The sequence below is a fragment of the Ornithorhynchus anatinus genome, chromosome X3 (assembly GCF_004115215.2).
Source record: "Ornithorhynchus anatinus isolate Pmale09 chromosome X3, mOrnAna1.pri.v4, whole genome shotgun sequence".
Classification (NCBI taxonomy): domain Eukaryota; kingdom Metazoa; phylum Chordata; class Mammalia; order Monotremata; family Ornithorhynchidae; genus Ornithorhynchus; species Ornithorhynchus anatinus.
The window spans coordinates 7,771,713-8,348,428 of record NC_041751.1 but is presented as its reverse complement, the minus strand read 5'-3'; the positions used below and the strand labels follow the sequence as shown (position 1 = coordinate 8,348,428).

General features: G+C 42.1%; 3 protein-coding genes, 1 long non-coding RNA gene and 1 other non-coding gene across 9 annotated transcripts; 2 read left to right on the top strand and 3 right to left on the bottom strand.

Annotated features, from left to right (window-relative positions):
- Positions 1–74,227: 74,227 nt before the first annotated feature.
- On the bottom strand, positions 74,228–84,106 carry LOC114807626. The gene is made up of 5 exons (XR_003755673.2): positions 83,655–84,106; positions 82,292–82,351; positions 80,236–80,315; positions 76,718–76,785; positions 74,228–74,464 (listed from the first exon to the last, which is right to left on the bottom strand). It is a non-coding gene; the product is annotated as an uncharacterized LOC114807626 (long non-coding RNA).
- A 472-nt stretch (positions 84,107–84,578) lies between these two features.
- Positions 84,579–117,826, bottom strand: MTRR (5-methyltetrahydrofolate-homocysteine methyltransferase reductase). 4 transcript variants are annotated; one of them, XM_039910647.1, is made up of 17 exons: positions 117,810–117,826; positions 116,537–116,606; positions 111,004–111,065; positions 108,096–108,246; positions 106,478–106,631; positions 106,099–106,216; positions 104,958–105,330; positions 103,214–103,336; positions 100,786–100,939; positions 100,197–100,285; positions 96,622–96,802; positions 95,309–95,351; positions 94,136–94,310; positions 91,125–91,243; positions 87,269–87,361; positions 86,977–87,159; positions 84,579–85,740 (listed from the first exon to the last, which is right to left on the bottom strand). In XM_039910647.1, exons 3-17 carry the CDS (start codon positions 111,006–111,008, stop codon positions 85,596–85,598), a joined length of 2,106 nt encoding a protein of 701 aa, XP_039766581.1. In that variant the 5' UTR covers positions 111,009–111,065; positions 116,537–116,606; positions 117,810–117,826; the 3' UTR covers positions 84,579–85,595. The 4 variants fall into 4 exon arrangements, with proteins under 4 accessions (XP_039766581.1, XP_007657907.2, XP_007657906.2 ...); XM_007659717.3 differs by lacking the exon at positions 117,810–117,826 and adding an exon at positions 117,060–117,151; XM_007659716.3 differs by lacking the exons at positions 116,537–116,606; positions 117,810–117,826 and adding an exon at positions 113,398–113,447.
- A 3,095-nt stretch (positions 117,827–120,921) lies between these two features.
- CX3H5orf49 (chromosome X3 C5orf49 homolog) lies at positions 120,922–129,491 on the top strand. The gene is made up of 3 exons (XM_003429360.5): positions 120,922–121,153; positions 126,729–126,845; positions 128,922–129,491. Exons 1-3 carry the CDS (start codon positions 120,971–120,973, stop codon positions 129,099–129,101), a joined length of 480 nt encoding a protein of 159 aa, XP_003429408.1. The 5' UTR covers positions 120,922–120,970; the 3' UTR covers positions 129,102–129,491.
- A 7,801-nt stretch (positions 129,492–137,292) lies between these two features.
- ADCY2 (adenylate cyclase 2) lies at positions 137,293–379,480 on the bottom strand. 2 transcript variants are annotated; one of them, XM_029054073.1, is made up of 25 exons: positions 379,220–379,480; positions 362,350–362,547; positions 294,592–294,753; positions 250,083–250,232; positions 219,781–219,929; positions 217,978–218,089; positions 214,773–214,900; positions 209,877–210,035; positions 207,832–207,964; positions 207,001–207,177; positions 206,202–206,245; positions 202,700–202,780; positions 198,439–198,508; positions 195,302–195,399; positions 188,937–189,021; positions 179,245–179,382; positions 168,200–168,316; positions 163,972–164,141; positions 159,293–159,377; positions 154,712–154,870; positions 148,317–148,463; positions 146,136–146,243; positions 143,546–143,660; positions 140,824–140,948; positions 137,293–138,173 (listed from the first exon to the last, which is right to left on the bottom strand). In XM_029054073.1, the coding sequence occupies exons 1-25, from the start codon at positions 379,478–379,480 to the stop codon at positions 138,021–138,023; spliced, it is 3,324 nt and encodes a 1,107-aa protein (XP_028909906.1). In that variant the 3' UTR covers positions 137,293–138,020. The 2 variants fall into 2 exon arrangements, with proteins under 2 accessions (XP_028909906.1, XP_028909907.1); XM_029054074.2 differs by lacking the exon at positions 379,220–379,480 and adding an exon at positions 377,361–377,401.
- A 124,372-nt stretch (positions 379,481–503,852) lies between these two features.
- LOC114807699 lies at positions 503,853–503,990 on the top strand. Its single transcript, XR_003755774.1, has one exon. It is a non-coding gene; the product is annotated as a small nucleolar RNA SNORA7 (small nucleolar RNA).
- Positions 503,991–576,716: the final 72,726 nt, after the last annotated feature.

The window sequence follows — 576,716 nt, the reverse complement described above, 5'->3', positions numbered from 1 at the left end:
AAGGGAGGGAGTTCCAAGGCAGATGCAGGATGTGGACAAGGGGTCAGTGGTGAGAAAGACAAGATCAAGGTACAATGAGTAGGTTGGCATTAGAGGAGGAAAGTGTACAGGCTGGATTCTAGTAGAAAATGGGGAGGGAAGATAGTAGGGGACAACGTGATTGAGTGATTTAAAGTTTCTATCTGACGTGGAGGTGGATGAGCAACTACTGGAAGTTCCGGGAGAGCAGGGAAACATGGACTGAACGATTAACTGTGGTATCTTTTAAAGCACTCATTTGCCAAGCCTTATCCCAAGTGCGGGGTAGCTACAAGATAATCGGGTCTCACATGGAGCTCACAAAGTAGGAAGGAGAAAAGGCATTGCATCCCCATTTTCAGATGGCGGAACTGAGGCTCAGAGAAGGCAAGTGACTTAGCCAAGATGACACAGCAGGAAAGAAGCAGAGCCGGTATCAGAAGTGCCAGGCAAGTGCTCTTTCCCCTAGGCCGCATGGCTTCCCAAATACCTGATTAAATGCCTGTTCTCCCTCTCGTTAAACTGTGATCTCCAAGTAGGACAGGGCTTGGGGCTTGGATGCAGAGTAAGCATGTAGTACCTCATTACCGATACGCTGTTTTTATTATTACCAATACTATTACATAATATAAATATATTTATAATATATAAATACCATAATTATATCTTTTTAATAATCATGTAGAATATATAATTAACATAATTAGATATTGTTAATAATCATAATTGGCTGGCCACATTTTCCACAGCCCTGACCTCTTCAGTAATTTCATTCCCTCCCAACTAGTCCCAATCCCTTCCCACGCTTCCTCAGCTGATTAAGAAAAGATAAGTGAAGCATCTGCCCTCAGAAAATACAGTCAGGGTTTCCTAACGGCCCCAGCCTCCCCAGACAACAAAACCAAGAGAAAATAGGGAGTGGTGCATATTCAATTTATTTTTGTCTCAAAACCTGGTTTTCATCAGCTCAACTTTCTGATTCTCATTAGACATTGGGCATGTGGGCCAATGCTTAATTTTATGTCTATTCTGATTTTAAAAAAAAAGGTCCCTGTGTCCCATGTGAGTTGAAGGTTGTCCATCTGCTTCTCCTACATGCAATAAAAAGTACCAGATCCAAGAAAGATTCTGTACCATTCTGACTTAGAGGCCCAGCCACGACTTGAACTCAGGTTGTCTGACTGTACCCGGTATTCTTCCCAACAGACTACACAAATGCATTCTAGTTGCAGAAATAAAATACACAAGGAAAACAGTCTGTAAGGTTCACTTGGTTTACTTAGCACTAGGCTTGCCTCCATTCACATGGCCTATAATTCAGTCACCATCCACTCCAAACTTATGAAGGCATGCCACATAATTGCTTGCATAAAAATAAAATATGGGAACATTAAAAATGATTTAAAATCGAAAACATTCCAGTTAATTGGAATATTTCCTTGACTGAATATTAAAGGATGCCCTAGCAGTATGACTTGGACACTTGGGCCAAGTCTGCCTGAGGCAAAGTGCTTTATAAAGGTAATTATGTTGGAGAAAAATAAAAAATCGGCCAACTCTGCATGGGGTGAGCGTAGCAGGAAGCAACAGCTGGACCGATGCCTTTGGAGCTGTGTGTTCGCTCAATCTTTTAACTTGGCAGAGCGAGCCTGAAGTCCGTTCTTCCCCTTGATGTCCAGGCTTTTCTACCACCTAATCTCATTCCCCCATGCAACTGCTATTTGGATGGTGTCAGAGCAGTTTACACAACCTAGCAAGTGGTGGCAAGACAAGATGGAGGGCAGGGTCCACAACGCCTCCAGGGAATTGTGGCCACTCTGGAGGATTCCCAGGGTGAACCAAGGGGCGGTAAATGAGCGAGGGGTTCAAATCTCCTAGCTTTTTGAGGTGTCTCTGGGACAGGTCAAGTTTGGACAGGGTCTGCTAGAGGGTAAAGGTGAAGTACAGTGTTTGGTACATAGTAAGTGCTTAACAAATGTCACAATTGTTATTAGTGAAAAACACCTCCAGGTAGGCTGATCAGGTTAGCCAAGATAGTGCCAATTCTGCATGTTTGGATATTTAACTTAAAGTTCCCGGGGCAGAGATAAACAGGGAGATAGTGTTTGCTTAAAACATGTTTAAAAAGAAGTGAACATATCAAATGGCTCTTTTTAAAAATATCTACGGGCAATCTACTTTACAGTAAATTGAAAAAAGCCAAAAATACTTTTCAAAATGTATCTGTGGGCAACCCAGCGCCCAGGGCTACTATAGTAGATTTAAGAGAATTAGCGATTGAGCTTGCTATTGCTAAATGCATAGGACAGCTATGTTTTCCTAGTTATTCTGCTGCCAACATTCAATTCATACACCAAAATAGTTCTCAGATTTTTTGAGAATAGAACTATAAAAATCTAATGTTATCCAATTTGATTTATTGCTTTAACATTGTTTATCTGAGACACCCCATCTGCCTGGTGTTTTACAGCATTTTCCTACTGCTGAAAATGTACTCCCACTTGGGCCTTTATCCCAAACCTTTCTTGTAAAGTCTTGAGGTGCTAATATTGGGTTTAATCATAAAGCTAAACTCTGAGGTTTTCCAGCTGCAGATATCCAGAGAGTCAAAGGAATGGCATCTCAATATTTGGAGAGTTTCATGCAACGGTTTCATCATTTTAAAAGCAGGTATTAAGAATACTTTGATAACAGCCACCCATAAGATTACTCTAGTTGAATAAACATAATTCCCCCCCCCCCCCCCCCCCCCGTGAAAATTGGGTCCAGGTGTCTTTGGAACACACCTACAAAATCAACAAAAGTTATAATCTAACTACAAGACAATGGTAAAGAAAAAAATCTTGTAGCAACATACAGCGGGACTAGTTCATTCTGGTCTCCTCTGCTTCAGGGATCATTTTACCTAATAATTCATTCTCCGATGATCAGAAAATGCAATAGCTGTAATAGTATTCCTCGCTGAAGTAATACTAGTATTTATAAAGCGCTTATTCCATGCAGAGCCCTTTACTGAGTGCTGGGAAAGAGTGAACAGGTGGGGATTAAGGCATATACCCTTATCCTTCAAGGAGCTCATAGTCTATGCATATAGGTGAGGGGAAAGGTAGACAGCCATATTGGGAGAAAAGAAACGGTTAAACATTTAAAAAGAATAAGAAATAAGGACAAATATCCATTACACCATTTTAAAAAAAACCCTTTAAACAATCTATAAAAACATGAAGAGCCTAATAGATGGGGAAGAATGAATATGACTTTGTAAGTGTTCAACTAAGACAAGGGTTTGAATGCCAGTGGAATGCAGGCAAGGAAATGGTTATTCTGTCAACAAGGTGAAAGACTGGAGAGTACTATAAACCCATGTTAAAAATGTCCAGAAAGCAAAATCATCTCAATTATCAAGGTTTCCAGAAATTATCAATCAAGCCAAGGTATTACTTGAGCATTTCTAATCAATTATTATTTGCCAGACACTGTACTAAGCTCTGGGATAGATACACGCTAATCCCTACAGGTCTTCCAAGTCATTTCATTGGAATGTAAGGCCCTGATCCTACGGTACCCGATATTGCTACCCAACAATCACTAATGATCATAACCATCAGTGATGTCTTTTTGAAATATGAAGTACCCACACATTATATCCAATATTTACTTTGTTTACTAACATTAATTAGGGAAAGTTGTATTCAGATAATGGAATAAACAGGGCAAAATATAAGAGCCCGGGGCACAGGCAGAAAAGCGAACGTAATAGGTAGGGCCAACATCACAGAGCCCAAAACTAAATCGGCAAATGAAGCGAGGAAAAGAGGCTGAGTCAAAGTAATCGGCTCCAGGAGAACAAAAATCAAAGAAAGGTAAATAAACGCCTTATAGGCCTCAGGTTGAAGCTTTAACAGAGAGGTTGAACTGCAAATGTAAGCAATCATATTTATTGAGCACTTCTGTGTGCAGAGCACTGTACTAAGCCCCTAAGAGAGTAGAGTATATCAGAGTTGGTAGACGTGTTCCCTGCCCACAACAAGTTGCAGCGTGGCTCAGTGGAAAGAGCACGGGTTTCGGAGTCAGAGGTCATGGGTTCGAATCCCGGCTTGGCCACTTGTCAGCTGTGTGATTTTGGGCAAGTCACTTAACTTCTCCATGCCTCAGTTACCTCATCTGTAAAATGGGGATTAAGACTGTGAGCCCCACGTGGGACAACCTGATTCCCCTGTGTCTACCCCAGCACTTAGAACAGTGCTTGGCACATACTAAGCGCTTAGCAAATACCAACATTATTAAGTTCAGAGTCTAGAAGGGGAGACTGACATTAACAGAAAGCACGAATAGGTACATAAGTCCTGTGGAGCTGAGGGAGGGGCGACGCGGGGTCAAATCTAAGTGCAACGATGAAGCAGAAGGAAGTGGGAGAAGAGGAAATGAGGGCTTAGTCAGGTAAGACCCCTTGGAGATGTGCCTTCAGTAGGCTTTGAAGGTGGGGAGAGTGATTTTTCTGTCAGATTGGAAGAGGGAGGGCATTCCTAGCCAGAGGCAAGATGTAGGCAAGGGGTCGGCGGTGAGACAGACGAGAGCGAGGTAGAGGGAATGGGTTGGCATCAGAAGAGCGAAGTGTTGGGGCTGGGTTGTAAAAGGAGAGTGGTGAGTGAGGTAGGAGGGGGCAAGCTACTTGAATGCATTAAAGCCGACAGTCAGGAGTTTCCGTTTGATGTGGCGGTGGATGGGCAGCCACTGGAATCCAATCTTGCAATCTTTTCAGGACAGCAGCATCATCACCGATAGTACTTAGTGAGTGCTTACTGTATGTCGATCACTGTACTGAGCACTAAGAGGACAATACAACAGATTTGGTAGACTTGTCCCCTGCCCACTTATTCTAGCTAGAAACCCATTTAACAAGGAATTAAAGAACACTGATGTTTGAAGTGCTCGGATTATTTTCAAATTTCAGATGGAGAATATCACGTCTTTAATATCCCTGACAAAAAATTGGTATCATAGCTATTAAACATCATGACACTTCCAAATACAGAAGATGATCATTGCAGGGGAAGCAGCGAGGCCTAATAGATGAAGCACCACCTTGGGAGTCAGAAGGACCTGAGTTCTATTCCCGACTCTGTCACTTCTCTGCTGTGTTCCTTAGGCAAGTCAGAACTTCTCTGTGCCTCCATCACCTCATCTGCAAAGTGGGGTTAGAGAATGTGAGCCCCAGGAGCAAGGTGGACTGTGTCCAACTTGATGAGCTTGCATCCACCTCCATGTTTAGTTCAGTGCCTGCCTGGCACACAGTAAATGATTTAGTATCATTAAAAAATGATGGCAACAACCTCTGTTCTCCTAGGAACAGAGAGCCTTCTGCAACACTGATCTCTTCCTCTGCAAGTCTCTTTCTTGGGTTGAAAGAACCTAGACCCATCTTTTTTCCCCCCTCAGATGCTGGGCAACTCCTATGCTCTGGAATCTCCTCTTTCAGGAAGACCCCAAACTTTGAAGAGTTTCCATACATTGGACAGTTAAAAGAAAAGTCACTTCCAAAATCTCAAGAGGTTTGATTGACCTTATTGTTAAAAGGAAGACTAATGAAAGCTTTGGGATGAAGGCCTTGTCTGGCATGAGAAATGCCCCCTGGAGCCCCAATGTCCTGGGATGTGAGGATTCTCTAACTACACCCCCAGCCAGCTCGTGTGCACTCTCTCCCTGCAACCTACTCATTTCTGTCTGGGCAGACTTGGCCACTGCTGGCATTTTTGTTATTTTTTTTTTTTAGTTCTCCATATGCTCGAATGAGCTGCCCCCACCCAAGAGAAGCAACTTTCCTCATGATCAAATATAAAACAAGGACATAATTTCCAAAATTAAAGCTTGTCTGCTCTGAACTGTGCCAGAATAAACATCGTCGTCAGTTTAGAGAAAATCCTACGGCGTGTCCTGGATTGGGCTTTCTCTGACCTCAGTGACCCAGTTTGCAGTGAAGGCGATGACATATAATGGGTCTGAAAGAATTGAAATGATATGATCGTAAAGGCAAAAACATTTAGTGACATTTAATTGTGAGGCATAAAGTTGCTCTGGACCATTTTAGGATTACGAGCGGTTTTTGGAACCAGCTGTGAGAATCTCTCGATGATGTCCCTCGCTATTATTCAATCGTTCCATTGTGAGGCTATTACCCAGATAGGAGGGATCAACCATTTTATTAAAAACCATATTTTTCTCCGGCAACATATGGTCACTCTATTTGCCAAGGCAATATATACTCATAAAGAGAGATCTCGAAGGATATGGATCAGAACTGCGGAGCCCCAAACAGGTCTGTTTTTGTGGGAAACCTCAAATAATAATAATAATAATGTTGGTATTTGTTAAGTGCTTACTATGTGCAGAGCACTGTTCTAAGCGCTGGGGTAGAGACAGGATAATGGGGTTGTCCCACGTGAGGCTCACAGTCTTAATCCCTATTTTGCAGATGAGGGAACTGAGGCACCGAGAAGTGAAGTGACTTGCCCAAAGTCACACAGCTGACAGGCGACGGAGCCGGGATTAGAACATATGAACTTTGATTCCTAAGTCCAGGCTCTTTCCACTGAGCCACGCTCGGAGCAGTTAAGTTATTGCATCTTCCAGCGTGCAAAGTGGCGGGGGGGGGGGGGCAGAGAGGAGGAGGAGAAGAGGATGAGAGGGCAAGCCTTCTCCCTGGGTGTACAGCACTTCCCTCCCATCCTTTTGCACTGGATCACTAGGCACTTCTTCCACCTCCCACTCCCCTATTGATGCTTTCACCATTACCCATTTGCTGCCATTGATGCAACAGTCGCAAGCTGTTTTCTTTGAATTTCTGACCTGACTGCTCTGCCTGCAATTTCTCTGACTGGAAACCTCCTGGGAATGGTCCCCTAAAGGCCCATTTAGAACGGGAGCAATTGGTAAAGAAGGAGTGAAGAGGAAAAGAGGAGAAGGGAGAGACGAGGAGCTCTCACCGACTCCTTCACCACGGTCACTTTTGAGTATGCAGATGGAGCCCAGGTCCATGCTTGACCAACCTAACACGGGATGGTCGATGACCAAGGCAATGACTCGCATGTGAAACACAGCTTCCGAGTCAAATTGTCATTTTAGAAAGTTGGACTTAACTGGCTCTCTTCTGTCCCCCTGCAATAAGCATAGTGGAGTGAAGCCTATATCAATCCCTACTTTCAAACTGTTTTAAATAAGGGTATTTCTTGTTATTGCCACGGAAGAACATCACAGTGCAATTGAAGCCTATTGGAAGCTGCTCATTTCAGATGAGAGAAAAATTCCATGGTACCGGTTGTATTAAGACACTTTCCCTTCTTATATTCGGATCTTTATTTCCTTTGCGATCTGATGCCTTTACATCTGTAGTTCATGGTCTTTAGCATGTATAAGAAGTCAGTAATTCCACAATAGAAAAGTAGCTGGAATTGAACGACCTCGACTTTTAGCCCAGAGTCAAATCTTCATCCCCATTTAATCCCCGAGGAAAATGCTGTAAAGATATTCACTTCCCAAACAGGAGATGAAAACTAGACTCACTGAGTTTGTGTCAATAAATCCCAATTACATCCTTAATAAATCAGGCTGAGAAACTTGGTATATTACAAGAACCCATACCCACATAAAGAGATTGAAGTTTTTACAGAAGTTGTACCTACCGATAGATGACGACAGCTAAGAACTATGGAAGAATATAGTTTTTACAGGAAGTTGGGGGAAAATGGGGCAATCAAAAAGACATCAGTGCTCCATTCAATATCTTCCGGAATAGGAAATCTTGTTTTCCCCAAGAATTCCAAAAGTGGTTTCTTTTGAAGCATCTTGAAGCATCTTTTTCAAACCTACTGCAAAAAATCCTTCCAGAAGAGACAGAGTATTAGGTTTTTCCAAAAGGTATCTCTCCAAATAGTTTGTCAGAGTAGTCATAGCAGCAGCATTTACTGAGCAACTGCTGTACTTACTAGACTCTTGGGAAGTTCAGAATACAGAAGTGACATTCTCTGCTCACAAGGCGCTTACACACTAGTTGGGAAGAGAAACAGATCAGATAAACTAAACAGTTTTGTAGGTATTAACTAATTCATCTTTACTACACCTGGGAGGATGGTAATGGACCCACTTCACAGATGAAGAAATTGAGGTGAAATGATCTGGCTAAAATTCTGTGGTATACCAGAGGCAAGATTACTAACAGTTCAATTCTCTTAAAATCCCTTTTAAAGATTTTTTTTTAGATTGACAGTACAATTCGCTAATTTCATTAGGAGAGAAATTAGCCAGAGTATGGGCCTATTTGATATCATCTATATTTGAGTACCTAGGTACAGAGCACTAAACTAAGCACTTGAGAGCATGAAACTAGACGCTGAAAGCCGCATCTCTTGAAGGAAGACAGACAGTAACAGAATATATATTCAGTGGGAACAAATATTAAAATAGATATCACTGGTTAAAAAGCACAGACCTGGGAGACAGAGGATCTTGGTTCTAATCCTGGCATGCCTGCTGTGCAACTTAAGTCACGAAAGGCTTCCATTTCCTTTTGTTATATAAGGATTCAGTACTTATTCTCCCTTTCCCTTTGAGAGAGAGCCCCTTGAGGACAGGGACTTTGTGTTACCTGACTATTCATTCAATCGTATTTACTGATTGGAAGCAGTAATCAAGAGAGGCGCAGCCGAGACATTAGCTTGGGAGAAGTAGGAAGACAGACCCGGGAGGTAGCAGGCACTTAGAACAGTCTTCTACGCACAGTAATGCTCAATAAATATGATTGATTGATATGATTCGGAAAGGTCAAAAACAGAGGGTTGCTGGAGAGCTCTGAATCCAGGGATTACAGTTTGTTGGATAACGAGGGAAGCGGATAGTTATCGGATGCATTTGAGAAGGGGTGTGAAGCCGACTGGCAGGGTATAAAATTATCTGGGCAGCAGAGCGCAGGTTAAACTGAAGAGGGGAAAGGCTGGAGGCTGGAAGACCAGGAAGAAAACTGATAAAGCTGCTCAGCTGGAAGTGAGGAGGACTTGGACCAAAGTAGTGTACATAGGATGGGTAGGAAGGGAAGGGGTGGGTGAAGTGCAGTGGAAATAAAACTGGCAATTTAGGGACCAACTGCGAAGTGATAGAGAAGTGTCACAGAAAATAGGTTGGTATATAAGTATCCAGCTGTTTCTAGCAAAATGTCCTGAAGAGATCAAATATCATGTTAAGAGTGGGTCTCACCTCTATGGACGGCCAAGTGGGCACGGTGGGAGAAGCAGAAAGGCTGATGTTCAGATGAAGGAACGATAACAGGTCAGTCAGCTCAACAGACCCCATAGGGATACATCAGAAAGGAGGCTCTGGAGCCCATCTTTGGAGCATTCGAAGAGTAGTTTGGCTAAAGCTACTTTTCTAATTTGTCGGACAAAAACCTAGATAGTTTATATCTCTTGCATTCCCGAGATGGTCTAGCTGATCTCTACTGGATCTGAAGAACATTAAATTGGTCTGGCAAGATTTGCCCATCTCAGCCACATTAGCTGCTTGCTAATATCTTCTAGCCTTTAAGTGGCTGGAAATTGACTGTCGATGATTCTTTCTAGGGCCTTCCCACTGCTCAGACGACCTCAGTTTAAGTACCAGGGGTGCGAGCGCACACACTCGTACGGCTGTACATTTTGGAAGCTGGGCACAATTTTGACTTATTTGAAGCCCTCAAGGGCTTCTTCTATCCCACAAAGACTAGCAATGTGGTTTGTTTCCAATTGATTGAAAAGAGTTTTAGGATTTTAAATGATGGAATGAGGGAATAATTTTAAATATTGCAACCAGCACCTTTTAGTGAATTAACCCCAATGGCATACTAAACAACTGTCATACATTACAGGAATATAGCAAGCGGAGGGATCTATTACCCAGAGTTCAGAGGTTCATAAGAGCAATAGAATGCAGAGAGTCTGAGAGAATAGACAGTGACAGAGAGCTTTAGGGACAAAAACCTGGGAACCTGAATGTACAGAGAGCAAAGACAGAGCCCAGAGGAAATCACCAATAAAGGCCCTTGGGAAGCAGGAGATGGAGAGAGGGAGGAGAGCAGAAGGGGAGAGTGCTGAAATGGCAGGAGTGGGACAATAAGATGGGGAGACGAGAAATTAATCAGAAAAGACCTCCTGGAGAAGATATTTCACAATATACAGAAACTGTAATGAAACTCTTACATCCCCCACAACTTCTTTTCTGGTTTCAACTAGTTTGATCTTAGAAGCAAGAAAAGTTCAATAATGACCAGAGTAGTTCCCTACTGTAACAAACTGGAAGGCACACAGCAGTTAGGACGGCAGTTGAGAATACTGAAAAGGAAATTAACCGATTCTACCTCTTTCTCAAGGAAAACCACTGTAACCTTTCTTTTTAAACTAATGAAAAGCGGGTTTGGTAACTGGTCTATTTTGTTACCATTAACCTTAGTAGGACTGCAAAATGTTAGGTTGAGCTGGGAGAGACAGGACAATATTGTTGTAAAATTGCTTCCTCATGAGGGCCTCGTAACTGGCCGGAGTCCACCCAGTCTCCAGCTGTTATCCACAGATACTGGCAACCCTTCAGATCACACCTGACCCTGCCCGGATGACATAGATTGCAGAGGCAGGTCCAAATCCCCAATGCGAGACTAAAATTGGAAGTGGGGCAGGGAGAGGGGAAGGGTAGTTAAATCTGAATTGCTGTCGCTGAAGCTGTGTTAACGTATGAGTTTCTATTATCCTCTCCCGATCCTTTAGTTTCAGTGCTCTACACCTACAGAGTGCTCAATAAATACCACTGATGGTATTTGGAAAGGAGGGTCAGGATGATTCCTGCTTGTGTGGACGCAGAGTGGTCTAGGACTTGCATTAGCTCCTTCTCATCCAACAGCTCCTCCTGAGCGCTTTTGTTTCTAGGATTGTTTGATGGTCCCCTAGCCACCTTGTTTAACTGAACAAGAGTAGCTCCGGTGACTAGAGTCAGGAATTGTAGAATACCAAGCTTTTGTGGCCTAGTGGATAGAGCACTGGCCTGGGAGTCAGAAGGACCTTGGTTCTAATCCCACTTGTCTGCTGTTTGCCCATGGGAAAGTAAGTCACTCCTCTGAGTCTCAGATACCTCATCTGTAAAATGGGATTAAGACTGAAAATGGGGATTAAATGTGGGACAGGGACTGTGTCCAACCCGATTTGAATGATTCTGTGAAGTGTTAGGTGCTCAGCTCTGTAAATGCTATTATTGGTTCAGTCATCTGCGTAGAAATATGGTCAATATTTTCAAAGGAAAATTTCTCTGAGAGAACAGAGTGAAATTGTAGAGATTAAAGAAATCTGGCTTTTAGCTTTCACGCCAAGAGATGATTACAGTGTGAAACAAAATGATTACAAAATGTATCTTGGAGTCTTTTGTAAAAAAAAAAACAAACGTATTCTCAAATTTTGTTTTATTTAGGTAGAAACTTGGCTCTTATTGAGTTGCTCCATTTAATGTTTTGTCCAGATTTAATTGGGTATGTGATGCTGTTTCTTGCCCATTCTCTTTCTAAGTAGACTAGTGATGCTATCTTGTCTCCGCTGGTCTAAACTTCTGGGTACATATATTGATTGTAGGGAGAACACTGTAGTTCAGTCATCATTGTCAACAATATTTAAGTGCCCTCTTTGAGTGGAGTATTGTGCTAACTGCTTGGCAGAGCACAATAGAAAAAAAAGACAGTTCCTGCTGTCAAGGGCCTTCAATCTAATGGGGAAGACATGCAAGCATAAAAAATCACATATAAATAGTTGGCAACAACAAACAAGGGAAGAAACAGATTCAACCGGTAAGAGAGAGAGAACGGAGAGAGGTATCTATCAACTTATTGAGCACTTTTTGCAGAGCACTACACTGACTGCTTGCGAGAGTAAAATAGAGCTAACTAGACATAACTCTAGCCTTCAAGGAGTATACAATCTATCAGGGGAGAAAGATATTAAAATATAGTAAGCAACAGAGATTAAAGATAAGTACATAAGTGCTGCCAGGGATACAGTGAGGCCAGGGGAAGAATGGAGAAGCACATTTGGAGGGAAGATGACACCAAAGTGCTTAGGTGTGGCTGAAGTGCTGAAATGGCAGTAGTGGGACAATAAGATGGGGAGATGAGAAATTAATCAGAAAAGACTTCCTGGAGAAGATATGGTTTCACAATATATAGAAACCATAATGGAAGATTAAAATACTACTGATGATCCTTATTTTATGCCCATAAAGACATGTTCAAAGAGGAGTGAGGGAGACTCTCAAATTAATCGACTCTTCTCCATTTCTGTATCCAAATCTTCCCAAGGCCGCTTATGTTCCCCCAGCACAATGCAGTGTTAAGGCTGGCCCAGAGAGTGGAATGTCACATTCCGGGAAGCGGGGAGAGAATGGAGGGAACTAAGTACAGACTATAAAGATTTCCCATTTTGACAATGGGACTTGAGATGTTTGGAAGATCCAGAATTATAACAAGTTATACATTTGAATCCAAATCAAAATATAAATACACTAAAGATCTTTCTGGACCCTTCTTTCACTCAGGAAGCAAATTCCCGGCTATGCCTACCAAAGCCCTCTTCATATTGGAAAAACACCACTGATATTAATCAGTCATTTCCCAAGAGCCCCACATAACATCCCTTAATAGACATTTGAAGATTTTTAAAGGCATAACATTGGAATTAGGGTGGTTGATATAGTGGAAGAGTCGCCAAGAAAAACCTGTGAGAATTATTTTCATCTAGAGTCTGTAAAAACATATCGTATAAATGCACTAAGAGAAAAAGTGCTTACAGAGATACATTTGATCTAAGTGAAGAAATATTAAAGGTGGCTAAGAATACAATTTGAAGACCAGACTATATTAAAAATAGGCAGTTTCATCCCAAATGTGAAAATAAATATGAAGGGCTTGAAAGAGGGAATTAACTTTCACAGATTTTAGAGAACAGTTTAGAAACATCGGTAGCCTCAGACACCTCTCTACCTAGATGAGGCCTTAGTAGCTCTCTTTGGCTTCCAGCCATTTTAACAACTTGGCTAACAGAGTTTCTTTTCTTCATAGATGGAAGTGATGCAGCTAATAATATTGGCATCTCCTTTGTGCTGAGAATGTAAGAAACGAGAATATAGAAAGGAGGTCCAGAAACTTCAATCACTAAGAAACTGAGATGAAACCAAAGACGTATATAAAGTGATGAATGGAAAACCCTGATGGACTTGACATAGCTGATTTGGGTGCACAGCAGCTCAGTGCCATTGCTATTCAAAGTCATTATGTAAACTTATTTATATTTATTATTTCTTTATTTATGTTAATGTCGGTCTCTCCCTCTAGACTGTGAGCTCGTGGGGAAGGAATGTGTGTGTTTTTTGTTGTACTGTACTCGTCCGAGTACTTAGTACAGTGCTTTGCACACAGGAAGCACTCAATAAATACGACTGAATGAAAGAATGAACCAGGCTGGGTGTAGGGCAGGTGACAGTATTATGGAAAATAGAGTTTTCATCTTCTGAAACCCTTAGAACTCTAAAGGAAATAGGTTGTGTCTGACAGGTTTGAGGTAGCTTTATCAGGCTTCCACTCCAAGTGGTCTTGGGTCTTTTGGGGACTTCAGATGGCTTTTGAAATTGGACTCATACACCTTACAGGTACTTCATTTTTCACTGGATTTCCCTTCTTTCGGGAGAATGAGGAAATAGACCCTCTCCTCATCAATAGTATTTATTCAGTGCCTATTGCATGTGTAGCCCAAACCGAGTGGCACGATAGTACCCTGTTGCTTACAATCTACATCAGAACTCAGGCCTCAAGGAGTGAAACTGGCTGAGGACAATCCTACACACAAAGCACCAGTGGCAGCTGGACTGGTCTCACGGTCCCCGGCCGCTCCAGTTCCAGGCCGCTTCCACTACGTCACACTCCTCAAGTACTCTCGAAGGCAAAAATTCCTATTTATTGCCAAGCCTAACTGGAAAAAGTCATTCCTTCAAGTGCCGTGTCCTGCCTTCTGATTCAGCCCTCTCGCGACCCATATTTTCAGTAGCGCATACCTGAGCGCCCTGATGTTCCACTCATGACAAAACTTGCATCGGTTCAGTTTCAAGGTCAGCACTCCCCTCACCCATCTCTGAACAAAATCGCCGTGATCTTCACTTGGGGGATATTCAAAACAGAGAGGGTAGGGCTTCGAGGGTCGTGACGGGGAATACTCTCGGCCCTGACATCGCCAATTACGGTGAACGGCTGTAAGGCCGGCTCTGCTTGATATACCCGGACCCGGCTGTGCTAGCGAGGGCACTGGGACAATTAAGGCAACCTTCACAGTAATCAGAAAGATAAAGGTTCAGGCTCTCCTCCAGCTATCACATCAAATACTTCTTTAATGGTCAGAGAACAGCAGTAAAAATTTTACACTGTTTTCCCCAATGTCCCCAATGATAAGTCAAGCTCTGACACCTCGAGCATTACTGTAAGACAAAATGTTTGTCTTTCCAGTTTGGGGCCGCAGAACAATCTGTTTCAAAGGCTTTTGTAAAATTTGAAAATTTACCCCAGGAAATGAGAAACACAGAGTGAGTTCCTATTTAACAGGCAAGCAAAATGCAAAGCCAAACACAGGCAGCCCATCATGTTCCAACAGAAATCCCAGCGTGGACTATGTCGCTCGATGTCGGCAAATCTACCACGGGGCTATCGGAAACGAGAGAAACGGCCCAACGGAATGATGGTGAGAAAAACCTCCAACTCCCACACAGCAGGCCAGATGAGTCTTCTTGACCCACTCAAGTCTCAGCCCTCCGCTTCCCCTCCTTTCCCCTACAGGTTAGTTCTCTTTCTGGATAAGTTCCATCCCTTTCATAGGTGGAGCCAGAATCAGTGAGGTTCAGAATAATGGGAGCACCGGGAGCTCAAATTCCCAAAGGAAGATCCAGTAACTCCGGGAAACTTTCCTCATAAAATTCTCCCCCTGGGGGAAACTGTGGTTTCATACGATCTTTGTGCTAATGTAGGAAGTGGGGAGCTCAACAGCTCTTAGAGGACTTTGTCCGAGGATTCCAATAACCGTAAACACGCCCCATGTAGTCGTGCTGCTTTCCAGCTGAATGTCATTCAGTGAACTCTTTCCCAGATTCTTCCCAGAGAAAATTGACTTCGTGACCTCTGCACTCCCATTCCATCATCCCCTCACTCAACCCCATATTAAATCCTGAAATCTGGAAGGCAACGATAAATAAAGTTAAACACGAGAACTTGGTGGAGATGAACAAGACAACGAGGATTGATTATCCCAGAACACACCCACCATGGGAGTTTCCCATCTTGGCTGATTTCATGTTGATTAGGTCAGGCATGCACCTGGATACTATTTTGTATGATGCTCCTTAGTGTCGTCTTACTGCTTACTTTGATCTAGTCTGTCTACACTTCCTTATAGAAAGGAGTTCATTATTGCCTTAGCAACTTGTTATAGTAGACACAGCGCTCAAGTAAGACCTGGCTACGTCAATCTCTCTGTAGTGGTCACAAGTTCAAAATAGTTATTAATAAAGGCAACTCCATTTATGTAATTGACATCACTCTTAATTTTTTTTAGAAAGAATAATCCCCAAGCAACTCAAGGGATCAGACTGACTTTAAAGTGACTATGGCTAAACTAAGGATCCAGAGATCTATAACCTCCACAAGAATACAGAATTTTAATTATAGAGATGTAACTATCTCTGCCAAGAAATTGAAATACGGATTTTCATTAGATGACGTCGACAACGGGGGACAGTAAAATCTGATTTAAAAAAAGAAAACATTTTAAAACGTGAAAGCAGTCACTCAAATATACACACCCAAAATTACCAGAAGAATCAGTGAAAATAGTGTTTATTTCAGATCAATGAATTCACCCAAGTCCTTCAGGGCAATGGCTATTTCTTTTCTAAAAGGTGACAGTGAGTGGGTTTCACAGAGTTATTTTCCCCATCTGACAAGCAATCTTATCTAGATGGGAGAGGACTGGGGCATAGTTTTGCATGTTTAATCTAAGTATTCTGCTCTCCATCAAAATTTTCCACATAAGCTTTACTAGCTGATTTTATCATTTGTGAATAAAAACCTAAAAGGTTGTGCTATATAGTGTGTCAGAAGATGATCCAATCTTCATTGTGTTAAGAAACAGGGCTGTGCTAATGGAAAGAAGGAAAACGATTTGAGAAAATATTTTAAGAGGAGCTAAAAAATTACTAATTTTGCTGGTGTTTGGCTTTCTTTCCCTGAGTTCTTGCTCCTAGGCTCGTGCTCTTTCCATTAGGCCATACTCTTCTAGTTTAGTGTAAAGAGCATGGACCTGATAGTCAGAGGACCTGGGTTCTAATTCCTGCTCCTCTACTCACCTAAGTCACTTAACTTCTCTGTTCCTCAGTTCCCTCATCTTCAAAATGGAGATTCACTACCTGTTCTCCCTCCTACTTAATAATGCTTAATAAGTAAGCACTTCTTAAGCGCTTACTATGTGTCAAGCACTGGTCTAAATGCTGGGGTAAATACAAGGTAATCAGGTTGTACCATGTGGGGCTCACGGTCAATCCCGATTTTATGGATGAGGCAACTGAGGCACAGAGAATTTAAGTTACTTGCCCAAAGTCACACAGCTGACAAGCAGCGGAGCAGGAATTCGAACCCACGACCTCGGACTCCCAAGGCCGTGGTCTTTTCGCTAAACCATGCTGTTTCTCAAAATGTGAGCTCCATGTGGGACCTGATGATCTTGTTATATCACCCCAGGGCTCAGTAGTGCTTGAAACACAGTAAGTGTTTAACTAATAGCACAGTTATTCTAACCTATTAAAGGACACAATACCTGAAGAAAATGATGCTTGAAAGAACTTTTGAAAGTACTCATGTTGACACATAGACACAGTCTAAATTGTCCCATAGGGAATGGTAGAACACACAATAAAAATATACTTCATTAGGAAAACTCCAAGCCTGTGACCAGATTGAGCTATCATGGAAGGGTTTCATGCAAATATCTGCCTAGAGCATAGGGGATTGACTAAAATCAAGGAGTATACATCATATGTGGAGAAAGAAATGCAACAGAACTACTTTTAAATCTAGATTTTTTTTAACATCTCTGGGGAAATGTTGCAAACCTGAAAATATGCTGCATACAGAATAGTATCACATGTAATGCACAAATTACCCACACAATTTTTATGAAAGACTCATGGTTATGGCAGTCTTTTGTTTGAAATTTAAATGCTGTGGTACGGCATTTCTAGCGAACACAGACCCTGTAGTCTCATCACCAAACTGGCACGCTCTGCCCCGGATGCTCTAGTGGCTGGGGGGAGACTGGATGGCGTTAGGCCCCAAGCTTCTCCCGGGGCCCGACAAACTCCAGGTCAACCCAGGAATCCCATCAGCCTTACCCTGAGGTGGGATAGAGCTGGAGTGCAGACAGAAACTTCCTATGATTCCTGAAAGGTTCTCACGGCCCCCCAAATCATAGTGAAACTACCCACATTCCCCAAAGGCTCTGCCAGATCTTGATCTGGAAGATTCTCCAGCCTGACCCGAGGATGGAAGGGCTAGTAAGGAGATGAGCTCTCCTGACCCTAACCCTTCCTCTCGTTCCTTCTCATTATTAATCATTTTCACAGACTTACTCTCTTTGCTCCACAAAACTCCCCTCTGGCCAACTGTCTCAGCAGCCAGTTCCCGCAGGATGTAGATTGACTTGGTATTTCTGAAGCATGAGTTTCTGGTCACTCAGTATATTAACACAGCAGCACTGTACCTGGCTATCTCAATAATAATAATATTTGTTTTCAGCACTATGTGCCAAGCACTTTACTTGCTCCGGTATAAAAGAGAGGAAGAACAAGTATTTTAACCCTGTTTCTCTCTGAAAAAACAGTAGCCTAGTCAAGTTGACTGACTTGCCCAAGGTTACGCAGCAGGCAAGCGGTGGAACTGAGAGTAGAATCCAGTTTTGCTGATTCCCAGGACTGGGCTCTTTTCCATTAGGTCATGTTGCTTTTCAACTAAGTGATCTACATTTCTGCCAATGGCATCAGAATTGAACTTTGTCAGTGTTCATTCATTCAGTAGTATTTATTGAGCACTTAGTATGTGCAGAGCACCATACTAAGTGCTTGGAATGTACAATTCGGCAACAGAGACAATCCCTGCGCACTGATGGGCTCACAGTCTAATCGGGGAAGACAGATGGACAAAAACAAGACAACTTAATCGCAATGAATAGATGAGGAGGGAGTATTCATTCAGTTGTATTTATTGAGCACTTACTGTGTGCAGAACACTGTACTAAGTGCTCGGGATAGTACGATACAACAGTATAACAGACATTCCCTGCTCACAACGAGCTACAGTCTGGAGGAGATCTTACATTCTACAGGGGATTTAATCTGCATTTTACCGATGCTGAAACTGAGGTGCAGACAAAGTGAAGTGACTTGCCCAAGATCACAGAGCAAGATTTGAACCCATGTCCTCCGACTCCCAGGCCTGTGTGCTTCCCAGTAGGCCACACTGCTTAGTGTTAATAATGTATCTCTTGAGAACTCCAAAGAGTTGTTCTTGATCATTCAAGTTCAGGTGGATGGACTTTGTGTCTTTTTCAGAATGATAGATATTTCCCTGTCCCAAGTTAAAAATATCCCTTTTATGTTTTAAATAGTCTGATTTGTGCATGGGATTGTTAACTCTCTGAATCGGCTGCCAAGATAGACTGTTGAACAAGCTATAACGTTCGTTTGGAGGTCTGTTGTTGCCAGCCTTAATTTATGGGCACAGTTTCGCGGATTCTATGCTTTCAATAATTTCTTCAGGAAAGTGCTGTAAACAATCTCGTAAACGAGTGGTCTAATGAAAATTATCTGTAAAGACTTGGTGCACTCATGTGCACTGGAGAGGGGAATGTTCTCACCTTTGGAAAAATCATTAATCATATTTGTATCCAAGCATATCAGGATAATATCAGGGTTCAGTCCCAGCAGGGTCCCGTTCCAAAAGGAATGCCCTCCCCATACACGGCATTAAACAATTGACCTTGCCATTTAGGGGCTGAAATAATCCACTATCAGTCAACGCCCTAGGGACATGCTGCCGCTGATGAAGTAATACACTGACCCTGAGTACTAAAGAAATCTCAATCACAACCACAAAGACCCTGAAATTCTTCTCCTTTAGACACAGCGTCAGACTGATCTTTGTTTTTATTTTATGTATTTCATCTACCTGCCCTTGTGGTATGTGTTTTTTAGTGGGTTTGGGGTTTTTTTTTCATTACTCCCGATGTGTCAGTCTTCAGTTCCCTCTTCCCAACTTACATTCTTAACCTGTGAGCCCCCTTGAAGGTCAATGGCCGTGTCTAATTTCCACCTGAGTATTCTCTCTCATATAGTAAGCAATTACTATTACTACTGCTAAAAAGCTCTTAAATTGTTTTTCCCTCACCACAACAGGAATTTAACTGGGTACAAAAAGGAAGCACCATAGAAGGTCAAATTTTTAAAACTGAATCCCATTAAAGCAACAACAGAGCAGATAATTTCCTTTGGTGATTTGACTCTAAGCAAAATGTAGGGGCCCCTTAGTTAGCACTGGGTTTGCACTGCTAGAAAAGTAAGTTTAAAGTGAATTTGGGTAAAGCGAACTCAGTTCAACAAGTAAGAGGGACAAATCTGAAGCCAAACCACTTCAGGACATAAAAATATTTTTTGTTTGACCCTTTAAAAAATGGATTCCCTTTATACTCACCAATACACTTCCCTCTGTTCTTAATACAGGTGGATAGAAGAGGAACAGGACTGCAAATGTCAAAAACAGGTAGACGGTGTAGATAGAAGATGCATGTGTCAGGCAGCTTGGAAATCACATTGAGTTTGAGGAGAAAAGATGATGGTGAAGGAAAGACATTTAGTTTTTTTGGGATAGTTGTAAGCTAAAAGGGAATTTGGGAAGATCGGAAACAAAAATCACAGAATACTGGATCCCACCACCAGCCAAACAGATACTTACATTTAAAATACAGTATCTCCATCCAGCTGGGGCTTAGTCCTCAAAACATGCATCTGAGAACAAGTCCCATCTGGGTAAATTTTGAATGAAATGTGTGTGAAAAAACTGTTTTGTGGGTGGGATGAGCCATTCTGGTAAAATCCAAAAATAATTTGCCAGGTTCTTAGTCTTAAGAGTGCACATTCAAGGAGTCATCAACTGGATCTTTTGGGTCTCTGAACCTCTGAGGTCAGTAGTAAAAATAATCGGAGTGGGATAGACACAAAATGGATTTCCTTCTGCACAAACTGGTATATCAAAGTACTGCAAATGGTGTGAACTTTGAGATATAAAAATGGGCAATGGTCCTGAACTGATGAGTAAGAATTTCAATTGCTGTACTGTACTCTCAAGCACTTAGTACAGCAATCTGCACACAGTAAGCGCTCAATAAATACCACTGATTGATTAATGGGCATTAATGTCCTTCTCTCCATGTAGACTGTAAGCTCCTTGTGGGCAGATCCAACTCTGTAGTATTGTACTGTCCCAAGTGATCAGTTCAGGGATTCAATAAATAATAATAATGTTGGTATTTAAGCGCTTACTACAGGCAGAGCACTGTTCTAAGTGCTGGGGTAGATACAGGGGAATGAGGTTGTCCCAAGTGAGGCTCATAGTCTTCATCCCCATTTTACAAATGAGGGAACTGAGGCACAGAGAAGTGAAATGACTTGCCCACAGTCACACAGCTGACAAGGGGCAGAGTCGGGATTCAAACCCATGTCCTCTAACTCCCAAGCCCGGGCTCTTTCCACTGAGCCATGCTGCTTTTCTACCACTGATTGAGTTCTTTACACACATATTAACATACCCACCCACACAGATACAACTCAGTTATCCAAATAAATACACATAATTTAGGTAGGACACAAAGGAAAAATTTAAAGAAAGCTCCTACCCACAGCAGCAGCCTGTTCTGCTCTAACGGGATCCACAAGTTGGAGCAGGTAGATCTGGTGTGGGTAGAAAGTGTTGTATGTGGGTTGTCAGTCAAAGCACGACGCTGCAAAGCTTCCAAATCTTGGTCTCAGCCTTTCGACACTGGGTAGCACTTTATAATTCCACAAATTTTCAGTATTTAATACTGTAAATTAATAATGAGTGGCAAGGGGGTAGACTATTCTGTTAAAGGTGGACATGGTAATGTTAGAATTTGCATTTAAAACTGTCAATTAAAAGGACTAATGTTGAATAGAAGGGCATAAGAAGAACACACCCAAATCCAAGATCTCTTCTTTTACCTTGAAATTGTCATCTTGATTTGTTAGAAATGTTGCTTAGTGTTGTTTGTGATGGACTATTTCTATTACCTATCGATCGTGAGCCCTCTGTGGGTCAGCTACCGTGTCCGATCTTTAATATCTGTATCTACTCCGGCATTTAGCGCAAGGTTCGGCACAGAATGAGTTAGGGTTTTAAACACTTACTATATTCAAACCATCTAGTTCGAGTCCATTAATTCCCACTGAATCAGTGGATACTGCAGCATAATTTTCTCGCAACATGGACCTCTTCAAAAACACAACCACTATTTTACAGGAAAGCTCCCTATATATCCAAAGAAATGTATGCTGGAATAAGTGTCTAAGTGTGGTTTAACATTAAATATCCAAACGTTACATGAATAATTTGATAATTAATGCATATCTGTCTGGCCTTGAATTTATAATCCAATAATGCAAGGGACAATGTCTTTTCACTCCCAGTGTATGATCCTACTCGTCATGACAGTGCTCTGCTCAGTCACACAGGCTGCTGCTGATATAAAAAAAAAACCGTAGTATTTTTGATATCAGAATGAGGTTTTTGTCATGGCCTTTCATATCGTCATTGATTGAATACCATTCAACCATGCTCCAGTATCAGTGCTTCTGTGAAAGGATATCCTTATCTTAACGACCTATTGACACCTGCCCTTCTCAGTGGAAACTAACAGCAAGTGGTGAAATGTCTCTACTGAAACTAGGCAGAGCTGGGTCACCCCAGAAACTGGCCTGCACAGCTACCAGTCATCAGCGGAGAATTGGAGAAACTGCTCACCCAAGTGGTTTTTTAAATGCTTCCCCATAGAGGTGGGAGAACTATCCCTTTACTGATCCCTGGGGCCATCTAGTCTGTTCTGGGGCTATTTCCTTTCCTCTCTCTTAAAAGCCAAATTTGATGCAGAAAGGACATTTTTTCATTCCAGAGCAACCTGCCTCAGGCAAATTCATTTTCGTTAGACCTAGTTGTCCTGCATTTTGAAACTTTTCAGAATATCACATTCAGCATGAGTAAAAGTGAAACAATATTTATGACCGGCAATTTTAAGCTATTTGCACAACAGCTACGTATAAATCAAGAGAGGTAGATGTTAGCCTATATGAGAACTAAATTCACTGAATCCAAAGATGTGTTACATTAGTTTGACTATATGAGCCATAACAAAAGGGAAGCTCTAGAACTTGAAAGGAAATAAATGTTTGACTTCCTCCGCACGCTCCACGACCCATTTATTAAGGTTATATACCACTGCCAGCAAGGATCAAACTGCCAAGAGCCATTCTGAGGTAGCAATAGCCAGAGGCTTGCAATTAGAAGAGTGTGGGGAAAAGGCTGACAAACACAATGATAGAGGGGAGAGCCGACTCTTCGGCTGATGAAATGATGCATATATCTGCCTGTTTCCCTTAATATTTCAATAAGCAGTGGGAAGATGAAGACTGCCTCTATTCAACAATGCTGATCAGACTTTTCTGCATCGAGAAGTTATCTTTCCAATCTCGGCTCTTCCTTGTGAATGACACATTCAGCTGTTCATTTGCCATTAAAGCTAAACTGGCCCACTGAAACAGTGTACGTCGTGCTCTTGTGACATTTCATGACATTTACGTTTTCACTGTAGTTTACCTCCGTTTCATTTTCATTCTCTTTTCTTAGTCTAGGTGAAATCAGGTGGCCACAGAGAAAAAACTGACCATTTATTTTAAAAAAATCTACCCCCAAAGAAATCTATACTACCACCGAGGCAGAGATCAATCCTAGAGGGATGGCTAAACAGCCTGCCAGCCTCTAGATTGGACTACAGTTCCCGAAAGGCACTGTCTGCTCACGGTCTTGAAGAGTCACTAGGGAACAATCAATCTCTAACCTCATTTGGAAGCACAAGTCCAAGAGTCCTTGTAGTCGGAAGGTTTTTCATAACGTCTACCACAGATCCGTTCGATCGGCATTTAAATCGACTCCATCTCGCTTGGTCTCGGTGTAAACAGAGAACAACGAGGAATAATGAAAATAGCACAGAGCTGGGAGTCAGGAAAATTCAGCTCTGTCACTGGCCTGTTGTGTGACCTTGGGCATATCGTTTAACCGCTCTGGAAAATGGGAACAGCATACCATATCTCCCTTCTTCATAGAATGAGCCATGTATGGGACAGGGATCGTATCCAGAAGGAGGATCCTATACCTATCCTAGTGCTTAAGACCATGCTTGGGACAGAGTATGCGCTCACTAATAACCATAATAAAATATTAAACTTCTTATCACAAAATACCCCTTGTTCTATTCTTTAGACGTAGTGAACTTTATTGCCTACTCCAGCCTATTCTGAGCACAGAAAAGCTGCTAACTTTCCCTTCCTCACATTCTAAATTACAATACCTAGATCATTCCCTCTACCTTTGCCAGCGGAGTGGCCTCTTTCTGTCAGTGACACGTGAGAGGATAGCTTGCGATCCAACTGAACATTCTAACCTGAAACAATTCCCCTTGGCTCACCATACATCCCGAGTTGGCGATAACAGTCTTGATTTTCTAGAGTCTGTCGCTGGTAATTTTAGAAAAATAGACATGTGCCCTAGATTGAATAAAGGGATTGCCTAGCAATTAACCTTGCACCAAAGCCCAGCTTCCCTGACTCCCTTTAAATGGCCAGACTTCAGTATCCAGACTGGAGCATCCCTCACTACAGGCTTGGTTTAGGACCCAGAATGTGGGACAACTTTAATCCCACTCTACCTCAACAACATTCACTCTTGGTTGCAGAGGAGAAATTGCAACAAAAACAACTACTCATTTTTATGGTTTCCTATCATTTCCTATCAAAACCATACCTACAGTTACAAATTCTTTTTTCCACATAACTTTTCTTCAGTTTATAATAACAGTAATAATGATTGTGATATTTGTTTAGTACTTACTATGTGCCAGGCTCTGTAATAATAATAATGTTGGTACTTGTTAAAGCGCTTACTATGTGCAGAGCACTATTCTAAGCGCTGGAGTAGATACAGGGTAATCAGGTCGTCCCACATGAGGCTCACAGTTAATCCCCATTTTACAGATGAGGTAACTGAGGCACAGAGAAGTTAAGTGACTCGGCCGCAGTCACACAGCTGACAAGTGTCAGAGCCAGGATTCGAACTCACGACCTGTGACTCCCAAGCCCATGCTCTTTCCACTGAACCACACTGCTTCTCTATACTGTACTAAGCAATGGGGTGGGCACAAGCAAACTGGGTTAGACAGAGTCTGTGTTCCTCATGGGGTTCAGGGTCTTAATCTCCATTTTTCAGATGAGGTAGCTGAGGCACAGAGAAATGAAGTGACTAGCCCAAGGTCACACAGCAGACAGGCGGCAGAGCCAGAATTAGAACTCATTACCTTCTGACTCTCAGACTTGTGCTCGATCCATTATGCTATGCTGCTTCCATACTTATGCAATAAGAGAGTAATATAAAATAAAAAACCTTTAACCTCCAGTCTTTTCTTAAGCATACTTTCGTGGTCCCTGACTAGCTGTGTGTGTGATATCTTGCATCTCCACCCTTTTTTTCTAATAATCTAACTAAAACACATACATTTATGCAGACTATAGCCTCTTTAGTAGACTGTAAGCTCATTGTGGGCAGGGAATGTGCCTGTTGATTGCTGCACTGTACTCTCCCCAGCACTTAATACAGTGTTCTGCATACAGTAAGTGCTCAATAAAATACGATCGAATGAGTTGCTCTTTTACCTGCCTCTGCTCCTGAATCTCCTATGGCTTTGTTCTCCCTCCCATTCCTCTCGTGTAGCAGGTCTTCAGTCAGCAGAGCTGCTTTCAGTAATAATTTTATTCTATCGTTTTTTGTTTTGTTTTTTAATCCAGAAGCTTGGTGGGCTCTTGAGTTTAGAGCATTTCAGGAGACAAATTATTTTAGAGAGGACAAATGTGATTGGGAACACCTGTAGTATGGTTTCTTTAGAAGTCCAAACTGTTTTCCTATGAAGCTTGGGTCGCAGACTATCCCTTTGAAAAACAACCTAGCACTTCGGCAGTGACGAGGGGAGAATTTTGACTGAATTACTGAAACGATTGTCTCTGTCCTCTTAGCTGGTCAAACAAAAACAAAGAACCTGAAGTCTCCCCAGCATGGTAAGCCTTCTCCTATGGGAGTGCTGCACAGTTCCTTTGAACCCTGACTCACAATGCAAAGAAAAGAAACCTATTCCCAGAAGGCTGTATTGATTGAAGGAGCTTCACATCGCTCGCGTTCAGTCGAAAGCCAACGGTGCCCAAGAAAAATTCACATGCTCAAAATGCGACTTAAGAGAAACTAGAGAAGTCAAAGTTAGTTAAGGAAAGTGATGTGGATTTTTCTCCCCGTTTTTATTACTTTTATTCACTGTAATCCTGTTAAGTAATTACTTTAAAGAAGTGCACAATGATTTCCTCTGGTCGCCTTGCTTCTTCTATAAATATTGAACTGCTTCATTTTTGGTGCCCCTGAGAGAAATTCTGCTTTGAGGTAAAGCAATCAAAAGTATTCCACACCACAGTTATCAAAAGTTAATCCATTTGAACGTGACATTTTAAATAACCAAATGATAATTCATGATTAATTGCTTAGGGTCTCTTCAAGACAAGGGTTTGGCTTTTTAAAAAATTACATTATCACTCGTCACTTACACATTCTACCCTTGGTTGAAGGATCTCCTTCTAAAAACCTTACATTTTGGATGCAAGGCTATAATTCTTTGTTGATTCTCGCATTCCCTTAGCTTCTTCTGCAATCACCTCCCCTCTTCTGACACTAGAGCTGCTTGTCTGGGTTATAAAGACCATTCGCTTTAACTGCTCCAGTCTCTGGGGTTATTTATGGGAGATGGCACGGAAAACCTTTTCGTCCTTTTATTCATTTACAAAATAAGCCATGTAACACCCTCATAGTATTTTAAGTACAGTGTGCCCTATATTTGCCTCAAGTTACTCCTTTGTCATTTGTTATGAGCCTCTGTTAAAATTAAAAACTCAATGGAGCTTTTCATATATTTTACTCTAGAGGTTTATGTCTTTGTATTTCCTAATTGGTATTTTTGCACAGTACTAGATTCTGTGACCCTGGCAAAGTCAGAAACGGTTCATGTCAAGGACACAGATTCCATTTGTCCTGTCGAGTCAGAGTGAAAAGGCTGTTCAAACCTCAGAATCCATCTACAAATAAGAAGGATAAATTCACCTTATCTTTGAACACTCCATTCATCAAAGGAGCGCTTTCTGACTTCCCTTAGCACTAAAGCCCCCAACGTAGCCAACAGCCCACCAATTCCTTAACAGGAAGCCCATTCCTTTAACATGGCACTTTCCTTTAAAGTGGCTGCCAATTAACAAAGCGGCCTTCCTCTTGCTTCCACTTCCATTGTCACTTACTGTTGTCTTAAACATCTTAACATCGTCTCAATTGTTGGGGGAACATTTATAGTGACTGTTGTGAAACTTATTCCTGGAAGAACCTATGCTTTACATTGGGAAGCACAATATAAAATCAATTTTTTTTTTTAATGGGGCGATCAATTTCTCTGAAAAGATCTGGATAATGTACATTCTGCTTTCAAATTTTTGGTAAGATTATGTCCCTTTCAGATCAGTACATGGGGAAAGAACACAGGAGGGAAATGATTTTCCCATTTGTCTTACAGCTCTAAATAAACCAATCTTGGATATCAACTAATCAACCAAAGGTATTTATTCAGGTTTACTGTGTGTTGAACACTGGACTAAGCACGTAGCTAATAGAGGCTTTAGAATTAAGGGCATGAAATTCTGCTTCGGTGCACTTTGATGTAAAATAACTTTACATGTGGCCAAGAGAAGGCAAAATGTAAGAATTAAAAAGAACATGGTATTGCCAGGGGAAAATATTCTATCACTGTTTACATTCTATTGGTTCCAAGTAAAACTGAAATGTTCCATACATTCGTCTTGCTGCCTTCAGCTGTTGATTCTAGCTGGGTTGTGATAAACACTGCTCAGAATCATGGAGTTTCCATTGTTTATAATGCTATTACTATTTTTTGTCTTTCTCTCTGAGGTGAGCTATAGCATGGGACTGTTAGAGTTGATCTCCTAGCTGACTGTCATCAATAGCCTAAAGAGCAGATCATGCCCATGCTAGTTGGACTGGATTTCTGCTTTAAAACGATTTTTGAAGCGGAGGTAAGATGAAACTTGATAAGTTGACTAGCAGTAAACATTTTCTGATATTTGCCAAAGGAAATCAGGTTTTCTGGCACGAGTTTCAGAATGCATTTCCACATTTAGAAGTGCATCTATTTACTGATTTCTGCGAGGGCCAGGATCAACGGATTTTTTTTCTTATATCAATATTTTTCCTTAACCCTGGGTAGATATGGCCAAGAGGAGCTCAATTCCTTTCTGACTTTCACTGAACAGCCCTCAAAAGGTATGTCTGGCTTTGCATACTGAGTTCTGAAACTCATTTAACTGTAAAATTCAAAACTGTATATAAAACTCTGTAACATCATGCAGTACTTAGTATTGGACTTTGCATCCTAAAGGGACTCAAATATGTGTTTGTGGTTTCAAAATGATTATGGCCAGTGTTTGACCTGAGTCTTCTGGCAAGTAAGTTTATGATTCTAGATGGGCCTTCACACTATCAGACTATTTTCTCACCTCATAAGTAAAAGCATTACCATTCCACTGTCCCACTGTCTTTGAACACTTATAACCTATTTAATAGTTCTAAGACTTAGCCTAAAAGCACAAAAAAATTCATTACCTAATACAGGGACATATACATGGGCTTAACATAAAAATTACTTGTCTTATGCCATCAAGTCATCTCCGACCCATAACGACGCCATGGTCACATCCCTCCCAGAATGCCCCACCTCCATCTACAATCATTCTTTACTAGCATCAAGTTACACAATAATTTTCACATTTGAGGATTTTATTATTAAATAACATGTAGCTCAGCTCTATGGGGGCAGGGAGAAATATGTATGTACATTTTCCACATTGAGCCAAAAATGACTCTCCCAAGCAAGATATAGATCTCGAGGACAAAGAGGAAAGAAAAAAAGTCTGTCTACCTGACAGGAGACACCCTTAAACTCTGAGACCATACCTGGATGGATAATCTGGTTAAAATCATTCAGGAGCTTCATATGAAGATCCAAATTATTAATTACTAATAATGATTTGCTTTAACAAAATGAAAAGCCTGGCGTATTGTTTTTCAGAAGTATGAGAATTCAGAAGTGTAAGTGGAGACAGAGAGAATGAATCCTTGCAACAGCAAATCATGTAAAGCAGAAGACTGAAAAATTCCCCCAAGGGATTTTTTTGTGAAGCCATCATTACTTTCTCCTGAAATTTCTCTCCAGAAAACAACAGCTCAGGTTTCCTGTAGGAAAGTAATGTAGTGTCCCCTTTTAGTGGGAGAGTAAATACAATCCTTGCTAGTAGCAGGTCTGAGTGACACTGATGAATGAGAAGGGGATATTCACATCCCCAACCTGTAAATTCGCTTTCAGGTTTTGACCTTCCCTAGTGCAGCTCAGAGCCAGCACAGTTGTCCCAGTGGGGCTCTTTCCTTCTCCATCACCTCAGCTTGGTGTTACGACTAATTAGCCACAAAATCAGGAAAAGGGCAAATGGAAGAAGGGGCTCAGGAAAGTGAAAGAATGAGGTGAGTGAGGCCAGCTGGGCCGGCTTGCCCAGGGCCTTTAAATCTGGGGATGAGATTTCAGTGAAGATTTTGGAAAAAAGTTTCCAAAGGCATTTCTTAAAGTGAAGCCTAAACAAATCAGCCTCTGGAGATCAATGCCAATGATAATGGAAGGTGTTGGCAAAGAGACAGGTAAACACCAATCCGTTGGGGCGTGAGATGTTTGTATTTCAGCTCATTCATTCGATAGCTTTTTTTTTTTTTTTAAAAAAAAAGGAAGAAAAGGTTGAGTCTAGAATTACAGTTGTCGGCTTGACATCAATGCCTAGGAAAGATACTGGAAATAATGGTCAATTTGCAACCACTTAGAATAGGAACAAGACACTAGCTACTAGAAACATTGGCTACGTGAGGAGCCAGACACCAGACAAATGTAGTTTCTTTCTATGCCTGAATGGGAAACAAAGGAGAAGAAAGTACCTCTGATGGCAATAGATATTACCTATAATGGAGGAAGACTAAGATCCCCATGAATCTGTGTCCTGAATGTGACGGTTTCCTGGATGTGGGTGCGTATGTTCAACTTGATTAATCCGCATTTATCCCAGAGCTTACGACAGTGCTTGATAAATACCATAGTAGCAATAATAATGTTAATAGCATGCACATGGGTGTAAAATACAACGGTGCATTTTACATGCATGCATGTTGAAGTGTCAGTGTGTGTCAAGAGTTTAGTACTGTGCTCAAGTGCTTAGTACAGTGCTCTGCACACAGTAAGTGCTCAATAAATAGGACAATTTTTGTTTTTTTGTTGGCATTTAAGCGCTTACTATTTGCAGAGCACTGTTCTAAGCACTGGGTTTGATACAGGGTAATCAGTTTGTCCCACGTGGGGCTCACAGTCTTCATCCCCATTTTACAGATGAGGTCACTGAGGCACCGAGAAGTTAAGTGACTTGCCCACAGTCACACAGCTGCCGAGTGGCAGAGCCTGGATTCGAACCCATGACCTCTGACTCCCAAGCCCGGGCTCTTTCCACTGAGCCACCCTGGGTACCCTCTAGTATCTATCTTGCTGAAGCCACCAAAATGACTTGAACAAGCAACCTCCTTTGCATCTGCTAAACTGTGCAGAAAGCCTATTTCTCTTTATGTAAGTCTTTAAGAAGTGGGAGTTTAGGGCTAAAGTGGAAGAGTAAAGGAGAAGGAACAATAGGAAATAAATCGGTTAAAGTAGCAAGAAAAAAATTTAAAAACTACCATCTAAGTAACCCAGGTTAGAGATAAATCGACTAACACTGCAATATACAGGGTGGGACAAGAAAATGAATTTACTTCCTTAGTTGTTTCATTGACAGTCTACAACCAAATAGCTACATCTGTTAAATAAAAACTTAATAAAAGGATTTTTCTAAATTTTCTTTTCCTGCACAGGAGCAGCAACGTATGTAATTTATAAAACTTAAATGTATGTGGTCTCAGTGTTTAAAACTAAACAAGCTGATAAGATCCTTTTTCTACTTAGCTTCACATATGGTTGGTTTGATCAATTTTTTCCTTCGCGTTCACACAGTCGAAAACTTTGTGGCCTAATGGCTAAAAAGAACTGAAAGTCAATAAACCAGGAGATCAGTTTTCAGCACTGCATTAACTTCCTTGGTGATTTTGGGTAAGTCATTTACTATCTTTATGACAGTAAAATAGCATAATTTTGTAGCATTTTCATGAGGTGTTTTTTTTGGAAAAAAAAAAGCAAACTTTGTAAAGTGATTGGGCCTCATGTTGGGCAACAGTCAGAAAATGAATATGATTCTGAGCTTGATTAATCAATAGTATTCAAGGAGCACTATGCGTATATGTGACCGGTCGCATCCTGGCCAAGCTAACAAACTTAGTTCACTTGCACCAGAGGTCCTGGCAGTAAGAGTTAAGAAGCAATAACACGTCCCACGCCTCCAGGTATGGCATACCACTGTGCTAAGCGCTTTGGAGAGTGTAGCACAACAGAAATAGCAGACACATTCCCTGCCCATAACAAGCTTACAGTCTAGAGGAGATAATCGGGTCAGACGCAGTCCCCGTCCCACCCAGGAGCGGAAACCCATTTTCCAGATGAGGTAACTGAGGTACGGAGACGTTAAGTGACTTGCCCAAGGTCACACAGCAGGTGAGGGGCAGAGCAGGTATCAGAACCCAGATCCTTCTGACTCCCAGGCCTGTACTCTCTCCATTAGACCAAACTGCTTCTCTTCTGTGCAGGGAACTGTATTAAGTACTTGGGAGAGCACGATGAAAGTACAAGACACATATATTCTTATAGCCTTGATGAGAGGCATTAAATTCTATGCTAAATATCAATAGAGATGTTTGCCTGCACTTCTGCTCATCTGCAAGTGAGTCTTCTAGCCCCGTGGAGGTCATCCTGTGTCAGGAAGAAGATCTTTGCTCTGCTCTCCAAGTCTCAGGCTGCCCTCCGGGGCCAAAGACCAAGTTTTCCTGGCCAGAAACCACAGCTTCAGAATACAAGAGGCGTGCTGGGAATTCCTGAAGCAACCCTGCAGCTTCGGGGTGTGGGAACGTAGTTGAGATTAGCCTGGAGCCCTCCCCTTGCAGTTCAATCCTCTTCAAATTGCATTCCCGAGATCTCGCCAACCAATAGCCCCGCTCTCTCCCTTCAGCACTTGGGTTGGGAATTTGGCCAAAATAGTCAGACTCCCATATTGTCAACTCAAATCCAATTGCCCTGGTTTAGTCCACGTAATTTCATTCTAAATATAAACTCTGAGGGCCGTGAGAATAAAATATAATCGAACGGAAGATCGAGTTCTTATTAGTAATTATGTTGTGTTAGAAAAGCAACTAAATGTAATACGGTGACCTAAAAATACCACCAAAGGATTAATTAATCCTAAAAGAACGGTATCATCTGCAGAACGAGAGGGATATAATTAAAAGAAAAGTCCTGGAATGCCGCAATAGGGGCATTTTAATTCATTTACGTGTCACTTGGACACATTTAAAGAATATGCCTCTTTTGCCAAAGTTTCTTTTTCTCTTATGCTGCAGCTTTTTCCTAACAGTTGTTAGACAAATTATACTTCAGTGAGACCCAGGGACAAGTCCAGTTACCACCTCCGTCGGTAGCCAGCATCAGGAGGCTATCACTTTAGATTCTTCTGTCTGGGTCAACACTGGGATCCAATAATATTTCATGGAAATTGCTACATAGGCCATGCTGGGGTCCATGAGAATCAGTTGGTAAAGAGAATGACAGTAGGTAGGAAGGGAAGGAAAAAAATTCACTCAGAAAAGCAGGCGATATTTGCATCAATTAATCATACTTACTGAGTGCTTACTGTGTGCAGAGCACTGTACTAAACACTTGGGAGAGTACAATATAACAGTTGATAGGCACAGTCCCTGCCCACAAAGAGCTTACAGTCTAGAGGGGGAGACGTAAATTGATATAAATAAATGATAAATACAATAAATAGATCACAACATGATTCATTGGAAGAAGAGAAGAGATCGTTGGAGCAGGACCCAATTAGCTATGAGTTTGCCTTTTTATACTGGGGTGACTTGCCTAGAATCTCCTTTAGTGACTCCTGAACTTCTTAACCTCTGTGCTGGCTCCACCGTGACACTCCACTGCTGGATTCAAAGTCATTAGTATTTGCAGCACCATCATGGGAAGAGATTTAAGACACAGGTTCCCCCCCAAGAATGTTCTCCCACTCCCTCAGACTGTTCCCCATCTCTAGACCCATAGTGGGCAGGAAATATGTCCATTTATTGTATTGTACTCTCCCAAGTGCTTAGTACAGTGCTCTGCATGCAGCAAGCGCTCAATAAATACAACTGAATGAAGACAAAAAGGAATGTTGCAGTGGAATAATTAAACCTGGTTTCCTTACAACACAACGCTCCATTGTATTGTTCTCTCCCAGGTGCTTATGGTGTAGTGGATAGAGTGTGGACCTGGGAGTCAGAAGTTCATGGGTTCTAATCACAGCTCCACCACTTATCTGCTGTGTGACCTTGGGCAAGTCACTTCATTTCTCTGGGCCTCAATTACCTCCTCTGTAAAATGGGGATTAAGACCATGAGCCCCAAGTGGGACAACCTAACTTGTATCTACTCCAGCACTTGGTGCTTGGCACAAAGTACTTAATTACCGAAATTATTATTATTCATTCATTCAATAGTATTTATTGAGCGCTTACTATGTGCAGAGCACTGTACTAAGCGCTTGGAATGAACAAGTCGGCAACAGATAGAGACAGTCCCTGCCGTTTGACGGGCTTACATTATTACAGCGCTCTGCACACAGCCAGCACTCAAATACTTTTCACTGATCGGATTTCCCAGGACTGTGTCCTCAACTGTCTCTTTCCTTTAGGCCATGTTGAATTTAGGAACTAGAACATAATGTATCAGAGCTTCAGAAGGCACCTCGCAATAGGACCATATTTCTCTCCTGTAGATCAGTATCCAGTGTCGACAGCATTTTCGCAGCACTTAGTAAGATCCGTAAGCCTTTCTTGGAGGCTCCGTCAACTCTGGAAGCTCAAGAGCCCTTGCTAGATTTTCCTCCTTTCACTGGCCCTGGGCTCTCCTCTCCCTGCTTCCACCTCAGCAATCGGCTAATCTCTTTAAAAGCCGGTGAACAAGACGGTGCTTCGCTACCCACCTTTTGCTTCGCTACCCACCTTTGGAGGTGACGACGGGACAGAAGCAATCTTTAATAGAGAAATTGGACATGAAAGTCAGGGTATCATAGGAGGCCACCATGCAACAAGAGACAGAGAAGTGCTGTCCCAGATGACCCTGGCTCGTCAAAGTAATTAAATTTAGGCTTTTATCAAAGTGGAGCTCTCTTATCTGGATGAGAAGTCAGATAAATTTGCTCCTGAGGTTAAAGGAAAAGTGGATCCATAACCAAACTGAGGAGCAAACCTGCCATTCACTTTCCTTTCCAGAGAGGAATTTGACAGCTGTGGAAATCAGAGTGAGGTACATGAATAAAAGTAATAGTATTGATTAAATTCTTACTCTGTGCCAAACCCTGAATTAAGCACTGAGAGATAATATGTAAGTGGAATTAGACAATGTTATGAGCAATCTGAATGGAACAAGTTGGGACCATCCCGAGAATAGTTATTTTCTAATACTGTTTTCTGAAGAATTCACTATTAATAATAAGAATTGATATTAAATTATGACAAATAATGGTATTTCTTGAATGCTTATTTATGTGCAGAGCTCTGTACTAAGTGCCGGGGACCGTACAGTATAAGCAGGTCTGGCTAGTGATCCGCACCGTCTAGAAGCGCAGCTATTGGTAGCCCTTCAAACTGGATCCTGGATGGTTCCAAACTAAGTCATCTAAGCATTTTTTTTTTAACACAATCCCTAAAAGTCAGGACAATAGCTCACTGAGAGGAATGGCCATAGGTCTAGGTGGTACTATTCCAATAAAGTGCCCGATGCTGGTGATGGTAGATTGGAAATCTGCCATTTTTAGCTCAGACTGAAAAGGAATCTCTCAGAGGAAGTGACAGAACAAGGCTCCAGCACAAACTGAAAGGTTCATACTGTGGAATGATGGCTGGACCTTCCTGCCATTTATAGTTGGGTTTATGCCATATGAAAAAAATGCCTTCTAAGGGCTACAGTTATCGTTTGCTTCCACAGAATGAAGTGTGGAAATATGATTCAGGGCTCTAGGTCTTCAATAATTATGTTTCTCCTAAAAACCTAATGATTCCAAATGGTAAAAATGTGAAATAATGCAATTTAAATAAACAGAAAGAAATATAGCATCTCTAGTTAAACTTGTCCCCTAAAAATCACTTTTTTTCTAAATAAGCATTTTACACTCTGAAGTGTAACATTTTGTGCATAATGTCATCAAAGCAAATATGTATTTATCAAATTTCTTCAATATAGTGAATGCAAACAACACTACTGTGAAAATGTGGTAGTTGTGGAGGAATATTTGAACCTTGAGAGGAATTCTTACACCGAGTTTTTAATGCTGCAAAATTGCTTCTATGGTTTATGAAATAAAATAACCTGTCATTTCGTTCATTTCTTTTTAAATGACATTAATGATAGAAACCTCAAACAGGAGAGCGATTGAAGATGAAAGCACTAAAAAGGAACATTTTTTCATTAGATTCTGCATGTGATCATATTTGCGGACAACTAGAAATCCTTATTCAGGATAATCCCCTGATTTTAAATGAACAATTCACTGTGGTTATTATTCAGAAAACATGCACAATTTGAATCAGTTGTTTCTTGGAGACAAAGTCAAGATGAAAGATTACTTTGTAAATTTGTCTTCATTTTAGAGACTTATGTAGTCCTTCAACTCAGCACTTTTTGATTTAGATTTCAAGCCTTACCCACAGTTTTCTCACTCTAATTAACTTGGGCTTCTCCTCAGGTATTCCCCACTGGATCCTCATCTGTTTCCTTTCTTCTTCCCATCTCCCTTCTCCCACTTCTCATTCCTGCAGCCACCTCTCAACAGATGGACATCCCGACTTTTAAAAATGCATCTAGTTATTTTTCAACGGGACTAAGCCAAGTTACTCCCTTTAACGCAGGGGAGAAAGATCTAGAATAACTAAAAACTGAACAAATGGATTGTCTTAAGGGATGCTGAGCAAGCCTACTGGCTGACCCAAGGGGTTTAAAGCAACACGGATATCATCGCTTGTTTAGTATCGTACCCTAGCATTCAGTTTGATGGGTGGGCATCTAGATCAAGATGCTGGGAAGGACTGACTTACCACAATGATCAGAGGGCCTCCTACTCTCCTGTGCAAAACCCAGCCACCTTGGGCATTTTCCCCCAAATCACTAGGTTGATATGCACTGATCAAGCAGCTTGAAGTAATTGTCCTTAATCAAGCTTCAGCGGGAGGGCTGCTCGCTGGCCATGGTTTACATCTTGCTATAAACGGTTCTTCCCTACGCCAAATCCCCTTTGCTCTGCATTTTATCATAAGAAACTTCCTCCCTCCAGCCGCCTCTCCAAGAGGATGTGTCCAGTAACGTCTGAGTTTACAGACACGGGAAGGAGGAAAGCACTTGAACGGTTTTGTTCTGTTTCCAAAATTTCTTCCAAGAGCTGCACTTTCCCCAGGTTCAGAAAGTTGGCTCATCCTCAGAAGCTTTGAGGCAGATCCGTGTTCAAAGCTGCCAGCAGATCTGCTTAGATCAAACCGTGTGTGATCACATATCCGCATCAAAGGGGAAGGTGGAAAACTCACTTTGTATAACCCCGGAGCCTGGATTCACAGGTCATATCATGAAAAATCTCAGGGGAGGAACGAGACTCCATTCCTAATGCAGCTAGACCTCTATCATAAACCATCTATTTCTGGGGATTTCCCCCCCCCCCCCCCCCCAATCTTGGTTGGGAAGAACTCTCAGCCGATAGGCTGGGTGATACTTTTCGGTGTTTGATGATATGGTGAGGTCGCTCCAAACCAACCTTCCCCCAGAGCTGCCGGTAATCAAATGTGTGGCCTTTTTGGCTTCTTTCCTCAGTTCATCTCCATTGGGTCGCCTGGCTCTCAGGCCTTATAATGTTGTCATTGGGATCTGACTCAAAAACATCTGGAAGACGAAAAAGTTTGGGGGTCTGTTCTTTCTTATGCTCTTGATTCTGTCAAAGTCGGGTTATTAATAACTTTCCTCCTTTCTCTAGATCTGTGGGGATCTATTCAAAGTGGAGCCAAATCAGTCGTCTAAGAGGATTGGAATCTGTGGCTCCAACAACAGGTAGAGGCAGATTAAAGCCCACGGGTTTTTTACTGGGTCCTCTCACATTCTGCAGAGATTACCACCTTATGAGAAGCAGCGTGGCTTAGTGGAAAGACCTCGGTCTTGGGAGTCAGAGGTCATGGGTTCTAATCCCACCTCCGCCACGTGTCAGCTGTGTGACCTTGGGCAAGTCACTTCACTTCTCTGGGCCTCAGTTCCCTCATCTCTAAAATGGGGCTGAAGACTGTGAGCCCCACATGGGACAAGCTGTTTACCTTGTATCTACCCCAGAGCTTAGAACGGTGCTTGGCACATAATAAGTGCTTAACAATTACCATCATCATCATTATTATTATTATTTTAACCCTGAGCCCAAGGTGAGGGCACATGACGTGTCTCAACATAGTGCAATCCATGATTCTTGCTGGACTTTCCTCTGAACCACCACATCGTAGGCCTTTCACTGCCTTCCCAGAAAGGAAGAAAATCTAGGGGAATCATTTATTTCCTAAGGTCACCTAGTTTTTTTTAAAAAAAAGTTTGTGAACTGTCACCTACTGAACCACACTGCATCTTCATTTATAGATGAGCTCCTCAAGCATAGGGATCATATCTACAAGCTGTTCTGTACTCTCCAGCTCCCTAAAACAGAGCCCTGCACAGAATAAATGCTCAATAAATACTACTAATTACCACAGAGTAATTTTCATACCAATTATGTATCTTCACTGACACACAAGCACTTGGATTCCAAGCAAATTCATAGACTTGGGCTTCTCATCTTGTTCATTCACATTTATTGAGTTCTTACTGGGTGCAGAGTACTGTACTAAGCACATGGGAGAGTATGATATAACAACAGAAACATTCCTGCCCACAGCAAGCTCACAGTCTAGAGGGGAAGATAGACATTAATATAAATAACAGATCTATATATACAGATATTTACATATATTCTGTGGGGCTGGGAGGGAGGATGAATGAAGGAGCAAGTAAGAACGGCGCAGAAAGGAGTGGGAGCAGAGGAGAGGAGGCTTAGTCAGGGAAGACTTCTTGGAGGAGAAGCCTTGTGGTCCTGCTCTGTTGTGTCATGTAAATGCAGACTTGATCCCCATTCTTTTAACTCTTTACAGATCCACAGATTCAAAATTCCACCCCTTCCCACTCCAAGTGAGATTCCTGCTGAATCTCTTTTCCTTTTTGTGGTATTTGTTAAGGACCTACTATGTGTTACACTGTTCTAAGTGCTGGTGAAGGTACACACAAATTGGATTAGACAGTCATTCATTCATTGCTCTGCCACTCAGGGAGTCATAGAACAACCTGCCAATAGCCTCCGCCAAAGACATCCTCCCATCCTTTCCCTCCCCAATTTTCACCTTTGTTGGATCAGTGTCTTTTGTCCTAGACAGCCAATTCATAGCTTCTCCCGGTCAGAGCATATTTAAGAGTGCATTAGGACTCACTGCACATCCACCCTCAAGGATTACAAATACCCATCTTAATGCTTAGAAGAATTCTTCTTTTGTCAGAAAAACAATAAAAGTATTGACTAAAGGGGCCATTGTGATGCTCCGTACAGTTTTGTATAGCTCTTTTGGGATGGTTTTGTCATTTTGCCTGAGAACGCTCCCGTCCCTCATTCCAGATCCATGGTTTCCTTTAGTCCAGATGGTTTTAGATTATGTCCTCAAATCGAGGGGAGATAGACGCTCGGAGACTCTCGGAGCATCTCTATTTTGGGGTTATTTGATTTTTATAGGTTGCCAGAAAACTGCTAGATCACCATGTTTTGGGCCGCATTACTCTTGTTCCCTTACCATTAGAGAAAAAGCTGGAGGAGAGCAGGGGGAGAAATCAATAACTTATTTTTTCTTTACTTTTTGTCTAAAAGCTTATCTCCTTTATTGCTTTTTTCATAAGAAAATTGTTTAGCTTATCTAAGATCTTCCTCGTCTTTTCCATTAGCATTCAGTCCTCTCCTTACGTGATCAACCTATTATTGTATTCTCTGTGAAATGCTTTTTCTGAGTAACTGCTTTATTCAATTTTCTTCCATTTGTAGAGTGACTTTATTTGGCTCTCCAGACTTCTCCTCTCAAGGCCAGTGGGGTCTTTATCTGGGACCCAGACCGTACACTGGGGCACGTTCAAAGCCAAGGACAGAAATGAAGATGAATCAACTTATTTTTCTGGGTGTTTTAGAAAGGTGCTCACGGCAGGTGCTCAGCAAGCGATATAACCACCTGACATTTGACAGAGCGCATTCTGTCTGAACAATCCTCAGACTAACCCTCAGCTCACAATGGCGGGGACTAAAACCATCATTTGGTGATGATCCTAGAGGAAGGCCACAAGGATGGAGAAGCCATTCAGCAGCAGTAAGGTCGGGGTAACTCCAGCTCCCCACCACTGACACTGGGGCATTTCTTCAAGGAAGGCGTTACCACCCTTAAGCAAACCTCAGATAGACAAGCCTTCACAACTGCTTGCGGGTGCTATCTTTTAAAATAAATCTTTTTCACCGGCTCAGAGAGATGATGCTAGTGAAGTCAAGGGGAAGAACACCCTTCACTTGAATACATCCTCTTCCACCTCCCACTTCAAGTGCTTAGTACAGTGAATTGAACTCCCCGGTACTCAAATACCATGAAAACTATTACTATTCTCTCTTTTTGTTTGTTTTTGAGGGGGAGGTTAGGGGAGGAAATGGGATGGTGGAAAAGTGTTCAGAGTGCTAAAGATACTCCTCCTAAAGGCTGGATCTTTTAAAGGAGGCTCCACTTTTAAGGGGACATTTCCCCCAATAGCAGATATGGGCACAAATTGAGCCTTGGGAGAATACATACAAAGTCTAGGTGTATAATCTGGAGAGATTTTGCTATCCAAGTGCAATGATTCTTGCAGCGAAGAATGTTTCAAATTCGATTTGAACGAGTTCAGGCAACGGCTGTCAAAAATATCGGCTAATCTCCCACCAAAAATCGCTCTTTGGCCTTCACATCTTTCAAATGCTGCAAACCCCCATCAGGGGCTAGCAAGGGCCAGAGACCACAGCAGTGGAAGGGAAGAAATCCCTTTCCTGGCTCTGATGCCTCAGTGATGGGCTCCTGGCAAATTTATCCTTTAAAACCTGGAGCTGTAGTCCCAGATTTTGTGTAACGTTCAGTTGCTTTTTTCTATGCTTTCTCCCCCTCCTTATTACAGTTCCACAGAGTACCCTGGGGAAAAGGATATCTGCAGCTGAAATTACCACCCCGTGGGTTTTTAGCTTAAGAAGAAACCCCACATCACCAACTGGGGCTTTCCTAATAATTGCGGTTTCTTCTTCTTTTGGAGTCTTTTTGTGCTCTAAGGCAATCATAAGCTAATGTTCATTTAAACATTTTAATGGATTCCAGATAGTGTGGTTTTCCAATAATACGATTGCTTTGTGTTTTAAAATTGATGGCTTTTTAAACCTCTCTGTTCTCTCAGTGGTGAACCCGTTCGTCTCAGTTTAATCATGAAGGTGAAGAAAAAAAATCCATGAATACTTTTGTGTCTTCTACTCTCCAGTTGGTTTGCAGGATCTGAACGAATTTCAAGTTGCCAACCAACATAAGATGCCAAATGGTGGAAGTGAGTAGCTGGAGTTGGACTCAGTTCAAAAGTAATTTCAGATATCAACAACCTCCTTTGCAAATAATTATCAGAAATTACAATTTTTTTGTTTTTGCAAAACATGCTTTAAATTAGGAAGAGGCACTTAAATAGCATTATGAACTGCATATATGTAAGATGCAAAGAGTGATGAATTTAAGGTTTCATTTCACAGTCTATGACTTTGGGAACCATGAGACCCCCGCCTATACAGCTAAGAGATTAAGTGTTTTTATAATGGGATAAAACAATATTAGTCAGATCTTTACTAGAGTCCTATGCCCCAGTTTGGTTATCACAGTTTAAAATGATTCATTCATTAATTTAATCGGATTTTTTTGAGCACTTTATTGTGTGTAGAGCACTGTACTAAGGGCTTGGGAGAATACGATAAAATAAACAGACAGTCCCTGCCCACTATGAGTAATGTGGAGACATCCCAAAGAGGGATGTCAAAAATGAGGTGGACACAGGATTCTTTGAGAAAAGGTTAAAGAAAGTGGGCCCATTTTACTTGGAGGGCAGAAACTAAGGGTGTCTTAACTAGCCTGTTTTTAAATTATATGAAGGGATTTTATGAGTGACTCTCCATGGGATTGGATAATTACTTAAAATTAAAGCAGAAGTCTCCATTCCTTGTTTCCTCAATCACCTTCCAGAAGGTTGGGTGACCTCTTTTCAATTCCTCGGACGTTGTTTCTTCATCTTTTCCCTTCTTTCTCCTTTTTCTCATCCTCCTTCCTCCACCTCTGCCAACAGATATGCTAGACAGTCAATCAAAACTTATACGGTGAGTATTTTAAAGGCAGAATGAAATGAGTCTTTCTAAATATTTTATGAGTGCCCAGAGCTCGACCGAGTATTGTTTTCATTATTCTGCTGCTTGACAAACTTATTAAGTAGTGGAAAGTATTGATGTTACAGTTCCCCCAAGCAGAAATATCCCCAGAATATTCATACCAGAGCCAAATAAATACGTGAATCTGATAGAGTGCCTGAAAGGAGGGTGGAGAATGAGGTTACGCTAGGGAAGTGGGGCTTGTACATAATAAAGGAATGGAGTGAAACTAATTAAAGACCCAGACTTTCCACCCCAGTCAGGACACCAGGAGCAAAGAAACCCCACGTCCCCCAGAAGTTCCCTGTTTTAGGTCCGTAAGTGGAAGGACACATCAAGAAGAGTAATAGCTTACCCTATTTACTGCCTTCCTGTCACCTGGATAGAGTGAGGGAGATACCCACTACTGATGTACAAGTAACTGACAATTAGAAGAGAATTCAGTAATAGAAGAGCTGCTTACAGATAAGTGACTCAGAAAAAGAATACAATTGAAAGACTTGTTTCTGTATTATCCAGGACTCATGGAGCAAGGTAATCACACTTTCCTGGAGGTTGATGAAAAAAAGACATGGCTTAATAATAATAATGATGGTATTTGTTAAGCGCTTACCTATGTGTCGAGCAGTTTTAAGTGCTAGGGTAGATACAGGGTAATCAGGTTGTCCCACGTGGGGCTCACAGTCTTCATCCCCATTTTACAGATGAGGGAACTGAGGCCCAGAGAAGTGAAGTGACTTGCCCAAAGTCACGTAGCTGACAAGTGGCAGAGATGGGATTCGAACCCATGACCTCTGACTCCCAAGGCCGGGCTCTTTCCACTGAGCCACACTGCTTATCAACAGCTTAGCCTGTTTTCTGTTCTCCTATTGCTTGCCCCAGCTCTACAATATTAAAATGCCTATAAAACAGGATATAAATTAATTTTCAGAAGATTGCTTTGGTTTGAAGTGTAGAAATTTGAACTGAAAATATGATTTTTTTTTGCAATCACTGATATACAGGGAAGTGGTATTTAAGTTCTTATTAAAATTATATTTCAAATAAACTAACCCAAGTATTATCTTGGTGTGGCCTCAAATCCCAAAATTACACTTTTAGAAAACACAGTGAAGTTATATGCGTAGATACACATGATAATTCACATCTCCAACTAGAATCTGTGCTATTCTAAAGTTACTTCAAATATAATTATTAATATATATTGCAAACCCCTCCATCGGATGCCTATACAGGCCAATGCTTCCAGAGCCGCTCAGAATAGATAATACGCAGTCTTCTCAACATCAGAACATACTGATTTTACCACCTCAGATAAGTAGCTCTTGAATTGGTATTTTTAGTGAAGGAACTATTCCCCCCACTTTTGAGAGTCTATCCAGTCCTCCCTTCCCCACCCTATATAGATGATTCCATGGAAAAATGTCCATCGGCCCCTCAGGTGAACAGGCCGGCTTCTAGGAGAGCAGAGCCCTTCTCCGGATGCTGAAGGTCTTTCTCAGAGAAGGACTGAGGATGTTCCAAACAAATCAGATCCCCTCAGAGAATGGCAGCTCAGTAGCGGGGCATAAATCAACCTCTTCAATTGGGTGGAGGACCATCAGCGAGGGGTCCCCAGGCCGGCCAGTAACCTAATCAAACACTTTAGGCAGTTCGCACCCAACTGCTTTCCAGACTCTCCTCTTTTTTTTGGGGGGGGGGACTGGAGTGGGGGCGGTGGAGGTATTTGTTAAGTCACTTAACTTCCCTGGGCCTCAGTTCCCTCATCTGTAAAATGGGGATGAAGACTGTGAGCCCCACGTGGGACAACCTGATTATCCTGCATCTACACCAGCGCTTAGAACAGTGCTCGGCACACAGTAAGCGCTTAAATACCAACATTATTATTATTTGTTCAGCACTTTTGTGGCAGACTCTAATACTAAGCGCTGGGATACTTGCAATTAATCAGGTTGGACACGGTTCCTGTCCCACATAGGGCTCACAGACCTAATCCCCATTTTCCAGACAAAGTAACTAAAGTCCAGAGTAGTTGAGCGACTTACCCAAGGTCACAGCAGACAAGTGGCAGAGCCAGGATTAGAACCTAGGTCCTTCTGAACCCAGGTCCTTGCTCTATCCACTAGGCCATGCTGCCCTTCCTCCAGCCCTGATTGTAAACATTCACAGCCCCAAACCTCCAAGCAACTCCTTCCTCCACCAGATACATGGGATTCAAGCTAATGCCGTAAGGTTTAGAACATTCAGAACGTATTTGTCTCCCCCCTTTAGAATGTAAACTTATTTTAGGCGGGGAAAAATGTTTACCAACTCCAACTGCGCCCTCCCAAACCCTCAGTACAGTGCTCTACACACAGTAAGTGCTCAATAAGTGGTTAACTGAAAACTGGGAAGACTGTGCCTGTTTCTGTCCAAGAAGGGTGAGGCTCCCAAAACACAGCCCTCTCAAAGTCATGTTTCACCAACATATTTACTTTGGTACCTTTGATTACTGAATTCTAACTTGTTTGGGATAATATATCGTTCTATGCGTTCTTCCTCCCTCTGCCATTTAGAATGGGATCCCCTTATGGGCAATGGAGGAGGGGCTAATTGATAATTTTTCAAAGTGATTACCCTAATGCTCTGCCCACTCTAAGGGCTCAATAAATGTTATTTTTACTACTAAGTAGGCTAGACAGCAATTTGAGAAATCTGCAGTAAAGAGAGGTGGAAACCATTTTGAAAATCCTGATGTGCCTTGAATTAAACATGTCTTTTTGCCAACAGTGGTTTCCACTGCTACTTGGATTTTAAGTCACGGTTCTTCCTTTTTCTTGCGTTTGCAATGATACTTTTCAAAAGGCTAAATCTCGTCATTCAATATATCATGTGTAAGATTTAATTTTGCCAATGTAACACTAGCAAAGTAGAATATTGTATTCCACTGATTTTTTCATTTAATTTGAGATTAAAAGAAAAATATAAAAAGGGATATAAGTACCAAATCCACTGAATACTTCCTCCTTTAATAAAGAATCCTCCTGAGAAGCTAAAGGAGATTTTCTTGTTAATTCTATGAACTTTAAACTGGCAGTCAGAGTCTTTGGGGGAAGTTAGTTGTCGAAGCTGAAATATCAGCTCTTTATAGTTTTGATTCGCTTGCTGTGTAAACTTTAAACTTGCCTTACTGATCCTAAATATCTTAATACACATCAAATCATTTTTCTCATTGGATTTACATTATTTGGCTGTCAAACTGCCCATTCTTGGATAAATGACTAATTTATTCAAGAAATGAAATCCAAATTTCTCTTGAAAAAGATTATTTGATCAAACTCCCAACATAGCTGAAAAGTCCTATTCAATTCCCAGGTGTTAATAATCACCTTTCAGTCATTCGGGAGACAAAAAATCAGTGAATGGACTTTCATCTTGGAAAGAATCAGAGGCATCTGAGCTCTCCCTTCCCCTCCCCTCAGCACTGTGCTCATTCGTATATATTTTTATTACCCTATTAATGAGGTGTACATCCCCTTGATTCTATTTGTCGTGATTAAGTTGTCTTTTTTAAATCTGTCTGTATCCCTCCGATTAGACTGTAAGCCCATCAGTGGGCAGGGATTGTCTCTATTTGTTGCCCAGTTGTACATTTCAAGCGCTTAGTACAGTGCTCTGCACAGAGTAAGTGCTCAATAAATACTATTGAATGAATTGTACGCAGAGTATTGTAGTAAGTGCTTGAGAAAGTATGACAGAACTGGCAGACACATTCCCTGCCCACAAGCTTACAGACTCGAGGGACTTCAGAGCCCTCTGAAGCATTCCCTAAATACAACTTGTATATTTGTTCTGTGCAGGTATTGAAGATTTACAACTCGTGTCCAGATGATTGAAAAATCCAGATATTCGGAGGCTGGGAGAGGACTATTCTTTCAGCGACCTTATCCTTCTTTATCCTGTGGCTCTCGTCTTTACTTATAGATAAGGTGTAACCTTAAACTAGATCCAATCCCCAACTTCCAGTTCTGCTCAATCATTATCAACCTATGGAACACCCACATCCAGCAGTTCCGGTCTAGGTGTTGAGGAATCAGTGGTGTTGAGGAATCAGTGAATGGCGTTTATTGAATGCTTACCACGTGAAGAAGACTGTATTGAGCGCTTGGGACAGTACAGTACAATAGAGTTGGTAGACACGTTGCCAGGCCACAAGCAGATGAGATCTCTGGCTCTGAGGAATTCACAGATGAAGAGCCATACACATAGAACAGTGCTCAGCGCTTAGAACAGTGCTCGACACACAGTAAGCGCTTAAATACCAACATTATTATTACAGAAAAAGGAGAAAAAGTGAACTGCCTAAAACAAGATATACAAAGAACAGCAACATTTGAGGCCTGAATGGCAGATGCCAAGGATAATCTTTCCTCATTTTTCCTTCACTTCGATTTTCTTAGGGTCTGGTGAAATCTCAGGTCAGATACAGGTATCACCAAAATTCTGAACAGATACTGGATAATAACGATGGTACTTATTAAGTCCTTATTCTGGGCCAAGCTCTGTTCGAAGCAATGGGTTAATTACAAGAGAATTAGACATTTATTGGACATTTATCTGCATCTCAATTTTCTCATCTCTAAAATGGGGTCATTGTCCATTTCCTTTATCCTTCCTCTTTCTGCCCCTGCTCTTCCTTACTGGGATCAGAGAATTAGGGCATTCCCTGAAGCTCCTGAGAGGAACGGTAGGTGCTGGGGAAATCTGTGGGAGGACGACGGGATGGAGAAAGAAAATTAACCACAGTGAGGCAGGGAGAGCATTGAGGGAAACGGGACCAGGAGGATAGGAAGAGGGTGAGGTAGAGGATATCAGAAGTCAGAAATCCCCGGATCTCAAGTAGTTCTGAGGTATCGAGTGGGCTCTAATGGTTGGGGAACAGTGTGGTTGCTAGCAGAGTCAAAGACCGTGGCCCAGGATGATTCCCCAGCAACACTGTAAAACGTTTCAACCTTTTGAAGCCACTCGCTGTAAAGAAGATGGAAGGACAGCAGAAGCAGCAGCAGAAACACTTAGATGAAAGCCTGAACCACATTTTATGACCTACAGCAATTCTTACTGGTCCTGGATCAACTTTATTCATTATACGCAAACCTATAAACAGTCCAAATGAAAACGAAAACCATCCTTATCCTCAATGGATTGCAAGCAAGCTAATGGCATAACTGTGCAGATAAAATATTTTCAAGCCCATACATTTCAAAAGTATGGGCTGCAATTGAATTCCTTAATTGTTTTGAAAAAAAAGACTCATTCTATCCTTTCAAATGCTTTTTCAATAAAACGATAAAAGAAGCAAAAATGTGGATTCCTTTATCTCCCAAATAAGCAAGTGGTGCTTCATAGGTCACTATTAACATTTATCCTAGAATTCATATGCATCCCAATCTTCAAGGGCTAAACTCAAAATGTGTTGGCTCATAATAATAGCAATAATAGTTATTATTATTATTATGGTATTTGTTAAGTACTTACTAGGTACCAGGCACTATAGTAAGCGCTGGTGTGGATACAAGCAAATAGAGTTGGACACAGTCACAGTCTCAATCTCTATTTTGCCGTTGAGGTAACCGAGGCACAGAGCCTGAAGTGACTTGCCTAAGGTGTCACACAGTGGCAGAGCCAGAATTAGAATCCATGACCTGGTCTATCCACTCCGCCATGCTGATCCTCATGAAACCCAAGTACCACCTACACATTTCCTCATTGCCACCAAGTGCCCATATCTCAAGTAATAAGTCTCAAGCAAGGTTCTGGATAAGTCACTCTTTGGCAAGATGACCATTGATGAATCCTGGAAATCCCTTTGCCCAAGTCCATAAGGTAATGCTACAATAGGTTACACAACATGAAGTAATGAAATGTGGTGACATCATAAAGACACGCCTGGAAAGATTTTGTAAAATCTATAGAGTTACCAAGCAGGTAGGCAGATGGGGTCCTGTCCCCCTTCACTGTCTCAGAGCCACTGCATTCCCATCCCACATCCCTGGAAACTTGAGTACTGCTTCCAATCCGCACCTCAGAAGCGAGAGCTAAGGCAGAGGGAGGCTGGGCATTTCAAGTAGAAACGGCAGCACAAAGACGTCAAGACCGGGCCGGGGACAAGCCAGCTGAAATGCAGTTGAATGATCCCCCTGCTCTCTGAGAGCATGGCCTAGTGGCAAGAACACAGGGCTGAGAATCCAAAGACATACGTTTTAGTCCCAGCTCTTCCACTTGCTCGTTGTCTCTCCTTGGACAAGCCACTTAAATTCTTCTCTGCCTCAATTTCCTGTTCTGTAAAATGGGGATAAATTAACTGTTCCCCCTCTTAACGGTGTGGGACAGAACTTCTATCCAATATGATTATCAAATACCCCAGAGGTAAGCATAGTAATTGGCAGAGACATATATGTGGTGTTCGTATAAATACCCACACACAACAAACATCTATTAATCATAGAAGTCAATAAGAGAGACTGATGAGATAAGAGGAATGGAAGACCACCTCCTGCCCCCCACCCCTACTCTGGGACAGACCATGTGGGGAATTCCAAGAGAAACTCACAACTGGCACAAGAAGGCTGCACGTGAAAAGGAGAAACGACGTTATTTTGAAGCTGAGCAATGGGCCAGGGGTAGAAAAGAAGTAACCTGGCACGGGTGCAGCTGAACTGGAGACAACTGAGTAGGGAAAATAGGATAATGAGGAGGGTAAGGAAGGGGAGAAGACTGAAGAATGGGCAAAGGGAAGCGGGGAGAACTGCCCAGCTGAGGGTCGAGTAGGAGAACCGATGCAACGTCTGTGGCTAAAGAGGGAGCCCGTTAAATGGTTAGAGTCTTCGCTTGCAGAACAGTGGCTAAGAAGGGATGCCACCTCTCTCAGAGAAGAAAGGGCATTCATGTCAGCAAAACTCCACTCCGTCTCTGGCCACGTTGCCACTTTCGGGAGAGCAGACACAGTTGGCCTTGCATTTGGGACGAGCTTGCCGAAAAAGTATCATTTGACTTTATAAGAATTCGAGAATAACGGTAAGGAATCATTCCACTAGTTACGGCTCTCTCGCTCTGGTCCTCGTAGTTCAACTGGATCAGGCCTTTCAAGGATGACTGGTTTCCAAGCTGGGAAGGGACACATTTTCTCCCTCATCTTATAGACACGAAGGACGAGACCAGAGAGCCAAAAAGGCTAAGTGTCTTCTAGGGGCAAACAAGGAGTCGGGGCCAGTGCCCTCCCTTTCTGAAGCAGTTCTCTGACTAAGATCAAGGGCCCGCTCCATCACTTTTTGGGATTCCAAGAATGTGGCTCATTTAAGGGTTGCTAGGAAGCTGTAACCTTAGCCCTGCATATGTGTAGTTTGTCACAGGGAGGCATGTCTGAGACATGTTCAATCCTCAGAAGGTTCCTCCTTCATGCATAATTGGATTTACATCCAGTGTCCATTCCGCTTACATAAAGGCAAACGATCTTCCAAGACCGTCTCATTTTTTTAAAGCCGAGAAGGCTGGAGGATTCAGCTACATACCTCTTCATATGGCTGACTTGACACTTGCAGTTTAACAGCACCTTCTGGGAATCACTATCTTGATTGGATTAGACTGCATTTTCCAAAAGGTGGATATCTTTCTTAGGAGTCACTGGAGAGGGTAAGATTTCCTAGGTAAGTAGTAATTCTTTGGGAGGTCATTCTATGATGTATAAAGCCTCCCCTGCAAAGGCTTCAACATGAGATAAATGAATTGTATCTCTGACACTACCAGCCTGGGCTGATTTCAGAATGGGGTCTGAGGGGTCAAAGATTTCCCAACCACTGGGGACATTATCAATTAGCTCTCCAGTTTCCCACATCCATCCTGTCCAACTTTTATGAGAGAGAAAGCAGAAATTTCAGGATTCTGATGGAGAATAAGACTGATTAGCAGATTTTCTCAGCTGCCTTCCCACTTGTTTCCAAGGCAATGGGAGGGGCAATTGAGCAAACACTATTGATTCTGCAATGAAAAACCCTGAGGGGCACAGCTAAGGTCAACGTGGGAAAAAAAAAATGTTTTCATCCACCTAGACAAAGCCTTTATTCTCAATTCCTAAAGATTCTCTTCTCCTTTCCTCTCCTAAGTTGAACTCTTCAAAATATTGATGTTTTACTTATCTATATTTTAGCAGTTATTGAAGGCTAATCTGTGGTTGTTCAACAAAGCTCAAAAATGAATCATGCAAGTAACAGTGTTTGGCACATAGCAAGCACTTAGATCCCGCAGCAATAATAACGATAGTGCTTATTAAATTATCCTATGCACAGTTGCTTTGGGAAAATAAAACAGTTTGTTTTTTTTTGATGGTACTTGTTGAGCACTTAGTCTGTGCCAAGCACCAACTTGGTGCAGGATAAACAGGTTGGACACAGTCCCTTCTCCCATGATTTCATCTCCCTTTTACAGATGATGTAACCGAGGCACAGGGAAATTAAGTGACTTGGGCAAGGTCACACAGCAGACAAGTTGCAAAGTTGGCATTAGAGCACAGGTTCTCTGACTCCCGGACCCGTGCACTTACCATTAAGCTACACTGTTTCCCAAGCTTTGAAGTCTTTAACCAAAAAACACTGATGCAAAAATCTCAATTTTTCCCTCTCCAGAGGACATACAGATAAGTGACAATTGTCTGACTTTTTAAAAAGTTTTAATCCAACCGATAATTCCCTATATAATTGTTTCCATTTATTTCCTATTATTTTTCCTTAAAGAACATGTTGCCACCCCAAAACCTGATTCACTCAACCCCATTTCTTGAACCAAAAAAGCCACGATGCTAAGCAAAATTGAAAAAAAATCATCTAAGCACATTTTAATATTGATGCTTATCTTTGAAGGTGAGGTGTCGTTCAAGGTTTTAACTCCCTCTTTACAAGTTACAAAGAAAACCCTGTGATATTCCCCACTCTCAGAGGCTGAGATTTCTTGACAAGAATGTGTTTTCAAGAAAGCTGTCAGTAAAATTCAACAGTTATTTGTTACTCATGTTTTGGCAGAATCACATTCGTTCTTCTAAAAAAACTTACAATGCATTAGAAATATAGCAGAAATAATCCAATCCCATAACCAGTCCTAATTCTCTCTCTCCTCTTTTCAACTACAGACTCTTATATTCCAGTCAATCTATGTAGACATCTTGTGTACTCTTATCCATAATACAAGCAGCTGCAATTCTCTTTTCTTTCTTTCCAAAGAAATGCCCACAGCAGGGGTTGGACTTGTTTATTTCCCCTCCCTGGGTACAGATCTCTGCATTTACTGATAATAATGGCTTCTTGGGGTGCAGTCAGCAGTCACCAGCTTTAGTCAGCTCTAGTCATTTTGCAGTTCAGGCCCATCTTTCCTTGTTTGCTGCTTCAGTGACTTCAGGACCAGAAAGTCTGATCACAACTTAGATTCGAAACTCCTTTCAGCTCCTGAAATTTAGATCCTAACTCGCTTCCTCGGCACGACTTGCCAGTGTCCATCAAAAGGCCACCGCTGGCCCACGGAGCTAAATAAATGATACCTAATCCCGCCTGGCCAGTCTGGTTCTGGATCCGGCCTGGAACGAGTGACCCAGGGATCCACTTTAATAATAACGTTGGTATTTGTTAAGCGCTTATTCTGTGCAGAGCACTGTTCTAAGCGCTGGGGTAGATACAGGGTAATCAGGTAATCCCACGTGAGGCTCACAGTTAATCCCCATTTTACAGATGAGGTAACTGAGGCACAGAGAAGTGAAGTGACTTGCTCACAGTCACACAGCTGACAAGTGGCAGAGCCGAGAGTCGAACTCAGGACCTCTGACTCCGAAGCCCAGGCTCTTTCCACTGAGCCACGCTAGTTCTCCATTCATGTTGGGGAACCTGCTTTGGCAGGGGTTTCCCATCCAAAGGGAACTAGGGTGATTGGCTTCTCAATCTCCTCTCCTTGGGGTGGTGGCACAGGCCTTTGGCCGAATTAGACCCGAGCCTTCCGATCAGAACCGTCCTGCCCGTCCCGAGGTCCACTAGCCCAGAGAGGGTTGAGGTGGGCCGGCAGGGTCCGGATCCACCTGAGCCTCCAGAGGAGGGGAAGAGGTGAAATCCTTCAGGTTATTACGGCTCCTCACTCCCCTCCTAACCTGTTGTCCTATGACTTTTGAATTTGCCGTTCATTTTTTTTCCCAAGTGAGTTTGTGTTGCAGATACAAATTTATTTTGGGGGCCATTTCTTCTAACACATTGTCAAATCGTTGCCTGAAATACAGTCTCTTTACTCAGTTCTTTTTTAGTCATGCTCTCTCTAACATCAGAAATATCAAAAGAGGCAATTAACTTTGATTGACCTAACCCATTTTTAATTAATCCATGGCTGTTATGTTTTTCTAAAATCCTCCCCCAATGAATCTTTCCTGTGAACCGTAGGCTGACGACAGCCTTAAAGATTGCTCAGACCTTCCCACAAAACAGCATGTACTCAGGTATTACTTCCACCCCTACCTTGCTTTCACGTCCCATGCTTTCTCAATCAGGTAAACGATCAACATTTATACTTATGATTTCACTGTTTATTTTGAATTCATTTGCCCTTGGACCATTTTCACACCATTTCTCCTTAAACTGCCACATCATAGAAATTTATTTGACTTGACTGTTTACGTGACTGTTTTTGTTCAACCTGATAAAAGTACGAGACTAATTCCTTGCCAAAAATCACACGAACATCATACCCCTGCAGCACAGCCAAGAATGCAAACTGTTTTTTTTTTTAAAAAAAGTCGTAGTGAAGAAAAACCTCCCCCCAATAACCATCTGCATCTCTAGGCAGCCAATCAACTGGCAGAATTCTGATTTCTCGTGCCTCCATCTATCAGAGCAAAGCAAAAGTATCTTATTCCACAGAGTCTTGCCTTCAGCTGAAAGGGCATCACTCCTCAGAGGCTCCGGTAGCTTCCCCCAATTCTCTGGGTAGATCTTCTACACATGGGATATTTTTCAGATCAACCCACTGCACATCTCAAAAACAAAGGCAGAGGACCCTGATCAAACACACCAGAGGGTAGCCTGTCATGCCTTTCTAGTTGGCACATCAGTCCCTGGCACAGCCTGGGATCCCCGATGACTCCTTGTGGGCAGAGAACGTGTCTACCAACTCTATGACATCTCCCAAGAGCTTAGAAAAGCGTTCTGCACACAGTAAGCGCTCAGTAAAAACGATTGATTCGGGCTCTGGAGTGTTCTTTTGGTCAGAACCACGCCCCCCTTTCGGCAACACTCAGCTGAACGCTCTGCCACGGGGGCCCAAGCTTTCCAAAGATAATAATAATAATGTTGGTATTTGTTAAGCGCTTACTATGTGCAGAGCACTATTCTAAGCGCTGGGGTAGATACGGGGTAATCAGGTCATCCCACGTGAGGCTCACCGTTAATCCCTATTTTACAGATGAGGTCACTGAGGCACTGAGAAGTTAAGTGACTTGCCCACAGTCACACAGCTGACAAGTGGCAGAGGCGGGATTTGAACCCATGACCTCTGACTCCAAAGCCCGGGCTCTTTCCACTGAGCCATGCTGCTTCTCTGATGCAACAGCAGCGTGGCAAATAATAATAATAGCGGCATTTAAGTGCTCACTATGTGCAAAGCACTGTTCTAAGCACTAGAGAGGATACAAGGTAATCAGGTTGTCCCACGTGGGGCTCATCATCTTAATGCCCATTTTTACAGATGAGATAACTGAGGCACAGAGAAAGTTAAGTGATTTGTCAGCGTGGCTCAGTGGAAAGAGCCCAGGCTTGGAAGTCAGACGTCACGGGTTCTAATCCCAGCTCTGCCGCTTGGCAGCTGTGTGACTTTGGGCAAGTCACTTGACTTCTCTGGGCCTCAGTTACCTCATCTATAAAATGGGGATGAAGACTGTGAGCCCTACGTGGGATAACCTGATCACCTTGTATCCCCCCAGCGCTTAGAACAGTGTTTTGCACATAGTAACAAATACCAACATTATTATTATTGCCCAAAGTCACACAGCTGACAAGCGGCAGAGCTGGGATTTGAACCCATGATCTGACTCCCCAGCCCGGGCTCTTTCCACTGAGCCACATTGCTTCTCTGTAGATACAAGCTAATGGGGCAAATCCCAAATGGCCAGTGATGGAGCACTGGGGCTCTCTGTGGCATTCAGGACACAATCTCCAATACCTTCATCCTTCAGATTGAAGCGACCCTGGCAAAAATGAGATATTAGACACTAGGGTAAGTGTCTTGGAGAATCTCCTGCACATTACCCAAGAAAATAAACTCTCCCTGGTCCTTTGCTTTTTGGTGAACAGTACTCAGATACCAACGGTTTAACGGGGAAAAGATGTGCGCATTGCCAAAAGGATACGCTTTGAGGAATTTTTGCAATTACGGTGACGGTTTGCATAGATGCACCCGGCACCCCTGTGCCTAGCAGCATTGTAAAACATCTGGTAAAACGGCTCAGCAACCATTTCTAGTTGTTAATAACTGTTTGAAAACAACTTTGTTTAGATTTTTGAAATCTGACATACCAATTATTAGGCAAAACTTTCACACTCTCACCGCATGTAATAGCTGCTGGAGACTGAGAGGGAGAACTGGCTGGTGATTTGAAAAATAATTGGAAAAACACTGCCCTACAACACCAAAAAATTGCACTTTTCTTTCAATTATAAATGTAGGTGAGCTGATGAGCTAACTCATGTTAGGTGCTTTCTTTCTCTCCTCTTCCCCTCAAAGCAGCTCGCTTCTTTTGCTGCATAAACTCTCATTTGCATTTATTTCACTTTTTACGACCACTTATTTGAAGTTATTATAACAGCTGCATTCGTAGAAACTCTCCCTTCTAGAAAATAAAACCTCAGTGTGCTGAATAAAGACAACGATGAGAGATTTGAGAGTGCGTTACAATAGGAATACAGAGTGAGATTTAGCCAAATAAATGTTTATTCAGAGATTCTTCACAGGACAGAGGAAGAAGAATTTAAATGAAGTGTCCTCTGCTTTTGATAAAAAAAAAATCAAAAACCCATTAAATTTTCAAACTGGTTATTTCAACCTGAATAAATAAGATATGGAAAAGTCATTTTCTAGGCTCTGGGGAGATACACATAAAAGTAGGAGGAAGCCAGGTACCTAAAACAGAAAATCCTCCTTACGATTAGCATCCCAGTTCAATCTCCAAGAGGAATCCCAATGCCAGCTACGTTGAGATCAGGGCAAGTGCCCACTGCAAAGGTCCCTTGCTTGGATCCTGCTTTCAAGGCATCTTCTCCTACTAGAATGGAACTTCCATTTCCAAAGCAGTTTGTTGGTCATTCATTCATTCTATCATGTTTATCGAGCACTTACTGTGTGCAGAGCGCTGTACTAAGCGCTTGGAAAGTACAATTCGGCAACAGATAGAGACCATCCCTCCCCGATAATGGGCTCAAAGTCTTGCACACGAATACGGTCGGGCTCGGAGTTTAGGAAGATGTGAAACTGGGCACAGACAAACCCAATACAACAGGACACACCACCCATTATTCAAAAGCCATTAGCTTTTTTGATAATAATATTAAGGGTATTTGTTAAGTGCTTACTATGAGCTGGGCATTGTACTAAGTGTTGGGATGGACACAAAGTGAGTTGGACACAGTCCCTGTCCCATGTGAGGCTCACAGTCTCAATCTCCATAGGTAACTGAAGCCCAGAGAAGTGAAGTGACTTGCCCAAGGTCACACAGCAGACAAGTGACAGAGCCGGAATTAGAACCCATGACCTTCTGACTCCCAGGCCCGTGCTCTGACCACTACACCATGCTGCTTCCAATCCCCAAAAGAGATCAATGAAAATTGAGTAATAAGAGCTCTAAAACTTAACTCACAGGGCAGATTACACTCTCCTTGATGTGCAAATATATAGGCGGGGGAACCCACCACAAAGGTTACTGAGACAATGAAACAATTGTTCTAGAACCTTTGTGCTCTCCGGATTACCTGTGCTATATTGATTTTATCCTCAGTGTGCTCGATGATTCATTGAATTGATGTTATTTGATTTTCAGTCTTTTTTTTATATTTTACTACTTTGAGCCATAAATTGAAAATTCAAAAATTAAACAACTTTGTTTACTGAACTAAGTATGCATTTGTGTACTTTCACTTTATAAATCTGCACATCCCTAAGGATAGAAATAAATCTCTTCCGGATGGCTTCTATTTTTTGTAAGGTTTCTTCTTCAAACACATGCGATTGTAAGGGATATTAAAGATACTTTCCGACTCTAGTAAATTAAATTCAAGTTATAATCCCAGTTCTACCACTTGCCTGCCATGTAATCAAGGGCAAATCACAACTTCCCTGTGCCTCTTTTTCTTCATCTGCATAATAGGGATTAAATATGTATTCTCCCTCCCCATTAGACTGTAATGTCCCTATGGCACAGGGTCGGTAACTGATCTGACTGTATGGTATCTATCCCAGCGTTCAGCACAGTGCTTGGCCCATCATGCACGCTTAAATACCACGATCATTATTATTATCACTTATATTTAAGCACCCAGGCACTGTAATCAGCAGTGGGGTAGATACAAGCTAATCATATTAAATACAGTCCATGTCTCTCATGCGGGTTTCCCAGCTTTAACCCCTATTTTACAGATAAGGCAACTGAGGCACGGAGAAGTTAAGTGACTTGCCCAAAGTCACACAGCAGGCCAAGGGGTGGAAGCAGGATTAGAACCCAGGTCCTTCTGATTTCCAGTCTGTGCTCTATCCACTAGGTCACACTCTTTCCTCATTAACCTGGTTCTTATTAACAGAGTTGAAAGCTTTTGCTATATGATAGTGAAGAACAGCAGGTTCAGTGTTGACTCCCCACCTTCTCCAACAGCCCTCCAGGTAATGCCTGAACATGGCCAGATCGGAGCCTGAACTAAATAACCAGAACTGCTCTTGTAGGCGGTTAGGTTCTTTCTTTCCACTTGCGGCAGCTACTTAAACTGATTCGAGCATTGCTCTTTAAAATGAAACGATTAAATAGCAACAATAAATTATTCAAAACTGGTATGCAAAAGAAAAAAAAAGCAATAAATTGTTTCAAGAAAGGTTAAGAAGCATTTGCATGCCTTTAAAAATAAAAAGGCATTCAACACTTGGGATATCAAGATTCTCCTGAGACTTCTGTAATGCCAAGTACATACCGAGATGAGGCCGTTCTGGATCATAAATCTTTAACTGTCAAATCACTGAAGTGATCTCTGATGAGGGGCTGTTTGTTACTGAGATAATACAGAGTAATTAAACAGTCACCATGTACCTAGCTACACTCTCAGAGACATGGGCCTACAAAAGACATAGAGATAGAGTTTTTAAAGGATTCCAACAGTGCTAAATGCCGGCAAACCAGAATAATAAATTGATGATCAGAAACCCAGTGCTCCTGGAACATGTATTAGAAGAAAGAAAAACAACAAGTGGCTCATCTGAGTGAAGAATCTATTCCTAAATCCTACTTAAACTACTTTCGGGTAATAATGCCTCCAGGCACCCTGCTTCAAAAAAGGGAGGAGAGAACTGCAAACGGGATTAAAACGTTTAGACCCCACCTAGCTAAACCAGGACACGTGCCCAGCTGGGAGGGAGTCTCTTAAAATAGGTTTCAGGTGCTTCCTAGCAGCTGAAAAAAAGTCTGAAGCTTTGGTGTAAGAAAAAATGAACACCTATGAAAAAACATACCCTATCGAGGCATCAAATATCTATGGAAATTCAACACAGAAGGCACAAATATAAACTAAAATCAGTGTGGACCAAGCAGGGTATAACCTACTCGGCCTCAAAGTGAAGACTTTAAATATTTGACTAAACTGCTGGCAGCTAGATTAAATAGCCAATCGAAAAATCCATGCCAACAACAATCACTTCAAAAGCGAAAACAATATTAAGAACACTAAAAATGAGTTTCGTTTCTATTCACAACTCAGAAGTATTTAAGAGCAATTGTTCTCCCACTTTTAAATCCTAAGCATCTTTAACATTCCAATATGAAACGGAAGCAAATTTTGAAAGAGAAATCATAATAAAGTTTATTAATGCAGTTATGCCCTTGATTAGTTCTCAAGGAACCCTTGCTTTTACGTTAATTGATGTAATCAGGACAAAAAGCGTTTCGCTTCCCTTCTAACAATTACATTTCAGAAGTTTAAGTTACCGTGGCTTTAGAGGACAGAAAGAAATGATCATAACAATGCTTTGGTTCAGACAGGTTATCCAAACTGCAGTTAGTTAGGATAACTTTGCAAATCATTGGTTTGAATTGCTATGAAACACCTTTTGCATGTATTTTGGGAAGGAGAGGAGTCCACAGCCCGGGAAATGTAAGTGCAAGAAGCAAAATTGTTTACAGACACTTAGATCCGATTAAAAAAAAAAAGGCAGGAAAGCGAGATGTCCTTATGACTACATAATTTGAACGCACAAAGACTCTTGGAGAGGAAGCAATTTCCCTACCTTCACATGGAGTCTTGCGGTGCTCTGATGCTGCTGCAGGATTCCTGGTGCTACAGGTAGCTCTTAGGACACTTGGCACCTGGGGGACAGTTAGGTCTGTGAACTGGGTCTAGAAAGAAGTGGAATATCCCTCAGTCCCTTGCCCCCGAGTCCCCGACGTAGCTGAATTCCTCTTCCGTACTGAAGCTTGGGCTCTATGCGCCTCGGTGGTGGTGGTAGAGTGGCAAGGTCAACGGTGAAGGGGCACGGGGTAATGGGAAGGCTAAGAAGTACACCTGTAACCATTTTGTGGAAGCCTCCGCCTGCCTCACCTTTAATTCCACCCAGCTGAGCACAGCTGAGGCTGGGTTTTCATATTGCACGGGGAGAGGTGCCAGAAAAATACACTAAATAGAGTTTTTTAAAGGTTTAGGTGCCAAGGTCAAAAAGAGTAGGGGATCTGCTAATCTCAAAGCTTGATACATTTTCAGCTACCGCTGCGTACCTCAACAAAAATAAGAAGCCTTCTTCTATCAAGATAAACTGATCTGATACTACCCCCGAGGAATAAGGGAGCATATTATCCTCGAGAATCAAATAAACTGTAATCTTCACACACAAATAAATCTCCCCAGGAACTGCTGCTTGGGATCCGGGAACTGCAACGAGGAACAGTAACTTTGAATCTTAGGTGCAGTCCCTTACAAGCGAAGAGTCATTTACCGTTATTTAACACTGATCATAATCACCGGGGTGGAGCACTGTCCATTTTTGCCCCCTTCAATCTAGGCTTCAAAAGCAAAATGAGTTGGAGACCCAAAAGAGTCATCTAGGTAACTCACGCAAAATCCAGAAGCAGTGTAGCCTAGTGGAAAAATCACGGGCTTGGGAGTTGGGAGACGTAGGTTCGGATCCCAGCGCTGCCACTCGTCTGCTGTGTGACCTTATGCAAGTCACTAACCTCTCTGAACCTCAGTTCGTCGTCTGTAAAATGGGGATTAAGACCCATGAGCTCCAGGTGGGACATGGACGTCGTCCTACCTGTTTTCCCTGTGTCTATGCCAGTGCTTCGTACAGACCCTAAACCATAGTAAGTGCTTAAAAAAATCTTTCAAAAAAAAATTCTCAACTACACTTGGCTAGTACTTGCCTTCCAGCTTCCTCTAATGTCTCTACCACACCCTACTCCAATAAAAACGCTTAGAGACGAAGCCACGGAGAGTGAGAAGATTTCTCCTTAGAACAACAGTGGCCTCATTAGGCCAAACACCTTATTAACCTGGCTGCCTAAGATAGTAAGCTGCCGGAGTTCTTTGTAAAAAGGGCCAAATGATTAACAAATTAAATAACCGCAATTACTAGCATCTGCAACTAATAAGTCACAAGGGACACATGAGCACATTTACAAGACATATCTTATGTGGAGGTGAAGAATTCTAACCCACAAAATATATCAAAGGACAAATTTAATCCCCTGAGTGCATAAAAGGAACGAAGATCAAATTAGAACAAATTAATGATCTCCATATGGAAGCATATTCAAATACTGTAATCGAAATGCTTCTGAGACCGCAGTTGAATTATTTAGAATCCTCCCACTACCGTTGCCTACCGGACCTGCCCAAATCCTATCAAATGTTAAGATATTCAAGAAGAATTAAAACATTCAGGAGTTAAATTTAGCGCCCCGCGGCCAGAGCGATTAAAGAGGTGACTCATTGAATTTTACAGTTTGGCAGGGGGTTACGACTCCAGCTGCTTGGCTCGGGCAACCATGCTGAAGGCAACCTTAAGATTTTTGCATAGATATAGTTGGTAAATAGTGGAAATGTACCGGGGCTGTATCAGCCACACACATTAGCACCGGAGGCATTTGAAATCCAGATCTGGAATTCATTTGGGAAATTTCAAAATATAATAATAATGTTGGCGTTTGTTGAGCACTTACTATGTGCCAAGCACTGTTCTAAGCGCTGGGGGAGATACAGGGTCATCAGGTTGTCCCACGTGAGGCTCGCTGTTAATCCCCATTTTCCAGGTGAAGGAACTGAGGCACAGAGAAGTGAAGTGAATTGCCCACAGTCACACAGCTGACAGCGCTAGGATTCGAACCCACGACCTCTGACTCCCAAGCCCGGGCTCCTTCCACTGTGCCACGCTGCTTCTCAATGATTTTAAGATGCCACCCTGGTGAAACACTCTGACCTTGGTCATGAAAGAAACAAAGAACCAGTGCTTCTCTTTTGGAGGACTTAAGCAGTGTGGCTCAGTGGAAGGAGCCCGGGCTTGGGAGTCAGAGATCACGGTTTCTAATCCCGGCTCCGCCACTAGTCAGCTGTGTGACTTTGGGTAAGTCACTTGACTTCTCTGTGCCTCAGTGACCTCATCTAGAAAATGGGGATTAACTGTGATCCTCACATGGGACAACCTGATTACCCTGTATCTCCCCCAGCGCTTAGAACAGTGCTCTGCACAGAGTAAGTGCTTAACAAATACCAACATCATTATTATTATTATTTGCCACAGACAGTAGACTTAAAAGGACCGTGGTAGGACTAAGTACCCCGTACGGTATTACCGAGCGGGTGCACCTGAAGGGGCCTGCAGGTGTCCGTGGGGTTATTACCCCCATCTCTCCTCCCTTCCTCCCAGCACCCCTTTTCTTTGTTCCTCTCCAACCCCTTCTTTCTCACCCCCTCACGTCTCTGGATCTCTCTGCCTCCTGTCTTCATTTTTTTCCTCCCACTCATCATTTTCTCTCTACCTCTACCTCTTTCTCTTTGATTTTACTTTTCTCTCATTTCCTTTGTCACGATCTCTCTTTCTCTTTGCCACGGCATAGCTCTGACTTTTGCTTTTCTCCTTCTCCAGCTCCATTAATCCCTCAATCACATTTACCGAGCAATTACTCTGTGCAGAGCACTGTACTAAGCGTTTGGGAGAGTGTAAGGTATCAGAGTTGGGAAGCAGATTCCCTGACAGGAGAGCCCCGTCTCCCGGAGGCCGAGTAGCCACTCCCCAATCCCACTTTGAGCTCCCCCAAAATCCGAATATCTTCTCACAATGTCACACTCCTGCACGCGCCCCACCCTCGGTCTGCATTCAAGCAGATTTGCCAGGAGGTGAAGATGGGGTGGGCCATATGATGATTTCCCAATAATATTTCTAAACCGGTCCAGCCCTGATATTCTGCAATGGGCAGCCACCTCTCTGGGTTGTCAGCCCAGAGGCAGCTATGTCGTGAAATCTACTTCTGCTCCCCTTCATGTGAAGCGGCATGGCTTAGTGGATAGAGTACGGGCCTAGGAGCCAGAAGATCTTGGGTTCTAATCCCAGCTCTGCCACAGGTCTGCTGTGTGACCTCGGACAAGTCACTTAACTTCTCTGAGCCTCAGTTACCTCATCTGGAAAATGGAGTGTGAGCCCTATGTGGAACAAGGAGCATGTCCAACCTAACTCGGCGAGGACCACAATTATGATTACGATTATTCACGGACCCCCCTGATCCCAGGGTTTTTAAAAGGGGAAACCGGAATCTCAGCTCCCGTGAGATCTGATGTTTTTTAAACCCTGGGAAACATCTGGGGATTGTAATGGTGTCTCCATTTCTTACTAAATCAGGCTTGGAGTAATGAATCCTCTAGTAGAGTAAAATCGGAATCGGTGGACAACTGCTCCTGGTTCTACAAACATGTCCTTTCTTGATGGTCCTCATGTAGCCTGCGGGGACATTTCAGCTTCTGAAAAGGAGGTGGAAAACAGAAATAATTACAAAAGTTCATGTAAAGCAAAGATATTGGATTTCACTGGGACAGTGGCTCAGAAAGCACGGAACAAAATAAGTTCTTTAATTATTTCAAAGGTCAAATTGAACTTCGGACATATCAGTAATAAAAAATATTTTATTGATTTGGTTAAAGCAGTAACAATACTTTCTTCTTAGATCTTGAAACTCTTTATACCCATCAATGCCTTAATCTTCACACTCCCTCACGTGTGGAAGCCCATTTTCCCTTCTCCCAGCAGAGGGAACTGAGACTTATATAAATCTAACAAGTAACAATAATTTGGGAAAAGAGGACTTCTGCTTAGCTTGCTAGCTTATCCTCTTTTTTAAAGTTTTCATTTTCAACAATGACATGTCAAGATAAAAGGGCTTTATTATTCTATTTATTTTATTAATGATGTGTATATATCTATCGATTTTGATGCTATTGATGCCTGTCTTGTTGTCTGTCTCCTCCTTCTAGATGGAGAGCCCATTGTTGGGTAGGGATTGTCTCTATCTGTTGCCAAACTATATTTTCCAAGCGCTTAGTACAGCGCTCTGCTCCCGGTAAGCGCTCGATAAATACGAATGAACGAATAAAAGGGCATTTCGCTGTGCATTTGCACGGATGGAAATAAGAGGCTGAGCAATGCCCGTCTTCGGGGCAGGTGAAGTGGGCGGTGGGCTGGAGCCCTGAAGGGAAGGGGACACCAAGAGGGCCCCAGATATCTTTGCAAGGTGCCACGAAGCCAATCTGACTGGCCGGACAGAGAGGTACGGATCGTAAACCACTGTTTCAATTGGAGGATCTACCCAGCAAAGGTTTCCAGGAAGTCTTTCAACTATGGTGGGAGTCACAGATAAGAAAGCCATAAAACTAGCATGTACATCTTGGGAGCACCCCCATCTTCTGTCTTTGGGCGCTCCCTGACCTCAGTACTGCTCCCCTCATAATTTTAGGGTCTTAGATTTGACTTGGAATCCAACCGAACACTTTGGAGATGAGAATCCCTCAAAGGACTGGGGCATACGAGTTCCCTCTTCTGCCTGCTCCCCCGCCTTCGGATATCCATGTAGGTAAATGATAATAATAAATGGTACTCGTTAAGCGCTTACTATGTCACTATGACAAGTGACGGAGCCAGGATTAAATAATTAAATTGTGGTATTTGCAAAGCACTGTTCTAAGCGCTGGGGGATACACGGTGATCAGTTTGTCCCATGTGGGGCTCCCAGTTTTAATCCCCATTTAACAGCTGAGGTAACTGAGGCACAGAGAAGTTAAGTGACTTGCCCAAGGTCACACAGCTGACTAGCGGCGGAAAGAACCCGTGACCTCTGACTCCCCAGCCCGTGCTCTTTCCACTGAGCCACGCTGCTTCTTAATGTAACACCATGGGAAGCAAGATGAGGGAGAGAGAGAAGAGGAAAGCCCAAACTTGAGCTTCCCCACTAAACTGTAAACTCCTTCAGGGCAGGAATCACATCTACCAAATCTATTGTACTATTCTTTCTCAAACACTCTAAAGGATGCTCTGCACGTAGTAAGTGTTCATTTAAATACTATCGATAAATCGGTGGCATTTTTTGAGCCCTTACCATGTGCAGAGCACAGTAATAAGCGCTTGGGAGAGTACAATATAACAGAGTTGGTAGACATGTTCCCTGTTCACAAGGAGCTTCCAGTCTAAAGGGGATCAATTGAGCTGTATACATTAGCACCTTTTGATCAATTGAGCTGCCGAGTCCCCAGGCTTATCTGTTATTATTATTAATTATAATAATAATAATTGTGCTATTTGTTAGGCATTTACTATGTGCCGGGCACTGTTCTAAGCTCTGGGGTAGATACAGAGTAGTTAGGCTGGGCAGAGTCCCTGTCCCCCATTACCTTGGGAGTGAGCGGCCTCATTGGTGATTTGACCTCTGGGACATCTTCCAAGCAGCGGGCCTAACTGCAGATGGTACTGTTGTCTTAATTGCAAAATTTGTATACCAGGACCCTGATCAATCAGTGATTCATTGAGGGCCTACTGTGTGCAAAGCACCCTACTGACTGCTTGATCAGCACCATCCCCAGCTAATGAATTACAATAGCTCAGCTTATCAGTATCAGGAAATAGCCCAGCAAAAACAAACTTGGCAAATAGATGCAAAATTTTCAACCTATCAATCAGTCGAGCTTCAGGGGTCACAGTGGATAAAGACGGAATCTTTCAACAGCTTATTAGATTGCACTTATTTACTCTGCTGCCCGGGTCATATCGAGTGGTTCCAAATTGTCCAAGTAACATCGGCAATAAAGGGCAAAGAAATCCCTATTTATCACTTCTGAGAAAAAGCAATAAAATGCAAGTAAATAAATTTGAAGCCGATTGCCAAATTACCCAACCCCAGAAAACTTCCTCTTTCTATTCAATAATACAAATGGGTATTGCACATCGCATAAGCTAGATGCAGAATCCCAGGTTTCCACAGGATTTTGGGGCCATTTGAACCCTTAAGGAAACTATCTCCGGGGGTTTGTGTGACAGTACTAAGATCTAGAACAGATAATAAACATCTTCTGAAATACATATCGAAACATACAACCGATAGTAATGGTTCAAATGGAAAATCGACATCCTCCTCTTTTAAGTTTTTAATTAGCGGCGCAAACCTTTTTTCTTTGATGACTTTCATTTTTCACATTTTTTCCTTTCTCCGATGACACTAATATCGCTACATCAAACTGATTCTGGGTCCATACACCAGAAGGATTAAAGGTACCCGAGCCAGGTAGGAAGGGGCAGCCCAGTAGCACAAGTTTGGGTGGCGTTCGTTGACAAAACCGGGGAACAAGAATGGGAACAAGACCCAGCAATCGTATCTCCGTACTCTTTCAACCGCTTAATACGGTGCTCCGCACACAGTAATTGCTCCAAAAATTGCACTGGGCGATTAATTGATTGATGAACGATCACCGGACACACCGTTACGATCCTCTGTGATGTTCGTCCCTCCAAATCCCCTCCACTTCAGGTCGGAGAGGCTACTGCTCGTTGACACCAAAGTCACAACTAAAAATGTCACGAGAGACCCAGCTAACTAATAAGAGCAGAGCATCGAGACATTTATGGGATGTTGTGGGCAAAATGCATATCTATTGGCAATATTCAATCACTCAATCGACAGTGTTTACTGAGTGCTTACTATACTTACTCTACTAAGCGCTCGGGAGTGTAGAATTCCACAGAATTAGCAGAGTCTGTTTGGTCCTATAATGAGCATACTGGAGGAGCATCTTGAAAAGCGGAGACATTTTCTTCCCACAAAATTGTGATTGAGATTGTTTTGCAGAAAATAATCTTCAGTGTTTAAGCATTTGAAGGAGGCGTGGGAAGGGAGAAAATGGAGAAGGAAAAGGTGTTAGAATACATTACCGGAGTCCTAAAAATAATTTGACAAATCCATAGTTGACAAGACTTCAAGAAGGTTTTATGAAAGCTACTAACTTACTACTCTGTCTCCTCAGAAAAGGTGCTAAAGAATACAGCTCCAAATGTACTTTCCCTGAGGATGCTGACCTGACCCGATGCATTGGTACAGTATATTAACTTGACTATATTCTTTATTGAAAATGTTTCCAACTTCCTTATAAAACTGTATTGTGCTTCCGGAAGCATGGCGTGGCTCAGTGGAAAGAGCACGGGTTAAGGAGTCAGGGGTCATGGGTTCTAATCCCCGCTCCGCCATTCGTCTGCTGTGTGACCTCGGGCAAGTCACTTCACTTCTCGGTGCCTCAGTGACCTCATCTGTAAAATGGGGATGAAGACTGTGAGCCTCACGTGGGACAACCTGATTACCCTCTAGCGATCCCAGTGCTTAGAACAGTGCTCGGCACTAAGTGCTTAACAAATACCAACATTATTATTATACCCAGTTGTGATCTGGTGATGAGAACAAAGGGCGACATATTGTGCACTACCAGGCGCCAGTTTAAAAAAGCTCAGAAGTCAATCCTAAATGCCGACAGAGCTCTCCTCCTCCAAGAGGCCTTCCCAGACTGAGCTTCCCCTTTTCCCTCTGCTCCCTCTCTGCCCCCCTTCACCTCCCCTCTGCTAAGCCCCCTTTCCCCGCTTTCCCTCTGCTCCTCCCCCTCTCCTTTCCCCTCCCCTCAGCACTGTGCTCATTTGGATACATTATTTATTCCTATTTATTTTGTTAATGAGGTGTCCATCCCCTTGATTCTATTTACCGTGATTAAGTTGTCTGGTTTTTGTCCGTCTGTCTCCCCCGATTAGACTGTAAGCCCATCGATGGGCAGGGATTGTCTCTATCTGTGGCCGAATTGTACATTCCAAGCGCTTAGTACAGAGCTCTGCACATAGTAAGCGCTCAATAAATACTATTGAATGAATGAATGAATGAATGACAGGAACCGGGGAAAAGTAAAAGTTTTCTTGTTGAGAAAGATCTTTTTGCTATTATTTGAACATGAAAAAGGAAACAAATCCTGCTGTCTTCAATGGCTGCCTTTAAATTCCTTTCGCTGCGCTCACCCCAATCCAGTTCAGTGGTCTGCTAAACATCCCAAATTTTATTCATCATCTTCCCATTGCCTTTCGTCCAATATCCTAAAGTACCACAGGCCCCTTTTCTGTGCCCCTAGAACAGAGGACGACGGTGTGGGTCCGGAGGTGGGCAGAGCTCACCGGATTTTTCTTTCCTTATGTGGCACACAGTCACTCAAGCCAGGAAGAAGCTGAGAATGAGACCACCCTGGGCTTTCTCCCCTGAGGGCTCACATTTCCCACCTACATACTCCACAAGCATACAAATATAATCTCTGCAGCCAAGCATTGTTCTCTGGATATTCCAGACTTGTTTTGAAGAGAAGTAGGGTGGCCTAGTGGAAAGAGCACAGCAATAGGAATCAGGAGACCTGGGTTCCAATCCCAACTCCGTCACTTGCCTGCTGTATGACCTTGGACAAGTCACTTCATTTCACTGTGCCTGAGTTTCCTCATCTGTAAAATAGGGATTCAATATCAGTCCATTCTTAGATTGTGAGCCCCATGGGGGACGGGGACATTATCCATTAATTATCTTGCATCTACCCCAGGCTTTTGTACAGTGCTTGGCACACAGTAAGCACTTAACGAATATCACAAAATAATTATCATAATAGTAGATATTATTATTAAAGTTGCATAAATTCAGGTCGACTGGTTTAAATTGGGGTAAATTTGTTGCACACGAACAAAGCATCACTGGATTCCAGTTTTGTGATACTTTTGCCAATATAACCCCCGTACTTGCACTGGACTAGAACTGTGTGATTACTTTCAAAAAATATTACAAAGGAGTATTACGTAGTTAAGCTTTAAAAACTCTATGCGATCACAGCAACAACAAGAGAAAATTCTCTAGGCAAAAAGAAGTACTGGGGCAAATGGCACGAAATACGATCGATTAGGAGGCGTGTCATCATAGAGGAATTTGTTATTATTAGCTAATTCTGAAGAAAGGCTTACAGCTTTCGTGGACTATTCTGGCATCTTTAAAACTGCCTCCAAATCTCAAAGTGTTCCGAACTGCCTAGAGTGGTTGAAATGGTGTAATAATTTTTTTTAAAAAAAAAAGACTCTCCCAGGTGGCCAAATCCCCTAATGTCTGGAAATGTCTTAGGATCTAAAGCCATAAAAGCATTTCTGTGATCTGTAACCTAGGAAATGCTAGGGTATGCCCTGAGTAACTTGTACCTTAGGCCCTCCCTTGTTGATGACAAGTTTATTGAGGGCTTATTTTGTGCAGAATGCTGTACTAAGCGCTTGGAGAGTAGAGAAGCAGCGTGGCTCAGTGGAAAGAGCCAGGGCTTGGGAATCAGAGGTCATGGCTTTTAATCCCGACTCCGCCACTTGTCAGCTGTGTGACTGTGGGCAAGTCACTTCACTTCTCTGGGCCTCAGTGACCTCATCTGTAAAATGGGGATTAACTGTGAGCCTCACTTGGGACAACCTGATGACCCTGTATCTTCCCCAGCGCTTAGAACAGTGCTCTTCACATAGTAAGCACTTAACAAACACCAATATCATTATTATTACAAGCACAGTCCCTGCTCCCAAGGAACTTTCAATCTTACAATTGTCCTGATCTAAATACCAGAAGCTGGAAAACAACAGACTTGTGCAGTGCAGTTCAGGAGGATGAAAATCTTCAGGGAAAATCCTCTCTTCCTCCCCTGCCTCCCCCCAAAGCCCTCTCTAAGGAGACCTCGCCGGAAGGCGCAGCCTGCACGGTGTGGGCCAGAGATTGCCCATTTCCAGCGGGCACCCTACCTACCAGCCCTCTTCCTTAAAGGAAAGAGAACCCAGTTTTCTGCTCTCAGCTCACTGTGTTGTGCTCAAACTGCAGAACGAATTTGCAGTATGGAATCCCGGATCTTTTCCTTTGGTTATTTCAGCCCTACGTGCACCATAATTAGAAAATATTTAACAAAAATAGAGTCTTCCTGCATTTAAACAGTTCATTATCAGGAAAAAAAAGCTTCCATGGTGTAGGTATTTATCAATCCATTAACTCTAGAACGTTTTCATTACCTGAATTTATTGCCTGTAATTTGGCTCATCAGAAACCAAGATCTCCTGATTGGATTTTGCACTATTCCTAGCATAAATTTACTCAGGGTCGCAATTATTTGTGAGTTGCAAGATGAAATGATGAAAAAAAAATTAGAAATACTAATCTTAATAAAGTTTTGGAGCCACAGGTTGCTATTTTCACAAATTTTAAAACCACTAAATCCTTCACAGTGATTTTTTTAGACACCTTAATAACAGTTGCCTAATGACAGAAAGTTAAATCGCGTTTTAAAAACCAGTTAAACAAGGCATCAAAATTTATTTTTTAATTTTTTTTAGTAAAATGTTATTCTGTGGCTACACTATGAATTGGCTTTACCTTCAATTGGAGATCAATCATCTCTAAGGTCAATATATGAGATTTCGGCTACAGGGGTTTTAAGAGTTCTTTTAAGCCTCAGAAGAAATAAATCATAAATCACGAAATCCATCTGTCAGTTTATTTGAAATGAAGTTAATTCCACCAGCCAAAAATGATAAATAGAAGTGCTTGAGGTTACATTTGTTAGTCTTTAAACTTTGCAATCGCTTTTCAGCTCCTGCAAAATGGTTCCAAAATTAAATCAAAGGATACTTTTAACTTTGAATTTCTTTCATTGATGCTGGATTTTTTTTAATCGAATGGATTTATTTTTCTGTTTGTTCTGCAAACTAAACAGGCAAGCATGCCAGGTTATAATTGAGTACTGAGCATTTCTCGTAATTATGTCCTAATAGCTGAAGATCAAATCACCCCCCATCACACCGAAAACAAGTCTAGGAGTAACTAAATTAAACCTTTTTTTCCCCAGCTCCCTTTCCCACCTGCATCTTTTCTATATACTTGGATCTGTGACCTTTGGGCATTTGACATCCGCCCCACCCTCGATCCTGCAGCACTTCGGTGCATATCTGTAAATTATATTTCAGAGATTGTTTATTTATAGTGTCTATCTCCTCCTCTAGACTCTAAGCTCGTTGTGGGCAGGGACCATGTCTGCCAACTCTGTTGTACGCTCCCACGCGTTTACTACAGTGCTCTGCGCATAGGAAGTGCTTAATAAATACCGCTGATGATGATGATGAATGTTTAGCTGAAAGGTTTACGGGCAAGATCAGACAACAGAGGCTTAGTATACTTAGTATAGAGGTGGCAAACATGCACACCCAGGAGAGAAAGCACCGAGTGGCCTTATTGGCAATTTTTTCCCGGCGTCACTGACTAGACGTTTGCCACATAATCAGGAAAGATTTTGCAGCCTCAGCCGACCCAGGACCACATCATCCACCATCTAGACCCAAAAGCCCTCATTTGCAGGAGCATAGAATGGGCCAAGGTTATTTTAGGATAATGAAAAAAAGGTAATAAGAAGACCGCGTCGACCACTTCCTTCTCCCAGAAACATTATCCAACCTTGGTTTCACTGACACTGTCCTCTCTTTGTTCTCCTCCTATCTCTCTGGCTGCTCATTCTCAGTCTCTTTTTGAGGTATATGTACTTTTTAGGTATATATGTAAATATGATAGGTAACCACAGAAAGAATGATCTTTCACATCCCGTTCGGTAGAATGGCACTGTGCTCCAACCAAATCGAGATCCAGTAAGTATATTTGTTGTCATTATTTAATGTTAAATTAAAATCGATCCTAATCACTCAGATCAGTCAAAAACTTCAAAGAAAGGGCAATGGAAGGGCTTAAATCAAGGTAAAATCTGCAGCACTTCTCAAAGGGAGCGAGTGCCGTAAGCTACAGTGGCACCGATATTCAACATTGCTATCGACAAGTGTGAAGAAGCAGCATGGTCTAGTGGAAAGAGCACAGATCTGGGGGTTGGGGGGATTTGGGTTCCAATCCCAGCTCTGCCACCTGTCTGCTGTGTGACCTTGGGCAAGTCACTTAACTTCCCTGTGCCTCAGTTACCTCACCTGTAAAATGGGTTTTAAGACTGTGAGCCCTTTGTGGGACAGGGACTGTGTCCAACCTGATTATCCTGTATCCACCCCAGCGTTTCATATAGCTTTTGACACATAGTAAGTGTTTAATAAATATCATAAAAAAGTGGAGTCAGTACTAGAATCCAGGTCCTTCTGACTCCCAGGCCTATGCGCTATCCACTAAGCCACACTGCTTGTTCATTTATAGGACAAATATATACTAACTGGGGTGAAATTGGACTGTGAAAATCAGAAAACATCAGGAGAAATGAAAAAATTATCTAGCTATTTGAGGAGGACACAATTTGGGAGTTTTTCCAAAAAAACAAAACCCCACCTACCTAGCATTTCAATCAAGGTTTGCATCGATATTGTAACGGGCTTTGCAAATTTAAGACGCACTGTTGGAGTTATCAAAATAGCAAATTTCAAACTACTACCGTACTAAAAATTTTATTTGCATTATTCCGGCAACGGGAAACGAAAGGGTTCTATTATTTTTATTGCCACCTCAATGTATCTATAGTATTCAAAAACAAAAATAACAGCCTTTTGTTTTTGCAAATTTGGGGCCAATATCCGAGGATACATATGGCATCATTTACAGATGCACTGACTGTTGACAGTGAAATGAAACGTAGTGTTTCATTTACTTATTCTATTCTATTTTTCATGTAGCCGAAAAACCAAAAATGAATTGGCATATGGGTATCGAATTGTGAAGTTTCCTTCCCTAATGAGAAGCCAGCTTTTTCTTAATACGCTAACCTGGCTGGGATCCCAAGCAAAATTGGTATAAACTCAAAGAAATCTTCGGTCGCTGCTCAAAAAAGTTAGGTCCATGAGGTTAGGCTGAATACAAAGCTTTCACGGGTCAGGAAATGAACCTGCCGGGCAAATGCAGTAAGAAGAAGAAGTTCACAGCCATTAAACAAACAATAACTTCATTGAACAGGCTTTGGAGAAGAACTGGAGATACCACCATGATCTCCAACAATAAAGGGATAGTTTCTACCCTTCCTAACGTACTGGTTTAGAGTGAGTCTTTCAAAAACTACCATAATTCACCTGGTAGACCATACAATTTTATTCTGAAGCCTTGTGGCATCCACCTCTCTCTCTCTCTCTCTCGCTCTCTCTCTCAGCAGCATGGCTCAGTGGAAAGAGCCCGGGCTTGGGAGTCGGAGGGCATGGGTTCGAATCCCGACTCTGCCATTTGGCAGCTGTGTGACTGTGGGCAAGTCACTTCACTGTGCCTGTTACCTCATCTGTAAAATGGGGATTAACTGTGAGCCTCACGTGGGACAACCTGATGACCCTGTATCTCCCCCAGCGCTTAGAAAAGTGCTCTGCACATAGTAAGCGCTTAACAAATACCAACATTATTATATATATGTATATATATATGCGGAAGCAGTATGGAACAGTGGATACAGCACGGGCCTAGGAGTCAGAAGTTTATGAGTTCTGATCCCAGCTCTGCCACATGTCTGCTGGGTGGCCTTGGGCCAGTCACTTCACTTCTCTGGGCTTCAGTTACCTCATCTGTAAAATGGGGATTAAGACTGTGAGCCCCACATGGGACAGAGACTGCATCCAACCCGATTTGCTTGGATCCACCCCAGTGCTCACTACAGTGACCGGCTCATAGTAGGTGCTTAACAAATAGCATAATAATAATTATTATAATATGTATAACTACTATCCTTAGATTATATATGTGTCTATGCTCAGGGAGGTTGGGGATAAACATATCCAGGCTGTGGAAAATTCAACGGGGGTAAATCTTCTGAAAGCTATGGGATTTTAAGAGAGTCTTCAAGATGGGGAGAGCAGTGGTCTGGCAGATTTGAAGGAGGAGGGACTTCCAGGGCGTGGAACAGAACGCACAAGGATATAAGCAGCGTGGCTCAGTGGAAAGAGCCAGGGCTTCGGAGTCAGAGGTCATGGGTTCGACTCCCAGCTCTGCCACCTGTCAGCTGTGTGACTGTGGGCGAGTCACTTAACTTCTCTGTGCCTCAGTTACCTCACCTGTAAAATGGGGATTAACTGTGAGCCTCACGTGGGACAACCTGATGACCCTGTATCTCCCCCAGCGCTTAGAACAGTGCTCTGCACATAGTAAGCGCTTAACAAATACCAACATTATTATTATTATTATCCTTAGATTATATACGTGTCTATGCTCAGGGAGGTTGTGGAGAAACATATCCGGGCTGTGAAAAATTAACGAGGGTAAGTCTTCTGAAAGCTATGGGATTTTAAGAGAGCCTTCAAGACGGGGAGAGCTGCGGTGTGGCAGATTTGAAGGAGGAGGGACTTCCAGGACGTGGGACAGAACGAACAAGGATACAAGGGCAGGAGTATCCTGCCAAGAGTGTGATATGATTATAAACTGGCTTGGGAGGGACAGATAATGCGAGCTGAGAAATAGTGGGGGAAGATGGAGAAATCCAGTGAAGAACCTCAAGCAAAAGGTGAGGAGTTCCTTCTTGACGAAGCGGGAATCTGTGGTCACTGGGAGTTTCGGGCAGAGGATGCGTGCCAAACAACATTTTAAGATGATGACCTAGGAAGCAGGGTGGAACACAGACTGAAGAGGGGAGAGCTCGGAAGCAGGAAGACCACGTGAAAGCTGATATTGTAGCCTAATTGTGAGATAATAAGAACTTCAGTCAGGGCGGTGGAAAGGAAGGGGTGGAGTTATGAATCGCCACGCAGGATGAGCTGCAGGATTTAGCAATTGAAAAATGAGAAAGTCAAAAGCCAGCAAGGAGTCAGGGGTGACGCCCGACTTGTTTTCTGAGAGCGAGTGGTCAATATTTGGCACTAAGCTTGGAATTGTTCCCCTATCCTAAACTGAGTTAAGTGTTTACAATTTGCAATCACAGGGGCCCTTGAAGTACACGCAACCCCTCCATTCAACAACCCTCCCCTTCGTGACCGTTAGACCTCAGAAAGTCAATACAATAATTATTATAACAAAGACATCCAGTTCTGAAGAGACTCAAGTCTCTTAACATTAGAATTTGTTGACGAGTGTTCTACGAACTTAGGCTGGAGCGGCATAAGTTTGGGAAATGGACTTTTCTTTTTAAAGAACCACTTCCAGCACAGCTCAGGGAGAGAGCCAAATTTATTTTTTTTTTACGGCATTTGCTAGGTGCTTAGTGTGTGCCAGGCGCCGTACTAAGTGCTTGGGTATGAACAAGCTAATCAGGTTGGAAACAATCCCTGTCCCATGTGGGGCTCACAGCCTTAATCCCCACTTTACAGATGAGGTAACTGAGGTCCAGAGACGTGAAGTGACTTGACCAAGGACACACAGCAGACAAGTGGCGGAGCTGGAATTAGAACTCAGTTCTCTGACTGCCAGGCCCACGCTCTAACGACTAGGCCATTCTGCTTGTAGGGACGGTACTTGAAAGTGCACACTGAGGTGTGAGGAAGTTCCCAAAGCTGGTGCTGTAGGCCTAAACTACAAATCCCAGGATTATCTAGGACTTTAGCCCCCGTCTAGTCTCACATTCACGTTACTGGAGAGAGAGCGAGAGACCGAGAGAGGAGAGCAAGCGGGCTAACGTGGAAACTCACCCCATAATCCAAGTGGGACAAATCTACCTTGGCCCAAAATGATAAAAAGACTCTCAACTTTCCTTTAGGTGGGAGGCACGGTTAAAATGGGTACATTTCCAGGGGTGGGTTCCATTAACGACACTGAAATTTTAAAAGCCAAATACTTGTCAGCTGTGTGATTATGGGCAAGTCACTTAACTTCTCTGTGCCTCAGTTACCTCATCTGTAAAATGGGGATTAACTGTGAGCCTCACGTGGGACAACCTGATGACCCTGTATCTCCCCCAGCGCTTAGAACAGTGCTCTGCACATAGTAAGCGCTTATCAAATACCAACATTATTATTATTGTCTAATTGCTCTCTCCTTGTAAATTCCTAGTATTAAATGTTCCAGCTGACCACAAAGCGCAGAGCAGTTCACGTATGTAGAATTTAAATATACCCACGGTCAAGAAATAATAAAAGGTCTAGTTTTAATTGAGTTTTTAACCGCTCACGTTAAGGACTAACGTAAGCATTGTTCCAGCGATGCCGTCGAGATCCGAGCTGAGCTCACCCCGGAGTAGAGAGGTTTACTTTCGGCAGTCTCCACTGGACATTTCTTGTATAACAGTAATCATCTATTTAAATAATTAAACCTGACTTCATATTTAAAGGCAGCAAGAGGTTCTTTGAAATGCTTTCCAAAAATGAAAATAACAAGTCCACCGAGTTCTCTGTAAAGAAACGTGGAAAAAAAATGAAGACAGCTGTAAGAGAGAACAAAGGAAACTACCTACAGACTCTGTTGAAAGAATTACTGTTCCTGTTTTCCACACATCCTGAATTGATTTTTTTGTCTCAGGATTTACACAAATGCAAGGTTTTCCTCCTTGTGCTTTGTAAAACGATACACGCCTTGCGAGACAAAGGTTCGGAGCTGCGGCAATCCTAACGCACTCATCTTACCGGCAAGAAATGTAGTCATTTCCACTTCAGGATTGGGTATATTTTTGACCTCAAAGGGTGAAGTCAGAGTCATATTGTTTGGTTTCCACGAGGAACAGATGTTGAAAATGAGTCTACTTAATTAAGTACATGTGTTTGCATAAGTAGTTGGGCGAAAACATTTCTTTTTTGAAAAGCTTTTCCTAATTGTGAGACAAAGCAAAGGTGTCAGTAACTAATACTCTCAAGTGTTAACTGGAGCACTCACAGTCTGCTATCAAAGCAGCGTTTCCCTAGGGTTCCCCGGGTGTTTGTCTGCTTCTCTAGTGATTGTCTGGGGGAGCCAGGTCCTATTTTTCTCTCCAACCCCCTTCTCACCTCAGCCTTTGTTTGATCCACCCTTCAACAATTGCCTCAACCTGGTCTGGATCCGGGCCTTCCGTTCCCCCATTTTGATCGGGGACTTGTTCTCTGCGCTAGAAGTCACGGGAACTGAGATTTAGTGGGAAGGCAAATTGTATAGGTGAGTGCTGAAATCCTGTCAGAGGATAGGACAGCTAAGTTCCTTCAAGTTTGCACCAAGATCCTGCTTGACTGGGTTTTATTGCTCCGGGCTCCAGCAGTACCCCAATATCACTTTATATGGATTTGTAATTTATTCATCTTTCACCTGGAGGTTTTTGTTGTTGGTTTGTTTGGGGTTTTTTTTGTCTTTACATCAGAAGAGAACTGGCCGCTGGCCATTCCCTGAGAAGCTTGAGAGAGATGGCCACCAGCCGACTCATGCCTGGAGTGCGTGGCCTTTTTCTCCACTTGTTAGTCAACTGGCTGCAGTTCTGCTTTCGGGGGGGCTCCTACCTGAGTATATTCTGAACCAACTGCCTGAACTGAGTTTTTACGATGTGTCAGTGTCCTTGGTGATGTGGTGTGGGAATCCAATCGTTCTTACAGTGACTTCTCCCATGTGGCTTCATTTCAGACGCCCCCCCCTTTTTTTTCCCATTCTCTCAAGCGTAAAATTCCTTATGGGGCCCAGGAAAACTTCCCCCTTTTGATTGACCTGGTTTCTCTGAAAACCTGCCTGGCCCCTTAGAAGCAAAAAAAAAGGGTCACACGAAATACACGGTGAGTTTAAATACGTATTTCATAGTAAAAAAGAGCATCAAACAAAATAAGGAATATTATTTACTCAAAATCAAAACCCTAATCTCAAAGCCTATGATTAAATCCCAAAGTTCAGTTATTGACTTCAAGTGGTATTCCCTTTCTCCTTCAGTTTGGCTACCTATACCTGCTCCTATTTCAAAATCATATTAACTGAATACGATGAATAATCCAAAGACGGTGATGAAAGTTACTGAGCTCAATTCTTCTCTGTTTAAAGAGCACATAGTTTAAACACAAGCCCATGAGGTTGTGTGGGTCCAAAATGAACAAACTAGAATAAAGTGGGATTTTACTTTTTCACATGTGTATCCCAGTCGGTCACACTTTGGGCCCAGCTCGGCCCAGCTCTCCCCCGTGCCTGTGCCGAGCCCTGGCTGGCGTTCCAGCCTCAAATCCGAGAATCTGAAGGAATGGGGGGGGCCCACAGCCCAGACACACACACCGGAAAACAGCATGACCCAGTGGAAAGCGCTTAGTACAGTGCTCTGCAAACAGCAAGTGCTCAATAAATACGATTGAATGAACGAAGAGCACGGGCCTGGCAGTCACAAGACCTGGGTTCTGATCCTGACTCACACGAGTGGTCTGTTGTGTGACCTTGGGCAAGTGCTTAGCACATAGGAAGCGCTTAACAAATACCATAGTTATTATTACCTTCTCTGTGCCTCAGTTTCCCTCATCTGGAAAATGGGGATTCAACAACCCTTTTATTCCCTCCCAGACTGCGAGCCCCAAGTGGGACAGGGACTGTGATTATCGTGTCCCTACTCCAGCACTTTATAGCGTTCCAAACATCCTAAGTGTTTAACCCATAGCCTCATAATGACTATTATTGCGATTAAAGCCCAGCACCCTACGAACACGGAACCACTCACGTGCCAACGCCAGGTGCCAGCCCGGCAGTCCGCTGTCTCAGCACTATGACTTCCTGGTCCTGAGAGATCTGAAATGGAGAAGGGGAAAGGGGTGGTTTGCCGGTGACGAGCCCAAGCTACTTCTTGATGAGTTCTGGGTGGTCACCGGCTACCCTCAACACTTACATATACTCGGCGATACATTTAATTATTTATTGCTCTGTCCAGTAATCTTTTTCGGATCAGAACATACAGCTCAAAAACACCTTATCACCTCACTGAGAGAATCCCTAGATGGGAGACCGTGGTAGCCAAGTTAGAAAGCAGACTGTAAGCTCCCTGCGACAGGGAGCTGTGTCTATCGACTGTTGAACTGTACTTTCCCAAACACTTAGTACGACGGCCTGCAAACAGTAGACACTCAAATAACATTGATTTTCCGAATAGTTCTATTTCAAATTGTCTTAGTTAGAAAGTCTCATGCCCGCAACATCCTTTAGAAAGCTAAAGAAGTCTTTTCCTCTTTTCCCTAACTTCCCTCTATGGTCTAGGACTCGGCTCTTAACTCTTGCCAGACATACTGCTTTCCCCTCCCACCCAACTGTATAAAGATCGCTCTTTGAAGTCATTAAGAGACCTGAGAGCAGAGGAGAAGCCCGGGCCTGTAGACAAGAACAAGTGGACCACAGATTCTCCTTTAAATCTTTCACATTGGGGGAACACCTGCTTTTTCACGTCTCTGCTCTTAATCCAACTTCGTTCGTATTTTAAAACCTTGGCTTGCTTTATCGTTTCGGTCTTACACATCTAATCGATTACGCCCACAATACCAGTTTTAAGAATCTGTCCGACCGTAGGACGCAGAGAATGTTTCCGTTAAAGAATACATTTTCAGAATTTACACAGCTCCAAGTACACTTTTACGCGATGGGTCTCAACTGGCGATGAAACACTATTCCGGGAAGGCTCATCGAAAACAAATATGGCCAAGCCCAACACGAAAACACCCTCTGAACGAAATACATTATATACGGGTTACACTGTCTTCTCTGCTGTACAGGTGCTCGGCCTATTCTGTATTCCAAAGAAGCTTCCGTACTTAGAAGATATTAGTGATCATCTGGCAAATAACCCATTTGATGAGTAAACAAAAACTATCACCTACGAAGAACGCTCGCTCATTCTTAGAGCCAAACGGAATTTTAAGTAGCAAAAACTAACTTTAATATAAATCAAGGGTGTACACAGAGCGTTTTTAGCTCCCTGTTTATGAATCTAAAGTTAGAACTACAAATCAAAGATAAATAGCTGTAATCAATTTGAAGTGGAAAAAAAGACCAAGAAAGGAAAGAGGAGGTCGATATTGACCTGCGGCCTTGCTCTCCGCATATCTAATTAAAGAACCGGGTCCTTTTGCCAGCATTCCCCATTGATCAAGGCAGCGGACACATTTCCCTGGGGCTATTTTTAACATTGTGCTGCCTCACTGGGCCTAAGCTTGCTGAGCTCTGGCTGGGAAGAGAGGGGTGGTGCAAAAAGCAACTGAGCTCCCCGCTTTTTTCACCTTTTCTTCAGGTTTAAGGCTTTTCTAAAGCTCTGCTGCCTGCAGTGGGGAGAGAGGAAAGCAATGGCTTGAATAAGCATCACAGATATCGTTGACCCCCTAGCTCCTCCTCCCCACCAAAAAAAAAGTGGGATGGGGCTTTTAGAGTAGAGGATAAGCAAAGAGAGGGAGAAGAGGTTCAGATCTTTACCGTTTGTCTCACTGACAGTGGGGGAGGGTTCATTCAATAGTATTTATTGAGCCCTTACTATGTGCAGAGCACTGTACTAAGCACTTGGAATGGACAAATCGGTAACAGATAGAGACGGTCCCTGCCCTTTGACGGGCTTACGGTCTAATCGGGGGAGACGGACCGACAAAAACAGTAGCGATAAATAGAATCAAGAGGGTTCTATAGCTACTGACCAAGAGTAAGTTTTTGAACGCTCCATGGGTTCCATTCCACGTTCTCCCCATCCTCCCTTACAAAGGTTACTAGGAAATCGTCTTTCTAAGGTTACCGCCCAAAATGGCGGGATCAGTTCTCAAATTAGTATTTTTTACCAGATAATCGCCAATTAACTTTCAAAATATACCAGAGGAAACACTCCATATGGCCGGCAGTGAGCACAAAGGATTTTTTATCGCAGGAAGTCACGGGGAGAAATGATGAATTTGGATGAATCTGCGGCTGAGCAGTCCATAGGGGATCACCAGAGGAGAGTTAGGAATGTTAAACAGAGCCTCCTTAAACATCAAGGACAACTCTTGTGGGCAGGGAACGGGTTATATTGTGCTCTACCGGGTGTTTAGTACAGTGCCCCGCACACAGTAAGTGCTCCATTAATACGATCGATCGAGCGTAGGTTCTTCCAACCTTCCCGTTGCCAGTGCCAGGAAGCTGGAGACAGGACACTGAGCTGGATTCATTCATTCATTCAGTGGTATTTATTGAGCGCTTACTATGTGCAGAACATCATACTAAGTGCTTGGAATGTACAATTCGGTAACAGATAGAGACCATCCCAGCCCACTTGCAAGCTTACAGTCTAATCGGGGGAGACAGACAGACAAAAATAAGACAACTCAGTCACGATAAATAGAATCAAGGGGATGGACACCTGGTGTGATCCAGAAAATGGCACTGCTTGCTAACCAAAGGTGAGGGGTACAGGTGCCCAAGAAGGAGCAAACGTACGTGCATACTTAGACACCAATTCATATTTCTGGAAATGTAATTTTAAGATAAAATGTTAAATCCAGGGAGGGAAGCAAAGAGGCCAGCATAATGGGAAGCAGTGTGGCTCAATGGAAAGAGCCTGGGCTTCGGAGTCAGAGGTCATGGGTTCGACTCCCGGCTCTGCCACTTGTCAGCTGTGTGACTATGGGCAAGTCACTTAACTTCTCTGTGCCTCAGTTACCTCATCTGGAAAATGGGGATTAACTGTGAGCCTCACGTGGGACAACCTGATTACCCTGTATCTACCCCAGTGCTTAGAACTGCACTCTGCACATAGTAAGCGCTTAACAAATACCATCAGTATTATTCTTATTAATAATGAACACTGCAAGGTAGTCCACTGCATGGCCTCATCTTCTAACTGTACCATTTTGCCAGGAGCAGGATAAATTAAAAAAAAGAGAATGACCTCACAAACATACAAAAAGAAGGGGTTTGGTACGGACAGTAACACATCAGAGACAGGAAAAATCGGATACCTCTGAAAATGGGATTGGTAGAAACAAAAGAGAGTGGGAAGCAGGAAATGGCAAGGCCTTCGGAAATATAAGAAATATTTCTTCACACAGAAGGTAATCAGTATGGAAAACAGAATGCCACAGGCAGCGACAGACATTTCATCCGGGAATATATTAAGAAGGCATCTGGAGCACATACACACTACCATACTCAGTGGACTCATGGAGATTCAGACTTTGAAGTGATGCGAGGCTCCCCCCACCGCGCGCACACACACACACACACACACACACACACCTGATGGATGGTCCAGTGATATACTTGAAAGACAATGCTGGCAAATCCAAGGGAGCAGACAAGGACAGCGGAACTTTTATCTAAACAAGAGTAAATATGTCATGTGTGCGTGAAAAACCAGAAATAGACAATACATCTAAGACCAACTCTGATGGATTTTTCTGCCCCACAGATGTCTTCCTCCCGATCAAAAGGTGATGTCAAGGTCACTGGGCCACCCTGAACAAATCGGGCTTCAAATCTTCGGAAACACGGGCCTCGTTTGTGCAAGCAACCAGACAGCAGAGAAAGAGTCGTCTGGCAAATCATTCCGTAGGCAGGGTTCCGAGTATCGGATCGGCCCATCAGTGAGAAACGGGGGAGTTTTGCACAGTTTCTCTGAGAGGGCTGAAGACCTGGAGTTCACGGTAGAGACTGCCTCTTTATTGACTTGGGAATACTCAACGGGACACTGTTATCAAAGCCTCTCTCCCCTTCTTCCTGTCACAAATCAATCCAAGCACTTCACTAAGCATTCGGGAGAGGATAATGGTAGACGAGATCCCCGTTCTCAAGAAAATTACACATTACTTGGATTCTGGGGTCAACTTTGAGACAATCAGGCCTTAGTAATAGCATTTGGTAACCGCCCACTGGGTGCATTAAACGCTTAGAAGACACCAAATAAGCAGTGACGCGCAAGCAAATTACACTTTCCGCCTTGAGCCAAACTCCTTTTTTCTTCTCTGGATGAATACATTAAGGTATGTTACTTTTCAAAAAAAAAAAACGATATTTTTTTCAGTGCTGTCAAACACTGCTCTAAGCATTGGGGTAGATACGAGTGAATTAGGTTGGACGCAGTCTCTAGTCCCGCATGGGGCTCACAGTCTAAGTAGGAAGGAGAACAGGAGAACTGAGGCATGGAAAAGTTAAGTGACTTGTCCAAGGTCACAAGGCAAAGCACTCGGCACCAGGATTAGAACCCAGGTCCTCTGAATCCCAGGCTGGGGATCTTTCCACTAGGTCACGCTGCTTCTCTAGACATCCTTTAGACACTAATACTTCATGTCATTCCCCACTCAGTAAGGTAGAGACTTAGCTTAAAGAGGCACTTTGGTGAGAGAAAAACAAAGCGGCATGAAAAATACACAGGGGAAACATGTTTATGTCTTAAAACTTGTCTTCTCCACTCGAACAGCTTTTGATTTTAAAGAAATGGGAAGGAAAAGAGAGTGAATGAGTCTCAGCTGCCAGATGGTATTGGAGCATAATAGCTTAGATTGCTATTTTAAGACAATGAAAAAGAAATATGGAAGGGTGGGAATACGAATTTCTAGTTTACTCCCATGAGAACTCCTTCGTTAAGAATGGTGGAGCGTTAAATATGGCCACGGTGGCTCTTAGTTGTGTCACGTAGCTTCAGGGGTAAAACCATATTTGAGTAGTGAGACTAGATAATAATGATGGTTTTTGTTAAATGTTTACCTTGTGCCAAGCACCGTTCTAAGTGCTGGGGCAGATACAAAATAACCAGGTTGTCCCACGTGGGGCTCAGTCTTAGTCCCCAATTTTACAGACGAGGTAACTGAGGCACTGAGAAGTGGCTTGTCCGAGGTCACACAGCAGACAAGTGGCGGAGCCGGGATTAGAACCCACGTCCTCTGACTCCCGAGTCTGTGCTCTTTCCACTAAGCCACGCTGCTTCTCACACACAGAAGATAACACACATATAATACTCTTTAGGTAATGTAATAGATTGGGAAAAAAAGATCTTCCCTTCTGCAAAAGATCAGCAAAAACTTGTTCAAACTAAGTCAACTCTTCAGACCGTCATTATGAAAATATAGTGGATGTCAAAACTTTTTGGAGGTCTCACAGTCTTAAAATGTCAGCCAAGTGTATTTAAAAAGAAAAATGTTAGCATTAAATAAAATGTTGATGAAAGCCTTGAAGAATTGATTTAGCACCAGGACAAGTTAGACTGCTTTTATTAACAGTTGAATTAATGCCTCTATCCAAGGTGGAAAATATTTATCATGATGGCTATTTCATAAATATATAAATTGAACATTACCGTAGAAATATGAAATCCCTTCTCAGGGTCCCTCATTTGTAAGTGTTCATTTTTGTCTCTCTACAATGCAAAATAAGTAGTTTTGATTAGCTCCCTGAGGGCAGGTAGCATGTCTTCTAACTACAATACTCTCCCAAGCATTTAGTTCGTGCTCGACCTAGAGCGGACACCCCCAATGCCTACTATTGCTCGCCTGACTGATTAAAACTGTGGAAATCAAGTAGAACCCAAATTACCATATCACAAAATAATTTCCATTAATAATAATGATAATTGTGTTATTTTTAAGCATTTACTATGTGCCGGGCACTGTATTAAGCGCTGGGGTGGATCCAAGCAAATCAGGTTGGACATAGTCCCTGTCCCAAATGGGGCTCACAGTCTTAATCCCCATTTTACAGATGAGGAGACTGAGGCATGGGGAAGTGAAGTGACTTGACTCAGGCCACATGGCAAAAAAATGGCAGAGCCAGGATTAGAAGCCATGACCCTCGGATTTCCAGGTTCGCGTTCTAACCGCTATCTCATGCTGCTTCGGCAGATGAAAAAATAGGTCGGTAGTATTGTACACCCAAACAATGGGCAGAGAGTTTTACAAGATCATCCACTAAACCATAAAGAAATTGCATGGAAAGGTACACCTCTGAGCACCCTGAATAAATCACTCTTCTCTTCCTTCAGCCAATACAAAACACACAACGTAAAGCTAATATGCGAGTAAACCCATGGTCACCTGCATGAACCCATCATTCAGATTAGACATGATGAAGCAAAAGTCAGTCCAGGCAAAAGACAATAAAAAAATTAATCAAAAATCACAAGACAGAAACAACAATCCCTAGAGTGCAGATTACAACTAAAAATTATAGTTCAAATTGAGCAGAATAGACTCCTTTTCAGTATCTGGTGTAAGTGGCAACTGATTAAAGTAAGTTGAAATTTTGGGAGAAAACCTATGAACCTGCGGAAAGTTGAGCTGAATAACAAAAAGGTATAGTGCAAGCAAACAAGGAAAATAACTACATTTTGGACCTTCCCTCTCTTCCCTGGAAAATCTTGCATTATTGGCAGAATTGTCCAGAGGAGAGAGTGATTTGCCAGAATGTAATTATTGCTTCTCTCAATAAATTCACTCCATTCATTTTTGGGAAAAAAAAAGATGGATCAGAAGATGGAACAGTCTTTTCTTTGGGTCTTTTTTTTCCTTAAAGTAACTGCAATAGATTGAGGTTTCATACGAAATCCTTTATTAAGCACTGATGAAGCTGCAACAACTGCAAATGTGTTCACTTTAAGATAAAGCAAAATATTTCAAATACCAACGCCAGAGGTTGATCACATAAAACTCAACTAGTCAACCCACCTAATTCAGCGGGGGACTTCCTCGATCTGTAGAGAAAACAGTTAGAGTTCAGGAACACAGAAGTACACTAAAATTCACTCAAAATTCATGAATGAGGGACTTTCAGATGTCACTGAAGAGGCAGGAAAGGGCAACTAAAGGCTGACAATAAGCCCAAAGACTGGATAGCCCTAGAAATAATCAAAGACTTTTCACTGGCAACCTAAACCAAACCTTGTTCTCCAGGCAATAAACCAGTCAGCGATAAAGGGATAAGAAAATAAGTGTTTGAAAAAACTTGAATTACAATGCCTAGTATATTCTTTGGGACTCCGGTGGAGTGTGGCAAAACTAAACCACCACCCTTCATCCCAAGCTACCAATTTACGGAGAGCCCACCTTCTACTGAGCAGCGGCGTGGGTCAGTTGAAAGAGCCCGAGCTTGTGAGTCAGAGGTCATGGGTTCGAATCCCTGCTCTGCCACTTGTCAGTTGTGTGACCGTGGGCAAGTCACTCCACTTCTCTGTGCTTCAGTTCCTTCATCTGGAACTGGGAATTAACTGTCACCCTTATGTGGGACAACCTGATTACCCTGTATCTACCCCAGCGCTTAGAACAGTGCTCTGCATATAGTAAGTGCTTAACAAATACCAACATTATTATTATTATTACAGAGCGGTTTGACCTGGACCTATCACAGAGGTGACATGTGGCTTCCTGAGTCGTTTCATCGCCGTCGCCTATAAGCTGCAGCAGATGGGCAAAACGGCATCGTGATCGACGAGGTCTGCGATGGCAGTCGGTTCCCCAGCCTTGGTGGGCATGTGAAGAAAGGGGAGGAGAGCGATCAAGCAGCTGCTGGATGGTGAACTGAAAAAGAACATTCAGAAGCAGGTAGGGCCAAATAAATCTTTTAACGAGATAGTGAAGTAGTCACAGACACAGTAGTCGTAATGAATTTTATTGACGGGAATTGTGAACACCGGATATCGTGTGAGACACGGCCCCTGACCGAAATCGCCCACGCCTGCGTTAGACCTGCAGCTGTAAATTATTTCCAAACAACTTGCCATAAGAGAAATGGAATCTGAGGCTTGGGTCTGTCCGTTACATTTCTTCAGGGCATGACAGCCACTGGCAGTTTGGCCTGGACCTTTTAAGAATTAGAGTTTTGTCTCTTCTACATCCTTATTTTCTCTAACTCCCTTTCCAGAAAGAAACTAGAACGAGAAAAGCTACCATTAAAAGACTAAAGGCAAAAATTTGGCACATTAACGTGGTAACTCAGTAAATGAATTGCTACCTCTAAAGTTCTTTCTTATCTGAAGCAGTTTTCTCCTTAAAACGGAAGAACAGGAGCTTGTCAAATCCTTAGCCCAACAGCATTTCAAGCGGATTTTCATATATGTAATCTGCATTAAAATAGATAGAAAAATAACTATTTCAAAATACTTTATTCTGGCAATAAGTTAATCGTTTGTAAACACCTGGATGAAACGTGGCGATATATTCTTTCGATGTGCGTTTCAGCCATCAGTTTGAAAACGAGCGGGCCGGCGATCCCGGGCGAGGGGGTCGGAGGGTGGACGGCACACACGGCAGCGTTCTGTTCGGATCCGGCTCCACGGTCATTTCCGTCTGGGATCCTCCGTTCGGAGGCAAGAGAGATCGGACCACTGAGATGCCCACGCTAACCCTACACCGGATTTACGGGTCACTTGTTGCAGCAAACCCCCTAATTCATATTTCATTACTTAAGTTGTTTTAAAAGCGATGTTCAAGAATGCCATTGATGAGAACGCCCAGAGGCATGTGCTATGTCTGTTCTAGAAAGTTCCCCCAAGCAAATAAAGTAATGTGAACTAAGGACTAATCTCAAGCAGTACGACGGTCTTCTTGAAGTACCCGGGGCTGAACCGGCGTGACGGTCTTCCTTTATTTCCTGAATGCGGAATCCAGGCTTCAAGACCAGATATCTTGTAGATAGCGTTTTTCTTCCCTTAAAGTGGCCAATATTTTCAATGCTTCTAATTTTTCAACTTCCGCTTCACTGGTTAAGATCTCTATTAGAACATCATTTACATCTCTGGCCATGTTCTTGGCGTCACTAAAAGAAAAAAAAATTACAGACATTTCCTATTTAGCAATAGATTTTGAAAATCATCGGCCATGCCTACCGCCTGTGATACGAAGAAGCGCAGTTCACGCCATAATGATATGACGGTGTCATTCAAAGGCCACTGCTGATTTCTCATGGGAGTCTGGCGATAGAAGACCTAAAGACCGACAGAGCCGCTAGTGAGCCGAGTCCCTACGTGGCTATGCATTGGATCTGGGGGATGGGAGAGGTGTGACCTGAATACAGATCGGCTCCAGCACAGTTCCCTTCATTACAGTTCCGAGTTGGGTGTGGATGGGCGGGTTGCGAGTACGGGCTAGGCAGGAGTGCAAAACGCAGTTCTCGTGCAGGTCTCAACCCAACTCAGCTCTTCAGCAGGCTGTATATTCCTCACTAGTTTGTCAGTTCCCCGAAGGCGGGGATCAATCCTCCATTCTATACTCTCCCAAGCGCTTAGAACAGTGCTCTGCACAGAGTAAGCACTCGCTAAGTATCACTGATTGCTTGACTCATGGTTGCCAAGCTGGACCTCGCTGCTACTGTCCCGTGGTGAGGAGCGGGAGTAAAGGACGACCCTTTTCTCTACCCAGGGAAATGTGTCTTCCCTGGCAGGAGAGGGAGAAATAAAGCTGAATATGTCTGGGAAGTGAGATTTCCGATTTCCGCCCATCACCGATCAGCGGTACTTACCGAGGGCTACTTACTGTGTGCACAGCACTTGGTAGGGTACAGAGCAATGGAGCTGGTAGACGCGCTCCCTGCCCACAATCAGTTTACGGTCTAGAGGGTCTAAATCTAATCTCATACACTACTATGGGGGTAGGAGGGTATTGCTTTTTATTCCTGGCAGGTGAATGGCATGATTTATTTGTGTAAGAAAGAAAAAGAGCATTTTCCCCCTCCTCCCCTCCCCCCTCGATTGGTTTAACTGGGAGGCTACTCTTACTGACGCGGAGCAGATCCTCCGTGGACTTTAAATCTGGATGGTCTGTGTTGGGTTTTCTATTTTAACAGCGTGCAAAAGCTCAATATCTTTCCCAACCGAAGACATGATCTTGTTTTTCTAAATGTAATCTCAGCACTTAGGTTCCTATTCAAACTGTAGAAAGGAATTTTTCATCATTACACAGGCTAACCGGCTGTTGGATGCTTTTCAAAGTTTCCCATTTCTTAAATAAGGTGACTGACTCCTCTATTTGGGATTCTAGTGTTAAAAGCACTCACCCACACACGTAGAAATAACCCTTTTCTCTGAGCAGGATTCTTGCCACCTCCCGAGCACAAAGACGAAGGTTGTCTTGCACGTATTTTGGCGAGGCAATTTCCGGCCCATCGGGAACCTCTCTTGAAAAGGAGACTTTCAAATGAGTCAAAGTGCCATTCTGAAGGAAACGTCCAAGCTCATCTCTGAAATGCAACGTGCGCTGAGTAACTATGGTGTTCCGAGAGCTCCCGCCTACCTTACAATGACCTGGTGTTAAGGAGAATCATTCAATCATTGCAAATCCTTACCTACCTGAACAGATAATCTCTATCCCGATGTCTGCAGCCAAAAAACAGCCACATTTCTCCAAAGCTCCCATTTGGATACTGTTCTTGGAGCTTCTGTCTATTGGGGGGCGTGGGGGAGGGAGGAAGAAAAGGAAGAAGCCTTTCTGGTTAATACATAAATTCAGTCTTCCAGGCTGCAAGGTAAAATAATCAACAAGGTTTGCCAAATAACTTCGTTCCCTCTCAATTTTCTTCTTTGCTTTCCACGTTTTCAATTTTATAGTGATAAATCTTCCGTGTTTAAAGTTCATTCGTTCAATTAACATTTACTGAGTGCCTACAGGGTGTCCGCCACTGTACTAGGCACTATAAATTCTCCGAAGAACTCAGCGTGCTGTACACAGAAATGGCTCAGCATAAATAATGATAAGAATAAGCACATAATCTCTCAAGAGTCGAGGCTGGTTTTCAAAACGTAATACCGGACCTTAAAATCAACAGCATGATAAATTGAATGAAACCCAAAGTTTGATTTCATGGTGTAATACATCTTTCAAGTCAATGTTTGCCGTGTCTTGGGAAACTCCCCTTCTGACAATGTAAAGGGAATTTTCAGCCTCTTCAATGTCTAACTGCAAAAAATTCAAATAGCACATAAAGTACTATTTACCCTAGTTATTTCCATTTTCAGGGAATTATCCCAAGAAACCCACTCTGACTTAATCCCTACCCTGACCATGTAGACGTGAGAAATTAGGGAATTCTTGAGGGCATCTACATAGAAGACAAATAAACTCTATTTTATTCTTTTGCAAGAAAATTTGGAGGAAAAACACCACTAGTTTTCTATTAAGAAGAAATCTCAGTCAGCCTGGGTTATCTGGTTTTTCTGGGAAGCGATTCTTCAGAAAGTAGTTTGCATCTCAGCGGAAATATATTCCCGACATAAGATGACGCTAAAAGGCTTGGCTCTGCTATCGGAATCCTTCACGGAATCCTTGAAAGACCCGGATTCTGCAATAAATTCATAATTCTGTTGGCATGTTGTGACCCCGCAAGATACCTGTCTCCTCAGCCTACCCAGCATTTGGCCAAAAGGAATAAGGAAGCTGAAGGGAAGGAGATTAGGGGGTCAGAGGGGAGCACAGCCTCCTGGAACAGGCTTCCTCTTCCATTCCCTGGAAGCGGTGCATGACCCGGCGGGCGGGGAGTCTCCACTGTTTCCACATAGGAAGAAGCTGAGGTAACACAAGTTGTTTTCCTAACAATCCTTAAGGAAAACCGATTTTCCAAGAACTACTATGTTGGAGAAGGAAACCAGCTGATTCTGGGGGTGGAGCTGCCCCCCCACCCCCCCACCACCACAAGAAACTAATAAAATTACATAAGTGATTTTACCAAATCACAGGACACACACTGGTACAAAGTGTACTACTCTTCAAGCACTACTTGAGTCCTTGGAAAATAGGTTGCTGTTCGATGACAAAGCTTTCATTTCATTTGGGACCAATTTCAACTATTTAAGCACTTCACCATAGTCCACAAAAATGCTAAAAGCGAGTTTCTGGACCAGAATGGATCGACTTAAATCAAGGTTCCATCAGCTTCCGGATGCAAGTGCCAATGTGATCTCTGATACTTCTACCTAGCTGCGATCTTGCTCCAGAAAAGGGAAAGTCCAGATTTGAGAATTAACATTTTCTGCTTAAACAATTTTTGATCGTAAAAAACACGTGCTTTAGTCTGAGGGTATTTAAAGGCTAGAGGTAACGTGGTAAAGTTGATCCATACGGAGCTTTACGATTTGTCGAGCCGTGGCTTCGCAAGTCTGCCTCCATGCAGATCAGACCCCCCTTCCTTACCTCATCAAGGTGCATAGGCTGCACCTGTCTACCATGCCAGAAATTAAGACTAGAAAGCCTACGAAGTCTTGGGCAGGTTCCAAGCTGTATCCAAGCCATTTCTTAGGGCGATATGCCACAAGAAGTTTTGTTTTTTTGTTCTTCTGGTTTCTGTTGCGGGCTTACTATTTGCTAGGCACTGTCCTAAACACAAGATGATCAGGTTGGACAGAGTCCATGTCCCGCGTGGGGAGCTGTCCTAATTCCCCTTTAACAGATGAGGTAACTGAAGCACTGAATTTGAGCGACTTGCCCAAGGTCAAACAGCAAACGAGGAGCGGAGCTAGAATCAGAACCCAGGTCTTTTGACTTTCAGGCCCGTGCCCTTTCCACTAGGCCACGCTGCTTCTCCGAGCTACTTTTTTTCATCTTCCGGTGACTTGTCCTTTTAGTTTGCTGCAGCCTATCAGGGCTGGCTGATTCTTGAGACACAATGTTCTAGAATAAACTCTGGCATCACACCTTGCCATTCATCTACTTCTCAGGTAATATACACATATATATGTATATGTAATATATATATATATATATAATATATATTACCTGAGAAGTAGATGAATATATGTGTGTGTGTGTGTGTATATATATATGCTGCCAGAGTCAGAGAAGGCAATCTGATTCTCGTTCTGTATCAGCCTAGCCAGCCTGGCAAAAAATCATATGCAGGGTTCCATTGTGCATTAGCTCCCAAGCAGCAACTGAGAATTGCCATGTGAGACTGGGGACAGGCAGTGGCCTTGGAAAAGGCCTGGACTTCCACCATCTCTCCTTCCCAAGCATTTTGACCCTCCCCCCGGTCTGCTTCCTCTTAGGAGCAGGGCACTCCCTGTAGGAAAGGGAAAGGAGGACAGCGAAGGGGTATACGGAGGCAGCATGCCCTAAAGGAGAGAGGACTAAAACCCGACTCTGCCACGTCTCTGCTGGGTGACCTCGGGCAAGTCACCTAACTTCTTCGAACTTCAGTTTCCTCACCTGTAAAATGGGGGTTAAATCCCTCCTACTTAGACTACGAGGTCCACTGTGGGACAGGGACTGTGTTGGGCCTGATTAATCGCTATCTACCCCGGTGCTTACAACAGTGCTTGGTGCATACGTAGTAAGGGTTTAAAAGTGCTATTATTACTATTTTTATTTTGTGAACATGGGCATCCCCTGACTGCCGGTGGCTATAACTGGCGGCTAGCACTTTGGACAGCCACTCCTGGAAGTCAGGACAATGACATTAAGCTCTTGAACGTCGTCACAATCGACGAAAGCCAGGCCTTTCAAACATTTCCCTCCAAAAGTCAAGGAGGAAAGCACTCGATGCTGCAACCATTCAATTATATGTTTCTTACGAAAATACTTCAAGGCTCTTTCCCACTACTGACACTTCATCGCCTATTCCTCGAAACTTCACTGGAGAAATTAGAAACGAATGCAAGGAGTCAATATGCAGATTCAGCGGTCGACACCAAATCTACTGACTTCGGAGTTTAAAAACCTTTCAGATTAAAACCTTTCAGAAGTTGTGACCTGTCTGAGGTCATCACCCAGCAGGCAAGTGGTGAAGTCAAAATTAATACTGTTGGTATTTGTTTGTTAAGCGCTTACTGTGTGCAGAGCACTGTTCTAAGCGCTGGGGTAGATACAGGGTAATCACGTTGTCTCACATGAGGCTCACAGTCTTAATCCCCATTTTACAGATGAGGGAACCGAGGCACAGAGAAGTGACTTGCCCAAAGTCACACAGCTGTAAAGTGGCAGAGCTGGGATTCGAACCCATGACCTCTGGCTCCCGAGCCCGGGCTCTTTCCACTGAGCCATGCTGCTTCTCCAATTAGAACCAGGTCCTCTGACTCTTAAGCCATGTTCTTGCCCTTAGGCCATCCTGCTTCTCACCTATTACATTTTCACCCAACTCTGGTGGGGGGAATGACCATTTTCCCAATACTCCCAAGTGTGGTTCTTTGTTAAAGTAATCAATAAAGCAACACCTACCTATGTTGGAGAAAACCAATAAACGGTGCCACTCCAGTTCCTGGACCCACCATGATAACAGGGACTGAAGTATCACTGGGTAGGTGGAAAGAATTTGTTGTTCGTGAAAAAATGGTGATCTGAAATTAAAAAGACACTGTTACGTTCTTCCAAAATAAGTTAAAATGCACCACGAGGATGAGATGAAGATCAATAATGATAAGGCATTTCTGAATGAAGACCCTGACTATTCCATTTTTTTTCCCTGAAAAAAAGACCAACTTTTTTTTGGTAAAACCAACCATATTAAACCTTCCCTAATCTTGGAAAACATCTGTTATTTTGGGAGAAAATCCGTAGCCTTATTTTCTAAGTCTTAAACTTTCTTTTTCCCAAATACACTTTTGAGTTGTAATAATTATAGTCTTTATCAAGCACTATGTGTCAACCACAGGGGTATACGTGAGCTGATCGGTCCCACGGGCGGGGGGGGGTCACAGTCTAAAATGGAGTTAGAACTGGTATTTTATTGCCACTATATAGGTGAGGAGACTGAGGCACAGAGGAGTTGTGGCTTACCTAAGGCCACCCAGCCGGCAAGTAACCGAGCCCGAGCTAGAACTCAGAGGTTTTACCTCCCGGGCTTGCGTTCTGTCCATAGAGCTCCACTGTCTCTCTCTAGAACGATCTCTGTAGGTTCGCCTGCTAGGAGATCTATCATCTCATATAGAAGAAACTCACCCAGTAAAAGAGAAACAGTTCTGCAACAATGCCCGCTTTCTTCAAATTTATCTCTCTTTTTTAATATCAATGTCGGTCTCCCTCTCTAGTCTATAAGTTCGTCGTAGGCAGGTATCATATCTACCAACTCTGTTGTACTGTATTCTCCCAAACCGTAGTGCAACGCTCTGTACGCATAAGCACATGGCGAACGCCATCGATTGACTGACTGATGACGCACGTGGACAAGAAAGCAAGTCGTCACAAGGGAATATTCTTTCGGCAACTCCAGCCCATCTGGATTCATTGCTGCGGTGTTACAATACACCGCTTCGCACAGGCAGGTGGCCTCGACCGTGAAGGCATCTTCAAACAAAGTTCTCGCAGTGTGCGGAAACGATTCTTGATTGTTTAACCTAAAAGTCAGAGGAGGCTAAAGGCTAACTGCAGTTTGAATACACTGAGCCTGCTACAGAAACTTGGACATCAACTCAGACATCTGATTGAAAAGCACGATTAGTATTCTGCCAAACTCCCTCCACCTTTTCCCCTACGCTCCCCACCCAAATGTTCTCTGTTCACCTCTTTGACAGCTGTGGAGGTCTCCTCAGTCCCTAGAGCGCAGGGTTGGGGAGGGGGCGGGGAATGCAGGAAAACCGGCAAGCTGGGTGATGAGAATTAACACCCAGGAGGATATTATCCAAGTGTCATCACAATTCCGATCTTCATAACCACACAGGTTGTAAGAAAAAGGACACTCGGCCGTTCCAAAACACCTGTTTTTGATCCACCTTCTTCAACGGGCTCCTATCCGGAGGAAATCTGGGGTGTCTACCAACTCTACTGCATTGTATTCTACCACGGCAATACTGGTCTGCACACGGTAAGCACCCAATATGATTGATTTTGAATGAAACTACTGTATGCATATATGCGGTGATCCAGGTATGGACACTATAAGAGAGTTTTCCTTAATGAGGGGTTTCATCAAGAAGTAGGCCTCTGAGGTGATCTAACAAGTCAGATTGCGTTATCACCTGGATTCCGGCATTCAGAATTTTCCCAGGAAGACCCAGCCTTCGGTACAGTCAACTGAGAGGACGGAAAGGAGTGGCAACAGAAAAACGAACTACAGTTTGAAAAACCACAGAGGGAAGGAAAACGATAAACCCCAAACCCCAACCCCAAATCAGCCCTTGACCACACTCCAAACATGGGGAACTCGAGAAGTGTCGTAGCCTGGAATCAACCTGACGTCCTCCACTTGCACGATGATGTTAGAAATCAAGGAATCTGTCTTATTCTCTATTGCTCGAATAAACATAGCTTTATTTTATTAGTTAGTAATTTGAACTGAGATTTGCTTTAGAAATTTAGCAGCGCTGATCGTGTACGATATCAAATGAGTTTCATTTTACAATCTGCCACTAATTCAATAAAGCAAATAAGGAAAACTCAGGTTTGAACTAATTGGCCGAGTCCCAATATTTCATATGCTCTGCAGCCAGGGCTGTATTGCCATTTTTCTCTAAGGGGGGGGAACAAACAAACAAAAAAACACTCTTGGTTTCCCTTTGGTAAACAAAACAAAATACAACTTATAGAAACTTACCAAAACCCTTCCCACCGGCCACGTCATCGAATAATGACAAGCCTAGTTTTAAAATACCCCATCTATTAAAAAAATTAACATATACCAGAAAAAACCTAAACTCTTCTAGCCAATGTTACCCCTTTAGCCAACAGTGCTGTTACCCAAAGCCTGACATTGTACTTATTATGAACCTGAGAGAAAATAGACTGTAAAACTACTCTTCCCTCTTCAGGCAGTAATTGGAAAAGTGTAAAGATGCAACAGAAAGGCTCTTCCCAGCTGCTGTTTTCTTCCCTCAGGCTGTGCCAATTCACAACAGAAGACCCTAAGGACTGCAAACCTTCTCAGTTCAGGAATCTTAAATAAACAAAAACAGTTGGGAAACACGACTATAAATCGCCAATGATTTACAAGGAGAAAGAATTCTCATAGACCTCTTTCCTCATCTTAAGGGTCAACAGAGAGTGGCGCCTTCCCCGCAGGAGTGGGGAGAAGACGCAGAGACCCTTTAAGAGCGGGAGTGGCGCCTTTAACACGCCAGTTACCTCTGAAATAAAATCAAGGGAAAGGAAGTCACAGAGATGACAGACAGATACGCATTTCAAAATGAACTCACTAACACAACCAGCAGGAGGATAAGGACAGTTCCGAGAGACAAGAGCACCTTCTCCGGGGCCAGTAAGCCGTCGGTTTAAGGACGCCCAAACGAGGAGTGTACCTTTGGAGCCACGCTTTGCTCATCCCCTTCCCGCCGGGCACTTCCGTAGGGCTGCAGGACGGGGGCGATGAGTTTGGCCAGCCACCCCGTACACACTCCTTTTCGGGCTGGGCAGAGTGGAAACTCCACGATGTTAAACGCAAAGTGCAACTTTCCCGGATGAAACAAACTGGAACTGCAAGGACATAGACGGGTGGAGGGATCAAACACCTGCCCTGGAATTCATTCATTCACTGTTCTAAGTGCTTGGAAAGTACATTCCGGCAACAGATAGAGACCATCCCTAACCAACAATGGGCTCACAGTCTAGAAGGGGGAGACAGACAGCGAAACAAAACAAGCAGACAGGCATCAATACCATCAAAATAGATAAATAGAATTATAGCTATATACACATCATTAATAAAATAGAGTAATAAATATGTACAAATATCCCCAAGTGCCGTGGGGAGGGGAAGGGGGTAGAGCAGAGGGAGGGAATCGGGGCGATGGGGAGAGGAGGAGCAGAGGAAAAAGGGGGGGCTCAGTCTGGGAAGGCCTCCTGGAGGAAGTGAGCTGGCTTTGCCGGGGTGGTCGCAAATAAGATTCAGTCTCAGCTGCTCAGTACCAAGGAAAACCTGCAAAGCTACAGTGATTCCCCACCAAGAAATTCTTCCTAATAAGATGCAGGATGATTCTAGTTACCTGCTCGAGCTTCAAGATTAGATAGGACTCATGCTGTCGGTCTCTTTTTTAAATAAAAGTTCAGGCATAAATGCTCATTCACTGTGTAAAATGACCATTCTTGCCTCCAGACCCAGCTCGAAAGAGTTTTCCAACTGGCAGGAGATTTCGAAGACTTCCCAAAGCAGAAACAAAGTGCCCACGTTACTATTCTTGCAAAAGGACTTTTCTTCAACAGACAAGTCTCTCTTTCCCTTCACAGATGGAGAGCAAGCTGAAGGAACGGTCCCACTGTCTTAAACCAATTTCCCCTGCCCAAGCAACAGAGGGCTAGAGGGATTCTGGACAACGGGTGATAGAAAGCAAAGTGGAAGGCCCATTTTTAGTGAAATGCGTTCTACTGCTCTACCTCTCTATCCTTCAAAGTGCAACACGGAGTAATTCGAGGTGGATAAAAGCTCTGCGAGTTCCTCTGAAGAATTATCACAGAACGGAAATAAATGCCAATACCTTGCACACGAGTACGGTCGGGCTTGGAGCTTAGGAAGATGTTCTGGAAAATAAACCCAACGAGCAGTTAATGCCATTTAAAAGGATGTTAATCTTCTTCACGATACAGGAGAAAAAAGATCTAGGTCTATCATTCAACGGTATCTCTGAAGCGTCCACTGCACGATGAGCGGTTGGGAGAGCACGCTTCAACTCTTTTATCTGCTTCTGTGAACTTAGGATACCCTAAATAACAAATATTTCCTTATCTCATCCATTGAAAAATTGCATTTTGAATACGACCTGCAAACTGGCAAAAGCTACTTCATTTAAAATGCAACTACTCCACTATCTCCTTTCCAAGAAAGGAAGCGAAAAGGACATATGGGCAAACTCCGTGCGAGGAGGGATCGAGTCTAGAGACTCTGTTACACTGTGCCCTCCCACGCTGGTGATACAGTGCTCTGCACAAGGCAAGCACTCGATAAAGAGGATTAATTCTCGATACACACAATTGTGAGCCGTCACGTCATTTTTATTTGAGATAATTGAGCCTGGGCCTCTTTAAGAGAGGAATAATAGTTATCTTGATAAAAAATAAAGGAATGTGGGAACAGAATAATAATAATAATAGTAATGTTGGTATTTGTTAAGCGCTTACTATGTGCAGAGCACTGTTCTAAATGCTGGGGTAGAAACAGGGTCATCAGGTTGTCCCAAGTGGGGCTCACAGTCTTAATCCCCATTTTCCAGACGAGGTAACTGAGGCCCAGAGAAGTGAAGTGACTCGCCCACAGTCACACAGCTGACAGGTGGCGGAGCCGGGATTCGAACCCATGACCCCTGACTCCCAAGCCCGGGCTCTTTCCACGGAGCCACGTTGAACAGAAGAAAATGATGCGGGCAGTTCCTACTCATTTAGCTGTTTTTTTTAAAGTATTTTGAATGGGACCTGGCATTTGAGTCAGTAAGCTCATCTCTTCCTGATTAAAACTTCAATCTGATATCCCGCCTCTGCCGCTTGTCAGCTGTGTGACTGTGGGCGAGTCACTTAACTTCTCTGGGCCTCAGTTACCTCATCTGTAAAATGGGGATTAAGACTGTGAGCCCCACGTGGGACAACCTGATTCCCCTGTGTCTACCCCAGCGCTTAGAACAGTGCTCTGCACATAGTAAGCGCTTAACAAATACCAACATTATTATTATTGCTTTTCCCATTTTGGCTACGGAAACCAAGGAGGGGCCTTGACTGAACGACGATCTTTCTTTCTTTAAAGGACCATCTGATTCGCTCTCCAAAAAATCAGCCGATTACATCCGAGGCAACTCCTTACCTACGAGCAGGCCGAGGGGCGGTCTGCAAGTCGGAAAAGCCCGGAGTAAGTCCAACAAGCAGACGCAAGAGTCTCTTATGAAACGGTTATAATCGGCCGCTCCTTGTTTGCTACAGAGTTCTTGCAACCTCCGCTTTTCTGCGGCATCACCGGTATGTTCTACAAGGGCTCGCAAAAATGCCTGGAGGGAAATGAACAGATTTTAATTAAGATATCCTCTGTGGGTTGGGATGACATGCTATTTTCTTCATTACCTACAAGAGGATATGCCCATTTCTGGAAACAAGCTGGGTATCCATCAGGAAAGTGCAATTTTCTACCTGTCACAGTCTCGGCCTTTGGGGGAAAATTCGGCTTTTATTTTCCGGGGTTTTGACCGTCTTCGCCAGAGCCTGAAGAAACCTGCCACGTTCCAAAATGTCGGACAAAAACTGCCGGGGACGTATTTCAGGGTAACCGTGAGCTGCTCTGTTGGCATGTGGATAAAGTCTGAATACAACCTTCAGTCACAAAACTGGAGGATGCAAAATATCTTTAAAGGGCATCGATGCTACCGTTCTTTTTGCTCTTTTTAATTTAAGTTTTGAAGCCAAATTCAACTAGCAGAAGTCTCGTGTAACTGGGAGAAACACTGCCATTCTGAGTCAACTGCTGAAGTGTGGAATGGTGACGAAGTCCAAAACTACCGGGAACACCTACCGAGACTTACTTTTACTCTAGGCCCGAACCTTGCTTTCCCAGTTCCTGGAAAGCCAATATTTGGAAGTAGGACATGGTGCCCAGACCAAGTGGAAGGCAGATCCAATGGACATGTTTCTTGTCCTTCACCGCCCAGGGTACAATTCCCACCCGAAAGCTATTCAAAACTATCTTACTGTAATAATGATAATGACAATAACGTTGGTATTTGTTAAGCGCTTTCTATGTGCAGAGCACTGTTCTAAGAGCTGGAGTAGATACAGGGTAATCAGGTTGTCCCTCGTGAGGCTCACAGTCTTCATCCCCATTTTACAGATGATGTAACTGAGGCACAGTGAAGTTAAGTGACTTGCCCACAGTCACCCAGCTGACAAGTGGCAGAGCTGGGATTCAAACCCATGACCTCTGACTCTTAAGCCCAGGCTCTTTCTACTGAGCCATGCTACGACTAATAAAACAATAATAATAATAATGTGTGGGATCTGCTAAGTGCTTAAAATACCAAGGACTATGCTAAGTTTTGGGTACATACAATATAATCAGATCAGATAAAGACTCTGTCCCGCATGTGGCTCACAGTTTAAGGGAAGGGAGAACGGGTATTTAATCCCCATTTTACAGATGAGGGGAATGACGAGACACCGAGAAGTTAAGCGACTCGTCCAAGGTCACAGAGCAGGCAAGTGGAGGAGTCGGGATTAGAATCCAGGTTTCCTGACTCTCTCTGTGCTCTTTCCACTACGAGAGGGCCGGGCCAGGAGCTGAGGACGTCATGGGGGTCTGATGGCCGGAGAATCGAATTCTCTGAAAGAGAATGCTAGAGGCTAGAAAACCCTGAACCCAAGCTGGAGGGGACAGAGTGGTCCACGGGTAGTGATTCATCATAACCGTTTTAAATGCTTCTAGTAAAATGAGTAATATCTACTATGGATGTGCCAGTTCCACAGACTCTTGTCTACGTACACTAAAAATGAGCTCTTCTTAAGGAAAAAATATAGTCTCATTAAATGTCTGAAAGAGTCCAATTCCCAAAGGAACAGGAATATGCATGCTAGACAGAGAAGAGAGTTGAACTACAATTGTAAATATAATCGGAGGCTTTCTTTACTGAGAGTACTCCACGCTTACTGAAATTATATCTGAAGCGAAGTCTCCAGAGGACGTGGCAATTTTATCTAAGGCATTACACAAGACACGCGTATACAAGTTATAAAAGAATGGGTTGTGAAAACTGTCTTGGTGATAGCCCTTAACCGCAGGATTACTAATTCTGATTATTGTGAAGAATTTGATAAGTTTGTTAAATGGTTACATCTCAAAGGTTTCTTATAGTTAATAAGAATATTTCTACTAAAACCTTGGGTAACACTGACATCTAGTGGATTTCGCCTTTTCAAAAAAGTATCCGAGCTCCGATAACGTGGTTTGCCCAGATTTATCTTTTTCTTCAAAAGAACTACGACTATTCAGTACACACTTTTAAGCTGAAATGCCAACGCACAAAAGTCTTAACTGTGGTCGTTTAAGGGGAACATGGGATACATGGGGAAGGGATGGGGAGAAGGGGACGGTAGTGGGGAGCTTTTAGGAATTCTCGGTGCGTAGAAGCAGCATGAAACTGTGTCGTCGTTTAACATTAAACATCACCCTAATCTAGGGGACCCACCGGCTGACAAGGATTGGGAAGGGGAAGGGAGAAATGAAGACTCAGGGTGCCTGCGGGAACTGCAAAAGAGAGCTTGGAGCTGCAGAAGCAAAACGTCTGAGAGTGTTACGGGCGGGCGAGCCCTGCCGTATCAGTTTCTTTCTCATCTTCCTGCCAAAACGGGCAGAGAGCCGCGCATGGGGAAACCGGTATCCTGTCCTGGGTTCCCGTGGCCGACCCCTCCCCCACCTGCTCCTGCTCCGTCTTCCAAACTATCGCAGGACGGATGCTGATATCTTATAAATTCCTGACCCAAAAGCAGGAGTTTCTGATAACCAACACCCTTCAATTAATCCATCGATCATATTTATTGAGCACTTACTGTGGGCAGAGCACGGAACTAAGAGCTTGGGAGAGCACTACATAATATTGTCGTTTGAAGCGTTCCCTGCCCACATAAGCTTAGTGACAGAGTGGATTTCAACACTGTTCTGGCTGGTGCCCAGGAATTATACCCTCTCTAAATTTATTTCACTAAGAAGACTCAGTTTTCCCTCTCAGAGAAACAGCATATATTCAAATGAAACAATCCAATTGCTTTCCATTTTAAAAAGTAACACAGTGGAATTAAGATTAACAAATACTGGGTTCCGGCACAGCCTAGTGGATAGAGCACGGGCCTAAGATTCAGAAGGACCCGGGTTCCAAGCCTACCCCTACAACTTGTCTGCTCTGTGACTTTGGGCGAATCACTTAACTGCTCCGTGCCTCAGCTACCTCATCTGGAAAATGGGGATTAAGGCTATGAGATCCAGATGGGACAGGGACTGTGTCCAAACTGATTATCTTGCACCCACTCCAGTGAGTAACACGGTACCTAGCACAGAGCAGGCGCTTAGCAAATACCTGAAACAAACAAATAGTGGGTACGTGGCTTTTGTCATCTGGCTTTTGGCTCCCAGTGGCTCCCAGGGGAAGGGGTCATTCTCCCTCACGGGAAGCCTGTGGAGGGTGTCCACCTGTTTTTGGCAGCCTTTCTTCCCTCCACAGGGAGAGCAACAGGGCTTGGAGACTATTACAGCAGACATCTTTACAGAATGGAAAAGCTTTTTAATGCTCTTGAAGGGCGAAGAACAGGGCTTTAAACATTTCCTCTACACAGCACCCAACAAAATGGAGCAGAAACTTGGCTAATTAAATACCATTTTATGAAAACAGGAAAAACACACACCTTTTTAGGAACGGCTCTGATTTCCAGGCACCAGGTAAGGATGAACTGGAGGGAACACCTTTCAGGTATATATTGAGGTACAGATGCTCCTGTTTGGGGGTGAAGACAAGAGAGTCCGATGAGTACAAGGCAGCTTGATACAAGAATGACTTTTCGATAATCTCCCCCGATTCACAATTTTTATAAAATGGCGGTATTTCCCCCGTAGAGAGAGAAATGTTACTAGGAAGAACGGTCTCCATTCTGACCCAGAAATGGGGAAAGGCAAACAGAATACAACCGATCGATTTTCGAAAGCCAAAATCGGTCCCTCCGTCTGTAATGGAGTTCAAAGTTTTAAAAATTCAAATGCTGTTGGAATCTGCGCACAAGTCACTGTCCAATTATAAATGTCATCTATATGTGGGAAATCCGTTAACTGGCCACTGCTACTGGACAGTCAGGTTAAATGGTACAAGCTCTCAGAAATCGTATCATTTCCTACATTCCTTATAATGGCTTGTAGTTTTCGGTTCCTTTCTCTCCAAGCCACCACACCAGTTTTTGGCCTAACCGAGTCATTCCTAATCGGCAAAACACAGAGCTGTACCTTTCTTTTTAGTGCCGTCTTTAATCTCCAGGAAAACACAGGATTCTCTCTTCTCCAAAAGGTGTAGGCTCCGAAGTAGGTCTTGAACCTCATCATCTCTATTAGGGCAAATTACATTAAAGGAATCCCCAGGTTGGTAAGAAAATGATGTTTTCTAAGTAAAAACAAGGCCAAGAAAGAGTGGTTTAGGAAGAAGGCTACGTACGACTCATCCTCGTATCTCTGGCCGCTCCTTCTCAGTCTCTTTATGCCACGTCCTGCCTCGGCCTGACACTCACCCTCCCCTTTACTCTACCCACCTTCGGAGTCCTATTGAACTCTCATCTCTTCCAAGAGGACTTTCCTGACTAACCCCTGTCCCTTCTGCGTCGCTCTGGTCTTGGAGCTGTACCTTTAAGCATTTGATATTCACCCCGCCCTCACCCTCATTAATGTATTTTAACGTCCGTCTCCCCGTCTGGACCGTAAGCTCCTTGTCGGCAGGGAACGCACCTGCCAGCTCTACCGTATTGCACTCTCCGAAGGGTTCGGTGATTCTCTGCACACTAGAAGCGCTTAGTAAATACCGATTATTGAATGGACCACCTTCATTACTGATCTGATAATAATAATGTTGGTATTTGTTAAGCGCTTACTATGTGCCGAGCACTGTTCTAAGCGCTGGGATAGACAGAGGGGAATCAGCTTGTCCCACGTGGGGCTCACAGTCTTAATCCCCATTTTACAGATGAGGGAACTGAGGCACAGAGAAGTTAAGTGACTTGCCCACAGTCACACAGCTGACAAGTGGCAGAGCTGGGATTCGAACTCATGAGCCCTGACTCCAAAGCCCATGCTCTTTCCACTGAGCCACGCTGCTTCTCTAACTAGGTCGAGCGGCGTTATTGAGCTCCGTGCGGGTTTGGGGGCTCCCCGGAGAAATCGTCCCAGGGATTCGGGCAAGAATAGGTCCGGGACCATCACCGAGCCAAGCTGGACGTCTCTGGATATGCATACGCCCCAGGGAAACCAACCCCCTTCCTACCCTCCCCGGAGGATCTTTCCAATGTGGGAAAATGCTAGTTCCAGCCAGACCCCCAACTCTTCAAGAGGGGCAGGTGCAGCACGTCCAGGGACTCCGGACTTTGGGGCATTTCTGGGCTCTTCAAAGCCAACCTGGTGGCCTGGGATAAGGGCTGGACAGGCCGTACTTTCAGGAGACAGGGAGGAAGGGTCAGTGAAAGGAGTCGTAAGGTGATGACGTAATGACCCTTCCATCACTTAGACCGTCAGAAACCAGAGCCTAAGAATTTCCTATTTTCTAACTGGATGGTTGCAACAGTCTTTCCCCATTCTGCTAAAAGACTCTACCAAATGACAGGCTGCTGGCAAGCCCAAACACAAAATAAAGAACTTTTTATTTTCAGATTTCCAGAAATGTGAATGTTTTTCTTTTAAAGTGATTAAAATACATAAGTGAGTGTACGTGATGATCGAGAAAAAGTGATTTTGTAAATTACCAGCAATAAAAACACATCTAGTTTTTTTTGCATTGGTATCAATTTTTTTCCTTTCATCTTGCGTGCAAATAACTGTCTAAAATCTAATATCACATGTCAGGTAATCAACCACAACTGTCTGATGTTCCTGAAAATCGAACTAAACGTGGCAAAGTCTCCATTTCCAAAAATAAAAAGAATCTGAGGCGTCATGCGGTTCCGCCACATCAAATGGCAATCGATCAATCAATGTTTTTTACTAAGTGCTTACTGTGTGCACCACACTGTACTGAGTGCTCGGGAGTGGACAGTGCAGCAGAGTTGGTAGACATATCTCCTGCCGATAAGGAGCTTACAGTCTCAAGGGGGAAAGAGACATTAAAGGGTACCGATCTAAATCCATAAGTGACGCAGAAGGGAGAGGAAAAAGGAGCAAGGAGGCCTTAGTCAGAAAAGGCTACTTGGAGGAGATACGCCCTCTCTGACCTAACAAAGAATGGTGAGTGCTGATCTACGCTGGGAATTCGCTTCTACAGATTTCTGAGTCGTGCATCCTCTGGGACAACTTCAAGTGAGTCGGCGTCATGAAGACATAAAGTCGTCATGGTGCCGATCCAACTGAGCACCCTCTTCCAATTAGACAGATCGACTGGAGTCTGACCAACGGTATCATTTGAGTCGATACAATCAGACTTATTCGTCTAATATTTACTTTTTGATGATTTGCTGCAATCCCCTCTACCCTTATGGAATCCCTTCTTTGTATACAAAGAAACGAGTTCCGACAGAGATGGTCCAGCCAGTATTCTCCCTTCTCTCTCTCTCTCTCACCCTCTCCCCATAAATACAATGGAACAGTCCCCCACAAATATCACCTATTTTGAGGTAGGTGGCTGCCAATAATTTAGTTCCCAATTCCACTATTCAGAAAACCATCGTGGCCAACTTACAGAAATGTCCAGCTCCAGAAACAAAGTTGTTTTCACAGCATCCTCTCTAGTGAGTGGAATTGCCTTTGAAACCGGAACCTGAAAAATCATATCCACTGAAGGCTCACAGGGTACATGGGCCTCCTAGGAAAAGAGAAATTTCAGTTGATGAACCAGGACTCACATTCTGACCAATGACTAACTGTGGCACTTGTGAAGCACTTACTATGTGCCAAGCACTGTGTAAATGCTTAAATACAACACAGCCAGGTCAGACAGGGACCCTGCCCCATACGGGCCTCGGTCTAAACGGGAGAATTTTATCCCCATTTAAACAGATGAAAAAACTGAGGCGCAGAGAAGTTACCTGACTTGCCCGGAATTAAACAGCGGGAAAGTGGAAGATCCGGATTAGAAGCCGGGTCCTCTGACTCCCAAGCCTGTGCTCTTTCCACTAGGTCACACTGCTTTCTTCCAGTATTTCAGAAGGTTAATGCATGAGTTTACACACTCTTTGAGGCAGAAATGGAATAAACTAAAACACAGTGATGATCTGTGAGTTTAAAATAACTCCGCTCCATATAATTCCTTAAAGTTGGATCGACACACTTGAAACTATTGCCGAATTTAGGCAGATAATTTACAGAGTGAATTCAAAAATATCTTGAATCGTTATCTAGTCAGAGCAACATCAACCTTCATGAAAACCTCTACGGGGTAGATAAGTGCATGTTATTGTAGTTGAAAAACTGAGGCTGCAAAGCCAAGTAACTTTTCAGAAGTAACCTATTTAATTTGCTTGGTCTGATTTTTCAATTGTACAACCGGGAAGACGTAAGATCTGGATTCTGGACCGGTCTAATCGCTATTAATCACAAAATCGGCTACAAATGTAACCAGCCGCCACGATAGGTAAAAATGCAAAGACTGCAAAATGGGAATTCAAGAGAAAGATCTAAGGTGAGTCCTGTGGAACTGAAATCTTGGGGTCTGAACAGGCCCGGCCAAGTTCCTGGAGTGGAGTCTTATCCCTCCCTGTCCACGGCCCTGACTGGGCCCCAACCGGTCGACTCGTAAGAGGGCAGGAGCGGGACTCCTAGGGGCTTGTAGACCCAGAGAGCACGGGCTGGCCTGAAGCTGGGCCGGCCGGGCCCGATGCCCAGGAGTCGTACCGGCATTAACAGCAGAACAACGCTTTTCTTCCCCATGAAAAGTGGCAGACACAGCCACTACCGTCTGCCTTCACAGGAGAAACAATGGCTCTGAAACAAACCAGGAATCGAGATGGCAGCAAAAACTCCACTACAACGTTTCTACTTGGGGACAAACATATCTACACACACACACATATTTGGCAGGAGTGAGATTTCCGAATTGGAGTCTCAGTTTTGCCTTAACTACCTGTATTTGGGGAATTACTTAATTAGCCAGTTTCCCTATTAGTAAAAGAGGAATAAAATTATTTTCTAATCCTCTGCTCCCCAGATGTGAGAAATGCTTGGAGGGTGTCACTACGTAAACCGGAGGTCATATTGCTATTTATCAGATATTATCAGATTATTCTTTTCCGCACGATGACCCAAGCAGGATGTTTATTCATCTCCACAAATGTGAAAACCTTTTTACTATAGAATTCGTTCACGGGAATTTTTGTTTTACGGTCTTACTCTCAAAACAATTCAAGATTACAGAGGTGGGTAAAGGTGTTTAAAGTCCCAGCCCACCGACTAACAAAGCTTTCACTGTCTTTTGCATCGCTACTTACCTCACCAATAGGATCCTGAAACTGTACATTTAAATACTCGGGTGGGAGAGCAGGAATGTTAAGAGCAGCCCGCGAAAGGGGCGGGACGGATCGAATCAGTGAAGATTCCAAATTTTCGATGAGTGTTCCCGAATGAACGTTAACTGTGTCTTGTGTTGAAGTTGGGGAACGTTTTACCCCCGAATCATCCAGTCTCAAAAGCTCAATCTGTGGATCGACGCATAGCGCGTCCCGTTTCCCTTGATCTGTTCTTGAGGACACATCACCAGACGCTGTCCTGACGACTCCGCTCATGTCTTCTTTCCGTAACGTAAACTGCTCTTGCAGGGCAGTCCAAAGCCCGTCAATCCACGGTTCTACTACAAGTTCCAACCTGAAAGAATTAGAGAACAGAGAAAGAGAAACATGGTACCTAAAAATCTCGATGAATAATACGAGTTCTTGCGTTACAAATGCGGTGGCTTTAGAGAACGGACTTTAAAAACCGGTTTCTGCGTAGCAAGGCAAATAGTGAAGAATATGGCAGCGCTTAATCCATCAATCAATCGGTAGTATTTATTGAGGGCTTACTGTATGCAGAGCACTAGAATAAGTGATTGGGAGAGCAATATGAACGAGTTGGTAGATACGTTCTCTGCCCACAAAGAGTTTACCGGAAAGATTCATGAAAATACACTGGCTCCAAAATATACGTGCCAGGTTGTAAGAAAACCCAAATCTCTAGCCTATTGGATAGAGGACGGATCGGGGAGTCACAGGATCTGGGTTCTAATCCCAAATCTGACACTTGACTGCTATGTGACTTTGACCAAGAACCTTGACTTATCTGTGCCTCGGTTTCCCCACTGGTAAAATGAGGATAAAATACTTGTTCTTCTGCCACCTTAGACTGTGAGTTCCATGTGGGACGGGGCATGTTCAAATGGATTATCTTGTACCTACTCCAGCACACTGTACGGAGCCTAGCAAAAAGTAGGTGCTTAAATACGATTGAAAAAAAAACCACGCTCGTACCAAACCCCCCCAATTATCTTATATCTGCCCCAGTGCTTAGTACAGTGCTTGCCACAACACTAAGCATTTACCAAATAACACAATTGCTATTATTATTACACTTGAACCGAAAGCTTCCAGTTCTCACCCAACACAATCGTCTGCGTGTCCAGTGTTATAAAAATGCCTGGCACCAAGTTCTTGAAGTCGTTTATCAATCACTTTGCCACCATTACAAAAGTAGGTGTATTCGGAATCTCCCAAACCTGAAAAGTCACAGTGAGCCGTTAATGGATATGACACTGGAAGATTTTTTAAAGATCCACGTCAAAGGGGAGAGCTCCAGGAAAAGGGGACGGTGTTTGGCCAGCAGCCCTAAGTCCAAATGAATTGAGATTTCACGTGATTTTAATGTTCTCTATTTCCTAACCCCAGAGGCCAGCCTCCATGTTATGGCAGAGAAGTGATCAGTCCCCAGTTATAAATCGGTCACAGTGTATAACTATAGGAATCCAAAGTTTCATTACCCAGCAATCCATACCGCAGATGAGCAAAATAGTCAGCTGTCAGGGTCTTGTCCTGGATTCTCTTCACGAACTTTACTGCTGTGTCAGGAGGGTCTCCGTTGCCCGTGGTAGACACGACAATGACGACCGGATCGGTTTCCGTTTTTAGGTTATACTGCCAACACGAAAATGCAACCCGTTCACGACAGATATCGACTTGACATTTACGGTGGCCGAGACGGAGCTCTGCGCGAACTTGATTTTTTTCAGGCTCATCGCATTTGAAGGCCTCAGACTTTGTCCAAATTGGACTCCGGCTTGCCTGAAACCTGAATTTGTGTAAACTTAACCGTGCAGCAAGACCAACTTCTTGAAATGACAGTTCCTTCGAAAGCTGTCACGTACCCCTAGCCGCTGTACCACCTGACTCTTTGGTGCTGCTCTAAAACCTTCTCTTTCGGCTGCTGCATTTCCCCCAGGAGGTGCTAGGGCACAGTTCATTTGGAAAACAAGCCAATTCAGCTACTAGAATAGGTGAGAATGATCGATTCTGGAGAGTTTCGGGGGACGGCCAAACCAGACCTAAACTCAGTAGCCCGACACGCCCTTGGGGTGAATATTAAATGTTGCACTTTTATATCCCGGCTCTGACATGTCTGCTGTGTGACCTTGGGCAAGGTAACTTATCTGTTCCTCACCTGCAAAATGGGGATTGAGTTAGGAGCCCCATGTGGAACAGGGACTATGTCCAACCTGATTACCTTTATCCAACGCTTAGAACAGTGCTTGGCACACAGAAGGCACCTAAGAGATTCCATAGGTATTATTATTAGTTCTCCCAGTAGCACAACAGACAGTAAACAAAGTTGGGCACAACGCAGCACCCTAGAGAGTTGCTGCCGATATTGCAGAATATCTTGGGATGATATTCTACGCCTTGCGTTTGCTACATTTTAAATTTCCCTGCTCTGGGACCTATGACCATCTGTATACTCGGGACATATAATAAACGCTCTTTGGCCAAGCTTCTCTGCCAACGAAATCACTTTCCGACGCTGCACCTTATTGTTCAACTTCATTAAAAAACATGGTACTTTGACACGAAAAGCTTATGGCCTACTCAAGCATGCATTTCTGTGTATGTAGGAGAAGCAGTGTGGCTCAGTGGAAAGAGCCCGGGCTTGGGAGTCAGAGGTCATGGGTTCAAATTCCGGCTCTGCCACATGTCAGCTGTGTGACTGTGGGCAAGTCACTTCACTTCTCTGTGCCTCAGTTACCTCATCTGGAAAATGAGGATTAAGACCCGAGCCTCACGTGGGACAACCTGATGACCCTGTACCTACCCCAGCGCTTAGAACAGTGCTCTGCACATAGTAAGCGATTAACAAATACCAACATTGTTATTATTATTTCAGAAGGTGATGGAAAACTTACAAGCGAGTTGACTAAAAACGTCTGAAGAAGAAATGCCAATCACTCACTCAAGAAAATGTCAAAATTTCAGGGCACTCAATATAGGGACTCGAGGAAGGTCTGCTGCTTATTTCCCAGGCCAAGAGCTACACAACTGAGGAGAAAGCACTACGAATGCCAATAAACGTCTAACGCTATAAAACGGCCAACAGGTCATCTCTCTCACCTTGTCGGACTCGCTCAAACAATGAAGGTCTGCAGAAAAGCCACGTGTCTCCGCTTGCTCACTTATTTCCTCTGCTATCGCTTTGGCCTGCCCTTGCTGGGTCGCATACAGCAGCAGAAATCTTGTCATTTCACAGCATGGACCAGCTAGGCTGCAGAAAGGAGAGAAGGAGTGAGTTGGACTCACTCTAAAAGTAAGACTTGTGACCCGGCGGGAGAAACCTGACAGTGAAACAGTCGGATAGGGGAGCGGCATTAACGGAAGGAAGAAAATGAACATAACTGTCTTCCTCCAAATAACGACTGCTGGTGACAGCCGGGTAGGAAAGGGCCAGACGTGTGTATGAGTCGAGGAGAAGGCAGGGTGGAGGCCGAGGGCAAGGCGGGGGAGCAAGGAAGGCCTATATTCTCCCCCTTCACCCTACCTCTCTACACAAACCCATCCCAACCTCTGCTTTCCCATAGCATCCAGTGGAAATCAGGGAGGTGGGGAGTGGTTAAGCCCGGAGGAGCCATTTCCTTCCCACTCACAGCAGCAGCAATAAGTAGTAAGTTATTTAAGCACGTTCTGCGTACACAGCGGTGTACCAAGTGATGGGAGAGAACACACAGGTGGGAATCCGACCGTCTCTGTCCCTCGGGGGGGCTCGGGCCTGGTGAATACATAGGGGTGTTGGCCAACCCACGGACGAAAGCCGACACTTCTTTTCGTAACTTCAGCTGGAGGCCGCCCTTTCCAATCAGCTCTCGGTTCTAAAGCTGTTTCTATTTGTAGACCTAAATTTGCTATCCAGCCACAAGTATATCGTGGCTCAGTGGAAAGAGCCCGGGCTTCGGAGTCAGAGGTCATGGGTTCGACTCCCGGCTCTGCCACTTGTCAGCTGTGTGACTGTGGCCGAGTCACTTCGCTTCTCTGTGCCTCAGTTACCTCATCTGTAAAATGGGGATTAACTGGGAGCCTCTCGTGGGACAACCTGATTACCCTGTATCTACCCCAGCGCTTAGAACAGTGCTCTGCACAGAGTAAGCGCTTAACAAATACCAACATTATTATTAAGTATATGGGCTAAGTGAACTTGTTGAAAGAACGTGGACCCGAGAGTCAGAGGACCTGGGTCCTAAACCCAGCCCCGCCGCTAATTGGCTGGGTGACCTTGGGCAAGTCACCCAGCTTCTTTGTGCCTCGGTTCCCTCATCTGTAAAAATGGGGATAAAGCCGGTGAGCCCCGGTGGGACAGGGACTGTGTCCAATTTGACCGGCTTGTATCTACCCCAGCGCTCAGTACAGTGCCTGACACAGAGTAGGTGTTTCACAAATATCATAGACAAAGAGAGATGGGGACAACTGAAAAGCTGAGGAGCAAGAGGACTTCCTCCCGTTGCTGTGTATTCCTCGTGGCAAGAACCCGGGCTTGGGAGTCAGAGGTCATGGATTTGAATCCCGGCTCTGCCGCCTGCCAGCTGTGTGACTTTGAGAGTCACTTAACTTCTCTGTGCCTAAGTTACCTCATTTGTAAAATGGGGATGAAAGCAGCGTGGCTCATTGGAAAGAGCACAGGCTTTGGAGTCAGGGCTCATGAGTTCGAATCCCAGCTCTGCCACTTGTCAGCTGTGTGACTGTGGGCAAGTCACTTAACTTCTCTGTGCCTCAGTTCCCTCATCTGTAAAATGGGGATTAAGACTGTGAGCCCCACGTAGGACAACCTGATTCCCCTGTGTCTACCCCAGCGCTTAGAACAGTGCTCGGCACATAGTAAGCGCTTAACAAATACCAACATTATTATTATTATTATTAAGTGGGACAACCTGATTACCTTCTATCTACCCCAGCGCTTAGAACAGTGCTTGGCCCATAGTAAGCGCTTAACAAATGCCCACATTATTACTGGCTTTTAAGGGGATAATCTATGGTAATTACTGAGTGCGGAGCACTGTACTAACCACTTAGGAGAGTACGATACAAGAGTAGGTAAAGATGTTCCCCGCCCACAGGGGGCTTTCAGACTAGAAAGCGAAGCTGACATTAAAATAAATTACAGATGGATAAGTGCATATGTGCTGTGGCGTTGGGGGAGGCCCGAATATTAACTTAGGTCAGCCTATGATTTGGAATCACCCCTTCTCCAAACCCTTGGCATTTCTGGGTCCCGGGAACGCGCGACGTTCTCCCTTTTGTCTGTTTTGCACAGGAGAATGAGGGGGTATTACAGCATAGACACTGAGGTGTCAGAGAAGACCTCCACATATGCCATCATCAATAGTATCTGAGTGCTTATTATGTGCAGAGCACTCTCCTAAGCACTTGGGAGTTCAATACAACAGAGTCGGTAGACAAGCTCGCCGCCCACAACGACCTTACAGTCTAGGAGACAAAGGTATTAATAATTTATAATATATAACGTACAGATATGTACATAAACGCTGAGGGGTTAATATGAAATGCCGATCCAGACACACGCAGATTTGTTCTTATGGGTTTAGAGAGTCTCAGAGTAACGAATCAGATATATATCTCAACCGAGAACGTTAGGCCGGACCCACTCTGATCCTATCTAAGGCTCTGTCTGCTACTTAATAATAACTTTGGTGTCTGTCGAGCACTTATTACGTACTAAGCACCTACGATGGCCAGGATTGGGAGAGAAGTTAAGTGACTTGCCCAAAGTTACAAAGCAGTCAAGTGGTGGAGCTGGGATTAGAATCCAGATATCCTGACTCCCAATTAGTTCCAGGTTCTTTCCAAGGGTCCAAGTTGTTCGCACCTACAGCTTTCATATATAAATGCATTGCTCAAATTTCTGGAACTTATTGCTATGTTCTCCTTCCTCAACTACTCCATGTTTCCCTGAAGAAAACTCCTTCCAGAGAGCCCAGATGAAAAACACAGTAGGAAGTTTGGGGGAGCTTACTGCATGTGAATATCTTGTGATTTTTGCTCTCCGAAGATTCTCCCACTCTCTGCAGGCAGGATCTGAGAGAAAGAAGTGAAATTCATGGTATTTATTCAGTAAGCACTTACCGCGTGCAGAGCACGGTACTAAGTGATTGGGAGAGTTGGTAGACACCAGTTTTGCCCACAGAATCTTAAAAAAAATTCAAACTTTGCCAGAAATTTTGTTTCCAGTCCCCAAACTACCTGGTCTGGGAGCAGCGTCTCTGAACACAAGAGCGAATCGATGATTTTGAAGTGCGTAAGAGTCCAGAACAACAGTCAGAAAACCTGGGTTCTAGTGTCCCTGTTCTACTCATTAGGCCACACTGCTTCTTCACCTGCACTTGGCACAGCGGTTGGCAGAAAGTAAACGCTTAAGGAACACAACCATAAGCAGCGTGGCTCAGTGGAAAGAGCCCGGGCTTGGGAGTCAGAGATCATGGGTTTGAATCCAGGCTCTGCCACTTGTCGGCTGTGTGACTGTGGGTGAGTCACTTCACTTCTCTGTGCCTCAGTGACCTCATCTGGAAAATGGGGATTACCCACCGATTACCCTGTATCTACCCCAGCACTTAGAACAGTGCTCTGCACATAGTAAGCGCTTAAAAAATACCAACATTATTACGGGAGTCCTGGTCGCACCCCAGAGAAGCACGGGCCTGGGAGTTAGAAGGTCATGGTTTCTGATGCTTACCTGCTGTGTGACCTTGGGCAAGTCACTTCCCTTCTCTGTGCCCGTGACCTCATCTGTAAAATGGGGACCGAAACTGTGAGCCCACGTGGGACAGGGACTGGGTCCAACCCGAATTGCTTGGATCCACCCTAGCGCTTAGTACAGTGCCTGCCGCCTAGTAAGCGCTTAACAAACACCATCATTATTATTATGCAGACAAGGTGAGGCCCAGAGAAGTGAAGTGACCGACCCAAAGTCACACAGCTGCTAAGTGGTGGCGCTGGGATTAGAACCCATTAGATTTAATTCTATTTATTGCTATTGTTTTTGTCCGTCTCCCCCGATTAAACTGTGAGCCCATCAATGGGCAGGGGTTGTATTTATCTGTTGCCGACTTGTGCATTCCAAGCGCTCAGCACAGTGCTCTGCACATAGTGAGCGCTCAATAAATACTACTAAATGAAGCCATGCCCTGCCTCCCCAGCTGGGGCTTGTCCCCCAAGCCATGCTGCTTCTCTTGGAGGCGATGACCAAAGGCCCTTATTATGTGTCCTTCTTCTTCTTGGTGTGGTTATGTTAGGTTACGTTAGAGAAGCAGCGTGGCTCAGTGGAAAGAGCCTGGGCTTGGGAGTCAGAGGTCATGGGTTCGAATCCCCGCTCCGCCCCTTCGCTGTGTGACTGTGGGCAAGTCACTTCTCTGGGCCTCAGTGACCTCATCTGTCAAATGGGGATTAACAATGGGGATTGGGAAGCAGCGTGGCTCGGTGGAAAGAGCCCGGGCTTTGGAGTCAGGGCTCATGAGTTCGAATCCCAGCTCTGCCACTTGTCGGCTGTGTGACTGTGGGCAAGTCACTTCACTTCTCGGTGCCTCAGTTCCCTCATCTGTAAAATGGGGATGAAGACTGTGAGCCCCACGTGGGACAACCTGATTCCCCTATGTCTACCCCAGCGCTTAGAACAGTGCTCGGCACATAGTAAGCGCTTAACAAATACCAACATGATTACTATTATTATTAACTGTGAGCCTCGTGTGGGGCAACCCGATGACCCTGTATCTCTCCCAGCGCTTAGAACAGTGCTCTGCACATAGGAAGCGCTTAACAAATACCAACATTATTACTATTATTATTAACTGTGAGCCTCGTGTGGGACAACCCGATGACCCTGTATCTCTCCCAGCGCTTAGAACAGTGCTCTGCACATAGGAAGCGCTTAACAAATACCAACATTATTACTATTATTATTAACTGTGAGCCTCGTGTGGGGCAACCCGATGACCCTGTATCTCTCCCAGCGCTTAGAACAGTGCTCTGCACATAGGAAGCGCTTAACAAATACCAACATGATTACTATTATTATTAACTGTGAGCCTCGTGTGGGACAACCCGATGACCCTGTATCTCTCCCAGCGCTTAGAACAGTGCTCTGCACATAGGAAGCGCTTAACAAATGCCAACATTATGATTGTTTCCCGGCACCCCTTGCGGGCCCTCTTGCCCCCCATCTTGCCCCACCTCCCTTCCAGGACCGGCTCTGGCCCCCCTTGGCAGAATAAAATGCCGATAATTCCGCCCCCCCCCCCACCCCACCGGGCAAAACCCTCACCCCCCGGGGAAGGGAGTCGACCCCCCGTGGTCGGCACACGGTGTGGACGCCTCCCGGGGGCGGCTCCCCAACTCCCCAAGGCCCAGGCCTTACCACCAGGCCGGGCCGGCGGCGGAGGGACGCACCACCGAGACGCCCAGTCCGCCGGGGGCCTAGAGGGGAAGCGGAAGCGCGCTGGGGGAACGGCCTCGGCGGACCCATGGGAAGCTTCCTTTCTGGTCCCCCCGCGCCCGCAGGCTTCAAAGAAGGGTTCCGGGGGCGGGGAGGGAGACGCTTTGGTTCCGCCCCCTCTTCCCTGGCTTTCCTGCAGCAGCTGGGGGAGGAAGGGAATTATAATAATAATAATGTTGGTATTTGTTAAGCGCTTACTATGTGCAGAGCACTGTTCTAAGCGCCGGGGTAGACATAGGGGAATCAGGTTGTCCCACATGGGGCTCACAGTCTTCATCCCCATTTTACAGATGAGGTCACTGAGGCCCAGAGAAGTGAAGTGACTTGCCCCCAGTCACACAGCTGACAAGTGGCAGAGTAATAATGTTGGTATTTGTTAAGCGCCTATTATGTGCTGTGCACTGCTCTAAGCGCTGGGGGAGATGCAGGGTAATGAGATTTGTCCCATGTGGGGCGCCCATTTTTTAATCCCCATTTTTACAGCTGAGGTCACTGAGGCCCAGAGAAGCGAAGTGACTTGCCCAAGCTCACACAGCAGACAAGTGGCAGGGTCAGGATTAGAACCCACGACTTCTGACTCCCAAGCTCGGGCTCTTTCTACTGAGACACTGGGTTGCGAGGGCCGAAGGAAGAGGGATTTCAGGGGAGATGATCATTACGATGCTATTCATTAAACCCTTGCTATGTGCCAAGCACTGGCCTAAGCCCTGGGGTAGGTGCAAGGTCACCAGGTGGTCCCACGTGGGGCTCCCAGCCTTCAGCCCCATTTTACAGATGAGGGAACTGAGGCCCAGAGAAGTGAAGTGACTTGCCCATATTCAAAGTTCTAATGCTACAGGAATCTAAATGTCTTTAAAATAATGGGGATCAGGTGTTCCTCACACCTAGATCGAAAACTGTTTTTCTTGTAAGCTGGTGAACCACAGCGTAACTTCTAGTTTCCTACTTTTCTACAGTTCTAGAACTCTACAGTTCTTTACCTACGTGTAGTAAAGTATATGATTCCAGGCACTTTAGAATAATAAAGACATCTCTTGGTTTCTCTTTATGTTCCAGAATATCTCTTTGTATTGATGGTCCAAAGAGATTTTGTTTCAATAGCCAAAATTTAATAGGAAAAGAAGCTATTAAACAGAGACATCTTCAATTATTGGGTATCAAGTCGTGCAGGTTAGAACGCATCCGTTTTTACCGCAAAAACTTCTCTCTCGGGCGTTTCTCCACCTGGGGATGGGAAGCGTTCTGAAGGGTCAGAGGCCAGAGCTGCTGTTCAACACTCTGCTGTTCCCACGCCACCACGTCCACCCTTCCCTTGGGAGAACTGAGGACGTTACCACTGCCTGAGAATGATGATATGTGGGTTATTTTTAGGGGGCTAAAGGATCCATACTGATTGAAAAAGCTAAAAGTTTCAAAAGGCAGGATCTGTGCCCCTTCAGATCAGTCAAACATCATGCTGTAAAGGATGTTTCAATCCCATATAATTAATACAGTTAGCGAGTACTGTAATAAAGCACTGGAGTAGATAAAAGATAATCAACTTGGAAACAGTCCGTGCCCTACATGGGACTCACAGTCTGAGACGGAGGGTTACAGATGAGGTAACTGAGGCACTTGGTAAATATTACTGGGAATCCTTCCTCGGTGGAACAAGATGAAGACCCATATTCAGCCCCCAATGCAGCTAGTAAGCCTCCCTCCTTCTGAATGGTCGGAGGCAGATTTATTTCTTCGAATCATCCAGAACTAAGCCTCTGGGCAGGCCTCAGTGCCACAGCCCCCCAGTAGTAAGCAAAACGGACCATAGCGCAAGCTATTTGACTTCATTAGGTTAAAAGCCTGCTACTGGGCATCTAGACGATCTTGTCCCTTATTATTATCAAGTGCCATCGAGTCGTTTCCGACTCATAGCAACTCTGTGAGTATATTTTCTCCGGAACATCCTGTCTTCTGCCCTAATCTGTAACCTTGCTAACGGTTCTTCCGTTATCTTTGTTACGGTTTCTATCCAACTAGCTGCTGGTCTGCCTCTTCCACGTTTTCCCTGGACTTTTCCTCGCATTAGTGACTTCTCCAGTGAATTAGTCCTCCTGATTGTTTGTCCAAAATATGCTAATCTAAGTCGCGTCACTTTGGCTTAATTTGCTCCAAAATCCATTTGTTTGTTTTTCGGGCAGTCCGTGGTATTCTCAAAAGCCTTCTCCAACACCTCATTTCAAAAGAACTGATGCTCTTTCTGTCCCGTTTTTTCACTGTCCAGCTTTCAGATCCATACACTGTCACTGGGAGCACCATACCCTTGCCAGATCACATTCCACTCACCTTAGAGAGGCATTCTTACCACTTTTTTGCATACATTTACAGATTCCATATTATGAAGTTGAGATTTTACAAACAAGACGTGAGCTAATGCAATATCTATGAAAAAAGCTCTTCCCTCACACTTATGGACTCCTTGAGTGACAAGAATGAAATATCGCAGAAGAATCTGGGAGCTTAGTTCAAGAGCCAGTGCAAAAGAAGAACAAAACTCAAAGGATGTGTAATTTGTTTTGAAGTGAGCAATTTCTTTAGAGGCATTTCTGCTCATGGGCACTGCAGGATTTACCTACAAGATCGATGCTTTCCTTTCCTGATGGTGTCTAAATCAGTTTAAAATAATTTCCTTGCAGCCCTGAAGCTGTGAATCCTGATTCACTTTTACATTTTTATTAAAATTACTTTGATAGTTCTTGGTAACTAAAGAGGGAAGTGAATATATATCTCCTGTATCAGGTATTTTTCTTAACTTCAAATTGGTTTTTTTGTGCCTTGTTTCATCTGTGAGATGGAAATCTAAAACGACTTTAAGCTGTCAGCTTCCACTCTTCCTTTCCCCATCTCTTCTGATCTAGGGGAGCAATAAGTGTGTGTGTGTGTGAGAGAGGGCCATTTTAATCTTCAAAGACTCAATTTCCTGACCGACTCTTAGAAATCCCAAAGCAACAACCCTTCTTCCATGTCTATTCACGCCTTGTTGCCCAGATAAGAAAACTATCTGTAGTTGGTGAGTGTCCAGTACCTGCTTTCCTGGTGCTCTGAAAGGTTTCTCTTCCACCCAAGATGATCGTCACTAAGGCCGATGTACGCTACTAAAAAAAAAATCATACAGTGAATGGCAAAGCAATCACAGCTAAAGGCTAAAGCAGCCACACTGTGCCGAAGGATCTCAAATTTAGTTCAGTGTAAGCATGATTGTTTTGACAAAACCCTTTAAAAAAAGACTTGTTAGAATATCTGGTATAGCTGAAAGCTGATGTTCATTTGGAAAATTCCAAGCCTGTCTAGAAGCAGCTTCATTTACAGTGAAATGCCTGGAAGGCTTGCACCTTTATGTAATCAAACTCCCGGTACAGTATTCTGCTAAATAAGTACACGAGATATCTTTGTTTTGAGGTAAGGCTGCAAGCTTTGTATCAGCTGACGCAGGCAGGATTTATTTATTGAGATAAATAATGCCTACTACTAATAATAGCATGGCTACGGCCTGGGATTGGTCAGAACACTGCTCCCCTTATTAGAGACTGCCTAGCAGATCACCTCACCAATTGTCGGGAAGCCCCTCCGTGATCGGAGACTCTTCCGTTCGAAGGGGCTACTCCCCTGAGAGTTAAGGACCGTCGGCGATCGGTCCAGCCAGCTGTGACCGTTGGACCAGCATTGTGACATCGTGATCTTTGGAGAGTCTAGTGACCCTGACAGCTCAAACACAATCACCAGCATTCCCACCTTGAGTAATTTTTTTGGCATGAAGTTTTGATTTGTCCCCTGCAGACTCTGGGCATTTTTAAAATGAAAAGAATCCACTTAAAAATCTATTTACAGTTGGCTAGTAAAACCTACTCAAAGAAAACATCCATGGCAGTAGGCAGTGTATCCTCTGGGTAGGTTTTGCTGATGTGTGTAATTCTTATCCTCAAGAACATTGTTTTATCTGAATTTTAATGGTACCGTCCTACTATATTTAATAGAGTGGCAAGAAGAGATCAAGAACAATGAAAACGTTTGACAGGAAGATACCCAAATAGCTGCTGTAAAGATGAGCTGAAATATTTGAACTCCAGTCAACTATAGCGTGCTATAGTAGAATAAGTGATAGTCCTTGAACATGTTAATCTACCTTATGGGCCCTCTAAAAGAAAGCAGAAGTGAAATCATTACCCTGAAGAGTAATGATTCTCTTAATTTGGTGCCCGTTCATTAGCGGTAACAGCGTTTTAAAAATGTATTTCCAACAATGGGAATATAATTCAGCAGTATAGTCAATCTAGTAGTGAATGCTTCTGTTCCATTACCTTGGGTCTTAAGTATGCAAACTTCCAAGTTCTTGATTACTACTGATTTAGGATCCTGCTTTTCTGAGGGCAAGAAAAAAAATGGAAACAAAGCATGCTTAGATAATATTAATAATTATGGTATTTGTTAAGCGTGTGTGACAAACACTGTTCTAAGCTTCGGAGTAGATACAAAGTACTCAGGTTGGACACAGTCCCTGTCCCATAGGGGGCTCGCAGTCTTAATCCCCATTTTACAGATGAGGTAACCGAGGCACGGAGAAGTTATATGATTCACCCAAGGTCACAGAACAGACTAGTGGCAGAATGGGGATTAGAACCCACATCCTCTGCCTCCCAAGTACAAGCTCTTGCCATTAGGCCTTACTGCTCCTCTAATGAACAACTAAGTCTGAAGAGTATTCAAAGGACCTACCTGCACTGAAAACTGGCCCCATTTCTCAAAGTGGGAAGAAAGGTTCATTCACTCATTCAATCATATTTATTGAGCACTTACTGTGCGCAGAGCACTATACTAAGCGTTTGGAAAGTACAATTCGGCGAACAGAAACAATCCCTACCAAATAACGGGCTCGCAGTCTAGAAGCGGAGAGACAGACAACAAAACGAAACAAGTAGACAGGAATCAATAGTATTAAAATACATAGAATTATAGATATATGCACATCTTCAATAAATAGAATAATAAATATGTACATATCACTGGCATCTGGCTGCAATTCCTACAAAATCATTGCAGACAAATGGTTTCGGCCAAAGGTTGAGTTTTTCCTCTCTGACCAGGAGATGGTACTATTGTCAAAGCTTGGGAACTACAATAAAAATGGAATCAGATGAGCCAATACATTTTTATTATTTTTAATCAAGTATGCTAAACCTAGGTTACTCTTATGATTCTACACGGTTCTAGTTAGTTTCCCCACAGGGTGTATCTGACTCGGTCTATTGATTTTGCATGTGTTTTACCATTTCATTTTGGTTAAGAGGAAAATGTTAAACTGGCGGGTTACTTCAATTAATGGTACCTCACCAAATGAGAATCTAAAAATTATCATTCATTGCACGTTCTCACATGATTTAGTAATTAGTATTTTACAGTGACAGGAGTCCCTTTCCCCTTACAGGGATCATAAGCATGAACACATTTACTTAGTTCACCATAAACAGGCGATTTCAAAGAACGGGGCAGGAGAAGATTCACAGCCATCACACGGAACGATCAGAGAGGGTGAGAATCAGAGTAACAGGGCTGACTGGGATATTAAGAATTACCTAGGCCTTCCCCTGTCTCCAAGGTGAGCAACATTTTAATTTCTCTCAGGATAAGGAAACAACCTCTTCGGCGGTACACCCTAGAGATGACCAATGGGGTCTTCATGAGGTGGACATATTTTTGAATGCGGGGCAGATCCATCCCTGAAACCAAACCAGTGATTGTGCGGTGAGCGTGCGTAAATAGGGAACCCCTTCGAGAGACGGATCTCACCTGTCTCACCACCCGAAACCATCCGAGAAACCTGACAGAAACACACCAGCCTGATCGATAGCATTTAGAGTTTTACAGCCCCAAAGTCTTCCGTCTTTGCCCCATATCCGTCTTTGCCCCAGGGTTCAATCTAAGTGGAACGAGCGCCACATAGCCCCAGCACAAGCAGGAAATAACCCAGTGCAATCAGGCCCCAAATCTAAGTCTGTCCTGTCTGAAATCAACAATTTCAGTCTCATCTCAAAATATGATCGAATGCCCTCTCTGCCAACCTTCTTTTGGTTTGCAAAACCTCTGAGTTTGGGATTTCTTTGAAATGGGTAGGGATTCATCCCACACCCTAACAGGGACTGCATCCCCTCTGTTCACCAAGAAAAGTATTTCTCCAACTCTCCAATTCAAAGCACAGGAAATGAGGCCATTTCCTTTGAGTATCTCAGAAAGTGACTATGAGAAAATACATTTTCTCAAGTAGATATTAATAATCATTGCATCTGCGACAGACATACTGTTAGGGAGAGCAGGCTATCTTCTTCAAAATGCAATTTTCTTTTCAAGTAGTAGTCTTAACTGCTATCATCACAGATTCTTCCCTTCGCCTATTCGGGAAGTCAGAAATGCAATTTCAAGGTTTCTTTCGGTGATCATTTTCTCCTCCTGATTCATCTCTGGGCTATCAGTTTGAAGCAGATCCTCGGAACAAATGGAAAGACATTTTCGCAATATGATGTAGTAATCATAGTAACATTTTAGACCAGTTTCCTCTCTTAATTATGAAAAGTTTGCCTCCCAAAACAAAAACATTGCCGAGGTAACACGGTTATCGGGGCAAAAGCACGGGCTTGGGAGTCAAAGGATGTGGGTTCTAATCCCGCTCCGCCACTTGTCTTCTGTGTGATCTTGGGCAAGTCATTTCACTTCTCTGTGCCTCAGTTACCTCATCTGCAAAGTGGGGATTAAGACTGTGCAACCTGATTACCTTGTATCTGCCCCAGTGCTTAGAAAAGTGCTCGGCACATAGAAAGCGCTTAACAAATGCCATCACTATCATTATTATTATTATTATTATTATTATTATTATTATGAGAGCTAACGGCGGCCGCGTTTGGGGAAGGAAACTGTTATGATGTTTCAAGCAAGCGGCCTCGAAGAGCTCCCTTTCCCTCTGCTCCTCCCCCTCTCCCTTCCCCTCCCCTCAGCACTGTGCTCATTTGTCTATATTTTTATTACCCTCTTCATTTTGTTAATGAGGTGTCCATCCCCTTGATTCTATTTATCGTGATTATTTTGTCTTGTTTTTGTCCCTCTGTCTTCCCCGATTAGACTGTGAGCCCATCATCGGGCAGGGAAGGTCTCTATCTGTGGCCGAATTGTCCATTCCAAGCGCTTAGTACAGTGCTCTGTGCATAGTAAGCGCTCAATAAATACTATTGAATGAATGAATGAATGAAGCTAAATGGAGAGGAAGTTTTGGGTGGGGGTAGACCGAGGCCCTGGCCTTAAGCCCAGTGAACCCTTGCCTTAACCCATCCTGTATCCTAGCAACCTCGACCTCTTCCAAAGTCTCCTCCTCCAAGGGACTCCCTGGCCGTGGGCAGCGGTTTCCTAGCAACCGGAGAACGCGTCCTCTTCCTCCCTTCTCCCCTTTCTCCTCCGGGCCTGGCCCAGAGCAGGCATGGAGATGGAGGGGAAAGGGAGGAAGGAGGAGGAGGAGGAGGATGAAGACGAGGAGATAATCATGGAATCACTGCGAGGGAGGCCTCGGCCGCCTCCCGTCTCGGCCCTCTCCTCCTTCAGCTACGTCCCCCTTCGACGCCAGGCCCCGAAAGAGCACAGCTACTTCTATCAGGAGGCCAAGGTAGGGCTGGGCTTTCCCCTCTTCATTCCTTCATTCGATCGAGCCGACTAAGTGCTGATTTTGTGCAGAGCACTGTACCGAGAGCTTGGGAAAGTACCACGCGATGGGAAACGGTGACAATCCCTGCCCACCACGAGTTCACGGTCTTGTATCCCTCCAGACTACAAGTTCGTGGGGCCCCACCTATTGTACCCTCCCAAACATTTAGTATAGTGCTCTGCGCACTGTAAGCTCTCAGTAGAAGCTCTCGAGAAGCAGAGTGGCTTAGTGGAGAGAGCAGGGGCCTGGGAGGCAGGAGGTCCCGAGTTCTTATTCCGGCTCTGCCACGTGTCTGCCGTGTGACGTTGGTTCAGTCACTTTTCAGGGCCTTAGTTACCTCATCAAGGAAAATGGGGAGAGTATGAGTCCAAGTGGTACAGGGACTGTATCCAACCAGATTCACTTGTACCTGCCCCAGCGCTTAGAGAGTGCTTGGCACATAGCGAGAGTTGAACAAGTACCATAGTAATTATTACAAATAGATAAAACTGATTATTTTAAGACGGGGCTGCGGACCCTAGACTGTAAAGTCACCCCTCTAGACTGTAAGCTCGTGGTGGGCAGGGAATGTGTCTGTTTATTGTTATATTGTACTCTTCCAAGTGCTTAGAACTCTGCTCTGCACACTGTAAGCCCTCAATGAATATGACCGAATGGTTCCCCCGTGACATCAGAAGCTGGAACCAGGTAGACTTGGAGCTCCGGGGTCTTTCGAGGACTGCCCCTGGTCCTCCCTATCGCTCTCCCTATCTCGACTGTGGAAGACGAGACTTCTCCCCTGCCAAACAGGAGCAGGGAGACGTCAGGACCATTAGAACACAAGGGAGACGGCGGCACCTTGGAGATAGGGAGATATCAGGACCTATGACCTTTATTTTTATCTGTAACTATTTCTGTTTCCTCCCCAACTAGATCCTGGAGTCCTAGGTGGGGCAAAGGGCGTCTGACTTATTTCCCATCCTTCCCAGTGGTTTGCACAGACTAAACACTCCATATCCTAACTGATTCAAATATAGTGGAAGAGTAATGATGGCCATTCAAAATGAGAAATAGGCAAGAGATTCTCTCTCAAAAACACTCACGTAATAGGATGTAGTTTCACCACTGGCATTTTCTTTAAACTAAAGCACAGCTCTCTTCCACGGGACATAATGATGCCTAAGTGACAGGACCTTTTGCCAGGTAACCTACCTGACCCTCCTATGAACAAAAACTGATTCACAATTACCAAGCGGGGCATATCGTTGCATGGAAGAAGGCGTAAATTTGACATCAGTATCTATTCTGACCTGATAATAATAAAAATGGCATTTATTAAGTGCTTACTGTGCACCAAGCATTGTGTTAAATGTGGGTAGATATTAAAACAGAAATCATACCAAAATCCCTGCCCTCCATGGTGCTTGAAATTTAGTAGGAAGGGAGACGGGTGTTTTATCCCCATTTTACAATCCCTGATCTCAAGGACCTTACAGTCTAGTTCTAGAATTTTGTAGCTTGGAATTTCTTTTTGCCATCGCCTTATCCTTGAGAGAGTTGGCTTTCACTCCCTCTTTTAATTCATACCTAATTCCCTCAAACCCATGGTATGGTATCAACAGTTCCCTACCTTCCACTGTTTTACTAGGAAATTTTAACTCTGTTTCCAAAGTGTGGAATTAGAGGTTGAAAAAATGCAGTGTGTCCCATCTCCGGTCCATATATTCCAATCTGCTCCCTGAATCATTTTTCTAAAAACAAAAAAATCAATCCGCATCTCCCCTATTCAAAAAAACTCCTCTTCCACCTCTGCAGCAAACAGAAACTCTTCACCACCAACTTTAATACTCTCAGTCAGCTCTCCCCTTCTACTTTGCTTCCTTAATCTCCAGCCCACAAACTGCATTCCTCTAGTGCCAACTCATTCGTTGCCCCTCGGTCTCACCCGTCTTGACACCGATCCCTTGCCCACATCCTCCATCTGGCCTGGAACTCCTTCCGTGTTCATATCTGACTGACCACCATCTTTAAAAACCCCATAAAAATCATATCACCTCTAAGAGGTTTGCCCTGACCAACACTTTATTTCCCCATTCTGTTTGTCCTCCCTTCTGGGTCTTTTATGTTCTTAAGTGCTTTGCGTACTTACCTCACTCACAGCCCCACAGCGGTCAGGTACATATCCGTACACTGCCATTTCCCCTTTTTATAATTTGTCTTAATACCTCTCTCCCCTTCTAGACTATAAGTTCCTTGTGAGCAGGGATCATGTGCAATGTTCTGTCCACAGTAAATACCACTGATGCTTAGTTGGTCATTTTTTCAGTTCCCTTGTTAGGAGTGGACAGCAACTAAAAAAAAACCACTGTGTTCTAAACAGTCCTTCGTGTGGCCAGTGAACTCAGTCAATCAATCGAGCCACTTCTGAGTCTTAAGCACTGAGCTAAGCATTTGTAGAGAACACAACAGTTGCGCACACATTTCCTTCCCTCATGGAGCAGGCAGTGGAGAAGAAAGACAGAAAGTATTTCCAAGTAGCAAAGGCAGAAGTAAGAATAAGTTTACAGCAGGAAGTAGAACATCAGGCTGTGATGCCTTAGGTGTGAATTAATCCTTATTGGATCCTAAGCAGAGAATGAAGTGGCACAAGAGTTAATAGTATAGCTCGATGCTCAACAACATTGGGCCTCTGTTCTCATTTCTGCACTAGGAGTTATGATCAGATAATTTGGGGGTAACTGATATTAAAAAAACCCCATCTTTCCAGTGAGTAAGAAATGACTCTCGACAGACAGGTCAGGTACTGAAAGCTTGTTGAGTTAGAGTAATGTGAAGGAAATTGTTTTCTTCAGATATAGAATCTTCTGAAACAAATGAGACTCGAGGCCATCTAGGGCTGCCAGAATTCCTCCATCAAAGGCAGCTCCTTTATTTCTGCTCCTCTCTCCCCGCAATTTACGCCATCGCTACATCTATTAGAAGACACTAAAGAGAATTATAAAACAGGCTGCACATGACTTGCCAACTTATCTTTGCAGATCAGAGGGATTTCACAGTCCCGTATAATAATCTATGTAATGCGGTGAACTGGTGCTCTCGGGATGTTTCAGGAGAGGAACATTTTCAGTGAAGAGGAACTAAAGAGCATATTTAAGTATACTTCTTTCGCCGAGCGCCTGCGAGATAGCTAATTGTCTGTAAAGAATGCTGTGGTAGGGGATTGTGTATAATGTAAGAATATTTAAATCCCTGCATCATCAAACGTCATTCAGTGAACTGGCAATGCGTGAGGATGACATGGAAGGGAAATGTTGTGATCAGAGAAATGAGCAGCTACATGTACTGGGACTAAACTGAAAACACCCTCTCCATGGCAAATGGGATATATTGATTAATCTCACGTGTGTCCCTGGTGTTTTAAAAGAGCACAGCCCATCTAAAGGAGAAAAAATACTGCAAGCTTAGGATGACTATCCGATTATTAAACTGCCTCTTTCTTTCTTAAAAAACTCTCTGGTATGCCACTTTGCTTTCAACTCCACAGAAGGAGGATTTGCACTTGTAGATGGCTGAAAGCAATCAGGATTCATTTCTTTTTTCTGCTTGAGGAATCAGACTGAGGAACCATCCCTTAGAATGTTGATTACCTATTATGATGTGGTTTATACTGTGGAAATAGTATTAATGTAATTTGACTGCCCAGTTAGCACAGTACCCTGAACTAGTCACTTGGTAAGTACAGAATAAAGAAGTGACTGAATCCCTGCCCGCAAGCAGTTTAAACTTCAGTAAGCATCAAACATGCTCCGGAAAGCAGTGGGCTGATTGTAAGATCCCCTCCATCCCTTGCCAGCCACCATTCGGCGCAGTGGAAAGAGCACAGGCTTTGGAGTCAGGGCTCTTGAGTTCGAATCCCAGCTCTGCCACTTGTCAGCTGTGTGACTGTGGGCAAGTCACTTCACTTCTCTGTGCCTCAGTTCCCTCATCTGTAAAATGGGGATTAAGACTGTGAGCCCCACGTGGGACAACCTGATTCCCTTGTGTCTACCCCAGCGCTTAGAACAGTGCTCGGCACATAGTAAGCGCTTAACAAATACCAACATCTTCTCCAAAACAAGATTCTCCACGTTCTCGAGCCACTTTGCACCAGGCAGTCCATCAGGGACCTTGCAGGGCTCCACCTAGATGACCAGGCCAGGGGCTGAAGGTGGTGCCCTACTCTTTAGGAGATAAATTCTCACTTTCACATCACTCCCCACCTTTCCTGGGCCTTAGTTCAATCAAATGAAAAATAAACACAACACTCTTCTGTGGTTTCCTGACTAAGCCCTCATTTCCTCTTCTCCCACTCCCTCTGTATCACCTTCACACTTGGATTTCCTCCCTTTCTTTAACCCCCTCCCTCAGCCCCACAACACTTAGGTACACGTCCCAGATTAATGTATTTTAATGTCTCTCTCGTGCTCTAGACTGTAAGATGTTTTGGGCAGGGAACGTGCCTACCAACTCTGTTGTATCGGACTCTCCCAAGCGCTTAGTACAGTACTCTGCACATAGTGAGCGCTCAGGAAATGCAATTGATCGATTGGTAGCTCCCTAAAGCTTAGTACGGTTCTCTGCAAACAGTAAGCATTTGCTAAATACCAGTGATTGATTAATTAGCTAGAGATGGTGGGTTACTGCCTAACCTTGGGTGACATGATCTTCAGAATTCAGAGCAGCATGGAAATTATTTCTAATATAGTACATAGAAAAGAGCACTAGAGAATGAGAAAGTTTAGGGAAGTTTAGAAGACATCACGCAGGGGTTTCTTTAGAGCCAAACCAACTCGGTGTATATTATTCAGCTCTTTATTTGAAGACTTTGTATGGAACTTGAAATACGTAATCATGTTTGAACTCACATGAAATTTTTCTGCTGCACCTCCTGCCTTTCTTTACACCACCAGTGCCCCACCAAGGTTCATCGTTTACAAAGAGGACAGTCAGTCTTTTTGAGATGTGAAGCCTAAAAGTCTGCAGTGGTTCTTTGTTACACTGGGACCACTGCAGACACAACTTGACCATTTCTGAGGAAGCCCGAGGAAAGTCTTATCCCCACACCAACCCGGGAGGCGATTTCATGACAAATGATCTGGAACAGAACTAAGTAGGTGTGACAGGGCTGTCTGACGAGGTGGAAATAAAGGATCAGCTAAGACATTGGTTCTGTTTTAAGAACCGATGTACCACAGTTAAATGGATTTAGACTGGAATTAAGAGAAAACAGATGTCTTCCTTACTCTCTACTTATGCCTGAGCAGCTCGACATTTTTAATATCTCCCCCAACTTGTAGCAACTTCGGCTGAGCTGTGGCTTGCCAGATCAGGGAACATTTCTAGAAGAACCTAACAGATAGTGACCAGATGTGCCATTCCTGATAGCAAAAGTAAATGCAATGTGACACTGATAAGATCCAATTCCTGGCTTGCAATTTTGACCACATGCCCTCTGGCTGTAAAACTTTTTGTGAAATTTTCATCTAAACAAACCAGGTGTTTTCCTTTTTATTCCAAGACAGACACCGTCTCCATATACGACTGCATTTTTAAAAGACCACCAGGTTACAATGAAAAACTGCACCGAGATGACAGAGAACATGCAAAAAGTCAAGGACTTCACGTTAACAAAGAGGTAACACTAAGCAAGAATACTTAACAGTATTTTTTGAAGTCCTACTGTGTAGTCTCTATCTATTGCCGAATTGTACATTCCCAGCACTTAGTATAGTGCTCTGAGCATAGTAAGCGCTCAATAAATACTATTGAATGAATACTAAGCACTTGGGAGAGCACTCGATATTTACCACCCGCTCCTTCAGCATTTATGTACTTAGGCCTGATGCTCTCTGGATTACAAAAATCATATGACCCAGAGTTAGGCGACAACCCACCATCTCTAGTTAATCAATCAATCACTGATATTTAGCAAATGCTTACTGTTTGCGGAGAGCTGTACTAAGCTTTTGGGAGCTATCAGTCAATCAATCACATTTCCTAATAATAATAATGTTGGTATTTGTTAAGCGCTTACTATGTGCCGAGCACTGTTCTAAGCGCTGGGGTAGACATAGGGGAATCAGGTTGTCCCACATGGGGCTCACAGTCTTAATCCCCATTTTACAGATGAGGGAACTGAGGCACAGAGAAGTGAAGTGACTTGCCCACAGTCACACAGCCGACAAGTGGCAGAGCTGGGATTCGAACTCATGAGCCCTGACTCCAAAGCCCATGCTCTTTCCACTGAGCCACGTGTTTCCTGAGAGCTTACTGTGTGCAGAGTACTGTACTAAGCGCTTGGGAGAGTCCAGTTCAACAGAGTCAGTAGCCACGTCCCCTGCCCAAAACATCTTACAGTCTAGAGAGAGACACTGAGACTGTAGACTTTAGACTGTAAGGTCTTTGTGAGCAGGAAATGTGTCTACCAACTCCATTATTGTACTTTCCCAAGCGTTTAGTACAGTGCTCTGCACACAGTAAAGCACTCAATAAATACCACCGATTGACTAACACTGAGGGGCAGGAGAATAATGAACAATTTTACAAGCAGAGAATTCCAGCAGCTTGGCGTAGTGAATAGATCACAGCAATGGGAGTCAGAAGGTCATGGGTTCTAATCCCTGCTAGCCACCTGTCTGCTGTGTGACCTGGGTCAAGTCACTTTGTTTCTCTGGGCCTCCGTTACCTCATCCATCTGTAAAATGGGGATTAAGAGAGTGAGCACCACGTGGGACAACCTGATTACTTTGCATCTCCCCCAGTGCTTAGAACAGAGTTTGGCACATAGTAAGTGCTTAACAAGTACCATCATTATAATAGAGAAGCAGCGTGGCTCAGTGGAAAGAGCATGGGCTTTGGAGTCAGGGCTCATGAGTTCGAATCCCAGCTCTGCCACTTGTCGGCTGTGTGACTGTGGGCAAGTCACTTCACTTCTCTGTGCCTCAGTTCCCTCATCTGTAAAATGGGGATTAAGACTGTGAGCCCCACGTGGGACAACCTAATTCCCCTATGTCTACCCCAGCGCTTAGAACAGTGCTCGGCACATAGTAAGCGCTTAACAAATACCAACATTATTATTATTATTATTATAATAGTGTAGAAGCGGCATGGCTCAGTGGAAAGAGCCCGGGCTTGGGAGTCAGAGGTCATGGGTTCGAATTCCAGCTCTGCCACTTGTCAGCTGTGTGACTGTGGACAAATCACTTCACTTCTCTGTGCCTCAGTTACTTCATCTGTAAAATGGGGATGAAGACTGTGAGCTTCACATGGGACAACCTGATGACCCTGTATCTCCCCCAGCACTTAGAACAGTGCTCTGCACATAGTAAGCACTTAACAAATACACACATTATCAGATTGTCCCATATGGGGCTCACAACCTTAATCCCCATTTTACAGATGAGGTAACCGAGGGACAAAGAAGTTAAGTGGCTCACCCGAGGTCACGCAGCAGACGAGTGGCGGAGCTGGGATTAGAATCTACATCCTCTGACTCCCAAGCCAGGGCTCTTTCACTAAGCCACACTGTTTTCAATAATCATTATTATTGAAAGCTGCCTATTTTATAGTAGATTTGTCCGGAGAACACTCCTCTAGACTATAAGCTCATCGAAAGTAGTACAGTGCTCTGCACACAGTAAGCACTCAATAAATACGACTGAATGCGTGAATGACTGCTGTGCCCTGTGGCTACTGTGTGTCATTTCAATAGGAATGGGCAAGACCCGTGGGTGTTTTGGCATCTTCAGAGTATGGACGGCACATAAAACATCCCGTGGAAGAGCTCAGCAGAGATCACGTGAGGATCAACCGTGTGAAGGCTGAGTTCTACCGGAAAAATGAAATCACCTGCATGAAGGAGACCAGCTTTGGACACATTGCTCCATTCTGACATTTTTGCCATCAGCGAGGTGGGCACTGGGGTCACAGTACAACTGGGTTTCTGTCGTTTGGGGATAGGGAGAGGTAGAAGAATAAAAGGGGTTTAATTAAACCTTTATTTCCTGTTCGATCCAACTAGGGCAGTTTAGCCTAAAATCAGCTTAGAGAAGTTTTAGTGAGAGCACAGCTGAAACTTTTCCACTGGAAGCTCTTGAAAGAAGTGTAACAGTCGGCCATTCCACTCCATTATTTCCTACATTTAAAATCTGGCCTGTCATTTATAATTGCTAAGAATTATTTTCCAGGTATAATGGTGACTTGATATTTTAGTATTTGTGGTTAATATGATCCATTTCTGTTTATCCATGAATATATCAATAAAGTCTATTTTCCATTATGACTTTTTTTGACTCCATTCCAGATCTTATTTTTAAGACATTTGGCTGGGAGGTGGGGGTGGGGGGAGGGGGGAATTTGGTATTCACAATTTTTAAGCGTGCTTCAATAATCTTTATGATGTTCTTAAAATGACATGAATTTTATTGTATGAAAGTGAAAATGTCCTACCAGGCAGTTAAAACTAATCCCTTATGTTGATTATAATTCCAACTGTTAAAGGAAAGTTTCTATATGGTTTCCAAATCCCCATATTATAGATGAGGTAACTGAGGCCCAGATTATTTAAGTAACTTGCCCAAGGTCAAAGAGCAGGCAAGCCGGAAGCCTGGGAATAGAACCTCTGGATCCCCAAACCCAAGCTCTTCCCACTAGGCTATGCTCTCCACACATTAAGTGTTCAATAAATAGCTCTGATGGATTGAGATGTTTCTCTCGTGGATCCCCAATGTAGTTGATGCCTAGACCGTGGCTTTCCCCTCCAATGCTCACCTTGGGATAAATCCCATTTAGATTTGAGATCTACGGGGTGACCCAGCATAGCCCTCTTTTGGCTGCAATCCTGATACTGACTGAGCAGGTCAACTAAATTTATTCCCTCTCTGTAATGCAAGGAGAAACCTTTTGCCTTGGTCCCAAATCACATTGCAAATTGGTATTAGAAGTCTTTCCTAGGTCAGTATTCTCAGCAGTAATACACCAATCTCCTGAAACATCTAAAAAGTTGAGCAAATGCAGAAATTTCTGGTCATTTAACAGTAGAACCACTCAAACGAACCAGAATCCCCCCCCCCCCTTCTTTTTACTCTGTGGGCATATTAAACATAATCTTATCAGGCACTGTCCCACTCACAGTCTAAAGGGTATTATCTGTTCTGAGAACAGGTATTTAATCCCCACATTATAGAGGGGAAAAGTGAGCCCCGGAAAAGTGAAGTGCCTTGCCCAAGGCCAAACACTTCACAAATGGCAAAGTCAAGGGAAAAAGCTCGGTCTCTCAAAGTCAAGAGACCTAGCAGTCCTGTTATATATCCGCTAGGCCATGCTCTCCTCTAAGCAGGCCTTCTAAATCATGACTATTCAATCGTCACACTACCAAACAATGCAGTCTGATCCCTTTCCAATCTAAGGATTTCTCACCAGGGATGCTTGAATCATGGCTTTTCTCCTCGTCTCATCCCAAATTAGAAGAAGGGAGAAAACTTGATCTGAAACAGCCAAACTCTGTTATTAAATCTTCCGAGGTTGAAGAAATGGCCGATTTTCTCCAGAATAGCTATTCTCTTCATTTTCAAAGCCAAACACAGAAAAAAATGTGTAAATAAAAATGGTCGAAATGGAAAAGCTTGTTCCAAAACAACCAGGAAACCATCCACACAAAAGTTGAATAATTTATGCTGGCACCTCTGAGCGTTGTTTTCTCTCTAGAACAGCTTAAAGATGGTGAGTAAAACCCGATCCTAGATAACAAAATGACCTTACGATACTTCACCTGCAATCTCCACGGGGCCGAAAATAACCGGACCTTAAAATTCCCTCATCTTTTTCCTGTTCAAAAGTTATTTCTCTCCTAAAGGGAGTTCAAGAGCAGCATTCTCACAACTAGAGCAGATTCCACCTGAGTGCCATGAGAAATCTGTCTGTTAAAGCCTGAAATTCAATGACTTGCCACAGCTCCCACACCCAAACTCACAAAATTCATTCTTCTCTTCTTTAAATGGTATTTGTTAAGCTTTTACTAAGTGCCAAGCACTGTTCTAAGCACTGGGGTAGATACAGGCTAATCAGGTTGGACACAGTTTCTGTCCCACATGGGACTCACAGTCTTAATCCCCATTTTACAGGTGAAGTGACTAAGGCTCGGCGAAGTTGAGTGACTTGCCCAAGGTCACACAGCAGACGAGTGGCAGAGCTTGGATTACGATCCAGTCCCTTGGTCTTTCCAAGTTCACATCACCCTTTCGAACTTGTCTAAAAAGAAATGGGAGTGTAATCAGTAGGCACAAAGATAGCAGTACGTTGGGACCCAAAGTAAAAGGATTGGTTAGTTTGGGATGGCTGTGACCTAGTTTTAAATGATGTGCAGATATTTGTGCCTTTTCAAAGTTGACAAAAATAATTCCATGAACTGGGATGCATTTTATTCTTAAAAAAAGTCCCTTAAACATAAAATAATTTTCAATGGATATTCTTTGGGAAAGAGTTCAGTATCGGTCCTGTTATGAAAGGACCCTCAAGATTTAAGACTTTCCCCTTATTTTAATTAGGTTCCTAAAGGATCCTCAACTTATTCCTTTGCAACTGAGCCCACAGTGAGTAGACTGACCCATTTTTTTTAAAATCTACAAATACAGTTTCTATTCATTTAGCAAACCACAGTGTTCTGTCCACCATGAAACAGGACAGTGATCTGTCCTTCCTGAAACCACCTTTCCCTTAGCTCCTCAGCACATTGCTGCTCTCCCTATCTTCAATACCTTCTCATAATTAATAATAATTACAGTACTTATGATGTGCCAAACACTGTTCTAAACTCTGGGGTGATACAAGTTAATCGGGTTGGACACAGGCCCTGTCCCACATGGGCTCACACTCTTATCTTCACTTCTCTGTGCCTCAGTTACCTCATCTGTAAAATGGGGATTAAGACTGTGAGCCTCACGTGGGAAAATCTGATTATCCTTTAAATCTACTCCAGCGCTTAGAACAGTGTTCTGCACGTAGTAAGTGCTTAACAAATACCAACATTATTATTATTAAAGTGCTTTGCACTCAGTGGGTATTTAATAGTGGCTTCTGGATTAAAGAATTTTCATGATGCTTTCATTCATCCCATGGCAAAATTTTCTCTGGTATTGTAGTCAAATTTTCAAGGACATAATTAATGAAATCATTCTTCTTTCCTTTTTAGAAAATGGTTGCTACTTGGCTCCTTCATTCTCTTTTCTTTCTTCCCACATGCCTCATAAGTTTCCAAAAATGGAGTAGCTAATTGGAGTGTTTATTTAGCAAGTCTTGGGTAATTCAAATCATCCAGGCTTGATGATTTCCAGGTGTTGTGCTATTATCTCATACCTGGATAATTCTCATTTGCATGGTTGGAGGCTTCATTTTATGAATCACAAAGCTTTCCTTTATGAGCTTTCCAAATCTGTTTTGGAGGGAAAAACCAAATTTTACTGCTCTTTTACATCCATACTGGGAGAGATCAGGGTAATTCAGTTGTTAGGAACCACCTCCTTCCTACCCCCCTACTCCACCCCTCACACCACCCCCGGGCCTTTTTTTTTTTTTTTTTTTGGTACATGATTTGAGAAGCTAAAAGAGAATCACAGAATCTTTGAATTACAGGACAATAAGGCTGGAAAGAAAGTAAGGAGATTCTGGTAAAGCAGGATCCTGCAGTCAGGTGAATGATTTTATAATGTAAATGAACACTCCACAAATGAGAACGCACTGGTCTGGTCTTCTGCTGTCAAGTTGTCTCCGACCCATAGCGACTCCAAGGACACATCTCTCCCAGAACGCCCCACCTCCATCTGCAATCATTTTGGTAGTGTATCCGTAGAGTTTTTTTGGTATAATTGTGGAAGCGGCTTACCACTGCCTTCTTCCACTCAGTAAACTTGAGCCTCCACCCTCGACTCTCTCCCGTGCCACTGCTGCCCAGCACAGATGAGTTTTGAGTTGTTGCAGATTGCCTTCCACTTGCTAGCCACTGCCCGAGCTAAGAATGGAATGGATATGACCCAGCTTGACTCTCCCGCTTGTAGTCGAAACTGGTAGGGTACTGCAAATTCTCCAGGGGCCATCCTGAGAGGGGTGGGGATCCACTAGAGATCGCATATGCTGAAAAAAGATGCCTCTCCCATTACCTGGATGGGATTTAGGATTAGGAAAGTGGGATGGAATTAAGAAAGAATTACAAAAAAAAAATTTAGCCACCTGGCCTCTCCCCTGTCTTTCCCTGCTCTCCTCTTCCCTGGCCTTCGATGTTAGAATATTTCACTCTTCCAGGAGATGACTTCATTCTGTTTTCCATGCAGATTGCTCAGTGAAACCAAGCTGGATTGATTTGCTTCTTGATGATTAACCTAGGACCAAGGGATGTCCATTTTCATATCAATATCATTCCCAAAATTACTTTCAAATATCTTGGTTTTTTTGGTGCTTGAAAACCTGCAAACAAAAATTCATTAGAGATAGTTCCTATCCTCAAGGAGTTCACAATGTAGAGGGAAGATAGATATGAAAACAGCAGCCCCCCATGTAAAGTTTCAAATCTCAACAATTAAATTGATCTTTCAATCAATCATATTTATTGAGTGCTTACTGGGTGCAGAGAACTGAACTAAGCGTTTGGGAGAGTACATTGTAATAGAGTTGGTAGATATGCTCCCTGTCCACAATGAGCTTACAATTTAGAGGGGGAGACAGACATCAAAATAAATATTCATTCATTCATTCATTCATTCATTCAATAGTATTTATTGAGTGCTTACTATGTGCAGAGCACTGTACTAAGCTCTTGGGATGAACAAGTCGGCAACAGATAGAGACAGTCCCTGCCGTTTGACGGGCTTACAGTCTAATCGGGGGAGACGGACAGACAAGAACAATGGCAATAAATAGAGTCAAGGGGAAGAACATCTCGTAAAACAATGGCAACTAAATAGAATCAAAGCGATGTACAATTCATTAACAAAATAAATAGGGTAACGAAAATATATACAGTTGAGCGGACGAGTACAGTGCCGTGGGGATGGGAAGGGAGAGGTGGAGGAGCAGAGGGAAAAGGGGAAAAAGAGGGTTTAGCTGCGGAGAGGTAAGGGGGGATGGCAGAGGGAGTAGAGGGAGAAGAGGAGCTCAGTCTGGGAACGCCTCTTGGAGGAGGTGAGTTTTAAGTAGGGTTTTGAAGAGGGAAAGAGAATCAGTTTGGCGGAGGTGAGGAGGGAGGGCGTTCCGGGACCGCGGGAGGATGTGACCCGGGGGTCGACGGCGGGATAGGCGAGACCGAGGGACGGCGAGGAGGTGGGCGGCAGAGGAGCGGAGCGTGCGGGGTGGGCGGTAGAAAGAGAGAAGGGAGGAGAGGTAGGAAGGGGCAAGGTGATGGAGAGCCTCGAAGCCTAGAGTGAGGAGTTTTTGTTTGGAGCGGAGGTCGATAGGCAAACACTGGAGTTGTTTAAGAAGGGGAGTGACATGCCCAGATCGTTTCTGCAGGAAGATGAGCCGGGCAGCGGAGTGAAGAATAGACCGGAGCGGGGCGAGAGAGGAGGAAGGGAGGTCAGAGAGAAGGCTGACACAGTAGTCTAGCCGGGATATAACGAGAGCCCGTAATAGTAAGGTAGCCGTCTGGGTGGAGAGGAAAGGGCGGATCTTGGCGATATTGTAGAGGTGAAACCGGCAGGTCTCGGTAACGGATAGGATGTGTGGGGTGAACGAGAGAGACGAGTGAAGGATGACACCGAGATTGCGGGCCTGAGAGATGGGAAGGATGGTCGTGCCATCCACGGTGATAGAGAAGTCTGGGAGAGGACCGGGTTTGGGAGGGAAGATGAGGAGCTCAGTCTTGCTCATGTTGAGTTTTAGGTGGCGGGCCGACATCCAGGTGGAGACGTCCCGGAGGCAGGAGATGCGAGCCTGAAGGGAGGGGGAGAGGACAGGGGCGGAGATGTAGATCTGCGTGTCATCTGCGTAGAGATGGTAGTCAAAGCCGTGAGAGCGAATGAGTTCACCGAGGGAGTGAGTGTAAATGGAGAACAGAAGAGGGCCAAGAAATAAATACATTAGGGTTATAAATTAAACCAACCTAAGGCACAGATACTGCCTGATGATGTTATTCAGCGGCACGGTGAAACTCCCTCCCTCCACTTCCCCAACCACCCTCCTGATCTACACCTACCCTGCACCCACCTTCCTCTCCTGTGGAGGAAGGAGTTAGCCACCGATGTGGTAGATAGGGATCCTCAGGGATAAAAATCGAGGCTACAGTGACTTAACCCCCTAGTAGCTTGGTCCAGTATTAGGTGACAAGGCTGTGTCAAGTCAATTTTCACCTCTTCTGTACACTTGAGATGCCTCAACTCCCTTTGCAACCGATTCTGGTATTTCATCTCCCAGAGAGTTTCGGCACTCTTTTTCAAGTCCGATAGAAGTGCTTCCAATTCAGTTCAAACCATTACTCCTTTTAAGTCTTTAATGGAGTTAGCATCCTCCCCCTAAGTGTCCTTCATACATCCAAAGGTATTCTCCTTTTAGTTCCTTCTTTTCTAGGCTAAACGCCCTCCATGCCTTTCTCATCTCTTCAGATGACTATTTCCAACCTTTTCATCAATCCTGCCTTTCTTCTTTGGTCCCTCTGCAGTTTCTCCCCCTCCTTTTCACAGTGCGATGACTGAAACTGGACATAATACTTGAAGAACAAACAACCAGGACAGAAGAACATAGGAAATTTCCCAACTCTTGCTCAGAATTCTGGCTAATCCATCAATCAATCAATAGTATTTAGAGAGAGCACCGCTCTAAGCATTATTAATCAACTAAGCTAATTTCTGCCCCAGTAAAATGGTTTTGACCAGTTAAATGGGCACTGTTAGGTAGTGATGGAAGTATAATATTTAGCAATTTCTAACTTCACTACAATAAATCAAAATGCTCATCAGTCCAGGCTGCTCCCCACAAAAAACCTAAACTCTATTCAGCTGTTTGGCTGTTCAGCTCTTGTTGCAGCAGACAAAAAATGCTTTAGGAGAAAGGTAGTTTCGAGTGCCTCTTGGCCTGGAGGCCGTTTAATACCTCCTGCCTTAGCCTCCAAGCGCACTTCGGAACGTACCAGAAATCGAAAGGGCTGAGGCCGTCCATTGTTTCCGCGAGAGACTCTGTCATCGTCAACGGCAACGTGGTATGTGTTTAGATCACATTTGGAATGATGGGACTGGATTCAATCAATACTATTTACTGAGGCCAAAGCACTGTACTAAGTGGTTGGGAGAGTCTACTGACCTCTGCCAGATCACTTCTCTTCACTCAGTGTTTTGGGCAGGACGTGGTGGCAGGAGTAGAGAAAGTCAAGCGGTGTCAAGCGCAAGATGAACGTTACAATTTGAAGCTTCCTAAATGTACGATCCTTCAAGAACGTAGCCCCAGTATTGTGAGAGAACTGGCTGTACCACCATCCCTGCCCTCAAGGAGCTTAAATTTATGAAGAGAATCCTGTAAATAATATTCACTCTATTTCTACAGGCTCTCCGACAAAAGGCAATGCAGATTACAGTGGAAGTATACCAGCCAGAAAGTTCAGAAGGGGCTCTATCAGCTCTAAGAATGCGAAACAAGTTGAGAGAGGTAAAATCCGGGCTACCTCCTCCTGAACTGGAAGCCTGTCACCCCACTCGGCATCAAGTTCCCAGTTGCTCGATATGTCACATACCATCTTTAAAATCCACATGTTCCTCTCTTTGCAGGTGATCCCTAGCTCCCAGGGAAGAGGAGACCTGGCTCACACACTCCAAGCCAGGTTTATGATTCCCTTTGGGGGGTCTCGAGGGCTCTTCTCTCTCTCCCCTGAGGGCCTCTGGCACCTGACAGGAGTTGGTTGGCACTTATTTGTGAGGTGCCCAGTTTCAGCATCATATTATCCCAGATACTTCTTTCTCTTAGAGAACGGCATACCTCCCCCCAATCCCCTTTCTTCTTACGAGAAATAGCTCGACACCAACCTGGTAAAACGAGAGAGAGGAGCTCATGAGAATTAAGTGAAAGAGAAAACCACCCGGGAAAGAAATGAAGACTCGGAAGTCATCGCACAAAGTACATATAAACTTTTAATGAATTAATTAACCTTACAAAAGACAATGGCATCAAAACATTTGACACGTTTTGTACAAAACTGGTCCTGTGTTGTGAGGACTATTTCGGAGAGTAAATGGTAATGTGTCACGGGCTATGAGACACGATCGGTGGCCCGCCACGTGGCCCCGGCATCGGAATGCCACGGAGGGCTGGCAAACCGCCACTGGCTAGGAGACGTAACGTCGAACATATCCAAACTGCGCATGAAGGGACAGAGTAAACTTATTTACAAATACTGTGTATTTCAATATCAGGCTAGCAGATGCCATTGGGGAGCTACCGTATTTTCCAGAAAATAACATGCACCAGAAAATATTATACACCCCCTGGGTTTTATTGCCTTAAGAATGGTTTTGTTTACCTCTAACAGCGTTGTCAGTCCTTTCACTCTTCTCTTGCGTCGCTTATTCGTTCTCTCTTTTCCAGTCTTTCCTCCACTTGGAGTAAACACAGTGCAAGTGGCAATAGATTCTTCCCACCCCATGGCAGACGGCCCACAAACAGCCCAACATTTCAGAAAAGTGCGGTGTTGCTTGTGGCTGGGCCATGGGGACTATTCTGCCAAAGTTTCACACGGCGGGAAATAACACGCACATTCACGGCGGGGGGCAGAAACCTAGTCAGAAAGTGCGTGATACTTTCCTGAAAAATACGGTATCGTTGCCCAACTTAAAAATATTCTTCAGGATGTCACGTTCCCCTGGGAAAGGGACCTGGTCATTTCGGTATGTACAAAATACGTCTTCAGTTCCCCCTTGCCTTTCACATTGATTATTCCTCTACAGGTACACACGTATCCTAGGGTCTGTAAGACAATATTTGTCTCTTCTGTGACCTGAAATCGAAGAGAGAGCAGAGACTTTTTAGGCAAAGAGGTAAACGCACGGAGCAGGTACCCACGTAGGGCAAACGTGAGCGGGCTGAAAAAGAGATAAAAGAAAATGAATAAGTCCTACCTGTTTCTTAATGGTGTCATAGTATTAGCCTCATTTTCAAGCTAGTGAAAAGAGGGTTTGAAAAATGGCACTTTCTTGGTCACGATTTGGTAAGGTGGGACTGGAAAGACTGGCTTGCACACCTGGAAAGATGGCAGCCGGGGGCCTGGGATTGCTTCTTCTTGAGTCCCGCCTGACCGGGCCTAGGAGTCTACAGGGTGGAAAGCTGCTATTCAGGGGAACTGCCTGGCTGGCCTTTCTGGGTGGTCCCGAGGACCCCGGGAGTGGCAAGAGAGACAGGGCTGGGGTCAAGGTGGAAAAAGCCAAAAGGCAGCTGATCCATCAGGTGGAAAGGCTGACATTAGGAATTCTGGAACAGGGAAAGGGTGTGGGTGGCTCCGATACATTGTTCAACCAGTCAACGCTATTTACTGAACGCTTACTGTGTGTAGAAATCGCACTAAGAGCTTTGAAGAACAAAGTAGAGTTGGTAGACCCAATCCCTGCCTCCAAGGAGTTTGCAGTCTTGTGGGGGAGATAGACATTAAAATAAATTAGACATAAATCTTCACAGAACAAGACATAAATTAGACATTAGTCTTCACTGACATTAGTCTGGAGCCCAACGACAGATCGGTCTTGTGCAGACTGAGGAGAAAAATTGTTTTTTTTGTATGATAATTCTTCTCCACGGATATACTTGTCCCAGCTTTACTGCTTCGTACCATAGATTAGTTTGGGTCTCTTAGTGTTCTGAGAACTTTACAGTAGAAGAGTAATCAGTGGTAAGAGTGTAAAGTATATGGGCAAGTCACTTCACTTCTCCCTGCCTCATCTGTAAACTGGGAATTCAATGCCCGACTGACTTGTATCTACCCCAGAGTTTAGTAAAGTGCTTTGCGCAGAGTAAGCACTTCACAACTATAATTAGAATAATAATTATTATAAAGAATAAAATAAACTATAAAATGACTGTGCTGCGTATGACCTCAGAGCAGTTTTTAGGCTCTCATGGGGAATCGATCAACCAATCAATTGTACGTACTGAGCATTTTCTGAGTTGGAAAAGAACATCTCCTCCCAGAGGCCTTCCTCAACTAAACCCTCATTTCCTCTTCTCCCATTGTCTTCTGTGTCACCCTCGCACTGGGATTTGCGCTTTGTTCCTTGTGGGCAGGGAATCTACCAAACCCATTGTATTGTACGCTCCCAAGTGCTTAGTACAGTGCTCTTCGCACAGTAAGTGCTCAATAAATATGGTTGCTTGACTGACACTTTCTCTGAGCACAAGGCTTTAGGCAAAGAGGCCCGCCTAGTGGTTTCAACACTTGAGAGGAAACTAGAGCTTTAACTCATTAGCCGAGACTACTTTCCTACTGTTTCCCCTAAGGCAGAGCTTTGACCAGGTTAATAATCCGCTTCTGAGTTCATGGTTTTTGACTTCACGACCTGCCGTACCCTAGATAATTTTTATTAATAATCATGAGTTACCCCATTAACGCCACTTAAAGGGCCTAAACAAACCTGGATTTATAGGGAGGGACGAATCTCTTTGATTTATACTCTTCTAAATCGCCTAGTATCGAACTGTGCTGAGATGTGAGAATTAAATTAAAGTTAGGCAGTGACTGAAATTCAAAGATGGAAAGTATCGTGGAAGGGTAAAGTGGGGTTAGCTAAACCTCGGTTTATTCCCGATGACCTAGGACTCTCCGTCTCCTCCCCTTTAATTATTTCCTGCACGTGAGTGGAAATGAGAAGTAGTCAACCAGGAAAGAGCTGGACTAAGGATAAGCAGAAGGAGATGAGAATTACTCCCTGCGTAAACCTTCCAGCTGCCATGTTAAGTGCTGCATCTTACTCTGGAAACCAATTTTAGCTCTTCCTGTCTAATTTCAGCCCGAGTTTTCAGTGCTTGACGGCGGTTCAGTGTCCATGGGGGTTTCGTGCAGTCTTCTGGAGACTCCATGGATCTAAACTCATTTCAGAATTAGTGGGATTTCAAGTCTCCAGTATTGAGGGGAGCCCCTAAATTGGCCCCTTCTTAAACTGCATGCTAGGGTTATCCGGTACTCCTTTATCCTTTACGTTCCATACTGTTTCTAAACGGGGAACTGCCCCTCTGCCGCTTAAAGGAATTCACCGGAGTGTTGATTTTGGAAGTGAGGGAGAAGGTGCTGGGAACTGAATTAAACACACCTGAATGAATAGTAAATACATTTTCACTTAGGACCGAATTATACTCAGAACCCAGGGAGGGTAGAGGATAATGAAATGATTTCTTTGATCCCTTTCCCCTTATAAATCTACTGGAATTTCCACTGATAAGCAATTCATATTGTGAGGGAGGCTCACTGATTTGAAGGATTGCAAAATGCACTTCAAATTGATCAATACTGTACATTTCTAAAAACACCCCTTCCCTCCTCTCTGTCTGAGCATTTAACCATTATTTACCTCTTCTGTAGATTCCCACTTTGATCTGAACTGCCTGGGCTCAAAGTTTGTAATATACAAAATAGAAAGAGATCAAAGCTCAAATCAAATTACCTGTATCTTGTCCAAGACGCCAGTGCTGTCCATCCTACTGGCGACATTAACCGTGTTGCCCCAGATATCGTACTGAGGTTTCTGAGCTCCAATCACACCTGCTATAACAGGCCCATGGTTAATACCTAAAAAAAACAGATGATCAGAGTACAGACAAACAGATTGTAGCTATTTATTCCGACTGCTCCAAAATGATGCCGGGTTTTAGAGATGCTTTTAATGTGGCTTTACCAGCAGCTGGTGACCCTTACTAGGCAAATTCTGATAATTTTAATCATGGGGAAATGAGTTGCATTTTATTGAAAACCTGCTCGAGAGGAACCAGTAGGCAGGCAGAGTGGAGAGGCATGAGTGCTCCAGGGAGTGGAAGGAAGGGAGGGAAAAAAAGAAAAAGAAGAATGGGCAGATTTGGGGGAGGGATGAAAACGCAAAAGGAAAGGGTTCTCAAGCAGAGAGGAGCCCTTCTAGGCTGCAGGAAGGAAAGCAGATGATAAAGAGGACTCTGGTGAAGAAAACCATGCCAAATAAAAACACAACGTGGTGATAAATATAAACGACAAAAGTCAGAAAGTGAGTGAAAAGATGGGAAAAAAAATCAGCAGGGAATCCAAGTTCCAGAAAGACTGGGGATTAGAAGAAAGAGGAAGGCTGATTTTAGGTAAAATGCTTACACTTTGAAAAAATGTGCCTGGGTGCTTGGGCAGACTTGACTGACGCCCCATTCCCTGAAACTCTGGGGAAGATCCAGTAGGTTTGGGTCCATCTGGGCCACTTCTGGCCAGAAGATCTCCTTAGGTGCTTAGAGCTCAGAGTACGAGGAGGAGCTTCTTAAAGCCAGTAATCAAACATATTTACTGAGCATTTACTGTGTGCAGAGCCCTCTACTTAGCCTTTGGGGAAGCAGCATGGCCTAGTGGCAAGAGCACAGGCTTGGGAGTCAGAGGTCGTGGGTTCTAATCCCAGCCCTGCCTCTTGTCTGCTGTGTGACCTTGAGCAAGTCACTTAACTTCTCTGTGCCTCAGTGACCTCATCTGTAAAATGGGGATTAAAACTGTGAGCCCCACGTGGGATAACCTGATTAACCTGTGTCTACCCCAGCGCTTAGAACAGTGCTCTGCACATAGTAAGCGCTTAACAAATACCAACATTATTATTATTAGGTTGTTCCACATGAGGCTCACAGTCTGAATCTCCATTTTGCAGATGAGGTAACCGAGGTCCACAGAAGTGAAGTGACTTGCCCACAGTCACCCAGCTGACAAGTGGCAGAGCCGGGATTGGAACCTATGACCTCTGACTCCCAAGCCCGAAGACCACCTGATGGGACCACCTGATGACCCTGTATCTCCCCAAGCGCTTAGAACAGTGCTCGTCACAGAGTAAGCGCTTTAAAAATGCCAACATTATTATCATTATCATTGTCATTATTATAATTATTGTTATTATTCCTTAACTTTCTGTGGAATATTTCTCTAAATGAGCAGAGGTGGGAGCTGAGCCTTCCAATTGCCAAGGGCTCCCGCTAGAGGGCACTACATACTAGGCGCTAGAGCGGCGGCCGCGTTGGTCTGGGGAAGAAAGGGGCTGGAAAAACCCCTTTGATAAGGGAATTAAATGTTATTTCATTAAGCATCTACCATTGCTGCTGCATGTGCGGTTGGATTTCTGGGTTGCTAATATTATTCCCTATTCTTTGACTCCCTCTGAAGTTACGAGGAAGTTCATTCGAAGTTTGAAATGTATGGGCCTGAGCTTGCTCGTAAACTCTACCGCTTTATTATTATTAGTAGTGGTAGTAATGATAATGATGTTGGTATTCTTTAAGCTCTTTCTATGTGCAGAGAACTGTTCTAAGCGCTGGGGGAGATCCAGGGTCATCAGGTTGTCCCACGTGAGGCTCACAGTCTTCGTCCCCCTTTTCCAGATGAGGTCACTGAGGCCCAGTGAAGTGACTCGCCCACAGTCACCCATCTGACAGGCGGCGGAGCCGGGATTCGAACGCGTGACCTCGGACTCCCAAGCCCGCGCTCTTGCCGCTGAGCCACGCCGCTTTGTTGTCATCATTATTATTGTATTTATCCAATTACGAACGCATATTTGTGAATCGGTTATTTTGACCGCTCTGGTGGGAAATGTTATGTTTGTCTCCCTCTGTAGAGATGTGTCACTTTATTCTGTACTTTATTCTGCGTGGGAAGCAGTGTGGCTCAGTGGGAAGAGCGTGGGCTTCGGAGTCAGAGATCATGGGTTCGAATCCCGGCTCTGCCACCTGTCAGCTGGGTGACTGGAGGCAAGTCACTTCACTTCTCTGGGCCTCAGTGACCTCATCTGTAAAATGGGGATTAACTGTGAGCCTCACGTGGGACAACCTGATGACCCTGTATCTCCCCCAGTGTTTAGAACAGTGCTCTGCACATAGTAAGCGCTTAACAAATACCAACATCATTATTATTACTATTATTTTCCAAACACCCGGTACAGTGCACCATACGAGCTGCAGCTGTTTCTTCTACTACTCCTGTCTGCTAAAGCACTGCGCGGAGCACTTGGGGGGGGATGTGGATAATCATATCAGACACATTCCTGTCCTAGTTGGGACTCAAAATAGAATCGTTCTTCAGGCTTTTGCTAATTCACCTCATATCGTTTTGGAAACTACCGCGATGTGGGAGAAAAGATTCCGAGACTGGTAATCGCTTCCAAAACTCCAACCAAAACATACCCACTCGTAACTTGAAGTCATTGAAGGAGTGCTTGTTGATTACATCCAACTTTGCCACGAGGGCGAAGGCAAACTCCACCATTGTGCCTATGTGCATGTACTGGCGATCCGGCTCCTGAATGGGGCAAGAGATACACAAGGGTAGGCGGACACGGCATCGGTCGCAAAACACTTCCATTAGACCCGCAGAACTATAAACTCTGCAGCTGCTTCGAAGTTATAATGCCACGGGGTGATAACGATAACTGTGCTGTTCGTTAAGCACGTACTATGTGCCAAGCACTCCGCGAAGCCCTGGGGAAGATCCATGATAATCAGGTGGGACCCAATCCCTCTCCCACTTGGGGCTCCATATCACCCTGAGACGGGTTCAGAGTTCAGGTTAAGTTGACGAGGGGTCGTGTGGGCTGACAGAAGACTTTGCTTGGTCATTGATTTTCAGGTCTGATTTTGAGAGGATCAAAACCAACTAATCAAAGAGCCCGGGGCTTGGGAGTCAGAGGTCATGGGTTCGAATCCCGGCTCTGCCACGTGGCAGCTGTGTGACTGTGGGCAAGTCACTTCATTTCTCTGGGCCTCAGTGACCTCATCTGTAAAATGGGGATTAAGACTGGGAGCCTCATGTGGGACAACCCGATTACCCTGTATCTACCCCAGTGCTTAGAACAGTGCTCTGCACATAGTAAGCGCTTAACAAATACCAACATTATTATTATTTACTGTGTGCACAGCACTCTACCAAATTTCATAGATTAGGTAGGGATTTGGGCTTAATGGCTTACAATGTTAACCAGTCAGTCCACGATCAATCAATCTTATTTATTGAGTGCTTACTGTGTGCAGCACTCAATAAATATGATTGATTGTCCGTAGAGGTAGAGCACCGTACTAACTCATTCATTCATTCATTCATTCTTATCATATTTATTGAGTGCTTACTGTGTGCAGATCACTGTACTAAGCGCTTGGAGAATACAAATTCAGCAACAAAGAGAGACAATCCCTGCCCATACGGGGCTTACAGTCTAGAAGCGGGGAACCCCTTAGGAGAGTACAGTAGAGTTGGTAGATGTGAGCCTTGCCGACAGGAGTTTACCACAAAACAGCATCGTGAAAACTTTCTGCATTAGCATTAATTCTTCTTTTAGAGTAGAAGCAAGTGAGACTCAGTCAACTCCATGTAATCACGGATACTGGAGGTGGAAATCGTATAAATTGTGTGATCTAATTCAGGATTATATTTTCAAATTAATGTGTGTAGTTAAAAATATGTATTTAAAAGGATTAGATGCACATTGCTTTTTTCTTCTATGGTTAAAATGATTTAAATGGATTAATTTATACCATCAGGAGAAATAAAATTTCCATTCAAGTCAAATATGAGGTTGCTTTCCCCATATTTCCACCAGTTCAGGTTTTTAAACCTTCCACCTTTTTGCCTTCACTAATGTATTACTAGATTTCCACACAACAATAAATAGGAAAAATCATTACAAATAACCTCTGGAGCCTGGTAAACTAAATTCCTTGAGAAAATCGTTTCTAACCGGTAAGGGAGTGGAATTTTACAGAACAATTTAATCCTTGGGTGGAAAAATATCCCTTTCAAACTGCATTTTTTCCCTAATGATCTAAAGTAGTATGTCAGTGAAACTAAGAGGAAGGGTTTTGTTTAGAACCAAAAATGTGGCATTTTCTGGCAAGCTCTTCGAAATTGCATTTTGGATAGGTGCGATTTACAGAATATAAAAATGAGAGCATCTGCTTATAATGTAATCCGTATCCTATTATACACTAACTGCAGCATTTTCGGTACAGAGATGCTGTGAAATATTGGTTTGCAAAGTTTTCTGTAGTAATGTAAAACTAATTACAGCAGTGAACTTCCTGAAATCGAGACCTGCAATGCTGAACTCTAATTAGAAACAGTCCGGGGGGAATTCTATTCCAAATCTAGTATGCAGGTGCGATATATAAATTCATGTCCCCTTCGAATCTCTGTTCAACGATGATAAAAACAAAACATTCCGCAGATAATGATCTGTAGCTGTGGAGACGGGGAAGGAAGAAGAACTGAAGTATGGGGAGGAAAAAGATAATTCCCAATTTGTTCCAAATCCTAACTTTAAATATGACTGTCAATTATTCACTCATTCAGTCGTATTTATTGAGTGCTTACTGTGTGCAGAGCACTGTTCTACATGCTTGGGAAGTACAATTCAGCAACAAATAGAGACAGTTCCTGCCCACGGTGGAATTATATTACACTCCCCCCCATCCCCGCAAACACACACACAAGTTAAAAAAAAAAGAAAGCCAACAACAACCTTTTGAAGAGCTGCAAGCAAGATCAAACACTTTTGCAAAAATGCTAATGAGTAGAGAATTGACCAAGACTGGGAGTGAATTGAAATCTGAATTATCCACAGATCGGTCAAGATTTCTTGACCCTCAAGAGCAAGAAGACCCCAGGACTACGGCTCTGCTGATAGACAGGTCGGCCCTGAAACGTGTTAAATCTTCATGCAAGACGTTTCTAAGGCCACGATAACAGTTTTTAACTAGCACATTGTTTGTATCTTCACCGTACCTGAGTGTGTTCTTGACTGGGTGTGGCACTCAGCCCCGTAGCCGCCATATACGTGCTCCCAATAGTCTTGATCTTTTCAACTCCACTAAATTTCGGTTTAGACAACAACTGTGAAATTATAGCATTCATTGAATGACTCGGCTTCAGGTAAACATCAGATTAGCTAAGCACTTCAATGGCATTCTCAAGTTCTTTAACTTAATTTTAGGAAAAAATAGTTGAAAATGGTTTTGTACTTTTCCTATACTCTCTCAAGGACACGCTGTACAGGGCTTCGCACGTAATAGATATTCAATAAAGTCCGATCGATTGTGTACTATAACTTCATAAGGAAGAGAATTCATAAAAATTACCAAGATTTGGATAGTCGGTACATTGGAAAAAGATATGAAGCCCATAAAAAATGTCTTCCAATAACTTCCACTTCCATGTCTCTTGATTGAAGAGGCCCATGTGAAGTGCCTTTCATGAAAGTCTGATCTTAAGCGTAGAAAGAAGTAAAAGAATTCAATTACCTGTTAATGGTATTTCAATGACCCACTTCCATCTGGTTGGAAGTAGGAATCTCTAGGCAATTTAAAGAGGGATAAACAAGCCTCTATTAGTAGAGACAAATCTGTGTTTCATCTGTCTCTGATAAATATCAAATCTCCTCTGTTAGGTTTAGATTTTATTATGGGTAACTCAGCAGAAGTGAAAAAAATGATACTTGCAGAATGAAGGCAGACTACAATCTCATTTTTGGTGAAAGACTTTGGTGAGAGATGAACCTGGTGATATATTTAGTGTCCGCACTTAAAGCAGTGCTTGGCACAGAGTAAGAGTTTAACAAATGCCATCATTATTATTATTTGCTCACTCACTGAAATAATGGTCCATTCACTGATACTGTCTAAAGAGGGTCTTTTGAGGATATTAATTGAAGAATTTCAACATTGATGAACTTCAGCTACAAGGCTTTAAAATTTGAATCCCTCCAAACCCACTCCATCATTGAGGAAGCAGTTTTGCCACCAAGAGATTTGAAATAACTACTGCTAGGTTCTCCACTCAAATAGATCACCCATACTTAACCAAAGGGAAGCAGTGTGGTCCTAGTGGATAAAGCAAAGGCCTGGGAGTTGGAAGGCCCTGGGCTGTAATCCTGGCTCCTCCACTTGTCTGCTGTGTGACTTTGGACAAGTCAATTCACTTCTCTGTGCCTCAATTTCCTCAACTGTAAAATAGGGCTTAAAACTGTGAACCCCATCTGGGACATGGACTGTCCAGTGCTCAGTAGAGTGCCTGGTACATAGTAAGTGCTTGACAAATACCATAAAAAAAGCTCAAAAGGATTTGTCATAATGATCCTATGAGACCCATTTCGGACTTTATCATAATCATGATTATCCAAAATTATTCGTAGTTGATGGTTTTGGTGACAAAGAGCAGCCCACTAAACTCATCAGAAAGAACTGAGGCTGTGTAGTCTGGAAAGCTATGCCAATCAATTGATCAAATGTATTTACTGAGCAACTACTGTGTGCAAAGAGCACTTCATTAAGTCCTTGGGAGAGTACAATAAAAGTTGTCATGATCCCTGCCCAAAAGAATATCTGAAGAAACATGTCTCTGCTAGATGCTATGAACGAGTCAAAATCTAACATTAAAAAAAAAATAAATTAAAAGTTTTCAACATTCTACTCACTGATTACCATCAAACAATCTTCTTAAAACAAAAAAAAAACATTTTCGAGTGATTCAGGACATTGTTAATTCAGGAGAGATCACAACTATTGATATTTATCATTCCCAATTCTAAAACCCACTCACTTATAAAGAAGTTGTCGGCTATCCTTTCTGCAAAAAGAGATCTTCTAAGTCAGAAAATACGCTTTTATATTACAGATTTATGTAGGTGTTTTACTTTTAGATCCATTAAATCATTTTTGGCAAGCAGAGTCCTTTATAAATGAATAATGTGGGATAAGTCTTAAAGCTCTGGGAACAGTGCCAAGGATCAGGAAGTATGCAAAATATGCTTAGGAAAGCATTACTCTTTATTTCAAATATCTGTCTTTTTAATACAATGGAGACCCCTTAAGAGGTATGCCCCATTCATGCAGAGATGTCAAGGAGTATATGATTAGAACCCTCGGGGCTCGCAAACGTTCGCTTGAGTCCATTGCTCTTAATACGTACGTCATCAAAGTCAGCGATGATCTCATTCAGGAGCCTAAGACACTCCAAACCTTCTTTGTTTACATCTGATTCGGTATAGAACTCTTTGAAATCCGGAATGGAGGCAAACATGACGCAGACGCAGTCATATGATTGGTGATACAAGTCCTGCCAAAGAAGAGGACAGAAGTGAATTAGAAAACCTAACCCTGTAAGCCGAAGAACTTCGTAAGATGTCTATCAGGTCACTGTGGACTCGAGGAATAGGGAAGAAGAGGATTTCTTCATGAAAAATGGGAAACGCTGCTTGCCTGATCAAGGCCATCTGGTTTTTTTTCAGGTGGGAATATTCATTTTCATCCTTCTTTTCGGCCTAGATGGTTTTAGGAATTATACTTATTACCGTTTCCCTGGCTAAAAGATTATGTGAACATCAAATTACTTCTTCACATTCAATTCCATCAAAATTTAACCTAGATTTTTTAACATTATGAAATTAGTTAAGTGAATGACCAATATCGACGCCAATACCACTGACTAGAAAAACACCACCAACCGAATCAAACAATGCTCAAAACACACCTGTGACTCATCCTCATGTTTTGCGGGTGGAGGTGTGGGGAGATGGGAAATACCCAGCATGGCTCATCTCCTCTCTTTACTCAGGAAAATAGATGACTAGTGACCTCTACGTGGAGACATAAGTTGGTTTCATTCAAGCTATCTTGACAAGTGTAACTGAATGGACTCTATTTTCCCAGCATGACTGTCATTCCCTGGTGGTTGTTGAGTGTTTACTAAAACACGGTAACTCCTTGAAAACGATGAAGATTCTGAAAAAGCGGCAGTGGGCACAGCAGGGATAGTAAGGGAGGTAGGGGAGTAAATTAATGAGGCAACTCAGGAGAAGGCAGAGCAGCTTTCTATGTCCCTAATACAAATGATGATGATGGTATTTGTTAAGTGCTTACTATGTGCCAGGCACCGTACTAAGTGCTGGGGTAGACACAAGATAATCAGGTCGGACACAACCCCTGTCCCACATGAGGCTCATAGTCTTAATCCCTTTTTACAGATGAGGGAATTGAGGCACAGAGAAGTAAAGTGACTTGCCCAAGGTCACACAGCAGACAAGTGGCAGAGACAGGATTAGAACCCAGGTCCTTCTGACTCCACTAGACCGTGCCGCTTCTCCTCCCAGCAGGGTAGAAAGGACACTTGCCATGCATACAGGAATTTTGCTTGCCCCAGTGAAAGCTCCATTGACCAAGCTTCACAGGATACAATCAGGCTCAGAATCAGCACCCCGAATCTACAATATAGGTTTGGAGGTCAAAATGGGTCCTCTCAAACTCCGATTACCATCGATCAATCAGGCAACGCTATTTACTTGAAAATAAAATTATCATTTAAAAAACAGTTATGTAATATAAATCGTTACATTGACTGCTCTTATGAACAAATCGGCCTTCATTTCATATGTTTTTTTTCCAAAAGGAAATTAATCTCTTTACTGAATCTATACAGAAAGCAAAGACGTTAATATTGCACAAGCTAAGCTTCCTCTTAATATATAATGTAATGGAATGCACTACATGTAAAAATTCCCAGAGAGGACTGATGAAAACTAAAGGGAATTGGAAACAACTTCTGATTCAATAAGCACCCACAAACAATATTACCAAGATGAGTAGAAAATAACCCTTCCATTTTCCTCTTGAATATACGATTTATTTATATTTGGTATAGGAAGGTTGTTGAGCTACCAACAGGTAACCATTTCAACTTACTTCACACTGATTCTCTTGCTACTTATGCACGGTGCGTTTCATTCAATACATCAAAAACCATAGGATGCTTAAGCATTCTGATTAACTGAATTTGTCGAAGGGTGGCCTAACGATATCAAGCCACTTCCATTCTTTATTTCTGCCAGTGTCAAATTTAATGGAGATCATTTCTCCCAACAAAATCACAGCGTGACATCGGTGCCGAAATACTGCCTCCGTGCTTTAGGAGTTCATTCGAAGCAGATTAGCCAGGGTGGGCTACGGTACCATTTAAAATGGGTTTGCACTAACTTTTCAGTTGAAAAATGTATTCCCTTAACTCACTGCCCAGCAACCGCAGACCAGAATTGATCCCAGCGGGGGTGGAGATAGGCAGGTATATCAACGGCTGGTTTGCTCCCTTCCTGAGACCAGGGACACCAACCTGGCAGTAACCTTCTGATGGGAATAATAATGATAACAATAATAATAATAAAGAATGCCATTATTATTATTTTGGTATTTGTCGAGCACTTATTTTGTGCCAAGGTAGTCAGCCACATGGGGCTTACAGTCTTAATTTTACTCCATTTTAAAGATGAGGTAACTGAGGCCTAGGGAAATTAAGTGGCTTGCCCAAGGTCACACAGCAGACAGGAGAGTTTTAAGAAAGAAAAACCCTCTTATGATTAAGGACGAGACCCTAATATAAGAAGGAGAGAGGAAGGGAGATGGCAGAAAGGAAAGAAAGTCACTGGTCCACGCTTGGCATAGTAATCACCGAGACACCTCTGCCAAATGCATCCTCCCTGTTGCTTCAGTTGCTGTACCTACCTTTCATTATCGCTTTTTTACTCTCTTCTCAAAGTGTAAGACCTCTCCCAAAGCTCACTTCACCTAAACTCAATGTGTTTTTTTCCAACTATGCCTTTGGGTTTCCTCCACTGGCGCACCAGCCCAACACAGATGTCGATTTGAAGATTCAGAAGATCAGAGTGTTGGAAATATGTTAGGAAGCCAGAGGCTTTTCTCCTTGACATCACTTGCAAATCCATTTGGAAATCATGCAAACCCCATAGATCCGGTTTCCTCTCCCATGCTAACACCAGATCCTCTGTCAAGGCCATGGTTAAAAAAACACAAGATGACTCATCTACCCTCTATTTTGGGAGTTCATTACAGAAGGTCCAATATGGGAACAACTCTCAGTGAAATTAAGCAGGAACGATTACAGTAATGACTGCTATGGCTTCCATACTGTGTTGTTTTCTCCTCTCCAACGAGCAATCGTGGGATCTGGACACTATGGGAATTAGAGAAAAATTTTCTTTATTCATCGGTGAATAGACGAAGATAAATGAAATTTTAGGACCTAGAGCTGTTTCTCTGACAGACAAAAGGGAAATCAGAAGTGTTAGTGAAGCAGCGTAGCCTGGTGGATAAAGCACGGGACTGGGAGTCAGAAGGTCCTGGTTTCTAATCCGGATCTGCCATTTGTCTGCTGTGTGATCTTGGGCAAGTTACTTCATTTCTCTGGACCCCAGTTACCTCATCTATAAAGTGGAGATTAAGAACGTGAGCCCCGTTTGGGACACAAACGGTGTCCAACCTGATTTACTTGTATCCATTCTGGTGCTTAGTAAGTGTTTGGGACATAGTAAGTGCTTAACAGATATCACAGCTATTATTATTATTTCCTTACAATAATGTCCCCTTGTAAACTGCTTTCCTCTTTGGAGCCTGGTCTCAATTTAATATAAAAACTATCAAAGTGTGGAAAGTTACAGCACTGAATGCCTTATTGCAGAACTCAAAAGAAAGAACCCTAAAACCTAGAGAATGCAGAACTAGTTTCCCATGCCGAAGAAATGTCTCTTTGATTCAGTGTCTTGTAACCACGAGTGCTGGCTGCACCATACTCCTGAATTCTAACAGACTTTTCCTTTACATAAAGCTGGGTTTTATCTAGAATTGGCTTCCCCTGGATGGCCCCTGGGGAACTGGGACTTGCGGAGCCGGTCAGAGCTTCCAGGTGTCATTGTTAAGGCTGCCCCGATCTGTGTGGGCTTAATTACATTGTATTTGGTTGTTCAGAAGATCCAAGAGTTATTAAAATAAAAGTCTTTAGGATAGTGCTCCTTGGGAAGCTGCAGCCGACACCCTAGGAAAGAATCCGATTGGCTGAAGAGGAGAATCATCCAAGAGAGGATCCCTAAAATTGGCAACACGAATTCATTTGCTGTCATTGCCGTTCAAAATAACAAAAAGACCAAAAAACCCAAACACGTCTGGGTCTGGGTCCCAGCTGGAGTGTGTGCAGAGAGGAAGATCCATTAAGCTCAAAAATTGCTTCTCTTCCTCCTACGAGGTGCCCCTCAGAGGCACCTGGTTCTGCTCAGTCGTCAGCTTAATTTCATTTCCCTCAGCAAGAAAAAAATCACAGAAAGGCAGCCCAGAAGCTCCCAGATGTGTTTTTGAACAGAAACTAGAACACAGTCGCCGATCGGGCTCGGGGGGTGGAGTGATGGCGGGGACTGCTGATGAAGTGGAAGAATCCTCTGCTAAGTCAGGGCGGGCGGGGAACCCCTCAGCGTCTTTTCTCTGAAAAGATACGGAGAAGAGGGCCGGTCCATTGTTTGGGAAAGACATCGATCATTCGAGATGTCGCCCTTGGGAGAAGACTCGTCAAAGTCGATACGGCAGTCAGTGGCCGCAATTAGATCCTTTAGCCTTGGGTAGTAGGATTGATGCACAGCTAAGGGATACTAAAGGTATTTCGATTTCTCTAGGTTTCACTTTATCCCTTTTATTGCGCAGTCTCTTGTAATTTGAGGTGAGCAGTCATCATCATCAATCCTCATCCTCAAACAATTTTTTTGATGTGATTTTGATACAGATGGTGCTCTACCAGACACTACAACAGAGCAAGCTTAACAGGTGTGGACCTTGGAATCGACTGCTTGTTTCAAGCACCCCTCTGGGTGGCCTTGCCGCTATGAGTCTCAGACCATTTATTGTAAAATACAGGCAAACCTTTCCCCTCTAGCTTTGACCTCGCAATGCGCCCTAACAAACTGACAACTGCCCAGATAGTTGGTGGATGTCTCCAAGACCAAAAAACTCAGGGTGCTACCTTGCATCCTAACTTATGTGGGATCTTAAATGGCTCTTTTGTTCCAGTCCAGAAGTGACATTCCCAGGGTGTGATCGATCAATCAGTGGTATCCATTCATTCATTCAATCATATTTATTGAGCGCTTACTGCGTGCAGAGCTTCTACTGAGCGCTTACACTGTACAGAGCACCATACTAAGTGCTTAGATGAGTACAGTGCAACAGAGTTGGCAGACACATCCCCTTTCCACAACAAACCAACTCCCTCTCCTCAGAAAATTTGTGATAAAACAGTTTGGGAACTCTAGGCAGATGCCTACACTTAGAAGGATATTTTCTACTCTCTAGATTAATTTCCTTTGGGTAAGATAGCTTTACTGATATTTTATCTGTGTGCAAGGGTGCGGGTAATAAAACCAGTGCACCAAGACTATGCTTAAATCATCTCAGGCAAACACTTTTTTTTTTCTTAATGGTCACCAGTAACGGTGGCCGCTTAACCCATCTCAGCAAGTCTTTCATTGTCTGTACGGTTCTCAATCCTAGGATAATTTACTCAGGGTCATTCATTTTTCTGCAAAGGTTACATTTGGTCTAGGTCAGAGTTGGGTTAGAATGTGCTCCATCAATTAACTGGTGGCACGTCCTGTCTCAATCTTGGCCGGGGGGGGAAGGCAGGAAGCCCCGTGTTCCCAAATACCGCATCCAGAGCAAGCTTGGAGCCTTCGATCAATCAACTGTATTCATTGAGCACTTACTGTGTGCAGAGCACTGTACTAAGCGCTTGGAAGAATATGATATCACACAGCCTTCTAGGACCTCTTTTGCAGAAGGACTGAATAAAAAGAAATGGGCTCAGTAATGAAAGTAATAATGATAACTGTGGCATTTGTCCAGTGCTGACGATAAAAGCAATATGGTCGGATCAGACACAATCCCTGCAAGTTGGAGAACAGAGCGCTTGGATAGAGAAGTGGAGAAACATTTTGACTGTAAAGGTGTCAGGAAAGCTATACCAAGGGAGCCAGAGGGATCGCCATCCTTTGAGATCTCTGAGGAATGAACAGTCGTGTTGTACGTATTCATCCGCCTGGAGGAAAGATTGCGGAACAGTGAGACCCCTTTTCTCCCCCGGTGTCTTGGCCTTCGCATTCCTCTCAAAATGTCCTGCTCTAACCTAATAATAATAATAATAATAATTATGGTACTTGTTAAGAGCTTAGTATGTGTCCAGCACCGTTCTAAGCACTGAATAGAAGTTAATCAGGTTGGATACAGCCCCTGTCCCTCACAGGGCTCATTCTCCATTTTCGAGATGAGGTAACTGAGGCCCGAGAAGTGAAATGACTTCCACAAGGTCATACAGCAGACTTGTGGTGGAGTTGAGATTAGAACCCAGGTCCTTCTGACTCCCACTAAGCTGTGCCGCTTCTCTAACTAGATAAGGAGCTTTTTTGAGTGTCCCCCTCTGTCCGTCTGCCCTCCCAGCATCTTCGCCCTGGCCAACGTTGGCACGCAAGCCCGTTGTCTGACCTCATTCTTCAAGTTCCTGGCCAAGAAGTGTTCAGCCACATGGGCAGGAAGTACGTTTTCCAGCAGCACTCGATTCAGGTTCTCCATGGTTTCAATTTCCTCCCGTTCTTTTTTGAATTTGTTCTTCCACAGGAAGTCTAACCTACAGTAATATTCATTCTGTTACAAGAGGACACAGAGGTAAAGAAACAATAGGCATCTTGTCCTGTTTGAGAGTACAGGTTTTAAAGAGACAAAACACAGCAAACTGCACCCTCCCTACAAGGCTCTTTGTCTCCAGAAACCCATTTCAGGGTGACATCCCGATAAAAAGACTATCGAGCAACTACACAGAGGGTGAGGACGGGGAACCCCCAGACAAAGAGACCCAAAAGTAGCAAATTAATCGGACGCTCTAAAGCAAATATGGCATCACGATTCGGGTCATTTATTTGCAAATCACTTTCCCAATGGTGAGTATCTTTGGTTTCCATTTAATATTACCAAATCCGTTTTTCTCTCCAAGAATAATCCTCTATTCCAATCAGTGTGCCCTGAAAGTAATGTACACATTTTGAGTGGAACTGAGGCACACTGAAAAATAAAAAGGAATGAGATTTATATTCGATAAGCACATGGCAATGGGCATTCAATTAAATTTTACAATGTGTGAGTGGAAAGGGACATTTTATTAGACTTTGTAATGTAAATACGAAAGCTTGCTGGAGAAAATGGGTTTTTCTGGAGGTAAGTAGAAACAGACTTGAGGTAAATCAAAAGAGCTTTCTAGAATGCACTCGGATTAACAGCGCCAGTGGAAATGTACTTTTTATTGCAAACAACATTTTTCTGGCTCCTGATTTACCGTTTATGATCATAAATAATTTATAGTGATACAAAACCTTCGGAGCCTTTTAACATCAGGAGAGTAGCCTAATAGAGACGGTGCACCACAGAACATACAGAAACTGGTCTGTCCAATAAATGCAAATACGAGCCAAACAGCGATCCCTTACTGTATTGTATGATATAGTTTGAAATAAAGCAAGAGTCCCTAACCCACAAGAAATGCTTAAAGAATCATGTACATTTTTAACTTTAGAAGGAAGGCTGATATTTTGAAATCAGACTTGATTTAGCCTGCTTATTGTGGATTCACACATTTCTCAACCTCGTTCAACTTGATATAGTGTTGCCCACATTTACATGATGGATTTTTTTCCAAAACAGATGGAGCAGTTCTCCTGCCTTTAGAATTCAAATTCTGAGAACCTCCAAATCCCTCCCATTAGCCACCCCACTGATGACCTTTCTGCAGAAAATTTAGAATCAACTGATGCTTTTTTTAAAATGGTATTTGTTAAATACCTACTATATATCAAGCTCTTTTCTAAGCAGGGGGGTAGATACAAGCTAATGAGACCAGAAACAGACCCTGTCCCACATGGGGCTCACAGTTAAGTAGGTGGGGGAGAACGGGTTTTGAATCCTCATTTTTATAGATGAGATAACTGAGGCACAGATAAGTTAAGTGACTTGCCCAAGGTCACACAGCAGGCAAGCGGTGGAGCCGGGTTTAGAACCAAGCACTTCTGGTCCTCTGGCTCCCAGGCCTGTGATTTATCCACTAGGCCACGCTGCCCCCGCCCGCTTCTGCTTTTAACAGAAAGACTTGGACCTAAAGACTCCGAATGAGCTTGTAAAGCAATCAGAATGAAACTGCTACATCGTACAGAGTAGAACCAATCCAAAAATCCATCATATTTATTGAGCACTTACAATGTGCAGAACACTGTACTAAGTGCTTCGGTTCAACTGTCATAGGGCTAGTTACTTAGCTTCTCTGTGCCTCAGTTTCCTGAAGTGCAAAATGGGGATACGGGGACTGTATCCAACCTGATTAACTCGTATCTATCCCAGAATTTAGAACAGTGCTTGACACAAAGAAAGTCCTTACATACCATTAAAAAAAAGGATGCTTCAGTGTCAAAGTGAAAACGTCCAGTTTATCTTTATTTGTGAACGCAAGCTCTGCGACATAACTCATGGCTATGATTTAACACTATAGAGATTATAACTGATGAATCACCTTCAGCGAGATTGCCACTTTTTAAAATGCTCACAGGCCCTTAGATCTTGGAAAAATTCATAAACCCTGCTTTAGTTTTACTTTTTCAAGGCTTTTTGCCACTGCTTTTTTTAATTTAGTCAGGTTAAGCACTTATTCAGCTCTTACTTAAGCACTCCTGGTAGATACAAGATAATCAGATAATCAGATAAGTGGGAAAGCAGCATTGTCTATTGGAAAGAAGACCAGGTTTTATCCTGGTCACAACACTTGCCCTCTGTGGGTCCTTTCTAGAAAAAAAACTTTGTTCTGTTTGAGGGGCACAGCTTTGTTTCTTCCTATGGCCTCTGACATTATGGAAATCCATATTTTTTCAGTGTTTAATCCACATTTTTTTCAGTATTTTGAAGTTATGGAGACTTTCTGCATTGGTTAGTATATTTAAGACCACCCACTTCAGTTCCAAATTTAGGATGAGGCCCAGAGTACCCAAAGCGATTGTGATTCCTAAACTGGGTCTGTGAGAAGAGACTCCGGGAAAGTTCTTGAAAGGCGGAGGATAGAGAGGGCTCTCCTCTCCGGTTGTTCAGACGAAAGAATCAAGTAAGTCATTTCAGGGGTTTTAGGAGTGAGATACTGACTAAATATAGACCTAGCATATAGGAGGATAAGGGAAATCAAAGCCATCATTTTAAATATCTGACTGGTACTTAAAAAATGGACTCCTATTTGACCCTCCTCTGCTCTGTTGAAAGATGATAGATGTGTCACGTGATATTAACGCCACAAGTCAAATGTGTCTGCAAGGCAAGGCCGGGTTCACACTACTTTAATAACTCACTTCTGGGGTCCTGAAATGCACTCGTTTGACTTGGTTGTCTATACAACAAAAGTTAAGTGTGAAAGTATGGAGAAGGCCTGAATTATTCTACTAAATTGTGTCATACTGCTTTGAGTCTGGGAAGCAGATTCAAATTATTGCATTTCAAGTAAACAACAGCATAGACCAAGAGCAGTTAAACCATCCTCCCTTAATTAAGGTGTCATACTATCAGGTTGCCTTTCTCTATGAAAATCAGACAGTCATTAAAGGAAATAAGCCCCCAAGGTAACTCCCTGGTCCAGATTTGAGGAGGGTCAAAGAGACGCTAATCCTGACATCAGTTCGATGGTGCTCCTCAACTGGCCATTATCTCAACTGTGCCTGAGACCCCGAGAATCGTGACCGCCTCATATGCTTCTGGTTCAGGATACCCCCAAGAACTTGGCTTCTTCTCCTAATTACATAGAAACCATCTATGAACATTCCTGTCATAGAACGGATTCTCTGTTTAAAAGGCAGCACCATTAATTTTGCAAAGTGCACGCTTGACTTTCCAATTAAGGAGCCCTTTTCTCTCTGTGCAGCAAACTTTCCATTTATCGAGAAAGCAAACAAGTTTTTCTACACCTGTTTCAAGACGACTCATAATAAGAAAGGCCAGCAGTAAGGCAAAGCAGACTTTGTTCTATATAAAATAAGTATAATCATTTTGGTATTTCAAAAAGCTTAGGTGTCTTTTTATGGCATTTTTTGAGCCTTCACTGTTTGCAGACCATTGTAGTAAATGGTTGGGAAACTACAGTTCAACAGAGTTGGTAGACATGATCCCTTCCCACAGAGACCTTACAGTCTACGGTCTACAAAGTAGTCTACGGTCCACGGAGGCGTCTACAGTCTACAGAGGAGCCTACAGTGGCATCTAAAAAGTTTACAGAGCTGTTTATAGTCTACAGAGGAGCTTACAGTCCAAAGAGTTAAAAGCAAACTAGAAAAGTGTGAATGTCAATTTAGAGTCATGAATTTTAAATCTGCTTGCCAATACTCTTTCAAACACTACACAGGTTTATAATAGATTTGTTTTTTAAAAGGAATTTACAAAGCTAGAAGTGGCAGTTCTTCAAGACTCAACTTTATTTAAATTAATTGATTTAGTGCTTGCTTAATTACTCCTTTTCCATTTTTTGACTGGAGCCTTAGATATATTCAAATGTTTGATATATGGGTAAACATCATGGCACAATATGAAAAAAAGAATTGAGTTGGGTTTTTTTTTACCTTTTTTAGGGAATTTGTTAAACACTTACTAGGTTTCAAGAACTGATTTTTTTTTATGGTATCTGTTAAACGTTTACTATGCACCAAGCACCGTACTAAGCTTGGAGTAGTTCAAGATGATCATGTCGGACACAGTCCCTATTCCAAAGTGGGCTCACAGCCTAAGAGCACAGGTATCGAATCCCCATTTTGCAGTTGAGGAAACTGAGGCACAGAGAAGTTAAGTGTTTTGCCCAAGGTCACACAACAGGCACATGGTACTTCCGGGGTCTGGAACCCAGATCCTCTCACTCCCAGGTCGATGCTCTTTCCACTAGGCAACACTGCTTCTTCTCCTTAGGTCTGTCCCTTTTAAGGCATGATTGCTTGACAATAAAAACACAAACATATTCATGCACATGTACCACACTCATTAGTACACTGAAGCAGTTCTTACCTGTCTACCCAGAACCAGCAATGTGATGAAAAATATGAATAGAGACACAGAACCCATTGTCTTTAGGTCTTTCCAAATGCCTGGTCTATAAAGCAAAACATACATATAAGAATATTATAATTCATCTATAACATAACAGACATAATTCCTTTTGGTTCATTTTTAAATAAGTTTCTAATTAAGCCATATTTCCAGGCAAAAATTAAGGTAACTCATTTAACACTGTATGTTTCTTGGTACAGATGGACAGACATGGGGCTCCTCTTGTGCCTTCTTCAGGATACACTAATCATTTTACTTAACAACCTACCTATTGCTGAAGTAACCTTCATGGACTCAAAGTGCACTCTTTTCAACAAAGATGAAACTACGAATGACTGAAATAACTACATAAGACTTCTCGGAATCATCACCAAAAGAAAAAGTTCTGATTTCTCTCTTCAGATCTTTACGCTGCCAGTGTCACCTCAATTGCTTTTCTAGCAGTAACATCTGAGGAAGTATTGAACCAAGGACTTTGATTTCCCCTTTCCCTGTTATGATACTCTTTTTCTCATTTCTTCTTCCTACGCTGCCTTGTTCCAGTGTTGGGAGGAGTGATCTAGATCCAAGAAGCTCAGTGAATATTGCTGAATGATCGACAGATTTGAGATGTATTATTGAACGGCTATTCTTCACTTCTTAATGTTCTGTGACAATATCTTGAGATACCGTCTCACTTTGGAATAGTTTACCCATTGACTAAATACTTCTTTGCCCATTTTGCATGTGCCCATGCAGTCTGTCACTCAGAGCATTTTCATTCTAGCTAACATATTTTCAGGAGGTGGAGTTGGAACAGTAAAGGGATACAAAGCTATCCCAGAGCTAATACGGCGGTGTTATATTTCCTCAGCATTACTTTATACCATCAGTGATATTTTAAGCTTCTTCATTCACAGTAGAGCATGGCCTAGTGGATAGAGCTCAGGCCTGGGAGTCCCAAGGGACCTGGGTTCTAATCCCAATTCTGCCACTTGTCTGCTGGGTTAACTTGGGCAAGTCACTTAACTTCTCTGTGCTTCAATTACCTCATCTGTAAAATAGGGATAAAACCTGTGAACACCATATGGGACATGGACCGGGCTCAGTTTGATTAGTGGTATGTACCCCAGCACTTAGTACAGTGTCTGGAACATAATAAGCGCTTAACAAATACTATATAAAAAAGACAATATTTTCTTGCAAAATTACAGCCAGGGCAGTCGTCCATGAAGAGTATCAGAGATAGCCGGTAACAAACTGCAAACTACTTTTAAAAAAAATGTTAAGGGTTGATTCTGTTATGCCATTTGTGAATTGACTTCTCACCCCTACAGATGAGTTATGAGGTAGGGGAAAAATTGCTTCGTTAGCAGAACTAGAAGCGCATGTAACCCGGGCATCTATTTGGCAAGATGCCAGAGAATAATGCCGATCTGCCAGTCTCACATCTCTCAGGTACTTGGGTCTCTGAGGGATGTGGAAACTACATAACCACAGACCCTCTCTAATTTACAGTTTACACACTTCCCTTAGTGGAAGACTGAGACTTAGTGGAAGAACAAAGAGGGTGACCTCACTGTCCCAAGACTTCTAAATATGAAAAGGTAGAGAAATATGAGTGAGTAGTGGTAAACCTGCTTATCTAAACTGCAAGCCCTTGGTTTACAGCTTCTTTCATTGTGAGCTCCTGAGGGTTAGGGACTGTGGCTCTGTATTCTCTCCCAGCACTTAGCACAGTGCTCTGAATACAGTAAGCACTTAATAGAGACTATTACACTACTTAAGGCAGCTGCTCGGGAGAACTGCTCTGGATGGTCTGGTTTGCAGAAGAAATGAAGCACTCAGCAATAAATCTCTTGGATGCTCTTCTTTTTTATAATCGTGCAATAGCTTTCTGGTTAATTCTTCATTATGATTAAAAACAAACATCATCTGAACAGAGTAGAAATCCAAAACCTGACGGAAAACTCACAGTATCACATTCACCTGTGCACTCGAGTGCTCACTCCCTAAACAAGAAAATACTTCTCCTTCCCCTCCCCACGCAACGCTTATGTACAAATCATTATACTTGGTTGCATCTCCATACATGTAATCTATTTCAGAGTCTGTCTCCCCAATTCTATTTTAAGCTCTTGAGGACAGGGATCACGTCTACTAATTCTTTTGCGCTCTATCAAGCGAGTAGTACACGACACTGCACAGAGTAAGTGCTCAATAAATACTACCGATTGGTTGTGGCTGCCTGTTTCAAGACATCTAAATTTTGATTCATTTCTACTTTTTAGGCATCATTTAAAAAAAAAAAACCATGAGTACTCGTTCAAGCAGGTAGGGAACACTTGAGTCAGGTGCTAGAGGATCTCTCAGTGTCATGAAGAATGCCCATGGCTCTCCCAAAACGCTTTGGCTACCTTGGAGCATTTCTCTCACAGGACATTCCCATTCAGCAAATTATCTGTTTGCTTCTGATGTGAAACGTGTTTTACATGTTTATACCCACGAAAGGGAAATTTAGTACCCATTAATTGATCCAATTAAAAATACATCCTAGTGCATTGAAACATTTAGGATTTCCATGCTGTATTTGTCTGAAGCAAAGTCATTTAGAATTTACAAGAGATTTTTAGAGCCTCCCTCCTGCTCAACTCTAGAAATCAAAGAAAAGTCCAATTAATTAGAAAAGCATCACAATTTCTTCCATTCCCCATTTCATTCCATGTGAATCTGAATTTTACAGAATAGAAGTGGATGGCACTGAAGGTGAGAGAATGTGGACTTTTTATTAGTCCTGGAAATTTATATTGGTGAAGACTAAGTTTAGACTTGTTTACCGACTGCAGTAAATAACTAGTCACAACGGATCTAAACCCTAAACAACATGGAACTAGCCAATCTCAGAAGTTGGAGGATGTTCGTCTGATTTGTTAGTGCCAGTGTTTCTATGGGATTAGCAATTTTTACTCGGACCTAATAGGGTCACGTTCACTCTTTGCTTAAAATTTGACGAGACTAAGCGTTGACAAGTAACATGATTCTAACTTTTCTGAGTGATGTAACAAATCATGGCGAGTAGCAAACTGGAAGCTGGAGTGATGTAGCCAATGAACTATTTATTAGTAATTATGAAAATATTCATGCAAACACTCCTGGCTATTCATCAAGGCTTTTCTCAGTCCCAGTCCCTCCCATAGAGTGTCAGAAGAGAGAGGAAAGGGAAATGAACTTCTGTGAGGTTTGGGTGTAGAAAAAAGCTTCTATAGTTTTATAAATTACATAAAAGAGACATAAAAGACATTGAAAAACTGCGTGACTCCCTTTGTCATGAGATTACTCTAAAGCGAAGACAAAAGCAAAACAAATGCATGTGAAGGATCAAGAGGGGCAAACAGCACCTGCAATTAGTCAATTCAGTACGTTGATTTGTACAATCAAAAGCAAAAAAAAAAGGAGGAAAATTCCACATTTCAGAAGGAAGGCTAACCTTTCACATTTTATACCTCCATCTTAAAATATGGTTTACTCTAAACTTGACTCATCATACCTCTTTTAACTTACAAGACTATTTCAGCAGTTTGAGTTTGGACATAATTCCACTATCCATGAGTTTGCCTAAAATATCCATGGCCATATTACAGCTTTTGAATGTTTGGATTTTACTCTGGATCTGATCATCAGCACATAGTGCAAAAATCTAAGCAAAGATACAAGTATTCTGACTTTTCTTCTACTAAAACATCACTGAAGTCATTGATTGCTATTCTGTGTAGCCATTACTAGGATTCCAAGTATTAATGTATTAATCAAGCTCTTCAGGCATAAACAAATATCTTGTTTCTGAGAGTGGGAAGTAAAAAGAAGTAGTTAGGGCTGCAATTTTCACTCATGAGATGATAGCTCCATCTCTTATATTAATTCCTCTACTAAAACTTTCACATATCTGGCACATTATCAACTTTTGTAACTAACTGGTCCCTTAATTTTACAAAATCCTTCTGCTGTAAAATGATAGATGGCTTTCAAAGAAAAAAAGAAAAGGTTTACCCTTGCCGCTCTGTCCAACTTATAGTGATTGATCAGTTGTTACTCTAACAAAGATTAGGAAAATGTCCACTGAGGCCAAAATAAATTGTCCTAGATTTTACCATAGCAGTGGGACTATCATAACAATAGAGAAAAAGCCAATAACAACAGAGGGGAGAAATTGCTACCTTTATTGCATAACCACTCTGGGCAACAGTCAAGGTTCACATTTCAGAGGATTCCTTTCTGACAAGTTTTATAATGAGCATAAAAATATAAATGGAAAGTGTTTCTCCATCAATAGGCCTCCCGAATAATCACACCGTGGCTCCTTCTAATGAGCCTCTTATAAGCACTGAGGCTCTCATATCGAGTCTCTTATGAGCACGTATATGAAATACACAGAGCCAGTCGAATTATAAATGGGTAACTCTCTTCCAATATCTTCCTTCAGTACTTCTGTATTCCAACAACATTACAACTGATCACTCCATCTCATTTTGACTTCTTTAATGATATAGTCAAATTGTATAATGATAACATGCATACTATGACTTTGAGATTATTCAGCACTCTCTGGATTTTAAGGCAATGAAAAGACAGCAAAAACAGAGGGCAGAATAGCAACCTACCTTTCGTACAGAACCTTGCTGTACTCATCCAGTATGGAAGCATGAGTGTGTAGGAGGATAATATTGTAAGCCACCAATGCAATCAGCATTATCACCATTTTCAATTCATAGTTTATCCGCAGGAAAACAGAACAGGATATCAGTCCCAGGATGCAGCTATATATGAAGTACTAACACAAGGGAAACAAACAATACAAACCTTTAGTTTCTAATAGAATGAATAGGCAAGTTGGGAAAATAAAATGGTGGAAAAGCACATCCAGCTTTACAGTACCTTACATAGCTGGTTTAGCTGCAAATCAGAAAAGAATACTTGACTTAAAATGTAAATGAATGTAATGTTAATGTGGAACGTATTGCAGTATGCATGAGAAAGGAGGAAAGGCACGGTTTAGTATCTGCGTTGGTTCCACCCAATCTTCTACTCTTCAGCTACTCTTCCGCACCCTCTGCAAATGCTGTAACTCAGTGGGAAGAGCTCGGGCTTGGGAGTCAGAGGTCGTGGATTCTAATATCCCAGCGCCGCCACTTATCAGTTGTGTGCCTTTGGGCAAGACACTTCACTTCTCTGTGCCTCAGTTACCTCATCTGGAAAATGAGGAGTAAGACTGTGAGCCCACACTTGGGACAACCTGATTACCTTGTATCCACTCCCAAGTTTAGAACAGTTCTTGGCATATAGTAAGCGTTTAACAAATACCAAAATTATTATTAGTATTATTATAAAGAAGATACTTGGCAATGAACCCAAGGTCCTGAACTGTCTTACCTGGACTCCCATATTGATTAAATATGAACTGCAATATGCTGCATTGCTCTACACTTTTACAGTTTCTGTTGTTTGGAATTTAAAACTTCCAACACAGTTGACAGTGTCTTCCCTATGAAATCGTTCTGTGATGTCTTTCCATCTAATTTTTTAAAAAACCAACACTTTGGGTTTTAAAATGTAAACAGGATTTTTCTAAGGCCCACGAAGGCCTCAGGACAGGTGCCCCAGTGGCTGGCTCAATGTGGGGGCTGTGGTTCCAAACCAGCGAATGTAGGTTCCGAGCAGAAGAAGGCCTATAGAGGTGTGAAAAGTCCACTCTGGTCTCTGGGAAGCTCCAAGAGTCTAGTCTAGAAAAGAGTAGTCTTGGTTCGGAGATTCTAGGGAGGCTGGGTTGGTCTGGAGACTACTGGAAGTTTTGATTCCACTCTCCAGTGGGTTTGGGGATGGCCAGTTCAATTTTGTTTCACCCAGATGACAGCCACCATGGCAGGGAATCATCTCACCTTTACCTTGTTCTGCTCCCTCTCCTAGCAACTCACCAAACACTCCAGCCTTTAAAAAGAGAGGCCCTCGTAGCAGAGGTTGCAAAACTCTGGGCCTTTCCACTTAGCTGCTAGCTCAGAGTGAAGGAGCCCACTCTCAGCTGGCTGACAGGGATGGCCTTCATTATTTATACAGCAGCTAACCAGTGAGCAATTTGTTAAGTGGTGCAGATTAATATGGGGCCGCCTGTTATTTGATTAGTCATTAGAGGAGCCAGCAAAGGCCTTAATTTGCTGGAACGATATTTGTGGTTGAAAAACTGAGCTCAGTTATATTAATAATAATAGAGCCTTAATTTGCCCCCAACAAGAGGGCCAAAAGTTGTGAGACATCTATAAAGAGATGGGGGTGTGACTCAAGCAGGGATAGGAGAAGGTGAATCTCTCCTGGCATAGCACTTAGATATGATATGGCCTCTCAGAAATGATAAGAAAACCGATGCTGCAGTTGGCTTAATAAGTCACTGGACACCAAAGCACTAAAATCGAATCCTCTAAAACAAACAAAAAAGAATCAACGACTCATCACTTGAGGGGCCAGAGCAAAAATATATCAAAATATGAATTTCCACCAAAAATCTCCATCCTTTTCAAAGGGATTGTCTTTTTTGAGTTGGGCTGATTTTGATATCTGGAGTCTTTAAACTGAATTTTTATATGACAGGACTTCATTGACAAAGGTGTGTACAATTTGGTCATCACCTTTGTTGCCATTGCTTGCTTCTTGTAAAATTTGCTCCTAGCGTGTTCCCAGGGAGACTTGCAAAGGGAAATTGTGATGAGAGCAGGGCACAGGCAGTGGCTGCCCAGAGAGGGATTCTTGGCCAGCCTCTGCTTCTGGGAGAGAACTGGGGCGGGTGGAGAAGCAATATGATATCCTGCGGAGCCCTGAATGGGAGAAAGAGGATGCACTAATGATGGGTCCCAATTTCGATTCAGAGTTCAAATCATATGGGCCATGCTAACAGCTTGTGTTTGAAGTTTAAACCCATGTCTTATTTGCTAAGTCTTACATACAAGACAGCAGCATGATTAGTTTCAGAGAAACACAAATGTCCCCCCACACATTCACAAAGCTGCTTCCTAATGTTCTTCCACGTCATTTCAAGAGGAAGCCAAGCTCTATTCATTGCTGCTCTGGGACTCCTATAAATATGGGGAATATTGCCTCGGTTAATGATACAATTACACCGGTGGAGGAGAAATTCACACGGCACATGAGCATTAGGGGATTTTCTGATCTACAGTAAATGTAACTGTCTTTTTGAAAAGTCATTCTGGGAATGATCTCTCCCAAACATTTCTGCCTTGCTGGCCTACATGATACTGAATTAACCTAGGCCTCTAGGTACTCATTCAGAAACATCGCTCTGCTGAGTGCTTTTCACAGAACAATCAGGCAAATTAAAGTTAAGCTTTGATTTCCCCTCCCTGCCCCTCCTCCCCCACAGTGTTTAATAACTTGTTTCTACTTAAAATAAGGTCATGTTCAGAATTATCTAAATTAAATTCAAAGTGATTGCAGAATTGCCTTAAGTAGGACCAATCACGCTCTGCTGAATTTAATCGGAAAGAACTAGCTGGACTTACTTTGAAGTTTTCTTTTCCAGCCAAGTTGCCTTACTTTGGAAAGTGGATATCAAATTAGGGGGAATAAAAGCACTCAGGGAAAAAAAAAACCATCATTACATAAAAGGCTAGAAAATAGGCCTCCCCAAGGGGGGAAGTTGTCTTTAAGAAACCTCATAGTTACTTCGGGCAAGCAAGGGATGGAAGAGGCTGTTGGGAAATGTCAAAGGATGTTTTTCCTGCCTCTTCCTCCGCTTCCAGTGTTCCTCTCAGCTGCTGTAACCGCTGCAGTCTATTTTAAGACATGGGCCATGGGGTAGTTTAGATGTTAAGATGGGTTGATAAGGGAGAGGAAAGATTCCCTAATTTTCTCCTGCTCTGTCCAGAGCTCTCTACCTCTGTTATGCATTAAATTCTGCCAGAAGAAGGGGATTTTTTTTTCTTGGGCATGGAGACAAGCTATTTCTCAGGGCAGGATCGGGGCAAAACATGGTTGGAGGGTGGGTCCTCAGGATCGAGAGCTACAGTACCTACTCCTTGAGGACAGGGATCATGTCTTCTTACTCTGCTCTACTCCCCCAAGCACTCGGCACAAAGCTGTCAATATTGTTCTATTGGTTGATGGATTTCTAGCCATCGAACAAGTCAGTGTTTCCTGTAGGGACAGCAGTGCTAGGTTTGGATTCATCTGTGATGTCCCTACTCAGGATCAATCGGACTTTCCCCTTCTATTTCTCTTATCTATCCTAAGGGTCTGGGAGGAATGGCAAAACCAAAGGACTTGGATCACTTTAAAGTTGGAAAAATCTTTTTCAATATGCCCTGAGGTTCAGACACACAATTACAAGTTCTGCCATTACATTCACAAGTCAGTCTCACACACACACACACACACACACACACACACACACACACACACACACACACTGAGTCTTTAGGACACCTCCAAATCATCTGATTCGGATCAGAACAGCCCTCACACCTCTTCACCTCTGTTCACTGATTGCCAAAGAGTGTTCTGAGAAGCTCAGAGATGGATCTTCCAAGATCTTGGAAGAAAAGTAATGTAGTCCATCATATTGACCCTTTGTTTTATTTCTAGAATTGAGAAGATCAAGGCACCAGCAGACTACAGCAGAGTGATGCAGCCCTCCGTTGGGCTGGCGTGAGAGGAAGAGGCCTTCATCCGATCTCTGAATTTAGATCTACAGTGAAACCACTCACTGCATTCGGAACTAAAATAACATTGGAACTGGAGCTGCGTCCTTCCTGACCGGGCGGTCCTACCTAACTTATGAATATAGGGGAACACTGTAGATAACAAGAGCAAACCAAGTGTACTTACAGGTAGGAAAAAATAGCTTTGTATATACAGAGTTGCTTCATCGTTTATGTCAGGAAAGCTTGAGTTCGACGTATTCAAACTGGGTGAGATAGTTAGCATTGCCTCATCCAAGAAAAACTGTGGGAAAATAATTGTGCAGCATATTAGTATCTACAGCTAAGTTAGATCAAAAAAAAAGAGTTTAGCGGGATGAAGGCTTGCTTTGTAATTACTTCCTCTGGATCTCTTGGTTCAAATGTTAACTTTCATGATGCCTGCTGAAAGTTTTCTGAGTAAGAAATGAATAACTGTTGAATAAACTCCCCAGTCATCAGTTAGAACACAGTGGGGGCAAAGTCAAATAGCCCATCTGTTATTCTCCGGGAGCATCTGTCAATGCTTTTTTCAGAATTAAATTAGGAATGGGGAGGAATGCTTCTAACTGCTTGGAAATGGGTTTTCTATTCTGGGACACAGATATCACCACATCAGTACTCCCCTGTTCACGTGGAGTGACAACACAGTTTACCAACTGGACGAAGACTAGAAAGCTGGGGAAATATTGCATAATCCCTTTAACTTGCTTAGGTCACACTACTTGCAATGAGTCTACGACTTTAAACATTCATGATAAAAACGGGCAGCATACCCATAGTCAGCCACAAAACACCAATTGCTTAGCATTTATCCTTCAAATTGCTGCTACTGAAAAACAAATGTACTTTAGAAGTCTCAAGGCTTATTCATTTTAATAGTGAATGCTCTCCTCCTTCTCTCTTGTAATTCACTCTATAATCCTTCTTGTGTGTCTGCATCCAAGACTAGATTAAACTTGAATTTTTCTTGTTTTTCTGAGCTTGGAAGTAACTTATTTTCAGAGCTTTGCTCCAAAAGGATTAATTAATTCTGGGCTTTTTTGTTTCTTCTTCTTTTTCAAATGGCTTATTACCAGCACGATATTCATTCTTTTCCTGTCCGGCTGCTGTAGTAGATAGATTGGGTGCAGTGTTGGAATGAAAGCCACCCAGACATTCATTGTGATGTTCCTGCTTGGAAGGGGAAGGTTGGGCACCACGACACGGCCAGCAAAAGCAGAAAAGAATATGGTTGCCTGCACTGCCGTCAATGCTCTGCACATAAGCGCTCCATCAATACTATTGAATGAATTCAGCTTTTCGGAAGGGGCCGGCCCCTCGGAAGACCTTCGGTGAATAGGTCGAGATTCAAGAAAGCTTCAGGTGCCTGGCATTTGGGGTAGCTGCTGGACAGACCCACCTCAGCATGCTTGTTTGCCGCTCCCCCTTTAGACCGTAAGCTCACTGTGGGCAGAGAATGTGTCTGTTAGATTGCTGTGTTGTACTCCCCCAAGTGCTTAGTACAATGCTCTGAACACGGTAAACTCTCGATAAATAAGATCGACTGACTTGCTCTGTTGAGTGCTTGCCCTTTCACCAAAGAGGCACCAAGGAATTGCACGGCTGTGCAAATTCTTATTTTCTACTGGGAGAAGTTAGGTTGAAAATGTATCTAAACTCTTCTTTCTAGCTCTCAATCTGGATCTCCATTTTTCTTCCAATACCTTTGGGTCCTTTGATCTCACCATTTTATGGTGATTGATACCTTATGACTACCCAGGGATTCAGCACTAAGATAACTGCAAGGTCAAATACCACATAGAGGAACTTGTCTCCTGTTTTACTTTCCTCTCTTATACAACTTGTAGAACCCTAATATCATCCATTCCCAACTATTCTCATTTCTGTCCCCCCATCTCATATCATCACGAAGGAAGTCATATACCTATAGGGCAGGGCTATAGCAGCCACACCGAGCGACCAGTTGGTAACATGTATAGTGGCATCTTTTTATCTTGTTTCCGGGGTCACTTCCCCTGTTCAAGTAGGCTCCTTTCTTACCACCAAGATGGTTTTAAAAATGGACAGGGAGTATATTAATCCTGAAGGCCAGTATTTCAGACATCAAGTTTCATAACTTCACTAGCAGTTTAAGAAATTTTGCAAGCAGTAAATGGATTCACTTTGATGAGTCACTATTTTTAGTAAATCCACGTGATGGGATCACGATGGTTAAGATAGCTTCCATGAAGGCCAAAGAAATAACTATGATTCCAAACCCTGATCTAGGCATATGGGGAATTAAATGGATTGACTAGTCTCCTAACTCCAAGATACAGATACAGATACAAGGATTCTGTGGGAAAATAAAACCCACAAAAAAAATCCCAAAAATATTATTTTGGCCAAGAGTTTCAGCCTTCTTTCCCACTAGTCCTTTTACTATTTTCTAACCCACTCAGATAAAAGACAGTGCTAATGTATAGTGAAAAGGCCACAAAGTGTTCAGCGGGGAGGAGAATCCAGAACGGGGAAATGGGCTCTGTATATATCAGGATTTGGCTCTATGTGACAGACAGATGGGAAGCAGGGTGACAAATAGATGGTCCCTGTGGATAGGGGTCAGGGACCCATGAGGAGGGGAAGACTGCTAATTTGGCATTCCTTAATGGAACTGGGGCCAGTACTTGGGATTTAAGCCCAACCTGAAGCTTGGGATGAATGGTGGTGGGCTGAGGGAATCACTCTCTGCAAACTCCAGACCTGTTAGTTTGAGTATTCTTTTAATGAGAACTTAGTAAGTGTCAGTTGCTTGGGAGAAACAGGACAATCAGATCTGTAATATTTACTCACTGATATTTAACATTAATGACAAGTTTTCTTGGTGCCTCCAGTTTCCTCATCTGTAAAATGGGTATTAAATATCTGTTCTTCCCTCTTAGACTGTGAGCACTATATGGGACAGGGGCTGGGTCTAAACTTATTATCTTGAACCTGCCCCAGTACTTAGTATATTGCTTGGCCCTTAGTAGGCACCTAAAAAATACTGCGGTTATTATTTAAAATTGAGGCTCGGAGGAGTTCAGTGACTCACCCAAGGACACACAGCAGGCCAGGGACACAGCTGGGATTAGAACCAGGGTCTCCTGACTTCAGTGCTGGAAGTAAACCAGGATTGGCTGCAATCAGCTGGAATCAAGCTCTGTTATAAGAAAAAATCCTGGAACAGGCGATCCTGGGTAGTGGTGGGGGCCTGTTTCACCTACTCCCCAGGGCAGCTGGCAGAGTAATAGACCTGTGATATTGAATGTCATTTGGTGCGCTGTGATTCCTGGGCAAATTGGTTGCCGAGTAATTTATGGGTCAATAATCTGCATGAGTCAATCAGTCAGTCCATTGTATTTACTGAGTGCTTACTCTGTGCAGAACACTGTACTAGATGCTTGGGAGAGTACGATATAATAATATAACTGACACATCTCCTGCGCAAAACGAGTTTAGAGTCTGCAACTCAGTATTATGGCTACCACCTTCCTCCACTTCTGACCCCTCTGACCCCCACTCTTGAAGCCGGCTTGATCGATGTAAAATGGGGATGAAAACTGTGAGTCTCACGTGGGACAAGCTGATCACCATGTATCCCCCAGCACTTAGAACAGTGCTTTGCACATAGTAAGTGCTTAACAAATACCAACATTATTATTATTAATGGAAGAGCCCCATGTCCTGCCAAAACTAAAGCACAGAGAAGCTGTTTATGGATTAATGGATGAGAGGTACGTCATTAGAAAGAGGAGTCTTTAGGTTCTCTTCCAGTTACTAGTAACACAGAGAACCAGTGACAGATTTTGTGACCCTTAGATGTATCAGGTGGAAACACAGCTTCCTATTTCAGGGGCAAACCCAGTGGAGGAAAAAAAAGAAAGAAGGTCAGATCTATTCAGAGTCCTGAAGGGAGAAATCGATATGCAGACACTTTGGGGAGACTGAGAAGCCAAGAAGCATATTAGAAATAGCATCAGATCTGCAGGTGGCAAGTACATCACTGTGGGGAAAGGACATTCTTTACATGGTCACCGTAGCGATGGACTGTCGGTCTTGCTTAGTCATTTTTAGCCACACCTGCTTCCGGGGTTTGCATTTCACTGCCAATAGAAGTATCTTTGAATGAGAAGAGGGAACGCACACACCCAAACACAGTCTCTCTCTTTCTCCATTTCGCCATGTTCATTCGACCTCGGAAATGTCTGCCTCTAGTGTCCAACCTGATGGTTTTTATACATCTCCTTGAGGATTGGCTATTTTATCATCATTCTCTTGAAACATAAATGAGCAGGTTTAAGATACGCTAACATTCCAAAAGCGCTATGCATCCAGCTCCTTCATATCCTACAGGCCTAGGCAACAGATATGAGGCCATTACGGTACAAACACTTGGGAATAGTGCACTTAGACTCATAGCAAAGTGCTTTCATCCTCTATATTATTTTATGAAATTCAATAAAATGGTAATTAATTAAAAAAGCAGACTATCATTTTATTGATTTTTCTGCTAGAATATTGGTCAAACTATAATATTGCTGTTAGGCAATTACTGTAGGAGCTATTCAGCAAAATTTAAAATAAAGGATGGATGAACAGAGAAGCTTCTAGGCCGAAATTATGAACTTGATATTGCTGGGGAATTGTCGTTTAGTTAGAATTATAATCCAGCTATATAAGAAAGATTCATGGTCTGAAAAAGGAGGGAAAATGTACTTACTTTAGGGGATTTATAGCTATAGAGAGTCTAGATATTGAAAGCACTGAAATAAATGACTTACAATGGACAAGAGTAGCATAAAGGCCAAAATTCTTTATATTTTCTTAAATTTCCTGAAGGACCACCAATTAATAATATGTGTAGCTGGCATGAGCTCAAAAAATATATTTCTTCTGTCAAGTAGTAAATCTGTACAATACATGGGTTGACACAGGCAAAAAATACATGCGTTACAACTGTGGTCCTCTAGACCGTAAGCTCCCTGTGGGCAGGGAATATGTCTGTTCATTTTTGTATTGTACTCTTTCAAACGCTTAATACAGTACTCTGCACACAGTCTGCACTCAATAAATAGGATTGAATGAACTATTATCAGTCCCATTTTCATCAGGGATACATTATCCAGTGCGTAGATCGTATCATCAATCTCAGTGACATTTACTGAGTGCTCACTGTGTGCAGAGCACTGTACTAACAGCTTGGGAGAGTACAATTCAACAGAGTTGGCAGTCACGTTCCCTGCTCACAATGGTCTTTCAGTCTAGAGGGGGAGACCAACACTATTATAAAAAAATACTATAAAATATTGAGTTTATAGATATGGACATGAGTGCAGTGGGTCTGCGGATGGGGCAGAGTGCTCAAAGGTCACAGATCCAAATACGTCGACAATGCAGAAGGGAGAGGGAACCAGGTAAAAGAGGGAAGGCCTCCTGGAGGAGATGTGGCCTTAACAAGAGTGGGGAGAGTGGTGGTCTGGCGTACTTGGAACGGGAGGGAATTCCAGGCCATAGGGAAGATGTAGAAAAGAGGTCGGCAGCTAGACAGATGAGATTGAGGCACAGTGAGTAAACTGACCTAGAGGAGCAAAAAAATAGTCATTGGTAACGCTAGCTCTATTTACTGGGGAACCTCACCTACCCATTTCAAAATGAATAAGTTCTAGCTAGAACAAGGCAGGATTACTTGTTCCAATTCCAAGAGAAATGGATAAAAGCTATTTTGATTTGGACTCACCATTGGCAAACTAGAAAAAGACCCAGCTAAATCTTGTTAAATTTTCATCTTGTAAAATTCACAGGGGAACAGCTTCATTCTTAACTGCATAATGTAGCTAAATCCTACCTGCTTCGCCCCCAGATTTCATATTTAATACTTGGCCGGGATTTTTACGAGATCTCTGCAGACTGTCAATAAAGTCTCATTTAATGATTCAATCAAAGCAGTAATGTATTCAGATTATTTCTCTTCCTTGAACTTCTCCCGGTTCTCATCTCCCCTGATGACCTCATTCTGTAAAGCATTCGTTCTTATTTACGATTAAATATTCCAATAATTTTACTTTGCCACCTAAGATGCCACCATCTCAAGTTTTTCTTTTAGAGAGAGTTGGAAACAGAGAGTAATCTAAATCCTCATCAATGTTTTTGAATTACACATTTCTGAAGCCAAAAGATGACATTTATTTTTATGCTTAATATAATGGAACAGATGAAATACTTAAATCTTGACTAAATGCTGATAAAGCTAACTTTGTGATGCCAATGAATATTTAATACACTTAGTAAAGTGCACTTGGACAGTCTGCAGAAGTATGTCCTAAAAGCTTTAAGATACTTAAAATCTCTTGTAGATTGAAACCTGACAGAGTGTTTAAAAAGACCAGAACAACATATCCTAAATTTGATGTAAGAAGAGGGTCCACTTAGATGAAAAGGATTTAAAAATATAAATGAAGAAAAAATTGTGCATGCACTAATACCCAGGAAATCAAAGGATTACATTGGGTTGTTCATTTTAAGGTTAAGAAGATGACATCTTTATAAAATTCATTCAATAGTATTTATTGACTGCTTACTATGTGCAGAGCACTGTACTAAGCGCTTGGAATGTACAAATAAAATGCCAAGTAGAACATTCATACATCACTGGAATTTAACATGTATCAAAATGCTCTGGAAACCCCATGTGAGAAAGAAACTATCTCTGACCTCATTGACTTGTATCTACCCCAGTGCTTAGAACAGTGCTTGACACAAATACCATTTAAAAAAAAAATCACCTCATGGAGGTGAATGCAATTAAAGCCTCATGACATTTTTCTTTAAAAATATATAAAGGAATGCAAACACCATGCATCTCATAAGATCCTGAAAGAAGTTTGGCTACCTTTTGCAATCCCCTTCCTTCCCTGAATAACTGAAATACAACTGAAATACAGATAGAGAAGCAGCGTGGCTCAGTGGAAAGAGCACGGGCTTTGGAGTCAGAGGTCATGAGTTCGAATCCCGCTCTGTCACTGGCCAGCTGTGTGACTGTGGGCAAGTCACTTAACTTCTCTGTGCCTCAGTTACCCCATCTGTAAAATGGGGATTGAGACTGTGAGCCCCACGTGGGACAACCTGATTCCCCTGTGTCTACCCCAGCACTTATAACAGTGCTCTGCACATAGTAAGCGCTTAACAAATACCAACATTATTATTATTATAGTGCTGTTCTAAATCCTATTGTGAGGAACTGCTGGATCATTATCAATCAATCAACCATATTTATTGCGCTCTTACTGTATGCAGAGCACTGTATTTACCTCTTGGTAGAGTATGATATAACAGAGTCGGTAGAGATGTTCCAAGCCCACAAGCTAACAGTGTAGTGCTATGTGCCATGTGAGTGTTAAAACGTAAAATGCCAGAGACCTGGTGCCCGAAGGGGTAACTGGGTTCATGGAGTGGGGGACGGTGGTGTTTTGCCCTAGATAGTGACATTCTCTTACTGCCATTCGCTTAGTACAATGGATCAGTAGCAGATCAATCAATTAGTTGATCAATTAATCACTTAAGGGCTTAGTACAGTGCTCTGCATACAGTAAGTGCTCAATAAATACAACTGAATGAATGAAAAGGAGGCGTCCTGTCCCGGAAACAATCAGGTGGTGGAGATACAGCAGCTGCTGAGTAATGAACCACACCCATCTTTGATATTCCAAGTTGTGTCAAAGGCGTTCTGTGCCTAGGATGGATTGGGATCTATTGATTTCTAATGCCCAGTGTTGGCTGTCACGTTTTTGGCATCTGCAGGGTTTGATTTTCTTGGAAGACGAGTGTGTCAGAACCATCTATCTGGAACAGTAGAGTCGGTCGCACACTTCTCGGTGCCTATTAGCACCACAGTTGAACGGTGCCAGTGAAAAATGTCAGGGTCCAAAGAGCCGTGATCTTTCTTCAGGCTTTCATGAACAGAACAAATTTAATTTAGCTCAGCCTCTGCCCCAGAGCACCTGCGGTATTGGAAGGAAACTGGAGGAAGAGCCACTTATTTCTTTCTCTCAGGATGATCCATCGTACTTTCGGTTGTGTCTCTGATCAGGCTTCTCCGGCCCTCATTTAATAAACATCCAATATCAGTGTGAGGAAAAAAACAAAAACACTCTCATATCTCTTGATAACTAACTTGTATTTATTTTCCTTTCAAATGCTCCTTTGTATTGCAAAACATTGTAACCCTAAATGATAAACCCGTGAAACATTTGTAGCCTGCGATTAAACCACCTGTCAATCATTCTTCTTCTAGGTCGACTGCATTTGGTTCACAAGATTAGAGCTTCAGGTCCTCAAATGGAGTCTAAATTTTCCTTCTTAGCTTGTTAACCATCACTGCTTCTATTATGGTTTAAAGAGGGCAGTTTTAAAGGAAATGATTCCCTTAAAAGGACTATATGCTATTTATCTACTCCAGCGATTAAAGAGAGTTCACTCTCCCACTAGGCAGAAACACAACCTCATTTAAATTAATGAAAATGTTGTAATCTCTTATTAGAGGTACTTCTGGAAGTCAGAATTCTAGGACCTCATTTTAATACTGGACTTATATTCTCTATACTACACAAATATCATGAACTATCCTGAGATTAATGAGCAAGATTCCACACTCTAGCCCAGTGACAGTGACCGGTAATTTATCTTCATATTAAAAATATCAAAAAAACTACCAATCTGAATGAAAATGGATCATCTTTGCTATGCTTTCTGAAATAAGAATGACAAATTTAAATGAACCCCAGAGGTAGAGTCTCTCCTTGCCTAAGTAACTGCTTTGAAGTAAGTTAGAACATAAATAGGGTTATAAGACGGTAGCCTAGGACCTGAGCATTAGGCCTCTGTTGAAGGAGCTATCTAAGTTCTAGAAAGCTCTGAAGCCCAGGAAAGAGAAAGTTCACTTGGCCTCATAGGTCCCTTCTCTAAGAGCACTCATCTCGCTCAACCCTTGCAACTTAAAACTTCTCAGAGTATTTGGGAATTTTATTAGACAGTTCGTGATACAGATGAGGCATTTAAATACCTTGACTGAGTGTGCAAAGATAATTAAGAGCAGAGCAAGAACAGAGCTAAGGATGAATTATTAGGCCGAGAGCCCCAGAAGATACAGGTAATCCTGTCTGACTTATGTTGCACGTACCCCAGAATTTAGCAGAGAGCTTTGCACAAAGTAAGGGCTTAGGAAATAAAGTTAACTAAGTAATTCCCGCCTCCAAGCAACTGCTTCTGCCAGTTAGAAAGACAGGGTGACTCCCCAGTGCTCTATGAGAGTTTAAATTAGGTTTCAACAGTAAAATGTAAAGTCCAAATCAGATTGGTTGACCCTACTTATTTTACGGAGAGTATGAATCTCTCTGGCACCACTGAGATGGGGAGAAAACTACCGTTGGAATAAACAGGGCAGCTTGCCTGGGGTCTGTCTGACCCACAGGGGAGTCCACTGGGAAGCGAGGTGAGTATATAGCTCCTTCCACACTGCTTCAGTTCTCTTCAGCTTTGGTCAGACAAGTCCATGGGGCCAGGAGTGACAGAGAAGGGCGGCAGTTGTGGGAAGAGGGTGTAGAGTGGTGTTGGCTAACAACAGTAGCAACTTACTTTCCTCTAGCACAAGCTGGGGGGCTCGCTTGCAAGTAAGAGGCCTCTAATAATAATAATAACAATGATAATAAAGATAGTAAGCACTTCATGTATGCCACTATTATCATTACTATGTGCCACCCATTGTAGAAAATGCTGGGCAGATCCAAGATAAACCACGAGGTACTCTCAGTTTAAGTGGGAGGGAAAATGGGTATTTAATCCCCCTTTTGCAGATAAGGAAACTGAGGCACAGAGCAGTCAAGCGACTTGTTCAAGACCACACAGCAGGCAAGTGGCAGAGCTGGAATTAGAACCCAGGTCCTCTGACTGCTAGGCGCGTGCTCTTAACATTAGGCCTCCCTGCTTCTCAATAATGTCCAATCATGTGCACAGTCTCGTGACTCACTGCTAAATTGTCTATTGATTCTTTTTTGGGTGATGCTCCACATATTTGTCTTTTTGGACCCTCATTTTGTTTATTTTCACCTGCTTTTCGGGTTTATCAAGACAATACTGAATTTGAATCCCTTTCTCAATGACATTTAGGATGCATCACCACTTCCTATCCTCAGAGGAATTAATTAGGGAACTCTTTTCCCTCTCCCAGATTAACTGAGGAATTTAAAACTAAATGAAGTTCTGCATTAGCTCCAGTATTGTGATGCTGGTTAAGTCCCTGGATCGTGTCTGAGGTTTTAAATTGAAATTGAATGTAGTCATTGTCTGAAATTGGGCTTCCCCATAAAAAAGATTCAAGGCTTTGGTGGAATAGCCTTCAAGACCCAATTAGGAGGATTTAAGCATCTATCACGAATCCGGAATGCTGTGTATTTCAGAATGTGTGGCCATGAGCCACTGTGCATAGTTTGCTTTGAATTTAAGATCCACAGTCATGAATACAGAAAGCCATAAAATTGCTTCAGCTAATATTCAAGACCCTCTGAGTTTTCAAACATCCCTCTAGACACTCTCTTCGCTGCTTCTAGGAAATGTATCTTTTCTCTGGAATTGCAGTTGGCAGAGGATGGCCTACCATCCTGCTCTCCTTGGGACTGAAATCCATTAGGGACAAGTAAAAGAACTTCTTTCTCCTTATGCCTATCCACATGTTAAACTATTGATTTGCCTCTTACTAAAATCCCATCTGTATTTTTTTAATAGTTCTGATTTTAGATATCACTTTTTAAAGTTATCACTTTAATTGCATTGCTGGATTGCCTTTAATACCAGGGGGAGGCTTTGGGGTCATTCTTGGTTTATTCTGCCCGCCTAACACTTGTCGTCAGGGCCAGCAGCTTCATTTCAACTTTCTGGCTCTAGTCATTGGGCCTGAAAGAGCAATGGGGAGAGACATTCAGTCTCCCTCTCTCCTCAGAGGGAACAGTTCTCATTCTCCTGACACTGGGTCCTAGAAGCTCAGTCTTGCAGCTCACAGACCTGCTTTTGATATCACCAAGATATCACAAGTCCCAGTTAAGAAAAAAAGTATCTAAGGCACAGACGGGAAACTGTTTAGCAGGCAAGAGTCCTGAGACATGAAAAGAGGTGACTTACCATGTTTAAAATGGCCATCATCAGTATTATGGTGGTGGTTGTCACAGTCAGAGTTATCCTTGGCCAGGGCCGGTTTGAGATGATTCCAGAAGATTTCAAAATCCATAACAGTGAACCAGGAGCCTTTTTGCTGCATTGCTGGACAGAAAGTGCAAAAGGCAGAGTTAGGTTTATGCATTCTCTCAAGGTTTTCAATGCTGGAGGTTATGGAGAAGCATCAGTAACCCTTTAAGATAAAGCAGATCAGTCTGACTTTCCCCACGGACACTGGGCTAATCCTCTACTACTTTGCAACAGGATAAGTGGCTTAGAAAGAGATTAATGAAAGTACTTCTGACATTAAATTTAGCATGGGGATTTAGGTACAATTTAGAAATGATCCACTGAAAGTACAACTGACTTAAAAGAAGCTACTTTTTTCCCCCAAAGTGGAATCATCTATAAAAATCTCAACAGAGCTACTGACAAGGGAAGGAACAACACATCAGTATATATATATGATTTCTGAAAGATATTTTGCAGCCAAATGATGTTGGTTCTTAAACAGTTCTTAAATATTTAATTAAGTGATGCATGAAGATATAGCAGGATGTAACACTTTTATCTCCAGTATCTATGGACCTTAAGAGCAAAAACTAAACCTTATCCTGAAATAAAACGTTATTTTTATTTGGAGAAAAACTTCTCTAAATAAAAGGGGACATCAACTGAGAAAGGCAGGGCTGGGTAGTATTTGAGATATTTATTACAGAATGCCATTAATATCACTTTTAATTTTACTGTTAGACCTTTGTGATAAAGGGATCTGCAGAAGAGAACTCTAAAAGTTTAGGTAGATTAAAAAAAAACCCAACCTTCCTACATTTACACCTTAGAGGAAATTGGAGAGAAAGGAAAAAAAATGATAGACAAGACTTGATTTTTCATCTCATTTTTATAGGGTATGCCTCCCCATTAACCCCTATACAAAAAATACCTCCAGGCCTGCTTCCCTCAGGACTATCTTAACCAATTAAGTTGTCATATTTTTTCCCATTGGGAAATGTTTATTGGGTGAAAACCTTCCTTAAAACCTTCTTCCATTTTGAAATATGCAGGCAAAGGCAACCATACATAAATTTATAAAGATGGAGAGGCCAGAATGTGATAATATTAAATTTTGATTACCTTTCGGGACTTGTTCAGATGCTCCCATGTCTAAATAGTAAGATGATCAAAAGGGGAAAGGACACTTGCTCTTAGTTCTATTCCCTTGGGGAATTTGGTATTCATCGCACCATCAGCCCCAAAACACTCATGTAAATTATCCTCCTCTCTAGAAAAAGGAGGGCCAATCAATCAGTAGTATTTATTGAACTCCTGCTGTACAGAGGACTGTAGTGAGCACTTGGGAGAGTACAACAGAAAGAGCAGAATTAGAGAAGTTAGGATGGCCTGGTGGAAAGAGCATGGGCCCGGAAGTCAGAGGAACTGGGTTCTAATCTCTGCTCCACCACTTCTCTGTTGTGTGACCTTCACTTCTCTATGCCTCAGTTACCTCTTCTGTAAAACGGGGATTAAGACTGTGAGCCCCATGTGGGACATGGACTGTGTCCTACCCGTTTATCTTGTATCTAACCCAGTGCTTATGCTGTTCAGGTGTTAACCGCTTAAGAAATACCATTCAAAAAATTAGAGCTGATCCATGTGGTTAAGGAACTTTGAGTTGGTGGAGTGTCCTGCACCTGCTCCCGAGAGAAGTCCTTCATCAGGAAGTTCTGTCACTTGGGACTACAATATCACCTCAGATTCGGGATAATTAAAAGTATCACTCATCTAACTGGATGACTCCAGTACTCATCTTGTAGAGTTCTGATGTCCTATGACACATTCGGTGGGGTTTTGTCTGGTTTTATACACACAGATTAAGTCAAGGTCTTCTGGAGAGCCTAGTTTGACTTAGGCACCTTTTCAATAATAACAATATTAATAATGATAATAGTTAAACACTTACAGTGTGCCAAGTGCTGTGAGCTGTGAGTAGATACAACGTAATCAAGTTGGACACTGTCCCTCTCCCGCACCGAGCTCACAATCTAAGTAGAAGGGAGTAGGATTTAATCCCCATTTTACAGATGAGGAAATTAAAGCCCAGAGAAGTGAAGTGACTTGCCCAAGGTCACAGAGCAGACATTGCAGAACTGGGCTTACAACCCAAGTTCTGTGACTCCCAGGCCAGTGGTCTGTCCTCTGGGCCATGCTGATTCTGTCTCCTTTCTTCACTGGCGTGAGAGATGCATCACTAAATAGGATTGTGTAGGCATCTCAAATGCAACTGGGAAATGCTGCTGCCTCTTCACAACCCACTGATGAATGTCCTTATGCTTTTATTATAACTATGCTTGTCCTTGTCTTTTACTGCTTAGGTATTTGATTCATCTCCACCCCCTTCACCTCCCCTGCCGATTCTTTGACTGAGAGACCCTTGGGTCCAGGACCACATCTAAATCTCATCCGTGTATATTTTCCCAGCTACAAACATACTGCTTTGCACAGTGTAAGTGCTCAATAAACATTTCTGAGTAAATGAAATCTTCCATGCCACTGACTCGCAATGGATTTTTGCATTCAATGGGAAAGCCACTTGATTCTTTTATGCTATTCCTTAGTTCAGTTGCAAGCAAATTCTGCCAGGAACTCCTTTAGAAAAGGTTAAGCACAAAATACCCAACAGAAAGGAGGAAACATTGAAAAATTAAAAAAAATGAAGAACATTATTTTTCTTTTCCATGCCTTTTGCATACTTGGCTAGAGCCATCACACAATACAGAATACCTGGTGTGGTTAACTTCAACTAAAGCTAGTAATTTAATGGGGTAACAATGGAAATAAACCTTTTTCACAGTGAAAACTCTCAATTCATTTTGTCTTCCTTGGCTTAAAGACATAAAAGATGCTAACCCAAAGTGAAGTGTTACTTTGTTTATAGATTTAATTTTAGCAACGTGCTTGAAAATTTGTAATTAAGGTTTAATCATGCGACTAACACTTAAAAAAAGCTAGAAATACTATCAGTGGGTCTCAGTAACTCCTATTATTCTCCATATGGATGGTTTAAAAACTGATATAATAATTAAGCGCTTGAATGAAACCCTAGTTATTGTTTTCCTTTTTAAAAAAAGGCTTATAAAAGTGTGATATTTTTTCTGATATATTTTCTGGAAAGAAGCGCTACCTTATCACTGGGCCTGTCTCTCTGAATGACAGTGAAAAATTAGTGACACAACTGCTTCTAACATTTAATGTCCCAACTGAAATACAATGCCACAGGAGCTGTCATGAGCACCCTTGATGATCTAAGAGTATTTCTAATACCTTGCCGGAAGACATTATTTATTCAAAGCCAATCAATCATATTTTTCATAATCTTATTTCCATTTTGTTTATATGAAAAAGCTACATGAGTAAGACATTGTGTAACTCTCCAAAATACTCTTCAAAGATAATTCAGTCAAAATCATCTCACCCAGCATAATCTGTGCAATTGATATCACCTCGATCTTTTGCTTCCCTAACAGAGTAGCAGATTATGTTAAAACAATTTGATTTATCCCATTAAGTACCCAGTTTGTGCACTTATTGAAAAGGTTTTGAAGTCTTCTATATGGAAGACACCTCTTTCCTTTTCAGACTCACCACTTTTAGTTTTTATTTAAATCTAGGAGGACAGTTACATTTTGTTTTGTACTCTCCCAAGTGCTCAGAACAGTGCTCTGCACACTGTAAGCCCTCAATATTGATTGATTATATTAATCCCCACTAGATAATTTTAACTTAATCTCTAAAATGTAAAGTGCCCTCTTTTGAGAAGGAATTGGCATATGTAGGCAGATTTTAAGCTGTAATAAGAATGGGGAGAGAGAAATTATGCTTTATTTTCATGTTCTTTGGGTGGAGTATTATGCTGCAATTAATACTATTTATGGGTACTCCAGGTTAAGCGATTTGGGTGGTGGGTTCAGAAACCATATGGTTTTTCAACAGCTCCATTGCTACTGGACACTTCCCTTCAGCACTTTTTTATGGCATTTGTTAAATACTTACTATTTATCTGGCACCGTACTAAGTGCTGGGTTAGATACAAGATAATCAGATAGGGCATAATCCCTATCCCACCTGGGGCTCAGAGATTTAATCCCCATTTTAGAGATGAGGTAATTGAGGCAGAGAGAATTTAAATGACTTGCCCAAGGTCACAGAGAAGTCGAGTGGTGGAGCCTGGTTTAGAATCCAGGTCTTTCTGATTCCAGTCTGATTCAGAAACTTCTACAGACTTTAGATTTGGCCCAGGGTTTGTGTGAAGCTACTGGTTGCTTCTCAGCATGGAAAGCTTTCAACTCTATTCCACTGGGATAAGAAAACACTGAAGAAAAGAATGCTCTAGAGAGCACAGGAAATATTGCAACACAGCAGGTCAAGGACGGTGGAAGGAGCAGAAGAGCATTTAACAGGGTTTCATTTGCAAAACATTTAACCCCTAAGTAAATAAGCTGTTTGTTTTGTAATATCTGTGGTTTTCAATGAGTACATGCAATATATTACGGGTCCAAGAAGGTGAAATGGTTTTGATTATTTTGAGGGATGCCTATCTTCTATCGACTGTAATCCTCTTGTGGGAAGGGATTAAATCTACCAACTCTGCTGTACTATACTATCCCACGCGCTTAGCACAGTGCTCTGCATCCATTAAGCACTCAATAAATACCACTTTTTATTGGTATTTAAGAATTCACTAGATGAAAGGAACTCTACTAAGCCCTGAGGTATATACAAGCTAATCAGGTGGGACACAGTGAATGACCCATACGGGGCTCACCGCCTCAATCTCCATTTTAGAGATGAGGTAACTGAGACACAGAGAAGTTAAATGATGTGCTCCAGGTCACACAGCAGACAAGTGGCGGAACTGGGATCAGAACCCAGATGCTCTGACTCCTAGGTCCACACTTCTTCAATCACTTCTCACTGATTGATCAATTGATTGATTGCTATCTACTCGCAGGACATTTCCAGAGAAGTTAAAGAGATCAGTATTTCAGAAGCACGTCGGGAGATAATAGTGATTACGCTGTGGTGGTTCACCGAATGAATCGACTCTGACCCATTTCTATGTTCTGTAAGGGAAAAGTTCACCCTAAGTACAATAGAATGACAGATGCCAAAGAACATGAGCTTGGAATAGAGATATCCAACTGGACCTGATGCTCTAGGTGTAGTTTATGTTAGTGGGAGTTTAATGACATGAATGATGATACTACAACAATCAGTAAATCACATTTATTGAGCTCTTACCACATGCAGAGAACTGTATTAAGTGTTTGGGGAGTATAATTTAACAGAGTTTTTAGACACACTCCTTGAACATCCGGGATTCTTGTTTAGGAATCTCAGGAATATAGAAACCAACTGCCGCACTAAAGAAGGGATGTGGTAATTATTCAAAAACTCCAAAGCAAACAAGAGAGCTACTTGTTTAAAACACAGTGTGTGTGTGTGTTTCGGGGGGAGGGAGGTGAAGAGGGGGCGAGAACTTCCTGAACACCGTGCCAGGAAATCTGTTTCTGGGTGCTACCCAACATTCCCGAGAGTTTACTGTTATTAAATATTTATCTAGGGCTTTGAATACCCACATTGCCGCCCAACCAACAAAAGGGTGCCAAACCAAACAAAATCTCCCCAAGGAGTCTTGTTGCCTAAAAGAACAAGTAGAATACAAAATGTAGGACATGCCCAGATTGGGCCAAGAAACCCATGGGTGAAAAACACTGGTTCCTCGGGAATGTTTTGGAGAATGAAATCGAAGACTGGGGTTTTGTGGGTTTGGGGATTGTTTAATACTCAAGGGGCAGCCTGAAAAATTCTGGGGAAGTGTCCCTGAGACAGTGCTGAGAGGCAGAGAGAGGGAGGAGTGGAGATGTGAGAGATGAAATGTGTGCGAGGAAACAGCCATGTGTTACTTGGAAGCATTAATGTAGACATGTTGACTTTACTCAGCATAGGAAATGACTGGCAAGAGTAAAGGAGAGAAGGGACAGTGTTCAAAGGAAAACATGCTAAGCGGCAGGATAGTGGATAGAGACAGGAGAAGAAGAGGAGCGATTAAAAGAATAGGTTACGGACATCAGGCGAAAGATGCTTTGGAATGAAAGTGAGAGATGATCTCCATGCCAACTTCAAAGGAAATCTTTGTGAAATGGCTTTCATCATCAACGATATTTACTGAGTGCTTACTGTGTGAAGAGAACTGTACTAAGCAGTGGGGAGTTTACCAACAGAGTTGGTAGACAGAGCCCAGGCTTGGGAGTCAGAGGTCATGAGTTCGAATCCCGGCTCTGCCACTTGGCATCAGTGTGACTGTGGGCAAGTCACTTAATTTCCCTGTGCTTCAGTTACCTCATCTGTAAAATGGGGATTAACTGTGAGCCTCACAAGGGACAACCTGATTACCCTGTACCTACCCCAGTGCTTAGAACAGTGCTCTGGACATAGTAAGCGCTTAACAAATACCAACATTATTATTATCATGTTCCCTGCCCACAGCTACCTAGCTTATAGGCTAATAGAGAAAAAGAATGCATGTATATAATAATAATGATGGTATTTGCAGAGAAGCAGCGTGGCTTAGTGGAAGGAGCCCGGGCTTGGGAATCAGAGGTCATGGGTTTGAATCCCGGCTCAGCCGCTTGTCAGCTGTGTGACTTTGGGCAAGTCACTTAACTTTTCTGTGCCTCGTTTACCTCATCTGTAAAATGGGGATTAAGCCTGCGAGCCCCATGTGGGACAGCCTGATCACCTTGTATCCTCTCCAGAGCTTAGAACAGTGCTTGGCACATAGTAAGTGCTTAACAAATGTCATCATTATTATTATTATTAAGCGCTTACTATGTGCCAAGCACTGTTCTAAGAGCTGTGTATAGAGAGCTTGTTGTGGGCAGGGATTGTCTCTATTGTTGTATTGTACTGTCCCAAGTGCTTAGTACAGTGCTCTGCACATAGTAAACGCTCAGTTAATACGATTGAATGAATATATATATATACATATATACACACACACATATATATATATTTTATATACATATATATATAATCTAAGGTTATCATTTTAATAGTTTCTATGCTGTTTTTCATTCCCTCCCACGTAGGCTTTTCCTAGACACAGCAGCAAAGAGGAGCAGACTTTTCTCTAAGGAATTTCGACTCGCCTCGTTAAGTTTGTTTTGTCACAATGTACAGATGACACTTTTTTCCTGCTCATCCTAGGCTCTAGTGATTTTCAAATCTGGCTCCCCCCTTGGTACTTTGAGCTAAGCAAGAATTGAATGGAAGGACCTCAATGGAATCCTGCTCCAGTGCATTAGAACACTAGGTGGAGACTTTGTCCCTTCTCCGAGGATTCAAGTCGGCGGAGACGAAGGGGCCTCTTTGAATTTCACTGTTTTTGAGCATCCTGAGGAAGCACTGGCTCCAGGCTGAGAAGGAGGGAGGCGGGTAGTGACCCCATTCACACTTTTGCAGCTCTCTTTTTAAGAGAGTAAAACACCGCACAGCAGTGAGCACAGTTCTGCGACTCAGAGGACCTGGGTTCTAATCCCGGCCGAGCCGCCTCCCTGCCACGTGACCTTGAGCAAGTCACTTCACTTCTCTGTGCCTTGGTTTTCTCATCTGCAGATATGGGGATTAAACCCTACTCCCTCCTACCTAGATGGTGTGTTCCATGTAGGGGAGGGACTGTCTCCAAACTGATTAATTCGTACCGACTCCAGTGCTTAGATCAGTGCTAGGTGACCAGTAAGCACTTAACAAATATGATAATTATTGTTATTATAGTATTACTGTTGCTATTACCATCATTAAGATGGTAAGTCGACCTCGATCTGGGTTCCAGGGGTTTCGGTGGTAAAGTGAGGGTCCGGGTAAGGCTGTGGAAGGAATGGGCAGCGGCGACTATTGTTCAGGGATAACGAGACAGGAGCCAGAGTTTGGCCCACGCGGCAACGAAGATCAGTGTCTGTTTAGGGGGTGAACCAGAACAAACTGAGGATGAGAGGAAAACAAACTTTTTGGTGGTATACTAAAACCCAAGCAGAGTAATGCAGCTTTCTTTGACTCCTCTGCCTGAGAGGATTCCCAGAGGAATCAAGCAATAGTATTTAGCGAGCACTTACTATTTGCAGAACACTGTCCTAAACACTTGGAAGGGTACGATACAATACAATTGGTAGACACGTTCCCTGCCCATAAGTAGCTTACAGTCTAATAATAATAATAACGTAGGTATTTGTTAAGCGCTTACTATGTGCAGAGCACTGTTCTAAGCGCTGGGGTGGATACAGGGTCATCAGGTTGTCCCACGTGAGGCTCACAGTTAATCCCCATTTTACAGATGAGATAGAGGGACAGTAGACAGGGACAGGAGAATGGAGAGATCTCGAAGCTACACCAGGCTGCAACTGCAATAACTAACCTCGCTTTAATGGCAAGGAAACGTGACTAACTAAAATGTTACTGCTACAACAACTTTCAAAAGATTTAGCTTGAACAGACTGTGTTAAATAGAACAGAAGGTGAGTGGTGCCTTTGCCGGGAATTCCAGCAATGGCGTTTCAGGGGCAGAGTTCGGGTTGTTGTTGCTGTGATGTGAGATGGGGTGAGGGAGATCGGTGGAGTGTGAACGGTCAGCGTTCAGGGTAGATGCTCAGAAATTGACTTTTCATCTTTCCACTGGATATTTTGGAAAATGGGAGTTTACAGTTATGATTTTTCAACCTAACTCTGCCACAATGAAGGCTGACGATTTTACCTCCACCCTCTTTTCTTGGGTATTTGTAACTCATCTTAAGCATCTGTAGAATGTCAATTTTCTTCTCCTTCCAGTGACTGTTCCCTTCTTAAACTGTCCCTTTGCCCTTCCTGTGACCTTCTTCCATGTTTCCCTGCACACCCATCTCCCAAAGAGTTCCATCAGGATTCTCCTTCACTGGTAGATACAATTGCATGAATGAGGTCAGCTGTGCCAATTAGGTTCCATTTGGCGCTACCCGGGCTTTGTATATAATGGCATTTAATAAGTGCTAACAGAAGTCAAAGCACTGTCCTAAGCACTGGGTTACATCCAAGGTGATTGGACAGTCCCTGACCCATATAGGTATCTCAATCTAAGAGGGTAGAGAGACCAAGCAATTTAGGCTCATTTCACAAAATGCAAACTGAGCCACAGAGACGTTAGATGATGGTACCTTTGGGCAGTTCCATAAAATTTAGCTTACGGCATCTAAGGGAGGTCAAGTAGAGTACATACAGAAATCCCCTTGTAGTAAATTTCCCCTGAAAAACTCAATTCCATAGTAGGCACTATATTTCAGCACACAACTCCAAAAGATTAAAAAAAAAACAAAAGAACTGATTTACATACTCTTGAATGGCCATGAACAATTTTATAAAATCTCCAAAGTGGAAGCCCCGTGCAGTGCATATGTTGTTTTGATTTCTGCATCTTTCTGATGGATTTCAAGTATTTTTCGAGAAGAATAATTTAATTCATCATCCTGCCTGATTTGACTGGGGGGTGGATATTAGGAATGGGAAGGAAGACACTGTTTTCCTTCTTTAATAAACCCATTAGTGAGATGATTTCCCATATTTTCAATACTTACCAGGAGTTGTCCCGCGAAACAGATGAAAAGGATGAAGGAAAGCAAGAGGAACGCGACTCCGAAGGAAATCCCAAGGATCGATGTTCTGCCAAAAACAAAAGGTTTGAGGTTAATACAAAAAGGCCAATGCCCAAAAGATCCTTTTAGAAATGTACTCCATCCTCCCTCAGATGGATAATTGAGTAGGTGAAGCTACCATTCCATGTGCCTCCACTTCCTTGGGCCACATCAGGTTAATTCTATTTGGGGCCAATTGTTCTTTGTGAAGCTGCTTGAAAATGACATCATGTGATTATTACAGCCATGCCTGCTGGTAACAATTTCATTGAAGATCTTGATTCATGGTCCACAAGGAAATTATTCAAGTCACTAAATTTAGTTTCACCTTGTTTTCTAAGGGAAGCTATTCTTCTACGAAAACAGTTGATGAGTGCCCCAAGCATTGCAGAGACCCAGATAAACAAAGGCATGAATGATTTAAGTACTTCAAGTTTTGAGAAAAACGGTTGCAATTAGATGGACGGCTATTTTTTGGTTCCTATCTAATGACTGTGTTCACTTTTCTAAGCTGTCATCAATAGCAGGAGCTCTGAGGAAGGGAAACAATGCAGTGAAATTAGACTCCAGGGAAACTTCTCCCTAGGCAAATCAAAATTGAAGCTGCATTGCTGAATAACCATAAATGGGGGACAATTCTGTATTTAGGACTACTAGAGGAAGCAATGAATTCAGAAACTCCTCCCAGGATCCACTTGAGTGTTGTTCCGGCTGGACTGTACGGATCATGGCTGAACCAGAATCCCCAGCTAGATCAAAACTGGGGTTTATTCAATAGCACAAATGGGGACAGAGCATAACGGAACACACAAAGACACGGTTTTCGAGGTAATATTTACAGCCACAGAGGTTTTGAGATGGGCCAATCTGAGGATTTAATTAACAGAAAGCTTGTGGTTGTAATGTGCTAAACTACGTGCTAGGCTTGGGGAAAAGACTGGGAAGCGGGGCTTAGTCTAACATAACCACCCATCCTAAGGTAGTAGCCAAACTAAGCCATTCCAGTTTCCCTTTTGATTCAGATACAGCTTTGACAGAGAGAAATCAAGCAGCGTGGCTCAGTGGAAAGAGCATGGGCTTTGGAGTCAGGGCTCATGAGTTCGAATCCCAGCTCTGCCACTTGTCGGCTGTGTGACTGTGGGCAAGTCACTTCACTTCTCTGTGCCTCAGTTCCCTCATCTGTAAAATGGGGATTAAGACTGTGAGCCCCACGTGGGACAACCTGATTCCCCTATGTCTACCCCAGCGCTTAGAACAGTGCTCGGCACATAGTAAGCGCTTAACAAATACCAACATTATTATTATTATTATTATTTTCTGGGGGGGATTTCAGGGAGAGACAGAGGGTGTAAACTGCACAGCCAACACCCAGGTCCAATTCATGGGTTTCCCTCCACTCTGCCCTCAGGAGAGTTTAGTTCCTCCCTACAGGGAGGTGGAGCTTTTCTCCTTTTGGCAGAGAAGCCGGTCTCTCCCAGAATATTCCAAATGACTCTGATAAGCAGTATTTGGGAAGGGGTGGTCCTAGCCTCTGACAAACTTCCACTCTGCACCAGCATTGCTCTTCGTCTCTCGGTAAATGTGAACTGCCAACTGGAAGGGATGATATTACTTCGGCACGGCACTGCTCTTGTATTATTTAGTCAATTCAGACTCTCACCGACGACCTCATTTATGATGTAATCGTTTTTGCTCTAACACGGTAGTTAGGTTCTTAGAGAAAAAGTGTGGTATAAAGTAACCCTTGAGTCAATGAGAATTGAAGTGTTTAGAAAGTAGATCGTTCAAAGATACCACCCTGACTTACAGTTTTTGACCCAACTCCTTAAATTAGTGTATGCAACACTAGCAAAATGGTTTACACCCTTGACTGTTGTTGTCAGTAAGTGCTAATTCACAAAGTACCGTAAGGTTGCAAAAATGTATATACAATCATACAACATAGAACAGTAGTGCTGAGACAAAAATGCAACAGCTTCACATCTTGACCAATGCGACAAACGTGCCCTACTCTGAATCTACTTGCACCACCTTGTGGATTGTGTTATATCCAGTATTCATTTGTGCTGGGGAAAAAGACACTGCCTAATACTTTCATCAAATTATATTCAAATTAAGTAATGAAAACACACATTATAGGAGAAATGACTTCATATATCTACATGGAGTTTAAGTACTCTCCTGCAAAATTCTTATTATTCCATAGCTGGCTTGGGAAAATCGTAAACAGTTCTTGACAGACTGTGTATGTCAAAAGTCACTGTTTACAAGTGTTGACCTTCTCTGATTTAAGTCTGGATTCAGGCCCATTAAGTCTACTAAGAAATTTGTGTAAGTTAATCAATTTTAATTACATGCTTTACACAAATAATTTCTTTTTAACGTCAAAGAGCAATTGATTCATCCACTCCATGAAAAGCAAATTGTCTTCTCTAGTTGAACGCAGGGAAAAGTACAATCTTTCTTTCAGTGATAATTATTTTGTTGCCAATATTTCTGTCAGGTGGCTGGGACTAAGTATAGATAAGGCTGTTAGAAGACAGTGCAGGTTTTCCTCTCCCGGGGTTCAACCTACATTCTAACGAGTGACGTGGTTTCCAACTTGTGGACTGGAAACAAGACAACAGACATTCAGATCTAGAAATCTAGGTACAAGACATTTTTGTTTCTTAGGGGAAAATCTGCTTCTGTTCTTTATGCCTTTGCTGTAAACACAGTTCATCTGGGAAGCTTCTTTTCTTATTCTTTTGCTTTGTAGTGCCTACAAGAATGAGATTAAAGAGCAGCAATCCTCCAGTATTACAACAGGAACACTCTGAGTGGAGGTGATGCAGGAAGAATTACCCTCGACCGTGAGGGAGGAATTTGTTTTCTACTAGAAAACGGTGCTTGTTCAGAAGGGCAGAATACATTTAGGAGACAGTAGAATATCCAAATTGAAGAGTATTGGCTGACAAAACCCTGAAAGCTATCTAAATGACAAATGGCAAAACGGCACACTCTCGGTATGCTTATCGAATGACCTGCTGAGCACTGAGATTGCTTACCCAATCGGGAATCCTGCAAGACCAACAGGGGCAGAGGAAAGGGACTTGCCGGAGAGGAAATCCTCTCTTGAAATCTACCACACAGAGGTTTACAGAGACAAAATTTCTATCCCCTACAGAGAATCTGGACATAGAGTTCTCTTCCTTCATCCTTGCTCAGGCCACAGCAACACTTCAAGCTGAGCTTCATCCTTCATCCTTGTCCAGCCTGACCTGAATAAAATTGCTGCTTTAAAAACTGTATATATATATATATATATATATACACACACACGCATATATATATATGTAATATCTTCCTTTGACTTATAGTGAGCATAAAATGAATAATCTCAGAACACACCTGAAGACAGTCTGCTTTCATCATCTCAAATGACCAAAACTAATTGTCAACACAGCAAACACACTTCCTTTATTTCCTGTCTGAAAGTAACACTGGCCTTTCATAATGGCAACAGCACAGCATGTAGAAGCTATCTTAGTTTCTAATGTAATACAGAAACAGAAACTTTGCAGTGAAGGATGGAAGCGGAAATCCGTCTGAGAAAAACTAGATATTTCTCCATTAAATACTACTATATGTCTAAGTAGATAACGTTGCGTATTGGGTGTTCAGATGCATTCCATTAGAACCAATTGAACCCGGGTTTATGAAAGATTAACTAAAATTAATCAGCCAAAGTATTTTTTTAACTACCAGCATATCACCTCAGAGAATCTTTTTGGTTTGGCAGGTAGAAATGAAACTTCTAAAAATAAATTTAGCTCACTGTGGGTGTTTCCTACCCTAGTGAGCAGGATTCTGATTCCCAGTAAAAGCTAACAGGACAACTAAGGGTCATGGGTTAATTTAGTTAAGGGAGCCCAATTCAATTAAGGTTATAGGTACACAGAGATTAACAAAGGGAGGCGATACTATATAGATTAGTAACTTCACAACTGGGTGGAAATCTAGCCCATGCTGTGAGACCTTGGGAAAATCACAATTGCTCACTGATTTCAGCAATAAAAAAGGGATGTTGTGTAGAACAACTGCCAAAATAAGCACAAATCAGGCATCTAGGCTTCTGAACCTTTGTGCTCACCATCCACAGCTGAGAGAGCTGACTCAAACTTCAAACCGTCTGTGAGAAGGATTATTTTTCTGGCTTTTGAACACGGTCGTGTAGACTGAGTATTTTAACTAAGAAAAAGCTACAGAGAGTTTCTGGGGGTTGAGAAAAGCTAGCTGAGAAGATTCCTGTTCTGCTACTGTGCCGAATGCTCTATTTCTACCTATTTGGTTGGAGATGCTGTGACAACTAGAGAGAGAAACAGCAGCTAAGAGACCTGCTTCTGCAAATGTTGTTTTACCTGTCGAGATGAACATCAATCAGTTGATTTAGTGGGTGCTTACTGTGTGCAGAGCACTGTACTAAGATCTTGGGAGAGTACGAGACAACAGAGTTGAACATTGTACGGACTGGCATAGGCAAAGCCTTAGAAGGGATTTAGAGGCAGTGTTGAGACTTTAATGAAAGAAAAATCCCTGGGCCTTTTTACTTGTGCTCATTCTGTGCCTTGAACTTCTGCAAATTCTATTAGGTCAAATACCTGGGCATCAACTACATGGTAAGTACTATTATTGTTCTTGCACCTGAATGCACACACTGCTCCTGCTTTAGTAATGGAAATGGCCTCTACATGCATGTAGACAAGATCTACTTCCACTGGAGGGATGTTCCTGATGACATCTGTGACTGCTTCCTGCAGGACAATGGCTAGCTTGGATCTCTGAGAATTCCCTAGAGATGAAAATCAAAGAATGACCATCCGGGCAACCTTGATAGCCAAATGTCTTTTGAAATCATTCCATTATCAAACACAAGGTGTAGTAACTACATGGAGATACAAAAAACGTTGGCAGCATTTCCATGAAGAGACAAAGAGTAGCATCACCCTGTTAGAAAAAGTTGCCATCCCAGAAAGGATAGACAATTCCCTTGCAAATACAACCCAGGTTCTCCGGGCTTTTCGAGATTCTGAGCTATAATGCAACAACTTTTTGATCGATGTAATAGTTTAGATGCTGACCCAACTGACTTGTTTTGGGGAGTTTACATATCAGGATAAATTAAGTCATGTCACCTTATTAAAAATGCAGAATCCAGAAAGAATGTCTTCTCCACGGTAAGAGGTGGCGATCTCCTCCAATGGACTCTGTTGGGTTTCCCAGTGCAAAATATCTGGGATGTTTCTTTCCGTTAGCCTAACGTTAGCGGTTAAGGGCATGTGTGGAATGGGAGTCGGCTAGGTACAAAGGCACTGGGTCCTGTGCGACCCCAACAGGGCTATAAAATATGAGGCAGAAGGCCAGGGTGTAAAGAAGAATGTAGGGTGAAAAGTCAAGTTGTACAAAAAGGTGTAAGATGGAAGGCCAAATGGAATGCAGAGAAGTCCTACTGAAGAAGGCAAGCTGTAAGATCTGAAAGGTCAGGTGTAACTTATGGGTGGAAGATCAGCTGTTGTGGAAAAGATACTGATCACCCTAAGAAAGGAGGTGAGATCAGAAATCGGGGGGGTCCTCAAGGAGGACAAGGAACAGTGGATAGATAGTGTGGGATACCAATCACCCTTTAGGCTATAAATAACAGAGCAATTCAAACGCCTGTTATCCGGTTTTTGGGGACTGCAGAAATAGAAGCCTTTGCTTGCTTAAATGTGCTGCTGTCCGGGTGACTGGATGACCATGAACAGGAAGGACTGTGGGTGGGGTCGTAGGGAGAGTGGGGTTCTCTGGCCATGAGGAATGTCAGGCTAAAGGATTCACCTTTAACAGTTATCAGGTTTAAAAGTGTCTACCAGGAAATATGGTAATTGTTTGCCACACAGTATTGTGATATGGAACAAGAGTGTAGGAAAATTCTTCCTCCCCACCAAAGTTCCCTACACTTATTCTACATACTGGGTATAATACTTCATGGAAATTCCTCCAAAGACACCTGAGTCTCAAGGATAACTTCACTGTAAAACTCTTCTGCGTCCAAGCTTGTTCGTGTTTGAATCAACAAGAGAAAGGTGCTCATTGAGGGGAGCTGTTCGATAGTCCTGTGTCAAAAGCTGTTTCCAGTGTTTACTGTAAGATCAGTGCTATCGCCGGAGGGGGGGTTGTGGGGGAGGCTTTATCAGGTATAATCTAGGTTACTATGGCCATATTTCCAATATATCATACTACATCCAAAAGGTTGTACCAAAAATTAGATAAAAATTGTATATACTTACTTTGGTAATACTAATATCTGCACAATAAAGATGCAGAAGAATATGAGACAAGCGCAAGTCACATAATACTTGAATGCTGGTAGAGTAGTTGCTCTGTACTAGAAAAATAAATTAGAATCCATTAATAAGAGTTTAAGAGGTGGATTGCATGCAATTATCCAGGAGCTTAATTTGCACTTGGAACATACATCACCGACTTAAATAATAGATTGTGGCAAAACGGCCACACTGTGAAACATATCACAGTGGCCGTTCACTCAGTAGTGATGAATAGTAGATATTTGAAATCCCATACCATCATGCACACTTTTACAATATAGAGCTTCTTTCCTCTGCTTGTTATGCAGCAAAATTGCTTCCAAAGACTTTTAATTTTTATTTGGCTATCTTCTTAGAAATATGGGATCTTTTTTCGACACTATTAACTATATCCAGAAAAGGAATGAGGGTTTGGCCTGAAGAAACTATGGTGGAGTGAAATACTGAATAGTCTCTAATCACAATCAATCAATAAATCAGTGGAAATTATGGGGGTCTTATTCTATGAATAAGCAGTTTCCTAAGCACTCGGGAGAGTACAGGAACAGTGACAATGATAACAATAATGATAACAACTGTGACGTGCCCAAGGTCACACAGCAGGCAAGTGAAGGACTTGGCCTTAGAACCTAGGTCCTCTGGGCCTGCTGTGGGGATTGCTCCATTGTTCTTTAAACTGCCTAGAGAGTGGGATCTCTGAAAGCAAATATGGCCTTACAATAGGCTAAGTGATGCATTACATTAAAGGAAAACATGATCGGGTGCTTGTGAGGATGTTAGAATGAAATGTGTAAGAAAAATACCATATCTGATGCAAATGCACTTCATTTTACCAAGACGAAGCATTAACCTATGAAGCGGTATGGCCTAATGGAAAGAGCACAAATCTAGGTGTCATGTGACCTGGGTTCTAGTCCCAGCTCTCCAAGTTGCCTTCTGTGTGACCCTGGGCAAGTCTCTTGACTTTTCTGTACCTCAGTTTCCCCATCAGTAAAATGGAAATACAATATCTGTTCTTCCTGCTATTTAGACTGATTAGGGACAGAGATTGTGTCTGATCTGATTGCCTTGGCCCTACCCCAGCTCTTAAACAGTGTTTTGCATATAGTAAGTGCTTAATAAATAGCACAATTATTATTATTCCTACTAATAATAACCACGCTAAAGTATCCACGAATAGAGCATTTGCAACAACACTGGTAACTGATTGGGTTCTATAGGAATGTATGACTTAGATTTAATGCACAGGAGAAGTGGCTGCTTTTGTTCCTTTCCCCTTCTCTCTGTCTCTTGTCCAGTCTACTCATCCAAGAGTGTTACTTTCACCAGGGCAATCAGAGGAGGTGAGTGGAATCAATTTAATGTATCTATTGACGGCTTCCTGTGTGCAGACTATGGTACTGAGCACCTGGGAGAGCATGATAGAGCAGTTCTAATATTGCTGGGGAGGGAAAGAAAGGGTTAGGAAACAGGTCCTTGGATAATAGCAGAAGAAAGGCCCAGAATGTGTAATTTCAAAACCCCACTCTTTAAATCATTAGCCTCACCAGATTCTTTCCCAAAGCTCAGATTTTGGCCTCTGTGACTAGGTATACATGTAAACTTACATGAGTCAGGGCCTGATACATATAAACAAATCTTCATCTATCTAAACATTTATTCCTAAACTACCGATGTCTTGCTAACTGTTCAGTATTACTGTCATGCACTTTGATAATTATTGCTATTGAAAAGCCATAATAATTTGCATGTTAATAAAGTTATGCTAATGTAAATCCTGAGATGTGATTAAAATGTGTGCATTCAACTGAACTCTTGCTTTTTTACATTTTTAATTCAATCATGAACACAAATTAGGAAGAAGTAACAGTAAAATATTTATCGAAAAACATAGTCTATTGAGGGAAAGATACGGTTTTGGATTGAAATCAATAACGCTCTAGAAAGAACTGTTATTTACGGAACAGTAATTCAAGCAAAAAATGACCAACACAAAACGTATCGAGCGGTAGTTTTGCAAATGCTAAGAAAGGCAAAGCTCATCCATTAGAATCAGGTGAGCTGTCCTTTTCAGCTGAAAAGCCAAAGATGTGGTAGTGATTTCATGAAGTGATTTCATCAAGCCTCCTGGTAATATTAAGTCAATTTTAATCACATGGCACAGAAAGTTATCTTGGGAAGAATTTTCATTTTGATGTGGGTGCCGGTTGATCTGAGTGCAGGCTGTAGTCGAATATTGCAATTTGGGAATATTAATGACTTCAACATATGGCTCGGATGGCAAACAAAATTTTAAACCAAGCTGTCGTTTTTTTAAAAAAACTTGTTAGCTTGGAGTTTTACAAATGAAACTGGAAATTTTCCAGCCAAATTATGTAAATTACTTCTCTCTCATCCCCCTTTTATATCAATTAAAAACAAAAGGCGATGGGAGACAGAAGCATCGAAATGAAGTTCAGCAAATAGGAAAAAAGTGGAAGTTTTAGTGTGTTCTTTCCCATACGATATTCATTTTGTGGGTTAGCTGCAATTAGGTTACAGTTTGGTGCTAACTGGCAATGGAATTTGTATCATAGTAATTTCTCAGTTTTGAGACACGAGGAAAGCAACCAGATTCCCCAAAAGTTGAAAATTCCATTATTTTCTAACTTTCAAACACAGATGTGAATAGGAACTACACTTTGCAGAACAGTAAAAAGTTTTGAAATAAACTACCATTTTCTAATGTCCAACTGGCTTAAAACAACCCTAAAACCTTTCTCCCCCAATTTTTCACAATGAGAAAACCAGGCATTATATTATGGCTTTCCAGTTTGGCACAACTACCGAAACATCTGTTCACCCAATCTCTTCCTGAGAGATGCAATAAGCATGGGGTGGATCATGGCAGGACGGTTAAAAAAAGAAAAAAAATCAGGTCTCCCCATGGTAACAAAATAGATCCAGAGGAGAAACGATGGAAGTCAAAAGTAATTCCAGTGTGCTTAGCTGTGCTTTGAAGGCCACATGTAAAGAACATAAAAAAAATACTCAAGAAAATCTTTTATGACTGTAGCATTTCAGATAAAATAAGTGGTTTAGAAGTGAAAATAGCTTACCTCTTTTTCTAGGGTTTTGTTATAGAAAAGCAATGAGATTCTTTGAATGTCTTCGGACTTGAGCCACTGCCTGGAAATAAAATGGAGAGACACATCAGTCAGTCATTCATTTATTCAATCATATTTATTGCGTGCTAACTGTGTGCAAAGCACTATATTAAGCACTTGAGGAGTACAATATAGCAGTAAACAGACACATTCCCTGCCCACAACAAATAATTATACCTATTGAGCGCTTACTGTACTAAGCACATGGGAGAGTACAATATAACAGAATTGGTAGATATGTTCCCTGCCAATATTCAGACTACCAATCTCCCTGCCTTCAAGTCCTTGTTTAGGTCACATCTCCTCCAAGAGGCCTTTCCAATTAAGCCCTCTTTTTTCCCCGACTCGCTCTCCCTTTTACGTTGACTAAGCACTTGGATCCGTACCCTTTGGTCACTTGGAATTCACCCCCACTCAGCCCCACAGCACTTAAGTACAGATCCGTAATTTATTTATATTAATGTCTTTCTCCCCCTCTAGACTGTAAACTCATTTGGAGATAGGGAACATGTCCACCAACTCTTGTACTTTCCCAAAGTCACTTCCCTGCTTGAAGGATGGGGAATGGGCTCAAAAACTCCGCAGGGCCTTCCAACCTAGGATTCTATATGTGTTCTGAGAGTGGCTGTCCTCCTTCTTTCTGTGGTGGTCATTCATTCATTCATTCATCCAATCGTATTTATTGAGCGCTTACTGGGTGCAGAGCATTGTAGTAAGCTCTTGGAAAGTACAATACCGCAATAAAGATAGACAATCCCTGCTCACAATGGGCTTACAGTCTAGAGTCTGGTCCTAATTTGATTGCTGAAATTCTCCCTTGTAACTTCAATTTTTATCACGATGGAAGATGCTCCAATTCCCCACATAAATATAAAAATTACCTACATGTTTATATTTTATGACCAAGTGCGACCCCGACACAAATAATAAAGAGGATGATGAGCTAATGATAGTAGTGGAGTTGACCTTTGGCTTGAAAACAATGTTGATAGTGATAAAAAAGCATCTATGAATGTGAATATCTTTGAGAGAGAATATCTTTTCACTCTCTGTTCGTGATATTACCTATGCATCTTTATTTTCCACTTGAATCCCCAAAGTAAATAAAAATCAATCAGTGAATAGCAAGGGAAAAAGCTAGGGCTAAAGAAGTTGAATTTAGAAGGCTATAAAGAAGCAAACCAAACATTTTGGATAATGATTCCTATGACAGACATGCACATTTGTATCATTTATCAATGATGAAATAATTTAAAGCTTATTTATTCTATTTAATGATTGCCCACTGAATTTCCATTTAGAAATTATAATTTAAAAGCAGTAGAAAGGTCAAACGTAAAGCTAGGAGCCACATTCTCTAATTAAAATTATTGATGATATAAGCATTTTTCAGAATTTTCATCAACTGTGTGCAATCAGGCATTTTAACAGCTTCTTAATAGTTCTTCGGACTTGATCTATTGAATATAAATTCAAAAATCTTCAGGGCCACAGAGTTTTGCTCATCCCACAAAATATTCATCCGTTCCACCCCTGTTAGGGTAGCTATTACTTGAGTTAGATACCAGACAGTCCAGCTTTTAGCGGGTCTGTCTTTCCACTACTGATACAGCACCAGATGCCTCTGTGTCTGGTATTTTCATTTAAAACGTCCAGCCTCTCCACATTTTGGCTCCTGTCTCTGAGTCCTGAAGAATTTATTGGGCATCACTAGTCCTCATAGGAGTCTGAGAAAGGAAAACAATGGCTGGAGAGCCAAGAGGGGAGGGGAGAGGGGTCAGAGGTCCTGGCAACATGGTCTAGGCCCTGCAGATTTCCGCAAAGGACCTTTTCAGAAGCCTGTGTAAAGATCATAACCAAACTAATGATAACGCTGTTAATTGCGTTACTTAAGTACTGACTTACTATGCGCCAAGCACTGTGCTAAGTGTTGGGTTGGGTGCAAGATAACTGGGTCAGATAGAGTCCCTGCCCAATGTGGGGAAGCCTAGGGGAAAATATCACTGGTCTGGGAGGCAGAGGACCTGGATTCCAATCCCAGTTCTGCCACTTGTCTACTGCATGACCTGGGGCAAATCACTTCACTTCTCCGGGCCTCAGTTACCTCATGGGTAAACTGGAGATTAAATTCCCTCCCTACAACTAAAACGGTGAGCCCCATTTGGGACAGGGACTGCGTCCAACTTGTTTATCTCGTACTTAGCTCAGCCCTTAGAACGGTGCGTGGCACATTGTAAGTGCCAAATGAATACCATTTAAAAATCATCTAAGGGGAGGGGACAACAGATATTTAATCCCCACTTTAGAGATGAGGAAACTGAGGGACAGAGAAGGTAAGTGATTTGCCCAAAGTTACAAATGGGCTAGTGGGGAAACTATAACTAAAACCCAGAACTCCTGTCTCCCAATCCTCTGATCTTTCTACTTGGGTCCTGCTACTTGGCTGATTGGGCAGTAACAAAATGCTGCCAAGTAAATTGTAACGCAAAACCTAAGAAACGGATGTCTCCTATTATTCTCCATTGCCACTAGCAGCCACCCTGAACCATTTTCACCAATAGATCTCTTTTTCTTACCAGTCCATGCTTTCTAGTGTTACTCATCACTAGACTAAGCACTTTCAGCATTCATCTATAATACAGATACCCCTGAAAACCCTTCCCCAGAAGAAATGTAAAACAGAGGAGAGGTCTCTGACTCACTCTTAGCCCTGCTGATTAGTTCTCATCAGCCCCTGGACTGATATCTTTCGGCTTACCGCACGTGGGCATTTACTAATTTCTATCACTCCTCTAGATTTTTTAAAAATGACCCAATACTCTTGTTAAGAATCTAACTATTCTACTTGCTGATTGTATGGACACAGAGAATACAGAACATTCAGAGAAAATAGAGAAAAGTTTGTCTGAAAGAGAGCTGAGAAACATAACTACATTCATCAAAAACAAAAGCATTTGCTAACTGCACATTAACGGCACAGCAGAGATATAACTAACAGCCTAGGTTTAAAGAGAGTCACAGGTACTGAATTCAATTACTTACTGGACAGTAATGATTTATTTTAAGATACAAGATCATGCCTCTGAATCTTACATGCAAAATGAATCTTGCTGATTTAGGTCTGAGCCCCATTGTAGGAGCTAAAAATGGACTGAGGAGCAACATGCCTCCAAAGTAGGAGTACAGTGGGGTCTTTAGCTATTAGCATTATGTCTGGCCTCATTTACCTTCCTCATTAATGGTCTGGAAATGGAAAAGGTTGTTTATTAAACCTGCAGGTGGTAGAAGGCAAGGAATTAATGAAAATAGAAACATCAATGGAGAAATTACATCAAAGGACAAGAGAGGTTAAATATTTAGTAAGCAATAACCAAATGCGATTGAACCTGACCAAAGTCCCCAGAGTAGGTTGCCATTTTATTTCTTCTTTTTGGTTTGTTGGGAGTCTGTGATGGCTCTAGTGATTCTGTTTGATTTGTGGAACTTCTTGGTTTGCAGGGTTTGGATGGGGGAAGACCAGAGCACGAGACGTCCTTCGTGTGGAACATACAGAAAGAACACATCCCTGCATTACAGGAGGAGTCAGGATACTATCCAGGAGTCAGGAGAAATGGAGGAGGGAATAAAGCAAAGAAGGACAACAGCAAAGTGGAATGTCAATCAGTCTGCCGTTCATGTTTATTGAGTGCAGAATGTGTCAGAGCACCATACCAAGCACTTGGGAGAATAAAATATCACAGACATATTCACTGCCTACAGCGAGCTTACAGTCCTGAGAAATTTCAGAAACAAGTCCCATTGGGAATCCTGATTTTGTCGGGACAAACACTCCAAAGAGACCAAAGGACAACCTGGCCTAGGTTCAGATCCTGCTGTGTGATTCTCTTTGTTCTCTGGGTTTCAGGCCAGGAGCTGCACCTGCTTCAATAATCTTGCACATACGGAACACTACCCTGACTGCTGAGCCACACAGTAGGAGCTCAATAAATATGATTGATTGATTCCAATCTGCCATGGAACAACTGCATATGTGCAGCAATCCCCACCAGACATGAGTTCCGGCTACTTTTGGCCTGGCACCTCACCGACGCTGTTCAGTTCCACGATCAGGCTGGGACTGGGGCAGACTGGGTAGGACTGGACTACTCTGGTTTAAAGGGTTTGGATGGAGAAAGATCTTTTTAGAATGGCAGATGACATAACGTGGACGTACTTTTGAGCATTGATTCCATCGATGGCCTGAATCATCCTCTCGTTCAGTTCCTCTTCAAATCTTTTCTTCTGGGATTTAGTTCTGGAAAGGGGGACATTTGGAAAGCACTTAAAAGTACTAAAACGTTTTGTGTTGGCTCAAAATACAAGACTGAACATTAAAAAAGGGCACTAACAGGTAATTTTGAGAAAAATTACTGGAAAGATGATGAAGATGAAAACTAATATTAGGGAAAGGACTCGTTAATATTGTCTTTTTTCGGCCCTGGATAGTTCTTTTTAAAAAGGTTGGTCATATATTATTGTACTGCAAAACAGTCAGTAATTCCTCACAGGGTTAATGTTGTCGTCTTGGACATGGCTCACTAGGTCAACTTTTTAGGGAAGCCTCATTCCTTAGGTTCTATTTTGAATACCCAGTGTTCACCTTTGTGCATTCAAAGACCCAGTTTGAAAACATAGCATTTATCATCATGTTGGGGATTCCTCAGAAATTGGGAAATAACAATTACAGGTCTGAACTTGGAGACGTAATCTGTCAACAAGAAATCATTGGAAAATGTATTGGGCTAAAGCAACAAGTACAATGGCATTATAAAAATTCCATATGGTAATTTGACAATTGGCTACAGAGTAGAAAATTTGGGAATCACATCTTTTAAACTAATTAAAAATCTCTCAGAAAAGAAAAAGAAAACCTTCTTGCTAACTCATCTTGATCTTAACCTTTATATGAATAAAACTACTCTTTGAAGAAAGTGTGCTCAATTATTTGGAACCTGTCTGATTAAATTACTTTCTGAATCATTCTTTGATTATGCACTAGGCATAATCAATTGTGTACTTACACTCAACATTCAAAGTGCAGGTCACCGGATTAATGCCCTACTCAAAAGCAAATTTACAGGAATCTCGAATCTTGGCAGCATTAACCTTAGCGTTAATGGATGAACTCTTTCATTCTCTCATGAAGCAATTACATTATTTCATCATTTAGTCTAAAAGATACATAGATATTCTTTTTTGTTACACATTTTCTCCTTTGGGGGGCTTATCTGGTCCCGTGGCTCCAATTACCACTTCTATGAGGATGACCCCCAAATATACCTCACAAACTCTGACTTCTTTTCTTCCCTACAATCTCACATTTCCTTCTATTGCCAAGATAACTCTAGTTGTATAATAATAATAATTATGGCATTTGTTAAGTGCTTACTATGTGCAGAGCACTCTTCTAAGCGCTGGGGTAGATACAGGGTAGTCAGATTGTCCCACATGGGGCTAACATTTTTTAATCCCCATTTTTACAGATGAGGTAACTGAGGCACAGAGAAGTTAAGTGACTTGCCCAAGGTCACACAGGAGACAAGCAGCGGAGTCAGAGTCGGGATTAGAACCCTCGACCTCTGACTCCCAAGCTTCCAGGCTCTTTCCACTAAGCCACGCTGCTTCTGTTCTGCTGACACCTGACGCTCAGTATGTGCAAAACAGTACTCCACATCTTCCCATCCAAATTCTCTCTTCCTCCTGACTTCCCCATCACAATTGATAACAACACCATCCTCCTCATCTCTGAAGCCTACAATCTTGCCATTATTCTTGACTCATCCATTTCTTTCAACCCCTATATTGTATGTCACTAAATCCTGTTGGTTTTCCTTCCAAAACATTTCCAGGATTGGCCAGTTCCTCTTTATCCTCACTAATTTCCCTGCCTCCAGCTTCTCCCCTCTCCAATCCATACTTCACTCTACTGCCTGGATCATTTTTCTAAAACATTACATCTCTCCACTCAGCAAACACTTCCAATTGGTTTCCCATTTCCTCTCCACCCTCACCAATTATCCTCCCCACCTTCAAGAGGCCTCCAAGATGCCTTTCCTGACTAAGCCCTCCTTTCTTCTTATCCCACTCCCTTCTGCATCGCCTTGACTTGCTCCCTTTATTCATCCACCTCCCAAGGCCCACAGCACTTTGGTGCGTATCTGTCATTTATTTATTGATATTAATGTCTGTCTCCCCCTCTAGAATGTAAGTTAGTTGTGGGCAGAGAATGTCTGCTTATATTGTATTCTCCGAAGCGCTTAGTTCAGTGCTACGCACATCCTGAGCTCTCAATAGATGTGATCGACTCAGTAGAAACTCTTAACCACTGGCATCAAATCATTAGATCAGCTCTCTCCCTCCTATTTATCCACTCCCTTTCCCCACTATACCCCAGCTCATGTCCTCTGTCCCTCTCAAGCTTAACCTACTCAATTTGCCTCCTTTTCATCTCTCCCACTGCTGACTCTCATTCGCTAAACCTTCCTGGAACTTCTGCCCTCTTCATAGCCAGCAGTACACAGTTCTCCCCATCTTCAAAATCCTTTTTATAGGACATCTCCTTCAGGAGGTCTTAACCAATTAACTTCTAATCTTCCCATTTTATATCACCCCATCTTCCACTTTACCACTTCTGCACCTCCTGAACTCATAAAGTACTCACAGCGTCTTGTAGCATTAATGAATATATAAATATATACCTTACATACCTAAGTACTAACTCATGTACATGTCCTTCCTTCTTCCTTCTAGTTGAAATTTATTTTAGAGTCTCTCCCTAACTAGATTTTAAGCTCTAGAGGGCAAGATATCATGTCTAATTCTGTTTTACTCTCCCAGGCTTTTAGTAATCTGTACAAAGTAGGTCTCCAATAAATAATATTGATGAATTTATTGAATAGACTATCACTTGTCATTTACATAAGTTTCCCCTTTCATCTGATGTCTTTATTGCATTTTCGTCGAATACCATCCTTATGAAACTTCAAATCTAGAAGGCTGCAGCAAGAGGTGCATTTTAGGGACTGACATTTTCAATTCAATAAATTCTTAATCCAGTGGAAGTAGCATGGCTTCGTGGAAAGAGTACAAGCCTGAGAATCGGAGGACCTGGGTCTAATCTCAACTCGATCACTTGTCTGCTGTGTGCCCTTGGACGAGTCACTTCACTTCTCTGAGCGTCAGTTACCTCATCTATAAAATAGGGCTTAATAGTGTGAGCCCCCGTAGGACACAGACTGTATCCAGCCTGATTATCTTGTATCTTCCCCAGTGCTTAGTATGGTGACTGGCGCATTGTAAGCTCTTAACAAATACCATTCTATAAAAGATATGAAAGTATGCTGGATTTTCATCCATTATTATCTCAGGTCTACACTCCTTTTTCTAGTGTACACCTGTACTCAACATGCTGGTTTTCTGATGTGAAAAGTCAAGTGACATTGAGTGCTTACTATGTGCAGAGCACTGTACTAAACACTCGGGAAAGTACAACAGAAATAGCAGATATGTTCCCTGCCCGTAATGAGTCTAGAGAGGGAGACAGCTACTAATATAAATAATTTATAACAGATATCAATAATACGATTTTCTGGAAGAACCAGTTTTATTAAGTCAGTTCTTCCAAGGTAAAATCAGAAAGTTATATCTTGCTACAAATGTTGAAGTTCAGACTGTACCTTATCGTGCGATGTTGAAAATGATGTTGACCCATTGGCACATCCTAGAAAAAACCCAGCATATATGTCAGTCACAGAACATGTATTCCACATTTTTAAAAATATTGTGGTATTTGCCTTAATTTTTTTTCCATTCTGATCCCTTATCTCTAAAACAGAGATGCACAAATGAGAATACTAATTAAAGGAACTACAAATAATCACTATTCCCACACAGTATTTGTTTCATATTGCTTGACTGCTCTGTCTTGTTCTAGGTTTAAGAGGGATGGAGAATACGTAGAGACAATTTTTTAAAAAAACAACCCATAATGCTCTGAGAATAAGACCTATAAATTAAGCTTAAGGCCATTTATATTAACCGAGATAATTCTTAAAATAATTGGTATTAGCCTACGATGTTCTTCCCCAGTTACATCTTCGCAAATTTCACTAAGCGTTACGCAACTGTAATGATTCGATACATTGATTTTCATCCTTTACTGTTTAAGCACTTATCCTCATAGCCATCTTTTCTTTGCCTTCTCCTGCCTGTGTCTTTTTTTGTGTGTGTGTTTGTCTCCCCTGCTTGTTAACTCCTTGGAAAGTATACCACTGAAAAGCTAGGTTCTTCTCTTTTCTATAGACAGTAAGCCCTTTGTGGGAAGGAATCACATCTATCGACTCTATTATCTTGTACTTTCCAAACGCTTGGTACGGTGCTTTGCACACAGTAAAGGCTCGATGAATATCATTGATTTATTGACTGATTGATTCTTTAATGACTGTGGGATTTAGAATGACATAAAGAAGTCCATACTGTGGTGCTAATCTTGCCATTTTCTGTAGTCATGCTGTCCCTGTGATGAAGGTGAGCAAAAGGCTTGGCTGCTCCCCATGACTCCAAATACCGGGTCATGCGGACCGAAGCCCTCATCTTGGCTCCGTCTAATGTGTGCCGGGGTCTAAAGAGGTGTTGAGGACTTCGCCTTTCTCCCTGGAAAAGAAAATAAAAATTAGCCTCATATGCTTCGATTCACCCAAAGGCAGGGATTGATAATAGAAAGGCAAAATGTCCACAGTGACTGAATTATATTGCCTTCTACTCTATGCCAAACACGATCCTATATGGTGGGGAAGACGGAATACGATCAGATCGGACATATCCCTGTCCCACATTGGGATTTACATTCTAGTTGGGGGGAAGGAGAAAGGGCATTTAATCCCTGTTTTACAGGTGAGGAAACTGAGGCCCGGAAAAGTCATATGACTTTCTCTAGAACACTCAGCAAGAAAGTGACAGAGAGAGGATTAGAATTCAATCTTCCACTCCCAGTCCTGTGTTCTTTCCATTAGGCGACATGGCAGATCACCTATGAGGCTCTCAGTAAAGTCTGATTACTTAGAGCCCAGCTCTTCTTTCGATATGTATTCTTTGTGACAGTGAACAGACAAAGAAAACTTTGTGTCTGGGTTACATTCTGTTCACACTCTTGAAATCACTTCTGCAGGTGGGAACTGCAGAGTGGCAATAATGAAATCTTTTTGGAAAAGGAAAATAAACCTTCTTAAGGAGGTATTAAAGTCACCTTTATCCCACCTAATGACATAGTTTCCAAGTCAAGCACCGTCTTTCCTTGTCAATACTGACCTTAGGATTGATCACAAAGTAGGTTTTAACATAATGCTCCTTCAAATATGGGTCCCGTATGTCTCCATCCCCTTCTTCCACCTTATAAGCCCCATTCAAGTGCTCCAAGGTGACAGATGTGATGTGAACACGCCTGAAATAGATTTGAAAACTTGGCATTTCCAAACACGGCAAAACCTTCCCTTAATTGGACAAATTCTTCATTTCTCAACTTGAAACTGAGATCGAATTGTACTTTCCAAGTGCTTAGTACAGTGTTCTGCACACAGTAAGTGCTTAATAATTCGATTGAATGAATCTAAGGCTCATGAAGCCAGAGGTCTAACCATACAATCCATGAAGTAATTGCATCTAGTCCGCTCTGTACTTACACGCAGGAAGTGTTCCTTTCTTCCTCTGGCCCAAGGGATAAGTTGAAAACGGAAAATTTTGAAAATTTGAAAATTCCATTGGCTACTCTTAGTTTAAGGGTGGAAAGACGTGCACTTCTGAAATAGGGGAGTTTTGAAAATTTCATATGAATCGTAACAGGTTCAATTCTTCCATTTTTAAAGAAATACAGGGGAAGAAATTCTCCAACTATTCTCTAGCCAGATTGTCCACTCATATCTGCTTTTGTGGAGAAACTTGCTCTCACAGACCTTGTGGTTTCCAGAGCTGCTGTCCATCGGAGTTTGCCCTTGACCCTGGAACTTCTGGAGTGGAGATGGAGGTGCTGCAAGAGCAGCTCAGTGACTGGAGGAGTATCCAGTCTTCACTCTACCACATCCTCCTCTGTCCCATTTGGGTCTACTTTCCTCTAGGGGCAATGTCTCTGAGCAGAGGGAAGTAAACACATCCTTCTTTTCTGTACAAACCCACAGAAGAGATCCCTCCATATGCGTGTGGCAATTTGTTTCTCCCCATATGGGTAGAATCTATGTCATTGAAGAGTTCCATTCAGGAAGCTCTAGAAAAAAACTAAAGGGGCACGTTTGCCATTTTTTAAAGGTTATTCTCTTTACTAATCCCACCTGACATGTGGGGAGCACAGTCATATCAGTAGCTTACTTTTTTTACCTAGGGTGAAGTTTCCATAGAATAAAATGAGACCCCAAACTCTGTCATTTTTAATTGGTCCTTTGCATCATTGATTAGTATTGACTGGATTGTGGTATACTATGCCAGGCGCTTGGGAGGAAACAATAAAAGTATTATTTTGTCTCCTCTTAAAAACATACAATTCTCTCCTATCTGCCAACAAGGTGACCCACAGAAACTGTAAGCTCATTGCGGGAGGGGAAACTATCAACTCTCTTACTCTGTACTCTCCCAAGCGCAGAACCGTACTCAGCATACAGTAAGTGCTCAATAGATACAATTGATTGATTCATCGATCATATATGGGGCAGGCTCTTAAGCAGCTATCTCTTTGATTTCCTATTACTGAGGATTTGAATACTCTTAATAAATGGCAGCCTTATTTATTCACAACCTTCGGCCTCTTAGGGAAAGACAAAATAATCTCTGCCATTTGCTCATACCAAAACCATTTAAGACCACATTCTATTAGCTAAGAGATGCTGATTCATTGCCATTGAAGCACAGATCACTAGACATTTCTGGACACGGAGGAATAGAAGAAAGGTTGTAATTCATCATAACACTAAACTACTCTGCATGCTGATCTGTGACATGGACCCATAAAAATAATTAGGCAATCCTTCTGTAAATCTTCAGTGGAGAATAACAGTTTGTGTTTTATGAAGCTAAGATTGCAGAGAGGTTGGTTTCTTGGAACGAGATCTAAAAGAGCCATTGATAGAGCAAAACCATTTCAAGAGTCTTCAGATTCTAGGTTTATTTTTGTTGCTCCCAATAAAAAAGAAATCACTGTAAACACAGCGGGATATCAAAAGAGTAATTAACATCTCCTTACCCTAGAGAGAGAGAGGAATTTTGAAAATGTCAGGTAGGTTAGTCTCTAAAGGAGAAGGCTCTAGGGGATTTAAGGAGAAGCAGCAACATCATGCTCCTCAAATTTCAAATCGTTGCGCATGTCTTACCCTGGTACTCCTCCAGCTTCCATATGGTTGGCCAAAGTAACATCATGTGACCAGACGTCGTACTGCCATTTCTGCAGGCCAATCACACCACAGAGGACATTGCCAGAATGCACCCCTACCCGCATGTTGATATCAACTCCAGTTGCATCTCGTACTTTCCTAAAGATAAAAATAGAGTCATATCAGGTGAAGCAGAATGGTTTATTTCTACCACGGAACCAGTAGAGGAAGTAGTATTAGAATTTGTTAAGGACTTACTGTGTACAGAGAACTGCACTAAGCCCTGGGAAAGAGTACACAATTGGGAATCAAACACAATCCCCATCACTCAGAGGGTGGGGGCTCACAGATCTAACTAGCCTTCATTTTTCCCATTATTCTGGTTTGTGTGGACAGTGTGAGAAGGTTGCCAAGAATGTATTTATGCTTTACAAAGACCATCTTAATACTTTCAACAATGGTGTTGTTAGGAATAATGTCGCCTAAACGGAAAGAGCGTCAGGCTAGGAATCAGGAGACCAGGAATTTCATCCCAGTTCTGCCACTTTTCTGCTGTGTGATCTCGGGCAAGTCATTTGCTTACTCTATATCTCAGTTTCCTCGTTTGTAAAATTGTGGTGAAATGTCTTTCCTTAGACTGTGAAACTCATGAGGGACAGGGACCATTTCTCATCTGACTGTATCGCAGCTATCTTAAACCTCAGCATGGCGCCTGGCATCTAGAGGTTCCTTTATAAATACCACACTCAAATATTAATGTAGCTTCTATATTCTATTAAAGGGCTTGATTGAGGAAAAAATGTTGGTCCTGTAGAAAATTTCAAAAGCAAATAGCAAGTTTCTCATCAGCAAACTCAATCAGGAAGCAGCCTTTCCCAGGGATTGTGTAATTACTTCATTTGTGTATCACCAAAAAAGTAAAAGGTCCTGGTATCAATTGTAAAGCAGAACATTTCCAGTCAATTGACTGGGAGACTTTTAATTTAATAATAGAACCATAGGTCCAAACTCCTTAATTTTGTTCTTTCTTTTTCTATTATTAAAGTGAAGACACTCTCTGTTAAGAATACTAGGCATCTGATCTTAAACTTCCTCAATAATTCATATGATCTCATTAGACGAATCTTAAAGCCAGACAGCTGTTTTAAATAGTCAAATGGTTAAATGATTAAAAACAAAAGTCATACATTCTGACAGCCATTTTGATGAACATAAAAAAGCACAATGAAGGAAAAAGGAAACCTATGATGGTGCTAAATTTAAGCTTACAACCTCCTACCGACAAGAGAAAAATCTTAATTCACAGAGTCCCCAAAGGAGAGAAACAGCCATTGGGTCACTAGTTTGAAAATATATATATTTTTTAAATTACAGAAGTTTATACATATTGCCACCCTAGGCCTAGTTACATTGTAGGAACAAATAGGTAGTTGCTTGAAAAAGAAAACGTGCAGGGAATGAGCAATTATAATAGTATAGGGTTAAGAGGAGAGAGATACAGTGAACTGTAATTTACATGGCTCAAGTTACTCCAGAATGTAAAAGGTACACTATGATCAATCCACTAAAAATTGTGCTGCTTCTTATACAAATGACTCACAAGACTCCAGAGCATGCAATAAAATTGAAAGAAAAAAATTACTAGTTTGATATTAGAAAGTTTTATTAAAAACCAAAAGAATTAAACAAATTTAGAGTCATACAATCTGTTTGCTACTGAAGTATGAATCTAAGGTCATTTTTTGAGTCCTTTGAAGAGACTATCTTATAATTCTTCAGATTTTAGATTGAGAAAATGACACCAGTTAAGGGCAAACCCATTGGCCCACATTTTTCCTGCAGAAGCACAAATAAATTCTGAGTCAGAAGAAAATGGACCATGTTGGACTGCAAAATTCCTAAATTCCAACCTATATAGGAAAATATCCTTAAAATAATTTGATATCAAATAAGCCCTCACATCTAAGTGTCACTTAAATATTTTTATTTCTGACTCTCCAAAATCAATTTGTTTTCATGCCAACAAGAAATCTCTTCAAGTTGGAGTGAATGGCATGAGTCCAATCAAAGACAGCTGCTGAGGATCTAGGAATGCAGTTGATGAAATCAACAGAGGCTATGTAGAAGCATAACTAACAGTTGAGCAGTTAGGATATAAACAAAATTAATGTTCTCAGCAGCAGCTGAACTCCAATCAATCAATCCCATTTTTTGAGCGCTTACTGTGTGCAGATCACTGTACTATAGTGCTTTTGGAAGAGTATTATATGACAGAGTTGATAGACACAATTTCATGTGTGCTTTACATTGAATTTAGTTCCTTTCTACTCACTTGATATAATAATGGTTTTCGAAAAGGTTAGTCATTTTCTTACTCCTCGTTCAAAGGGCAGATGGGATGCTGTGGGGTTTTTCTCCTCCCGGAAATAGCTGGGTAATTTAACATTTTCTTTTCCCCGTCACCATTACTCAGGAGGCAAGAAGAGAGCAACTCCCTACCTTCTCCTCTCAGTCTTTTCTAGATTGACACTCTCAACTCAACATCGAGTACCACCTCTTTTCCAAATCTACAAATCTCTCTTGCCTGCAAACTCAGGGCCATTAAGTCCCCAAACTGGAAAACCCAATTTGGCAACTTCCTCCTCCAGTTCAAAAACCAGGTTTTAATTCATGATAGCCTTCTAGTGTGAAAAACAAAAAAGGCCCTCACTACTCACTCCTAGAGAAGAACAAATTTAGGAATTGTGAATACAAATAAAATATTTTATGACTGTCGCCGTCTTGCAAATCAGATGGTCTAGTGGAGTGCTGAAAAGAATACCTGCAGTGACTTCATTAGTGAATGCTTATTTTACACACCATCTTAGTGTGAAAGGTTTGAGCTCAGCTCGATTAGAGTGTTTGGATTAGGGTAACACTTCGGGTGTTAGCTAAGACCCCACTTTAAATATCTAAGTCCTTTAGACTCTGTGAACCCTGTGTGGGGAATGAACCAATCCTGATCTGTTTATCCTGTACCTCCCCCAGTTCTTAACACAGTGCTTGGTAGATAATAAACACCTAACAAACGCCATGATTTTTCTTATTAAATAAGGCCATGGATAGTTTCCAGCCCATAGTTTTTGATAATGTAACATCTCATTGTCTGCATACTGCAACCCAATCACTTAATTTTTGCAGTGCAAAATGACCACACTGTTTAAAAACAGCCCTAGACCAGCTCTTATCAATGTCTCAGCCTACATTCTTTTAAAAAAAACTTGCATGACTGTCCCAAAAGGAGCATGCTACAGGAAAATAAATAAATTGAACCATCCTTCTGTTTTCACCTAGTAGATAATGGGTGAAAAGATGTGAGTAGGCCATTTCTCAGGTTTCTCAATAGCAAGTTCCTCTCTTTCAGATGAGGCAAAATGTTAGTCCCTTCAGATGCCTTTGGTTTAAACTGAGGTAAAGTGCTGAGTTGCATGATTTCACCAACTTGCAGTCTTAATGACAGATTTCAAAGTAACAAACAATTGACAGAGAAATAGCTGAGTTTCAAATGAAAGCAGAATCATTTTAATTAATTAGTTATGTTGGAGTGTGTTTATAGGGGAATGCTTTTAACTTTATATTTGCTAGAGCTTCCCTAGTCAATTCTGCTTAAAGTTGATCGGCTAACTTTTAATAAAATAAGGGAAATGTCAAGCATGCTAAGGATCAGTGTGATCTAGTGGAAAGGGCATAGGCCCAACATCCAGAGAAGCTGGGCTCTAAGTCTGGATCTGTTGAATGTATCCTGTGTGACCTTGGACAATCTGGGCCTCAGTTTCCTCATCTGTAAAATGGGGATTTAATGCCTCACCTCCCTCCTATGGAGACTGTAAACCCCATGTGGGACAGGGCCCGTGTCCAACCTGAATGTACCCCAGCACTTAGAACAGTGCTCGACACATAGTAAACATGTCTTATGATAATAACAGTAATAATAATACTATGTAGAAGACAGCTAATACCTGGAGTTCTTTATTGCTTTAACTGATTAAAAGCTTAAAATCAGATCGAATAGTCAATGCACAAAAACTCATACTTTTGTTTCCCCATATCCTTACTATTTATATTTAAAGTGATGTTTTTCAAAGATATTTTTCTCTTCAAATGAAAACACCCTAATGGTCTTTTTTCTCTCATTTTATCATAATGAAGAAACAACTTTATATGAAGAAGCCAGGGTTGGTCTAAAATAGAAATCAAATTCAGGCAGGAGAGTGGATGGTCAAAATAATGAACAGATTTGAATACAAAAATAGAAATGAACTATTGATTTAGTGGGATGATACAATTTGCAGTCATCTGCAGTGCCCAGGACAGTACAGTGTTCTGCATACAATAAGTGCTCAATAAATATGATTGAATAAATGAAATCTCAGCACATAATGGGAATTCAATGAAAAACAAACAAACCAATAATCGGTTAAGTCTTGCTTCAGAGAGATATGAAAGGCATAGTTAAAAGGAGGGAAGCTTCCTAAATAAAAACTCTACAAATATAAGTCCTCTAGAATTAAACAGGAAGAAAATGATTAAAAAGAAATAATAGAAATCATTAATGAAATATTTTCTAAGCAACCACAGAAGAGTGACTGAAATTCAAAACTTCAATTCATGTGCAGAAAATTTTACCTTCAGTCCCAGGCCAGGATAGAAGTAATAAGAATTGAGAGATTCTCATTTTGCTTATTAGCATGAAAAGAATTAAAATAAAACCTACATTTCAAAAATACAAATTCCAAGTTCCAAGACAGCTAGGGCATTCATAAAGGCTCTACAAAGACATAGCAGCAGATGATAAATGGAGGAGATATTAATTTTAAGCATAAAAGACTATCCTGGTTACCACCACGCTGAACGTACTTTATGGCTTCGCACATATCCAGTCCCATTTTCACACAATTCTTGGCGTGGTTTGGAAGAGATATGGGGAGTCCAGACACACAGTAGTAGCAGTCTCCCAAGATTTTGATTCTCATACATTCGTTCTCCTGGAGGAAATAACAAAGAGCGAGTCACTGGATTTGAGGATTTTCAAAACCTAACTGGCACCCTAGTGATTGGATTTGTGTGATACAATAAAGCAGGTTATTTCTAATGACAGGAATATAGTGAGTTAAATCATTATGGAATTAAAACAGGATTTGCTTGTCCAACTAAACAGATAGAAATGAGCTGTTCTGAGGTAAATTCAAGTATGGCATATCCTCTTCGTGGCTCCTGCTCTCCGAGGCTCCAGAATTTCATGATCTAACAACCATGTCATTTTAAATCACTCCAATTATCTAAAAAGTTAAAAAGGCCCTGTCTACTAGTTCCTTAGTGGCCATCTAGCTACCTTACCAATTCTTTTGATAAATCATTAAGTTACTATAAATATCTGTTTGGCCTGGGAAATATGAATTGGCCCCACCCACTCTTCCTGATGACACATCCAAACCATTCATGACCTCTTTGCAGTTCCCCCGTCCACACTCTATCTGAATGGCGGCAAACTCAAGTTCCCATGAAAACGGAGTATTTTTTAAAAAGGGAAAGAAAAGAATGATAGCATACTTAATTTCTCCTAGTTCCTCCTACCTCTTTCTCATTAAACTTGCCCTGATTTCCTTCCTCAGGTCTGTGGACTTCCCAGCTACCATAAGCCAATATAAAATGCTTAATGATACCTGAGAATATCATTTCCATCAAATAAGCATCTCTTTATAAAGGCTTCTCTATCCCCCACTCCAGAAACCAACTCTCAATTTCATTTACATTCATAAAAATGAAAAATGAAGCTGAATTCATTTTCTCAAGATCAGAGGTGTTTGTTTTAAGCAAAACACATTATGTGTGCGGAGCAGATTTACTTACCTGAGGCATATGCTCCATTTGTGTGCTGTTTCAATATTGACAATCAATCAATATGCAAAGGACACTATTATTTTGAACCTCAACCAACTACTTAGGCTGACATCCTGGCAGCCAGATGGACACGTGACCAGTTACTTGGATTGGGAATGCATGAGAGACTCCAGGGACTACTCCAAATCAACATGGAAGATTAGAGATCCATCAGCTGCCCTTGAGCATTCTCAAGGTTCTCTGGGAAATGGGGTAAGGGAGGGTGGGAAATTCCATAAACAAGAGTTCTGGATGAGACTCTGCAGGAACTCTATTGCAGACCCCTCAATTACCAAGTGCCTCTGAACCCTACCTAAAACTGAGGATCCTGGCTGCAAGGGTGGATTCCCAGGATGTTTCTCCAGTCATTCCTTAATCCCAAACTATCACCATGCACTCAGAGGTCCATCTGCCTTCCCAGGTTGCCTGGAGCACTTTAGGCTAAACTTTCAGAGAAGTCAGGGCTTTTTGGGCATCGCCAATCGAAGAACCCAATTGTCCAGCCTCCGGTGGAGGAGGTGAATGGGTAGGGAATGGTAAAATTGATGACATCATTAGGTTTTTTCAAAATTGTTCAGTTTCATCTCTCACTGTCCACCTTTTAATAAGCAGGGAAATAAATCCTTTCAACTCTAAGCCACTTTGGGTTACTAGAGCCTACATGACTATATCCCATTTTGAAATTTTGACAACTGAAGAGGGAGGAGAAGATGTGACCCTTCATACAATGTATTCAACAGAAAAGTTCTCTATAAATGTAGAAGAATATATCACATGTTTCTGATTTATGGTGGCTAAATGAGTATTAATATTGCCTTGTGCTAAATTTAGTTTCTCATCTAATGCTTCAGGAATTGGCTCTGTTGTTTAAAACTGAAAAATTTCACTGAAATAATTCTTTGTCTTCAAACTAATATAAAATGGCATGCAATTTCACCCTAAACCTCAGCATCCTTGTTCAAAACAATTAATTGGATTTATCTGGTGGGAAATGTCTTCCCAAAACTTCAGGAAAAGGTATATGAAGAGAGAATTTGCCAATTAAATATTAACATGATGAAAGGCAGCTCCAATATTTCCAGTTCACGTTGCATAATATATTGTAATATAATGTATTATATTTTCTAAATACTATGATTAGGTGGGGCAGAGTTCCCTGTTGACCATTCTGGCCAAGAATCACAAGTAGAAAAAAGATGAGTTCAGTGAGATGGAGGAAGAGAAGGGAGACAGGAGGTGGAAACGCCACGTCAAAATGATTTCTTCCTAAGTGGTTTCTGATGCAGTGCCTAGGCTGGAAGTAAAAATGTGAGGAATTGAGAATTTATGATGGAAAGGAAGCAGTCCTGTAATTCCTTGATAGCATGTATCGTGTAGATTAAAAAAAGATCCTGAAATGTTGTAAAACCCAGGATGGGACAAGTCTGTGGTTGCTCCATGTAAGTCTTTTCAAAAACGTTTTAAAGTATTACATATGAGTAAATGATTTGAAGAATCTCTGCAAATGAGCTGGCATCACCTCCAAATGGGTGAATTTTAACTGTTTGCTACTTGATTTCCTCCATTTCAGCTGTATTATGACTCACTACTATTCCCAGATAGAAAATTCACTGTTTTTCTATTCTCTCATCACTTGCTTTTGATCACGTTACAGCACACTCCTGCGTGGTCGTGTCATACATGACAAGCCTACAGGATCTAGTGCTAGTGTGTTCCCCCACTTTAACACACTGAGCTCTGGTGAGCCCATGAAAACTGCATTCACACTGCACAGGCTTAAAACATGGGATTTGCCATCTTCCCTGAGGCTTCTGAAATCTATTAAGCAATTGGATTTAGCACTTACTCTGCATTCATTTTTCATTTTTCCTTCTTATGCCTTAGAGCACCATATATGGAGTTGGTAGACACTTTCCCTGCCCACAAAGAGTTTAAATGGGGATTAAGACCCTGAGACCCATGAGGGCCTTAACTGTGTCCATCCTGATGAGCTTGAATCTCCCTCAGCGTTTGGATCCGTGGCTGGCACATAGAAAGCGCTCAACAAATACGATAAAAAATGTACCCGTCAATCTGGAAATTCTGCTCTTCAGCAAAGAAAAATAAGATTTTCCCAAGAAGAAGAGGCACGAGGAACAGAAGCTGAATACAGTGATGTTTGAGCCAGCTGGAAGTCACTCACCTTTGCAATTTGATCAAACTTCCCGAAAAGTTCATTCAGCATGTGTACTAATTCTCCGGGGGAACAGTCACTCGCCAGCCGAGTGAATCCCACAATGTCTGCATATAGAATGCTGAAATAACAAAGAAAAGTTCCGTGTTTGCAAATTGTATTCAGTAACAGATCACAGTAACAATTTCTCAATAAGATGCTTTCCAGTGCCTTCATATTCATCTCTTTTTGAATCGAATGCCTTTTCACTACAAGAATGAGGTCCAGTACTTTTTCCCCTTGGTCTCAGTCGGTCAATTGTATTTATTGAACATTGTACTGTGCACTTGGGAGAGTACAGTATAACAGACACATTCCCTGCCCACAATGAGTTAAGGGGTGAAACTTGCCTAGGCATAATAATGATGATGGTTTTTAGTGTTTAATCTGTGGCAAGTACTCTGCTAAGCATGGAGGTAGATACAAAATAATCAGATCAGACACAGGTCTTATGATCAAAGAGGAAGGGTGAGCTGGTGCGTTACACTCATTTTATGTGAAAAATGAGGTGCAAAAAAGTTAAATGACTTGTCTAAGGTCACATGGCAGGTATGTGATGAAGTGAGGATTAGAACTTTGAACCCTGTCTCCCAGTCCAGTGCTCTTTCAAGTAGCTCCTCCAAATGATGCCTTTTATTGGTTTTTTTTGGTCATTTTAAAAATAAGGGAAATTCTTGTTAATTTGGATTTTGTAAGAATTCGTTCATAAGATAACGAACATTTACTCTACTGCAAATAAAATGTAGGAATGAAAGAAGAGAGGGGAGTGAGAGAGTAACAAGAATTATTGCTGAGTTTGAGTTTTGCTGTGCAGCTTACACAGGATAGCAACATTAGCCTTATCAGTCTGACCTATGGGTTAACAAAAATTTGCCTTTCTGCCTAATTAGGTGGCTGCTTTGGTTACAGTCTAAGTTGATTCCCATATTTGGTTTGTATCCATGAATCTTCTCCTAAGATAGCTTCTATTTTCAACATAAGGAGCTCATATCTTAAAAAATACTTGGAATAATAATTTTTACTTTGAGTGAAGTATTCTAAAATCATCCCTCCTACTGGGCGTTCATTTTTCATTTTTCCTTCCTATGCCTCAGAGCACCATATAACAGAGTTGGTAGATACTTTCCCTGCCCACAAAGAGTTTAAATGGGGATTAAGACTGTGAGCCCCATGTGGGACATTAACTGGGTCCAACCTGATTAACTTGAATCTACCTCAGCGTTGGGTTCCTCTGATGGTCTACATTTCTCCTTTTTGAATTTTCAAACTGTAAATTCATCTTTCATTTCTAAAGTACTGTTCCTGCTTTGCCAGCTGTTTAAATGGAGGGAATTCTCTTTCAAACAATGCTTGAAATACAATGTCTATATTTGCCTTCTTTCTTGTCATCCTAATTACCAACTGCAAAGGTCAAACTTGCTTCCCATGATACCGTTATGAAAATTGTCATCTGAAAAAAATACCGATCAATGTTGGATGAAGAAGAACAATCTAAATTAGAGTGGAAAAATGCATATACCAAAAAAGAGAACTTCTTAAAGTCCCCTTTACAATTGGCTGGTAGGTAGTGAGGTTAGGGCTGACGTACATCACTATCACCTCAAATTTTTAGCTGCAGGAAAGGATTTGTAGTTGAGCTGAACCATATCTTACAATAGGATTTGAGAAATGGTAACTGAAGTGTTAAAAGGTTTGGTAAAAATAAAGTAGCACTGTGTCCTTCCAGAAAATGTGTCCCTAATCTCATTGGCAAATGTTAACCAAGTCCAATACCTCACATTGGTGTGCCGCTTGACATATAGATTGTGAAAGTTGTTCGTATTTTCCAGCTGTCCTGCCTTGGGTCCTTGCAACCTCTGAATGATCTCGGCTTTCATTTCCATGGCGATATGAGCAGGCAGCAGAGAAAGCAGAAGCCGTTCCTGCAAAAAAGAATCCTAAATATTATTAAGCTGAATAAGCATATTCATAAACTGCAACAGTACGGAGAGCAGTTTGAATAAAATTCAACACTGGTTTCTACAAATAGGAACTTTCTCGAGATGAGCCCAACAAATAAACATTCAAATATTAATAACCCATATAGAAATACAATCAAAGTGGTCAGCAAATGGATTATTGTAATATCGTTGATTGAGGTCAATGCGTGTTCATCTGTGTCGATAATACAGCTACCTCGACTGCACCAAGCATAAAAAGATTTAAGTTATATTGAAAAAATAGTATGAATCTGAAACAGCCGTAGTGTGTCAGGCCATACAATTAGTCCAAGATCTGAAACACTTCATTTGAGAAAAGGGGTTATGAAAATAAACCATCTGTCAAAATAGGAAGGCTTGCTTACGCATCCCTCTTTTTCCGTGCTAAAATGCAAGATCAATCAGGTAGGTCCATCACATTTGTTTAGATGACAGTGGCCCTGACTTTTGAACTGCATTTTACAAAATACCTCTTTTCAGTGACTTCAGTGATTCCAGTCCAGGACAAACAGCATCTGAGATTTCTGATATCTGCATGTGACTGCCTTAGAGACATATTCAAGTACACACTGATCACTGTTAGTCACCAAATCTCACCATTTTAAGAATAGGTAAATAACCATTTATGCTTCAAAGACATAAATATGAGTTAAAAGAAACAGAATACTTCTTCACCTAATGGGTGGCAAACATGAGGAATTCTTTACAACAGGGAGTTGCGGAGGAATGCATCTTCAATAGGCTCAGGGAAGATTTGAATATATTCATGAACAAGAGGTCCCTAACAGAAGGAATATTGAGGATGCTAGAAGAAGAAGTGAGGAATATTAGAATAGTCAAGAAAAATGGCATATTAGTGAGATCCAGTATGGAGTTGTTTCTGGATTTTCTTTCTCCATTTAGATGAATTTTATCTCCTTGGAGGAGCAGCATGCTTTTTAGGGCTTAGTGTGAAAAACTTTTACAAATTAGCAACCTCGTGAAGTTATTGTTGTCATTATTTTTTACATATAATAATATATAAAAATTATTTTATATTTATTTTTAATATAACATTATTCTTTGTAAATCATGTATTTATTGATATTAATTTATGCCTCCCCCTCTATACTGTAAACTTATTATGGACAGGAAACATGTCTGCTTATTCCTCTTGTACTGTCCAAAGCTCTTAGAACAGTGCTCTGCCATAGTTTGTGTTTAATAAATACTATTGATTGACTGATTGATGCCAATATCTGATAATCAATCAGTGGTATTTAGAGTGTTTTACTGTGTGCCGAGCATTATACTAAGCACTTGAGAAAATACAGAGTTGGTAAACATGTTCCTTGTTGACATCAGAGAAAAGTTTCTGAAGACTAATTACAAAAAGTACTTTCCTAGACACGTCTTAACTCCAGAAGAGATATTCTTGATATTCCTTTGTGGATGTACAGTGACCCTAATAAACAGACTAACATCTCTGTTGATCATCACAGAGTTATTCAAACATTGGTTTGCCTTTCCTGCACAACCTCCCTGACACCCTTCTCTTTTATTTATAAAAGAAAGTGAAAATTTAACTTTAAATATTACATTGACAGAAAAACAAATTTATGTCTGAAATATGGATGGAAGAGATGTCAAAGGGTGCATTAACATTTTTACAAGAGAATATTATTTCAATATAAAACACCCATAAAAAGATAGTAAACATGACTGAATTGCAGCAATCCAAATATTTTTACTCAGACAGAAGTTTCACCCAAATGAGTAACAAAGATTTACCAGTCCAAAGCTGAAGTGAGAAAAATTCCTTACTTAAAATTCAATAAAAATCTCTCAAACTAAGCTACCCATGTCAAAATAAACAAAATGTGAAGCAGTTTTCTCGATTTTATGTCAATTTGCTCAAAGATTGTCATCTTTTGCAAAAAGTACTTATTTTATCATAGTCATTACTGAAAATTAATAAGAATTTGCTCTTCCCCCAAAATCACATTCCTTGGAGTGATGAAGATTCTGTAGTTCATTCAGATATTTTGAATACCTGAATTTGAGTCCCTCTAGGCTATAAGCTTGTTGTGGGCAGGGAATATGTCTCTCTTTCATTGTACTGTACTCTTCCAAGTGCTTAGTACAGTTTTCTGCCCAAGGTAAGTGCTCAATAAATACGATTGAAAGAATGAATATTTTGGAGTCATATAGATATTAATAATGATGGAACTTTTCAGCACTTACTATGTGTCAAGCACTGTTCTACGCATTGGGGTAGATACAAGTTAATCAGGTTGGGCACAATCCCTATCCCACATGGGACTCAAAATCTAAGTAGGAGGGAGAAGGTATAGAGAAAGCAGAAGGTGAGTTAAAAAATTCATCTTTCAAACCCCAATATAATGCCTAGAGCCTATTGATCGATGAATCATACTCTGAACACACACAGTCTGAGAAATCAAAAGGAATTACTTTTATTTCTTGTGCCTCCTAGGAGAGCAGGTGGGGAAATTATTCATTAATGAAGGTGCAAGTTTAACTAAGTGTCAACAATGTTCTAGGCACTGAACCAAACCCAGAGTAAGACAAGCTTTTTGTTCATCACACCTACAACTCAATAAGCAGATGCATACCACCCAGAAGTACTATTAGGATTGTTCAAATAGATTTCATAAAACAGTAAGGCAATCTCAAGGGTAACTATTTAAATATTCTCATTTTAACCTTGCACTTCCTATCTCTACTTAAAAAGCCCTCCAGACATCTGACGTTACTTACAGTAGCGAAATAGCATTTTCATTCCTGTTTTTGACTATTCCCAAATCCCCCTTCCTCATGTAAATTACACGAACATGTATTCTTCATGATGCTGAATTGTAATTATACTCATTGGTAAAACTGATTCAGGCCTGAATGCGAGTACAGATGAAGAGAATACAAAATAAATTTCCCCTGAACCATCAACATGAAAGTAAGACATGTTTGCTGTCACAGTTAGAAACTCTGGCATTGGTAAAGGCCTGGGGATTCATGGAAAATGAAAACCTAATTCTGTAGATGAAAAACTACACTTTCGTTGAGAATGTAATCATATGTTCATAATGGCTGAACTTGCCTAAATAAACAAAGAAATTCCCTGCATTATGATGCCGGTGAACATGAACACTGCGAAAGTGACTGATAAATTACCAGACTTATTTCAGCTCATCTTCGGAGAGGGGATGTAATTGGATTGGGGAGGAGTAGGGTGGGCTTTGGGGAATTTGAAGAATTTAGAATTTCCATTCTGAGACCAATTCAGGATTCTGGTCTACATTAGGGAACCTAGGGACTGAATCCCAAACTCTGAAGTCTTTGGTGTGACTTAGTTGCTCTAACTGGAGCACACACCTCCAGGTCGGCCGCCTCCGGTCAGGTTGGCACTTTTGAGACTGGCTATGTACCCTACCAGTCTCTGGGAATGGTGGGATGCCCGCTCTTGGCCCCGTTGCAGACAGATTGAAAATCAACCTTCAAACCGTGCAGTTTAGAAAGCACCTCTTCAAATTTCTTTAAAACTGCCTTATGGAACTGTGAAATAGACTATACAATGCATATGATGAGATTCTCTTATACCTGGCGACTTGGCTACTTCTGAATCATTTGAGAAATAAATTCTTCCAAGCAAATCCATATTAACTGCTTTAGAATCAGATCACATTTCTGACTGATACTGACAGGAATCTTCTAGCGGTAATATAAATCAACTCAGCCAATTACCGTGTCAAGGAAACACAAATGAGACCACAGCTGACTAGGGATGGAAACATTATTGCTAATGAACTATCAAAGAGGGGAGAAGTGAAATAAATTAAATAATTAATAATCTTGGGTACTTTTCAGAGTGTATCAAGTAATTGAAGGGATGAGGTCCTTTCCATTTCCATTTCAGGGATTTTATGGAAGATAGTATTTCGTGCCAAATAGATCAGTAACATTACCATTACAGGAATCTGTATTTGATTCAAGTAGAAATATGTTTATAAGTAAAGGCAGTCACCTAACAATAGTTCATGATCCTCACACACCTTTGATTCCAAATTGCAAAACTACAGTGGGAGAAGAATAGAAAAGAACGAGCAGGTTTTTCATATAACAGAATACATCTGGCCTTTTGTTATCCTTATTTAAAAATTATAAGCACCTAAATCCCTCTGCTGAATGCCTTCTAGGAGGTGATGATAATGATCACAGAGTAAAAATGTGATTTCAAATACAGTGTAGCCACATAGCCCAAATTGATTACAATTCTTTTATGAAATATGCTTTATGAATTCTTAGGTATGAATTTCTCATGAATTTCGTTACACGGAGTTGACCGCATTGGCATTATTACCAATACAAGAGACCAATACCAACGTCCTGCTATTATTCAATCTTTTATAAGCAGCAAGGTTCAGAGATGCATCAGGGGACCATGAAACAATGTTAGAGTTCTTGGCTCTTCTGAGAAACCTTTCCAACTCATCAAGCTGTAGTGTCCGTGCACCTCGAAAAACCTTGAGACGGACAAATCAGGATTTTGAATTCTTCTAGTCCATTATGTTAATATCACCTCAACAGATCTTCCCCATATTCAAGGAAGTGACTGCAATCGAAACTCCCCAAACCTAATTGTTTGTCGCCATTTTACTTTTAGATTAAAAACAAAAGTCATCTAGCTTTTCCTGTAAAAAAAGGAGACTCATTTCCTTTCTCAATAGCTAATTCACATGACAGAAATCAGAACACATGTTGTTTGATTTACAGTGACAGCTAGTAATTTATGTGAGAAAGACTTAATTTGGAAGAATGCATATGCTTTTTTTCATATCTTAGTAAGAGGTACAATTATTTGCATTCAAATGCTGTCATAGCTGGCTCCAATACAACTAAAATGAACAAGAAGATTTTAAAGAAGTCTTGGATGGAGAAAATTATTCTTCAAAAGGATAATTAATATGAGGTATAAACTTTCTGTCATTTTCCTCCTGTATAGCTACGTTCTCACTAGTATATCCTTTTAGAGTGTAGTGTAGAATATGCAATAAAAAATCCTCTGCCCCATAAAGTTGACAGGGAAACTAACTTTTCAGGATAGCTGTATATTTCACTATTTAGTGATATTCTTTAATCCACCAGAGATTCTCACTCTTCAACAATGATCTAGAAAAAATGCATTAGTGCAAAAACTCTATGGTTACTTCCCCAAGACATTGCCCACATAATACATTCTCTCTCTAGTTCATTTCACTTTTAATTATCCCATTCTTCCATCATTTCTTTCCAAGGGAATTCTGATCATTCCTTTAGGCTTCCTAAATGGCAAGATATATTTTAGCCTTTAATTCTCTCCCAAACAACATTCACTGGAATATGTTACTAAGATATTTCCAATATGTCTATCTACATGTCACCAAATGCCTTTTTTACTGACTCAGAGGAAGGAAGCTATTTTGTCACAAGCTATTCACAAGCTATTCACTGCAGTTATTTCCCCGAAGGACCTTGCACTCCATACAAATGACTGATCTGAAATGCATTTTGTACAAATTAGTTGAACTCCCAAGTATTCATATGCTTGTTCATTTACCCCTCTGATTCACGAGGCTAGGCCATCAGGTTAAAAGGCATTGTCCACGAAGGGTGGGTAGTTATCTGGTTTAAGCTTGGTTTGCAGTTGGTCTATTCCCTATTCATCATGGAATAGGTCCCTAGGTGTTTTTACATCCAGCATTTTAATTTTCAGCGTCCCCTGCCCCCCCGCCTCCCTCCACCCATGATCACATGAATTTAGGAAGGGAATAAAACAGCTCTAAAACCAGAGGAGAGGATGTTAGTAGTCCCTCTAGAAAAATGGTCTAGGTGTGAGTGATTTCAGATAGGCTTCCATAAAATGGCACAAACACCTTCACCTTGTCACACTGCTTGCCCAGTGAAAAACAAGTGATGTTACTGGCAGACCATTCTCTGGTATTCTCGAAGGTTGTCAATGGCCATCTTACTTTCAGGGACTCTGGAAGCGTCTTGGATGTGGGGCAGGCTTGAAGGAGTCACAGCTGACTCTCAGGATCTGTTCTGTGCTTGGTAGGTTTCTCCTCTGGGAAATTTCCAGGGACAGAACCTCTGCTGGCAGGCATAGCTTATGGTTTGGGGAGTCTTGGATATAGATTAGCGGTGAGTGAATTCTGTGAGCCACCACAACTCACTCAGACCAACTTAGCTGGACCTATTTTAAAGGAATCAACTTAACTATTCCAACTCTCTAATAAACATTCCGGAAACCTTTTCTTTTCGGTCACCTAAAATATTCAATATATTATCCTCTCCCTGGAATAAACTACAATTTTAATGAGTTGAAATGTTTTCAAATGGTGACTTCAAAAAAAGAAACTAAATTGCTTTAAAATGATGAGAATTGAGTGATTAAAAGAAAACACTGAGCATTTTTTGTTGATTATCATTCCATTTCTATTTCAAGGTACCTAAAATACATAATTATCATACATATTTATTTCTTGGTTGCTAACTAATCAATTGCAATCACTGTAGCTTAATACAAAAGTTGACGTCTCTGAAAAGGATTAATGGAAATTGAAGCCAGGGAAAGTTTGAATTAATGTGGCTTTCTTGAGTCCATTTTACCAGGTGAAGCTTTTAAGGAAAGAGAAAAGTGTTTCTCAGGAAAACAATTCTAGGATGATGATGTAAGTCTGTACTAAATCTCAAGAGCAGGAGGTTCTCAAACTTTTTTGATGGGAGACATATTAAATTCATCCTTCCACTTAGCTATTAATGTTTAGCTCATGCTCTCTGCACCTCTTTAGGTAATCTACTTGTCTCATTCTCAATTTATCATTCACGCCTTTTCTCTGCCTGGAACAACATACTTTCTCAGCTTTGTGAAATCCCATCCTAACCCTCCTTCGAAACCTTGCCAGAAAGACATCTCTTTTAAAAAGCATTCCCTGATCAATCCCTCCACCTTTCCAATCAAGTCATCCAGCCAGTCCCAAATTCACATATAAGTAGAGAAGCAGCATGGCTCAGTGGAAAGAGCATGGGCTTTGGAGTCACAGGTCATGGGTTCAAATCCCGGCTCTGCCACTTGTCAGCTGTGTGACTGTGAGCAAGTCACTTCACTTCTCTGTGCCTCAATTACCTCATCTGTAAAATGGGGATTAAGACTGTGAGCCCCACGTGGGACAACCTGATTCCCTTGTGTCTACCCCAGCGCTTAGAACAGTGCTCGGGACATAGTAAGTGCTTAACAAATACCAACATTATTAAATACACACATATATATGTATGTATATATATATATATAAGTATATGTATGAGTGTATATGTATATATATATCTCCTTGTTAGTTGTTTGCCTGTTCTCTCAACCATGGGAAGCAATGTGGTTTTGTGGATAGGGTAGGACTCAGATTCAGGAGACTTGAGTTGTAATCCCAAGTCCACCACTTGTCTGTTGTATGACCTCGGCCAAGCCGTGTCTTCTCTGTGCTTCAGTTTCCTGATCTGTAAAATGGGAATAAAGTATCTGTTCCTTCTCTCTCTCGGACTGTGAAGTCATGAGGGACAAGAACTGTGTCCAATCTGAATATCTTGTACCTAATCCACTGCTTAGGACAGTGTTTGGCACACAGTAAGCGCTTAGTGAATACCATCGTCATTTCCTTCAGAATTTTCTTGTACTCTAAATCAAATTGGGACCCAATCCCTTTTTTATGATGATGTTGATGACTCTACTTACAACCCTAGCCTGGGGAATCTGATAGCTAGCACAACTTTACAGGCCACGTAGCTGCAAATCTCCACTAGGGAAGTCTTATCTTGTGCTGTCAAGTCATTTCCAACCCACATCCACACCACGGATCATCTCTCCCAGAACGCCCCACTCTCCATCTGCAGTCATTCTGGTAGTGTTCTCTTGGTAAAAATATGGAAGTGGCTTACCATTGCCTCCTTCCATGCAGTAAACTTGAATCTCCGCCCTCAACTCTCTCCCATGATGCTGCTGCCCAGTATGGGTGAGTTTGAACTTGAAGGAGATTGCCTTCTACATGGTAGCCACTGCCCAAGCTAGAAATGAAATGGGTAGGCCTCTGCTTGACTCTCCCTCCCATTGCTGAGACTGGTAGACTGCTGGAAACTCTCCGGGTGCAACCCAGAGAGGGGCACTGGGGAAGTACCCACCAGTAATCCAACTTTCCAGGTTGAGCCAGGAGCATAGACATTACCACATCACTGTGATTTCAGGATTTTCCAGCTCCCATTCGTATTCCTCTCTGAGAATGTCCTGCATGGCCTCGAGCCCGGGGAAAGGGGAGGAGAAGGAAGCACCTAACATTATTCAACTTCAGAAAAATAATAATAATAATAATGGTATTTGTCAAACGTTTACTATGTGCCAAGCACTATTCTAAGCACTGGAGTAGATACAAGGTAATCAGGTTGTCTCACGGGAGGCTCACAGTCTTAATCCCCATTTTACAGATTAGGTACCTGAGGGACAGAGAAGTGAAGTGGCTTGCCCAAGGTCACACAGCAGATAAGTGGCAGAGCCAGGATTAGAATCCACATCCTCTGACTCCCAAGCCCATTCTCTTTTCACTAAAATACCCAGACAAATAAGGAGGCACAGAAAAGAAAGACTGCATGCACATGGAACTGCTGCTCTGTCTCCATAAATTCAACTAGGTGTTTGCTAGTTGACTAGGTGAAAAGGGAGAGAAAGAGAGAGAGAAAGAGCACCCAAGATAAAGAGAAACTCCCAAGGAAGCAAATGCAAAGAGACATAGGGAATCAGAGGGGACAGAAAATGAAAACCTGAGCAACCAAGATAGATGAGAGAAACTGAGTTCTCTAGAAAGGCAAAGAACAAATCAAAAAGACAAAATGACAAATTAGGAAGAGAAACAGTGAAAAGAGAAATATAGGAGACAATAGACAAGAGAGGAAAGAATGATAATGGTAGTCACAGGCACAAAAGATTAGCAGGGTTAAAGAGAAAGATAGTGATAGAAATAGACAGGGCTAGACCTTGTTCAACCCCCAAATCACCTGATATTTACTCCTGCATTTAGTATAGTGCCTGGTACAGAGTAAGCGCTTAACAAATATCTCTATCATTATTATTTTCATCAGTCACAGTCTGAGAGGGAGAGACGGAAGGAAGCAGAGAGATGCAAAGGCTCATGGTCTCTCATAACCAAACACTTTATCAATCACACCTCGGGTTAAAATGAAAAAGAATTCCATACCCAGATGAAGTGTAAAGGAGTTTTATATAGACATATTATGATTTATATTCGTAATGGTTGATCAAAATGTCATCTTTATGGACCCCTCGTGAAATGTGCTTAGTACTGTGCTCTGCACACAGTAAGAGCTCAATAAATACGATTGAATGAATGTGCCTCAAGGATCTCAAGTGGCCACTAGAAACTTGAAGTCTGATTTTGCAGCCAAAATATGACATTATTAATGAACCCAGTGAACGAGTCATCACCTCACTCGACCTCTCAGTGGGGCCTCAACTCAGGCCCAATTCCAGAGATTGGAGTTTACTCTGGAATAAGGCACTTTCCATTAGGGATAGGATTCCAAAAACAATTGTAAAAGAAGCAAACTGAAAAGAAAGCAGCCATATCTGAGATTTAGAGTTATTTACATTGTAATTAAATGAAATGATGGATTAGAACTGAAAGTCAAGCTGAAACCATACATAAACAATAAAACTATGAAGAAATATCTCTTGGGCTTTATTACAAGTAAATAGCATAACTTTGTTACAGATAGAAAGGAATAGAAAGGTCAAGTGATGCTTTTAAAAATCCAAATTAAGTCAATGAAAAGAAACCATATAATTATGTTCTTACTCTCATGTAAGACTATTAGAAATGATCACTGTACCAAAGAAACAGCAGTGGAAAGAGCACAGGCCTGGGAGTCGGAGGATCGGGATTCTAATACTGGCTCTACCACTTATCTACTGTGTGACCTTGAGTAAATCACTTCACTTTTCTGTGCCTCAGTTACTTCATCTATAAAACAGGATTTAAATCCTCTTCTCTCTGACTTAGACTATAAATCCCATGTGGGACAGGGACTCCCTCAACTGTACCTGTGACTACAGTTTCTACCCCAGTGTTTAGAACAGTTCCTGGTACAAAATAAGCACTTAACACATGCCATTTTTGAAAACAGAGCATTTGGGAGAGTATAATACAATAGAGTTGGTAGATATGTCCCCTGCCCATAAGGAGTTTACAATCTAGAGAGGGAGACAGACATGGAAATAAACTATGAATATGTACAGGAGTGCCACGGAGATGAGGGTGGGGTGAATAATAAGTGCTTAAAGAGTACAGTTCCGAGTGGTTAGGTTATGTAGAAGGGAGAGGGTGTAGGGGAGATTAGGGATTAATTGTGGACACTTGGAGAAGTGATTTTATTAGGGCTCTGAAGGTGGGGAGGGTGGTGGTCTATCACATATACATGGGAAGGGCGTTCCAGGTAAGAGGGAAAACATAGACAAGAGGTTGTGGAAAGATAGATGTGACTGAGATACAGTAAGTAGGTTGGCAAAAGAGGAGTAAGGGGGGCTGATTGAGCATCTTAAAGCCAATGGTAAGGAGTTTCTGTTTGAAGCACAGATGGATTGACAACAACTGGAGATTCTTGTATTGACTGAATGTTTTTTAGAAAAATGATCCGGACAGAAGAGGGAAATAATCATTCTAGTGGGGAGAGACAAGAGTGAGGGAAGTCAGTGAGGTGGCCGATGCAGTAGAGAAGGCAGGATATATTTGGGATCAGTGTGGTAGCAGGTAGGATGTAGAGGAAAGGGCAGATTTTTAACAGTTGTGAAGGTAGAATCGATAGGATCTGCGACCTACTGAATATGTGTGTTGAACAAGACAGACGAGTTGAGGATGATACCTAGATTAGTACAAAATCACCAGGATTTAATTTGGTGGTAGAGGTTGAGGAACACAAGTGGTCCACTTCTTAACTATGATACATTTCTTTTTACTTGTTAGATATGGATAAATCAATAGCATTTCTTGAGAGCTTATTTTGTGCAGAACACTGTTCTAAGTGCTTGGGATAAAAAGAGTCAATAGACATGATTCTAGCCCTCGAGGAGTTTACAATCTAGAAGGGGATACCGATACTAACAGAGTTCAAGAAGGGGAAAGCAAGAGTCTATATATGTATATGCATATACACCCTTGATTTCCTCTTCTTTTACTTGTGTGTATGCATGTGTATTTATATATATACATATAGATAGATAGATTCAAGTACAGAATCTAAGCCTCACACAACATTTCATTTTAAGCCTCTGAGAAGTTTGGAAATGTTTGAGGTCCGACACCTATGGCCCAAGATTACTCACTTGCTCACCACCACTGCCATACTAGTAGACCACTCTATCTTAAGTCAGAGTCTCCACCAATCCTACCCACCTCCTCAGAATGATTCACAATGCCATAAGTCTGTTCCCCATAGCCAATGGGATGAAACAGGATTTACTAGTATAACCAACCAAATCTTTGTAATCCCATTCAAGAACCCAACAGCAATCTAGAAAGTAAAGTCAAGCTATGGTGTCGCTCCTCTGGAAATTCTCGCAACTTGACAGGTGAGGAACATTATCGCAAGTCCTTTACGTTATATAGTAGCTTCCCCACTGTTCTACCCTGATGACTGTGGTCGGATATCACACAAGCAAGAAGGCAGTCACGTGATTACGCAGATCCGCTCAGAATCGGCAAAGTGCTGAGGACGAAAATTACCTGGACGAAGCCCGAGTTTGAACCTACTCGCCCTTGGCAAGACCAACCACGGATCTCCTATAGAGACAGTGGTAATGTCACCACTGAATTTGTAATTGAGAGATAAAAGACTGTTCAGTGAAGCAGAAAGAGTCAAACACCTTAATCAGATCAAGAAGCACGGGGAAAGGATTATTTTATCAGTCACATGTCAATTTTGTCATCTACTCTCAAACACGTGGCTAAAATATCAGTCAGTAGCGCCATTTTCAAAACCCAAAGGACAAATAAATAATTTAATAGTGGTTAGTCAAAACACGAAATAGCTTCTGAGACTTGCAAAATAGATGACTATTTAATGTATTTTTTCCTTTTTGAAATAGCCTTTCTCATTCTTAGATCACTTTTCTTTCGGCATTTTAAGGCTTGCCATCTATTTCTTTCAGCTATAATGATTTATGGCTCAGGCTTCCTGCCAGAAATTAAAGTTGGCTTTGCTTTCCTGTCATAACTATATCAATCAACCGTTCTGCAGTGGAGCCTCACTTCTGCAGAAGCCACGGGTACAAGAGTCTGGTGACTCTGATGGGAGCCAGCCTAGTATCAGTGATAACTTGATTTTCTTATTTATCATCCAAAAATGTTTGGTGGGGTAAAGGTAACTTCCTTAAGGAAACGGGACTGTGTTCAACCCAATTATCTTATATTTACCCCAGTACTTAGTACAGTGCCTGGCACATAGTAAGTGCTTAAATACCATTATCGTTATTATTATTATTATTTTGATGTGTGCTTTGTTGAGCTGTTTCAGTTCAGCTTCCAGCCTACTTCTGCTTTGGCTTCAACTGTTAAATCCTTTTGTTCAGAAGTGATTTCTGTGCTCAAAAGGACCTGGGAAGGAGACATAAAAGCCCTGGAGAAAGCTAGGGGTTCAGGGCTATCAGCCCATCCGGCCCCAGAAGAAGCCTCTGGGTTCGGAAGACTCGTGTGGACTTCCACAGAAATGGTTTGTATGCATTGTTGCACGGCCTATCTAATAAAACCCACGTGATGTCATATATTTGTGTCTGATGCCAGGAAGGATAATCAGTGGTCACTCTAGAATTGACATCAAAAGCTCACCATGCCAGGGGAATTCTTTTTGCCTTCCTTCCTCCCTCCTTTGACCACTCTGGGGCTTGTGCCTGCCCAAACTCTCTTCACCAGGTGGGATGAAAAATAATAACAATAATGATGATGATGGTATTTGTTAAGCACTTGCTCTGGGGCCAGGCACTGTTCTAAGCATTGGGGCAGATACAAGATAATCGGGTTGGACACAGTCCCTGTCTTGCACAGGGCTCACAGTCTTAATCCTCATTTTACAGATGAGCTAACCTAGGTACAGAGAAGAGAAGTGACTTGCCCGAGTTCACACAGCCGACAAATGGTGAAGGCGGGATTAAAACCCATGACCTTCTGACTCCCAGGCCTGTGTTCTATCTACTAGGCTATGCTGCAGGCCTCTTCGCTAGGAGAGATAACCAGTTCTTATTTGGGGGCAGAGTCAGGCTTTTACAACTGAACTATGCAGCTCCCAGAAATGTGTGGGTGAGAAAAAAATTGAGAAAAAGAGGTTTTAAGTTCTTAGATTAAAAGTATTTAGTAGGACTATGTTTTGATAATGCATACGATTAATCTTAATGTTCTCCCAGAGATTGAAGGGCTCGATCATGCATGAAAGAATTATAGAAAACCTGTCGAGATCTTTTATGGGAACTGTTTTCTTGAAAGGAGATTGTAAGAGTGCTCTCTTCAATATTGTGAAAAATCAATCAATCAATCAAGGTTACTGAGCACTTACTATACGCAGATCACTCTAGTAAACACTTGTACAATACAACAGAGCTGGTCAACACATTTCCAACATATGTAGTAAAACTGTGATACTGTCCTATCTCTTATTGGCTATGTTTGCAGATTTTAATTAAGCTCTAAGCAGAATACACAGGAAATAACATACTGTAGGGGCTGTGGGCTTTGAAAACACATACTGTAATATTTTTATGAAAGATAATTTGGCCCTTGCAATAACAACCATATAGCAACAACTCTATTTGATCCCATGATTCACTTAACAAATATCTTAGGAGGCAATCACTGATTGCACTTAAGCTAGATGGAGAGAAATGATGGATTGTCCATATTGCATCTGACTTTACTAATCTATCACACTAACTTGATTTTGTGCATGAACAATAGGACGATAATAATAATGATGATAATTGTGGTATTTCTTATGCACTTACTATGTGTCAAACACTGTAATAAATTCTGGGGTAAACACAAGATTGTCAGGTCCTGCTTGGGGCTCACATTTTACAGAGGAGGGAAATGAGGCACAGAGAAGTTAAGTGACTTGCTTGAGTTCACACAGCAGGCAAGTGGTAGACCTGGGATTAGAACTCAGGCCCTCTTTGTTCCAGGTCCATGCTCTTTCCACGCTACTGATGCCATTACAAACTGGGTCTTCCAATCTCCAGAATCACAGTCCTTTGTTCACGGGTTGAATTAAGGTCAGGGCCCATGATCTCAGCAGAATACAAACACGTCTGGCAATCGGACACTTTCAGGAACGTTGGGATCAATGCCCACTCGGCGTTTCACTACAATTCTAATAGCATTTCCAGTCATAATACATAGAATGGTAGGGGTGCCTCCTTAGGACTCTGGAGTCTTTCTCCTCTCTTTAGAAGGCCTTTAATATTTTTTAAAAAATCATCCTAAGAGATTTCTTAACATGCTGCTGTTTCACACAGATTTCGGTCTCTCTCAGCAAGGCAGATGAAGCTAGCCCAGTTCTCCCAAGCCTACAGAATCCCCTTCTTGAACTCCTGCTACCTCCACAGACTAGGGTGAGCTTTGAGGTAGGTGAAGCCTTGAAGCTAACAAGAGAATGAAGCTAACAAGAGAAGGATCCATGACAGACACCCTAGAGAGTGAAAGTGGAAAGAAAAAGTTCCAAATGACGATTCAAGTGCTTAAAAGATGCAGCGTGGACTAGTGGATAGAGTCAAAAGGACCTGGGAGTCAAAAGGAGCTGGGTTCTCAGTTCCCAACCACTTGCTTGCCGGGTCACCTTGGGTAAGTCACTTACCCGCTTTGTACCTCAGTTACCTCAGCTGTAAAATGGGGATTAAGACTGTGAGCCCCCTGTGGTACATGGACTAGCATCTACCCCAGCACTTAGTGCTTAACACAGTGTAAGCATTTAACAAATATCGTAATCATCACCTTAGCATCTTTCATACCTCCCTTTTGTATTCCCTGCTCTCCCTCAGGAAGGTGGGCTGACTTTTCTTCAGTGAGTTGTGTGGTTCCATTCCATCCCATCTCCCTCCATAGCCTCAATTTTCAACTGAACCCTGTTCCCAACTTCTTTCCAAGTCTTCTTCTTCTTGCTTTTATTCCTCTTCCAGCTGTCCCTATGTTTCTAGATTCTATCTCTAGAAGAGTCATTTGCAAACACTGATCTGGTCATGACATTTCCCTACTTGGAAGTCTACTGCGACTTCTGGTTACTGTTCAAGGCAAATTCATGCTCTCGACCACAAGTTTCAAGGCTCTCCACTGAGCAGACTCGTTTCACTTTACTGCTCTTTTCATCCATTTCACTCTGGCTATCTTTCTCCACTTCAGGCAGACGCATTACATGACTGACACTCACACCCCTACGAGATGAGGGAGGAATTCAGGAATAGAAGAGGAGACATTTAGTTGCCTCCACAAAAATAAATGAGATAAAAAGAGAACCCAAATTCATCCACTATTCTAACTTGGACCCTTATCCTGAGTGGTAGAAAAGATGCAAGGATTGGTCCTAGACACAAGAGGTTCAGTGAGGGACGATGATAGAATTCTACTGGTCCTCCATGTGTAATGAAGAGAGTAGCAAACAAAATTATGCTAAGTTAAAGGAAGTTGAGTTTTAAAATAACATTAGAAACAATGATTAACAACAACGAAGAGTTTTTTTGAGAGGAAAAAATGTTCCAGTCATGATCTGTAACTGAGCCAGTGGTAAGGTAAAAGAGATTTCAATTAAAGGATAATATGAGCCTCACTAGACAGTGTTTGATTCCCCTTTGTGTTTTCCTCAGTGTTTGGCACAGCGCTATTAGGTAACTTCAGAGCCAAAGTGGACATATCTTGGTTACAGTGTCAATCCAGATAACTTTTCACTAATATTCTCACAAAAATAAGCAGAGAGCTTCAAAAGGGAGATTATCAACTGGATTAATTTTGAAAAAGTGAAAGGATTAGACTATAAATTTGCAATTGAAGAAAAAGTCTCAACTCTTAATTCAGAGCAGTAAACTCTAATTCAGCCCCATTACCGTTCTGCTCTTGTTTCTCATAAACCAATCGTTAACTAAAGAGTTCATTTAAATGCATTCCCTTTATCTCATTGCGGAGGGATGGATTTATCAGCTATGTCAATGAAGGCAATGGTACAGACGTTCTTAGAATGTAAATTTTCTGCTTCTTTCTCTCTCTCTGCTTTCTTTTTACCTTCCAACTCATTAGTTGGCTATTTGAAGGTTTAAGCTGTAATAAATCACTCGAGTTGTGAGAAGTAAGTCTAAAGATTTGTTCCTTCCTCTTCCTCCATACTGATTTGGGAAGTGATGACACTTCTAGGTGAAAAATTTCACATCTGTGAGGTTCATGAAGATGTTTTCTCTACCAACAAAAAACACTCTTATTAAACATTTATGGGGAAGCTCAAGTTCAATAAAAGTAAAAGAAACTGGTTGATACTACTTGGTATTTATCTACCCTGTTCCAAGACAAGGAGTGAGTGAAATGAAATATGACCAACGGTAGAGTTCAAAGAACAAAAATAACACTGGGACTGAATGTTGGGATTCAGGGAGTGCACTGCCTGAACGGGGAAGGGGAAGACATATTTTCTAAAGAGTTTTTGAAGAAGAGGAAAAAAATAATTAGGAGTCATCTATTTTGGAAAATGTGCTAAGACATAAACTGAAGAAGTAATTAGAAATTCATTTGGAAATCACAAGTAGGAGCAGATTCATTTGAACAAGCTTCTCAGGAGACTCCAGCTATTTTCAATCAAGTAGATGAGTGGGAAGGTTGGGTCTGACTTCAAAAACCTGGGCATACAATTAGCTAATACAAACCAACAAGCAAAATAGCTAGATTCAGGTACTATTTTGGCACAGAGCAAACTTTCTTCTAAAATGAGCCTAATTCTCTTCCTTGTGGGAGAAATCCATAACCACCGAAGACAAAGCTCAGGTGACTGCAATATATGATGTTTGGTGCTTAGACAGAATCTGAAAAGCCTGAGGGTGGAGACTGCTCTACCACAGCACTCTGTATATCAAAATGCCTATAATTCTACCTCTGGGACCAAAAAAGTCTGCTAGCTAGGACAGAGCAGTGCAAGAAAGGTAGAGAGACTTAAAACCTCAGAGCATTTAGGAAGGAGGAGGGAGTTAGTATGGATGGAGCTTCTTCTCCTGTCTGTGGTTTGGGAAAATAGATTTTATTTTGCACTTTTCCTCAACCAAGAGAATCACATTTAACCTGTACCAATTTATATACCACTCGGGTTGTCAGATTCAGAATGAGATGTGTGAGCTAATCTAAAAGTTTAAAAAACAACATCATAAAAATAACAATAGATTCTATTCAACCATGATAAAGTAAATGGCATGCTCTTTATATTTTGATAGAATTCTAAGCGATCTGTCAACCTCAATTACCTGCTTGGAAATAATGAACCAGATTTGTCCTCACCTCAGGTTAAAAGCAGACAGAGTTTTGGGATATATATAGTCACAATGTGTATACAGACACATATACCCCCCCACACAGAACACACTGTGAGCCCCAGACAGGGCAGGGACTTTGTCCAATCTGCTTATATTTTATTTACTCCAGTGCTTAGACAAGTGCCAGTTATTACGATTCATGTCATAAGTCAACCTCAAAGACAAAGCTCTTCAGAGACATTCACCTTTATTTTTGGAGTTGGTATTATTACTGGTGAGAGCCTATCTGCGTGTGTGAGTTTGAATGAAAAGTCTGAGGGTGGCCAATATTCCCTGGATTGATTGATTCTGCAGTGCAAACAACCCCTAACTTGCAAACATTTCTAGCGCTGCTCTACCATTCAGATTAGTTTTCTTCAAATCGCCTATTTTAGTTCAGAAATAAGTGCTGTTGGAATTAATCTGACTTCTATTTTCCTATAAATCCCACTGCATTAAAATGATTCAAGTTGGTTATAAAGAGCTTGTTGCCTATTACTTTTCCTCTAGCCCAAGTATTCATATTATGATCTCGTTTTTGTTAATGAGGGATTTCTTAATATGTTCTATTTAAAGAACTTGTCCAAATTACTCGGTCTTATGATGATTCTTAACAGTGTAATAATAACTTGAATTCCTAGCTTGAAGCGTAAGCTCTCTTGCATGGTGTGGACTTCAAAGCGAAAATATCTGTATTTTGAATATGAATTAGAGTCTGGCAATACTGTCTCTGTAGCCAGCCGAGGTCTGGGATTAGGAAAGTGGGTTATTTCGCTTGGGCCCCAGTGAGTTATGGTCTTTATGAATATGAGTTATACAGTCCTCCTCAGGTTTCTACCGTTCTTACGCCTTCTCGGTGTACTTCAGGTTTCCCATTTAAAATGGGAATGATAATCACAACAGCAGCAGGGATTAAGGATGACATTATTCAAAAGGCACTCTGAAAAGAAAATTGATTGATTCCTCAGTGGAAAGTGGTGAGATAATTCCAAAGTATTACTGAAATAGAGAAGCAGAGTGGCCTAGGGGAAGGAATACAGGACTGGGAGTCAGGAGACACAGTTTCTATTCTCAGTTCCGCCACTAGCTTGCTATGTGACACTGGGCAAGCTACTTTACTTCTCTATATCGCAGTTTCCTCACCCATAAAATGGAGATTAGATCCTACTTTCCCTCTCATAGTCTGGGAACCGCATATAACATAGGGTATATGTTATAACCCCAGTGTTAGGAAGTGCTTAACAAGTCTGATGATGATGATAAGAAGAAGAATAATGATAAAGATAATAATGATAATAATTACTACCACAACTCCTGGGCCTGATACTCCCATCAGGAGCTCCTGAGAATACCACATCTCACTCTTAAGAACAGTGGAGGGAAGAGCCACCTGGCTCCAGCCCCTCCATTCCCCGTTGGAAGCACCGTAGGTCTTATTCAAGGGCCGATTGCTTCCAGAATAACATTTGATCTCCACTACAATTCTTTAAGATTATTAAAATAAAATCTGAGAGGAGCAGAGCGGGAGGCTTGTGCTCAGGGCAGAATTACAACCAGTGCATCGACAACCGGTCCCTCACCCTCCATCAGGCCTGTGCTTAGTACGATTCACCATGAGATACGTTGACAGTTCAAGGACATGGCAGGGTACGTGGCAGGGTCTTTGAACTAATTTCAAGAGAACACGTTGTCTCCCCTCACCAGTCTGACCTCAACTCATTTATGGCAGGGTGGATGTTGGGAGTGGGATAATGCGGGTACTGAAGGGGGTCAACAAGGAGAGTGGCAAGGCCTGAGGTGGGGAGAGGCTGCCGTACGATGGACCGTCTCTTTCTTTGGTTATGGCCGCTGCAGCCCTGCCTCTCCCTCTCTGCTTTGTCCACAGCCTTGGGACAAAACTCATGAAAAATAGACCTTCAAGGAAATTAAATAATCTGGATTAACCTTTTACTCTACATAGTTATTTATCATTCACAAATTCATGAGCTTACGGCCATTAACACAATTCACTCAAATTTAAGAGGGGTGGAAAAAAATGTCGTTCGACATACGTGTATACTGTCAGTGGCCAGTCGAAATGCAGTATTTTTAAATACTGCACGCATCCACGTGTATGAGGATCTATGAGTCGTGGGTATCTTTCTCCCTCTATTTTTTGGGGGGTTGTGTGTAATAGAAAAGAGTTTTACAGTTCTTTGAGATGTCTCCATGTTTAATGGGGAAAATACAATAAGACGGCCAGGGAGTTTTCTGTCCCTTGAAATGGCCACAGCTTTGAGTTTTGTGCTTAAGCTCTGCATGATGTCCTCCCAGCAGGGAACACCAAAAGCCTAAACTGAGGCTAAAATAGGTAGGAGGATCTTTGTTTGTGGAGAGATATAAACTTAATGAAAGCGAGGACTGAATTGTTAAAGGAGACCCACTTTCCCTTGAAATTTCACCCAAATACAACAGTAGGTCAAGCCACGTGCTGTAAAAAGAATGACACTCTCTGGGCAACAAATCCAGAAGTTCCAGTAGGTTGATCTCCCTCAAATGAATAATAGTAGTAATAATAATTATGGCATTTGTTAAGTGTTTACTATGTGCCATGCATTAAGCGCTGGGTTAGATACAAGGTAATCAGGTTGTCCCACATGGAGCTCACGACCTCTAACTCCCAAGCCCATGCTCTTTTCACTAAGCCACGCTGCTCCTCTACTACTTGTTACTAATTTTTACTACTTTTAAGTACCATTCGGTCTGGTAGATACATAATCAAAAATCATAAGGAATAATCAAAACCACTGACTTAAGTATACACTCTCACACTTTTAGACCGTATGAGGAACTTTTAGATTATATGAGGAACTAATTACTGTTTCATCAACATTTTGTTGAACAAAGCAAAGCAAGAAGGGCTAATTTCTGGGCTCCTGGGGTATTTCAGCAAAGACGTATGTATCAATTCCATTTTATTAGAAACTACCCCCCCAAAAAAAAGCTTCTTATTAGAGATCTTTTTAAAGAGATGTGTAATCCAAATAATTATGATAATTGTAGTATTTGTTAAGTATTTTATGGGTACCATGCATTGTGAATACAAGGAAATCGGGTTGGACACAGTCCCTGTCCCACAGCAGACTCATTGTCTCAATCCCCATTTTACAGATGAGGCAACTGAGGCACAGAGAAATAAAGTGACTTGCCCAAGGTCATAAGGCAGACAGGTGGCAGAGCTGGGATTAGAACCCATGACCTTCCGAATCCCAAACCCATTTTCTATCCACTACCCATGGTGTTACTCTACAATCTAGTTAATACACTTGATTTGCCATCTAAGGAAAATGGTAATTTTCCTGAATGTATTCTTGCCTTGAACTTCAGCGTTATTACATGCCTTTGCTTTGCAGAGCTCAACTCATCTTTTTTTGTTGTTACCAGGGTGAAAACCTTTCTGGCCATGTTCACTTAAACAAAGAAATGGAGAAATAAATCGTGAAATCCGGCATGCTCTGTTGGGTCACAATAAGAGTGGTATTTCTTACACGTTTACCGTATGCCAAGCACCATACCAAGTGTTGGGGAAGATAATCAGTGGGAGACTGACAGAGACAGATCATAACGTGGCAGCTCCTGCTTCAAACCAAAATGAAGTTCGCGAAGCTTCTACATAACTGTGAGATCTGTATGGAATATTGAACTGTTTCATCTACATCTTCTACATCAGAGAGTAAAATAGGATCATCAACAATATGATGCTGGAACTTGGTTTATCCTTCAGCGTTGAGGCAATGCTAACCACAGCATGGTTTTTCTGGATAGGGCAATCAATTACTTCAGTGGTGTTCCTTGAGGGCCTCCTATAATCAGAGCACCACACTACGCTCACGGGAGAGTACTATAGATAGGTTTAAATCATACGCTTCGTGATGTCTGAAGAGGCTGAACACTGAGAATGCAGCATATTGCACTTGCTGCCTTCAAAGGGATTGATGCGTAATCTCCTATTGCTTGAATGGAATTTTGTTATGCTTTGTGGCTTTAGAATGCGTTTGGAAGCTTTGGAAGGCTTAATAAACATTGCTTGGTTGTACCCGAGAAGTCTATACGCAGGTAACACCCAGAAGAGAGATATTCTGAGAATTTCTTGTCTCAGTTTGAGGGCAAGAGGAGATGGGAATAGTAAAAGTACTTGCTAAATGTGCAGAGCACTGCGTTACGTCCTGGAAGAGAATACACAGATGAGTCTTTGACAGAGTCCCTGTCCTCTACAATCTAAAAATGGTAGAGAATGGAGTAGAGTTTTAACCTGGTCATTTCCAACAGAGCTCTGCTGGAAAAGACAAGTGTGAATGCTAGAAGAGGTGAGTTCATGCTGTTATCCGAGGTCGGCCAGAGAGAGAAATATGTGAGAGGTAAAACAGATTAAGAAATGAGCAGAGCTCGGTCAGGGCTAAATCCAGGCTTGTTTCGAACCAAGAAAACCCACAGCTCAGGCAAGAAGAGAAATTGGCTGTTTCAACTTCCTGCTCCCTGAGGAGACCGGGGAATGTAAGCCCCTTAATACTGGAGCCTAAACAACTGATATCAGGGCTCTCTCTAGCTTAACTCACAATAGATCTTCGACTTCTCAATTCCCTTCCATTCAATTCTCACAGTGCCAAACCCCCTATGTGTCTTCACACTGCACCTAGATTATTTCAACAGCTTTCTTGCATCTCTGGGTTGGGGCTATAGTTTGGAGGGCTGGGACAAGTTTGACAGATTCAACATTTCTTTGGACTGCTGGCAACTCTCAGGATCTTAGCTACCATTTTAGGATGACGATGACCCCATTCCATAATGCAAGGCCACTTGCTGCTCTGGTAGTTTTGCTCATTTGAAACGGTACCAGTTTAGGACCCAGTACCCCCAGATATAAGAATCTGACATTCTTTTCCTTGGTCAGCAGCAGCGAAGTCACGGTATTCCTTTCACTGAGTGAAGGAGCAGGGAACAAGAGAAAATGTTGCAATAACTTCACTCCTGATCAGCAGGGTGCACAGTAAATGACACTTATGTTGCTTTCAGTCATTCAGTACTGGTTAATTTAGTGCTCTCAATTTGGTTCATTTTAATTTCAACAAAGTTTTCTAAAAATTAATCATTACATGCCCCAGAGGCAAACATAATGTATTTATAAGAGCAACCGAATTCCTGCTCATTTCTATAAGAAATTCCTGTTATGTGGATAGACATAATAATATGGAAACAATATATCATGCAGATCCCCATTATTACCTACATTTATGAAATAGCCAAGATAGCAATGTGACTGCTTCATTTTATATTTCTTAGATATGACACCGATAGAGAAAAGATAAAATGTCTTTTGTGATAACTATTTCTTTTTATGAAGAATCTCCTCTCTGACCCCAGGATATCAAATGATAGCAACTCCAGCTGGGGAAGTTATTTATAACTACTTTTTCTTTTTTATTTATTAAACTAGATTTATCCAACAAGTTAGAGTGGCTTATCTTCTAAAAAAAATCCTTCCTTTCCTAACTTCATAAGCTTCACCAAAGAGTCCCTATCAAATGCCCTTGATTTTTAGAACCTATGTATATAACAGTTATTGTAACTGAACAGCAGAAACCCTTTGCTTCATAGATTTCAAGATAATATCATGTCGTCCATCAAAATTATTTCTCTTAAATCACACAAAATTGTTATTATCAATTTTCTTCCTAAGCTGTCATGTTCCTGAGATAACTTGAAATGTATTCCCTTTATAAGTTTGAATAAATATAAATCCAAGGTAAGTCAATTATTTCCTCACACTGAGGGATTTTATCTAGAAGAGAATATTTAAAAGTATCAGTTACAGCCATGCTTTCTTTTCTTGTCTGAAAAAAGAGAAACAGCATTATGACTGCTCATTATTGGAAGCCATCAAACTGTCTGTACAAAAAAATATTAATACTGCTTGACTATCAACTCTCACTATTTGGAAATAAAACTGTTTCACCCCTCAGAGTATGCACAGATTCAATGAAAACAAAAACCCCTTGCCATTTCCCTTATTCTTTAAATGGAAGCCTGGGTCTTTGCTGCAGGGAGTGGGTGGGAATCTCTAGAACAGTGCTTAAAATGTAAAAACATCTCTTACTGGAATGCCAGCAGCTCACCTCCTCGCGCCCCTCGGCCCCCTCCACCGTCAACAACAACCGGGAGGCAAGAGGCCTTTCGGAATTTTGTGTTTGGCAAGGTGATCTGTTTCTTATAGGACTATAACCTCCAATGTATCCTATGCACTTTCCTCTGCTCTTCCTGCAGCAAGAATTCATTCAATAGTATTTATTGAGCGCTTACTCTGTGCAGAGCACTGTACTAAGCGCTTGGGATGAACAAGTCGGCAACAGATGGAAATGGAATGTAGAACCACCATCAGCGTCTCCACCTAGACTGTAGGGTAGGAACTGTGACTACCAACCTTATTGTATTGAACTCTCTCAAGCACTTACAGCCATCTGCATAAGGTGAGCGTTCAACAGGTTGACTGATCGGTTGAATCAAGTCTGCCCGTGCAGCAAGAGCTCTCATTAGTTTGACGTTTATAGCTGTTAAATCTCCTGCTTCAGTCTGAAGAAAAAATTGTTTCCTAGATCATCATTTGCAAGTGGACTAAATAACCTTAAATTTCACCTGGGCGCTTAGAAAACCTTAACGGTAATGACGGTTTTGATCTTGATATTAGGGTGTTAAGGTGTCGAGGCTCCTTAAATCCCAGATCATGGAAGAAAGATCAGAAAATGATATGCAGAAATCTCACACACTGAAATCAAGATGAGAAAGTACCCACAAGGGACCTAAGTGTCTCTACCTAACAGGAAAATGTCAGCGAAACAGCGGAACAAGGGATTTCATGAACATTCTTTCTGGAAGCCAAAGCTGAGCCCGGAGACAAGCTCAAGCCTGAACTACATCCACCACATCCCCCACCCAAGTTCTTACGCCAAGAAGCTCTCGATAAATACCATTCACTGATTGACCGACTGACCCAACAAGAGTACTGTTTAGATTCATTAACTTTCAAGCACTTCATAACATAAGCCTGGTGAAGAGCAATGATCATAGAAACATATTGTTAACTGAATCATCTTGGGGGTGAAATTACATCTCACACCCTCCTGACTAGCTTTTCATATTCTGAGGTTTTTGGCCTCATTATCCAAATATTCAAATGCGTCATGGCTCTTCAAGATCTTAGGATAGGAAAAGTGCCAGACTTCTCTTAGCAATTAGATTAACTGCTGTAATTAATGCCCACATCTTTTTTGTGAATATGTTAAGTGCTTACTATGCCCCAGGTACTGAACTAAGCACTGACGTAGATGCAAGCCCGTTTGGGACTCACAGTCCTAATCCCCATTTGGATGAGGAAACTGGGGCACAGAGAGGTTAAGCTCCTCGTCCACTGTTACGCAGCAGAAAGTGGCAGAACCAGAATTAGAACCCAGGTCCTTCTGACTCCCAGGCCTCAGGTCTCACAGCTAGACCATGGGCCTCAAGGTTCTCAATCAGTCATTTCTCTTTTACATATCTCCTTTCTTCACTGTTCCTTTTTCTGGGATGCACTCCCATTTTTCACAGTGTTCATAGTACTCTGTGTTGCATTAGATACTCACGTACATTTGGTACCTGCTTTTCTCATTTCCCATTTGATCTGCCAACTTGAAAATAAAATAATGCTATTGCCAGAAGCAGAGATTTTGACTCATGCAGCATTAAATACTAGGAGAAGACCTATGGAAAACAAAATCCATTTTTCATGCATATTTCACGCGTAGGTTAGGACACAAAAGCCGACATTAAAAGAAAGAATTTTCAGAATTTTCCAATCGATGTCAGCTGCTTCAAGAGTTGTCAAAGCTCACGCTCAGGGAGTCGACTCACTTATTTCAGATTCCTTTTAGAGTAAATTTGCCAATCTTTTGCTCCTATAATGAAAGGGTTTTGCTGTGCTTCTCAAAGAAGCATTTGAAATTTCACTTGTAACTTTTCCAAAATCTCACAGATCTGTTCTTTTTCCAGAAATCTACCTCTAAGTCCATCATTATTCTGCTTCCTCTTAGAGGATGGTTTCTGATGTCAACATTTGTATATCATGTTACTCTTAGGCTACTGCACCTTAACATATTCCTCCAAACCATCCTCTTCTCAGTCTGTTTTTGCAAAATAACCAGCAGATTACCAAAATACTAATTATGCTAACTACTGTACTCATCAATGTCAAAATCTAACTCTACTTTAGAGTCATTACCCCTGCCAATCCTCAGCACGATTTTATCTGGGAGCAAAGATTTGAATAGACTAGTTAAAATGCACATTCTCAACAGATCTTGATAAACTAGTGGGTCAGGATGATTTTAAGTTTTCAATTCACCAATGACATACAACTATGCTGTTCATAACGGAACAAACATTCCCTTCTATATTCCCAACTAATATTTTGTCCCAGAGGAAATGTATTGATGTTTTTCATTACAAAGATGCCTGCGCAAATATGATTCACCAGAACACCGCTAATCATTCTACCGTGCTCATTCTAGCAGTGGAAGCAAAACTGCTAGGGCTGACAGGAATATTGTTTAATCTACAGAACTATACAAAGTCCTTTACTTCCCTTCATTTTTATGAACTTAATGTAGCACTGTCATCTCCCTTAAAGGTGAGAACTGTTGAGGAATACGTTATTTCTGAAAAACAGAAAAGTAACACCATTTTGGAGACGATGCAGTCAGGGGCCTGCAATTTAAGGGACCTAGCAGGGATAAAATGGGGATTCGTTCAGATAAACATTGAGGGTTCTCAGAAATGGGACTGGGACCCAGTGACTGTGGATTTGTCCTTGTTTCTCTCATAATAGGTAAACCATCTGTCTGGGATGATTTAGGTGTCCTCTTGCCTAGATGGGGAGATGGATGCAAGACATCCAAGGTACCTCATCTGTAAAATGGGGATTAAGACTGTGGGCCCCATGTGGGACATGCCCATGCAAACCTGATTATTCTGCATCCACCCCAGTACTTAGTACAGGACCTGGCACATAGTATGCACTTAACAAATGCCATAAAAAAATAAAGTGGAAAGTGTTGGATGAGGAAGGATGGGGGGGGCTACTTTCCCTGAATAACTTCCCGAACTGTGGCTTAATGTGGCATCATTCCAGGATGAGATTTCCACCTGACTTGGAGCTCACTCTAGCTGTATGTAGGCTACTCTTCAGACTATTCTACAAACTGATCAATTGCTCCAACTACCAGGGAAGCAATTGCTATTGACTGGAAGCTGGAGAAGAATGGTGTGCGACGATGGCAAACTATAAGCATACACTCTCTCTTTCTCTCACACTCACATGCGTGCACACACACACACACAAACACACTTCACACACTTTGCAACTAAGGAAAAATGAAACCTGCTAGCTTCTTAGTCCCTAAATAGAAAAAGCTAGGAACAGTCTCTAACAGTTGTGGACCCAGAAGGCAGGGACTTGTCATCATATCAAAAGCAAATATGTCTTTCATTCACGCAGAAAGACATGCTCAGCCCGAAGGGAAAAGAGACCGGCCCATTTTACTCTGCATCAATGCCTCATCAACTCAGCAATGATCGCTGTTACATTCCAGGGAGAAATGCATCAGCTCATCTCAGCTAGAAGGGAATGTCAGGTTTGAGGCCTTTTTTACATAGGCAGACTGCCAAGTCTCTCCAAGGACGATATCAGAAAATAGATAAGGCCCACCCTTAAAATGAAGGAGATGCTGTGAACTTTGTGAGAGAGATGGTGTTAACAATGTCCGGCCCACCAGGCACTGCCACTGTGAATTGGTTTTGCTGCCCAGTAACATGTGAAAATTAAGTTTGGATTGGTTTTTCTTTCACGTTCTGCTCATGAGGCAAGGTCCCCCATAAAAATGCATCTTTGAGAAAACTACAGTTTATTCTAAGGCTCTCTTTATTAGCAAAACCACCCTCTCGTCTGCCTCAAAAACAGGGAAGCTTGGGGTAGTTTGGGAAACTTAAACGTGGGTGGTCGTGAGGGGTGGGACACTGCAGTAGCAGTAATGGAAGCGGGGGTTAAGAGCTGTTGCATTTGCATCCCTAGGACTGAGCATAAAATATCATTGTGTAGCTCTGGTAATTCCCCAAAGTTTGCAGGGCAAAAAGGGAAAAAGAAACAAGACAAGTGTGTAAGGAAATTGCTGGAGACATCTGAGTACAGTGACACTAAACTGTTAAGAAATTAGTGGACTAGTGGAGTAGATGTTTCCAACACAGTCTCTCAGGTTCTCAAAAACTTTATGGGAAAATAGAGTGCAGACATCTAATCGCAGTCTCATCTGCCTGCTCTCCTCTGCCAAGGAAGTGAGTCTTCCATCCATCAATCATTCAATCAACTTTATTTACTGAGCACTTACTTCTGTACTAAGCACTTAGGAGAATACAATAGACTTAATAGACACAATCGCTACCATCAGGTGAGCCTACAGCCCAGCAGGGGAGACAGACACTAGAGTAAATTATAGGTGGGGGAAAGCAACAGAGTTTCAAGATAAAGTTTAAATTGCTGAGGGTGCGGGTGGCGGAACAGATACTTCAGCTTTATGGGCTCAGTGTATTTGGGAAGACAGGATAGGGGAGATGGGAGAATAACAGGGAAGGCTTCGGGGACAGATGTGATTTGATGCACAGTAAATTTCACTGTTCTTTTCTCCTCTTCATTTTAACAGAATCCAAGCACTGACCTTTTCCAAGTGCTGTAAGTGCTACAGAGACCAGTGCAGTGCTGTTTTCTTTTTTCAAAATTTTTATATAGTTTTTGGAATTTTTTTAAATGCTCACTTTGGGCCAAGAACTGTAAGAAGCACTGGGATAGATACAAGATAATAGGGCTTGACAGAGTCCCTGTCTCACATGAAGTTGACGGTCATAATCCCCATTTTACAGACGAGGCACAGAGACGTTAATCCCCATTTTACAGATGAGGCACAGAGATGTAAGTGACTTTCCCAAAGTCACAGAGCAAACAAGTGGCAGAGCTGGGATTAGACTGACTCCCATGCTCGGTCATGCTGCTCCCTATCCTGTCCCATCCTTATTTTATATTCAATCACAGGGGCATTCTCACTACCGCTGCAAACTCACTGAGATCTCAAGAAGAAGGGCACCGTTTTTTCTGGGTAATGATTCTACAGTCTTGTCAAGGACACCTTTGGGGAGCTCACTGAATTTCACTGGTTATTTCTAAGATTTATGGCTAAATTTCTAAGTTCCTTAAGCACTGACATTCCCTCTAAGCCACACTACTATGAATTTTAGGAATGTCTAATGCAGGGCCAGGCACTGTCTCCCAACTCTATTTTACTGTTCATCCCTAAGCACTTAGAACAATGTTTTTCAGGCAGTAAGCACTCAATAAATAACTTTGATTGATGGATAGACCCTGTGGATGCTCTATAAATTTCAATAATGATGGGAGTTATCTGTGAGGCAAGGTTCTTTGGGGAAGCAGGAAGCATGTTTTACGAAGCAGCATGGCTTAGTGGAAAGAGCAGGATCCTGGGAGTCAGAAGGCCCGAGTTCTAATCCCAGCTACACCAACTGCCTGCTGTGTGATCTTGAAACTTCTCTGAGCCTCAGTTTCCTCTTTTGCAAAATGGGGATCCAATTCCCATTCTCCCCTTCAACTTTGTCCCTGTCCCACTTGGGGCTCACTGTCTGTGGCCAACCTGATAAACTTGTATCCACCCCAGTGCTTAGCACATACATAGTAAACCCTTAACACAGACCACAAATTTTATTATTATGTCACTGATGAAAACAAAACTCTGAACTAAGTTTAAAATGTGGGTAAGACATGTTCAATCACATTTGTATTCTGATCTATTTTCAGGCTAAGTATGCGATATGCATTTATACCATCACACAATGAAGTGTTGATTGAGACCGAAGAATTCATAGTTCCATCAGGGATACTACTAACACTCTGATTGTTCCAAGACCAGAAAAATCACTCGTAAAACTAAATACGAGTCCTTTACCTCCCATCTTCACCGCATTTTAAATGTTGGTTTGGGGAAATTAAAAATGAAAGAGCTTGTATTTGAAAGAATCTCTATAGTGAATTGGGAAATGCTAAAAAATGCATTTCCCTTTGGATAGTTTTTACAAGAGACAGTGTTCTCAGATATAAGGCAATCCAGGACTCCAAGGGGAAAATTACTTGATATAAATTTATTTATACTAATGTCTGCCTTCCCTTCTAGACTGTAAGCTCATTATGGGTAGGGAATATGGCTGCTAATTCTGTTATATTTTACTCTCCCAAGCGCTTAGTAGAATGATCTGCACATAATAAGCATTCAATAATACTACGGATTGATTGATCAATGCCATTACTGCACATAATATTATAACAAGCCCAATCATAACCCAGAAAGGTCAAAGAGTTAGTTTACCTGCTGACGTTTCTCAAATTCCAGCTTGATGCGGGACTTGATACAATTGCAGGTGTCCTGGTACGTCTGCTGAAGAGCAAGTTCCATAAGGTGCTTGTGGTATGCACCTGCCAGGTTTCCGCAGATAAAAATGATGACGTTTGCCAGGATCTAAAGGAATAAAGTGAGGACAGGATGCTGAAAGGAGAACAAAGTCACAACTGGCATATTTACACTATCGGGCACTTGTATCTTCTAATTGATGCGGCTCCCTATTCTTGACTTTCCATTCTCTCCTGTTTTCTGCACCTCAAATGTCGATGCCATTAAATGTGTTTTACATTTGGGATTTAAAATATTGAACTGTGATGTCCTCCCAGGCTGTGTATTTGAGTTTGAGTTGAGTGAGTTTGGTACTGCTAATGATTTCCTGTATTATTTCCTGATAATAATGTTAATGGTAATTGTGATATTAGTTAAGCACTTACTATGTGCCAGACACTGTACTAAGTCCTGGGAGAGATACAAGATAATTGGGTTGGACACAGTCCCTGTCCCTCATGGGGCTCACTGTCTCCATCCCCATTTATAGATGAGGTAACTGAGGCCCAGAGAAGTTCTGTGACTCAGTTTACTCATCTGTAAAATGGGGATTCAATACCCAACCTCCCTCTGTCTTAGAATGTGAACTAATGTGGGACAGGGAATGTGTCCAATCTGATTAACTAACCAAGTGTCTGGAACAGTGCCTGACCTATAGTAAGTGCTTAATAAATACCATTATTATTATTATTGTTATTTTTACAATGTGTTACTCAAATTAAGTGTTCAATAAATACCATCGATTAATTGATTAATAGGAATTGGAGTCCAGCGGAAGAATTCCAGCCTCCAGACTGGAAATCCTGCTGCCATACTGCTAGACACAGGAAGTCACACTCCAGAATTGCCGAGAGGCCACGAGCTTGTTCTAAACCCAGTTCCCAGACCAGAAAGTGGCTAATTAGCACCACTGGAAAAACCGCTGGCTAATTAGCAGCAATAGTCCTGACGAGACTGTGTGTGGTTTTCCACACAGTTAGGACGCAGTAAGTACCACTGATTGATTGATGCCTCCAAGCCCCGGCAGGAATGGATGGAACAGCGGAGTTGAAATACAGATGGAGAATGTTGTAGCCTCACTAATTGGGGAGGGAGGGAGGAAGGGGTTCCAGGCCAGGGTACGGGTTGTTCATTTATGAGATCTGTCATTATTTTTAACCTCTAGATCTGCACAAACATACTCTCTGTCTCTTTCTCTCCCTCTACTGGATCTAGATAGACAGATAAGACAGATATGATATATATGTTGTGGCCCACGATTTTGGGGCCAGTAAAATCAAGGGAGGTTTCCTTTTTGCTCTTTTAAGGGAACATCTTCAGGGTGGTTTTCTGCGCTTTATCGAACAGAGTATTACGCTGAGGGTAGCTAAATATGGACAGAACATCAACCAAAGTAGCTCTATGTTGACCAGACCTCTTGGAGCCCACATCGAAAATATGAACCTTTTACACACACACACACATGTACATCTGTATTTCTAATTGGCACCAAAAACTGTTTACCTGCTTGGATAATTTCCACTTGCTCTTCTCATAGCGATGACCTAGGCAGTCGTACTACTAGCTATGCTGTGTCGGTGCCTGTAAATCTCTAAAATCCACATTTGTTATTCTTGTCTTATTTTCTTTATTCCTAGCCTGATTTCTTTAGGTCCTTGGTGCTGAGGATTCACGGTAATTTTTTTTTCTATGCATACATACATGCTTTTTTAAAAAAAAAATAGGCTCACAAGCTTCTCCAAATTTTAAGATTAGGCAGTTAATTGATTACTTACCTCTTAAATATTTAATATTTAAGCATTATCTCACAATGGGCTAGGGAACTATACTCCAGGTCCACATGCAATCCATTTTACATCATGGTCAATGACACCATTCCTTTCAAAGCTCCCTTAGCTATTACTCTTACACTCCCTAGGAGGAGGGAGCCTGCAGTGTTTGTGACTGAAGGATCAAACGGATACTAACTACGCAAATGCATACCAAAATAACAACTATGTCCCAGGTGAATGAAGAGAGAAAGCAGTAACTGGATTCAGAGGCTAACTGATGAATATTCATCAAGTACACAGCTTTACGTAAACATCAATTCTGACAAATAAGCTAACACTCCTGCTTGAGATGAGCAAATTATCAGGTAGAAATAATCTGACAAACATGGCCCCTGGGAATGGCAGTGTCATCTGTGATTGCACTAAAGTTTCTTGCAGACACACCGTGAACTTGCACGTCCATGAATTAATTTTGATTTCCTACCTCGTCTTCATGCTTTCTGAACTCTATTATGTCATTAAATTCTGTCAGGAGACACATTACTCTAGATGATGTCTTGATGTTTTAGAGAAAAATCAGAAGGAGTTCCTGATTTGAGAAGTCCTTCTAATAGGTTTATGAGGGAAGGGCATGGGAAGACTGACTTCAGAATTCAAGACCAAAATGGAAACAACGCAAGGGATCTGAATTGAGGATTCAATAGCTTGGTTTTAAATGCCATTCTTACAGAAGTACGCATCATGAGAACAGAATCCTCTAGCTTCCTATGAAGAGAAGCATGAACACTGGTAATGAATATTCTATTTTTTACACTGAAAACCCTCATCCAGCAGGACCTTTATTAATCTGTACATAGCATACATAGTATAATATAAAATATTTGCCTTTCAGTGGAAGACTAGGGGAGCCAGGTGGGCAATTAGATCATAGCTTCTTGTTATATCCCCAGGGAGAAATGCCGCTGAAGGATACCTGGGAAAACCACTGGCTTATACAGAAGAGAACTGTGAGCTCTTTAATAGCCATGCATACCGATGAGTCTGGAAGGGTTTTAAGATCTTACTAGAAAGGTCTTTCCACAAATTAAACCTTAGAGAAAATAGGTCCTCTTGAAAGAATGAAAGGCAAAAATAACCTGGCAGAGATCCGAACCTGTAATACTTAGCTTGGGCATTTCAAATTTGGGGTTAGGACTGAATAATCACTCTATCTCTTGAAAGGAGAATCAGACAGAGACAAAATCACAATGAGAAAACAGAGACAGAGTGAGTCAGAGAGACAGAGTGATATTAGTGTCACAGAGTAAGAGGAAGAGACAGGGATCACTGTAAGCAGGAAATATATTTACCATCTCTGCTATATTGAACTCTTCCAAGTGCTTAGTACAGTGCTCTTTATACAAGAAACTCTCAGCAAATATGATTGATTGATTAGGCAGAGTAAAATAGAGACAGCGTAAAAAGCAGAGACAAGAAAGACGGAGTCAGGAAGAGACAGAGACAATGAGATAGAGACAAAGTGAAAAAAAGAGACAGAAACAAAACCAGGCGGAGACACTGAGAGATAGAAAAAGGGAAACAGAAATAAAGGGAGAGGAGATAGAGACAAAGTGAGACAGAGAGATAGAAAAAAAAAACTAGACAGAGGGAGACAGAGAAAGGGAAACAGAGAGAGAAAGGGAGAGAGAAGTAGGTCCTTTTCATACTGTAAGCTTTTTTGTTGTTGTTATTGCCAGTGTGGAGAATTAGGTGGGGAAAGGAGAACGATATAGACATCTAAACGGCACAGTCACTGATGTAGCTCGACAGAAGAGAAATCTTCCTACTTCTTGGATGCTATTCAAAAATGGGATTGAGCCTGCCATATCCAGGTTCCTGCACACATTTTATTGCTGATGTAACCGTGTCATAATATATCATGGCATCCATCCAAAATAAATATTTCTGTACTTCTTGCCGAGTTTCTCTCTGAAGTATTTAGCTAAAACACCACCCACTCTAAGTATAGTTACATGGTACCTATTACCTTTGAAATACAGCAATTGCAACTCAAATTATAGTCTATTTATATCTCAGCAAATTATATCACACTTCAAATTGTTCAGATGGATTCAGAGTCAGACAAATTGCAACACACGGATCCAGTGGTTAAGGATGGTGAAAAAAAGATCTAAGAACTGAAGAAGCCGTTTCACAGGCTCGGAACTCCTGTCCCACATTAGCGAAGTAGAAACAGTCTCCCTTCATCTGAAACCTCTTCAAAAATCCCTTCTCTTCCAACAAGCTTTTCTCACTCTCCCAGTACTCTGAGCTAGCTCGTTTTGCGAACGGGGAAGGGTCTACCAACTCTTATATATTGTATTCTTCCAAGTGCTTAGTAGGATACTCTGCAGAGTAAGCAGTCAATAAATACCATTAAGTGACTGATGAATTGATATCATTTGTTCAGCCAAGTCTAGCTTTTATGCATTTATTTACTCCCTCCTTAGCACTCATTAATATGTCTAGTCAGTTATTTAAGTAGACCACTCTACTTGTAAACAGTTTTAATGTTTGTCTTCCCGGTTAAGAGTGCAAGCTCCCTGTTGGCAAAACTGTAGAGGATGAGCGTAAGTATATTCAGTTCTGCTAGAGATAGCTGATGAATTTATATGATCTGACTGTTTCTCTGTGCTGGGAACTAAATCAGGATAGGCTGATTGGAAGAGGTGGGGTTTTCAGGTGCACACATAGCTTCAACTATGACTTTTACGCTGATGGTTCCCAAATCTACCTTATCAGCTTCAACATTTCACTGTTGGACGATAGCACGTTTCCTCTTCCACTTACCTGTCCATCTTTACTTTATGACCTTTCTGCTGAACCGCTGCATCACTCTTCTTAGTGATCTCCTTGATTCTGCCTTCTATCTTCTTCAAGCAATCCTACACTTTTCTACCCAGATTATCTTCTTAAAACACAATCTAGAATACATTACTCCTATTAGACTCTCAACTTTCTGTTTCACAAGATTTCCTGTAGAATACCAAACTAGGACTAAGGTGACTGTGCTATATTCAGAGAAATCCAAGAAAGGTGCTGGTCTAAAAATTCCAGCCAGGATCCAGTTCGTATCTCTGTGAAGACCCCAGTAATCAAATTACTGCTGGGATGTCCAAGTATAATAATGGTCATAGTCAAGATTTGATGACTACTACCCATTGGAAAAAAGAAGAATGGAAGTTAGCAAAACTGAGAATGCCCCTGTGGTTTTAAACAGTAAATGCACAGCTTGGTTTATTAAAGAAGCCAATTACCATGAGCTTGGCCATATAAACTACCTTACTGCCTTATTTGGGGAAAGTGACTGAAATGAGTTAGATTTCAATAACCCCAAATTAGCACACTCTAGCTTCTTTTTTTTAACCTTAAGCTCAGGTATAGCTTAAGCAGAGAGACAGAGAAACACTATGACCTAATAGATAGCACACATGTGGCCTGGGAGTCAGAGGACCTAAATTCTAATTCCAGCTTTACCACTCATCGGCTGGATGACTTTAGTCAGATCACTTAACTTCTCTGTGCCTCAGTTACCTCTGTAAAAAGTGGGGTTAAAATACCTGTTCTCTCTCCTTCCTAGACCATGAGCCTCATGTGAGACAGGGACTGTGTATGATCTGCTTATCTTGTATCTAGACCAACGCTTAGTAGAGTGTTTAATAAGTAGTAAGTGCTTAACAAATGCCATATCAATACCACAGGGGCCTTCTTGTCAGTGGGTCCTAGGGGAGCAAACTGGCCGGCACAGCACTTAACACAGCACAAAAAATCAAATAATTCCTAAGGAAAAACATCTACCCCAGCCCTGGATTTGTGGATGTGCTCTCCCACAATTGGAAGGGAAGCTGTATACTTCCCGGAATGCCATCATGACCTCTGGGAACTGTAGACAAAACCAGTTCCTCTATACTTTGAACTTTGAAGTTTAGGGTTTTTTCCCTACGATCCTCTTTTTCAAAGGAGTTTTTGGTTTGTCCCACATGGGGCTCACAGTTTTAATCGCCATTCCACAGATGAGGAACAGAGACCCAAAGAAGTTAGGCGGCTTGCCCAAAGCCACACAACAGACGAGTGGCGAAGCCGGAATTAGAAGCCATGTCCTATGACTCCCAAGCCTGTACTCTTTCCACTAAGCCACGCTGCTTCTGAATGAATTGAATATATGAATAAATATTACAAACATTTCCATTATCAAACTTGACAATCATGGTCATCTCTACTCTCTTCCTCTCTCTCTCTTTCTTCCAACAGGTGCTGCATGTATCCCTCAGATAGTCAAAGAAACATTTTTCAACCCTCCAAAGTCACTGCCTGAAAACTGCAGGGTGGAGAAAATGAATGCTTGTTAAACAGCCACAGAAAGCAGTAGAGGATCCGGCTCAGCAGCGCCGCACTTTTCTCGGAGCTTTAGGGACTGCAGCCAGCGCCCTCAGCCAAGTGCATTCAGAGGGCAAAGAAATAATAGGAAGGTAACGGCTTTAAGCAGGGCAAAGTCTTTAAGCAATCAGATTTCCGGCTGCTGAACCACTGAAGGGGAAAATCAGCACCCTCAGAGATGCCGTGCACTATTCTCTTACTTAAAAACTGAGCACCTTTCTAGAGTCCTGATGGTTTCTCGATCCTTTCCCAGGATGCCTGTCCTCCGGATTTTCCTTTAGACTGTAAGGTTCCTGTAGCTCAGGCATCTTATCTGAATTAATAATTTATTCATTTATATTAATGTCTGTCTCCCTCATCTAGACTGTAAGCTCTCTGTGGGCAGGGAACATGTCTACCAGCTCTGTTATATTTTAAATGGGATTTACTCTTAATTTTGCTTTGAAATATTAATTTTTCTTCCCTTGTCACATTAGATGTTACCAAACAAAGTCCAAGATGGACGCTTCTACCTTGGTAATGGAATCACTCTAACTTACCCATGTTATTTTTTCCAGCAAATTCAGGTTTATCTTCCTGCACTTCCTTTTATTCCTTCTAGGTGTATGTGACTCTCACCATTACCAGAATAATCTCTCCTCTCTGGATGGTCATAACGGACCTTCTTTTGTAGGCTGGAGGGAAATCATGTCAGTGTTTAAGTGGCATATTATGTTTCCTGGGACTTTCAGATTCACAAATCAATATTGAGCTAAAGCAGAAGAGCCAGAATTTTTTTTTTTTTCCTGATTGGTGTGTTCTAACATTTGGAACCTTTTTACGGAGTCTGGGTTTGCCCTCGGAAATAATCTATAGTTTTCAATTAGTATTCAGGAGATGCTCTAATTACCTAATTAGATGGCTTTTAAAAGGGGGAAGCTATTCCTTTATAGAACCCAAACCTACTTTTATTCCTTGTTGGTGCCAGCCAAGTACTATTGAACAGTCAGCAACTCTGAAAGTCCCTAAAGAACATTTAAATTATTCTTATATTTAGGAAGGAACAAGCTTCCCATTAAAACTCTGTATAATGCTGACAACTCATTTCAGTGGAATTAATCTTCCTGCAGTGAGATGCCAGATTTGCTGCCTATTGAACTAAGATTGCCAAGGTACCATTAATGATATCCACCTGATATTCCACAAAGCCATCACCATCCTAATTAAAGCTGTGTCTCTAGAGTATGGAGCATTTTTGGAAATGTCACCGTGGCGCCAGGACCAGATCCTTGATCCTAAATTTACCAAGTCCAATGAATTTTATAAAATAATGAGCTGCTCGTTAAATAAAATTCTTGGATAATGCAGGAAGATGTCCCGAAAGGAGTTTCAATCAATGGTATTTATTGAGTTTTTACTATGGGCATTGTACACCAAGGATTGTATTAATCAAAGAGAGAGTTACAAATTGACTAGGTCAGATATCGAGCACTTTCTGTGTGCAGAAAGCATGAAACTAAACACTGGAGACTACAGTAGAGTGAATGAACATGATCTCTTCCCTCAAGTAGCTTACAATTTAGTGGTAAAGAGAGACATGAAAGTAGATTTAAGATAAACAACCCAGATCTTTTAATTTCCCAAGCAGTGTTCTTTCTACCGGACCAATAGCAAGGCTAGAGCCACGAGACCTCTTCAGAGTTCATTTATCTTAATTGGTTTTCCCTGATTATGCCCTCTTTTTCCCCACCCTTCTGTGTTGTTTATGCACTTGGATCACTGACCTTTGGGCATTCGATATTGCCCAACCCTCATCCCCACAGCACTTATGAACACATCTATAAATTATATAGTCTTAATTATTTATATTAACATCTGTCTCCCCCTCTGAACTGGAATGAGAAATGTAGGTCTTCAGATGTGGGTTCGGTACTGGGGAAAATGAACTGGGAAATGACTGTGCTTCAGTTTTTCTAGTAAGGAAAAGAGGAAAACCGGCCCTTCTTGTTTATTGAAGATATTGTGAACATTTGAGGGATAACTCTACCTTGAGAAGGAAAGCACACCTTGATCTTGTGCTAAGATTGTAGTCTGAAATCAGGAACAGAGAAACCTGTCCTCTCCCTGACTTTCCCGTCACCGTGGACGGCACTATCATCCTTCCCGTCTCACAAACCCGCAACCTGGGTGTCGTCCTTGACTCCGATCTCTCATTCACCTCACACATCTAATCCATCACCAAAAGCTGCCGGTCTCACCTTCACAACATTGCCAAGATCTGTCCATTCCTCTCCATCCAAACCGCTACCACATGAGTACAATCACTCATTCTACCCCGACAGGATTACTGCATCAGCATCCTTTCTGATCTCCCAACCTCTTGTCTCTTCTCATTTCAGTCTATACTTCACTCTGCTGCCCAGATTATCTTCCTACAGAAACTTTCTGAGCACATCACCCCTTCCTCAAAAATCTCCAGTGTTGCCTATCAACCTCAGTATCAAGCAAAAATGCCTCACTATTGCCTTCAAAACTCTCCATCGCCTTGCCCCCTCCTACCTCACCTCCCTTCTCTATTTCCCAGCCCGCACACTCTGCTCCTCTGGTGCCGCTAACCTTCTCACTGTCCAGCCTCGACTCCTAGCCCATGTGTTGCCTCTGGCCTGGGATGTCCTCCCTCTTCACATCTGCCAAACAATTGCACTTCCCCCCTTCAAAGCTCTACTGAAGGCTCACCTCCTCCAGGAGGCCTTCCCAGAGTAAGGTCCACTTTCCTCATCTCCCGCTCCCCCCCACCTCACCCTGACTCGCTCCCTTTGTTCTACCACCCCTCAAGCACCTGTGTATATATGTACATATTTATAATTCTATTTATCGATATTAATGCCTGCTTTACTTGTTCTGGTGTGCATCTATATCTCTAATTCTACTCATTTATATTGATGCTATTGATGCCTGTTTACTGGTTTTCATGTCTGTCTCCCCCTTTCTACACTGTGAGCCTGTTGTAGACTTCATTTTCCAAGTACTTAGTACAGCGCTCTGCACACAGTAAGCGCTCAATAAATGTGATTGAATGAATAATGAATTAATTAAATGAATTTGGAAGAAAAGGGAAATGCAGGCTATATGACCAGTTCTGGGGTAAGTAAAGCTGTAGAACTGTGGAAAGCTCATTTTTGAAAAGCTCATTCTGGTAATTCAATAAAATTCCTAATGACCAAACAAAATAGGGTATGTGTCTGTCCAAGATAGATCAATCCAATTTTGATTGATTAGCCAAACATTTGACTACCTGAATGAATTTGGGGCCCAATTATTGTGGATAATTGGCTTTCAGTGGAATCTGTTCAATCCTGAATTTTCTAATGAATCTGTGACATATTACTGATTTACAGGAAATGGACATTTTAAATTGATTCCTTTAACTATTATGTAAGTATTTAGAATAAAGGAAAACAAAAATTGCATACCCAAAGATATAGGATTTTCTTTAAACATAACAAGTACACATTACAATGAGTACCTTTCATTTTGCTATAAGGCTTCAACTAGTATAAAAACTTAAAATTTGAAGTAGCATTACCTAGTGGATAGAGCATGGATCTGGGAGTCAGAGGGACCTCTATTCCTGGCTCCACCATTTGCCTTTTGCATGACTTTGGGCAAGTCACTTCACTTCTCTGTGCCTCAGTTACCTCCTCTGTAAAATGGGGCTTAAGACTGTGAGCCCCATGTGGGAAATGGACTGTGTCCAACCTGGTTAACTTGTAACTTAGTACAGATCCTGGCATAAAATAAGCGCTTACCAAATACCACTAAAAATGGCACTTTCCATCACTCTAGATATTAATATAATGTCTAAATGTATAAAGACTACATGCTTTCCATACTCTAGGTAAAAAATGTTATAAAAGGAAATGAAGAGGATGGATTCAAAATATATAAGAATCAGATGTAGGAGATCACCTTGGTCTGAAAGTCATTTGGTTACTTCCAGATAAAAGGAAATGCTGTGATTCCTGCAGAGATTTTGCATATCTCAGGGATTTCTATAGGCAATCAGTGTGATGAAAGAGCCAGACAAGGAATATGTATGCACAGCATAAGAAATAGGAATGCAAGGGCTAGGTTAGTCTAGAAGCAGAATGCATATAAAGAAACTCAATTCAGACTAAATCTGTCATCCATATTCTATAAGGGCGTGCTAAAGAATGCTAACAAAGTTGCTAACTAATGCTAAAGTTTACTAGTCTTGAGAAAATTACAAGCACTTACTCTTGTTGCATTCCAGATTGTAACCAGAAAGACACTCTCCAAACTCCTGCTTTGGTTTAGCCTGAACCATACGCACGACTCATTCCCTAAAGTTATGAAATGATATGCATAATTTAACGAGACTCTGTAAATGCAGTAATAAGGATCAGATGCAATATAAGGTTGTTATATATGCCTTTAGTAAACTAGCTATATTGTTGAAAATTATTTCAATTCAATCGCATTTATTGAGTGCATGCAGAACGCTGTACTAAGCACTTAGGTGAGTACAATATAACAATAAACAGACACATTTCCAGGAGGCCAAGACCTGTGTGATTGATATTTAGAAAACCCTCAAAAGCCCTAAGAGTCCATGGACCACAGGACACTGTAGTGAGCAGCTGGGGCACAGAATAAAAAATAGAAATCATTTCCTTCCTCAGGATTTAGAAGAGGAAGAGGAAAAACAAGAGAGGCAAATCAAGATGAATAGGACCCTAAACAAATAATCTAGCAAATGCGTTGGGATAGAGAGATTGAAAAAAGATTGAGAGTGGGCTGTGATTTTCCATTGGAAATTGGCAATTCTTGAGGATGGCTTAAGTGAAGACTAAGACACCTTCGGAGAAGGTTACAGGTGAGTAACAGTAGGAAGCTTCCTTGGCTAAGGTAGAGGATTAGAAGCAGGAAATGAGGACAATTAAACCGGTGGAGAAGCTAAAGGCTACAATCCATTATTTCTACTTGATTTAGAAGGCAAAGGGGAAGAATTGGAGGACTGGAGGAATGTGGTTGAAATTATGAATGTGGGAAGATGATTTTAGAAGCAATAGCAAGAACAGATTAGGAATGGATAATCAGGATGACAACCTTTTCTACTGTTTCTGAATGTACATTCTCAAAGGCACAGAACATATGGTGTGCATTTCTCTATGGAAAAGCACTGCTAAAATAGAGCATTCCCAATAGTTTATGGAAGGAACCGCAAATCTCAAGTCTCCCTTCTTTTTAAGTTGAGCCAATCATCTATCCCTTGGCTGATGCTGAAATCCTCATTGATACATATGCCATGAGGCTTTCCACAGAATTTGTTATAGGACTCTCTTTTCCCTTCATTCTTTTATATTTCTCATCAGTTTTATTACTTCAAAATGGATAAACCTCTCATTTTTTTTATCCAACTCTGCTTCGTTCCCATCCCCAAATCACACAGAACGGAGCCCAGTACACCATATTTCAGACTCCAGAGAGAATGTTCAAGTAAACTCTTTTCAGTTTTCCACACTTTCCACAGTTAGGTTCTCTTCCTCAAGCACTGTATTATAATCGACAGCAAAAGACATGTTGATGGACTTGATAAATATTATACACTCCATTTCCCTTCATTTACTCTTAACTAAATGAAAGACAGCTTCACTCAGTCATAACAATGGTCTCAGAATGATCACATTATAATTCACTCCAATGATAAGTGATGTCATCCCAGCTGTCTAAGAATTGTATTTAAAAAAATCATCCAATTCAATTTAAATGTAAGAACTATCAACCTAGCAATTTATCCATTTAGGGATGAATTTAATGTTCCCTAAAGCAACACTGTTCTTATCATTGCTGGTAGTCAGATTGCTTCAGGATTAGATCTTGTCATTAAACTTTACCATTAAAATCAGTGTTCATTGAGATAATATTTAGATGATTTTCATCCCAGAACAAAGCAATAGGATGCAGGAAAATATCTGCTGAATAGAAATCCAAACAGTTTGTACTGAACAGTGTAGTCAAAGAAAATACGAGAAGCTGCTAGTGTGGTCTAATACAGAGAGCAGGGAACTGGGAGTCTGATGGAGCCGGGTTCTAATCCTGGCTCTGCCAATTGCTTGCAGTGTGACTTTGGGCAAGTCACGTTAACTGCTCTCTGCCTCATTTTCCTCAATTGTAAAATGGTGATATCTATTCTCCCTCCTACTTAGACTGTGACTGTATCCAACCTAATTAATTAATTTGTACCTACCTAGCACTTTGAAGTGTTTGACAGAGAGTAAGCACTTACCAAAAACCATAAAAAAATACAAAAACAAAACAAAAGAAAAAGCCACAAACATCTCCACCGTGTAGGTGACATTGCTAAACTCAGGTGAAAAAGTCCTGGATTAGGCACTGGTGCCCTGGTGGAAAAATCACTGTTAAATTTGGCTGTTATTCACCTGTAGTGAACAAATAAAATAGTGTTATAGCAGAGCTCGAACCAGCCAACTTCTCTAAGGCAATTTGGGTTACTCTCTTTACCTATTGAAGATTCTGATAACTGATGATTCCACCTTGATTACTCTATCAGTCCTCTTAGAATCCTCCCTGCCTCTCCCCACTCCAGTCCATATGTCATTCTGCTGCACAGATCATTTTTCTACAGAAACATTCAGTTCATGTTTTCCCACATCTCAAGAACCTCCAGTGTTTGTCCATCCGCCTCCACATCAAATGGATTCTCCTTACTATGGGCTTTAAAGCACTCAATCACCTTGCTCCTTCCAACCTCACCTCACTACTTTCCTACTACAACTTATCCCACACACTTGGCTCTTCTAATGCTAACTTTCTCACTGTATCTCCATTTCGTCTATCTCAACGGCAACCTCTGGCCTGGAATGTCTTCCCCCCTCATATCCGACGGACAGTTACTCTCCCTACCTTCAGAGCTTTATTAAAGGCACATCTTCTCCAAGACGCCTTCCCTTAGCCTTCATTTCCTCTTTACCCCACTCCCTTCTGTAACACTCTGACTTCCTCCCTTTACTCACCACCCTCCCCAGCCCCACAGCACTTACATGTATATCCATGATTTATTTATTTATTTACTTACTTATTTATTTATATTAATGGCTGTCTCCCCCGCTAGACTGTAAGTTCACTGTGGTCCGGAAACATGTCTTTTATATTACTGGGTTGCCTTTCCTAAGCGTTCAGTACAGTGGTCTGCACACAGCAAGTATTTAATAAATGATTGATTGGTTCTGAGGTTTTTTTTTTATCAGGGGGCTAAGGAGGAAGAGCAACTGAGTAGTTTCCATAAACCTCTAAGTCTCCTTGTCTACTCCCCTCTGTTGTCACCTTGGGGCTTCAACTGTATAAGGCTCCAAAGGTGAAGGACTCTAAGTGGTATATAAAGTAGCTCTTCTTTATTATAACATGACAAAGGTTTTTGGGAAAAGGAAATTTATTAACCCGAGACTCTCCATGTTTACACTAGCCTCACAAATGAAATGTTCCTTCAGAAGAACATGTTTATTTTGGTTTTACAGTGGAATCAACTGTCTGTCTGTGGGAGTTTGAAGACATCACGTTCATTTAGATTGTCATTGTTAGCTGAGGCTGATTTCCATTCACTGATTAAAGCCTGAGGCAGAAGTTGCGTTTGCCTTAGTCTGGCTTGTTCTTTTTTCTAAAGCTCATTATAGAGCTCTTGTCAGTGTGCATCAGGATATGGTTTCAAAGTTAAAGACGTGAACAACTTTAATTAAATTGGTCCCAAATGTCCAAGTTAAAAAACAACAACAAACAAACCCCAAAACCTAGCCAATCTAGATTGAATTAAAAAAAAAAAGAACAGATCTCCTAACCATTACATCTATACCAGATTTTGGAGATAGAAGGACAGATTGGCATTATGAGAGGATGACAGAAATACAAGAAGACAGACAGGTGAGGAAGCAAGCCAGAGACATTTTATGGTTTAATTCTGACACTCAAAGGACCACTATTTTCCCAAATTTTGGAAATTGAAACCATCCTTGGTATGTACTGAGACCGCTGTTTGCCGTATCAAGCACTTGGGAATATGCAATCTAAGTATACAGTCCCTGCTATCTAAAGGCTATATCTGTGGTTACCATCTATTTTTTTTTAAAAAGGGAAGGTTTTTCTTAATTCTATTTATTTTCTGCAGAGAAAACAGGCTATAATCCAGGCTGCATTTATCTAGGTAAAGGAGATACCTATTGCTCTCATCACAGTCTTGGCTGCTGTTTAATCAATCAATCAATCAGTGATATTTATTGAGCACTTATTGTGGACAGAATTCCACAAGGAGGAAACAGAAAGATATATCAAGTGTGGGTTGGCCACTAGAAATGTGTTTTGTCCATCTCCCGACCTGAAAATCTCTATTTTCCTTCTTGAAACAAAAGCCAAATCCTAACCCTTAATAATTAACTCACACTGTTGCTTGAGCCTTCTCTAGGAGGCAGAGGAATGGTAGGAAATGCAATCTGGCTTCCCCCTTCCTATTCATCAGTTTATGTCTTGAATTACCTTTGGATTATACATACGATTGTCTGACTGACTGACTCTGCCACAACCATTTTTCTTTTCAATTTTCCAGAGTGCTTTTTGTTCCTGAACTGATCTGGCAGGATAAGTGGTAAGTACTGGGAGAAAAGTCTTTATCCATCATTCATTCTTTAGTATCCTTTAGTATCTCTCTTGGGTTTACCCAAGGGCCAATACCAAAAAAAGCATAACAATGATAACTTTCCCTTTTCTACATGCAAAGGATACCCATTTGGGGCATAACCAGCATTCCCGGTTCGTTCATTCTAGGCCATCATATGGGGACTTTACAGCTTCCTTAATTTTTTTGTCCCCAGATTCTGCAGTTAATTTTCCTTGGTTGCTCATAACAACAACTGATGGGTTCACCACATCTTATATACGACTATCAGGACATCCCAGCAATTTTAACTACCCTCAGCGTTCTCTACTGATTGTTTCATTAAATCCTATCTAGAGCAATTGGACTATTTCTCATTTCTGAGTGTTGCCTGGGAAACACCCATAACTGCGCTCCACGTTGTGGGTGCAGAATGATCGATTTAATCTATGTCTCAAATTCTGAGTTCCAACAGATTCCTGACTCTGGTCCCTGTGCACAGGAAGATGATCAACTTTCAAATACCATACAAAGAATGACCGCAAAGGATGTATGCACTGGACATAATCTCTAGTTAATGGTAGATTCTAAAGGAACGTGTTTACCAACTCTCTTATACTCTGCCAAATGCTTAGTATACTTCCCTGCACAGAGTAAGCAATCAAATACCATCGATGGTGATTATAAAATAATTTCACTTAAATAGAGAATAGTGAATAGGAGTGAAGGAATCACGATTTTGCTCAGGTTTCCAACTAAATAATTCTTTCGACATATCATTTAACCTCTTTTCCTCACCTCTTAACTCCACATGCAAAATTACAACATTGTCCACCAGCACACTGAAATGTTATTAGAACATTTACATTTACCTAAACAATGCTAATTCTACATTTATTATAGTTCATGGAAAGATTGGAGGGGCCTGTCTGTTTGCAGAAGCATTAATCTGGCAGCAGGCACTTTCCTGTGCAAGTTGGTTTGCTGCTTAACATTCATCTCGCCTCTTTCAGATTCAGGCCAAAAACATACGTTTTCAAGCGAAATTCCTTTCCAAAAAAAATTCTTGTCCCTTAGAGTATCAGCCAACTCTTATTCCAGCTTCAGTTGTAAGGACCAAGTTGAAATGGGATTAATTTTGGAGCAATATAAAGTCCTTTAAAAGGCAAAGAAACAAGCTATGTTAATACAGCTTTTAAAGGAGTACAGACATTTTAGTTTCATTTTGGCGTACATCTGAGATAGTCTATTTTCTGGTGCTGGTGAATGATAATTATGGTATTTGTTAAGTGCTTACTATGTGCCAGGCACTGTACTAAGCGAATCTGGGCCCTTAGAGGTTAATAATGAGAAATATTTTACTCCTTATTGGTTGAGCTGCAAAAACCTTCCTTCCAGTCAAAGAGCGGATAATGGGCAAACCCTGAGCTCAAACAGGTGTGAATTGGAGTTCCCTGCAAAACTGATAAACAAAGACTTTTTTCCAACTGAATTACCACATAAATTTCATGTTTCACCTACATAATTCAGTGAATTCTTTTTTAAAGGAAGGCTTTTAGCTAACACAACTTTCGCTTTGACAAATTTCCCAAGACTCAGAATGGCGGATAGAAAAACTAGAGGAAAATGCTACCATGCAACTGTCTTTTTCAGTGTAAAGAATAGTTCCGCGGTCCTGATAAAGAGAAGTATGAAGGGAAATAGTAGTCTATTTGTGCTCTCTCCATGACGCCATGCTGCTTCCCTGCTCAAAAGCTAGTTAGCGCTTGCTATGTGCAAGCACTGTACTAAGCACTGGGGTTGGATACAAGTAAATCGGGACACAGTCCCTGTCCCACGTGGGGCTCACAGTCTTGAGCTCCATTTTCCAGATGAGGTAACTGAGGCCCAGAGAGGTGAAGTGACTTGCTCCAGGTCACACAGCAGACAAGTGTGATTAGAACCCATGATCTTCTGACTCCTAGATCAGTGCTCTATCCACTAAGCCACGGTGCTTTAGAGTGAACTAGACTTGCATGTACTAACTGACCGAAACACTAAACACTCAAAATTTAAAAAAATACATTACAAATAGAGGGATTACCTTGATTATTAAGAGGTATAGTTTGTGTTAAGCATGATTTCTTCACAACACCAAATTTTCAGTGGTCCATGTTTCATTTCTAATCAGATGAGCCTTGATTGGAACATCTCGCTATATGAAAACTGAGGCATCATTTTTTCCTCTTCTACCTCTCACTTTCTCCTCCTTCTCCTCAATGAGGTAGCATCGAAACTCTGGGCCAACTGATGCTTACCTGGCACTTACTTGACAGCGTTCTTTCCTGACACTGCTCTTTCTCTTATTTCTTGTCACACCTTTAGTTTTCTCCCCCACTACAGTGTAGGGCAGAGATTGTGTCTACCGACTCTATTGTATTGTTTTCTTCAGCCTTCTGCACAGAGTAAGTGCTCTGAAAATACCGCTGACTATAGAGGTGAGGATCTCTTGCTCAGTAAGCTACTGAAGTGTCTCTGAACAGGAATATTCATTCAATAGTATTTATTGAGCGCTTACTATGTGCAGAGCACTGTACTAAGCGCTTGGAACGAACAAGTCGGCAACAGATAGAGACAGTCCCTGCCACAGTTTGCTTGTTTTCATGGGTAGGGATATCAGTATATATTGTGTCCCTGTAGGAGCAGCCATGAACATGTTGGTATGTACATTATCGTTTGTTTAGTGTTCATGCCTGACTATATAAGTATCTCCTTGTACATAAGCATCCGTCTATATAATATATTTTTTTTATGAGTGTGTGTGCAAAACTGTGTGCTCATGAGTGTGGGTGGGCAGAAATAAATAATTGTTAAAAAAAAAATGATTATTGAGCACCAACGAAAGAGGAAAGCAAAACCCAGGCAAAGAAGGTGTCTCTGCTTGTTATTTATGTTTTGAAGGCATATTGCAATGTTCTCAATGTAAGAGGATAATGGTAATAACTGATTAGGGAAAAGCTTTGTGGTCCTTTGCAAACCCACTTAGCTTTTGCCTTGAAGGAGTCTAGGAAACAAATTAGGAGAGAAGGGAAAGAGTCAGGGCAATTTAAAATAGCGCACCGAATGTCCCAAATAATTGGCTTAGAGAAGCAGTCAGCACATCAATAAATAGCACCTACTTGGATTTAGTTGAGGTTTTTCAAGGTTGTGAAACAAAACTTTACCTCGTACCCTAGCATTTATCCTTCTACAGAATCATATACATCGATGTACATCTCTTAAGAAAAAAGGTTGTTCCTTTTTCTAATTGAGCACATGGATCCGCTCGTTTCCCTTTCACAAATCCTAGGACATACGACATCATTTCACAGATTATAGAACACACAACACACCTCTTCAGGTGAAAGCCAGGGGCTTCGAATGACAGGTAACTCTCCCCTTGAGCGGCCAAAGACTCTTCTGCAGAAAGGTCTATGCTGTGGTACGATGACGAGTCAGTGCTTTACCCCCCCAAAGACCTATAGCATCACCCCATGATCTCTCTGGGTATGAGCCCATGAGATGGCATTGCAGTTGGGTTATAGAATGCAACTTGGGTCCCCTGTGTGCTCCAGTGTTATGCTCAACGACGATCTGAAACCATTATTATGCTGGTCTAATAAGAATCCTGATAATGATGGTACTTATTAAGTGCTTATTCTGTGACAAGCACTGTGCCAGGATCTGGGATGAGTATAAGAGACTCGGGTTGGACAAAGTTCCTGTCCCAGAGGAGGCTCATATAACTGTGGCATTTGTTAAGAGCTTACTATGTGTCAAACGTTGCTCTAATCTAGATACAAATTAATCATGTTTGACACATCCCCTGATTGATCGATGGATTGATCGTTTGATTTCCTTTCTTCCCAGTGAGCCTTGGGGTTGCCAAACTCCACTTACTTTGCTCCCCCCACATCACTGCCATCTCCTTGGGTAGGTCTTCTCATTATAACAATGTCCTTAATCAGTTTACAGCTAGTTTATTAGAAGAAAAATGGAATGTACAGAAAAGAACTCGGTAGAGGGGGTTAATTCTCTGAAAATACCATGGAAATATTAAAGAGGCGATGTCTAGAACACAAGTCCTGGCATTTACATTTTCTTCATTTGTGTTTCATAAGAATAGCTCTGCTTCAGGCATTGCTCATTAATAGAGGATCAATGGCTGATTTGGGTCAATGATTGTGGGCATTTGACATTTGTTTTCTCAGATAGTCATTATTATCTGGAGTCATATAACGGTCCAAATACCAAGAGTTCAATTAGACGGACTTTTATATTTCAAAAGCTTTCAGACATTTTTGAACAAGATTATCATTGCTATTGTTATTCGATTTTTAATGAGCCTCAAGTACTTTGAACAGTTCTTGGGCTACGGGTCAATGTGCAGTGATAATCACAATTGGAAATACAAGTTTAGACGTTTTCATATAAAGAGCACAACTGTAGATCAGGAAGAGGGATGATGAAATGAATGCTGGTTAACAATAGGGTCCGTATGACTGTACACCTGGCAACAACTCCTGCTCATTCACTGATACTATGCTTTTAGCCTCAGATATTTGATCATCCGTTCTTCTAGTCTCCACGCTTCCCATTTGTCTTGGGCTTTTTCAGTCATTCGACACTGCCGAGGGGTTAAGCGAAGCCACTGCAGCTTGGCATCTCTCCTTTCCACCTCCCTCCTCCTCCTTCCTCCAGTATCTGGGTCAAAAATTGCAGGACAGTTGAATAATAGAAACAGGAAGAGAGTCATGGGATTTTTAGCTTCCTTGCGAACATAATGGATTTCTTTAGGGGAAGAAATTCTCGCTACTGACTGTGCACTGCAAGGGTGATATCTAAACAGTAACCCCTGGGGTTAGTGAATGTTAACTGTAAGTTTTTATACAGTCTTACATACTATTACTGTGTAGATATGTAGTTAAAAAAACACCTACAGCACAACCTTATGACCAAAGGTGGGGCATTCTGAAGAGGGTGCGTCCATGGAGATCCTATATGTTGGAAATGACTCAACGGCATTTGAAGAACACTTACCTAGTATTTGTCTCTCCTTAGGGGGTTTCTCCAAACACTTTCTAAGTGCAGGGTTTAGAACCGGAATGTTCCTTTTCCAGTGTAGCTAAGATTTTTCTCAGGTTCCCACTACCCACTGAACCAGAAAACAGTAATAACCTGAGCACTTTCCTACAGACCCATATGTCACATATCAATGCTTTGTCACTGAGAAAGGAGAAGCCTAAAATTGCCCTCATTAGAATCTGTATTGTCCTCCGTGATGGACCACACCGGGCAGTCAGAAGGACGCAGGGCCTTCTCTGCTCCATGCAGCCCACCTTGCCGAGGAGACATTTACATGCCACGTCGATCCCTCTAGGAACGGCAGCTCATCCAAGGACATCAGCCAGAGTCCATTTTCAAAGTGCACTGGCTGGAGATGAAGGTGAAGGAGTAGAGGGGGCCAGAGAGACTGCCTGCTCCAGTGGACCCAGGTTCACTTCTACTTGCCTGCTGCATGGGCAAGTTGCTTAACTTTTCTGGGCCTCAGTTTCCTCATCTGTAAAATGGGGATTATAGGCCCCTTCTCCCTCCCTCGGACTGCATCATTTGGGACAGGGACCATGTCCAGTCCAATTATCTTGTCGCTATCCTAGGATTTAGTAGAGCGTTTATAGCCAAACCGCTAAGGCACCCTTCTCTGGAGATGCAGATGGGATTTGACACAACACCAACTGTTCTAATATCCCACACTAACGTCTGGGCAGTACTGTAAACCACAGCGTTACTTACTCCCTTGAAAGTTTCTAGAAACACCACCCTTTACCTAATAGAAAACTCATTTATGTAAACTCATTTACATGCAAGCATTTTCATTTACTCCTACCGTATGTTCCATTTCGATGCCTTCTAACAGAGCACAGACTCTAATACCACATCTGGTGACTGGAATAAGTTTAAATCAATAAACTTATTTCAGTGCTGCTCCTTTGAATTATATGATTATTTTCAAATACTAAGGAGATAATCATTCCAAAATTCCACTACTCGCTTTTTGGGTATTTCAAAGGCTACTTGAAAGTCAGCAAAGCAAATGGGAATCATTTAAAACAAAACAAAACAAAAAAATCCTAAATTGGATTTCAAGATGTAACTTTAAATAATCCTATTGACCCACCAGTTGAAACATTCTTTGTTGCTACTGCACAAAGACAGTCAAATTAAAATATAAATGGCATGAAAAGCCAAACAACCACAGATGTTTAATTATTGACAATAGTCTGGTTTTGCAGTCAAGCCTGGGTTTTAAATCAGTCCTTTTTCTAGTTATAGCATGGACGCTTAGAAACAACAGCAGTGGGGAGACATGGACTAAGTGTTTTTTTATTTTTTTTTTTTAGAAAAATGATCTGGGCTGTGTGAGTGAAGTATGGACTGGAGTAGATTGGGAAGAGACAGGAGGCAGGGAGGACAACAAAGAGGCTGATGCCGTAGTCAAGACAGGGAGATACAATTGTCAAAACCAGAGTGACCGGGCAGGTGGAAGGGCAGTTTGAAATGTACCATTAGGAATTTAAACTTTCTGCCAAAAGTCCTGAAGAAGCCACCAGAAGGGTCTGTGATTAGCCTGTCAAATTGAAAATATTTTAAGAAAAAAAAAACTGACGTGTTTCGTTAGACGCTAACTCTTTTATGCACTGAAAAAATAACAAGGGGCAAAATGTTTAGATTTTAAGAGAATAAAACTGAACATAAGACTTCTCTAAAAGGGGTATATGTTGTAATAATGACAGCAGATAAAATTTTAGTAGGAATAACACTATAAACTATAACATTTACCCCTGCTCATATATTCATTGACAGACTTGATGAGAGAAAATTAAAATTTATGATAAAATTCTTTCTAAAGTGAAATTAAATGTGATTTTAATAGACATTTATAGAACAGTCTGTTCCTCTAGTCACTTTACATAAAGTGTATTCTTGCGTTACTTGTCTCCCAAGCTGGTATTAAATTGATTCTTAATTTGATATTTAAATACTCTTTAATAAAGTAGTCACTTAGGTTTCAAATGCAATCCAAAATTTCAAACTAATTTTTTACTGACAACAAAGATGCAAAAATTACCAGTCTGCACCAGACCAATGGTCTAATTAGCCCAGTATTCCCAGTATTTTATCTTCAACAAAAGCACCAAATGATTCTTGGTGAAAGAGTGAGATATTTTCTTCCTTTCCTCCAATAATCTATCATGGATTGTATATTCATGCATCTATTTTTATCCTTTTTGAGATTTAACGCCTGTCCCTCTAATAATCTAATCTAGCCGGATAGTCAAGAAAGCCAGACCCATTCTTAAGGAGATCGCCAGACAGAGTGTAGTGATACAGATGTAGTTAGATTCTTAACAAACTATACATCAATAAAGCTGCGACGGGGTCCAAATTTCTGTATTTTCCTTTTTTTATGATACTTGTTAAGTACTTACTTTGTGTTAAATGCTGTTTTAAGCACTGGGGTGTACATAAGCTAATTAGGTTGGACCCAGTCCCTGTCCCGCATGGGGCGCACATTCTAAGTAGAAGGGAAAACAGGAAAACAGAGGCACATAGAAGTTAAGTGATTTGCCCAAGGTCACACATCAAGCATTTGGCAAATCTGGGATTAGAACCCAAGTCCTCTGACTCCCAAAGCCCTGCTCTTTCCATTAGGTCATGTTGCTGCTTTCTCAGCATGGTCATAAAGACCTGACTCTACCAAACCCGGAAGTTATGGTTTCTTATGCAATTTATTAGTGTTGACTATGAGCCAAATGCAACATCAGAGTATGAGCCAGGATCATGAGCTTCTAAAATATATTTGGGTCATGCACACTGAGGAATTGCTCATAGGAATCCCATTTCACTGAATGGAACATGAGAGGAGAACAGATATTAATAGTCACCGGGTCAGTAGGGAAGACCTAGGGAACAAATGGTATAAAGACAGAGTGAAGAGGCCCAATCTTAAACAACATGGTAAAAAATCATGGCCTTCTTATGCCCATCCTGAAGGATTGCTCTCCTTGAGCGGAGGCCTCTGCAAGATCAGGATACGAAGAGGTAGATTTGAAAGTGAAGTGCCACCTTGAAACAAGAAGCCTTCCCTGACTAGGCTCTCATTTTCTCTTCTTCAACTCCTTTCTGCATTGGCCTTGGGCTTGGATTTGCACCCTGTATTCACCCCTCCCTCAGCCCCACAGCACTTATGTGCTTATCATAATGCACAGTGTGTAAGCTCACTGGGGGCAGAGAATGTGTCAACCAGGCCTGTTATAAGTACTCTAGCAAGCACTTAGCAAAGTGCTTTGCACACAGAAAGTGCTCAGTGAAGGTTGATTGATTGGTAAATCCACCATATGGCAAAGAACACAGTGTAGAATGGAGTGTTAGGTTGATCTTGTTAGCCTCATCATCACCATTGAGAACAATCACCTTCCAATTTGAAGGACCTGTAAATATATTCCCTTTCCATAGTTAATCTGAGTAAATGGATTCCTTTCTTGCATTCATTAGGTGGTAACTGAGTTTAGCCCGTAAATGATTCATACCAATTATACAATGGATGAGACCCATTCCTACCATTTATAAAATTTTCAGCTCAATGCCTCACAGGGCATTTAGCGTTCATTAACAGACCAGATACTACCCGCAGAGTAATAAACATTAAATCCTTCTAATCAATCAATCAATGGTTTTACTGAGGACTTACTATCCCGCAGAACACTATACTGATCACGTGGGGAGTACAATGAAACAGAGATAACGGATACGTTCCCTGCCATCAACAAGATTATAGTCTAGAGGGATAAAGGATAGAAATCCAGTATGAATCCAATATTCCTTCTTACGTAGTCCTATTTTGAAAGTGGCACAATATATTCGTGAAATCATCTGTTTGAGGCCCAAAACTAACAAAAAAGGAAACTCATACAAGACTGTGACAGCATAAGATGAATTACTGTTAAAAAAAGTTCCAATTTCAAGACTGTACGGAGGCTATCTAATGTATTTTATAATTTAAATGCATCACATTTTCAAATGGAGATATTATTCAAGTTTTTATTATTACTTTAACTACTCTCTTTAGTGATGAATGGGGTAATAATGTTAGTGTATTGTTAGAATTGGGTTCTATGTTAGAAGGAGTCTAACAGGTCTTTGTTGCTTACTGGTTATGTCAGATCACTCACAGTTAGCTATCATTTAGTTAACCATCAAGAAATATCTTTTGAGGTAATTCACCTGATACATTCTATCATCTTTTGTGGCAACATCACCAGATTAAGATCCTGCACATCTTTTCCTTGCATTTCTGAATATACCGAGGTCCATTCTGAGCCTGGTCAGTAATTGTTTAGCCAGGGCACAGACACTGGCCTGATCTGATGGGGAATGAAACTGATACCTGGAATCGAATGAGAGTTTTGAGAGGAACCATGACTTAATCCAAGACTGAGGAACCATTCATCGCACTGGATCTAGAAATGGCTTGTGGGATTCAAATGGAAACAACTCAGCCTAATGGAAAAAAGCACATGCCTGGGAATCAGAGGTCATATGTTCTAATCCCTGCTATGCCACTGGTCTGCTGTGTGACGTTGGGCAATTCACTTCACTTCTCTGCCTCGGTTTCCACATCAACAAAACGGGTAAGCTCATTACGGGCAGAGAACCTGTCTGCTAATTCTGCTGCACTGTACTCGTTACACTCTCCCAAGCTCTTACTACAGTGCTCTGCTCATAGAAAACACTCAATAAATACCATCCATTCATTCATTCAATAGTATTTATTGAGCGCTGACTATGTGCAGAGCACTGTGCTAAGCGCTTGGAATGTACAAATCGGTAACAGAGACAGTCCCTGCTCTTTGACGGGTTTACAGTCTAATCGGGGGAGACAGACAGGCCAGAACAATGGCAGTAAATAGAATCAAGGTGAAGAACATCTCATTAAAACAATAGCAAATAAATGGAATCAAGACTGATTGATAGTCATTCCTACTTAGAATGGGAGCCCCATGTGGGATAGAGACCATGTCCAGCTTGATTATTTTGTAATAATCTCAGTATAGTGCAAGCATTTAGTACAGTGCTCTGCAAACAGAAAGCGCTCAATAAATACGATTGAATAAATCTTGAATCCACCCCATCGCTTAGTACAATGCCTGGCATGGAGTAAGCGCTTAACAAGTACCTTTAAAAAATACTTGCTTGGAAGAGGAGGCTGGGGGAGTGCCAAAAATTCAAATACACTTTAATGTTCTAGTTGGATTCTCTGGAGAGTTTCTAAAAATGAATATGTAAGAATTTATGAATGATTCATCTTCTTCCTTACTGAACTCAAAGGAAGAAAAAGTGCAGAAAAAATTTAGGAAAAAAATCCTGCCGAGACACCAGACAGGAGTTCAAGCATATGTAAAAAGTATGAATTCTTTATCGAATCCTTCATAATTTATCCGACAGTCATTGGGTAGCTGCTTTTCTTTTTATCTTCGACTAGTAAAACTGAAAGAGGAGAAATTTCTGCTAGTGAAAAAGGTGAGATCGGGTACGTCATTGTATTATGCATGGTTCTCCATTTGTAGATGCAATGTATGATCTTCTCACTCCTACTTCGTGGCCTGGTACTTTTTAAATAAATGGTAAGATAGCACGAGAGTTTTACTGATCCACTGTTTCTGTTTCTTGGAGGTTGACTTGTATCTATCTCAGCACTTATTACAGTTCTTGGTTAAAGATAATAATGGCATTTGTTCTTCTGTTACTGGGCAGCAAACACTGTACTAAGCACCAAATAGAGACAAAATAATCACAAAATAACAATCCCTGACCCACATGGGGCTCGCAGGACGTAGAACAGATATTGATCCTCATTTAACAGATGAGGGAACTGAAGCCCAGCAGTTAAATGACTTGCCCAAAGTCACCCAGCAGGCACGTAGCAGGGCCTGGATTAGAACCTCCGATTCCTAGGCCTGTGCTCTTTCCACTAGGCCATACACCGCAACGGTTATTATTATTGAGTGATATATCGTTAGGGATTCCCAATAGGTGTGTCATTAATTTATTTCAGCCATATTTCTCGTATATGCAAAACGAAGACCTCACAGAGCCTGGGAATTGAAGAACAGGCTCAGAAACAGAGTCAGGTTGGGAATGGGGCAGCTTTTGACTACAACAAAGATTTATCCTGACGTGTAAACAATGTGGAAGGCAGTGTAGGTCGCATGAGTCTTTTCTACCTCTGTCATTGAAAAAGAAGGGTACCTATAATAGTTGCCAAGTGAAAACACACCCTGGTGTCTGGGATGGTTCTTTCCCAAGTAGAGAGGATGTGAGTGAGGAATTTAGGACTACATATACACACACTTACTACTATTTAGGCAATTTTGGACATTTTGATGGATAGATTAAAATTGGTCTTAAATCTGCTCCCTCTTGTCAAAATTGGGATTTGATAAGGTGAATCAGAGCGCGACAACCAAGGCTCAATGTTTGTCTTCTATGGGGTTGGGGCCCTCCTTGGAAGAGAGGGAGGAGCCGCTTTGCATATTTCCCTGGTAGGGGACGTCCCTCGCTGCCTCATCTGGCCTTGCTGAAGCAATAACTCCAGTCGCTCTGCTGGTGCCCGCAGCCTCGGGATGCGGACTGCTGACCTAAACAAGTATCTGCCCTCCATTTGGTCACATTCCCTTTTGCTGACAACACTCTGACATGCATCTGTGTTATAGAAGGGCGAGATAGGAAGCTGGGGCTTTTTTTGGAGGAGGTCTGTGTTTTTTTAAATCTAAGAGGAAGCTGTCCGAAGGAACTTCTTTGAAGAGCTGCAGTTAATTAGCTTGATGCATCATTTTCTGGAACTCATCATCTTACAGCGTCACTAATCCCGTTTGCTGGGCGCCCCCAAGGGGGGTTGTTTTTTATTAAGCAAATAGAGAACCTCAAAAAGAACACCCCTGTGAAGAGGCGGCCGTCTCCACTGAAGCGTCACGAAGGGTGCCGATCTCTCAGTCGGTGGAACGGTGGCCACATCTTCCCTCAGACCTCTGAGGCCTTTCGTTGAGTCCTACAGTGCAAATTCCCACACTTGAGAAACAGCAGCCTTTACTCTCAGAAGCCTCCGTTCCCTTCCAAAACAATGCCCAGAATCAGGGCTTCAGTTACTTTGCACTTGAAGCTGAATGGATTCCTTGAACTTCTATTTAGGGACGTTCGCTCAAGCTGCTTAAGGTTTGTTGTTTAAAGCAGTCTCTTTCCGGCAACTATTGAATTTAACCACGTCTGGGTGGCACGCAAATAAATAGACAACTCTCTGAGTACTTGTTCCGATGCCCAGATTAGCGAGATATTGACATTCAAGGACTTTCTCCTTCTAGGGTTTCCGGCTGAAAAATGGATGCCTGTTGGAACTTGTCACCACATTCACCTTTAGCTCAGTGGACTGGAAAGTAAGAGTCTTAACTTCAGCTTTCCAGCCAACTCACTGGACAACCGAGGAAAGTCACTTCTTTTTCTCAGTTTTGCCACTTCTAAAAGGAGCTCCAGCTACCGGCCCAACTTAAAGGTTTACTCAGAGGAAGAACTAATAAATAATTGAGGACAATTTGCAAGCTATTATGTGCTGTTTAAGTAGTCATCTTCTGGAGGAAAAATTCCCTGTGAAACCATATAAAGCATAGCCTCTAATCCAGTAGAAGAGGAGATATAAATTTTGCATGATTGATTACCTTTAATTTTTCCATCAGAAACAAACATGGGCTTTAGGTGCTACAACAGAGTTATGTCAGAAGAGCCTTCTGGGAATGAAGTAAAACACATCACATTATCCATAAAATATCTCCAAATGCCCACCTCCTATATCTATTTACAGAATTTCCATTTTCTTCCCCCTCACAAAAAAAAAACAACAAAACAATTTTTTTTCCAGACCCTTGAAAACTGTACATCATGAAAGAATATTTTCAGCCTACTACCTAAGAATACGGTGCGGCTTTGTAGAGGCCCATTTTGCTTACATGATTATTAAACCTGTTCCTTCTCCCTTTTTAAGTGCAGATACAAATGTTCACAGATCTCCAGATATAGATGATAGTCCAACTGAGGTTGAAGAATTCTAAATCTAATGTTCCATGAATGTCACGAAACACGACAAGATCAGCAGTTAGCTTTTAAAACAGAAAGTCAGTTTAAATGGAGGGTAAAAAGATTTACACAATCCAGCTTCATTTATTCAGCTCCTGTCCTACTGGAGCTCTCACTTTTGGGGACAGAGCCTGTTCGTATGCTCTACTTATATTTGCTCTGCTTCAGGCAGCTTCATGTGTGTATCGAGAGAGAAGCTGATTTTACTTCCATTTCTTTGTACCCAAGTGCCTAGCACTGTGCTATACATGGTGCAGGAGATCAGTGAATGCTGTTGTTAAAGACAGTGATCAACCAATTAATCATATTTATTGAGCACTTACTGTGTGCAGAGCACTGTTCTGCAAAGCTCCAAGTCTGCTGACATCTGCTGACAAATTTTCATCCAGGAAGAAATGCACGATTTAGAGCTAATGTCTCCTCCGTTAGCTTACAAGCTTCTCGAGGGGAAGGCTTGGGTCTTTATTCCTCCTGTACAATCCCAAGTGCCAAATCCAGGACTCTACACACAGTAGCTGCTCAGAAAATACCAATAACGCTGGTCTAAGAGAAACCAGCATGGCCTGGTAGAAAGAGCAGTGGCTTGAGAGTCAGAGGTCCTGGGTTCTGCTGTGTGACCTTGAGCAAAAAGACACTTTACTTTTCTACTTTTCTGTGGCTCAGCTGCCTCATCTGTAAAATGGGGATTCAGTATCTTCTTCCCCTTTAGACTGTGAGCCTCATGTGGGACAGGGACCGTGTCCAAACCGAAGGACTTGTACCCAGCACTTAGAACAATACTTGACACCCACTACCCACTCCTCTCTCCCTCTCTCTCTCCCCCTTTCTCTCTGTCTCTGTCTCTCTCTCACATACACACACACACGACAACTGGGGCAGAAAAAAGGTAATCTTCATTGCTACTAGTTTCCATTCCCCTGAGATGAGAAAAATTGAAATGGCATCAGAAAAAGTGCTGATAACCTAACCACCAGAGAGAGAATTCGGGACATTGGATTCCAAAAAATGAATTGGAAGGAAAATGTCCAACAATCTGCATGGGCCAAAGAAGAGATGAAAAGGCAAAGCCACCAACATCTAACCCATGGATAACACAAAAGAATTCAGGCCCTGGAAATAAGCTTTATCAAAATTGAAGTTGTTATTGATCTTCTCTATATCAAGCTTGCTGCAGAAAGATTCCTGATAGAATCCTTATTATTAAGAAGTGAGCACTTCATTGTCCTCCTCAAAAAGGATTCATCAGAAGTAATTTGCTTTTTGGTGTGCAGAAATTATGTAGAAAATAAGGCAGATATACTAACCAGTTAGTTAGGGTCCCCGGTGAACCTTTCATAGGATGTGGTTTGCAAGAAAAAAAAAAATCAAAGCCCACGATGGAGGAGTGCACATAATGTAATAGCTCTAATACATGAAAGCCTATCCCCAAAGTCATCAGTGGATAAGATCAAAGACAAAATGATAGAAAAGCAAGACAGGGTACTGACAAATTTATCCAAGGTAGCACAGAGTATAACAATTCCAGGACATCGAGAAAGCCAATCTGAATGGTTCAAGTGGACTTTTAATGTAGAAATTGTGAACCGGATGAAAAGGCACCAGAGAATATGCCCAAATGAAGGACAGAATGCTCTCTCCCGATTCTCTTATCTTTTCTTGGCAACAGAGTGATAGCATGGAGCAGGAGGTACGGATGACAGGGGCAACTTCAAACTCTCACTCTCCTCCCTTGTCACATACGATTTCTCTCCCTCCCAAATGCCACCACATTTTCTCTCTGAGAAGTGGCAGATGAGAAGGGGGAGGGAAACAATGCTGATGAGAGAGGTGATTCTTCCACCTTCCTCGGCGTCAATCGCGTTTACTTTATTCCAGCTCCCCCTGTCTCCCCAGCAGAGGGGCTGGGACCTCCATGAAAGTGGCTTCTAGTCAAAGGCTCTGACAGACAACAGTCACGGTGGACCTAGCCTTATCACACAGATTCCAAAACTAGCATTGTCTACTCTGTATGACAGCTGAAAGAACTACAGAACAACAAAATCCCAGTGGGAGGGCCTGGAAGGACCCAACGTGGGAGAGCTACTCAGAGGCATCTGTATTCCAGGAACTTCCAGGGTGTCGAGCGGAGCAAAACCAGAATTTGGAGAGAGACAACAGCAGCCCTAAATTGCCTATTTCCAAAGTTTGCCTTTTTCTGACAATGGCCACTAGCGGTCCTTACTTGAAACACTGAAACATTTTCTCCATTAGCGACTCAAAGTGTCCATTAGGGATTGGATAGCAGTGCGCAGTGCATCAAGCTATCTGAGCTCTCCTGCAATTTTGTTAGCCACAGTCATGTTCCCTGCTGTGTTGACTACTGCTTTCCTGTGTTTATTATTGCTGTAGCCTAAAAGTAGGCCTGGTGACTCTCATGCCATTGTCTTCTCCCACTTTGTACTCTGAAAACATATCTATCTATCTATCCATATATATGTATATATGTATATATATTTGCTGTGGATGCCTTCTCTAAAACAAATAACTCAGTCAGAGGGTTACAAATCTGAATAGTTTATGTAGCCAGAGAAGTGAAAATAGAATAGAAAATAGAATAGAAATCCTCCAGTTCTTTTGCTGGAGCACAGAAAATATTTCCAAGTGTATGCAAGCACAGAAAATCTTTCTAAGTGTATGCGTGACACAATACTGACAGGATTATTTGAGTAAAGAGAAATAGCTGCACGGAAGCCTCTTAGTGCTACCCCATTGGCCCGTATTTCACTTCTAATGATCTAAAAGTTATCCTCACATTTGATTAAAATGACATGAGATTGTTTTTCAGAAGTCATGTCTGAATACCTCAGATGCTTTTGCTCATTCACTAGACACAGAGCTGTCACAACTTCAAAAGGCAATTTTAATGGATGCATCTGCTCATCTAAAATGAAAAAGAATGTGCAACAGTATGAAAAAGCCAAGCAGCAACAGCTAGATGGCTAGCAGAAATGGCTTTTTTTTTCCAGATGCTTGTTATTCAGAAGTCCCCAAGAGGGGTGGCCAAAGGAAAACTACAACTTTGCTTTCCTAGTTGCTTTTCCAAAGTTCGAAAATCCCGTCCTCTCCGATGTGAATTTCTAAAAGCAGTGACTTTCAGCGGAAGGCTGGAGTTCTTTTATTTCAGTCAAGGTCTTATCTTCGGTTAAATAGCAAACAGGCGAGTGCCCATCAGTAGCAATCCAGACAATGTTCTTTTACTCTAGCACATCTGCACTTGTGGCCAGAAGATGGCCAAAGATCATATCTGATATAGATTTCTTAATGCCTTCCCAATGATTTGGAGCAAACAGGGAAAGGATTCTTTAGTTCTGTCAAAACAGAAACACTGTATTGATCTCGTCTAAAACATGCTAACCGAACAGCGGCTTGTTAAAAATAAAAGCATAAACATTACCACATGAGTGCATAATTATTTCCTAAAGCATTTTAAGACATCATCAAGGAGCAGGCCCAAATTTCTCCGTTAGTTTCGGCTCAAATATCAATTCCAGAGGACAAGCAAGTCGATCAAAAGATTAAGAGATCAGGATACAGCCAAAGAATTTCAGGCTGCAAAAATTAAGATGCTTCTACTGAGCAATGAGGAATGTATTTTTTTTAAATCTCTCTGCAAACAGAAGCTGATGAAATAAAGGTTTTCAAAAATCTGCACTTTGTCACAGTGAATCTATTGTAAAGGATGGGTTGTACCCACTGAGACAAGAGCCGAGTTTGATTAGAGAAGCAGCGTGGCTCAGTGGAAAGAGCACGGGCTTTGGAGTCAGAGGTCATGGGTTTGAACTCTGGCTCGGCCACTTGTCAGCTGTGTGACTTTGGGGAAGTCACTTAACTTCTCGGTGCCTCAGTTACCTGATCTGTAAAATGAGGATTAAGACTGTGAGCCCCACGTGGGACAAGCTGATTCCCCTGTGTCTACCCCAGCGCTTAGAACAGTGCTCGGCACATAGTAAGCGCTTAACAAATACCAACATTATTATTATTATCTAAAAGCTTTGATCTGTCACCCAGTGGGCCTTAGCTCCTATAAAATGGAAGATATCCTCGTATCATTTATTGCCATCTCTTCAGTTCTCAACCATACTAGCTCAATTTCATTAAAATCCCAATTCCATAAAGCATCCAAGACCCACTGATTAAGGTAAGAACAAGACCCACACTGGAATGTAACACGTTAAAAAACCCAAATGAAAAACTGTGAAAATCAGGCAATTTTCTCCATGCTCAACCCATTCAGCTTCCAGGTCAGTGTGAAGTGGTAACAACAATTCTTGCAGCATATTTCACATGCCTGGAAAAGTGTATCCCTCCATCTAAAAATATTTTTATTTAGTCACCTGTCTGTATCTGCTGTGGATCAGGCACTTCAACAGTCCATTCCAGGCCAATAAGAAGTTGTTTTCTACATAAATGAAAGGTTTTATAGTTTGAACGTGTTGTTTCTCACCCAATTTTACCATCATGAACCGACCTTCCCCTTTACACAATTTTGCCACCAGAACATCCTTTTATGCTCCCCGATTTTCCTCGTCTGATCCTGTACTTCCTAAATTTGGGATGCTCTTTGTCACTGCATGCCTGAGGAGCTCAAGTCAAAGCTTATTGGATGCATTCACGTGGCCAATCCATTTCATAAATTGAACAGATCAGCTCTTCTCCCACTCTGAATCAGAACTGTGTGTCATTTGGACTACTGGTTATACCTCTAGAGGCAATTTATATTAAGGGAAATTCCAAAATATATGAGTAAAATTACAGATATGGCTTTATTATAAGCCAACAGGAAAATGTTAGCTTATAGGAACATTTTAATTATTTCTATAGTGTCCTAAAAAAAAAGGAGTGCGAGTGATGGTGGATTCAGTGTTTTGTGGTACATTTACAGCTCAGAGCACTGAAAATTTTAAAATCATATCAGCTTTTAAGCTTCACCTCTTTCAACAGAGCTCTTCATAGTCACCTAATGAAAAGCTAAACTGAAAAAGCCATTGGCTTGTTCTTAACACAGTGTTTCAGGACTTTGTTTGAGAAATGAAACAGGGATTTATCCAAGTACATGAGGTTTTTCTTGTTCAACTCATCTCCAAGGGGGCTAGAGAACGGTGGTAAATAATGCAAGGTTCCTGGGGGCTTCCATATGAACAGCTCAAAGCAAATCTCTGCTGGAGGAAGAATTCAGTCCAACCAACGTCTCCCATCACAGATGCCTCATGAAATCCAACAGTCCTGCAAAGGTATTTGTTGAGCAACTGAGAGCTAGGCACTATACTAAGCATTTGGGAGGGTGCCCTAGTAGCAAGATACACTTTCCCTGCCCTTGAAGAGATTCCAAGCTAATGGGTTCCCAAGGAAAGGGGATCGCACCGACTCTTTCACATCCTCTTCCATTTCTCCTCCCAGTGGAGCCAGGACTTTTCTGGGGGACAGGGTGGGGAAGGTTTTGGAAAGCTGTCAGTCAAAATAACTTTCAGAAGTTGGGGAGGAAAAGTTATTGGTTGACCCTCATTCCCCCACCATCCCATTCAAAATCCCAGGCTTGATGGCCTGACCATTCTAGCATATGCCATTATCCCCTAGCTTGTAGTTGTTATAAGCAGTAAAGAAAACCTGGGAAAAAAGGTGATTGCAAATCTCTAGACTTTCTTTGGTGAAGCCACAATTCAGTGATTAAAAGCAGGGTCAAGAACTCTCGGCAAGCCAGATAGTAAGATTAAGGCTGAGTTGCCCTGGGCATCTTTGTCACTTAAAACAAAAACCGAGCACCTTCTCTGCCAGTTATGTTCTATCACACCGGCATGTTCGGTTATGTTGATCCAAGGCCAGGGCAAAGATGGACATAGTAGAGAGAAAAGAGAGGAGAAAAATCAACATGGGATTATTTGATGTGCCCAGTCACAGTTGTTTTAAAAGTAATTTCTCAGGCATTTACTTAATAAAGACATTAAGGCAGAAGACTTACTCATAAATCGGACATTCATGAATAAAAAAGCAAGGAATCAGATTTGCTTTTACCTAATAATAATAATGGCATTTGTTACCTGGAAAAGTGTTAATGCTCAGCATGAAGGAGGAGTAGTCTTCAGTAAATTGGCTTGAGAGAAGCATAGCAAGGTCTAGTGAAAAGAGCATAGTCCTGGGAGTCAGAGGATCTGGGTTCTACCCCGACTGTCTTTTTTTTATGGTACTGGGTGCCAGGCATTGTACAAGCTAATCAGGTTGGACACAGTTCAAGTCTCACATGGAGCTCTCAGTATTGATCCCCATTTACAGATCAGGGAACTGAGGCACAGAGAAGTTTAAGTGACTTGCTCAAGGTGATATACACAGCAGACACATGGCAAAGCCAAGATCAGATCCCAGCCCTTCTTACTCCCTGGCCTGTGCTCTATCCGCGAGGCCATGCTGTCTCTCACTTGCCTGTTGTGTGACCTTAGGCAAATCACTTAAATTATCTGTGCCTCACTTTCCTCTTCTGCAAAATGGGGATTAAATCCTACTCCCTCTGACAAACTGTGAGCTCCATGTGGGACAGTGTCTGTGACCTGCTTACTTTGGTTCTACCCTAGCAGTTAGTATAGTGTTTGGCACATAATACACACTTCATAAATACTATAATAATAATAATAATAATAATAATTAGAGCCTTCATGTTATTAATTGAGCGCTTACTCCACACAGATCACTAGGCTAAGTATTAAGTACTATACCAAGGGAGAATATATTAGAGTAGGTTCACATGATACCTGCTAACCTGGAGCTTACAATTTAGCTTCTAGTCAACTTTTCCCCCAAAATTGTCCCTGGAGACCCCAGTGACATCAGGGTTCTGGTCACGCAGGTTCCATAAAAGTGCCCACCCTCTACTCCTGCAGGAGGAAGGGCATGGCACCCATTGGTGCTCAATGGGATGAGGAGGGAGGAAGCTGCTGGTCAGCCACCTCCAGCGACACCCGGAGGACTGGAGGCTTCGGCCAAATGGAATTCATTGGTACTGACCAATCTTGAGCTTCAAGACCTCGTCTGTCTACCTCCACACTTACACATTCACATCCGTCCATCATTCCTTTCTTAATTTGGGAGGATCAATTGCTCATCTGGAATTGGAAACTTCGTTCCCAGCATGTCTGAGGTTCCAACAGCTATGCTAACTTTTCCAGAAATGAAAACACCAAAAGTCATAACTGCCCCTGAGGTTTGGATGTTGGCTCTTGCATCATTCTACGAGAAGGGTGGGAAGAGGAGGGGAGGATTTCACAAATAGGCTAGAGATCCTGCATGTGGTTTTTCACAGAACTATTGAAAGATCAGTTTCTACATGGCAGGTTTATATGGGCTGGAGAGAAACAACAGAGAGTAGCCAAGGCCAAGTGGGGAGCATATCTTCTGAAATGGAAGTCTCGATTCCACTTTGTAGAGTTTGTTGTATCTGAAGCGCAACATCCGGCCTGGCAGAAATCCAACAACCAGACCCTTTGACTGCTCTGCTGCTCTAATGGCTCAGAGACTGCCTTTCTTACAATTATTCTTTTTTTCCCCAGTGACATTATCTTTCTCCTCTGTAATTACTTTCTGTTAAAGGCAAGATGCGGAGATAGCTATTCAACCACGGGCTTTCACTGCTGGGGAATACCACCCGGAAGAGACATATATTCATCATGCCCCAGCAAAAAGGGATAAGTAAATATTATGGTTGCCTATGTTTATTTTAGAATTTCCAAAGTGCATTCGTATGCAAATTACAGGTGGCTTTTGGATTCCGGGCAAGTTGCCAGTGCGGTCCTCAGGTTACAAAGCTTGGGGAGACAGTTTGCTTCAAGAGAAGGTCGAGTGTGTGCTCAGGGTACCTACTGGAGAAACACAAAGTGGCCGGGGAAAGGCTTTAGATGAAGCGCCGGACGTTAGAAAGGTGCATTAATCTAGCAGATAAGAGCTACAAGTCTGAAAGCTTGTTCTGGTAGAGATTCAAGGCTCCTGGGCAAAGGCACCAAAATAAATGGATGTCGGTAATGACTGTGTTTGCCCCAGGCCAGGCATATTTTTAGAGAATACATTTTCATTAGGGAAATCTGAATTGGGTCCAAATCTGCAATGGGCAAGTCTAACGTTAAGCGTCAGTGCAGCGTGAGCCGAATCCGGGCCCTGCCGACGTTATTAATGTTTTTGGAGTCTGTTATGTAGCTAGCTTTCGTTTGCCAAGATGACACTACCGCTGGTGAGATCCTAGCCTTGCATCTAAGTGTGACTTGAGAGAGCAAATGTTTGAAGCAACATTTCGCTGGCAAGGATTTGAAAGATAGAGTACCAAAAATTAAATATTAAGATACGTATACATAAAAACTTAGAACTAGACTCGGACCTTTTCCTTTGAACCTGAACAAAAGACTTGTTTCTTAGCTTGGCTTCCCGACTGTGGACCACCTGATGCAGACTAATGGGTGATGGCGTTGAACGATGTTGGAAGGTTGGCACAGTGCTGTGATGCGCATGCGTTGACAGTGACAGGGTTGCGGATGCCTCTCCCTAAGGATGTAGTAGATTTTAGAGCAGGGCCATCAAGACCAGGATGGTCACAAAGAAGATTATAATAATAATAATAATTATGGTATTTGTTAAGCGCTTACTATTTGCAAAGCACTTTTCTAAGCACTGCAAGATACATGCAGTGTCACATGTGCTAAGCCCAGGAAAGTAGCATGGCCTAAGGGAAGAAGCATGGGTCCGGGAGTCAAAGAACCTGGGTTCTAATCCCGGCTTTGTGTGATCTTGGGCGAGTCACTTAACTTCTCTTGCCTCAGGGCTCCTGTTTTCTCTCCTACTTAGACTGTGAGCCCCAGGCAGGACAGTGACTGTGACCAACCTAATTAACTTGTATCCACCCCAGTGCTTAGAACAATGTTTGACACATACCAAGAGCCTAACAGATACCATTTTTTTAAAAACAGTAATGCTGCCATGTTCATCGTTCTGCTGCAGTCCACCCTTGAAGACCCAAACCTAGCACATTTCTCTACGGGATCACTGACCACCCTACCTTCGTGGCTCCCAGTAACCCTAGGCTTAACTGAGTTTTCTCACACACTGATTCTATTTTCAGATGCTTGGATGATTGAACTTAGCCAGGTAGTTTCAGGGGATTTCTCAACCCCCTACCAGCTCACCTGATGGAGTTCTGTAATTCACTCTTATGAAGGCAAAAATGCAAGGAGGGGAGAAGAAAAGTTAGTAATGGAGACTGGTGGCCAGGGTAATTTTTTTTTAATGGTATTTGTTAAGTGCTTACTATGTGCCAGGCACTGTTCTAAGTGCTGAGGTAGATACAAAGTAATCAGGTTGGACACAGTCCCTATGTTGCATGGGGTTCACAGTCTTAATCCCCATTTTACAGATGTGGTAACTGAGGCACAGAGAAGTTAAGTGACTCCCCCATGGTCACACAGCAGACAAGCTGTGGACCTGAGACAAGATCCTTCTTACTCCCAGTCTCCTGCAATGCAGCTTCTCAAAATTCACATTAAGCTTCAGATCTCCACTTTAGAAACCTTGAACCGAAAGGCACAGATTAAGACTCAGTATTTTGTCTTTCCCTGCTTGTCTTTGAATAAACTCCAGAGATTTAAAAATGCAAATAACTTACATGGGACATGTCATTCCCATAACCTTACTAGAGGAATTGCCATTTGCTCAAAGTCACCTAATAAGTCATTATTAAAACTTCAGAATCCCCAGATCTGAATTGGATATTTCATCACTAGGTCATATTTTAAAAATCCATCTATTTAGGTGAACTGTGAAAACCATATATGCTAATGTGCCTTTTGACAACATGGGTAAATTATTCTTGTGGAAAATTGCAATATGCAGTATTCACTGGGTGAGACGCTGAAACCATTTAGCATCACCTTGTGGTTCCCTTTTCAAGAATACATGGAAACATACACTATTTAAAAGACTGACTCATTGCTATTCATACACCTCAGAGATTGATGAGGAAATGTATGCAGTACACACACACACAATCCCATGCTAGAAGCACTTTAGCTCAGTACTCGGCACACAGTCAGGGTTCCATAAATATTATTGATTCATTGAGCACCAGGGAATTATTTCAAGCAAAGAATATGGATCCTCACAGCAGAATAGGTGACAAAAAACCCCCAAATGACCAAATGTTGATTTTCAGAGAGTCCAGATACTCCTGCATTTTCTCTGAGAGAACACAGATCTAATCTTCAATTCTTAGTTGGTTTGAAGTTTTTAAAAAAAGAGAGATGTGAGGGTATGTGTGTGTATGGCGCATGGCGGGGGGGTGTGCGAACTGGGTCAAAATCAGCAGGAAATATACAGCTATATTTAGAAACCTTTGTAGTTAATCCCATCACCCCTCATAAGGTCTCCAACCAAGTCAGGGTCAAACTCAGAGTGTCCATCACATCCTTAGCTCCAATATTTGCTCAGAAATCTCCTGCTCTATGGAAATGCTCTAGGGAAAACCTGTGAACTGTGAGCTATGAAGGCGATGAACTTCATGGCATATGTGCCTGAATTCCCCTGCCAGTAACTGATGTAGAAATACTTCAGTGTGTAATATAAAATAAGAGTATTGACTTGAGAAAGCAGCATCTGTTTAGTGGAAAAAAATGGATCTGGGAGCCTGAGGACCAGCACCACCACTTGCCTGTTGTGTGACCTTGGGAAAGTCATTTAACTCCTAAGTGCCCCCGTTTCTTCATCTGTAAAATGGAGATTAAATACCCATCCTTCCTCTCTCTTAGATTGTGAGCCTCATGTGGGACGGGGACTCTGTCAGACCTGATTCCCTTATATCTATTCCAGTGCTTAGTATAGAGCTTGGGACATAGTAAATGCTTAACAAACACTACAATTTTAACAATAATAATAACAGTATTTATTAAGTGCTTAATATGTGCCAGGCACTGTACTACGTGCTGTGATGGATACTAGCGAATTGGGTTGGACACAGTCCCTGTCCCGTGTGGGGCTCACACTCTCAATCCCCATTTTACAGATGAGATAACTGAGGCCCGGAGAAGTGAAGTGACTTACCCAAGGTCACAGCAGACAAGTGACAGAGCCGAGATAAGAACCCACCTACCGACTCTCAGGCCCGTAGTGTTATTATTGAAGTCCACAAGGGGTTTTTCAGCCATACTTGGTATTTGGTGGAAACCAGATGGGGGAGGAGGATGGGTGGGAACGAACCTTACATTTCAGGTGCCACGAAAGAGTGGTAGGTTATTGCAACGAATTAAATTGGAGTTAATTCCTGGGTCTGCTTGGCATAGAGCTTCACCCACGGATCAACGCTGAGATCACCCAGGCAGGCTTGGGCTAGGCTCCAACAACCTCTAGTCTCCTTACTCCCTCCTCTCATTCAGGGATGGCAGTTGCCTCGACATCAACTGTATTTGAGCCCCTACTAGGCACAAAACACTTTTCTCGACATTTAGAAATATTCAAAAGTAGCAGAACGAGAAATTCCTGTCATCAAGGAGCCTGCATTCTACTGAGGGAGTCGGCAGAACATACCAAAAAAATATGACTGTACCATGGTTAAGGGTGAGAAAATGCCTAACGAATACAAATGAATGAGTAGATGTCTAAGTGACTGCTGGAATGGTTTGACTGAGAAAGTGGGAGGATTATTCATGAAATCCTTCCTGTAGCAGATGTCTTTTTAAAGAGAATTTCGAAGAGGCTGAGGGACATGGTGAAGCAAAGTCAGTGGAAGGGATGGCTTTTTCAAGACACAAGGAATTAGAAGCGTGAGCTGCTGAATTAGAAGCAAGACAGGCTCAAATCAGAAGTAGCCTAAAATCATCTTCCAGGAAGGTGCTCTGGCATTCAGAAGTCATCCTAAAACTGCTGAAATCCCGTTCGTCTCTAGTAGCAAATGTGGGATTTGTCAAGTGTGTACTATGTGCCACGCACTGTACTAAACTCTGGAAAAGATATACGATAAGCAAATCAGACCTAGTTCCTTTTCCCCGTGGAGTAGGAGGAGAGGAAACAGGTATGGAATCCCCATTTTACCGATGAGGACACTGAGACACAGAGAGGTTAAGTGATCTGCCCAAGATCACACAGCAGGCAAATGTCAGAGCCAGGATTAGAACCCGATTCTTCTGACTCCCAGCCCTGTGCCCTGCGGGAGAGCTCTGTGAGATCACACACCCGGAAATGGGCTCCAGGACACCTTCTGAGTTCAGCTTTGGTTCATTCCCAGGTCAGAGGTATATCCCTATCGTGTCGAGGCTAGCGCTGAACCGGGCAGGGAGAACACTGGGCCTGAGCGGACCCCATTTCTCCATACCACCTCAAAGTCGGCTGATGGTAGTCACTGACGGTCCTCACGGATATGCCGCATAACACGATACTACCATACGCACCATTTTAGAGTAGTCTAAGTCCACACCAACCTAGCTTGCCTCTCCAGTGAGTCCCCAATCTTCCCCATCGGCTCTGGAGCTTTGGAATTCCCTTCCGCGGGTGTCCCGCCAACAAGGGTGATGCTTCCGAGACTTGAAACCCGGTAGTGGGAGCTGACCAAAGGGAGAGATGTTTAAAATGGAAATACTGGGCATTAAGGTGTCCAACGTGGTATCCGAACAAGGCAAGGGATAGTCCAACTGAAAACTAAGCTTACTGGTAAACCTTTTTTTAAAAAAAGGGATGAGTGACCACCTTCTTTATGTATTCTCCTAGAACAATTCAGCATGATCTGTTATCATATTCAAGGTCCGCCACAGAGGTAGGGAGAGTGGGTGGGAGGTGGGGGAGGGGGCTGGTCCAGACCAGGCCCTTAGCAGGAGGGATGGTATTGTGGAGTTGGCAGGCATTACTGATCTGAACCAGGTGAAGGGGAATGAGCCTTTCACGGGGCAAGCTTATTGCCCTCCTGCCCTCCACCCTCCTCCAGTCCTGACTTTGACTGAAATTTCCCAAATCGGGCCAACGGGAAGCCACCAGTCAAAACAATTTAGTAAATCACATGGTCCACGTAGAAAGTTTCAGAAGTCTTATGCCACCTCTTAGAAAAGTGCTTCACAGAAGGTAGGATTTTTAAAATCAAGCTATATCTTCAGGAGAAAATTATGTCATTATTACTCTGGTAAGGGGTGAACATGTCTGCACTAATCTTTGTTTTTTCTTTTTTGGTGCCCCGATTGAAATCTATAATAGATTTTCCAGGTCTACTTATCAGCTCCCAAGATCTGTCCCTGATCACCTATTTGTCATTTTAACACTGTCTGCAGATATCTTATCTGAAGCTACAAAGATAATTTTTAAACAGCTGGGCAGTTTCAGATGCCTCATCTAAGGCAGCTTCCTTCCTATCCAGCCCTAGAGAGCCCAAGGTGTCTCATCCGATCGACTTCTTTATCTTGGTTCACAAAATGGTCTCTTAATGGATACAAGAGCAGTGATAATTTCTATAGAACAACATTAGGTCTTTAGGATTTCTGCAATGTAGTCTATTAGTGATATATGAGTAATTTATGAATACTTCTTTGCGTGAGAGTCTCTAAAAGCAGATAAAATTGACTATTACAGTAGGTTGCCTATAAAATGACAAAAACTATTCTGTCTGGGAACTGCATTTCTACTGGGTTCCATCCCTTCCACAAACAAATGGCATTTGGAGTGTGTTAATATTCTAAAACATTTTCCCAGACTTATGTTCTCATCTTTAACCTATAATTAAGAAAAATAATATGAAACAGACTCCTTAAGTGAAAAAGAAACTAATTTGCTTCTTTTGGATAATACACTCGAAAATCTAACTGAAGAACAACGGGTGAATAATGCAAATCGGTTCCAAAACTATGTGTTTTTGTTCATTTTATAACAGAATACTAAAAGTTCCCCATGAAATAATTTTTTGTATATAAGAGATGCCCATCTTAAATCCTCTTGGAACATTCCTTGAAATTCCTGGATTTGGACCAGATGTTTTGTTAAAGGAAGTATATTTTACTTTTAAAGGAAGAATTTTAATATTTTAATGCCTGACCTGCCTCCCTCTGTAGACTGTAAGCTCCTGGTGGGCAGGGAGCATGCCTACCCACGAAACTCAAGATCCTTTGATATGTCCCTCACTCCCTAAAGGGGAAAAAAGGAAAAAAGAAGCATTGTATTTTGTAGTCACTGGCCTAATGGTCTTGTACCAATCCCTAGGGGAAGTTTCATTTTGACAGGCAAAGGACTGGGAAACCACATTAGAGAATAGAATAGAAGTGGAACAGTAGAGGTCTGTGTGTAGAGCCCAGCCTATTACTGTAAATTAAGCACTTACTGAAATTGCTTTTATATCATCTGGATGAGACCAAGACACCATATAAGACACCATATTTTCAAAGTGGAAAAGCTTTTGTATAAATCTAGTCTGAATGTCTAAGACCTATTATACTTCATAATAAAAATAACAGTGATGATGACGATGATGGTATCTGGTACTTTGGTACTTGTGCCAAACCAGAGGTCATCTGGGTGGGGAAATGAACTCAGTTTGAATTATACCTCGTGCTACACGTCAAAGGGAATGGCAAAATAGACACGGTTTAAATTACAAAATCAGACATTAGATGAATCCTTTGATGGAAATTTAAGCCTTGAAAGAAGCCTCTTCTCTTCCTCTAATACGAGCGCTATTATGTGACAAGTTTTGATAAAAGGTACCTTTCCAGGTTCCCAGAAAATATCTTGGAGAAATTCCTAGCGTGATTCAAAGAGGGGAGAGATTCTTCTGTAGGCCTAATGGCAGGTTTTCAGTTCTACATTATGCGCCTTAATAGGCTCTCTACCAGGATATGTGAACCAAGGATATCATTTCTGACACTGTGAATGTACCAGTTAATCCACAGTGACAATGGCCAACGTCCAAGCTCGCCTCCTCCGGTGACAAATTACTATTCTTACTGCCATTCCCTCAACTTGACGGCACGGTCTTTTGGGGTTTCCCTTTGTGAAATTCAATAAAAATCCACCAAAGAGAAATGCAGTTTCCACGCAAAAGAAAGAGAATGTTTGTCTCCTGTAACCTCAAATTGCTTCTATTGGCTTTTGTTGATGCAAAATAACAGTGAGGAAGTTATTTGTCCTCTTAATGAAACCTAATGTTTTCTTCCCCATTGCTCCTTAATCAGGAAACTGAACTTGTGCCTTGGCATCTCTCAGAGTGAGCAAAGTTTTCCAGTCCTTTAAAAGAACTTGGTCATGAGGGCCAGAAATGGAGCCATGCCTAGTCTTTGGAGTCGAGGTAAGGTGAGGGTTTAGGGAAACTGGTCATGAGATAGACTCTACCAAATCTCAGCCTAACGAAATAGCACAAAGGACAGGGAACAAGAGTGACTTTCAACTATCGAAAGGCTACTGAAATTCAGCCATCAGCAAAATAGATTCACCATATCTCATTTTTCATAATAGCATGAACAATTTTGGAGGCTAATTGCTAAGAACCATTAATTCTACTGATGAATTTAGGGCATTATCATCCATTAGCGTCGCTAATGCTGTGTACCTAAAACCGGACTGCCAGAGCCTGCCACGTGGGAGAGGGGCCACAACCCAAACCTCCTACGCTCCACTGAGATTCCCATCACTCCCTTCTTCCCCAGTCAGGAGAAGAGGAGGCAGTGACAGCTTTGAAGTCACCTTAACTTTCAGGACACTGGGGTAGGAATTGGCTTCCATTACAACTGTTCCTCTGGACTCTGGGGTTGCACTTTGCAAGCGCTTAGTACGCTGCTCTGCACACAGTAAGCGCTCAATAAATACGACTGAATGAATTTAGAAGTCACGATGCCCCACCCATCACATTGTATATACGTCATCGTCCTGCTCTTGTATACAATTTTAGTGTTTTCACTGTTTCATCCTTCTTTTGTGTCTGTTGCATGTCCCTTCTCCCTCAACGTATTCTTAGATTGAGAGCCAAGGACAGAGTCTAATATCCCCCTGCGTATTTCTGTCCAATGCTTAGTAGAGAGTTCTGCACAAATCATTTAATGCGACTACTACTACTATTCATGAAAATAATGGTATTTATTAAGCACTTACTGAGTTCCAAGCACTGGGATAGAGACAAAATAATCAGGTCCCACACGGGGCTCACAGTTTAAGTAGGAGGGAGAGGAGAGAAAACCATTGTGACCACTGCCATTTAACCTGAGTACACCTACAGAGTACAGAAAGGGGAAGAGATAGAAGGATTAAGAGAGAAGAGGAATCCCATGCTGGAGGGGAAAGAGCAGAGTGTCTTCCCCTGGTACTAGAGGAGTCAAACTACAGTCAATAATTCATTCTGCTTTGCACTCACCTGCCAAATCAAATGCTCCTTTCCCCCGGCAGTAGCTGACAGACAGATGCTCAGCACGATGGTGTGGGATGAAGAGGTCAGGACGCTGGCAACGATAGCATCGCGCATGTCGAGGGGCAGCATGGTGTACACCACAAAAATAATGAATAAAAAAAATGACACCTGTGAGAAGGAGGGAAAAGAGAGCAGTCAATCACACATTGGAGTAAATTCCCAAATGTATTCCCCCTACCTTTTTCCAATACGTGAGGCTGTCAAAAAACTCAAGAAATTCTGCCACAGTGAGTTATAATAATAATAACAATGATAGCAATAATACTGATGACAGCAGTAATAAGACCGTGGGTCTGGGAGTCAGAAGGTTGTGGGTTCTAACTCCGGCTCTGCCACCTGTCTGCTGTGTGACCCTGGGCAAGTCATTTCACTTCTCTGCGCTTCAGTTACTTCATCTGTAAAGTGGGGATTGAGACGGAGCCCCATGTGGGACAGGGACTGTGCCCAACCCCACTTTATTGTACCTACCCAAGCGCTTAATACAGTGAAGCGCACACAGTAAGGGTTTAATATCACTATTATTATTAATAATGGTATTTGTAAAGCACTTGCTATGCCTTAAGCACTGTTCTAAGAGCTGGGCTGGATCTAATTTAATCGGGTCGGACAGCATCCTTGTCCCACGTGGAGCTCACAGTCCAAGTAGGAGGGAGAGCAGGTATTGAATCCAGATTTTATAGTTGAGGAAACTGAGGCCCAGAGAAGCGAAGTGACTTGCCAAAGGTCACACAGCAAGTGACAGACCTGGGATTAGATCCCTGGTCCTCTGATTTCCTGGTAATCATGGATCAGGAAATGCAAATATAACTTTGGATTTTTCAAAAGTACTAAACCATTTTGCTGGAGAAAAACAGAGGGCTTTCTACATTTTCCCATTTCCTATTTCCCTGCTTTTGATGAATGTTTCACTTTTTGCTATTTAAAACCAATGCAAATCCATGATAGCTTTAAAGCCCCATAGCCACAGCTACAAGAGACCAATTCAGAAGACAAAAGAAAGGGTTTAATTATTACATCGTCTCCAGAAAATTGGGTTCCTTCTCCAGAACTGAGGCAAATCCTGCTTAAATGAAACTTGCCCGGTCCATTCTACACATCTTAAAACTCAAGTTGCAGATGATAGACTTAATAGATTTTTAATCATCATTGTTAAACGGCTATGAGTACATCCAAAAAAATCTCACAGCTCAGAGCATAGTAAAATTTCCCACGAGCACCACTAGAATCCTGATTAATGAGGAATTGGATTTCTCAAAAGTACTTTCAACTGGTCTTTTGGGTACCATAACTATTTGAATGTTTATTTCTTCTCCATTTAAATTTTTCTACTCCAAAGACATATTGACGAACACACTGATTGAACAAAACCATCCTTTTAAGGAAAAGGAGACGTCTTTGAGAAATGCTCCGCAACCTATCATTCTTATCACCTTTCCCAACAGTTTTATCTAATTCCTTAGCATTTGCATATTCTATTTTTTTAATTTTTCCATGCTGTTATTCTGTACATCTCCCCATTCCTCAAATGCCCCTAGTTGTTGCCTATCGGCTTTAAGGCACTCTAATCATCTCTCTACCTTCCGCTGATCCACTCTGTTCTCTCACTTCCTTCTTCACTGCTGTCAAGCTAACTTGCTGTGTCTCACTCCCATCTTTCCTGCTACCAAAGCTTTGCTCACATCCTCCCTTCTTCCTGAAACTCCCTCTTCCTCACATCTGACAGATCACAGCTCTCCCCGTTTTCATAGTTCTTCTGAAATCACGTATCCTCTAGTAGGTTTTTTTCCCAATTAATCTCTAAACGTTCCATTTTTGATCCCCCCAACTTCCCCTTCAAGCCTCTGAGTCACTTAGGAACCCACAACCTTTAATGTAGTCTGCGTCACCTTCTAGATTTTATACTCTTCGGTAGGATCATGCCTACTAATTCAAGTGTATTCTCCCAATACTTAGTACAGAGCTCTGCCCACCATATATGCTCAATAAATATTATTGATTGATTGGACTGATCATTCTGTGACCCCTTACTGCATCTGCTCAATAACCTATAGATTCCTAAACAACCAACAGAGTAATGGTGTTTGTTGTAAGGCAGTGAAATAGAGCAAAGTGGCCTAGTGGTTAGAACCACAGAGCTGGGAGTCAGAAGGACCTGGATTCTAATCCCAGCTCGGCCACTTGTCTGCTGTGTGACCTTGAGCCAGTCACTTCACTTCTCTGCGCCTCTGTTCCTTCATCTCTAAAATGGAGTTTAAGATCGCGAGCCCCATGTGGGACAGGGACTGTGTTCCACCTGATATACTTGGATCCACCCCAGTGCTTAGAATAGGGTCTGGCACAAACTAAGCATTTAACAAACACCTCAATTATTATTATTATCATTATTATTATGAATTCCCTTTTATTTCCACTGTGCCCCTGACCAAGAGAAGTTGCAGTGGCAAAGTTGTGATGAAGGTCTTCTCAAAAGAATTTGGGCAGCTGGCACGTTTGTTCTGTATTGTTTCAGTTCCACAGACGTGTCATTTTTGAAAGATTGCTATTTGATGATGAACGGTCTAGTCACACATCGCCTCTGAGAGGCAGCTGTTTCAATAATGCCGTGCTGGTCCAGGGCTCTGCTTTCAAGCATGGGCCTGGAGAAAGATGAGAGCCAGGAATGGAAGGCAGCAAGATGGCATGTTAAAAAACTCATCCAGAGATGCTTTTTTGGGTCAGGTAATTTGATTTGATTTTCAGGTGAGTGGAGAACTAGCCTATCGCACTAGCTGGTGGAGTTTGTTGGCAGTCCTGTTTGTGAATGAAAATGCTGCTTATGATAGCATTTCTTGGGTTGGGTTTTCTATCTTGGTGAGTAATTGTTCAAATTAAACACCCGCATACACCCATACCCGCATGCAAATGCAACCTTAATCTAAGAAGGATCAGTCATATCAAGCGGAGCAGCAGCATGGTTTAGTGGAAAGACCACATGTCCGGAAGGCAGAGGATCTGGGTTCTAATCCTCACTCCACCACTTGCCTATTGCATGACTTGGGCAAATCACTTCTCTCTGCCTAGGTTTCTTCATCTCTAAAAAAGGGGTTAAATGCCTTTCTCCCTCTTTAGCCTATGAGCTCCATCTTAGGGGCTGTGAGTGACTCGATTACTTTGTATTTATTCCAGCTCTAAACACACTGCTTGGCTTGTAGTAAGCATTTAACAAATGCCACAGTTATTATTTTGAATAGTAAGATGCATATATTTTTAGCTCTTTTATTTTGTTCAAAGTTTATTGTTGTCCCTTTTATGTTAAATTTGAAAGAAATCATAAGAGGAGTGAAGGGTACAATTGATATGTACCCTGGATGAAAGATCATAGAGATGCATTTTTACTTTGATATGTTATTTGTTAAGCATTTACTATGTTCCAGGCACTGTATTAAGCACTGGAAAGATACAAGCTAATCAGTTTGGACGCAGACCCTGCCCCACATAGGACTCGCAGTTTTAATCCCCATTTTGCAGATGAGGTAACTGAGGCATAGGAAAGTTAAGTGATCTGCCCATGGTCACCCAGCAGAGGAGTGACGACATGAGGATTAGAACGCAGATCCTTCTGACTCCCAGGCTCATGCTCTAATCCCTGGGCCATGCTGCTTCTCTAATTGGGTTATATGGTCGAATTAAATACTTGCTTTTACAAGATCTGAGTCTGCACTGGTCTAAAGGGTGGATGGAAAAAGAAATAGAAACAGAGAGAAGTAGAACCAAAGAGAAGAGATTAGGCACCGTGAAGGTGGTGTTGAGGAATAAAGGGGAAAGACAGAAGTCAGTTAGGTTGGGTTCAGCATTTGTCTTTTGGTTCACCAGGATGAGCCCAGTTAAGAGAAAGTCATTTGTTTCTCTCAATGAGGCACAGGAGGATTGGAAATTAAGGCAAACTGAGAGAATCAGCTTTCCTTCTACTAAAAGAAACTATCACCATGCAGGGGAGACAAAAAACTGGACGGTTTAGTGGATGGAGCGTAGGCCTGGGATTAAGAAGGACTTGGGTTCTAATCCCTAAACCACCATTTATCTGCTGTGTGACCTTGGGTGAGTCACTCAAATTCTCTGTGCACAGTTCCCTCATCTGTAAAATGGGGATTAAGACTATGAGCCCCATGTGGGACATGGACTGTGTCCAGTCTGATTAGCTTGTATCTACCTCAGGCCTTAGCAAAGCGCCTGGCACATAGTCAGTGCTTAACAAATGCCATTAAAAAATAAATGAATAAAAGGAGTCTTTTACTCACCTACAAGGCAGTTTTGATCATTTCTACATCTCTACTAGCATGAGAACTATCAATTGTGACCAATTCTCACACTTCCTAAGGGGGGCATTACGGGGATCTCCGCTCCTGCGGTCTCTTTCGGAAGGTCCCAAGAACCATCCGGAGACAGTCAGACAGCACCGCACCCTCTATTCTTTAGTAAGACATCAACTGTAGTTCTATTTTAAAACTACTTATTCCCAACACCCTTCTCCTCTCCCGAGGGCCATACCAACCAAAACAGGTGTCACTGGAAGAAGGGCTAATAATATTAGAGTCATACAATAAGGCTTTCCTTCCCTTTCTCCCAGCACAATCTGTTTCGGTTCAAATGGACTTGAGGTCAAAGAACGCTTCGTTTTACTCTTTCAGCAATTTTTAAAATGCTGTTGAAAGGTAGTGCATGAATTATGTAGAATTCAACGGTAAGTGCCTTGCTAATGTCCATTATGCAAGAAGGCCGTGCTGTCATTGGCAATAACCCTGAATTTTTGGTTATGATTGACTACTGATGGTCAAGTCAACCTCTGGTTCCCTAGCTAACACTGCTCTATTAACTCACTGACTGCACTAACAGTAAGTCTTTACATTTGCACTCCATCTCTCTTTGACACCCATCCTGAATCTTCCTACCTCTCCTGGGCAAACCCCCAAATACTAGTCATTGTGTAGAGCGCTCATTGGGTGCGATGCCAATATTAAGCCCTTAAGAAAATCCAACGGAAGGAAGAAACATGCTCCCTGACCAAAAGGAGCTTATTTTTCAGCCTATGCAGTCACCCTGAGACTTGAGGCCTAAGTTCCATTCTGCTAACCATGGGACTTCAAGCAAGGACTAAGAAGACGGGGGCTACTTTGCCACCACGTTAAAGCTGAATCCAGCACTGTCTGGAGGCCAGCATATCCTTCTGTATGGAACACCCTGAACCTCAGACAAGAAATACACATATCAATCGGAGATATCGTATTTACGGAGCACTTACTGTGTGAAGAGCACTGTACTAAGTGCTTGGACTAAATGCAATATAACAGACCCAGTTCCTTTACATAGAAGCTTACAGTCAATTATGCCACAATCGGTGTTTCCAAAATATCTTCTGGACAGAACAAAAGTAGGGAATTGAGGAGGATTCTTCTGAGAATGTGAGCTTATTTAGATTCAGTGTATTACACCATGGAAGCCACTCTTCTGTGCATATGCATGTGTGTGGCAAGAGTGGGTAAGTACTTGAGGGGAAGTTTTCCCTTTTATGAAGTTTCATAAGAATGCAGCTTCACTATTATAGGACCACTGAATATACAAATAATTAAGGGGTCAACAAACAAATGCTGGCTTAATTACAAGTCATCAAAACCAGCAGTCTTTGGTTAATCTCTGGATCTGCTTAAACTTGGCTCATCTGTGTTTGTTTTGGCCTTTGTGTTTTCCTCTCTTAATGCCCCTCTGTCTCCTGCGGTGTTTGCTAATTATACCTGAGATTAAAAGGCATTTTACTCATCAACCTGGATTTTTTTCTTTATCTCAGAAAGAATAAGCCTGTATATTTTCAGAGTCATAAAATGACAGAATAAATATAATATACATAGATAGGCATAAGTAACCACAAACTGAGAATTTTCTTGAAGCAGCCTGGTAAAATCTGAATGAAATGTCAGGGCTCACTTAGAACAATGCCCATATAGCACATTTCAAAATTAGGAACTGTGATTTATAGTATGTATTGTACCTAAAAATTCCTAACATGAGATTAGCTCTGCTTTGAGAGAATCACCAACTTTCCTCCCTCCAATTCTAATCCTCATAGACTAGGTCAGCCAGACGTTTTGCTGCCTCCAAAATTTTCTTCTGATTTGCAAAATTGCCTGAAGCTTTAATGCAATCAAACATTCGGGGCACCTTACTTAGATCCCACCTAGAGAAGCAGCGCGGGCCTTGGAGTCAGAAAGATCTGGGTTCTGATCCCGGCTCTGCCTCCTGTCTGCTGTGTGACCTTGGACTTTCCATTTCATTGATTCATTCGTAATTATTGAGCACTTACTCTGTGCAGAGCACTGTACTAAGCGCTTGGAAAGTACAATTCAGCAATAAAGAGAGACAATCCCTGCCCACAGGGGGCTTACAGTCTAGAAGGGGGAAGACAGACATCGAAACAAGTAAACAGGCATCAATATAAATAAATCAAATTATAGATACGTACACATCAAAACAAGTATAGAAGCATCATGTGCCTCATTCAACTCATTTGTAAAATGGGGATTAAAACTGCAAGTCTCATGTGGGACATGGACTGATTCTAACCTAATTACCATGTATTTAACCCAGTGCCTGACACATAGTAAGCATGTAACAAATATCATAAAAAAGGAAAAAATAAGCCTTTTTCAGTTCACCCAGTAACAGCCATTTGGGTACCTCGCTCTTCCATCTTTTCACATATGTGGTCCTTTTGCATAAAGAATGACAAGAGGAGAGAGTGAGCCCGTTGTTGAGTAGGGGTTGTCTCTATCTGTTCCTGAATTGTACTTTCCAAGAGCTTAGTACAGTGCTCTGCACACAGTAAGCGCTCAATAAATATTATTGAATGAATGAATGAGAGAAACAGTCCGGCAGAGAAAGACAGAGACAGGTGGGGGAGGAAGAGAAAAGGGATCCCTCTAGTATTTGGTAAATTGGAGCTATTGCCTTGGGCCTGGGGCGATTTTTCCTGGCAAGTGGCTAATGGAGACATATGGATAGAATGTGAAAAAATAGATTTAAATAAGTTGGGCCATAAACTCCCTCCACAGGATTAAGATGGATTGAAAACTAAGATGAAAAAATGTACATGATGTACTGAAAAAGAATGAACAGTGTGGTCCCATCATGTTTGAATTTGTCAAGTTTTCAACATCGCATCATCACAGAGAATCCTTGGCTCTCGGCAGATTGGAACCTGATATTGGTGGTCTTCTGACTGATTGCTCCTTAGCTCTTTGGTAACTGTGGAATGGACCGTAATCTTTTATCCAGTATGGAGTTTGGTATTCACCCAAAGAAATGAAGAAAAAAGCAACAAAGAATGAAGAATTGGAAATGAAAATGAAAAGAAAATGGCTCACTGTACTTTTCAAAATTAACATTTAAAATGTGATTTGATTTTAGGCATACATACACAACGAATTGCATTGAGGACTTTTATTAAGCCAATAGATTGCTTGAAAAAACCACGTTGACATAATTTCCTTTCAAATCTGACCTGCTAGCACACTTCCTGTTAGATTTCAAAACTCATTCAAGGATAAGATAATAGTACTCCACATACCAAAATAGATGGCCCTTTAATTAAAATGAAGCCTACAAAAGACAAGATGTGTATCTTGGCCTAATGTTTTAACTATAAGGCATGGCAGGAAGCTGATATGTGTTCATTTATTTCTTCTAATAATAGACAGAAATACATATTATTTCAATTTATTTTCAAAGTAAACCACATTTTGGTTTTCCAAGTGTCTAACATTTTCCAAGCAATTTTATTGCTCTCATATAGAGTTCTCTTTCAACTAAAGTCTTCCAGGAAGTTTCCCTAATTAAATGAGGAAGGGAAGATGTCACATCACCCTCTGAATCCTGGTTTCAAAACTCCCCTTACAAGCTTCTCCTCCAGAATCCCTCCACCTTTGAAGGTGATAGCAAAAGACAATTCTACTGACCGATGTTTAAGCCATAGAGCTTCCCTCTGGTCTTGAAGGAAACAGATATAGAAATAAAAGCTGATTGCACATTGGTAAATATAATTTTGTCATTACACTTTTAGAATGTGAAAGTTTAAAAAATTTAGTGTCTGAAACCAGAGAAAGAGGGAGCCTCATAGAGTTATTGTGACATGCTACAGCTTCCTGCTAGGCCCTAACAGCCCTGACAATTGACTAATCAATGGTATTTACTGAGTGCTTACTATGTGCAGAACACTGTCCTAAGCACTTGGCAGAGTATAACAGAAATAGCCCAAACCTTCCCTGCCCATAATGAACTTACAGCCTAGAAGGAAATGAAAAGAAAACTGTAGCTAAGACCAGGAATTCTTAACTGGAATGAAAAACTTGATGGGGGTCTGGGAAAAGTGGAATTGCATATAAGGCAAACACTCACACACCCACACACTCACAGAGGAGGCTTCAAAAGTGCAAACAGTGAAAGAATGAAAAATAAGCCAAAGGAGGTGACTTGGAATTTTCAGATTCTTGAGGAACATGGACAGGGAAGTTTAAAATACTTAAGAAAACATTGTGGAGGTTGCAATCGTGGTTAAGTGTCATAAAAATCAATACAGTCCAAAGGGCATCGGAAACCAGTGCAGCTGAGTAAGAAGGTAAAGAACACCATTAAATGCCGAAGACGCTTAAAAATAATCAATCACGAGCTCTGTTAATAAAAGTTAATAATCAGAAAGCAAAAGGATAAAGTAAACGCATAAACGATAAAACATGATTCACTTAGGTACGCCTAAGGAAAATCAAAAATATGGTAGGTAAGATAGTAATCATTCAGAATAAGGGAATGAGTGCTCTTCTTGGACTTTGTTCTCATAATTCTGTTAAATACTTACTATGTTCCAAGCACTGTGTTAAGCAGTGTGGTAGATACAAGACAAGTTCTCTGGGGCTCATAGTCTGAGGGGGATTAAGAGAATTTAAACCTCCATGTTATAGATACGGAATTGAGGGGCTAGAGAAGTCAGACGACTTGCCCCAGATCACACAGAGGGCAGGATGCCACAATCCCAATGCTGGGCAATGAAAACTCCCTTTGTGAAGATGAAAGAAGTAATAATAGTTAGGACAGTGACAAATGCCTTGGGTTATGTATGGTGACATGGAAGGATATTTGAGATAGAAATATGAGATAGAATGCAAGGGCCCAAACCAGAAAAATCAGTGATCATCCATCCATTCATTCAGCCGTATTTATTGAGCATTTACTGTGTGAGGAGCTAGTGCTATACTAAGCGCTTGGGATAGCACAGTACAACAATAAACAGACACATTCCCTGCCCACAACTAGCTTGCAGTCTAGAGATGGAGAGACAGGCATCGGTTAGCAATCGCCATCCACCACAGCTACAAATCTGGATGCGGCTCCAAAGTTGCGACAGATGAACATATAGAAAAATAGAATTTGATCAAGATCACTAGAAGCCTTCATCTTCCCTTAGTTTGCAGGCAATCCTTGAAGAAATTAATTCTATATTAGGTGAAGGAGATCCAAACGTACTTATTTAGCATATGTCCATTCCATACAAATATTACTATATCTGATAAAGTTATGAACCAGATGATGAAATGAAAATTTGCTTCTCGATTGCTAGGCAACATTATTGGCACTACTGATGTCAGTGAGGAAGACTGCATTTATTAAGCAACTGAAAGAGCTATGGCTTAGCTCAAAGAAGTAGCTTGGGAATTAAGTTTAAATGTTAAAACACTGAGGATCTGAAAAATGTACCAACCTAACACAATTTGTCGATACGTATTTTTGTACACCTGTATACCATTCCACAAACTTTATATAGTACAGTGGCTCCTAAATGAATGTTTTCTATTCAAGAACAGCAGTGAATCAGTGAAGCATTCGACATCCGGTACATTATCACATTATCTTGTTCTCTTATTCAGAATTGGCATGTATGTAGCATCGTCTATAAAGGCAAATTGTTTGGCTAATTTCAAAGGAGAACAGTCTTTCAAAACCCTCTAGGAGAATTACAATATAAACATGCTTCCACTCCAAAGGCGCATGTGCTTTTAGAGAAGAAAGCACTATTCAAAGTACAGTGTCATCAAATAAAAATGATAATACCTCTTTTCATTTTTCACTGTACACAAGAAGTTGTCTACTGTAAACTATGCATTACTTCCAGACAAGAGAAAGTAAATAGCATGCTTATTAATTAAATGGAGCTGATTGAATAGAGCTGGGGGTTTTGGTGGCAATATTTTGTGAGCTCATACGCAGCTCTGGGGCTGCTTTTCCCGGCCCCTAAGGAGGTGGGAGGTACTGAAGTGCCTTTTCAACTCCCAGTGAGAGAAATTTCTTTGCTACCGATTAATCTCCGATGGTTCCGGTCCCCGTGCTTGCTATCCATGGCAGCCTCTGACAGGCCCACGTGTAACACTAAAAACGAATTGGCAGTTCCAGAGACTGTGTGGGTACAATGCGCCGACAGGCTTAATAGCTTGCGTTTCCACGTTGCCATGGGAATGTCTGCCTGGCTCTATTCCCCTCAGCATACACCTTGGGCCAATTGGTTCAACAAAGAACGGTTACTGATCTGATGAATGGAGTCCTGAGCGGGAGCAATATGCAAAAGTGGATGTGCGAAATGTCAGCGGGTCAGAGGAGATCAGGCAAAACAGTTTGAGTTTAGCCATTTAAAGCCAAAAAGTGGACCCTATTTATCAACTAGTAATAAAATCCCATCTTTTTATTAGAAAGAGCAAAGTATGTCCCTGTCAACCTCATGATAGTGGTAAAAGGATTGTATAAGATATCATAATAATGGTTTTGGATAAGCGTTTACTATGCGCCAAGCCCTGTACTAAACCCTGGGTAGATATAAGGTCAACAGATCCCACATGGGGCTCAGAGTGTAAATAGGAGGGAGAACAGGCATTGAACCCCCATTTTCTGGATGAGGGAACTGAAGCACAGAGAAGTTAAGTGACTTGCCCAAAGTCACACAGCTGACACCTGGCAGAGCTGGGATTAGAACCCACGACCTCTGATTCCCAATCCCGTGCTTTTCCCACTAAGACATACCGTTTCTCTGTGGTGGAGTATGGGGTGGAGGGTCTATGTGATGGGACAAGGTAATTGCATTGTTTATGATGATGATGGTATTTGTTAAGCGCTTACTACGCGCCAAGCACTGTTTTAAGAACTGGGGTAGATACAAGGTAATCGGGTTGTCCCACGTGGAGCTCACGGTCTCAATCCCCCTTTTTACAGATGAGGTAACTGAGAAGCAGAGAAGTTGTGATTTGCCCCAAGTCACACAACTGCTAAGTGGAGGAGCTGGGATTAGAACCCACGACCTGTGACTCCCGAGCCCGCTCTTTCCATTGAGCCACGCTGCTCCATATGGTTTTATGTATATGTTTACGTTCTATGCAGAGTGATGTAGTGGGTCAAGGAAAGGCAAGAGATCCTCTGGCACCATCTACCTCCACTGACTGAAGCAAGCTTTAGGACAGAGTGCTTCTTGCCCAGAGAATCTTCAGGGTGTCAAAGAGCATATGAAAATAAGAAACCAATTAGAATTCTTAAGCACTGATTGTTTAAGCACTTATTGCGTCCCTAGCACTGCGCTGAGCATTTGGGATAGAATAAAAATAGAGGTGGTTCGTGCGATCTAGCTGGGGAGAAAGAAGTTAAAATAAATTACAAATAGGGGAAGCGGCAGAGTTGAAGGCTGTAAGTGTATAAGGCTTATAATGCTTTAAGGTTATAAGACTATAAGGCTTTGAGGATAAGTGCCGTAAAGGTGGGAGTCATATGAGTATCAAAGTGCTTCGGGATACGGATCCAACTGCATAGTCCACGCAGGAGACAGGGAGGGTGCAAGACGAGAGGTTAGACAGGGAAGCCTTCCTAGAGGAGATATGATTTTCGTAGCGCTCTGTAACGGGGAGAATGAAAGTCTGTCAGATATGAAGCGGGGAGGCAGATCCGGAGAGGAGGAAGGATGTGAGCAAAGGGGTTGATGGCAAGAGAGTAGTTGAAATGGAGGTAGAATGAGTAGGTTGGTTTTAGAGGAACTAAGCGGAAGAACTGATTGTAGTGGAAGAGGAGTGGGGATAGGAAGTGAAGAAGGGAGAGGGCTGACTGTAATCTCACTGTGGGTAGGGAATGTATCTACCAACCCTATTATACCGAACACTCCCAGGTGTTTAGTACAGTGCTCTACACACAGTAAGTGCTCAATAAATAGGATTGAGTGTCCCGTAATAATTTCAATCACTAATTATTATCCTTATTGATAAGAAGGATTTAAGAGCTTACAATAGGATAAGAACTGTACTAAGCAATGGAATAGATAAAATCTAATAATAATAATGTTGGTATTTGTTAAGCGCTTGCTATGTGCTGAGTGCCGTTCTAAGTGCCGGGGTAGATACAGGGTAATCAGGTTGTCCCACGTGAGGCTCACAGTCTCAATCCCCATTTTACAGATGAGGGAACTGAGGCACAGAGAAGTTAAGTGACTTGCCCACAGTCACACAGCTGACAAGTGGCAGAGCCGGGTTTCGAACCCATGACCTCTGACTCCCAAGCCCGGGATCTTTCCTCTGAGCCAATCAGACCCATCCCAGGGGCTCACAGTCACAGTCTAAGGTGCAGGAGAAGCTGCTTGATCTCGTTTTTTACGGATGAGGAGAGTGAGGCCCAGAAAGGTAAAGTGACTTGCCCAAGGTCACGCACAGCAGGCAAGTGATTGAGATGGGATTAGAAACCAAGGCTCCGGATTCCCGGGCCCATGCTCTCTCCATGAGGCCAGGGTGCTTTTCAATCATTTGTTTGTCACTGTCTCCTTGAAACCCTGATATCTTTCCTCCTGATCACTTCAAAATGAAGCTGTTATTTTTTATATCATTTAGAAACATATAATATTGTTAATTTCCTGTTTTTAAAAAGCTTGTATGGTTCACCTCATTAGAGTACCTTGACTGACAAATGAGGCTGTGGGGAAGCAAAGAGAAAGTGATGAGAACAGATGTGCCCGAAGGCTTGGGATTAAACCAAGTTTCTTTCAGCTCTTTGCGGCCTTAAGTGGCTGACCTTGATCTCTTCCCTGAATGAGACCATTTTAAAATACATAGAATCCAAAGCCTATTCGACATCACTCTTTGAAATGAATCTGAGACACACACGTGCATTCTTTCCATCACTCTTCCAACCTGCCTCCTTCCTGGGTCTAAACTCCCAGTGACTCTAATCAGGCTGAAAGATGTCTTGAGTTCCTCAGAAAGGGAACCAAATATTTTCAGCTTCTGATAGATTTAAATAAGTACTGTCAGGATAAATTAGCAATCGTTTAAAATTCTTTAAGATTTCAATCAGCTTTCTTTTCCCCACTTCCTATCCTCACTCCTCTCCCACTGCAACCCAGCCCTAACACTTTGCTCCTCTATCAACAACCTATTCGCTGTGCCTCACTATCATCTCACCATCAACTTCTGGCTCACACCATCTCTCCCGCCTGGAATTCCCTTCCCCCTCAAATTACACAGATCATTACTCTATCTTTTAATCTCTACTAAAATCACACCTCTTCCAGGAAGCTTTCCCTGATTAATCTATCTCCCTACCCTAGTTCCCTTTCCACTTGTATATATACCTGCAAAGCACTTATGTACATCCTTTGTGACTGTGAGCTTGTTGTGGGCAGGGAACAAGTCTACCAACTCTCCCAAGTGCTTAGTACGCTGTTCTGCACACAGTAAATGCTCAACAAATACCAATGATTTGTAATCTTGTAATCAGTTGTTTCCCCTAGCTGTAATTTATTTTAATACCTGTTCCCCATCCAACCTTAATTTTCAGATTCTTCACAGTACTGTATCATACTCTCCCAAGTACTTAATTAAAGTGCTCTGCATATAGTAATCAATAAATATCACTGACTGATTGTTTAAACACTCCAATTCTTGGATATGAAAAATAAATGCTCTATTTTAGTGAACACGTTCTGTTTACCGTGTTCTCTTTCTGAAGTATATTAGTTCTCACTAATGCAATCAGAATAGATATTTAATATTACTTGAAACGGTTTGATAGGTCAACCTAAAATCAGAGAAAAACTTCCTAAGTCTCCAAAGTCAAGCCAACCATCTAAAGAGACACAGCTTTTCAAAGAACAAAAGATACTGGGAAATTAAATAAGTAGAATCAAAGCTTAAATTCATCTCTGCCTCAGATCACATCTAGAGTTAGCACTCGGTGTTATTTCAAGTGACAGTTTGATTCTTTGACCTAAGAAGTAAAGATGATCAAGCTCTTGCTGACATTCTTAAAGATCAATTCCACTTGCAATCAATCCATGTACGTCTTAAGCACTTGCTTTGTGCACAGCACTGTACTAAGCGCTTGGGGGAGTACAATATAACAGAATTGGTAGATACGTTCCCTGTAGGACAATCAGCATCAAAATTCTCAAATTCAAATAAAAATTAACTTGTGGAAGGATAAATTTGAGCTTCCGAGAGCGCTGTAATCTGGATATCACTGCAGGAGGGATGGGGGAAAAGGGAGAAAAGGCACTCAATTAATCAGTCAGTGGTATTTACTGAATGCTTACTGTGTACACCTGGGAGAGTACAATACATCAGAATTAGTGGTCACGTTCCCTGCCTACAGTGAACTTTCAGTTTAGAGACTACTAAATTTTCTCAACTAGGGACAATTTTTCCTCAAGCCGTTTGAGCTGTTGGTGAATAATTAAAGTAGTGTATAACTCATTAACTTCCATGCTTAAGCCTCTCTAAATTGACTAATAATGTGACTGGATAAGTGTTGTAAAATCTAGACCATACTATTTTCAAAATAAGAATGGGAATGAGGCAGAAATGGGTGGGATTGTCTCCCAGTGAACAATCACTCTTTCCTAAAAACTTTGAAGGAGTTTCTTACACTCTTGAGTGAATCCACAAACTGAGTTAGGAGAAAGGTTGGAGTGAGCCTCCTTAAGTTCATGAACTTCAAACATGAATGCAGATTCTCTTTCTGTGTTTCTCAATAAGTCAACATGTATATTTTTTGGCAATGTTCTATTGCTTTCTCCCATCCAAGATTCCCTCACGGGTCTTTGTCTTCACAGTGACCCATCCTCCAGGCTGTGAAACCCCAAACTAAAAAAAGTAGCCAAGTTCAAGTCCTTTAACCTCCCAGCAAGAACCTTTCCTACTCTCCCCTCCCATTCCCTCACCACTAGATTACCGGAGGCTCAATCCCGGAAACACAGAGCCACATCCACAAGATTCAGGAATGAGCATTAAGAGATGTATAAAAAGATATCACTCAGGGAGGTATTCCCCCAATTTTACAAAATCTAGGCCTATGAAAGAACCAGCTTTGCCTGAAACAATTTCTATTCACAATTACAAATATTCTAGATATCAATGCCTACCTTAAACATTTGCATCTATTTTTTCAGATCAGACTAAGAATCATATTTGTCAAGTAGTTAAAAATTTAAGCCGACAGATTCTAGTGACACATTGTTTTCAGAGGATCTTCGGAAATTATGCTTTCTGTTGATGATTGAACTAATGCAAGCCTGAAGTGGTCACTAAAAGGAGATTCCAGTTTGTGTTAAAGAAAGTGTCCTTCGCACTGACCTGATTTCAACACTGCTTCCTCAATCAAGACTATCTAAAGCCAGACTCAATTACTTGATATCAAATTTATCTTGCCGTAAGAAAATATTTATTTTCAGCATGTTATTATTGAGCACACACAAGTTTTCTGATGACTGAAAATCTGGAGGTCTAATAAGCTGCTGATAAAAAGCCATGGCTCACTGGGTAATGATCATTATTTTCTGATAGCATTCAGAATTAAGAAGATAAGTGATGGACTCAAAGGTAGAAGCAGGAATTTTGCATAATTCTTTTGTACTTGGAAAGAGAGAAAATAAGTCTAATATGCATTTAAAAGGGGATAGGTAAAAAGTGCTGAAAGACAAAATGATTAAACCGCATATATGTAAAACCATCAATGATGTTTGGTGTGTGTGATGACAGGTGGGTTTCTAATCACGTCTTGGGAAGGATTTTTCTTCTTTTTCTCATCCTGTATCCTCCTTTTCCCTCCTCACCCCCCTTCCCTCCCCTTCCCTACCAAAATTTCTACAACCGCCAACATTCACCACATAGACTGAGCCTGGCTGTGAATAGGACGGAAAAGGATTTGCAAAGAAAACTCCTCAATAATATTTGTCCAGAGACTGGGATTGAGCTACTCTTCACCCCTATTTGGTGATGACCAGAGAAGGGTAGCTTTTTAAAAACAACCCTACCCGCTAAATAAATATTAATTATTATGGTATTCGTTAAGCGCTTACTATGTGCCAAGCACTGTTCTAAGGGCTGGGGTAGATACAGGGTAATCATCACTTATCCATCAGCATATCTATTAAGACAGCCTGTGATTGTGATCCCTCCCCACAAAGGGACAGACAAAATAAACTGAAAACAAAAGGTAGAAGTGTTAAAAGAGTAGAGGCTACAAAGAAATATGTACAAAAGTCCACTCGGGTTGTGATTGCAAACGTGCTGAGATGATGCATTGTGGCCTAGTGGAAAGATCACAGCTCTTCGGGCCAGGAGCCTAGGATTCCAATCCTAGCTTCACTGCTTACCTGCTGTATACTCTTGGGGAAATCACTTAGCTTCTGTGGCTCTCAGTTTCCTCATCTGGAAAAATGGGGATTAGATACCACCCATTTGCAATCATTCAGTGGTATCTGCAGAGCACCGTACTAAGTGTGTGGGGAGTCTATAATACAACAGATTTAGCAGACATGATCTCTGCCCATACCAAGCTTACCTCCCTCTTAGACTGTGAGCCCCATGTGGGACACCCAACTGTGCCTGATTTATTTACATTGAAAATACCCGAGCACTTAATATGGTGTTAGGGATTTAGAAAACCCTTAAATACCACAATAACTATTATTTCATTGTTGCTGTTGTAGTCAAGAGGGTATGAGGAAGTGGAGAAGAAAAATGAATGGGGGAAAGCCTCTAGGAGGAGGTGGGATTTGGGAAGGGTCTTGTTAGGGAGAACGGTGGTCCCGCAGATTTGCAAGGGGAGGGAGCTCCAGGAAAGAGGCAAAAGTCACCTATAAGAAAGAGCTTCCGAGCAGCTCTGAAGTAGGATAATTTCAAAGTACCTTAAACTCTGAGGTGGTGCGCCAAGTGTAATGAAAGTGCTTCAAAACATTCAACACAGCAATCGTTAGTAAGCACCTAGGGTGAAAAGACAAACTATTGCTCGTGAGTGTCGGTGAACCCGGCGGCTACCCTCTGACATGGTGATGGTTCCTGCTGTCGGTTATGTGTTCAGCGGAGAGTATAAATCACTGTGATAATCTAATAAAAAATGTGGGATTTTCCAGTTGGCATGATATCAGGTTTTCCCTTGGCCAAGGTCAAAACAATAGCTTGGAGTGATGCAAGCAAAACAGATGACAACACGGTAATCCCTGGGGGATATTACTTAGCCAGCTGATACCTCCGGAGGACTTGACTGGTCTCATTTTCAACATTCTATTTTCCTTCATCACCTTTTCCCACACTCAACTTATTTTTTATCATTATTAGAAGCACATCCATAAAACCCCCAAACAATGGAAAGGATAATCCCTCAAACAACTTAATGAAAATAAAAGTAAGGTTTTCAAGGCGTACTTGAAGATACAATCCAAAACAACTTCTGCCCTGAATTAGGTTTTACATTCTAGCAAAGTTTCCGCCAATGATTCCCACAACAAACTAGTTTCCTTCTTTTACCCCATCAAATCCCTGCGAGTTAAGGAGAATCTGAGATAATCATCCTCATTTTGCAAATAAGGAAACTGGGGCCCAGAGTGGTTTAGTACATTGCTTGAGGTCACACAAGAGGTTAGTGGCAGAGTTGGGACTAAAGTATCAATCTCCCACGGCTGGGCCCGTGCTCTTTCCACTAGATCATTTTGCCTCATACAAAGCTCCCACTAGCACAGCAAAATCCTAAGAGGATGAGCCACTAGGGGAAGTGACTGTTGCTCTTCAGTGAATGGATCAAAAGCAAACAGAGAAAAGTAGAAACCTGGGGTCTGGGATGATGAGCAGTAGCACATCTTGGCCTTCCCTTTATAGAAACAACAGCTGTTCTGAAGAATAATAACTTCCTGCTAGAGTTAAAGTTCGGTTTTATCTAAGTTTTTGCAACAGCCTGCTTTTGATTTTTTATTCTTATTTCCCAGATGCTTTTAATATTGGCATACGGTCTGGCCACTATCACGTGTTTACTGATGTAAAGCTTCCCAAGGAGCACTGGGAAACATTTCTTGAAGGACTGGCCTTACGGGAGGCTCGTTCTAGAGGTTTTCTTCATCTAGGAATCAGCCCTTTTTACCCCTCTAAAAGGGAAGATGTAGAGCTGCATTATCCATTGGATATCTAGTCCACTGGGTGCGTGGCTTCCCTCGCCTCCAATAACTTTCCTCATGCCACTCTATCTTGCTCTCGGGCTAGACAGCCTCCTGAGAAATGACAAGAAGACACAGTCCATAGCTAAATGGGGAACTCACGTCTAAGAAAGTGAGGCAGGATCTCTTAAGGTCGCATTAGCACTTCAGCTCCACTGAGAATTGTTCTTGTAAGGTGGCAAGAGCTTTGCTTGTCCTCACACTGGAATGGAGATCAAGCTGACCCCGATCCTGCCACATCAACTTATGTCCGCCTGGCTGGGATGATGGCCGACTAGACTGAGGTTTCGCTGACCTACTGCTTTTACGCTGAGTGCTTCATTGTGCCCTGACCCTCAGGCTCGAGGAGACAGCAGGAGTGGTGCCATCAGAGACTCTGTTTCCCTGAACCCAGGGCCCTGAATGCATTTCACACAAACCCAGAAGAAAGGGGAGGGCACAGGTATTAAACAAAAAGGGGATTTATGTCCCGTTGCTGCTTGACTACTGCTGGATGATGCACTCAGAGTACATCCAGGAGGTTAAATGGCTATTAATGTCTGGGAAAAAGAGCTTTTGTATTGGGAAACTTGGTAATCACACTCTTGGCTAAATTCTCAAAAGTTGAGTTCTTGACATTAATTATCAATAACAGCAGGCACAGTGTACAAAGGCAAATTCTTGACCTCCCATAAACTTAGCTTGAAGGAATCCAAGGCAATGAAAGGTTTTGGGAAAAGGTGTTTAACTATAGATTATTGCCCCTGAAATACTTATCAGGGTTTTTGAGACCTGGACTCTTGCCCAATACATGGGTACCTTTCACATTGTACTTAATAAATGTCATAACTAATATACATCATGGAACCACTTGAAATTTGGAACTAAGGACAGAGCAGAGAATTCAGTCGGAGTTTTTTCATACCTTTTTCCCTATGAGAAAAGCTCCTAGGGTAAAGAAGCATTTTGAAAGTATATTTGGGTGAATTAAATACTATACGTGGCTTACTAATCTTCCTATTGTGCCAGGCTAAAATGTTGGACTTAGGCTGACATTCCAATAGGATTCCATTTGGACAAGAGTTAGACTCAAGTGTAGGTCTCAAGAAAAAGTCCAGAATAAAATATGGAATTGTACTGTGCACTTTGCCCCCTAATTTTATAGCAGAGCCCCTGAGGGCAGGATATGGTGTCAAACTCTTACCTGCATATTTTTTTCTCCAGTACTTTATAGTGCTCTGACATTTTACCAACAGTAAATGTTACCACTATAACCTCTCATATTCACTGAGCATTTACTGTGTGCAGAACACTGTAGTAAGCAACCAGGTGAGTACTACTAGATACTTGATACATTGAAGGTGAAATTCCATTATGAGAAACACCTCCTTGTAGGCCGAGACTATGTCACTTCACAATTCTCAACTTCCCAGGCATCTAGAACAGTGTTTTGCACCAAGTGAGAACACAATAAATGCTATTACTATCTACAAAAAAAAAATTAGAGAATTTTGCAGGATTAACAGCATTTATGAAGCGTTCATGGGGTGCAGACCTGATCATTTTACCATCCTTTGCTCTTTTCTCACTATACCAAATACAAGCCACAACAAGGATGAGATGGATTTGTTTCTTCTGTTGGGATGCAGAGAGAAAAGTAGAGAATTTCTTCCCATGATCAGGCAGCCACAGCTGGAAACTCTAAGCCCCTGGGATTAGGGTAGGAGGGTTCAGTCCTTGGCAAAGAGAAAGATCTTTCTTTTGGGTCTGGTAAGGGGGAAGGTTATTGGAAACAAGAAATGAGAAAATGAGGCTTGGGTCTAGGCGCAGACCCAAGGATCCCGATTCAGTCAATGGTATTTACTGAGCACTGCTGTAACATAACTGAATAAAAGCTTCTCAGTGAGGACATATTTATGGTGACTGTACAAAACACAAGACTGCAAATGAGGCAATTAAAATTCCCTGTTTCCCAACTTCTGATTATTAATATGATAGTTTAAAAATGTAGGTAGTTACACTGAACTTATATTACAAATTACACATACCTTATGAAATGACAAGCATACCTCATATGGAAAAAATTCCATCACCTGCCCCAAAGGCACATCCAGCTTTTTAAAATGATGGGGGAAGATTTTCAAGACCCAAGGCTATGGAATTAGTATAGCTGGCTGGCTGGCTGTGAGAACAGGGAGTGACTCCATGGGCATATATTCAGCCAGTAATAAGTAGCTAGTGTGAGGGTAAAGCAAGAGGTCACAGTAAGAGAGAGGCAGAAGAACAGGCTCACCCACTGGGTGTGAGGACTAAGCAGCTAAACAGAGTGGATAGAAAGATGTAATATTAAACATACACAGTTCATGTGTAATGAAACATATATGTGGGCTTGTTTGGGCTCATGCCCAACTAGCTGGTAATAATTAGAATGAGCCTTGTGCACAGAAATACATTTTTCTTCACACCCTTATTTCTCTTGACCTCAGAATGACTAATATGGCATTAAAAATTTCTTAGAAACTTACAATAAGTCAGGCAGAAGCTTGGTGCTCATAAATAATGCACATGAAAATTACCTCAGTGCTTAAAGAAAATCATGCTTGCAGATTCACTTGGCTTCTTTTGCCCAACTCTCTCCTTTTCTGGAGGTGGTGTCTACCATTCTAAAGCCATCCAGTGAAGGTCAATTTCGCAACTGAAGAATTGAAAACAGTTTCAAGTGCAAGTTTTCAAGGGAATATTTAAGCCTTGAGATAAAACACCTCATCAGAAAAAGTGAAAATAAACCAAGGGCATGCTTATCGGATCTGACACTTTCAGAAACAGACCACCTCGTAGAAAGCAAAATGATTATTTAAAGGGAATCCTTCACTAAGTGCCTTTCCCACAAGAAATATAACATACAGAGGACTCTGCACAAACAGTATCTGCGTTCTAAGTTATTGCACACTTCGAATATCCCTTTGATTATCTTATAATGATAATGATTAATAATATAATGATAATAATGAGAATGATATAATAGTACTATCTGTTAAGTACTAGCCATGCGCCAAACACTGTACTAAGCACGGAATAGACGGACGATAATCAGGTCAGATACAATTACTGCCTCACAGTCTAAGTGGGAGGGAGAATATTTAATCCCCATGTTATGGATGAGAACACTGGGGCACAAAGATGTTAAACGACTTGCCCTAGGTGACACAAGCAGGCGAGTGGCAAAACAGGAATTAGAACTCAATATCCATATTCTCGAGACACGCCACTCTAAGGCTGCATTGCTTTGAATTTCAATCTTTCTAAACCACAACCTTTATTTCATATTCAGCCTGTGACCCTTATTTTCACAAAACACAATTTCACATGCAATCGATACCTTAAAAGTTGCAGCATTAAAACTACTTCCTGGCTGGTTAACGAGAGGTGGTCATCATGAACTTTGGGGCACTGACAACCAGATGTTTCCGTGACAGTCTCCTTAATGTCTGAGAGAGACCCAGAGCTTCTGGAGCCCCATGAAAATGCATTAAGGTTTTGTCAAGATGAAAATAATCTTGCTGCAGTAATAGCATGTGCAAATTAGAAATTAGTCTAGTGAGCTACAGAAAAGAAATATTCACAGGGCAAAAAGTTCAATGAAAAATGATCAACACAACTAAAATTAAAGGTTCAAAAGCCTAACAATCTAGAAGACTCTGGAAAAAAAGGAGCCGTGGCTAATTATATAACTTAGTAGTAGGGTTTTTTAATAGTTACATTATTTTAGGGGATACAACACACAACTGGGGGGAAAAAAAGCCTTTTCTCTGGGAATGGGTGTGGGGGAAGGGGAAGTAGGTCATAGGAAGTGAGGAAAGTGTTGGCACAGGAGGAAAGAGAAATAGTAAAGGCTGGGATATTTTGAGAAAGAACAACTTGGGAGACCAGATGATAAGGTTGAATGACTCTCAGACATTCACACAGACATTCTGGGCTTCAAATAGGGATGTGGAGGGGGAATGCAGAGGGGCTTCTGTGGAGGAGGGACGGGTGGTCCAAGATCAGTGGGAAGAAAAACACAACTCACACACACAGGGAGACATACACACAAAAGACATACAAATACTTGGGTCATTTGACCACATGCTAGACTATCAAGTCCTCTCTAAATTGTAAATTCCTCTCTAGACCGTAATCTCCTTGTGGGCAGGGAATATGTCTCCTAACTCTGTTCTACTGTATCCTCCCAAGCACTTAGTACAGTGCTCTGCACACAGTAAGTGTTCAATAACTACAACGGATTGTTCACAGCACTCAACGGGCAAAACCCTGCCCAGTCTTTATTGCTTGAGACGGCCAGCCAAGAAGCTGGGCTGGGAAGCAGGAAGAACGAGGGAGAGGCAGGGAGATGACACAATCCTGTGAGGACACTGCTGCCTCTTCACCGGGTTTCACACTAACTGCTCTGCTCGGGGGCCACGGACTACGGTGACGGCTCGGCGAGGTTTGCGGGGGCTCTGCCAGTCATGGACGCCACGGTCATGGAATCGGGCCTAGAAATTCACAAATTCCTGCCAACTGGAGGACCTCTAGTTATCTGAAAACTTATATAATCTATAGGATCCTTTGAATGAAATGCTGCTTCCCAGAAGTTAGAGTGGGTGGGAAAAACACATTGACGTCAGAAGTTAAAAGAAGGGATTTTAAAGATTCCCAAATCTGATAGGCTAGGTATCCTTAAATCCGGCCTTTCCCCTCAGGTTCTCTCTCAGCACAGCAGCATTTGAATACAGCCTGTGCTAAACAACTTCCCAATGTGAAAGCTGCAAAAATACCAAAACAAGATGTTGAGACGAATAACATTGTTTTAAATAGACTATCAGAAAATTACATACTCCACACCTCTTCTTCTCACTATTCCAAAAATAATAGCATTTAGCGTGAGATACAGATTACTAAATTGGCTCTGTGGGCAAAATTTTTCCTAACATTTTAGGCACACATTGCTAAAGTATTTCTGGTTCCTAAGCTTTGTATTTTAAAAGTTAATAATTAAGGGGTTTTAATAATGTATCTATCTTAAAATATCCTGGGGAAGAAACATGAAGCTATTTTTGACTTGATTTTTGAAAAACATTTTGCCTAACTAGCTTCTTCCAACTAGATGAAATGGGTTTCATCCGTTCATCTGTTCATGGTAACAAGGAAGCAGAATTGACTTGCATATTAAATTATACCCACCCCTGAGGCTCCCAATCGTTGTTCTGAGATAAATTCTGTTTTGAAAGAAAATCAACTCTTCCTCCACTAATGCTGAAAGACTGCGACTCCAAAAATCATGATATAAAATTTATACAGCTAGCTCTTACTTCGGTAAAGACAGCAGCGTGGCCTAGTGGATACAGCCCGTGTCTGGGAGTAGGAGGATCTGGGTTCTAATTCTCCCACCTCTGCTTGTCTGCTGAATGACTTTGGGCAATCACTTCACTTCTCTGTGTCTCGGTTACCTAATCTGCAAAATAAGGATTATTATCAGAACCAGAATCTTTGCTTGACAATGAGGTCCTTCTTGAGAAGAAGAAGTTGCATAAGAGTGCTAAGGACCAGTTGGTCAGAGCCGGTCATTTCTTTCCTTATGGAATCAAAGAAATGATTGTGTAGGAAATGGCTATCGCTCTTATTTAGCCTCAAGCCCTTCTACTCAAATTGGGCATTCAGTGACCTGATTCATCTTTCTGATCTCTGTTCTAATGGTGTTTGTTAAGTGCTCACTATGTATCAGGCACTGTACTAAGCGCTGGGGTGGAGACAGGCAAATTGGGTTGGACACGGTCCCTGTCCCACATGCAGCTCACAGTCTCGATCTTCATTTTACAGATGAGATAACTGAGGCACAGAGAAGTGAAGTGAATTGCCTTAGGTCACACAGTAGACAAGCGGCAGAGGCGGAATTAGAATCCTTGACCTTCTGCCTCCCAGGCCCATGCTCTTTCCACTATGCCATAAGAATAAACTTTTCACTGAAAGTTTCAAGATTTGTGTTAAATAGTCCTCTACTCCAAATTTTGCTTTCCAGGTCAAGTTGACAAACAATAAATATTATCCCTGATGCTAGAATTCCCTTCTACAAAGGAACAAAGAAAGGAATTCACAACAATAAAACGCACTGGGAAACATGCGCGACAAACTGTGAGCTCAGAATATCTGCAAAGGAGTTTTCCAGAGTTCGGAACTTGGACATTTCAAATGATTATTCATGGTAAGATTAATGAAAGTGGTCAATATATAGATGATTGTAGACAAGTCAAAATTTCCTTTAGGCATATTTATATTATCACAGGTGCAGAGAAATAACTTCAATGCAATTCTAGGAAGACCAAAGGTCATCCCTGCCAGCCCTCATTTCTATCTGCACTCCAAAGTTTCAATTTTGGTTTTAAAATTAAGCCTGCTATTCCAGGTGCAACATCCTATGAAGCAGGTGGAGCAGTGACTTTTCATCTGGCCCAAAATAGTATGTGACCTTTTTTTTTCCTTCTTTTCTGTCACGTCTTGACATTCTTGTTTATTATTAAAGCACAGAAAAACTAAAAGGAAAGGATAGGTGAGAAAGCAACTATGCTTCAGTGATTAACATACATTTTGGATTCAATTGGTGATTTCTGAGGACTTACTTTTTATCTGGTAGATATTTTTAGGAAGCTGACTCATTCATTATATCTTCCTTCAAAAAATACTACTCTTCTTAGGGGACAATTGGAAGAAAATTACCAATGGGATGCCAGAAAAAAAAAAGTTTCAAATGTTATTTCCTTAGACAACAAATGTGTTGGAAATGGGAGTTAACAGTAATCAAAACGTAGAACTGCAATTTAGATGTTTGAAATGATTATCGGTACAAATGCTCCATCGTTTTTTGAGATTTGGTCCTCCTCAAGACATTTCCTTTTTTTCTAAGTCCAAAATATAATGATTTCTTCCATTTCATCATTTTCCCAAGTATTTTCTTGCATATCCTTTCCTTCATCAATTGCTTTTCTTACCAAGTAGCAGCTTGTCTCCTTCCCTACATTTAAACAATTTCCCCGAAGATGCCCAGTTCATTATCTTTCACTTGTACTGTACCACATTCTCAGACCTCAGATTTCAAGAGGCTCACATTTAAAAGCACCAAATTAGATTGTTAAAATGATCTGTCTCTTCTCTCTTGAAGCATTTAATGGCTTCTCTTTGGAAGACTGAGTAGGCAGTTCAAGCAACTCTGAGATAAAAGGCATTCAGATTTTGGTACCATTCTCTTATGAATTTTTGGTATAACTTGTGAAATGTTTTAAGGGACCTTATCAAAACTAACACAAGGAAATGTCACATTTTCTACAAGAGAAAGTCCATTTTTCATTTTCCTCCTTTAGACTGTAAGCTTCCTGTGGGTAGGAAATGTGTCTACAAACTCTGGGGTATCGCATTCTCCCAAGGACTTAGTACGGTTCTCTGCACACAGTAAAACTTCCATAAATATTACTGATTGATTGATTTTCAGCTAAGGCACTGGTGGCCTGGATGGACTCATTTACTTTTCAGTGGCAAATATGAGACAAGATGCTTGGACTTTCATCCCTCTTTGCTTTTCTAGTTCAATGGTTTACTGGTGAGCCAGTTGGCCTTGGGACAATGCCAATAAGCAGGTCAAAAACTTCCGACAAATGCTGTCTCTAGGAGAGTGGGGAAGCTTCAATCTCTAAATATATAGGCGCTGAACCAGGACAGCTTCCCACATCTCAGAAAATATTCTTCTCCTGTAATCGCAAGAAAAACTAATGTGGTAAAGCATTAAGATTTTTTTTCCTGAATAACTAAATTGGACGTGATCTATTAGTTATGCTTCTTGCCTGATCCCCTCAAACTGTGACAATCCAAACTCAATTATCCATATTTCATTCCATGAAAATTCCTACTGATCTTTGCATTGTCTTAACATTTCAACAACCAATCATACACAAAATGTTCTCTGGCAGGAGTAAGATTCCCAACCATTAAGAACCCTAATTTTCACCACTCAAATCCTAAAAATCTCTTCTTTTTTTCTCCTGTGTTGAATTCCATCATCTTCAGGCATGAACCAAAGAAATACAGAAATAGGGAAAACAGTGCTATAGACTAGTGCAATCAGCTACTACACCTCTTCTCCTCTCCCTGTCATCTGTCATTTTTCTCAACTCAACACTCAAGAGTTCTCTAATTTCTACTAACCTTGAACTCAAATAGTAAATACTGTCTTCAGAAATGACCTGAGCCAATGGAATTGCCAAATCAATACAATTGCAAGTGGGAATTGGCTTGTTGTAGTGGAAAGAACTTGTGTCTGGGAGTCAGAGGACCTGTGTTGTAATCCCAGCTCCACCATTTGTCTGCTATGTGACCTTCGGCAAATCACTTAACTTCTCTGGACCACAGTTTCCTCATCTGTGAAATAGGGACAGGGACTCTTAGAATTACGCCAGTGCTCAGTACAGATCTTGGCACATAGTGAGCACTTAACTCTCATACTTATTATTATTATTATCCTACAATATGGCAGGATGGGAGGAGTGAAGGCAGATTTTTCCCCACCTTGGGAGGCCAAATATCTGAAGCCAACCCTGCCAGTTCCTTGGCAGTGATAAAATCAGTTTAAGAAAAGCAAGCAGAAAGCAGCATCAAAGGCCAAAAAAAAAAAAGATCCCACACATCTCTCCCCCATTCCATTTATTCCACATGAATGCCACAGTGTCTCCCAGCTCAAGCTGCCCCAATTAGATGAGCTTTTTGCAGCACAACCGCTTCTCACACATAAGCCACTTGTAGTCTTCAGGGGAGTCTTCACAACAGAGAGAACAAGCTATTTTTATTTTTAACAAATTTCACAGTTTTCTTTTGGCATCACAGTTCAAGGCTTCAATATATCCTCAAGGGAGAGATGTCCCTGGAGATCAGGACAGAAAAAAATTTGAGGCCTGGGAACTGGTCCTGAAAGACAATTGATAACTTGACAACTGAGTAGTCACTGAAAGTGGGGGAGGAATTTGACAGCTTAGGAGTCAAAGTTTTGATATTTTGCCCTTTCAGGGGATCTTAAAACCAAGAATCTTTAGGTATTTCAGCAAACATCTTAAATGATTGCGAAATATCCATGAGGACAGTGGCTGGGAAATTACATCACCTCCTCATTCATTCAATCAGATTTATTGAGCCCTTACAGTGTGCAGAGCACTGTAGTAATAATAATAATAATGATAGCATCTGTTAAGCACTTACTATGTGCCAGGCACTGTACTAACCTCTGGGATGGTCAAGCAAATTGGGTTGGACACAGTCCCTGTCCTACATGGGGCTTAAAGTCTCAGTCTCTATTTTACAGATGAGGTAACTAAGGCACAGAGAAGTTAAATGACTTGCCCAAGGTCACACAGCAGACAAGTGGCGGAGTCAGGATTAGAATCCGTGACCTTCTGACTCCCTGCCCGGTGATCTATCCGCTATACCATGCTGCTTCCCGAGAGTACGATGCAACAATAAACAGACACAATGAACTTGACGGAGGGGAGACTGACGTTAATATAAATAAATAAATAAATTACAGATATGTTCATAATGATGTGTTCATAATTTCCATGGGGCTAGGAGGTTCCCCTTGTCTTTGGAGACAATTTCCTAATGCAGGAAAGAGAGGGATCAATAGAAGCAGATTCCTTTCAATCGTATTTACTGAGCTTTTACCATGTGCAGATCACCATACTAAGGGCTTGAGCGAGTACAATACAATAATAAACAGATACATTTCCTGCCCACAGTGACTTTACAGTCCAGATGCCTTTCTAGAGTCAAGTGACCGATGTTGCAGAATTGGCACCACGGCCGATGAGCCTATTCTGATTGATCCAATCAGAGGACGGAACGTGATCTGCGCAACAAACACACTTCTTCACCAGTTATATCTGATCTGGGGGAACCAATCAGAGAGGCAGGGAGGGTAGATCATATGCCAACATTTAGCTTTTGTGGAATCAGATTAACAAAAGATTGAGAAGCAGGGTGGCTTAGAGGCAAAAACACAGGCTTGGGAGGCAGAGGACGTGGGTTCTAATCCCGGCTCCGCCACTTGCCTGCTGTGTGACCTTAGGCAAGCCACTTGACTTCTCTGCCCCTCAGTTCCCTCATCTATAAAATGGGGATGAAGACCGTGAGCCCCACGTGGGACAACCTGTTTACCTTGTATCTACACCTGCGCTTAGAACAGTGCTTGGCACATAGTAAGTGCTTAACAAATATCATCATTATCATTATTATAAAAGATGTCCAAAAACCTTTAATTTTCAAGGAAGTCTTCCCGTGCAAACCACAGCACTGCATGCAGGAGGAATGGGAAATACAGGGATGGGTGACATTTTGATGAGCCCAACAATTCCCCTGTAGGGTAAAAATGGCAAGGCAGCATCAGGTAAACAGAGTCCTGTTCTTCCCGCCTGGCTTAGGTAGCAGGAAATCGAGCCCAGCAAGGCAAATGGGCTAATGAGGGGACCAGGGTAAGAATCTGTTACCCTTTACCCCCAGGAATTTACAGCCTAAACACTCCTTTTCCAAATATGCAGACTCCTTCTGTGTATTTGCACAGCTCCCCTCAGAGCAGTGGTCTTAAGTATTAGCCAGACTACACTCTTGCCCTGTAACGCTTCTCATCTAATATTGACAACTCGTGTTCTGCTGGGTTTTCATAGTGATCGCACGTTCCAAAATCAATATTTTTTAAAGCTGATGGAATGCTAAGATTTCATCGACTGAAGGGATTAATCGTATTAGCTTGAGTCACGTGGAGCCAGACGATGACCGTTAAAGGCGCCGTACCCTGTTTGAGCCGGGCAGTGTCTGTTTCCCTAGGAACGGAGATGAGTGACAGGCAGTTGAGGTGACTGATGCCTTCACATTTTCAAGTGGCTGCCAGCTGGAAGGCAAGGGTGCCATTTCTCAAACATTCTCTGAAAGCTCATAACTTTAAAAATAAAACTGATCTCCATTAGGATGCGCTTTATAAAACAACAAAAAAGAAGAACGTCTCGCATACAATTTCAGTCTTTTGGATTTTTTATTTACTTTTAGGAGGATCGATATATAGGCTTTTGCTTCAAAAGGTAGACTTAATTTTGGGGTCATGTATACAACCTGAGACCATGGTACATTTGGCAGAGAAACTTTAGCATGCAGTTTGTAAAAAAACGAACTGTAGAGGATGAACTGCTTATGAATGGATGCTTTTGATTCACAAGCTCTTTTTTAATGCAACTTATTAACTCAACTAACTTCCCCTTTAAAATGACATTACTATTGTTCAGTATTTTGGAGAGGACTTGGGGAGGAAATTTTGTAAATATGCCTAGCAAACCTAGTTTAGCCACCGACTCACTGGAGGGTCCCCGGCCAGTAACTGAATTTGTCTCTACCTCAGTTTCTTTATCTGTAAAATGGGACATCTTAATAGGTCTGAGTGGTCCCCAAAAACTTGGTCAAGGCATCCATACATATGAAGCGAACTGATGGATCGACTCTGTGCCCTCACTTTAGAGTCCAATTCTGCTGCAGATTCAGTAAAACCTTTTCATCGCGAGGTGGATGTTTTTTTAAAACTCAATCGATAATGATAGTCGTTAAATGCTTACTTTGTGCAGAACACTGCTTTAAGCATATGAGAGTGTACAATACAATTGGTAGACACAATCCCTACCCTGAAAGAGCTTGCAGCCTAACAGAGGAGTTTATGGACAAATGAGTCTAATTTAGTCAGCAACTCTAGGGAAAAAAAATAGAGAGAGATGTCACAGATGGGGTGAAGTGTTCGGTTTCAAATAACACTGTTCAGCCCCTTCCAAATCCTGTGGTCCAGCCAGGAAGAATCTGGTTTCCCTGCTTATCTATCAGTGGCTCCCCTCGTTCATTCATTCATTCATTCAATTGTATTTATTAAGTGCTTACTGTGTGCAGAGCACTGGCCTAAGCGGTTGGGAGAATACACTATAACAATAAACAGATATATTCCCTGCCCACAGAGAGCTTAGAGTCTAGAGGCGGAGACAGATATTGATATAAATAAATAAATTACAGATATGTGCCCACATGCTGGAGCGCTAGGAGGCTGCTTACATTTCGTAAGCACTTAATACCATCATCATCATCATTTTTTTGTCGTTTCTGTTTTTATGATATTTGGTAGGCTCTTACTGCGTGCCAGACACTCTACCAAGCGCAGTCGGCTTGGCCACAATCCTTGTCCCTCATAGGGCTCACAGTCTCAATTCCAATTAACAGATGAAGTAACTGAGGCACAGAGAGGTTAAGTGACTCGCCCCAGATCACACAGCAGAGAATGGTGGACCCAGAATTAGAACTCAGGTCCTCTGACTCCCAGGCCTGTGCTCTTTCCACTAGGCTACTCTGCTTCTCCGTGATTTTTTCACTCACACCTGAACTCCTGAATTGGAGCTCACTGGTGGAAGCAGTGTGGAGTATGTTGAGAAACAGAGGATAAGTTTCTACATACAGTAGCAACTTTCTGCCCTGAATTCTAATCCTCTCTTCACTGGTTTCTCTGTGACCTTGCAAGTTACTGAATTTCTCTGTGCTTTATTAGCTTCGTCTAAAAAGGAGATTAAGGCTACACGCTCCTACCTACATCTCAACAATAACGTGAGGATTAAATCAGACGTCTGACACGCGAGCCATTCGAAAATACATTTGCCCAGTAAATGTGTATTAGGAATCCTTTTAGAACAAATACCAGTACAACAAATCACTCGTTTTAACATATTTTTTCTCAAGCCCCAACTGACCTCCATTAGCTTCTATATGCTTCCACCTCCATTACAATGAACTGCCAGAGTCATTCTAATGAAAAATTACTCTGAATTTCTTCAGTTCTAGTAACCTTGTTCATGATCATTGCTTCTTGTTTTCTGGCTCCCGGACATCCCTTGGGAAAATATGCTGCCCAAAAGAAGAAGGAAAAAAAGCATTTTCCAAATGCTAGCCGCTTTGCTTTTTTTCTTCTCTCCTCCTTGTCACTCCCTCCAAAGCCATGAGGTACAGTAGCTACGGGGCCTAGTAGAAAGGACACGGGACTGGGTGTCGGAAGACCTGGGTTCTCATCGTTGGCTCTGCCGCTTGCCTTTTGTGTGATCTTGGACAAGTGCCTCAGTTTCCTCATCTGTAAAGTGGAGATTCAATCCTGGTCCCTGGTGAGGCCCCTTAAGTTGTGAGGCCTTTGTAGCACAGGACTTGGATCTGACTGATTATCCTGTATTTATCCCAGTGGTTGGCTCATTGTAAGCACTTAAATACCACAGTTATTATCTTCACGTGTGCTTAGAAAGGTCTCACACACCCCCTTGTCTGTGCCCTCCAAACTCTCTTTTTTGAGGGTGGGTTTATTTGCTAAATTGATATTGGGCAGACCAAACATAAAATGACTGGAAAAAGCTTTGCATACGCGAGTTATAGAAACCCAGATAGCAATTCACCCATATTCCCTCTCTCCAGTGCAGCCTGATGTGTTTTAAGAAAACTCATTATTAGCCAAATGATCATTTCTGAACTATTGTTCCGGTAGAAAAATGCTTCTACCGAGGTCCCAATTACACCAATAGAGATGCCAGAATATACATACACAGCAATATCTCTGCCTTCGATTTTCTAAAATGATGTTACTAAAGCAGACCCTTGTGGGTGTGAGTACAGCTGAGAAGATAAATGCATGATGGAGAATCCATTCCAAATTGTGCCAACATGGATAGTTCCAGGTAAGACTGCCACTTTCAGGGCCACTTGCCGTTTTTCATTCTCCATATCCCAATCCCAGCTACGCTCCATTGTTTGAGGGTGTGCTTTCCTATCCTTTTGCTCCTCCCATTTGAGTCTGCCAAATTTCAGGTCCCCCCACGGCGATAGCTGCTCATCCTTCTTTCACATCTCAGTGCTAGTGAGTTGTTTAAAACCCAGAAACTCATCTGTGGCCCCCTTATCCCACCATTAGATGTTGAATGTGATTAAAGGGGATGTCAGTACAATTGCTCCAGAAGCCAGATGTGTTATCTGTGGTAAGACTAGGCCCCTCGATATATGGAAAGTTGAGCAGCCCTACAGCATTCTAGATCTTCAACTCTATATGCGATATTGGAGTCAGAATGTCATGGGTTCTAATCCCAGCTCCACCACTTATCTGTTGTGTGACCTTGGACAAGTCACTTCGCTTCTCTGTGTCTCTGTCACCTCATCTGTAAAATGGGGATTGAGACTGTGAGCCCCAGGTGGGACAACCTGATCACCTTGTGTCTCCCCCAGCGCTTAGAGCAGTGCTTGGTACATAGTAAGCGCTTAACAAATACCGTTATTATTATTATTATCAGAGAAGAGGATGCTGAGAGTAAGAGTAAAGTGCTGCTGTGATCCTTGCAATTCCTAAAATTTTGATTTTAAAACAATCTTTCAGTTTCTGGTACTAAAAGGAGTAGTCACAGAATAATATGTTAGTGTTCAGCATCCCAGCCTGATACCAATTGCTTCGATAGTTTCCACACTAAACTAGTGAGAAGAGGGGTGGAGGAGACTAGGGGAGAGCTAAGGATGAATCTGGAACCAGAGATCGGAAGCCTCTACTTTCCCTTCTTCCCCATCCTCTCCATTCTTCCTGGGTTATCCAGAGACTCAAATTCCCTAGTGGATAATTTCAATTGTATTTCTTCCTGACAGTCAGAGCCATCCTTGAGGAACATTAAAGCCAGCAAGTAAATTATTTTGATAATCGTTGGGACTTTTGCATTCTCAAAATTTCACATCTGATAGGGATATGTGATAGAGATATTAGATGAACCCATTTTTTAAAATTCCGTGTTCCTAAGTCCAACATACGGACGAGACTTTGGGGACATAGAGCAGCAAGAACTAGTGGATAGAGCATGGGCCTGGGGGTCAGAAGGACCTGTATTCTAATCCTAACTCTACCACTTCTCTGTTGTGTGACCTTGGGCAAGTCACTTAACTTCTCTGAGCCTCAGTCGCCTCATCTGTGAAATGGTGATTAAGCTTGTATGTCCCATATGGGACGGGGACTGTGTCCAACCTGATTAACTTGAATCTATCTCAGTGCTTAGTACAGTGCCTGGCACATAATAAGCATTTAACAAATACCATAAAAAAGTGTTGCCTCAATGTTTAGTCTAATGCTTGTCTGCTCTTTTCTGCCTTTCCCTGCCCTGCTCTCTCTGACTCATTTTTTCCCTCCCTTACTTTTCTTGATTTAAATTTTGTAATATTAGCTAGCCAAAGCTGCATCATCCCTAGAAGAAAGCACACTTTGGAAGATGTTGGATACTTCTAAAAACAAATAAATAAATTACATAGAATGAATTAAGAATGAAATTTTCTCACAAAACCCCATGCCAAAGTACACCTATTAACTGGATGTGCAAAATTTTCCTTTAATAAGCTGCTCCAGTGTCAGTGAGTACAAGAAGTACCGAAAACACAACATTAAAAACACATCACCAGTCTCCAGCCAGGCGAGTCAAAACTGATGATTTATTGAAAAAAGTTGCCAAGAATGAAATCTTTTCAGGAACTATTTGGCAGATTATCTCTGGAATGCAAACACAGATATTCAATTCCAGGAGTTCTTAGGTAGAAAATGAAGCACACCTCGTGAGCTTCTATGTTACTTCGGAAAACTTTCAAAGGTGCGACAGAGTCTTCTTGGAGCTGATTTACTATAAATAGAGCACCTAAAATACTTATAATAGTATCTAACTCTAAGTCTCATAAGTTCCCCAAAGTGAGGAACTGTACTTTTTTGTTTGTACTGAATGTCCTCAGTGCTCTGCATAGAGTAGGGAACTCCAAAAACGCTGCTGCTGCTGAAAATCTGGTCTCAGACCAAGTTGAAAACAAATCCTATATTCATCTCTTCTTTTACAGGAAAGTCATTTCTCTCTATAAAATTCTTTAATCTTACCATATTTCAACACCAGAAGCCAATCATTTCCTGTTCAAGTTTGAGTTTGCTCAAAAATGTTTTTTCATTCATATTTTCCACTCACCCTTTCATTCTCTAAGTGAGCCATTTTGAATAGTCAAAGAAGCCCCTTATTTTATATCTTCTCTCCTTGTTCTCTCACCTGATCCCTGAATTACCATCTTGTGCCCAGTAACATTTGATTGCAGCTGCTTTGTTTTGCGATCTTTGCCTTTTTTTCCCAGTTTTTCAAAGGACAGAGACAAACATACGCCCGGTTCTCCTAAAACGTAGGGTCTGTGTTCTTGCAAAGCCCTCGCTAAACCAAACCTCAAGCTGAAGTCCTCCCGGTGTCTTGTATCATACACGTTCACACAAGCCATTTCTTTGGAAACTCTGACATCCTGTATCCCAAAAGGCTCATGGTATCCGACAAATGTTCCTTAATTCCTTAACCAAGTTCTAGCCAAAGTATATAATGAAAATACGTGTTCTGACAGAAATGGATAAATGCTAAGAAAGGAAACCTCACCCATTATCCAATCTCTAACTTTCTCTTTATCAGAACATATTCTTTTGTGACACGTTCAAACAACTGATTAATCGATGGCATTTACTGAACACATCTCACAGCATATTTTAGCTAAATTTAAGTTTCTTGAAGACAGGGATCATATCTACTACTTCTAGAGAACTCTCCCAAGTGCTAAGTGCAGTGTTCTGCATATAGTAGGCACCCAATAAATACTACTAATTAATCAGTTTAGCCAAATTAATTCTAGCTGCGGGCATGCCAAGAGAAATTTTAACAAATTAAAGTAGTGTACATAAGAGTTGTGGGTTGGGGGTGGGGGATGGTGAATAAAGGAAGCAAGTCAGGGTCATGCAGAAGGGAGAAGGAGAAAAAGAAATGATGGCTTAGTCAGGGAAGCCTTGGAGATGAGCCTTCCATAAGGCTTTGATGATGGATGTCTATCAGATATGAAAAAGGAGGGCATTCCAGACCAAGCGCAGGACATGGGTGATAGGTCAGAAGCAAGATAGATGAGATTGACATAGGGTGAGTAGTTTGGCATTAGAGGATCGATGTGTGGATTGGGTCGTAGTAGGAGAGTGGCGAGGGGAGGTAGGAGGGGACAGGGTGATTGAGTATCACTTTTATTCCCCTGGTAGTGTTTAAGGCCCCTCTCAGGGTTGCACCTGAAGAGTTTCCAGTTCTCTACCAATCTCGACTACGGGAGGGAGAGTTAAGCAGAGGTATTTCCATTCCTGGCTTTGGGCAGTGGCTAGCAAGTGGAAGGCCGTCTGCTACAAGTCAAAACTGACCTGTGCTGGATAGCAAATAGTTTTCCACGGAGGAGCCACATCTTTAGATTTTCCCTCACTCCAAATAGTTTAGCAGAGCTCAAAAGGTAAAATTCCTACCATTTTAAGCTCTTCCTCAAATCTGCAAATGTACACACTAATTCACAATCATTATTGCACAGGTTCACAGGTCAAACAACTTTATCAAAGGTCATTTAAGATGGCAACAACTAAGATTGAGATACACGGAGATTCTGAATCAGCATAATAATTCCAAGCCCTAAGGACCTTCTGGATAATGATTTAATTTGTAAACACTTGGAGGACATTTACTGTAACATTTCACCACATCAGTGAAGTCATAAACAATCTCAAGACATTAATTCTGATTCGGGATTATAAATTACTTTACCGCTTCACAGACCAGAAATAGCCGAGGTGCATCTTTAATTTCTTTAACTCTTTATCTTCATACTAGCCAGGCCTGGGTCCACTTGCAGCCTGTGAGGCCACGTGAGACTGACCGAAAGTCAACCCCTGGAGTCGGGTGACCCCTCGGACTTTGCAGCCTTCCTGATCCAGCGCTTAAAACAGTGTTTTGCACCTATTAAACGTTTAACAAATGCCATCATTATTATTATTCGGAGATACTAACAGCACAGTCTAGTGGCAAGAACACGGGACTGGCAATCGGGAGACCTGGGTTCTAAACCTGGCCCTGCCACCTGCCTGCTGCATGACGTCGGATAGAGCCCTCAGTTTCTCTGTGCCTTAGTTTCCTCATTTGTAAAATGGGGACAAAAATCCCCTCTTCTCCTTTCCTCTTAGAATGTGATGCCTGTGTTGGACAGGCACTGGGTCCAACAGATTATCTTGAATTAAACCCCATGGCTTAGCACTTAGTGAATCACCCTGAAAAAGTTGGGCCTTCACGGACAGCTATTCCAGGTGACAGTTGGAAACACAACTCTCCAGAGAGTTGACTTCCCAGGCAGGATCACGTTAGCTAGTAAAAAAAAAAAGGGCAGTTGCCAGAAAAAAATTCCCTTAAGGGACCTCTAATAGCCACCCTCCTCACCTCTACCTGCCGTTCTTGAACTAAACTCATCCTACTAGGCGGTTCTCTGCTAGGAGCAGGAAGCATCTCCATTTGCATCCCTGCAGAGAAGGAGGAGTTGAATTTTGGCCTGGGCCAGGGGTCGGTGTTCCATGATCCAGGACCAGGATTAGGGAGTGTTAATCCTGTTGCAAAGCACTTTGGGCAGGGAGAGGCTGGCTCAAGTGCAGAGGACTCCAAGGGGACAGAGGCAAAAACAAAATCAGCAAAAGGTGAAAGTATTCAGAGTAGGCAACCTAGAGAATTTTGAAAGCAAGAGTCAGGGACTCCGCTAACAGTAGGAGATCAGAATTCATTTTCGTTACTTAATAGAGAATGTCTATTTTAGAAGACACATAGGAAGCAGAAACGTACTCTAAGGTGACTTATTCTTGTTCATGGTTCACTGTTCATCGTCTGCCTTTAATTTCAATAACTCTTCCTGGGATTTTGATTTGACTCCTGCATGGAACATCAAATTATACATGCCTTTATAATTGTCTTGTTTTCCCAGATAACACATTTGACAGTGAGCTCTTACCCATCTCAAGAGTGTGGCTAAGAGCATGCGCAGTTACCAATCCGTTCAACATCGTAAATAAGCAAAGGCGGTTTCTTGCTGTACGATGTGTAGCTCCCGCCCCTGTTGCTAGAAAAGCCAGACTTGCTAACCTAGTCATATCAATTGCTCCTGCATTAACTGTTACCTGGCCGGGTGTTCTGAATGCTGCATTTGTATATTCTGTCTTTGAATATATATTTGATCTTCCCTAGTCCCCCTTTCGCTTCCCCAAACAGCAGTCCCTTGGGTATCTGGAAAGATTCTAAGTTCCTTCATTGGACTGTAAACTTCTTGAGAGGCAGGGATCATGTCTTCCAACTCTATTGTAATTCCTAAAAGCTTAGTAAAAATGCTGGGGGGTTTTTGCAGTTGCAGCAAAAAATGCCTTGGTGATGATGAACTAATATGATGGGGTAAATACAGTGTGTTCTCATCCCAGGAGAACTTTCTTATAGTCATCTGGGGAATGTAAATCTGGGCCTTGCCATTCCTGGGCAAAGAGCAGGGAAAAGAATCACTAGCAACAGAAACAACGGAGGAGCAGTGTTGCCTGGTGGACAGATCCCAGGTCTGGGAATCAGAAGGATCTGGGTTCTAGTCCTGGGTTCCACCACTTGTCTGTTATATGTCTTTGGGCAAGTCGGTTAACTTCTCTGTACCTCAGTTGCCTCATCTGTAAAATTGGAATTAAGGCTGTGAGCTCCATGCGGGACTGGGACTGTGTCCAACCTGATTATCTGGTATCTACCCCAGCACTTAGTACAGTGCTTGGCAAAGAGTAAGCGTTTAGGATAAAAAAAAAGGGGGACTAGCTTTCAAGTCAAAGGAAAAATTGGTACTCATTTCATTCTACCATATGTCTCAGAAGTACATCAGAGATATCACACTGACTGGTAACTCCTGCCTGGGATCATGTCTCCGAAAGTGGCATAAAAGGGTCTTGAGGAAACCAGTGATGTTTACATCTTTAACATCTATTTTATGGCTACAGAAAATCACTATGTGAAACAGAAAGTTGCAAAAGAAATTCATTCTGATGGTTCTTGGTCAGTTATTCCAAATAGGTTCCATAGAACCTGTATTAATTGTAAATACATGAATTTAAACTCTTCATTATAGTAGTTATCCATGGCAGTAAAAAAAAATTGCTATACCCAAATTAGAAGTAAGAATGTTCATAGATCAAGATGGAAAATGAAAATACATTACCTTTCATAACAGCATCAACTAAGCTTGCCACAGTGCTTGACTAATTTCATGTCATAAGTCAGTGAAGTGAACCTTATTTACGGCATAGATTCTGTACAGCCGTGAGATTGCAGCTAAAATTAGATATCTCCTGAGGTAACAGTGGGCTGTCTGTCTGCTGCTTGTGAGTAAATAGCCTTATGATTCAAACACCTGAGACATAATGAATGAGTTGCTCTAAAGCAACTGGGACATAACCCAGTGGATTATTTATAAAACTAGGTATTTGTTTATGGGGATTGTTTCAGTATCACAAAAAATGGAAAGATTCCAGCTTTATTTCTACAGTCACGATTTATATTATAGAAAGAATCAGACTATGAAGACAAGCTTTTAGCCAATATAACATTCACAACTGATGCAAAACACTTTTCCAAAAAAAACTGCATATGGTGCATTTTAACAGAAGTCCAATGGTCCTAACGGAAGTACAAAATCACCTGCCTTAGGACAATATTTTTCCTAACCTTCAGCATGTCTTGAATTCTCTTTTAAGAGAAACCAAAATTTTATTGTACACTAATGGAAAGCTTTGTATCGATTGTAAATGTAATTAAAAAAAAAAGTGATGCAGTATAACAAGCTAAAAGATCACTGCTGGTCAAATAAATTAGCTTTTCTCCCATATTCTCTGTGTTGATCCACAGTAGTAAGTCTGATCATTATTTTAACCCCAGATGCAGCAACCAGTTAATATTTTTTAAAAAGGAGCTGCCCTCTACACTTTCTGCTTTAGATTTAAAGTGTCAATATCTTCCATTCCTAAAGGATCTGTATGAATTTACTTGGCTGTGTTTACATAAGAAGCTCATTACCTTGACATTATCCTCAACTCTTCTCTCTCATTTACCCTACCTATTCAGTCACCAAAACCTGTTAGTTCAACCTTCGCGTCACTAAAATCCGCCTTCCTCCCCATAAAAATAATAATAATAATGTTGATGGTGCTTGTTAAGCGCTTACTATGTGGCAAGCACTGTTCTAAGCGCTGCGGTAGGTACAAGGTAATCAGGTTGTGTCCCACCTGGGGCTCACAGTCTTCATCCCCATTTTCCCGATGAGGTAACTGAGGCCCAGAGAAGTGAAGTGACTTGTTCAAAGTCACACAGCTGACAGGCAGCGGAGCCGGCATTAGAACCCATGACCTCTGACTCCCAAGCCCGGGCTCTTTCCACTGAGCCACGCTGCTTCTCCATCCGAACCGTTGCTGTGCCGAACCAAGCAAGTCTCCTATCCCACCTTGACTACTACATCAGCCTTCTTGCTGACCTCCCTGCCTCCAGTTTCTCCCCACTTCAGTCCACCCTTCACTCGCTGCCCAGAGCAGCGTGGTATAGTGGATAGAGCACAGGCCTGGGAGTTGCTATTGTTTTAATGAGATGTTCATCCCCTCGATTCTATTTATTGCTATTGTTTTTGTCTGTCCGTCTCCCCCGATTAGACTGTAAACCTGTCAGTGGGCAGGGACTGTCTCTATCTGTTACCCATTTGTCCATTCCAAGCGCTTAGTACAGTGCTCTGCACATAGTAAGCGCTCATTAAATACTATTGAATGAATGAATGAATTGGTTCTAATTCCAGCTCCATCACTTGTCTTCTGGGTGACCTTGGGCAAGTCACTTCATTTCTCTGTGCCTCAGTTGCTTCATCTGTAAAGTGGGGCTTGCCCCCTCCTACCTTCTGCTCTGATTTCCCTTTCCAACCCAGCCCACGCAATTCGCTCTACTACCCACTCATTCACTGCACCTTCAAAGCCTCCGAACTCTTGCCAACATCCTGTCTCTGGCCTAGAATTCCCTCCCCTTCATATCTGACAGACCGTCACTCTCCCATCTTCAAAGGCTTTTTAAAAGCCCATCTCCAAGCTGCCTTCCCCAACTAAGCCTTCATTTCCCCTTCTCCCTTTCCCTCTGTGTCAACCTTGCACTTGGATTGTCCCATCCTCAGGCCCACAGAACTTCTGAAGAGACCTGTGATTTATCTTAATGTCCGTCTCCCTTTCTAGACCGCAAGCCCCTTGTGGGCAGGGAACTCGTCTACCAACTCGGTTAGACTGTACTCTCCCAAGTACTTAAACCGGTACACACAGTAAGTGCTTAATAAATTTGATGGATTGATGAAGATTAGTTTTATGGCACAGCAACTCACACGGTGATCTGAAATACGAAGTCACTAGATCTGTTGGGTTTGTGTTTGTTTTTGAAGAGGCACTCTCTACCCTGGTCTTTATAAATTATGTTCGTATTTGGACTATGCGATAAAAAGAAACAAAATTTTACTTGAGGTCATTGAATCCCTCACAAAGGCATTTCTTGAGAGCCTTCACGGGCTCTTAATTCAAAATGCGCTTTCCCTAACACTAACCAAGCATTAACGAAAGAGAGAGTGGAAGTGTTATTCTTCATTAATGAGAAAGCAATCTAAGGTTCTCAAAGCTACAAAGGGCAGTTGGAGTTTAAAGGGGTGATGTTTTCTGGCACAATCAGTCCTCTTATAAAGCAGGGATTGCATTGAAGAGCCCCGCATTAAGGAAATCGTGTGACATAGTACCCACACTGTGTCCGATGCCTAATGCAAGCTTACACCATTTTGTCTAATATTACCCGATGTCCCATTCAAACATTCATGTGTTGGCCAAAGACCATTTCTGAAAGAGCAGTGTTCTGGCATCCTCTTCAGTGGTATTAAGCTCGTTCTCTAGACTGGGAACTTACTGTGGGCAGGGAATGGGTCTATTTGTTGTTGTATTATACTCTCCCAAGTACTTAGTACAGTGCTTTGCACACAGTAAGTGCTCAATAAATACAATTGAATGAATACTTAATCATAATAATAATAATGGTATTTGTTAAGCACTTACTGTGTGCCAGGCACTGCGCTAAGCTCTGGGGTGGATAAAAAATGGAAATAGGGTTGGACACAGTCCCTATCCCACATAGGGCTCACAGTCCCGATCCCCATTTTACAGATGAGGTAACAGACATAGAGAAGTGAAGTGACTTGCCCAAGGTCACAAAGCAGACAGGTGACAGAGTCGGGATAAGAACCCATGACTCTCTGACTCCCAGGTTCATGCTCTATCCACTAGGTCATGCTGCTTCTCTACTGAGCACCTACTGTGTGCAGAGCACTGAACTAAGCACTTGGGAGAGTACAACAGAGCTGTTTGACATGTTCCCTGCCCACAGTGAGCTTTCAGTTTAGAAGGGGAGAAAGACATTAATGTAAATAATTTATAATATATAATTTATAGATACGAACATAAGTGCTGTGGGGCCGAGGTTGGGTTGCTCTACCCACAATGCACAGTGAAAGCTCACCTGAGGCAGAACTGAGGCTATTTGGATGAAACCATGGTTTTTTGACGTTTAATGTTGACTCGTTATAGTCTCTGTTAGAGCCTCCTAAATCTCATGGAAAGGTCTCCAGATGAGCTCCAAGTGTCCGTGGGCCCCTGCAGCCCAGAACTCATGATAAAGGTAAGCGATAGGATTTCCGATTCATTTTACCTTCCTTTGGGTTGAAGGATTATTAAATTGGCTTTTCCTTTTGGGCTTTCCTAATAAATCCCCCTGCTGAAGGAGAATAGCCTCACTCTCCACTCGGAGAACATTTCTACCCAGCCAGTTGCATTTAATGAGGGCCTACGTTGTGGAAAGCACGGTGCTGTGTGTTTAGTAGAGCACACTAGAGTTGATAGGTATGATCCCTGCCTTGGAGGAACTTAAAAAAAAAAGATAGTATTTGTTAAGCGCTTACTCTGTGCCAAGCACCGTTCTGAGCACTGGGGTAGATACAAGGTAGAGGTTGGACACAGTCCCTGTCCTACATGGGGCTCACAGTCCTAATCCCCATTTTACAGATGAGATAAATGAGGTCCAGAGAGGTTAAGTGACTTACCTAAGGTCACACAGCAGACAAGCGGCAGGGGTAATCTCTTACAAACTAATCTCTCTTCTCAGGGCATTAGGGGTGAGAGAGCACTCTGAGGGAGCATTGAGAAAATAATTGGAGGCCAGAGGGCTTTGGATGGCAATCTCACACTCTCCAATCTATCACTTGCACTCAAATATTGAAATCCCAGTTTAAAGCAGAACTACTGGATAGGTTGATCTAGTAGTTCGCCTCAAGAATCATGAGGTGTGATATTGCCTCCACTCTTCTTCGCCCAAGGACAGACCATCGAAGAGCAATCTGCTCCCTCGAGGAGAGAGAAGTTTAGTTAGGCCACACTCAATGGCAGCTTTAGCGTTGAAGGATAGGAAAAATTGGCCTTCGAAAGGCAGATTCTCTTCTCTGTAACAAAATAGTAATAGTATTCGTATGCATTAGGTGCTTACTGTGTACGCATTGCTGGGAAAGATTATATATGTGGGAATTAGTCCCTAGGGGGGCTCCTAGTTTAAAACTAGGAAGGGAAAAGGCAACTGGTGACCGATATATAAGGAGAGATTAAATAATCAATAAGACTACATCAAGACAAAAGCCAAGAGCTGCGGCTAACGCTGGTTCCATTCCAAAGGGTACGCAAGCGTTCCTTAAAAAGCTCTCGGCATAAAGCCAGGGAATAGCTGTTCCTGCTTCCAGGGAGAAAATGTGCCTGAGCCTTAGAATTTAATATCGGGGCTGGGAGGAGCTGCGACTCATTAAAAGGCTGCAAAATATCAAGATGAGCTACAGAATTCTTGGGAGGGAAAGTATAGCTTGGGCCTCACGTTAGAGCAACAGCAATTTTACTCATGTGGAAATGTTGAAAATGTGGCTCTGTAGTAATCCACCAGGTAAAAGGGTTTTCCATACATTTTTAACAGATTCATGTAGACAGTAGAAAGGAAACTGCAATAGAAGGTCTACGTAAAATAAGCGGAAAGGTGTTTTTTCCCCCAAATCTAAAGGAACTCTAAAGGAAACTGAGCATATGAGTGTGGTTTAGTGGATAAAGCATGGCCTGGGAGTCAGAAGGACCTGGGTTCTAATTCCGACTCCACCACTTCCGCTGTGTGACCTTGGTCAAGGCACTTAACCTCTTTGGGCCTCAGTTTCCTCATCTGTAAAATGGGGATTAAGAGTGTGAGCCTCATGTGGGACAGGGTCTGTGTCCACCACAACTAACTTGTATCTACCCCAGTGCTTAGAACAGTGCTTGGCAAGTAGTAAGTGCTTGCCAAGTACCATAATTATTATTAATTATTATTATTAAACTACCCTGCAGCGGGGAACTCTCATTATCATAAAGATGTCGAGGTAAGTGCTGGGCACCGTATAGAAGAAGGGCGATGCCCTGCTCCTATTGTGGGGTTAAGGGTTGCTATGGGAAGCAGCGTGGCTCAGCGGAAAGTGCACGGGCCTGGGAGTCAGAGGTCATGGGTTCGAACCCCGGCTCTGCCACCTGTCAGTGTGACTTTGGGCAAGTCACTTAACCTCTCTGTGCCTCAGTTCCCTCATCTATTCAATGGGGATGAAGACTGTGAGCCTCGCGTGGGACAATCTGATTTCGTATCTACCTCAGCGCTTAGAACAGTGCTCGGCACATAGGAAGCGGTAACAAATACCAACGTTATTATTATTACTTAGTTGACTTGGGTCCAAACCTCTCTTAGGTGGTCTGTTCTCCAAAGGGAGACGCAGGAGGGACAGATCGAGGTAGAAGTCAGACCAACACACCGCCATAATAATATTTTGTTATTTGTTGAGCACTTACTAAGCCTTGGAGTGGATACAAGATGATCAGGTCAGAGACAGTCTCTGTCCCACATACGGCTCACAAGCCTAAGGGGGAAAGGACAATAGGTATTTCATCCCCATTTTACAGATAAGGAAACTGAGGGATCGAGACTCCAAGTGACTTTCCCAGATGACACAACCGGGAGTGGAACTCAAGTCCCCTGACTCCCAATCCAGTGGTCCTCCGATATTCTGTGGGCATAGAGGGGTCAGGGCCGTCAGCAGTCGGTTAAGGAGACAGCCAACGGGGAAGACTTGAGTCAATCTTCAGCTGTAGCAGAGAAGCTTCCGAAGGCGACCCGGGGGGGATAATATAGGAAGACCCTCCCAAATGAGTAGGTGGTGTTTCTTCTATCCGTCCCTCAACGGGCCAAATTCTTTCCCCCAGTAAATAGCTTCTAGATGGATAGATTCCATCTTTCATCTGCAAACAATAAACGCTATTGTTCCCAACTCAAGCACTGTTAAAAGAACATTAAGGAGGGCGGTTGGGGAGTTGGGCAGAGCTTATGTTTTTAGACTAATAGATTCAAGCTTGACCACTTAATTCTTTCCATTGAAATACAAGGGAACGATTAAATATCAACTCCCCGTAGGAGCTAAACTGTATTTCTTTCAGTGCAGTTCCACAGTAGTAATTAATCAAAACCTGAAACATTTATAAAGTTAAAGGACATAAATCAGCTTTTACTTTAAATTGGGGGAATTGAAAACAAGTTAACGTCCTTATCTTTAACTATAGAAGGCAGAAAAGAATATTCAAAGCAGAGTAGGAGGTAGTCTCACGAAGTTATTCACAGCACCGAAATTCGATGCCTTTAATTACAAACCCACGTTATCCACCAAGGAGGATGAATGTGTCGGATACTAACAAGGGAGAGTAATTTTCTTGGTTGGAAAGCTTCAAGTTTCCATTCAGTCATTTCTCATTCTGGAAACAGCGTGGTTTAATTGATAGCATACTGAGTAGAGTATGGAATCGAAGTTCTAGTTATGAACCGTCTCTGGGCTCGTAAGCAAGTCAGAAAGCCCTGTGTACCTCAGCTTTCCCACCTTTCAGATGGAAAAAGAATGCTGGAATAAATCCAGCCCAGGTATTCAGAAACCAAGAAAAATTAAGTATTAATAATAATGTAGGCATTTGTTAAGCGCTTACTATGTGCAGAGCACTGTTCTAAGCGCTGGGGGAGTTACAGGGTCATCAGCTTGTCCCAAGTCACTTGTCCCAAGTCACAAGTCCAAGTGGGCAAGTCACTTAACTTCGCTGGGCCTCAGTTACCTCGCCTGTAAAATGGGGATTAAGACTGTGAGCCCCACGTGGGACAACCCGATCGCCTTGTATCCCCCCAGTGTTTAGTACAGTGCTTTGCACATAGTAAGCACTTAAATGCCATCGTTATTAAAGGGGGGAGGCAGCAAAACAAAACAAGCAGTCAGGCATCAATACCATCAAATTAGATCAATAGAATCATAGATATATACTCATCATTAATAAAATAGGGTGGTGAATAATATATACAAATATACACAAGTGCTGTGGGGAAAAGAAGGGTTGTAGAGCAGAGGGGAGTAGGGGTAATGGGGAGGGAGGCGGGGCGGAAGAGGGAAATAATAATAATAATAATAATGTTGGTATTTGTTAAGCACTTACTATGTGCCGAGCACTGTTCTAAGCTCTGGGGTAGACACAGGGGAATCAGGTTGTCCCACGTGGGGCTCACGGTCTTAATCCCCATTTTACAGATGAGGGAACTGAGGCACCGAGAAGGGAAATGACTTGCCCACAGTCACTCAGCTGACAAGTGGCCGATCTGGGATTCGAACCCATGACCGCTGACTCCAAAGCCCGTGCTCTTTCCACTGAGCCACGCTGCTTCTCTAAAGAGAGGGCTCAATTTGGGAAGGCCTCCTGGAGGAGGTGAGCTCTCAATACATACATACATGCACATGGATCATGTCTACCAACCGAATTAAAACCCTCCCCCAGCATTTAGTACAATGCTCTGCACAAAGTAAGCGTTCAACAAATACCACTGATAGATGTGTGTACGTGTGTGCTCACGCATGCATATGTAGAGAGAGATATAGGATGAGGAGGAGGGAGAGAGAATGAGCATATATGGGTGCAGACATTCCGCTCAAAACAAGATTATTGGCAGTGAAATCCTAATCACGTGTCCTGAGATGGATGAAGAGACCCAGGGAGCGATCAATAATACTTTCTGCCATCTGGGCACATCAAAATTGCTCTTCGTCTCACTGATGTGTTTACTATTTGCCGTCCTGCAGCTCTCTGTGTTTCTGCCTCTCGGTATTCTAACGTCTCTGATGCCTTTGCTCATGAAGAGCAACCTCTCTTTTGATTGCCTCCCACCAAGTTGGCCTCGGTCCTGCAACTGTAGCTTGAGTTTACTTCTAAATCACATGTTAACGTTTCACCGTGTCTTTAAGATGCCTTCTCCGCGATCTCTACTTAACCATGTCCCCTCTCAGCACGTTGTACAACAGCTTTTTTGGGGACCGTCATCTATTTTCCTCACATATTTCCCCAGTATAGTTGGGTTGTCACGATGAACACTGCCTCACCTCTAGTGAACTGATGGCATTCTAGTAACTTCAGCGTTGGGAATCTTATCTTGCCATTTGACAATTCGAAGGTGATACTGATGGAATCCCTCTAGAATGGAAGTTCCTTGTAGGCAAGGCATTTGTCTACCAACTCTGTTATATTGTACTCTCTCAAGTACTTTGTAATAATAATGTTGGTATTTGTTAAGCGCTTACTATGTGCAGAGCACTGTTCTAAGCGCTGGGATAGATACAGGGTAATCAGGTCGTCCCACGTGAGGCTCACAGTTAATCCCCATTTTACAGATGAGGTAACTGAGACACAGAGAAGTGAAGTGACTTGCCCACAGTCACACAGCTGACAAGTGGCAGAGCCGGGATTCAAACCCATGACCTCTGACTCCCAAGCCCGGGCTCCTTCCACTGAGCCACGCTGCTGTGCTCTACACACGGTAAGCATTCAATAAAAACAACTGAGTAGTCAAGAAGCTGGATGTGCCTTTTGTGGGAGGCCGACAGGAACTGCAACCTAGTTCATTCATTCATTCATTCAATAGGATTTATTAAGCGCTTACTATGCGCAGAGCACTGTACTAAGCACTTGGAATGTACAAATCGGCAACAGATAGAGACAGTCCCCGCCCATTGACGGTCCTACAGTCTAATCGTTTGCCTGTGTCAATCTCCGAGAGAACGTTGAGCCTTCTGAATTCAGTTTTCTATTGCCTAGGTAGCAGAACTCTGTGACAACTTTAAGTTCTGTGAAGCTATCGAATGTCTTTGGTTGGAAGTAGAGTTTCTGTAATTTACAAAGCCTCCGATTCTTGAGGCTTACAGTACTTTTCCAAACACATTTCTTACGGTGGATACGCTTCAGCAGACTCTTTTAAAAACCTTTAGTGAAGATCCAGGTGTTTTACGTTGAAGGAGTTTCCTGGTGTATTGGCGGCGTATTTTGAGACCAGCTTTCAGTTCCTTTAAACCTCAAGCGTGAGCGCAGTGAATGCAGCTGTTTTCTCACCTATTTAGACCGTGAGCGCCATGTGGGACAGGGACTGTGTCAACCTGCTCAACGCGTATCTGTCTCACATACCTATTAAGCACTTAAATACCATAAAAATAATAGAACAGGACTGATGACTGATATACTAGACCACCCCATCTTATTGTTTGGTGCTTCAACTCTGACTTGACTGGCTAGCCCGTTGTGAAGAGGTTTTGGGAATCTGACTATGAAGACCAACTAAATCTGCTTAATAGCCACCAGAGCCCCTGTCTACTAATGATGCCAATTGCTTTTGCAGATATAAAAATACAGTATAAAATATCTTGGTGATCCCCCCCTTTACTTCACGGGCTTGGGAGTCAGAGGTCATGGATTCGAATCCTGACTCCGCCACTTGTCAGCTGCGTGACTGTGGGCAAGTCACTTAACTTCTCGGTGCCTCAGTTACCTCATCTGTAAAATGAGGGTTAAGACTGCGAACCTCACGAGGGACAATCTGATTACCCTGTATCTACCCCAGCCCTTAGAACAGTGCTCTGCACATAGTAAGCACTTAACAAATACCAACATTATTATTATTATTATCTACCATAGTGATGTAGTGGATAGATCACAGGCCTGGGAGCCAGAAGAACCTATGTGACCCTGGACAAGTCACCCAACTTCTCTGTGCCTCAGTTACCTCATCTATAATTTGGGAACTGTGAGCCCCATGTAAGACAGGGACTATGTCCAACCCGATTTGCTTGTACCCAAGCCAGCGCTTAGTACAGTGCCTGGCACATAGTAAGCACTTAAACACTAACACATCTAACGTACCGTCCTCTTCTTGCTAGACACTGTTGAGAATCTTGTCAGCAGCGCTTCGGCTCTCTTGACTATTTCTTGGAGATGGTGACTGGCAATGGTGGAGTCCAGATGAGAAAAGATCATGCCAACCGAACTCATATACACAGTGCACGGGAAAAAATACCACTTCTGAAAATATTCCCTTGTAAATAGCAATTCACCTAGTACGAACACAATTTCTGCCAATTTATTTACAAGACTGTGAAAAAGGAGATGGCCTTTTCTTGCTGGACAGCTGCCTTGGTATGCAGTGCACACACATTTTTGTGGGTGAAATTTATTTAGCGACCTCAACCAGCATCTGGTTTCCAATGAGGTGCTATTTAGGGACACGCATAGTTTAAATGACTCCACTCAGACTGTAGGAGAGTGTCTCTAACAGAGTTTGAATTCATGCTGCTCCTTGACCATCTGTCTCTCTGCTAATTTCCAGACAACTCAACCTCAAGTCCTGGGCAGTGGCTAAAGGTTAAAACAACCAGACCTATGTTCTGGTGTGAACCTTGTGTTCCTTCTCCAACAACTGGTTTCAGGTTGACTTTTCTCATTTTGAAACAAGTCACTAGCTTTAACATTATTTTTTTAAAAATTAAATGGTTTAAGGAAATGTTCCAGCCTCACATTTGTGGATAATTCGATGGGTAGGTACATTATTTTTTATCCTATCATTCATTTTATTTTTCCACTAGCAGAAACATCTGTGTGCCTTGGTTAGGCAAAGCTGACCTGTTACTCCCTTCTATCTTTCTCTCTTTCTGTCATCTCTTTCATCCTCCTCCTCTTTCTCTGGCCCTGTATTCCTTTACCCCTAAGTCTCTCAACTCTTCCCTCAGTCTATTGGTCCCTTTCTTTCCCTCCCCCTTCAGCTGCCTATTTATCTCTCCCTCATATCTCTGTCCTTAATGACTTCTTATGCTGCCTCACTTTCTCTTCTCCTTTTCTTCCACCACTCAGTACCCTTCTCTGACTTTTCCTGTTATGATCCTTCTCTCTGTCTGGGTTTCACATCTATTATGCTCCTCTCCTTGTATCCCCCTGCCCTTCTCTGCATCAGACCCAATCCTTTCATTCCCTCTTCCGATCTCTTTCAGTTTCCAGCTGTGCTCTCTACTTCCTGCCACACACCACACCACGTTAAAAGGGAAACCTGCCTGAATTCCCAATTCTACAAGAGGTAGGGGGAACAGGGGCAAGACCCAGCTTGATGCTCTACATCCCCCTCACCAACATTTTTTCTGGGCTCTCACTGCTATAAGGGTGGGCCTTTTGCAGCAAACCAGTATGGGAAATACCAAGTCTGCAAGGCTGGCAGTATTGCAGAGACAAACAGGGAGTGCACCGTAAAAATGCAGCGCTAACGCTAGGAAGCCTGGATTGAAAACAGTTTGGTGGGAAGATAAGGCACTTATGGTCTGGCCGTAGCTGCTACTGTCCTCTTCATATCTGGGATAGAATCGGCAGGCTATGTTTATGTTTAATGGTGACTTCCTTTATAAGCATCCCTCTAAACTAAGTACCACTCTAGACTGTAAGCTCCTGGTGGGCTTGAAACAGGTCTACCAACTCTGCTAATCTCCCAAATGCATAGTACAGTGCTCTGCACACAGTTAAGTGCTCGATAAATACCATCGGTTGAATGATTTTTGCATGATCTGACTAGAAAGCTGCATTTCCCACCAGGGCTTTTGAGAAATGAGCAAGAGCAACCTGTCAGGGTTGGAGACAGGTGACCTTTGCAGGTAATTTATCCTTTGGGGAATGGGGAAAAAGACAGATTGAATGAACCACCTGTGCCAATCCGCCCCTGGGCCTGCCATCTGTGGACTCTGAACCAGCAGAATATCTGCCCTCCGGGCCAACCAATCGACACACCGTAAGCGGCCTGAAGGCTAGTGAGCCCAAGTCTGTCAGCCACCTATGCCCATAACTCTTTGTTACTGCTTAGCTCATCTCTAATTTTAGAATGTACCTTTTTGAGAGTGAGGGGCTTCATCTTTTTACCCAGAAAAATGAGGCCATTTTATAAACATTTAGGGTCAGAATTGCAAGAATAAATGGATCGAATTGACTGGTAACGTCCAAGTTGCTCAACGGCTTCTCCTGTCACTATTAGAAACCCAAATGTTCAAATCGGTTTTGCGTTCTCTGCTAAATGGAGCCACCTTGGAGAGGATAAAAATGACAACAGCCGAAGAATGGCCATCGGAGTAAAGAACAGTCAGCAACAGCTACTAAGTTCTGCTGTCTGGGACTGACTCCAAACAGTCAATCTACCTGCATAATAATATGTCTGTGTGGTTCCTCTTCCTCTCTGTGTTTTCTTTTTGCCTTCAGGCAATTCCACCTGCGTTTAGACTCAACTAAGGAAGACTCGTGCCTACTGAGGAAGTACTTTCAATTTGAGACACACATGGCAACCACAGAGGGGCTCAAACTGGTACTGTCTGTAGTCTGAATTTGTTTCTAATTTTATCAAAGGCATAGGACATTCTCCTAAGGATAAGGGAAAGTCAGAGTTGGAATATAGGGTAAGTTGTGCCTTAATTGGGAGGAAAAACATTCAGGATTGATAATCACCTCTTGTTCAAGGGAATGAAATTGGAAAGGTTGAACATTTAGAAAGGCTCATGTTTGGATCACTGAAAACTTTTGTTTATAAAAGAATTTCAACTGCCAATTAGCTTCTTAGTGTTATTGAAATCACCTTAATTATTCACACTGACATCCAGTGAGGAAGTTTTTAAGATTTTCATCTCGAAGAATGAGTAGGGCAAACTGTGCAGTAAATGGAAACCTTGGACTTGGTGAAAGATCACCTCAAACAAATTCATTGATTTCATTGCACCTCATTAATTTAAAAACTCCAAAATTCCCCAAATCAGGACAGTTCATTCCCAAAATTTTCCTGCTGTTTTCTCAGGGTATAATAGAATATTATATTTTATATTGAGTTTTATTATTTTAAAAAGTCTTCTAGCTTGGTGGTTATTTGAACAGCTTTAAAGATTTCTTCCTCTAAGGGCTAGATCACCGTCAAGGAATGTGTATGACATTATGACTCTCCTTGCAGTGATAGAAGACCAAGATATAACACAATGCCCTAAATAATTTTCTAGAAGTGACTGATTGTTCAGCACTTGTTGTACACTTAAGATCGATCACTAGCCTGTCATTTTCTTAAACTACTCTGAAAATTGATCTGTGGAGCGGTGAATCAAATTTCCAAAACATGAAAAAAAATGTTCTTAGAATTTAAATGAAGATATTTTTCTTTGAAAAAATGCTCATCATAAAAACACATATTTCTAAATATGAATAGATCAAGTAGTACTGATTCTTTGTACAGAATTGTAAGCATGGAAAGAGCTTTGGCCTGGGAGTCAAAGGATTTGGGTTCTAATCCTAGCTTTGCCAATTGCTTGCTTACAAATCTTATACCCCTCTGTCACTTTTTATGTGATGATGATTTTGTATATACACTCGTCCCCATTAAATTATCAACAACTCTAAGGCAGGGACCCTATCTTTATTCTTCCTTTTGATTCCCTCTAGGGTTAGCCTACTCCACCTATTTGCTACCCAACATGGAAGTTTTATTTACCCCTGGCCACAAAGCAGGCACTTCATAAATACTGTTAATGATCACTGCTGTTGATGGATGTGGAGAAATTGGAAGGCAACCAGAGAAGAGTAACCGAAATGATGAGGTGGCTAGAAGAAAGGAAAGGTTGTCTCCTCTACAAGCAAAGGTTAAAGGAGTTAGGTTTCTAAATCTATCAAAGAGAAGGTTGATTAGTAACTGTTGCCAATTACATCAGGGTCAGTTGATCTCCATTTCTTGAGGACAGGGTTGAAGGAAATGTGGTAACACTGCAGGAGGAGATCAGAGCCAGACTCGCATAAGAACTTTTTAACTGAGGGGTGTTCTTTTAAATAAGAAGCAGAAGTAGATTTGGGAGTCTTCAACCCTAAAATTAGGTAGAGATAAGGACTTTAAAACAAGATAAGCACTTCTAACATCTACTGGGCAAGGTCCAGAAGTGTCTGGCCACATGTCTCATGAACCCAGCTATCCTCCGACTTCCTTCACTACTTCTCTGAAATTTCCTTGTTTTGGCTATTGATTTACTTTAGGATCTGAATTAATGATAGGAAAATGGATCATAGGAAAGAAAAATTAAGAAACGACTAGTTAAAAATGTACCAACAATAAAATTGCAGATGAAACAGGTTTAGGAAAAAACTGCAAAGTAATACTATGCAACGTACAACTTAATTACACACCATAAATGAATAAGAGAAAGAAAACACAGGAGTCCTTCAAGCTGACCACCACAGGTACCTTACCCAGCCTTATGACCCTCATCTAAATGAAATACAAGGCCTGGAGAAAGTGAACGGCAGCATCTGAGTCAAAGATAGAGGTTAAATTTATCAAGTACTCTTTCAAAGTCCTACATACAATTTTAAAATCATATGAATCTGAAGCTCTTTGCAATAGTCCCACACTAAGACACATCACTCAGTGTTTAGTGGTTGGAAATTATTCTAACCTTTACCAAAAGCAAGCACTGAACTGGATTCTGTGAAAGGCATCTGGTCCTCTCTTTGTGTATTATTCATACATAAATTCCATATATTTAAAAGAGAATTGGGGGGATTGTCTTGTGGAGCTCCAGATCTTGATTATTGATTGGCCAGCAGTTTAGCTCCGTGGCCCCAGGGCACTAATTGTCTACAAAAGTGTCAGACATGCAGACATTCTTGCTGTGCTCCAAAGAGGAAGAAACCTACTAATGAGAACTCACAGAATCTTCCATCCTTCATCCTTCATGCTCCTCCTGTCTCAACTGCTGCTTCTCCCACCACCCCACTGTCAGGGCTACGGTTTCCACCCACTTCCATCCCTCTGAGCTATGGAGACCATAGTCTATTCAACTTGCACACAGCGAGATTTGGGAAACAAGTCAGTGGCTTGGGGAAGCAGTCAGGGTATGTAGTAAGGTGTTCAGTAAAGAAATGATTTTTCATCTGGAAGAGATAAGTTTAGGGAGAGGCAACGAAGATATCTGTCAATTCCAAGTCCTACTCTTACTCCTTCTGGGTGCAGAAGCAGGGGGCTGGAAAATAAAGAATCCCCTAAATCACCTACTGTCCCTTCCTCAACCTGTTAACCTCAGGCAATGAATCACCATGACACCTGTAACTCTACTGAACTCTCTCAAGTGTTCAGTACAGTGTTCTGCACACAGTAATTTTCAATAAATACTAGTGATTGATTGATGTCATTCCAATCTGCCTTGGACTGAGTTCAGAGCGGGCAACCTTCCAAGCACAGTGATTTGCCATCAGGACTAAATAGAGATGCTTTCCAAGCTTACCTGCAAGTATGAGATCTGGGGAGACCCTGTAAACAGGAAGCAGTTTTGCCTAGTGGAAGGAGCAGGGGCCTGGCAGTCAGAAGGCCTGGATTTTAGTACCAGCTCTGCTTGTCTGCTGGGTGACCTTGGTCAAGTCACTTAACTTCTCTGGGCCTCAGTTCCCTCATCTGGAAAGCGAGGATTCAACTGTTCTCCTTCCTATTCACGGTGGGAACCTCATGTGGATCTGATTATCTTGTATCTACCCCAATGTTTAGTATGGTGGTTGGCACGTAGAGAAGCAGTGTGGCTTAGTGGAAAGAACCCGGGCTTGGGAGTCAAAGGACATGGGTTCTAATCCCGGCTCCGCCACTTGTCTGCTGTGCGACCTCGGGCAAGTCACTTAACTTCTCTGTGCCTCAGTTACCTCATTGGAAAATGGGGATGAAGATTGTGAGCCCCACGTGGGACAACCTGATTACCTTGTACCTACTCCAGTACTTAGAACAGTGCTTGGCACATACTAAGCACATACTAACAAATACCGTAATCATTATTATTATAGTAAGGGCTTAACAAATACCACAGTTATCGTTGTTATTATAAAACCCCCCATCCAGCATATCAGAAAGGAAGATCTCTGAACCTTTCCAAACCACCAAAATTTTCTATTCCTTTCAGAAGATGTCTTAATCATATAAAACAAACATATTTCATTTCTAAGTACAGTGTCCTATTGAGTTATATCGACCCTCGGTATTCAGGGTAAGTCGTATTCGGAGCCAGCCTCACTAGACAAAATCAATACTAAATTCGAAGCAATAGCTAATTGCTCAGTGACACAAATACCAGTGTCACATTACCTCAGAATCACAATTTACAGTCTAAGTCTCAAGCCTGATGTTAAGGCTTCTTTCAGGACAAAGAAAATGCCTGCTATTTTATGACTCCTTGAATAGAGTGCTACCATAAATGCTCATTTTACTGAGTGTTAATAGAAAGCACAGCCAGCTAAAAAATCTGGAATTTCAGATGTAGAGTGTTCTGCCTGATTCTTCCCCTCGTGTCCAAAGGGTACAAGGAAGACACACTGGCCCGTGTAGTAAAGCAATTAGCCAGACTCTTCCCCCATCTACACTCCTCACGGCTTCAGGTCAAAGCTAGTAAAACCCATCTCCTACATACCAGTACGCAATAGGTTTTGGAATATATTACAAGTGGGTATGTGGACAGAGCCTATCCTCCGAGGAGGAAAGAGTGTTTTACCGATAGCTCTAGACAGTAAGTCTGTTGTGGGGAGGGAACATATCGACCAACAGGTATACTGTACTATCCCGAGTGTTTAGCACTGTGTTCTGCACATAGTCACCACTCATATGATTGACTGATAGTTCCCCACCCGAGTCAGATTATCCTCTGCTCCTTTGTGGACCAGAAATGTGAAAGAAACACAATCTACTTCTACAAGTAAACCGGAGGCTAAGGCTTCCCTTCTTCAGGCATCGAGCTTCAGACTACATACAATCCATCCCAGCCCTGAACCTGGGAGTGGAGAGGGGGAAGAAAAATTGAGGAAGACAATACAGTTGATTACTTGAAGTTAAAATTAGCTCACTGGCAGAATGTTTACACTTTTTAAATTTTGAATATCTTACTCCAAGACATGCCATCCATATGATCTCCCTGGGAGCAACTTTCACGTTGGCACAGAAAAATGGGCAAAAACCTTTTGGACTGATGTGGGAAACTGCTCGGGCCTACTTCAGCCTAGCAGAAATCACTTCTTCCTCAGGTGATTTCCCCTCTGACTTCTGCTTTTGTGAATTCACCAGGGAAGTAGCCCACCTCATCTGTGTTCCTGCCCTCTCTCCCTACTCACTTTCTAGGTCTTGACTTTCCTGGACACCCTCCCTGAACCCTAAACTCATTCCTCTTTCTCCCTGATCTCTAAATGCTCCCCTGCTCCTCATCTATTGTTTTAGCTGACAGCTTGTAAGCAGTTCCGGTGTTTGTTTTTAATGGTGTCTAGACACTGGACTGGGGTAGACACAGGATAACAGAGTTGGACACAGTCCACATGTCCCATGGGGATCATAGTCTTAATCCGATTTTACAGATGAGCTGAGGCACAGATTATAATAATGATAATTCTCGTATTTGCCCAGAAAAGCTAAGTGACTTGCCTAAGGTCACACTGCAGGTAAGCGGTGGAACTGGGATTTAGAACACAGGTCCTCGGACTCCTAGGCCCATTCTCTTTCCACTTGAACATGTCGTTTCTTGGTTTTCTGTCAGGGACTTCAACAATTCTGTCACTGCTTCTGCCATCAACAGGGTCCTACCACCGCAAGAATATTGATACACCAGCATCGCTGGATTTTTTTTTTTTTAATAGGGAATACTGAAAAAATAATTAAAAGTATAGAAGGAGATGTAGAAGAATCAGGGATACAGAGGTTGGTCTGTGGTGCAGGAGAAGGGGTTAGAGTCAGGAAAGCCAGGGGAATACATGAATGCTAGAAAGAGAAGGGCTGGTCTACGTATTTCAGAGGAGGCAGAGCTACTTCTGTACACCTCAACAGGTAAGAGGTCACATGGGTAACATCTGAGTTTCTCCATGAAGCAAAATGTGCTGTGTGGAGGTATAACTGCCCCGCGGTTGAGACGGATGGATTCTTCTGATTCAGTAAGAATTAAAAACGATCTCTTCCAGTATATTTTCGTGACTTACTTGCCTCAAAAGAGTTAATTAACTACGTCTCCAGAAAAGTGCGAAGAGGTAGGTGTGGAATTTTCAGTTCCAAGGTCTTAGCTGATGATGAAACAGCAATGACATATCTTTCAGCATCTTGCAGTGGCGCATTGGATTATTAAAGTTCCAACTGGACCTCATTAGACAAGAATTCCTCTGAATGAAATGCCAGTATCTCATAGATATCTCTATTCCCTATTTCAAATTGCTCACGGGTGTGTGTGGTGCTTTGAGAATACGCTCCAAACGACGGGACGGAGTTCCCTTCAAAATCCATTCGCTGCTGATTGTTTAGCCTCAACCTAGCTTGGGAGTGGGCCGAGAAGGATTTGCTGACCTGCCGCCTTCACACAAAACTCATCAGTGCTAATCAAGGACCTATATTATCTATAATGGTGGCTATATCCTTGGAGTCCCTGTAACCGAAGCTATGCCTATGCTCGTGTTTGACATTGATTTTAGAGATACTTTATGCATGTTATTTTCAGATGAAATTGCACCAAATAATTGCAAAATTATTGTGCATTTTCAGCAGGAGATCTTAAATGGAAAAAACAGTGTTTTTTAAAATAGCATTTGCTAACTACCAGACACCCTACTAAACAGTGGGGTAGATACAAAATAATCACGTTGGACACAGTCCCTGTTCCACATGGGACTCACAGTCTAAGTCGGAAGGAGGAGGATTTAATCCCAATTTTACAAATGGGGTAACTGAGGTTAAGTGATTAGACTGTAAGCCCGTCAAACGGCAGGGACTGTCTCTATCTGTTGCCGACTTGTTCATTCCAAGCGCTTAGTACAGTGCTCTGCACATAGTAAGCGCTCAATAAATACTATTGAATCAAAGTGATTTGCCCAAGGTCACCCAGCAGACAATTGGCAGAGACAGAATTACAACTCAGGTTCTCTGACACCCAGGTCCGGACCCTTTCTATTAGGCCACGTCGCTTCTCATTGAATAGATACATTTAAAAACCAATAGGTGGGGCCTTATCTTGGTCAAAATACAACAAAAGCTTAGTTTTTCAGGCTCTATTTTTTACATGGCAGCAAATAGATTTACACTTCACACTTTTACCCAAGTGGACTTCACACGCTGAAACCTTATAGGGGCAGAAGTGAGATATAACTTTGGCAGCTGCCCTGACATTTTGCTTGCCAAATTCCCTCAGGCTCCACGGGGGCTTGCACCAGCTGCCCACCAAATGTCAATCATCCAGATCATTGTGTTCATTTGTGCCGTTCCTTAAGGACCCGCCCATCATTTCCCCCATGACAGCGGACTGGAACCAAGGGACAGATAAACCTGTTTTCCTCACGTCTCCTGCCAAAGCACAGGAACATGCCTGATTCTTTGCTGGGGGCCAAGAAGAGTAATTTTTTTTTTAAAGATATTGCTTCATTCACTGGCTATTCAGAACCCAGGCAACACTGCAAAGCTCTGGTAAAAAGGGGAAGCCTAAATCAATGCACTATCCAATGGATGAGCATAACTTTAGAGTGAAAAGGGAATCAAGGGGAGATAAGAATGAGATAACATCCTGTTTCTTACAAGTCAAGAAACACAAATAGAAGTTTTCCTCCTTTGTCTTTTACAGCGAAATTGCTTCCTAACCACAAACATTTTAGAATTGACGATGTTGTGCACAGCATTTTATCATCCCTACTGCAGCTTGTGGGGATACCACTTTTCCCTGGATTCAATACCTGTTCATCCTCCTACTTAGAATGTGAGCCCCATGTGGATAGGGACGATGTCCAATCTGAATAATCCGTACCTGTCCCAATGCTTAGAACAGTGTTTGACTGATAGTAAGTACTTTAAATACCATAATTAATTAAATCCCATAATTTTCTCTTTAGGAAAAATCTATTGAACTCCTCAAATTTGATGGGTATTGGAAAAATCTTCCTCTCTGGGATGAAAGCCACGCTTATCGACGAGCACCTACCAGATAATCTATTACATCTCCACCTGTACTTTTTAGCTGATCCTGTTTTCCTTGGGAGTTCCAAAAATAATAACAATCGTTACTATTATGGTACTTGTTGAGTGCTTATTGTGTGCCAAGCACTGTACCCAGTGCCATCTGGAGTAGATACAACATTAATCAGGTTGCACACAGTCCATGTCACACATGGGGCTCACAGTCTTAATTCCCATTTTACGGATGAGGTAACTGAGGCTCAGAGAAGTTACTTGTCCAAGGTCATGCAGCAGACAAATGATGGAACCAGAGTTAGAACCCATCCTTTCTGCCTGTCACACTCTTCTTCTTTCCTCCCTCTCTTAGTCTGCATCCCTCTGAATCTCTTCCTCCCTGTTGCCCCTCAACCTCAGACACCTGGTACCTTGACCTGTTTATCCATGATCCTTCACTCCAGTATTCTTTATCCCACTCACCCTTGCCTGTCCACCTCCACCTTTCCTCTTTGTCTCCTCACTCTCTTCTCCCGTGACCTCCCTGCCAGGGCCCCTCAACTCCTTTCTGCTCTAATAACCCCCTTCCTCCATCTCCCTAAAATCTCCCTCCTTCCTAACCCTTCTTGTCCCCTTGTTCCAGTCTCTGAGAACATCAGTTTGGGGGAATAGGGTTATGGAGAGTGGGTCCACTATTGTTTTCTGGCCTCTATATCATGTGGGTGTACATGTAAGACGCAAAATTGTCCGGACGTTTTATCTGCAAACAGCCCAAAGAATACGTTTTAACTGCAGACAGCCTAAAGAATCACATTTATCCCTAGGGAAGCAGTGTGCCTTAGAGAAAACAAATTCTAATCCCAATTCAGCCACTTGCTTGCTGAATGATCTAGGGCAAGACACAACTTCTCTGTGCCCTGTCCTTTCTTCCCCTTAGACTATGAGCCACATGGGGCTTAGGGACCGTGTCTGATAGACTGCATTCTTTCTCTGAATAGAATAGTACTTGGCAAAGAGTAAGCACTCAAACATTACAATTATTATTATCCATATCTGCATATAGCAATATGTAGGTTCTTAGTGGTACCCAGGAGAAGAGAAAATTGATTGAATTTGTGTTCTTATGTGTTTTTGTGTTTTAGCGTAATATAGTGAGGTCAGATAAAAGGGAAATAATTGCCTACTATTAGAGGTTTTATACTTGTAGGTAAGACAGATATATCTATACCCAGTTTTCCTATTGTCAAGGTTGGGTTCTGGCAAAGTCTCCCATTAAGGAAATTTTGCGCAGTACAACTGAGCTGTTCCAGCACCATGCATGCATCCCACAGGCAGTTTCTCTGAAAATGTATTAACACCAAACCCAACAGGTTCAAGGTGTCAGATGAACGACCCCTAATTCCCTACCAGCTTTCTAGCCGACCCCTAATTCCCTAGCAGCTTTCTAGCCAACACGTAGTGAACACACGCATTATAGGCAGCACAGAGTGTGTATTTATTTGGCAGGTAACAGCAAAATACCAGCATTGATTTTTACAGGGAACCTACTTTTGTGTTGCAGTTTATTTCTTCAATTGCATTTTACAACAGAACGATGTTTTTCAGAATCTTTGCGCCGAGAAGGTGAAGAACAAGTGCTAATTGGTCATGCATGGCTAAAAAAACAAAATAATGCCATCTGCTAAAGTCACGACATCCTACAACTTCAGAATGTAGTTATCTGCAGAATAGAAAACCGAGCAACAGAGAGTTGCTGAACTGTATGGCAAAACAATCCAATTTTGAAATGAATACCTTTCAACTCGCCAAATTGTAATCATCTTTAAAATCTATAAACAGTGTAAATGAATGATCAGAGCGATTATCAATTGGAACAGGTACATTCATTGCAAATTAGGTATGCTTAATGTACCTAGTGTTTTACTTTTTAAATTACCTTTTTTTTACTATCCAAGAAAAAGAACTACTCCAATATCATTAAGCTTCTGGACCGGAGTTTAAAGAACAAATGAAATCTCACCCCTAATAAGACCCCTTCAATCCAATACTTTCAGACTAAATAACTCCAGAATGGGTAACAGCCTCTGTCTGAGTAAACTTCAGCCTGGGGAAAGGTTTGCTACTTTGGGAGTTGTATTAATAATCTCAAACCACTAGGGAACCCGGCAGAGGAGTGGAGTTCTAATGGATTGCGTGGAGCCCACTATAAGGAGTATTATTAATGCATCCGTAAGGCCTAAATTTTCCCCAAGTAGTAGAATATTTATTCAAAAAGGTGGGGACCCTTATAACGATGTCAAGTTAGGCTTGAGTAACCTTCTTTCCTTTAAAATTCATACTGTGTTATAACTTTAGCACCCTAAACAGGCTCAGGAAAAAAAAAAACTGAGGGGAGGAATGGACAGGGAGGAGATATAGGATAAGAGCAGGAGGGAAGAGATAAAAGATGGTTTACTTCACTTCAAGATTGCTTTAGAAATTCCAACCAATATCCTTTAAAAAGACGATTTAAGGCAAGCTATATAAAATCTATCAGTGTCTTATTCTTCACATTCTATTTTCTGAATTCTAATAAGTGAAACAATCCACTTAGCAAATAAGATCAAAAATAATGGTTATACTGAATAAATAAATCCATTGTAAAATTGAACACATACCAATGGAAAAATCATACATTTTGAGCAATTTAATCCAATATGTTCTTTTGAGAGAGTTACAATGGAAAATTCCTAAAGCAACTGATCAGCCAAACAACCCGAACTTTAATTTTTGTGCATCCACCTGATATTAGGGAAAGGGCACGGTGGATAAATTAAAATCACAGGAAAAAAATAAATCACTTTTTAGACAATAATTTCAAAGCTTTGCCGCCTCCAGATGTACTAAAAACCTGAAAGGAACAAACTGGATTGGTTTGAATTTCGCTCTAACTGGTCCTTTCCGCATCCTCTATTCCTAGGGCTGGAAAAAACCAAAAGGGAAGCAGGAGGAGGGAGAAAGAAGTGAATCTGAAAACCTGAGTATTGCAAACTGTCTATTCATCACTCATATAAGCCAGAAATAGTTGTATTTGCCCAGTGAGGGAACAAAACTACCATCCTTCAAGGATTTTTTTTCCACTGCCTCAAATTATGAGTCTACCACATGTTACTAGACCAAAAGTATAATCCTGAAATGGCCTGCCAGAACCACAGCAGCTCTCTTTCGAGCCTCTAGCTGTTCATTGACTTCTTACCCTATCCACTCCAAAGAAATGATACCCATGCTCAGGGCAGTATAATTTAACAGGAAGAAGGCAATCAGAAGAACCACACAACTTCTGGCTCTCTTTCACACTGGTATCCTTCCTACAGCTGGGAAAGAGTGAAAAGACAGGTCCCTCAAAAGGAGGGTAAGGTGATCAGGATATCATCTGGGGGTTTTAGAGTTGGCAGTGGGAATGGGGGAGATGCCCAGAAGTCCAGGGAAGCCCTCTCCAACCAGTCCATTACTGTGAGTGAAGCCCCCTCCCCCATACAAGCTCTGGGCAACCAAAACCCCAAAAATCACAATCTAAAACATTGGAGAAATGGATGCTCAATTAGACCAAAAACGATCCGATCCAGTAATCTATTGAAACAAGAGGATGGAGAAGATGCTGACCGCTTGTTCTTCACGTCCACTGAAATCCAAGCAAGAGAAACAGGACTGGAAATAAAAGTTTTATCTGGATATAAGAAGCCCTTAATTATTTGTCAAAACAGGCAACTAAGGGAAGATCAGCATCTCCATCCCAGCAGATCTTTAAGAAAATGGTGGCGCCCAAGCCTCCTGGATATTTTGATTTTCCTCTGGGTGGAGGAGGAACCAGATCATCTCTAGAAGTCTTCCTAGAACAGTAAGTCTATTGTAAGATTTTGTAGTTGAAGATTTTCAAAGGAAAAACATCATTCAGAACAGAATTTCTCCTGAGGGCCTAGGAAGCAGCAAACGAAATACAATCACATGGAGGACACCTTGTGAAGTCAAAATCTTACAGAAGGAAGAAGGTGATAATGAAGCTTGCTTATTAATGTATTATTTTAGACATGGTAGAATAAAAAACAAATTGGCCAGTTCCTGCCCCAAAACACTGACACATCGTAAGAAAAAGCCAATGGCTAAGTGTCTTGTGGACAAACAGGGCCTCGAGAAAAAGAAGAAAACCATAAAGAGCAAACCCTAGTAAAGCGATAAGTAGAAGCAGAGTAAGAAAAAGGCACTGGCTCCATCTGAATTTATTCCTGAATCACATTTTAAAGAAAAACCTGAATTTCCCCGGGATCTCAGAGGTTTGTGGAGAAAAGGTTAGTGGCATTTGCCTAGCTTTAATCTAAAAAATAACTCCTAGAATATTTGCACGAGTGTGGGTGTGCGAGTGGGTTTGTGTACACATTTTTTCCCTTTTGTTATGAACCCGATAGGGTTAATATTCAGGTGCTGCTGAGAAAAGGAAATTTGAAGCACTGACAATCGGTGAGGTGAGTGAGGGGAGTTGTCCAGTAACCTTTCAGAAAGAAAAAAAATTGAACTGTTTTGTTCCTTCTTAGCTGATGTATCAAACTGGAATGCATACCTTAGTTTACATCTCTTGGGGATTAAAAAAAAATTAAACCTTTTTCCCTAAAAGCTTTTTAAGGTGTATGAGCCATTTCAAAAGAAGGTAATTCTGCCAGGTCCAAGCTTGTTTCATGAAGGCGTTTGCCAAGCACAGGGCAGGGGTTTCTAAAGTCTTGAGCCCAAGTCCAGACTATCAACTAAACTTGCCCCGCTTATGCATGAGTTGTAATAGTGCTTGTTATAAGCCTGGACAGACTTTTTCCCTTTCCTACAAAGCCTAGCTTCAGGAAGAAGTTATGCATTCCACGGATCCTCGAAGACCTTATTTTCAGTTCTTTGGACAACGCGGTTAGAGATGCCCTCTCATTTGTGTGCCTTTCCAAATGCCTCTGTGAGCCCTGCTCATACTCTCACATCGCAATAATTTAAACCTTCCAGAAAAGTCACCCGGATTAACTTGGGAAGATAGAGCACAAAGTTAGGACTGTAATGAGCTGGGGCAGAGCAAGCCACATGCTTCAAAAGAATCTCACGCTACGCATCATGGGGTTGATTCTCATTTCTCAAGCGCAGAAAGAACTCCCTTACTGTCTATTACACTTCCGAAAGGGATAAATCATCTGAGAAAATGGTCTGAAACAAAGGAAGTCAGGAGATACGAGAAGATTTGTGTATGAAAATAGCCCAAAGTATCGTAAAAAACCACTTGTGCTCCATTTGAACTTGGTTACCATGCAGTCTTGCCATAATCACTGCCTTATTCCATTTTCCAGTAATTCACTTGCATCAGTGATCGTCCCACTGGATGCCTGGTTTGGGAATCAGTTGAGACATACCAAACAAATCCACATATGAAACATCCTATTAAAGTATAGAATAACTGGAAAATGCATTAATTAACTTCTCAGAGGAAAGATGTTTCATAATTGGGGGGAGGGAGTTAAACGAGATTTGATCCCAAGGTAGTGCAGACAACACAGAAAATTCCCCTGCTCATTTCAAAGTTACAAGTCAGAAGTACAATCATTTCTCCTGTATCCTTGAAGAACCTCTCGTTATAGAATTATCAGGTTATTGTACTGATGGCACACACAGATGCACAACGCTTCTTACAGCAAATATTTACTCACACCAACTTACGGGTTGTTTTCCATTCAGGCAGATGCCCAATCCTAACTGTTCTATAATGTGCTATCCAAATTGCATAGTGAAAGCCAACTGACGACACAGAACATTTCAAATTAAATTGATTATTTTTAACCACTACTCAAATCAGCCTCCCTGAGACTGTGAAATCTAGTGTGGAACAGGGACTGTGTCTGACCTGATTACTTTCTAAGTACTCAGTGTTTAGTACAGAGCTTTTCACTTAATAAGCACTTCGCAAATGCCACTATTATTACTTTTATTGTTAGTCTTAGCTTCATTGGTAAAGTGGGGCTAAGCTAAACTGTGAGCTCTGGGCAGGAACATAAATGGACCTTATCTGATTAATTTGTGTCGGCCCCAGAGCTTAGGACAGTGTGTGGCAAATACCACAGAATGAAAATCAATAATTTGCTGAATATTCTCAGAGAAAGTTTTGTCTCATGTTCGCATAAACAACCATATAAAAATATGTCAGGCTGGACTCTTTATAACATCACTAAAAAAGAAATCCTCTGGCTACCACCCAGTGATATATGACAGAGAAGCTCAGAACAGGGTTCCTTGGTTGAATCTTTTCCCCAGTGGCAAGGCCTGATTCTAGAGTGTGATAATGTGGTCCTAGGTGAGACCCACTCCCACCCCCTCAGTCCTCTGCAGATCACAGATGAGGTAACCGAGGCACAGAGAAGTTAAGTGACTTGCCCAAGGTCACACAATGAGATCCTAATCGGATGCCATTTATGGGAGTAATAAGACCAACTGGTCTTTCCACAATTTCCACTGGTCTATTCACTGATTTATCATTTGTCAAGTTACCACAAGAATAAAGTTTATCAAGGACAATCCTCGAGTTTCAGAATTTCACATGCAGATGACTGACAGTGCTCGGCCAATGGCAAACTTTCAATTAAATACCACCATTTGGAAACTTTTCTAGCCCTTTCCCCATTGAGCAATATATTCTCTTAATGGAGCTACTCACTAAGCTCAATCAGTGATTTGGTCAGTGGTATTCATTAAGTGTGTACTATATGCAGAGCATTGTTCTTCCTATAGTAGGATAGATTTTGTAGGCACAGTTCTTGCCCTCAAAGAGCTTACAGTTCAGTAGGGGAGACAAAGTAAACTACAGTTAGAGAAAACTGCGAAGTCTAAGGATATGCATAACTCCTGTGGGACTGGGGTGGGAAGAAAATAAAATTATTTAATGGGTACAGACCCAAGTGTTCAGGTATGCAGAAAAAAAGGCAAACAGGTGAGAGAGCTGGATTGTAAATAGGAAGACATAGGCAGGTAAGACTGTCACGGCCTTGAAAACGAACACTCTAATCCTCTGCATATCTTTAAATTGTATAGCAAAAATACCGATTAACCTTCAGTTTATTTATCTATTCAGGTTGACTCTGTAAAGTTCTGGCCCTAATCACAAAAGTAAATAGGCATTCCTGAAAGGAAATATATTTGTCTTCAAAACACATTAGCCGCTCCCATGGTCTCAGTGCATGGAATTAATATGGCAATTTGTTTGTTGTTCTGTACTAGGGTAGATGGCCTTCTTTGTATCGTCCTAACTACGTGGGAAGTTAGAAGTTAGAACCAGAGTCACTGATGAGGTGATGCTATTCTAGTGCTTAGGGCACAAGGAGAAGCCAGCACCAGCAAAAAAAAAAAAAACACCTAATTTTTATGAAAGCAAGATTTAGCAGGTTTGGGACACCAGAAGTCAAGACCAAATGCAAGGAAATTATTACTGACAAAGGAATTCAAGAAGAAAGACTTTGGTCAAAAAAGAGGCAGTTGTGCAGACACAGAAACAGATTATATCTGTTCAGAATGTTTTAATAGCTTGTTTCAAGCAAGAGCAAAGTTGGCTATTCAGTCGATTTCACTGCTGTCTTTACAAGTGTGAAACGTGCAAACAAGTTGTCCTTCTCCTAGGTATGCTGAAGACTGACCATTAAAAGACAACCACTAAAGCAGGTCAGATTTTAGCTGACCAAGGGGAATAATGCCTAACACTTATGAAAGTGACAACACACTAGATTTAGCTAAAAGTGAAATGGTGGGGATTACATATATTTTTGGAACTAAATCACCCACAACAAGGTGATAGAGGAGGATACTAGAGTTCTCAAGAATACCTGCGTCACTTTAATTCTATGTCAATTACATTTCCTAAACTAAAAGGATTTTTTTTTATGTCTCAGAGGCAAAGGATCAGGGAGTGTCTTGGTGGGATCACATCTCTCACCCTCACTACCCAGCAGAAAGAATCTGTTGAAGTAAAAATAGTTCACTTCTCTGCTGAAACTAAATGTAAAGAAAAATTTAAAAGGAATCCAAATGACTACATCAAACTGGCCTTCACTAACACATTTATTTCTTTATGTTGTATGACAACCAAGACCATATACAAAATGTATTTTACCGTGTAAATTTAACTGAAGAAGCAACATTTCGTGTCTTCTTAGACCTCTGCAATAAAAAATAGGATGCCTCCACAGTGTCTACCACCAATGTCATCCATGTATTGACGACATAGACTGAAGACAAGATTAAGAATCCACTTCTAAGACCACTGTTACAAGATGGTAATTATTTTATTTGCTCAGAAAAAAACATGATTTTCAACTACATTTTAACCAGAATGTCATCCCGATTCCCTAATTTATAAATGTTTCCTGAATAAGTGTTTTGTGTTAAAAAAAATGCATTGTTTATTTAGGTACCTTGAGATTTCTCTAAATCATCTAGATAATGTCACAGAATCATTGAACTGGAACTACGAGCTATCATCTGGTCCAGTCTTCTGAACTCTAGGCAAATGAGACCATAAACCATCCAGGAGAGAGAATTAAACTTTAACTTGTTCTCAAACCTCCTACACCTTTAATCCCCAAGTAAATTTTTGATAAGCAACTGACATCTACTTACTCTGTGTTTGGGGAAGCTTTACTCCAAGATATTCAGGTTCTTTGTCTGAAATATAGGCCTTAGGGTATAGACGGCAATCTTTTGTGAACCAAAGAATGAAGTGATGAAAAAAAAAAATATATTTTAAAACCTTACCTGGTCCCAAGGTGAGATGGTGCCTCCAAAACACATGAACAAATATCCCATGGCAACGAGACACACCCAGATGACCAAAGAGAAAACGCGAAGTAGCTTCTTAAACACGGACTCGATGCAGACGAGGATAAATATCGCAAAGAAAATTGCAAGGGCTGTTGGAACTGTTATTAAAAACGCCACATGGTCTTCAATATCCTAGGAATGCAGAAATAAAAAGAGAAAGTTACAGTGTAAAGCACTTGGGCTTATAAACTTAGCATCATTAATCTAAGTCAAGAAACACTGCAGTGGAAAAACAAGAAACATTGTGTTTTAAATTGGGAATGTAATTCCTCATAGAGTTGATGTTTACTATTAAAGAACCATCTATTTACTGGATATATAATGTAGGGGGATATTTTCATAATGAGAAAACAAAAATATAGCATATCCTCTGATAAATGGATTCAAAGATAAATGAGACTGTTAATCATAGCAAAACTGAAGCCAAACTCATTATCACGCCTGGATTTAAGAATAACATGGGTAGGGGAGGACAAAAAAAACCACTGACTTCTTTATGGCACTCCACTAGCCCCATGAATTAATAATAATAGTAATGATGATGGCATCTGTTAAGCGCTTACGATGTGCCAAGCAGTGATCTAAATACTGGGTGGATACAAAGTAGTCAGAGGTTGAGGGATCCGAGCAGCAGCCAAAGTGGGCATCAGCAGGAGGAATTGTCCTCATTTAAAGTTGTATCTTTACCTGCTACTGCCAAAATGATTTTCAAATGTCTTTTGCCTCTGGCCAACATTTCCCCATGTGTGACCACCATGATAGCCCACCCAGTAGACTGAGAGCTGGAATGAGGAACCGTGTGCCCGGGGAAGTAGCTGTAGGTGGGCTTCTGAGGAGGCGGAGACTCCATCTCCATACGGAAGCATCATCTGCCCCGTCAACTACTTACAGCTGCCCCTTTCCAGATGTGGAATCTGTCATGGCTCTGGCCTAATGTTCCCACTTTAACAATTTCATTCAGTGACCATCTACTCTTTACAGAATACTGTACTAAGCATTTGGGAGAGTACAATAGAGTAAGTAGATCTGATCCCTGACCTTAAGAAGGTCCCAACCCCAGTTGGAAATGCATGCTTTCTGGCTTTTTTGATCGGCCATGATGTATTTTTGGTCTGTGCCTCTTTGTCTCGTGAGGCGTGGCCGCCACCGATGTAGAGGTGTGGTTGACGTTGGTGAAACTAATCGATATGCTGGATGTGACTTCTGTAGATCTTGGAGTCATTTAGGAGAAAACATTTTCAAATTTACACTGTCACTGGTGACAGTTATTAAATCTTGGTCTGCTTCCTTTAGATTGTAAATCTCAGGAAGGAAGAAAACTAGATTCGTTATTCCATGAAAAGGGACATCTACCAAAGGGGTTTTCAAAAAAGCTTCCCTAGAGAAAGCATTCACTTAAGAAAAGAGTCCACATCTCAAGTGAATCACTTTGGTAAAATCAAGCAGCAAAAGTTACTTTGGGAAGTCCCAAAGTTATTTGTCCTAGCTAGAGGATGGTTTTAAATCAATCGGATATTTGCATAAAATCACTACTCCAGTTTAATCCTGTTCATGGTCCTATAAAGATGTGATAGCTGTCCAAGACACAAAGACATCCGGGATTAGGTAGCTTAGTGATTAAGTCCATTTTCTCCCCATCGCTGAATGCAGGGTTATCTGTCTAAGTATTTCATATAATTCTCTTTCTACCAGAATCAAATTTAACTAATACCACCCAAAAATTTTAAAAAGAGAAGTGCCATTAGGATGTTTATACCGTTACTCCCATGTAGTACCCACCTGTATTGACAGGTATCCAAATATTAGCATAATAATAATGATAATAATAATAATTGTATTTATTAAGTGCTTACTGTGTGTCAAGCACTGCCCTAAGTGCTGGAAGATACAAGCTAATCAGGTTGGGCACAGTCCGGGTTTCACATGGGGCTCACAGTCTTAATTGCCATTTTGTTAATGAGGTAACTGAGGCACAGAGAAGTGAAGTGACTTGTCCAAGGTCACATAGCAGACAAGTGGTGGCACTGGAATTAGACCCATTTCCTTCTGCCTCCGAGGCCCGGGCTCTAATCAGCAGGCTTTGCAGACACTGGCCAATTCCAATGCACTTTTATGGACTGCCTGTGAATTCACAGACAGTTGGCAGCCCTACCTCGACCCAGGACAGCTTGATTTCCACATAATTCAGAGGGGGCAACAGAATGAAGAGCGGAAGTCCCCTAAAACCACCCAAGAACAGATGCACACTTTATGAAATACAGAATCTCTTCTCCCTGAAAACCTGGAGTTGGTTGAACTAACTTTCAAGACATAGAGGCTACTCATTCTAGGGTAAGAAGTCTAAAACAGCAGTCAAATTGTAAAACATTTTCAAATTGGACAAATCATGCCCCCAGGACTCGACTCCAGAGTCAATCACTCATAGTTATCGAGTGCTTACTGTGTGCAGAACACTCTATTAAATACTTGAGAGAGTACAATACAGCAGAGTTGGTAGATGCGTTCCCTGCCCACAACGAGCTTACCGTCTAGAGGGGGAGAGAGAATAGAGTCTAATTTATCTATTTTATCCCCCTGTGGCATACTGCAGTCTGACCTCATATTAAAATGTCTTTTATAAAAATCAAATTGCTGAGATGGTCCCTTTCGTGACCTTGTGTACTGTCTAGTTTATTCAGCAATTTTCACTTCAACACTCTTTTCCCCTTCCAAGTATATTTTCTGATAAAGCTGGATGCTTCTTCATTATGAAGATTTTAAAGCCACAGAGGCATTTAGGACTTTTATTTTGTGGCAATTCTTTTTTTTCAGGTGATGAATCACTGAGACCTTCCCACAGTTCTCCTCACCAGTTTCTTCACCCTTTTCAGTTGCAATCTCATCTTTTCTCATAAATGGGTCTGATTTGGCCCTTCGATTTAACAGTTAAAGAATAGAGCGTGTATGTGATACTAAATTATACTTTGGGTAAATGGCATATTTTAATGAATTACCTCTATGAGAAGAGGGCTCAATAGTTTCAATTTTAGGACATATTATGTTTCTCCAGCTCTCTTTGGTACTTAGGTTCATAATGCTCCATTCTGTGCTGCAAAAGTAATTTGCCTTTAGCCTATTTGTAGCAGACCAAAACTGGGCCACACACATTTTATCAACCTTGATCACACTCCAGCAGAACAATCCCAAGGAGCTTATTTTAAGCAATCACTCTTTAGAATGTCCTTATCTGAACCCCATTTAAAGTTTTCTAAATGTAAATAGAAATTTTGAAATTCATATTCAACTGTAAAAGGTATTAGGTTGCATTGCCGTACATGAGACACGTCCAAGAAGACAAGTGATTGTATTAAAGTCCACAGATCTTTTTGAAATTGCATTTTAAGCCCATTTTGCTTATGATTTAAGGTGCATTTCTCACATAAAGTCCACTCGGATGATAACTACAATCACTGAACTTTAGCATCTTCAAAACGGGAGACTACAAAATACTATTTTTCCTTGATATTCAGAGATACATATTTACTAGCCACCCAATCTTCTTTTCTACATCTTCCTGATTGTTCCTGGATTCTCTTCTGGCCATTCTGACATCTCCTGCTGCTTTATTTACCAAGGGCTTCTCACATCACATAGCATTTACATGGTGCTACGTTAATACGAAATACAACAACATATTTTTGCTGAGTATTTAAAAGGACTACCTGGCCAAGAACCTAGCCTCCCAACTCAGTATCCCCATTCCCCAAATAAAGAGGATTTGACAGATTACTCACTCCCAAATACAACAACATATTTTTGCTGAGTATTTAAAAGGACTACCTGGCCAAGAACCTAGCCTCCCAACTCAGTATCCCCATTCCCCAAATAAAGAGGATTTGACAGATTACTCACTCCCAAACTGTGCACAGATTTTCAAGGACCTATTCAAGATCCCATAGCAGATTAGATAAAGTCATTATCGCTGTGTGCACCAATTCTACAGTTTCTCTGCAATTTCAGTGGCAGCGATTGTTTTCCCTTTGAGAAGCCATTTATAGTGAAAAGGTAAGTATTTAGCATGCAGGGGTCGAAGGCCAATTCAAAAGTGTCAGCGGTCAAGGTTTCCTTTTGTGTTGAAACAGTCATATTTATTTTGTCACTGTAGAGAGGGTGCCTCAGAAAATTAAAATTACCAGGGACTGTCATTAGAGCTGCATCAGCTGTATTTGGGCAGGGGCGGGGGGAAAATCTGTGTAAGGAAGGGGGAAACTTCAAGGTCTCTCCTTCCTGCATCCTCCTGGCTCTGTCCCTGTCTCTATCCAGCTCTATCTATATAGGGGTTTAGATACAGACAGATCTTCAACACAAAACAAGCAAAGAGATTCTGCTTTCCTTCCTAAGATAGATCTATATTTCAGGAGTTATCGAAATGCCCACTACTTTAGAGGGAACTTTTTTTTTCTTGCAGCAAGCTATCATCAAACAGTCAGCTGTATTTCTTGAGTACTATGTGCTGAGTATTGTACCAACTACTTGGAAGAACATAATATTGTTGGGCAACATGAGAATTCACATTGACATCACTCTTGGAAATGGGCATTTTAAAGATTTCTGATGCTGTGCCTTGCAAGTCCTACTACACTATCTGTAAGCCCGTCAAACGGCAGGGACTGTCTCTATCTGTTGCCGACTTGTTCATCCCAAGCGCTTAGTACAGTGCTCTGCACATAGTAAGCGCTCAATAAATACTATTGAATGAATGAATGAACAATTCAGCTTGTAAATCATTGTGGATATTTGCATGCTGTTGAGGTCTGAAAATTCTGCTTAAGCCTAAAGTATAAGCAGGCTTTTTCACTGAGCAATGCCCCCTTGAGTCTCTATGAAACAAGAAGGAAGGGAGCTGAGCATCTGGTCTGTATGTGAAAACAGTGCCTGTATTCAGCTAGCTGGTCTTTAAATCACGCGGAAATACGTGTGTTATTTAACATTTCTAAGGTAACATTCATTCTGTGAGGCACTTTACCATGGATTTTCTCATTCCTATTCGTGGCTTTATATTCTTATGGCTTCCCTTTGGAGTTAGATGATGCTAATTATTGTGAATTTATTTCAGCACGTGAGTGGGACCAAGACCAATGTGTGACACATAATCCCTCCCACACTGCATGCATAGAAAAGCCCATACCTTGCTGCATTATTGCCTCTGCTACCTGTAAAGTCTAATGCAGTTCTTACGTCATAGTTTTATGGGCTTCTAGAATCTGATCTGTCTTCTGTTACAATCTCCTAGATGACCTAGACGATGACGCCAATTTCTTGCCCTCATCCTGCCTCTGGCCTGAAACGCCCTCCCTCATCATATCAGACAGATATGACATTCCTGACAGATACCTGATACATCTGACTTTCCCCACCTTCAAAGCCTTATTGAGGGCACATCTCCTCCAAGAAGCCCTCCTTGATTAAGCCCTCATTTCCTCTTCTCCCTCTCCTTTCCTCATCCTGCTTCCTTCTGGATTTTCTCTCTTTATGCATGCCTCCCTCAGACCCATAGACCCTATGTACATATCCATAATTTTTTTATATTAACATTTGTCTCCCTGCCTAGATTGTGAGATCACTTTGGGCAGAAAACACACATCTACAAGCTCTGTTATACTTTATTCTCCTAAGCACTTAGTACAGTGCTCTGTACACAGTAATGCTCAAATCCAATTGATTGATCTATTAACCACAGCTAGGAAACCAATTTCTTTAGCAATTGCCAGAACCCGGGCTTCCTGATGGCATCTATGCTTTGGTAGGCACACGGACCCCATGTGGAGATGTTGTACCTTTTACACTTTTCTTGGCTAAGGTACAGAGCTTGGCAACTGAAGTGCTTAGTAAAAACCATTATTATCATTATTACTGCAGCATAGAGTTTCTTCAATGCAAGATTTCTGAAAAACACAGCACTCTCATTATAGAACGACATATACTTTGGAAATTCCATTATATTTCAACTTTATCTCCCATTAATTCAGCTGGGCCCCACTTCTTAATGGTATTTGTTAAGCACTTATTATATGTCAAGCACTGGGGTACATATAAGATAATCAGGTTGGACACATTCCCTGCCCCTCACAGGGCTCCCAGTGTAAGTAGGAGGGTGAACAGGTTTTGGATCCCCAATTTACAGATGAGAAAACAGATTAAGAGAAGTTAAGGGACTTGCCCAAATTTACATAGCAGGCAAGTGACAGAACCCGGTTTTGAACCCAGCTCCTCTGGCTCCCAGTCCTGACCTCTTTCCACTAGGTCAGGCTGCTTCCCATTGAAGTCGGAATGGTAAAATGTAATCCCTGAAGCATTTAGTCACATCTTTCAGTCTCCAGTCCTCAAAGGCTCTGGCTAATATCCTAATAGTAATGATGAGAAAATGAAATTCTATAGAAGCTCCTATCGATAATTCTAGCGTTTCTTCTTAATGATGGAAATAATGTTGAAATGTAATGGAATTTCCAAAATACACATCATTCTATAATGAGAGTGCTGTGCTTTTCAGAAATCTTACATTAAGGAAACTCTATGCTGTAGTAACGATGATAAAAATGGTTTCTTTTAAGCGTTTTTTCGCCGAGCACTGGTCTAAGAAGTGGGGAAGAGTCAAGCGCCTCAGATTAGACACAGTTCCTGTTCAATGTAGCCCTCACAATCTAAGATAGAAGGAGAAAGATAGTTCGATCCCTCTGTTCTAGATGAGGGAACAGGCACAGGGAAGTTCAGCGATTAGACTGTAAGCCCGTCAAACGGCAGGGACTGTCTCTATCTGTTGCCGACTTGTTCATTCCAAGCGCTCAGTACAGTGCTCTGCACATAGTAAGCGCTCAATAAATACTATTGAATGAATGATTTGCACAAAGAAAAAGCCGGCAGGCGGCAGAGCCAGGACTAGAACCCAAGTCTTTTATACTTTCCACTAGGCCACACTGCCTACCTAGGCTGTTCCAATGTTGCAGTCACTACTACAGGCACCCATGCATGCAAGGAAGCAGTTTCCTTTAATGATGCAGCGTGTTGAGCTCAAGTGGGCTGATGTTGCCAGAAGAATATTCCCCAGTTTTCTAACTACTCTCTAGCCAAAACACCTATTAGGGAAGCAGCGTGGCTTGGTGGAAAGACTATGAGCTTGGGAGTCAAAGGATGTGGATTCTAATCCCAGCTCAGTCACTTGTCATCTGAGTGACCTTGGGCAAGCCACTTAACTTCTCTGTGCCTCAGTTACCTCATTTGTAAAATGGGGATGAAGACTGGGAGCCCCAAGGGGAACAACCTGATTACCTTGAATCTATCCCAATGCTTAAAGCAGTGCTTGGTATGTAGTAAGCGCTTAGCAAATACCCTGATTATTATAATTATTATTAATCTCCATTTTACATAAGGTAACTGAGGCAGAGAAAAGTTGAGTGAGTTGCCCAAGGTCACATAGCATACACACATACAGTAAGCCCTTAAATACCATTAAAAAATTACACTGGGTGAAACTGGGTGAGTTCTGTTGATAAAGAATCCTTTCGTGTGAAAAAGACTAAGGTGACCCCCTCAACACAGCCAGGAGGGAATCTGGGAGGTGGTGAGGATGCTTCGACAATCCTTTTCACATCCTGTTCAAAGCTGAAAGATGTGACTAGGATTGTTGAAGTATCCTCACCCTCTCCCAAATTCCCTCCTGGCTATGATGAGGGTGGCGCCTTAGACTTTTTAGACATCTCTAGCAGTGCGAATGGGTCCAGATTGATTCTTCGAGAACGTATACGTCCTTAGTGGCAAAAAGCAGTCAATATTCTCCAGGCCCACAGCAAGCAAAAGAATCTCTTGCTGTCCCTAAATCTTTTATGCCTTGACTCACCGAGTCACATGCCACTCATCTGACTGATTTTTTGGTTCTGATCTTCAGGCGTTTACCATCTCTGCAGTTCAAGTTAGATTGTTCTCTCAGCTCTAGTAAGATGACTACTCTTAGCGCTATTTTCTTTTTTCCTTCATGACACCCACAGGTCACTGGCAGCTTGGAATTTTTTTTCTGTTTCATTATTTGCATTGCCTTTGCTAATGGCACATGAAATAAAACCCACAGACTTGCTCCTTGGAGACAGAGGGACAGAGGAATGTATCACAGGACCCGTGAGATCAGGCTCCTCCAAACGCTGCTTCAGTCGGTAATAACCAAAGACCATTACTGTCTGCTGAACGCTCACTGGTTTACGAAAAAACTTGTACTTCTCACTCCAGTTCCTTCCAACAAAGTGTCCATTTTACAACTAGCATTAGTTTGTCATCTCGGCAAAGAAGCTAAAGAACCAGTGAGCCATGAAGTCTAACCTACCAAACTAGGGCTGAAATATGTTGGCAAAGGAAAATGTCCATCACCATTAGGTGTTCAGTTCCCACATTATAGATAAATTTGGTGTTTTAGTTCACATTCCATTACTCCCTCCCTCCTCTCTCACCACTATTCCATTTCTCTCTCTCTCTCTCACCATGTTTTCTCTCTCCCTCACCTTCTCTCTCAATTAGCTAAGGGAACATTTTGGTTTCTGGCTTATAGTTTGGGGTTTGGGCTTTTTTTTTAATTACAAGATAAACCTGTGGATCCTTATGCTCAATTACAATGCATTTCAGGGGGTTGCTAGGTCTAAAATTAGACAGTCTCTTTTATAATTTTCACTTTTTCAAGGAGGCACTGCTCGACAAGCTTGGGCACGACTGGCAATTCCCTCGCACAGGTGCTTGATCTTGGCATCTGAGGACTGAGCGTCATCCATCATTTTTGACGTGAGGCTCCCAACCTCACCATCCCACCGCCAATCCTGCGGTGTTCCTGTCTGGGTAGTGTGAGAGAAGAGACCTTTCTCTATTTTGATTTTCAACTCAGGTTCTACATGAAGAACTGAAGGGCTGAAGAACTGAAGGGCTATGGGGAAAAAAAAGGTCCTGTAACCATATGCTACCCACCTTCTTCCTTCCCCTACCTCAAGCATATGTGTTCAGATCTGGAGGGAAGTAGGCCAAAGTGATCAAACAGACACGTCTGGTCACAGGGAAGGCCAAAGAAGATGCCATTCTTTGAGGAATGACACCTACAATGCATTGTTAAATTAGAGTAATATCCGCAAGGTTAAAAAAAAAATTCAAACAACAGCTCCAAAATAAAATGAAGTTGTCTGGTGAATCAATAATGCAAAATGTTCCACAATTATCAAACCTCTGAGGACATACATCACAGGAGAGCCCTTTTTCTCCTTAATTAAAAATACAATTTTTCAAACCACATCAAGGGGGGATTTTACAATCACTATTGAAACAGGTCCATTTCATCCATATGGTGGTTTTGCTTTTTAAATAAATGGGGCCCAAGTCCCTAGTCTTGGAAAAAAGTGACACAGGAGAAAACTGTCCTTGAAAGCAACCTCAAGTTAGACAGTTTCTTCTAGTAGTAGATACTAGTTTTGAGCCCATCCCTAAATAATTCATCACAATTCAATGTCTGCCCCACTGGACTGCAAGCTCCTTGGACGCAGGGAAGCGTCTCCTAGCTCTTTGTCTTCTCACGAGTGCTTAGTACGGTGGTGGTCTGCAGAAAAATCTTCTGAAGAGTAGACAAAGACTTTAATCAATCAACAGTATTTACTGAGTGCAGAGCACCGTACAAAGCACACGGGAGAGTACGATACAACAGCGTTGGTAGCGTTCCCGGCCCACAGTAAGTTTACAGCTCTAAGACGAGCACATTTTAAATGTGGGAAGGAAAAGTTATCTCATACTACAAGGGTCCCTGGGCTCCCTATCTCTCTGGGAAGCTTTCTCAGCTCGTATCTGGTAGTAATATGAAAAGTGGCATAAATCAACATTATCAATCAAAAACTGGGGAAATCCAATTAGTCAAAAAGTAACTACTTTGCATCTCAATATGTAACTTCCCGACAGTTAAGGGGAATGTGATTTCTACAGCTATCGCGAACTGCAAACCACTTAAATTAGAAGCCTGAATAAATTTCGATGAACCCAGTTAATATTCTGATACACTTTTCACTCCAGTGTTGGTTCCATTTTGAGAAAATCTGATCTCGTTCCCATGAAATATCAAACTACTTTGGAAGAACTGCCATTCACGAAGTAAACCATGTAACATATAAACCGATTCCCTGTTTATATATGAGGAGAGTTTGCTAACGTTGAGGCCAATTCAAATTTTGTCTCACCTAAGATGCCCATTTAAGATTGCCTACTTCTAGGTCCAGTGCCCTTTGAGAGAACAGTGTTAGGCAAATGCTAGATTTTCTTTTATAAGGTTTCAGAAGTGTTCCCAACAGATCCATATTTCTTTTATATTCTAAACTAAATTTTTAATATCAATAAATTATACAGAGTTGGGAAAAGCCCGTTGGGATTCATTTTAACTGTTGAATTTTAATTATTCAATCCCATAGTCCACCAAGCAAGAAGAGGTCAATATGTATTAAAAGAAAACCTTTTTCATGAAATGAAAAACTGCAATAAGGTAAGGATACGGCAAGGTTATCTTCTACTAGGCTAATACGCATTATGGCTCACTGAATATGAAGGAATCCATAAAAGCAAAATAATATCGCAGCCATGAATATTCTAGAGGACCTTTTTCGGAATTAGCTATTCTGAAAGCATACCTACACACACATGCATGCACACATAGACACAGACACAATCACACATACACTCACTCAAAGGAAGGGCTAACGTTTTTCTTCTACTAGGACCTGGTGAATATATAAATCAGGCATATTTGAAGAAAGCAGGGAATTAGTTCAAGATCTTAGGCTGAAAAAATAGATGTCTTAGCTCTTAATATCTGAGCCAGATTATTCTAGTAAGAACACTTTAAGAGGAAATCTTGGCAACATCCCAAAAGAAATGTTTCAATATCCTGAGTTGGATGTCTCCAAAAGGCAACTTTTCATCCAATTTTACAAATGAAATCATCTCACTAAATTTTAAATGAAAAACTGTTCTCCTTGCTGGATCATCCCTTTGTGTTTCTCCCTAGCCCTGTTCAGAGGCAGAACCTTAGCTTTTTTCCCCTTCCTTCAATACATCTGACATCTCAGAAGAGGAACTGATTACTGTGTGATTTCACGAATTGGTGAAGCCCCTTTCCCATGTCTCTGAAAAGTGCATCATCTAAACTAACACTTTAAAGTAACTGGCCTTGGAAGAACAACTAAAGTATGAAAGTTGATATTGTAAAGTGATTTAACACACGAGCAACAGGGCAAAGTTAGTATCCAAACTTGACAGCCCTCACAGAAGGAGAAGAAAGAAGAGGTGAACAACCCACAAACCATCCTTGAGAACTTCTGCAAAAGCTCTTCCTGCCAAGGACTGTTTAGAGATAATCCCCAAAACCACTGGTTTGGGGACACTGGTGCCAAGTCACTCCACTCTTTGCCCAGTACTGTTCGTCTCTTTACATGGAATAACCGGGTGGATTTGAATGGTTGATAGATAATGAAGGAACTGAGAGGACATCAGCAGGAGGAAGCAGGAGTAGCGGATTACAAATTCTAGAGAAGAAAAAGGATCTCAATGCTGGCGGTAGCCATCTTGGGAAAGGGTGAGCCAGACAACCACACAACACCCAGTGTGAGAGAAAATGGCCCTAATATCAAACCCAGGTGAAAAAAACGTTTCTTTGTTCAATTATTTTTTGACTTTGGGATTTCTTTATCCAAATCATTAAAAACTTGGCTTTCTTAAATTCATGGATAGGGCAGAGTGAAATTCAAACCAAAAATGTCCAATTTGTTCGGAGGTCTCCAAATTAAATCTCTATGAAGCCTCAGACGCTTTTGTACCGTGTATCCCAACAACCGGTCAGTGGTATTGATTAAAAATCAATGTGTAGAGCACTGTATTAAATGGAAGGCATGTGCAATAAAAGTGAAAAACATGCTACCTAGTCTCTAGGACCTACAGTCTAATGGGAGAGATGGTATAGCATAAATGATTTACAACTCCCGTGGCTCAGTGGAAAGAGCACGGGCTTTGGAGTCAGAGGTCATGGGTTCAAATCCCTGCTCGGCCACATGTCAGCTGTGTGACTTTGGGCAAGTCACTTAACTTCTCGGTGCCTCAGTTACCTCATCTGTAAAATGGGGATGAAGACTGTGAGCCCCACGTGGGACAACCTGATTCCCCTGTGTCTACCCCAGCGCTTAGAACAGTGCTCGGCACATAGTAAGCGCTTAACAAATACCAACATTATTATTAACTCCAAGATCACCACTGATACCATCAAACATAGACAAATCATTGTAGATTCAGGGAAGAGCCAAAACAACAACAACAACAACAACAAAAAATTAAAACAAAAAACAACCCTATTCAGAGGAAACCAGTGTGAGAAAAAAATAAAACAGCCTAATCAAACAATATGGTGGGAGGTACCACTTTATGAATATTTGAAAAGTGCACAGTAACTGAGTTAAATAGTATAAAAGGGTGACTTTTTTCATAGTAACGAGAAGTATGAATCATATAAAATGAAACTGAGAAAAGATAAATTTAAGTCAGCTAGTACAAAAAAAAAATTTGAATGAGACCTATGAAGAATGGCTAAAAAAACTGGAATTGTTTCACCTCGGGTAGGAAAGATTGTGGAATGACTTTAAAATTGTCATAGAGGGATAGAGGATGAAATAACACTGCAGTGATTTCAGAAACACAACAGATGTTACATGCTATGAAACGAACTAGCAGGGATGACTGAATTCTCTCCCTGGAAGTTGTAAAGACCAGAATAGAGAGACAGTACCCTTCTGGTTTTCAAGGCATTGCTTGTCCTCCAAAGGAGATTGAATGAGTGTCTCTTAATTGCTTTCCAGGTGCAGGATTAGTAGAAACTAGCACCATATCTTAACCAAAGTGTCATAATGAAGGCTATTTAGAAGTACTGCAATTAAACAGAAGGACAATAACAGAGCTAGTTCTCTCACTGAGGGTCTGTTGGGTCTCAGGCTTCTGGATTTCACGAGGGGTTTATGTACTGGCTTCCTATGATGCCAAGTCTCGCATTCTCCAGTTTCCAGGTTGCTTCCTGCCTGGGCTTTACCGGGAGGGGATTTAACCCCATTTGCACAAAGCCTCCAGGGTCACGGCATAACCACTTCTCCAATATATTTATTTTGAATACTACCAGGTGCAAGAACCACCACACAATCCAAGGAAATGAAATTCTCCCTGATTAGGAATCCAAGTAGCAACACCTCTGACGGGACAGCAAGCGTAATCTCTGCATCACCCTAAGACAATGCTATCCACAGTCAAGATATCTAGGTGACAAAATGAAATAGACTATTCAAAATGGACTACATAAAGGATGTTGGAGGGGTTTCAAAAAACCCGTGCATCTGATTCTGGGGTTTCTGATCCAATGCCTTGTTGCTGCTCCCCAGAGGGGGCACCAGAAAGGGTAAACAGAGAATCAGCCCGGAGACTGTGATATAAGAGATAAGGATGGGGTGGACTGGATTTTTCTCTAGCCCGGCAGGTACGGGTCAAGGAGAGAAGTCGGTGACCCAGTTGAGATAGATCCCTAGCAAGTGGCTCTCTTGACAAGGTCTCTTCCTTCTCCTTCCCCGCTGTCTCACTGCGGCTTCTCCCCGAGCTTCCTCCCCGCACCCAAGGTCTCTCTTCCTTCCGTCCCCGTCGGGGATCTCAAATAATGCCATTCCACCTACAACATTCTGAATGGTAAATACAAAAAGAATCAAAAATGGGAAATAAGAATCGTACTGTCTACTGTAGACTTTTTCCAGTCTGTGCAATTCAGATAGTGCACTTTTTCTTCCTTGAAACTCTTGACAACAGCTTTTGAGACTGAGAGGCACAAGAAAGAACAGGTCACTCGAGGGGACGTTTCCTCTCGAAATTACAAAGTGCTCATCTAGAACCCTTGCCCAAATTTCAGATTCTTTTTAGTTGGTAAGTGGCACCCAGCGCATCAAACTTCATAATCAATCCCCATTATCTGGTTGGCATAAAACACTACCCATTTCTTTATGTGCAGAATTTCCCTCTGTGTGTGTGCTGGGTGGTGGTAGGGTGGGGTGGGGAGCGTTCCTAAGGAGATTGTGTCAAAGGTTCCTCCAAGTCAAGCTTCTGCCGATTCTAATTGTGGCCGAGTAAAACGCCCCCACGAAAAGTAAACACAGCTACTCTGCCAACAGAGAAGAAACAGGAGGCAATGAATTAGTAATAGAAGCCCAATCGCTAGAATCTACATATTTGTCTAGAATGTTTATTCTTCCACCCAGTCAATGTTTTCCAGTACAGATGGATCCAGAGTTCCCGCCCTGAATCAAGATGTGCTCAGCATCTTCCCAGCTGGAATATCTTCCATCTTTTAGACTCTACCTACCTCTTCACTTCAACCCACTCCTAGCCAGGAGCCCACTTCTGGAGAGGTCTCATTAGATTTGTTCTTCCCGCATGTGCCACGGCAATGGCGGGAGATCAGCTGTTTCCATAGGCCATATCCACCCCCAGGACTACTCCGCCCCACCGACCATTACCAGGCCTCAAACCTCTCGTCTGTAGGCCACCGGCCGGGGCGGACGGACACTACCGCGGCTACCACCGTGATGGGAACGGAGCCAAGTGTTGTGAGGGTTGGAAACGTAGGGCAGATCCGAGGTCAGCGTGGGAGTGAGCGAGGGAGAGAGCCTGTGTGAGATGGGACGAGGAAGAGATGGGCCTCGTTGATACGAGTAAGAGTGGGAGAGATAGGCGAGGGGGGAAACGAGGAAGAGAGGATATGGACTCTAGGAGGAGAGTGATTAAGATAATTATCGACAACGGCAGTCCTCCCTGTTCCGAGAAAAGTAGAACAGTACATCTGTCCTAAGGGACAGTCTGCCCGGACACATCCACGCATCGGTCCCTACCGGGCACTTGTAGGTCTGTCCGGCGACCCTGCCCTCTCCTGCCGGAGGGCACTAACTTTAGCCCGGCAGCCTCCTCATAAACGGAGAGAAGAAAATACCCCGTAAGAATAGGAGGAAATCAGCAAAGGGAGAGGAGCAAATTAAACAGATCGGGAAGGAAGCAAGACGAAGGGCTCGCCACCCGAACAGGCCGGCCAAAGGGTCAAACGTGAGTGGAGAAGTAGAAAAGATGTGAAAGCAAAGCAAGAAAGGGCGACCAGGAGGAGCAGCAGGGAAGGGAAAAAAGAAAGGAGGGAAAGGAATGACGGCGGGGAAAGCCAGAAGGAAGCAGGGGCTCAGAAAGAACGCAGCCTTACCGTGCGAAAGAAGGGGGAGGGATAAGCACAATAACGGGAAAAGAAGCAACATCCCAAACGAACGCAAAGATCGAAAGAAGAGGGAAAGTAGCAGGAAGTAAACCGCAAGGACGTGGAGAGTGAAACGAAGGCGTTTCAACAATATATACTGTAAAGGGCAAGGGAGGATTATCGGTAAGAAGATGAAGAGGAGGGAGAGAGGAGGAGGAGGAGGAGGAGAAAAGTCGGGTACTGAGAGAAACCCAGAGGAAAGAAATCGCGGCAGGGGGGACTCAAGAGCCCAAAGCAAAGGCAGAAGAGGGAGAAGGGAAAAACCGGCAGGGCACACAACGGGCTCAAGTGAAGCAGGGAGTCTGTGACTTCAACCGGAGCCGCTCCGTGGGAAGTCGAAGCCTCCGGCTGGCCTGGCTAGTTCAGAGGGACGGGGCTTTGAGGGAGGCCGCCGGGGGAGAAAAAAACGGTCTGTATCTTGCCTTGTCCGCCCAGGGAAAAGCCAAGACAACTTTCCTCGGGTCCAAAACTGCCGGCAAACTTTCTCTCCCTACAGGGTCTGCGGGGCTGGGGAAGCGGATTGGGAGGGAGAGACAGCGGAGGGGAAGGGGAGAGATTAGAGGAGAAGAAAGGTAGAGTTAGAGAAGGGGAAGGGGAGAGTCAGAGGAGAGGAAAGGGAAATTTAATGGAGAGGAAGGGGAGAGTTGACAGAGAGGGAAGGGAGAGTTAGCCGAGAGGAAGGGAGGAGAGTCGGAGAAGGGGAAGGGGAGAGATTAGAGGAGAAGAAAGGTAGAGTTAGAGAAGGGGAAGGGGAGAGTCAGAGGAGAGGAAAGGGAAATTTAATGGAGAGGAAGGGGAGAGTTGACAGAGAGGGAAGGGAGAGTTAGCCGAGAGGTAGGGAAGAGAGTCAGAGAAGGGGAAGGGGAAAGTTGGAGAAGGGGAGAGAGAGGAGAGGAGGAGAAGAGGAAAGGGAGAGTTAGAGAAGGGGAGAGAGGAGAGGAGGAGAAGAGGAAAGGGAGAGTTAAAGGAGAGGAAAGGGAAAGAGTGTGGAGAGGAAGGGGAGAGTTAGCAGAGAGAGAAGGGAGAGTTAGCCGAGAGGAAGGGGAGAGTTAGAGGAGAGGAAAGGGAAAGTTTGTGGCGAGGAAGGGGAGAGTTAGAGCAGGGGGAAGGGAATATTAGCGGAGAGGAAAGGAAGAGGAAGGGGAGAGTTAGAGGAGAGGAAGAGCAGAGTGAGTGGAACGGGACGGGAGAGTGAGAGGAGATGGAAGGGAAGGGGAGAGTCAGAAGAGAGGAAGGGGAGAGTTAGAGAAGAGGAAGGGGAGAGTGAGTGGCAGGGGAAGGGAGAGGGAGAGGAGAGGGAAGGGGAAAGTTAGGGAAGGGGCACAGAGGGGGGCACGAAGGGACAGAGGGTTCGCGGAGCCCGCGGAGGGCCGGGCAGGGGGCTCGGAGGCGGCGTCCGGGGGGCGGGGGGGTCCGGGGGGGGCCGGGGGCCGGGGGGTCCGGGACACTCACCAGCCCCAGGGCGAAGAAGACGGAGAGGAAGGCGAGGCAGGCGCCCATGATGATGAGCAGCAGGAAGACGATGAGCGGGTGCTGCTGGCTCATGCAGTAGTAGGACTCGTAGAGCCAGTCCCGGGACTTGGGCTGGCCCACCACCCCGCAGCCCCCGCAGCCCCCGCAGCCCCCGCAGCCCCCGCAGCCCCCGGCCCCGCCGACCACCCCCGCCCGCTCCAGCAGGTACCGCCGCCGCCGCCTCATCGCCTCCTGCCACATCGGGACGGACGGAGGGGACGGACGGGGGGGAAGGACGGAGGGGACGGAGGGGACGGAGGGGACGGAGGGGACGGGGGGGACAGAGGGGACAGGGGGCTGCTGCTGCTCCCGCTGCTGCAGCTGCAGCTGGACGGACCCCCGCCCCGCCCCGCCCCGTCCTCCGGGCACCGCCGGACACCGCCGGGAGCAGGGAGAGCCGCAGAGCCGGGCTGGGGGAGGGGGGAGGAGGGGGGGACGGCAGGAGGAGGAGCAGGAGCAAGAGCAGGAGCAGGAGCAGGAGGAGGGGGTGGGTGGTCTCCGGGCGGCCGGCTGCCAGCCCAGGGGCGGGAGGGAGGCCGCTCCCCCCGCCGGCCTCCCCTGCCTCCCGCCCCGCCCCCCGCCCCGCCGGGGCCTGGGGGGGGGACCAGGACGACGAGGAGGACGAGGAGGAGGACGAGGAGGAGGAGCGGAGAGGAGGGGCTGGCCCTCTCCCTCTGCGCGCTCCCGTCCGTCCCCCTCCCCTCCCCCCAGGTCCCTCCTGCGCGCCCCCGCGGCCGCTGGGCAAGGGCGTCCCACCCAGATCCCCCCCGCCCCCTCCCACACCTGGAGGACACCCCCACCCGGGGGCCGGGGAGGGCAGGGGGCTGGGCCAGGGAGGAGGACGGTGGGGGGGGGGGGGGGGCCTGGGGTGAGAGGGGGCTGGGGAGGGGGCTGGGGTGAAGAAGAGACTGGGGAGGGGGCTGCGGTGAGAAGGGAGGCTGGGGAGGGGGCTGGGGTGAGAAGGGGGCTGGGGAGGGACCTGGGGTGAAGAGGAGACTGGGGAGGGGGGCTGCGGTGAGAAGGGGGCTGGGAAGGGGACTGGGGTGAAGAGGAGACTGGGGAGGGGGCTGCGGTGAGAAGGGGGGCTGGGGAGGGGAGGGGGCTCGGATGGGGAGGGACCTGGGGACGCGACTGGGGTGAAGAGGACACAGGGGAGAGGGCTGGGACGAGGAGGGGGCTGGGACGAGAAGGGGGCTGGGGCGGGGAGAGGGCTTGGGGAGGGGACTGGAGTGAGAAGGGGACCTGGGGAGAGGACTGGAGAGAGAAGGGGGCCTGGGGAGAGGACTGGAGAGAGAAGGGGGCTCGGGGGGGGGGAGGGACCTGGGGAGGGGGCTGGGGTGAAGAGGAGACTGGAGAGGGGCTGAGACGAGGAAGGGGAGGAGGGGAGGGGCTTCATTCATTCATTCAATCCTATTTATTGAGCGCTTACTACGCGCAGAGCCCGGTACCGATGGGGAGGGGGCTGGGGGGAGGGAGGGGACTGGGGGGAGGGAGGGGACTGGGGGGAGGGAGGGGGCTGGGGGGAGGGAGGGGGCTGGGGGGAGGGAGGAGGCCGGAGCGCTCGACAGGCAGCCCAGGCAGGCTCAGCCCTCCCCCCGGCCCCGGGCCCCGGGCCCCCGGGCCCCCGCTCCCTGCTCTCTGTGTGGCGGGACCGCGCTCCCAGACCGCTTAGACCGGCGCTCTGCACCCGCCGAGCGCTCAGTAGATAGGTCCGAATGAAGGCGAGGCGGGCGGACAGGCCGGACCCCCGCCCCCGCTCCTCCGGCCGCTCGGCCACGGGCCCGAGGGCAGAATCGAGGGATCTCCATCATCCCCCTCGTCCTCATCGTGGTACCCGTCGAGCGCTTCCTATGTGCCGGACACTGTTCTGAGCGCTGGGCTGGAAACCAGCTCGTCTTTCCCGGACTCCCCAGAGCGGCCGCTGCCCGCTGTCTTTCTTCCCCTCCTTTCTTCCACCTTGATTTCCTTGCAGGGCCCGGGCTCCTTTGGGCCCTCCCCCCGCCCCAATTTACACCTTTCCACTGGACACCGCCAGGTACAGATCTGCAGCTGAAAAGAGCGCCCTGCCTCCCTCTGGTAGGATGCCGATTGGGACAAATAAATAATAATGATAATAATCGCGTTGGTATTTGTTAAGCGCTTCCTGGGTGCCGAGCACCGTTCTAAGCGCTGAGCTAGATACAGGGTAATCGGGTTGTCCCACGCGGGGCTGACAGTCCTTCATCCCCATTTTCCAGATGGGGGAACCGAGGCCCAGAGAAGTGAAGTGACTCGCCTAAAGTCACACGGCTGACAAGCGGCGGAGTGGGGATTCGAACCCGTGACCTGGGACTCCTAAACCGGGGCTCCTGCCACTGAGCCCCACTGCTTCTCTCCACATCCTTCCCAGGCTTCCCCCCCCCCCCCCCCCCACCTTTCGTGCCGATTGTCAGCTACGGATTTTCTTTTTGGCTACTGTTTCTTCTGGACCCCGTGATTGTGTGAGCGTGTGCGTTGGGGAGAGTCTTTAATCTCTCCACACTCAGTCACTCCCCCCTCCGGAGTTTTTGCTGTCCAAATCTGAAGTTTCTGCTGTCCGGATCTTCCACCTGAAAGAGTTCTGCCAGTCTGGTTATGCCTGCGCGAATCTCACCTTCACTCCTTCGTTCGGATACCTCTGTCATCACCACCGCCGACCGCTTACTACAGTGCTCGCCTCGATAAACGAGATCCGGGGGATGAATGGATGCAAACTCCAATCCCACCCATTCCCCCCCTAGGGAAGAAGGAAAAGGAAATACACCCTTCTCCGCGAATCCCCTGTCCCATCCACACCTGGTGGGAAAGTAAAAGGAAATCCTTCACGATTCTAGTTTAGGGGAAAGGGAATGGAAGAGTCGAGTCTGTTGTTGGGTAGGGGTTGTCTCTATTGCTGCCGAACTGTAATAATAATAATGATCGTATTTATTAAGCGCCTACTATGGGCCATGCACTGTTTTCAGCGCTAGGGTAGATACAGGGTGATCAGGTTGTCCCACGTGGGGCTCACAGTCTTCATCCCCATTTTCCAGATGAGGGAACTGAGGCCCAGAGCATAATGTTGGCATTTGTTAAGCGCTTACTAGGTGCAGAGCACTGTTCTAAGCGCTGGGGGAGATACCGGGGAATCAGGTTGTCCCACGTGAGGCTCACAGTTAATCCCCATTTTCCAGATGAGGTAACCGAGGCACAGAGAAGTGAAGTGACTTGCCTAAAGTCACACGGCTGACAAGTGGCGGAGCCGGGATTAGACCCCTCTGGCATCCAAGCCCGTGCTCTTTCCGCTGTCACGCTGCTTCTCCACCCGAGCGCTTAGTACCGTGCTCTGCGCAGAGTAAGCGCTCAATAAATACGCCTGAAAGAAGGGAGGGCTGGAAAACGTAGACATTCTTTGGCTCATCTGCAAACCCCTGTGCAATTAGCATCCCGATGAAAGAGAAGAGAACAGATTGACTTCAATCCCCGTCTTCAGCATTCTCATAAAATATACATATGAAAGAGGAAGTCAAGAGGCTCTCTGGAAAAGAGGAAACTCTGAAAGTGAGACATATTCTTTAGGGGCTCTGGCGGAGCTTATTGCTAAGCGCAGTGCAAAGCGGCGCCAGAATATGGAGGAACCACTTGTCCCGGGAACGATTCTCTACAGTGTCTCATCCTGGAGTGACCGACTGCATGATCTGGGCAGGGGCCACTGTCCAATTTCTGTTGCTAAAATTTGATCCCTCTCTTTTGAATGTCCTTTATCGTCAAAATGGAATTTCCTGTGGACTGCTTGCTCTAGCTTCCTCTCCGCCTGGGTAATTGTTCCCTACAGTTACGTTTAGTCTTTCCTGGCGGTTATCTCTTTCTCTGTTCACGTACTTAACTTATTTATGCCGGTCACCCAAGGAAAAAGTAGAGACCTGAAGCACGGGTAAATTCTGCACCCTCGCTGATGTTGTCTTCCCCTCCCCGGTCTAACCAGATGGGCTTCGAAACGAAATGTAAAGATAAAGGCATTTCAAGCTCGTTTTGTAAAACAAAAGAAAAAAATCAGGAAGGAAAACATAGAAAATAGGAAATCGATGCTTGAGGGGGGATTGAAGGACAGAAGCTCGGGAACTAAAACCATGTGATGTGGTCCGTGGCTTCCAGATGGATGCACATTCCCACCAAGTACACTGCAACACAGGTGTGTCAGAGATGGGAAAGAGAATGACCTTTTAACCGTTTATCTGTGACTGGTGAGACGGTAACGCCAAAACAAGAGACGATTCATTTACAGTGCTCGAGAGGGGGGAAAGCAGAGAGGAGTAAGAGCTAGAGAACTCCTTTCTTGCCTCTAAAGCGGCAGAGGGCAGTGCTACCTCCGCATATTCTTGAAATCGCCCTGTGGTCGACGCCCACCCCAATACAACCGACCGACAAGCAAACCTCATCATCCAAGACCCCAGCACCCCAACTCCAGACCTCTGCTTACCCAACAGAGGCTTGGAATATATATCTTAAAGCAGCTTTGGGGTTAGAGAAGCAGCGTGGCTCAGTGGAAAGAGCCCGGGCTTGGGGGTCATGGATTCGAATCCCGACTCCGCCGCTTGTCAGCTGTGTGACTGTGGGCCAGTCACTTCACTTCTCTGTGTCTCGGTGACCTCATCTGTAAAATGGGGATTAACTGGGAGCCTCACGTGGGACGACCTGATCACCCTGTATCCACCCCAGCGCTTAGAACGCTGCTCCGTACATAGTAAGCGCTTAACAAATCCCAACATTATTATTATTCTTAACTGGGAACTACGGTCACGGAGACACTATGGGTGATAAACTATTTTTTTTTTGAGCAGACAAAAAAGTGAACTATATTAGTAGATAGAAATGGATCTCTGCCCAAACAAGCATGTTGAACTTAAGCTATGGTATTTTTTTTCTCCGTGACTGTTCTTGTCAATACATATGTAAAATGTGATAGCTGTCAGTCAGTGGGTTTACTTTCACCTTGAAATAATAATAAAAATAATAAATGCCATAGTTATTGAGTATTTACTATATGCCAAACATTAGACTAAGCGCTGGTGTAGATACAAGGTAATCTGTATCTACAGATACAAGCCCCATGTGGGACTCACATTCTATGTACGAGAGAGCACGGGTATTGAATCCCCATTTTGCAGATGCACTGAGGCACCGAGAAGTGAAGTGGCTTGCCCAAGGTCACTCGGCAGGTGAGCGGCAGTGTCAGAATATGTTTATATTCAAAGATATTTTCATAGTAGTAGAGCCCGACCACCTCGATCCATAAAAGGAAACTTTCAGAATCTGTGCGAGTTATTATTTGGTGTCACTTTTGTGCATTTTGGCAAAAATGCTGCCCGAAACAAGACTTAACATTTTCACTTTTCCCCTCCCTACTTCTCCTTTAATCTTTGAATATTCCTGCAAACGAACTACTATGATAACTTCATGTATTATTTCTTAAGCAATAAAACTCAAATGAATATTTAATACCATCATTATGAAATCCCGATTTCGGGTTATCTGTGGGTTTCGTGATTCGGTACCATTAACGGTGGAGCAGATAGTACCAGGTATTTCTGAGAAAAGAGCTCCTTCCCTGTTCAGACTTCGTAACGACGGAAAGGTCATCACTAGGGCGCTTTGAAAAATTACTGGGGAGACGGGAGTTGGTGCTAGCAGCCATCAAAAGAGTGGGAGAAGGTTAATGGCTTAACTGTTTCCAGCACTTTCACAACCCCACAGAAAGATATTGATTTCTCCAGCTCTTGCTGGGAGAGGTTTTTAAGTAAAAAAGCAATGACTCAGCTAGCCGAGTTGGTAAGTTGGTAAATTCAGGAGGCATTGCTATAATGTGGGAATTAGTTCTTGTTCTGATGGGTCTGTGGGTTTGGGCAAAAAAAGGTGAGGTGATTTTGGCAGAAATATGGTTCTCAGCACTCTTTCTAAGCCACGCTCGATATCAAATGGCAAGACAAGAACACAGACCATGAAGTTCTGGAATGTAGTCTCCTAGCACCGAAGCTAGACTCATTTTTAACAGTTACGCAGGGCGAAATCTGAGAAAGAGTGACAAGCGGTATACCCAGACGAGTGCTGCATGGAGAGCTGAAATTGTGAAAACAAAGCCAGGAAGGCAGAGGAAATGTTAATAGAACATGTAAAAGTAGCCTGACTTCCATTTCATTCCACTCCATTCCAGCCGCGAAAGGGGAGTCAACTGCTGAGCGTGGAACACGTATCTCGAAAGGAGCGACAGAGCTAAAAATAAAAGGAAAATAGCGTTAACTGCTCCAAACATTGAGCAACACAACAAGAGACAGACTTTTTGTGTGTACAATATGCCAAGAGAGCGGTCCTGCATTGGCTTTTTCAGTCCTTCAGAAGTAAAATCCACCATCCAGGTGCAGGGATCTGGGCAGAAATAATGGATGGCTTGATGGAGGCATGTATCTCACGCCCCACCTCCCCTTCCCCTATACACACACCTCATTTTTAGAAGCAGAAACACGCGTGGAAGCAAAAGAGACAGTGAAACTAGGAGTGGAAATTTTAGAAGCAGCTTCTGAGGTTAGGCTAAAGAAAGAGTTTCAGACCAGGTTAACTGATGGTTTTTGGAATGCCAACTAAGTTGGGAGGTGAAGCAGGTGGAAAGCTGAAGTGGAGAAGTAGCGTAGTCTAGTGGAAGGAGCTTGGGCGGGGGAATCAGAAGGACCTGGGTTCTAATTCCGACTCCACCACTCCAGTGCTTGACCTTGGGTAAATCACTTCACTTCTCTGTGCCTCAGTCACCTCATCTGTAAAATGGGGATTAAAACTGTGAGCTCCCTGTGGGACATGGACTGTCCAACCTGACTAGCTTCTATCTATCCCAGTTCTCAGTACAGTATGCCGACACATAGTCAGCACTTTAACATTAAAAACATAGAAATCCCAGCTGAAATGGCCTTGTTGGGAGGTTCCAGGAGCTCACCTTTTTGATCTATTCGTTGTCCTCTATCTCCTAAATGTCTTTTTAGTATTAAACACAAACACACTCGCACACACACACATTTGACATGAAAGAAATGATGTGTTCCTCACCCACAAGAAATTTACACACTAAAAGGAGGGTGGTGGGAGAATGAACATTAAAAAGGGCAGAAGGGCGCAGCAGCGTGTCCCCGTCATTGAGAGATCAAAAATATTGTGCCCTGAGGTCACAAACTGCACCTTAACCTCAATCGGCTGGCAATGTGCTGCTGATTACACGAGGAGCAGCTGTGGAAGAGTGTGGATGGTTCGTTCTAAAACATCGCTGCTACTGGAAAAAGAAGTCAAGCGTATATCCTGGGGGCTGGGCTACCTACTCCCCACCCCTAAAAGTCCAGTGAAAATAGGTGGGCCCAGGATACTGGTCATTGATCACCGATGGGACAGTAGTGTCATTTAGTGTTCGAATCCCAGCTCTGCCACTTGTCGGCTGTGTGACTGTGGGCAAGTCACTTAACTTCTCTGTGCCTCAGTTCCCTCATCTGTAAAATGGGGATTAAGACTGTGAGCCCCATGTGGGACAACCTGATTCCCCTATGTCTACCCCAGCGCTTAGAACAGTGCTCGGCACATAGTAAGCGCTTAACAAATACCAACATTATTATTATTATTATTAGTGACACCCTTATTCTCCGAACAATGTTAGCACAAATGTGGAAGAAATTATAAAAATACGTTAAACATGTCCTGCCTCACAGGATCCTTGGGTCACGCCCCATGAACTTCAATTTTGCTAAAGTGATCCTTTCAGCCACGCTCATCCATATGATCTCACTTTGTGGGTTGTGGGGGGGCATCTTTGAAACAAAAAAAATTACATATGGATGTTGGAACAGGTGGTGGTTACAAAAGAGAGATTGTTCAGCCAGTTTGGCTTGAATTTTTATTTAGCCCTATGGACCATATATTATTCTCACTTTAAAACAGATAATTGTGTGATACTTGGGGTGACGTGAGATAATTATTGTAATTTTAGGTGAAATTTAGTCAAAAAAATCATAATTGAAAAGGCTTGGAAAACATTTTTATATTCAAATACCCTTCCTTTGCTCTCTCGTTGTTTGATTCATGATTTGGTTTTTCAGCTGCTATGGAGCTTTACTTATAGTCATCCTAATATGCTTCCAATAAAGTTATGCATTGTTTTTCTCCAAATTCCAAAGCACCTATAACTTTATTAAAGCCATTTTTCCCATATTCATATGATTTTTAACCTTGTTAGCACTGCTTTGTTGTCCTGTTTACTTTCTCTTGTTAAGAAGGCAAGGAAACTTTTCCTTTGATTTCAAAAACGTTTTTCCTCAAACAGTGCATTAAAGTCAAAAAGAAAATTGCTAGGAATTGGGAAACATCACCCAGGACTTCAACAACTTTATTCTGTTATTTTTATGGGGGTTTTTTTAAAACAAAAGCAAAACAAAACAAAAACACAAAACACAAAGAATGAGAGTAGAAATCCCATTGTCCCAGACAGAGGGAAAGATGTATTTTCCAGTACTGGATAAAAGGCTCACTGAAACAAGTTGTGGGCTTGTAGGAAGCTTAATGCATAAGGTGGTAGACTTGGGGACGAAAACGAATTGCACAAATACGCACAGAAGGAGCAGTCATGTCTGAAAACCCCAGAGAAAGATAGATGGGGCCTGATTGAGGGGCAAGCCGACTGAGCGATACGGTCGTGTGGCTCAAACAAAGCATGACACTGGGAGACAGAAATGGAACCGAGCATTCTCGTTACATTTTCTTCCGATTAAGAGTCTTTACTAGATCCCTAACTAGAGAGAGCTGAAAACCTCAGACTGCTCAGAGGAAAATGAGAGATTATTAGAGTTTAGAAATTAGTTTTATGCAGAAGGACCACGCGAAGAGGAATGACCTATTCTGGAAAATACGATTGAATAGCCTCCCCTAGTAATTCATTACAAATACAAAAAAAAAAAAAATTGCTTTCAAAGAAAAAAATTGCCTTCTACCGAATCAAAATATCTTCTCCAGCAGGCCTAGTCTATTCACCCTGCCCCATCCCTGTGGAGAAGAAAGTAGCATGGCCTAACGGAAAGAACATGGGCCTGGGAGTCGGGGAACTGGGTTCTAATCTCAACCCTGCCACTTACCTGCAGCATGCAAGTGAGCGGGCAACTTAACTTCTCTGTGCCTCAGTTTTCTTATCTGTAAAATGGGGATTTAACACTTGTTTTCCCTCTCCCAAGATCATGAGCCTCAGGTGGGATAGGAACTATGTCCGACCTGAATATCTTTTTTCTACACCAGGGTCTTAGCACAGTGCTTGGCCCAGCCTTTTCTAGTCTTCATCTTCCCACACAGAAGAGCCCCGATATTTTTAGTCTATCTGCAGATAATCTTAGGTGTCTCTATCTGTGACTTCTGCCATTCTAATATGCCCCACATAGAGGGCAGCAGCTACTTATAATTACTCGTTTTGATGTGTATAGACCTATAATTCTATTTATTTATATTGATGCCCATTCACTTGTTTTGATGTCTGTCTCCCCCCTTCTAGGTTCTGAGCCCGGTGTGGGCAGGGAGTGACTCTCTCTCTTGCTTAATTGTACTTTCCAAGTGCTTAGTACAGTGTTCTGCCCACAGAAAGCGCTCAATAAATACGATTGAATGAATGAATCCAGCAACAGGAAGCAGTGTGGCCTAGTGAAGAGAGCACAGGCCTGAGGGTCAGAGGTCCTGGCTTCTAATCCCGGCTCCAACACTTGCCTGTTGTGACAACTTGAGCAAGTCATTTACCTTCTCTGTACCTCATGTTCCTCAACTGTAAAATGGGGATTTAATACCTGTTCTCCCCCCCTCCATAGAGTGTGATCCTCATAAGGGACAAGGACAGTGTCCAACTTGATTAACTTGTACCTACCCCAGTGCTTAGAACAGTGCTTGACACAAAGTAGGAGCTTAAATACCATTATTATTATTATTAGCACGGGCTCTGGCAAAAGAACTGACAGTGGTCAGTGGTTGTCTCTACATCTTAGGTAGTTCTGCTCGGGTTTTCCATGTCAGCCACCATAAGAGAGTGGGGCTCGGGCTTTAGAGTGGAGGGTCAGGAGAACAAGGATCCAAATTCAGGGATTGCAATGGAATGATGGCTTTCCCTGATTTCATGATATGTTGGTCCTACTTTCTGTCTTTCATCTTGTTCTTCCTCCTCCAGTCACTATCAATCAGTGGTATTTATTGAGCACTTACTGTGTGCGGATCACTGTACTAAACATTTGGTTGGTAGACAAAATCCCTGCCCATAAGGAGTTTCCAGTCTACAGGGGGAGATGGAAATTAAATTATGGATTTTCTTTTAAATGGTCTTTGTTGAGCACTTACTCGGGGCACTGTACTAAGTTGGAGCGGATACAAGATAATCAGGTTGGACACAGCCCATGAGAAGAGCTCACAGTCTGAATTCCCATTTTACAGATGCGGTAACTGAGGCACAGGGAATGTAAGTCACTTGCCCAAGATCACACGGCGGACAAGTGGCAGAGCCGGGATTAGGGCCCAGGTCCTACTGACTCCCAGGACTGTGCTCTATCCACTAATCTCAACTGTACATAAGTGTCATGGAGCTGGAGGAGGGGTGAATATCAAGTGCTTAGAGGGCTCAGATCCAAGCGCAAATAATTTTTGTCTATCTGTGTGATAGCATCATGCCTCATTGCTTATGACAGCAATGGAGCAGTTGAACAATAACAACAATATATCTAGCTAGAGCCCACACAGGACCCTCCCCTCAGCGTGGTGCCCCTGGGTATTAGCCCCATGAGCCCCGACACTATCCACCACAGTTCAGATTGCTGTTAGATGTATAGTACGGAATACTCGTTCTTCATATTGGAAACCCTCCCCGCCCCCCGCCGAAAAACCTGAATCTAAATTGTGCCATATTTCTTCACTCTGCCTGCATATAAATATGACTTACTGAAAGGTGGCATATTAAGAGGACTTTGAAATATGAAAACCCTGAAAAAATAGTATTTTCATAAGTACAAATCAACAAATTGGCATTTTGATAAATATGAGAGACTAAGCGATCAATCTACAAAGCTAAGAAGGATGGAAAATTAGAGAGAATTTTCAAGGTGAATAAAATGGAAGAAAAAGACAGGCTGCACTCAGAAGGATGCAATTGATGGCCATCAAGTACAACATTTGGTTATCCTCTGTGATTTAGCCCCAAGTATATAACTCAAGTTCTACGTTCATGATTCGGTTTAGTGGGGGAATCAGTCTTCTGCTGATTACATGGTTGTTCAGTTGCTAAATTCTAGATGATGAGACTCACAGAAAGTAAATTGCAAAGCCTAGTTCCAGGATACTTTTAACTTTCCAAATGACCTCTACCAAGTCATATAAAAGGAAACTTTTGCCTCAGTTTTCTCAACTGGAACTTTGGAATTTCTATTCCTATTTAAGACACATTTTAGTACTCAGCTTATCATAGAAAATGGTTAAATACTTTTAAATTTAAATTCCTGAACAATTTGGATGACAGAAACTCTCAAACAACATTATTTATTAAGCACTTGTGTGCACAAGTATTGCACTTGACTACCTGGGAGAATTTTATGGAGGTGAAAAGCGTAACCCCGACCTTAAAAGACATCACTCTATGGTGGGGCATATTAGGCAGAAAAAATATTTTCAAAGATTGGAAGCTAGAGGAGGAAGTAATAGGCTATCACAAGGGTATGGGAAATGAATAAGGCGCACCTGTAGACAGTGGATTCACACATGCTCAGGGTACATATAGAAATGCTTCAGGGACATTCCAAATAAGCATCTTCATTTCAATTCAGTACCAGCTAAACCTTTGAGCACAAGGGCCCCTCTCCAAACAGGGAACCAGAAAAAACAAAAATAGGTGAGACAAGTTAATACAGATGAGGTACTTCGAGTCTTCACATCATGTTAAAAGCCAGTAAGTCTCATGCTTCAAAAGCACCAGAACAATCCAAAGGCCACTGGATTGTTTTAATCCAAAAGGAGTTTGGGGTGAACCAAACTATATTCAAGGATTCATGTGACAGGAGTGTACCCACAATATCTGTCAATACTGATCATCTAAAAGTCTGCTAAGACATCTGCACATTCAGTAATGCAACCTCTAACCTCCAAGAAAATTAAAATCCGAAGATGGCAACAATTTTATGAAACATTTCGCGTCATTGATGATCCCTTTCATACAATCAATGGAACATGGAAAAAGACTGGAATTTCACCTTGAGGAATGAGTGCATATAAGTGGGCACAGGAAAATAACGTCAATTTGGAGAAAGAATCTTTATTTTAGAAAGTACTTGTGAACAGAATAAAGCATGCACCCACTTGATAATTTCAAATTGTGAAAAGTGATTTTATACAATTATGAAGAATGCTTCCAACAGTTTGGGAAGGAACTGTTTCCAGCTGCTTTTCTGCAGTTTACATTAGCTCTATCTCTTCCTATTTTCAAAACTATTTTAAAGTCCACTTCTTTCACATAATTTTCCCAGATGTATCCCGGCATCATGGTTACTCCTAGAATTCTAGCTATCCTATTGTCCTAAATCGATCCTATTCACTGAGCGTATACTATGGGCAGAGTACTGTATAAATGTTTGACAGAGTACTCTCCCTGCCAACAAGGACCTTACGATCTAATTTAGGTCTACCTAAATTATGTGAATATGCTTTTTTAATTTCTATTTTTGAACTTTCCTACTTCTATTTCCTTTCACTTAAAGAGATATAATGTATGATATGAACAAAGTGTTCAGTAAATCCTATTGATTGATAGGTCTCCTGGCCTATTAGGCTGCAGTGTCTTCTAGGACTGCGTCTGTCTGGTTTCCTAACTCCCTTAAAGAGTCCAGTTTTGGAGACGGCATACACACACGTAGTTAAAGAATTGGTCACTGCTGCCGAAAGAAGATTTTACCTCAAGGACCAGGAAACAATTTCAGTTGTACAACTTTCCTAATCACTGAAACTTGGATTTATCATAGGAACACAGCTCCCAAATGGAAAGATAGGATGACATACAATTAAGTTCAGGAATGCTGTGAAATCTCAGCATTTTGGCAATACAATCAAAGCATCACTTTTTTGTTAGTCAGCATGTATGTAAAGCAAGACCAAACCCTCCCAATAACTGTTTTACGAAGAGCTAAAGTGGGAAATTCTTTAAGATCTTTATTCTGTCTTTTTTCTGACTCAGTGAAGCAAAACTGAAGATGATTTGGCGTAGTCCAAAGACTAGTCTGCTTCTAAATGGAGGACTTCAAAAATCAGAATCCCAGGTGTGGCAAAAGGTAGTGTAGGAATCGGAGAATCTGAAGTTCTGATCCTGTCTGTACTACTGATTTAAGTTGTATTTTTTTCAATTTACATTTTTCAATTTTACTTACCTTATCCAAGGGTATTTACATGCAGTGGCTTAAAAGAATGATCTATGAATCCGTCAAATAGAAGATTTACATTTAGAGTAAAAAATTATGTTTGGGATAGGGAAAGGATTTGCAACACTTTATTATGCTTCTCCCGTACCTCACAAACAGTTGTCGTGTGTCCATTGACTTCTATGGTACCTCTAAGCCATAAGCTTCTCCGAAGTGAAATACTGACTTATTTTTTTGCTTGCAATTTGATAAGAACCCTGACTCTGACAGTGATATAGATGGTATTCTGTCCTCCAAGAGAAAGTTGTGTTCTGAAACCTAGATTTATTCCCTCGAGTTGTGTACAAATTGAATGATGGTAACAGTGTTAGAAGAGGAACATTCTCCCTCTAAATGTTTAGGTTGAGGCACACTTTAACAATAATAGAAACTACTACTTTCTTTCATTCATTCATTCAATAATATTTATTGAGCGCTTACTATGTGCAGAGCACTGCACTAAGCGCTTGGAATGTACAAATCAGTAAGAGATAGAGACAGTCCCTGCCCTTTGACGGGCTTACAGTCTAATCGTGGGAGACGGACAGACAAGAACATAGCAATAAATAGAATCAAGATAGCAATAAGTAGAATCAACTTTCTTGTATGGAGCAGCTACTATGGAATTATATAAAAAACGACATGTCTAGTTTGGTCGAACTATCTTGACTTGTCAGAAACTATAGGAGAAATTAAGCTTGAAAGTCTTTATAATTTTGATATCAACTTTTATGCTAAATTACCTACAGAGGAGAGGAAGAATATCATGACCACTGACTGTGCAGAGCACTGTAAAATGCATTAGAGTTGGTAAACACAGTCCCTGCCTACAAGGAGCTTCTAGTCTAGAGGAAACATCCTGAACCCTGTTGGGATTCTACAGTGGGTGTGCCCAGTGGACCCTCCAGAAAGTCCTCCAACCAGAAGCAGTCCCAACGTTGCAGAACAACCCTCTGATGAGAGATGATTATAGTTTCTTGGCCGGAATCTACATTGCAATGGTTAGGAGGCCACAGTAATTGATGCTAGAAGTTCCAGCAGTTAAATGCTTCCTGAGGATGAAGGACCATCAGCTCATTGGTAATAGCAAAGTTTACATGGCTTCCTGTACAAGTGCAATGGCAGGATCCATTGGGTCATTTCAAAGATGAATTCTTTAGATGAATGGATAATCAAATAGTTTGGGGATTTAGGGTCTACTCGATGGATTAGCATTAAGCTTCTCTGAGGCAGTCCCACTGATCCACACAAATACGAATGGACTAACTAAACCTCAGGGACAACAGTAGCAAAGACCCCCGATAGAGTTATTGCCTGAATTCTGCCCATGACAAAATCATCTGAAAAACTAGAGCCTGATGGCTGATTTGGGGATAACAGCAAAGAGTCTTCACGAACATAAAATTGATAGCAAGAGAGTTCGGGAAGGTCAAAATGGCCACGGGTGACTTAGTTACCCTCTTGATTCATTTAATCATTTTTCAACTCATCACCATCTCTGCCACTAATCTGGCAAGTGACCTGGGCAAATACATTAATTTCCTCCCACACAAATTGGGTATAGCATTCATTTTCCTCCTAAGACTGAAGAAAAATAACTGCTTAGACAATTCTCTCCATTCTGCTAGTAACACGATGTTTTCACCAGGCAATATACTGTGAGGGAATTGAGGGATATTGGCCCCCAAACCCAAGATTGTTTGTGTACAGGACATTGCAGTATCAGAAAAAAAATTGTTAGGTTCTCAAGTGCAGCACTGAAACAATTCGCTACAGTCCTACTACAATCCAGACCATACACTCCACTCCTCCAGTGCAACTTCACACATTGATCTTGATCTCCTCTACCTCAATGAAGATCTCTTGCCCACATTCATTCATTCATTCAATAGTATTTATTGAGCGCTTACTATGTGCAGAGCACTGTACTAAGCACTTGGAATGTACAGATCGGTAACAGATAGAGACAGTCCCTGCCCTTTGACGGGCTTACAGTCTAATCGGGGGAGACGGAAAGACAAGGAGACGGAAAGACAAGAACAATACCTCCAGCCTGGAACACCCTCCCTCTTCATATCTGATAGGTAATTCCTCTCCCTATCTTCAAAGCCTTATTGCAGGCACATTTCTTCCTCAGCCCTACAGCAATTTTGTACCTATCTGTAATTTATTTATATTAATGTCTGTCTCCCCTTCTAAGCTCACTGAGGGCAGGGGATGTGTCTGTTATATTGTACTCTCTCTAACACTTAGTACAGTATTCTGCACTCAGTAAGTACCCAATAAGATTGATTGATTTTTTTTTAAAAGACCTTTTGGAAGAGTTGTGACCTTAGTGAGGCTTTGAATGTGGGGAGAGTGGTGATCTGCCTTATACGGAGTGGGGAGGAAAGGGAAAAGGAGTTACAGAACAGAAAGACACCACCAAAAAGGGATTGGTGGCAAAATAGATGAGATTGTGGCACGGTGAACGAACAGGACTAGAGGAGTGAAGTACGCAGGCTGGACTGTAGTAGGAAATCGTTGAGGTAAGGTAGGAGTGAGTGAGCTGACTGAATGCTTTAAAGCCAAAAGGTAAGGAGTTTCTGTTTGTTGTGAAGATGGCTGGGCACCCACTGGAGGTTTTTGAGGAGTTGGGAGATATGCACTGAACAGTTTTTAAGAAAAACCATCTGGGTAGCAGAGTGTAGTGGATTTCCATTTCTGAAGTGAATGGATTCTGGATTTTTAGGAGAATGGAAAGGGATTCGATAGGCATTCTCAAAACATAATTTTCTTTACTAATAGAGGGGAATCTTTATAGAAAAATAATTATCATAAGAGTGGTTATGGTTCATAACAACGGGACTCGGGAGGAGTGAGTGAAAAAATCCTTTAGCTATCTTTACTAATTATCAGCCAGGCCTTATCTAGAAGAGCATCCAATTTTAGACTTCATGACAACTTTAGACAGACCAAGATAAATTTGTCTAAATTGTGGGTAATTCAAAAGAACTCCTTGAATATTTGATAGCAGTTCTAAAGTATTTTTTCAAGAGCAAATAACCTGACTCTGCTCCTAGTCTATTTTTCCTCATCCCAAAGGGTTGCAATTAAAGTGTTTTTTCTGTCTTGACTCAGGTTTTGTATTGAACCTGGGAACTCACAAAAGGGAATGATATTAAGCTGTGGTCTTCAGAAGTCTTGTGTAAAATAATGAATATGAGATGATTTCTGATGCACTTCCCTTACCAATCCAATCACTCTCCACTCCAACTGTGTGCACCGCAGGCTGTCTGGCAGGGCTAAGGAAACAGAGGAACATAGAAGTTAGCGTGCCAGAATAGAAGACTGGGAGCAGAAAGTCAGCAAAGGAGAATTGGAAGGATGGAGAATGTCTTGGGGAGACTGAAGAGCTCCCTTTGCCTCAGCCGCCCTCGAGCTCTGGTTCCGTGCGTGCTGATTTCTGTGTGCTTGCCTACTCTCCTGACTGCATCCCTCAAGCATGTGGCAGAGAATTGGAATACTCCCCTCATTCACTTCATGGGTTTATCCCACAGCAGTCTATATTCCTCAGACTGTAAGCTTATTGTGGGCAGGGAATGAGATTACCAACTTGGTGATACTGCACTCTCCCAAGTATTTAATACAGCTCTGCACATAGTAAGTGCTCAATAAAAATACAATTGAGGGTAGACCCCATACCCTTAAAGGGAATTCTTCCATCCCCGGTCCATCAGGGCATTCCTATTTTCTACTGCCCAGACCTTTCCTTGGAAGGAGATCTTGGGGCACCCACATTCTTACTGGCAATGTCCAAACCCAATGAAGCAACACTTCCCTTCCCCCACCCCTCAAGCTATTTCTTAAAGGTCATCTTGCTGATAGCTGAGAAATACAATCAGTCATGTTTACTGAGCACCAATTTTGCGTAGAGAACTGTACTAAGCACTTGGGAGGGTATAATATAAATGGTAGGCACATTCCCTGCCCACAGTGATCTTACAGTCTAGAAGGGGAGAGAGACACTAATATAAATTATGAATATGTACTTAAGTGCTGTGGGGCTGAGGGAGAGGTGAGTAAGGGGAGCAAATCAGGGTGACATAGAAGGCAGTAGAAGATGAGGAAATGAGGGCTTAGTCAAGGAAAGCCTCTTGAAGGAAATGTGTCTTAAATAAGGCTTTGAAGGGGTGGAGAGTAATCATCTGTCAGGTATGAAGAGGCTGGTCATTCCAGCTCAGAGGCAGGACGTGGGCGAGAGGCTGGTCACAAAATAGATGAAATCAAGATACAATGAGTAGGTTGGTAGCAGAGGAGTGAAGAAGTGTGAGGGCAGAACTGAAGAAATGACATCCAAAGTGGGATGCCCATAATCTCACCCTCAATCACTGGTATTTATTGAGCACTTACTAAGTGCAGAGCACTGTACTGACTGCTTGGAGTAGTACAGTGCAGCAGAATTTGCAGATACGTTCCCTGCCCATAATGAACTTACAGTCTAAATCAGATGCTCCTCCACTGCTCTGTGCCTAAATGATCCCAACAGTTAAATGGAACCAGTCCTTTCATAGATGTGTTTTGAAATTTAAACTTAGAGTCAAATCTTCAAGAGCACCTTAGTTGCAGGAGTTTGAAGGACTTGAAGGTCACAGGTATCATGCTGCATTTCTAGTTTTGGGCCTCGACTGCGAAGGGAACACTCTCTGCCACAGATGCCTGGGATTGGTGACTGGCCTTAAAAGAAACTGGGAAACTGAAATTATTATTGAAAAAAAAAATTGGCAGAGACATAAAAGTCATTTAATGGTTACATCTCAGTCACTTCTTGGAAGTTTGCTTTAGGAATCTCAGATTTTGATGGGGAAAACACATATGTTATAAATTTATAGTAAGAAGAGGGTGAATGAAGCTACGACAGGAAGCATAGTCAGGGTGTCCACTACATGGGCAAAGTAAATGCAAACTTTGGTGGCAGATAGAGATTGAAAATGCCAAGAGCATTTCCAAGAGCAATTTTAAATCAATCAGTGCTATTTATGGAGCACTTACTCTCTGCAGACCACTGAACTAAATGCTGGGGCGAATACAATAACAGAGTTAGTAGGCATGTTCCCTACACAATGACCATGTATTCTAGAAGGGGAGATGGATATCGTATAAATATATTATGGATATGTACTCGTGATAGAACTGTGCCTCAGTGAGACTCCCAAGTAAAATTGAATCAGCCCCAGGGAGACCTTTCAATTCAACATTTCTATTTTACTAAATTCCAGTGCATTTCTTGGATGAGCAAAAATTGAAAAGAGGAATAAAACTTTAGGCCTTGATCAAATGAATTTGATTAGTCACTGCTCTGTAACAGATAGTTTATGGAAAATTAGCAAGTGCGCATTTTTCTGCACCATCAGACTTGTAAAGTGATAAAGAAAAAGAGAAAATCTGTCCAGCCTATATGCTGTTACTGGTTCACAGAACCTCTTTAGAATGCAGTGAAAGTGTGACCTGAATTTTAATTCTGTTTTTTAATTTTCTACATAGATCTATTACTAAATCCAGAATCTAAAGTTGGTTTTTTTGCAAAATGGCCCTTTTTTATTAACATTACAGTACCTCAACAAGTCCCCAAGCGTAATTTATGTCCTTTAAATACTGTAAATGACTGCATTATACATTATGTTTATGCATATAAGTCACCAGGCTTAGAAAACTACCCGCATTTAGATATCAACATCAAAATGAATATTTTTCTGTGGAATTATTCATGAATTCCTTTCCAAGGTTTAAACTCACAACAAACAGAGAGAGACAATAAGTAAAATAAAAATTTCTATTTACTTGGAGGTTTTCATCCATGAAAAGTCATTTCTGAATTTTCAAAATATGTCTATCTTATACTAAGTGATATCATACCCCCTTCTGAGTTTTAGAGAATGATGTACCAGCAGACTAAAAGGCTCACCCAAAGCATACATGTCGGTCACCCTCAGAGGGAAAATTCCTCATGAATGGGAAATGCATCTTTACGCTTGGTAAGTGAGCACCTGGGAGGTTCTCAATAAATCCCATCATCACTAATAATAATAACGATGGTATTTGTTAAGTGCTTACTATGCGTCAAGCACTGTTCTAAGTGCTGGAGTAGATTCAAAGTAATCAGGTTGGACACAATCCCTGACCCACATGGGTCTCAAGGTCTTAATCCCTATTTTACAGATGAGGTAAGTGGGGCAGAGAGAAGTTAAGTGGCTTGTCCAAGATCATACAGAGACAAGTGGCAGAACCGAAATAAGAACCCAGGTCCTTCTGACTCTGAGGCCTGTGTCTTAGCTGTCTAACCTCTATATTTTTCCCCGTCTAAGAGTGGGACTAACCGCTGCTCATCTAAGATATTATCTCCTGAAGGGTAATTGATTTCGAAGCTATTTTATGGGAAATAAGATAAAAGGTACGTGTCAGAGACGCAGACCTACCCCAAAAGTTGCCCAGCTTTTAGAAGCCAATTGTTAACGTCCCTGGCTAAGGACCAGCGTCACTGGGAACATTATTGAAGACTTGCATAGCTTTTTAGATGGATGAAGATATTAGTTTTAAGAATCCTCAGTGACTGGGGAGGATCGATCCGCGTGACATTCCTTACAGGACACACCCGAATGCCTCTGACATCATCTACTGCTAAATCTTCACTGGTCATTCAAGCTTGCTGGAAAGTTGGAATGTGAAACAGGTACCCCTAGCACAGATGGATAGAACCTTGTAATTGCGTGACCCAGTTAAATCTGAATGTTACATCTGTGCATAGACGTCTGGCGGCAATTAGAGATGTTAACTCTATCAGTGAGGAAGCAATAGAATCTGCCTGGGAAGGCATAATGTTACCATTTTTCTGCCACTGGTAGCTCAACAACTTATTTTCTCCTAAATTTATCATTTAGAAAAATCCTCTACAGTACAGAAAAGGTCAGAGCAAACCCAGATGAAAGGTAAGGGCAGAAAGACACTGCCACTTGGTATGACATTAAGGCGAAATGAACCACAGAAGGAATAAAATGTAATTCTTTCTGCCACAGTAGGTCTCAGTCCCCTGGAAGCAGATGTCAGAGCCCTGAAGTTTGATTTGGAGTGGAAGGTTGAGATCTTGGCCGCTATGATTTTTTTTTTCCCTCCACTCTCAAGTGAGTGGTTGGGGAACAATTCTAATAACACTGTGTTAACAGACAATGATTTCTGTCTAGCTACCTTGCCACAGATTGGTTGGGCTCGAGAGGTAAGAAAGAACAAGCCTTTGCTGTACTTGAACACGTTTCCAGCGTGTTCCATCTCAGGCAGAGCTGGGATGAGTTTGAAAGACAGAATACTAGCTGGAAGTGGGGAGGGGGTGAGAAAGCAGTTGGAAGCAGCATGGGTCTGGGAGTCAGACGATCTGAGTTCGAATCCCTGCTCTGTCACCTGCTGCCGGGTGATAAATCGCTTAACTTCCCCTGCCTAGTTTCCTCATCTGTAAAATGGGGATTCAATACGTGTACTCCCTTTCCCTTATGCTGTCAGACCTATGTGGGACAGGGACTCCATCTGATCTGATTATCAATCAATCTAATTTACCGAGTGCTTACTGCATGCAGAACACTGTACTAAGTGCTTGGGAGAGTACGATATAATGGAGTTGGTAGACAAGTTCCCTGCCCGAAATGAAGTCACAGTCTAGTTTATCTCGTACGTACCTCAGCACATGACACAGAGTAAGGGCTTAAATACAATTATTACTATTACAATAATAGTTGTGGCATTTGTGGTAATAATTAGGCATTGTACTCAGGGCTGGGGTGGATGCAAGCAAATTGGGTTGGACACAGTCCCTGTCCGAAATGGGGCTCAGTATCAATCCCCATTTTACAGAAGAGGTAACTGAGGCACAGAGAAATGAAGTGACGACCAAGGTATCCCAGCAAACCAGTGGAGGAGCTGGAATTAGAACCCATGACCTTCTCAGTCCCAGGCCCCGGCTCTATCCACTGCACCAGGCTGCTTCCAGAGGTGGCAATGTTCCCCGACACTCTTTCAGAAGCCTTTAAAGGCTTAAAAGAGATTCCCCTAAGGACAGATAACACTGTTTTGGAGTCGGCTTATTGTTGGTTGACATTTAATTTTGCATTTATTTGAGTAACTTCTTCACGGTTTAGAAACATTTCCTTTTATTTTTATTGCATGTTTCTAAATACCCAGTGCACTGGTTCACGCCAGTGGGGCTCAGGAAATGCTGTTGGTGAGCATGATAGTTTCAAAACCCTGGATTCCTGAGGCGGGAGTATCAGTATTGTTTCTGGGGATGTGGGTTTTAATTCTATGTGGCCCACCCTTTGAAAAAAATCATTTTTAAGATACCTACAACCTCACATGGAATAGAACAAAGGAAATGAGGATAGGGAATACTTGCCGCTCTGTGGCTGCACAGAAGCTCTTAGGAGGCTTGCAAGTCTGACATCTTATGCAATTTCAGAGAAACCCCAAACCCACAACAAAACACTGAAACCAGAGGAAAACACTAAGTTCACTTTTAGATGGCCCACAACCAGCAGAGCGTATGCCAAGGGACTCCGTCTCCAACATTACACAGGATCTTTCGGAGGAAATTGGAGAGGAGGGCCCAGGGCTGCTTCAGCCCCATTTCATCCTTGTCAAAGAATCTAGGCGTTCTGCACTTCTGACCTATGTGATCCCCTTGAAAGTCCCCTCCAAGCTCCTGGAGACCCCTCACCCCCATTTTGAGAAATGTTGCTATGGATCACAAATGGTCCCTGTGCAAGGAAGCTTCTTTTTTTGTGAAGGAAAGCATCTTTCCTTTCCCAGAAAGGGATCTGCCCATTTCTTCAGGGACATGAGAATCAGACCTGGATGAGCTCATCAAAAAAACATGGAGAAACCACACAAGTGTAGAAGTGGGAAAAAGCCAGATTTGCAGAATAGATTTTGAGCTCTGAAGAGAAACAGACACACCAATTTTGGACAAACTCGATTTCTACTCTCCAAAATGCAAGTGCCTTGTCTTGAATTCGATATCAGTGGAAATATGCTAAAGATGTATTTCCTGCTGCAATCACTTTGACAGACATGGGAATGTTCACTGATCTTTATCCTGAGTAATAAATCTAATAGGGAAGTGTAAGTCAATAGAAACTAATTACTTGGGGTCTTTACTCCACTGTATTGCTGAAGAGTAGTTTGGAAGGAATAATAAGTGAGAGATAGCAGAACAAGACTACACACCAGGGCTCATCGCTCCTCCCAGACAACCTTCTAGCTGTACCTCACTCTCTATTTTCTTGCCCTGTCTCCTTCTCAACACTGTTCCCCTGGTTTGGAACTTTCTCCATCCGTCCCCACATCAGACATTCCTCACAGCTCTCCCCAGGTCAAAGCTCTCGTACAATCCTACCAGCTCCAACAAACCTACCCCGATATTCTGATCACTTATGCATTCATGTCCACTCTATTCATTTTGTCATTATCGCAAATATTTTTGCCTCCTCTTTAAGATCGTAAGCTCGTGAGGGCAGGGAACCTGAGAAGCAATGTGGCCTAGTGGAAAGGGTGCAGGCTTGGGAGTCAGAGGACCTAGAATCTTAATCCCATCTCTGCCACTTTCCTGCTTGTGTGACCTGAGGAAAGTCACTTCTTTGGGCCTCAGTTTCCTCATCTGGTAAATGGGGATAAGAGCTCCATGCTCTCACTCCTTCTTAGACTGTGATAAGAACTGTATCTAACCCGATTACCTTGTATTCTCTACCCCAGTGCTTTGCACGGTGCTTGGATCATAGTAAGGGCTAAAATATCACATTATTATTATTATTGGAGGAGAGGGACTGTAGGATAAGAGGTGTATCTAATCTGCTTATTTTGTATCTACCCCAGAATTTAGTACAGTGCTTGGCACAGAGTATTTGCTAAAATACCACATTATTATTTCACTTCTTTACTCTGTACTTTCCTAGCACCAGCTAAAGTGAACTATACCAAATGGGTGCTCAGAGCCTACCACAGAGTGCTCAGAGTACTACCCCAAATTAAAAAAACAACAGTGTTTATAGAATCACCCAGCTAGAAGCTGTTTGAAGCCATCAAGCCTATCCCCCTGGCTCCAATCAGGACTAGATGAAAAGCTTTCCAAGAAAGAAAATCTACCCCAATCGTAATCTGCAGAGAAAAATTTGGGGGTCTCAAAATAAATCAGGAAGATCTCTCCAATAACTAAGGCAAATCTCTCTAGTATCAGTTTCACACTCATTCCTCTTGGTCTGCTCATTCATTCAATCGTATTTATTGAGCGCTTACTGTGTGCAGAGCACTGTACTAAACGCTTGGAAAGTACAGTTCGGCAACAGATAAGAGACAATCCCCACCCAACAATGGGCACTCAGCCTTCAGTAACTGCTCCACTTCCCGTTGCCCAGGTGAATTCTTCAGCTCCTTGACAGGGACTCCTGCTAAAAGCTGAAAATGTGCAGTCTTGGGCTACAGGGGCAGGAATGAAAAGCACAGAATAATCGGGAACACAGGCAGTAGAGATTTTGTACAGTAATGTTTTAAGTGATCTCAGTTAGCAGGGACCCCGATTAAATGTGGCCGCCTTCTCAAACATTACATTACAAGCAAAATAAATCCTTGTTCTCCAGCTCCCCTTTTGTTAAACATGCATCACTTATGACTTCTAGAAATCCCATAATATACATACATTAAAAAAAATTGTGGGTGGTTTCAAAATAAAATACTTAGTACTCCTCTCTCTGTCCTTTTCTTAAAATCAAGTTACGGAGATTCAAAAATATTTTAAGGAAAACTGATGTATCATGATTATGGACTATCTTAGCAATTTCCATGGTTTCAAATTAAATTAATAGATGGTTACTTATATTCATAACAACTATGAATGTGAAGTTGAGTATGTCCATTAACTTAGATTCGAAATGGTTTTACAAATGAAACGTTTTTGACTGAGGTTTCCTTTTCTCTCCCTGTTATTCTACTTAACTTCTACTTGGTCTTTCCTCACACAAACAAGTTCCTTTTATTCCAGAGTTTTTCAAACCATCTCTGTGACCTTCAGGTGCTTGATATTCATCCTACCTTAAACTCCACAGCACTTGGGTACCGACCTATATATTTATATTAATGCTTGTCTCTCCCTCTGGACTGAAAGCTCTCTGTGGGCAGTGAACACGTCTACCAACTCTGTTGTACTGCACTGTCCCAGTTGCTTAGTACAATGCTCTACGCACAGTGAGCCTCAATAAATACTGCTGCTGCTGATTTCATCAATCCTCAATATGCTACCCACTGAGGATAAAAACTTGTCACATTCAGATGTTATTCCAAAGGATGGAGGTTTCATTGCTAGTGATTGCCCAAGCAATTGTGAGCCATACAACTGTTTTCTTCTTTTTAGACAGACCTAGAAAAAATCAAAAATTTCCCAGCTGTGACCTGGGAGTGAAGTTGCTTCAAAAAGCTCAAAGTTTTTGAAGTTACAAGAATTAGAGTGAGTATACTGAATGAATGTTTTCACTTTTTAAAAAGTTCTTTCTGCATGTTTCATCATTCCTTAGAACCCTACAGTGTTTGCTCATTTCTCTCTGCTTCAAGCAGAAACTCCTGACCACCGGCTTTTAAGGTAGTTGATCAACTCTCCACCACTTCACTCAGCTATGCAGCCTTTCTTTTCACCCACTACTACTCAGGATCCCCGCTTTGCTACTCCCAAGCCAGCCTTTAAACTCTGCCGCAAAATCAACACTCCCACTTTGACTGGCTCCCTCTCTTACGCTGTTCCCGCAGCTTGGAACGACTCCCCCCAGCCCCAAATTCATTAGACCTCTGCCTTCTCCATTTACCAGAGGCCATATATTGCCTAGTGGAAAGAGCAAAGGGCGGGGAGTCAGGAGATCTGGGTTCTAATCCCAGGGCCATCATTTGCCTCTTGTGTCATCTTGAACAAGTCGCAACTTCCCCGTGTCTAAATTTCCTAACCTGTAAAATAGAGAGTAAATACGTGCTCTCCTTCTTCTTTGGGAAAGAGACTGTGTTTGATCTGATTATATTGTATCTATCCCAGCACTTAGCCCTTAGTGTTGAAATACTATTACTACTATAATCATTCTGAGTCTTCCTGAAATCCCACCTCCTCCAGGAAGCCTTTCCTGATTAATTTCCAGCATCACGATTCATATAAATCCAGCCATCCCTAGTACTTATGTGGCTACTTATCATTCATACATGTTTATATGCACATTCATATATTTATTTTGATTGTTCTGTAAATAGTTTTATGTCTAACACCCCCATTAAAGTGAAGAATCTTGTTTATAGAGAATGTATGGCACTGCTTGTTTTGTGATTTCCATGCACTTGCATTGCTCAATAAATACTATTACTCTCTTCCTCTTATTTATTCATTCTTCTCCTGCCACTTACTTTCAAGCCTTACTATTTTGCCTCTTATTTGTCCATCCTGCTGTTGACCTCTACCTCATGCCCACCTTCTTCCTAAAAAATTCCTCATCCTTTGAATTTAACAGACTACAACTCCCTGTTCTCAAAGCCTTCGAGGAGTCACTTTTTCTCCAAGAGACTTCCCCACTTAAAAATTAATTTTCCCCTGCTTATATGCTAGAATGTAAGCTCAATGAGGGCGGGAATCTTATCTAATAATTCTCTTGTACTCTCCCAAGTATTTAGTGCTAGGCAGAAGGTAGTGCTCAAAAAATAGGTGTTTGAAAAATAATTCTGTTCTATCATATTTGCTCTGACTTACTCGGTGTTTGATGCAGACATTAGTTTTGAAAAAAAAATATTTTTCAACTCTTTAAAATTCAGTACAGAAAATATATTTAGTCTATTTCTACTTGTCACGGAAATGTTCTAGCAAAAAATTCAAAGGAACATTGGAAAAAAATGTTTTAAAGAGAAAAGCCCACATGCCTGTGTTTTATATATTTGGAATATTGTTTTGAATTGAATTAATTTAAAATGGAAATTCCTTCTCATACCATTCCATGTTATGGTCATTAGCAGATGGAGAAGAGGATTGCAGCTGCTTTTCACGTCAACATGATAAAAAATATATTACTCTCAAAGGAACCCACTTCTAGCTCTTTGCAGGATAAATTTGACTAAAGCAGTTGATAAAAGGGTCATTTTTAAGACAAATTAAGCCAGGCAAAGCATTTTAGAGACAAGAATCCATCAGAGATCTAGCAACATAGGAACCCAGAGAGTACACAGTACCTGGTTGATGAAAGAGCATAATCCTCTCTTCCTGGAATTATTAATTGAAGGGTTGCTTACTGGACAGGTGAGGCTTCCTTAGGGAGTCTATTTCTTTTGACATTTCAAATATTCCTCAGCTAAACCTACCAAATCAGTATGCATATGGTTGCATCTGGAGGATCCTGACTATAAAATTAGATTTTTCTATAAATTATGCATTTTGATTGCAGTGCTGCTATGAAACGAGTAGATTACCTATCATTGTTGATTTCAAAAGTTGCACACAGGATAAAACTAGAGTACAACATACAAGAATTAGAGTTCTCCACTCTCAAATGTTTCCAATCTCTTGCCTATTAACATGGTAATTACCTTTAATGACTCTGTTTTCCTCAGTGTAATCAGACAGGGAAACTTTAGATGGAAAATGAATAAATTATTCTATCTGCTGCCTGAAAAAGAATTCAAAACTAATCAAATCCCATCCCTCATTTTTCTTAACCTGATATTTCCTCATTTCTTATACTATATAGAGATTCCCCCTAGTCCTAGTGTCTTTAACGGGAACTGAACCCTTTTCACTTTGGGCCTCCATTTCTAGAGGGAATATGGTACCTGGTCTCCTCACCTCTTAGATCATGAGCCTTCATATGGGACAGAGACCGTGTCTGATCTGATTACCCTCTACATACCCCAAAAGTTAGAAGAATGGTCCATAGTAAGTGCTTAATAAATACCATAATTATTTACCTTTCATGAGAGACTAATTGAAACGCATTATGTCTATGACACCTGAAGATATACACTGATATATGATGTGATTTATGTGGGTGGGGGGAATAGAGATAGATAGATACAGAGAGAGAGAGAAAAAGAGAGAGAAGTATTCTCCAAAGAACCTGAAAATGTAGGACATTTAACCGTGGTTCTGCCTTTGACGTCTTAAACTGTTTAGCATCTTGACTCAAAAAGGCTGACTGCACCTCCCATGGCTGCATTCAGGTTGGGTTATGTGCTGTTGCTTTCCTGAAGCCTCCTTGCTTCCCCTCAAATTCCAACTCAGCAAACAGCTTTGCCAAGGTCATTCAACAGAAAGCGCAGCTCAAAGAGCACTTGTAACCATTTATCATTCTGTCGCATCTACATGAGGACAGTTGAAAGGAATTTCTTGGAATTCAGCTGGGTCTTCATGGTGCAGATGGTTACTTAATTCCACTGGGAAATTTGATTCCAGGGCCTTCTTGCCCTCGCTGGACAATGTTCACTTAGATGCTTCCCTGCTGGACCCTATGAGTCCTTGTAGTGGGAAGAAGATAGGGAAAGAAGGGAAAATGGGGGGCGGGGGGAGAAGAAAGAGACAGAAAATATGGTGCCAGGATGGCCAAAGGCCTCCTTTTTATAAATAGTATTTGTTAAGCGCTTACTATGTACCAGGCACTACACTAAGCACTGGATGAGATACAAGCTAATCGGGTTGGAAGCTGTCCAAGTCTCTCAGGGGGCTCACAGGCTTAATTCTCATTTTACAGATGAGGGAACTGAGGCACAGAGAGGTTAAGTGACTTGCCAAGGACACAGAGCAGTAGATCTGGGATTAGAACCCAGTTTCTTCCGACTCCCGGCCTGTGCTCGATCCTCTAGCTAATTCTTCAGTAAGGTAAACCTATGTCGAAAATAGTTCCCTCTTTCTTGAGAATTCAAGCAGTCCTGTTGGGTATTAGTATTACCCACTGTCCACCATGGCAACCGGGACTGACACTTCCTCCCATATAAGACTAGATAGCTACTGCATTAATAGGTCTATCCAAGCCCTGTACATCTCCCGGCCTGCTCCATGGTAATCCAGCCTTTGCGAAACCTTTGCTTACGGAGAGTGGCCTCATTCCCATTTGCTGCATGCTGCAGGATATTCCTTCTGCCCTCTGTTCTCCCAACAGTCTCCAACTATAAGACACAGACAGGGTTTCACACTGTCTGTGAAAGCACAGACTGTAATTTTAAGTTGTTTGTCCTGTTCCCCTAGCCATATCCTGAGGTCATCCACTCTCCTACGGGTTCCGGCCTCTGAAGTAATACACCGAAGCAGAGCCAGTGGTGAAAAGCTGACTGCAGTCCAGGACGCTGTTTTGGTAATCCTGCCCTGCTTTTAATGCTGACTACGGCTCATGGGAGGCACCGGTCAATCTACTCCAGCAACTAAATAAAGCTTCTGTGGTAGAGCCAGGTCTCACAGCTTACGAGACTTTGAACTGGAGGATGGGAGTTATAGAAGTCACCTAATCTTGTAAATTTCCAGACTGTCATCTGGATCTGGATCTGGATCTATTTAGTGGTCCATCTGATTCATCTTAATTCTTGCTGAATTAAGGTCAGCACATTTTCATGACTCATTTAGACATTTCATTCGTGAGAATGACACTTGTGCACTGTACACTTTTCCACACATATACTCAACATTTTTTAATACCGTCAATTCTTTCAGTGCAGTTTCTGCAAACCTGTTTAAATCTACAAGAGTAAAGAGGAAGTGTTCTTCTCTAATAGGTCAAAATTCGATCATCCTACATTACATGAATGTTAGGCTTAGAAGGACATGCCGTGCTATTTGCTCTTTTGGCAGAGACAGCAGGTGCTTCTAACTGAATAACTCCTCACTGCAAAGAGAATCATGCCACAAAAGAAATATTGATGTGGAACACCTGCTTCTGACCCAGCACTGCGAAACAGACACGTCAGTGAGATATAGGCGAGCAGGAGTTGTCTTTCCTCAAGTTGACACTGATCATAGTGTGAGGATGATAAGGTCTGGTGAAAGCATGGCTGTAACTATTCCATTGCAAATCCAAAAGAAAATGGCAAGTACAAGAGCATCCTTAGCAAACTCACTTTGCTGAAGACATTTTCAAGTGCCTTGTAGATGATAACAATTAGGAAGGGATTTGAACTATTGATAAAAAAGTACTTGCCTAGCTAGGCTACTTCTAATGTATGTTCCTTGCCCACCAGAGGTACTTAAATATTTTGATATTTTCAATTCTCTTTGGATAGGCTCGGGCAACATATTGGCTGAAAACCCTTTTTTATGGTATTTGTTGGTTGCTTACTAAGTGCCAGGCATGGTACTAAGCACTGGGGTGGATACATTCTAATCAGGTGGGACACAGTCCATGTCCCACATAGAGCTAAAGTAACTGAGGCACAGCAGACAAGTGGCAGAGCTGGGACTAAAATCTAAGTCCTTTTGGCGCCCAGGCCCCATTTCTATCCACTAGGCCATGCTGCCTCTCAACACCTCGACAGTTTCTCTATCTATACTTTGAGAGCATCATAATTGCCACCCGCTTTCTTTAGAAATTCTAAAGATGAAGAACATCTGGAAGATCCTTGACTTCTCCAGAGAAAATATTCCATAGATGACACTGGAAAATACTGAACCTAACATCCTTGTTAGGCTAAATAAACCTATACGTGACTGACACAGTAAGTGCTCAGTAAATACGACTGAATGAATGAATGAAGCCCTTCCAGCGCAAATGCTTGGGTCTTTGTCTGGTTATTACCTAGGAAATTTTACGTCAGTGTCCAAAACTACAGGGTACTGGAGAAGCAGTGGAAACTAGTGAAAAGAGTTCAGGCCTGGGAGGCAGAGGACCTGGGTTCTAAATCCAGATCCGCCATCTGTCTATGTGACCTGGGACAAGTCACTTAACTTCTCTGGACCTCAGTTCCCTCATCCTCAGAATAAGGATTCAATAACTGTTCTCCCTTCTCCCTAGACTTTGAATGTCACACAGGACCTGTGTCTGTGAGAAGCAGCGTGGCTCAGTGGAAAGAGCCTGGGCCTTGGAGTCAGAGGTCATGGGTTCGAATCCAGTCTCTGCCACTTGTCAGCTGTGTGACTGTGGGCAAGTCACTTCACTTCTCAGTGCCTCAGTGACTTGATCTGTAGCAGCGTGGCTCAGTGGAAAGAGCACGGGCTTTGGAGTCAGGGCTCATGAGTTCGAATCCCAGCTCTGCCACTTGTCGGCTGTGTGACTGTGGGCAAGTCACTTAACTTCTCTGTGCCTCAGTTTCCTCATCTGTAAAATGGGGATTAAGACTGTGAGCCCCACGTGGGACAACCTGATTCCCCTATGTCTACCCCAGTGCTTAGAACAGTGCTCGGCACATAGTAAGAGCTTAACAAATACCAACATTATTATTATTATTATTATTAAAATGGGTATTAACTGTGAGCCTCACGTGGGACAACCCGATTGCCCTGTATCTACCCCAGCGCTTAGAACAGTGCTCTGCCCATAATAAGCGCTTAACAAATACCAACATTATTATTATTGCCATAGCACTTAGTACAATGTTAGGCACATAGTAAACAGTTACAAATACAATTATTATTATTACTGTCCAAGTAGCCCCAAAACGTTAAACTCCCATATCCACTTAGGACAACATTCATCCACTGGTACAGGCTAACTCTGGAAAGAAAAACAAATAAATCTAAGGACCGTAGTTGAAACTTCCAATTCATATAAGAGGAGAAGCTTGCTAGGTCCCGGAGTTAAATTTTTTCATGCAGTAGAGAAGGGTGATTACAGCTGGCACTCCTTTGCATGCCAGTATTTTAGTACTGAGAAGAGGAACTTTATAATAATGATATAATAATAATTTTGGCCTTTGTTAAGTACTTACTATGTGCCAGGCACTTCTTTAAGCGCTGGGCTAGATACAAGCTAATCAGTCTCTATCCCACATAGGGCTCAGAGTCTTAATCCCCATTTTATAGATGAGGGAACTGAAGCACAGAGAAATGAAGTGACTTGCCCAAAGTCACACAACAGACAAATGACGGAACTAAGATTAGAACCTAGGTTCTTCTGAATCCCAGGTCTGTGCTCTATCCACCAGGCCCCACTTCTTCTCCAGTGCCCAGTAGGTTTGGACACTGGGGTAAAATGTACAAAGTAGAGACAAAAACCCAGGCATTTGTGTTAGAAGGACTTCTGTCATGTACGGGGTTATGTAGCCTAACAAGGGTATTGGGATTTAGGATTTTCCTCCATCGTCTATGTAATATTATGTGGTTTCAAATCACTGGCCCATATTTCCCTAAGAGAGCTACCCTGGTAATCATAGTGAGGAAACATCATCCATCTTGAAGACACCTGACAGCTTTATTCTCTCTCATGTCATCAGCAATGTCAACAACAAAAAACATCCTAATTTGTAGAAAGTGAAAGTAATTTACCTTTCTGATCAGGTAAGTTTCTTGATGGAAGACAGGTATGTCCTGGGCAGTGTTTAATTTACTACAAGGACTTGAATATTTAAAGCAGATTTCTAAAAACATTTTTTTACTTGACAGTAACTGATTCTTCACATTCATGATATGAAAGTTGCAAAATTTATACTGGTGACTATCAACATCTAAAGGAGAGAACAAATTACAGTGTTTAGCTGCGAAACTCAAACATTTCTAAGGGGGGAAAAAACTGATCAATAATACAGTAATATGCAATTAAAGAGGCTACCCAGGGGAAGTCAGTCTTTTATAGGGATAAAGAGTCAACAGAAAGAACACCTTGGATAATAAGTAGAACGTCAGTAGCAAAAAATAGTTGAAAAGATTTTTTTTACAAAAAAACTGTCTTACCTTGAGGAAAAGGACCAAGATTGGAAGTTATCAAAATCTAATGAAAAGATGAACTGGAATTTTTCCAGAGAATGAATTTCACGCAGCGGAGTGGGAACTTATAAATATAGATGTTTATCATAAAAACAGAATTGAGAAAACAATGATTAAAATAGCCCAGTGTGTGGTATTGGTATTAGACTGAGCCTCATGTGGGCCACAGACCGTGTCTAACCTGATTAATTTGTATCTGCTCCAGCTCTTAGGATAGTGTTTGACACATAGTACGAGCTTAATACCATAATTGTTAAAATTACTGGGAAATATAATAGGTTAGAAAAAAGGAGCTTCTAGGGAAAAAACCAGAGCATTAAAAAACCAGACATCTCTTTCACCATAAAAGAGATCAACTCCCTTAAGAGGAAGGAGTTTAAAATATAGCAAGTTTAATCAGAGAGCACCTGGAGGTGGAGTTAGAATCAGTCTTTATTATGGAGCCCTTACTGTGTGCAGAGCACTGTTCTAAGCACTGGGGTAGATACAGGGTCATCAGGTTGTCCCACGTGAGGCTCACGGTCCTAATCCCCATTTTACAGGTGAGGTCACTGAGGCACAGAGAAGTTAAGTGACTTGCCCACGGTCACACAGCTGACAAGTGGCAGAGGCGGTAGACATGTTGCCTGCTCATAAGGATCTCACAGTCTACAGCTTGGAAACTAGGGCTGGTGATTTGACAGTGACCCCTGTAAAAATTCCATAGATTATGCATTCAAGTTGATCTGAGTCGGGCTATGGGGACGAAATGTAGCCAAACCTTGGGGAAATGGCCTGAAATTCTCCCAAGAATAGCTCTGAGCTGTTCGGAAGACTCTTTTAAAAGAGAAAAGACATTTGGCCAGAGCCCTCAAGGGCAGTATGAAGGGAGCAGTTAACTATGTGTAGCTGACACATACTTACCCCTAAAAAGGTTGACGCCAACTCCCAGGATTCATATCTGAAGGTGCTGACTGGGACTCTGTCACCACCTAGACTCTGTCTTCGTGTCCTTACCCATGACCCAGGCACCCAAGCCCTCTTCCATCTTCACCCATGCCTTACTTTGGGGGCCAGGGAAGGCCCAGTGACTCAGGATCAATGGCAAGGGAAGTGGAACAGCGGTAGAATTCTGCTGCTCCAGGGGTAACTGGCATTTCACCCCATTAGGCTACTGGCAAAGCGAACAGAGACCCCTGCCCATTACAGTAGTATTTGTTAAATATTTAGTATATGCCCAGCACAGACCTAAGCAGTTGAGTCTTCTCAACTTTTAAATATTGGGAAGGTACTCAGCTCCTCTAGCCATTGTATCCTAGTACTCGTCCTTTTTAAAATGTAGTTTTTATTATCCTTCACTATGCTTCCATCACCCACTCCCTTGACTCAGTATCAACCGACAACACTGTAGAAGTAATTTCAAAAAATTGGGGGTTGAGGATGTTTCAGTTTTAGAGTTTAAAGACGGTCCGTCGAGAGAGTTTTTTGTCACGTTCAAATAAAAAACTGCTTTTAGGCAAATTCCGAGATCATATTTGGGCCACTAAGGAGGGAGGTGGGACAAACCTTGAAATCGAGTAATCTGGTTAGGTTAATCAAGAACAATGAAGTCTCGAGATCAAGAGAACGGAGCAGCAACTCTACAGCCCACCACAGAGGAGCAACACTTTGTTGCTTTGGTTCCTTCAGTCCTTGGGGGCAGAAGGGAAGAGGGTGCATGGAAAACTCTAGTCATGCCACAGTTCAGAGCATCGTGAACGTCATATGGGCAGCACACACAGTTTGCGTTTCTGCTGTGTTCCAGAAGCGGGTCTGGTGGGCAAGCTCAGCATAAATTTCTCCAGTGAGAATCTGCTGCCCTTAGCTTCCAAGGGATCAAACGATAAGGAAGGTGGTTGGGGGGCGGGGAGGGGGAAGAGGTTTCTCTTAAACTCACTTCAAGAGCTACCAGTATTTGTAGGATGTTACCTCTTACAGTGAGGCCAGTGTGTTCAAATTGGTTTTTCAGATCACACAGCAGCTTCTACTGCTTTAATTCTGATGAGATAGCAGAGGGGATAGAAGCAAGGGTTGTGATAAGGATAACTAGTTCAAGGGAGGTCCTTAAACTACCATGACAGAGCACATATCAAATGTTCTACAACCTCACCAACTAGAGGAGCGCAAGACGCCCAGAATTATTTCGCAGACAAATGACAAACGGCAGAAAGCTACAAGCCCAAAGCAAACCCACAAGAAGGAAAAGTCACTTCCATTCTCACCTACTCCACGTAGTTTGATATGAAATAGGGATTCACTGTGTCACTAATCAAAAACCTCAAAAAGTTAGGATGAGCTCATCCTAAATATCAATCTTTCAAAATGTAACAGTAGAACAGATTGTAGCGGATCCCCAAGAAGGCAAAGTCCCACCAAAGCTTAGTTTAGCAGGATCGCTTACATGCCGGGTAGATTGACTTCTCTATATGGTGACGGTGGAGTGGCTGGGAAGCATGCTAAAATATTTGAAATAAATAAATGTTTCTTGCTCTATGAAGGGGTAGAAGTGTGGCAGGGAGGGGAAGAGAGTGTCAGAAGAAGCCTCCTACTGACATTTCAATTCCTTCTAAATGGGAAAAAAAAGATTAGTCAATTCCCAGATGAGGAATGCTATTACACTGGAGGATATCCCTTGGTTTCTACCCACTGAGTGACAGGACAGAATTTTAAGTACCTGATGAAAGAACATAAGAAGTATGCAGATAGGTTTGGAAGTTCAAGTAAAGGATTTCTTAAACTAGAAGAAAATGTCAATTGCTAATATCAGTTGATGAGAATATTTTTAGTCTGTTCACCTAAGCCTGTTGCATTCAGGGAATTCACAACTCAAGTGAGCAAGTGACTCAACTTGAGGAGGTTTTAGATGTAGGTACTCCATGGGCATTTGATGCCCCTGTCTTCAGAGATGAAAGAGTAAGATACCACTAACTAGAGGGGTAAAAAGACTGATGATTGTAAGCTCCCTCCAGACTGTAGGCTCACTGTGGGCAGGGACCATGACTACCAACTCTGTTACATTGTTACAGCGTACTCTCGCAAGTGCTTAGTACAGTGCTGTGCACACAGTAAGTGCTCAGTAAATACATTCGATTGATTGCCATGCAAGCAAGCGCTTCTGTTAGAGTTGAATAGGATATTGGCCAAACCTGCTTTTCAGTATTCATTTCCTTTAATGAAGTACAACAAGCCCATCACTGGGCAGGGATTGTCTCTATCTGTTACAAAATTATATATTCCAAGCGCTTAGTACAGTGCTCTGCACATAGTAAGCGTGCAATAAATACTATTGAACGAATGATCAAGCAGCAGCCTTAAAGCTAGAGATTTAATTCTTTAGGGAAAAAAAAGGATTAGCTTTACTAGTAGCAACACATTTCCAACCATCTAATTCTCATTTACACCCAAACACAAGATTGTTGATATTGTATCACTATTCATCTCACAACCTCATAGTTCTTAAATACAATCTCAGTTTTTAGATGTAATCTGTTTTGAACTCATCACCTTCAAGCTTCAGTGGGCACCACCTTGCTCGAGAAAAGGGTTTCCATATGAAACCTCTTTATATTCCCTCTCGGTCTGCCTTTCTAAACCTTAACCCTCCAAGCGATTCTACCTCAAGTCAATCCATGAGGTTTCGTGAATGCTGACTATGTGCAGAGCACTTTGCTAAGCGCTTGGGAAAGTACAGTACAACAGAGTTGGCAACAGTCATGCGGGGGAGGGAAGACCAGAGTTGGAGAGACATTAAAATAGATTATGGATAATGGAAGTAGTAAAGTACTAGAATATTTACATAAACCTCAATATTCATAACCCATTAATCCTCCCCTAAAAAATCTCCAGTGACCTGTCATTCATACTAAATTCTCCGCCATGGTTATGGAGAGGTAGGGGGGGACTTCCCTTTTCCTTAAAAATAAATTACTAAATGTTATGTGCCTTCATTCAGAAAGGTAATACAACAAATCTCAGTTCAGTTCCAAGAGAAAGAAGGAATTGTGGAGAATGATCCCTTTGATGATAAAGGGATCTGTCAGTATGCTCCGATTAAGATACAGTGAGTCAGTGATTAACCATCAACTCTTCAAACCACATTTATGCATCCTACCTTATCCTGACTTATGGATAATCCTAGTGATAATTTTTTTTTTCTATCAAAGAAGCACTGGGGCAAGGAAGGGCAACTGCAGCAATAAAATAATGCCTAGTACTTTGGAAAGTACAAAGTGCTACGGATTGAGTAGATGGCATTTTTCATTTGTAAATTTCCCTGAAGAAATGTCTGTTCTCAGACTCAATTTAAAACAGTTTCTGGAGTCACACTTGGAAGCCACTGTAAATGAAACAGGAACCTCAGTAAACCAAACCATTGGATGGAATTTCCAAAATGATGGAGCTTCAAAGTAAAAAAAAAATACTGATTCTCAACATAGATAATCCAAGGATGAATTCATGATTTTAAAATTCGGAAAGAACCATCTATCTACTCATCTTATCCGCTTCTCTTTCCAGCCTACTTTCTCCTACCTTTTCCCCAGCAAGTTCATGCGGGATCTCCCAGAACTCAGCTCCTACTGTTTGCCCCTCTGCTCTTTTCCCAATCTTCCTTTTTGGTTTTCCTTGAATTCCTGGTCCGTGGTATTTTCCTCTTTTCTATCTCCCTTTACTGTTTCATTTCTGCCTCTCTCTTACTCCTCCCTCTTGCCTAACTTTTTCTGTTCTTCAGTTCCCTCTCCCACTTTTTCCTTGTCCCAGTGATTTTTCATTTCTTATTTTAACCCATGCTAAGGAGAGAGCAGGGGAGCACTTGTGACTTCCAACTTTGAGTCTGTACACCCTAGGCACCTAGGTACATATTGTCCTAGGATGACTCTGCCACCTGTAGTTTACCCAGTGTTTATATATAATTTATTTTCATTTCTCTCTCCTGATGGATCGTAAGCTCCCGGAGAGCCGCAATCATATTTACTTACTCCGCTCCACTCTTAGTACTGTGCTCTGCACACTGTAAGCAATCTAATGTCACTGACTTATTTTGTGGTTGCATTGCAAAATGAGGGTCTGACTATTGGAGATTTGCTATAGTTGTGACTGATGCTTAGAAAAAAATGAAAATTCAGACTGATTATTTCTTTGGTATTGAGGCCATCGCTTACGATGGTGGTCTGCTCTCAGCAGGCCCTCAATAAATGCTATGGAGCGATAGATCGAAAGACTTGGAAGACATGATCCCTACATTCAGGTGACTTACAATCTACCAGGAAAGATAAACAAAAGTAAAGAGGGGAAAAACCAGATATGGAACTAAACGAGGGGTTCATCAGATCACACCTGCCATCCCCATTTCACCTTTCTAATTTGACTGTCAAAATATTTCCAACGACAAGTTCAAAGGCCATCTTATTTCCTGGGCAATCATTTGTTCTAATTCAAGTGGATGCCTCCCCCACAGAGGGACCCCGAAAGAAAGAATCATCAAGGGCGGAAAAGGTAAGGGAAGAGAAAGATCCTACAGATGCTTTCCAAAACGTCAACTGCCCTGTCTGGAAACAGGAATAAAATAAAGACAAGACTAACTAATGCCTAAGAGAGTCTGTAGTCATCAGGCGGGAAACTGCTTCCATGCTGCATCACCCATGCGGTAGCTTTGCCCGTGCCCAAGTGGGTGAAAGAGACCAGGCCTTTTTCATTAAAAAAACCCCAAAACAAAACCCTCCCCTGCACACAATGGGGGGTTTTATGTGACTAATTCACCTGGTGTGCTAGCTTATCAGGAACACCACATCACATTTGAGAGGGTTATGGACCTGTTAATATGTTTGTTCAAGAATGGACTTCCTGTCTGAATGGTGCCCAGGGCCAGCTAGGAGGCCCTCGTCGGTAAGTAAACATCCTGACAGCACAGGTGTGGATTGGAATAGGGAAGGAGGAATCAGGAACCACACTTGAGGAGAGAGAATATCAGACCTGAAGGTGGCTTGCAGTTCCGTCAGCCTTTTTCAAATGCTGCAAAGTCCCTTTTGTATTCTGCATTCAAAAGATACAGCCCTTCTATTAGCGGGATCATTAACAGGAACTTCAGAGTCACATCTGAGTGGAGACCAATTCACTCTGAACAAGCCCAATCTAATGTGCTACTAATGAAAGTCACACTCAAAAGCTAAGCAAAACTCAGAAATATAAAGGATGGTCCACAATTGGCCAGGCTCCAGAATGTAATTCTAAATGAAATAATAATAGCCACCATCATCATCGTCATGGTATTTGTTAAGAGATTACTATGTGCCGGGTGCTGTACTAAGCACTTGAGTAGGTACATGAAAATCAGATAGGACATAATCCCTGTCCCACACAGTGTTCACAGTCTAAATGGGAAGATAAACAGGTAGCTACTTAATCTCCATTTTATGGCTAAGGAAAAGGAGGCCCAGAAAAGTTAAGTGACTTGCCCAAAGTCACCCGGCAGGCAAGTAAATGACAGACCTCCTGACTCCTGAGCTTCCAATAAATTCCACCTCATAAAATCACATCTTTCCTGATCAAGTCACCTAAGACAGATTTTTATTTTAGTACTATATATGCTCCCCGATCCTGATAGTTCTTCTTCTCCTGGAGTGAAGGGCAAGAGAAGAGAACCTGAATGAAATAGATGAGACAAACAATAAATTTTTCAAAGTGCCAGCACGATTTTTCATAATGAGAGCAGGGAGACTAGCCAGGGCAAGAGCAAAGAGGAGCACTCTGTCACAACAATCATTTCTGAAGTAAGGGGGCATCCAAAGCTGTTGACTTAAATAGATAATTGCAAAATGTTCTCAGAATGCTTGGGGCCAGCAAAGCTGAAGAGGATCTCATGACCCTGGATTATTTTATTGAGTCTTTGAAATGCAGTTCATTGTTTCATCGAGAAACACCCATTCACCAGATAGTGCAGAGGGAATATAACCTTACGTCAGGGATTCGACAGATTCAATGAGTTTCCAGGTCCCAAAACAACCTCAAGTTGTTCAGTACAGTGAGGGAGAGGTGGGAGTTCCATTAACAATAATAATAATCATGGTATCTGTTAAGTACTTACCATGTGCCAAGCACTGTATACTAAGCGCTGGGGGGTATACCCGCAAATCAGGTTGGAGACAGTCCCTGTCCCATGTGGGGCTCACGGTCTCAATCCTCATTTTACAGATGAGATAACTGAGGTCCAGAGAAGTGAAGTGACTTGCCCAAGGTCACACATCAGACAAGTGGCAGAGCCGGGAGTAGAATCCAAGACCTTCTGCCTCCCGGGCTGTGCTCTATCCACTATGCCATATGGCTTTTCATTGAGAGATGGGATGGGGGGAGATGAAAGAGGAAATGTTCACTGTAAGTAGGAGAGGCTGCATAACCTCCTGGAAAGAAGAGAGGGCTGGGAGCCAGAAGACTTTTGTTCTAACCCTAGACTCTAAATGTTTTAGAGGCAGGGATGGGTTCTTTGATTCGTGCTGGTATTGTGTGCTCTCAAGTGCCTCAGACGTGTTCTATACACAGTAAGCATGGTGAAAGAGTCCAGGCAGTAACAAGAAATGAACCAAGTTTACTGCAAAAAATCTAAATCGCCATTGAAAATTTCCAATGATCTCCCCGCTCAGGAAAATGCCAAAATAAAAACTGTGGCCATTAAATTTATATGTTAACCTAATTAACCTGAAAGTCTAGATTATTATTTTTACAGTATTTGAGTGCTGTGTCAAGTACTGAGCATTTACAAGATAATTAGATCTGTCTAAATGCAAAGTATTACTGAGGTGTGTACATTATATTATGTATATTATATTATATTATTAGGTATATTGCCTGGGAGTCAGAAGGATCTGGGTTCTAACCCAGGATCCGCAATTTATCTGCTGTGTGGCCTTGGACAAGTTGCTTGACTTTTCTGTGCCTCAATTACCTCATCTGTAAAATTGGTATTAATACTGAGCCCCATGAAGGACATGGACTCTAAAATAATAATAATAATAGTATTTGTTAAGCGCTTACTGTGGGCCAAGCACTGTTCTAAGCACTGGGGTAGACACAAGCTAATTAGGTTGTCCTACACGGGGCTCACAGTCTTAATTCCCATTTTACAGATGAGGAAACTGAGGCCCAGAGAAGTTAAGTGGCTTGCCCAAAGCCCCACAGCTGATAAGTGGTGGAGTCAGGATTAGAACCCATGACTTCTGACTCCCAAGCCAGGGCTCTTTCCACTGAGCCACGCTGCTTCTCTACCCAACCCGATTAGCTTGCATCTACTCAAAGACCAGTTAATGACAATACTTGAATGCCTTGGGTGACTATCTCTAAGTGATTCACCCTGGTAGTTTTCTTTCACTATGTTGTCACAGTGTTGAGTTCATCTTTCTTCTAGGTCTTTGTTCTGAAAATGATACCCCATATCTGACTGCTCATTCTCCAACCAGTCTCTTAAAAGTCAATCAATCCACGAGAACTGTACTAAGGTTTGGCCTCGCTAATGTGTGCTAAAATCATAAAAGATTCTTCAAATATATTAAAGGCATGAGGGGGACTAGAAAATCAGTGGTTCCATCTGATGATTGTGATATAAAAAGTACAGTACACTAAAGTAGACGGGATCCCTGTCCTCACGGAGTTTATAGACTAGAAGGGGAAGCAGACAGTAAAAGAAATTACAGATGGATACGGATCTAAGTGCTTTGGAGATGGGAGTGGGATGAATATCAAAGTGATTGAGGGATGCAGACCCAAGCGCTTAAGTGCTTTAGAAGTTGTTGTGCCTTCCCATTTGACGACCTGGTAAATCCATGCTGACCCCTTTACTTGTCCTTTTCCTCATTCTGCCAAACCTCCACCTCCCCACAGCTACTACTTTAAAATTGTACAATGCTCACCACAGAATAAGTGCTCAGTAAATACTATTAAAATTGTTTCCCAGAGCAACAATTTAGACTGCCCCCACCCCAATCTCTGCAGTCCCCTCCAATTCTCCCTGCTTTATTTTTAAACCAGTGTTGCAAGTTTTAAAACTCCCTGTTTGACTTCTTCGGGCAGCTAATTCATACAAATTCCAAGTCTTCCCCTTCACCTTCATTCCTCACCGTGCTCTTATTTGAGAGGGACTGGAGCCATAATCGTCCTAGCATCCGGCAGACTGGAGAGGTAGATCAAAAGTTCATACTGACCAAGTCAGAGAATAAATGCCAATCCTTAAAAAAATGTACACTTCAGAGAAAAAAGAGGAGGAAAACACATTAAGAATGACAGATCTGGCAAAAATAGGAAACTATCCAGGCCAAAAGATATTTTGGCCTCTCTGATGTATGCCAAAATCATAAAAGATTCTTCAAATATATTAAAAGCATGAGGCGGACTAGAGAATCAATGGTTCCATTTGATGATTGTGATATAAAAAGTGCAGTCAGGGCTCAAAAAAATTGATATATTAGATGCAAACAAATCACTGACTTTAGACATAATCCACCCAAGATTTCTGAAGAACTCAGAGAGGTAGCTGTGGAAAGCTTGGTAAAAGCACACAATCTAGCATCACAATGGCCACTGCACTAAAAGATAGACCGACTGCTAATATACATACAAAAAGGTATTATAAATTGGTAATTCTCATTCCTTTTTCTGGATTAGTAGTACATTCTATAAATAGATTTAGAGTCAATGATCCCTTTGAAACACATACTTTCGTGTGTGTTTTGGAAGGGGTCATCATGCCTCACTAAGCTTGAATTCTTTACCTTCAGTATGTATGTGAATAGAGACAAAGCAGTAGTCATAGATTTTCAATGACTTTTTTTAAAATCAAAACCTTCAAAAAATAAACCGTGTATTCACTGGATTAGAGAGGGAACTTTCTATCATGAGCCAAGTTCCAACTGAATGAAACCCAGTTCAAAGCTATCAGGTCACCTGACATTGGCCAAGTTGAGGTAGATATAAGTTCATCAGGTTGGATACAGTCAATATGGGGCTCACAATTAAGGAGGGCCAACAGATATTTAATCCACATTTTACAGATGAGGAAACTGAGGGACAGACAAATTAACATGTAACAAGGACATGTAACAGGCAAGTTGCAGAGCAGGGAGGACAACCCAGGTCTCTGGACTCCAAATTTTGTGTTCTTTCCCAGGCCACCTGAAGCACATGGACTTTATGATCATGGCCACCAATAAGGCACTATTCTCCATTCCTCGATCCTTCTCTCCTCCCAGGAGCTGGATCCTGGTTCTTCCACTCCTGAAGCTCAGAAAGGAACAAGCAATGAACTTCCTGAATTTTCACCCACAGTTTACCTCACGTAGACTCCATGTGCCTCGCTCTTTGACCCTGCCCACCACTTTCCTGGGATTTGCCACAAGATTTAGGTTGGCTTCATGAACCTCTGGAATCTAAGATCGTCTATCTTTTCTGCACATACTCTCTAACTCGGGACCCGAAGAGGTAGAAATAAATACTGAATGACCAATTTTACAATTTGACTTCCTGGGATATGAAGGTTGCTCTTGTCAGAAGTGCACTCAGACTTTTTACACTTTGGTATCACTATTCAGATAGACCCATGTTTAAAAGCCAAAAGTGTTTCCATGAGTGAAATGAAGAGTTCGAGAGGGAGAGCTGTGTCATCGCCAAGAGGCAAAAACAGAAATACGCTTCACAGAAATGAATACTGCATGCTGAAGAGGAAGTCTTCTGATTATTCCACTCTCCCACTGAAAAGGTAAGCCAGGGAAATGGAGTTGATCTGTTAATGCTTAGAAGACTAATGTTTAGAAGACTATTTGGTGTATGCATTTATATCAAATTCATAACTAGCCGCTATTATTCTTCCCCTCCAGAGAGTTATTTCACCAGAGAGACAAATCCTCAGTTGGATAAATCAGCAGGCTGAGCTTTTTAGTCAGCAAAAACTGTCCAGAAAGAGCACAGAGTTCTGACTCGCCAGCCTCACAGATGGCTGCCCCGAATGACTATAAAAATGGAGTTTTCAGACCCCAAGTGATTTGGGGATGTGGAATTGTCACCCCCTGAGGACAAGGAGCAGCGCTGGGTGTAGGCCAAATGTCACCAGAGGGGACAAGCCAACAGAGGCTGGGGTGGCATGTACATCTCCCACCCTTCCAGATACCCTCTTCCATCAGGGTTCCTCCCTTGGCCCCCTCCACTCTCTACATTCCAAACTCCCATTTTAGCTGGCATGTTTCCCCCTGAAGAGCTGTTAGACATGTCCCCTGCCCACAAGCTTATGGTCTAGAAGGGGAAACAGACATTAATATAAATGAGTAAATTACAGATATGTACATAAGTGAGGCAGGGCCGAGGGATGGGGGAATAAACGGTAGAAATCCAAGTACAGTATTATCTCTCCACTCCCCATCCGTGGCCAGCGATCATTATTAATATTATGGTATTCATGAAGTGCTGACACTGTGCTAAGCATGGGGGTAAATGCAAGATTATCAGCTCAAAGACCCGGTCCCACATAGGGCTCATAGCCAAAGGGGAACGGAGAAGAGAAATTAATCCTCATTTTGAGAGAGCATTCTCCTCTTCTGGGAACTGACAATTTTTACATTTTACTAACTAGCTCATTCTTCACTCATATTTATTGAGCACTTAGTTTGCGCAGAACAATATACTAAGTGCCTGGGAGAATACAATACAACAATAAACAGACATATTCGCTGCCCACAAGGAGCTTTCAGTCTGTAAGGGGTGTAGTGACTCAAGTTTTATAGGGTTTTTCAAGTTGATTGTGGTTGCAGGAAAAGCAATTTTAGTGGCAGCCAATTAACAATGGTATTTATTGAGCTCTTATTGGGTCCAGAGCACTGTACTAAGCACTTGGCAAGATGTAATACAACACAGAGTTGGTAGATTCAGTCTACAGTAAATCGTTCTTGAGGCAAGAACAGAGAGGCCAGAAAAAAAAGATGCACACATCGAGATAAGAAATGATTAAGACAGGAATGAGAACTACCCAGCAAGGCTGCAGTTCCCACTACTTAATGTGACTCTGGATAAAGGGAATATATGCCTAGACGAGGAAGCTCATCTGAAACTAATTCAAGCAATACAGTGAAAAACATTTTAATTCCATGGTACGGACGTGTCCGGGAGCCTCTGACTGAAATGATAAGAACTGAAGGAATCAGCGCCATGTCATTTCTTTGCCTGAGTAAATGAAAGTTAGCATGAATTAATTTGAAATGCATAGAAAAATGATGCAGCCACCTTAAAAAAAATTGGAATAGATCATTTTTGCATATAATGGATACTAATTCTCTAGGCAGCCCGCTCGGTTTCTCCCCTGCTGATCTTTCCAGACCCGACAGTTGTGAGCACGGCTCGGTAGAGTTCCAAAAGGGCATGTGGAATAACAGGCACTATTTGCATTTGTCGAGTGTGGCATTCCCTACCAACAATAAATGTCGCTCCAGGGGGATGTTGGGGCCAATTACCCCACCTCATCTTCAGCTGGATTTACAACCACTCATAACCAAGGTCTCTCTGAGGATACGAGGACTTCCAAATCAAGGCTGAATAGGCCCAAAAGAGTAGCTTTTTGACATCTCCATCTCTGTTCCCCATAAAATCCCTAGCCCCTCTCTTTAAGCTCCCTCCACTCCCTGCACCATGACATTACATGACATGGTAGCAGACAGAGAGTCACCTTGAGAAATTCCAGGTGGCCGAGGCATGGCTCCGAAGAGAAGTATCATGGCCTAGTGGATATAGCCCAGGCCGGGGAGTCAGAAGGACCTGGCTTCTAATTCCACTTTTCCACCGGTATGCTGTGTGACCCAGGAAGTCACTTAACTTCTCCGTGTCTCAGTTACCTCATCTGTAAAATGGGAATTAAGACTGTGAGCCTGATGTACCACCCTAGCTCCTGGTACAGGGCTCTGCACACAGTAAGCGCTCAATAAATATGATTGAATGAATGAATGAATGAATGAATGAATGGCACAGAATAAGCACTTAGCAAATACAGTGAAACAAAAAGGGACCCAGGCTCCATGGATCATCCTGGGACAGTTCTTTGTAACCAGGTGAAATACTTTCTAAGGCTGACTGCACCAGTCACAAAATGCTGATGAATTTTGTAATCTCTTTAAATTTAAATCAGAACTATGCAAATCCCATGGACCTGTAATCCTAGGCTCGATGAATTCTACTAATGCATCTTGGATTTCTATGTGTAGAGCACAAAAATAATGGTTTCTTGTTAAAGAAAACAGTCAGATCATTCTTAAAAGAGCTAGTCAAAAATTCCCAAAACGTTTGGGAATTTGTATATAGAGTCCAAGCCTTTTAGACTTTTCAGATATGATGATGTTGCGCATGGCTCAATTTCCTCATCTGTAAAATGGGGGATTTAAACTGTGAGCTCTATGTGGAACAGGGACTGTGTCCAACTCGATTATCTACCTCAGCACTTAGTATGGTAGCTGACACAAAGTAAATGCTGAACAAATACCACAATTATTAATACTATTATTTACAAAGAAGAGAATTTTTCAATAAAATTTGTATGACTTGAAATATTCTGATCCTTCTGCATTGTCTGTCTTTTTGGACCTTGAGCAAGGACTAATGAAAAGGCAAGAAAGATGGCTGGTGAGGCATGGCCCATGTGTCGCTAACATTCACAACCTCTTAGTGAGTGCAGTGTTCCACACACAATACATGCTCAAAAAATGCCATTAGTGATGGAAAAAAAAGGAATTTCCCATTAAGAACTAGCTAGCTCACCAGCTAATAGTACTAATAAAAATTGTGCTATAGCTAAGTGTTTCCTACGTGCCAAGCTTTATGGTAAATACAGAGTCAGATCAGCTATAGTCCCTGTCCCAAATAACCGTAATTGAGGTATCCCTTAGGGACTTGATCGTGCCAAGAAATCTGAGATTATCGGGTTGGGAAAAGCCCCTGTGTCCATGGGGCTCATAGTCGAAAGGGGAGCGAGAAGTAATTAATCCCATTTTACAGATGGGGAACCTGAGGCACAGATTTGCCCAAAATCACACAGCAGAGTTAGTGGCCAAGCAGGGATTTAGAACCCAAATTTCCTGACTCCCAGTCTTCTGCTTTTCCCCCTAAAGCACCTGGGTGAATTCAATTTCAAAATGGCCTAAAAGGAGCCACGTTTGGGACTGAATCATTCCTAAAATAAAAAGAGAGGCTATAATCCCATCCTCCGTATTCTGGACGATGAAGATGAAAAGCGACGTATACACTCGTACGACTCAAGGGAGCGGAGTAACAACGGAAAAAGGGAAGCCATAACGGAAAATAGGTATTTTTACAACGCCCCAATTGGATGAATGAAGGGAAATCCCTTCTAGAGTTCAACGTGTGGGTCCTTCCGAGGCTTTCTCCAGGGTTAGCCACCAAGGAATGAAAGCACTAAAGCTTATCCAAGATGCAAAGGCTGGAAGTAAGACCTGGTGTGCCTCAAATGATGCTGCGAGGAAGTGCGAAACGAAAGTGTGCAAGGGGTAAAACGGAAGGGAGGCCTGTCACCTCCGCTCAAACCACTAGGTGTCACTTCCACTCCGACTGTGTAGAGGGCCACCCGGAGCTCTGCAAGTGGCAATTAATTGGGAAATAAGCTTTTTCTCCCTCCAGTCGATCATTTGTATTTACTGAGCGCTTCCCATCTACAAAGCACTGTATTAAGAGCTTGGGAGAATCCTAGAGAATTTGCAGACACGTTCCTGCCCCTTTACAAGCTTACAATCTAGAGGGGGAGACAGAGGTTAATAAGAATAATTTACAGTATAACTCCAGTCTGCCCTCCTTCCTTCCATTCATCTTGTCCTTCCTACCCTTTTCCTAGCCTTCACCAATCCAGTCCTGCTATTGGGTTCTTTTCTCTTTTAAGTCAAAAAGCTCCCCCCAGGAACTTGTTCCTCAGCCCCTCAAGTCTGGATGGGTTGGGTTGGGTGGTCGGGTTAGGCAGAGCAGACTTGGGGCTCTCTCTCTCATATCTACCCCCACCATGGATTTAGTAGACAGGGGTAACAAGGGTGGGTGGGCTCTACTTTGAAGACTGGGATGATGAGGAAGGGTGGGGTAGTTGGCAGCGATCTCTATCAAATGAGCCAAAATGTCTTCCCTCCCCCCTACTCACCATTGCATCAGGCTCCTCACCCTTCCCGCTCCATTTCCAACTTTCTTCCTGAAGGGGATAGAACTTTGGTTTGGGGAGGCTTCATTTCCTAAACATCAGTGCAGTAATAATTATAATTGCGTTACTATTATGGCAAATTGTTTTCCTACTTTTACCTTGCTGTGGGTTGGGTCAAATAACGAATTTCCTATTGATCCAGTGCGGTCACAACCGTCACCTTCTATCATTAAACTTACATTAATTGGCTTAAATTTAATGGAAGCTGACTTTTTCACTCAAATGTTAGTAAGGCAACAGCGAAAGAGACAAAAATACGTTTGCATTTTTGGCTCATTTCTTCTGTCTAGAAGAACTAAAAATTCCAAGGGCAGAAAGTCATGAAATGATTTAAATGTGGACTGACTTTCCAGAAATGCCTGCTGGTATAAATGGATCAACAACCATCTTAATCTTCAAAAAGCATGAATTACAGTGACCTTTGGTTTTTGATAACACAGTTTCACTCATAGAGATGTGGAGCAGCTGGTTCTATTTCTTTTGACCCTGAAGAACTCTTTCCCCTTTCATCCGTATAACGCATTACACTATCTGAAGCTGGTTTTAAGTGAACTCTCTTAAGTGAGAAGCAGCGTGGCTCAGTGGAAAGAGCACGGGCTTTGGAGTCAGGGCTCATGAGTTCGAATCCCAGCTCTGCCACTTGTCGGCTGTGTGACTGTGGGCAAGTCACTTAACTTCTCTGGGCCTCAGTTCCCTCATCTGTAAAATGGGGATTAAGACTGTGAGCCCCACGTGGGACAACCTGATTCCCCTATGTCTACCCCGGCGCTTAGAACAGTGCTCGGCACATAGTAAGTGCTTAACAAATACCAACATTATAACTCTCTCCTTCAGATCACTCACTTTAATGCTTGCCTCCCTGTCTAGAGTGTAAACTCCTTGTGGGCAGGGATCATGTCTAGCAACACCGTTGTATCGTACTCTCCCAAATGATTAATTCGGTGCTCTCCACACAATAAGCGTTCAATAAATATGATGGATTTGTTAGGCTGTAAGATCCTGAGGCCAGGGATTGGGTCTACTAACTCTATTGCACTCTCCCACACGCTTGTTCGGTGTTTGCAAACAGAAGTTGTACAATTGGATGCTCAATAAAATACTATTGATTGCAGTGCCTGCTCGGTCCCTGGTCATCCTGTTTGGTAACCTCCTGTTACGTACAGCCAACCCCATAGAGAAGACGCAGCACCTGTGGGCCTCACGGTCTGCAATCTATCCCGGCCCGCACATTTGTATCTCCTGATTCCCAATCCCATGCATTTTTCAATTAGGCTAAACCTCCCACCTCGTGGCCAAAAAATCCTGATGCTTATGAAGAAATGGGAAATTGGCTAAGAATATAGAGACATAGGGTTAAGTGGGAAGGGAAACCTATGAGATTTCCTAGCCCCCAAATCACGTTACCTCCAGAAAACTGAAAGCCACTTGCAGGTACCACTGGGAAAGTGGACAGTGATAGTAGCAGGCAGTGCTATGCTATTTCCAGATGAGCCTAAGTGTGTATTTGGGGATTTTCCCCCCTCTTAGAGATTTATCATGAAAGCCCTCTGAATAGGGACTATCTAATTCCCAGGTTTTCCCAGCCCTTTTTACATAGGATAACCTGTGGCACTTGAACAGTGGAAATAAGGGCAGCTTGGAAAATCTCAGGAGCAAGCTTATTTAAACATGATGTATTCACTTTTATATTTATCTTCACTGAGCTAACAGAGAGAATAATAATAGTAATAATGACACTTATTAAGCCCTTATTATTCAGTCATTCAATCAATCATATTTATTGAATGCTTACTGTGTGCAAAGCACTATACTAACCACTTGGGAGAGTACAATAGTGTGTGCCAAGCACCGTTCTAAGTGCTGAGGTAGATACAAATCAATCGGGTTAGACACAGGCTCTGTCCCACTTGGGGATCACACTCTAAATCCCCATTTTACAGATGAGGTAACTGAGGCCCAGAGAAGTTAAGTGACTAGCCTAAGGTCACACAACAGGCAAGTGACAGAGTCAGGATTAGAACACAGGTCCTTCTGACTGCTGCCCCCTGCTCTATCCACTAAGCCACATTCCTTCTCTAGCATAAGCACGATGGAGACAGGGAATTAGATGGAATCTTTAATGTAACATTCATTATGGGACTTTCAAAATACTAGACAACCATTCCTTTTTGTTGTTTTCGTTGGCTTAGGTCATTCTCTGATAAAAGGTTTTGACCAACCTGGAGCAGGTGGTTTTCTTGTATTTAATTGATATGTGGGAATCTTCAGGGATTTCTACTAAATCTGAAGAAGTTCTCTAAGTAAGGAAGTATTCTGGGAGCAAGCCAATGCATACTGTCGAAGCCAACCCACTGCCTCTATTTCAGCAACAATTCCATATTAAAAGAAGATTCCTGGGTAACTGAGAAGTTGGTTTCATTAGAGAGTCTCATTGCAAAGAGTAAAACACTTCATCATGGTTTAGGTGCTTTAAATAGAATACAGAGGGTAATGAATGGACATAGATAATCCTTAGTCTGAGAGAAACAGGAAGTAAGAAATTTACTTCTGTGTGAAGATGGAGGGGAAAAAAAACCTTCTAAAAGGTCTTTCAGCACTATGGGTTGTTTGTAGAAGGGATGGTCCTTCTGAAAGCACCTTGAATAGTAAAAGGCGCTTGGTGGAGGGGGGAGGGAGTGTCATTAAATGTCAATTAATTAATGGTGAAAAGTCATCCAATACTGTCATTTACACTTCTAAAGAATTACTTAGCCATTCTATCTGAAGTAAGGAAGTCAACAGATTCTCTGAGACTCATCCAGAAGCATCCCATTTAAATTTGGTGTATGTTTTTCTCAGTCCCTTGACATTTTTTTAAACCAATGCTGTGTCCAGGTAATAAATTGAACTAGGCAAATAGAGCGGCAGTTTGGGAGCCCAATTCAAGAGCCCTGGTTTAACACGTTCTCCTGATACTCATAAAAGTGCATTTCAAAAACCTAAACAGCCGTTTCTACATGTAGAATCCTGCTGTTTTTCAGCCCTGTGGGATGTAATTGCTTCTAAGAGCACTCAGAGTAAACCTTCTTATTAGCTGACAGAGCTTGTGCATTTATGACGGTGAATTTCGATCTGAGTTCTAATCCCGGTTCTGCCGAATGTCTCCTGTATGACCTTGGGCAAGTCATTTAACTTCTCTGTGCCTCATTTACCTCATCTGTAAAATGGGGATTAAGACCGGGAGCCCCACGTGGGATGGGGACTGCATCCAACCTGAAACCTTGTATCTACCTTAGCACTTAGAACAGTGCTTGGCACACAGTAAGCCCTTAACGAATACCATCATGATTATACTTACATTCTTGCTGTACTGATTACTGCCTGCCAAGCAGTAATTCTTTTAGGTTTGCCTTTTACCAAGTAGTGCAGTATTAGGCAGAGAACTGATTTAGTGTCAGCTTTAAGCTTTGTGTTGCCAATGACAATCTAAGGCTGTGCGCTGGACTTCCCTGGAACAAACTAGTAGATAACTCGTTTTCCTTAGATTCATTCTCCCTATTCCCCCTATGATTTGGTTGTGGAAAGAAAAGCTCTGACTCAAAATGGAATCAAATGAAAGATAGAGGAATATCCCAGCCAGGTTAGAAGAGATTACGACATTTTGTGTCCTTTGTTTTGCTTTTCTCTGAGAAAAGAGAATTTCTAGTGAGAATAGCATTTAAGCAAGGAATATGTACCAAGCACTGTTCTAATTACTGGGGTAGATACAAGGTTATCAGATTGGATGCAGTCTCTGTCCCCCGTGGGGCCCAAAAGTAAATACATGAAAATCTGATTGGACACAATCCCTGTCAAACGTGGAGCTCGCAGAGGGACAACGGAGTTGAATCCCCATTTTACAGATGAGGAAATCAAGGCAAAGAGAAATTAAGTTACTTGCCCAAGATCCCACAGCAGGCAAATGTCAGAGCTGGGATTAGAACCCAGGTTTTCTGACTCCCAAGCCTATGGTTTTACTAGCCATGCTGTTTTCTAAATTTGCTCTTGACTTCTAATCCAAAATAATGTTACAGCTCAATAATCATCTCCTTAAAGACTGTTAATATTAAAAAGTCACTATTAATCACCTTCAGTGGCACTGCAGTCCAATAGAAGGAAAAGTCTTACCTGTGTGGATCACAAATTGAATTCAAACTTTGGGATCTCTTGCATGTCAGAATTTAAAAAATGGTTATTTTATAGTTCTTCCTTCAATATTTATCTTCCCTCTATTTCTTTTGCTGAAATCTTGAATAACTTTATCTTTCACATTTAGAAGAATTTAATTAGTGTCTTCCTTCTTTGCTCCCTAAACCCAAGCTTATCTCAGCAAATGCATTCGTTTGGACAGTGATTAAATTAAGAGATGCTCTAATTGCAAAAACATGGGGTTGACTGCCCTTTAAATTCTTGTTAAAATTGACTCTATGTTAAGCATTATCAGTTGCACAATACAAGAAAAAGAGGGTGAAATAAAGAAACAGCCAAGAGGGAAAGGATAAGTGTTAAACTGTAAAGTTTGCTGTGTACATAAGGGCTTAGAGTAGGTAACTGCAACCAAAACCTGTTTGGGGGAACTATCTACCATGTCTTATTTCTAATCTAGCTTTTAAATCCACTAGGTGGTGAGGTAAAAATAATAAATAAAAAAAGGTTGAAAATTATGAAAAAGAAAGAGTTCTATTTATTGCTATTGTTTTTGTCCGTCTGTCTCCCCCGATTAGACTGTAAGCCCATCAATGGGCAGGGACTGTCTCTATCTGTTGCAGATTTGTACATTCCAAGCGCTTAGTACAGTGCTCTGCACATAGTAAGTGCTCAATAAATACTATTGAATGAATAAGGACCCAGATAATAATAATTATGGTATTTGTTGAGCACTTACCATGTGCTAAGCACTAGTGAATAGAAAAAACTGAAATTGGAAGCTCCTTCTCAAAGCAACTCAAAGGAAGCTTACACTTCTAATGGGGGAGATAAATACAAAAAATATCCACAACTAGAAACATCAAAAATAAAACAGATAGTGTACATCTGATTTATTTAAATAACAAACATATATCACACGGGTATTGAGGAGGGTGAAATCAATTCTTGGTCTCCTCAAGGTCAGGTATAGGTGGACAAGTATGGATGACTTTGCTGACTGCAATGTGGTTTTGCCAAGTTCCCTGCTGCTCCAGCTTATCAGTACAGGCTCATTATATCGCTCTCCTGCTGAGCTATGATTTTAGCACCACAGCTTCCCAAAGGCATTTACTACTGCAGGTTTTTTTTTTCTACCTGCCAAGTAGTTTTTAATGCAGTGTAATGTGAAAGAGTTTCGTTTTCACTTTTTGTACTTCAAGGTTTACCAATCTGAGCCCTTCTCAGTATTACAGTTTTTTTCCCTATGCACATTAAGGGACTTTGACTAATTCCCAAATGACCATATGGAAGTATCATGATTAAATACTTGCTTTCTCCCAAGACACATGTAGCTTAGGTCTCCTGCTACCTTGAACGATGGAGAATAACTTGGAAACCTGAATTTCTCCGTTAGTTCAGTTCTGGAGGAAGAGGGAAGTTCCTTCGCTTCTCTCTGCTTCAGTTCCTTCATCTCTAAAATGTGGATTAAGACTGTTAGCTCCATGTGGGACATGGACTGTGTCCATCCTGATTAGCTTGTATACTTAGTACAGTGCCTGACACATAGTAAGCACCTCACAAATGCCATAATAACCTTAAGAAAATATTCTTCAGGTTCAAATTTAAACATTATCTTTTTTAGAGAGCATCAGTTCTAGGATTAAATCAGATCCCAAATTGAGATGAAACACCCACTGCTGAGCTTTACCGAGAAAGTCTCTACCTTGGAAGACAGTTCCTTTCCTTCTTGATGATTCCCTTGGTTAAGGGACCCAGGTAGAAAGTAATACAGTCAGTTCATTCACTAAGTAGTATTATTTGTTTCTCATACACAGTTTGAATAGCCTAGTGCTCAATCTCCATTTTACAGATGAGGTAATTGAGGCCCAGAGAAGTTAAGGGGCTCCCCCATGGTCACACGGCAGACAAGTGGCGGAGTCGGGATTAGAACTCACGCTCTCTTGACTCCCAAGCCTGTGTTCTTTCCATTGGACGGGGGCCTCAGGGACGGGGATGCTTACAGTTTCTGAAGTCATCTGTGCCATCAGCACCCTTACAATCAATCAATGGATAACATGAATTTACAGTAAATTTCAAAACAGTAAATTAGGGATTGAGACAATGAGCCCCAAGTGGGACAACCTAATTACCTTGTATCTCCCCCAGAGCTTAGAACAATGCTTGACACATAGACTCTATGAACTAGGCACTTGAGGAAGTATAATAAAAAGAAAATATATGTTCCTCTAGACTGTAACCTCCTGGTGGGGAGAGAATTTATCTACCAACTCTGTTGTTTTGTACTTTCCCAAGTATTTAGTACAGTGTTCTGCATATAATAAGTGCTCAGTACATGTCACTGATTAGAAGATATTACTATTTCATTACTTCTAGTCCTTTATATTTTCCCTCAGTAAATATCTCTTTTAAGCATCTGCATTTATGTTTCCATGAATCTTTTATTTATTCAGTGCTTCTGAGACTTGTATTTCATGGGTTTATTTTTTTTGTTGTTTGGGAAATTGTATTTGATTTGTTTACCCCATTAGGTTATAAATCAGCAGGGGACCGTGTCTTTGTCTATCTTGTTAATTCACTACAGAGGGAGTAGCCCCGAATACCAGTGACTTATTTGGTACTGAATAACCCTACAGAGAAGATGGAATACTGAATTGATCCCCCAAGGCTAAGCCGGGATTCAGCAAACAGTGTGGCTCCAGCAGGTATATTCAGGTTCAATCGTTAACTCTTAGAATCTTCCCCATATCAGGAGTTAAATTCTGTTTATCAAAAGGATGATATATTAAAAATACTAGGCAGCAAATATTATGTAGATACAATTACATCCCGAACAGCAGTTTCAACTCCCCACAGATCTTGGAAGGACCCTAACTCACACCAAAATGTAAAATAGCTGTGAAAAATAGATATCGGAGTAACAAAGCATTACTGTTCAGTGAATGATAAGGCCTACTTGGGAGAGGAAATGGCTTTTCAATTCACTGATTGCTGAAACCTAGATTACCAGATTACCTGGAGTCCAGATTACCTGCTGTTAGACAAAAATGATTTCTCTTTTTGTATTCTTTGATTTACTAGGAGGGCAGAGACAGGATTGCTGAATTGTGGCAAATTTTCTGTTGTAACTTGTAGGCAATTTATTTCAGTTTATTGTTCTTCTGTAGCTCTGCTGGAGCTGTTGCTATCATCAATCTGTAGGACCAAATAATCCCTTTATAAATCCTCTGTCTACCTGGGAAACCTTCTGAGTCATCCCGACTGATTAAACCCAGGTTTAAAGATTAAGAGAAAAAGAAAAAAAAAAGAAAGTTGTATCGAAAATGCATCAAGTAAAATAATTTTTTTAAATGTGCTTTTATATCCACCAATGATAATGAGGTTCAATTTATCCAAGAATTACAAGGAGACTCCTAAAAGGGTTGAGGTTCCCAGAATGAAACATCCAGTAAAAATGAAGGAAGATGAAGGAAGCATTGAGCAAAATCACCACCTCCTGGGCTGGTCCTGAGGCCTCCGCTCAGCAGGTGAAGTCTTACTTCAGGAAGCCATGGAGGCAGAGCAGAACACAACAGAACAGAATAAATATTCTCATTTGGAGGATGGTGCCCCATATTCCTTTTTCCTAGCAGCTTATATCCTAGGTTCCTTATTTAGGATCCACATCCAGATTTTCTAGTGAGCCCAGCACAATATGCCTATTCTAATTTTTTCCTATCAGAATCAGCTTATGAATTCCAGTGACCTCAAAGAGTGGAAGGACAGAAAGTGAATCTGAGTGTTCACATTCTATCAACCCTGCAGCTTCCTCTCACACTTATAAATTCATTTATTTATTTATGCCCATCCTCAGCACTTGTATGTGAATAAATATGATTGAACACTCAATTTTATTTCTTCGGATTCCACTCCTTGTCAGTGTGTCTGTGACCTTCTCCCCCATGTGTCATGTACTTCTATTGTACTTCCCAAGCACTTAGTACACAGTAGGCACTCAATAATTATACATACTAGTGGCTAGTGAGTGGAAGGCAATCTGCTACAAGTCAACACTCCTTTGCGCTGGGCAGCGGTGACACGGGAGAGGGTCGAGGGTGGAGACTCATGTTTACTGAGGGAAGGAGGCAGTGGTAAACCTTTTCCATATTTTTACCAAGAAAACTCTCTGGATACACTACCAGAACAATTGCAGATGGAGGTGGGGCATTCTGAGATATGTGTCCATTTTGTCGCTACGGGTCAGAGATGACTCGACAGCATAAGACAAGACAAGGACACTATACCAAGAAATTGAACAGCAGAAGTTCATTTATTTTGTAAACAGAAGTGATTATCCACTTTGTGCTATTTCTTTCCTCCTAGTAAAATAGCATTCCTTGCATAAACCACATAATCTATCCACTCTAGGAAAATTTCCATAGTGTATGAGTGTGAAGGGGAGGTATACAATAATAATAATGGTATTTTTAAGCTCTATGTGCAGAACACTGTTCTAAGCGCTGGGGTAGATACAGGGTAATCAGGTTGTCCCCCGTGAGGCTCCCAGTCTTAATCCCCATTTTCCAGATGAGGTAACTGAGACACAGAGAAGTGAAGTGACTTGCCCACAGTCACACAGCTGACAAGTGGTAGAGCTGGGATTCGAACCCATGACATCTGACTCCCAAGCCCAGACTCTTTCCACTGAGCCATGCTGCTTCTATACTCTCCTTAGTACTATTGTAAACCATTTCTCCTTCATTTTTTGTAGAAAAGATATGTTGGCTATATCCTATATCCCTTTTGAGACTCTTAATAAATGCCACTGATTGATTGAGCACTTTTGATGTGCAAGCACTCTGTACTAAATGCTTGGGAAAGTGCCAGTGCAGATAAAAAAAAGTGCCAAAATATCCACCTCCCTTTTACCCCTGATTAGAAGCACTAGACATTAGACTGTAAAATTGTTGTGGGTAGAGAATGTACCTATGAACTCTGTTGCACTGTACTCTCCCAAGCACTTAGTACAGTGTTCTGCACACAGCGAACACTCATTGAATACCATTGACTCACTGATGAGAGAATAACTTCAATTCAGGTTCCAGGCTGTATGAGGATTTTGACAAAAAAAAAAAAGAATTTAGTCATCTACTGATTGTTCTAATGATAAACTAAAGACTTCAAAATGATGACCCAAGTTTTCCATAAAGAGTAGGTCATATTTATGTACTAAAAAATATTACAGTGCATTCTGGCTATTTCAGCCTTCATTTCAATGGCTAGCTAATCCAAGCCTCATGCTATAGAGGAGGTACTAGTGTCAATACATTCTTGGAAGCTGATACATTCTGAAGTTGATCCATTTCTGCAGTGAAAATGAAAAATATCTGCCTTATAATCATCCACATTTTTTCACTAGATTCACTCACGACAACAGTCCCACGCAAAATCCAGTCTCTGAATTCTCATTTAAGGTCTGCAGAATTTATTTTTAAACATCAAAAATTCAGAAATGCCAAGGAAAGTTGATATGTGAACAGTTTTGGAAATCAAAAGGAAAAAAAATTTCGAAAAATTGTTCTAAGATTTTATCTGATTCCTGGATATGTAGTCTTGAGAGTCAAATGGACACAGTCAAATGGACATCAAGAACTATTTGTTTTGAATGAAGGGAAACAAAGGAATCCATTCTAAGTTCCCCAATCCCCTGAATCTCTTTCTCCCCTTCTGCCTCCCCTCCTCGAGTTTGTGTGCGTGTGTATGTACAGACATGGAGTCAGTGGAGTCAATGCACAATATGTGATGCCATTTGCTGCTTTAGGAAATTCTGTATGCCAAAATGCAGTTTACTGTAAATAAAAATGTTCATCTGGAAAATATTCCAAACCTGTTTACTGGTGAGCTGATGCATCATCTATATCCGTTACATTGGTTTTCCACAACCATACAGACAGGATCAGTAACCAGTGCTTCCTTCTGTGCCAGAGATATTCACGATGCCCACGATCACAATTCCTCGTGGCTTCACAACCACCGTTTTAGTTTTTCCTTCTTTTGTTGCACAAAACCCTTTCACATGTGAATCCTCCTCGATCTGAGAGATTTGTCTTTGACCATAAGTCATCCAGATGTGAAGCTAGCAATACAGAGATTGGTTTTGGCTAGGGATCACTCTCCTGTGACTGAATGCCGATTGACAGCGCCTGGCCAAAAGTGCGGAAGGTTGGCATTGATCAAGGCAGCCCACAGCTCGCCTGCCTGGTTCCTGGATCTACTCCAAGGAAGCCAGTGTTCCAGCAAGGAGAGGGTACAGGGTTGGGGACACTGGAAAAGCCCAAAACATTGCCAGCCAAACATCAGGACAAAAGCAGTATGGCCTGCGGATAGAGCATGAGCTTGGGAGTCAGAAGGACCTGGGTCCTAATCCCAGCTTCACTTCTCTGTGCTTCAGTTATCTCAACTGTAAAATGGGGATTAAGACTGTGAGCCCATGTGGAACATGAATTGTGTCCAACCAGATTTGGTTCGCATCTATCCCAGTACTTAGAACAGTGCCTGGCACATAATAAGGACTTAAATACTGTGGTTTTTTTTTAAATGGTGAGAGATGGGACATAGTGATTCATAGTTGTAAATCTTGACCCTTTTGACCCAATGAAAACCTCACTCATGTTGAGATTGAGCATGATGGATTCAGGCCCACAGTGGATTATTGTATAGGAAGAGTTCTTCAAAAAATACTCCTCTTCTTGCTGATGAGTTCATAATACTAGAGGAAGTAAATTAACTAGTGAAGCATCCATAAAGAACAAAGAGAAACTGTGAAGACAAAGATGAGTTGTGAAAAGGTGGGTAGAGAAAGAACAAAGCAGGGAAATTGCCATGCTTATTATTAAAAGCCATACAGGACCTCCAAATTGCAGTATATTTTGCGGTCTATCTAGTAATTACCGTTCACTTCACAGGGGGTTAAAGGTTCATTTTGTCACTGAAGCATAGAAAAGATAAGCAACTCTCCAAATGTTCTAGGCTGACAGGGTGAGGTTTTAAACTCTCATCTGCAGATTCCCTAGTTATTTTCTTCCTGGGCTGAAGTGACCCTTGAAGACAATCCTGATTATTTCCCAAAGTAGCACTCTGCAGAAAAGTTTGAAGGAAAATATGGCTGGAGTTCTGTGTGATTGATACAATGGGTGGTATACAGTGAGCACTTATGACACATTGTTATTGTCACTAATAATAATAATAATTGTGCTATTTATTAAGCACTTACTATATGCTTAGCACTCTACTAAATACTTGGGTATATACAAGATAATCAGGTTGGACACAGTTCCTGTCACATCTGGGGCTCACAGTCTAAATAGGACTTGATTATTTTATATCTACCCCAGTGCCTAGTACAGTGCTTGGCACATAGCAAATGTTTAACAAATACGATTATCATGATTATTATTAGGGAGAGAGAACAGGCATTTATTACCACTTTAAAGATGAGAAAACGGAAGCAGGTAACTCAGGTCTCTTGAAAAAATAATTATTGTTTTTTATGAAATGCTTACTATGTGTCACTGTTCTAAGTTCTGGAGTAGATGCAAATTAATCAGGTCGGACACAGTTCCTATGCCCCATGGGACTCATAGTCTAAAAGGAGGAAGAATAAGTATTGAATCCCCATTTTACAGGTGAAGAAACTGAGACACAGAGAGGTTAAGTGACTTGACCAAGGTCACATAGCAGGCAGGCCTTGGAGGCAGAATTCGAAGCCAGGTCCTCTGATTCTCAGTCTTTTGATTTTTCCACTAGGCCATGCTGCTTCCTAGATATTGAATCCCTATTTTGATAGTCAACTTGTATTTTACCAGGAGCCCCTTTCTTCCTTCCTCCCTTGTTTCCTACCATCTCTCTGCTTCTTGGCACTTCTGCCAGAGTGTTGAAAGAGGGAGAAAGAGAAAGAATTGAAGTTGTACTTTGTTAGCCTGAAGTGTTTGCCATTTTCCGCTTTTGCCATTGTGTTCACATCTGTCTCCCAGCCTCCTGAGCTTCCTACGTCTCTGCTCTGGGAAGGAAATGCCTCTCCCGATTGCTACACACGGAGTTGTTTTGTCGTCTGCAGCAGCTGTTTCCCAGAAATCATTGTTACATCACAGTGTGGGCGTCCTGGCTTCACGATGTCTTCAAAATGTCTGCTCTGCTCCCTTGACATGACCGTGTCCCATTTAAATCACCCTACTCCAGTGTGTGGGAATCTGCAGACTTCCACTTTCCTTTTATAGTCCATCCAGCAAAGTTGTGTTGTGGTGAGTAGTCCCAATACTGAACCGATGACACTGTTCAAGAAGATGGATGAAAACCCAGTTCGAATCCCAGCTCTGCCACTTGTCGGCTGTGTGACTGTGGGCAAGTCACTTAACTTCTCTGTGCCTCAGTTCCCTCATCTGTAAAATGGGGATTAAGACTGTGAGCCCCACGTGGGACAACCTGATTCCCCTATGTCTACCCCAGCGCTTAGAACAGTGCTCGGCACATAGTAAGCGCTTAACAAATACCAACATTATTATTATTATTATTACTAAGTTTTACAGTCCGCCAGAACGTTGGACATAACAGATTGGTATGAAGTCTGATATTAAAATTCTAGCAGTTTCCCAAAGGATAAGCTAACTTTCTTGATATTCATTCCCTCCTCTGTCTCATTTTTTCCCTTTGTCTCTCATTCTCTCTCCAATTCCCTGTCTCACTTTTATTCCACTGTATCTCTAAGGTAACCACTCACACTCTATTCTTTGGGAAGCAGCATGGTCTAGTGGAAAGGGCAGGGGCCTGGGAGTAAGAGGACATGGGTCCTAAAACATGCTCTGCCACATGTCTGCTATGTGATCTTGAGCAAGTCACTTTACTTCCTTGTGCATCAGTTACCTCATATTATTATTATTATTATAAAATGAGGATTAAGACTGTGAGCCCCCTGCGGGACAGGAACTGTGTCCAATCTACTTTGTATCGGCCAACTCCAGTTCTTAGAACAGTGCTTGGAACATAGGGCTCAATAAATAAATAATAATAATACCCTCTAAAATATATACATTACATACTTATCATTCATATGCCCTTTTCAAAGATGATAAGATAGCCAGATTTTAATAACAATATCCAGCTATATGTTGTTCACTATGTGATTGTTCAGGTGTGGAGTTTCTCTGGGGTCAACTGTTATATAACTTTTGTAGTACCTCCAAGAAAAATAGAGAGAGTTACAGGATGAGGTCTGAGAATTAGAAAATCACAGGACAAAACATGCCTCTCTGATCTATGTTATGAAGCTATATTGCAGTCTATTTTTCTGTTCAGTTTCTCCTCAAGAGAATATAGCATATGAGAAAAATCTAGTCTAGCGACTCAGCAAGTAGTATTACATTTAGATGCCTCAGATGAAAGTTCTAATAATTGCTATCACCCATCATTCAGGTTAAATTACTTTTATCAGTTTATCATTTTCCCTTTCATTTTCTTAAATATTGTCTCAAAAATATGGAAAAGCCAATGGAATTCTCAAGGAATGCTTTGGTTTGGTTGCAGTTAGATTTGGCTTTGAACCACCAACATCGATCATTTTTATGAACCCTTGAGGCAAAATGCAGAAGTCCTCAGCACTGGAGCAACAGAAAAATAGAGAGGGGGAGAAAGAAGAATCACAATAGGAAACTGTCCAAAATCGACAATGATTTTTTTCAATCAACTGGGAAAGAATATAATGTGGTCAGATTGCTTCTTACCCTTCTGAAAAGTGTGTGCTTATATGTGTGCGCGTGTATGGGGGGAGGTGTTGGGGTGGAAGGGAGATGGTGGGGGGAAAGATTTCACTAGAAAGGTCCTCCTTTTTGGTATTAACAATGAGGTTAATCTAGCAGGATGTAAATTGATTATCAGAAGCTCCTGCTCAAGTACAGGGATCCCACCCTATTCAATATCTAGCCCTGGAATTCAATAGGGACAAATGATGGGAGTAGAGATTGTGGTGTGGAAACAAGTACAGGAAAATGGACAGGGGAGAGTTGGGAGAGATCAACTAAGGGAGGAAGTCTAGGACACAGAGTTGGAGAAGAGGTAACATTTCCCTATATCCCCTATATCCCCTCTCCTACTTTCCCCCCTCTCTTCCCTCAAGCTTTTTTAGGCATCCAATTCCCTAGGTTTCCACCTCCCATATCAGTCTCCTCTCCTTCATTTGATGAGAACTGGAGAAGTTCTTCTCTTCAGTGTTCCATTATGTGGGAGAAAATAGAAACGACACCGCAGAAGCAAGCACATAATGTATCATTAACTCGTGCTACTGTTATGAAATATGAATGCCTAGTGGAGATTTCCATGATGAGTATGTGAAAACTGACTTTTCCATTAGAACTATGTGGCATTGGATCTCAGAAGGATAATGTGATCTGCATTAATCAACCTCAATTACTCTAGAACAAAGGTTAGAGGTAGGCTGAAAACACAGGTGTGCAATCCATCTTTGACCTAAAAGCAGTATTTGACTTGCTAGTCAGTTACCATATGGAAGATTTGCTCTTAGTAATTTTCCTGAGCTTCAGCACAGGTGTTTGAGGTGGTCCAGCAGGGTAATGTCCCCTTAAATGCACTGAAAATTGATTTATTTTATTTTTTTTGCTGGGCTTTACCTACCACGGGCAGCAAACAAAACCACTGAAACCAGAAAAAAAAGCTTCCCTTTTTTTTATCTTTTCTTGAATGTTTAACGACAGCGATAATGTTTTGTTGAATATATAGCAAAGCTGAAGACAAACATTTAAAGACTGTTTAAAATCATCCGCAATATTTAGGTTCAACTGCACTTCACAGTGTGTTCATTGAATAATTTAGCTTGTCCTGAGTTTCTTTGATATTATCCTATCCTGTCTCCTCTCCCCAGTGACATTCCTCCTGCACAAGATGGTGGGATGAGAAGCAGAGCACAAGACTAACTCCTTCCTCGGGCACCAACTGTCAAATAGATAGGCTCCTGGGTCAATTAGGAGGCTCCCACAAGGAGAAGCAGCAGTGTGACCTCGTGGAACGAGCACAGGCCTGGGAGTTAGGACGTCTGGATTCTAATCCCGGCTCCCCTATCTGTCTGTTGTGGGACCTTCGCTACGTCACTTATCTGTGCCTGAGTTTTCTCATCTGTAAAAAAGGGATATAACACCGGTCTACCTCCCTCTTAAACTGTGAGAGGGCGCTGGGTCTAATCAGATTACTATCAACCGCAACACTGAGCACAGTGTTTGGCCCATAGTAAATGCTTAATAAATATCATTTATTTTTATTGGTGCCATTTCTAGGCCTTACCATTGGCTTCACTTGACTATCTCTCCCTTACATATCAGCTCTTTTCACCTGTTTCCCCCCAGCTCACGCTCTCTGCCCCTCATTTCTAACTGTGCCTCCTTCTTGAACCTCACTCCCACCCTTCTTCCTGCCTGGAACTCCCTTCCCCGCCCAATCTGCTAGATTGCAACTCTCCCCACCTGCAAAGTCCTCCCAAAATCTCATCTTTCCTAAGAAGCTTCTCCCTGGTAACTTCACAACTCCCCAAGTCAGGTGAACCCTACAGCCACCCTTAATGTTGAAAAATTTTATGGCCATGCTTAGCACTTTTGCATATATGTATATTAAATTATCTATTTAATTATTTATTTAACGATTTCATCCTGATATTTGCATTTCTAATTATTTTATCCCTGTTCTTTTATAAATACTTTTTGATTTGCCTCCCATATTAGATCGCAAGCTCCTTGGGGCAAGGGAATATACGTTTTTCTTCTGTTTTACTCTGCCAGGCGCTTAATACCGGTCTTTACATTCAGTAGGCTCTTAATAATAATCAAAATAATTATGGCATTTGTTAAGCGCTTACTATGTGCCAGGGACTGTACTAAGCCCTGGGCTGGAGTGGTAGTTAGTCCATAATACCACTGATTGATTAAATATCTTAGTTGACCAAAATATCATCAACTTGACTATTACTCTTCTTTGGAATTGGGCAAACTAGAAGCACCATGGCCTAGTGGATAGAGTATGGGTCTGGGAACCAGAAGGACCTGGGTTCTAATTCTGGATCCACCACTGTGTATTGTGTCACCTTGGGCAAGTCACTTGACTTCTCTGTGCCTCAGTTACCTCATCTGAAAAAAGGGGTTTAAGACTGTGAGTCCCATGTGGGACAGGGACTGTCTTGAGTCTGATTTGCTTGTATCCACCCCAGGGCCTAGAACAGTGCTTGGCACATAGCAAGCACTTAAATACCACAATTATTATTATTATTATCATTACATGGAACAAATGTCTAAACCTGGTGAATTCATAAAGATAGTGAAAATCACATGAGCAAACAGAGAAGTACACAGTTTATATGTTCAAAAATTAAAAGAAAAATATCCTTGGAAACTACGGGTGAGGGGGTATTTCTGATGCTGGTTTTTTGCTGCCACGCTTTTGAAAATTTTGCCACTTTAACAGCTTTTGTTAAGAAAATCCCCCCAAGTTTACAGATAATGACCCTAATTATGGTCCATTTTGGTTCTAAAAGAACTAAGTCTGCTCTCCTGGCTTACTGTTCAACATCAAATTTAAGGAGATTTATTTTCTCTAAAAAATAAAGCAAATGGAGATCAAACAACCTTACCCTTGTTAGGGAAGGTATAATAAGTACCAAGCATCATATTTTGGTGCCAGCTTTGTTTACTTGCTCTTTAAGTTTTCAGCCATTATTTGATGTTGTGCAATTCATACTGAGAGACATAGTCAGTATCGTTGGCTTCTGGTAAATAGAACTAGTTTTTATTCAACATAATTTTGTTCCTATCGATCCCAACTGTAACCAATTTTCACATTTTCAAAAGTCCTGATCAAATGCCTTAGTAATCTACATTCAACATTTGTTGAATTCCCTCTGTGCCCTACCTAACTTAATCGTAAAAAGATAATCTGAAATGACATGATTAGTTATATCTGAATCGATTCTGTATGTTGTTAATCTCTTGGCCACTACAGGTTTCATTGTCTAGAAAGGATAAAGGCAGGAAAAAGAATTAATCAAGGCCCAAGTGATGCTTTAGTGAATTCTTGATGTTTCTTGAAAATTTTCTATCTCATCACTTAACAGTCTTTAATATCTTCTTTAATACTGAGTAGTTTAGATTTCTCATTCTCCTCTGTCAAATCTGTTTTGATGAAAAAGACACTAAAGCAGGAATTTGTGCTATTCCAATATTTCATGCTTGGCCAATTTTCTTTTCCCTCTCTGCCTTTTGCAAATTTTTACTAGGTTGTTACATTTTCCTCTTCTTTTCGGTATTGACTCCTCCTACATCTCTTCCAGTGAATTCTTTCTCTTCCTATCTTAATTTCTTGCTTTTTTTAATACTGCCCTTCCCAGTGCATCAGTCTCTTTAGGACTTCAGACCTGCTACTTCCAGATATTTATCTGCTTGTGACATCACTGATGTCAGTGGTTCTCTGCATAAAAACTCCCCTAGGTAGCTTCCGCAGCCAGGAGATGTCTAAGAAAGCACATGCAATTGCCAAGTACCTTCCACTTCCCTTATCTCCAACTATTATACAGAAAGCTCTAGAATGATGTGGTAGTAAATAGGAGAGAAGCAGCGTGGCTCAGTGGAAAGAGCATGGGCTTGGGAGCCAGATGTCAGGGGTTCGAATCCCAGCTCTGCCACTTGTCAGCTGTGTGGCTGTGGGCAAGTCACTTAACTTCTCTGTGCCTGTTACCTCATCTGTAAAATAGGGATGAAGATTGTGAACCTCATGTGGGACAACCTGATTACCTTGTATATCCCAGCGCTTAGAACAGTGCTCTGCACATAGTAAGTGCTTAACAAATACCAACATTATTATTATTACACAGTTGTTACTTCTTAATATGACTCTGGCACGTTACGATTATCAATCATATTTACTGAGTGTTTACTGTGTGCAGAACACTCAATAATTTCCTTGATGGCTCATAGAGGATCCTTTCTTGCTCTAAACTAAACAAGAAGTCATCACTAGGAGTCAGCTGCAATCCAGACTGGCCCAGACTTAATCAACTGGGAATTTCTGAGTCTCCCAGGGCCCACGCCTTGCCCAAAGAACGTCAAATATACAGTAGCTATGAGATCAATCTTTATGCTTAGTTCATCCTATAAAACAGAAAAACAAAAACTATCTCATTTTCTAGATCATCCAATCAGTGATGTTTATCAAATGGTTACTGTGTGCGTAGCACTCTACTCAGCTCTTGGAAAGTAAAATGAGGAAACATTGATCCTAAGAAGAGAGAAGTTACTTTACCAAAGTGACAAAATGTGTCAGGCACATTACTGAGAAAAAAGCAAAATTCTCAGAAGAGAGCCAGATTGAGGCGATCACAACTCCGTTATACCCTGGCCCTACTTAGCCAGAACAGGAGGAATTGATTTCTTAGGTTCAAAGCCTACATGCTCCATCACCCATAGGAAAATACCTTGGACTCTAGCACATCCCAATCAAGGCCAAGGACTGCCAATAAGAATAGCCTAGACAGTGACCTTCTGCCCAGAGATAACCATTTTGGTTAACTGAATTGGAACAATTGTAATTCGTGGGAAAATAGCAACTTTGGGACACAGAAATGAATGCGTAGCACATGTGCCGATGTATAATGATAGAATAGTGGAGTACTCACTTCTCAGAACACAAGCACAGATCAGTGATGGTGTCATCAAGGTCTTTGTGTCCATGAGAATGGAGACTGGACAGAGAAGTGCTAGACTGCAGAGTACTTGGTGCATATTATGAAAATCCAAAATTTTTACTCAAGAGTTTTAATGAGTGAACATGCCATCACTGGTCACATCTCATAATTTTACTTTTCATTATACTCTTAATAGGAAAAAGTGCTTCTGATACTCAGATTACCAATGCGATTATATTTGGTTCCATCGTAGGTAGCATATTTCTCTGAAATGGTCAACCCTAGATTTGACCACCTACTTAATGGCAAAACCAGCAGCATTTTTCTTCTGCCATTTACTGTCTATAATAGTTTCCATATGCATTTCATTTACTTTAGATTTTTTCCACCAAGAGTATAGTGATGGAGAAAAATATCTGTGGCTTATCTTCTACTCCCATCCCCATAGGTGACCAGAATTCAAGGGGTTCACAGCAGAAAGGAAGTGAAGAGGGCAGTGCTAAAGAGGGAGGAAGGGAGAGAAGTGAGAAGAGAGGGAGAGAGAGAAGGAAATAGAGAGAAAGGAGAGGAGGAATGGAAAACTGGAAAGGAGGAAAGGGAGATGGGAGAAGGAAAGAGGAAGAATAGGAGAAAAAGAGAGGCAGGAAGGCAGGAATGGGTTGAGGATAAAAGGAAATGAAAAGGGGAATGATGAAACTTTCCTCCTACTTCTCTTCCAATTTCCATACTGATGTCACCTGCTCTCCTCCACCCCTGCAGCTATTCTTGAGTCAGGCAGCAGCAAGCAGCCATGGAATGCGAGAAGTGGAAGAGCCAGTAAGCACTCAATAAATACAATTGGTTGATTGATTTACTCCTTCCCTTGACACTCCCACATCTGGCCAATAAGAAGCTCTTCAACCATGAAAGGGATGAAGGCTACTCTCCCATGTCCTGAACCAGCACCCAGGGCAAAGGTAAGGCCCTGCCTTAGGCTTTTCAGGAGAGAAGCCCAGGAAGTGAGCCCATTACATTGATTGGGGGTCTTCTGTTTCCCTTACCTTTCCCCAACTTCTTCCAGTTTACACTCAAGAAAGGACGGAACTGAACAAAGTGCTATGGTTTTCACCAAAAAAAAATAAAATCTAAATTTAATTCCAGTCAATATGCTCGGTTTTAACAAGAAAAAGAAACCAAATTTACATTTAACAATGTTACTCTATTAAAAATCTCCGGAGAGCTTCTTTGGTAAATCACAAAACAACACTATGATCTAAGAAAGGAAGCACAGACTCCCGATTCGTTCCATTATTGTTAACACCAGGAGCTACTTTTTCCTCTTCTCAGTATGGGTAAATTACCAAAAGCAAAGTGCACTAGAAACACCAGGGGATTGCGGGTATGATCACCCGAGAAACTGATTTTTGAACGACAACTGGTAATGTTCAGCTCAACAGCATGAGTAGGAAGAGTGTTCAAAAGAACAATTTAAAGGAATCACAAGGAAGACATTTACAGGGAAACTTTAGGTCTCTATGTTTTTTGACTATTGCATAAAACTGAGCCAATCTGAAATTTCTCTATGACTATATTCAGTAGAACATAACCATATTAATCTTCAGTGGGCAATATTTTCAGGTTTTTGCCATTTCTCAAGGACTTAGAAGAACCCAAATAAAGCATAATATTTGGAAGTTCATTATTTTCTGGACAAGTGCAAATGATTGTGTATCCATGATGGAACTGTCCAAGGAGTCAAGTGGGGCGTCTTTGTGCAACCCAGATGAGTGTGCTATCTAGATCAGTCTAAGACAGTATTTTTATGTCTGGGCTGCCTATTTTGATTTTTGGTTGAGCAGCCTAGTGCAGGCTGATATATTACTGATCATCAGTCTTCCCCCCCACCCCCCCAAGGTATTTGTTATGAGTTTACTCCCCCTAAGGTATTTGTTATGAGTTTACTCTGCCAGGCACTGGTCTAAACTCTGGGGTAGATACAAGATAATTAGGATGGACACAGTCCATGGCCTATATGGGGCTCATAGTCTTAATCATAGTCATAGAAGCAGTGTGGCTCAGTGGAAAGAGCACGGGCTTGGGAATCAGAGGACGTGGGTTCTATTCCCAGCTCTGTCACTCGTCTGTTGTGTGACCTTGGGCAAGCCACTTAATTTCTCTCTGCCTCAGTTACCTCATTAGTAAAATGGGGATTAAGACTGAGACCCACATGAGACAACCTGATCACCTTGCATCTACCCCAGTGTTTAGAACAGTGTTTGCCACATAGTGAGCACTTAACCAATACCATATTTATCATTATAATTATTGTTAATCTCCATTTTACAGATGAGGTAACTGAGGCGCCGAAAAGTTAATTGAGTTGCTCATAGTCACACGGCAGGCAAGTAGCAGAGCAGGGATGAAAACCCAGGTCTTTCTGACTCCCAGGTCCACGCTATATCCACTAGGCAACACTGCTTTTCTGTAACGCTTAGCTTATTTGGAAAGCAGTTCATAATAATTTGCAATTCTTAATTGGAGTGCGCTTTGCATGTAGCAATTCTTGAATGATGTCTTATCAAGCTGGGCATATTACAGCCCGAGCTTCCCTTACCACAGGATTCAGCAAGAATATATAAGCCAACTACATTATTTCACAACCATTAAGGTTATTCAGTAAAAGAAAAGGGATATTTGCTCCCTCCCATCAAACTCAACATTTATTTGGTTGCAAAAGTCCTACAACCTCTGGGATTCTTGAGTTTTATAAATGCACCTAAAATCTGTGCCGGAAACAAATAATGCATCTGCTTCTCGATTCAAGGGTAAGCAAACATCTTGTACACCTGATTTTCAGGTGTTAAAATAAACAATGGCTCAAAAAACATGTCCAGAATGAACACTGCATTGATTAAATTGAGTCAATTCCTAGCCGGGCAGAAAGTAGCCAAGGAAATGCATTTAAAAAAAAACCTGGGGGCGCCTACATACTGCACTAATGAACCTTAAAGAGGTGATTTCTATTCCGGCACTACTGATTATTCTAATATAAATGGAAAAGTAGGTCATTCCATGTGCTCATAGCATGAAATGAGTAGAGAAGTAGTTGTGCAGTGCCAGATGACAACGAGACACCCCAAGGCTTTCTCATCTATTGCACACCCAGATAAATTTCTTTTGCATCTCAGGACATCAATGAGAACTTGATGTCTAAAAAGAGAGGATAAGGCAACTGTGAGGAGTCAAAAGATTATGGGAAATGTCATTCCCAAGAGGAGGGCTAAAGGAATACATATCCTAATCCTCCTTTAATCCCTTTTTATTGAAGTTTAACCTCCTACAGAGGTCTGAATGTGTCCACGACCAGACTCTACCCAAAAAACACTTGAGAGTTCTAGAGTAGCCTTCCTGAAGAGTTCTAAAAAGTTCAATTCTGGTCAGAGCCACAGGTTCACCAGAATTTATCAGTAATCATGGAACATGGATATCTGTCAACATTTTTCACTAAAACAATCAGGCATTGATGACAGTGCTCTGCACACAGTACGCGCTCAATAAATATGATTGATTGATTGAATGAATGAATGACCAGTGGCAGATCTGGGATTCAAACCCCCACCGCCTGACTTTCATTCACAAGCTCTCCCCTTCATATATGCTACTTTTATTACCCACTGAGAGCTTTCAGCATTTCCATCCAATACCTGTTCTCCTTCCTACTCCGACTGTGAGCCCCCGATTAACTTGTATCTACCCCAACGCTTAGAAAATTGCTTAGTGACCGTAGTAAACATCTTTCAAATACCATTATTATTGTTATTCCCAGCATGTTCCTTTATGCATCGGGAAAGCAGAGTACTAAGGAGCCATTAGGGTCCCCAGTTCAGTCCATTTTCTAGCAGTTCAGCATCAAACGTGAGGTCTGCGGGGCCGGACTTTGGGGCTGCACTGGGAATCAAGATAGTGTAACAAAGTCAGACCTAACTAACGTAACTAACATACCTCTCTTCTTATTTGCACAGTTGGATGTTGTGATCTGACCTTTTGGTGCCTGAGTTCCTGAGTTTTCTAAAAGTAATTCCTACTTAATAAGATAAAAATGATCTGTGAGTAATAAGTACCTTGAGCTTCTTAGAGACCACCAGGAAATAAATATGACTTTTATTGTTTTTTTATCATGATTATGCACCTCAGTTTGTAATAAAATCCTTGCAGCAGATGTGGCCACTTTCCCATTTCACACTAATATTGGGTATTCGAAATAAGATTAGCTGCCCTTTTCCCAAATCTCTGCAGTTTGTAAGAGACCCAGGATAGGCCATTACTCAATGAGCCAACAAACTACTCATAGTTCTCAGCCATTGTAATAAACCAAACAGGAAACCAGTGTTAAAGTTTGTGGTCCTGAAGAGAAGTCAATTATGTAAATGGCAAGAGTTCTAATGTCCAGGAAAATGAAAGAATCTTTTTTACCGATAGATCTGAGTTATCATCAGTCCTTTTCAACTTTCAATAGTATAGATTTTTGTATTTACCGGTGACCTATTTGAGATCATTTGTCCTTGATGTATTTCACTTTTCACAGTAATAATAGAAATAATGATAGTATTTGTTAAATGCTTAGTATGTGCCAAGCACTATTCTAAGCACTAAGAGGGATACAAGGTAATCCGATTGTCCCATATGGGGCTTACTTTCTAAATCCCCATTTTACAGATGAGGTAACTGAGACACAGAGAAGTTAAGTGACTTGCCCAAAGTCACACAGCTGACCAGTGGCAGGGCTGGGATTCGACCCCATGAGCTCTGACTCCCAAGCCCGTGCTCTTTCCACTGAGTCACACTGCTTCTCTAGAAAAAGTTTACTTTGGAATATATATAAATATCTACTGGCTGAGGAAAGAGATCAATGTTTTTATTACTTTTTTTAATGGTATCTGTTAGGCACTTACTATGTGCCAGGCCCTGTACTAAGCCCTGGGGCAGATGAGCTAATCAGGTTGGACACAGTCCCTGCCCCACATGGGGTTCACAGTCTTAATCCCCATTTTACAGATGAAGCAACTGAGGCACAGAAAAGTTAAGTGAATTATCCAAGGTCACCCAGGCCCTTCTGACTCCCAGGCCTGTGCTCTATCCACTAGGCCAAGCTGCTTCTCAGACACCTTTAGCACTGTTGAGAAGTTAGCCTTTTTCTCCTGGACTACTCGATTTCCTCCTCGCTCATAGACATTAGTACACATCCAGAAATATTTGGAGCCCAGTAGATAACTTCTATTATGACCGAGGCCTTCTCCTTTTTCAAAAACAAAAAGTGACTTTGTTGAGAAGATCAAAAACATATAATAGCAGCTTAACAGATGTCAACAATCAGCAACATCGAGGCAACCGACATCCAGGCTAGGGAAATGTAAGTGGAAATGGAAGCTGTTGAATCAGTTTTTCTCCCCTGCCACTGTTAAGCTGTTTATCATAAACTATCAGTGATGCAATAGAAGGCTACCATTTTTGAGGAATCTTTCTCCTCCCTGCCTTTTTCCCCTCTCTCTCCCTCTCCTGACTGCCAGCTCACACCTGGAAAATTGGGAGTTCCAGGAACTTCATTCTCAGAAAAAACAAAGCTACGATGTTTAGTTCACTTCACTCTCCACCCATCCCCAGTACAAAGCAGAGACAAAAAGAAAAACCATCATGTAGCCGTCTGCTAGCTTTCAATTCTTGTAAACAGAGTGAAACATGGAGAATATGGGGAAGAGATAAATATCACTTTCGGCCTTCTAAGGGAGTAATTCAAGCATCTCAGCAATATAATGGCACTAAAATGAGGAAGTCTTGAAAGAATATCAAGATACGCTTCTGGTTAATGGGAACTATTCAATTATAACAAAATCTCCCAGGAAAAGGTAAGGAGGTTCAACCACCTGGAACATTTAAAGTAGATCCTGTCAAAAAATCAAAACGGCATTTGCTTCATTTTTCACATTTGGGTAGGTTTCCTCCAAATATGGCTTCAGTGAAGAAAATAGTTCCACTCTCAACGCTGCTTCTGTATCTGTTTGGTAATAATTTTTTAGTGGCATTTGTTAAGCACTTATTCTGTGCCAGGCACTGTACTAAGCACTGGAGTAGAAACAGTATAATTGGTTTGGACAGCTTTCCTGCCCAATAAAGAGCTCACAGTTTTAACTCCCATTTTACAGATGAGGTAACTGAGGAAGGGAGATGTGACTTGCCCAAGGTCACACAGCAGTTAAGTGGTAGAGCCGAGATTAGAGCCCAGGTGCTCTGATTCCCAGACCCACGCTCTTTACTCTAGGCCAAGTTGCTTCTAATAATAATGACAATAGCAATAATAACGGCATTTGTTAAGCCCTTGCAATGTGTGGATTAGATAGAAGACAGTAAAATTAGACAGTCCCTGTCCTTCACAGACCTCACCTTCTACGAGGACAGGAGAACAGACAGCGTGGCTCAGTGGAAAGAGATGGGGTTTGGGAGTCAGAGGTCATGGGTTCGCATCCCGGCTCTGCCACTTGCCAGCTGTGTGACTTTGGGCAAGTCACTTAACTTCTCTGTGCCTCAGTTACCTCATTTGTAAAATGGGGATTAAGACTGTGAGCCCCACGTGGGACAATCTGATCACCTTGTATCCCCAGTGCTTAGACCAGTGCTTTGCACATAGTAAGCGCTTAACAAATACCACCATTATTAACAGACCTTCAATCCCTATTTTACAGATGAGGGAAATGAGGCACAGAGTATTTAAGGGACTTGCCCAAGATCAAACAGCAGAAAAGTGGCTGAGCAGGTATTAGAACTCTTGTGATTTCCAGGCCTGAGCTCTTCCCACTAGAGCACACTGCTTCCCAAGGGATATGGTAGTTCTGTTGGAAAGTAAGTGTGGAAGGGAAAACAGAAATATATGAGAGGTGAGAGATGTCATTGACTTCCACATAACAACCACATTCAACAGGAGACTGGAGTGAAATATGGATTAATTCAATCTCAGGGTATAACCAGGACATCAATCTCACCCACAACCCAAATTAATTTCCTACAATACTCCCTTTCCTCTCCTTAGGACTCTGAATTCATTACAGCTCTGTGAGTCAGGAGACTTGGATTCTAATCTAGACTCCACCTCTTGCCTGCTGGGTGACCTGGGACAAGTCATTTAATTTATTCATGCCTCAGTTTCCTCATCTATAACGTGGGGATTAAATTCAGTGGAAAGAACCTGGGCTTGGGAGTCAGATGTCATGGATTCGAATCCTGGCTCTTCCACTTGTCAGCTGTGTGACTGTGGGCAAGTCACTTAACTTCTCTGTGCCTCAGTTACCCCATCTGTAAAAATGGGGATTAAGACTGTGAGCCTCACGTGGGACAACCTGATGACCCTGTATCTTCCCCAGCGCTTACAACAGTGCTTTGCACGTAAGCACTTAACTAATACCAACATCATTATTATTATTATTATAATTGTTCTCTTTTTCCTTTAGACTATGAGCCCCATGTGGGTCAAGGACTGGTCTGACATGATTATCAGCCCTTGGGACCATATTTAATACAAGTAAGTGCTTAACAAGAACCACAGTTATTAGTATTATTGTACGTGAAAATAACCCAAGTTTTCATATTGTAGATAACGTATGAACAAAACAGATAGCTCATAACAAAGCTGATTATATGCATAGCATAGAAACACAGACAAACTTACACTGCAGTCTTAATTCTCCTGTAAATTTGGTTCTTATTCTTGGTTTGCTGAACGGTCCTAGAATCTAATTGATTGAGGATGCTGATCTTTTTTCTGCTAAGGATTTGTAAAAATTGGCAAGTTAGATTTTTGGATTTCTGGTTGGCAAAAGCAGTGTTTTGGGAAGAAAAAGCTTTGTTTTGTTAAACAGCTTTGTTTCTGCGATCCCTTGGTCTCAAACTGACAGAAAACAGAAGCGGAAGCAGCGATCGCTTGCCTCCTGCCTAATCTCTCCCAAGATTACTAGCTGTGAGGGTCTTCCTTTGTCTCACCTCACGTCCAGCCTGCTGTCTGGGGCCATGCTTGAACCACCTTCCTCCCCAGAACAACAGTGGGATAAGAAAAAAGGAGTGGGGCGATGCAATCTGTCAGTCAAGTGGAAGTGCTGCTTGACATCCTCACACATATTCGGAAGAGAGACTGTTGGTTGAAAACATTTTTCTTACTCCACTAGTCTGTGCTGCTTCCTCTCACTTCTTTCCCTTTCTCTGTTGCCCCTGCCCATTGATGTTATATACAACTTGACGTGATGATATCACACACACCCCCTGAGGGGACTTGTAAAATCAATTAATCACTTAATAAAGCACTTGGTATTCACCTCACTCTCAGCCCCATAGCACTTCTGTACTTATCCATACTTTTTTATGGCATTTATTAAGCCCTTCCTATGTGCCACGCATTGTAGTAAGCATTGGGGTAAATACAAGCCAATCAGATTGGACACAATCCATATCCCACATGGGGCTCACAGTTGTAATCTCCGTTTTACAGAAGAGGAGACTGAAGCACAGAGAAGTTAAGTGACTTGCTCAGGATCACACAGCAGACAAGTGGTGGAACTGGATTTAATCCATGTCCTTTTGACTTCCGGACTCACGTTCTACCCACTAGACCGCACCGCTTCTTTCACTATCTCAATGCCTGTCTCCCCCTCTAGACTTTAATCTTCTTGAGGGCAGGGACTATTCTATTCCCAAATTCTAAGCATAGTACTCTGCACAGAGTAAGTGCTCAATAAACATCTCTGATTGATTAATCCAAGGCCCCTCTAAGGCTTTATACAGCCTTACCATTGGGTAGGTGTAGAGGGAAACAGTAATGAAATATTTTGTTTTTTCACAACCCTTAGTTCCTATCTTGACATTTAATAGCACTTAAGATAATTTAGATGAAAACTAATATTAAAGTTAAACCATCTGCAAAGCCCTGGGTTTTATTCCAGATTTCTTTATTCTACATAGTTTTTCAGATGATACCAACTGTATCAAAAAAAACATTCATCCATTACATATGTAAAAGTTATTTGTCTTCCTCACTGGGAAGTGGGCAAGAGAAAACCACTTCAATTAGAAAAGGATTTGAATTGAAAATGTTAATTAGAATACCATGTGAATGCGTAGTAATGCGTAGCTCACTTTAATGTTTTGGAAGTTGAATAAAATACTGATGTTAATGGAATAAATAATGATTTGGGAGAACATCTTTTACAAGCACACTTCATCATTAATGTTTTCAGAATTCATTAGACTTCCATCAGATTAGGCAATGTGAAAAGGATGATCACTTCTAGACTTAAATTGAATGAGATGTTTTGGAAAAAAAGATGAATGCATTCCACTTCTACCAGAAAGTAGAATGATTAGAGTTTCATCTTTCTCTCTCTAGACTCTCCACTTGCTGTGGAAGGGTGGAATTGAAATGTTCCCAAAAGGCAAGCAACAGGTGGAGGTTGTGAGGAGCTTGTAAATTCTGCCAACTTAAAAATCCCTTCATTAATGCTGACTAAGAAGAGATAACTGTCTCTCCTGATTTCTGATTTTATATCAGAGTCCTTTGATTATGCTGCTAGTGGGGTTGGTATTACTCTGCATTTGCATGAGGGCAGATGAAAAGTCAGGTGTATCCCCAGTGCTTAGAACAGTTCTTTGCACATAGTAAGCACTTAACAAATACCACCATTATTATTATTAACAGACCTTCAATCCCTATTTTACAGACCTGGACCCTCCTGGATGATTACACAATTTAAAGATTACAGAATCAGACAATTACAAGAATAGAAAATAGGCAATCCGAAATGTCCCCTAGGAGCCTGAGAATGGTTTGGGAAACCTAACTTTGCTTTTTTTCCCTTGAGTAGTTGTGGCTTTGTCACAACAACTCTGCTTTTTGTAGCAGGTTCCACAGAGTAAGTAATGGCATAAGATGATAGTAGGTCTTCCTCTGAAAGTGCAGTCTGTTCATCTCTTCAAGTACAGTGTAAGCGCTTAGTACAGTATTCTGCACATAGTAAGAGCTCAATAAATACCAGTGATTGACTGATTCAAATAGAAACCTATCTGACCATAAATTATATGTTAATCTGTAAGATACACAAGTGAAGGAAGTTATATCTTAATTTCTAATCAGGGCTGTTCAAGCCCAGGATTTTAAAGATTTCCTCAAGCTAGCCCGTATTATTTGCATATCCCCTTCTATGTCACTGCCAAAGTAGTTCTTGACTTCATGGATTCCAGCTTTGACTGGAATGAATCCAACAGCTGAAAAGCGATGGTCTTGTGTAGGCCCAGAAAGAATACAGAGCCTTTCGCCTGATGAGGGATGAAGTAGAAAGAGGCCCCACTAGAAGTGGGTAAGAATAATTGTGGTATTTATTGATATAATACAACCCAACCCAAACATCTCACTCCTCTAATGCTAACCTATTCACTATACTTAATCTTGTCTTCCTCACCCCTGACCACCCCAACCCTTTTTTTAATGGTATTTTTTGAGCATTTACAATTTTCCAGGTACTGTACTAAACACTGGGGAAGACACAGATTAAAATGGTTGGATGCAGTCTATGTCCCATATGGGGCTCACAGTCTTAATTCCCATTTTACAGATGAGGTAACTGAGGCCCAGAGAAGTGACGTGACTTGCCCAGGGCCACCCAACAGACAAGTGTCAGAGCCAGGATTAGAACCCATGACCTTCTTACGGCCAGACCTGACCTCTATCTACTATGCCATGCTATTCTCTGATATGCTATAGTGCTTTTATCACCCAAGGTTTCTCACATTAATCATTTCATTTCAACCCTCACAACACCCCTGAGAGGTAGGGACATAAGGCAGATATTATTATCCCCATTTTACAGATGGAGAAACGGAGGGACAGAGAAGTGAAGTGACTCATCTACAGTAACACGGTAGGCTAATGGTACGACTCGGATTCAAACCCAAGTCTTCCGTCTTCTAGACCAGCACCCTGCTGCTTCGCCACACAGCATCCCATCTGTGGGCTTAGGGAATTGGTGAGGCCAGGTGAGACACTGTAAGTACCCTATCTCTGGTAAATTCAGTACAGGCAGAGGATAAACAGAAAGTGCCCCAGCTTGCTGTAGCCAAGCTATTAACATTCAAATCAAATATGATCCCCCTATAAAAATACAGCCTTGAAAAAACAAATGACATAGTTCAGTAGAGCTGCACAGAACAGTTGCAATTTGGAAAAAAAAAATGTATTAGGCCAGCATAGGTTTGTATAGATTTTGTGCCTGACAACAACTCACATCTGTTTCTCAGAAAGCTCTGTGTGAACCCCATGTAGGGGTGACAACTAAAGAACCTTTAAAAGCACTGCCTCCCACAGGAGATCATCAGGTCATTCTTTGGGTAATCTCTGGAAAGGTTTAGCTGCCCACTCTGGAGAAAATGTGAATGGAGTGCTAAGAATGTCACAGTCCACTTTTCCTCAGAACCTACAAAATGCCCAGCGGTTGCATGTGGAAGCTTGGTTGCCTAGAGACAGTCATCACGCACTCTCCATCGGAAAATACGCAAAACATTATGGTTTGGGGGCCATCCCAGTAGCACGATCTCTTCCTAACAAAAGGAGCAGAATTTTATCAAAGTAATCTGAACATCTCTTTAAAGGTTATTCTGATGGAGTCTTGTAGCTACATCCGGAACCATCAGTTAGGAGATATTAGGGAATGAGGGATATTCATTCATTCAATCGTATTTACTGAGCTCTTACTGTGTGCAGAGCACTGTACTAAGCGCTTGGAATGTACATTTCAGCAACAGATAGTGACAATCCCTGCCCAACAATGGGCTCACAGTCTAAAGAGGGGCTTGAAGATCTTGATATCTCAAGAGAGCTCAGGAAGATAGGAAATGATCAATTAAATGCAATTCAAGCATTGATTTCTCCAGCCATAGGATAGCAAACTGCCCTGCTGGCATGGCCAACTTTGGACAAAGATTTTTCACCATATATCCCTTAGGAAGAATCAGTTAGGATTTGGTGGGATGGGTAAAAGGAGGAGGAGAAAGATGACTCTGAGGTAACTGGTGTGAGATCCTGGAAAGACTGTGTTGTCCCTGCAGTAATAAATAAGAGAGAGGTGAGGGTTAAAAGGAAAGATGAGGAGCTCAGCTTTCAAATATAAAGTTTGAGGAGGTAAATATTTGGAGACAGAAGAAATCATGAGCTGGGAGAGAAGTGGGAGGTCACAGCAGTGGTTTTTAAGGACTGTCTATATGCCAAACACTATGTTAAGCACTAGGGTATATGGAATTACAAAGAAATCTCGGAGTTAGCTTCCTAAAGGTGGTAGGTAGTTGAAATCAGGAAAATGAGTGAATGAGCTTCCTGAAAGAGTCGAGAGTATTAGGAGAGAAAGCTATAGGCCCAGAAGTGAGCTTTGAAGGTGACCTATAAAAAGTGAGGAGAGGAAACAAAAGATACAGTTGTATTTGGATCACAAATATCAATCATGAAAAAATTTTTGAAACTCGTAATACATATACCCCATCCAATATCAATCAGTTATTGGTTGCGCTGAGGGTAAAGGTAAGAATAAATCTAGACTGTAAGTTTCTTCCAGGTAGGGATTGGATCCAGCTTCTCTATTGTATTTTCCTAAGTGTTTGGTTCAGTAAACAGCACACGGTATGTTGCTCAATACCGTTGATTGCTATTTCTTTCTAGGGTTAGTGCTCAATCTATTAACGGAGAGACTCTGCTCCTCAAGAGGCACTGTGGCTTTTCCCATTGTTTCTTAATGAGTTCTCTAATGTTATGCCGAAGAACAGCTCATTTTCAAGAGCCATAGATGATTAGTTATCTTAGTGAAAATAATGGATAACTTGAATAAAAAATGGCAGAAGGCAATCTAAGAGGCTCATTCCGCTATCATGGTGACTAACCATACTGTAGAGATAATGACCACATTTTAATTCTTAATTAGGTGGAGAGTCAAATGTAATTATGAAAAGTCAGAATGAATAATCATATTTTTCGGGGTAAACCAAGTGGAATAAGTCACTCTTCAAATGAGTTGTTCATAAAAAAAGGTTCTTTGAAAATGAAATAAGTTTTGAATAATGATGCCACAATATCATTTTTGGGACAGAATAATTGCTGCACAAACTGGTTTGTTCTAATATTTAGCTCAAGATCAAGTTATCACAACAAGCTTTTACAGATATTTAATTGGGATAAAAGCAGAATAAAAGTTTACTGTTCTATGCTTATTAATTTACTTGCTTAGCAACCTCTACTTTTATATTTGCATTGACAATACTTTTTCAAAAATTATAGTTATTTCCCTCAAAAAATCCCGGTCCCAGTACCTCAGCAGCACAGTAAGATACATAGCAGTAAGAATCACCATTAATGACAATTCTTATTATACTATAGATTAAGAATTTACTATGTGCCAAGATGTCTATTATTTTGTTTTCTTCTTTTCCCTCTTCATTCCCTGATCATCCTAAAACCTCTACTCTAAGTCAGTTGCCTAATCGCTGGTTGTTGTACATTATCACAACCTGCCCTCTGTGTCTACTTCCCAACTGGTTTGAGATCTTGCATCGTGCGGTGTTTAAAATGCTCCCTCAGTCCTGGACTAAGGCAAAGACTTTAGGGGATGTTGCTCAGACCTTTGGTTAGGGTTGGGACCCTCCAGCCCCAGGATCGCAGGACTTGAGTCACTGTGACTCACTGTGAAGCAATTTCCTGTCAGGGTGATGTATTCCACTGCCACCATTAACTACTGAACAGAAGGAGGATAAGAAGAGAAGCAGCATGGTCTAGCGGAAAGAGCATTCACAAGACAAAACACAAAAAAAACACCATCAAACGTCTCTGTGTCCTAGGGATTCTTGAAATTATCCCTGCCCAGATATCTGCTTAGATAAACTAAATGGTACCCCTTAGGATAAAGAAAAATGGTCATTACTGTTGCACAGTCCCAGTAGCAGAGGTCTTTTTCCACCCTAAAATCAGGACATAACCTCAGCACTTCATGAGATAAGGCCCCCCCAAATCATAAAACATAAGTAACTCTAGCTTCAAGGATGAAATAAAACAATAACCTTTGCCCAGCCCTGGATAAAAACAAAATTTCAATTAAACAATCAATAAATAGTATTTATTGAACACTTACTGTGCTCATGGCATTGTACCAAGCACTTGGGAAAGTCCAGTACAATAAAGGTGGGAAAACATGTTCTCTGCCCACAATGAGCTTTGCTAAATGCACCAACTAGGGAACCAAATCGAGGTTATTAATTACTGTGGGAGAAGGAAAAGCCATTGAAAAAGTGACTACAATTTTAAAGATTGACCTTTTCAATCTGTGGTTAAAATGGATTTGGGGAAGAAAAGCTTTAGAACTGCCCTGAAGCTTTCCAATCATCAACTAAAGCACTTATTTCCTTCATTTAGTAAAGAAAAATGCCCGATACTAAATCTGTGTAAATTCTCTCATATAGTGTGTCACAGAGCTTTCTAAAAAGTTACAGGCTTCATTAAAAGAGCATGTATAATTAAATATAAAGAAGGCAATTGGTAGCAGCAGGGAGTTAATGCAAATGACATCAATGGTTCTTTTACAGTGGACTTAATAGTCTAAATATATGTTGAGCTAAATCTTTCCTTGGGGACCGTCAAAAAACATAAATCACAAGATGCCATGAAATTTTTAGTGCCCAGTTCATGAGCGAAGAACATCATAGAGAGCGGAAAGGATAGATTAAGACATAGCAAGCCTGCTTTTTTAAGCTGATTATAACAGGCATAAGCAATAGAATGCTATATTTTAAAAATCAGTTTCTTCTGCATCAAGAAGAAATTAAGGCTGTCAATAAGTTTCAATCAATCAATCAATCCATTGTACTTATTGAATACTTTCTGTGTACTAAGTTCTTGGGAGAGAGTACTAAGCTCTTGGGAGAGTACAATATAACAGAGTTGGTATGCACATTCCCTGCCCACTACAAGCTTACAGTCTAGAGGAGGGGAAAGACATTAATATATATAAATACACATAAGTAAATGGTATTAAGTGCAAAGCCTCATACTAGATATTTTGAAGCTTACCACACAGATAGTAGATACGATTCCTATCCCGAGGAGCTTGCAGTCTAGTTGATCTTCTGAAAATAACAATAATAATAATGTTGGTATTTGTTAAACACTTACTTTGTGCAGAGCATTCATTCATTCATTCAATAGTATTTATTGAGCGCTTACTCTGTGCAGAGCACCGTACTAAGTGCTTGGAATGTACAAATCGGCAACAGATAGAGACATTCTCTGCCCACTGACGGGCTTACAGTCTAATCGGGGGAATCAGACAGACAAAAACAATAGCAATAAATAGAATCAAGCACTGTTCTAAGCTCTGAGGTAAATACAGGGTAATCAGGTTGTCCCATGTGAGGCTCACAGTCTTCATCCCCATTTTACAGATGAGGTAACTGAGGCACAGAGAAGTTAAGTGACTTGCCCACAGTCACACAGCTGACAAGTGGCAGAGCCGGAATTAGAACCCATGACCTCCGACTCCCAGTTGTCATTCTGCTCATCTCTTTCCTCCTTTCCCTCCACGTCAAGCAAAAGCTTCTGACCCATATGCTTCAAGGTGAGAGCCACTAGCTTTTTTTTTTTTCTAGGTAGACATGTTCCCTAGCCACAAGCTTACAGTCTAGAGGACTGGAATTCTCGGCCTATTTCTGAAATATACCAAGGAGCAGCCTCACCTCCCCCATGAAGTCTTCCCTTACCCATTAATTTAGATTGCAACATCCATGACTCATTTTTCAATCAATCAGTCAATGATATTTGAGCACTTACTGTGTGCGGGGCACTTTACTAAGTACTTGAGAGAGTGCAATATAACAGAGTTGGTAGACATGTTCCCTGCCCACAAAGAGCTTACAGTCTAGAGGGGGAGACAGGCATCAAAATAAAGTTTAGATATGTAGATAAGCAGTGTGGGGCTGAGGGAGAGGTGAATAAAGGGTGCATACCAAAGTAGAAGAGCAAGCAGTAGGCAGTGGGAAAAGAGGAAATGAGGGCCTAGTCAGGGAAGGCCTCTTGGAGGAGGTGTGCTTTGCAGACTTTGGAGCTGGGAGGTGCGATCGTCATTTTTTACTTACCACACTACTCACTTGTAAAAGCCTAGTTTATGGATTCTTTCAAAGATAATTCCACTTTCCCATGTGTCTTTACTCTTACAAACTATTATTGTCTGCCTTGTAATACAATCATCTTCACCTATCTGTACTGTGGAATGCTTCATCAGTGATTCATCAGTCTTAAAAATCACTCTGGGTCCCTGTAGAGGTTCCCTTTCTGGCTACTCTTTCAAGTGGATTAAACAGGCCCATCCCTGACCACTAAAAGACCTTCTCACAGGCCTGCCTCAATGGCCATGTAATGAGATATTATCAGGAAGTCCCCTAAGCTATTTTAGAAGACACCTCTTTAAACCAAGCTTCAACAACTTCAATTGATATTTTTTATTGCCCTGGGAAGCTACCCCCATCCCTAGGCTCCAAAATCTCCCTAATGCAAAAGCTGGAACTATACAAAATGTGAATCCTTGCCCAGCGTTTCTCCCCCATCAAAAATCAGAAATTGCAGCTTGCTATTATCATATTTTCTGGTGCTACAATTCACCCCATTGATCCATATCCCGACATATCATTTCTATAAATCCTGACCATTCATTCATTCCTTCAACCGTATTTATTGAGCACTTACTGTGTGCAGAGCACTGTACTAAGCAGTTGGGAAAGTACAATACAATAATAAACAGAAACATTCCCTGCCTAATCAATCTGAAAACTCCTTAGCTTTCACTGCCACTGAAATGCAAGATCAATTTGGTTTCTGGAACAAGATAAGAGCAAGGAGGAACCAAAAGAACCAGAAAACACTTGCTAGTGTAGATGTGCTTTGATAAAAACTAGCTTGGAGTCGTAGAGTTAATGTTTTCTTAGGAAACCGAGAGGAAAAGAACAGTATTGAAAGCATTAGCTACTAGAGAATAACCAGAGGGGACATAGGGTTCATTTCATACCCATTTCAAAAGCTCAGATTATTTCCCAGGATGCCTCAGAAAGAGTTTCTCCAGCACCACAGCCAGAGGATCTTGAAGCAAATGAGTAAAATGCAGCTGTAACAAAATCTATTGAAAACAATGAGATTAATGTCACATTATTGGATGCTCTTAAAGAGCCATTGGGGAAATAAAGAGAAAAAAAGGATGAAATTAAGGAGGAGGAAATGATTTAAAAATAAGCGATATAGATTTTCAAAATAAGCACTTAAAATATGTAAATTTAAATAAGGATTTAAATGCTCAATTATTTTTAACACATTCAAAATAGACGTCACCACTGAAGGAAATAATAGATGGCTCCGGTGGCCATATATTTCGCATCACGCCTCACATTTCAGAAGTGTTTAGAATGTAGTCAGAAGGGAACCAGCACAGCCTAGTGGAAAGAGCACTGGCCCGGAAGACAGAGGACCTGGCTTCTAACCCCAGTTTTGCCATTTGCCTGCTGGGTGACCTTGGACAAGTCACTTAACTTCTCTGGACCTCAATACTACCATTTACAAAATGGGGATTCAATATCTGTTCTCCCTCTTACTTAGACTGCGAATTCCATGTGAGACCTAATTATTTTATAACTACCCCAGTGCTTAGTACAGTTCTTGGTACATAGTAAATGCCTAGTACCATCGTTATTATTATTATTACCATTATTATTATTAAGGTTGCAGGACACCAAAGTCTGACTAGGAGAATCGAGGGCTCATTCACTGAAAAACACTCAGGGAGACAGGGGCAGGACAAGAAGACTGGAAAAGGAAAAAAACGACAGCAGGGGTTCCAATACCCTGCCACTATCCTGCTTTTGGGTTGTTGGGGAAACTCACCATCTGAGATATTGTTGCTGAGTCTCCACTTAAATGCAAAAATTGAAGCTGATGACAAGTTGCTGGAAACTTAAAAGAAGAGTGATGTTCTCCTACTAAGTTCTTACTTCAACCACAGCATTGCATTTCATTTAACATACCTCCAGAACCTGTTAGCGCACAGGCAATCCAGCTAGTAGTATTACTATTCATAAACTGTTTCACGTGTGCAGTGAATTGTGATCAATCCAGGGGAAGTATAAGGTAATCAGATCAGACAGTGCCTTTCCCATAGGAGACACTCAATTTAAGAGGTTGGGAGAGCAGGTATCTTATTCCTTTTATACAGATGAGGAAATGGAGACTCAGAGAAGTTAAGAGGTTTGCCCTGGGTCCTGCAGCAGGCTAATGGTAGGGCTGGGATCAAAACTCAGGTCACCTGATTCAAAGTTCCACTCTCTTTCCACTCAGTGCCTTGCTTTGATTCACCAACACACAATAGGAAGAAAAGGTGAGCATCTCTCTTTTATTCTCTCTTCCAGCAGTCTGAAAAGAAACAATTCAAAGAGGCTGCTGCTTCAACCCTTTGAAAATGCCCTGGAATATGTACTCTTGGTGACAAGAGGCTATCTTGGGAAAGAGGTTTGGAAGACTATCAGCACTGGAAATCACAAACACTCATCAGTTGTCAGTATGCCTCATTTTTTGAACACAGAAGCTGGGAAACTTTTGCTGTTCTATTTCTAAAACAAGCCTTTTGTGGAAATCCATTTTTAGGACCTGCTGTATTATAAGTCCATGAGTTTGACACTAGTTCCGGGTGTGTCAGACCAAGATAACCAGGTTTCTCAGGCATTTTGAGCATTAAAGCAGTAGGATTAAATGAAACTTTTATATACGGGATATTTATAGCCTAAGCCATAATCTTCATGTTCAGGGAATTTCATTTGCACAAGTTCTATTAATATTAATAGGGGATGGCATGAGTAAATCCTATTGCACTGATTGTATATTTTGGCCCTGTAAATTACAAATATTCAATAATTGGGGTCAGGCACCATTTCTTTTACTGCTATTTTACGTGGTCAAATGACTAGTAATGAGTGCAATATTTCTTAAGCACTTACTATGTACCAAATATTGTAATAATCCCTGGCCTAGATACAAGATAATCAGACCCCACATGGGGCTCACATTCTAAGTAGGAGGGAAAACAGTTACTGAATCCCCATTTTGCAGATGAGGGAATTGAAGCCCAGAGAAGTTAAGTGAATTGCCCAAGATCACACAGCATGTAAGTTGAGGATCTGGGGTTAGAACACCGTCCAGAGGAGGTTGTTGATAGTCCTGCAAACTGCAGCAGTTTGCCTCGGAATGTTTCATCTAGCAGTGTTTCAATTACAACTCTTACTTATGTGAAAAATATTTCAGTGAAAACTGCCAAAATAAACCAAAGACTACTCAGGTTATCAACCATGGTTTGAGCTATGGTCACTTTCAAATGGCTTTAATTGTTTGGAAATGTTAAAACTGGAACCATTTTCATCATATCTGAGTTAATCATCCTATTTGTTCAAACTGTCCTCTTGTCATCAAAAAGTATTAGCAAATTGTTTGGTGCCCAATCTGAAGAAGAGATTAAGGGAAAAGCAAACAAAATGCCCATGACTCCCCACAAAGCAAAAGGAAGTCATTCTTTTCTTGTTAGTGTTCTGTGCTTCTAAAGAGCAGTCTTCCTGGAAGGTTGTGGAGAGGGGAGGAGTATGTAGTTTATGCATTTAATGTAGCCTATATCTTCTGCTTCAGACAGTGAGCACTTATCCACATGTGTCTGTGTAGCTGACATGTCCAATTCAAAACCTATGACATGTCCTAGTGAAAAGAGCATGGGCCTGGCAGTTAGAGGACTTGGATGGATTCTAATTCCAGCTCTGCAACTTGTCTGTGTGACCTTGGACAAGTCACTTCACTTCTCTGTGCCTCCATTTCTCCCCCTATAAAACACAGACCCAAAACCTTACCACCTCCTAAACTGTGAGTCCCCTGTAGGACAGGATCTGCGTCTGACCAGATTAATTTATATCTATACCAGCTCTAAGAACAGCACTTCACACATAATAAATGCATAACAAATACCGTAATTATTATTACCATTCTCATCAACATTCTTTGCCTGTAGAGACAGCTCCTTGCTTAACTAATGGGTTTATCCTGCATAAGGTCTTCCTCTGACTCTCCTAATTCGTTCATTTTCACGAATCCTTTAATCAAGAAGAGCAATGCCTTTCGTCATTTCTGCTTGCCAGGTGAGCCGTTTGTTGTAGTGGTCTTTCCACTGTCCAATGCTAGATCAAACTGTTTGACCTTCTGTGTTTCACTGTCTTTAAAATGTTAATTCTGCCCTTCCAGCTTGGAAGCAGCTTGATGTAGCAGGTAGAGTATAGCGGGTAGAGCACAGGCCTGGGAGTCAGAAGGTCATGGGCTCTAATCCCAGCTCGGCCACTTGTCTGCTGTGTGACCCTGTCACTTCACTTCTCTGTGCTTCGGTCACCTCACAGGGATTGAGACTGTGAATCCCATTTGGGAGAAGGATCGAGTCCAATCTGATTCACTTGGATTCCCCCCACCCCGGCCCAGCACTTAGTACAGTGCTTGGCACATAGTAAGAGCACAACAAATACCACAGTCTGTAAAAAGGGTAATATCTGTTCTCCCTCCCCCTTAAACAGCGAACCCCATGTGGGGCAGAATAACACTTAGCCCTGTGCTTGATGGACAGAAAGTACTTGACAAATGTCCCAATTGGTTTTATTTTTTTTTAGTACATTTGCCTGCATCAGTGAGCACACAGGGCTCTAAAGTTGGGAAGATGATTTTTGACTAGGTTCGCCATGGGATTCAGTCATGTGACTCAACCACATGTGTGAAGTCATTGCTACAACCATAAATTGAAGTCCCAAGAGGCAATTCAGCCACTCCTGCAGACATGTCCCATTTAGACTTTCAAATCAGAGTGGGAATGAAATCTTATGAAACCGATGAATTAGATGAGCAGCTGCAAATCCCTGGAGCCATCAGAATGGCTATGCTGCAGCAATAGTGCATTCAGCCTTCATGAGAGTCTGTAACTGCTGCTCATCTCCCTCCAAATCAATGCAGGCTAGGAAATGTACTGCTAGCACGTTCCAAGTGCCCTCGAATTAAAGTATTTATGCGGCCCTCTTCAAAAATTGACATCCAGAGTTTTAGCTGCCTTGTAGCAGTTTAGCACCTTCGGGCAGCGTCGGCTAAATGCCAGAGTTAGGGGTGGGGAAGTCTTCTGGGAATGGACTACCTAAGGACCCCCAGGGAAGCAGGGGGATGGTGGGGCAGAAAGACCTAGAAGCTCCATGTCAATTACACAGATGTGCTGACAGAGATGGCCCATGGGTATGACACTAATGGTTTGTGGCTCCTAAATTGCCAATCCTGTCTGTACAGAGCATGAGGCCAGTTGATCCTGTCTGTACAACGCCCTGAGCATTCATCAGTATATGCTTTGACTCATGCAGATTGTAATTTTTCTTACAAAAGAGTTATCCGTTAATGTAACTAATCAATGCAGGCTATGGAAATGTGCAGCCTAGACCAGTACCGTGAAGCTCTGGGCTAAGGACACATTTTCCGTTCCACGCAGCCACCTCAATACAACTGCCAAGCATGCATGTGCCTACACACACACCCCTTCTTTGCTACTCCTGCCCATGGTAATGGTTATCAGATAGAGTATACTCAGTCCTCTCTACCTCTGTTCCATCAGAAGCAGTTAAATTGTGCTCCCCTCTTCCCCAAATGAAACAATTGCAGCAAAATTGCTTCATTCTCAGAACAACTCCGACTTGAAACTGCCCAATAAGAGAACCACCAAACAGGCATTAACACAAGTTTTGGTGATCATTTTGCATAATCCATCTCATCACGATAGCCTATCGGTAAGTCATTTTCAAACAGAAGAAAACAGGAACTTGGAACTGTGGTTATTTTTGTTGCCAAGCACTTAATTCCCTTATTTTAGAGAGATGGAAGTAGGAAAATAACACTGTGGTTAGCCTCAATCACTTTTGAATCCTAACCACCGCCCCAATCAAGGCTGAAGAGTATGGTCAGCATGAACAGGAAATTATGGTTCATAAAATCCCACAGTGCAGGATGAGGGGGCCCCAGTTGAACCTTGAAGGTGTCTGTGCAAACCAACTAAAGGAAACGCTTCGCGCAGTGGGTCATAACCACAGGAAAATCTGAGGGCAAAGGCATCAGGTTTGAGAAAAGTTTGCATCAACCCATAGACAAGAAATCCATAATGGATTATTAGAGAAAAGCTTGGACCAGAAAGAGGAAAAATGAAAGATGTTTAGGATACCTTAGGACAGGATAGTGTTGTCTGTGATGGTCACGATGATAAAGTCTCCTATAAAGAATGACAGATGAACCTCTGTCTTGAGATTTCAGAATTGGGCACATGCTCCAAGGAGTTCATTATAGTGGTAGTTGGGAGTATGAAATTACTCTCTCATTCTTGCCAGTCATTTTTTCTGCTGGGGCACAGAATGGAGAGTAGATGGGTCGGGATGCAGCATGGTGTAAGGTGCATGAAAAGGTTTTTTTTTTGGTTGTTTTTTTAGTCCAGTATGTAAGATCTATTTATAGCGGGAGTGACTGCAGCACAGTGCCAGTGGCAGGCTTTAGCACCCTAATCCAGCCTGCAGTTGCTTTCATAACCACTGAGATCTACGTTAGCTAATTATTTTTCAGAAAATCCTGAATATCCTAGAATATCCTTTACTCTTCAACTTTCACCGCTGATGACCTAGCCCTGGCAGACATTCTCCTTCTTGAGCTGCCGGGACAAGAACATGGGACTCCATATTACCAGAGCCATGCTCTTTCCACTGGAACAGCAACACAGCTAAGATAACTTCGAATCATTAGGATGAATGCCAGTGAGGGCTGACATCACACTGCACCCCAGGTATCCTGTCGTCACTGTCAGATATAGAATGCTGGTCTGGACGGACCCTTGGTATAACCTGGAAGTGATATTTCGTATGTTCAGTTCTCAGTATTTCTGATTAAATTACTGGCAAAGAATATGGAATCATTTACTTTTGTTACAAGGACAAGTGATGGTGCTGACCAGGAATTTTCTCACTTAATGAGTAACCCATTTTAGCAATGCAAGCAACAAAGCCTTCTGGGGTTTCAGAAAAGCACAGTGATTGTGTTTTTCTGTCCTCAACCCTGAGCGCAGCTCTCCTTCCTGGCCCACCTCACTTCTATTTCTCTTTTCTAGCTCCCATTGTGAGGATATAATCACAACTGCCATCAAACATTCATCTCAAACCAAAGCGAACCGGTTTGTTCGATGAAGAATGGCCGCTGTAATTCCCAGAATTGAATTAAAAAGGAATCGAAGCAACTCAAGGACAGCCTCAACAGGAGAGCCTAACAAGAAAGTTTGGAAGCAGCTGGCAGCTGCTGGACCTGCTCTAAAAGAAGCTCTGCTGAGAGCATAGAAAGGAGGACAGAAAGTCCAAGAGAAAAAAAATAACTGGCCTGGTGAAACCATAATCTGGCCAGACCTATTTCTGCCTGTGTTGCTCTTTGTCCACATGATCCTTCCTGTTTAAGACAAGGTCCATGAAGTCTCCTGTTTAGGGTCAGTGGACCTTCAGGGATTGAGTGATGCAGCTCTCTCCTGATGTGAAACTAATGAAAAATAATAATGATGATGATGATAACAGACATGGCATTTATTAAGAACCTACTGTGTGCCACAAAATGTACTAAGTGCTTGTGTAGATATAAGTTAATCTGATCTAATCTTTCTCAAACTTGTCTATCTTGCCTTTCACTGCTTGTCCATGTCCTGCCTCTGGTCTGGAATGCCCTCCTTTTACATATTCCTCAGATAAGTACTCTCCCTCACTTCAAACCCTTACTAAAGACACTTCTCCTCCAAGAGTTCTTCCCTCACTTAAGCCCTCTTTTCCTTTTCTTCCAGTTTCTTCTGCATCACCCTAACTTGCTCTCTTTATTCATCCCTCCTCCCAGCCCCATGGCACTGGGGTACATAACTTATTTATATTAATGTTCGTCTTCCCCTCTAGACTATAAGCTCATGGGTATCAGGGAGTGGGTCTATTATACTATCATATTGTACTCTCCCAAGCACTTAGTACAGACCTCTGCACATCATAAGCACTCAAAAAATACATTTGACTGATTTCCCTAACACAAACTAAGAAGCAGTGTTAGGTAGTGGAAAGGGTATGGGCTAGGAATCAGAGGACTTAGGTTCTTATCTGGCTCTGCCATTTACCTGCTGTATGACTTTGAGGCACAGAGATGTTAAGTGACTTGCCTAGTTACCTCCTGTAAAATATGGATACCTATTCTCCCTCCTACTTACACTATGAGCCACATGTGGCATAGGGACTGTGTCTGACCTGAATATCTTATATCTACCACAGCCCTTAGAAGAGTGCTTGCAAATACTAAACCCTTAACAAATCATAATATTATTATTGTTATTAATATGAGGAGGAGGAGGAGAAGGAAGGAAGAAAGAAAGAACAGAAATTTTAACCCAAAATAAGGAAATTGAGGCACAGAGAAATCAAGTGACTTACTCAGGCAAGCGGCTCAGACAGATTAGTCTTCTGACTCCCAATCCTATGTTCTTTTCACTAGGTTTCGTTGTTTCCCAGCATGTCCAGTATTTGGCTAACACTCTCTGGGAATAGCTGGGTGTTCAAAGTAGAGGAACTCTGAGGGTTCTGGAGGAAGAGGAAGGGTGCAAAAAACCCATCAGTTGGATACACCAGAAGAGCTTAAAGGTAAGTGAGGGTTGTCACAGAGAAGAGAGAGGAATGGACCTTCCGGAAAGAGACTTGGCTAAGGAACAGGCCAGAGAGCACCAGGTGTTCAACTCCTACACATTTAGACATAACACATCAGAACTTAACAGAGGCCCATGATCCTCCACAGTAAAGAGAGCATTCTCATATCAGCAGGAGAAAAAAGCAACAATTCTGAAGATCAGAAAGCTGAGGATGGCAGCCCCCTAGAAAAAGAGGAGATTGTTAGTGAGAAGCGACTTCATCTCCCAGCAGAAAAAGCAGTGCTCTCCTCCCAGCCCAATGCTGAGCCTTAGAAAGAATACTACCTTCCAGGAACCCAGCCCAGCTCTAAAATGGCGTGGAGAGAGTGGAGGACATCACCTGTCTTGAATACTACTAATCCAGGTTTCCCAGCCAAAGGGGAAGAAGGCTCACCTGGAGCATATACAAGGTTGTAGGACACACTGATTCAATTCTTATTAATTGAAGAAATATGATCCTTGGAGGGAGGAATTACAAGATGACCATATTCAAGGTTATAAGAGAAGGGAAGCGAGAAGCCAGAAATATTTTTAAATGAGCATTAGAAAAGCAAGTTGTGAACCAAATTAGAGCACTACAAGGTATCAAGCAACGGGAAGAAAGGTTGATAGAAAAGTAAAGGATGTGGCCATTCTTGTCCTTAAGATCCTTAAATTGAATGCTTCAAACCAATAACATTTGCTGAAAAATAAATATGATAGCAGACCATCCCATTAAACCCTTCAGGCCCTTGAAAAGAGTTAATCAATCTAACATCAATGAGGAACAATACATAACAATCCATATATTCTGCTGTCGACGAAGCACTCTTCTTACACATCTGGAAGGCCTGCTTTCAAGTTGAACAAAGTTGTTGAAAGCTACCTGAGAGCAAAATAAATGGAAAACTGAGCAAAAGCATGAAAGAACTAGGAGAGAGATCATGAAAGGCAAAAGAGTGAATGAATCCCGAGCTTGGGCCTGATTTTCAGGGAAGAGTGTATGTGATTTTAGAACTGAGGTAGCAATTTCAGATCCTGAAAGTGTTAAGGCAAAACGTAACAGAAAATGAAAACCCCTGAGTTCTTTTCCTCACTCACCACTGCTAGTTGGCCATTAGATATTTGCCTAAAACTGATCATCAGCTATATCCAGAGCTAATTTCTGTATGATTTCAGGAAATGTTATTTGACCACTTTGTTAATACACCATCAGCTGTCTGTAGTGATGTACAGGCACAGCTGAACCTGAAATCATCACACTTGGCATGACAATTCCAAATCAGCTCTACATGGGTGAGCAGAAAGTGCTATTTTAGCCCTAATACTGAAAATTACAAAGACCCTCGCTCTTGGGAAATTCAGAAAACAATGCCTCAAATTCACTAATTTCATTAAAATTCATTAAATCCACAATGAGTTTCAAAAACTAATTGTGAAAGATGATTCCCATTATAAAAACAAGCAAAACATTCTTCTGATGGATGTCAGCCTGGGGAAATGGTACCACCCACAAAAGGAGCTCCATGTAGGAATGAAACAATTTGAAAGAGGAAGAGAGAAATCAATAAAGACCCACCTGGACACTGAAATGGAAAATTGGGACTTTGCAGCTAAAGCTAATCTCACCAGGACTGAGATTTCAGATTAGCCCTGGAGCTCCTGGCAGAAGCCTTTCCAAGACAGAGAGAAAAGGAACTACTAGGCATCCAGCCCCAATAAAAAAGCACAAGTTGAATAATTCTGGATCTGCCAAACAATAACTTATCCCACATTAGATAGGATACATTTAAATATTTGTTTCCTTCCAAACTTACCTCATAACATGGAAAAGGATGATTTTAAGAAAAATACAATTACAATACTCAACTTTGAAATCCCTTATAGCTCCTGTTCCTGCCCAAAATCTCCACTGTTAATCTGCTTCCACCTAAGCAGCCTTTGGAAGATGGTGAGGTCTTATAAAGAAAGGGCATCCTTCATTTGCTTTCTGTTCTCTCCCCGAAATGGCCAGGCCTTGAAGCTTTGAAAACACTCTACCACTGTGTCTCCACCTTACTCCATCTGCATTTGTCCAACCTTCATCCCAACCAGTTAATGGGGACCTCCTTCTTCAGAAGAGCTGTAAAGTGACAACAGTGACTGACATCATTAACCAGGAGCATCCAGCTTAAAACTCTACTTCTTCCCCTAATAGACTGTGGATCTGGGGAGAGTAGGCAAGCTAGGAAATGATGAATAACTGTTATCTGACATGGGATTTCTCACTCTGTTTCCTCAGTGTACTTCCTGAACTCATCCGTGATTCCCAATCTCTGTGAGTTGAAGTAGCACTGAAGTGACAAACTCAAGAGTAAAAGCATCAACCTACTTCTAGCCCCAAGTTTTCCTTCAACTTCCAGGAACAACAGCTGTTCATGTCAGAATCGATCTGATTTCCTACTTCCTAGTCCTTATTCTCTTACCTGGAAAAGAAAAAATGAACCAGTTTTTGACTGCCTGGGATCAAACACACTGGACAACTCTTCTCATCTATAAGGAAGTAATATCAATTGATATAGATGTCAAGATGAATCCTACTTTTCTATATCTGTTTTTAATAGGTTTCATTCATGATATTACAAGAGTATTATCAATTAATCAATCATATTTATTGAGTGCTTATGTGTGCCAAGCATACTAAGAACTTGGGAGACTAAAACAATGTAATAGAGTTGGTAGACATTCCCTGCCCACAATGAGCTTAAAGTCTAGAGAACACATTAGGACGGCCAGGTCATTGTACAAGCAAAGAATCTATAATTCAATCACTATGACAGGATTGAGTAAACAAAAATTGATTTGCAATAGTGCTTTGATAAAGGAACCAACTGCATTTCATAAAAAAAAAAACCACTGGACTTTGTTCCCCATTAATTAGTGGGTTAACGCTGGCGAAATGCTTAATTTGGAAATATATAAAACCTTGGGAGAAAATCTTTCCATCTTTTCCCTCCCACCTTGTTATCACAGCATAGTCAATAAAGACTTTTTCACATTGCCAGCAAATCTCATGTTCAAAGTTAAACTTGGCTCAAGGGAAGCATTATGCTCCATCCAAAAATAAAAATAATTTCATTTCAGAACATTGGACTTGGTCCTATTTATGGCACACTGGGCAGAGAATGTACATCATTACTACTGAACATATAACAAAATTCAGGAAAACAAGGGAGACTCTGATAATTTACTCAACTTGTTTCTTTTCTTGAAAAGAGAAAATAACCTAATTCTCTACAAGGTTCTTGACCTTTTAAATTGGGAGGTATTTATTCCAGGAAACAAAATGGAGGGAAGTGAGGATAGTGAAAATTCAAGGCCATGATAATACAGCTGTGCATGTCATAGGGGTTTCACTGTTCAAGAATCCAGCTAGATTTCCTGGATGCCTCCTTGGAATAGACCAGAACTGGACCAACTTCATACTGTGGATCTGATGAGTTCTTCTTGGTCACAGTCAATCAATCACATTTATTGAGCACTTACTGTGTGCAGAGCACTGTTCAAAGCGCTTGGATGAATACAATGTGACTGAGTAGACAGGTTCCCTGGCCCCAGTGACCTTACAGTATGGAGGAGCTTAGAGTCTAGCTTACAGTCACACGCTTTAAGATACATAAGCTTCATTTTCTTGCTCTTGCTGCTGTATTGGACCATGAGACTCTTATAAAAATCTTCACTCTTCCTATCATGACAGTGAAGTTTCTGTGTCTTTGTCACCCTGTTAAAAATGAGAGAGCTTTATTAACACCACCACAGTCACCTTCATCGAGCACTTCTGTCCCAAGTATTGGAAAATACTTTAAAGTAGGAGCCACAGTCCCTGTCCTTAAGGTGTTTAAATAGAGAAGATAGATAGTCCCAAGTAGAATCTGTACACTATACACCAGGCCACCACTTTCTCTATCTTCAAAGCCTTGTTAAAAACTCATGTCCTCCAAGAAGCATTCCCCGTCAGAGACCTCATTTCCCCTACTCCTCCCTTTCGTTATCCTTTTCCCTTCTGTCACCTTTGTATTTGGACAAGTACCCTGTTTTCACTCCATCCTCAGACCCGAAGCCCTAATGTATGTATCCACAGTTTATTTTAATGCCTGTCCCCCGCTAGCTGTAAGCCTCTTGCTAGATAGGGAATGGCTCAAGAAGGTGGGATTAGTCAAGGAGTGCCTCCTGTGGGAGGTTTTACAGGAGAGTTTTTAAATGGAGAGGGATATAGCTTGGCAAATTTGAATGGGGAGAGAACTCATGAAGGCAGGGGAAGTGTGTGCACACTGGTTTGGAGTTGAGAGTAAGGTATAGTTAGGAAGTAACCTTGGGAGGAGGGAAACATGCGAGCTGGAGTGTAGTCAGAGGTTGGAGAGGGAAGGTAAAGAAGGGAGATGGATGGTGGAGGGACCCTCCATTGAGCTGGAGCAATGAATGAAATTGGGGCCCTTCACACATCTCTTGAAACCTAATTTATTTGGACAGAAATCAGGTTCTGTATTTGGAACAGAGCCTGAGTTCAGCAAATGCTTGCCACCTGAAGGAATGACAACATATTTTTTGAGAAAAATGGTCCATAGATACTTTTTCATAAGTCGCTATTGAGCTGTCAGCTGCCCAGAAGCTCCCATCTTTTGAGAAATTATAAACCTTCCCTAGTCAGTGGGCTCCAGCTTGTTACTGTTCTACAATCCATTACCTCTGCCAATATTAGTTATGCAGCTGTTATAAGTGCCCTTAGCAATCAAAGATAACTATTACTCTCTTGCAAAAAGAAAAAAATAAACAAGGGAAAAATATGAGGGGATAATGTGCTAAGTAGTAAAAATGTGCTTTATACTTTTGCTGGTGATTGAAGATTGCTTCATGTTTGAGAGTTTTCCATAACTTAAAAGGCTTGAGCTCAGTCTTTTCCCTCACTTTGTAAAAACAGATTCAACAGGATTGCCAACATAATACTTAAAATGGATATGTCTGTGAGAACCTGTATTGGTTTGAAAAATAGGGCATCATTTTAAAACAAGATTTCCTAATCAGAGGTTTGGAAAAGCCCTGCCAGGTGTCAGTGTACAAATTCTGAATATTAATCCACAGCATATTTGGCACAGGGATCTTTTAAAAGCTCAGACCGAAAGTGGGTCTGTTGTTTATGGACCTTCCTGTCTAATGTGCAAATCCAGACAAAGAAGTTAAATTACTGGTTTTACATCATAACTTCTACATCATTCTCTACATGAGAAATTAACGCAGAATATGAAGGTTTAGTGCCCCAAGTCACTGACCCCCTCAATTGTTATATTTTATGTTTTTTTAGCCAAACTGATTAGGTTATCCTGAAGGTTTTTTGGATTGGCAGAAAATATTTCAAAGAGAAACCACCAAGGCATAGCCAGTTGAAAGGATATTTACTTTATCTAAAATTGCTGTGAGCTATAGGGAACTGGAAAGCATCAAGATGGAAAGAGAGATGTCTGTTAGAGAGAGCACACAGTAATTCATGTGAGGACTAATGTTCCCTCCCAGTATAAGAACAGATCTTACTAACAGTATATCAGGACATAACTTTGGAAAGTCCTTTAAGCAGTTATGAGTATGAAAACAGTGTTATAGCAAGGGATAGAGTGTGTAGTTTAAATCTTTACTATCCAGTGTTTTAGGTTTTTTGTTTAGTTAATTTACATTTTCTCATTCAGTAGAACGACCCTACTTAACTGATTAATCATAAATTGACAATAGTAGTGACTGGATCAGATGAAGAAATCTCACAGGACCCTGTTCAGGGAAGCATTTCTACTGACTGGCTTGTAGAGGATTCTGTCACTGATATAGTTCCAGAATGTGAATTAAAGGAGAGGAAAATTAGTCTTTTTTACTTTATCAAAACTTTCAAGTTCAACTTCCTTCACATCCAAGCATTAAAGAGTTCCATGTACATTCTTTTAAATGACTTATCCTGTTAAAAATTCTACTTGAGAAATTAACACAGTCCACAACCTTTCTCTTGGTAAGCATTGATCCAATTTACTAACAAGGCCTGGGAGGACAAAGAATGACACACTTTGTGTAATTTTTCAGGAATTTCATTTGCATTTCACTTATCTTCAGAGCTGGTATCCCAGAGGCCCTTGCAAACATATATGTGAGTTGCAACAAGGAAGAAGAGAGAGTTGTGAAATATCTCCTAAGCTAGAATTGAGACCTATAGATTCATCATCAGTCCCCAAAGACCAGTAAAAAACTGCAACATGTTGTCAAGAAATTCTGTTATGCCATCTGGCCTTATTAGCTATTCATTTTTCAGAATAACACATTAAAAAGATATTTAGCAGTTTGGCCATTTTACAGTGTTACTAAAATCAAACAAGATGCTTTAAAACTTTGGGAATTGACCTTTAACTTTCAAAGTTACTGACAAATACTTATATCCAGTTTTCAATTAAAAACAACAAACTGCCTCAGAGTCCTCTGAACTATGCTCTTTTAACTGTAGTGTAGCTTGGTCAATGACTGCCCTACTAATCAATCAATCAAAGACATTTATTGAGTACTTACCTTGTACAGAGCACTGTACTAAGCACTTGGGAGAGTAATCAATCAATCAGTGGTATTTACTGAGCACTTACCGTGAGCAGAATACAGTTCTAAGCACTTGGGAGAGTACAATAAGAAGAAGCAGGGTAGCTTAGTGGAAAGAATACGGACAAGCAGGGTATCTTAGTGGAAAGAATACGGACTTGGGAGTCAGAGACTGTGGGTTCTAATCCTGCCTCCGCCATTTGTCTGCTGTGTGTCACTTAACTTCTCTGTGCCTCAGTTACCTCATCTGTAAAATGGGGATTAAAACTGTGAGATCCATGGGGGACAACCTGATTACCTTGTATCTAGCTCAGCACTTAGAACAGTTCTTGGCACAAGAATAATAATAATTATTATTATTACAATAGAAAGGTGTAAGCATAGACAATATCCACCCCCAAGGAGCTTAAAGACTGAGGAAATAATAGCACTTGGAGACACAATACAATATAACAGAGTTTACAGACATGATCCCTGCCCTCAAGGAGATTACATTCAAAATGGTGAGATCTAATCCAAGCTTGCATCTGGGGCTGAAAAGGCTAGTGCATGATAAGCACTCTATATTTTGTAACACCATTAATAATTTTACAGAGAAGGCAGAAATGTAGAAGCAGCATGGCCTAATAGAAAGAGCACAGGCCTGAGAGTGAGTGGACCTGGGTTCTAATCTCACCACCTGCTGTGTGACCTTGGGCAAGTCACTTAACTTCTCAGTGCCTCATTTGCCTCAGCTGTAAAGTGGGTATTGAGGACCTATTCTCCCTGCTACTTGGACTGTGAACCCATGTGGGATGGAGTGTGTCCCACCTAATTGACGTATATCTACCCCAAAGTTTAAAACAGTGCTTGACACATACTAAGCACTTAACCAAAATACCGTTCAAAAAATGCTTCACCATATTCTGATCTGGGAGGAGCACAGAGTCAGTGCTAATGAGTCTTTTCCATATCGCACCACCCAAAACGTAGCATCCCTTTCAGTCCTCCAGGTTTCTTGTTTACCCCAAATAAGGCACACATATCCTTTATGTTCACTTTATATATTTTCCAATTTACTTGTAAGTCTTCAAACATCTTACTTCATGCTTTATGTAAGAAGAAATAAATGACTCATTCTGTCCTGACTGTTAGGCTGAATCACAGATTTTCCTTGAGGTTGTGGAACATTCCCTCTAGTAATGTTCCAGCATAAACTACCTCTCCTCACTAGAATCTTGTTGTCGCTGTTAAGTGTGGCCGGAAGTATTGGTTCTTCTGCTCAGGTACTAGTTCCCTGTCACCACGCGGGAAAGCATTTCTTTAACACTTTCTTCAGTGGAAGTTCTATCTTAGAAAAACTTTTCAAAAACCTTCTGAGAAAGAACTCCAGTGGGTAGTGTCAGCTTGTCTCCCCCAGAGAGATCTTCTGCATTCTCATTCTTTGAAGCATAAAATATTAATATCTAGGGAGACTGCTGCAAAATTTAAAGTCTGAAACAAGGCACTGCTTTGAACCAACAGTTCCTTTGCAGTTAGATTTTTCTTCTTCCTTTAGGCAGACTGGGCCTGAATCATCATTACTCTATTGCTAGCAATGAAAGAAACTCTCACTTGGACCACTTGGGCAGTAGTATGGACATTCGCTCCCTTTGACAGTTATTGAATTCTCCTGGAGAAAGTCTTAAGGAACCTGTCATTTTTTTCTTCAGAATTACATTTTTCCCATCACAAAAGGGAATATTTTTTGGTAAAATAACAATGTATTATGTATTAAATAATGTATATGTATTATGTATAACAATGCATTGTGTATTATTATGTATTGAAATTTATTAATATCATTGCCAATTAATTTATATCATTCTTAACTTTCTGGCTGGCGAGAAACCAACAACATGTAAATCAAGGATGTCGCTTCTCCTAAAATTGCACCTTACTTTCAATATGCAAACTACGAAATGATTCCCTTCATTGATTTTTTTATTTCCAAATCATCTGTGCTACTGTTTTGGTGAGTTGAAGACTGATTATATGCTGCTGAAATGAAATACCATGAAGTATTAAGTATAAATTAAAAGGCAATAGCAAAGTTAGTATAGTGTAATTAAAATATCCAAGGTTCTAGAAATGCGACAGAATGAGGCCAGATTGAAAATTTTAGGTTTTACAGAGAAAAACCTAAGTAGATAACCAAAGTAATCTACCTGAATAAAACTTTTCTTTCAGAAATTGTTTTATGAAAGTAGCTTATTTTGGTTATTTTCTTTATTTTTAATTATCTGTCTCTTTCGGAGACTGGCACTTCTGATTTTGGTGAAAGTGCAGACAGTTTAAAACCGGCTTTAATAAGTTATTTCTCAATGCTTGTGAAAAAGCAATTTTACCGATGCAAATAGGGAATGTAAAATATCAGCTGTCTGGAGTTCATTTTACATACTGTTTCAACAGTCAGGCAAAGCTGCACATCGCTTGCCCTTTGAAAATGAAAAATAAACAGGGTTGTGGGGGATTGGCAGACTAGACACCAGGATAATGATTTTAGGAAAAAATCATCCACCTAATTGACGTATAGTTCTTTTGAGGGGGGTTCTTTCTCCTTCTTAGCACAGCGGACCATGTCCTGAAGAAAACCACAGATTTAGGAAAGTTATTATTTCTTCTTCTTTGCTTTTCCCTTGCATACTTTTGTACATTCCGCCTCAAGATATTCAAATCTCAATCTGTGGCCTCGACTACTTGCAGCTGTGTGGCTCATATATCGACATGCATTTGCCTGCTGACATATTTTGTGAATGAATATGGATTACTGAGAAAAGGGTAATAAGATATGAGAATGAGTCAAACGGCCACATTTTCACTAACTGCCCTCAGCCCCGTTTGACATTTCCCCACACCTTGGGTCTGAATGCCTTATGTACTTTGATACTTGCCCCCTAGCACTTTTGTATAATCCATCTGTAATTTATGTTAATATCCGTCTCCCCCTCTTGTGTATAAGCTCCTTGTGGGTAGGGATTGTGTCTACCTACTCTATTCTCCCAAGCATTTAGTACAGTACTCTGCCTCCAGTAAGCATTTAATAAATACCATTGATTGATTGACTAATGGATTAGTATTTACTGATTGCCTATAGAGAATGAAGTTCTGTACTAAGCAACAGAAGCAAATCACAGCGGCACCCAATGTGGAACCAGTATGGGCGACCAGCACTGTCCGATGACATGCCCTCCTCACTCCAGAGAGAAGAGGAGGTCTCCTGTCTCTCCATTTCCATCTTATTCTTTCCTCTGACCAGTTTAGAAACTTGATGGGAGAATTAAACGCACCAGTAGGTGGTCGTAACTACCCCCTGCACCCTCCCCTGCACTTTAACCATTTAGCAAAGTGGACAATTGCCCCCATCACTATATTAAGGCTCCAACTGGGATCATCAGCTTTCTCCACTTCTCAGCAAATGGCCCGCCATAGACATTAAAATCTATCCCTATTTCTCTCTCACACACACACACCCTCTCCCTCTCTCATTCTTTCCCTCTCACACTTTTTCCCTCTCTTCCCTCCTCTCTCTCACCTCCCTCCGATCCCACCTCAACACACACACTATGGTCACAACCCCGATAAAAAAAATTGCCCCAATGTGTGCTGAGCTATGTGGGATGGTGCCCACCTCCCTCTAGATTGCAAAAGCTTCACCAGACTGTAAACTTTGTGAGGACAGAGATCATAGAAACAAACGTTCTCATATGGTACTCTCCCAAATCCTTAGTACAGTGCTCTGCACACAGTAAGCACTCAGTATGATTGATTGGCTGGCTGATTGACAGGGAAGAGGTACACTTGGCACTAGATGCTCCTTTGAGTTTCTAATGCTCTGGATTGACTAATTTTAATCTGGTCCTGTCAGAGGAAGAATTTTCCTCCCTGCCACCTCCCCAAACAATCTGGGAATAAATCTCTTCTCCCATAGTGGCACAAGAGCCTCCATTCACACCTGAGCACTGGCCTTAGGCTCAGGAGATTTCAGCATTTTGAGAGATTCAAATGATTTTATTCAGGTTCTCCCCTTTTTTGACTAATTAAAGAGTCTGGCTGAAATGGCTTATTAACATTTTTTCATCATTCAACAAATTAAATAGCTCCTTTCTAGACATATTTTACTCCGATTATATTTTTCCTTTAGGAGACAGGCACACAATCATCCCCCTGTGAATGAAATTACAAATCCTCATAAAAACATTTTGTTATCTTACAGTTTATAATATATCTCCCTGAGTTAAATGAACTCTGATTAATTTTTCTGGTTTGGGGACAAATTAAATTGTCCCTTTTCAACTGATATTACTTTCAGCTTCTTAATGTTTCTTCATTTCATAATGTAAAATTGCACGTCACAAACATTACCCTCTGATTAAAGCTCTTGTGCCTTTTTTGCCTTGATTGCCCTAGGCACATAAATTCTTCCTGCAAATGTTGTTTTCCTTTTGTTTCAAATATAATGGGCCACCTCAAAGGTAACCATCTGAAACACTTTCTTTATATGTTGGTGTTGAATGCCTTAATATAACTGAAATGACCTAAATTTCCTATTTATTTATTAAGCATCAGACTATCCTCAGACAGAAATGTCAAACAAATATGGAGCTGGGACACATAACCAAGGAGAAAGACCAAGAAGTAATGAAGGCTGTTAGGAGAGGAGGAAGGAAAAACTAAAGAAAGGAATTAAATCCCACATAAAAGGATATGGGAGAGTGTTTTTTACAAATATCAGGAAAAAACTGGGAGTTGTATCTCAAAGGTCTCCTCACTCTATTGTACTCCAAGTGCTTTGTACAGTGCTCTGCACCCAGTAGATGATCAATAAATACCACTGACTAATTGATTAAGAACAATAAAGGAATAGAGAACATAAAAAGTCACAATGCCACCTTGGTGCACTACTTCATATCAAGTGGCAAAATGAGATCATACTAATGAGGTAATAATGTTGCTATTTGTTAAGCGCTTACTATGTGCAGAGCACTGTTCTAAGCGCTGGGGTAGATACAGGGTCATCAGGTTGTTCCACGTGAGGCTCACAGTTAATCCCCATTTTACAGATGAGGTAACTGAGGGACCGAGAAGTTAAGTGACTTGCCCACAGTCACACAGCTGACAAGTGGCAGAGCCGGGATTCGAACCCACGACCTCTGACTCCCAAGTCCGGGCTCTTTCCACTGAGCCACGCTGCTGGTAGTAGTTGTTATATTATCAATTATTGCGTGTTCGCTTGGAGTAATATACCCTGTACCTGGAAAATCTAAAACAGAGAACTGAAGTGTATTATGCCCACAAGCACCTTAACCTTTAACAGGTGTCAGACATGAAAATATTTACACAACCGTTAGAGAATTTACTGTACAGTTAACATATACACAAAACTACTCTGTTTGACCATTAATAAATGCTAGAAAAAGCTGATAGGCTTATGCAACCTAGGATTCTGGGAGATGATCAGAGAAAGCTGGTTGGAGGATGCGGGATTTTAGGAAGACTTTGAATAAGGGAGAGCTCTGGTTTGGGAAGGGAGGGAGTTCCAAGCCCAGTGGGGACACTGTGAGCAAAAAGCAACATAGCCTAGTGGAGAGGGCACAGGCTTGGGAGTCTGAAACCCGGGTTCTAATACCAGTTCCACTACTTGTCTGCTGTGGGAACTTGGGTGGGTCACTTCACTTCTCTGCGCCTCAGTTCCCTAATCTGTAGACTATGAAGTCTATGTGGGACAGGGACTGTGTCCAATCTGATTATCTTGTATCTACCCCAGTAGAACAGTGTCTAGCACCTAGGAAATGCTTAACAAATACCATTATCATTATTATTAAGACCTGGGCAGGACAGCCAAAAGCCAGGTACAGTGAGAAGCTGAGTTTGGAAGCAGGAAAGATGGAGCTGGGGAGTAGCAGATGAAGAGCAACTGGGTAAGATCAGACTAATGATGGAAAACTGTTAACTTCACCAAGAGAAGTAATTCATCTATTGCATATTTCCTTTTTCAATTTTCCTCCTCATTTCCTCATGGAAAGCTTTCACCTGGAGAAGAGCAGTCAGTAAGTCAATAGTCATGGCTCAGTGGAAAGAGCATGGGCTTGGGAGTCAGAGGTCATGAGTTTGAATCCCGGCTCTGCCACTTGTCAGCTGTGTGACTGTGGGCAAGTAACTTAACTTCTCTGTGCCTCAGTTACCTCATCTGTAAAATGGGGATTAACTGTGAGCCTCACGTGGGACAACCTGATTACCCTGTATCTACCCCAGAGCTTAGAACAGTGCTCTGCACATAATAAGCGCTTAAGAAATACCAACATTATTATTATTATTATTAGTCCCGAGTACTTACATGTGTACAAAAACCTAAATCGGGTGCTGAAGGGTAATACAGTAATAACAACTAGGAGATAGAATGGGGATTCACTCATTTTACTAGCACTGAAGTAATGATCAAAACAATCGGGCTTAGTTGGTCAGGCAGGCAGCCTCTACCCCTTCTTATTCTAGGCTCTCTTACACAGAAGGTACTACAGGATCCACTGCAGTTGTCAAGATGGACCTGTATTCCCAGATCCATGCCCTTCCCAGTGAGCCTCCCTGTTTCTCACTAGTTTCATGCAGGTTATCCAAAAAGACATTGATTGAAACTAACCCTATCAAAAAACGGCCACTATGTCTCTTCTTCTTCTTTCTTCTATCCCTTTCCTAAATTGCCTTCATTTACCTGGAAGTTGAGAAAATGTATTCTAAGTGGCAAGACGTCACAGTATAGGCTTTCCCTGAATGGGGGTTCATCGCTTGCACTCACAGGCTCCTGTCTGTCGGAGATATAAGTGGGAAAGCCTCCTAAAGGGCGCAGAGACTTACCCATGGGTTAAAGTAAGGTTAGTCTGAGAATGACTTAATCAATTAAGAGCCTTTCTTGAACACTGATTGAGCCAAAGCACTGTACTTAACACTCAGGAGAGTACAGTGAAGCCAGACACATATATCCTGCCCTCAAGAAGCCTTCAACTTAATGGGGGGGGGGCTTCCAATCTCATAGATCTTATCATAAATGGGGGTCCTCAGGCATCGCTTATCTGGCAGGGCTTGAGGTAGCCTTCGGGCTACTCACTCTTTGTGGCAGGTGCAGCTGGGATTGGATCCTTCTGTAGTAAGGTTCTTGTTCTTGTTCTTTAGAGAAACAATGTTGCCTAGAGGAAAGGGCATAGGACCAGGAGTCAGTAGACCTCGATTCGAACACTACTTGCCAGCTGAGAGACCCTGGGCAAATCCCTTAAAGTCTATGTTTTGGGTTCTGCATTTATGAATAAGAATTAAATACCTATACTCTCTCCCATCTAAGGTTGTGATCCTCATGTGAAACAAGGATTGAGACTAGTGAGAAGCAGAGCAGCCTACTGGGAAGAGCAGGGGCCTGGGAGTCAGAGGACCTGGGGTCGAATTCCAACCCCGCCACTCGCTTGCTGTGTAACCTTGGACAAGTTCCTTCGCTTCTCTGAGCCTCAGTTTTCTCATCTGCAAAATGGGTATAAGGTTCTTGCTCTCACTCCTTCTTAGACTGTGAGCCCCATGTGGGATACAGACTGTATCCAACCTGATTATCTTGTATCTACCCCAGCGTTTAGTACAGTGCCTGGCACTTGGTAAGGGCTTAACAAATATCACAGTTGTTATCATTATTGATTGTATCTACCCCAGTGCTTTGCATATAGTAAGTGCTTAACAGATACCCTAATTATCCTTCCGTAATTCCCAATGTTCTGCACCCTGTCGGACCTCTGTAAATTCTCTTGACTTAATTTACAGGAACAATTTCGCTCTCCTGAAGTTCTTTGAAGGAACCAAGAATCCAAACTGGAAAAAAACTTACTCCAGTTGAATAGCAATGTAGCCACAGAAACATATTTCCTTTCAGTTCCTACATAAATCTCACCTCTGTTTTCTCGGAAGGTTTCTATATGTTTTCATAATGACTTCCGAACCACTGACGAATCCAGACCTGTTAATTAAAAACTGTGGCCAGTCTCTACCTCTGAACAATATAACCAAGCTATACCCACGAGAGCAATGCATGTCTAAATAAACATGTTCTGCTTCCAGAATCAATTTCTTACAATCATTTCATTGAACATTTTGTAATTATAAGAATCTAATCAATTCCAGTATGATATAGTTCTGGAATTCATTGTAATGTAATACCATTTTAGCCTAAAATTAATACTTCAGGATTGAATATGTAGTATATACTTTGGGTAAATCACAAAATCGAAGTATGTGATTTCATATATGTAACATAACCTTAAGGAAACAGAAGGATGCATGGCTCCGTGGAAAGAGCCTGGGCTTCGGAGTCAGGGGTCATGGGTTTGACTCCCGGCTCTGCCACTTGTCAGCTGTGTGACTGTGGGCAAGTCACTTAACTTCTCTGTGCCTCAGTTACCTCATCTGTAAAATGGGGATTAACTGTGAGTCTCACGTGGGACAACCTGATTAGCCTGTATCTCCCCCAGCGCTTAGAACAGTGCCCTGCACATAGTAAGCGCTTAACAAATACCAACATTATTATTATTATTATTATTACCCTCACAAAAGAGCTTTAGCACTATCATCTGAACAAATGAACAATTGGCACATGCTCTTTAAAAAAAAAAGCAACTTCTGCAGATTTCCCTATTTTATAAGAATTATGCATTTTAAGTAACAAGATACGGAGATTCAACATCCTTAAAAAGCAATCAAATTACTGCCCTGAAAAATCTCATATTTGTTGTGCAGTGTAAAGGCAATGGGCTTTACCTTTAATTAACTAAACTGAACCTACAACAGAAGGCAACTCTGAATTCCCCACAGTGAAACCCACCCCAGTGACTGACTAGCAAATGACACAACTATTGAACAGCTAAGTACATCAGACAGATGTAGGAGCAACCTGTCCACCATCTTATCTATAAGTATTCGTTTTCCAAATGGCCAAGAGAAAAATAGGAGTCTCAAAGCCTGCCACTATGTTCTTTTAAACAGTGATTTCCTCACAACATGGAGCTCACAGCATCTTTCAGGTAACATTTAAACATAAAATCCTACTGCAACATTCCTCATCTCAGCAGGGTTCAAATAAAGCGAGTGGATTTGTCATCCAGAGAGAGAGCTTTAAAGGGGGTGTGGGCCGGGGATGGCAAGGCCAGCAGAAATACATAAGGCTTGAGGCCTTTAGGGAATGTCACAATCCTCCCGATCTTGTCCCCCCAACCTCCTCCCGGCTTTGTCGCACCCAAATTTTGTCTGCTTGCATCACAGATCAATTATTCGATCTCTGGGGGTTCAAGGCTGGGCTGGTTCTTCTGAAGCCCTGAGAGTTTGAAATGGAACCAGTCAGTTGAGGGACCCTTGAAGGGAGCCCAAACATAGAGGCAGAAGAGCCCAGGAGTTCAAAGTTGTTCCAGCAGAAATTTGGGACTTTGGTGGGAAAGGGATGTGCAGGGCAATTCGTGAATCTGGTTTCTAATCCTCGTTCTGCAATTTATCCCCTAAGATCCCCTGGGCAAGCCACTTCTCTGGGCCTCAGTTTCCTCCTCAGTAAAATGGGGATTCAATATTAGCTCCCCCTCCTACTTAAACTGTGAGCCACATGTGGAACAGGGACTGTGTTGGGTCTACCACACAGTAAGTACCTACCATATATCACAATTATTGTTATTATTTTCATTATTATTATGGACCGGAGACCATTCATTCCTAGCATCTCCTGGTGGTTCAGGCTGGGATCCATTGAGCATGAAATCAGTTGGCAGGATGGGACTTCAAGACCATCAGTTTAACCCCGGTCTTCGGGTTAGAGGATTGTTTCCTCTAATTTCCTTGAAGCAATCCATGGTAAGACTTCACAACTTCCCAGGGACTTGGGAGAGACCTAAATCCACAAGGGAGCCTGGGACAGTCACCCAAGAGGCCTGGTATCCTCCACCTAGGCAATCCAACTCTGCCACTGCCTTGCTGGGTGCCTTGGCTAAGTTGCTTAACTACTCTGTGTCTCCATCTTCTCCACCAAAAGGAATCAACTAAAGCAATAGACAAGGGCCTGGGGAAGCTTCGTACCACCCAGATCTAACTCGGTGGTAGAACATCCTTTGCTCATAATCCCCGAAAAGCACTCCAGGCTCATGCACTGGGGATAGAGCTGGTTCCACTGCTATGAAACAGCTTGCAACATTTTCCTGCTTTCAGCTGGAACAACAATAACATTCCCGTTTATATACAGTTAAATATGTTCTAATGACTCTCCTTATGTCGCCCTTCCAGAACTCATATTAAAATATAGGAACGGAGCCAAGAACAGTCAAAATAAATGGAAAATGTAATGGAGACCTCTCCTCTCACCCCCTGGGGCAAACCGCATAAGGAAGGAAAACAGCTAATGCATCTTGAACTTCACATTTGTTCTATATACCTTTATAGCTACATCGCCCTGCAAAGGCACGGTGGGAATACTTCCACCGGCAGAGTTTTCCAAAAACAATACCCATCTTAAATAAGGCTTTTCAAATCTATTACACATCTCGCATCTCAATGGACACATATTAAAAAGCATCAAGAAATGATATTCCTCACCATTAAAGTAAGCTTTTTTATCTAGTGGCATGACTGGGATACATACTCTTCAAATCCTAGGTCTGGCTCCCAGTTAATTTATTTATTGAGTGCTTACTATATGCAGAGCATTGTACTAAGCACTTGGGAGAGTACAAATAACAGATTTGGTAGACGTGTTTGCCTTCCAAAGCAAAGCAAATTGCATTTCTTCATCTTCAAAGTTCTCTTCTCTGATTTCTAGTGTGTTTTATTACTAGGAGAAACAGATTTTATCACTTAAGCCCAGAATTGTAGTGATGTGAAAAGTAATTCAGGGGCAGCAATTTGCCACAACCACAGAATCACACAACTGGGTGGAATCTTGGGGTCATCCCCACTGTATACTGTAATATCTTTCTGGGCAGGGAATGATTCTACCAACTCCATTTTATTGTGCTCCACCAAACACTTAGTATATAATAAAACGCTCAATAAATACCTTTAGGTGATTGGTCTATTCTACCCCCTGCCTTCAGGATAGAGGGATGTCTCCTCTCCTCTCCAGGGCTAGCAGAGCGGTTAGTGCCGTGTTTTGCACACAGTAAGTGCTCAATAAATACCATCGATTGACAGTGGTTTCACAGTCTCTCTTAGCGGTCCCTTCCAGGATGGGCACCTAGTCACTTAGATTAGCCTTGGGCCCAGTTTATTTAAATGTAACCTGGATATTTTTATATCTTCTTGAGTGCGATTTCTCTTTGGATATCCCACCAACAGCTCAAAATTAATACATCCAAAACAGGACTCTTCATCTTCTTACACCAACCCCGTCCTTCCCCTGACTTTCCCATCACTGTAGACAGTTCTGTCATTATCCTTCCTGTCTCACAAGCCCGTAACTCTGGCATTATCTCTCTCACTCAGCCCACATGTTAAATCGGTCACCAAATCCTATCAGATTTACCTTCACGACACTGCTGAAATCTGCCCTTTCCTCTCCATCTAAATTACTACCATGGTAATCCAAACGCTTGATTGATTGATTGATTGATTGTTTGCAGAGTACAACAATCTCTTCTCGTGCACATACAAAATTCCTCTTGCCGTACTGATGCATTTTTTATCCGCAGTTCTTAGGGCTTTTTTGTGATATGAATTATGGGAAGACTGTTCTAGGAAGAAGCAAAGAAGAGGCTGTAGAAAAAGCTATAGACTATCATTACGGAGATTTATCAGTTTGCTTTTCGCAGGGTTCGGAGGCCTCAAAAACATACACTTGAAAACAAATCACAGTCTGGACAAATTCTGCTTGCTTGCGCCAAATAAAATGATCAATCTAGAGTGGTAGGTGTCCAGGTGAACAGATCATGCACAGGACTGTAAAACACTCACTCAGTTTGAGCGGTCGGTAAGAGCTGTAGCAAATCCACCTAGACAAGCTGCCTGTCAGTAGATAGAATTGTGGCCTTTGGTCAAGATCAATCCCAATCTCCATGTGGTTAGACTACGATATTATGGAGTGTGGAACGGTGACTCACTTTTGTTCCACTTTGATATTTTAACTACCAAACACAACTGAAGTTGGAATGCTCCTTATCCTGAGTTTGCTTGTCATTGGACCTCATTAGTGTCGGCATCATTGAGAGTTTTCATATGCTGGCTGATTATTTATGACTGCACTGTTCTGTCTGGCAAACATACATTATACAACTGAGTTTAGTTCTTTCTAACTTAAACTGGCTGAGTGCAGCAACTTCAGTCAAGTCATGATCGAAATAGGGATGAAAGTTTGGAGAGGCCTTAGAAAAGAAAATTGCGGGTAAGAGATACTAAGGGTACTGAGAGTTGACTTCTTGGGCTTCCATGTCTCATTAAACAATCACATGGTACTTTCCATAGTCCAGGTCAGAAGCAGGTGGTCAGGCTGAAGACTGGGCCATTCTCCTCCTTTCCTGCTCATCATTCCCAGGAGAAGGACCTCTTTTGTAGGAGCACAGTGAAGACAGAAGCGACAGCCTTGCAGCTCGAACCTTATTTTCCCAACCTTTAGTCTGTGACCAACAATGTCCCTGCTTGGAGGTGAACAGCTCCAACAAAAGTTCTGGAAAAATCACAGTCTATTGTTTTGGGATTTTATTCTTAATGGTGTTTTTTAAGCATTTACAAAGCAGACTAATTACTGGGGAAGATACAAGATAATCAGGTTGGATGGAGTCCATTTCCTACATGGGATTATTATTATGGTATCTGTTAAGCGCTTACCATGTTCCAGGCACTGTACTGGCTCAGTGGAAAGAGCACAGGCTCGGGAGTCAGAGGTCATGGGTTTGAATTTTGGCTCTGCCACTTGTCAGCTGTGTGACTGTGGGCAAGTCACTTCAACTTCTCTGTGCCTCAGTTACCTCATCTGCAAAATGGGGATTAAAACTGTGAGCTTCATGTGGGACAGCCTGATCACCTTGTATCTACCCCAGCACTTAGAACAGCGCTCTGCACATAGTAAGCGCTCAACAAATACCAACATTATTATTATTATTACTAAGCGCTGCAGGGGAATACAAGCAAATCAGGTTGGACACAGTCCCTCTCCCACTTGGGGCTCACACTCTTCACATTCTTAATCCCCATTTTACAGATGAGGTAAATGAGACACAAAAAAGTTAAGTGAGTAGCCCTAGCTCACACAGCAGACAAGTGGCGGAGTCAGGATTAGAATCAAGGTCCCCCTGACTCCCAGGCCTTTGTTTTTTCTACTAGGCCAACCTGCTTCTAACGTTGATGGAAAAGATGGCACCGTCTGCCAAGAGAACCACCAACCGGGCTACGGTACTGCCACACAATGTGGGCACCGCGTTGCGGTCATTTTGGCCATAAGTGGGTCCTGTATGTAAAAACATTTTGCGTGTGTCAGGCAGTCTGCTGCATCCACTCCCCTCTGGTGGTTCGTTACACTTCCTGTCCCTGTGGGAACATGACTGTCAGCGCTAGGTAGGATAGTGCTTCGCATACTGGAAGATCATAATAAATATGTCACTAGTGCTGTTACTATAGTCCTGAAGTCCTGTTCCATCTTACACACCGAGATTATTCCACGGCATCTGAGACGTGCCATAGGTTCAGACCCTTAGCCCACATTAGTTTGGTTCTTTAGCCTTACTTGTAATTTCTTCTCCTGCATTTCCTTGCATGAGAAGCAGCTGGGCTTAGTGAATAGAGCATGGGCCTGGGAGTCAGAAGGACCTGGGTTCTAATCCTGGCTCCGCCACTACTTACCTGCAGTGGGATCTTAGGCAAGTCACTTCACTTCTCTGGGCCTCAGTTACCTCATTTGTAAAATGGGAATTCAATCTTTCTCCCTACGATTTACACTGTGAGTTCCACGTGAGACAGGGGCTGTGATCAATCTGATTATCTTGTATCATTGCTTAATACAGTGACTGGCACAGAGTAAGCACTTAACAAGTACCATTTAAAAAAAGATTCAAGCATAAGCCCCTGACCACTGGCTTTAATGTACTCAATCAATTCTCATTCCACTGTTTACTCTCATTTCTTTCCCACTACCCTCAGTTCTCACATTTTGCTTCTGCCAAGAAAACCTATCCAATTTGTCTTGTTCTTTTCTTTCCCACCATCAACCTCTCATTCACATATTCTCTTTTGCCTAGAATTCCCTTCCTCTTCACATCTGGCAAATCATTGCTCTCCCCATCTTTCAAGTCCATCTGAAATTAGTCTCCTCTAGGAAGCCTTTCCTGATTAATTTCTTCCTGATTAACTTCCCACCTCATTTCGCCTACTATAGCCGCTTCAGCACCTCCAAACCACCTAGGAACTTAGATACTCGCTGACCCCTCCACTCTTCTGCTTCCTCCTACCCATAAACATTTTAGTGTATATTTCCCCAACTCAAGAACTGTATAAGGGCAGGGATCCTACCTGAACTCTCCCAAACAATTAAAACAGTGCTTTGCACAAAGTGCTCACTGAGTACTAATGGCATTGACACCACTTTAGGTGTTGCCCAAGTAGGTAAAAGCATGAAATCACAAAATCCTAACTATTTTCTATCTCACCTGCTTCTGTGAAAAGCTTGATATCTTTCCTTTCCTCTAATCCTAGCCCCAAATGAAATTCCTGACCCTATATTGGTTAAATCTCCAGTGAACAGTCCAAGATAAAGAAGCCCCTTGCTCGTGTCTGTCTGCCTGGCAGCTCTTTCAAAGCAGACAATGCCCCTGGAGCCTGTAAAACGACAAATTACTCTCCTTTGGCAGGTCCCTTTGTTAGCATATCTTTGCTTCAGGATTGGCTTCAGCCTAGGGAAATACCTTTCTCACACTCTTTAAGGAAACCTCAGACCTTACAATACATTTAATAAGACACTTGTCACCTCGTAGAATAAAAGCCATTTATCAGTTACACAGCTCTGTGGAAACCACTTGCTGAGGTAAAACACTGGACTTGAAGTCAAGGAAAAGGAATAAGACTGAAGGACCCCCCTCCCCCGCAAATCCTTACACACCTTAAGTCACCTAGGTGACCCCAGGGTCATCAGTTCCTGCAAGACTTAGACTACAAGGTCAATCTGTACAGGCACAGAGAAGTTGTTACCTTCCCAAGGTCACACAGCAGACAATTGGTAGAGCTAGAATTAGAACCCTGGACCTCTGACTCCCAGGCCCATGCTCTTTCCATTTGTCTACTCTGCTTCTCAAATTAAGCTCTTGGAGCCACAGATCTCCTCTCTCTGCCTCCCAACCCTGAAGAAGCCCGCCCTTACCCCCATCACACGCTCCCACTGTCTTTCCCCTTCAACTAGAAGCTCCTGTGGGTAGGGGACTTGTCCCTTAGTTATTATGTACTTCTCAAACAACTAGTACAGTGCACCACACCGAAAGGGTGCTCAACAAATCCTTTGACTCCTCCTCCTCCTCCAGGCAGGGAACCTTTGAGTCTGCTCCTTCACCCCACCTTATGGTATCCCAGTTGTCTTTTTTCCTGTACCAACTGAGGGGGAGCTGTAAATTCTAGCAGCACGCTCAACTAGGAGCTGATTCAGAGTGTGGGTTTCTCCATGGCCAATGAATCAACCCCTCCCTGAATATACAGGCCCTCGATTTATCGATTACTGAAGGACACAGAGAAGCTGAGTTATCCTCCACTTCTCCAAGCTTATAAATTATATATTATATAATAATATAAATGTCTCTAGCTCCCTCTAGACTGCAAGGTCATTTTGGGCAGGGATCATGTCCTCCGACTCTGAGGTATTGTATCCTCCCAAGCACTTAGTAGAGTGCTCTGCACACAGTAAGCACTCACTAAATACCACCGATGATGATGAAGAAAGCTTACGGCCTAGAAGGAAAGGGTGTTTATGGTCTAGCAGAAATGAAAATCTTAAACTTTTCTCAAACCAGATTTACTCAACTACATTTAGCAATTAATCTCCCTAGATAATGATTTCCTTACATTGAGATACAAGCAATGGCATCAAATTTAATGTTCTATGTTTCTTACCTTTACATATACACATTTCCACCAAAGCATCCTTACATGTAATGAAACTGTCATTTCTATAATCTACAAATCCTTCTTCATGTGGCAGCAATCAAATTCATATTCTACTAGATTGTTGAAGATGTTCCTTCAGAATCTAGCTTTGTTAGGAAAACAGAGATGTCACATTCAAAGAGTGGGTTCAGCTAGTTTGGTTTAATAGTCTGCTGAGCTCAGTCATCAGAAAGGCAGCATTCTATAATAAGATTAAATTTTAATTTTATGGATAAAATATACATCTGTATTAGTATGACTGTCCCCTTAAACTAGTTTAGCAGCAGGATCAATAAATCAATATCTCATCCCAAAGCAACAAAGCACAATTATATACAGTTGTCCTTCATATCTGAAGAGGATAGTCCTGAGAGCGACATTTAACTACAGCTGGATATGTGGCTGAAAAAAGAATCAATCTAGTACTGACAGATGTGACCAGATCTGTACACATAAGGATGGATGATCCCACATTGTTCTGACATATTTGTTATTGGCAGCATTTTTCATTTTTGCACCAGCTTCACTGTTGATTTTGTTTCACATAACCCCTTCCTTCCTTGATTGTAGATCGACTGCTATTGATGCCTATCTGTGCTACTGATGCCTGTCTACTTGTTTTGTTTAGTTGTCTGTCTCCCTCTTCTAGACTCTGAGCCCGTTGTTGGGTAGGGATCGTCTCTGTTGCCTAATTGTACTTTCCAAGCACTTAGTACAGTGCTCCGCATACAGTAAGCGCTCAATAAATACGATTGAATGAATGAATAGAACGCAAACCTGATCCATCAGCCACAGTCTGTCAGCTTTCAAGCTGTGATAATTCTTTCTGTCCATATCAATAGTAATCATGATGATAATAATAAAAGAGATATCTGTCATGCTCTCACTTCGTGCCAAACACGATGCTAAGCATTGGGAGAGATGATACAATTCCTGTGGCACAAGGGGTTGACAGTCTAAAGAGGAGGGAGAAGAGGTATTAAACCTCATTTTACAGATAAGTAAGCTGTGGCACAGTGAAGTTAAATAACTTGCCCTCTCCTGCTCTTTTCCTGGTATCTCTTGTTCTGAACAGTTTAATGTGACTGAAGCCCAACTGCACAGCACTTGGTCCCGATCCTCACTTTCTCATTCCAGGGAGAAGGAAGGAAGAAGGTTTGTTTCCACCACCTCTTTTTGTGGACTGTGGTGACTGGAAGGAACATCAAGGGTAGGGCTAGCTTATCCTGGGGTTTGTCAACAAAGAGTGCAGAATGTGCCCCAGGTTTGCACATCTTTGTGGCTTGGCTGCAAGCCAGGGAATGTCTGCAGTAACTTCAAGGTTTTATTTTGCACCCACTGCAATTTAAGATAACTCTTTTAACTTGCGTTTGCATGAGGTAAGCATTCATGATTAAAACCTGAATAAATCATGAAATGGGAAGGGGGTGAAAAGAGCATCATTCTTTTGAAAAAGACTGAAAGAGTCAATAAAGAAAATTCCCACTTTCCTTCATTGTAACAAACTGGGTTGAATTCCAACATACTCCACAGCACTGAGAACTTTCTATTTTTGAGAACCAAAGTCATTCCATTGTTTCCTTCTCTCCCGCCCCCCCCCCCCCCCACCCCCAGCCTTTCTCTCGTCCTTTGTTTAAAATGAAAGAAAAACTACTGCTCTGGGAATCAAGAGATGTGGGTTCCAATTCTTGGCTCTTTCAATAGCTGGCTAACATGGGGGAAGGCCACACCTGCAGTTCACCAGGGGTTCCATCCTTGCCTACCTACTCATTTCTTGCACTTTGTGCTCCAATGGGACTAAAAGAGACTGGAGTTCTGCTATCACTGTAATCAGTTCTTCGCTCTAAAGTCTCAGGACTGAGATTCATCTGTTGTCCCTGTGGAAAATGCTATCAAAATGAAAGAACAAGTATTGACTGGAAAGACAGTAAATTCATACTGAGAGCACCCTTTATGGTTCTAAACTCTGCTCATCATGGGAGGGCTCTAGATGGCCAATAGTGGGGTTTTCCAAAATAATGAGAGAGCTTTCTCAAGCACAAAATTCTAGTTACCGGTAGTCTTCTGACTTGCAACACAATGGGGCTCTAGAAAATGCATCTTCAGCTGGACGGTTTTTGTTTTTGCTTTTTTTAAAATGGCAGTTGTTAAGTGTTTACTACGTGCCAGGCACTGTTCTAAGCACTGGGGTAATCAGGTTGGACAAACGACGTCCCACATGGGGCTCACAGTCTTAATCCCCATTTTAGTGATGAAGTAACTGAGGCACAGAGAAGTTGTGTCTTGTCCAACGTCACTCAGCAGACAAGTAGAGGAGCCAGGATTAGAACCCAGGTCCTTCTGACTCCCAGGCCTGCGCTCTATCCACTAGGCCACGCTGCTTCTTGTGGCTGTAAGTGGAAAAGAATTTTTTCAAAGGAAAAGTGTGATAAACCAGGGAATTCCACATCAGATAACCTATTCAAATGAAATTACTCAAAATTGTGTACTCAAATTTAGGTAAGATAGCCACATTCATGTACAACAAATCAGAAAGCTTCTTTGATACAGTAGCTGACTTTCACTTTATTAGACGTACAATGGACACACTGACTCTCTCTAGAGATCAGGTATTCTCTCTACTTATTCCTACCCCAAATCTCTCATGCTTCATTCCTGGCCCTCTTTAAAATGTCTCACCTTCTTTAAGCCCTATTACTTTTTAAATAGATTCCTTCTTTCTCCACCAGTTCCCTGCACCACCCCAGCTGAACCCCAAGAGCTGCTACCGTTAAGGAAGCCATTAATATAGTTTCAACCAGATGTATGGCAAACAGGAAACATGGGTATATTTATCCATTTGGAAAGTTCCAGTTGGCATACTTTGAAACGTCTTAAATCAGGGACGCCTCTGGATATTTAATGGAGTTCTGTTTCACCTCTCTGGATATGGACGAGATACAAAACCAATCCTACCATCAAGTTACCACCGTCGATTCAGGCGAACATCTCCAGGATCATCTATTTGCTTTGGAACATTTACATTTTAATATACTGCAGCCCTCTGAGGTCACACCCATAACTACTGGAAAAAGGGAGTCAAAAGTAATTACCATGTTGCAGGTCGTGTTATTGTGCCTACCCATTTTTCACAAGGGGAGTCTTTAGAACTTGGTCTCTGTCCATGGCTAAGAATCAAAGATAAAGAACTGCTCAGTTTGTAAGAGCTCTGACCAACATATGGAATTGAACTAGGTCACTCTGCACTACCTCTACTTCTGCTTAACTGGACTGAAGAAAATTATTTTTAAAATGTGCACTGAGTAAAGGCTTAAAGGACTTTTTTTCCAAAATTGAAGACCTCTGGGTGGTGCTTTTCAAATACGTGAGGACCAAGAAAGAGATTGGGAAATGGCTTGTGTGGATGTGCCTTCAGTCTCCACCGTGAACAATGCCATTTTGGAAGTAAATCCAGCCTTTACTGCAGCTGATTGGGTTATCATTTAGTGTTTATGATCTTTTAATAGAAATGGTTGTTAAGTATTACATAACCTATCCCATCATCGCTCACTGTTATTGGCAATCAGATAAGATACAAGTTCATTAAGTCATCAGAGACAATAGATTAAGGTTGGCTATGAACTGGAGAAGGAGGGTTGGAATTGTTCATCTCTTAGGAATTGACGTGTTTGCCCGCTAGACTCCATCATATACAGCTTGATATAAATGTGTTCATTAAATTGTTCATACAGCCCAAATTACACTGTTCCTCCAGACTAAATTTATAATGGCCCATATTTTTCAATCCTTTACCACGATGGAAAACATGTTAGCAAAAATCCAAGGAAACATAGCAAAGTCATTAAAGCAAATAGCCGTATATATCAAGATATAGTGCATATGCCAATCCATTAGCTTCTAAAATTTAGAGATTGTACTGTCAACTTCGTTCACATTTTTGTGGACCAACAAATAACTTTTAAGTTATCATTTTTAGGAAGAATGACAGGCTGAATTTTCACTTCTTGCTCAGAGTTCTAAAACCTGACGGTTTCTCTGTCCTTGGTACTGATAAAATTGAAAGATTATTACAAGTGCAGACTGATTGAACTTTATATAGAAATGAATGAATGCAATGGCATCTTCACAATGAAATTTCAAAATAACAACTAATACGCTGAAGAATAGTGTTTTTCTGTATGAAACCTTGCCAAGCTCAAGTCTATTCGAAAATGTAATCATGCACGTGTTTTCAAAAAATGTCAAGGACTTCTTTATTCTGATAAGGAAAGAAAAAACCCCACATACTTGTAACACAGCATGGAGAATTGGAGAATGGAATAGAGTAGAAAATAGTGATTTATTTTTCAGATTACATTTTAAGGCAAGAAAGCATAAGCCTGGAAAATATCTCCTTCATCCCTCCTACTTCATGTTGTCATGATGGTTGAGTTAGAGTTGACCCTTGTCTGACCCTTTCATCAACACTGACACTTATCAATCAGTGTCCTGCTCTAACTTTGCTATTTTTCTTAATTCAGAGGGAATATCAGAGTATGATCATCCATGGAAATACTTTCCATGCTAACACTTATCTACGATGAATGATGACTTTCATATTTTATGGCTTTCACCTACTGAGGTTCTTCAAGTATGGAAGAAGGTGGCATTATATAAGGCAAGCTAAACCACCACATATTGCTATAAATCATACACTCACAAAGGACAGTAGTTTCTAGAAAAGATATGACTACATGGAAATCAAAACATTCTCTCACTGTTATCAACAGTAAGATAGACCCAACAGAAAACTCATTAAAACTTCATTATAGAGTTCTCTAAAATTAGCCAAGAACAAGAACCTACGATTGATCTAGCTATAAAGGTGTAATATTAGGGTGAAGACACCCTTCCCCTCACTCCTCAGGGCACATTGGATTGTGCTCAGTGGGAGAGTGCTAGCTGAGGTGGCGATTTCACAAAGTGAGTAACACATTTAATGAGCAACCTATTTACAACAATTTCTAGTTCATATACAGTATGAAAAGAACTAAGATCACCTCTCCGAGGGGTGCTTCCCTCTCGGCTTCCAGAACCATCCTCTCCAACTTCTTCAGAAGTAACCTCCATTCCAGGCCCTGGGTTTCAGATGAGCACCGTGGCCAGAATGGATCCTTGGGCAACTCATACGAGCAAAGGGAACCAGTATACTAAGCTGCTTTGGAAGCTGAATTTTAAAAGTGCTGCTTTCCACCTTTATGCCAAGTCAGAATGTTTCGGGAAGGACTCACTCCATTCAGGAATGGGAAATATCTTTTCAAATAAGAGGGAAGAGCTGTCCTACCTTCCGCATGAGCCACTGAGAAGTAGCAGAAATGATAATAATAGCAGTAATAATAATAATAGCAGCAGCATTCACTGAACAACCATTTGGATTGGTTTCGACTTGGATTTGGTTTGGATTGGAACATCTTCCACTGTTCTAGGAGCTTGGGCAGTTCGAAAAACCTCTCTACTTACATTGAGACCACCTTAATTTTGTCTTCCTATCACCTATGAGCCCTCAGCACCCACGTATAATGAGTATATCTCCTTGCTTTATTTTTGATCTAAGTAGAATTTTTCATTTTTCTCCCATTGGAGTGTAAACTCCTTGAGGATAGGGCTTATGTCTTCTGAATCTAGTGAACTCTCCTAGCTGCTTGGAACAGTGCTCTGCTATCAATAAATACTATTGATTGATTGTGGTTGTCTAGTTTCTTCACATATCCTGCCACGGTGTGAATCTTAGAGTGCATGATTAACGATGATATTCTCTTATGGGTCCAGTGGGTTCTTGAGAGGATGGTGTCAGCATTTCCCATACACCCTCATCCTTTCCACTGCTGATGCAAGGAAACGAGACACAAGAAACCTTCGAGTTCAGCTCAGTAAGATGTTTCATTTGAAGAAATAAATTCTATTTCAGTTCTCCATCCTCTCAAGTCAGTCCACTCTCCACGGTTAGGTAAAGAATATGACGCATATTTTTGCTCCTTTAGATGGAGATGTGAAACAATGATTAAGTTCAACTGTCAAAACCATCAGCTCATGCCGAGGAAAACAGCATCTTCAAGAAAAATATCAGAAAAGTTATTCTCAAGTGGAGATGGAAGGAAATATAGTGCCCACAGAGAACTCAGGTCAATTTAATCAACTGAACAGCACCAGTAATGAGTCATTCCTTCTCTCAAATGTCCCTCACCTCTGCATAGTCCTCAATTAAAATGTTATAAAATAATGGTCCTAAGGACTATCCATTTTAAAAATTACTTCATTTTAGACTCATTTTATGAAATGGTCATAAAGGAAAATAATGAGTAATTCCTGAAGATTTTGATGCTCTTTAGATTTACAAATGTCTATGTAACAACCTGATCTCCCTCAAACCGAAGAGCATACAGATAATCATGCAGTGTATTTCGATGCCATCTTTAGTCTCTATCAAACATATATCCTACCCCTTTATGCTTCCTATATAGCGTTTGTGTTCATATCTTTAAACTATGGTTTCCTTTTACTTGTAAGTTTTTTTTAGTGTCAGTATCCCCTGCTAGAATGTGTTAGACATAGCATTTAGTGAATATGACTGATTAATTGATTGATTAATTTGCCCCTCTATGCTTAACAATCCCCTCTACTTAAATTTATTGTTCAGGGTCTGCTTGGGTCCTTCTGGCATCTCCTCTTCTCACATACCTCAACCCATTTCTGAATGCAGACCAAATCTGGGCCTACACAAAAGAGACAGTTTTATAAACCTGATGAAAACTACTGCAGTCACCTCTTTTACATTGTTGATGCATTTTAATGACCAATTTTTATTATTCTATTCCCTAAGCTTGGTGACAAAGTGTGACTTTTTAAATCAAGTAATGCTAATGAAGATAATAATAAATCCTAGATAAAACACTCTCCAGTTGTGAAGAAATTCTTGCATATTCTTATTTTAATCATTCCTCAAGAGTTTGAATGACAGTCTGCAGAGTTAGCAAGGCTCTGAGAAGTTAACCTATGTGGGTCCATCAAAAACTGAGAAATGGCACGCCCGCACATATACGTCTGGGCACTGAGGAATTATCTTGGTCTTTCTCCTGCTGTGTACATTACTGCAGAGAGCACTGGGGAGATGGAGTAAATCAATCAAGAGGTGCAGTGAATTGATCAAGAAATGGAATTTAGTGAGCACTTACGGTATGCAGAGCACTGTACTAAGCATTTGGGAGGGCACAAAGCAACAGAGTTGCAGACACATTCCCGATACACACAGTCAGTCTAGGGGACAGGCAGACACTAAAATAAATTAGAGATATGCACATAAATGCTGTGAAGCTGAGGGGGGAGGGAATAGCAGTGATTAAAGGGTATAGATCAAAGTGCGTAGGTGACAAAGAAAGGAGAGAGAAATGAGGGTTTAGACAGGGGAGCCCTCAGAGAAGATGTGTTTTGAATAAAGGTTTGGAAAATGGGGAGGGTGAATGAGATCCGTTTCTGTTTCAGATATGACCCCTGTGTCAAAGAGTTATATCCCCTTAGAACCCCGACTGGAGAGAGAACAGAGTGTAAGCTCCTTGTGGTCAGGGGATGTGTCCTGTTTCCGCTGTACTCTCCGAACCACTTAGTACCTTGCAAATGCATACAGTGCACAATAAACTTCACAGCCATTTTTGTCATGTCCGCAGGATGTTCTTCCCCAAGTCACCAGAAGCTCCCAAGTTTCACAGTTTTTCACAGTTCTATTCTGATTCCCTTGTACTACTTTCTGATATCTCCTTGTCCTTCCTCCCACTTCTGCTCTTTGTAAATAAATTCTGTTGGCCGTCCCCACTAGACTTTAAGCTCCTGATGGGCTGGGAACCTGCAACTTGCTTCTGCTGTGTTCTTTCATGAAGTTAATGTAGCTCTTCACACTACACTGATGGATTTTTCCTAAAATGTCCCTGCCTCACCACAGAAAGGTGCTGTTGAAGTATGCCCAACCTGTTGGTGTAAATGGAGTGCCTGGGTGTGCCTTGCACTGACATCTTGGTCTCCTCTGCCGCTGCGTACACTTCTCATATTTTTACCCTTGCAGGATGCTCCTTCCCCCAGGCTAATGTCTTAAAATAGAACCAAGTGAGACATGATCTTTTTCTGCTAGGGAAACTGCCAACAAGTAAGGTGGAAAAAATTTCTTCCTCATTACTTTACATTACAGACCTCTATTTCTCCCCAGGGGCCAAACTGGTTTCTGCTCAACAAGGATTACCATCCTTTATTTCTTTTTCCTCTTATGCTGAAAATACTAAAGGTTCCACTTGTCACTTTCTACTTTCTTTTTCAAAAATATTCAAAGATGAATAAGAACTCAAGGAGCTCTTGCTCATAATGAAATCAATGAATGAAAAACATACATACCCATCAGCCTGAGGACCCCATTTTCTTCCCTCTAGCCAAACCCAGGGTCTGCTCTCCCTCACCTGGCACTAACTCCCAACACCCAAACAAGGAACTCTGAAGTATTGGTTAGAGGACAAAAGCCCTGGCCAGGATGTTAGAAATGTGGAGTATAGGCTGAGCTCTTCTGTATACAACTACAATTAATTTCAATTTTTGAACTATGAAAAAGGAATAATTTTTCCAGCTTCCCCATCCTGTCCATTGTACATGATTAGACAGACAATCAGTTAGACATGATTTTTGAACAATCTTTCCATTTTGGGGAGACCTTTCACTCTTCTTCCAGTTTTGTGTCCAATTCTTGACTCCTTGGGTGAAATAGGACACACACAAACCTTGGAGGAGCTTCAGTGGAAGAAGGGTAGTCAAAAAACTGGTCTCTCAGGAAAAGATGAAGGAAAGGAGATAATTCAACCTGCAGTGAGAAACCATGAAGCCTAGTGGAAAGAGAATAAGCCTGGTAGCCAGAGGAACCGGATTCTAATCCCAGAGCCATCTCTTTCCTGCCATGTGACCTTGGGTAAATCCTTTAAATTATTTGCCTCAGAAATTCCTCATCTGTAAATAGGGATTTAACAACAGTTATTTCTTCCCCTTAGATTGTAAATCCTATGAAGGGATAGAGCTGAATCTGACCTGATTATCTTGAATTTATCCCAGGGCAGAGTACAGTGTGGGACACATAGTAAGCGCTTCACAAATGCCACAGTCATTATTATTATAAGAAAGGTAAGGAAGCAGAACTCCAAATGGTTCTTCAACCCACAACTCACACTGAGGATGGTAATCAGTTGTTTTCCATCTCTAAGGACAAACATGTAAAAATGTGCTAAAGGAATATTTGTATCAGTAGCGGGAAAGGAGATTCCAAATCTCTCCTCTCTCTTCCATGTACCTTTTTTAAAAAGTGCCTAAATCCTAAGTGTTGCATAATAATGGAACCCCAGTTCATAATCCCATTTGATTAGATATTCTAATTTTGGCCTGGTCTGCTAATTTAAAGTTGGGAATGATCATCATAGTACAACTAGCAATGGTTCACTGTGATGATTTGAAGTTAAAATTCCCTTTGTCTCCTTAGTTTTCAACCTTAGACCAAAACCACTGATGTGCACTAGGCTATCAAATCTCTTTGATTTATCCAGTTTTTTTGTTAAAGTAGTTCAGCAACATCTCGATGGATTTTTGATGGCTGGCTAAACCTTATAAGCCTCTTAAAAACAGCATTCTCCTTTCTCACTTTTCCGTCTACTATCTGTTGGTTCCATTATTTCCTCTGGAGTCCTTAGACTGAGTTCATCTAGATATAAAGAAATGTAAAATTTCACTTAGATGTACAATTTCATTATTTAGTATCTTGAAGACTCCCTTACTTACTGCCTTTATTAATTAAGCTATGAACATGGATAAAATGCTTTCTTATATGGAAGCCTCTCCAGTTTGGGTTTGTATCATTTCATTTACTCTCTTATTCGCAGGAAGGACTCAAAACTGGGCCTAGAACTCTAGTTAATGTTAAGCCATTTGAGGTGCAAACCTTTTTTAAAAGTCTACATGATGTACAGAAGTGGAAAAATGTGTTTCAACTTTGCAACATATGCTTCGGGGGAATATCATGGGAGTGCCGCTGTTAAGAAATGACTTCTGAGTGATGGATACTTCACCAAGATAGGGTTGTTCCACGGGGTGCTTCTTGATTTTACAAAGCTTGGAATGACATCAGCACATCGCACTGAGGTGATGCTCACTGCCATCTAGCTTCTCTGAGTAGGACTCGAGAAGAGATGGGATGACAGCAGGATACAGAAGCATCTGCTAAACAGTAAAGTGAAATAGGGCATATCAATCAAAGGTATTTATTGAGTACTTACTGTGTACAGAGCTCTGTTCTAAGCACTGGAGAATATATAAAATAATCCAACTGGGCACAGTCCATGTCCCACGTGAGGCTCCAAGTCTAAGGAGGAGGGAGAAAAAAACATCTAGTCCTCATTTGATAGGTGAGGAAAAAGGCATAGAGTAGTGAAGCAAAATCCCCCCTCAGGGTCGTTCCTGGAGAGTTTCCAGTCCTCTACCAGGCTCGGCTATGGGAGGGAGAATCAAGCAGAGGCCTCCCCACTCCATTCCTAGCTTGGGCAGTGGCTAGCGAGTGGAAGGCAATCTGCTACAAGTCAAAACTCACCCATGCTGGGAAGCAGAGGCATGGGAGAGACTCAAGGACAAAAACCTGAGTTTACTGCGCGGAAGGTGGCTTGGTAAACCACTTACCTGTGTTTACCAAGAAAACTGTATGGTGACACTACCAGAACGATTGCAGATGGAGAGCGGGGCTTTCTGAGAGAGATGTGTCCGTGGTGTCACTATGGGTCGGAAACGACGCGATGGCATAAGACAAGTGAAGCAAAATGCCCAAGATCACAATAGGATGGGGGCATTGCTTTGGGTCTTATTCCCATAACCTTCCTACTGCAATTCTGACCCTCTAGACTGTAAGCTCATTATGGGCAGGGAATGTGTCTAAATCTGTTGCATTGTATTCTTCCAAGCCCTTAGTACAGTGCTCTGTACATAGTAAGTGCTCAATAAATATGATTGATTGGTATGGACACTCCTTTAGAGTAACACAGTACTACGCTGTAGGAAATTTCAAGCCCTCTTCTGCCTGCGGAACTCGTAATGAGTGTCCTTAGGGGCAGCAGTTAAACCCCAAATTGGGACAGATGGGAGACTCTGCTGTGGTTTCAGGTACACAGAGGGAGGAACAGCTTCAAAAATGAAATACCAAGTACCCCAAAAGATCCATCCTTCGGAACCAACACTGCAAGACCCCTCTATGGTCATCGCACTTGGTCTGTGTTTAAGGCATAAAGCAGTTGACATTTCCCAAAAGGGTGCAGGTTAGGAGTAAGTGATAGTGAGAGCAGGGGCAAACCTGAAAAAGACTCCTTTTTGACTGCAGATATCAATTCCTTTCTTAGTCTCAGTGCTGCACTGAGTAACTTGACTACTTTCTCTTTATCCAAATAATTCCACATGCCCACTTTCTTTTGCTTCTATTTTAATGTTCTGGCAAAGGTGCCAACTCTTCAAAACAAGGACAAACCAGGAGTGGGGCTTTAAATGGTCAGGGTGGGAAAAAGGTAAGAAAGATTCAGCCAGCAGGACAGTCCTAGGGAAGAGATGTAGGTCAGAGGAATGTGGGTTTATCTCTTTTCCCTCTCTCCCTCTCCGCCCCGCCGCACTTTCCTTCTCTTCAACCTTATTCCCTCCCATTCTCCCTCACCTCTTTCTGACCTCTTTCTCAAACTGATCCATCACTCTAGCACAAGAAGCACCAGTTTTAGTATATCACTTTCTAATTGCCAAGGGGTGTGAAAGTACTTAGAGATGCAATTTCTTACTACTCAATAGACAGCCCTTGCAAATACCCAGATGGCATATTCCAACATATATATGTATATATATATATATACATATATATATATATACATAAAATCAGGTCCCAAATATTATAGTACAGTTGTTTTGTCTTAATGGCAATGTTAATTTATCACCAATGTTTCTACCTACAGAAAAGACACAAATCCCCTTAGTATAGGCATTGCAGGTAATCATGATAATTGCACAAAAATTCTTGCAACAATCAGGCATCTAGAAAAAAGTCCTCTTATCCTTTAGTTTTTACTGAAAACCATTTCTCTACCTTGACTTTTGTTTTCTTTAGTTAAAATGTATTTAGGTTCTGAGTCACCATTTGATGTAAAATAATCATTCCTTGACCATACTGTATCATATCCCCGTGCTATCATTTGATTTTAAGCTCTTCAAAGTCATTGACAGAATCTTTGACGTGTTCCGTGTGTTCCTAACACCTCGTGAAGTGCCTTAAATAGTCTCAATCCACTCAATTCTGTTGCACTGATGCAAGATGTGATTGATCAAGGTCCACCTTCTTCCCTCTGTTTGATTGAAGTCATCACTAAGAAAATGGATTAATGCTGCACTGTAATTCTGCTGAAAGGAAAGGCCAAACTTTGCAGGAAGAGGAAAAGGAGGAGGAGAAGGAGGAGGAGGAATTTAAACTGAAGAGTGGGGAAAACTTCCTGATGATCAAAGTTGGGAGAAATTAAAACACTCCATCGAGTTTATAGAATCTTCTCATCAGTATATTTTAAGCAACGTAAATAGTTGTTTGCCTACATTTCATTAACTATACACACTCCTTGTACAGACCCTAAATGAACTGGGCTGTTAAGAGCTGGCATCGCCACTGATATATCAGTAATGCTCCTTGTGGGCAGGAAACATAATGTTGGTATTTGTTAAGCGCTTACTATGTGCTGAGCACTGTTCTAAGCACTGAGGTAGACACAAGGGAATCAGGTTGTCCCACGTGGGGCTCACAGTCTTAATCCCCATTTTACAGATGAGGTAACTGAGACACCGAGAAGTTAAGTGACTTGCCCAAAGTCACACAGCTGACAAATGGCCGAGCCGGGATTTGAACCCATGACCTCTGACTCCAAAGCCCGTGCTCTTTCCACTGAGCCACGCTGCTTCTACTGTTTTATTGTAATTGTGGTATTTGTTAAGTGCTTATTAAGTGCCAGGCACTAGATGCTGGGATAGACACAAGGTAATTAGGTTAGACACAGTCCCTGTGGCACAAACGGCTCACAGATTTGATCCCCATTTTCCAGAAGAGGTATCTGAGGCAAAGAGAAGTTAAGTGTCTTGCCCGAGGTCACAAAGCAGACAAATGGCAAAGCCAGGATTCGAACTCTTGTTCTTCTGACTCCCAGGCAAGTGTTCTATCCATTAACGTACGCTGCCTCTCCAAGCACTTGTACTCTCTCAAGTGCTTGGTACAGTGCTCTGCCAACAGTAAGTGCTCAATAGATATGACAGATGGATTGACGTTAGTGTTTCTTGTGTCTTTAAGGCCCTCTGCCTCTGGAGAAGTTGGCTTAAATGTTGCAGGCAGGCTGGTTTGGAGTTGCATTCGCAGTCTGTCCAGAAGCTAGAAGACCGATTAGATGGCCCCTCAAAAGTCTTTCTGGCCCAAATGATTCTGTGATTCCTTGAATCTCGCTGCCTACTCTCTCCAGGATATCGCTGATAATCTTCGTCTTCTTTGATTTCCCTCATCAAGCACTGTTTGGGGGTTCTTTATTAGAGTTGCATGAAATACATCCTTGTTACCATGGTCACCATTTCCACACCCACTTCACTTGTCCTAAGAGTAGAGGTGCTGTTACCTTGAAATGCTGCAATTGTTTTTGTCTCTAGTATTCATCCATCTGAGAGAAGGCGTCTCACATGTTGTAGTGTCCCATTGTTAGGCAACGATGAAAACTTACAATAAAAAGCAGTGCACTGAATGCCGACAGCAGAAGAGACTTTATTATATTAGTGGAAACTTAAAATTGCCATTTATTGTGTTCTGCTGTTCATGTATTTGTTGCAGAGCAGGAGCCAAAAGTAATCATTGTGAAATTAACATAAAAATATGTTTTTTAACATTACTATTGAAATGGTGTTATTTGGGGGACATAACTACAAGGCGTTATTAGAGGTTTTTCTTTGTGGTAGGATGCGATTGTTCTCATAACTGTTTCCTGTCTTTTTACAAAACTTGTCTTGCAGAGAAGCTAAATCATTCTTTCCTCCACACATCCGTTCTTATCAACTGGAGGCATAAGGCCTTGGAATTTGGAATTGTTCAAGTGTGTCAACCGTTTTCCATAGCATGCGGTGTCCTAGCAATCACACAATATCATCTTCCAGTGAAGCCATCCAGGTTTTATGTAAGCATAAGTGGGTAAAATACATTTTAAGAGGAGAATTAAAGGGACACATTTTGAAGATGTTACCTGGGGCTGGAATGCTGAAGATTAGTAAACTGATACCATTTTAATAACAGCAAAACCTTATCAAGGAGCTGTTCATGGCACTAAAACTCCCAAGGCCTTTACTTTCTGTTTTGAAAATGATGTGGCAAAATGCCTATCCTGTGGGCAAACTCTTCATGCTCTTTAATCAGAATCTGGGTTGTCATTACACTCAGGATGAAAATGAAATGTGATTAAAAAAATGAGGATTTTGCATGAAAATGGACCTGAGGGTTCTGCTCTCCCCAGGATATAGGCCAATTTTGAGTTACATTAGGTGGTTAGGAAGCTCATTAACTCTTTAAGGCCCACAGGGACCATTTTCTATCCTTCAAAGGGAGTAGAATTTACTTGGAACTCTAATGCAGTACAGTCAATCAATCAATCATATTTATTGAATGTTTACCGCATACTGAGCACTGTATTAAGTGCTTGGGAGAGTACAGTATAAAAGAATTGGTAGACAGACATGGTCCCTGTCCTGCAACAGCAATGTACTCAGTGGTCCCGAGGGATGAGGAAAGATTTTTATATACTGCTACTAAATGCCCAATCATTAGGGAGGGACTTAGCCAATGCGGGTAACTGAACTCAAATGCTGTTCATAAATAGAAAGCCCTGAGTGTGGAAATTATAATCCGGCAGATTTTGTGGACAGGAAATGAAACTTTCACAAGTCCTGGATAACTTCTGGATGAGATTCTAAAGACTTTGCTATTGCATCTCTGTTCCTGATTCAAGTCACCAAAACCTTTCCATTGAAAACCGGAAGAGAACTGAGTACAACCAAAATCAATCCATCAATCATTGGTAACACAGATCAAACACAGTGTGCAAAGAACGGTACTAAGTCTTGGGGAGCAAAAACACGAATATCATTGTCAATACCTAGTCAGAAAGCCCAAGCCCAATCCCCCACACTGTAAAATCAATGGTGTATTCATACGGAAAACTGTTTTTAAGTATTTGTATATCAATCAACTGAAATGCATACTTTTGTTTCAGTAACACATAAATGCTTAGCTCCAAATAGTTCATCTATTGTACTGTCCTTATTTTGTTCCTTAATCTAAGTTTATATTACTGCCATTTCCACTTCCCTTTACCAGACTTATCAAAAGAAATATGTTCCAGAATTCACATACTGAATCTACTTTTCATAGGACAGATGGTATGGCGTATTGCTTTGAACCTTTCAATATTTTGTTTAGCTGATCATTCCAAATCAATCACCAACTGACTACAGTGCACACTACTGAAAAGACTAAGATGGTGGATCAAGCCACTATAATAGATCCACCTGGAAAATAAATAAGCCACTATTTTAATGGAATCACCCTCATTTGTGTAAGGGTTGGAGGAGTCAGTTCCAAGGAAATAGGAAATGTCTCTTTTTTTTTTTTTTTGCTCTCTCATTCCCTAATAGCATTCTAACAGAGATATGTAGTGAAAGAACATATTCACCCCACCCTCAACCTCAAAGTTCTTATGTACATATTCATAATGCATTTATTTATTTATATTAATGTCTGTCTTCCCCTCTAGACTGTAAGCTCACTGTGGGCAGGGAACATTTCTACCAACTCTGTTCTATTGTAGTCTCCCAAGAGCCTAGTACAATGCTCTGTACATAGTAAGCGCTCAATAATTCATTAGTTGAGAAGAACTGAGTTGGAGAAGAACTGAGAGGACCTGGTGAGGGAGGGCAGTCTTTTGGTGCCCATCCAGGTCACAGGATTTAGTTTTAAATAACACAGTGTCCCCAGTGTTCTAATGTGCCCCCCAATACCTATGGATGGATTTCCACGGAAAAGAACAAAGAAAAGGGTTTATAATCTCATTCTTGATGTGTTTCTTGCTTCAGTTCACTTTCAGAACTAGGAAAGTAACTTCCTCTAAGGCCTCATTATCAGATGATTGCTTTCTCCCAGCTGCCTGGCCATCCTCGTGGGTCATAAGACCAGAGCTAGCTCTCAGAATGTGGCCCATTTTCTGAAATTATTTTTCAAGGTCAAAAATTTCTTGTGACCAGAATCAACACACTCCAGGGGAGGAGTGGATAGAGTACGGGCCTGGGAGTCAGAAGAACCTGGCTTTTAATTCCGACTCTGCCACTTGTCTGTGGTGTGAACTTGGGCAACTCCCTTAGCTTCTCTGTGCCTCAGTTACTTCATCTGTAAAATAGGGGCTGAGAGCCCCATGTGGGACAGGGACTGGGCCCAACCTGATTAGCTTGTATCTACCCAAGTGCTTGGCACCTAGTAAGTGCTTAACGAGTGCCAACATTATAACTAATTATTATTATTACTCCTGACCTAACCTGCCAGGGATCACAGGAAGCCAGCAAATCCTGACAAGGAACATTTCAGGAATTTCCTCCCTCCAAACTTTGTCCCACCATGTGAGGTCTTCAGGGTAAATTCCAGAGCCTAAGCAGGTTGGAATCCCATAGGAGGAACACAAAGCCTCCACCGCCCCCAGCAACCTCTGTTGATTGGTTGGACTTTGGATCAAAGGCATAAGCAATTCAATTCCTGCTAATAAAAAAAAAAGGCTGCATTGCCAGAAAAAGATCTAGCAGGAGATGCCCTACCTCTGAGACATCTAATGGGATGAATACCTTTCATTAAGAATGATTCGGATTCCATGACATTTTTCCAGCTTCCCATTGGATTTGGCCCTAAGGAGAGAGGACCCAAGTAATAGAGAGCTGTGAACTCAGAGAGGCTACCGCATCAGTCAGAACAGCCTGAGGAGCAATCAGAAGTTGGAAGTGACTTTGAACAGAGGCTCAAGTAGATAATGAAGAGAGAGAAAGGGAAAAACATCTCCAAATGATGAGAAGAGCAACAGTAGCCTCTAACAAAGAGCAATCATCACATGCATTTGTGTGGAAAAGGCTTCTGGGACTGCATTAAGTCTTTTTGCAAGCATCATTAATGGTGTCTCTGACTTCAGGGGCAGCTAAATATAAGCTGCATCCACCCCCTCTCCCCATTCCCAAGAACTATTGATGTCCACATAGTTATGCCTTGTCTACTGTCTTGAATGCATCCCGTATTTCCATTATTTTTGCCATTTTGTTGTATGCTATAATAAACTAGTAATCCTTATTAACCCTAAATCGGCTGAGGTTAACTTATCATTTCCTTGCATTTTGTGCTAATGTGATAACAAAACAGTGGTATTTGCTAAATGCTTACTCTCTGCTAAGTACTGGAAAGTGTTGGGATAAATACAATCAGATCGGACTCAGTTTCTGTCCCACGAAGCTCACAGTCTAAGGTTTTAGCAGATAGAGCACAGTCCTGGAGCCAGAGGACCTGACTTCTAAACCCAGCTCTGCCATTTGCCCGCTGCATGACCTGGGTAAAATCACTTCACATTTCTGTGCCTCATTTTCTTCATCTGTAAAATGGGGGTTACGTCTGTGAACCCCATGTGGGACGGAGACTTTTGTCCAACCTGAATAGCTTGCATTTACTGGGAGGTGTCCATGGCGTTGCTACGGGTCAGAGACGACTCGACAGCATAAGACAAGGCAAGATCCCAGTGCTTAGTACAGTGCCTGGCACATATATGTGATTAACAAACACTATTGGAAAAAAAGATGGACTTCATCTTGCTGATTAAGACCTAGCTAGACTTCCCGGGGGAAATTTTTGCTTTTCGAAGCAGATCTAAAATTAGTTAACCACACCCTGTGCAGAGCAGAGGTAAACAAAGGATCCAGATGAGTTAGACTTTCAACATCCTAAACTGTGAAACTCTTCCAATAGAATATGAGCTCCCCGAGGCAGGGACTGGGTTTTACTTGCCTTATACCCCACTCTCCTTCCTCTCCTCCCTCCTCCCACCTGTGGTGCCTGGTGCAGTATTCTGTAGACATACCGATCATTGAATAAACAAACAAGTGTTCAGGGGTTTATGAGGTTTATGAGCTCTCTGAAGGTAAGTGGAAACTAATACTTAGCCCAAGGAAGATAGTTGGTTCAAAGCCAATCAGCTCCATTGTCCTGACCTCAGGGGGCCTTGTTTAAAGGCTTATAAGGACAACTCCAGTTAGGGAGAGGAACTCTTGCCTAGATAAGATGACAAAGAGAAACTTCTATCTTGTATATTCAGGAGGTAGCTTAGCTAGCACCCTACTGGGCCCAGAGGAAAGTATACTTTAATAATAAAATAGGTCAGGCAGGAGACTTAAATAGAATTTTGAAGCTGCTTCTTTAGAGAGTGTGTGTGTGTGTTTGTGTAAATGCCTGATTATGGCAAATTGCAGTAGGAACACCTATTGTGTATCTAGGACACTAGCCATTTTCAGGTCAACCAGTATGAATGAAAGATTGTTGGGTTTCAGTTCCCATTGGCTGTCAGCGAAAGCAGTACACTGTTCACTTCCTCACAGGGCCTCGGGAATTAGACTCTGACCAGTCAACAGGAATTTTTGCTGAGAAATCAGGTAACCTTGAAGAACTTTGCAAATAAGAGGGCATGGAGGCGCAGCCAGTGACACCAGACGCATTCCCAACATGGGAGAAATTGACTACATATGAAGGGCGAGACCAACGTCTGTTCCCCAATAAGTCAGGATATTATCATGGGTTATTTTACATTATTAACAAAAATATGCCGATGATTTAATCTACCTGATAGAGTAGCTGGGGCAGAACGGTCACCAAAGACCGCTCAATTTTGGGTGTATTTGGGATAGGAAACTGAATTCAGGCCAAACAAAACATTTCCCTTTTTTTTCATTACTTCAGGTACTATTGACCGATATTTACTACAAAATCAAGGCACGTTATTTAATTAAGGTCGTGGGGGGTTTTGTTGTTTTTTGAAAGTGGCTTTTTTGCTGTGTCCTAGCTGCTTTTTTTTTTCCAGGAAGAAAATTTTTAGATTCATTCAGGGTCCCCTAATTATAAACTTCTACCACCGAATCTTGTTTTGTATATTTTCAAGTAAAATAAAAAACAACAGAAGCTCAGGATGCCTGTGAAGTAAGATTATGATCAATAAACAAACTGTTTCTGTAAGAAAATAAGTAGAGAAGCAGCACGGTGTAGCAGAAAGAGCATGGACCTGGGAGTCAGAGAACCTGAGTTGGAATCCAGCTATGCCACTTGCCTTAGGGAAATCATGTAAATTCTCAGTGCCTTAATTTTTTCATCTGTAAAATAGGGATGAAATACCTGTTCTCCCTCCTACTAAGACTTTGAGCTGCCATGTGGGACAAGGATTCTGTCCCTCCTGATAATCTTCTATCTACCCTAGTGCTTAGCACAGCACTTGGAACGTAATAGATGCTTAACAAATTTCACAATTATTATTATAGACTTTAGACCATTAACTCCTCATGGGGAGGACTGTGTCTATCAACTGTTCTGTACTGAACAATCTCAATTGCTTAGTCCAATGCTTTCCATGAAACAACTGCTCAAAAAAGCAGCAGGGCCTAGTGGAAAGAGGATAGGCCTGAGAGTCAGACGACCTAGTTTTTAATTCTAGCTCTACCAACTGCTTGCTTTGGGACCTCGGTCAAGTCACAACTTCTCTGTGCCTCAGTTTTCTCAACTGTGAAATGGGGATTAAATACCTGGTTCCTCTCTTATTTAGACTGTGAGCCCCATGTGGGACAGAGGCTATGTCCCACCTGATTAACCTGTATCTACCCAGAGTGTGATACATACCCTATTCATTTTGTTAATGAGATGTACATCACCTTGATTCTATTTATTTGCTATTGCTTTAATGAGATGTTCTTCCCCTTGATTCTATTTATTGCCATTGTTCTTGTCTGTCTGTCTCCCCCGATTAGACTGTAAGTCCGTCAAAGGGCAGGGACTGTCTCTAACTGTTACTAATTTGTACATTCCAAGCGCTTAGTACAGTGCTCTGCACATAGTAAGCACTCAATAAATACTATTGAGTGAATGAATGAATACATAGTAAGTGCTCAAATACAACAATAATAATAACAGTACCACCATGGATCGACTGATATTTCACCAGTACGTGAAATGAAATGTCAAGAGATGATTACATACTAAACCTGCAAAGTTTAAAAAAAAAAGCCCAATGTCTCTTCAGTCTCCACATTTTACCCTTTACCTACTTTAATGCACGACAATGAAAAGAGGAGAGGAAAAGGAAGAGGGAAAGAAAGGGAAAGAAAATGACAGGGATAGAAAGAATATGCAAAAGGTCAGATGAGAAGCTATAGAGAGGAAAGCACCAGTAGTTGGCCGATGTGGGTGGTGAAGACCGCAGCGGCTACTGAGGTGTAGACACTGGCAACCACCTTCTGCTTTATAGCAGCACAGCACAGCACTGGTGCTATGCTGGGGTCACTTTCACCACAAATAGTTTTTTTCATACAATTCTTGTGGGCATCCCACAATGGGTGGCACTCTATCTTGCCTGCTCGCTTAGAGCCCCCGCTGCCCTAAGCAGGACCATAACTCCTGGTGGGTGAGGGAGTGTGAGTGCTCCTAGGCAAACCATTAGCACTAGAATCAATTTCTTCGTGCAGGGGCTCTGTCCCCAAATCCTCTGGACTAGATGGAAGCTCATTTGCTATTTATAATGGAAGAAACCAATATAGTGCAAAACCATTAAAGTACAAAAAGCAAACACGTTATTCTCCTAAGGTCTGGGGACTGACTAGGGAACGCTGTGGTGAGTTGGTGTACTTTTTTCATTTATATTAATATCTGTCTCCCCCTCCAAGATGTGGGCTTGTTGTGGGCAGGGAAGGTGTCTATGATATTGTTATATTGTATTCCTCCAAGCATTTAGTACAGTACTCTGCACACAGCAGACGTTCAATAAATACTACCGACTGACAGTTTTTCAACATCCTCAGAGACAGAGGCAGCTGCTATAGCTGCAATCTGCCTATGGTCTTGAGGAGTTTCAGCTTCACAAACTGCTCCATCGCATTGCCCCGGCATATAAAATGGATCAATTTAGAGATGCTTGGCATAAACAATTGTTGAACTGCAGAGATAATGAGCAATTATTTTCATTTCTAGAACATCACAGGCACTGTTCATTAGCATATTCCAAATGGAGCATCGCACTCAAGGACACAAGCTAATTTCAAAATTCCCAAAGGAAGTATCCAAGAAGTGGGGAGAATTTCCAACTCCACTTTAAATGAACAAATCAACTATCAAGGTGAGAAAGATAGAGAAGCTGTAGATGCGTACCAGATGTTGAGACGCTTCATCTGGAAGGTAGTCATTTGGAATGATGCCTGCCTTTGCAGTTAAATCGTTTGCCATGAATGGTGTGCTTTATAATGGATTTTTTGCCAGAAAGTGCTGCTTTTTGTGATCTTTTTTTTTTGCTAAGTAAAATATCTCGATGTTTTTAATGGAAAATACGATACTACCTATCTCCTGGGAATGTAACTCAGGCTACTAGCTAAATATAATGAACAAGATAAAAGAGCCACCTCCTCATTCAGCTTCCTGCTATACTAAAGGAAACCCTCTAAGAGCCCTTCATCACTGCTTCACTAGGAGTAGTCCATAACTACTAAGTGAAGTTTCCTTCCACCAGCTTTCAGTTACCAATGAATGTGGTGCCCTGACCCAGAGGAATTGATGAGGGTTGGAAACAAAGCTAGCATTAATTAACACTCCATGATGCAGAAGATTTTCCATAAACAATCACTCTCTTACAGTCTCACTCCTCTAAACAATAAGCTCACTGTGGGCAGCGAACGTGTCTACCAACTCTGCTGTGTTATGTGCTCTCCCAACCACTTAGTACAGTGCTCTGCACACAGTAGGTGCTCAATATAAAGCATTGATTGATTACTGATACTAATTATCTTTAAGGCATATTGTTTCCACCTACTAAATGTCATTCAAGTGACCACTGGGGCAACTCAAGGCATGGATGTCCAGTGAATACTTCATCGGGACGAAATCTGCAGAAGTCTTGAAGATTCCAAATATACCAGACTTGTAGACTAGCCAGATGAAGGGGATTTGCTTAATACATCCCAGTCACTGTACTAAGTGCTGGGTTAGATACAAACTAATCAGGTTGGATCCAGTCCGTATCCCACATGGGACTCACAGCTTTAATCCCTATTTTACGGAACACGTCACGGAGGTACAGAGAAGTTAAATGACTTGCCCAAGATCACACAGCAGACAAGTGGCCGAGCTAGGATTAGAACCCAGGTCCTATGGCTCCCAGGCTCTCTTTCCACTAGGTCATGCTGCTCTTTCCTCTGAAAAACTGTCTTTAAAATATAACCTTCTCTTCTGAAAACGGTTCACTGTGTAAAGTTCACAACTTGTGGCATTATTTATGATTGTTTCAATGTACATGATAAGGGCAGTTTAACAGAGACTGTTGCACTATCGAAATTACTTTCCATATGCCAAAGCAGATTTTTTTTTAAAAAAGTTTGAATGTCTGACATAGGCAACCAAAATTTGTAAAACTCCTTAGATTAGAGAATTTCAATTTCCCCATTTTGTATTATTTCTAAAAAATCAGGGAAAAGAATCATTTTTAAGAAATTGACTTTTAGTGCACTTCTAAGGAAGTAAAATGCTCAATTATCTTTGATTTGCCTTTTACATGTTTAGACAACAATGATTCTCATGTCGAATCATTCAGTTGTAAATAATGAATATGGTAATTAAGCATTTATGTGTCACCGGTTGTATTGGTGAAATGAATATCTGTCATCGATGTGATTCTTGAATAGGTTATTGTGGGGGTGTCGAAATAAACAGTCAAAAGTAAATGTCTTCATCAATGCTTGTCATGATCAAATAATCAGCCAAAAAACGATGGCTCAGTGCCTACGGATCAAGTACGATCGCACGAAAATAAACACCTGCAGTCGCACTTTGGTGTACAGTGGTTAGTCAGAGTAAATAAAATACCTACTGATGACCAATGTGAAAATGTTTATGAACCAATCTCCCAAGAAGAGATGATATTTCAGCAGGGGCACTGGTGAAAAGGTTCATCTCGGAATGCCGAGAGAAAGGAGCATCTGGTCCTATGTGGTGCGTCATTATACCGAAGATGTTCTTGAGAGAAAGAAATCTTTGTGAGTATGAACATCTGCGCATCACTATTTATGTGCTGAAACTTTAAATATAAGAAGCGAAGGTCTTAACAGCAATTTGTTATGTTCAAATTTGAAAGTCTATGCAATTTCCTGTTTACAAGAAAAATCTAAAGTAAGACCACAGGCATTGTTGGGTAAATGTGAGTAATAAGTCTCCTTAATTTAAGCCATTTAAAAGAAGAGTTCATCTCTTCGAAATGTAACAACTCAGCATTTCCACACTATTATAAGGCAGTTCACAGAGCAAATTGAAGGACTTTTCAGTTAGGATTGCAGTTATTCAAATAAAACGATGTTGGATTTTCTTTCTGTTTGCAGTTGCTCCAACTAAAATGCAAGTAAAATTTATCTGACTTCCCAAGAGGGTTTGCTAAGGGCATATATCGAGTTCCAGTTTGGTTTGGTTTGGAATAGGTGAGTAGCCTGTTTCTGGGGGGTTGAATGTTGAATGGCACAGTCCCGCATTCCCTCCACTAACAAAAGGCAATCAAGCTTGCTGTGGAATAGCTGTCATCCAAATATCACAGCCTTGGTGTATTTGGTGGAAGGTCAAATAGCACGGCTCTCTGCACTTCAGGTTGGCAAATTGTTTCAATCCGAACACCTGCATCCCTAAACGTGGTGTTGCTAGGGATAGTCATCCAAAGTCTTTCACCATTTGGATGATGTGGTTCTAACCAATAATGAGGGTGGAACGATAATAATTGTGGTAGGTTAAGTACCAAGTCTGTGCTAGACATCATGTTAAGTACTGGGGTAAATAAAATACAGTCGGATCACACACAGCCCCTGTCTCTCATGAGGCTCAAGGTCTAAGATGGAGGGCCAGAGAAGATAAAAAAAATACAGTGTGGGCTACTGGGTAGAGCAGGGGATGGGGAGTCAGGAGGACCTGAGTTCTAATCCCAGCCCTACCACTTGTCTGCTGTGTGAGCTGGGCAAGTCGCTTACCTTTTCTGTGCCTCAGTTACCTCATCTGTAAAATGGAGGTAAGACTGTGAGTCCCTTGTGGGACATGTACTGTGTCCAACCAAATCAGCTTTTACCTTCCCCAGGGTTTAGTACAGTGCCTGCAAAATTGTCTTGTCTCATGCTGTCGAGCCATCTACGTCCCCTAGCGACACAATGGACACATCTCTCCCAGAACGCCCCACCTCCGTGCAATCATTCCAGTAGTGGATCCGTAGAGTTTTCTTGGTAAAAATACAGAAGTGGTTTACCATTTCTCCCTGTGTGCAGTAAACTTGAGTCTCCTCCCTCGACTCTCTCCCAAGCCGCTGCTGCCCAGGACAGGTGAGTTTTGACTTGTAGCAGTTTGTCTTCTACTCGCTAGCCACTGGTCAAGCTGGGAATGGAATGGGTACGCCTCTGCTTGATTCTCCATCCCATAGCTGGGCCGACTGGAAACTCTCCAGGTGTGACCCTGAAAGGGGACCTGGAACATAGTAAGTGCTTAACAAATACCATAAGAAGAAAAAAAAATTGACTTGCCATAGCCCACACAACAGGCAAATGATAGAGTGGAACTAGGACCCAGGTCCCCTGATTCCCAGTCTTGTGTTCTTTCCACTGGGCGGTGCTGCTTCTCTATTTTTAAGTAGAGAACAGTGGTTCTCAAATGCAGCCATAAAAGTCATGTGTCAGCCCCTGATCATTTTCGCATTCACCAACAAAATAGTCTAGCCTCTAAAACAATCAGAATGATTGTTTTCATTAAAAAGGACACTTTTTATGTGTACTTCACGCAATTCTCACTTTCCTGTATGCCTCTAAATCATTTTGCATTATCGGCCCAATGTTAAGAAGACAAGCCCACAAAGTGAACTTGCACCCACAGGAAATAATTTGTGGCAAACCGCTCAGGAAGCAGACAAATACAACAAGAAGCATGACTAATGTCATGTTGCCAAATTCAACTTGTGGCTTTTGTGGTAGGAAGATCTAGTAGCCAAGGAAAAACTGAAAAGGATCTGGTGTTCAACAAAAGGCTCGTGAAAGTGTCTTGGCTATCTTCTCAAAGAACTGAGCATTAATGGGGAGTTACGTTTCAATATTTACATCCTCCCAAGGGAGAGAACTGATCCTCCAACTAGTCTTTGGAGGCATTTTTGGTAACAAAACCCTAGTTCAGATAAGCCATTTTATATATATGGATATCTTTCTTATTCAGAGACACTTCCGTTGGTCGATTTACCTACGATGGGCATGTGAAAGGAACAACGGCTTATTATTCATTCACTGTAAGAGAGCAGACATGTATCTCCATGGTCCAATCCTGAGGGAGTATTTCAAGCAGTCTGTCTCCCTTTTTCACAGCATTTGCATTTTCTAGGTATTGTCATTTTGCTCTTCCCAAGTTATGCATTCTCCTTTTTATGAGTCTGATACTTCTCAGCATTTCATGTTAAATCAATTACGAGCATAACTGAAAGCAACAAACAAAATCTCTGACCGTGGAAAAAGGAGAGGTCTACAGGAATCCACGGGAGGGAAGAAATATTCGAGAAGATGAGACTTCAGAAAGTTGGCATGGAAAAAAACACCTCTCTCTCCCCAGCAGCTAATCACAAAGGCTTCCAGGCAACTTCTAAAGCGAAACTTCCATGTGGTAGGTCGGCATAAGATTGAAGAACTCTGGACAAAGCTGTCAGAAGTTTCAATAACGCTATATAGATTAAAGAAATGAAATCAATCGTTGCTTGATATAAACTGTACAGCCAGCAAAGCATTCTGCAACATGAGACCATTTGGAAGAGCACAGGACAGGTGAAAGGGAAAGGAAAAAATAATTCATTAAAAAATAATTCATTCTGGAATAAAATGCCATTGCAATTCTGTTAACACTATCAAGTTGGGAACATCCTCATCCACCCGTATATTAATAGTATCGTGGCAAAGAAGGGGATACTACCGTACAGCAAAGACAGCTCTAATCTAAAGGTAAAGCAAGATGAAATGTACAAGTGAGAAGAATTGTCCTGGATTGTGCCTTTTAAGATTGGATACATGAGTTCTCTAACCTGGACATGGAAGCGGGCTGGGGGGGTGGGCAATTTTCTCTCAGAAGAAGATTTGTGTCACACAGCGATGACCACACCAAGAAATGATATCACTGTCTTTCAGACATGTACTATGATACTATCTCTCTGCTCTTCCTAGCACCTACCCAATATGCGATTTTTTAAGTGTACAATCATGTCTTTGTGAGTGCATATTTATGACTGTGGTTTTCAAAGGGGTCCTACTAGACTATAAGCTCCTTGAGGCCGTAGATCATGTCGACCAACTCTACTGCACAAGTGCCGGTACTTCATATAGTAAACACTCAAATAGCAGCAGAGCAATGTGGCTTAGTGTGAAAGCGCACGGGTCTGGGAGCCAGGGCATCTGGGTTCTAATCCCAGCTCTGTGATATGACTGCTGTGTGACCTTGGGCAAGTCCCAACTTCTCTGTACCTCAGTTACCAAATCTGCGAAATGGGGATTCAATATCTGTTCTCCCTCCTATTTAGACTGTGAGCCCTATATGGGATAGGGACTGTGTCTGACCTTATCTTCCTGTATCCTAACCAGCGCTTAGAACAGTGTTTGACATATGGCAAACACTTAACAAATACCACTATCATTATTATTATTATCATCGCTGATTAAATGTTACCAGAGACATAAATATTTGTCAGACTTCAGCAGCATAAAGAAATTTCAATGAATTCCAAGTGCTACTAGCATAAAATACCTTAGTTTAAAAAATGTCCCATTTGCAATTCACAATCACCTACTAGATACAGTCCTGAAACTGCCAAATTGCAGTGAAGACATGGCTTCTATAACTTCCAAATACTTTTTATAGTTATAAGACATACAATTATTTTAAAGTATTTATAATCTCAATAAATTCCACTAGAATTTATTAATCTGGCTTTTAGATTTGTCTTCTAAAGATTAAAAGTAAAATTGGCTATCTCAGACTTCTAATAGACCACTGCTGATGAATTCTTTTTTTAAATCTTACAGTAAATCTTCAGAAGGACAGTATTTGATCTAAGCTTGAATGGCCCTGTGTCAAGTTTTATCCTGAACAGTCCAGTTTTCATCAGATCTGCCCCCAATCCAACATGGATACAGCATTGGATGCCTTTCTGTCATATTTTGTCATCGAGAAGTCAGCTTCCTTCCGCGGTGGCTCCTGTTGTCAAGTTCCATGTCTCAGAAGTAGTACCTGCATTCACAAGTGGTTGTAAGCTCTCACAAGTGGTTGTAAGCTCACTGCAGGCGGGGAACGCATCTGTTTATTGTTATATTGTACTCTCCCACGCATTTAGTATGGTGCTTTGTGCACAGTAAGCATTCAATAAATACGATTGAACGAAGGAATGAATGAGAAGGGAACAAGAAGGCTCTGAACCAAGTGGGTAGAAATCTCCCCAGATAAACATGTCAGGATCATGAGGACACAGAAGGACATCGGCAAAACGGTGCATCATTAGGTTGCGTGGCGCCTGTCTATGCCTGTGGTGACATGCAACTGGCCACCCCTAATGATCTGGCCACCTATTTCCTCACGAAAATCAACACGATCAGGTCTGAGCTCCCCAAAGTCACCCCTCCGCCTCTCCCCTCCCCCCCAACAACCCCCTCCCCTACTTTCCCATCCTTCCCTGCAGTATCCTCAGAGGAGATCTCCTCCCTCCTCGCAAGTGCCACCCCCTCCACCTGCGCCTCGGACCCCATTCCCTCTCACCTTCTTAAAACCATCGCCCCTGCCCTCCTCCCTTCCTTAACTTCTATTTTTAACCACTCAATCTCCAAGGGCTCCTTCCCCTCTGCCTTCAAACACGCCCACGTCTCCCCCATCCTAAAAAAACCCGCTCTTGACCCCACTTCCCCCTCCAGTTATCGTCCTATCTCCCTACTACCCTTCCTTTCCAAAATCTTAGAACGAGTCGTCTACAATCGATGCCTAGAATTCCTTAACTCCCATTCTCTCCTAGACCCCCTCCAATCTGGCTTCCGTCCCCTCCACTCTACCGAGACTGCTCTCTCTAAGGTCACCCGTGACCTCCTTCTTGCCAAATCCAATGGCTCCTACTCCATTCTGATCCTCCTTGACCTCTTTGCTGCCTTTGACACTGTCGACCATCCCCTCCTCCTCCATACCTTATCTCACCTTGGCTTCACGGACTCTGTCCTCTCCTGGTTCTCCTCTTACCTCTCTGGCCCATCATTCTCGGTCTCCTACGCTGGAGCCTCCTCCCCCTCCCATCCTTTAACTGTTGGAGTTCCTCAAGGGTCAGTTCTTGGCCCTCTTCTGTTCTCCATTTACACTCACTCCCTCGGTGAACTCATACGCTCTCACGGCCTTGACTACCATCTCTACGCAGATGACACGCAGATCTACATCTCCGCCCCTGTCCTCTCCCCCTCCCTTCAGGCTCGCATCTCCTCCTGCCTCCGGGACGTCTCCACCTGGATGTCGGCCCGCCACCTAAAACTCAACATGAGCAAGACTGAGCTCCTCATCTTCCCTCCCAAGCCCGGTCCGCTCCCAGACTTCTCCATCACCGTGGATGGCACGACCATCCTTCCCGTCCCGCAGGCCCGCAATCTCGGTGTCATCCTTGACTCGTCCCTCTTGTTCACCCCACACATCCTATCCGTTACCAAGACCTGCCGGTTTCACTTCTACGATATCGCCAAGATCCGCCCTTTCCTCTCCACCCAAACGGCTACCTTACTATTACGGGCTCTCGTTATATCCCGGCTAGACTACTGTGTCAGCCTTCTCTCTGACCTCCCTTCCTCCTCTCTCGCCCCGCTCCGGTCTATTCTTCACTCCGCTGCCCGGCTCATCTTCCTGCAGAAACGATCTGGGCATGTCACTCCCCTTCTTAAACAACTCCAGTGGTTGCCTATCGGCCTCCGCTCCAAACAAAAACTCCTCACTCTAGGCTTCAAGGCTCTCCATCACCTTGCCCCTTCCTACCTCTCCTCCCTTCTCTCTTTCTACCGCCCACCCCGCACGCTCCGCTCCTCTGCCGCCCACCTCCTCGCCGTCCCTCGGTCTCGCCTATCCCGCCGTCGACCCCCGGGTCACGTCCTCCCGCGGTCCTGGAACGCCCTCCCTCCTCACCTCCGCCAAACTGATTCTCTTTCCCTCTTCAAAACCTTACTTAAAAATCACCTCCTCCAAGAGGCCTTCCCAGACTGAGCTCCTCTTCCCCCTCTACTCCCTCTGCCATCCCCCCTTTACCTCTCCGCAGCTAAAGCCTCATTTTCCCCTTTTCCCTCTGCTCCTCCACCTCTCCCTTCCCATCCCCACAGCACTGTACTCGTCCGCTCAACTGTATATATTTTCGTTACCCTATTTATTTTGTTAATGAATTGTACATCGCCTTGATTCTATTTAGTTGCCATTGTTTTTACGAGATGTTCTTCCCCTTGACGCTGTTTAGTGCCATTGTTCTCGTCTGTCCATCTCCCCCGATTAGACTGTAAGCCCGTCAAACGGCAGGGACTGTCTCTATCTGTTGCCGACTTGTTCATCCCAAGCGCTTAGTACAGTGCTCTGCACATAGTAAGCGCTCAATAAATACTATTGAATGAATATCCAGCATTTGCAGAGGGCAGTGGCAACTCTATGTGTAGTCGATTCTCCTAACTGATTTCAACCTCCCCGTGTAAAACCAGCCCCTTTGACAGAAAACCCCATCATAAATTAGGAAAGGTTTAGTAAAACAGAAATATAAAGAAATCCACCAGAAGCTAGCCCTGGGAAGCCCACGGTCAAGCTGGAAACCACGAGTCTGCCTAGCAGGATGGAGTCACCCTAAAGAAGAAATAAGGTGGAGAGGTCGTGGACGAGCAAACCATCAATCACCCAGGGAGCATTCGTAAGCATTATCTCATCTCGCTCCGGGAAGATGGCCACTACAGGAAATTCCATCCTATGGCAAACTATGAATGGTCAAATTGGACATTCAGGGCTACTTTAACTTTGACTCACCCCCCCCCCCCCCCCATATGATCCCACTCTGCCTCTATCCTCCTCATTGCCACCTTACTGACCCCAAGCTCCACGAAGCTCTACAACAGTAGGTGACATCACCCCCTGCCCTAAGTCCAGTCCCTGTCTTTTCTCCTCCTTCCCAACCCCTTTTCTGCCCTGTTAGCTAGGCTCCTGGGTTCAGTCCTCTGACATACTTAATTGAGAAGCATGGAAACCCGCCACAGGCCCAAAGCTACGCTTTCTCTGATGTATTGTTAAATGCCAGGCTAGCTGCCAGTACTCTAAAATAGTGAAAAATAGCCTGCCTGCAAGCAAGAACAGACTCACTCTAATTCATCTGTATTAGAAGAATTGTTTATAAGCAATAGGGAAGAAGACTTTCTGTGTCATGGGTTCATCTGCTCCTTAATCATCTAGGGAAGCCAGAGAGCAATGTCTGATCAGATAGGTTAACAAAACAAAGGCAGATGGCAAAACATTTATTTTGCCACTTCTCCACAGCAATTACAGATGTCTCCGCTGTGAGCTCACTCCGATGATAATCCTCTACAGTCCCTCGAGGCAAACTTGGCAAAGGAGGAGGATCCAGGATGTTTTAGGAATATCGCACCCAGACTGGCCTAAATAGATGTGCCATTATCCTGTCAGTAATGAAATAATGTTATCTTCAGCCAGCACCATTCTAAGAATGGGAGCTGGCTCTATGATAATATTAATAATAAAAATGGCAGTTGGTAAGTACTTCCTATGTGTTATATTACTGAGCTAAAGGCTGGACTAGACTCCAAAAGAACTAGATCGGAAATAGCCCCTGCCCCACAGAAGGCTCACAATCTAAGACGAGAAGGTGCGTCTCCCCCATTAACATGTAACTTCTTGGGGATATGTAACTTCTTTGCTTTGTACTTTCCAAGCAATTAGTAATAATAATAGTTATGGTTCTTGTGAAAGTGCTTATGTTCCAAGCACCGTGTTCGGCAGCGGCGTAGATACCATTCAATCGGGTCAGACAAAATCCCTTTCCCATGTGAAACTCACAATCTAAGATAGAGGAAGAACAGGTATTGAACCCCCATTTTACAGTTGAGGAAAACGAGGCACAGAAAAGTTAAGTGACTGCCCAGAATCACCAAGTGGCAGAGCTGGAGGTAGAACCCAAGTCCTCTGACTCTCTGACCTGTGCTCTTTCTACAAGGCCACGCTGTACAATGCAGGGCACCGGGTGACTTGCCCAAGATTATATAGCAGAGATGGGATTAATATCTGGGTTCTTTGATTCCCAGTCCAGTGCTTTTCCACCACACCATGCTGCCTCACGACGTCATTAAAAAAGCCCATAAGAGCATGCCCTGACTGAGGTCATTGTCCTGCCATGGGGCAGGCTTAGCTTTCAACTCTTCAATGAAATAAGAAAAGATATAGTCATGCTAAACTTGCCCTACATGAGGATTTCATTTACTAATCCTTGGCCTGGAGATATGGGTAAGTCTGATTGCTCTCCTAAGAAAGACTGGATAATGGATCACAAGCAGATGATGCTTAAAGAATACCTTTGATGGAACAGCCATTCAAACTAACACCAACTATTGCTATTTTCAGGTGGTTCAGTGAATTGTCCCAAATTTTAAGTCCAAGTACTAATAATACTGGGATTATTATTACTGTGATTATAGTAATAATCCCTATGGCATTTCTTAAGCACTTACTAAGCACTGTAACTAAGCACTGGGATAGATATAATATATTCAGATCCATCATCAGCCCTGTCCCCCATGGGACTCATGGTTTAAGGAGAAGGGAGAAAAAATGAGGAACCCGAAGCATAAAGAAGTTAAGTGACTTGGTTTAGGTCACTCAGCAGGTAAGTGGCAGAGCTGAAATTAATAATAATAATAATGTTAGTATTTGTTAAGTGCTTACTATGTGCCGAGCACTGTTCTAAGTAATTAGAACTTGGGTCCTCTGACCGAAGTCTGGGCTCTTTTCCCCGGGCCATGTGACTGATCAGTATATTTAGCAGAGAATGTTCAAGCGGCTCATATGACTGCCTCGTTTCTGGGTCTTTTGGTAAGAGAAGAGCAAGTCAGTGACACATTTGTCCTCCTTCAATCATTAGTTTCAGTCAAAATGTACAGAAAAATTTCTCTGTGCATTGTCAATTAAAAAAACATACAGGGTACAGAAATGAAGACCCTCAAAAATTTTCAGAACCTAAGACCTGGGTACCTGAAAAGTCACTTTTAAAAAGTCCATATTACATACATAGGTAGTGACGCCTGAGAAAATGAAACAGCCACATCAGGAATGTTACCAGTAATTAGTCATTCTCAACAGGAAATGTATGAAAGTGTAATGAAAAAAGTTACAACATCCTTATTACATTATTCTTACTTGTCCTTACTCCCATGTGCCTGAGCCCAAAGCACCTGCAGAATGTAAGGAAATGTTCTTGTTTTCTATAGTGGAAAGGGCTTGGGAGTCAGAAGTCATGGGTTCTAATCCTGGCTCTGCTGCTTATCAGCTGTGTGACCTTGGGCAAGTCACTTAACTTCTCTGTGCCTCGGTTACCTCATCTGTAAAATGGGGATGGAGACTGTGTGCCTATGTGCGACCACCTGATTACCTTGTATCTTCCCCAGTGCTTAGAAGGGTGCTTGGCACATAGTAAGCGCTTAACAAACACCAACATCATTATTATTATTATTACTATAGATCCCGGAATGTGACAATAGAAAGGGATCATGCCCATGTCTGTTTTCAAAGCTGACACTGGCTTGGGAGATCCTTTCCATGTGAATTGGCTTGCCCCTGCAGCAGACCTCTCCAAACATACAGCCCTTAGCTTCCCCCTGCACAAGTCAGCGCTACTCCCGTGGGAAGGGAAGAACGGCCAACGGTCGGTTGGCTCTCCAGTCCATACTGGGCCAATGCAAAGATCTTGTTGAACCAAGGAAGCGGTCTGTTAAACAACTTTGTAAAATGTTGCAGTAATGGCAAATCGCCAAATGGAATTTCTCAGGAGCTGAGTTGGGTGACAGAAAAAGTGATGACACCATGTCCTGGCAACAGACTTTGCCTCTCACTTCTCTACTTACGTATATTTCTAAAAGCTTTAGCTCATTATATTAAAAGCCACCCGTATGCCAAAGCCCAAGCAATTCTAATTAAAAGTAGCTTCAAATAGACCTGAGACCTTCCATTAGGGTAGAATTTTAGGTGGAATTTGATTAATAGTGACAGCAGAAATGTTCAAAACATGAATTTGTCTACTTTAGCCTAATTCTGAGGCTCTGCTAATTCCAATTCTTGCTCTAAAATGAAGGCAGTGATTTTGTGTAATAACTCGTTCGTACCCTCCCAGATGGTTAGCACAGTACTCTGCACAGAATACGTGCCCAGTAAATACTATTTATTGATGTTAGTCCAAAAATGCAATCTCCTGATACCATTTACAACGCTCCTCTGCTAGAGATCTGAAGGTCCAAGTAGAAATCAAGTTCAGAGATATACTGTAGTTATACCTTTTTTCAGGGTTTTAAATGGTCTCGTTTCCATTTATGTGGGGAAGAAATTTTCAGTTGGGTGTCAGCATCGTAGTACTTTACTGAGTCTCCACTGTATGTAGATCAGCAACATCATTTATATATATACATATGAAATCCTAAGTGTCTCATTATCCGGGTCATCATTCCAATGCTTTGGCTCTGAGGAGTCATTGACTCAGAGGTATGGAGCAAGGCAGATAGGACTCTTCATGTCACCGCCTAACTCGCGTCTTCTCCCTCATCTCTTACAGGCCTGCTTTTCATGGGGCTAGGGTGTCCTAACTTCCATAGCTAAGCTCTTTCCACACACTGCCCAATTTGGGGATAATACGGAGTGTTGCGGGAACCCAGCTTCTGAGTTGTAGGAGAAATGCCCGTAGTCAATTTTAAACTTTACTGTAAGATGCATAGGTGACTTTTTCTCAAGTGAAACATAGAAACACTATGAGTCACAGCTAAAGGGATCGTGCTGATTTCCGGGCAGTGCCAGGAGTGAGGTGGGAATGAGAACAGACAGAGCAACTTTTATAACCAATCCCAAAGTACACTATCCAAAAATATCATCAGAAGTTTCAAGTGTTACTGTTGCTCTTATTTCCCAATCATTCCATAAAATGCCTGTATTTACTACATGTTGACTCCTCTCTTGGAAAGAATCAGACCTTTCTGGAAGCTGGGTGAGCTCTTCCAAGCCAGTGAACATTCTTGCTACAATATTTCAACATTGCAGTGATGACTGACCAATCTTTAGCACCCCCAAAATACAATTCAGATTCCAGTGAGCTCAATCAAGGTATTTTTCCAGATCTTCTCTGCTTTGGAGCTGCAAGGAGAGTCTCCTGTGGTGCTGGGACTGTAGAGACCTGGGGAGCCCTCGAGAGCTGAGGATGAAATGTATTATTTTGTCCAGTTCTTCATCTGCTATTGGAATGAGAAGAAGAATTAAGTTACGTGTTCGTCATTTACTATGTGCCAAGTCCTGTGCTCAGCGCTGGGGCAGATGCAATGCAATCAGATCACTGTCCCTGTCCCGCCCCAGACTCAAATTCTAAGAGGGAGAAAGAACAGGCATTTCATCCCCATTTTAGAGGTGAGGAGCTAGACATAGAGATGTTAAGTGGCTTGACTGAGGTCACACAGCAGGCAAGTGAAGCCAGGTTTAGAAACCAGGTCTCCTGACTTTCATTTCCATGCTCTTTCCATTAGAGCCCCCTCCTTCTCAAAGGGGGCTTGGAGGAAGACAGAGAAGATGGCAGAAGGGAGTGGCAGACGATTTGTCACCTCACTGGTCAGGAATCTGGGTTACAGGACCTCTCTTAGACCTGTGCTTGGCCAGATAATCCCCACAAAGTTGCAAATTGGTTGTAGCACCTATCAAAGCTGGAATAGCCACCTAGTTTCTGAAAAAAGTTTACACCACTTCCAAAGAGTTCAGAATGATTCCCAGAGGGCAGTTTATGTGTTGATAGAATCTGGCTGTAGGAGTTAAGAGGATGAGATTAATTCTTCCCTTGGAATACTATCAAACACCACTCATTATCATCTGCTGGAAGGTAGCCCCTAGAAATAAATCTTATTCCTTTTTAGGTACATCTATTACTTTGAAAAATGATATTTCTTGAAGGTGATCCCTTCGACATTCATATTTACTGAGTGCTACGGTGTCTGACTTTCTTTCCTCTGCATGGAAGAGTAGATGCATCACCATCTGGGTTACTGTCTCTAAAAAAAGCTTTCTTTGGTTCATAAGTGCTTCCAGGTAGCATGATTGGTTGAGAGTGGGGTAAATGGCTAAATCTCACTTCCCCGACACTTATCAACATCGACCTATCTCCTCCATATCTGCGACAGTCATCCCTGCCCCAGCCTTACCACCAGGGTGTAATAATAATAATAATAACAGTACTGTACCCTGGCTGACCATTTGCTCACAATCTAAATAGGAGAGAGAACAGGTATTTCATCCCATTTTGCAGGTGAGAGAACTGGCACAGGTAAGTTAAGCATCTTACCCGAGATGCCAAGTAGGTATGTGGCTAGAGTCGGGATTGATTTTAACCCAGGTCCTCCCAGCCTTGCTACAGATGGATGGCCGGGGGCGTCTAGGGGAAAGGGGAAGAAATTACAAGAGGAAGAAAACAGTCAGGGAGAAGGAGAGAGAAACTGTGAGAGAAAAAATGGAGGGAGGGAAGTGCTAAAGACAGAGGTGAATAAATAGAGAAAGATAAAGAAGGAGCTGGGAAGGGAGAAGAGGAGCTGGAAGAGAAAAATATCCAAGGACAAGAAAAGGAAGACAGAAAAGACCCAGGGGGCAGAAATGAGAGAGAAGCTGTAAAGCAGCTAAAGAACAGAAGAGGACAAACGAGAACAGAAATAGAGTTAGAGAACAAAGAAAATGTAAAAAGAAATGAGGAGAGGCATGAGGGGCAGTAAGACCAACAGCTTAGTATACTGATAAATAGAAAGATTTAAGAAAAGTAGATAGGTGGATCTAGATGACATTTGAATTTGCAACAAAATAAAATAAAAGGGCAGGGGTAGATTAATAGGAACAGCTCAGTCTAACCAAGATGAAAACAGCAACTGGAAGCTTGACTAAACTGCAGTCAACCTTTTTATTTACATTCAGATCCCATAAGTGGTTCCAATCTGGATTCACCTCCCAAAACCATCTCTTTGTCTGAAAAACTGCAAGTGAAGACCTGAGGAGCGAGCGAAGCTTTTAAACCTAAATAATAACAGCAATGCTGGAATTTTTCAATCACTCTCTCTTATGTTTTTGGATTCCAAGAACAAGGGCTGCTAAAAGCTATTTGGGTTTCGTTAATTCATTGGTTTGGGTCCAGTTCATGACCTTGATGACTCTTCTAAAGCAAAAATGAAAATTCTCAGTCTGGCCTTGTATTTGGTATCTATCTTATTCCCTCAGACTTACCACGGAGAGAAACATCCACTGTAAGAATCAGCCCTAAAAATGGCCACAACTGTTTCCAATTTGCTTGCGGTAGAAATCACAATTACAATAGGATGGTTGATGGCTCAAACAGACTGTGAGCTTGCCGGTGTGAGAGTCAATTTATAATCCGCACTTATCTCCCACCCACTAATTTGATTTTCTTAGAGTTGGAGCCACCTCTAAATATTTGATATCTTCCTGAAGGTCATTTTGTTCCTAATGGGGTGTTGCAAATGAATAATGCAAACAAAAAAACTCTTCAGTCTCCTGTCTCAGTAAGCGGAGGGAAAGAGGCTTCCTAACTCAGGGAGCCTTTAAGCTTGATTGAATTTTTTGGACAGTTCCTCTAATTTGCAAGAGGCACACCTAGAATTAAACCCCACTAAATCCCTCAGTACCATGTAACAGGACTACACCCTGGAACTGCATGAAACGTGGGAGCTGGAAGATACAGAGTCAGTTCTCGGTGAGAGGAGAATGAAACCTTCTCCAGAAGGGCGGCAGGTTCTTAGAGGCAGCCTTTTTCCTGTCACCACCACCATCAAGTAGCTGTTGGGGGTGCCTCAGTGACCAGATCCACTCCCAGCATCCCTGACTCCCTGGTAGTGGATTTTAATGTCATTTTTTATAACTTTTGTTAAGTGCTTACTATGTGTTAAGCACTGCTCAAACCGCTGGGGTGAATACCAGTTAAGCAGGGTAGACACAGTCCCTGTCCCAAATGGGGCTCACGTTCTCAGTGTTGGTTTAGCACTACACATTCGATTAGACTGTAAGCCCGTCACTGGGCAGGGATTGTGTCTATCTGTTGCCGAATTGTACATTCCAAGTGCTTTGTACAGTGCTCTGCACATAGTAAGCGCTCAATAAATACTATTGAATGAATTGAATTAAGCATTGGGATAAGCCTTGGGAAAGATAACATGCAGTCAGATGAGCCCCAATCCCTGTCTCACATGGGGCTTCTAGTCTAAAGAGGAGAGAGGACGAGTTATTTATTCCCCATTTTATACAGATGAGGAAACTGTGGCACAGAGAAGTTAAGTGACTTGCCCGAGGTCAGCCATAGCACTAGATGCTAACTTCATGTGTGCAAAGCACCGTACTGCAAAGCACTTGGGAGAGTATACTATAACCAGGAGTCAAATAAAATAAGTCTATCTTGATCCCTGGCTAATTTGGAAGTGCTTTTCTGAACTAGGCAAAATGGCACCAGGATACAAAGGAATTAATTTGCAAAAGAGGGAAAGAGAGCATCTAAATCAGATCTTGTCTTCTTAAATGAAAATGAAAGGTATCACTATAAACTGAAAAAAAGAGTGGCATGCAATATTGTAAGCTCTTTGAGGGCAGGGACCATACCTACTAATTTTATTGTACTCTTCTAAGGGCTTAGTTTAGTGCTGTGCATAGAATAAACTACAATAAATACTACTTTTGATTGATTGGCATCAAAACATTTAGCAATTCCAGTAAGGGTTTAGGATTAAAAAGAATTCAATAGAGACCTCTTCAAAAGTTGAGAACAATGACCAAGCAATGTGGCCTAGTGGAAAGAGTATAGACCTGGGAATCAGAGGAGCTGGGTTCTAATCTCAGCTCTGCCACTTTTGTTTGCTGTGTGACCTTAGGCAAGTTACTTTACTTCTCTATGTCTCAGTTTCCTCATCTGTAAAATGAGGACTTAATACCGGTTCTCCCTCCTACTGTAATAAGTGCTTGGGGAAGTAATAATAATAATAATAATAATGGTGGTATTTGCTAAGCACTTACTATGTGCAAAGCTCTGTTCTAAGCACTGGGGGGATACAAGGTGATCAAGTTGTCCCACGTGGGGCTCACAGTTTTAATCCCCATTTTACAGAGGAGGTAACTGAGGCACAGAGAAGTTAAGTGACTTGCCCAAAGTCACACAGCGGGCGAGCGGCAGAGCTGGGATTAAAACCCATGACCTCTGTCTCCCAAACCCAGGCTCTTTCCACTGAGCCACGCTGCTTCATTACAACAGCAAACAGTGACCCCCATATTGACCGGAGGCCTAGGGCGGAGGAACTACCTTTACCAGAAGCCACTTCCCTGAAGTAAGACAGCTTTGGGAGAAATTAACTTTAATAATAATAATTATAACGATTAAAGGGAAGGGGCTCAGGAAAAGAATACCAAAATATATTTAACTCGTAGACTGTAAACTCATTTTGGGCAAGGACTGTCTCTCTTCATTGTTGCGTGGTACTTTCCAAGCGCTTAGTACAGTGCTCTGCACACAGGAAGCGCTCAATAAATATGATCGAATGAATGAATGAATAAGAGAGCATTGTCCCAACTATTCTATCTCAGCCCTCCCTGCTGGGTGTAGTGGAATTTCCTGTAGCCATCTCCCAGCTGGAGTTCGCTTGGGACACTGCTTATTATTGCCTCCCCCAGCTGGGAAATAACAGCACTGGTTCCAGGCAGTCCTGGAAAAAACAGGTGCGCGGTAATCTTTCTTGTTTATCAGCTCTTCAGAGAATGCTCCGTCCTGCTGACCAAGCGGGTGATCTTGCTCCGCTGGATGGTAGCTGAGGACTCAGATGCTGATTTCTCTCGCCATCCGCTTTAGAATGGAATGGAGGTGGTTGGCAGCAGAACTAACAAAGCAGCTGCCCCTCCTGACCTTGAGAAATGCCACAGCCCGCAAAAGTTCACTGACCATCCTCTCCCTACACCCTTTCCAATCAATCGACGGATCCCATTCCTCTGGCCGTGTTTCTGCTCAACCTTTGCTGAAGTTTTTACCTGGCTCCTGCTCAAAATCCTTTAAGGTGCGAGTCTTTTAAAACTGGGAGGGAGGAGATAAAATAAGTGAGGCACAATTCAATCAGAAAATGACTGAACTAAGACTTTTTCAAGCAGGAGAAAAGTGTCACCTCTAGGATTTATTGCTTCTCCCATCCACAAGAATCCTCCACAGACACCATATAAAAATCAAGAGTAGTCTCACGAACACAGCGTATATATAATCTGCTCTTCTATTTCTCTCGCACAAGGAAAAAAATCAAAATGTATTTTCTCCGGTAGTTTTAAAGGATCCAAACAGCCTCAAAATTATAAACTGTAGACGTGCAAATGAAGAGAAACTTCTTTTCAGCGGATTCAAGACACTCAATCAGCTCTCTCTTCGCTCCTTCCCCACTTCAACCCAGCTCACACACTTGGATCTTCTACGCCAACCTACTCACATCCTTCTCACTTCACCTGCATTGACTCTGTGCTCATGTCCCCATCCCGCCTGGAACTCCAATCCCCTCTGCCCCCCAAACATATGACAGACCACCACATCTTCAAAATCCTACTGAAAACATATCTTCTCTAGGAAACCTTTTCTGACTAAGCTAAAAGTCATTCTCAAACATTTGTCCTCTTCCTACTGTCTCAACCATGTCCTTGGGTCCACTTCCTAAGAACTTTCTTGCTCACTCCACCCTACACAAAACTTGTGGACATACGGTTATTCTCAGTGGCTTTTATTATCTGTAACTTATTTTAATGTCAGTCTCCCCTCCTAGATTTTACACACCTCGAGAGCAAGATGGTACCTACTAACTCTACTGGGCCCTCCCAAGATCTTAGCACAGTGCTCTGCACAAAATGAGCACCGACTGAATACACCACTGATATGTCGATGGACTTGGATTTTTTTCAGGCTCTGCGGGCTTGTGATCCGGATATTTTGGCTCATCATATGGCCGGGACAGGAAGCGGGGAATTCATCGTGGGTGAGGTCCAGAAATACTAAGGAGGGGTCAAAATGAAAGGGCAGCATCAATGGTGGAACTGACCAGACCAAAAACGCATATAGAGATCAACTCAACCTGATGAATTTCAAGATTCTTAGAGGCCCGTGGCTAGGTATGGGATAGAGTTAAAGGAAGTCTATTGCTCTGGCCTGTTGCACTACAGATGTTACACACAAATAATGAAAGCAGAAATAGGTAAATCCTTACAGCCTAAGTGGCAGTGGGGAGAGGGGAAAAGTTTGGAGATATTTTAACTCAGCTCCTCAATGATTATTATTTTTAAAATTCTGGACCAGAAAGAGATGGGGCAAAATTGAACCATTTATGGCTTAGAGACTTGCCTGGAAGCTACAGTTAGTGGATTGCTAATTGCCATCATTGCCTAAAGCAGATAAAAGGGAGCTAAGCAGCCCAGAACAACCACTTTTTGAATCCTTTCCCCAAGTGATTAAATCCCATTATTGTGCACCACATGACTTTGTGATCCGACTCATAGACTTCACTTCCAGTAGCAGCTGTAGGGGAAACACACACATATAAACACATACACATGCAGAGTATCGGTCACTCGGCAAGACGACAGGGAGGGTTTTGATACTAGCAGCAGCAGCAGCTGCCTGGGACAGATAAGGTACACTGCAATTCGCTGCCTCTATGGCAACTGAAGAGGGCTTCGCGTTATCAACAAACAGGCTGGATTTTGTTATTTACCATGGACTGTGTGTTCTACAAATCACTGCATTGCTGATTACATTACATCATCTTGTTAATCTAGGCAGGGAAACAACATTATCTTTGCCCTCACTGATTGCAAATCAGAGGCACAGAAAGGGGTAAAGACGGAACTGAGTGGAACTCCTGGTCCCTTTAATAATAATAATACTAATAATGTTGGTATTTGTTAAGCGTTTACTATGAGCAGAGCACTGTTCTAAGCGCTGGGGTAGACACAGGGGAATCAGGTTGTCCCACTTGGGGCTCACAGTCTTAATCCCCCTTTTACAGATGAGGTAACTGAGGCACAGAGAAGTTAAGTGACTTGCCCACAGTCACACAGCTGACAAGTGGCAGAGCCTGGATTCAAACCCATGACCTCTGACTCTAAAGCCCGTGCTCTTTCCACTGAGCCATGCTGCTTCTCGTAGTAACTTGCTCATACCCATCCTCTTTGCCCTTGAGGCAGGTCTTACAAGCTCCCCCTCATCCGTGTTTGGGAGAATTGGAGAAATAAAAATCTCAGGAGTCTCGTACTCCCAAGAGCCTGGGAGTCGGAGGACCTGGGTTCCAATTCCAGCTCGGCCACTTACCTGCTGTGTGACTTCGGGTAAGTCAGTGAACTTCTCAGTGCCCCAGTTTCCTCACCTGCAAAATGGGCATTTAATACCTGTTCTTCTTACTACTTAGACTGTGAGCCCCATGTGGGACCTGATTATCCTGTAACTGCCCCAGTGCTTAGAACAGTGTTCAACACACAGTAAGCCCTTATCAAATACCACAGTTATTATAGACCTGGCCCTCAAGTTATAGCCCTTTTGGTGGCCTCAAAATTCCCTTCTATGTTCATCTGGAATGGGAGGGGCAGAGGCCTCCCGCGACCAGCACCTATAGAGTCTGTGGTTTCTTTAAAAGGTTCAGCTGTAAAAGAAAATCAAAGGAAGACTAATGTGAGAAAGGTGATAGCTTTTCTCAACCACCAAGGCATTAGCTTGTGTACTAGAAGCTGGAGGGTTTTTGTTTGTCTGCTGGGTGAGGGGGGGTTGTGGATAAATTACTCTCTAGGAAAAATAAAAAAAGTAACAAGAATAAATCAACATCAGGCTATCTTTCTATGTTTCATTAATGGAAACTGTCAAGAAGAATCGTTCAGGGAATTTGAGATTCAGTTCATATCCACTTTCTATCAGTCCATGGGCCACCAGCACTCAGGGGAGAACAGATGGAAGTGCATGAAAGGGACTTGAGTTTTTATTACATTGATCTTTTTTTCTAAGGAAAAAAGAAAGTCTTCTGAGACAAACTCGGCAGGTGGGTAACCTCCAGCACGATGAAAATCTCACATTAAATGTACTACGCCACAAATGTTAAAGCCTAGTTCCTAAAAACAGAAAGAGCAAGTCACCTCCAAATGTATTTCGCTCCTGTATTTTTGCAGGCCCCTGTGTCATTTCTAAATAATTAATGTCATACGATGGGTCTGTATTAAGCTAATACTTCCTTCCAGATCCCTCAGGTCTCTTGTTAATAGTGAGGATAAAAGTGTTCTGAGAATTGGGCTTGTCTGGACTCCTCATGCAAGCAGTTCATTTGCGAGGAGCCAGTGTACAGCCCATGGGTGTTAAATGAATTGGGATACTTGAAGTTTAAAGTTTACTCTCCTACTACAGCCCAGCCTGCACATTTCATTCCACTAATGCCAACCTACTCAAAGTACCTCAGTCTCCTCGATGTCGCCACCGACCTCTAGCCCCCGTCCCACCTCCGGCCTGGAACACCCTCCCGACAGACAATTGCTCTTCCCACCTTCAAAGCCTTATCGAAGGCACATCTCCTCTGAGAAACCTCCCCCGACTAAGCCTTCGTTTTCTCTTTTCCCATTCCCTTCTGCGTCACCCTGATGTGCTCCCTTTATTCGCCACCCCTCACCCCCAGTCCCACAGCACTTATGTACATATCGGTAATTTATTTATTTATATTAATGTCCATCTCCCTCTCTACACCGTAAGTTCGTTGTAGGCAGATAATGTGTTGTACTCTTCCAAGTCGCCGGTCGAGAAGGGCTCCTCCTTGGCCCAGTTGTCTCAACTGTGGTTCCATGAAGGGGGTTCGGGAACTAACTCGAAAGCTGTGAGGGCCTACAGCCAGGTGACAGGTCTGTGCAAGTTTCAGGTTGGGCAGGGCTTCGCAGAGAAGAATCTGAACCTGCAGGGAGCAGGCCTGGGGCAGTCAAGCTGGGGTCCGCAGGAAAAGCAGTGCAACTGGTGAATAGCAAGATGTAGAGTTTAGAAGAAAAAATAGAGTTGTCGGTGTCTTTATTCGCTCTTGTTCCTGTCTTTTATCTGCCTTTTCTTGGTCTCTCTCTCTCCCCCTCTATCTCTCTCTCATACACACACACACACACAAACACACACATGTTCAAAGCACAGCGTCTTCCAAATCAATCTGCGACTTCGTCAGTGAAAGATAATTCCATTTTATCCACAAAACACAATCATGCCACCCAGCCACAAGACACACCCCAAAACTTCACCTCCAACGCAAAGACGGTCTATCTATGTGTGAAGGTGATATTAAAAAGAACTGCAATGTGGCCACGAATCTGTTACACAAAGATCGTCCTTGACTATGTGCACACAACCGCAACTTGCAAATCTGTCCACTTTCTGGTGGTCATGGCACCATCTGGGACGTTCAGAGTTCTGGATCTTAGCCCTCATGGGGAAGGAAATGGACCAAGGTCAAGTGAACAGAATGATAGCAAAGCCCCCAGAGCATTCCGGATGACCTCTCTAGTGCTTGTGTTACCATGGCCACAACTCCGATGCACACTAATTCCACTGGCTGTTTCATAAACATTTAGTCCTAAGCAAGCAGTAGAGAACGAACGTTTATAATGATAAAAATGATGATGTTTACTAAGCACTTACTATCTGCCAGGCCTGATGCTAAGCACTGGAGTAGATACAAGATAATCAGACCAGACACAGTCCCTTTTGCACATAACATTCTCTGTCTGGGAGGGAGAAGTATTTTATCCACATTTTACGGATGAAGAAACCGAGAAAATAAGCAATTCACCCAAGGTTCCTCAGCAGGCAAATGTTTGCAACGTAACTGGAACCCGAGACGTACTATCAGACCTGCACTCTTTCTAAGCTATGCTACCTTCCACAGTTCAGGACTCAGAAATAGATGGAGAGAGGAAAATGATGTAAATGTTTTAGTGGGAAAAGCACAGAAATTGATTCTGACCATTTCGTCCAATATCATGAGGTCCTTTGGTGGAATTAATAAAGAAGAGGCTCCATTAGAATGTACGCTTCATGCTGGCAGAGAACATGTATTTTGTCTCTGTTGTATTCTCCCAAGTGCTTAGTATAGTGTGTTGCGTGCAGTAGTTACTTGATAAATACCATCACCACCTCTACAGTCCTCTAGACTGTGAGCTCATCCTCTAGACTTGTTGCGGGCAGGGAACGTGTCTGCTAACTCTGTTGCACTGTACTCTCCCAAAGACTTAGTACTGTGCTCTGCTCCTACTAAGTGGTCAATAAATACCACCGGTTCACCGATGCAACGTACATTTAAGGCAAATAACATTACAGGTGTATGCACGTATACATGCGTGTCGCTGAGTTACAGAGACACCACGCCGAAACTGAGGAAGTTAAAAAATGAAAGTCACTGAGGAGTATCATTTTGAAAAACTTCAGGGGTTGCGGAATATAAATGAACTCTCCACTCATATATGGCAAAAAAACAAAGAGGAGAAGTGCCTATCAGGGCCATTACTGTGGTCAAGGCTCAGAGAGCTCGTCTGTTTTATGGCCCCAGACTGCAGTCAGAACCTACCATTATCCAATCTAACGGTGCAATTATACTGCAATAATTGTCATTAGTGATTAGTAATGTTTTAATGGAAATTATGCTAATGAAATTCACCGATCAACTAGGAAAACCAGAACTGGCTTTCTTCCAAAGACCTAAATTGTAATAACGCTTCGAAGATGTTATGGGCAGGGAGCGCATCTGCTAATTCTGCTCTATTGTACTCGCCCGAGCACTTAGTGCAGTGCTCTGTACATAGTACTACATAATAAATAGCACTGATTGATTTTCTTGTTCTTGCTCCTTTCTTCCCTTCCCCCCCCACCTCACAACCAACTACTCAATTTCAGGTTGCAGATGAATAAGTAATTAGGAACCCATCAGGATATCAGAAATTTAAGATATAGGAGACAAACATATGAGCAGGTCTATGAAAATTTAAATGTAATACTTTATATTATATTATAATATAATTATAATACTAATTTAAAAGATAAAAACATCAACCTTCAAAATAGTGAAGGTTTCTAATTCAAGCAAGCAACGTTGAGGTACAGGAAGGAAAATAAGTCACTGGAAGGGGAGAATTCATCAACAAATGTCAAAGAGAAGTATCGGCTGAAAACATGTACAGCATGTGATTTTTCTTACTGAAAAAAGCTCCTGACTACAACAAGCATTCAATAAATACTATTGATCAGCGGTATTGTTGTCTCTATTTCAAGACCCCCACTACAACATGCAGCTTGAAGTTTTGACCCTGCATACTTTTGAAGAGTGGATAAGCTCTTTCTAATTCAGAAAGGGCAGATCCAAGTATGAGCTGAATTTTCCTCTGGGCTAGGAAAATTGAGTTGCTTATTTATCTCTTGCCCACAGTCAACAGGCCTCCGACATTGCCTAAACTTCCTCTTGGGGCTTCATTGTGTCTGGCAACTCATGCTACATTGACTGCTAACTTTAAATCATATCAGGCTGCTTCAAGGGAAGAGAAAAGCAATATATTTGCAGAAATCTATGGCCCAGGGAAATCTTGGAATGCCGGATATCGGCAGTCCATATACTAACCTGAGAGGAAATATTAAAGCCTTTGGTTTAAGGACTCAATCAGCTCTCTCCCTGATTGATGTATTCCCGTTCCCCTCCAGCTTCACCCCGGGCTGGCAAGCTTTGTCCCTCTCGTGCTTACCTACTACCCGTGTCTCGTTTCTCTCTCTCTCTGTGCCAATCTCTTAACCATGGCTTCCCATAAGCCTGGAGCTCCGTCGCCTATCACATCTGGCAAACTGCCGCTCTCCCCATCTTCAGGGAGCTGCGGAAATCACATCCCCTCCAGGAGGCCTTTCCTGATTAATCTCTCAGTCCCTCTTTCCTGCCGCTTCAGGGCTTCCGTGTCAACTAAGCATTTGGTCTCACGAGCAACACACCCCCGCCCCGCCGCATCCGCACCTCTACTGCACTTTTGTACGCATTCTAAAACTCGGCCGCTTTCCCTTCTTGTAATTTGTTTTGTCTACTTATAATAATAATAATAATGTTGGTGTTTGTTAAGCGCTTACTATGTGCAGAGCACTGTTCTAAGCGCTGGGGTAGATACAGGGCAATCAGGTTGTCCCACGTGAGGCTCACAGTTAATCCCCATTTGACAGATGAGGTAACTGAGGCACAGAGAAGTGAAGTGACTTCTACAGTCACACAGCTGACAAGTGGCAGAGCCGGGATTCGAACCCATGACCTCTGACTCCCCAGCCTGGCTCTTTCCACTGAGCCACGCTCTCATCTGCCTCTCTCGTTAGATTGTAATCTCTTCGAGATCAGGGATCATGGCTCCTAACTCTAGGTTTCTCTTCCGAGTTCTTACTACAGTGCTCTGAACAGTACTCAATACATACTACCAAGTGATTGAGAGGAGTGGAGGAATAGATTTGTCTGGATGATCTGTGAAAAGTCTCAGGGAAGTAGCTTGTCTCAATGGAAAGAGCCCGGACCTGTGAATCAGCTGGCCTAGGTTCTAATCCTGCCTCTACCACTTACCTGCTTGGTGATCTCGGGCAAATCAATTAGCTTCTCTGTGCCTCAGTTCCCTCATCTGTAAAATGGAGATTAAATATCTGTTCTCCCTCTCCCTTAGACTGAGAGCTTCAGATGGGACAAGGACTGAGTCTGATCTGATTATCTTGTATCTACGCAGCTCGTCATACAGTGGCATGTTAATAATAATAATGATAATAATAATAATAATGGTATTGGTTAAGTGCTAACTACGTTCCAAACACTGTAGTAACCACTGCGGTAGGTACAAGATAGGACACAGTCTCTATCCCACATAGGGCTCACAATCTCAATCCTCATATTATAGATGAGGTAACTGAGGTGCAAGGAAGAAGTGACTTGCCCAAGTAATGGAGTCGAGATTAGAACCCAAGTCTTTCTGACTCCCAGGCCCTATCCGCTAGGCCTCATGCAAATACTAACAAATATTAAATTTATCATTTTCATTCACTCATCAGCGAACAGCACCAGAAGGCATTTTCAAGGTAGAAGGGAAAGAGGGAGTGCTGAAGAACAAAGGTACAGACTTTTTGTAAGAGTGAGCTTTGTCCTGCATTAGATCTCTGAAGGAGAAAAACAGAATTATTTCTATCATTCCCATCTAAGTTACTGAAACGTCCCTTAAGTAAGTCACTGACTGGAGAGCAGGGAGGGAGGGCTGCTGACTGGAGGAGATTCTTGATTGGGAGACTCCTTGACCTCTATCTGGCTCCACTCTCCACCCTAAAGACTCCTTGGGGTTTACTAATTGCCAGGAGCGTTACAGATCAAGAAACAGGAAGCGACCGTGTCCGAGACGATGTTATTCTTTATTTTAACAGCAACCAGACCTAATGTGGAAGATTTGAGTGTGTGTTCTTCCCCTTCTGCTGCCAAATTTGCAGGTTTAGTTAATATTACTATGAAGGCAGAACCACAGGAGATACCTGTGGGATGATATTTGACGGAATCGCTTCCAACACATTGCAACAATTGTTCCTCCTGTGACTGTCCTGCTGAGCAGATGTCTCAGAGATATTAAAATAGTACGGTTTTCTACACTTCATTTGGCAGCCTGTTTCTCACAAATGCCAAGTGGGCGAGGAAGACTCTCTCTCGGGGACCGCCGGGAACCTATATGCGAAGCTCTATGTAAGCAAAAATCACCACTGTCACATTCATAAATCTCCATCAGCGTCTTAGTTACCGGAAGTTGGCTCTGTTGGAAAGAGTTGGCAGAGCATTAGGTATTGACATTTCTGCATATTCCTTTGGTGGGTAAGCACCATGAGACTTCAGCTCCTCTCAGTGATGTCTGAATAGGAAGTAAGGTATTGGCGAGAGAGAGAACGGGATCCGTTATGTTACGGAAGTGTCTCGTTTGCTGTAACTGCTCAAGCTCCATTGTTCAATTCGAACACTGCTAAAAAAATTTAAATCAGTCAATTAAGTTTGCTTTTTAAAGAAGAAACCCAATTAAATATCAGTCACAGTGTGTGTGGAGGGGGGAGGTTTTAAAAAGAAGGAAGATAACCATAACCTAAAAGAAAAAAAGTTTTAATGTTTCATTCTTAATGTCTCTTTCCTCCTCCTGAAACACGGAAGGGAAGACTTAGCGTTCACACAAAAAAACCTATGGAACACAACCATAATCAAGCTGTCAAGTAGCTCTTTCTTGCTAATGCCACTGTTTCTCACTCCCTCGCCTTTCACCCACTTTCTTTCCTAAAGATAATCAAGCCTCGGGGCTGCTGTAATTTGGTCACATCCAGTTTGGTGGTGTTGTCTTCTGAGCTCTTATAGAGTAGCAGTACATTTTCAGGGTCAGGAGGAGATTTGAGAGGAAGTGACTGAAGTACGCGTCGTACTTTGTGAGGGAGGAAGAGGTAGGTAGTACGGAGCAGACCTGGCCCTCCCTGAGGAGAGTTGGGCTCTGGGAAGAGGAAGAGTAGGTGGAGTCCTTTGATGCTCATTCTGCATCAGATAGAAACCTCTGACCTTTAAAGACACCTCCCTCCTCTCCCGCAACAACCCAGCTTTCCTATCAAGTCAGCCTACTCTCTGGTCTTGTTATCGTCTCTCTCTCATGCCCTCCACCCTCTTTTTGCCTTTAAACTTCCTTTCTCATCACATCCGGCGACTTATTGCTCTCCCGGTCTTCAAAGACCATCTCCTCCTGGAGGCCTTCCCTCATCCATCTCTCTTTTTTTGTTGTTGTTGGTGTTTGTTAAGCGCTTACTATGTGCCAAGCACTGTTCTAAGTGCTGGGGGGATACAAGCTGATCAGGTTGTCCCATGTGGGGCTCACAGTTTTAATCCCCATTTTACAGATGAGGTAACTGAAGCACAGAGAAGTGAAGTGACTTGCCTAAAGTCACACAGCTGGCAAGCGGCGGAGCCGGGATTAGAACCCATGACCTCTGACTCCCAAGCCTGGGCTCTTTCCACTGAGCCACGGTGCTTCTTCTTCTGCTTGTCCCCACCCTGTAATTTTAGAACTTCTGTGTCACCTGAGCACCACCACCCATTCCATTCTCCAGGTCCCGGTAGTACTCACGTACATAGCTTTAAATCCTGTTGCTTGCTCCTCCTGTAACTGATTTTTTAATGTCTGTTTTGGGGCAGGGATCATAGCTACAAATTCTATTGTCCTCTCCCCAGCATTTGGTATATCTCTCTGCCCAGAGCAAGTGCTCAATCAGCACTATTTATTGACTGTGTCTCAGTGATGGCATCTGAAGGAGTAGGTTGGGGCTGCCCTAATCGGGTTACCGCAGTCACCTTCACCCAAAGAAGCCATTTACTCTAAGCGCAAATCCTTTTGTTTCGTCCCCAGTGAGCATAAAGAACAGCCCTCCCCATAAAAACACTTCGCTTTAGAGTTATTCAAGTTTTCCCTGGGCCAAACCGCATCAATTTCTTTTCCCTTTAGCATCCATTTGCCAACCGTTTTGTCACACTCTGCATCGCTGCCATCTTCTCATCCCTAATTCCAGTCCCCTCCACAGCCTCCTCACAACAACCCTCCCTCCTAACCGCTTATTGGAAGGGTAACAGCACTTCAAGCTGAGAAACATGTAAATTTCACAAAACAGAGGTCTAGTCTGTCTTCACTAGATGATTTAAAACAACTCTCCTTTCACGGGGCCATTTTTCGATACATTTCTTAGTGCCGTTCTGCTCCGAGAGTGTACTTGTTGAAGTGTCTGTGTAAGAACGCTTGGGAGAAATGGATAAGACTTTTCAACTCAAACCGCCATATCCACAGACTGTTCTTTTATATGCCGACAATGTGGAGACAAAGTACACCAAGTGGAAAATGTGTGTGGAAAATGTGCATATGATGACACTGCATAAGTTGGGCCTCTAAAAACTGAGGCTCTCTTTGGAAAACGGAAGGTAAATGAAAATTAAACTATTTAAGGACAAATTACTCATTATTTCCTAACCTATCTTCTTCAAAGGTCAGGAGAGTAATTTTGCATTTTCAAAGCATGAGTTAGGAGACAAAAACACCCAAGTAGATCTTAGAAGGGATGGAATGAATTTCTGCTGAAAGAGCAGATGGTGCAATGGAATTTCTGTCTGAAATCTCATAGGATTCAATGAGGAAAAGTTAGGATAGCAGTACTCGTACATGTTTGGAGAAAACGCAGCCCCAAAACCTACAATTTTAGATTTTTCTTCAAAATAATCTGATAATATATTTTCCACCATAGTTTTGTGGAAGAACATGCAAGGTTTAGCTAGTGAGAAGCAGCAGGCCAGGGACCTGGAAGGTCATGGGTTCTAATCCCAGATCTGCCACTTGTCTGCTGTGTAACCTTGGGCAAGTCAATTCACTGGGCCTCACTTACCTCATCTGTAAAATGGGGATTGAGACTGTGAACCCCACATGGGACAGGGACTGTGTCCAACTCTATTTGCTTGTATCCACCCCAGCGCTTCGTACAATGACTGATACACAGGAAGTGCTTAACAAATGTCATTATTATTATTATTATTATTGAAGTGGGCATGTCATAAGAAGCAACGTGGTTCAGTGGAAAGAGACTGGACTTGGGAGTCCGAGGTCATGGGTTCGAATCCCGGCTCTGCCACTTGTCAGTTGTGTGACTGTGGGCAAGTCACTTCACTTCTTGGTGCCTCAGTGACCTCATCTGTAAAATGGGGATTAACTGTGAGCCTCATGTCGGACAACCTGATTATCCTGTATCTACCCCAGCTCCTAGAACAGTGCTCTACATATAGTAAGTGCCTAACAAATACCAACATGATTATTATTATTAAAGAATGCTCTCTAAAGAACCAAGAAGTTCCACCCACTTATCTCCCTGCCCTTTTGCTGAAGTTAACGATTGATTTGATTATTGACCAAACTGCTGGTGATCCAGCTGGTAAGTTTTCAGTTGACTCCAATCAATAACAGATTTAAATGTTCAGGAACTTCATTCAAGCCCATGTACTTTATCTGTATGGGTTTTAAATGGATTTGGGGCACACTGTGTTACACTGTACTCTCCCAAGCACTTAGTCCAGTGCTCTGCACACAATAAGTGCTCAATAAATACGATTTACTGACTGATTTGTTGGGTGGCTCCCTTCGTCTAATGATCAACATGAAGGGAAGAAAGGGGTCAATGGCCTCAGTTTGCTGAAACTTAGCTGTGATTCCTCAATTTCCCTTCTGTTCTGGCACAAACCTGTACACCTCTGTAAACTAACGGAACAAGTCATATTAGCGAAGTGCAGGATTGAAAATGGAAAAGCATCTTGGGTTTGGGTAATTCAAAGATAAACTATGATAAGCATTCATTTTCTTCTCTATTATGTCAACAGCAGCTGGGGAATTGTTTATATTTGACAAAAAAACCACTCATTTTTTAAACCGTGAATGGGTTTTCTATTGTTTAAACGAATTCTATGAAAATGGGTCATAAAACTTTCCTCTTTAAGGATGTCACAGAAACACTGAAGAGCTGTTTTACCAGCACTAAAATGTGTATGCACAAATTCTATGGCGTGGGAAATGTCAGATTAGTTTCCACTTTCAAAAAGTGCTTTAATCCGAGCACCTCTTTTCTACTGAAATCTCATATAGAGGAAAGGCAAATAAAAGCTTCAAGTCTGGGCTTATTTTATTTATTTCAAGTTTCAAGTCTGTTGTTGAACTTTAGGATATGTGTCTTGTCATAATAGCAATTAAAATAATAATCATTAATAGAACTTTTAAGCACTTACTAGGTGCAAAACACTTTACTAAGTCCTGGGGAAGATACAAGATCAGTCTAGGAAGAGACGGACATTGATGTAATAAAAATCAAGTACAGATAATCACATAAGCTCTGTGGCACTGTTGGTGGGGTGAATATCAAACCCCTAAAGGGTACAGATCCTAATGCACAGGTGGTGTAGAAGTTAGAAGGAGCATGGGAAAAAGCTTAATCAGAGAAATCCTCTTGGACACATGATTTTAATAAGACTTTGAAGGTGGGGAGAGTGGTGGTCTGGTATGTATGGAGAGGGAGAGAGTTCCAGGTCACAGGGAGGATGGGACCAAGGGGCTGGTAGCGAATTGCAAAATCGAGGTACAATGTACAGGCCGGCATCGGACGAGCGAAACACGGACTGGATTGTAGTAGGAAATCAGTGAGGAGGCTGATATGTAATCAAGGTGAAGTATGATAAGTACCTGGATCAGCCCAGCAACAGTTTGACTGGAGAGGAAAAGATGGATTTTAGTGATGATGTGAAGGTAGACCCGCCAGGATTTGGTGACAGACTAAATGAAAGAGATGAGTCAGGAATAACGACAGGGCCACCGACCCATAAGACGAGGAGGAAAGTTGTGCCTACAATGACGGGAAATACAGGGGAAGGACAAGGTTTTGGTGGGAAAATGAGGAGATCATGTATGTATTTGTAATTGATTTGCGTAGACCCGAGAGGCAGAAGGACATGTGGCTCTGCCACGTGACTGCTGTGTGACTTGGGCAAGTCGCTGAACTTCTTTGGGTCTCAGTTACCTCATCTATAAAATGGGGATGTGAGCTGTGAGCCTGTGGAAAATGTATGACTGTGAGCCCCATGTGGGATGGGGACCGTGGCTAACCTGAATAAGCTGTTTCTACTCCAGAACTTAGAACAGTGCTTGAAACATAGTAAGTGCTTAACAAGTACCATAATAATTATTATTATTATTTATGTTAATGTCTATCTCCTCTTTTAGACTAAGATCATTGTGAGCAGGGAATGTGTCTGTTATATTGCTATATTGTACTCTCCCAAACGCTTATTACAGTACTCTGCACACAGTAAGTGCTCAATAAATATGATTGACTGACTGCCTAACACAAGAATTTAATAGACACGCACCACAATAGGCTTACAGTCTAAAGCGATAAATAAAAACCTCAAAGCTTGAGAGGGAAAAACACAAACCAGGAGTTCCAATTTCAAAATAGAAAGGACAGTAGATTCTCTTAAGGGACCTTTAAAGGTCTGTGACAATCTAGCTAGCATTTTATTTCAAATGGCACTAATTCAATTGTGTGCCAGTTCCAGCAGAATAATGTCTACCTTGATGGTAGATTTCATCTTTCACTGTTGCTCTTTGGTAGAACTAAAACCCTGAGGTCAGGCCAAAACAGATTTTTCAGTTCACATTAACCAAACAGAAAGCCCAAGTCCCATACCTAATCGTGGAGCTTTATCAGATCAGATTCACATCCTCCCTAATTCTGAAGGCGAATGAATTGTAACCGTGTTCCCGGTATAAAATCTCTTCGATCTACATAGTGGTGTTTTTTGGGTTTTGTTTTCCTTCCCCTAAGGATTTAGTTAGAAGATCTGAGTTTTAGCCTCTGAAGAGTCAAGGTTTTTCTTTCAGTTAAAACAGCACATCCATTATGGATACTTCTGTCTTTGGTATTAAATCATTGGAAAAACTGACATTTCGCCCTGAGCTCTTTGAATGAAAGATTGGACTGGGAGAGCCTAAATATAAATTACACATGCTAGCATTTGCTTGGGCTACAATATTAGAACAGTTCACAGAAGCCTTTGCACTCAATATTTAGTTGTTTTTGGAGCAAATTTTCCATTTTAGACCAATCAAAGAGCCTCATCCGCACCCTAGGGAGAGATCTAGGGAGAGTGGGTCCAGGCTGCCTTTTTCTCCTTGTTCTTGAAGGGTCAACCCTTCCTTTTATATCATCTTTGAGTCTGTGATTAGATAGACCATCTTGGACTTCCCCATCCTTCTTTTTATTTACGCACTTCTTGGCTTAAGGGGCTGCTTTTGAAAATCAGACTTATGGAAAATAAATTCCTATTATAACTCTCAGTTCGGGTGTGATGCTGACTGCAGGTCAACAAAAACAGGCACTTTGACTCCAGCCTCTCTCAACAGGTTACATTTGCTGTCCTTGCAATGAGCCACCTGACAAAGATAAACACCAAAGATTTGCATAGAAGAAATCCTCCAAGATTTTGTTTTTCCTCATTTCCTCTCCTTGGTTTTTACCTGCTCACACACTCACAAGAGCACACGGTTCAGTGAAAGTCAGAAATTTCAATCTGTTTAATCATTCATACAGCAAATTCATCTAGTCCTCTATGTCGCAGTTCACTGTGAGGCAAACAGTGAATGCTTATTTTTACCATAACTGTTTTATAAAGCCCAGATCCATATTCTGTTGCCTAATTGTGCATTCCAAGTGCTTAGTACAGTCCTCTGCACATAGTAAGCCCTCAATAAATACTATTGAATGAATGCATAGTTACAGTGTTCACCAGAAGAGAGCTAGAATAAATAACCAAAAGTAATAATAATTATAATACTAATCGTGGTATTTGTTAAGTGCTTACCACGTACTAAATGCTGGGGTAGATACAAGCAAATTGAGTTGGACGCAGTCTCTGTCTCATATAGAGCTCAGAGTCTCAATCTCTATTTTACAGATAACAGAGAAGTTAAATGACTCGGCCGAGGTTACACAGCAGACAAGTGCAGAGTCGAGATTAGAACCCACGCCCTCTGGCTCCCAAGCCCCTACTCTCACCACTGGGCTACGCTGCTATGCTAAGATAGGCCCCCCCAAGGAGGAAAACGCCCAGGGCCTTACCTGGCAGTTCTCAGTCAAACATATGCCCAAATGCTAGCCCTCTCAGCTGATTTACGCATAACTAGTTTGTAGTTTTCTAGGAAAACGTTCTTTCACAGGACAAACCTGCTCCTCTCCAGTGAGCGAAACTGATTACAGAATGAAACACTGTTTGGAGGGTTGTGTTTTCTGAAATTCCACAACTAAAACGAGGTCAGGTCTACTAAACTGGAAACTGAGTCAGGCTTTCAGTGACCAGGCTCGATTTCTGAAATGAGCACGTTGGCATTCAGGGGAGTATCTTCTGGGGGTGTAGGTTTAGTACGATTCCAAGGCCCGCGGTTAGAATATGGAGGAAGTTCCCCTCCCTCAGTGGCCTCTCCTACAGTGGCCATAGTTAGGGTGCCTCAGGGTACCTCGGCCGCAGCAAAAGCAGCTGTCCATCAGTAGTAGTTCAAGATTTCCAGCAATGGCAGCAGGGCCGCCCAAGCCCCATAGTACTGTTGACACGCTCCCACAAATAGGGTAATTGGGGCACCCCAGTTGTGAGGTGCTTCAGGCCACCAGAGTCTTGAGCTAGCTACCCCTTCAGTGAAGAAAGGGCCTTAGAACCTGTCCCCATCCTGGAGAGGAGGGGAGTGGATGGGCCGGTGGGGGATGTGGGGGGTGGAACACGAGCCCTGAGGAAGACAAACCGAAGGAATTAGCCCAAGTGGGACTATGGGAAAGGAAGTGAGCCTGGGGGTGGGAGAGAATTCTAGTTCTTTCCTTGACTCTTTCTTCTCTCAGTTGCTCCTTCATTTATGTCTTGGTTTCTGGCTCTTCCTCCTCTTTCCTCCATCCCTTTCCCAATCCCAATGTCTTTGCCCCCTGAACCCCAAATTCTGAGCACTCTGTTCACTCCCTACCTTTCCTCCCAGTCCAGCACTTTGGGTCTGTGGCCTGATGTACCTTTCATCTGAGGAATTTTCAGGAACTGGAAGTAACAGAGGACAAGCTGCAGTGTTTCCCACCTTGGGGAAGGAAAAGAGGATGTGGCCAACTGGACCTTAATTTACTGTCTTAGTGAGCTCAGATTTATCTAGGAGGGGTCTATGTAAATTGCTCTCCCCTCCCCCATACCTCATTAATAATTTAAATCACTGCATTCAGTTTAGAACCAAGCCTTCCGTTCTGTACAGATTTCCTCTTTTCTTTGCCCAGTATACTCATAAGTCTGAATTGGGTAGACCTCTCCAAATTCATCTCGGGAAGTGCCAGCTCTATTCATTTACATGATCAATTTTATTAAGTTTGTCTATTGGCCATCTGGAAGGTGTTGTTGCTGATGATAGCATAAATGTCTGAGCTAACAGCCTCTCTAGCTGGGCAGTGGGAATTTGGGAGCATGTCAAAATTGTGCTCTGTACAATTTCCTTTCTTTGGCGTATACTGGTTTGCAGCTAGAAATTGACAAAGGTTCTTTTAGGTGACAAAAGTTCTAATGAAACGCAGTCACCTGAAATATCTTACCAGCTGCCATAAACTAGTTTAGCGATTTGGATAGGCGTTCAGATCCGGTAACATGGTATACATTCATATTTTCACAATGGCTCGTGGCATCTGGAATGATCCCTGACAAATCGATGCTGGACGTGTCTCAGGACAGAGACCGGATTGGATGGGGTTCCTGGCTCCCCACGTACCCACTGGGCACAGGAGAGAGCTGTTGGAGATGGGATGGGAAAGGGAGGCTTGTGTTTGGGTGGTGGTTGTTAATCGGAAAAACCACCACTTCACCATTAGACCGTAAGCCTATCATTGGGCAGGGATCGTCTCCATCTGTTGCCGAATTGTACATTCCAAGCGCTTAGTATAGTGCTCTGCACATAGTAAGTGCTCAACAAATACTATTGAATGAATTAATAATGTATTTACTGTATGATATTTTAAGTCTACTGCTGAAACATGAATTTCTTATGTTTTGTTGGCGGCATTTTAATTTCACTGGGAATTTTTAAGTCTTAGGAAAGACCTACTCTCTTTGCATCTATCCCACAACCCTCCTTAATCCCAAACCTCCTTCCTTTCTCTCCTAAGAAGTGTAAAAATGGGGAAGGAGTGAGCTGTTCTGAGTCCAACCATTTAAACTGAGCAAGAGGATATGGGAGGTTGGAAGAATTTTTCTGTTATTTTTAATAAAATCTACGAAATTTTAGACAGGACACTCCCAATTCCACGACGTTTGTATATTTTTGTAAAATTGCCTGGGACCTCCTATATAATTTGGGACTCTCCCAACTAAACTAGGACATGCGGTCAGCTCTCTCTTAGCACACTCTGGGTTACACCGAACAGAACTTGGGCACTTAATCTTTTTGAGAAATAGTGATTCAGGATGAGGTACAGGTTGTTTTGCTGGGCCATTTCTCCTTCCTATGACAGTTCTCTTTCAAAGACAACTTCTAGTACTCTCGAGGGCTGATTGGCCTCCAAGGTGAGTGCTTTCTGCACTTAACTCAAGCACCTTAGGCCCCTCAGAAACCTGTGAGAGGTAAGAGGAAGACGAGGAAGCAGCCAGCCCGACCAACTGTTTCTATAAGTGGATAGTTCTGAGAGGAAATGGGGAAAAACAGCAGGAATGAAATCACTCCCACCCCATCCCTCTCATCCTTTTCTTCAAAAACAAGCTGCAGGGCCATTCTTGGGTGACATTCAAAAGTATCAGATGTTTGTTTTTCCACTTTGATTTCTTAGAAATGGAAACCAAAAATGTCAAATAATTTTAAGACTGAAGCTTTTAGGGTCGAAACACTTAGGATGCTTTACTTGCGGTATATATTCATTCATTCAATCGTATTTACTCAATCGTATTTACTGAGCACTTACTGTGTATGGAGCACAGTACTAAGTGCTTGGAAGAGTACAATATAACAATATGTATGGGATGCGGGTGATCTCTAAGGGCAGCAGCCTTCAGTCTGGGCATACGAGTCCCATGATTCTTGACCAAGCAATAGCCACGTCAGTCCTTTCCTGCTTCTTGCTCCTCTTGCTGCTGCAGGCAAGAGATAAGTGAAGCTCTGGACACATGGTGAGCTATCTTAAAGTGGTAGAAATACAACTCAAACCATCCTGTGTTTTACAATAATTTGCTGCATATTCAGACCATAGCCCATTGCGACCCCTGACTAATTTTTTTAATGGCATTTAAAAACTCACTCTGTGCCAAGCATGGTACTAAGCGCTAGGGTTGATCCAAGTGATCAGGTTGGAAACGGTCCCATGTGGGGCTCACAGTCTTAATCCCCATTTTACAGATGAGGTAACTGAGGCCCTCGAGAAGTTGTGAAGACTCAAGTTACACAGCAGACAAGTTCTGGAGTCGGAATTTGAACCCAGGTCCTCTGAGCCCGTGCTCTTTCCACTAGACCATGCTGTTTCTCAATGTAATAACCTGTAATGATGGTAATGAGTTGATCGGACACCTGAGCAGGAAGAGAGACTCTGATTTCTGTCCCCTTGACTTACAAACTGGTGTTCAGAGGAGCAGATGTTCCCGGAAGCTGATGGACACTCCAGGAAGAAGAGCCGTAGTAATGAACTCATTCCTGCTCTCCCAACAACTCGGCAAGGTAGACAACAGTGTGCCCTGGTGGAAAGAGTGGTCTAGGATTAAGGGGACGTGGGTTCTAATCCTGACTCTGCTACTTGCCTTCCCTGTGACTTTGGGCAAGTTACATCACTGCTCTGTGCTTCAGTTTTCTCATCTATAAAATGGGAATTAAAAACCCGAGAGACAGGGATTGTGTCCAACCTAATTACAGTGCTGACTCCACAGTTTTTAGTAGAATTCTTGGCAAAAAGTAGGGGGTTAACAAAGACCGTAATAATAATATAAATCACAATATGTTATATTTTTGTTATTAAAGAGTGTGTGGTGTGGAGATCTGGATAAGGTAAGGGAGAGGGGACAGGGCCAATTTTCTGCTTTCCATTGTCCAGGCCTTAGTCTGTATGCCCAGCCAAGCCATCTTTTCCTGAATGGACCTCCATTTTGAACTTTCTGAAGTTTTCTTTTTCCCCTCATTCCATCAAGAATCATCCTTGCCAGATGTAACAATTTCCCAAATGCCCTGAAGAAGTCGACATATTTTTAAGGTGTGGGAAATCTTCAACTTCAATACCTGTATGGATTGCGTGAAACCATTCACTAGAAAGCTTTATAGGTCCATTCTGGTTGTCTACCGTGTAATGAGCACAATGGAGAGGCTACTAAAGCCCCACCGAGTCCTTTTTTAGTCCTGGGCCAATAGAGATCCTGCTGGCTTCATTATTTTTCTAATTTACAATTACACAAATGGGAGAAAACAGTCTCTTGGAGACAATTAAATGGGGAAGGTTTGGCTGAGAACTAACTCTTCCTGGAGGAACAAAAGATAGAAGTCTGCTGCTCACTGCATTTTGCAGCAGAGGACTAGGTGGGTTTTAAAACAGATTACCCATTATTGAATTGCTGCCCATCTGAGCCAACAGTGTTCCCCGACTTCTAGACTGTGAGCTCGTTGTGGGCAGGAACTCTCACTCTTTATTGTTGTATTGTATTTTCCCAAGTGCTTAGTACAGTGCTCTGCACACAGTAAGCTCTCACTAAATACGATTGAATGAAAGCATGAATGTTTTCCAACCCTAGAGCAGGCTTGGGTAATCAGCAATATTACACAATGAGCCCTTGTGGAGAGAGCATGGTACTGGTCTGAGGATATATTTTTTAATTATATATTATAAATTACTTGTATTAATGTCTGTTTCCCCCTCTAGAAGGGGAGTGCTTGTTTACTAAGCTCTTGGGAGGGTATGAAATAGGAGATTTGACTAAAGACATAGATTTGGGAGTCCTCCACATAGAATGGCAGGTGAAGCCCTAGATGAAGAGGAGCTAGTTTCCCAAGGGATAGACTGGTTTGAGAACAGACAGTGACCCAGAGTAGAGCTTTGAGGAACACCTGCAGTTAGGCAGAGGGAGAGTCAGCAAAAGAGACTGACAAGAATCACCAGAAATCAATCAATAAATTAATTATATTTATTGGGTGCTTTCTATGTGCAGAGCACTGTACCAAGCACTTGGGAGAGTACGATTCAGCGACATTAACAGACATGCTCCCTGCCCATAATGAGGTTACAATCTAGAGAGGGAGACAGGCATTAATGTGAATAAATAATTTCTAATATATAATTTAAAGATATATACGTAAGTGCCGTGGTAGGGGGAGAATCAGGAGAGGATGATGTCCAGAAACACTGTAGAGTTTAAGAAGCTGTTGGAGGGGATCTCTTTTGGAAAGAAGTTCTGTAAATGGTGCCTTTACATCTTTTCACTCTGGCTCACAAAACCTTAACCTTACTGGTGGAGCTGTCCAGTAGATTGTATTTCATGCCTTGATGTAAACTATTCCCTCCCTGGTCTATCTCCCAATTTTACTGACCTGGCATGCTCTGCTGTGTCTGTGATCGATGCCTTCCTAATCTGATTCATTTATAAAATTTCCCCTCCTCTCTCATTAAAGTGATATTACATGGCCCATCATATTTCCCGCACACAGTTTGTTCTGTGTGAGATGGCGCACCACTTTCCTCTTCCTGCAATGAAATAATGAGGGTAAATCGCTTCTGAATGCTTGACATTGCCCAGAGAACCGTACTCTCGGCAAAGGTATAATGGCACCACCAGAGCAGATTTTTTCAGAATTAACAATATTAAAATAAACATCCCAAGGCCTGGTCCACCATGGGTATAGCTGAGAAACACCAACACTCTCTGACCTTTGGGGATAACAGATAAATTTCAGCAGTAACTTTGGCCTGAGAATGAATGTTACTGTGGTGGAAGTGTAAAGGGTCACTAAACTAACAATTGAAAGAGGGTAAACACTTTTGTTATGGTATTTGTTAAGCCTTATCATGTGCCAGGCATTATACTAAGCTCTAGGGAGATATAAACTAATCAGGTTGGGCACAGTCCATGTCCCACATGGGGCTCACAGTCTCAGTACCATTTTACAGATGACGTAACAGAGGCACAGAGAAGTTAAGTGACTTGCTCAAGGTCACACAGCAGACAAGTGGCAGAGCCAGTATTAGAACCCAGGTCATTCTGACTCCCAGGCCCATGCTTTTTCCACAAGGCCAAGCTGTTTCTCAGCTCCGGAATAAGAAAATAATTTGGTGCATCTGCTCATTTCCTTTCCCTTTAGTCCCACTTTTGGTCTCATCCAACCTTTGTGAGTTTTTCCTCAAGAATATTCTTCCGTCCTTTCTCCTTTCTATCTGAGCATCCTTCATCCCCTTTCTTCATCCCTTTGAAGAAGGTTCTCACCTTCTTTTAACCACATCCTTGGCAGTAATAAAGGAAATCATTCAATGTCTCACTCCTTCCCACAAAGCCACAGATTTTCTTTTTCATGGAAAGGTGATAATGCCTTCTAGGAAACATCAAACCTGACGGGATGTGGCTAACAGACCAACAGAGAATTCCCCGAAATATTCCCTGAACAGCTCAATCAAATCTGTGATGTCAATTTAGGGTGATATGATTAACCACGTTAAATAAACCAGGATTAATGGTTTGAAAGAAAGATTAATGGGCCAAAGTCTGTTTTTAGGTAGAAAACCCTAATTGTTTTATTTCTTCATCATTTCAGGATGTTTTAACTACTCAATGATTACTCACTGTACTCACATTTTGAAACCATATGGCAGGGCAGAAGGAATAAAACAGAATGAAGAATGGGGAGAAAAAATGGAAAACAATCATGTTAAGTATATGAATTTGTAAATGGGACTTTAGATTTAACAGAGCATTTATTGTTGGGTAGAACTGACGGCATAAGACAAGGCAAGAATGTCACGAATGACACAAAGGCAACAGAGATTGGTTTTGAAGGCAGTCTATAGAATGGGCTTATTTCAGTACACTATGGTTATGACTATGTTCTCTTTTTCTCCCCCCAAAAAGTAAATGGAACTGCTCCCAAGCTTGAAAATAGGGTTTCTTCCTGTGGGGTGTTTTCAATGGTGAAATCAATAAAAGTTTTTAACTCAACTTGCTCAAGCTGTTTGAGTAATGATGGGCGGCTCTATTTTAATCTTGTCTCTTTAACAGGCTTGCGTATTTTTATTTCCAAATATTCTCCAGGATTCAAGATGTACCATTTGTTCCTCTCTGGGACCACTTGCTAGATCATCTCACAGGCTTGGGTAGATATGAATATTGAAATTGTTCAGATCTGAGGGAATTGAAGAGGAGAGGACAGCAGCAGCAAGGAAGTCCTATACTTTGGAATCTTTGGCTATTGGACTTCTCTGCTATTAAGATTTAAGGAATGAGTCACATTTCCCACTGATTTTTTTTTAGGGAAAGAGGAGCAAGTGTAGAAGAGAACATTTAGTTTCCGTGCAGTTTTCTGTGGAATAGGGAATCAACCTGAGTTCTAATTCCAGATTTGTGACTGGCCTGCTGCGTGACCTAGGTTAAAAAGAAAAAATCACAACCTCGGCTTGCTTCGGTTTCTTTATCTGCAAAATGGGGATTAGATATCTGCTCTCCCTGCCTCATACCGTGCATATTGTGGGAGACCGAGTCTGCGTCTGATGTGGTTATCTTTACCCTCCCTAATTTTATTTAGCAAAAAGAAAGTGCTTAATAAATAGGAGAAGCAGCATGGTCTAGTGAATAGAACACAGACCTGGGAGTCAAAAGGACTGGGGTTCTAATCCCTGCTCTGTCACTTGCCTGCTGTGTGACCTTGGGCAAGTCACTTCACTTCTCTGGTCCTCATTTATCTCACCTGGAAAATGGGGATTAAAACTGTGAGCCCCATGTGAGATATGGACTGTGTCCAACCTGATTTTCTCGTATGTAGCCCAGTGCTTAGTACAGTGCCTGGGACATAGTAATCGCTTAACCGATACCTTTTTAAAAAATATTACTAATATTTTAGTTAGTATTATTGTTACCAAAGTGACCTAAGGAGGTTCAGAGAGACCTGTTTGTGCTAGATTAATCTGAGGGTGGAAAGAGGAAGACAAGAATTGAGCTGTTTTTCATTTTCTCTCCCATTGTCTGGGCATATGATCAAGCCCCCTTTGGTTGGTAGCAGAAGATTTCCCCAGGTTCATATTTTCAATCACTCTGCAATTCTCCCAAAGTGAGCTGCTAACTTCCCATTGTCTCCTATCTACTTCCTGTTCTGTAGTAGTTTTATGCATGAGTATGAAAATAGATCCTGCTTGCAGCTTAATGATTAGTAGAGGCATTTTAAGTTATTCATTTGAACAAAATAAATCGGCTCTCACAGGAATACTAATATCGCGTTTCGCTAATGTATTCAACGATCTTTTCTGACCCTGATTTGATTTCAGGGGTCTCTGCAATTTATGTTTTGAAGCAGCTTGCACACACAGTCTCCTGACCTTACTGTAAATCAAGAACATTAAAGCTTTCCTTTGAGAATCAAATAAAAAGCAATTGAAACACATTTTCACCAACACTGAGGCCTGAAAAATGGAAAGCTACTGAATTAAAACCTAAAAAGACAATGATCGTTTGCTCCTCTGTTAAGCCTATCATTTAGGGACTACATTTTGAAGAAAGCATCTATCAAGCAATGTTCACAGATGCAGTTTTTCTTCATGCTTGAGAAAGCAAAGTAACAATAATTTTACCCTCATGCCATTGTGGAAAATACCAAATACCCACCTCTTACTCCTCGAACATTTTAGAAAGCCAAGTGACTTTGGACTAACGTCCTGGTGGTCTTACATAATGGAAATATTTCTTCTGGTTCTTACTAAATCTCAAAACTAAGTTAATGCTCGTGTCCTCTACACTTCCCAAGGAATTACCTTAAGGATTTCAAGGACTACAAGAGATAAATTATAAAATGAAGTCTAGAGCAAAGCACCACAGCATGGCCTGGTGGAAATAGCTCGGGTCTGGGAGGTGGAGGAGCTGGGTTCTAATCCCACATCCACCGCTTGCCTTCTGTGTGACCTTGGGCAAGTCACTTAATTTCTCTGTGCCTCACTTACCTTATCTGAAAAATGGGGACTACATCCCTCCCTTCACCTTAAACTGTGAGTCCCAGGTGGGACAAGAACTAAATCTGAACTGCTTACAGTGTATCTACCCCAGCACCTGGTACAGAACTTGGCACTGATAAGCGCATAAATACTGAGATTCTTCTTCATCATTTTCAACATTCACAAGGCTTTCCTAAAAGCCCACAGTGGACCTAGCACCATTCAAGTGTCAAGCTCTCCTTTGTAATCGGAGATGATATCACTGACAGTCAAGTGAACCAAGGCCTGTCAGTGACCAAAAAGGCTAATGTGGTCCTGCCACATAATATACACACACATATATACATATATACAGTCTCTCTCTCTCTCTCTCTCACACACACACAGACTGTCCCTTATTGTCTGACCTTGGGCATGCTGGCATCACTTCTAGGACATATTAAGCATTTTTTCTAGCGTACGGTTAGGAACACTGCCGGTCAAGAGTCTTCTAACTCATTTCTCTGCTGACAGGAAGGAACTGAAACTGAGCCCTCATAGCTCCAGCAGTTGAAGGCCAGTACAAAGCACATCAGCCAGATTCATAGTCCAAAGCTCCCAAACAGAGGCCCCATTCATGGAACAGTGACACTGTCTCCCATCTGCTTAATCCCCTATTTAAAATTTGGGATAATGAACACACTGAGGCGCCAAGAAACCTTGGTGCAACATGAAACCCATTTAATTCTCTGTTTTCAAATGTTGAATCAAAACGCCACACCAACAGCCCTTTTGAGGGAAGAAAAACAGATGCTCAGTCTGCCCCATTCCTGCCAAATCTGGGGGGAGACACGGCTGTAACTCAAGAAGCAGGATAGTCTACCAGAGAAAGGCCAGAGCTGACAGTCCAGATCCCTGTGTTCTAATTCCAACTCTGCCATTTTGTTCTCCCTCCCCTTTAGACTGTGAGCCCAACGTGGACAAGATTTGGGTCCAATATGACTATGTGACTATTGTCATTAGAGATGAGGAGTGGGTGATAACTTCCAAGTCAATGCGGGGAGCCTGTTAAGTTTCAACTGGCATATAAGAGGATTCATGAAAAAAATTCTCCCTTCTCCCAGTTAACCACTTCCACCTAACCCACACTTCAGCCCTACCCTTAAACCTATGGTAACTTTCCTCAAAATTCAAAAGTCTGTCAGAAGTCTGACAAACTCCACATTCAAAATTAATCGTTCAGTAGAACACAGTTGCTACTTGTTTCATAAAGATGTTGTGCGGAATCTGCTCGCCTCTTTACTCCTAAAAAGCTTAAAACTATTTATTTTCTCCTAGTGAAATGACCTTGAAAAGCATAAGAAAATACAAGTTAATTGCTGCTATCGTTCTTTGTCAACTATTTACACAAGAACAAGAAATGCTTCATAAGAGTTGTTCTAGTTTAGCAAGCCCTGAATTAGCAAATGGCTTTTACTGCCATAAATATTTGTTGAAAACAGCCCTTGGGTAATAGCAAGAGGGTTGCAGCAGAGTTATTTTTAACTAACAAATGACAGCGGCAGTATCTAAATTCGGACCCAAGGCTCTATTATCCTGGGGGTGACAAACAGAGAATGGGAAAACATATCTGAGTAAATCTCTAAATGGCTTGACCCTCCATTATCTGGAAACTGAAAAAACAACCGCTTTCAAAGATTCTGGCTTGTGGTCATCCATTGCCTTCAGATCCAGTTGGAAGCATTTCCTCAGGGGAAATGTCATATTCATCCATTTCTTTCCGATCCAGTGGGAATCATTTCCCTAATGGGAATATCACCTCAAGAGCACAAAGAGTCGCTGCTGTCCCTGAAGAGCATTCGTGGCAGATACAAGAAAGATTGCTGTATTAACCTTCATAAGTCGATCAGGTCCTGAGTCAGGTTCAGGTCTAGATTGTAAGCTCCTTACGGGGAGGGGTTATAATAATAACAATGTTGGTATTTGTTAAGCGCTTACTAGGTGCCGAGCACTGTTCTAAGCACTGGGGGAGATACAGGGTAATCAGGTTGTCCCACGTGGGGCTCACACACTTTTAATCCCCATTTTACAGATGAGGGAACTGAGGCACAGAGAATAATAATAATAATGATGGTATTTGTTAAGCGCTTACTTTGTGCAGAGCACTATTCTAAGCGCTGGGGAAGATACAGGGTAATCAGGTTGTCCCACGTGGGGCTCACAATTAATCCCCATTTTACAGATGAGGTAACTGAGGCACAGAGAAGTGAAGTGACTCGGCCACAGTCACACAGCTGACAAGTGGCAGAGCCGGGAGTCGAACTCATGACCTCTGACTCCGAAGCCCAGGCTCTTTCCACTGAGCCACGCTGCTTCTCGTGCTACTGTATTGTACTTCCCCAGTCTAAGTACAATGCACACAGGAAGCAGTCAAATACCACTGATTGATTGAAAAGGATAGGGGAGAACTCAAAATCTCTCCAGGTAGCTATAAGTGCCAAAGAGGAGAAAGGAGTGGCCTACCAGTAAAGAACCAGCACTCAAAAGCAGGAATGGAAGTGACTTTCAGAGCATTGAGCTCCTAGCCAGATCTATTAGAAAATGAAGCACTGACCAAGAATCTAGATATGAATGAACTCCTCCAAAATACTGTCCATGAGACCAGCTACTGGGATCATGTTTCCTGAAGATAGTCCTCCTACTCCTACCACCACTGAGTGGGAAAGAGCAGAAGGCCCAAGGAAAAGATGGAAGCCAGTTAGTAGGGAAGAAAAAAAACCCAAGCCAACCTTATAACTTGACTCTTTACTTAATTGATGCCCCTCCTAATATACTTTAAATCAAGCAAGTAGTCCACTGTACATGTTCTTGTAAGACTCAAATTTGGGGAAATGAACAAAAATATCATTCTGGAATACCGTATCAATTGATAACATGAGCTGACTATTCTTCCTCCACTGACATAGCAGGCCGACTGTCCAGTGAGCAAATGACTACTCAAATAGAAATTTGACTTATCGGTGCTTTAACTGTCCCAGGCCATAGCAGGATTTAGCAAATTCTTCAAGGGACTAAATGCTAGCCTTGAAAAATAATGCTTGTCCAATGGGAAACTACCTAACATTTAACCAAGAGTCTACTTTTCTGGTGGAGTTAATCCACATGACCCAGACAGGTTCCATGACAGGGATGGATAAACTCATGAAGCAAATGCCCAGGAAGTTCTGTGGGACTTCGTTGCAAAGGATTGTGGTTAAATACCAAAATGCCGATCTATTAGTATTAATCGATGATGGTGCAATTTAGAAAACTAAATAGTGTAACCAATAAAGTGTTTCAGAATAGATCTTGGGTCCTTCCAAGAAGTTTTTTCTCTGAATCAGAAATTGAAAAACTATGTTGGTGATTATGAACAGCTGTTGAGCATACTTCCTGAGCAGGAATGTCAATACTTTTACCAAAATTCTGTTCTCGGACTTCTCACACTTCACTGTACAAACTATTCGGAATCTGCCAGAACAATAAAGCTTATTTGATATGAGCTCTACTCCGATGAGTCTGCCCAGATCCTCACAGTATCTCTCCTTCTCTTCACTGGTATCAATCACAGATGGCCCTTGTGGAAGAGAGTTTTACTTTAGAGCGAAGTGCAAGTTCATCAGATGCTTGCTCAGTTCTCTAGGCTGATTTGGAAGGCCTGGGACAAGCGACTGATTGTGAAACTTTTGCCTGGGAGCCTCTGTTTAGAAGAGAGAAGTCACTTCCAGGAAAAGGGGTATCTGGCATCTATTTCCATCAGCGATCCATCAGAAAATGTTGTTTCACTTAGTACTGTGTTATTGAATGTCTGTTAGCTCATATATAACAGATGCCATTCTCCTGATCCAAGGATTGCTGTCTCATCATGCCAGAGCAGCTGGATAAGAGATCTGCAGTCCCCACGCCCAGGCTCCCAGGAGAATTGAGTCGTCAGTCTGTCTCTAAGAATTTGGCTCAGAAGTGGGTAAAGAGCAAACAGCTAACTCAACTGAAGCCAAGAACAGACTCTAAATCAATCAATCAATCAATCAATGGTATTTATTGGGGGCTTACTATGCGCAGAGCACTGTATTAATCTCTCGGGAGAGTACACTATAAGAGAGCCATAGAGAGTTATCGATAGTTCAGGTTTGCATGGTAGATGACCTAATGGCCAACCCAGGGCTTGGAAATTCTGCACACCATTCAAGCACCACAGTCAGAAAATTCCTCTGACCTAGAAAATGATGTGGCTTTACACCCTGGATACATCCATGAGGTCTTTCTTTTATCTGGGAGGTAGCAAATTATTTTGGCAATGACAAGATACCAGCCCATTCTCTGAGCAGTGAATGCCAGTGCTATTTAGCTTTCTGAAACCATGAGTTTCAGTGACTTGAATGCACCAGTGGAGAGAAGTACCAAAACATAGTAAAGTCTTCCACTATCACATATTTGAATCAATCCAGAACCCTATAGGTTTTTTTTTCTATTTATTGAGCTTTTATCCTACACAGAGCACTACGCTAAGCACTTGGAAGAATACAATAGATATTATTAGTATCCTCAGGGGCTCACAACTTTCTTCTTTCCTAGTTATCTTTGCTGAGACCTATGCATTTTTGCTGTAAAGACAGGTATTTGTTATCAGTTGGTCAGTAATGACTCTAGGCAGATCTGTGAAGCCAGAGAGTACTAACCCCTTTCCCCTCCCCATAGCACTTAAATATACATGTAGCTATTTATAATTATTATTGTATTTATTTTTATTAAGGATGTAATAAAACTATGATTTATTATAACATTTATTATAATATAATGATTCATATATCTATAATTCTATTTATTTATAACAGTGCTACTCAATCAAATTTAGAGTTCTTGCTACGTGCAGAGCACTGTACTAAGTGCTTGGGAGAGTACAACAGCAAGCAGACACATTCCCTGCCCACAACGAGTTTACAGTCTAGAGATATAAAACGAGGTTCCCTTGAACAGGATTAGAACCTGGTGCCTCAAACTCCCAAGCCCATGCTCTTTCCACTAGGCCATGTTGCTTCCTAAAGTGTGAGAAATTCTCAAGTGATTCCTACTATTATCAGGAGAGAATTTGTGGAATCTAAGCCTAGTCCTAAATCGATCACATATTCCCACTGCCATATATACACATATAAACAAAAGTTGATACCTGAAAACTTCCTAAATGCTATGTAAGGTGTCCTACTTTAGTATGTCTTTCTTCCTGGGTCTCATGAAGTCAAATTTTAATAAAATAGAGCACTCCTCCCACTCGAGTGAAATGTTAATTCCAGATGTGAATCCTTGGGGAAAGGAAGGCATCTGGAACTTTGCAATTATAAACAAGATTCCATAATAGCTCTTTGAAGAAAGGTTTCTAGCGCTGGGACAGCCCAGAGGAAAGCTATTAGTAAGGTTTCAGGTCAGAAGTTCAAGAAGCTTCAAAGAGCTTGGTAAGGAAGAAAGAACAGTTTTTACCAGCCTCAAATCGTGATGATATTTAAGCACTCTATCCTTTCCAGAACCTAGAAGCATGTGGGTTGGAAGAAAAGAGGTGTACAATTGCCATTCATTTCATCGATTTGACAAAATTAGGTTCCATTTAATCAGTCATTAACACACTTCTTTGTATCTCGGTACCCTCGAGTTAAAGGATTTCCAAAGAGCATACAAACCAGGTCTTAAGCTTTGTGGAATCAGAGCACAAGTATGGTAAGTAACTTGCCCATTTTAAGACAGTTAACAGGTGGCACTGACCTGAAATAAAACAAGGAACAGGCTAATGACCTCCGGAACAGTGGAAAAAAAACAACAGGAAAGGAAGCAGCTGCTAATGAACAGGCAAATGCAATCATCTAATAGACTGCAAACTCCTTGAGAGCAACAATCATGTCCACCAGCTCCATTATACTGGACTCTCCCAAAACACTTCGCACATTGCTCTGCGCTCAACAGATACCACAGATTGCCCGATTAACTGAGCATATGGAACAGAGCCCAAGGCTTATCTTTCTTTCCCTTTCTTCTCTGGGCTTCCAGGTGCTTCCAGTGTGAAACAGCTTGGCATTGTGGATAGAGTGTGGGCCAGGGAGTCAGAAGATTATGGGTTCTAATACCAGCTCCCCAACTTGTCTGCTGTGTGACCTTGGGCAGGGCACTTCACTTATCGGTGCCTCTGTTACCTCATCTGTAAAATGGGGATTGAGACTGTAAGCTCCACCGGGGAAAGAGACTGTGCCCAACACAATTTGCTTGAAGCCACCCCGGGGCCTAGCACATAGTAAGTGTTTAACAAATGCTATTATTATTACTATTAATAGTAGTATTTAACAAATGGTGCTGCAGTGATGGCTGCCATGACTCCCACCACAAAGGCAGATAACCACCCCCGCCCCCAGTAGTGTATCCAGGGTAAGCCTGTTAACAGGACCATTAAGCTCATCTGGGTCATCAGCAGGGATATCCACCACATGGGGATAAGGGAGAGTGTTGCATGACCGCTGTTGACAGACTTTTATTGCCATTGTTCTCGTCTGTCCGTCTCCCCCGATTAGACTGTAAGCCCGTCAAACGGCAGGGACTGTCTCTATCTGTTGCCGACTTGTTCATTCCAAGTGCTTAGTACAGTGCTCTGCACATAGTAAGCGCTCAATAAATACTATTGAATGAATGAATGACTTTGATAGAGCTGGATTGGAATCATCTCAGTTTGTGACCTCAAATGCTTTCTCTTTCCATTCATTCATTCATTCATTCAATAGTATTTATTGAGCGCTTGCTATGCGCAGGGCACTGTACTAAGTGCTTGGAATGTACAAATCAGCAACAGAAAGAGACAATCCCTGCCCACTGACAGACTTACAGTCTAATCAGGGGAGCCAGACAAAAACAATAGCAATAAATAGAATCAAGGGGATGTACATCTCATTAACAAAATAAATAGGATAATAAAAATATATACAAATGAGCAGATGTGCACAGTGCTGAGGGGAGGGGAAGGGAGAGGGGGAGGAGCAGAGGGAAAGGAGGGGAAAGGGAGCTTAGCTGAGGGGAGGTGAAGGGGGGGCAGAGAGGCTTCAAGGGAAAAGGGGAAGCTCAGTCTGGGAAGGCCTCTTGGAGGAGGTGAGCTCTCAGCAGGGCAAGCATTTAAGCACTGCAGCCCTATCTGGAGTGTTGAGAAGCCCAAGCAGCAAAATACTATGGTTTTCCTTGTTGCTACTGAATTGTTTGTTACTGAATTTATACTCCTCTGCTTCCCATTAGTCCCATCTACCCAACTGCCTTTTAAATTTAAGGCCCCTTATTAAAATCAATATCCTTTCACCTTTCCCCAGCACCTAGTACAATATGCTGCACAAAGTATGCACTTAAATGTGAACTATAAATAAATGTCAAAGAAGAATTCAGAGATACAGACTTGACTGTATTTTAGCCAGCATACCTACTTCCTCTCTATGACTTTAGAGAGTGATTGCTCATGTTTTTCTGAGAAGCTAAGTTCCAAAACATTTACACATATGCAGACACACAAATATACCAGAAGGTCCTTGAGAAATTTACCTCACACAAGGGAAATATTTTCCACAGATCTGAGGGACTGTTTTTTTTCCTAAATCACAAATCACCTGAATTAATGTGTCTTTGTTACTGAGAAAGCAAACTCAAAACCTCAGTGCTTTGATTTCTAATTTCAGATGTAAGAAGGCTGGAATTTAAAAGCTAAACAATCTGTCACACCATAGAATTTGAGCTGCATATCTTAACAATTATTCCTTTCCATAGAACCAGAAATTAGCACCTTCTAGTGGGCTGTGTTGTCCCCCTCCTTGTTATTTGAGGACAAGGTGATTCCACTGAATGTGAAGACCCCCCAAAAAGATCCACCTGATGGATTTTCCTTTTGCTGTGCAAAAATCTTAAGGAGATCTTGGGACCTGATTCTCATCTCTTCTCATCTTTTCTCATTCCCTTATCAGTCTTTTTTGCAGAGTCCCCACTGATTTTATAGTTAATGGGAAAAAAGTTTGTCGGTCCGACGAATGCACTTTCAATAGCACTTTCTAGGTCATCGGTAAAAGATTTTTTTTCAGAGGTGGGTACATGAGGCATTAGATGCTTTCATACAAAATTCTTTTTAAGGTAAAAGTGAATGAAAGCATATCTTTGGAGTTGCAATGCCATCCCAAACCACCAGAAAAGCTACCTGAGTTGTTCAATCCACTCTTCAATCAATCAGTGATGTTTACTGAGCACTTACTGTTTTTCGGGTGCACTGTTCTGACACTTTGCAACAATAGAGAAGTAGTGTGGTTTAATGAAAAGAGGATGAGCCTAGGAGTCTAAGGGTCTGGATTCTAATCCCAGCTCTGCCATTTGTCTGCTATGTGACATTGGACTAGTCCCTTCAATTCTCTGATCCTCAGCTGTAAACTAGGGAGTAAACATCTGTTCTTCTTTCTACTTAGACTACGAGCCTCACGAGGAACAGGAACTGTGTCCGATCGGCTCATATTCTATCTACCCTAGAGCTTAGTTCATTTCTTGGCATTAATAAGTACTTAATACCACAATAATTAGTAGTAGTAGTGTGTAGACATGATTTCTCTGTTAATTTTCCTCTTGGGAGTCTAGTTCTGCCTAGTACTCTGCCTGCAAGCCACCCAAACTGGATAGTGCATCATCAACTCAACCTCAACATGGTCATCACTGAACTGCTCCTCTTCATTTCCTCCTTCCCTCCCCTGATCTAGTTTCCCCTTCCCCAACCTCCCCTGTTTGCAATGGACAACCCTCACTTCTCGATCATTTCCTAACCTTTCCTCTCTTTCACTGCCTCCCATAGACAGCTTCCAATCCCTCACATCTCCCCTCTCCATTATACAGCCACTGCCTTAAACCGGGCTAATGCTACCTGGATCATGGCAACCTTGGCCCTTCGAAATGGCCCCTCTCCCTCTATTCCATTTTCAATGCCTCTATCAAATTAGTCTGCTCCTTTCCCTAGCAATCCCTTTGTGGTGATTTCCCAGTGAACTTGCTGGTTGCATCGTGCTTGTGAGGGAAGGATAAGTACAGAGATTCGACGATAGCAGGATGACCAACAGCTAATAATAACAATGATAAAAAAATAATAACTGGTATTTTTAGATTTAACGATTCTAAATGCTAGGGTATATACAATATAATCAGATCAGACAACCCCTATATGAAATGGGGCCCAGAGCACAAAGAAGAAAGAGGACAGATAATATTTCCCATTTTGCAGATGAGGAAATTGAGATACAGAGGAGTGACTTGCCCCGGTTCACACAACAGACAAACGGTGGAGTCAGGATTAAAATCCAGGTCACCTGACTCCCAGTCCAGGGATCTTTTCACTAGGCCTTATGCTGTCTCCCAGTGGCAATCTTCTGTCATCCTAATAACTCCGAAACTCCTTACAAACAGCCTCGTCTACTTCACTTTGCTTATATATTTCACCTATTAGTCTATACTGTTCATCATCTTTATGCCTTTAATATTTTGATCGGCATCCTTTGCCTGATTTAGCCAGGGCAACTCACAGATGAGTACTTTGTTTTTGCAGAAGAAGAGAAAAATGTCTGAGGTGACATCATTAGTGTTCTTTCCAGAGAATCCAGGAATAGATCAGTGGTATTTATTGACCGCTTATTGTGTGCAGAGCACTATACTAAATTTTTGGGAAAGTATATCGGAGCTGGTAGATGCCATCCCCGCCCACAAGAAGTTTATAGTCTACCAAAGGTGGCGGACAGTAAAACGTGATCCTAAAGCCAAGAGCGATTTTGGCTTCCTTCCCTTTTTCCTAGGACTATCAGAGCAGGAAAAGTGAAAGCAGATGATTTTTCCAATCTGCCGGATTTCTTCAAAAGGCCATATTGGCAAGTGGATAGAGGGGAACTAGTGAATATATCTAGTATTTTCCTAGAAGCTTTAACATGTTCCACACCAAAGATTTTATTTTTAAAAAAGTGGGGGGTCTGGTGGGGGTGTCATTGGAGCATATGTTCTGTCCTGGGTAGAAACCTAGCTGAAATAGAAGAAACCAAGAGTGGTAATATTTGCTACTTTTCAGGTCGGAAAAGGAGGAATGACTTCAGGCCTTCTAGGAATGAAAGGTTGGCCTAGTCTTATGCCAACCTTCTTCAGAGTACTTGTTGAAAGAGGAAGTACACAGTGCTCTCTCCAAATTCCCATTAAATTTTCCAGGTAGTGAATACCCTAGTGTAGATCAATCGATCCATCAATTTATTAAGCACTTACTGTGTGTTAAGTGCTTGGGTGAATCCCATAACATAGACAACATCTTTGCCTTCAAAGTGCGTCTCTCTTCAGATGGAACCACCAAGTGGAAGATATGGCACAATGACGATACTGTTCCACAAAAACTCCCTTCTCTCCAAAAAATGTGTCGGGTGTGTTGCCAACAGGTTTCACAACATCTGTCTTATGCTGTTGCCTGTTGTTGTAGCTGACTCAGAATAAATAATTCTTGCTGCTGGAAGGAAAGGAAAGTGTGCATAGAATTGAAAGCCCTCACTGTCAGAGAGCTTTGACTAAATGCAGGTTTTATTAACCGAACTTATATAAAACCTACTCTAAATAGTAGGTCACTCCTATTGAAGTTGATTTCATGACGGGTGTAAAATGCAAACAGGCTTCATTTGATTAGGAGTTAAGGTAATCCCTGAAATATTTTAGTGTTTGCAGCACCAAATGCCAGTGGATTACGGTGGAACCAGAGATTCAGAAGCTAAAGGAGACTGGATCAGTCCGGTTTCCTGGATGTGAAGGATAGGTGGAGGTTTTTTATCCTAAAGATAGCTATGGCATCTCAGTCGGGATGGAGATCATTTCTATCAGCTTTGCCACCTTGTAGGGGAGGGAGACTTCTGTTCCTCTACCCCAAAGGAGATATGAGAAGTCCCTTTACCTGTGTTGAGGGAGACAGAGTGTCACCAGGGTGATTCTTGTCAGTGTCAACCCCTTCACCAGGAAACTTCTGCCTCTGCTCTTCTCAAGATCAAAGTGGATAAACTTTGGCTCACAAACTACTGAATGCAGGTGAATGTGCTCTAGAGGTATATATGCAAGACAACAGATGAATGATTGTGAATAGCTCTACAGCTTTAGCAGTGTGTGAAGAACTGACTAGATGGGAAGAAAATTAAAGTTATAATCTCCACACATCAAGAGATTTTCATTGGCAACACAGAATTTAAAGCTGTTTCAGAATTCTGCTCCCTAGGCAATGCAACATCTAATAATGTACTGCTTGACAAGGAAGCAAAAACTAGAATTAAAAAGGCCTGCATGGTTTTGGGGATATTGTATAAACCCTAGGTGAGGGGACATCAAGTACCAATTTGAAGATATACGATGATATCTAATCTCAATTTGGCTGTAAGACCTGATCTGCCACCCGAGACATATTCAGCTTTTTACACAGCTTAAACAACATTGCTGATCAACTCAACTCCGCTTGGAAAAGCTAAAATGAAGCAGCATGACCTAGTGGAAAGAGCAGGGGCCTAGGTTGAGATCTGTGTGATCGCATTTTTAAAATGAGTGCTATCTCAGATACCAATTTCAATACCATCTTCCAAAAGAAGACCACCCTCCTCATGTCTCACTGCTCTTCATTGCTGGCAAGGTCTAGTCAAAGTCACTCTGGATTGGTTCCTGAAGGACCGAGCACAAACTTGGGAGTCAGAAGGACCTGGGTTCTAATCCCAACTCCCCTACTTGTCGGTTTTGTGACCTTGAGCAAGTCACTTCACTTCTCTGGGCCTGTTACCTCATCTGGAAAATGGAGATTAAAACTGTGAGTCCCATGTGGGAAAGGGACTGTGTCCAAACTGATTTACTTGTATCCATCCCAGTGTTTAATACAGTGCCTGGCACATAGTAAGTGCTTAACAAATCCACAATTATGAATATTATTATTATTATTGATTGTAAGATTCCAGAATTACATTGTGGCTTAAGACCATAGCCTGACGCAGGAGATAAAATCTTCATAAAACGTCAGAGGGTTTCAGGGACCAGCACCAAGCTCTCCAAATTATATTAATAGATTCTCTACAAACCATTTGACCCCATCAGGGCACCTGGATTCTGGCAGTAACTTAGTAAAATAGGCCCCACTGAGAAGTTAATCAAGATTCTGGGGCTGCCCTGTGGTGGGGTGGCTGGTTAGTCAGGGCAGAATTAAGACTGTCCTCTAATATGGTTCTTTTGTATTATTACTGTTTCTCCTGTTGATTTCAAAAAGCTAAGGGTGCTAAAACTAAGAAACATCAGAAATTCTGGTCTGAAAATGAGTGTTCCCAGAAAAATTAATATTTGTGTTTTTGAATATCAGGAGTTTGGCTGACCAGGAAATAGTGTCCTCATTGTCCGATCCACATTTTACCTTATGTGCATATGAAAGGACAAGATCTCCAAGTAATTTTTATATGGGATAGTCTGTCTTGCTGATTGCTGTTATTTCTGAATTTGCAACCTTTAGAATCCGTTTACACCCTCCCTAGTAACTTCTGTCCCTGCACTATTAGTGTCATAAAAAGAAAAAAAACAAAGAGAGAGAGAGTTCTCTTTGGATAGCAATCATGGGAACATAAGGAAATGGGAAACAATTTATAGCTGTACCTGATCTATTCTGTTGTTGCTGAAGTGCCTCTTACAGCCTAGAAAGAAATAACTGCAACTTTGCTCTTGAAACTTTTAAAATTAGGACTAAGGAGCTAACAGCTCTGTGTTTGGACTGCAGTTATTTATAGATTGGAAGTACATGAAATATGACTTGGGCTTAAATGAAACTCTACAAGGAAGGCTTATTCAAATACTATTGATTACACATAATTTCTTCCACCATTATTCTCTTTCAGGAAATACTTTCATAAGAACCAGTTCTTTCACTGATAAAATGTGATGTTATATACAGAAGTTCCTATGTACGCTATTATACCTTCTCAGAACAGTGATGCTCACTCCATTCTTGTCATATATATATATATAGAGAGAGAGAGAGAGAGAGAGAACCAAAGATCCACATTGGCAATACAAAACTGAATGTCATCATCCGAGAATTCTGTTAAGTGGTGCTGCTGTTGAATGATGCAATAGAATAGTAAAGAAAGTAGAAAACTGAATCAAGATGACCCATATATCCTTTGGTGGTTTGGCTAGACATCATGATTTACAGCAAACCGAAGGACTGTTGATCAGAGCACCTAATGTGGCCTGGATCGTGGTTTGGCTAGACATCATGATTTACAGCAAACCGAAGGACTGTTGATCAGAGCACCTAATGTGGCCTGGATCGTGGGTCCCACAGTGGCCTATTTAGCCCACAGGCAGTCAAAGGTGGATTTCTCCAGCGGCACCGCTTTGGAATACCAGAGATATGGATTTTGCACATAGTATAGGCCATGCACTGTACTAACCCCTTAACATTTGCAATCCCACGATATCATCTCAGTGGTCCATTCAAAGAAGAAAGTTTATACTTGTTAGGTAATTAAGCAGTATTCTCCCTCATCCTTGTAGATTTCAACAGATTTGCTCTTTTTCAAGGCTCTGACTATTGTGGGACTACTGTGCCAGGCCTTAGTAGGTTTGTTTTCTACGTATTATAGAGCCTCATCTTCTAGAGTTGATGTATTCAGGAGAATACTGAAAGGTTGTTGCCAAGGTACATGATAAGTCAGCGACTTAGCTAAAGAATGAAGGACCAAGAAATAATAGGTCTCGGGTGACCTTCTTTGACCACATTTCATCAGTTAAAAGCACTGCTCTATGGGCTGCTCACATACAGCTTCCTCTGATGGGTTCCTCCAGACATGATGAAACGGTTGCCCCTTCCTCAGGATTCCTTTCTTGTCAGGGATGAGGCTGGAGCCAGCCATCTTCACTTTTCAGAGGTGTCCCATGTATACTGAGCCATACAGCTTTTAGTGATGGATAGGATCGATTCTTTAGCCATCCGCAAAGCTTCGTCATGCAAGCTCCTTACAATGACTGTCAAGTCACAACCATCTCTTGTCAAATTAATGAGGTATTGTAAGATCCAGGCATCACTGGCACCTCATTCTCCAATTAAACGGTGAGTTATGTTTCGGAAGAACCCAACACTCAGGAAAAGTTGTGTTCTTCCCAGAAGATGCACTTGTCCCATGCAAACATAGTCATGACTGATAGAATTAAAATATAGTGTCTCTAAGCTCCTACTCTTTTAAAGACTATTGCCTGAACCAGACTGCTGTTTGTAATAAGCAGGATTAAAGGAAACAGCCTGAAGAATACTTAAAAAGCAGCAGCAGGAAGATGACTGAAAGTAGATGGAAGCAAGTTAGACTGTAAGCTCCTCCACAGCAGGGATTGTGTCTCTTAGTAGAGTGTGCTGCACAAAGACATTGTTCTTGTCTGTCCGTCTCCCCCGATTAGACTGTAAGCCCATCAAACGGCAGGGACTGTCTCTATCTGTTGCCGACTTGTTCATCCCAAGCGCTTAGTACAGTGCTCTGCACATAGTAAGTGCTCAATAAATACTATTGAATGAACAAAGTACAAGTTTAATGAATGCCATTGATTGATTGTGAGTGAAGTGGAGAGGCCAGTTTGTTCCTCCTTCCCCTTCTTTCTCCTCTTTTCCTTGTCCCCATCTTTGCTGAGGAAAACCAAACATCTAAAGCAAGACCTTCATTAGTCTGGAAGCAAAGTCCATTTGTATTTCCTTGTCATGGGACTGTTAGAAGTTCGCTGAAGAGAAAAACACTGCTGGTAATTTTTCCCCAGCAGGGGTTTAGTTTTGGTTGGACTGACTTGATTCTCTAAGAAGCAAACCTTGGTTTGGTTTTCTCAGAACATTTTTGAGATTGATGCTGGACCCTGGAATAATGTGGCTGAGCTGGAGGAAATATTTTTATAGCTGGCAACTCCCTTTTGAGAAACACAGTTTGCAAGGGCAGTCCAGCGAAAATTCTAGTTTTGCCCCAACACTGCAAAGAACCAATAACTTCATGTCTAATATTCTTTGTAACCCAACCGGTCCAAGCAAATCAAGCATTCCACTGATCCTGCTCCACTGCCTAACTCAGGAACCCTGCTTTCAGCATGCATGCTTAATTGACAAATTCTTTTTCAGATTTTTCTAGTTCCACCCATGCATCCCATCTTCCCATCCTCCAACCGCCCCTCAGCCCAAACCCACAGCTGTCCTTAGTGGCTTCACCGAGGTCCCAAAGTCCAGATTAGCAACAGAGATGGAGGGGAGGGATCTCAGAGCTTCTGACACCCCAGGCCACAGTCAGCAATTGGCCAGACCGCTGGGCTAAGTGTAATTAATTCCACAATAAACCCACCATCTCATTGACCCCATCTTTCATTTTCCAGTCCCACTCTGCTGAATTGAAATAAACAAAGAAAAAGACTAGGTGGATTTCCCCCTAACGTGCTGGGCTTTGTTCCTTCTACTAAAAAATGGGCAGACTCTGGGAATACGGTTCTGGGTGGTTTTTTTGTAAGTCATGTTACCTCTTTAAGCCTTGTTTTATTTTAATTCCTAGGAATTCTGTGAGGAAGAAAAATAATGTTAACATCTCTGCCTTTGCAATTAAAGGTCACAAAATATGCAAGGTAGCCGTGCAGTTAACCCCTTGAGGGTCACCCCTTTCTCCGTCTCCACACTGGGTGTGCGGCTAAGGGAAGCCTACCTCAGCTCTGCCACCAAAAGCAGCCTCTGGGAGAGCACCAAGGAAAACATTTTCCAACTGGGCATCAGCAAGTGCAAATTTGAGAAATACCTATTTGTGTCACTCATTTCCCTATAGATCCCATTTTTACTGTTGAGAGGACTTCTGAGTGACCTTAGGAAAAACCAAAATTCTCTCTGAAGAGGCTTGCTTTACAGATTGAGTTGCAAGACAACTCTTTTCATTTACTTTTCTAAGCACGCACTAGAAACCTTCCCGACACCTCCTAGGCAGCTCACTGCAACCGGAGCCTAACCAGCCCCACAGAGGGAATTGCTGACAGGGAAGAACAGGCAATCTTGGTCAGGGGCAGGTTTGACAGACCATTTATCTTTACTAAAAGGCAAGTTCTCCAGCTATACTAAGCAAGCAAGCAAAAAAAATAAAATAAAATCCTGTGTTCCTCGATCAAAACCACTGTCCTTTTGGAAGAGGGAAGAAAAAAGGAGTCAAGTGCATTTTTGGTCTCTCCCGCTCTATTCTCAGTGGAGGAAGAGCACCGCCTGGTGATCCTGCCTTGCATTCACTAGCAGCTTGACAAATCCACGGAATATCGCAGTGGAATGGAGATAGCTTCAACAGCTTCTGCAACAGATGCAGTCCACAAATGCTTCTGTATACACTGAATTACATTGTACCCCCCTACTATGAAAACCAAGTGAGTAGGCAGCTGTTTCTCCTTTTTCTAAGCAGCTTTTTGAAATTATTTGGTACCTGCCACAAGATGTGCTTTTTATATAGGTGTCCGGTGAGAGGGTTGAAGGCACAAGCAGCTAAAGAAAAGAGAAAGATGGGATGACAGAACAAAGGACAGGGCAGGAGATGAGAGGAATAGTTAGGACAAGTAGCAAGAGAAATTAAAGGAAGATAAGAGGAAGGAAGGTGGGAAAGGGAAGTTAAGTTTTTAAAAAATGAAGGTAGGAATTGTAATATGCTATAAATCTGGGTTAGGTGCTTGATTGCATTTGATAATCCTGTGTGGTAAACAAACAAAATGGCATGTGGTGTTCTGCAGTACAATATTGCAGTGCGAAGCTCTGACTGTTCATCTGAGAAAGAGTATTCCATTGTGCAGAACAGATGCAGGAAGAAAAAGGCTGAGAGTTTCTGCCTTATTCCACAAATTTCATGGAAGGGGGTGATTAGAACACGTACTGGTTGCCACTTCAATAGTCTGGCCCTAATCCCAGTTTTTTGGAATGGTAGTTTCTGCTCTCTCAGACTGAGGGTGTGCAAGTGCACCTTCGAGTCTCATAATCAGTAAAGAGCTAAAAATGTGTATCTTCTTTATGGAAACTCTGCCACAACTATATGCTTCTTGGAGTTTCAAAATGCTCAAAATCCATAGTTTTGAAACTGACGCTCCTGTGGTTCTAATTCCAACAGGATTAATGAAAGGTTTGCCTACCAGTGGACAAAACTGCCATGGGTTCGGAACTCTTGTTGGAGCAGCCATGAAAATTATAACTTGGCTATTACTATTTCACCTCAGTGCTTAGTACAGTGCCTAGCACAAAGTAAGCACTTAACAGATACTACAATTATACCTCTAGACTGTAAGCTCATCATGTGTAGGGAATGTGTCTGTTTATTGTTGGATTGCACTCTCCCAAGCACTTAGTACAATGCTTGCACACAGTAAGCACTCAAAAAATACCATGGAATGAATATTATGGGATTTGTTAACCGCTTTCTTCATATCAAGCATTGTTTTAAACTCTGGGGTAGATACAATTTAATCAGGCTGGACACAGTCCCTGTCCCTCTTGGGGACTCACATTTTAAGTAGGAGAGAGATCGGGTATTTAATCCCCATTTTCCTCATTGAGGCCTAGGTACAAAGAATTTAAGTGACTTGCCCGAGGTGTCACAGCAGGTAATCGGCACAGCCAGAATTAGAACTCAAGTCCTCTGACTCTCGGACCTCTGCTCTTTCCGTTAGGCTGTGCTACTTCTCAATTTCCACTGGGTAAGAAGACCTCTAGACATAAATTCTCAAAATAATCCAAGTATTTGCTGCAGGCAGGTAATTCTATATTTTGCAGTTTAATGAAGTAAGGAGAGATGGGAGGAGTGGAAAGGAGCTAGGAAAGTAAGAGACTGGAGAAGTAAGTGATAGGCTAATAAATTTTTTTTGACTGTGTGGAGGGAAAAAAAAAGATTCAAACGAAGTAAGAATTTCACTGCCATCACGTAAAGCAGAAGGCTACATTCAAATCCTGACATTTGAAAAGCAAAATTTCAAGCTGGAGAAAGTCGACATTTTCTCTATTTCCAACATTTTATGTGAAATATAGACTATACAGACTTTCGGTCTGTTGAGCTGCCTTTTCCAAAGGTGACATACTATCCTTACATCTGCATGTGGCTGAATAGGCATACATGTGATGGACAATCCATTACACAGGGACCATGGAAAGGTTGCCCTTCTCTCTGCCGATGAATTTGCCACTTGCAGTCCCTGTTGCCGTTTTCAAATCTGCTTCTTCGATTCCAGGAACCTCTGCTTAAGGAGACTAACAGTTTCACTGATTGGGCACAAAAACCTGGCTAGAATGTGGTCATTGCTTTTTCTAATGCTGCGGATAAATACGCTGTTTGAGGATGTACTTCTCTGTCTCTAATAACAACAGCATTGATATTTACTATGTGTCAAACACTGCACTAATCAGATCAGACAGTTTCTGTCCCACGTGGGGCTCAGGGTCTAAGGCGGGGGAGAACAGATCCCCATTTTACAGAAAGGAAAATGGAGGGACAGAGCTGTAAAATGACTTCCCCAACGTCACGTAGTAAGCAAGTGGCAGAAGTGGGATTGGAAACCTGGGGGTTTTTTTGTTGTTTTTATGGTATTTGTTAATCAATCTATATGTATTTTTTGAGTGCTTACTGTGTGCAGAGCACTGTACCAAGTGCTTGGGAAAGTACAACACGACGCCAACCGTGACATTCCCTGTTAAGTGCTTATTGTGGCCAAGCACTGGGGTAGATAGAAGGTAATCAGGTTGGACACAGTCCATGTCCCACGGGGAGCTCACAGTCTTAAACCCCATTTTTCATATGAGGTAACCGAGACACAGAGAAGT

Coding starts and splice junctions, on each gene's coding strand:
- MTRR (XM_039910647.1), bottom strand. Junction 96,803..100,196: donor TCAGAGCCGTTCCTAAAAAG/GTGTGTGTTTTT, acceptor ATTTCCCTCCAG/GCATTTTTGCGAGCCCTTGT. Junction 94,311..95,308: donor CGACCGTACTCGTGTGCAAG/GTATTGGCATTT, acceptor ATGTCCTTGCAG/TTCCAGTTTGTTTCATCCGG.
- ADCY2 (XM_029054073.1), bottom strand. CDS start 379,480: ATGTGGCAGGAGGCGATGAGGCGGCGGCGGCGGTACCTGCTGGAGCGG. Junction 214,901..217,977: donor AGTTTGATCAAATTGCAAAG/GTGAGTGACTTC, acceptor TATTTCCTCCAG/GAGAACGAATGTATGAGAAT. Junction 189,022..195,301: donor CAGATATTAGTATTACCAAA/GTAAGTATATAC, acceptor TGTTTTTGGCAG/AACATCGATCCTTGGGATTT.
- CX3H5orf49 (XM_003429360.5), top strand. CDS start 120,971: ATGGAGATGGAGGGGAAAGGGAGGAAGGAGGAGGAGGAGGAGGATGAA. Junction 121,154..126,728: donor ACTTCTATCAGGAGGCCAAG/GTAGGGCTGGGC, acceptor TTTTATTCCAAG/ACAGACACCGTCTCCATATA. Junction 126,846..128,921: donor GACTTCACGTTAACAAAGAG/GTAACACTAAGC, acceptor TCATTTCAATAG/GAATGGGCAAGACCCGTGGG.